Source organism: Nomascus leucogenys, chromosome 15, assembly GCF_006542625.1.
Source record: "Nomascus leucogenys isolate Asia chromosome 15, Asia_NLE_v1, whole genome shotgun sequence".
Taxonomy (NCBI): domain Eukaryota; kingdom Metazoa; phylum Chordata; class Mammalia; order Primates; family Hylobatidae; genus Nomascus; species Nomascus leucogenys.
The window spans coordinates 58,695,864-59,243,801 of NC_044395.1; the positions used below are offsets into that span (position 1 = coordinate 58,695,864).

The following is a 547,938-nucleotide window of genomic DNA, read 5'->3' on the forward strand; positions in this document are numbered from 1 at the left end:
AATCGCTTGAGCCTAGGAGGTGGAGGTTGCAGTGAGCAGAGACTGTACCACTGCACTCCAGCCTGGGCAACAGAGTGAGACCTTGTCTCAAAACAAAAAACAAACAAACAAAAACAAAAAACAAAAAGAAGCTTAGGAACAGGGCTGAGGTCTTGTTTGATAAAGAAATGGAGCTGAAGATGTCAGTGCAGGAAACTTTTTTTTTTTTTTTTTTGAGACAGGGTCTCCCTCTGTCACCTAGGCTGGAGTGCAGTGGTGCAATCTTGGCTCACTGCAACCTCTGCCTTCTGGGTTCGAGCAATTCTCCTGCCTCAGCCTCCCAAGTAGCTGGGATTACAGGCATGCGCCACCAAGGCCCAGCTAATTTTTTGTATTTTTAGTAGAGATGGGGTTTTGCCATGTTGCCCAGGCTAGTCTTGAACTCCTGGCCTCAAGTGATCCTCCCACCTTGGCCTCCCAAAGTGCTGGGATTATAGGCGTAAGCCACTGCACCCAGCCTATTTTTTTGCAGCATCTGGAAATTAGCTTCAGAAAGGATGTTTGATGTGATTGGATCTGTTAGACTTTCAGAGCTGGGGAAGCTTAGAGTTCTTTTGGTCCATTTTGCCTCCCTGTTTCACAGATGACTAAGCTTAGTTCCAGAGAAGGAAAGCAAAGGGCCCTGGGCACATATCTAAGTATTGGCAGTAGGGGGGCAGGATGTTGGGAAGGATGGGGGTGAGGCACCCATACTGTGTTGGAGTCATGCTAATACAGGTATCATCTCAGCTCCAACTTCAACACATCCTAGCTGTGTGACTTCTCTCTGAGCTTTCCTTGCCTGTAATATGGGGACATTAGGAGGACCTGGGAGCTTTCGGTGGTGTAGGAGTAATGAGAACATATTGGTCCATTCAAGGGTTAAAGTCTGCAGCTTTGCATTTAACTGCGTGCTTTACAGAGGTGACTTCAGGGGTAACCAAACAGCCCTGCCAAGGGGCCTTGAGGTTTATGGGAGAAAGAGTCAGAGGTTCTGGGCTTATTTTTCTCAGCTCTGTTGTTTGGCTGCTGTCAAGATGCGTCCTCTCCTCTGCCTTCTCCCTTCCAGTCAGCAGAACTGTCCTGGTAGGAGACGTTGTCATGGCAATCAGATTTCTCCAGCAGTTCAGTTGCCTTTGGCTCTCTTAACTCCAGTACTTTAATCTTAGAAGGAGAGCCCACAGACCAGTTGAGAATGAGGACACACCTAAATCAGACTGAGGGACATTCCTGAGCCCTATCCCCATCCCCACTCTTGTGGTTAAATCTTCCCTCTAACACTACGCATCTATTCCGCAGCAGCAGCCGTCACATCCCTTAGGAAACCTTCTCTGACAGCCTCCAACCCACATCCACAAAAAGACCTGACCCCTCCTACCTTTGAGTCTTCCCTCTCAGCACCTACATGCTTAAGCCATCTATTTCCCTCTCTCTCCTGTGAGTTCCTTGAAAGCAGGGACTGTGTCCTGTTCTTCTGTTTGGCACAAGGTTTGCATGTAATAGGCCCAACATACATTTTGTTGAATGAATGAGTCACTAAGGGAATGAAGAGTGAAGGTACTGGAAGACTGAAGGTAATTTATGTAATGACTAAGAGCTCAAGCTTGGAATAAAGCGGACCTGAGTTCAAATTCTGACATTATCACTTAATAACCAGTCTTAGTGCTCAGCCCAGGGTCTGGCACTGAGAGGTGGCCTCTAAAAGTTTTGCTGAACAACCAAACTTAACTTGCATTTGCACTGCACTTCACAGTTTGTGAAGCAGTTTTACACCCACAATATGTAGAGTCACCGGCCTTTTCATTACGAAGAATAGTCCTGTTACTATTTAAGTCTCATGGGCCTATATTTTGAAAAACATTCATCAAACAAGTTCCATTTTTGCTGGGCGTGGTGGCTTGCACCTGTAATCCCACCTGCTTGGGAGGCTCAGGCAGGAGGAAGCCTTGAAGCCAGGAGTTCAAGACCAGTCTGGGCAACATAGTAAGACCCGTCTCTAAAAAATTTTTTTTAAGTAGCCAGATGCAGTGTTGAATGTCCTGTAGTCCCATCTACTTGGGAGTCTGAGGCAGGAGGATGACTTGAGCCCACGTTCAAGGCTGCAGTGAGTTATGATCATGCCACTGCACACCCAGTCTGGGCAACAACAGAGCAAGACCGCATCTCTTAAAAAAAATTCAATTTTTTGGCCAGGGGCTATGGCTCACGCCTGTAATCCCAACAATTTGGGAGGCTGAGGTGGGCAGATCACTTAAGGTCAGGAGCTCGAGACCAGCCTGGCCAACATGGTGAAACCCACTCTGTACTAAAAATACAAAAAGTAGCCAGGCATAGTGGTGCACATCTGTACTTGGGAGGCTGAGGCACGATAATTGCTTGAGCCTGGGAGGCTGAAGTTGTAGTGAGCCAAGATCACATCACTGCACTCTAGCCTGGGCAACAGAGCAAGACTCTGTCTCAAAAAAAAAAAAAAAAGAAAAGAAAAGAAAAGAAAAAATTCCATTTTTAAATCATTCAAAGGCATGTCAACTGTTAACCAGAACTTCTAATCTATATGAAATTAGAATGTTTGTCCTCAACTCCCAGCACAGGATGTGGATACATAGTAAATACCCAAGAAATTCTTCCCAAATGAACACATGTATGGTTTCTTTAGTCTTTCTGAAATGCTGGAATTGTCCCTCTTCCCTCACCCCCGGCTTTTATTATATCTTAGATCAGAGCTGAGCATCCCAGTTTGGAAACTCTTGACTTCATAACAACTCCATGTCCCCATTTTACTTTCTTATTATTTTTTATTTTTTGAGTTGGACTCTCATTCTGTCGCCCAGGCTGGAGTGCAGTGGCATGATCTCAGCTCATTGTAACCTCTGCCTCCTGGGTTCAGGCAATTCTCCTGCCTCAGCCTCCCAAGCAGCTGGGACTACAGGCATGCGCCACCATCCCCGGCTAATTACTGTATTTTTAGTAGAGATAGGGTTTCACCATGTTGGCCAGGCTGGTTTTGAACTCCTGGTCTCAAGTGATCCACTCACCTCAGTCTCCCAAAGTGATGGGATTATAGGCATGAGGCACCATACCCGGCCTTTACTTTTGAAAAAAAATTTTTTTCCTTAAACCTATTTAAAAAACAACAGAGATGGGGTCTCTCTATGTTGCCTATGCTGGTCTCCAACTCTTGGCCACAAGTGATCCTCCTGCCTTGGCCTCCCAAAGTGTTAGGATTACAGGCATGAGCCACTATGCCTGGCCAATATCCCCATTTTATAGATGAGGAAACTGAGGCCGTAAGAGGGAAAAAGGCTTGCCAAAGGCCACAGACTTTGGAAGTATCATTGCTGAGACTTCCTTCCATGGCAGCCTCTTCCCATAACATTCTTCTGTTATTGTTGTTGTTGTTATTATTGGTTTTTTGAGACAGAGTCTTACTCTGTCACCCAGGCTGGAGTGCAGTGGGGTGATCTTGGCTCACTGCAGCCTCCACCTCCCAGGTTCAGGTGATTCTCGTGCCTCAGCCTCCTGAGTAGCTGGGATTACAGGCACGTGCCACCACACCTGGCTAATTTTTGTGTTTTTAATAGAAACAGGGTTTTGCCAAGTTGGCCAGGCTTGTCTTGAACTCCTGACCTCAGGTGATCTGCCTGCCTCATCCTCCCAAAGTGCTGGGATTACAGGCGTGAGCCACCGTGCCTGGCCTCCTCCCATAACATTCTATGACCTAAAATTAAGATGCTTGAATGGGTATTCTTTTTTCAAACAGAAACCTTTCTTCCTCTTTAAAATGCCCACCCTCGGCCGGGCACTGTGGGAGGCTGAGGCAGGCGGATCACGTGAGGTCAAGAGTTTGAGACCAGCCTAGCAAACATGGCGAAACCTCGTCTTTACTAAAAATACAAAAATTAGTTGGGCATGATGGCGGCCGCCTGTAGTCCCAGCTATTAGGGAGGCTGAGGCAGGAGAGTTGCTTTAATCGAGGTGGAAGTTGCAGTGAGCCGAGATTGCGCCACTGCACTCTAGCCTGGGTGACAGAGCGAGACTCCGCCTAAAAAAAAAAAAAAAACAAAGCCCACCCCCTGGAGCAACACAGCATAAATATAACCCACTTTAGTAAGATGGGCCTTTCACTAGCCGAAGCCAATCATTATGGCTCCCCTAAGTTTTTTATCCAGTTATTCTTTGGATAAAAATAAGTAATGAGCTCAGGGGAGATGGCGTGTTGGTTTACTCTGCCTCTTGTGCCCCCAGATGTCTACTGTTGTGGAGCTGAATGTGGGGGGTGAGTTCCACACCACCACCCTGGGTACCCTGAGGAAATTTCCGGGCTCAAAGCTGGCAGAGATGTTCTCTAGCTTAGCCAAGGCCTCCACAGACTCGGAGGGCCGCTTCTTCATCGACCGCCCCAGCACCTATTTCAGACCCATCCTGGACTACCTGCGCACTGGGCAAGTGCCCACACAGCACATCCCTGAAGTGTACCGTGAGGCTCAGTTCTACGAAATCAAGCCTTTGGTCAAGCTGCTGGAGGACATGCCGCAGATCTTTGGTGAGCAGGTGTCTCGGAAGCAGTTTTTGCTGCAAGTGCCGGGCTACAGCGAGAACCTGGAGCTCATGGTGCGCCTGGCGCGTGCAGAGGCCATAACAGCACGGAAGTCCAGCGTGCTTGTGTGCCTGGTGGAAACTGAGGAGCAGGATGCATATTATTCAGAGGTCCTGTGTTTTCTGCAGGATAAGAAGATGTTTAAGTCCGTTGTCAAGTTTGGGCCCTGGAAGGCGGTCCTAGACAGCAGCGACCTCATGCACTGCCTGGAGATGGACATTAAGGCCCAGGGGTACAAGGTATTCTCCGAGTTCTACCTGATGTACCCCACCAAAAGAAACGAATTCCATTTTAACATTTATTCGTTCACCTTCACCTGGTGGTGATCCTCAGGAGCAGAGACTGTTATGAATTCTGGCATGGCTTATGAAATTAAAAGTTGCCATCAAAGCCATTTTCTTTTAATTTCACAAACATCAGGCAATTTCCAGGGTTGGTCTAGAGCCTTGCCACTAAATACTGATCTCTCATTTAAGGACTTTCCACTCCATTGCAACTGACGCCACTATGTTTGCCTAGCAACTTGCAGCTACTTCCTCTTCAAAGCCTCATATATCTCCCAGACCCTTCTCTTGAAGTCCAATAACAAGGCCAAGTAAGAATGTTTCAACAATGCGTTGGCAAGAGATGTGAGATGACAACAGGAACATACGAGATACTGTGAATCTAGATGTTCTGACCTAAAGACGTAGTCTACATAGCCCCAGCTTGGGGTCCAATCCATCTATCTCTGGCATGTGCCTTCATGTAGTGGGTGCTTTCCTGATCCCCTTTGCGAGATGCTGTGGGTGCTAAAACCTCAGAGCTGTCCTCTTCTCTAGAGTGGAGGTTTTTTTTTTTTTTTTTTTTTTTTTTTTTTGAGACGAGTCTTGCTCTTTCGCCAGGCTAGAGTGCAGTGGCGCAATCTCGGCTCACTGCAAGCTCCGCCTCCCGGTTCACGCCATTCCTGCCTCAGCCTCTCCGAGTAGCTGGACTACAGGCGCCCGCCACCACGCCCGGCTAGTTTTTGTATTTTGTAGAGAGGGTTACGTGGTCGATCTGACTGTGATCCCCCCTCCTCCAAAGGTGGGCAGCGTGAGCCATCCAGCATTACCTGTGAACTTACTGGAAATACAAATCCTCAGGCCCCACCTCAGACCTACCGAATCAGAATCTCTGGGGGTTGGCACAGCCTTCTGATTGACCAAACCCTCCAGGTGATTTTGATGTATTCTAATTTTGAGACCATCTCTAGAAAAGAATTGCTACCTCTTGCATGGAGGTACAAAAGACTGACCTCTTACATCAAGGAACTTCCTTTCCCAAAGCTCCTCTTGGAATCAAGCTGAAGTCAGTCTTCTTCTGAGAGCACATTCTTACTCAGTTTTTTTCCTCTGTCCTACGCTGCTCCCCTCACTCCCCTTCTCCTTTTTTTTTTTTTTTTTTTTGAGATGGAGTCTCCCTCTGCCGCCCAGGCTGGAGTGCAGTGGCGCAATCTCGGCTCACTGCAAGCTCCGCCTCCCGGGTTCACGCCATTCTCCTGCCTCAGCCTCTCCAAGTAGCTGGGACTACAGGTGCCCGCTACCACGCCTGGCTAATTTTTTGTATTTTTAGTAGAGACGGGGTTTCACCGTGGTCTCGATCTCCTGACCTCGTGATCCGCCCTCCTCGGCCTCCCAAAGTGCTGAGATTACAAGCGTGAGCCACCGCGCCTGGCCTCCCCTTCTCCTAAGAGCACTCCATCAATAAACCACTTGCACGAGAGTCTCAGTTTTGGTTTTGCTTCTCACCCTAATACAGGACTTGTCCTCTAAAGGAGGATACATGTAGACATTCATTCTTCTCCAAGTCCAGGTCTGAATTAGATGACCCCCTTCCCTGCATAGTAGCTTGATCAGCTATGTGGGTTTTCTGGGACCTTCTTGGGACATAGGGTTTCTGTCTTGGGATCAAAGAGTTTCTTGGGATACAGGATTTCCAGTATGAACACTTGGAAGTCTCATCAGGTGCAGCGGCTCACGCCTGTAATCACAGCACTTTCGGAGGCTGAGGCGGGAGGAGAACTTGAGGTCAGGGGTTCGAGACCAGCCTGGCCAACATGGTGAAACCCCATCTGTATTAGTCTGTTTTCACACTGCTGATAAAGACATACCTGAGACTGGGCAATTTACAAAAGAGAGAGTTTTAATGGACTTACAGTTCCACGTGGCTGGGGAAGCCTCACAATCATGGTGGAAGGTGAAAGGCATATCTCACATGACAACAGACAAGAGAGAGCAAGTGCAGGGAAACTCCCCTTTTTAAAACCATCAGATCACATGAGACTTATTCACTATCACGAGAACAACACGGGAAAGACCTGCCCCCATGATTCAGTTACCTCCCACAAGGTCCCTCCCACAACACGTGAGAATTCAAGATGAGATCTGGGTGGGGAGACAGCCAAACCATATCACTGTCTCCACTAAAAATAAAAAAAAGTTAGCCAGGTGTGGTGGCACATGCCTGTAGTCCCAGCTACTCGGAGGCTGAGGCATGAGAATCGCTTGAACCTGGGAGGCAAAGGTTGCAGTGAGCCAAGATCTTGCCACTGCACTCCAGCCTAGGTGACACAGGGAGACCCTCTCTCAAAAAATAAATAAATAAAACCAACTTGGAAGTCCCAGGCAAGGTAGAATGAGTACTGCCTACCCAATCCTCTCTCACTTTGTTTCTTTTCCCTTTGGGACACCTCTTCTGTGGTGACAGATCTGGAAGTGACCTCCTACTCAAGAGAGACCATGTGTACCTATAAGAACCTGGCTTTGTCTCCTAATGGGATAACCACTGTGTCTATCCAGACCTTTCACAAACCACTGAATTTTTCACTTTATGATACCTTCCCCTCCTGCAGTGTCATGTATATTTCAATCAATGTCCAGAAACTTTTCTTTTGGGTTAGAATCTGACTCCTTGAGGATACTTTCAGTTTTCTGTTCCTTGCCATTTCTTCAAAAGGCTGAGCAGCTGTCTCTAATACTTACAACTGACAACAGTAATGCATCCCATCCCTTTGAGAGCTCCGGGTTTGGGCCTGTTGGGTTGCTCCTATGCCCAAGTATTTTAAACATATTCTTCCTTGCCCATGAGAAAAAAGGTCTAGTCTCCATGGTATGAGAACATTCTAGGCCAGGCATGGTGGCTCACACCTGTAATCCTAGCACTTTGGGAGGCCGAGGCAGGAGGATTGCTTGAGCCCAGGAGTTCAAGACCAGCTTGAGCAACATAGTGAGATTCTGTCTCTATTTTTAAATTTTAAAATTAAAAAAATAAAAGAACTTTCTGGCTCCTCCTATTGCTAGAATCTCTCTGAGTCTCAAATGATAATAAAAAAGTCTCTTCCAACTCTGGTAAAACCACATAGCTGTTCTCCCTGAGAACCTTACCAATCCCTTTATAGTTGTCCAGGTTGTATAAGGCAATATGAAGAGCAATGGTTCTCAACTTTGGCTGCACATTAATTAGAATCACCTGGGGTGAGTTAAAACACTCCAATGTAGGGCATACCCAGACAATACCTGAAACAAATCAGAATCTCCAGCAGTGGGGCCCAGGAAAAAATATTTCTTAAAGCTCCTTCAGATGATTTCATTGTGCAGTTAAGGCTGACAACTGCTGTAGAGTCTCATTAACTTCAGGCCAATAACAGTTCACTGGTCGACCCAAACGAGGGGTGACCACTCCTCTTCATTGGTATGGACCCCATTCTAATTACCAACTTGTTCTAATCTACGGTGCGTATCAGGGCCAGGACTAGGCTTCTCACTGGCCTCACTTTAGTCTTGCCCTCGTGCAGATATACATGATTACATGAGTTTTAATAATCTCAGATGGGGCAGGGTGCAGTGGCTAATGCCTGTAATCCCAGCACTTTGGGAGGCTGAGGCAGGTAGATCACTTGAGGTCAGGAGTTCAAGACCCACCTGGCCAACATGGTGAAACTAAATTTTCTACTAAAATACTCCACTAAAAATACAAAAAAATTAGCCAGGTGTGGTGGTACATGCCTGTAATCCCAGCTACTTGGGAGGCTGAGGCAGGATAATCACTTGAACCCAGGAGACAGAGGTTACAGTGAGCTGAGATCATCCCACTGCACTCCAGCCTGGGCGACAGAGTGAGACTTTGTTTCAAAAAAAAAAAAATTTCAGATGGGACTTCAGGAGGGATTTCATCTGCTTATGAGTACAGGTGTTCCTATGTTAATTACCCAAATAACTTTTCCCAAACTTTTTATGTGGAAAGTTTTCATATATACAGAAAAGGTAAAAGAGCAGTATATTGAATTTGTTTCTTTTTTGAGACAGGTTCTCACTGTGTTGCCCAGGCTGTAGTGCAGTGGCACCATCTCGGCTCACTGCAACCTCCGCCTCTTGGGTTGAAGTGATTCTCCTGCCTTGGCCTCCCAGATAGGTGGAACTACAAGCGTGCGCCACCATGCCGAGCTAATTTTTTAATTTTTAGTAAAGATGGGGTTTCACCATGTAGGCCAGTCTGGTCTTGAACTCCTGACCTTAGGTGAGCTGCCCACTTTGGCCTCTCAAAGTCCTGGGATTACAGGCATGAGCCACTGCACCTGGCCCATATTGAACTTTGTACCTAGCTCCACCAGTTATTACTATTTTGACACATTTACATGATCTCTTTCTCTATACACATGCATATATACATTTATAATCGTTCGCTGAACAATTTGAAGGTAAGTTGCAAACATTAACATTCCTCCACCTAAATACTTCAGTTTACATCTCCTCTCCTAAGAATAACACGATTACCATTATTTCTTTTTTTCTCTCTCCTTCCTTCCTTTCCTTTTTTTTTTTTTTTTTTTTTTTGAGTCAGGGTCTTACTCTGTCACCCAGGCTGGAGTGCAGTAGGACAATCACAGCTCTCTCCAGCTTTGACCTCCTGAGCTCAAGCAATCCTCCCACCTCAGCCTCCCCGGTAGCTGGGACTACAGGTGTGTACCACCATGCCTGGCTGATTTTTAAAATTTTTTGTAGAGATGGGGTCTCCTTATGTTGCCCAGGATGGTCTCCAACTCCTGGGCTCAAGTGATCCTCCCACCTCGGCCTTCCAGTGTTGGGATCACAAGTGTGAGCCACCACACTCAGCCCACATTATCACTTCTTTAAAAATTAACAAATCTAGGCTGAACATGGTGGCTCACGCCTGTAATCCCAGCACTTCGGGAGGCCGAGGCGGGTGGATCACTTGAGGTCAGGAATTTGAGACCAGCCTGGCCAATATAGTGAAACCCCATCGCTATAAAAATACAAAAATTAGCCGGGCATGGTGGTGTGTGCCTGTACTCCCCTCTACTTGGGAGGCTGAGGCAGGAGAATTGCTTGAACCTGAGAGGTGGAGGTTGCAGTGAGCCAAGATCGTGCCATTGCACTCCAGCCTGGGCAACAGAGAGAGACGCTGTCTCAAAAAAAAAAAAAAGTTAACAAATCTAAAATATTACATGTAATGTATTATCTATTTTGACAATTGTTCCACAAATGTATTTTATGGTCTTTTTAAAAAATCCAAACAAAGTTCATGCATTACACTTGGTTGTTAGGTTTTCTTCAGTTCAGAGATTCTCACCTTGGCCACATTTTGGAATCAATCAGTCAAGTAGCCTTAAGAAATATGGGCTCCATCCCTAGAGACCTTAATTTAACTGTTTTGGGTGTGGTCTGACCATTGGGTTTTAAAAATCTTCCTCAGGCATTTCTAAAATTCATCAAAATTTGAGAAAAACAGCTTTATTCTCTTTTAGTCTACAACAGTCTCCCTTTTTTACTTTGATATTGATCCAAACTTACTTGATGCACTAAGTCCATATCTACTTGGCCTAAGAACTTTGACTTCCCTCTCCATCAAAGTCTTTTTCAGCTGCTTCTGGGAGTCCTTGGGATTGGTGGTGGTGTACTTGTAGTGTGAATCATTCTTTGTTCCAGCCTTTTTTTTTTTTTTTTTAATCATTTTCTTGCTCCAGGCTAATCAGTACCACTTGGCCCATTGTTCAAATTGCTGCATTTCCTGGATCATGATTTTCCTAGGGTCTATGTGGAACTACCATCAATGGACCTTACTGGTGGGATTTTTTTCCTCTTTATTACTTTGGTCTGAGCATGGACACACCATGCTAATGCCAGGGATAATATGCATCAACATTTAACTAAAGGCTTGGGGATTATATATAGAAAAGTTCCCAACTTGCTATTCTATGTGATTGCTCTGAGCACAAGACCTTTGGTATGTCCTAAGAGGGTCCCATATCGAGCAAGTAGTGTTACAACTACTTCCAGGCTTACCAAAAAGCTACCTCCTTCACCAGCTCCAGGGTTGCTTCCACACCTGGCGACATGAATGCTTCCCAGAGTGGTTGTAGGCTGCTTCACTGCTCAATGATAGAAGTGCATAGCCCTCTCCCACTTTGACTTTGGGCTTGGAAATGTGATTTGTTTGCCAATGGGACATCAGCAAATATGACACAAGCCAAGGCTTCATAAGCATTTGTGCACGGGGCTTGCTCTCTTGGAATGCTTCCACTGCCATAAAAGAAAACCAGGCAATTCCACTGGAGAGGTTATGAGAGGGGGAATAGAGGAGGCTATCAAGCCCCAAATGAACTACCAGATGACCCAGCTGAGTGAGTGACCCCAGGATTGCTCAGTGGAGACCTGCCCGAATTGCAGAATCATGAGTAAATAATGATGTTTTAAACCTCTCTGTTCTATTGATGATTGTAGTTTGAAATAGAAAAATGAAAAATAAAGAAAACCCCTCTATGTTTTGGAGTGGTTTGTCATTCACTAATAGAAAATAGATACACTTCATTTTAAGGGACTTCCCCAGAAGTCCCACCCAATGACATCTGTTTACATTTTGTTGGCTAGAATTGTGACATATGGCCACACCTCTACACAGTATGCAAGAGAGACTGGAAAATGTAATTGCTTTTGTGTGTATGTGTGTGTGTGCTGGGCACAATACCATCTCCAGACAATTGTGTTCTTTAAGAGAGAGGGAGAAAGTGAATACTGGAGATGTAAACAGCAAGCTCTGCCATACCTATACAGAGGTTCAAATCAGCTCTTTTGCTGTTTTTAGTAGCTTACTTTTTTTTTTTTTTTGAGACAGGATCTTACTCTGTCACCCAGGCATGATCTTGGCTCACTGCAACCTCTGCCTCCTGGAGTCAGGTGATCCTCCCACCTCAGCCTCCCAAGTGTCTGGGACTACAGGTGTGTGCCACTATGCCCAGCTAATTTTTCTATTTTTAGTAGAAATGGGGTTTCGCCATGTTGCCTAGGCTGGTCTTGAACTCCTGGGCTCAAGTGATCTGCCACATCAGCCTCCCAAAGTGCTGGGATTATAGGCATGAGCCACTGTGCTCAGCCAAGAGACAGACATTTGAAGAAAGCTTATAATGTTAAAATTTGGAACAAACGAATGGCCAGGCGTGGTGGCATGTGCCTGTGGTCCCAGCTACTGGGGAGCCTGAGCCACGAGGATTGCTTGAGCCCAGGAGGTGGAGGTTGCAGTGAGCTGAGATCACGCCACTGCACTCCAGCTTGGGTGACAGAGTGAGATCCTGTCTCAAAAATAAATAAATAAATAAATAAATAAATAAATAAATAAATAAATAAAATTAAGAAGAAACAAACAAAAATAACAGAATGTTTCTTGGAGGAAAGAGAATATGGAGAGCAGAACTTCAAAGCAACTGTGATAAATATCCCTAGAGATGCCTTTTTTTGGGCAAAATGGAGTAACAGGCACCGGATTTACCTTTCTACCTGAAACAACAAAAAACTGGACAAAATATGTGAAACAATGGATCTCAACACATTGTACATTAGGCAACTAAGGACAAGGAACTCAGAGACAGGGAGCAAATGAGATAGGTCCTATGATTACCCCAGCTTGCTGACTGGAGAAGATATTCAGGGCCTGGTGCAGAGAGGGGAACCCAGGCAGAGACTGGGAGTTACCTTGAATTGAAGAGAAAGATCTGGGAATCCCAGGAAGCCAAACAACAACAGTTTCAAGGCAGAGTATCAGAGAGGAGAGGACTCCACAGAGAGAAGACTCTGGAGACCTGCATGAGGTCCCTCTTGAGTATTCAGCGCTGTACTCATCAGTGCACATATGCGAGGAAACCACCCAAAGCTGGGTAGAGAAAAGATTAGTGGGAACAGTGTCCAGAGATCAGGACCAGGAAAAGTGCATATTCCCAACAGCCAGAGAGAAAGACCTTATAATTCACAGGGCCTCAGTTAGAGTAAAAAGGTCTTGCATTAGTAGTGGAGAAAATTTACCCTAAATTAAATACTGTTCTGGTTTTGCTTAAAGCTTAAAAGCAAGCAGGGCTGGGCGTGGTGGCTCACACCTGTAATCCCAGAACGTTGGGAGGCTGAGATAGGCGGATCATTTGAGGTCAGGAGTTTGAGACCAGCCTGGCCAACATAGTGAAACCTCATCTCTAATAAAAATACAAAAAATTAGCCAGGAGTGGTGGCCCATGCCTGTAACCTCAGTTACCTGGCAGGCTGAGGCAGGAGAGTCATTTGAACCCAGGGGGCGGAGGTTGCAGTGAGCTGAAATCACACCACTGCACTCCAGCCTGGGCGACAGAGTGAGACTCTGTCTCAAAAAAAAAGAAAAAAAAAAGAAGCAAGCAGTGAAAGAATCAAACTTTTCAAGTTACTTAACCATGCCTATAAAAAAAGCTGAGGAGTTTGTCTAGGACTATAATGCTTGCAAAAAAAGTGGAAAAATACAACCCACAGGAGGAAAAGAATTAATTGGTAGAAACTGATCCAGAAATTATGATGATAGATGATAAACAAAACCAGAGATGGTAGAAATAGTAGGCAAAGACTTAAAACAGTGGTTGTAACCATATTGTATGTGTTAAAGAAGCTAGCGGAAAGATTGAACGTATGGAACAGGGAGATGGAGATATTTTAAAAAGACCTGGCTGGGCACGGTGGCTCATGCCTGTAATCCCAGGGCTTTGGGAGGCCTAGGTGGGCAGATCACTTGAGCTCACTTGAGCTCAAATTCACTATTATTATGTTGCCTGGGCAACATAATAAGATCCTGTCTCTACAAAAGATTTTAAATTAGCCAGTCATGGTGGTACTGGCCTGTAGTCCCAGCTACTGGGGGGACTGAGGTGGAAGGATGGCTTGAGCCCAGAAGGTTGAGGCTGCAGTGAGCTGTGATGATCACATCACTGTACTCCAGCCTATGCAACAAAGTGAGACACTGTCTCAAAAAAAAAAAAAAGAAAAAAGGCCAGGTGTGGTGGCTCATGCCTGTAACCCCAGCACTTTGGTAGGCCAAGGCGGGTGGATCACTTGAAGCCAGGAGTTTGAGACCAGCCCAGGCAACATGGGGAAGAAACCTGTCTCTACCAAAAAATACAAAAAAAAAAATTAGCTGGGTGTGGTGTCGTGTACCTGTAATCCCAGCTACTCAGAAGCTAAGGCAGGAGAATCACTTGGGAGGCAGAGGATGGTGGAGACGAGATCGCGCCACTGCACTCCAGCCTGGGCAACAAAGCGAGACTCAGTCTCAAAAATAAATAAATAAATAAAATGGAATAAAAAGTACTTGTGGCAGCACCTGGGACATAGAAAAAGCTCAATCAACATTGGATATTAGTACAGGCATACCTCACAGATACTGTGAGTTCAGTTTTAGACCATCACGATAAAGAGAATATCACAATAAAGTAAGGCACACGAATTTTTTGGTTTCCTATTGCGTACAAAAGTTATGTTTGCACTATACTATAGTCACTGAGGCTGAAGTGTGGTGGCTTGGGGTTCATGGCTCACTGCAGCCTCGACCTCCTGGGCTCAGGTGATTCTCCCACCTCAGCGCCCCCAGTAGCTGGCACTACAGACCATGCCCAGCTAGTTTTCTGATCTTTGGAGAGACGAGGTCTCATTATGATGCCCAGGCTGGTCTTGAGCTCCTGGGTTCAAGCAACCTTCCTGCCTTGGCCTCCCAAAGTGTTGGGATTACAGGTCACTGGACCCAGCCTATACTATAATCTATTAAGTACACACTGGCATTATGTCTAAAAAACAATGCACATACCTTAATTTAAGAATACTTTATTGCTAAAATGCTAACCATCATCTGAACCTTCACTGAGTCATAATCTTCTTGCTGGTGGAGGGTCTTGCCTCCATGTTGATGGCTGCTGACTGATCAGGATGGTGGTTGCTGGAGGTTGGAGTGACTGTGGCAATTTCATAATATAAAACAACAGAGAAGTTTGCCACATCAATTGATTCTTCCTTTCTTTCTTTCATTTTTATGTATTTTTTGAGACAGGGTCTTGCCCTGTTGCTCAGGCTGGAGTGCAGTGGCGCAATCATGGCTCACTGCAGCCTCGACCTCCTGGGCTCAAGCAATCCTCCCATTTCAACCTCCTGAGTAGCTGGGACCACAGGTGTGTGCCACCACACCCAACTAATTTTTAAAATTTTGTAGAGACAGGGTCTTGCCTTGTTTCCCAGGCTGGTCTGCAACTCCTGGACTCAAGCAGGCCTCCCACCTTGGCCTCCCAAAATGTTGGGATTATAGGCATGAGCCACCGCGTCCAGCCAGTCATTTCCAACTTCTGATTTAAAGTAGGAGACGTGGGACTCTTCCTTTGTTTATTTTTATTTTTTTGGAGATGGGGATCTGTTGTGTTGCCCAGGCTGTAGTGCAGTGGTGCAATCTCAGCTCACTGTAGCCTCAACTTCTTGGGCTCACGTGATCCTCCCACCTCAACCTCCCAAGTAGCTGGGTCCACAGGCATGTGCCACCACGCCCAGCTAATTTTATTTTTTGTCTCACTATATTGCCCAGGCTGGTCCAAACTCCTGAGCTCAAGCAATCCTCCAGTCTTAGCCTCCCAAACTGCTGATATTACAGGCGCAAGCCACCATGCTTGGCCTGGGACTCTTCCTTTCACTTGAGCACTTAGAGGCCATTACATAGGGCTATTAACTGTTCAATATTATTTTGTGTCAGGGAATTTCAATATTGTTGTATCTCAAGGAATAGGGAGGCCTGAAGAGAGGGAGGGAGACAGGGCATTGCCAGTCAGTGGGACAGTCAGAACACACACATTTATTTACAGTGTTTTCCGTCTTATATGGATGTTGTTTGTGGTGGCCCCAAATAATTAGAATAGTGACATCAAAAATCACTGATCACAGATCACCATAACAGATATAAAATAATGAAAAAGGTTGAAATGTTGTGAAAATTACCAAAATGTGACACAGAGACTTCAAGCGAGCATATGCTACTGGAACAATGGCACCTATAGACTTGCTCAAAACACAGTTGCCACAAATTTTCCATTTACAAAATAGGCAGTATCTGTGAAGCACAATAAAACAAATGCAATAAAATGAGGTATGTCCATATTGTTACTGTTCTATGGCAATGTCAACAAAGTGTGGAGGCCGGGCGCGGTGGCTCACGCTTGTAATCTCAGCACTTTGGGAGGCCGAGGCGGGCGAATCACGAGGTCAGGAGATCGAGACCATGGTGAAACCCCGTCTCTACTAAAAATACAAAAAATTAGCCGGGCGTGGTGGCAGGCACCTGTAGTCCTAGCTACTCGGAGAGGCTGAGGCAGGGGAATGGCGTGAACCCGGGAGGTGGAGCTTACAGTGAGCCGAGATTGCACCACTGCACTCCAGCCTGAGTGACAGAGCGAGACTGTTTCAAAAAAAAAAAAACAACAACAAAGTGTGGCATAATTGAAGGAGCACTGGAATTCGACCAGAGACCTTACTCTGTTTTTTTTTAAGATGGAGTCTCGCTCTGTCACTCAGGCTGGAGTGCAGTGGCAGGATCTCGGCTCACTGCAACCTCTACCTCTCAGATTCAAGTGATTCTCATGCCTCAGCCTCCCGAGTAGCTGGGATTACAGGCGCCTGTCACCATGCCCAGCTGATTTTTTTTTTTTTTTTTTTTTTTTTTTGTATTTTTAGTAGAGACGGGTTTCACCATGTTCGCCAGGCTGGTCTTGAACCCCTGACCTCAAGTGATCTGCCTGCCTCAGCCTCCCAAAGTGCTGGGATTACAGGTGTGAGCCACTGTGACCGTCTGAGACCTTACTTTGAATGGCAGCTCATCAATTACAGTGTTCTTAAGCAAGAAACTCTGGGGGAGTTCTTGAAAGGGGATCTGCTCCACAAGGTTGTGAGAGTGCAGTGGGTTGAATGGTGGTCCCCCAAATGCTACGTCCACTTCATAATCCCCAGAATCTATAGATGTTACCTTATTTGGAAAAATAGTTTTTGCAGATGTAATTAAGTTAAAGATTTGAAGATGAGGAGATTCTCCTGTATTATCTGGGTGAATCCTAAATCCAGTGACAATCTTTCCTTATAAATCCTTATAAGAGGCACACAGAAGAGAAGACAATGTAAAGGAGGGGTAATACAACCATAAGAGGCCAGGTGCAATGGCCCACACCTGTATCCCAACACTGTGGGAGGCTGAGGGGGAGGATCACTTGCATCCAGGAATTCGAGACCAGCCTAAGCAACATAGCAAGATCCCATCTCTACTAATAAATAAATAGCCAGGCATGGTGGCCCACAGTTGTAGTCCCAGCTACTTAGGAGGCTGAGCTGGGAGGATTGCATTAGCCTGGAAGTTCAAGGCTGAAGTGAGCCATGATCACACTGCACTCAGGCTGGGAGATAGAGTGAGACCCTGCCTCAAAAAATTAAAAAATTAAATAAATAAAAATGACCACAAGCTCAGGAATGCTGTGGTAGCAGCCAGAAGCTGGAAGAGGCAAGGTACAGATTCTCTCCTAGAGCCTCCAGAGAGAGGACAGTTCTGCCAATAAGTGAATTTTGGAATTCTAGCCTCCAGAACTGTGAGAGAATAAATGTTTGCTGTTTTAAGCTATCAAGTTTGTGGTTGGCGGCCTCAGGAAACTAATACAGAGAGTAAAATCAAGTAATATATTTGAAAATATGCAGCACATTTTAGGGCTCTGATATTGCCGAGTCAAAATTTCAAGGCTAAAAGAAATGTAGGGCAAGGGCAAGGCCAAAGTCACAGTGTCTCTTACAGACTCTTCTGGGAAGTATCAGGGCTGTACATCCTTCACATCTTTAAACAGAGACAGCAGCCACTACATCCATCATTTTGTAGAGCAAATGTTTAAACTGAAGCCACGTGAGATGGATGATAACATACATAAAGTTCCCTTGTGCCAGGCATGGTGGCTCACGCTTATAATCCCAGCACTTTGGGAGGCCGAGGCAGGCGGATCACGAGGTCAGGAGTTCGAGACCAGCCTGGGAAACACAGTGAAACCCCATCTCTACTAAAAATACAAAAATTAGCTGGGTGTGGTGGTGCGTGCCTGTAATCCCAGCTACTCAGGAGGCTGAGGCAGGAGAATTGCTTGAACCCGGGAGGCAGAGGTTGCAGTGAGCCGAGATCGTGCCATTGCACTCCAGCCTGGGCGACAGAGCTAGACTCTGTCTCAGGAAAAAAAAAAAGTTCCCTTGTGACTGTTTTGGAATTTCTTTTTCAATTTTTCATTTTACTATGAGGTCCAAAGGTTTAGTTTTCTGTTTTTTGGTTTTTTAGTTTGTTTTCTTTTGAGACAGAGTCTCGCTCTGTCACCTAGGATGAAGTACAGTGGCGCGATCATGGCTCACTGAAGCCTTGACTTCCCTGGGCTCAGGTGATCTTCCTGCCTCAGCAGCCCAAGTAGCTGGGACCACAGGTGTACACCACCACACCTGGCTAATTTTTGTATATTTTGTAGAGAAGGGGTTTCACCGTGTTGCTCAAGCTGGTCTCGAACTCCCAGGCTCAAGCACTCCTCCCGCCTTGGCCTCCCCAAGTGCTGGGATTACAGGTTTGAGCCACCGTGCCTGGCCACGACTTGTGATTTTATAAGTACTGTATATATAATAAAGCCTGTCATGATCCATAGCTGCTTGAGATATTTACTTTGGCAGTTACCTTTCTTTCTTGTCAGACTTAAAATATTGTTTGACTTGACATCAGAGACAACTGTTTACCTATTTACAGTATTGTTAACTTTTGAGGTTTAAGGAATTAATACGTATGGAATTTTAAATTCAATCACAAAATTGTTCAGAACAGCCATTTTCAAAGAGCATTATAATTCAGGAATCACATCTGTTTGTATATTTTTTTCTTATTTTCAAGGTTGGTCTATGGTTTCCTTTCTTGGTTTTAATATGGCTGACAATTTAGGGTGGACATTCTTGAATGTCTACTTAATCTTTTCATCATGAAGAAATTCAACATTATCAAGAGCCTGGGGAAAAGAGTCCATACTTTGATCAGTAATTACTCCTATGAGATTAGATTCCAAGGCAGTACTTAAGAGATTCAGATACTTTTGTCACCCGCATTTTCACTGGAGACATCCTGCTCCTTAAGATCTAAACAGGATTGCTTAACATCTCAATTTCATGAGTTAAGGAAAGGTAATGTCCTCCCTGAGGTTTCTGCACATTCCTGGAGTGCTTGTGTTCTCAAGGTCTGCTCTGGTCTTCCACTTCTGCTCCTCATCTGGGTGTCTTAAACCCATTGTTGCTGTTCTACACAATGTTCACCAGATTTAACATACAGGTCTTTAATGGCTTTTTTTTCATAAGTGTCACTCCCATGACCTATTTGTGCACACAGCTGATGGTGGAAAATATAGACAATTAAGGGGAGAGGATTTATAATACAGAACCACAACTCCCAATTGACTATTGGACATATTTATTCTTAATAGTGTGCCAGTCATCCCATCACTGGGGACTTTTTACTAGTAGATTGTATTTGTTAACTATTCTCTCTTCTTTCCATTTTCTTCCTATGCTCCACCGTGGGTGGGGCTATTCTTCCCTGCCCCACTAACTTACGCCAGCCAATGGAATATGTGTGGAAATGACAGTGTGCCAGTTCCAAACCAAGGCTTTAGACAATTCTCCATGAGTCCTCTCGTGTTCCTTCTATTTGCAAAGAGAAGACCATGCTCCAGTTTAGCTACCTCCTTTGTTGCTTGGTTCTAGATTGCATACATGTTCTTAAGATAATGACTCTCCTCCTAAGCAACTTCCAAACTATTTTATTAAACAAAGGCAATTCCAATACCTCCCCAACTCTCAATCCATAATACAGTTAAGATAACGTACTGTTGACCAGGCGCTGTGGCTCACACCTATGTAATCCCAGCACTTTATGAGGCCAAGACAGGTGGATCACCTGAGGTTAGAAGTTCATTTGACCAGCCTGGCCAACATGGTGAAACCCTGTCTCTACTAAAAACACAAAAATTAGTCGGGCATGGTGGTGCACACCTGTAATCTCAGTTATTTGTTGGGCTGAGGCAGGAGAATTCCATGAACCTAGGAGGCAGAGGTTGCAGTGAGCCAAGATTGTACCATTCCACTCTATCCTGAGCGACAGAGCAAGACTCCATCTCAAAAAACAAAACATATTTTTATCTCACGATAGCAAAACTTTTGGAAATAAGCAGTATTTTTTCTTTTAATACCCTATTCTGAGAAGCAATAGTTTTAAGTCGTTATATTATGTCTGTATAATGTAATGTTATGCTGCTATTAAAATTACATGCATGGATGGCTTAAAATTAAGGTGAGGAGAATGCTCATTTAATTCAATGTAATTTAATTAAGTATTTGCTCCCAAAAGGATTTAAGGTAGTGGGACTTACAAGACTGTACAAAAAAGAAATATCCAAAAAGATATAAATTACAAATATAAGGCCAGGCGCGGTGGCTAACGCTTATAATCCCAGCACTTTTGGAGGCCATGGCGGGTGGATCGCCTGAGGTCAGGAGTTTGTGACCAGCCTGGCCAACATGGTGAAATCCCATCTCTACTAAAAATACAAAATTAGCCAGGCCTGGTGGCAGGCGCCTGTAATCCCAGCTACTTGGGAGCCTGAGGCAGAATAGCTTGAACCCGGGAGGTAGAGGTTATAGGGAGCAGAGATGGCGCCATTGCACGCCAGCCTGAATGACAAGAGCGAAGCTCCATCTCGGGGGAAAAAAAAAAAAGATATAAATTAGGCACAGTGGCTCACACCTGTAATCTTAGCACTTTGGGAGGCCGAGGCAGGAGGATCACTTGAGGACAGGAGTTCAAAACCAACCTGGGCAACATGGTGAGACCCTGCCTCTACAAAAAACAAACAAACAAATAAATAAAACAATTAGCCAGGTGTGGTGGCACAAGCCTGCTGTCCTAGCTCTTCAGGATGCTGAGGTGGGAGGATCACTTGAGCCTGGAAGGTCAAGACTGCAGCAAGCCATGATCCTGTCACTGCACTCCAGCCTGGGTGACAGAGGGAGACCCTATCTCATATACACAACAATTACAAGTACATGAATTACAAGAACATTGTTGGTTGCCTACTCATTAATACCATCTCCTCCCTTCCTCTTTCCTAACAGAAAGGACAAAATAGCAGGCCAGGCGCAATGGCTCACGCCTGTAATCCCAGCACTTTCGGAGCCCGAGGCAGGTGGATCACTTGAAGTTACGAGTTCGAGACCAGCCTGGCCAACATAGTGAAATCTTGTCTCTGCTAAAAATACAACATTAGCCAGGTGTGGTGGCAGGCACCTGTAATCCCAGCTACTCTGGAAGCTGAGGCAGGAGAATCTCTTGAACCTGGGAGGCAGAGGTTGCAGTGGCCGAGATTGCACCATTGCACTCCAGCCAGGGCAACAAGAGCAAGACTCTGTCTCCAACAACAACAACAACAACCCAAAATAGCAATGATAGTAATCATGTTCAAAAGGCAATCTCTACTTCATTTGTACGAATATATCAAACTTCTTAGATCTGTTGGGACTAACCAAAGAAAATTATAGAGTCAGAAGAGAAAATCTTAAAACTGTATGCTAAACATAACTGTCATCATAATCCAAAGGAAAAACACAAAGAAAGATGTAAACCTTTGCAGATTACCCTCATGAAGATATTCTAGTTCATAGCACTGCATCAGGTTTTCAGTTCTACATTTTTTCTCTTAGGGTACCTGTTTTTGTTGTTGTTGTTTGTTTGTTTTTAATTCTCTACTTATTTCCCTCATCTTCTGCTGCCTTCCCCCAACCCCCACTCATTATCTGCTCTTTTCTGCTGTGCTCTGTGTCCTGGGAGGCTGATTGTTAGGTCCTTCTGCATACCCAGGGCCCATTCCTTGTTGGCCAGAGACTTGGCAAGTTCAAGAGTGGAAGATGGGTGATAAGAAAGCCTGGGAAACAGGTATAGGTGAAAATGTCTGTGCTCCTTGTGAATGTCCACCAGAGGGCACCCATTCTAGAAGAGAGTCTCAAAAATCAAGGGCACAATGATCCAACCTGTGGATGTCAGCCAGCCTCTTTTCCCAGCTCCTCAGTGCTTGCTCGATGGAGACATGAACAAAAATCCCTGCCATAATGGCAGGGATAGAGGCTATTCATGGGCTGTACAGTACAGACTTCCTCTCACCAAGCTAATCTAGCCACTGATGTATGTCCAACCTGCCAATAGTAGAGAGAGACCAACACTGAGCCCCTGATATGGTATTATTCTTAGAGGGTACCAGGCACTTCTTGGTGGGAGGTTTATTGCACTGCAAATCAGTTAGCAAACTGTTGGGCAAAATTCTGGTGTTTCTGAGCAAATGGCATCAACAGCTTTGTTTGAGGATGTTTGCAAAGCTGCTTAGGAGCAGGGAGCAGATTTACTTATACTCCAGGGTAATAAAGCTAATATGGTCCTCAAATCCTGGAAACATTTCAGAGTGATAAAAAAAAATGTCCCTCATGGGGTGGAAGGCAGATTTGTTTCCTGACCAGTATAATAAAGTCTCTTTCCAGAGGACAAGGTTTCTCAGCAGTCCTCTTTCAAGAATGGGAAGTTCCTAAGCTCAGTGTTCTCAGCTGTTACAGATCTATTGTGTGCATGGCATTCACCTGTATAACTGCCATGGTGCTTGGTTGGCAAGGAGAACTGAAACAAATTTGGAGTTCATGCCACCTGCTATGCTGTGAATAATCAACTGCCTAAATCATTTGGGCTTGTTGTCCCCTTACCAGATGAAGCTATGAAGTGTAGCAAGTTAACTTAGTGCTTAGGGAGTGCCTGACTGTGTGACAATTTCCTACCCCCAAATGTAATGACTTAAGACTACAGCTATTAATTATTTCTCACAGGCCTACAGGTTGGGCAGTTCTGGTCTCAGCTGAGATCATGCACACATCTGTAGTAGGCTGGTGGATTAGCTGGGGTGGAGCTGGTCTCAGATGGCTTCAGGTGGGTCAATTTGCCTGTGTTCCATGTGGTCACTCACTCTTCAGCAGGCCAGGTTGGATTTGCTGTCATGGCAATGGTGGGGGTCCACAATCAAACAAAAGGTCTGGGAAATTGTATGTGGGTGGACCTTGAGGCTTAGACTCAAAATCAGCACGCTGTCACTTCTACCACATTGTATTGGCCTGTCACAAGGCCAGCACAAATTCAAAGGGTGATAATATAGATTTCATCTCTTAATAAAAGCACCTTCAAAGTCACATTTCAAGGGGTATGCATACCAAAAGGGGGAGATTTGGGGCGTTTTTGCAATCATTCAACTACACACTGGATCCTTTACATCATGGAAGGAGCAGTGATTTGTCCTCACAGGAATAGACTCATATTCCAAATTCAGATTTGACTTCCCTACCTGCAATATTTCTGCCAGCTCCATCATCTATGGATGCCTCATTCATTATCATAGTATTCCACACATTGCTTCTGATTAAGGAGCTTATTTTATGCTGAGAAAATTGTAGTGAAGAAACTTCTTGGTCTTGCCAGGAACCCTATCATTCAGATGTAGGTGCTATAATAAAGCAGAATAATAACCTTTTGGAGATTCAGTTATAGCGCTAGTCAAGAGCCAACACATTGTGAGTTTGGGCTGCTGTTTGTGGTATATGCCTTATACCAACAGCTAAAATATAGTACTGCTTCTCCCAGAGTTAGAACATGGGTCTGGGTATCAAAGGGTGGAGACAGGAGCAGTTCCTCTCTCTTTTACACCTAATAATTCATTTATGAATTCTTGGGCTCAGTAGGTTTGGAATACTTACTCCCCAAGGGAGGAGCAGTTGCCCTAGAGAAGATAGTAATTGTTCATTACGTTGGACAGGTAATGAGACTGTCCCCAGACCACTGGGGCTCTTGTTGCTGAACCAGCAGGTAGAGAAGAAGTTACTAAGTTGGGCTGCTGTTATGCAAGAGAGAGAGAAGACTGAAGCCTCACGGATTCATTCACAGGGGAACCTTAATGTATTCTCATAAGTAATAATAAAAGTCAAAGGAAAATGGCATCAATACAATAAAGACAGTTTTTCAATTCAACATTAAAGAATGTGTGTTCTTGTTTCTATACCAATCTGGCTCATTGAGAAGTTGGCTATACCAACTTCTCAAATTTATTTATTTATAATTAAAAAAATTTATATAGCCAGGCGTGGTGGCTCACGGCTGTAATCCCAGCACTTTGGGAGGCCAAGGTGGGCAGATCACTTGAGGTCAGGAGTTTGAGACCAGCCTCGGCAACATGGTGAGACCCTGTCTCTACTAAAAATGCAAAAAGGGGCCGGGCGCAGTGGCTCACGCCTGTAAGCCTAGCACTTTGGGAGGCCGAGGTGGGTGGATCACCTGAGGTCGGGAGTTTGAGACCAGCCTGACAACATGGAGAAACACCGTCTCTACTAAAAATACAAAATTAGCCAGGCGTGGTGGCACATGCCTATAATCCCAGCTACTAGGGAGGCTGAGGCAGGAGAATCGCTTGAACCCGGGAGGCGGAGGTTGCGGTGAGCCGAGATCGTGCCATTGCACTCCAGCCTGGGCAACAAGAGTGAAACTCCGTCTCAAAAAAAAAAAAAAAATGCAAAAAGATTAGCTGGGTGTGGTGGCACATGCTGGTAATCTCAGCTACTCATGAGGCTGAGGTAGGAGAATCGCTTGAACCTCGGAGATTGAGGCTGCAGGGAGCCACGATCGTGCCACTGCACTGCAGCCTGGGTGACAGAGAGAAACTCCATATAAATTTTTTTTTTTTTTATTTTTTAAATAGAGAGACAGGGTCTCTTTCTGTTGCACTGGCTGGTCTAGAACTCCTGAGCTCAAGTGATCCTCCCACCTACCACCTCCCAAAGTACTGGGATTACAGGCATGAGGCACTGTGCCTGGCCTCAACTTTATTTTTATTGCTTCTTCTGTTCCCTGCGTGCACTTTACTTTCAACATGAACTGAAGTTCCTTTGGTTTTCGGAATGCACCAAACTCCTTCCTACAGCCATGCATTTATTTATTTATTTATTAATTATTTTGAGACAGGGTCTCATTCTGTCACCCAGGCTGGAGTGCAGTGGTGCGATCTCAGCTACTGCAATCTCTGCCAAGCAGGCTCAAGCAATCTTCCTACCTCAGCCTTCCGAGTAGCTGGCACTACAGGCATATGCCACCACGCCCAGTTAATTTTTTGTATTTTTGGTAGAGATAGGTTTTCACCATGTTGCCCAGGCTGGTCTCCAACTCCTGAGCTCAAGCTATCCCCTCACCTTGGTGAGGGATACAGGTGTGAGCTACTGCACCTGGCCACCATGTATTTAATAACGATGATAATACTCTGTATCATTGATGCTATGATTCACATTTAATGTCTCTGAAATCAGGAGATGTTGGCCAATCACTCATATGTAGACTGAGTCGTAGCAGTTCATGGTGTCATAGCTTCGACTGAGCTCTGTGTAATTTTGGAACTACATGTGTTATTTTAAATTACTATTAAATATATCTCCAAATAGATTACCCTATAATTTGGCATTAAAAAGTTTTTATGTGCACAGAAAGACATGGAAACAGCAGTGCGATGTAAGATACAAATCTATGTCTAAATAAGTTTAAAAGAGTTGTTTCTGTAAGTATACATAACAAATCTAAGCAATTAGAAACCATTGTCTTTAATTTCAGCATTTCTTTTCTTAACATAATAAATAAAATACTAATTTTACCATTGTTGGCAGCTTAGATTTGATAGAATATGATAATGGTAATAACAGCAGCTAAGCTTTATTAAAAGTACTGTTTGCTAAATGTTTTTCATTTCCCTTGACATATTTGTATATCTTATCTCGGCGGTCTGGGATACCCTTGTTTCTGGAAAAACTCATTCTTTTAAAGCCGCATTAGAAATAGTTTCCTTTTTTTTTTTTTTTGAGACAGAGTCTCGCTCTGTTGCCCAGGCTGGAGTACAGTGGCCCGATCTCTGAGCACTGCAGCCGCTGCCTCCTGGGTTCAAGCGATTCTCCTGCTTCAGTCTCCCGAGTAGCTAGGATTACAGGCACCCACCCCGACGCCCAGCTAGTTTTTGTATTTTTAAGAGACGGGGTTTCACCATGTTGGCCAGGCTGGTCTCGAATTCCCGACCTCAGATGATCCGCCTGCCTCGGCCTCCCAAAGTGTTGGGATTATAGGGGTGAGCTGCTGCACCCAGCCTTTTTTTTTCTTTTTTTTGTAGACAAGGTCTCACTCTGTTGCCCAGGCTGGAGTGCAGTGGCTCGATCTCGGCTCACTGCAACCTCCACATTCCAGGCCCAAGCGATTTCCCCACCTCAGCCTCCAGAGTAGCTGGGACTTCAGGCGCAGGCCACCATCATGCCCAGCTAAATTTTGTATTTTTTAAGTAGATTTCGCCATGTTGCCCAGGCTGGTCTCAAAACTTCTGAGCTAGGTGATCCGCCCGCCTCGGCCTCTCAAAGTGCTGGGATTATAGGCGTGAGCCACCACTCCCAGTTTCCTCTAATTTTTGGAAAGCCTTCCCTGAGGCACTCTGAAGAAATTAGGTCTGTTTGAACCATATTCATTCCCGTTACCCAGCACATTTCAGTTGCACTGTCACCATCAGTTTGGGGGTCTGTCTTCTCAGACTGTAGGACCTTGAGGATAAATATTATCTTTTGTTTATTTTTGGGTCCTCTGTATCCACCTCAGCCTCCTGCTTTTTTTTTTTTTTTAAACTATCCCACATTCTTTTTTTTTTTTTTTTTTTTTTTGTGATACGGAGTCTCGGTCTGTTGCCCAGGCTGGAGTGCAGTGGCGCGATCTCTGCTCACTACAACCTCTGCTTCCCATGTTCAAGTGATTCTTCTGCCTCAACCTCCCAAGAAGCTGGGATTACAGGCGTGTGCCACCACGCCCTGATTAATTTTTGTATTTTTAGTAGAGACGGGGTTTCCCCATGTTGGCCAGGCTGGTCTTGAACTCCTGACCTCAAGTGATCCACCCGCCTCGGCCCCCAAAGTATTGGGATTACAGGCATGAGCCACCGCGCCTGGCCCACATTAATTCTTTTGCAAGACCAAAACAATGAACAGCTAGTTTCATGTAGGTTGTAAACTTGACCTTGGATTTACTGACACTAACATGTGCACTACACCTTACAGTCCGTAAAATGTTCCTGCATTATTTCCCTCCATTGTCACATCTTTGTCAGGTTAGTTATTATAACTGCATTTGTAGTTGAGCGATTTGCTCAAGAACCAGAGTTGTAGTCTGTAGCTTTATTGCTTTATCCTTGGTCTCAGAAGTCTTCTACTGTACTATAGCTATCAGAGCAGGGATTGATGCCTTAAAGGATGGCAGCTTTTGCAAAACTGGAATAAGGAAGTATGGAAAGACACCCCAAAACAAGAGAGGTGGCGCACAGCTTGAACAAAGGCAGTGCTCAGGAAACCTACAAACAGCATCGTGTACAGCAAAGGATGATGGGAAAGTCGGCCGAGACTGAGTTTTTTCACGAGTCGTAACCCCCTTACGGGGTTCCGGGTTTTGCCTCTAGCTCTGGAGCGCCGCGCCTCTGCCCTTTAACCTGTACTTCCTCCCTCCCTCCCTTCGCGCTGCACCGCGCTAGTCTCTTAGCCACTCCGAGGCCACCAGCCAGCCTCCCAAAGCTCCCATTGGGTTGCCCACCCTTTCAGTCTCGGCTCCTCCCGCCAGAGGCCCCGCCTCCCACAAGCGAAGCTCTTGTTTCCGTTCTTCCGGCGCAGGGGGCGTAGGCCGCCAAATCAGTCCGTACAGTTCCGAGGCAGTGGAGCTACAGGAAGCGGTTGCTCTTTCCCCAAACCCCACTGCCTTGTGGGATTTCGGCAAGTCATCCACCCACCCCCGCGCCTAGACAAGTTTTCCGGATCCGTCCACCCCCCACCTCCCTCCTAGTGTACGGAAGCTGAGAGGGCCCGCGGGCAGGCATGGCGGCGCACCTTAAGAAGCGGGTTTATGAGGAATTCACGAAAGTGGTTCAGGTAAGCTCTGGCGGGAAAGATCCAGAACCGATCCGGACCAGGGTAGATTATCCAAATCCCAGGCACTTTGCCAGAACAGAAGAGGCTCCATACGCCCGTGTTAAGTGCTGACTTGTTGATAATCTCTGATATTGCAAGTTAGTGGGCGTGTTAGTTTGCAGCCGCTGTTGTCATTAATATGTGAAGTCTGACAGGATTTTAAAAAAATTATTAGGAGAAACAGTGTTTTTTAATTTGCGAAACTGTCTTATCCGTTATCTCATTTTATTCTCTCACACAACTTTGCTCTATCGCGTTACATTAGCATCCTCGTTTTCCAGATGTGGACATTGAGCCTTCTGCAGTCAGTTAGCAGCAGAGCCCCTTCTAGCCTCCCCGCCCCCCCGTTCCAAAAAACACCTCCCAGGGACCAGTTGGAATATACACAAGGTTCTAAGGGGCTGAAAGAAGGGTCTATAGAATTCTTTCAGGCGCAGTCTAAGCAGGCGGGGGTCACAGACTTCACAGGGGAAGAGCTCTCTATTGGTAGAACAGCTCACCTAGGAAGGAGGGCAGTACCTTCCTCACCATGAAGTTGTGACAAGTGGGCAGAGCCCCTGTCAGTCAGTGATGCTCCGGGTGTCTCCACGTAGATGTTGCTAGGGTTGATCCTAAATCATCCTAATGTCCTATTTCTCAGATTTTAATGTGTATACAAATCACCTGGGGACGTTGTTCAAATGTCGATTCTATTTGATAAGTCAAGCAGAGGAGGTGAGGCAAGATTCTGCATTCCTGACATGCCCCCAAATTCACGCCAATGCATCGGTTGCATTCTTAGATCCTTAAGACTTGTAGAGTGGCAAGGCTTAGAGCATCCAGCAGGATACTGATCCTTAAACATTACATTGATTCATTCATCCATCAGTAAAATATGTTAATACATAATACAAAATATGTCAGTACATAATATAAAATTTACAATTTTAACAATTTTAAGTGTAAAGTTCAGTGGCATTAAGAACATTAGCACTGTTGCACAATGTAATTTCCTTTCTTCCCAACATTCTGTTGTTCCCATTTCCCAAGACTGCTCAGCCCTCTTCCACCCATCCTCACATGACCAGATATGCCGTGTGTGCTTGTGTTTGCATATCTCCAAACTCTTGCACTGGTTGTCTCTTTTACACAGAATACATGCCATTCTTCCCTTTCTTTTTGTTCTCCACGCAGTGGACTTAACATTTGTGCTTCAAGACCCAACTGAAACCTCAGCAAGAGCTTAGTCTCTTCTTCACCTGTTTCTGTAGCATTCTGTGGTACTAATCTATTTGTACTTTTCGTTCAATGCTACTGTAATTACCAGTGTACCTATCTTCCTACCAGTCTGAGGTCCTTGATGGCAGAGCTAATGCCTGGCTCATCTCCGTGTCCTGGAGATGGACAATAGGGCCTGGCTCACTAAAGTGTTATTGGTTGTTGAATGATAGTTGATATTGGTTGTCCTCTCCCTTACGTAATACTTAGGGAAAAAATTCCTAGCTTTTGACCTAACTACAGCTTCGATAAGACTGAAAACTGAGTTTGAGAGGAATAGGATAGAAATGGCTAAGAATTTTAAGGGAAGAGCTAATTTCTTCACTTAATTTTTCATCAGTTGTTAACATAAAGTGATTAAATGAGATATTAGTGCTTCTGTTCTTTTTTCTCCGCTGAAAAGATGAGGAGGGAGAACTGATATGTGCCTAGCACTTATGTATACGTATAATAAATTTATGTTTAATAACAGATTTATCGAATAGCTCTGTGATAATAAAGTATTGATATGCCCTCCTATAGAAGAAGGCCTTCCCCAGCTAGTAAGTTGTTATTGAATACAAATTCCTCTGACTCCAAAGTCCTTATTCTTTTTATCATGTCATACTGTGTTCTTGTCTAGAATATAGTCTCTTTTCTATAGAAATGTGAATTTGTAAGGAGGTGATTGCTCAGTACATAAAAATGCACTATTAGGTGGTAAGGAAATTTATTTTATTTTATTATTATTTTTTAATAGAGACAGGGTTTCACCATGTTGCCCAGGCTGGTCTCGAACTCCTGGGGTCAAGGGATCCTCCTACCTCAGCCTCCCAAAGTGCTAGGATTTCAGGTGTAAGCCACTACGCCCATCGGATATTTGTTTCCTTTTGTTTTGAAATGGAGTTTCGCTCTTTTCGCCCAAACTGGTGTGCAGTTGCGCAACCCTAGCTCGCTGCAACTTCTGCCTCCTGGGTTCATGCAATCCTCAGCCTCCTGCATAGCTGGGACTGCAGGCATACACAACCACCCCCAGTTAATTTTTGCGTTTTTAGTAGAGACGGGGTTTTGCCATGTTGGCCAGGCTGGTCTTGAACTCCTGGCCTCAAGTGATCCACCTGCCTCAGCCTCTCAAAGTGCTGGGATTGCCACCACGCCCTGTCTGATATTTGTTTTCTAATAAAGAATGGATTTTGGGAGACTGAAGCAGAGGGTTCACTTGAGGCCAGGAGTTCGAAACCAGCCTGGGTAACATGGCAAAACCTGTCTCTACTAAAAATACAAAAATTAGCTGTGTGTGGTGGCACACACCTGTACTCCCAGCTACTTGGGAGTCAGGGAGGTGAATCTCTTGAACGTAGTAGGTGGAGGTGGCACACACCTATAATCCCAGCATGTTGGGTGTCAGAGAATCGTTTGAACCTAGGAGGTGGAGATTGCAGCAAGCCAAGATTGCACCATTGCACTCCTGCCTGGGCGACAGTGTCTTGCTCTGTCTCAAAAAAATGGAATAGATCCTTTGTGTGACCTCTAAACCCAAAGGCTACCACAATCCTCAGAGATAGGTAGAGCAAAATGTTAGTGTAAGGCTGGGCACCATGGCTCATGCTTGTAATCCCAGCACTTTGGGAGGCTGAGGTGCGAGGATTGCTTGAGCCCAGGAGTTAGAGACCAGCCTGGGCAACATAGAGAGACCCCATCTCTAGAAAAAGAAAAGTATACCTATTTTACAGAGACATAAACTGAGACTTGGAGAAATTAAATGACTTGCCTAAAGTCATAGGAGCTGGTAAAGGCAAAATTGAGACTCAATGGCCTTGTCACCAACCCAGTACTCTTTCTAGTTTATAATACTGTGTTTTCCTAAGTCTATCAGCTAAATATATTATTTGGTATAAGGAAAAATTATTTCCACCAAATGAGGCAAAGTTAAATTTGCAGATTCTGTTTTCAGTTTTCTCTACCCCTTGCAGCCACAGGAGGAAATTGCTACTAAGAAACTCCGACTAACAAAACCAAGTAAATCTGCAGCACTCCACATAGATCTGTGTAAAGCTACCTCTCCAGCAGATGCTTTGCAATACCTGCTCCAGTTTGCCAGGAAGCCTGTCGAGGCAGAAAGCGTAGAGGGAGTAGTCAGGATTCTCTTGGAACATTATTACAAGGTAAGCAAATCTTGAGGATCTGATGGGAGTATATCATGGGAGTTATATCATGTCTGCAGAATGGTTAATATTACAAATAAATAAGGTATTCATTAGCAAGCTTTTATTGAGTGTCTTCCATGTGCTAGGTACTATGGATACAGAGATAAAAAAGATGCAGATCTTGACCTCAGAAAGTTACAGTATAGTAGATGGAAACAAAACATGTCAATGATAAAGTGCATCATACTGCTGAAGTTACTGTGAGTGCAGTATGTGCAGAGTACAGTGGAAGCACAAAAGAGGAGTTAGTATCAATCATGACCCATTCATCTCTGGAATGTGGTCCTGCTGTTCCTTTCCTAATTCGTGGTCCTCATATCTAATTGCAGTAGCCCTCTTTTTTAATTAAAAATACATTAAAAATACCCCCCCCCCTTTTTTTTTTTGGAGACAGAGTCTCGCTCTGTTGCCCATGCTGGAGTGCAGTGGTGCAATCTTGGCTCACTGCAACCTCTGCCTCCTGGGTTCAAGCAATTCTCCTGCATCAGCTTCCTAAGTAGCTGGAATTACAGGCACGTGCCACCACACCCTGCTAATTTTTGTATTTTTAGTAGAGACGGGGTTTTGCCATGTTGGCCAGGCTGGTCTCGAACTCCTGACCTCAAGTGATCTGGCCACCTTGGCCTCCCAAAGTGTTAGGATTACAGGCGTGAGCCACTGCGCCTGGCCAAAAAAATTGTTTTTGAGACAGAGGCTCACTGTCACCCAGACTAGAGTTTAGTGGCACCGTCATAGGTCACTGTAGCCTGGAACTCCTGGGCTTAAGTGATTCTCCTGGCTCAGCCTTCCGAGTAGGTGGGACTACAGACGTGCCACTACTCCAGGCTAAGTTTTGCATTTTTTTTTTTTTATTTTTTTTTTGAGACTTGGTCTGTCACCCAGGCTGGAGTGTAGTGGCACAATCTTGGCTCACTGCAACCTCCGTCTCTTTGGTTTAAGTGATTCTCCTGCCTCAGCCTCCAGAGTAGCTAGGACCACAGGTGTGCAACACCACACCCAGCTAATTTTTTTTGTATTTTTAGTAGAGATGGGGTTTTGCTATGTTGGCCAGACTGGTCTTGTACTCCTGACCTCAAGTGATCCATGCACCCTGGCCTCCCAAAGTGCTGGGATTACAAGTGTGAGCTACCATGCCCAGCCCAAAAATCATTATTATTATTACTATTATTATTTTCGAGACGGGGTCTTGCTTTCTTGCCCAGGCGGGAGTGCAGTGGTGCTATCACGGCTCACTGTACCCTCGACCTCCGAGGCTCAATTGATCCTCCTGCCTCAGCCTTCTGAGTAGCTGGGACTACAGGCATGTGCAGCATGCCTGGCTAATTTTTGTATTTTTTTTTATAGCGACAGGGCTTTGCTATGTTGCAGAGGCTGATCTCGAATTCCTGGGCTCAAACAATCCACCCGCCTTGGGCTCCCAAATTGCTGAGATTACAGGTGTGAACTACCACACCCAGCCCCCAAATTATTAAGCTTATGGAAAAGTAGATAAAATACTATAGTGAGCTACCAAATATCCATTCCTAGAATTTAACAGTTATTAGTATTTTGCCAAATTTGCTCTATTTTTTCGCTGAATTTTATTTTATTTTGTTATTATTATTTTTTGAGATGAGTCTCACTCTGTTCTCCCGGCTGGAGTGCAATAGCACTCCTGGGTTCAAGCAATTCTCCTGCCTCAGACTCCCAAGTAGCTGGGACTACAGGCGTGCACCATCACGCCCAGCTAATTTTGTATTTTTAGTAGAGATGGGGTTTCACCATGTTGGCCAGGCTAGTCTCGAATTCCAGACCTCAGGTGATCCACCTGCCTCGGCCTCCCAAAGTGCTGGGATTACAAGCGTGAGCCGCCACGCCCATCCTTGTTTTGTTGAATTTTTAAAAAGATATGTCATTTTTTTCTAATTATTTCATTACATATCTATTAAAAAGGGATATCTTTTTGTTGTTTTCTTTTTTGTTCTCACTGCTATGAGAAAGTAAAGGGACTTTTTATTTTTTAACATAGCCACCTAACCATAATGAATAAAGTTAAGTAATTATTTAATGTCATCTAAGAATTAGTTGATATTTAGATTTCTCTAGCTGTTCTCCCAATATCTTTTTATAGTTGATGTATTCAAATCAAAATGCAAACCAGGTCCCCACATGGCATTTAGTCTTTTTAAAAAATCTACAACAGTTACTGTTTTGGTTACTTTGATTTGATGAAGAAACTGAGACAGTTCTTTTGTAAAATGTCTTGTTTTCCAAATTCATTTACTTCTTTGAGGATTAACTTGTTCCTCTGTTCTCTGTATTTACTATGAACTGAAAGTTAAATCTGTAGGCTTTGTTAGATTTAAGTTAAGCATATCTTTGACAATTTTAAGACTATGTTATAAATGGTGACTTGTACTTCATATTGCAACTATCAGCATGCAAATGTCACTGTTACATTGAGGTCTTCCTTTACCCTTCTGTTTCATATCGAAACTGCCTATCCCCACCCAGCACTTCCTAGTCCCCTTTGTTGATTTTGTTTTCTCCATAGTAATTACCATCTTCTAATATTCTGTGTAATTTCTTGTTAATTATGTTCCTTGTCCATTTCCCCATGCAGGAACATAAGCTTCCCTTGAGCAGGGATTTTTATGTTTTTTAATTGTTGTTTCTACAGAAGCAAGAACAGTGCCTGGTAAAATAAATATTTGTTGAATGAATAAATGAATTAATTGATGCTTTTGTGATACATTTTACTCAACAAATATATATCAGACTTTGTTCTGGGCACTGGACGTGTCCTATTAGCACAACTGTTAAGTCTTACGTGTTGCAATTGTTTGCCATATGTGTCTATCTCCTTCAGACTTTGAGCTCCTTAAATTCAGAGGCTGCAGATCCATTAATCTCTATCCCAGTGCCTGGCAGGTTCCTAGGAACATTGAAGGGACATTATAAATGTTTCACTTATGTTTTACATGAATAAAATCAGGCTTTCTTTTTTTGTTGTTCTTTCTTTTCTTTAAAAAATTTTTTTTTAAAATCGTATCTATCTATCTAGAGACTGGGTTATGAGACTGGCTAATTTTTGTATTTTTGATAGAGATGGGGTTTCACCATGTTGCCAAGACTGGTCTCAAACTCCTGGGCTCAAGTAATTCGCCTGCCTCAGCCTCCCAAAGTGCTGGGATTACAGGCATGAACCACTGTGCCTGGCATCTTTTTGAGTGTTGCTCTGTTGCCCAGTCTAGAGTGCAATGGCACGATCACTGCCCACTGCAGTCTGGACTCCCAGGCTCAAGCCATCCTCCTACCTCAGCCTCCTGAGGAGCTGGGACCACAGGCACATGCCACCACTCCCAGCTAATTTTTTCTTTTTAATTTTTTTTTGTAGAGATGGAGTCTCTCTGTGTTGCCCAGGCTGGTCTTGAATTCCTGAGCTCAAGCAACCCTCCTGCTTGGCCCTCCCAAAGGATTGGGATAACAGGCATGAGCCACCACATCTGACCAAAATTAGGATTTCCGTTCTCAAGAAGTTTTCAATCTCTCAGTGATCTATTTTCCGTTAGTCTTTTTCTTTTCTTTTCTTTTTTTTTTTGAGACGGAGTGTCGCTCTGTCACCCAGGCTGGAGTGCAGTGGCACTATCTCGGCTCACTGCAAGCTCCGCCTCCCGGGTTCACGCCATTCTCCTGCCTCAGCCTCTCCGAGTAGCTGGGACTACAGGCGCCCGCCACCACGCCCGGCTAATTTTTTTTTTTGTATTTTTAGTAGAGACAGGGTTTCACCGTGGTCTCAATCTCCTGACCTCGTGATCCACCCGCCTCGGCCTCCCAAAGTGCTGGGATTACAAGTGTGAGCCACCGCGCCCGGCCTCTGTTAGTCTTTTTCTTAGCAATATCTACCATTATTATTATATTAAAGCTCTATTACCAATAATCATCTATAATAATAATACTTCTTTTTTTTATTTTTATTTATTTATTATTTTTTATTTATTTATTTTTTTATTATTATACTTTAGGTTTTAGGGTACATGTGCACAGTGTGCAGGTTTGTTACATATGTATACATGTGCCATGTTGTTTTGCTGCACCCATTAACTCGTCATTTAGCATTAGGTATATCTCCTAATGCTGTCCCTCCCCCCTCCTCCCACCCCACAACAGTCCCTGGAGTGTGATGTTCCCCTTCCTGTGTCCATGAGTTCTCATTGTTCAATTCCCACCTATGAGTGAGAACATGCGGTGTTTGGTTTTTTGTCCTTGCGATAGTTTACTGAGAATGATGTTTTCCAGTTTCATCCATGTCCCTACAAAGGACATGAACTTAATCCTTTTTTATGGCTGCATAGTATTTCATGGTGTATATGTGCCACATTTTCTTAATCCAGTCTGTCGTTCTTGGACATTTGGGTTGGTTCCAACTCTTTGCTATTGTGAATAGTGCCGCAATAAACATACATGTGCATGTGTCTTTATAGCAGCATGATTTATAGTCCTTTGGGTATATACCCAGTAATGGGATGGGTGGGTCAAATGGTATTTCTGGTTCTAGATCCCTGAGGAATCGCCACACTGACTTCCACAATGGTTGAACTAGTTTACAGTCCCACCAAGAGTGTAAAAGTGTTCCTATTTCTCCACATCCTCTCCAGCACCTGTTGTTTCCTGACTTTTTAATGATGGCCATTCTAACTGGTGTGAGATGGTATCTCACTGTGGTTTTGATTTGCGTTTCTCTGATGGCCAGTGATGATGAGCATTTTTTCATGTGTTTTTTGGCTGCATACATGTCTTCTTTTGAGAAGTGTCTGTTCATGTCCTTCACCCACTTTTTGATAGGGTTGTTTGTTTTTTTCTTGTAAATTTGTTTGAGTTCATTGTAGATTCTGGATATTAGCCCTTTGTCAGATGAGTAGGTTGCAAAAATTTTCTCCCATTCTGTAGGTTGCCTGTTCACTCTGATGGTAGTTTCTTTTGCTGTGCAGAAGCTCTTTAGTTTAATTAGATCCCATTTGTCAATTTTGGCTTTTGTTGCCATTGCTTTTGGTGTTTTAGACAAATGGATAACTAGAATAACCAATGGAGAGAAGGGCTTAAAGGAGCTGATGGAGCTGAAAGCCAAGTATCGAGAACTACGTGAAGATTGCAGAAGCTTTGGTAGCAGATGCGATCAACTGGAAGAAAGAGTATCGCTGATGGAAGATGAAATGAATGAAATGAAGCGAGAAGGGAAGTTTAGAGAAAAAAGAATAAAAAGAAATGAACAAAGCCTCCAAGAAATTTGGGACTATGTGAAAAGACCAAACCTATGTCTGATTGGTGTACCTGAAAATGACGAGGAGAATGGAACCAAGTTGGAACACATTCTGCAAGATATTATCCAGGAGAACTTCCCCAATCTAGCAAGGCAGGCCAACATTCACATTCAGGAAATACAGAGAACACCACAAAGATACTCCTCGAGAAGAGCAACTCCAAGACACATAATTGTCAGATTCACCAAAGTTGAAATGAAGGAAAAACTGTTTAGGGCAGCCAGAGGGAAAGGTCGGGTTACCCACAAAGGGAAGCCCATCAGACTAACAGCTGATCTCTCGGCAGAAACTCTGCAAGCCAGAAGAGAGTGGGGGCCGATATTCAACATCTTAAAGAAAAGAATTTTCAACCCAGAATTTCATATCCAGCCAAACTAAGCTTCGTAAGTGAAGGAGAAATAAAATACTTTACAGATAAGCAAACGCTGAGTGATTTTGTCACCACCAGGCCTGCCCTAAAAGAGCTCCTGAAGGAAGCACTAAACATGGAAAGGAACAACCGGTACCAGCCCCTGCAAAAACATGCCAAATTGTAAAGACCATCGAGGCTAGGAAGAAATTGCATCAACTAACGAGCAAAATAACCAACTAACATCATAATGACAGGATCAGATTCACACGTAACGATATTAACTTTAAATGTAAATGGGCTAAATGCTCCAATTAAAAGACACAGACTGGCAAACTGGATAAGGAGTCAGGACCCATCAGTGTGCTGTATTCAGGAAACCCATCTCACGTGCAGAGACACACATAGACTCAAAATAAAGGGATGGAGGAAGATCTGTCAAGCAAATGGAAAACAAAAAAAGGCAGGGGTTGCAATCCTAGTCTCTGATAAAATAGACTTTAAACCAACAAAGATCAAAAGAGACAAGGCCATTACATAATGGTAAAGGGATCAATTCAACAAGAAGAGCTAACTATCCTAAATATATATGCACCCAACACAGGAGCACCCAGATTCATAAAGCAAGTCCTGAGTGACCTACAAAGGGACTTGAACTCCCACACAATAATAATGGGAGATTTTAACACCCCACTGTCAACATAAGACAGATCAACGAGATAGAAAGTTAACAAGGATATCCAGGAATTGAACTCAGCTCTGCACAAAGTGGACCTAATAGACATCTACTGAACTCTCCACCCCAAATCAACAGAATATACATTTTTTTCAGCACCACACCACACCTATTCCAAAATTGACCACATAGTTGGAAGTAAAGCTCTCCTCAGCAAGTGTAAAATAACAGAAATTATAACAAACTGTCTCTCAGACCACAGTGCAATCAAACTAGAACTCAGGATTAAGAAACTCACTCAAAACCGCTCAACTACATGGAAACTGAACAACCTGCTCCTGAATGACTATTGGGTACATAATGAAATGAAGGCAGAAATAAAGATGTTCTTTGAAACCAACGAGAACAAAGACACAACATACCAGAATCTCTGGGACACGTTCAAAGCAGTGTGTAGAGGGAAATGTATAGCACTAAATGCCCACAAGAGAAAGCAGGAAAGATCCAAAATTGACACCCTAACATCACAATTAAAAGAACTAGAAAAGCAAGAGCAAACACATTCAAAAGCTAGCAGAAGGCTAGAAATAACTAAAATCAGAGCAGAACTGAAGGAAATAGAGACACAAAAAACCCTTCAAAAAATTAATGAATCCAGAGCTGGTTTTTTTGAAAAGATCAACAAAATTGATAGACCGCTAGCAAGAATAATACTTCTTAGAGGAGTTAACATTATATTGCTTGTTAGAGTTTGTAAAGCACTTTCCATATGTAATATTTTATTTAATCCTGATGATAGCACCATTGTTATCTCTAAATTCCAGATATGGAACTAAGCTTAGAGCTCTTTAGTATCCAAGGTCACCCAGCTAGTAAATGGAAGGTATGGATTTGAACTGGGTTTTTTTTTTTTTTTTTAAACCTTTTGTTATGGAACATTTCAGATATATACTATGTAAGTAAAGAGAATATTTTAATTAATTCCCATGTACCCATTACCTGGCTTCAAAAATTATCATTTTGTGGCCAAACTTGTTTCATTTTCCCTCTTCCTCAATCTACTTCTACTTCTTTACCCTCACTTTCTTTCAGATTCTTATGAAAATAAATTCCTGGCATCATATTATTTTAATCATAAATTTTGATTTATATCTTTAAGTGGCAAAGACTTTTTTTATTATATATTATTATACTAATATTATATATTATTATACTTTAAGTTCTGGGGTACATGTGCACAACGTGCAGGTTTGTTACATAGGTAAACATTTGCTTGTGCCATGTTGGCTTGCTGTCCCCATTAACTCATCATTTACATTAGGTGTTTCTCCTAATGCTATCCCTTCCCCAGCCCCCAACTCCCTAACAGGCCTGGTGTGTGATGTTTTCCGCCCTGTGTCCAAGTGTTCTCACTGTTCAGTTCCCACCTATGAATGAGAACATGCGGTGTTTGGTTTTCTGTCCTTGTGATAGTTTGCTGAGAATGATGGTTTTCAGCTTCATCCATTTCCCTGCGAAGGACATAAACTCATCCTTTTTTATGGCTGCATAGTATTCCATGGCATATATGTGCCACATTTTCTTAATCCAGTCTATCGTTGGTGGACATTGGGTTAGTTCCAAGTCTTTGCTCTTGTGAATAGTGCCGCAATAAACATATGTGCACATGTATCTTTATAGTAGCATGATCTATAATCCTTTGGGTATATACCCAGTAATGGGATTGCTGGGTCAAATGGTATTTCTAGTTCTAGATCCTTGAGGAATTGCCACACTGTCTTCCACAATGGTTGAACTAATTTACACTCCCAACAGTGTAAAAGTGTTCCTATTTCTCCACATCCTCTCCAGCATCTGTTGTTTCCTGACTTTTTAGTGATTTTCATTCCAACTGGCGTGAGATGGTATCTCATTGTGGTTTTGATTTGCATTTCTCTGATGGCCAGTGATGATGATCATTTTTTCATGTGTCTGTTGGCTGCATAAATGTGGTGAAGACTCTTAAAAAACACAATCTTTTGTCGTGTCTGAAAGCAAAATTTAACTCAGGTGTTCTGATGTCAGCTCTCAAGCCCTTTAATCAGTCCATGCTGCATGCATTAATCAAGTGGACCCTAGCTCCAAAGGAAATGAGGAGGGATGCCAGATGGACCCAGTTCTAGATTGGTGACCATAGTGTTTTTTACCCTTTCTTCTGTTCTATCCAGAAATGTGGTATTTTATATTAATATTTTAGTGGATAAAACTACTGTGGCTTCTGCTTTTTCCTACTTTTTTTTGTGATCAGGCATTAGTATCTGAACTTATTTCACATGATTGATTCTTCACTTATGCCACTGTGCTAGTAGCTATGGAGGATGCAGAGCTGTGAGACATGTTCCTTGTCCTTTAGGGGCTAGCAGTATAGTCGGCAGACCATATATGTAGTATGTAGATAGTAAGTGCTAAAGTTTTCCATTTGCTTGTTTTTTCATTTGCTCAGCATGTCTGAATACTTACTCTGTGCCAGGCTTTGTGCTTCATGTTGGTAATAGAGATGTATATGATGTAATCCCTGATCTGAGTCTTGAGTAAATAAGAAATGAATTAATAACAATACAGTATTTCAGGTCTTCTGAAATCTGGGGTAGGTTATGATATGGCCTCAAAGAAGGGGGTGATTAATTATTGGAAGCAGGGATCCAGAAATGCATTATAGAGTGGTAGCGATGCTTGAGAAAAGTCCTAGAAATAGATTTTGGCCAGTTGGAAGACAGGGGGAAAGACATTTTAGTTGTGAGCAACCATGAACATGGGCATGGAGATGTGAGACAGGCTATCACATTAGAAGAAATGCAGTTAGTTTGGCTGGTGCAGATTTTAGGTTGGGAGCTCATCAAGAGATAAGACCAGAAGATTTGGAAGGGATCTGATTCTAAAGGGCCTTGTATTCTACCTTGTCAGTTTTTGTTTTAGAAATGTCATTCTGAGGGGAAGTATGGAGGATAAAGGAATTGGATGACTGGAGTTAGAGTGACCAATTAGAAGACTATAAGTTTGGGGAAAGGTGATGAAAGCCTGAACCAGGACAGTTTTAATGGTCAGAAGAAACAATTATTAGAGAAGGCTTCCCTGGAGGTAATTCTGTTTTTAGCTCAGGTGTGAAGGAGTTCATTTATGTGTCATAGTAGACGGAGTGCTAAGGGATTATTTCAGAAAGTAAAAGAACTTGAGTAAAGTATCCAAATGGATAAGGAATGTCACTAGGTCAGATGCTCTCTTATCTCCTTTTTTTTTTTTCATTTACATTTATTTTCTTCCCCCCCTTTTTTCCTTTTTTTTTTTCCTGACAAGGTCTCACTCCAGGCTGGAGTGCAGTGGTGCTATCATGGCTCACTGAAACCTCCACCTCCCAGGCTTATGCAATCCTCTCACCTCAGCTTCCTAAGTAGCTGGAACTATAGGCATGTGCCACCATGCCTGGCTAATCATTTCTTAATTGTGGTAACAATTAAAATTTATTATCTTAACCATTTTAAGTGTGCAGTTCATGTGTATTAAGTACATTCATAATGTTATGCAGCCATCACCACCATCCGTCTCCAGAGCTCTTTTCATCTTGTAAAACTGAAACTCTTTCCCCATTAAACAGTAATCCTCCATCACCCCCACCTCCAGCCCCTGGCAACCACCATTCTACCTTTTTTTCTTTTTTTTAATTTTTTTATTTTTTGAGACAGAGTCTCACTCTGTCACCCAGGCTGGAGTGCGGTGGTGTGATCTCAGCTCACTGCAACTTCTGCTTCCTGGGTTCAAGTGATTCTCCTGCCTCGGCCTCCCGAGTAGCTGGGACTATAGGCATGCACCACCATGCCCGCCTAATTTTTGTATTTTTGGTAGAGACAGGGTTTTGCCATGTTGGTCAGTCTGGTCTCAAACTTCCTGACGTAGGGTGATCCGCCCGCCTTGGCCTCCCAAGGTGTTAGGATTACAGATGTGAGCCACTGTGCCCAGTCTCATTCTACATTTTGTCTCCGTGATTTTAACTGCTCTAAGTACCTCATATAAGTGGAATTATACAGTATTTGTCTTTTTGTGCCTGGCTTTTTTCACTTAGCATAATATCCTCTAGGTTTATCCATGTCTTAGGCTATGTCAGAATTTCCTTCTTTTTTAAGGCTAAATAATATTCCATTATGTGTATATGCCATATTTTGCTTATCTATTAATTTGCCAATGGATACTTGCATTGCTTCCACATTTTAGCTGTTGTGAATAATGCTGCTATGAACATATTTGTACAAATATTTCTTCAAGACCCTGCTTTAAATTTTTTTGAGTATATACCCAAAAGTGGAATTGCTGGATCATATCTAATTCTATTATTAATTTTTTGAGGAATGACCATACTGTTTTCCTACACTTGATCTTAGCCAAAAGGCCCAGAAGCGATTTCCACCATACTGTTTTCCACAGTGGCTTTGCTGTTTTACATCCCCACCAGCAGGTCACAAAGATTCTAATTTCTCTACATCCTCGCCAACACTTGTTTTCTGTTTTTTGGTAGTAGCCATCTTAACGAGTATGAGATGGTGTCTCATTGTAGTTTTGATTTGCATTTCTGTAATGATTAGTGATGTTGAGCCTCTTTTCATGTGTTTATTTGGCCATTTGTATATCTTCTTTGGAGAAATGTCTATTCAAGTTCTTTGCCCAGTTTTGATTTGGGTTGTTTGTCTTGTTGTTCAGTTTTGGAATTCTTAATATATTCTGATACTAATTTCAAATCAAGAATCTAACTTTACAACTTAAAGAACTAGAAGAAGACTGGGGCATGGTGACTCACACGTGTAATCTCAGCACTTTGGGAGGCCTAGGCAGGAGCCCAGGAGTTCAAAACCAAACCGGCAACATAGTGAGACCCTGTCTCTATTATTTAACAAAACAAAATGAAACAAAACTAGAAAAAGAGCAAACTAAACCCAAACTTAGTAGAAGGAAGAAAATAATAAAGATAGAAGAACTGATATTTGACTGCCTACTATGTGCCCATTTTTGTGCTAGTAATTTTCCTCTCAGTAGCCCTCTGAGGTTATTACCCCCATTTCACAGATAAGGCTCAGAGAGGTTAATTGTTTTAAGACATACAGCTATTGTGTAGTGAATCCAGGCTTCATACCTACATCTGGCTAATTTCAAAGCCCTTTCTCTTTCTGCTTCACCTCACACCTTAAGGTAAGTTCCCAAGAAAGTGACTTTTCTAAAGTTATGTGCATAATAAGTGGCATAGCATGCCAGGATTTTAGATCTCCCAGCGCTGTATCTATTGCCCCTTCTCCTGCTTTAGGCCTCTTTATTGTGCCTGGTGACCTCCTTAGAAACTGAATATAGGAGGCGGGGAGTTGGTCTTATTTGAAAAGCACCTCATCCTTTGAGCATACACTTAAGTAATTTTGTCTTTAGTATAGAAAGATGATCTATTCTCAGCACTGGCTAGGTACTTTTTTTCCTCTCATTTCACATATATTTATTGATCTTTTCAGTGTCAGGTATTGTGCTATATTCTTGAGATATGGCAGTGAACAAGAGAGCATTCCTTTTTGTCTTTGGAGGAAATTTCTCATCACAAGAATTTTGGTGCCTGTTAGAGACCACCTCCCTCTCTCTAAGCTAAAACAGCCAGACTATTTCTTTGTCAGTCTCCCCTGCTGCTGTGGCCCAGGCACAAGACTTACACTCAGACAGTCACACTTGCCTCCTCCAGGCTTCTCATCAGGATCTGGTGATTCAAAAGAGCAGGTAAGGCTGAGCACGGTGGCTCACACCTGTAATTCCAGCACTTTGGGAAGCCGAGGCAGGAGAATTGCTTGAGCTCAGGAGTTTGAGACCAACCTGGGCAACAAAGCAAAAGTTCATCTCTACTAAAAATTAAAAAAAAGTAGCCAGGTGTGGTAGCATGTACCTGTAGTCCCAGCTACTTGGGAGGCTGAGGTTGGAGGTTCACTTGAGCCCAGGAGGTCAAGGCTCTAGTTAGCCATGATTGCACCACTGCACTCTGACCTGGGAGACAGTGAGACCCTGTTTAAAAAAAAAAAAAAAGACAGGTAGAATGAAAAATTCTTTCTGGTGATAGCAGTGGTAGCTGCAACACTCACTTTCCAGGGACTCCAAAAGCAGTGGTACTGGCAGAAATGTATACCCAGTGTTGTTGGTGTAAGTTGCTGTGACTTGTGTCTAACATGACTACTCAGTGGAGGTCAGGAACTTTTAATGCCAATGGCACATTTTTTATTAGAAGTTAATGACATCAGAATGGCATAGAAAAGTTCTCATTCACTTTGCAGTATTTGGATGTAATGTATCGACTGAGAAAGCTGTCTCCCCAGCAGAGGTTGCAGTGAGCCAAGATCATGCACTGCACTCCAGCCTGGGCAACAGAGTAGTAAAACTCCATCTCAAAATAAATAAATAAATAAATAAATAAATAAAAAGAAAGCTGTCTCTCCAGAAGTATATAAAATTAATTTTTCAGAAATAATGCTGTAGAATACTTGGATCATTGAATCTCTTTTGGGATGTTAGTTTTCCATGTTCCTGTTTGTTGGTTAGCTAAATGTAAAGCATCAAAGTGACAATTGCTTCTTTTTTTCCAGGAGAATGATCCTTCTGTGAGACTGAAAATTGCATCATTGTTGGGTTTATTATCAAAGACAGCAGGATTTTCACCAGACTGCATTATGGATGATGCCATTAACATCCTGCAGAATGAAAGTAAGTTGGAATTTAAAAGCTCTATAGTCAGAGCAGAAATATTTAGTTCTTTTTGTATAGAATTTAGGACAAAATTTTGTTGTGTTGATTGTTATTGAAGAGGAATTTGAGGATAATTTAATGAAACCATATATATATATTTACATTAGAGTAGAAATACAGTTTTATCTCTTAATAGCTGTCATTTATTGGCCAGGTACCTACCATATATTTGAGGTAGTTTACATATGATATAGACATTATTGTCCCTACTTTTTTTTTTTTTATCTTGTTTGTTTTTTGTTTTGAGGCAGGGCCTTGATATATTGAGCAACCTGACCCCAGGCTGGAGTCTGGAAGTCCAAACATGTTAATGACCCTTGCTATATATTACCCTATTGCTTTCTAAAAGGATTATTTCAGCTTACACTGAAACCTGTAACTGAACATACAGTACTTGTTCTATCAAGAAACATTTTTTTTTTTTTAAATGGAGTCTCACTCTGTCTCCCAGGCTGGAGTGCAGTGGCACAATCTCAGCTCACTGCAAGCTCCGCCTCCTGGGTTCACGCCATTCTCCTGCCTCAGTCTCACGAGTAGCTGGGACTACAGGTGCCCGCCACCACGCCCTGGCTGATTTCTTTGTATTTTTAGTAGAGACGGGGTTTCACCATGTTAGCTAGGATGGTCTCGATCTCCTGACCTTGTGATCTGCCCGCTTCAGCCTCCCAAAGTGCTTGGGATTACAGGCGTGAGCCACCGCGCCCGGCCAAGACACATTTTTAAAAGCAATGAAACAGGCTAGGCATAGGTTAGGCTAGGCCTGTAATACCAAAACATTGGGAGGTCGAGGTGGGAGGATCCCTTGAGCCCAGGAATTTGAGACCAGTCTAGGCAACATAATTAGATCTTGTCTCTACAAAATATTAAAAAATTAGCCAAACATGGTTGCTCACACCTTTATCCCAGCTGCTTGGGAGGCTAAAATGGGAGGACCTCTTGGGCCTAGGAGATTGAGGCTGCAGTGAGCCATGATCTTCCCATTGCATTTCAGCCTGGGTGACAGTGAGATGCTGTCTCAAAAAATAAATTAAAATAAAATAAAATAAATACAAGCACCAAAACAATAACATTGCTTCAGTACAGTAGTATCATTTTTTCCCATGGAAAATTCTTATGGTAGCTATGTGAGAGGTGACATTTTAAGGATAACTAGGTGTTCAGTGGGGAGTGGGGTCAAGAATGGAGTCAGGTATGGGGGAAGGCATTCTACGTAGAGAAGTTAGCCTGAGCAAAGATAGGGGGACATGGAATTATAAGTAGTTGGAAAAAAGAGTGGTAAAGGAGACCTGAAAGAGATGAAGCTAGAAAGATAGGCAAGGGTATACAACATGGAAGTCCTGGTGTGTATGTATTATATGCCTTCTAGGATATTTGGACTTTATCTTGAAGGCAATGGAAAACTTTTTTTTTTTCTGTTTCTTCTTTTTTTTTTTTTTTTTTTTTTTGAGATGGAGTGTTGCTCTGTCGCCTAGGCTGGAGTGCAGTGGAGTGATGTCGGCTCACTGCAACCACCACCTCCCAGGTTCAAGCCATTCTCCTGCCTCAGCCTCCTGAGTAGCTGGGATTACAGGCGCGTGCTACCATGCCTGGCTATTTTTTGTATTTTTAGTAGTGATGGTGTTTCACCATGTTGGTCAGGCTGGTCTCGAATTCCTGACCTCATGATCTGCCCACCTCGGCCTCCCAAAGTGCTGGGATTACAGGCATGAGCCATCACTGTGCCTGGCCTTTTTTTTTTTTCTGTTTCTTAGTGTGAAAAAACTCTTGAATCAGTCAAGCACTAAACATTTTTGGAGCACACTATGTATATAGAACTGTACTCTATCCTGTGGAGGACTCAGACATTTAAACATGATCCCTTTAGGAACTTAGCTTTTAGTTGAGGGCATGAAGGATCACACAGTGGAACACAGTTGACAAAAGTGTATTTTTTTTTTCTGTTTTTTTTAAGACTGGGTCTCGCTCTTTTGCCCAGGCTGGAGTGCTGTGGCGCAATTACGGCTCACTGCTGCCTTGATCTCTGAGGCTCAAGCAGTCCTCCTACCTCGGCCTCCTGAGTAGCTGGGACTCTGGGCGCACACCACCTGGCTGACTCATTTTTTCAGATTTATTTTTGTAGAAACAGAGTCTCCCTATGTTACCCATGCTAGTCTTGAACTCCTGGGCTCAAGGGATTTTCCTGCCTCAGCTTCTCAAAGTGCTGGGATTACAGTTTTGAGTCACTGCGCCTAGCCAATCTACATTCTTTACCCAAGTAAATTAGTTTATATAGTTACCCCTTTCAAAATTCTGCAAGCCAACTTTCCATCTCCCTCTCTAGAGTCTCATCAAGTCCTAGCTCAACTGCTGGATACTTTGCTTGCAATTGGCACTAAGCTACCAGAAAATCAAGCTATCCAGATGCGATTAGTTGATGTGGCCTGCAAGGTAAGAGTATAATGCTCTTCTTTCTTGAACTGCTTTGCATTACTGGAAAGGTGGTAAGAGCTGTAAAATCTACTCAGATCCATCCTAAACTGGTAACTGAGGACTGCTCAGGACCATTCATGGTTTTAAGAGCTACCTCATTTTTTCATCTCTTGGTGTTGGATTAGGAATAAAGTTAAGTACACTTGTTATAAAATGAATTTCCTCATCCTTTCAAAACAAATAAAAATAATTACAGTACATAGTTACTGTGTATATTGTGCCTAATAACGCACTCTGCTTGTTATGGTGCTTTGTATTCAGTTTTTCATTTGGTCCTCACAATCCTTCAAGTAAGTACTGTTATTTCTGTTTTACAAAGGTGAAAATTAAGATTTATGGAGTCTGATTTATCTAAGTTTGCACAGCTAGGAGGTTGCAGTACCAGGGTATAAACTCTGTTTTTTCTGACCCCAAATTTGTTTTGTTTTTATTATGCCTTGTTGCTTCAATAAACAGACCAACTATACACAAGTAAATGTATGGGAAAAGTTTTGTACATTTTTTTTCTGATTTTTAAATACATGTATTAATACATTAATTGTGCCTTTTGATTTAATTTGGTGGTTAATTAGCCTCTTTGTGTATACACAGCAACACCTAGAACCTTGTAGAATTGATTTTACTTTGGATCTTTTTGGTAACTTTGAGAATATAAAAAAGTCAAATGCAATTGAATTGTGTTAAAGTATTATATTCTTGAAATTAGAAAGCTATCTCAGAGATGCAGGAAAGATTACTTGATTTATCTTAAAAAAACAGACATACATAAAACCAAAAACACATTGACAAGTACAATACTAAAAGCTTAAATAGGTCCAGGTGTGGTGGCTCACACCTGAAATGCCAGAACTTTGGGAGGCAGAGGTGGGCGGATCATTTGAGATCAGGAGTTTGAAACCAGCCTGACCAACATGGTGAAACCCCATTTCTACTAAAATTACAAAAAAAATTAGCTGGGCACGGTGATGCATACCTGTAATCCCAGCTACTAGGGAGGCTGAGGCAGGAGAATCGCTTGAACCTGTGAGACGGAGGTTATGTGAGTGGAGATTGCACCACTGCACTCCAGTCTGGGTGATAGAGTGAGACTCTGTCTTTAAAAAAAAAAAAAAAACAGCTTAAATGGAAAAAACTAGGGATTATGTGTGTGGGACAGTAAGTACGTCTCTTCTGTGAGAGAAAATATATATCTGTGAAGTTTGCTTCTGAGAGTTGTCATAATGAATGGGTTGTGATATCTGCAGTAACTGTTTCTTAAATCTGCTTTAAATATGTGTTTAACTATAAAATTTTATATTACATATGTAAATATATTTTTTATTATTATAATTTGTACTCATAGAAAATTTGGAAAGATATTGAAAACAGTAAAGAAAAATGCATTCATAATTCACTACCCAAAGGTAATCATTGTCTTTTGATATATGGCTTTCTGATTTTTTTTTCTGTATGCAAATCATTTGCCACTGTTTTTTCTGTAAATACATTGCTGTAATCATATAATTTTGCTCCTTTTTTGCTAACATAAGTATTTTTCTTGTATGTGTTTTATAATTTGTAATGGCTGTGTGATACTGTGATATAATTTTGCTCCTTGTTTGCTAACATAAATATTTTTCTTGTATGTGTTTTATAAATATAATTTGTAATGGTTGTGTGATATTGTGTCCAATAATTAAACCATACTTTTTAACCTAACTGTGCACCTATGACTGAATTTCCATTGTAGCCATTTATTTAATTGGAAATAATACTGCACGGAATATTGTTAGTCTAAAATATCTTCTGTATTTAAAATTATTTCTGAAACACAGACTATCAAAATAGAATTACTAAATTACTAATTGAAAACATTTAGAATTTATTTTATTTTTTAATTTTTATTTATTTTTTATTATACTTTAAGTTTTAGGGTACATGTGCACAATGTGCAGGTTAGTTACATTATGTATACATGTGCCATGTTGGTGTGCTGCACCCTGTAACTTGTCATTTAGCATTAGGTATATCTCCAAATGCTATCCCTCCCCCCTCCCCCTACCCCACAACAGGCCCCGGTGTGTGATGTTCCCCTTCCTGTGTCCATGTTCTCATTGTTCAATTCCCACCTATGAGTAAGAACATGCGGTGTTTGGTTTTTTGTCCTTGCGATAGTTTGCTGAGAATGATGTTTTCCAGCTTCATCCATGTCCCTACAAAGGACATGAACTCATCATTTTGTATGGCTGCATAGTATTCCATGGTGTATATGTGCCACATTTTCTTAATCTAGTCCATCGTTGTTGGACATTTGGCTTGGTTCCAGGTCTTTGCTATTGTGAATAGTGCTGCAGTAAACATACATGTGCATGTGTCTTTATAGCAGCATGATTTATAATCCTTTGGGTATATATCCAGTAATGGGATGGCTGGGTCAAATGGTATTTCTAGTTCTAGATCCCTGAGAAGAATAGAGTCAGGGTCTCATTGTGTTGCCTAGGCTGGTCTCCAACTCCTGGGCTCAAGGATCCTCCAACTTTGACCTCCTGAAGTGCTGGGATCACAGGCATGAGCCACAGTGCCTGGCCTAGACTTTTTTTAAGGCTGTGTTCTTTAGTTTTTTGAAAAAAAGACGAGAGTCTTGCTATGTTGCCCGAGATTACATGTGTGAACTACTGTACCCAGCTAAGGCTCTTAATACTTTTTGTCAAATTGCTTTCCAAAGTGTTCCAGTTTATATGCCCACAAGCAGTATATGAGAGTGCTTAGTTTCACTACCTTATTCTAGCATTAGACATTAATGTTTAAAAATCAAAGACAAACCTGTTAATTTGGCATGTGGAAAATGATACTTCATTATTTAAAAATCTCTTTTTTGAAAAGACTGCTAATGAGGTTTCTTTTTCATATGTTTTTCCTTTATTTGTATTTCCTCCCATGTGAATGAACTTTTTATGTCCTTTGCCAGTTAAGCATATGGAGTTTGTGTGTGTGTGTGTGTTTTTGAATCGTTTGTAGAGGTTCCTTTTTTTTTTTTTTTTTTGAGACAGAGTCTCGCTCTGTCGCCCAGGCTGGAGTGCAGTGACGTGATCACGGCTCACTGAAACCTCCACCTCCCGAGTTCAGGCAATTCTCCTGCCTCAGCCTCCTGAGTAGCTGGGACTACAGGCGCGTGCCACCACGCCCGGCTAATTTTTGTATTTTTAGTAGAGACAGGGTTTCACCATGTTAGCCAGGATGGTCTCGATCTCCTGACCTTATGATCCGCCCGCCTTGGCCTCCCAAAGTGCTGGGATTACAGGTGTGAGCCACTGCACCCGGCCTGTAGAGGTTCTTTTTTTGATTATTCCTTACTAAACTTTATTTGTTTTATAAATACAATGAGTACACAACAGGCTTTATACATAATTAGTTTTTTATATCATACCAATTTTATATTTTGTGTGACACATTACACCATTGCCATAATTCAACTAAAATATGAAAATATTACAGAAATATTTTTTGTGATTTGTAAAAGCCTGACATTTCTAATTCATTCATTTATATAGGAAGAATATATGTGTATTTTTACATACACACACATATACATGCACTTATGTGCATATATATATACACTATGAGTATAATTACAGATATTTTTCTCTGGAATTGAAACTTATTTTACTCAATAAAGCAAAGAACTATCTAAATCTGTCTTATCTTGATATATTTGTCTTTTTTTTTTAAAGTACACTAAATCACAGTAATATAACCCTTCAATTAAACACTTAAGTATTTTAACTGTTTCTTTGAAGGTCCTTAATTTTGTTAGAATTTAAAGGTAGCCCCCCAAATTTCATCTCTCAGTGAAATTCTTTTTTTTTTTAATCTACATTCAATTATAGTACCTACATTTCCAGGTTTTATGGCTGCCCTGTATTTTTACACGTTTATTATTTTTATTATTATTATACTTTAAGTTTTAGGGTACATGTGCATAACGTGCAGGTTTGTTACATATGTATACATGTGCCATGTTGGTGTGCTGCACCCATTAACTCATCATTTAGCATTAGGTATATCTCCTAATGCTATCCCTCCCCCCTCCCCCCACCCCACAACAGTCCCCAGTGTGTGATGTTCCCCTTCCTGTGTCCATGTGTTCTCATTGTTCAATTCCCACCTATGAGTGAGAACATGCGGTGTTTGGTTTTTTGTCCTTGCGATAGTTTGCTGAGAATGATGGTTTCCAGCTTCATCCATGTCCCTACAAAGGACATGAACTCATCATTTTTTATGGCTGCATAGTATTCCATGGTGTATATGTGCCACATTTTCTTAATCCAGTCTATTGTTGTTGGACATTTAGGTTGGTTCCAAGTCTTTTTTATTGTGAATAGTGCCGCTATAAACATACATGCACATGTGTCTTTATAGCAGCATGATTTATAATCCTTTGGGTATATACCCAGTAATGGCATGGCTGGGTCAAATGGTATTTCTAGTTCTAGATCCCTGAGAAATTGCCACACTGATTTCCACAGTGGTTGAACTAGTTTACAGTCCCATCAACAGTGTAAAAGTGTTCCTATTTCTCCACATCCTCTCCAACACCTGTTGTTTCCTGACTTTTTAATGATCACCATTCTAACTGGTGTGAGATGGTATCTCACTGTGGTTTTGATTTGCGTTTCTCTGATGGCCAGTGATGATGAGCATTTTTTCATGTGTTTTTTGGCTGCATACATGTCTTCTTTTGAGAAGTGTCTGTTCATATCCTTTGCCCACTTTTTGATGGGGTTGTTTGTTTTTTTCTTGTAAATTTGTTTGAATTCATTGTAGATTCTGGATATTAGCCCTTTGTCAGATGAGTAGGTTGCAAACATTTTCTCCCATTCTGTAGGTTGCCTGTTCACTCTGATGGTAGTTTCTTTTGCTGTGCAGAAGCTCTTTAGTTTAATTAGATGCCATTTGTCAATTTTGGCTTTTGTTGCCATTGCTTTTGGTGTTTTAGATATGACGTCCTTGCCCATGCCTATGTCCTGAATGGTATTGCCTAGGTTTTCTTCTAGGGTTTTTATGGTTTTAGGTCTAACATGTAAGTCTTTAATCCATCTTGAATTAATTTTTGTATAAGGCATAAGGAAGGGATCCAGTTTCAGCTTTCTACATATGGCTAGCCAGTTTTCCCAGCACCATTTATTAAATAGGGAATCCTTTCCCCATTGCTTGTTTTTGTCAGGTTTGTCAAAGATCAGACAGTTGTAGATATGCAGCATTATTTCTGAGGGCTCTGTTCTGTTCCATTGGTCTATATCTCTGTTTTGGTACCAGTACCATGCTGTTTTGGTTACTGTAGCCTTGTAGTATAGTTTGAAGTCAGGTAGCGTGATGCCTCCAGCTTTGTTCTTTTGGCTTAGGATTGACTTGGCGATGCGGGCTCTTTTTTGGTTCCATATGAACTTTAAAGTAGTTTTTTCCAATTCTGTGAAGAAAGTCATTGGTAGCTTGATGGGGATGGCATTGAATCTATAAATTACCTTGGGCAGTATGGCCATTTTCACGATATTGATTCTTCCTACCCATGAGCATGGAATGTTCTTCCATTTGTTTGTATCCTCTTTTATTTCATTGAGCAGTGGTTTGTAGTTCTCCTTGAAGAGGTTCTTCACATCCCTTGTAAGTTGGATTCCTAGGTATTTTATTCTCTTTGAAGCAATTGTGAATGGGAGTTGACCCATGATTTGGCTCTCTGTCTGTTATTGGTGTATAAGAATGCTTGTGATTTTTGTACATTGATTTTGTATCCTGAGACTTTGCTGAAGTTGCTTATCAGCTTGAGATTTTGGGCTGAGACGATGGGGTTTTCTAGATATACAATCATGTCATCTGCAAACAGGGACAATTTGACTTCCTCTTTTCCTAACTGAATACCCTTTATTTCCTTCTCCTGCCTGATTGCCCTGGCCAGCACTTCCAACACTATGTTGAATAGGAGTGGTGAGAGAGGGCATCCCTGTCTTGTGCCCATTTTCAAAGGGAATGCTTCCAGTTTTTGCCCATTCAGTGTGATATTGGCTGTGGGTTTGTCATAGATAGCTCTTATTATTTTGAGATACGTCCCATCAATACCTAATTTATTGAGAGTTTTTAGCATGAAGGGTTGTTGAATTTTGTCAAAGGCCTTTTCTGCATCTATTGAGATAATCATGTGGTTTTTGTCTTTGGTTCTGTTTATATGCTGGATTACATTTATTGATTTGCATATGTTGAACCAGCCTTGCATCCCAGGGATGAAGCCCACTTGATCATGGTGTATAAGCTTTTTGATGTGCTGCTGGATTCGGTTTGCCAGTATTTTATTGAGGATTTTTGCATCAATATTCATCAAGGATATTGGTCTGAAATTCTCTTTTTTTGTGGTGTCTCTGCCAGCCTTTGGTATCAGGATGATGCTGGCCTCATAAAATGAATTAGGGAGGATTCCCTCTTTTTCTATTGATTGGAATAGTTTCAGAAGGAATGGTACCAGCTCCTCTTTGTACCTCTGGTAGAATTCGGCTGTGAATCCATCTGGTCCTGGACTTTTTGTGGTTGGTAAGCTATTGATTATTGCCTCAATTTCAGAGCCTGTTATTGGTCTATTCAGAGATTCAATTTCTTCCTGGTTTAGTCTTGGGAGGATGTGTGTGTCTAGGAATTTATCCATTTCTTCTAGATTTTCTAGTTTATTTGTGTAGAGGTGTTTGTAGTATTCTCTGATGGTAGTTTGTATTTCTGTGGGATTGGTGGTGATATCCCCTTTGTCACTTTTTATTGCATCTATTTGATTCTTCTCTCTTTTCTTCTTTATTAGTCTTGCTAGCAGTCTATCAATTTTGTTGATCTTTTCAAAAAAACCAGCTCCTGGATTCATTAATTTTTTTGAAGGGTTTTTTGTGTCTCTATTTCCTTCAGTTCTGCTCTGATCTTAGTTATTTCTTGCCTTCTGCTAGCTTTTGAATGTGTTTGCTCTTGCTTTTCTAGTTCTTTTAATTGTGATGTTAGGGTGTCAATTTTAGATCTTTCCTGCTTTCTCTTGTGGGCATTTAGTGCTATAAATTTCCCTCTACATAGTGCTTTGAATGTGTCCCAGAAATTCTGGTATGTTGTGTCTTTGTTCTCATTGGTTTTAAAGAACATCTTTATTTCTGCCTTCATTTCATTATTTACCCAGTAGTCATTCAGGAGCAGGTTGTTCAGTTTCCGTGTAGTTGAGCGGTTTTGAGTGAGTTTCTTAATCCTGAGTTTTAATTTGATTGCACTGTGGTCTGAGAGACAGTTTATTATAATTTCTGTTCTTTTACATTTGCTGAGGAGTCCTTTACTTCCAACTATGTGGTCAATTTTGGAGTAGGTGTGGTGTGGTGCTGAAAAGAATGTATATTCTGTTGATTTGGAATGGAGAGTTCTGTAGATGTCTATTAGGTCCGCTTGGTGCAGAGCTGAGTTCAATTCCTGGGTATCCTTGTTAACTTACTGTCTCGTTGATCTGTCTAATGTTGACAGTGGGGTGTTAAAGTCTCCCATTATTATTGTGTGGGAGTCTGAGTCTCTTTGTAGGTCACTCAGGACTTGCTTTATGAATCTGGGTGCTCCTGTATTGGGTGCATATATATTGAGGATAGTTAGCTCTTCTTGCTGAATTGATCCCTTTACCATTATGTAATGGCCTTCTTTGTCTCTTTTTATCTTTGTTGGTTTAAAATCTGTTATATCAGAGACTAGGATTGCAACTTCTGCTTTTTTTTTTTGTTTTCCATTTGCTTGGTAGATCTTACTCCATCCCTTTATTTTGAGCCTATGTGTGTCTCTGCACGTGAGATGGGTTTCCTGAATACAGCACACTGATGGGTCTTGACTCTTCATCCAATTTGCAAGTCTGTGTCTTTTAATTGGAGTGTTTAGCCCATTTACATTTAAAGTTAATATTGTTATGTGTGAATTTGATCCTGTCATTCTGATGTTAGCTGGTTATTTTGCTCGTTAGTTGATGCAGTTTCTTCCTAGCCTTGGTGGTCTTTATAATTTGGCATGTTTTTGCAGGGGTTGGTACCGGTTGTTCCTTTCCATGTTTAGTGCTTCCTTCAGGAGCTCTTGTAAGGCAGGCCTGGTGGTGACAGAATCTCTCGGCATTTGCTTGTCTGTAAAGTATTTTATTTCTCCTTCACTTAGGAAGCATAGTTTGGCTGGATATGAAATTCTGGGTTGAAAATTCTTAAAGAATGTTGAATATTGGTCCCCACTCTCTTCTGGCTTGTAGAGTTTCTGCCAAGAGATCAGCTGTTAGTCTGATGGGCTTCCGTTTGTGGGTAACCCGACCTTTCTCTCCGGCTGCCCTTTACATTTTTTCCTTCATTTCAACTTTGGTGAATCTGACAATTATGTGTCTTGGAGTTGCTCTTCTCGGGGAGTATCTCTGTGGCGTTCTCTGTATTTCCTGAATGTGAATGTTGGCCTGCCTTGCTAGATTGGGGAAGTTCTCCTGGATAATATCCTGCAGAGTGTTTTCCAACTTGGTTCCATTCTGCCCGTCAGTTTCAGGTACACCAATCAGACGTAGATTTGGTCTTTTCACGTAGTCCCATATTTCTTGGAGGCTTTGTTCATTTCTTTTTATTCTTTTTTCTCTAAACTTCTCTTCTCACTTCATTTCATTCATTTCATCTTCCATCACTGATATCCTTTCTTCCAGTTGATCGCATCGGCTACTGAGGCTTCTGCATTCGTCACGTAGCTCTTGTGCCTTGGTTTTCAGCTCCATCAGGTCCTTTAAGGACTTCTCTGCATTGGTGATTCTAGTTATCCATTCATCTACTTTTTTTTCAAAGCTTTTAACTTCTTTGCCATTGGTTCGAATTTCCTCCTGTAGCTGGGAATAGTTCGATTGTCTGAAGCCTTCTTCTCTCAACGTGTCAAAGTCATTCTCCATCCAACTTTGTTCTGTTGCTGGTGAGGAGCTGCATTCATTTGGAGGAGGAGAGGTGCTCTGATTTTTAGAGTTTCCAGTTTTTCCGCTGTGTTTTTTTCCCATCTTTGTGGTTTTATCTACATTTGGTCTTTGATGATGGTGACGTGCTGATGGGTTTTTGGTGTGGATGTCCTTTCTGTTTGTTAGTTTTCCTTCTAACAGACAGGACCCTCAGCTGCTGGTCTGTTGGAGTTTGCTGGAGGTGCACTCCAGACGCTGTTTGCCTGGGTATCAGCAGTGGTGACTGCGGAACAGCATATATTGGTGAACCGCAAATGGTGCTGCCTGATCGTTCCTCTGAAGTTTTGTCTCAGAGGAGTACCCGGCTGTGTGAGGTGTCAGTCCGCCCCTACTGGGGGGTGCCTCCCAGTTAGGCTACTCGGGGGTCAGGGACCCACTTGAGGAGGCAGTCTGCCTGTTCTCAGATCTCAGGCTGTGTGCTGGGAGAACCACTACTCTTTTCAAAGCTCAGTTGGAAATGCAGAAATCACCCATCTTCTGCGTCGCTCACGCTGGGAGCTGTAGACCAGAGCTGTTCCTATTCGGCCATCTTGGCTCCTCCAGTGAGGTTCTTAATAGGGTAAAAATTGGAACTGTTTGTCAATGGCAGATCTGTCACCAGCTTTTTCAGACTACAGCAGTGAAGGCTGTCTGTGATTCATAACTACAACCACTGTTTCTATTGCCAAATGCCATTTTGGTTTATGACTTTATCATACAATGTGCCTATAAGTTTTTTTTTGTAATTGAGGTACAATTTATATAAAAATATTTACTCTTGATAGAAAAGATACAAAGTATGTTTTCTGACCACAGTGGGATGAAATTATAAATTAGTTAACAGGAAGAAATTTAGTAAACCCACAAACATGTGGAAATTAAACCACATACTTCTATGTAACTAATGAGTCAACGAAGAAATCAAAAGGGAAATTAGAAAATACTTTGAGATGAATAAAATAGAAAATGATGCAGCTAAAGCATTGCTTATAGAAGTTTATATTTGCAAGTGCCCATCATAAAAAAAAAAAAAAAAAAAAAAAAACAAGAATAAGGATCTAAAATCAGTAACCTAACCTTCCAACTTAAGATGCTGGAAAAAGAAGCACCCATTAAACTTAAAGCATGTGAAGGAAGGGATACTAAATACTAAAGATTAGAGTAGAAATTAATTAAACAGAATAGAAAAACAACAGATAATCAACAAAACCAAATTTACTTCTCTGAAAAAATCAACAAAATTGACAAACCTTTAGTTATATTGACCAAGAAGGAGAGAGAAGACTCAAATTACTGGACTCAGAAATGAGAGGACCAGAAGATGGACATATTAGAAAAAAAAAGGAAAAGCGAGGATACAGTCGAGGGTGGTGGCTTATGTCTGTAATCCCGCAGTTTGAGAGATCAAGGCCGGAGGATCACTTGAGCCCAGGAGTTCAAGACCGGCATAGGTCACATAGGGAGACCCCATATCTACATAAAACAAAAAAAATTAGCTGCGTGTGGTGGCTTGTACCTATAGTCCCAGCTACCTGGGAGGCTGAGATGGGAGGATTGGTGTGCCTGGGAGGTTGAGGCTGCAATGAGCTGTGATTGTGCCACTGCACTCTAACCTTGGTAGTAGAGCAAGACCTTGGCTCAAAAAAAGAAAAAAGACATTATTACAGACCTGACAGAACTAAAAAGTATTATAAGTTAATATTATGAAAAGTCATAGGCTGGGTGCAGTGGCTCACACCTGTAATCTCAGCACTTTGGGAGGCTGAGGTGGGCAGATCACGAGGTCAGGAGTTCGAGACCAGCCTGACCAACATGGTGAAACCCCATCTCTACTAAAAATACAAAAATTAGCCTGGTATGGTGGTGCATGCCTGTAATCCCAGCTACTCAGGAGGCTGAGGCAGGAGAATCACTTGAACCTGGGAGGCAGAGGTTGCAGTGAGCTGAGATCGCGCCCTTGCACTCCAGCCTGGGCGACAGAGCAAGACTCCATCTCGAAAAAAAAAAAAAAAAGAAAAGAAAAATTGTATACCAATAAATTAGATAACTTAGTTGAAGTGGACAAATTATTAGAAAGATAAAAACTACTGAAAATGACTAAAGAAATAGACAATCTGAATAGATCTATGACAAGTAAAGTAATTGAATTAGTGATTAAGAAAACCAACTAAACAAATCCATGCAAAGAAAAGCTCAGGCCTCAATGGCTTCACTGGCGAATTCTACCAAATATTGAAATAAGAATTAATGCAAATTCTTTACAAACTCTCCCAAGAAACAGAACAGGAGAGAACACTTCAAAACTCATTCTATGAGATACCAGAAACAGTCAAAAGACATCATAAGAAACAAAAACTACAGACCAGTGACTCTTATGAATGTGGATCCAAATATCTTTAACAAAATACTAGCAAATCAACTCCAGCAACATACAAATAGGAGTATATACCATAATCAAGTGGGATTTATTCCAGGAATGCAAGGTTGGTTTAGTATCTGAAAATAAATGAATGTAATACACTATTGAGGATAAAAAACATGATCTTAACAATAAATGAAGAAAAAGCATTTAACAAACTCTTAACACCCTTGTAGTATAAGAACACATAAACTATCTTGTAATATTTTTGGGCTTTAGGATCGAATAGGTCGGGAATAGACGGAACTTCTTGACGCTTGTAAATGGAATCTAAAAAAAAAAAAAAATGACAGGAAACATCATACTTAATTTTGACAGATTGAATGCTTTCCCCCTAAAATGAGAAACAAAACAAATAGGTCATTATATTTTTCTTCACTTCTGTTTAACATTGTACTAGAGGTTCTTGCCAGGGCTATTAGGCATAGAAAAGAAATAAAAGTCCTCTATGTTGGAAAGGAAAAAGTAAAATTATCTCCCCGTATTCACAGGTGACATAACCTTGTATGTAGAAAATCCTAGGGAATCCACTAAAAAACTGTTTGAAGTAATAAATGAGTTTAGCAAGACTGCAGGATACAAAACCAGCATACAAAATATAAATTGTATTTATATACACTTGCAGTGAACAATATGAAAATGAAATTAGGAAAATAATTCAATTACAGTAGCATCAAAAATAATACTTATAGCTGGGTGTGGTGGTGCCTCTTGCCTGTAATCCCAGCACTTTGGGAGGTTGAAGCAATAGAATCTTTTGAGCTCAGGAACTGGAGACCAGCCTGGGCAACTCAGTGAGATCTCATCTCTACTAAAAATTGAAAAAATTAGTCAGGTATGGTGGCACATGCCTGTAGTCTCTGTTGTTTGGAAGCTGAGGAGAGAATTGTTTGAACGTAGGAGGACAAGGCTGCAGTGAGCCTTATGAGCCTTGATTATGCCACTCCACTAAGCCTGGGCAGCAGAATGAGATCCTTTCTCTATTAAAAAAAAAAAACACACAAAAGAAAACTTACGAATAAATCTAACAAAAGAAGCACCAGTAATATCCAGATACTATGGTACTATATGAAGATAGATATAAAGATAAATGGAATAGAATTGAGAGTCAAGTCCAGGCATGGTGGCTATTGCCTGTAATCTTAACACTTTGGGAGGCTGTGGTAGGCAGATCACTTGAGGTCAGGAGTTTGAGACCAGCCTGGCCAACATGGTGAAACCTTGTCTCTACTAAAAATACAAAAATTAGCCAGGTGTGATGGCACACGCCTGTAATCCCAGCTACTGGGGAGTCTGAGGCAGGAAAATCGCTTGAACCTGGGAGGCAGAGGTTGCAGTGAGCTGTGATCACACCACTACACTCCAACCTGGGCGACAGAGTGAGACTGTCTCAAAAGTAAAAAAAAAGTATTGAGAGTCAAGAAATTGGCCGAGTGTGGTGGCTCACGCCTGTAATCCTACTACTTTGGGAGGCTGAGGTGAGCAGATCACTTGAGCCCAGGAGTTTGAGACCAGCCTGGGCAACATGGCAAAACCCCATCTCCACAAAAAATACAAAAACTAGCCACAAATGATGGTGTGTGCCTGTAGTCTCAGCTACTGGGGAGGCTGAGATGGGAGGATTGCTTAAGCCTGGGAGGTTGAGGCTGCCAGTGAGCCGAGACTGCACTACTGCAGTCCAGCCTCAGTGACACAGCAAGACCCTGTCTCTGACAAAAGAAGAAGAAGAAGGAGAAGAAATAAACTCGTGTCTTTGGTCAACTGATTTTCTGTATGGATGCCAGTACCATTCAATGGAGAAAAAAATTGTCTTTTCAATGCATGGTGTTGGGACAACTGTCTATCCACATGTAAAAGAAGAAAGTTGGAAACTTACCTTATACCATGCAAAAATTAACTCAAAATGAATCAAAGACCTGAATATATGTGAGCTAAAATTATAAACCCCTTAGAAGAAAATACAGTAGTAAATTTTCATGTCCTTGGATTTGGCAGTGGATTATTAGATATAACAAAAGCACATGTGGTAAAAGAAAAAAGTAAATCAATTGGGTTTCACCAAAACTGAAAACTTGTTTTTCAGGGGACCCAAGAAGGTGAAAAAAACAACCCACAGTGTGGGAAAAAATATTTGTAAATCATATATATAATGAGGTAATTGTATTTTTTTTTTTTTTTTTTTTTTTTTGAGTCGGAGTCTCACTTTGTCATCCAGGCTGGAGTGCAGTGGTGGCTTGACCTCAGCTCACTGCAACCTCTGCCTCCCAGGTTCAAGTGGTTCTCCTGCTTCAGCCTCCTTAGTAGCTGGGATTACAGGCATGTGTCCAGCTGATTTTTTGTATTTTTGGTAGAGACGGGGTTTCACTATGTTGGTCAGGCTGACCTCAAACTCCTGACCTCAAGTGATCCACCCACCTTGGCTTCCCAAAGTGCTGGGATTACAGCGTGAGCCACTTCACCCAGCTGGTAATTGTATTTAGACTATCTAAGGAACTCTTACAACCCAATAATAAAAATACAAACAACTCAATTAAAAACATGACAGAGGAGGGAAAGTGGCAAATTAAAAAAAAAAGTATTAAACTAACATGGGCAAAAGATCTGAATAGGTATTACAAAAAATCTAATAATCCACTGCCAAATAGATATACAAAAAAGATAAACATACAACACAAAAGCTTAACATCACCTGTCACTAGGGAAATGCATATCAAAACCACAATGAGCTGAGTGCCGTGGCTCACGCCTGTAATCCCAGCACTGTGGGAGGCCAAGGAGGGTGGATCACTTGAGATCAGGAGTTTGAGACCAGCCTGGCCAACATGATGAAACCCTGTTTCTACTAAAAATACAAAAATTAGCCAGGCATGGTGGTGGGCTCCTGTAATCCCAGCTACTTGGGAGGCTGAGGCATGAGGCTCGAACCTGGGAGGCGGAGGTTGCAGTGAGCCAAGATCTTCCCATTGCATTCCAGCCTGGGTGACAGAGCAAGACTCTGTCTGAAAACAAAAAAAACCAAAAAACCCACAACGAGATGCCATCTCAATTTCTAGGATGGCTGTAATAAAACTGCCTCCCAGGCTGAAGTGATCCTTCTGCCTCAGCCTCCCAAGTAGCTGGGACTACAGTTGCATGCCACCACGCCTGACTAACTTTTGTATTTTTTGTAGAGATGGGGTTTTGGCATGTTACCCAGGCTGGTCTTGAACTCCTGAGCTCAAGAGATCTGCCTGCGTCAGCCTCCCAAAGTGCTAGGATTACAGGAGTGAGCCACTGTGCCTGGTGTTCGCTCAGCTGCTTTCAAAAAGTCTGGCAGTTCCTCAAAAAATTAAAAATAGCCTTACCATAGGACCCAGCTGTTCTACTTGTAGATATCTACCAACAAACTGAAACGTATTAACTAAGAAGTTTGTATGTGATTTTTTTTTTCCCCCAGATGGAGTCACTCTGTCAACCAAGCTGGAGTGCAGTGGTGCGATCTTGGCTCACTGCAACCTCTGCTTCCCAGGTTCAAGCAATTCTCCTGCCTCAGCCTCCTGAGTAGCTGGGACTGCAGGTGCCCACCACTGTGCCTGGCTAATTTTTTTGTAGTTTTAATAGAGACGGGGTTTCACCATGTTGGCCAGCCTGGTCTCGAACTCTTGACCTCAGGTGATCTGCCCGCCTCAGCCTCCCGAAGTGCTGGGATTACAGGCATGAGCCACTGCACTTGGCCCTATGGATGTTTATAGCAGCAGCATTCATAATAGTCAAAGGTGGGAGCAAGTCAAATGACCATCAGCTGATGAATTGATAAATAATGCACGTTGGAATATTATTTGGCCATTAAAAAGAATAAAATACCAATACATTCTACAACTTCGTTGGACTTTGAAAACATTATGCTAAGTGAAAGAAGCCAAACACAAAAGACCACCTATTGCATGATTCAGTTTATATTAAATTTGCATAATAGGTTAAGTCTATAGAGACAGAAAGTACATTAGTGGTTGGTTAGGGCTTAGGCGAACAGAGAGATAGGTTGATAGCTAAAGGATACAGAATGGCTTTTTTTTTTTTTTGCAGGAGGGGGATCTTTCTGTAATGATAATGTTTGAAAACTGACTGTGGTGATGGTTGTGCATATATGTGCAAAACTAAAGAGCACTGAATTGGCCAGGTGCAGTAGCTCATGCCTGTAATCCTAACGCTTTGGGAGGCCAAGGTGGGAAGCTCCCTTGAGTGCAGGTGTTCAAGATCAGCTTGAGCAACACAACGAGACCTCATCTGTGCAAAAGAACTATCAGGTGTGATGGTGCACATCCGTAGCCCCAGCTACTTTGGGAGGCTGAGGTAAGAGGGTTACTTGAGCCCAGGAGGTCAAGGCTGCAGTGAGCTATGATGACATCACTGCGTTCCACCCTGGGCGACAGAGCGAGGCCCTGTCATTTATTCATTCATTCGTAAATACATACTTACATATACATACATACACCTATACATACATACCATTGAACTGTACATGTTATCTGGGAGAATTGCTTACGTTTTCTGGGAGAATTGCATGGTATGTGTATTATATCTTATCATAGCTATTAAAAATTTATACTTCAGGCGTGGTGGCTCACGCTTGTAATCCCAGCACTCTAGGAGGCCAAAGCAGGCAGATCACCTGAGGCCAGGAGTTTAAGACCAGCCTGGCCAATATGATGATAACACTGTCCCTACTAAAAATACAAAAATTAGCCGGGTGTGGTGGTAATCCCAGCTACCCTGATGGCTGAGGCATGAGAATCACTTGAACCAGGGAGGCAGAGGCTGCAGTGAGCTGAGATCACGCCATTGCACCCCAGCCTGGGCGACAGATTGAGACTCTGTCTCAAAATAAATAAATATAAGAAAAAAAATTATACTTCACTGAATTTTGGTGAATTTATCAACATTTACATTTTTTCCACGTTTTGGCTAATTTGAATAATGCTGCTATGAATATTCACTTATAAGTTTTTTGCTTAATATATATATGTTTTCAGTTGGATGTATACCAAGGATATTCACTTAAAAATTTTTGCTTAATACATGTTTTCAGTTCTCTTGGATGTATACTAAGGAGAGGAATTTTGGGGTCATATGATAATTAAGTGTTTAAGTTTTTAATAAAATTGTCATAAAATACAGATTAACATAAAATTTACCATGTCAACCATTTTAAAACATACTGTTTAGTGGCATTAAGTATGTTCACAAAGTTGTGTGATCATCACCACACTTCGTTGACAGAGCTCTTTTTGTTTTGCAGAAGTGAAACTCTATACCCATTAAACAATAACTCCCCATGTCCCCATCCCCTAGTCCCTAACAACCACCATTCTATATTCTGTTTTTATAAATTTAACTACTGTAGGGACTTCAGGTAAGTGGAATCATGCAATATTTGTCCTTTTGTGCCTAGCTTATTTTTCTTAGCATAATGTCCTCAAAGTTCATCCACATTGTAACGTGTGTCAGAATTTTCTTCCTTTTTACAGCTGAATAATGTACCATTTAAGTAAATTGGAGAAATCATGCCATTTTCCCACCGAAGTAAATCCTTCATATGTATTTTTTAAGGATATCAATTATAGCATGCATCACATAGTAATGACATTTCAGTCAAGGATGGACTGCATATACAACAGGGGTCCCATAAGGTTATAATATTATATTTTTACTGTACTTTTTCTATATGTCGATATGTTTAGATACACAAATACCATTATGTTACAGTTGCCTACAATATTCAGTACAGTAACATGTTGTACAGGTTTATAGCTTAGGAGCATTAGGCTATATCATGTAGTCTAGGTGTAGTAGGCTTTACAATCTAGGTTTGGGTAAGTACACTCTGATGTTTGCACAATGATGAAATCACCTAATGATGCATTTCTCAGAATGTATCCTTGTTGGTAATTGATGCATGACTATATTTACTTTTCATGTTTCTCTTGTTTTCCTTAATCTGAAAAGATCACTCAACCTTTGTCTTTCATTACCTTGACATTTTTGAAGAGTGTAGGGCATTTATTTTGTAAAATGTCTTGCAGTCTGGTTTTATCTGATATTTTCAGCTTAGATTCAACCAATGCCTTTTGACAAGAATATAACATAATTTTTTGTCCCTCATAATGTATAACATCATGAGGCACAGATGACGTTTGACTTGTTGATGATGTTGCCTTTGATACTTGGCTTAGGTGGTGTCTGCCAGGTTTTGATTATAGAGTTATTTGATCCCCAAAATTAAAAATAGAATTGCCATATGATCCAACAATTCACTTCTGGGATATACCTCTATAAGGGCTGCCATAACAAAATGCCACAGGCTGGATGGCTTAAACAACAGAAATTGCTCACGTTTCTGAAGTCTAGAATCTAAGACTGAGGTGCTGGCAAATTCAGTTCATAGTGAAGGCTCTCTACCTGGCTTAAAGACAACTGCCCACTCGCTATGTGGGCATATGGCCTCTCCCCTGTGCATGAGGAGAGAGAGCTCTCATAAGGCCACTAGAGTCCCATCGTTATGACCTCATTTAACCTTAATTACCTTCTGAAAGGCCCCATCTCCAAATGCAGTTATAATGTATTGCATTTCTTTTGTAACTATGACTGTTGGGTCATGAGTTCCTTAAGGAAACTCATTTTTCCAAAGAAGACATATAGATGGTCAATAAGCTAATATGAAAAGATGCTTAATATCACTAATCACTAATCATTAGGGAAAGAAAATCAAAACCACGGTGAGATACCACTTCATACCCATTAGGATAGCTATTGCCAAAAAGAAAAAAAAAGTATTGGCAAGGATTGGAACCCTTGTGCATTGATAGTAGTAGTGCAAAATAGTGCGGCCATTGTGGAAAACAGTATGACAGTTCCCTAAAATTCATGGGTTGGAAGAATTAATATGTTTAAATGTCCATATTACCCAAAATGATCTACAGATTCAGTGTAATTCCTATCAAAATTCCAGTATCATTTTTCACAGAAATAGAAAAAAAGTCTTTAAAATTTGTATGAAACCACAAAAGACTGAATAGCAAAACAATTTTGAACAAAAAGAACAAAGCCAGAGGCATTACATTCCCTATTTTCAAAATATATTATAAAGCAGTTGTAGTCAAAACAACATGGTACTGGCATAAAAACAGTACCAAAGGAACAGGATAGAAAGCCCAGAAACAAACCCATGCATTTATGGTCAGCTGATTTTTGACAGTGATGCCAAGAACACACACTGGGTAAAGGACAATCTATTCAATAGATGATGCTGGGAGAAGTGGTCATTCACATGCAGGAGAATGAAATTAGACCCTTACATCATACACATACTTGAACTGAGTGGATTAAAGATTTAAAACATAAGAACTGAAACTGTAGAACTACTAGAAGAAAACACAGAGAAAGCTCTGTGACATTGATCTGGGCAATGATTTTTTGTTGTGATTTTAAAAGAGCAGGCAACCAACCAACAACAAAAAATAGACAAATGGGACTGTATCAAACTAAATAGTTTCTGTACAAGAAAAGAAACTAAGTGAAGAGACAACCCATAGAGGTAAAAAAAAAAAAAAAAGTGTAAACCATATATCTGACAAGGGCTAATATCCAAAATACATAAGGAATTCAACTAAGTAGCAACAACAACAACAAAACCTGGCTAAAAAATGGGCAAAGGACCAGAACAGACACTTCATACAGATGAACAACAGGTTCATGAAAAAGCGTACAACATCACTAAGCGTCGGGAGAATGCACATTAAGTGAGATGTCACCTCACATCTATTAGAATGGTTTTTATAAAAAAGATGAACAATAACAAGTGTTGGCATGGGGAGACAAGGAAACCCTCGTACACTGTTGGCGAAGATGTAAATTAGTACAACTTTATGGAAAACAAGATGAAGGTCTCAAAAACCTAAAAATAGAACTAGCATGTGATCTAGCCATCCCACTTCTGGGTATATGTCTAAAGGAATTGAAATCAGTATGTTGAAGGGATGCTTGCACTCCAATGTTGATTGCAGCAGTATTCACAATAGCCAGTGTATGGAATCAACCTGTTTATCAGCAGATGAATGGATAAAGAAGATGTGGTGTATAACATGCAGTGGAATACTATTCAGCCTTGTAAATGAAGGAGATCCTGTCATTCATGACAACGTGTATGAACCTTGAAGACATTATACTAAGTGACATAAGCCAAACACAGAAAAACACATGCCACATGATCTCATTTGTATGTGTAATTTTAAAAAGTTGAACTCAGAAAGTAGAGTGATGATCACCAGAGGCTAGGAGTGGTAGTAAAGTGAGGGAGCAGGGAGTTGCTGGTCAAAGGTTATAAAGTTTCAGCTCAACAGGAGGAATAGGTGGAATAGGTTTTGAGATCTATTACATAGCAGGTGACTATAGTCCACAATAATGTATATTTTAAAATAACTAAGAGTGGGGAGGTACAGTGGCTCACACCTGTAATCCCAACACTTTGTGAGGTAGAGGTGGGAGGATTGCTTGAGTCCAGGAATTCAAGACCAGCCTAGTCAATGTGATGAGACTCTGTCTCTGCAAAAGTAAAAAAAAGTAGCTGGGCATGGTGGCGTGCACCTGTAGTCTCAGGCTGAGTCAGGAGGATTGCTTGAACCCAGGAGTTCCAGGCTATGTGAGCTATGATTGTGCCACTACACTCCAGCCTAGGTGACAGAGGAAGACGTTGTCTCTTAAAAAACAAAAACCTAAGTGAACATTTCAAATGTCTCACCACAAAAAATGATAGGTGATGGATATATGTTAATTAGTTTGATTTAATAATTCCACATTGCATACATGTATTAAAGTATCACGTTGTATCCCATAAATATATATAGCTATGACTATAATAAAACATTAAAATCAAAAATAGATAATTTGTGGAGAGATACTTTGAGATTATGTAAATACGCTCTTCCTCATCAAACTACCCACCATTTTAGCAACTGTTATTAAATCTTGCCTGACTTCGTTATTACCATAAAGAGAGCTTGCCTCCCCTCCCTCCCTCTCTTCTTTCCTTCGTGCTTTCCCTCCCTGCCTCCCTCCCTCCACTCTCCCTCATTCCTTCCTCCTTCCTTCCATTCGTCTCCCGTTTTATTATATAATAGTATAATCATCATTTTTTGAAGTTTAAATTGTGTCTTTATAATAATTTTTATTTTTTATTATTTATTTACTTATTTATTTATTTATTTATTTTGAGAAAGAGTCTCGCTCTGTTGTCCAGGCTGGAGTGCAGTGGCGCAGTCTCAGCTCACTGCAAGCTCCGCCTCCCAGGTTCATGCCATTCTCCTGCCTCACAGCCTCCCGAGTAGCTGGGACTACAGGCGCCCACGACCACACCTGGCTAATTTTTTTTTGTATTTTTTTTTTAGTAGAGATGGGGTTTCACCGTGTTAGCCAGGATGATCTCGATCTCCTGACCTTGTGATCCACCTGCCTTGGCCTCCCAAAGTGCTGGGATTACAGGCATGAGCCACCGCGCCCGGCCAATAATTTTTAAATACAGGATGTTACTCGTTGTGTTCTGTGTATCACAGTAGGAAGAAAGTCATGCTTTTAGATACTTTTCAAAGTTCTTCTCATTTATCCTCTCCTTGATCATTTCACTTATTGGATAGCTAATCCTCATTTGAGAGATTAATAGATGTAGTTCAAAGACTTGAAAGGAAATTAATGCAGTTTTCTTGTGTAGCATCTGCACAACTGAAATTGAGGGTCTTCTGCTTTCTTTCCTATTTGTAAAGATTTTTCTGGGAGAACAAAGTTCTTGTTAAAAGAGGGTATCCATTAGAATCTGCGTACAGAATACACCAAATTGTTATCTGTCCTTAAAAACTATTCATATCAAGGATCACCTGAGCCCAAGAGTTTGAGACCAGTCTGGGCAATATGGCAACATCCCATCTCTACAAAAATTTTAAAAATTAGCCAGGTGTGATGGCACACATTTGTGGTCCCAGCTACTCAGGAGACTGAGGTGGGAATATCTCTTGAGCTTGCTAGGCCGAGGTTGCAGTGAATGCTGATCACAACACTGCACTCCAGCCTGGGTGACAGAGCAAGACCCTTATCTCAAAAGAAAAAGAAATCCATATCTATGCTGAATGGATCAGTATGTTATTTTTGTCTTATTCAGCTTCATTCTCAGATTTTGTTGATACACAGAACCATTTATTTTTTTAATATATAGCAAAATTGTAAATTAATTTTTATTTTTGACACAAATTGGTCTTATTATTAAGATGTGGGATGTGGTTTGCTTACTTGCTCCCTTAATATAAAAATGATGGCACTTCAATGGCCTGACAAAGTGTGTAACACCAAAATAGCATCTGCAGACACTTAGCAGTTTTTTTTAATTAATAAGTTTTTATCCAACAGTATAAAGAAAAGCAGTTCTTAATGATGATGACCTTGATGCAAGAAGTGACCTGTAGGGGAAGGACATCATAAAATTGTAATTGTTTCCGTGAGAGCCTGAGACTCTCTTTTGAGCTAAGATTCAGTGTGCAGTAATACATTGATTGTGCATTATTGTTGCCTGGTTAACAGAAGCTAGAAGGATTTAGTTTGTTGCTTGAAAATCAAAGTGTTTGTAACAGAGGTGCAATCAACAGTTTAGTCATGAGAAATGATGTTTTTATACTAAATATAAATAGTTCATTTGTTTATGTCTTTTAGGGGGCGCGGTTTGAGACAGAGTCTTGCTCTGTTGCTCAGGCTGGAGTGCAGTGGCGTGATCTTGGCTCACTGAAACCTCTGCCTCCTGCGTTCAAGCAATTCTCTGGCCTCAGCCTCCCAAGTAGCTGGGATTGCAGGTGTGTGCCACCACACCCGTCTATAAATTTTTTTTTAAAGAAATGGGGCCTCGCTGTGTTGTCCAAGCTGGCCAAATCCCATTCACTTTTCTCCACACTAGTGACTCACTTTGAGAATCATTATCCATTAGTGGGTAATGTGACCAATTTCATGAGATGTGATTTTTTTTTTGAAAAAGAAAATAAAATACAAATATCAGAGTAAATCACAAGCTATAAGGTAAATATTGTTTTGTTAAACTTGCTGTATGTGTGTTTTTATGTACTGTGTTGCAGTATTATGTGTTTCTTACTTTGGGTGCTAGTCAAAAGAAGTTTGAAATCCAGAGTTTTGTACCATTTTTATTACCTCATGTACAACCTCATTTCTTCAAAGTATTTTAAATTTATGTTACTATGTTATGCAAATAGCTTATTTTAGTAGCATTGGACTAGGGTAATGCAGGAGGAAAACTGATAATTTATTAAAATTCCTGGTGAGAAGTGCTAGCATACAAAATACTGATAGTACTAAATGTTGACAAGGATGTGGCACATCTAGAATACTTATGCAGCACGGGTGGAAGTGTAAATTAGTACAGCCATTATGGAAAACTATTTGGCAGTATCTTCTTTTTTGGAGGCAGTATCTCACTCTGTCACCCAGGTTGGAGTGCAGTGGCATGATCACGGCTCACTGCAACCTCCACCTCCGAGGCTCAAAGGATCCTCCTACCTCAGCCTCCTGGGTAGCTGGAACTATAGGTGTGTGCCACCACACGCATATAGTCCCATTTGCCCAGGGTGGTCTTGAACTCCTGGGCTCAAGTGATCCTCCTGCCTTGGCCTCCCAAAGTGCTGGGATTATAGGCATGAGCTACTGTGCCCAACTGGCAGTATCTTCTTAAGCTGAAGCATGTCTTGTTACCTATCAATTCTACTTCTACATGTATATCCAAGAAAAATGTGAACATGTACACCAAAAGCCACGTACAAGAGTAATCACAGTAGCATCATTCAGAATAGCCAAAGACTGGAAATAACTTAAATATTCATCAACAGAAAGGCTAAATAGATTTTCATATATTTACAAATGAATACTGTATAAGTAACAAGAATAAATGAACCATTGCTATCTGCCATACCTTGCATAAATCTCACAAACATAATATTAAGCCACAGAAGCCAGATACTATTTGATTTCATAAAGTACAAAAATAAACAAATGAACCTGTGTGTTAGAAGTCAGGATAGTAGCTATTTTTGGTGGTGGTGTGGTGAGGTAGTTGCTGGGAGGAGGAATGCGGGATATTTCTGGAGTGTTGGTTATATACTATTTAATCTGGGTGCTTGTTATATATGTGTATTTGTGAAAATTTATTGAGCTGTACACTTAAGATTTTGCATATTTCGATATTAAAAGTTTTAAAAATTTATACATTTTTGTCTGGTTTTAAAATTTGAAAGCAAGTAAAACGCAATCAGCGATGAATTTTAAAGTACCTACTCTGTACAAGGCAAAGTGCTAGCTATTGGGAACACAGAGATGAAAAACTAGGACTTTTATTTTCTAAGGACTCATGTTTTTTTGAGAAGACACGTACTCAAGTAACATGATGCTAGACAGACTGTCCTGAGAATATAGGGCTTGAAATCACCCCTAAGGTTGATGCATTGCTTTTGTTTCTGGTCTTGTCTGTGTTTGTTAAGATATCTTAATCTTGCCCTTTTTTCCTTTTTCTTTTCTTCTTTCTTTTTTTTTTAAATAGCATCTGACAGATACGTCTCATGGTGTAAGAAATAAGTGCCTGCAGTTACTTGGCAATCTTGGCTCTTTGGAGAAAAGTGTCACAAAAGATGCAGAAGGCCTAGCTGCCAGAGATGTCCAGAAGATTATAGGGGATTACTTCAGTGACCAAGACCCACGTGTCAGAACAGCAGCTATAAAAGCCATGGTAAACGTGATTATGGAAACTAGTTGGGGCTAGTGTTCATTTTTGTTTTTTAAGTTTATAGCTGGTGCTGCCTTGGATACACTGTGAATTCTTCAGCATATACTTTCGGGAAGGTATTGGTAGTGGCCTCATGGAACTCAGTGACACACATTCCTGTATACAAGTGTGCTTTTTTGGCTTTCTCTGGTAGCTTTCATGTGTATTTATGAAACATGGAAAGCACAATAGGAACCTGTTATAATTCCTTTGACTTGGAGGCATATGACTTGGTATGATATTATAATAGGGGGAGGTGGTGTTAATCATTTTTTCTTTAGCCTTCATATCATTATTTCATATTTTTCTAATATCTTCTTGGGACAGTCCATGGGTTAGATTTATGAAATGCTCGAATGCTTCTATTGAAAGACGACAAGTTTCTTATTTATATAGCACTGATTTTGGCTAAACGGAACCATGTTAGCCTGATACAATAGGGGAAAATATGTGAGATTGTGGGGAGACATTGGAAATATTGCCCTTTTCCTCCTAGGCCCTTAAACTATATATTTATTATCTAGTTGCAGCTCCATGAAAGAGGACTGAAATTACACCAAACAATTTATAATCAGGTACCTTATATAATTGCTGTCTGGAAGGGGTGGAGGTATCATGAAGCTGGGAGGGTGGTACACAGGTTCTCAGAATTTGAAAACATAAGGACCTCGCTGGTTAATAGTGGCAGTGTTGATTGGGATGGATGTGAAGTCATATTCAAAACATGCTTTTCAGGAAGAGAATGGAGGTTATGTAATTAAATAGCACTAGTACATGTGAAAAGGACTTTAAGGAGGATTTACAAAGTTCAGTATGAGTGTGAGAGTACCTGAAGAAAAGTGTAGCATTTAGAATAAAGAACGTGTTAGTCTTTCTGATCACTGTTTTGTTGGGCCATACGTGAAGTCATTTCTGGGCACCACACTTCACAGACTAGAGTCTGTCTGGAGAAGGGTGACCAAGACCATAGGATCATATTTTAAAAAGTCACATGAATGTAGTAGTAGTGGTAAAGAAAGGCATAATGAAGTTGTGGAAAAGCTGATTGACGGCCTAACGAAAAGGCCTTACAAGGCTGTCTTTCTCTTGGAGGATAATTGACTCAATCTGGTAAAAGGCAATCTAAATCCATGTTCAGAGATTAGATTTTGTTAGCCTGCCAAGAGTGGTTTTATCTCTCATGGGAAGAAGATAATTAGCCAAGTCCCTATCACAGATGTGTAAACCAAGTTTATTCCTCTATTGAATGAAGTAGAATGGGTCCAGAATGCTTGTGGTGGTGGGACCATCGCCTTCTTTTTCTATAAGAAAACTATGTGGGAAGCCAAATAATTTAAAGGAAACTTTGATAGTAAGGACTCAGAGGAAGGAAAGTTAGTTGGCTGATTCAGATGTTTGGTGGCATAAGACTCTGTTAGTAATCTAGGCAAGCAGTAATGAGAGCCTCAAGGGAGTGAGGATGGACTGATAGTATAGAATTTAAGATATAAGGTAGAATTTGCTTCCTTAATGAGTTCAGGTTTGGGTGTGTTGAGTATAAAAGTTTGATGGGACATCCATGAAGAGAATTCCAGCCATAAGTAGTTACAAAGGTCTGGAGATCAGGAGAAATCAGAGCTAAGGGTAGGTATTCTGAGCCATCAGTATTTAGGGAGTATGGGGCTACCCAGAAAGAGTGAGTGGATTGAAACAGAGGCCAGTGATTTCAGACCAAAGTAAACAGAAGTGTGTGCTTTGATTTTTACAGGTGGAGGAAAAACCCATAATTGGTGTTTTAGCCTGTGAGAATAGTACTGTGGGCTCCCAGCATGCTTTGCTGGGTTTGATCTGTTCCAGATGTTTTTATGCCGTCAGTCTGTGATTCTCCTTTCAGACATGGGGTAGGAGGGTGCATAGTCAGAATACAGGCAGAGCAGCTGGCAGAGGTCAAGATTCGTTTTTAAGCAAAGATTCAAGAAGTTAAAACCACACACAAGTATTTTACTGGGCATCCTTATCCAACCACCCTATCTTCACTTTGAAAATAGTTTAAACATTGCCTGAGAGGACACAGAACTAATAGACTTTTGGAATTCTTCTTTGCAGGCCTGTAAATTACTCTCTGATGACTATGAACAAGTGCGCAGTGCTGCAGTCCAGCTTATCTGGGTTGTCAGTCAGCTCTATCCTGAAAGGTCAGTGTGGGTGTAAGCTGGCTTTTGTTGATTGTGAAGCCGTTTTCCTCTCCTCTCACCATGCAGAAAGCCCACTTCTAGAAAAGAAATGTTGGTTAGATTTTTGGAAGGCAATGGGGAGTAAGGGAAAAGCACAGGCCCTGAAAATCAGATTGCCTGGTACTCATTTCCCATCTCTGATAGGAACTTTCTGTACACCTTCGGAAAGATACTTCACTTCTTTGGTCCTAACCTTCTCATCCATAAGTGAAGAAATTGGAATATCTTTCTTAAATGGTTTTCAGTACTTTACAAAAAAATCTTTAAAATTGTTTGAGACCCGTTTTAGTTTGGTTTGTGCCAAATGCCAGATAAAGATAACGGAGGAGTTTGAGAATAATGATCTCTTACATAGTTTTCCTGGTTAAAAATATTTTCACAGCAATTAAATTAACTTCACAGTGATTCTTTGAGGACGTAGGCAATATTATTTATTATACTTTATAAGATAGAATATTTTGTTTATAAATATTTATTTATCTTTTATTTATAAATATTTATAGAATATTTTATTTTTCCTTGTATAGGAAAAAGAGGTGTTTTTTCCTCTTCATTAAACTGCCAAAATTTGAAAACCAGAATGAATTAATAAACCTGTAGGAGTAAGCTCCATTTGTAGTGTTTTAGGACTTAGACACATACAAAGAAAAGGGCTAACTGGAAATTGTCTCTTCTTTTAGGACTGGATTGATGAGTAAGTCTTATATTGATTTATTCTGAGATTTAGTGTATTTATAGAAGTTCAGTCTGGACACGGTGGTGCCTGTAATCCCAGCACTTTGGGAGGCTGAGGTGGGTGGATCATCTGAGGTCAGGAGTTCAAGACCAGCCTGGCCAACATGGTGAAACCTCATCTCTACTAAAAATTAAAAAATTAGCCGAGCATGGTGGCACACGCCTGTAATCCCAGCTACTAGGGAGGCTGAGGCAGGAGAATCACTTGAACCCGGGAAGTGGAGATCGCAGTGAGCCAAGATCGTACCACTGCACTCCAGCCTGGGTCACAGAGCAAGACACTCTCTCTCAAAAAAAAAAAAAAAAAAAAAAAAAGAAGTTCAGTTGCAGAAGATAATAAACTTAAGGATATGAAATATGTGGTGGAAGCTAGTTTTTGATAATTTCATAAATCTTTGAACCTTTGGTGGGTTACATACTTTTTTTTTTTTAAGGCGGGGTCTTGCTCTATGGCCCAGGCTGCAGAGCAGTGATGTGATCTCGGCTTACTGCAACCTCCAACTCCTGGGTTGAAGCAACTGTCATGCCTGAGCCTCCCAAGTAGCTGGAATTACAGGTGCACACCACCACACCCAGCTCATTTTTTGTATTTTTAGTAGAGATGAGGTTTTGCCATGTTGGGTAGGCTGGTCTGAAACTCCTGGGTTCAGGTAATCTGCCCGCCTCAGTATCTCAGTGTGCTGGGATTACACGCCTGGCTGAACCTTGGTGGGTTACACGCTTTTATTCAATACACTGAAAATTTGCACCTGGTTGCAGTGGCTCAACCCTGTAATCCCAGCACTTTGGGAGGCTGAGGCGGGCGGATTGCTTGATCTCAGGAGTTTGAGATCAGCCTGGGCAACATGGTAAACCGTCTCTACCAAAAATATAAAAAATTAGTTGGGTGTGGTGGCATGCTCTTATAGTCCCAGCTACTCAAGAGAGTGAACTGGGAGGATCACCTGAGCCCAGGAAGTTGACACTGCGATGAGCAGTGATCACGCCACTGCACTCCAGCCTGGGTGACGGAAGTGAGACCCTGTCTAAAAAAAAAAAAAAAAGCAGAATTTGCAATGCAACTGACAGAGTTGGTTTGTACTGCAAGAGTCCAAGAGTGATTTGTTTATTCCGAACTGTATTTAATCATTCTAGGATTTGAACTATTCACTTATCATTTTTTGTGTGTGTCAGTCTTCATTGACTGTTCTCAGTTTATTGAGCCTGCAGCATTACTTACTTATGTATTTATTTTTTTATTATTTTTTTATTTTTATTTTTTTGAGATGGAGTCTCGCTCTGTTGCCCAGGCTGGACTGTAGTGGCACTATCTTGGATCACTGCAACCTCCACCTTCCAGGTTCAAGCGATTCTCCTGCCTCAGCCTCCTGAGTAGCTGGGATTGCAGGCATGTGTCACCATGCCCGGCTAATTTTTATATTTTTAGTAGAAAGGAGGTTTTGCCATGTTGGCCAGGCTGGTCTCGAACTCCTGACCTCAAGTTATCCACCTGCCTCAGCCTCCCAAAGTGCTGGGATTACAGGCGTGAGCCATTGTGCCCAGACTGTATTTATTTTTTGAGACAGGGTCTTGCTCTGTCATCCAGGCTGGAGGGCTGTGGTGTGATCTCAGCTCACTGCAACCTTCACCTCCAGAGCTAAAGTTATCTTCCCACTTCAGCCTCCCAAGTAGCTGGGACTGTTGGCGCATGTCACCATGCCTAGCTAATTTTTGTATTTTTTTTGTAGAGACGAGGTTTTGCCATGTTGCTCAGGCTGGTCTTGAACTCTTGGGCTCAAGCAATCTACCTGCCTGGGCCTCCCAAAGTGCTGGGATTATAGATGTGAGCCACTGTGCCTGGCCTGAGCCTGCAGACTTAGGTTCATGTTTTGTTCTAAGTGATTTCATTTCTTTTAATTTAGCATTGTCCCAATTCCTTCTTCTAATGAAGAAATACGCTTAGTTGATGATGCGTTTGGAAAAATTTGTCACATGGTCAGTGATGGCTCTTGGGTGGTTCGTGTTCAGGCAGCAAAACTGTTGGTAAGTTATACTTTTTATGTATGTATGTATGCATGTATATATTTATTTATTTTCTTTTCTGTGGAAATGAGGCTTTTGTGGCCCAGGTTGGTCTCAAACTCTTGGCCTCAAGCAGTCCTCCTGCCTCAGCCTCCCAAAAGACTGGGATTGTAGGCTGGGTGCAGTGACTCACATCTGTAATTCCAGCACTTTGGGAGGCTAAGGCGGGCAGATCACGATTGAGACCATCCTGGCTAACATGGTGAAACCCCATCTCTACTAAAAATACAAAAATTAGCTGGGCATGGTGGCGCACGCCTGTAATCCCAGCTACTAGGGAGGCTGAGGCAGGAGAATCACTTGAACCCGGGAGGCGGAGGTTGCAGTGAGCCGAGGTCACGCCACTGCACTCCAGCCTGGCAACAAGGGGGAGACTCTTGTCTCAAAAAAAAAACAAACAAACAAAAAAAAGGCTAGGATTATAGATGTGAGCCACTACACCCAGCCAATAATCCTTTTTTTAAATGAACACATTGCTTGTTAAGTTTTTACAAACATTTTGAGAAACTACAGATGGGGCAGTGTGACCTGAATTTGAAACCCCAGAATTTCGTTTTCTTTTTCTTTTCTTGAGACAGGGTCTTACTCTGTTGCTCAGGCAGGAGTGCAATGGTGCAGTCACGGCTCACTGCAGCCTTGACCTGCCAGGCTCAAGTGATCCTTCCACCTCAGCCTCCTGAGTAGCTGGGACTACAGGCATGTGCCACCCTGCCTAGCTAATTTGTATTTTTTGTAGAGATGGGTCTTGCTTTGTGCCCAGGCTGGTCTTGAATTCCTAGGCTCAAGTGATCCTTCTGCCTTGGCCTCCCAAATTGTTGGGATTATAGATTTAAGCCACTATTCCCAGCCCCAGAATTTCTTAATATAGGAAGAAATAGTTCACTCTCCTGTAGAGAAATAGCCTTTTAGAACTAGAAAGAATCTTAAAACATAATTCTATTAACCCTACTAGGAACTAAGATAGCCAGAGCCTAGAGAAAAAGGAAAACAATAAAAAAAAAATTTTCCCATTTGTTAAGCACTTGTTATGTCCTAGTTCAGGAGGCTCAAATCCCCCGGGCTGTGGACCAGTCCTGGTCCATGGCTTGTTAGGAACGAGGCCACTCAGCAGGAGGTGAGTTGTAGATGAGCAAGCATTACTGCCTGAGCTCTGCCTGCTGTCAGATCAGCAGCTGCATTAGATTATCACAGGAGTGTGAACCCTATTGTGAACTGAGCATGTGCAGAATCTAGGTTTCATGCTCCTTGTGAGAATCTAATTCCTGATGATCTGAGGTGGAACGGTTTCATCCCAAAACCTCCCTGCTCCACTACCCTCCCTGGTTTCTTCCATGAAACTGAACCCTGGTGCCAAAAAGGTGGGGGACCGCTATCTTTTTTTTTTTTTTTTTTTGAGACGGGGACCACTATCTTAGATAATTTGAAGGAGGCCCCTTACATATATTTTCTCATTTTCTCTTTACAGTAATCCTGCAAGATAGATGCCATTATCCAGCTGGGGCATGGTGGCTCATGCCCATAATCCTAGCACATTAGGAGGCTGAGGTGGGTGGGTCACTTGAGCCCAGGAGTTCAAGACCAGCCTGGGCAACACAGCAAGACCCCATCTCTATTTTTCAAAAAAAAAAAAAAATTTTTTTTTTAAATGCTGTTATTTTCTAGATGAGAAAACTGAGGCTCTGAGGAGTTAAGTAAATTATCCAGCTTATACAGACAGAAAATTGTAGAGTGAGATCAGATCCTGATCTTTGAGATCAGATCCTGATCTTGCGACTTTTAGCCTGGTACTTTTCTGTTTTCTTTTTGAGGACTCAGCACATTTATTAAAAATTTTTAACTTTTGTGGCTCACGCCTGTAATCCCAGCACTTCGGGAGGCCAAGGTGGGCGGATCACGAGGTCAAGAGATTGAGACCATCCTGGCCAACATGGTAAAACCTTGTCTCTACTAAAAATACAAAAATTAGCTGGGCGTGGTGGCGCGTGCCTCTAGTCCTAGCTACTTGGGAAGCTGAGACAGGAGAATCGCTTGAACCCGGGAGGCAGAGGTTACAGTGAGCCGAGATCATGCCACTGCATTCCAGCCTGGTGACAGAGTGAGACTCCATCTAAAAAAAAAAAAAATTAACTTTTGGGCTGGGGCACAGAGGCTCACACCTATAATCCCAGCACTTTGGGAGGCCGAAGCGGGCAAATCACTTGAGGTCAGGAGTTCGAGACCAGCCTGGCCAACATCGTGAAACCCCATCTCTACTAAAAATACAAAAACTAGCCTGGTGTGATGACACATACCGTAGTCCCAGCTATTCTGGAGGCTGAGGTCGGAGGATTGCTTGAACCTGGGAGGCAGGGGTTGCAGTGAGCCGAGATTGTGCCATTGCACTCTAGCCTGTGCAACAGAGTGAGACCCTGTCTCAAAAAAAAAAAAAAAATTGTTTAACTTTTAAGGGATAAAATTGTCTTGTAATAGAGTGTTGGCCTAATAGCCTTATTTTATATCTGTGTTACCTTGTATATGTCACTTGATATTAGTCTCAGTTTCCTCATCTGTTAAGTGGGGTTCTAATATCTCTCATATTTACCTGACAGTGTTGTCATGATGCTTAAATGAGATACAGTCTATGAAAATGTTTATAAACGAAAAAGTACTATACTATGTATTGGGGGTGGGGGCATAGTATATAAACATATGTGTGTGTAAGTATCTATAAAAATTTGTATACATGTCACAGCAGGAAAATCTGTGATTCTTTTTGGACACTTCCCCTTTGAGTGCCCCCAGCCCTGCCACTCTTGGTGAGATTGTTGGCTGAATTCTTTGTATCTGACTGTACTGGACACTGATCCAGTAATAGCTTTAGTCCTGTGACCAGTATTTATGGGAGTATTTGCTGAAACCTGTGTAAAGCATTTTCATGAGATATAGTAATGGATGATTGGAGTATTTCCAATCTTGTGCATAGTAGAGTTAAACAAGCCAGCTGTTACTGATTTTATTTCTGAATTCATATTTTAAAACTTTCTTTTGGTTTATGAATGTTTTAAAATTCAGAACAATCTAATCATTCATCAAATCCTTTCATTCAGCATTTACAGAGGATCTACAATGAAATCTAGGTGGGAGTGGGGAGGATAAAGATGTTTTAGAGGAATAAATTAATGATATATCTTTATCTGAATAGGCGGTTTTTTTATTTTTTATTTTTTATTTTATTATTATACTTTAGGTTTTAGGGTACATGAGCACAATGTGCAGGTTTATTACATATGTATCCATGTGCCATGTTGTTTTGCTGCACCCATTAACCCGTCATTTAGCATTAGGTATATCTCCTAATGCTGTCCCTCCCCCCTCCCCCCACCCCACAACAGTCCCTGGAGTGTGATGTTCCCCTTCCTGTGTCCATGAGTTCTCATTGTTCAATTCCTACCTATGAGTGAGAACATGCGGTGTTTGGTTTTTTGTCCTTGCGATAGTTTACTGAGAATGTTTTCCAGTTTCATCCATGTCCCTACAAAGGACATGAACTCATCATTTTTTATGGCTGCATAGTATTCCATGGTGTATATGTGCCACATTTTCTTAATCCAGTCTATCGTTCTTGGACATCTGGGTTGGTTCCAACTCTTTGCTATTGTGAATAGTGCCGCAATAAACATACGTGTGCATGTGTCTTTATAGCAGCATGATTTATAGTCCTTTGGGTATATACCCAGTAATGGGATGGGTGGGTCAAATGGTATTTCTGGTTCTAGATCCCTGAGGAATCGCCACACTGACTTCCACAGTGGTTGAACTAGTTTACAGTCCCACCAACAGTGAAAAAGTGTTCCTATTTCTCCACATCCTCTCCAGCACCTGTTGTTTCCTGACTTTTTAATGATGGCCATTCTAACTGGTGTGAGATGGTATCTCACTGTGGTTTTGATTTGCATTTCTCTGATGGCCAGTGATGATGAGCATTTTTTCATGTGTTTTTTGGCTGCATAAATGTCATCTTTTGAGAAGTGTCTGTTCATGTCCTTTGCCCATTTTTTGATGGGGTTGTTTGTTTGTAATAGGCAGTTTAAAAAAGTAATCCTTAAAGTAAGAATCATTCAAAATTTTCAGTTTTGTACTCTATAGGATCTGAAATTTATTTGCATAAAGTTGTATGTATAACATGGTGCATTGAAAGGATTTCTACTTGAATGACTCTAACTTGAGTCACATGCCTTGTGTTATAATTTCATGTTAAATCCTAACAGCTTCAAATTATATAAGTAATTATGTTTGTATTCAGAAATAATAATCATTCTTATCTTGCTGATAATAATAATAATTACTATTATGTATCGAGTTCCTGGCCTACTAAATGAGGCATTTTTAGTGATACATACACACATAAATACACACATATTGACATATAAATATTAACCCACTTCTTTATATACAAGCACACATGCCTAACTCATTTGCATACTTTTGCAAGTAACTTTTAGTCTTTTTAAACTCTCTGAGGTAAATGTATTAGTTATAAATAACAAAATGAAAATTTAGGAATGTAGTATAATTTGTCTAAGACCACACAGATAGTAAATTGCAGATGAGGACTTCAAACTTCATAATCTAAAGCCTATGTATAATCCTTTCCTGGTGAGTATCCAGTTACACATTGGGATTGGCCAGTTAAGGTCCTGCTGGTTTATTAGTATCTCTGTGCAAGCTAAGAGGTAAAGCTGCCCTATTCCAGCTCACCAGTAGATAAACCTGTGATCAAGTGATTTGTGTATAATCTTTCATTAAAAATTAATTAATTTTAAAAAATTGACACATTGGTTGAACTGGTTTACAGTCCCATCAACAGTGTAAAAGTGTTCCTATTTCTCCACATCCTCTCCAGCACCTGTTGTTTCCTGACTGTTTAATGATCGCCATTCCAACTGGTGTGAGATGGCATCTCATTGTGGTTTTGATTTGCGTTTCTCTGATGGCCGGTGATGATGAGCATTTTTTCATGTGTCTTTTGGCTGCATAAATGTCTTCTTTTGAGAAGTGTCTGTTCATATCCTTTGCCCACTTTTTGATGGGGCTGTTTGTTTTTTCTTGTAGATTTGTTTGAGTTCATTGTAGATTCTGGATATTAGCCCTTTATCAGATGAGTAGATTGCAAAAATTTTCTCCCATTCTGTAGGTTGCCTGTTCACTCTGATGGTAGTTTCTTTTGCTGTGCAGAAGCTCTTTAGTTTAATTAGATCCCATTTGTCAATTTTGGCTGTTGTTGCCATTGTTTTTGGTGTTTTAGATATGACGTCCTTGCCCATGCCTATGTCCTGAATGGTATTGCCTAGGTTTTCTTCTAGGTTTTTTATGGTTTTAGGTCTAACATTTAAGTCTTTAATCCATCTTGAATTAATTTTTGTATAAGATGTAAGGAAGGGATCCAGTTTCAGCTTTCTACATATGGCTAGCCAGTTTTCCCAGCACCGTTTATTAAATAGGGAATCCTTTCCCCATTGCTTGTTTTTGTCAGATTTGTCAAAGATCAAATAGTTGTAGATATGCAGCATTATTTCTGAGGGCTCTGTTCTGTTCCATTGGTCTGTATCTCTGTTTTGGTACCTGTGGCGATTCCTCAGGGATCTTGAACTAGAAATACATTTGACCCAGCAATCCCATTACTGGGTATATACCCAAAGGATTATAAATCACGCTGCTATAAAGACACAAGCACACGTATGTTTATTGCGGCACTATTCACAATAGCAAAGACTTGGAACCAAGCCAAATGTCCAACAATGATAGGCTGGATTAAGAAAATGTGGCACATATACACCATGGAATACTGTGCAGCCATACAAAATGATGAGTTCATGTCCTTTGTAGGGACATGGATGAAGCTGGAAACCATCATTCTCAGCAAACTATCGCAAGGACAAAAATCCAAACACCGCATGTTCTCACTCATAGGTGGGAATTGAACAATGAGAACACATGGACACAGGAAGGGGAACATCACACACCAGGGCCTGTTGTGGGGTGGGGGGTTAGGGGAGGGACAGCATTAGGAGATATACCTAATGCTAAATGACGAGTTGATGGGTGCAGCACACCAACATGGCATATGTATACATATGTAGCTAACCTGCACATTGTGCACATGTACCCTAAAACTGAAAGTATAATAAAACAAACAAACAAAAAAAATTGACACATTGTAATTGTATATATGGGGCACAAGTTGATGTTTTGATACACATCTGTGTTGAATATTAATCCAATCAGTATAGTTATCACCTCATACATTTATCATTTCTTTGTCATGAACTTTCAACAGCCTCTCTTACAGCTATAATATTGTATATTTTGTAATATACAATATTTTACTGTTAATCACAGTCACCTTTATGTGCAGTTGAACACCAGAATTTATTTCTCCTAATTGCGACTTTGTATCCGTTGTCCAGTCTCTTCCCATTCTCTCCTACTCCCTCCCCTCCCCAGTGTCTGGTAACCACTGTTATACTCTCTGCCTCTATGATATCAATTTTTTTTTTGATACTTTAAGTGCTGGGATACATGTGCAGAATGTGCAGATTTGTTACATAGGTATACATGTGCCATGGTAGTTTGCTGAACCCATCAACCCGTCATCTACATTAGGTATTTCTCCTAATGCTATCCCTCCCCCAGCCCCCCACCCTCCGACAGTCCCTGGTGTGTGATGTTTCCCTCCTTGTGTCCATGTGTTCACATTGTTCAACTCTCACTTATGAGTGAGAACATGCGGTATTTGGTTTTCTGTTCTTGTGTTAGTTTGCTGAGAATGATGGTTTCCAGCTTCATCCATGTCCCTGCAAAGAACATGAACTCATCCTTTTTTATGGCTGCATGGTATTCCATGGTATATATGTGCCACATTTTCTTTATCCAGTCTATCATTGATGGGCCTTTCGGTTGGTTCCAAGTCTTTGCTATTGTGAACAGTTCTGCAATAAACATACGTGTGCATGTGTTTTTATAGTAGAATGATTTATAATCCTTTGGGTGTATACCCAGTAGTGGAATTGCTGGGTCAAATGGTATTTCTGGTTCTAGATCCTTGAGGAATCGCCACACTGTCTTCCACAATGGCTGAACTAATTTACACTCCCACCAACAGTGTAAAAGTGTTCCTGTTTCTCCACATCCTCTCCAGCATCTGTTGCTTTCTGACTTTTTAGTGATCGCCATTCTAACTGGTGTGAGATGGTATCTCATTGTGGTTTTGATTTGCATTTCTCTAATGACCAGTGATGATGAGCTTTTTTTCATATGTTTGTTGGTCACATAAATGTCTTCTTTTGAGAAGTGTCTGTTCATATCCTTCACCCACTTTTTGATGGGTTTTTTTTTTTTTTTTTTGTAAATTTGTTTAAGTTCCTTGTAGATTCTGGATATTAGCTCTTTGTCAGATGGATAGATTGCAAAAATTTTCTTCCATTCTGTAGGTTGCCTGTTCACTCTGGTTAAAATAGTTTCTTTTGCTGTGCAGAAGCTCTTTAGTTTAATTAGATCTCATTTGTCAATTTTGGCTTCGTTGCCATTGCTTTTGGTGTTTTAGTCATGAAGTCTTTGCCCATGCCTGTGTCCTGAATGGTATTGCCTAGGTTTTCTTCTAGAGTTTTTATGGTTTTAGGTCTTATGTGTAAGTCTTAGATCATGCAGTATTTGTCTTTCCATGTCTGGCTTATTTCACTTTACATGATGTCCTCCAGGTTTATCGATGTTGCAAATTACAAGATTTTATTCTTTTTTTATTTTCTTCTTCAAGTCAGGATCTTGCTCTGTTGCCTAGACTGTGCGGTTCTACGATGGCACATTCATAGCTCACAGCAACCTCAAACTCTGGGGACTCCAGCCTGGACAACAGCGAAACTGTCGCTAAAAAAAATTAAAAACCAGATTGTTCTTCTTTTTTGATGTAGCCATTTATTGCTGTACACTTATCTCTTAGAACTGCTTTTGTTGCATATCATAGGTTTTGGTATATGTTTTAATTCTTGCTTGTGAAGTATGTTTCTTCCAGGCAATGTATACTTCAATTTTGTGTTTTAATCTATTCAACCAACGTATACCTTTTTTTTTTTCTTCCTTTGAGACAGGGTGTCTCTCTGTTGCCCAGGCTGTAGTGTACCTTTTAATTGAAGAACTTAATCCATTTATATTCAAGATTTTTTCCTTCTTCTTCTTCTTCCTTTTTTTTTTTTTTTTTTTTTTTTTTTGGTTCTTTGAGACAGGGTCTCACTCCATCACCTAGGCTGGAGTGCACTGGTGTGATCTCAACTCACTGCAAACTTCACCTCCTGGGTTCAAGTGATTCTCGTGCCCCAACCTCCCCAGTACTGGGATTACAGACATGTGCCACCACGCCCAACTAATTTTTTTGCATTTTAATTAGAAGCAGGTTTTGCCATGTTGGCCATGCTGGTCTCAAACTCCTGGCCTCAAGTGATTTGCCTGCCTTGGCCTCCCAAAGTGCTGGGATTACAGGCTTGAGCCACTGTGCCCAGCTATATTCAAGATTGTTATTGATAGATAAGGTCTTATTTCTGCCATTTTGTTAATTACTTTTGGTTGTTTTTGAGATTCTTTGTTCTTGTCTTCCTTTCTTGTTGTTTACCTCCGATTTAGTGGTTTTCTGTGGGGCTAAGCTTTATTTTCATTCTCTTGTTTGTTTATCTGCTGTAACTTTTTTCTACATAGTTACTACAGAGTCTTCAGTTAGGCTGGTGTGGTGGCTCTTACCTATTATCCCAGCGCTTTGGGAGGCTGAGGCAGGCAGATCGCTCGAGCTCATGAGTTTGAGACCAGCCTGGGCAACATAGTGAGACCTCGTTTCTACTAAATAAAGAGAAAAGAAATCAGCCAGGCATGGTGGCACACACCTCTAGTCTCAGCTACCCAGGAGGCTGAGGTGGGAGGATCACTTGAGCCTGGAAGATTGAGGCTGCAGTGAGCCGTGATCAGGCCACTACGCTCTAGCATGAGCATCAGAGTAAGACTGTCTCAAGGGGGAAAAAAAAAGTCTTGCAGTTGTAATAGAATGTTTTAAGCTGATAGCAACTCAATTTTGGTTACAAAAAAGGACCTTAGACTTTTTCCCTCCCCCCTTCAATTTATATTTTTGTTGCCTTAATTTTCTTCTTCATATGTTATGTGTTCCTTAGTTACTATTTGTAGCTGTTGTAGTTTTTGACCATTTTGAATTTAACCTTCATACTAGCAGACTGAAAATTTTATATGACATATTGTATCACTGGGGTTTGATCTGTTTGATTTATGAGTTTACCTTTACTGGCGAGTTTTTTTTTTTTTTTTTTTGGAGACGGATTCTTGCTCTGTCACCCAGGCTGGAGTGCAGTGGTGCGATCTCAGCTCACGGCAAGCTCCGCCTCCCGGGTTCATGCCATTCTCCTGCCTCAGCCTCTCCGAGTAGCTGGGACTACAGGCGCCCGCCACCATGCCCAGCTAATTTTTTGTAGTTTTAGTAGAGACGGGGTTTCACTATGGTCTCAATCTCCTGACCTTGTGATCCGCCCGCCTCGGCCTCCCAGAGTGCTGGGATTACAAGCGTGAGCCACCGTGCCCGGCCTACTGGTGAGTTTTATACTTTTGTGTGTTGTTATGATAGTGATTGTTGTCCTTTTGTTTCTAGTTTTAGCATTCAATACCTTGAATATATTAATTCTATCCCATTCTCTCCTGGTCTACAAGGTTTCTGCTGAGAAATCTGTTGATAGTAATGGAGATTCTCTTGACAATTTTCTCTTGCAGCTTTTAAAATCTTAGTCTTTGACTTTCGATAGTTTGATTATAATGTACCTTGGAGAGGATCTTTTTGGGTTGAATCTAATTGTGAACCTTTGAACTTCCTGAATCTGGATGTCTGTATTTCTCCCACTACTTGGCGAGTTTTCAGCTATCATTTTGTCAAATAGGTTTTCTGTGCCTTTCTCTATCTCTTCTCCATCAGACAATCTTAAAATGCAAATATTTGTTGCCTATTAATGTCCCATATGTTCCAAGGCTTTCTTTTTTATTCTTATTTGTTTTTTTTTTCCTCTTAATGGGTTATTTCAAAAGACCTGTCTTCAAGGGCAGAAATTCTTTCTTCTGCTTGATCCTAGTCTATTGTTGAAGCTCTCAATTGTATACTATTTTAATTTTTTTCATTGAATTCTTCACCTCCAAGATTTCTGTTTGGTTCTTTTTTATGATATTGATTTCTGTTGAATTTCTCATTCGTATCATCAATTGTTTTCCTGATTTCATTTAATTGTTTGTCTGTATTCTATTGTATCTTACTGAGTTTCCTTTAGATCACTATTTTGAATTCCTTTTCAGGCATTTTGTAAGTGTCCTTTTCTTTGGGGTCTGTCATTGGAGACTTTTTCCTTTTTTTTTTTTTTTTAGGCAGGATCTTGCTCTGTCACCCAGGCTGAAGTGCAGTGGCCTGATCGCAGCTCACTGCAGCCTTCTCCTCCTGGGTTTAAGTGATCCTCCCACCTCAGCCTGCTGAGTAGCTAGGACTACAGGCACATGCCACCTCACCGGACTATTTTTTTATATTTTGTAGAGACGGGTTTTGCCATTTTGCCCAGAATGGTCTTGAATTCCTGAGCTCATGCTGTCTGGCTGTCTTGGCCTCCCAAAGTGCTGGGACTACAGATGTGAGCCACTGCCCCCAGCCAGGAGACTTACTGTATTCCTTTGAGGGTGTCATGTTTCCTTGATTTTCATTTATTGTGTCCAAGATACTGGATGTTGATATCTGTGCATTTAGTAGAATAGTTGCTCTTTTCAATTTTATTGAGTAGCTGTATATAGTAACAGTCTTTTTCCTGTAGATGGTTTTAGGGTATTAGCTGGGTATGGTGTGTTGCCTTTAGTTCTGGGTGGACTCAGTGGGTGGTATGATAATCCTTGTCAGCTTCAGCTGTAATCTTCAGCTATAATCCTAGTCGTTGATGTTTGCAATTGCCTCAGTTGCCTAGGCTGTGGGAGTTTGCGATGGCAATGCTATAGATGCGGGTACTGAGCTGATTTTTGGCCAAGACATGTACAGGCTAAAATGGCTGCCAGGCTGTCTATCTGGTTTTCCAGGGAGGCAGTAGTTACTGCCGTGGTGGCTGTTTTGCTGGGCTCAGGCCTTTGCTGCGGTGGCCTGCTGGGCTGCTCTGTGGCTATGTAGGGAGATGGGGCTACTGCCTGGTTGGCTGTTGCTTTGGGCTAGGCTCAAATGCTTTTGCGCAGTGGGGCTGGGCAGTTTGGCAGCAGTCTATGGTGGGGGGCCAGGGCTGCCACAGGACCAGCTGGACTGTGTGCTTTGGGACTCTGGGACTCTATTGTGGCCTGTTTTAGGGGACAGGACCATTGAATTGCCAGCTATCAGGCAGGGCGTGGGCAAGTGGTTCTGTGACGGGTTGTGAGGGAGTAGGGCTGCAGCAGGATTAGCTTTTTGGTTGAGTACTGCTGTGTGCATACTTGGCAGCCCAGATGGTTGTATGGAAGAGGGGTGTTGGGTAAAGCGCTGCCAGCTGTCTATTTGATGGCTTCCTTGCTGTGCAGGTCTGTCTGTTTTCTGGGTGGTTGGTAGCACTGTGTGGGGTCTGATGCTGTGATCATCATCACTCTGTTTGACCTAGACTCTATGTGGATGGGGTTATGGTGCTGCAGGCCATCGTGTGATCACGGTAGAATGATGGCGGGTTCTCAGGGATGAAGAGAGTCAGTTGCTACTGGTCCCCAGGGCAGGATGCACGCTAGTAGTGAGTCTAGCTTCAACTTGGTGCCGTGCTACAGCAGCTTAGGACAAGGTAGGCTCCCACTCTGAGGCAATACAGCTGAATGATCTCTTGGCTACTCTCCAGACTGGATTTGTGGCCACTGAGGACTTAAGGACTCTCCTTTGTCAAGAATTGCTGGTGCCTGTGGCAGCAGTGGGGACCACTGATAGGTATCTCCAGCTTACTTTTTCTCTGTAAGAAGTTCCTCTGATTTTAAGCTGATTTTGGCAAGGGAGACAGTGTGGCAGGTAGGAAGCCTCACTCCCTTCCCTGTGGTGCCATCCTGAGGCTTCCGTGCTCCACAGGGATTTTGTTTTGTTTTGTTTTGTTTTTGGATTTTGAAATATTTTATTTGCATTATATTTACTTGTTGGGCATCCCAAATCTGAAATATGCTCCAAAATCCAAAATCTGAAGTGCTCCAGTGAACATTTCCTTTGAGCATCATGTTGGTACTCAAAAAGTTTTGGATTTTGGAGCATTTTGGATTTCAGATTTTTGGTTGGGATGTTCAACCTGTATAATCTTTAGATCACCTGTTCAGCAAATCGACAAACACCGAGGACAGTTTCTGTCTTCAACGAAGTTGATAGACAGGTAGCCAGGGAGAGCTAATCAGTGAATAATAATAACCTGGTACTGGTAGGAAAGAGCACCAACCACAACCACAGAAGGCTTCTTGGAGGAGCTGATCTCTGAACTGAGTTTTGAAGGATGAGTAACTAGGTAGCGATGCAGAGAAAGAGAAAATATGAGCAGGGATATAAAAGCAGTACATTATCATGCATAGCAATATACTAAGCTGCAATATCATACTAAACTACAAGCAGTTTAGTGCTTTCTAGTTGGGGGGTAATGTTTAATATAGGGGATCTGTAACGAGGTAAGTTGGAGAGGAAAACAAAAGCCAGGTTCTGCAAAAACTTAGCTTTGTAGCCTCGAGTCCATCTTGCTTAAAAAGTGAATAGTTTCCAATCCCTTTGGCTTATAGCAGTATGAAAAATTTTCTGATACGGGTTATATCAGAAAATTCAAAACCATGTAAAAGAGGTTAGCTTTTACTTGTTTATAAGTGCCCTATTTGTGGGGCAAAGAAACTTGAGGTCCCAGTAAGCAGATTCATGGGACTATTTGGAATACAGTCACTACTTTTATAAGCCTTAAGAAGTCATTGACCTTAAAAATTACAACATTTTCAGACTGTTAGGTTATAGACTTTTATGCCTGTAAGTCTGCCCATGACTGGTCTTTCCCAGGGTAAATGCAGATATTCCTAGTTAGTGGCAGTTTTATGTCTGATGTACTTATCACCTAGTTGCATAGACTTACGTTATTTACACCAGTTGAGCAGTTTTTGCTCTTAAAGCAGGTGTAATAATTGGTAAATATCTTGTATCTAAATTTCACATACATTTAATAAGGCTCTCTAGTGAAATGGTTTTCTCAGTGTTAAGTAAGGTTTTCATAGCATTAACTACCTAAATTTAGGTTGTTAAGTAGTGCTAGTAGTACAGTTGGAGAGATTCCGTCTTAATCTAAACGTACTTGTCTTGGTTAAAGTATACCAGAATGTAGCTTTTTTTTCTCATTGGTGAGGTGCACTTTATAATGAACTCATTATCTTTTTGGTCCAAATCTGTTTCTCTATGTTTTTGTAAATGATACTATCATCTGCTAAGTCATGAACCAGAGGAATTTGGGAATAGTTTTTCTATGTCTCACATCCATTGAGTCACAACTCTTATCAGTTCTTCCTTCTTGACATCCCCTAAATCCATCCTTTCTCCATTTCTACTGGTCCTGCAGTAATAGACTTCTCACCATTTTTCAAGTAGATTACTATGCTATAGGACTCTTTGTGGACTTAAAATGGAAAGCTTCACCTATTCTTAGGTGACATTGAAAATGTATTTCAAGTAATGATATTTAATTTTGGGGGGCACAAATTTGCATAATACTCCCTCTGTGCTTCTGTGTTGGGTGAGCACGCAGCTGAGGGCATTGGAGGAGGGCACTGGGAATTATGGATGAAGCAACTTACTGTGAAGTCATGAAAACTTTTATTCTAGTAGAAAAAAGCCAACAGCTAATGCTGGTGGTAAAACTAGAGAGAGATTTAGGAGGTCTTAAGCGTTTATAGTTCTTATTTATAAAATTGTTGTTTGGATTTAAAAAAGGATGTTAGATATGACATTGGCTCAGATCTATGTAACAAAAGAAAAAGTGGTTTTGAAACTACTTTAGTCAAAATAGTACAGCAGTTGTTTTTGTGGAATCATAGGAAAGGTGTTAACTTGAGTAAGGATATTCCCCAGGAACACATAATTTTCTATGGAAAATTTGATTAGAGAAAAGATCTGAGCCTGTATAAGCATTTCTGCATTTATTAACTTAGGAATTAGAGAAGATCTCAGATAAATTTCTTAATGTCTAAGACCTGCTCCAACAGCCTCTGAAACTGGTCTTTTTGCTTTCATTTTGATTCCTTATGGTCCATTAGTCATACTGTTGCAAGATGGGCTTTATGAAATATAAATCTATGTTCTCCCTTACTTGAAATGAGTAAGTTGCCTGATCTCAGCCTCAGTTCTCATCTAGAAAATGGGGGTGAGAGGTATATGGGATTATTGGGAAGAATAAATTGGAAAAATATAAGTAAAATATTTTATACATTGTTGAGCTCATTAGATGTTTAACAGAGATTGTGTAATAATTATTTATAAGGCAAACCCCTTACTATGGCAAATGAGGCTCTTTATTATCCTATCTGTACTGCCTCATTTTCAGGAGCCCTATCTTACGTTCCATTCGTAAAACCACTTAATATTTCCCACTTGGCATTTGCATTGTGATTTTCATTTCTCCAAGTATACCTCTCCCTGCCTGTACCTTAATACTGCTTGTTCTCTCCGTTCCCATGGCGTCATTCATAGATGTGTATTACAGCATTTCATACCATATTGCAGTAATCTCTTTTCTTGTCAGTTTCCCTTACTAGTCTGTGAGATTGTTGAGTGTACAGCTGTTGTCTTTTTATTTTTGTATTCTTGTTCCTGGTAACGGTAGACATATAATTGAATGGTTGCTAAATATTTGTTTAATTGAATGCATGAATGAATGAACAGATGAATGGAAAGAAGAATGAAAAGGAGTGGAGAGTAGTCATTAAGGGAAAGGATTTTGGAGCCTGGATTTATCTCCTAGCTCTGGAATTTATTCTTTGTGACCGTCAATGTGTTACTTAAATCTTTTTGTGCCTTTTCTCCATATATAAAATGGGACTAACATAGTATTTACTTCTCAGGGTTATAGTGAGGATTTAAATGAGTTAATATATGTCTAAAGCCCTTAGAATAGTACATGACACATAGTGGCCGGGCGCGGTGGCTCACGCCTGTAATAACAGCACTTTAGGAGGCCGAGGCAGGCAGATCACCTGAGGTCAGGAGTTTGAGACTAGCCTGCCCAACATGGCGAAACCCCATCTCTACTAAAAATACAAAAAATTAACCAGGCATGGTGGTGGGCACCTGTAATCACAGCTACTCAGGAGGCTGAGGCAGGAGAATTACTTGAACCTGGGAGGTGGAGGTTGCAGTGAGCTGAGATCATGCCACTGCACTCCAGCCTGGGTGACAAGAGCAAAACTCCATCTCAGGAAAAAAAAAAAGCGTAGTACGTGACACATAGTAAGCTCTATTTAGGTGTTAGCTGCTGCTAATATTTTTATTTTCCTGATGATTCGGAACCCATAGCATCTTTACTGTCATGAATAATATTATCTTTATGCACTTAAATTGGCTATAGACTCTGAATTTTAAGATAATGTTCAAATCATAAAAGTTGTTTTATATGCTCTGGTTTTTTCTTTTTATAGGGCTCTATGGAGCAAGTCAGTTCTCATTTCTTGGAGCAGACCCTTGACAAGAAGCTGATGTCAGATCTGAGGGTACCTTTTATTCTTTGTTGTTTAAACTGGGTTTCTGTAACCAATGTAGGGGGGCAGTATGCTGAGTTGTGTTGATTTAACTTAGCAGCATTTGTTAAATTAACGTATGATAACTATATTACATTTTAATTTAAAATCTTAGTAAATTGAAGGAAATAACAAGTGACTTCATTAAATTTTGTATTATTGTAATGAAATACTTTGCACAGGTTATGCTTCACAAAAAAGTGGCAAGATTAATTTTCTAAGCCAGGTGCAGTGGCTCACACCTGTAATCCTAGCACTTTGGGAGGCTGAGGCAGGTGGATCACTTGCGGCCGGGAGTTTGAGACCAGCCCGGCCAACATGAGGGACCCCGTCTCAACTAAAAAACAAAAATTAGCTGGGTGTGGTGGCATGTGCCTGTAGTCCCAGCTACTTGGGTGACTGAGGCAGAGAATCACTTGAACCCTGGAGACCAGAGGTTGCAGTGAGCTGAGATCGCACCACTGCACTCCAGCCTGGGCAACAGAGTGGGACTCTGTCTCAAAAAAAACCCCAAAAAACAACAACAAAAAAACCCCAGAAAACCCCAAAAGATTAATTTTCTGTTTGTTAGGAACTACAAAGGCCCATTCTCATTTTGTGAGATGGTATGACATTTTAGGACTCCTTTTCAGCAGCAGTTACCATGGAAGAGTGAGTAAAGCCTTTCTCCAAACAGTAACAAAATACCCCCCCACCCCACGCCATTTTTTCTTCTTTTTTTTTGAAACAGGGTCTCACTCTGTTGCCCAGGCTGGAATGCAGTGGCACAATCATTGCTCAATGCAGCTTTGATCTCCTGGGCTCAAGCATTCCTCCCACCTCACCCTCCTGAAGTAGCCAGGACTACAGGCATACCTCACCATGCCCAGCTAATTTTTTTTTTATCTTTAGTAGAGATGAGGTCTTGCTGTGTTCCCCATGTTGGTCTTGAACCCCTGAGCCCAAGCAATCTTCTTGCCTCTGCCTCCCAAAGTGCTAGGATTACAGATGTGAGCCATTGTGCCTGGCCCCAAATGCCTCTTATGAAATGCCCTTAAGCTTTGATTGTGACGGTTCACTAACGTGGTTTACAGAACCAAATTTGAGTCTGAGAAAATAATATGTACATTCATTGTTAGTACCTCAATTTTGAAATTATAAAAGTGATATTATAGAGTTGTAGAATTTTTGATAAGGGAAAGGAAAACAATTTACCCATATGCCTGCTACCCTAATATAATGACTTTGGTCATTTTGGTATATGTCTCTCAGCTCTTTTTCTTGTGCATGTTTTTTTGTTTGTTTGTTTTGTTTTGTTTTGTTTTGTTTTGTTTGAGACAGGGTCTCGCTCTGTCGCCCAGGCTGGAGTGCAGTGGTGCGATCTTGGTTCACTGCAACCTCTGCCTCCCGGGCTTAAGTGATCCTCTCACCTCGGCCTCCTGAGTAGCTGGGACTACAGGTGTGTACCACCACACCTGGCTAATTTTTTGTAGTTTTTTAGAGGTGGGGTTTCATGAGAGGCTGATGTATAAAGCGGAGTGCCAGGTTGTTAATTTGTGATGAGAACCATAACTGTCAAGTGGACTGGATACACCAACCAGTATATTCCACCTTAGATAATCTCTGTGTAAAGTGAGTTTACTAGATTATTTAGTGACTGTACTGTAGCTGAAACAGAATGCAATGTTGCCAAATAGAGAAATACTTTTACTGGGACTGAAGATAATTTTTTTTTTTTTTTTGAGGCGGAGTCTCGCTCTGTCGCCAGGCTGGAGTGCAATGGTATGATCTCGGCTCACTGCAACCTCCGCCTCTCGAGTAGCTGGGACTACAGGCACGTGCCACAATGCCCAGCTAATTTTTGTACTTTTAGTAGAGCTGGAGTTTCACCATGTTGGCCAGGATGGTCTAAATCGCCTGACTTCATGATCAGCCTGCATTGGCCTCCCAAAGTGCTGGGATTACAGGCGCGAGCCACCTGCGCCCTGCCTGAAAATTGTTTTCTTAGAGTCAATGTATTGTCTACCCAAGATGGTTTTTGGAGGGGCACTGCCATTATTTGCCTCTCTGGCTCTCTCTTTCCTATGTTGCTGCCACAGCAAACATAACCAACTTTCTTAACACATTCTTCAGCTATCTTTATCCTCTTTAATTAGATACTTTCCGCTATTGTGGACCAGCAAGGCTTTGGTTTCATTTTAAGTTGAATTTGCGTTTCTCTTGTATGAACTACTGATAATTTTTACAAATGTAACTCTCAAAGAGCAGTTTTACTTTCTGCCTTCCCATGTTCTCAGGGTTCATCTTAGTGTTCCTTCATGAACCTCCTACAATTGGTAATTGTTGTTGTCCTTTGCAGAGGAAACGTACTGCACATGAACGTGCCAAGGAACTTTACAGTTCAGGGGAGTTTTCCAGTGGCAGAAAGTGGGGAGATGATGCTCCCAAGGAAGAAGTAGATACCGGGGCTGTGAACTTAATTGAGTCAGGAGCTTGTGGAGCATTTGTTCATGGGTTGGAAGATGAGATGTATGGTAAGTATGACTGTATAATAGCAATAGCACTCTTTAAGTGACTGCTGTGTGTCGGGCATTGTACTCGGTGATACACATGTATCGTTTCATTTAATCCTCACAGTAACTCTGGGAAGTACTTACTATGCTTTTTATTTTACACACAGGAGAGACTGAGGCCCCAGTAGTATGAGACAATGGTAAAGAGCAAGAGATTTGGGTTCAGTCAATCTATGTTTAAATTCCAGCATTTTTATAAAACAGGGATAATAATAACTATCTGTCTGAGTTGTGAGAATTAAATGAGGTTCTGTATACATAAAGCACTTGGCATAATACATGTGCCTATTTATAATAAGCACTTAATAATTGGTAATTAAAATTGGTATTAATAAAAATAATAACTTGATATTACTTACCCAGCTAGTAAGAGACAGAGCAAGATTTAAACCTAGGTATGTCTGACTGCCAAACCTTTATATGACTGATGAATATTTTATTTCACCTTCATTATTGAAAGATATTTTTGGGCCAGGCATGGTGGCTCACACCTGTAATCCCAGCACTTTGGGAGGCTGAGCCTGGAGGATCACTTGAGGCCAGGAGTTCAAGACCAGCCTGGTTAACATGGTGAAATCCTGGATCTACTAAAAATACAAAAAATAGCTGGTATGGTGGCATGCACCTGTAATCTCAGCTACTAGAGAGGCTCAGACACAAGAATCACTTGAACTCAGGAGGCAGAAGTTGCAGTGAGCTGAGATCATGCCACTGCACTCCAGCCTGGACAAGCAACAGAGCAAAACTCTGTCTCAAAAAATAAATAAATAAATACATAAATAAATATAGAAAGATATTTTTGTGGGAATACAATTCTAGATTAATAAGTTTTTTTTTCCAAGAGTCTTTTATTTTTTGAGACAGGGTCTCACTGTCACCCAGGCTAGAGTGTAGTGGTGTGATCACAGCTCACTGAAGCCTTGACTTCCTGGACCCAAGCAATCCTCCCACCTCAGCCTCTCGAGTAGCTCGGACCAGAAGCACGTGTCACCATGCCTGGCTAATTTTTTAATTTTTTGTAGAGACAGGGCTTCCCTATATTGTCCAAGCCAGTCTTGAACTCCTGGGCTCAAGGGATCCTTTTGCCTTAGCCTCCTAAAGTGAGATTGCGGGCGTGAGCCACTGTGCGTGGCCTCTACCAGTCTTTTAATGATATTGCTCTATAGTTTTCTGTTGAGAAATCTGCTATCATTTTTATCTTCCTCTGTATATAATGTGTCTTTTTATCTCAAGCTGCTTTTAAGATTTCGCTTTATCACTGGTTTTAAGCAATTTGATTATGATATGCCTGGGTATAGTATAGTTCATGTCATGTTTCTTTTGTTTGGAGTGTGTTGAGCTTCTTGAATCAAATAGTTTTCATCACAGTTGGACCTTTTTTTTTTACTATTATTTCTTTCTTTCTTTTTTTTGGGGGGTGGGCGGGGCGGGGACAGAGTTTTGCCCAGGCTGAAGTACAGTGGTGTGATCGCGGCTCACTGCAACCTCTGCCTCCTGGGTTCAGGCATTTCTCATGCTTCAGCCTCCCGAGTAGCTGGGACTGCAGTTGCCCATCACCACTCTTGGCTAATTTTTGTATTTTTAGTAGAGACGGGGTTTTGCCATGTTGCCGAGGCTGGTCTCAAACTCCTGAGCTCAACTTATCTGCCCGCTTCAGCCTCCCAAATTGCTGGGATTACAGGTGTGAGCCACCATACCTAGCCACTATTATTTTTTTAAATTTCTCTGACACTACAGGCCCTTTGGCAACTTTAATTACACATGCATTAGGATACTGACATTGTTTTACAGCTCACTGATGCTCTATCCTTCCTTCCTTCCTTCCTTCCTTCCTTCCTTCCTTCCTTCCTTCTTCCTTCCTTCCTTCCTTCCTTCCTTCCTTCCTTCCTTCCTTCCTCCAGTTTTTATTTTCTCTTTGTGTTCAATTTTAGATAGTATCTATTGCTTTGTCTTTGAGTGTTGCAAGATATAATCTGATGTTAATCCCACCCAGTATATTTTTCATCTCAGACATGTAGTTTTTGTCTCTAGAAGTTTGATTAGAATTTGGGTTTTTTCCATCCTGGACCACATAAGGAGACCCTATCTCTACAAAAAAATTTAAAATTAGCCAGACATGGTTGTGCATGCCTTTAATCCCAGCTACTTGGGAGGCTGTGGGAGGAGGATTGTTTGAGCCCAGGAGTTAGAGGTTGCAGGGAGCCATGATCACACAAGTGCCCTCCAGTCTGGGTGACAGAGCAAGACCCTGTCTCAAAAAAAAGAAGAAAGAATTTGGGTCTTTTTAGTATCTACCATGTCTTTCTTAACATACTTAATCTTTCCTCTAGCTTTGTCAACAGATAATATGTTTATAACTGTCTTACTATCCTTGTTTACTAGGTCTATTATTTCTGTGATTCCTAGGTTGGTTTTGATTGATTTTTTTCCCTCCTGTATTATATATTATTCCATCTTGTATATATTCCATCCTGTGTCTTTTCATGTCTGATAATTTTTAATTGGATGCCAGACATTATAGATTTCACTTTATTGGATACTGAACATTATTTTATTCCTATAAATATTTTTGAGCTTTGTTCTGGGATCTACTTTTTCAGGTCTTATACTTTGTTAGGCAGGATTAGAGTAGCATTTAACCTACAACTTACTTTTCTCCACTGGTGAAGCAAAAAACTCTTCTTTTTCACTACTTGAAGCAAAAAACCTCTTCTTTTCTTTTTTCTTTCTTTATTTTTATTTTATTTTATTATTATTATTTTTTTTTGAGACAGGATCTTGCTCTGTTGCTCAGGCTGGAGTGCCAAGGTACAGTCATGGCTCGCTGCAGCCTTGACCTCCTGGGCTCAAACGACCTTCCCACCTCAGCCTCCTGAGTAACTAGGACCACAGGTGGGCACCACCACACCTGGCTAATTTTTGTATCTTTTGTAGAGATGGGGTTTTGCCATGTTGCCCAGGCCAGGCTTGAAGTCCTGGCCTCAAGCAATCTGGCCACCTTGGCCTCCCAGAGTTTTAGGATGACAGACGTAAGCCACCACACCTGGCTGCAAAATTCTTCTAAGTTAACTGTGGTTTTATAGGCCCTGCGTGACCTCTGGAGATTGTTTCCTCTCATTGTTTTGAGTGGTTCTTTTCCAGGCCTCAGATGGTCTCTGTCTCATAGATCAGAATTCAGCTGAGGACTTGAGGTGACCATCTGCAGATCTCCCAAGCTCTCTGTCTCTCTGTGTAGTTCTCTACTTTCCAGTAATTTGCTCTATGAACTCTAGCCACATTGGACTTCCCAAACTCCTAGCTCAATCTTCTCAACTCAGGGAGAGAAGACCTAGTGCCTGGAGTCTCTCTAAACTGAATTGCTGTAATCATTGAGATCACCTCATTTATTTCCCATCTCTCAGGGATTGCAGTCCTTTATTGCCAGATGCCCAGTGTCTGGAATGCTGTTGTTTCATATATTTTGTCTCTGTCTCATCCTTGGAGGATAAAGCTGGTCCTCATTACTCCATCTTGTAATAGACGTCCTATAAAGCCCCTGTGATTTCCATATGCTATCTGTCTCACGTAGATCTCAGAATTTCAGTGCTTTGAGATGATTGACTCCAGCCTCTTCATTATCAGCAAGGGTAACAGACCTGGTGAGGTAATTTTGATTGTCCACATTTTACAGTAAACTTGTGCCAGAGACCTGTGCCAGGTCTTAAAAATGCCTATAAAATCATACCTCAGGATAGAACTACTTCTTAGAAGGGCAAGAATATTATTTTTGAAAGGAAGTTTTTCATCAGTAGATATAAGAATTGGGTTATCCTATCATTTGTTCTAAAATGTTCCATATGGATAGAAAGTAAATCTACCTCTGCTTTTTGATTCTCTATGAACTTAAAATATGAATTACAATTTAAATAATATTGGATAATAAGGAAGTCCAGTTATTAAAACCTATTTTACTCTAAAATGAGTAACTGAAACCTATTTTGTTTCTATTAGCATTTTTGCTTTTAGTTTCTGCAACTGAATTTCATCACTTTTAACATTTATATGATTTAGTTATACAGTTTTCAGTTTGCCATTAACATTTTTTAAATACATTTTTTTTTATACTTTTAAGTTCTGGGGTACATGTGCAGAATGTGCAGGTTTGTTACATAGGTATACACGTGCCATGGTGGTTTGCTGTACCTGTCAACCCATCATCTACATTAGGTATTTCTCCTAATGCTATCCCTACCCCCTCCCCCTTCCCCCGACAGGCCCCAGTGTGTGACGCCCCCGCACCTTCAGTGTCCATGTGTTCTCATTGTTTAACTCCCACTTATGAGTGAGAACATGCAGTGTTTGGTTTTCTGTTCTTGTGTTAGTTTGCTGAGAATGATGGTTTCCAGCTTCATCCATGTCCCTGCAAAAAACATGAACTCATCCTTTTTTATGGCTGCATAGTATTCCATGGTGTATATGTGCCACACTTTCTTTATCCAGTCTATCATTGATGGGCCTTTGGGTTGGTTCCAAGTCTTTACTATTGTGACAGTTCTGCAATAAACATACGTGTGCATGTGTTTTTTTGTTGTTGTTGTTGTTTTTTTGAGACGGAGTCTCGCTCTGTCGCCCAGGCTGGAGTGCAGTGGCACAATCTCGGCTCACTGCAAGCTCCGCCTCCCGGGTTCACGCCATTCTCCTGCCTTAGCCTCTCCAAGTAGCTGGGACTACAGGCGCCCACCACCACGCCCGGCTAATTTTTTGTATTTTTAGTAGAGACGGGGTTTCACCGTGGTCTCAATCTTCTGACCTTGTGATCCGCCCGCCTCGGCCTCCCAAAGTGCTGGGATTACAAGCGTGAGCCACCGCGCCCGGCCGCATGTGTTTTTATAGTAGAATGATTTATAATCCTTTGGGTGTATGCCCAGTAATGGAATTGCTGGGTCAAATGGTATTTCTGGTTCTAGATCCTTGAGGAATCGCCACACTGTCTTCCGCAATGGCTGAACTAATTTATACTCCCACCAACAGTGTAAAAGTGTTCCTGTTTCTCCACATCTTCGCCAGCATCTGTTGTTTCCTGACTTTTTAATGATCGCCATTCTAACTGGTGTGAGATGGTATCTCATTGTGGTTTTGATTTGCATTTCTCTAATGACCAGTGATGATGAGCTTTTTTTCATATGTTTGTTGGTCACATAAATGTCTTCTTTTGAGAAGTGTCTGTTCATATCCTTCACCCACTTTTTGATGGGGTCATAGTTTGTGGGTTTTTTTTTGTAAATTTGTTTAAGTTCCTTGTAGATTCTGGATATTAGCTCTTTGTCAGATGGATAGATTACAAACATTTTCTTCCATTCTTAGGTTGCCTGTTCACTCTGATGGTAGTTTCTTTTGCTGTGCAGAAGCTCTTTAGTTTAATTAGATCCCATTTGTCAATTTTGGCTTCATTGCCATTGCTTTTGGTGTTTTAGTCATGAAGTCTTTGCCCATGCCTGTGTCCTGAATGGTATTGCGTAGGTTTTCTTCTAGGGTTTTTATGGTTTTAGGTCTTACGTTTAAATCTTTAATCCATCTTGAGTTAATTTTTGTATAAAGTGTAAGGAAGGGATCCAGTTTCAGTTTTCTGCATATGGCTAGCCAGTTTTCCCAACACCATTTATTAAATAGGGAATCCTTTCCCCGTTGGTTGTTTTTGTCAAGTTTGTTAAAGATCAGATGGTTGTAGATGTGTGGTGTTATTTCTGAGGCCTCTATTCTGTTCCATTGGTCTATATATCTGTTTTGGTACCAGTACTATGCTGTTTTGGTTACTGTAGCCTTGTAGTATAGTTTGAAGTCAGGTAGCGTGAGGCCTCCAGCTTTGTTCTTTTTGCTTAGAATTGTCTTGGCTATGCGGGCCCTTTTTTGGTTCCATACTAGTATATATATATATTTAAGGGGTACATGAGATGTTTTGATACAGGCATGAAAAATGAAATAATCACATCATATAGAATAGGTATCCATCTCCTCAAGGATTTATCCTTCATGTTACAAATGTTATTAAGATGTAATCAAATTAACTTAAGTTTAAAAAGTGAGTATACCATAACCAGGTATCAGGTATGACAGCTTTCTAATTTTATCACATTTATACAATTCTGGGTAAATTTGGGTTTTAGGGGTGCATTGCTGGAAATGAAATGGAGCCTTATTTCACTGGCTGTTCACTCTAGTATAGTGGCTCAACATACTTCTAGTCCTCTAATTTATCCATCTTCTCCCTCCTTTTTGAGATTTTGTGCATGCAGCTTTTCTTCTAGAAAGGCCTTTTTCTTTCTTTTGGCTTAGCAGCTCTTTTAGTTATTGTTTTTAGGGATCACGTATTATAGAAAGCCACCTCTGATCCCATTGATTGGGCTATATTTCTTCATATGCATTTTCTTACATTCCCTGTGCTTTTCCATGGCAACAGTCATCACTTTGTAATGCAATTAACTGTTCTTGTTTGTAAGCCTGGGGGATAGTCTTGCTTTTGTTCATCTTTGTATCTTTAGTACTAAGTACAAACCTAATAGGTAGCTAAGTCTGGACCCAATTATACACGGGCAGATGCTAAGGATCAGTCTTTTTAAAAATATAGTATAGTAGGTTCCTTTTCTCTGCTCTGTAACCATAGGGAGTCTGTGACATATTATTTATTTATTTTTAATTAACTTTTTTTATAGAGATGGGGTCTCACTGTGTTGCCCAGGCTGGTGTTGAACTCCTGGGCTCAAGTGATCCTCCGCCTTGGCCTCTCAAAGTGCTGGGATTACAAGCGTGACATGCCTGGCCGACATATTTTCAACATTCCAAAAAGTTCAGTGGAAAATTTCAATTTTCTTGCTTATAGTCTGGCTGTTCAGGCAAAGTAAAATACCACATTTCTTTGCTTCTACTTGGAAGTGTATCAGCTGAGGTCACACTGATTATCTCTTTCTGATCAGAAGTTCCTTCCTGATTGCCTTGGTGGACTTGCAAAGGTTACATATGAGTCAGTGTGGTGTAATGGATAAAATTCTAGGAGGAAGAGCCAGCACTTAACATGTTTGGGTTTATCTCTAGCTTGCCTTATAATTGGTAATTTCATGTTTAAATTATATTATTGTGATGTGAAGAAAATTGTTCTCTTCTGATGAAAAGGAGGAATTCATAACTACCAAGAAAAACCTGAATCATCTGTCTTTAATGTAGTAACTCCACTTTTAACATATCTATAAAACCTTTCGTTATACAAAGAGGAAATTGTGTTTGTGAGTTTTAACCACAACTTTAGGTGCTTTTTGTTTTGTTTTGTTTTGAAATAGTCCATTTTGTTACAGAAGCATATGGGAATCACTAGAAAAAAACAACCATGTGTGGAAGTCTTTTGAGCATTTTCTGTGTCTTACTCATTTCTCATCTTTGTATCCTAGCCCTTAGTACTGCACCTAGCATATAGTACATGTTCAGGACCCACTTATTAGTGAATGAAGAAAGGGCTTCCTCAGATCAGTGGCTTTATTGCTTTCATGTTCTGAGCATGCCAAGGGGTCGAAAACATGCCTCTGTTTTCAGGGTGCTTACAGAACCCAAACCTATACCCTAGGTGATACTTATTGAGCCCTTAAAATATGCCAGGCAGGGTCCCTCTGGGCTTTACCTGTATTATCTCATTTAGTCCTAACAACTCTGTAAGGAAATGAGTATTATCTCCATTTACCAGGTAAGAAATTTGAGGTGCCAGGAAGTTGAGTTACTTATTCAAGATCACCCTCCAACTTAGTGGAGGGATCATTCACTACAGTTTGCTCTGAGACCTCTACCATTCCAAGCATGTATCCTTAACCACTATATGATTTTAGCCTACAATCAACAGACCTGAGTATTGGTCCTATTCCTGCCCTCATTCACTTTGAGGCAAGTTAATCCACGTTGCTGAATCTTACCTCTAAAATTGGAACAATGATGTTTAGTCTACTTTAATCTTAATAATAATGATAACATTATTTACTAACTGACTTTTTAAAAAGTACTGTGGTCGGAATACTGAGATAAGTAAGACAATTTAATTTTCAAGAAGTTAATGTAGACAGACATGTGACTTCATCACACATATGTGGAGTCAGATTTAAGCCATAGTCCTTGTGATACTAAAGTCCATGTTCTTAGATCGACGTTAAGGTGGGTGGTACGTGAAACTGTGGGCATAGAGATCTCCCAGGGAGAGTTTATAGAATGAGAGGAGTAGAGAATAGAAGACAGCCTGAAGGAGAAGGAATCCATCTTGGACTTTTCCCATGGCTCTTAATTTGATATGAGTTACTTTATATATATATATAAAATATGGGGCTTCAGTGTGTTGCTCAGGCCGGCCTTGAACTCCTGAGCTCAAATGATCCTCCCACCTTAGCTTCCTGAGTAGCTGGGACTTTGGTGTATGGCACTGCACCTGGCTGATGGGCAGTTTTTGTTTTTTGTTTTTGGAGGTTTTTTTTTTTTTTTTTGACACAGGGGCCCACTCTGTCACTAGGATGGAGTGTAGTGGCACGATCATGGCTCACTGCAGCCTCAAACTCCTGGGCACAAGTGATCTTCCTTCCTCAGCCTCCCAAGTAGATGGAACTATAGGCGTGTGCCACCACACTTGGCTAATTTGTTTTTTTGTGTTTTGTTTTGAGATAGGGTCTCGTTCTGTCACCAGGCTGGAGTGCAGTGGCACAACCTTGGCTCACTGTAGTTTCTGCCTCCCAGGCTCAAGTGATCCTCCCATCTCAGCCTCCCAAGTAGCTGAGACAACAGGCACACACTACCACACCCAGCTAATTTTTTAATATTTTTGGTAGAAACAGAGTTTTACCACGTCGCATAGGCGGGCTCAAGTGATCTGCCTACCTTGGCCTCCCAAAGTGTTGGGATTACAGGCGTGAGCCACTGTGCCCAGCCTGATGTGCAATTTTATTTGTTCTTTTTTCTAGAGGTTCGTATTGCTGCTGTGGAGGCCCTCTGCATGTTGGCCCAGTCGTCACCCTCTTTTGCTGAGAAGTGCCTTGATTTCCTAGTTGACATGTTCAACGATGAAATTGAGGAAGTACGTCTGCAGTCCATACATACCATGAGAAAAATCTCTAACAACATCACCCTCCGAGAAGATCAGCTTGACACTGTCCTGGCTGTGCTAGAGGTAAGTGTTTCTATTTTGTTACTCATTTCTTCATCCCTCACCCCCCCTATTAAAATCAGATATTGTGCTAGGCATTGGTGACAGAACAGTATATCAGGCAGTACAGTTCTGTTTTCTCACCATACCCCTCCCCTAAGATGGAAGAAATTGACTGTGAAACAGGAAATTTGAATAAGCTTGGTGTTTCTGTGATCAAGAAAGGATAGGATGCCTAGGGAATACATAATGTCTAACCTGTATTGGCTGAGGTGAGGTTGGGAAGAAGGAGGAAGTGCTGTAGTGGACACTTGAAGGAGGATTAGGACTTAACTAGGCTTTTTTTTCCCTTCTTCTTTTGAGACAGGGTCTCACTCTGTCACTCAAGCTGAAGTGCATCTTTTTTAAAGGATAAGTGACACTGGTGGTAGGATGAAAGGGTACCAGACAGAGGGAGCAATGTCTAAAGATGCAGAGATAAGACAGAATATGATATATTCAAGGAACTAAAAAGAGTTTATTATAATGATAGCGTAGAGTTGAAGAGATGGAAGAGTGGAGGAAGTGGCTATAGATAAGGTAGGGGCTAAATAATGAAGAGTTCTTTTCAACCTTTAATTTGATTTTATTCTTGTAGTGAATCATAGGCTGCTATAGCAGCAAGTGCTCTTAGGGATTGATTCATTCTGCCCTGGGAATTTTATAGAGAAAAAAATAAGTTGTCTAAGTTAGTGGCTGAACCAGAATGTAAACACAGAGTTGCTTCCCAGGCTGTACAGCTCTAGGTGGTTCTTGTATTATTTTTCTAAAATGTCTGGATTTTAATTGCAACTACTGAAGTTCTTCAGAGTATTCATAAATGGGGTTTGGCCTCTGGTTTCCTTTTTTGGGGAAGATGGGGTTCAGATATGAAAGGGATAGTAATTAGGTACTTAGTTTTTAGAACACTTGTAACAGATTTCTACTGTGTACTTTAAAGAATAGCTGGTGCTTTGGTTTTGAAGGTCCCTACCATTCTCTCAGCTGCTTAGCACTTCTACTAAGATTTTTCCTGAATTATAAATCTTTATAATTTTTTCATGTATTTTTTCCTAAAAATAAGTTTACATTCTATGTGTGGTTCTTCATGGGTGGCCTCATACATAGCCTAGCCACTCCTTTCCTTTTTAGCTTTCTTTTCCACCATTCCTCATCTTGAACTTTATGCTGAAGTCACTTTCTTACACATATTGCTTTTCCTCACAATTTTACCTTCAATGTAATTTTCCCCCTCAGTTTGCAAAATTGCCACTTTAACCCAGGAGACGTCCACTTATTCCCACAGCCTATATTAGGTAACATATCCAGAAAGTCTTCCCTAACTGTTACTCCCAGCCCTGGGTGGGCTAAATGCCATCTCTCTATTCCCGTAGCACCCTGTGTATACTGCTCTAGCATTTTTCAGTAATTCTCTATTTCATGAGACTGTGAGCTCCTCAAGGTGTCTTGACTTTTCTCTTTTGTTTTCCTTTCCTTTCCTTTCCCTTTTTTTTTTTTTAGTCTGAGTCTCGCTCTGTCCCCCAGGCTGGAGTGCAGTGGTGCGATCTTGGCTTACTGCAACCTTCACCTCCTGGGTTCAAGCAATTCTCCTGCCTCAGTCTGCCGAGTAGCTGGGATTACAGGCATGCACCACAACCCTAATTTTTGTATTTTTTTTTTTTTAGTAGAGATGGTGTTTCACCATATTGGCCAGGCTGGTCTCGAACTCCTGACCTCAAGTGATCCGCCCACCTTGGCCTCCCAAAGTGCTGGGATTATGGTCTGAGCCACCGTGCCTGGCCGACTCTTCATTTTTTTATTACCAGTGTCTTGCAGCAGTGTCTGGCACAATTAGGTGCTCGGTAAGTGTTTGCTGAGTAGCTGAGCTATGTTCCAAGCTATGTTTTGATGTACAGAATTGTTCACAGGTATGCTTATTTGTGAGTACTTATGTATATAACTCACAAAGAATCCTTGCCTTTTAATTCTTTTCAGGAGTTCAGACCCATATAAACTTACAGTAGACTATTCTTCCACCCTGCTGTGCACTGACTGCTCCCTTATATTTTCTGTGTCACTGTGCTTCATTGCTTTGAGCCTTACCTTGCTGACCCTTCCAGCTGGAATTTGCTTTTTTTTTTTCCTGCTATGTCAAGATCCTACCCTGCCTAGAAAAATTCACTTCTTTATTCAACAAGCACTGTCTATGTATTAGAAATGTAGGGGTATCAAAACAGACAGGATCCCTGCTGTCATAAAACTTACATTCTAAAGAGAGGTGGAGTAAACAAACAAAATTATTTCAGGTGGTGATAAATGTTATGCAGAAGATACACAGTATGATGGAGGAATGGGGAATTTCACTGTAATTTGAGTGGTTAGTAAAGACTTTCTGAGGAGATGATGTTCAAGTTGAGTCTTGAATGATAAACAGAAGCTAGCTATGTGAAGACTGGGAGAATAACTTCAGGTAGAGGCAACAGCTAGTGGGAAGGCTCTAAAACACAGGTGAGCTTTGTTGTGTTTGCAGAATAGAGGGAAAGCCAGTAGGAGTGAACCATAGTGAGAAAGTAGAAATGTGGCATGAGATGAAGTCTGAGAGGGGATTAGGGACAGGTGGAGAGCCTTGTAGGCCATTTTAAGATGTTTGGATTTTATTCTAACATTATGGAAAACTGTTGCAGAATTTTATGGATAGGAGTGACATTTCGATTTGCCTCTCTTTTAGTATTTCTCATTCTTGAAATCTTGAAATTCACATCAGATAGATTGACTCTTTCCTTCACTCCTCCATTTAACACATACAGGTATACTTCTCTTTATTGGGCTTTGCAGATATTGTGTTTTTTTAATAAATTGAGAGATTGCAGCAACCATGCATTGAGCAAGTCTATCGGTGCCATTTTTCCAATAGCATGTGCTCACTTTATGTCTGTGTCACATTTTGGTAATTCTTGCAATATTTTGAACTTTTGCATTATTACATCTGTTACAGTGATCTGTGATCAATGATCTTTGATGTTACTGTTGTAATTGTTTTGGGATGCCACAAACTATGCCTGTATAAGATGGCAAACTTAATAAGTGTGTGTGTTCTGAGTGTTCTGCTAACTGGCCATTCCCAGCCTCTCTCTTAGCCTTTCTTCTTAGCCTGTCTTTTTTCCTAGTTGCAAAAAGGCTCTTGTACCTTCAGCATCATGATTGAGTTCCAGATAGGATGGAAAAGGAAGGTTAAAGAACAAAGGGGTCAAAGCTACTGCCTCTGATCCTTTATCAATAAAATGAAAGATATTTCAGGAATTTCAGCCAAAAGACTTCCACATACTTTGTTGCATGGCCACCCTAGATGGGAAGGGGGCTGGGGAGAAGGAGTTGGTAGATAGAGGCTGAGTCTGCTAACCAACAGTAACTACTATTATTATTACTTTCTTTTAAAGGATTCATCCAGAGATATTCGAGAGGCTCTTCATGAACTCTTATGCTGTACTAATGTTTCAACCAAAGAAGGGATTCATCTTGCATTGGTGGAGCTGCTGAAAAATTTAACCAAGTACCCTACTGATAGGGACTCCATATGGAAGTAATGACTTTTTTACCCATTTACTCACTGAGTCCCATAAGGTGGTAAATGTACAATGCTGACATTTGTTCCATCCTTATAGATTGAGGATAGTGTGGCCCTGAATTTTGCCTTTACTTTAGAAACCTGATTCAACTTAACTGAACTCTCAGGAATCTGATTCCTAAGCTGAGTATCACATTTTAGATTACTTGCTAATTTGTGCATCTATCCACCTAGCAAATATTATGTGCCTGCTGTGTGCTGACTGTGCACCAACCCTTGTGGTAGCTGTTAGAAGTATAGAAATAAATTAATTAGATTTCCTCTTTCTCCTATATAGTGTTTTGTTTTGATATGTTTTTTTTTTGAGACGGAGTCTCGCTCTGTCACCCTGACTAGAATGCAGTGGCATGATCTCAGCTCACTGCAACTTCTGCCCCCTGGGTTCAAGTGATTCTCCTGCCTCAGCCTCTCGAGTAACTGGGATTATAGGTGCACGCCACCATACCCAGCTAATTTTTGTATTTTTTTAGTAGAGATGGGGTTTTACCATGTTGGTTAGGCTGGTCTTGAACTCCTGACCTCAGGTGATCCACCTGCCCTGACCTACCAAAGTGCTGGGATTACAGGCATGAGCCACTGCGCCCGGCCTTATTATTTTTTATTCATTAAGTTCTGGTTTAGAAGGTGCACTAAATTGGTCGGGTGCAGTGGCTCACGCCTATAATCCCAGCACTTTGGGAGGCCGGGGCGGGTGGATCACCTGAGGTCAGGAGTTCAAGACCAGCCTGGCCAACATGGTGAAACCTCATCTCTACTAAAAATGCAAAAATCTGCCGGGCGTAGTGGCACATGCCTGTAATCCCAGCTACTCGGGAGGCGAAGGTAGGAGAATCGCTTGAACACTGGAAGCAGAGGTTGCAGTGAGCCGAGATTGTGCCACTGCATGCCAGCCTGGACAACAGAGCAAGACTCTGTCTCAAAAAAATAAAACCCATAAACAATAATAAAAATATATAATTACCTTGCTTGTATAGTTCCTTATAGTTTATAAAGGGCCTTCATGTAGTTATAATAGCTAACATTGAGTTCTTATTATGTGAGACACTTTGCTAAGTACTTTATGTTAGTTAATGCTTATAGCAATTCTATGAAGTAATGACTTTTAATCTCATTTTATAGATGAAAAAATTTACTTGCATAAGGCTACTTAGTTTCAGACAGATCTGTGATTTCAGGACTTCACCCAGGATATCAATTAGAATGTTTTTGCCCACAGATAAAAAAGACAATCTGATTAAAAATGTCTTAGCCAATAAGTCTGTTTTTTCATAACAGGAAGTCAGAAGGTTGGTTTCAGGATTGGTCATTCAACAGGTTACCAGGGCTCTCTTTGGTTTCTCTGCAGTTCTCTTGGCTTTTTTTTTTTTTTTTTTTTTGAGACAGATTCTCTGTTTATCGCCAAGGTGGAGTGCACTGGCATAATATCGGCTCACTGCAATCTCCGCCTCCCAGGTTCAAGCGATTCTCCTGCCTCAGCCTCCCGAGTAGCTGGGACTACAGGCCCGTGCCACCATGCCCAGATAATTTTTGTATTTTTAGTAGAGATGGGGTTTCACCATGTTGGCCAGGATGGTCTTGATCTCTTGACCTCCTGATCCACCCACCTTGGCCTCGCAAAGTGTTGGGATTATAGGTGTGAGCCACCACGCCCGGCCGGCTTTCTTCTGGTAGTTGTAAGATGGCTGCCTCATAAGATAATATCTCAAGACAGAAAGGAAGGGTCATTCCCTTTCATGCATTGCTCTTTTGATTTGCAAAAACATCCCTGAGAAGCTCCCCAGCCAACATACTCTCATGCTCCATTGTCTAGAACTGGCTTACTTGCCTACCAGCAAACCAGTCACTGGAAAATGGGAATGGGATTGCCACGATGGGTTTAGACCAATAGTGGTTCAGCTCTTGGGCTGGACCTGCCTTTTCCGAGCACTTTGCTGCCTGCCTGATACCTGAGTAAAATCAGGGCTCTCCCAGGAAGAAAGATGGGGGAAATGGCTGTTGGTTAAATAACCAGTTCTTTTATCTTTATAATAACCAGTTTTTTTAGATGAATTAACCGAGTTCCAGAATAACTGGGTGACTTATCTGAAGTCACAGAGTTAGCAAAAGTATATGGTTGAGAATTTCCAATTCCAGTTCAGGTTTTCTGATTCCAGTTCCTAATACTTTTCAAAGGACTAACTTTACTAATTTGTTGATGTGCATTCTTGTTTGTTTGCTTCAGGTGCTTGAAGTTTCTGGGAAGTCGGCATCCAACTCTGGTTCTTCCCTTGGTGCCAGAGCTTCTGAGCACCCACCCATTTTTTGACACAGCTGAACCAGACATGGATGATCCAGCTTGTATCCTCTGTGCTTAGGATGGGCCCTGATGTATTGGCAGGCAGCTTTGGCTTCTTCTGCAGTGTAGCTAGGGTGGTCTGAGTTTTCTTTTCTTTTCTTTCCTTTTTTTTTTTTTTTTGAAGACAGAATCTTATTCTGTTACCCAGGCTGGAGTGCAGTGTACTGATCTCGACTCACTGAAACCTCTGCCTCCCGGGTTCAAGCAATTTTCCTGCCTCAGTCTCCTGAGTAGCTGGGATTATAGGCGCCCGCTACCACACCCAGCTAAGTTTTGTATTTTTAGTAGAGACAGGATATCACCATGTTGGCCAGGCTGGTCTCAAATTCCTAACCTGTTGCTTGGGCTGGAGTGCAGTGGCACCACCCCAGCTCACTGCAACTTCCACCTCCTGGGTTCAAATGATTCTCCTGCCTCAGCCTCCCAAGTAGCTGGGATTATAGGTGCCTGCCACCACTCCCAGCTAATTTTTGTATTTTTAGTAGAGACGGGGTTTTACCATGTTGCCCAGGCTAGTCTCAAACTCCTGACCTCAAGTGATCCACCTGCCTCAGCCTCCCAAAGTGTTGGGATTACAGGCGTGAGCCACCACACCTGGCCAGTATGTACTTTGATAGGCAATATAGTTGCTTACTTTATAGGCAAAATCATTTCCATTTTTGTGTATTCTTGGCAGTCTCTGGCATTTTTAAAAACCTTTGGTCATTGGGGGTGTGGGTGGAGTAGGGGAATGTATTTTGTTGTTTGTATTTGCATTTCTTTGATTATTAGAAAATCATAGTCTCTTGATGGAGATTCTGGAGGTGGAAAGTGAGAGTGCCAGATTCTGGCCAACCTTTTATACTTCCAAATTTACTTAACCCAGTGATCTATCAGATATTGCAGTTTTGGTACTTATTTTCAATGCTGCTAAAACCTGTCCAACAATGCCAGCATTGTTCTCAGATCACACCTTCAGGCACTATGCCTACCTCCGAGACAGTCTTTCTCATCTTGTTCCTGCCTTGAGGGTATGTTGAAAACATCTGTTATCCTTGTTTTTATTTTGCATGGGGCAGGGGTATTTTTGTTCATGTTTTCCTTTGAGATGGGGGTCTTGTTATGTTGCCCAGGCTGGTCTCAAATTCCTGGGCTTAAGCCATCCTCCTGGCTCAGCCTCCCAAGTCGCTGGGATTATAGGTGCTCACCACTGTGTGCAGCTTGTTTTTGGCTTTTTATTTTTTGTGCTTTGTGGTTATTAAATAGTAGAAAGCAGTCCATATATTCTCTGAAAACTTGTTTATTCATTCTCTTTCTCTCTTGGGCTCTTTGCCATTGTTTTATACTTTTGCTTTTGTATCCTTTACCTTTTAAGATGATTCATTTTTTTTGGTATCCCTGTGTTATAGATATTAGGCAAGAAGAAAGAAATCTGGAACAATAGATTATATTTTAGATCAAGAATTTAAATCGTTTTATATATATATATGTATTTATATTTATGTATTTATTTTTATTATTATTATTTTTTGAGACTCCGTCAGGCTGGTCTCGAACTCTTGATCACAGGTGATCCGCCTGCCTCAGCCACCCAGAGTGCTGGGATTACAGGCGTGAGCCACTGCACCCGGCCACATTTATCTTTAAAACACTATCTTATCTTTCACTTGACGGAAGAGTAATGATTTATTCCCAAATAAATTTATATAGCATATAATTTTTTCATGAGAATAATTTTTTTTTATTTTTGGCCTTGCCCTTCAGATACACTTATTCTTACTGTTAAAAGTGGTTACCTTTTAAGATGGATGGGGAGGAGAGAGCAAAGAGTATTTCACTTTTCATTTTGTATCTACTTGTTTTTTGTTTTTTGGTTTTTTTGAGATGGAGTCTCGCTCTGTCGCCCAGGCTGAAGTGCAGTGGCACGATCTTGGCTCACTGCAAGCTCCACCTCTCGGGTTCACTCCATTCTCCTGCCTCAGCCTCCTGAGTAGTTGGGACTACAGGCGCCCGCCACCATGCCTGGCTAATTTTTTGTATTTTTAGTAGAGACGGGGTTTCACCGTGTTAGCCAGAATGGTCTTGATCTCCTGACCTCGTGATCCGCCTGCCTTGGCCTCCCAAAGTGCTGGGATTACAGGCGTGAGCCACCACACCCGGCCTAAATTGTTATATTTTAACAGTTACATAAAGCCACGATTCTCCACAAGTGCTTATTTTTTAAAAATAAAACCTTTACTATTTTTAAAACCTAGAGATATATAGAAGAAAATTTAAAAATGGATCATAATAATAATAGCAAACACTTAGTGAATGCTGTGGCCCAGGTACTCTTCTAATCTCTATTTGCATTAACTCATCCCTGCTTGGGTGACTCCAAATCACTTTATTTGGAGTAATATGTGTTTATTTAGAGGAACATATATATGGTTAGAAAATTTAAACTTTATAGAAGATACAAAATGAGGCCAGGTGCGGTGGCTCATGCCTGTAATCTAAGCATTTTGGGAGGCTGAGGCAGGTGGATCATCTGAGGTCAGGAGTTCATGACCAGCCTGGCCAACATGGTGAAACCTCATCTCTACTAAAAATACAAAAATTAACTGGGCATGGTGGTGGGCACCTGTAGTCTCAGCTACTCAGGAAGCTGTGGCAGGAGAATTGCTTGAACCCAGGAGGCAGAGGTTGCAATGAGCCAAGATTGCGCCACTGCACTCCAGCCTGGCGACAGATCGAGACTCCATCTCAAAAAAACCAAAAAACAAAAAACAAGTAGATACAAAATGAAAAGTGAAATACTCTTTGCTGTCTCCTCCCCATCCGTCTTAAAAGGTAACCACTTTTAACAGTAAGAATGAGTATATCTGAAGGGCTAGGCCAAAAATAAAAAAAAATTACTCTCATGAAAAAATTATATGCTATATAAATTTATTTGGGAATAAATCATTACTCTTCCGTCAAGTGAAAGATAAGATAGTGTTTTAAAGATAAATGTGGCCGGGTGCAGTGGCTCACGCCTGTAATCCCAGCACTCTGGGTGGCTGAGGCAGGCGGATCACCTGTGGTCGGGAGTTCGAGACCAGCCTGACCAACATGGAGAAACCCTGTCTCTACTAAAAATACAAAATTAGCTGGGTGTGGGGGCAGGCACCTCTAATCCCAGCTACTCAGGAGGCGGAGGCAAGAGAATCGCTTGAACCTGGGAGGCGGAGGTTGCGGTGAGCCGAGATGGTACCGTTGCACTCTGGGCAACAATAGCGAAACTCTGTCTAAAAAAAAAAAAAAAGTAACAGTTTAATTTTTAGTCTCCTTCCTATGGTTCGCCCATTTATTTCAGTTAGCAATAGAAAATATTATACCTTTCTGTTTTTCTCCTGGCAGCTGTGGCTGTACTGGGTAGACCATGTGTGCATTTTGTCTCTTTAACTCCCAATGTTGCTGAGGAAGGGGAGAAATGTTATTTATAGAATTTCCTAGCCTTTTTTCCCCTTTGTTTTGTTTAGCTCACATTTTTAATGTGCTTTTATGTGTTCGTGTGTGTGTTACCAAAAGCTGAGCCACCAAGCTTAATGACTCTATAATCCCACTGTGTTTGCTTAGTTACCAGGTAGAAAACTAGTGTCATCAGCTGTTTCTCCCAGCATCATATCTCAAGAGGATCCTTCCCAGCAGTTCCTGCAGCAGAGCCTTGAAAGAGTATATAGTCTTCAGCACCTGGACCCTCAGGGAGTCCAGGAGCTGCTGGAATTCACCATCAGGTAGGGTAATCATCCCTTCATCTGACAGAGTTAGTGCTGTTACACTCAGCTTGACTGTTCTGAATTCTAGTGTTGGTTACTAGGCTTGATATTCTGATTCTATTGGTCTACATTCACACACGGTTTTATGGTCTGTTTATATTTGGATTAGATTGTGGTTTGAACATATTTTTTAAAAGAGCTCTTTATATTCATGACTCGATTGATGATTAGTACACAACAGAAATAGTTACAAAGAACCTGTTTTTAGTTTTTTAATTTTATATATCAGGATGAGTGACTGAAATGCAAAGTAACAGTGGCCAAAACAGGAGCAAAGTTTAATTCTTTCTCATAGGCAGGACAGGGCTGAGATGACCATCAGGGATCTAGGCTTGCTCATTCTTTTTTTTTCTTTTCTTTCTTTTTTTTTTTTGAGACAGGGTCTCACCCTGTCACCCAGGCTGGAGTTCAGTGGCATAATATCAGCTCACTGCAACTGCAGCCTCCTGGGCTCAGGTGATTCTCCCACTTCAGCCTCCCAAGTAGCTGGGACCACAGGCATATGCCACCACGCCCGGCTAATTCTTTTGGCATTTTATTTTTTTGTAGAGTCGAGGTTTCACCATGGTGGCCAGGCCGGTCTCAAACTCCTGAGCTCAAGTGGTCCTCCCGTCTTGGCCTCCAAAGTGCTGGAATTACAGGCGTGAGCCACTGTGCCTGGCCTAGGCTCATTCTTTCTTGTGTCTCCATCTTCTGCATCAAGCAGCCTCTGCTTAACAATTCAGAATCTAACTGTCCCCCCTGTATTCCATCCTGTGGGGAAAAGGAAATGGGAAGAGAAAGGTATCATCTCCACCCTGTGGTTTGTTTAAAGACACTTCCCAAAAGTTGTACACTCTAATTTTACTTGCATTCCATTGACTAGAACTTAAGTCACATGGCCATCTCTCACTTCAAGGAGCGAGGACACACAGTCTTTATTCTGGGTGAATAATGCCCGGTTTACATGCGATGACTCTAATACTCAGGAAGAATGGGAGAGAGATATTGGGGAACAACCAAAAGGCTCTGCCAGACCTTCTCAAAGTGGCCTGAATGATATGAGAAGAATTTAAACTCATTTGCTTTTAGCAAAAGCAATATTGTTTGCTCTTAAAAGATTAAAAAAATTATATCTTTTAAGAGCAAACAGTACTGCTTTTGCTAAAAGCAAATGAGTTTAAATTTTTTATTGTTTGCCCTTAAAAGAGAAAAATATTATATCGGCCAGGTGCGGTGGCTCATGCCTGTAATCCCAGCACTTTGGGAGACCGAGGCGGGAGGATCACTTGAGGCTAGGAGTTCAAGACCAGCCCCGTTGAGTGAAACCCTGTCTCTACTAAAAATACAAAAATTAGCCGGGTGTGGTGGCACGCGCCTGTAATCCCAGCTACTTGGGAGATTGAGGCACAAGAATCGCTTGAACTCGGGAGGTGGAGCTTGCAGTGAGCCAAGATCGCACCACTGCACTCCAGCCTAGGCAACAGAGTGAGACTCCATCTCAAAAAAAAAAAAAAAGAAAGAAAAATATTATATCATATCATTTGTATCTTGGTTGAGATCTCTTGATCTGCCCTGAAGAGTATTTGGTACCAGCCACATTCAATTAATAATTTTTAGTGGATGATTTCATTCCATACACTAAGAAACAAGCTCTGTGCTAGATACAGATCAGCTAGCTAGGATTCTGCCCTTAGAGAGCCCATGTAGACAAGATGGATATAGACAAAGACTTATGATGGTGGATAACAGTGCTTTGTACTTTGTTCATGCTTTCCTGTCCATTATTGCATCTTAACATGTTATAAAGCCGGCCAACTGAACCATCCTCCAAGTTATGTTCCCTTTATATTAGGTCATTCATTCACTTAGCAGCATTAACTGTTTGTTTACTCTAATAAGCCAGTTGCTGAGGGTAGAGAGAAATAAGAAATGACATTTGTTCTTAAGGTACTCACTGTTTATTACAGGACCCAGAAATCATCAATTTGATAAATGATACAGTGAAGAGAAGCATAGTGCTGTGGAAAAACAGATGAAAGTCCCCGACCCATCATAGTAGTGGTGGTGAGGGATGCTTCACAAAGGAGAAGATGCTTTAGCTAGTATGAAATGATAACTGAGCATGTCAGTTTTGTAGTCCATGTGCGGAAGAGAATTCCAACTTCAGCAGACAATAGAAGAGCTGGGAGACCTGAGGGACAACAGCCCCCCAGAGCTGCAGTGGTGTAGTATAGTGATTGAGTGAGTGGAGCTTTGAAGGCAGACTCATTTTGGTTAACGTCTGAGCTAATACAGTCCTGCACTGAATAACAACGTTGTGGTGGTCCCATGATTATATTTTTACCGTGCCCTTTTTATGTTTAGATATACAGATATTTACCATTGTTTACCATATTTACCAGTATTTACCATTGTAACCAGTGTCGCACTTGCCTATAGTATTTAGCACTTTAACATGCTGTACAGATTTGTAGCCTAGGAGCAACAGACTATACCATATAGCCTAGGTGTGTAGTAGGCTATACCATTTAGATTTGTGTAAATATACGCTATGATGTTTGTGTGACAAAAATCACATAACAGTGTATGTCTCGGAATGTATCTCCATCGTTAAACAACACATGACTTGTAGTTGTTTGATCTTAGTCAAGTTTATTGCTCAGGGTTCATCTGCAGAAAACAAAAGAGGCTTTTAACTAATTTAAGCAGAAAGAAATGTATTACAGAATGTTACATGGCTCACAGAGTTGTTGGGAAGGCTAAAGAAACAGACTAGGTGGAATATCCAGGAATGATTTCCAGAGCCACACAGTGAGTGAGCCACCAAGGAGGCTGATGTTCCTGCTATCATCAGGAAGCTGCCTATTGAGTCAGGATGCTACCAGTAAAGCTACTGGCTCCAGAACCATGTCTTGCATTCTGCCTTTCTCCCCACTTAACATTGTTCCCTGTGCAAAACTCATGCGAATGTGTTTGATCGACTGATAATAAATCATGTCTGGAACCTAGCTCAAGGGAATCTGAGAAATGCAGTTTTTAACTTTGCAACTTATGTAGTCTAGGAAGATACAGTAGATGAAGATAGGAATACCACGTGTGAGTGAGCCAAATCCAGTGTATGCTGTAAGTACCAACTGCTGTTAGCTCCAGTTTACTCACCTGGGAGACTTGGTGACTTGCTGGGTGCAGGGGTGGGAGCGAGGAACTGAGAGATAAATGGGTGGTCTGATACTCCAGTAATCCAATAAAAAGTTGAGGGTGTCCTGGGCTCCCCTGGGAGTGCCATGGGCTTGGGCTGGACAGTTCGTGGGGAGAATGCTGGGTAGGTGGGTGCAGCTGCAGCCACAGGAGAGCCAGAGTGTGCAGCATGTGTCCAGCGTGAGCCTCCTGAGCTTCCACCTGGGTCACATAGTCTTTGTGCCTCTGGGAAGCCTCTGGAAGCCACACGGAGGCCCATAGCAACTCTCATGCCCTGGAGGGTCTCACCAGCTACTCCAGTGATGGGCCCCCCAGTAGCTCTGGGACCCAAGCAGGGATGATTCACAAAGTCCCTACCAAGCACAGGCCTTCACAGTTCAACAAGAAAATCCTACTGTTGAGTGGATTTTTAAAAATCAGTGGAGGAGATCACACTAGAAATGATAGATACTGCAAGAAACAAAGCTTGAGTGAAAGCTTGTTACCATAATGAATGGACTCACACATATCACTGCTTTGCAGTGATAGCATCAGCCAAAAGGGCTGCAGAACATGAATCATTAACAAGTTGAAATATGTCAGAGATGGCTGTGTGGTGTGAAGAAGCTGCATTAGCTGCACAGGCTAAGCCTAAATGATATTCTGAATGGCAGAGTGTTCACCTGAATACCATCACTGTAATCAGTAACAATAAAAGATAGGGAAAACTGAATTATTTTTAAGGTTGAAATGATTTTAGTGACAGTTTGTTCTCTTGCCACTGTACATTGAATCATATACTTGATATTTATTGTGTGCCTGTGATGTGCCAGTAACAGTACTCTAAACTAGGGGTCACCAAACTACAGCCTGTGGACCAAAGCTGGCCTGTTGCCTGCTTTTGTATGTAAGATCTGATTGAAGCACAGCCACGCTCATTTGTTTAGGTATTGTCTATAGTTGCTTCCATGCTACAATCACAGAGTTGAGTAGTTGCCACAGAGACTATACGGCCTGTAAAACCTAACATATTTACTATTTGACCTTTTACAGAAAAAATTTGCTGACCCTGCTGTAAGCTCTGGGCAGTCCACAGCTCTATAAGCGGAGATTCCAGTCCTTTCTATACCTCTTGTGAAGCAATTTCTCTTCTCCCTCCACAAAGTGTTTAGTTTTGGAGGCCACTGAATGAGGTTCTTGGCCCTGAGCCCAGTAAAATAAAGTCTACTTCCTGACTCATCCCCACCTAAATAAACATTTAGATTTTGTCCTTGACAATTTTATCCTGTTGGCCCTAAAGCAAGTGCAAAAGGCACAAAAGCTAGCCAATTTGGTGATCAGCTGCAGTGCTGGCTTTTAGAAGGTACTCACCTTCCTGGTCTAGGTTTCCTGAGGTGATAGTCTTGCTAGGCAGTGGCCGGCCAGATCACTGTTCTAAGTTCGGGGCTCTGTGTTTCTAGCTTGAGTGTGTATTCAGGAGCATAGGAAAGATGGTGACAAATCTGGAAAGGGAAGCAGATGGACCATAGCACTGAGGGCACCTGTGATGCTTTACAACCATCATTACAGACGTGAAGTAATTTGCTAAGAAGAGGCAGAACCAGGATTTGAGTTCAGCTTTGTCAACTCTAAAATCTATATTCTGTGATGTGTAGTGATTTACAGGGGAGTCCTGTATCACATGAGATTAGATCAGTTGACCCTTGGGGTTCTCCATAACTTACAGAGTTGTCATGGAGTGAAATTTAGCCTTTCATACAGAAGGTTCTCTGATGAGGACTGGAGCCATGTATTTGTTAGTATGAGTGTAAAACAAATTTCACTGTCATATACAGTGTCCTGTTTTGTAATCCAAACAGCCATTTAACCCAATGAAGATCTCACCTATGAGCCAGATGCTGTGGCTTGTGCCTGTAGCACTGTTGTGAAGATTATTGTAATGATATGTGGTAAAAGCATTTTGAGAATATCAGTTACATAGATAATAGTTGGACATTTATAGATGTTTGCTTTAAAATTTAAACTAACTGGCCGGGCGCAGTGGCTCACGCCTGTAATCCCAGCACTTTGGGAGGCCCAGGTGGGCGGATCACGAGGTCAGGAGATGGAGACCATCCTGGCTAACACGATGAAACCCCGTCTCTACTAAAAATACAAAAAATTAGCTGGGTGTGGTGGCGGGTGCCTGTAGTCCCAGCTACTCGGGAGGCTGAGGCAGGAGAATGGCATGAACCCGGGAGGCAGAGCTTGTGGTGAGCAGAGATCACGCCACTGCACTTCAGCCTGGGCGACAGAGCGAGACTCCGTCTAAAAAAAAAAAAAAAAAAAAAAAAATTTAACTAATTATGGCTTATTTAACATACTGGACATGCTCTTGACATTTTGTAAGTAAATCAAATTTTATAAATGTAATCATGTTTAAATTCACTAGCAGGGTTGAAGGGGATTGTCTTTTAAGGAATGCTGCAGTCATTTGTCTGCTATTTCTCAATACGAATAGTGACCTCCTGTTTTTCAAAGTTTACATTTTTGTGTTAAGTCCATGAAAGTGCTGTTGCTATACACACTGTTGTTTCAGGAACCATATCACCTTAGAAGTGTTCCATAATAGAGAATTGTTCTTTTGGAGTAAAATAGCTCATTGTAATCTGAAACAGAAAGGACTTCATTTATCAGAGATAGAAAGAAATGTACTACTTTTCTTATGGGAATTCTTTTACACACTAACCATTAAAGAACATGGGATTTTTTAGTTGAATTCTTTAAAGTCCTCTTTTTGCTTTGAAACTTTTATTGTCTTTAAGGGAGAGCACCTATTGTGTAGTATTGGAACTGGTCTAGTAATTAAGGAGTAGAAATACACTTTTGTAATCTGTCATCATCTAGGTGCAGGAATAAAGATGGTGTTTTAGAAGTCACCAAGACTTCGTATTTATTTTGTATTTCCTAACATTCCTTTTTGCTCTACTAAGCTACTAAGAGAGATTAATTATAAATTTGATTTTTAGAGATTCTAAGAGATTGAAAAAAATAAACTACATTTGATTTGCACATCCAGAATCTTTTTGACGATCTTTAATAGTGATTTAAATAATTAATTCAGCCTATTGTGTAAGCTTAAAAAGAATCACTATATGTAAATGTGTTTACACATAGTGGCATAGTGGCATCATATAGATTGCTAATGTGTGTGTTCCTGGGAGGAACTGTTTTGCTCTGCCTGATAGCATCTAAAGAAAAGTGGCCCAGTGTATCCAGTTTTTTTTTTTTTTTTTTTTTTTGGAGATGGAGTCTCCCTCTGTCGTTCAGGCTAGAGTGCAGTGGTGCGATCTTGGTTCACGGCAACCTCTGCCTCCCAGGTTCAAGCAGTTCTCCTGCCCCAGCATCCCGAATAGCTGGGACTACAGGCGCACTCCACCACGCCTGGTTAATTTTTTGTATTTTAGTAGAGATGGGGTTTCACCGTGTTGCCCAGGCTGGTCTCGAACTCCTGAGCTCAGGCAATCCACCTGCCTGGGCCTCCTGAAGTGCTAGGATTACAGTTGTGAGCCACCGCACCTAGCTGTATCTAGTTTTAAATTAGTTTGGTCTCATCTGTGTTTGATGTAATTAATAAATGAAAAGAGTTTAATAGCAAATAAATAAATGAGATGCAATATGATATGGTTAAAAAAATACTTCTGGAGTCAGAGCTGACTCTGTCTAGTTCATGTCCTGTTTTGTTGTTTATTCTGTGACCTTAGGCAAGCCACTTAAATTCTGATCTTTAGTTTCCTGTTCAGTGAAATAGGATTAATTGCAATTCATATTGTGAGGATTAAGTGAGCTCAAGTAAGGAAACAGCTAGCACAGTACAGTGCACATAGAATGTGCTCGGTGTATCTTTCTCATTAGAGCCCATAGTCTCCTGATGGATGTCTAGACTGAGGCTTCCTGAGAATTGTGAGCATACAGAGATAAAGAGAGGAAACACTGGGACACAGGATTTTTCCCAGAGCTAACAAGTTTCCATTTTTGTTTGTACAGAAGTTCAGATTTCTTATGGCTTATTGTGTTGGATTGGGTTACATCTTGTTCTGTGCACTTCAGAACAACTGCTACAATTCCAGGGCAGGGGAATAAAATAACATTTGGAATCAGTTAGTTAGTTGGTCTGTATTCTATATAATTGTCATAGAAGGCAGAATCTTCCTGGAGAGGAAACACAAATGCTTCTGAAATAGAATACTTCAGGGCTGCCTCTTGCAAGAGAAAAATCAGAGAAGTGAAAGGAAGAGACCATCTGGCCACCAAACTCACACTTCACAGTTGGGCTTAGCTAGTCTATGGTCTTGGCTTTCATTGTGCTGGGTTCCCATGCTTTGGGTAGGCCCTCCAGGACCAGTTCACGCAACCCAAATGAATAAGAAGTGATATGTATCATACATTAATTCTTCAATCAGTTTGAGAGTAATTTACTCTTTGCCCCTTTGTAGGCATCTCCTTCTTGATGTCAAAGTCCCTAGGAGGCATCGTTAACTATCATAATGTTACCTGCCCAGCATGAGATGAGAGGAAGTGGCATAGTCCAGTGGATGGTTTTTTCCAGGCTACTGTGAAACCTGATGTGTTATGCCAGCTCTGAAACAGACAGCTTCCCAAATGACTCAAACCTTAAGGTTTCCCACAGTTTCCATTTCTATTCAGAATTTAATGTTGCTGTTAAAAAGTAATGAGGCAGCTTTCTATGAATGCTGAGATGGTTAGGTAATACACAAACACACACTCACATTCCTCCCTTAAAAAAGAAGTAAAGAAAACCAGTACTTTTTGAAAATGCATGGCATATCTCAAAATTCAAAAGAAACTGGTAATAGTAGTTGCCTCTGGGAAAGTGTACAGAGTGGCAGGGCTACAGGGCACAGGCGTAGGAAGGGGGATTAATTTAATTTAATTTAATTTAATTGTATATCCTTTGAATTCTATACCTTAAGTGTGTATTAACTACTCAGAAAACTAAATTTTTTTTTTAAAGAAACATTTTCTTTTTTTTATTATACTTTAAGTTTTAGGGTGCATGTGCACAATGTGCAGGTTAGTTACATATGTATCCATGTGCCATGTTGGTTTGCTGCACCCATTAACTCATCATTTAACGTTAGGCATATCTTCTAATGCTGTCCTTCCCCCAGGCCCCCACCCCACAACAGGCCCCGGTGTGTGATGTTCCCCTTCCTGTGTCCATGTGTTCTCATTGTTCAATTCCCACCTATGAGTGAGAACATGCGGTGTTTGGCTTTTTGTCCTTGCAATAGTTTGCTGAGAATGATGGTTTCCAGCTTCATCCATGTCCCTACAAAGGACATGAACTCATCATTTTGTATGGCTGCATAGTATTCCATGGTGTATATGTGCCACATTTTCTTAATCCAGTCTATCATTGTTGGACATTTGGCTTGGTTCCAAGTTTTTGCTATTGTGAATAGTGCCACAATAAACATACGTGTGCATGTGTCTTTACAGCAGCAAGATTTATAATCCTTTGGGTATATACCCAATAATGGGATGGCTGGGTCAAATGGTATTTCTAGTTCTAGTTCTAGATCCCTGAGGAATTGCCACACTGACTTCCACAATGGTTGAACTAGTTTACAGTCCCACCAACAGTGTCAAAGTGTTCCTGTTTCTCCACATCCTCTCCAGCACCTGTTGTTTCCTGACTGTTTAATGATCGCCATTCTAACTGGTGTGAGATGGTATCTCACTGTGGTTTTGATTTGCATTTCTTTGATGGCCAGTGATGATGAGCATTTTTTCATGTGTCTTTTGGCTGCATAAATATGAAAACTAAATGTTTTAAATCACCAATAATTCTAGAACAACTATTTTATTTGTGTATGACACTTTCTAATTTCTTACTATAGGCAGATATGTTTTCATATGGTTACAGTCATTGTGTCTATACTTACATCCAGTTAGGATGCTTTTCACAAGCTAGCTTATAATGGCTATTTATTTCCTGCTATGATCTGAAAGTTTATGTCTCCCCCAAATTCATATGCTGAAATCCTAACCCCAAGGTGATGTTATGAGGAAGTGAGGTCTTTGGGAGGTGATTAGGTCATGAATGAGATTAATAACTTTTAAAAGAGGCCTAAGGGAGCTCGTTTGTGACTTCTGCCATAAGAAGATACATGTAGAAGGTGCAACCTATGAGGAAATGAGCCCTCGCTAGAAACCAAATCTGTAGGTGCCTTGATATTGGACTTCTCAGCCTACACAACTGTGAGAAATAAATTTCGGTTGTTTATAACCCACCCAGTCTATGATATTTTGTTATATAGCAGTTGCATGACTAAGATATTTTTCTAGATGTCCAGAAATTGGAGATATGATATGATTAAGTGGCTTATTTATGTCATTGAGGACCTAGTTTCTTTATTTCTCTTTGGACTTTTCTTGTCTTCAGTATTGGCTTTATCTTAAGGTTTTTTCCCTTAGAGTTACAGTATGCTGCCAATGGCAATCAGGGCTATAAGCATCCTTGCCCAGTCCAGCGGGAGACAGACAGACACACCAATTTGTTGTAAGCATGGAATAAAGTACTTAACATCTGAACTGATAAGGTCAACTCAGGTCGCATATCCAGACAGACGGTGTGCACTCATTGGCTTAGTTCAATCAGATACTACTTGGAATTGGGCTTGGGGACATGTTCCCTTGAACAAAATCAGAGTTCAATTAGTAATAAAGAAGTGGAGAATGGCTAACTGGACAGGCAACCAACAGTGTCTACCATAATACCTTTTTAAAAAATAATGTTTTTTTCTGATACAAAAAAATACTTGTTCATTGTCTTAAAAACTCAGAAAATAAAGCATAGTTGGGAGAAGGTACTAAAGAGCACCCTATTACCATTATCCAGAAAACTCCCTCAATGTATTTTTCTCCTCTGTATAGTTTTTACATAGTTGAGATCATACACCTTATTAACCATTTCTTATTTTAATGGCTATAAAATATTTACTTGGGCCGGGGGTGATGGCTCATGCCTGTAATCCTAGCCCTATGAGAGGCCGAGGCGGGCAGATCACGAGGTCAGGAGCTTGAGACCAGCGTGGCCAACATGGTGAAACCCTGTCTCTACTAAAAATACAAAAATTAGCTGGGTGTGCTGGTGTGTGTCTGTAATCCCAGCTAGTCAGGAGGCTAAGGCAGGAGAATCGCTTGAACCCAGGAGGCAGAGGTTGCAGTGAGCTGAGATCACACCACTCTACTCCAGCCTGGGCAACAGAGCGAGACTCCACCTCAAAAAAAAAAAAAAAAAAAAGATGGATGCAGCAAACCATCATGGCGCGTGTATACCTATGTAACAAACCTGCACATTCTGCACATGTGCCCCAGAACTGAAAGTATAATAAAAACAAATTTACGTGATTGGATGCATCATAATTTACTCAATATTTCTTTCACCGTTGAATAAGTAGCTACTGAGTTTTTACTATAATAGTCCACATAACAATGAATATTATGACCCATAAAGCATTTCATTTCTGTTGAATATTTCTCTTAGTGTTACTTTTCAGCGTAAAGCTATGAATCAAAACATTTTACCATATATGTGCCTTTATAACAGTACGGTTTTGCTTTCCAAAAGGGTTACATCAGCTTAAACTACTATCGCAGTGTGAGTGAACCAATTTTATTATAACCACTCCAACATTCAGTGTTGTCATTTAAAAACGTAGGACCAGTTTACTAGGTATAAAATGATAAAATGCTTTTGACATGATCTTTATGTTGGTGGCATTATCCTTATCCTGTGTTTGCCTTGGGGTTTTATTTACTATAGGGATCTGCAAAGACTTGGAGAACTTCAATCTGAACTGGCAGGAGTAGCTGATTTCTCTGCCACCTATCTTCGCTGTCAACTACTTCTCATCAAGGTTGGTTTGCATCCATTCCGTTTATGATTGTGTTGCTAAAAATGCATCTTTGTGGATCCAGCAGTGTGTGAGGCCATAAGTTGTAAAACTTATGGTCTTAATGCAACCACTTGACGATGGAGAAATATGTACTCTGCAGTGTGATTACATTTGTCTCTAATTAATGAAATATTAACTCACAGGAATTTGTAAATTTGGGGAGAATTCTTTTATCATAATATAATTAGAGCAGATTGGATAATCATTTTAGTTAGAATCCCAAGGTTGTAAATGTTTTGTATAATTTGATTAGCAAAGGAATTGTATGAAGTTTTAGACTGTTTTCTTAAAATGTTCATTTGAAGGCCAGGTGCGGTGGCTCACACCTGTAATCTTAGCACTTTGGCAGGCCAAGGCCAACTGTTTAAATTCCAAAAGACTAAAATCCCTAAAAAGTCTAAAATCCCAAAAACCACAGCCCAGAAAATATCAAAATCCCCAAAATATAATTATGGAAGAAATAATTTAAAAAATTTAAAGATATTTATTTTTTAAAGGGGAATTTATTTGAGAAACATAAAAACACAACAGAATACTTTATACACCACTTAATATAATAAAATAGACAATAACAACATACATTTTTGCAAGCATAAACACTCAGGTTACTAATGACAGTTGGGTGGGTATAACAGTTATGAGCAGATGAGCCCTATTTATAAAGAAATTGGTCATAAAGGGAAAGGTATAAATGCATATCACTTTGGTTGTTAATTGTGTATACCCAGCTTTTTAACTGTGGTCATCTGAAATACTGTGCCCAACAACCTCAAGTCTTTTGACGAGATTGATGGAAACTGTGCTGGGTCACCACTGCATATGCAGTCACCCAAAGGGCTGAGATCTCAAGAAATTTTATCTTTCACAAATGCAGATGTACAAAAAGGATATCTCATTTATCGAGGAAGTTTCAACATTTTATGTACACACTTAATGCTTATACACAAAGTCAGCATTGTGATAATGCACTTTCATGGAGTCAGATTTCTGATATCCAAGCAGCAGAACCCAGAGAGTCCGTTTTGCTATTTTGCCTTTTTCTTTTTTTTTTTTTTTTGAGACAGAGTCTCACCTTGTCACCCAGGCTGAATACAGTGGCGTGATCTCGGCTCACTGCTGCAACCTCTGCCTCTTGGGTTCAAGCAATTCTCCTGTCTCAGCCTCCCAAGTAGCTGGGATTACAGGTGTGCACCACCATGCCTGGCTAATTTTTGTATTTTTAGTAGAGGCAGGGTTTTGCCATGTTGGTCAGGCTGGTCTCGAACTCCTGACCTCAGGTCATTCACCCACCTCGGCCTTCCAAAGTGCTAGGATTACAGGCATGAGCCACTGCTCCCAGCCCATTTTGTCTTTAGTATTTGTTCTCTCCTGGCCACTGGCTGATTGGATGGTGCCTGCCAACATTGAGGGCAGATAGTCTCCACCTAGTACACTCAGATTTATACACTGATCTCTTCTGGAAACACTCTCATAGACACACCCTCAATGTGTAAAACAAAATAATGTTTTACCAGGTTTCTGATATTCCTTAATCTAGTCAAGCTGATACCTAAAATTAGGTCCACAAGTCCACCCCTTGTCAGCTTGGCACTCATACGCATCTCCTTAAGCCATACTTAGTTTCCAAATAAAGACAATAACATGGTAATAGTTGTGCCTAACATAATACAACTAACATGATGCAACTATCCTGCATACAACCCAAAACACACTAATCACTTCCCTAGAATTTGGATGTCAGGATTTCACCATTTGGGATTGTATGTTTTGGGATTATGATCTAATCCCCAAACTTAATTCTGCTTTCTGACTACGACTGTCAAAAAACATGCATACAAGAAATGATTAGAAGTAAATATTCCAGAAATTCCTATAGTTTATATATAGTTTAGACCTACCACTGTTTCATTTGATAGCCACCAGATACATGGGACTCTTGAGCACTTGAAAAGTTGTTAGTCCAAATTGAGATGTGTTACTAAGTGCAAAATACACACTGGATTTCTTAGACTTAGTATGAAAAGAAAATGTAAACTATCTAATTAATAATTTAAAAAACACTGCATGGTGAAATGTTAATATCTTGGATATACTGGGTTAAATAAACTTTTTAAAAAAATTAACTTAGTCTTTGTATCTTCAAAATTAACTTACGTCTTTGTAATTTAAAAACTGTGGCTATAAGAATATTTAAAATTACATATATGTAGCTCATGTTATATTTCTATTGGACAGTGTTAGTCTAGGTTTTCTGTAATGTCATTTGATTACATCTGTAATTCAGAAGGACTGAGAAAATAAGAGGCTGTCACAGAAGTTTGTGCAAGAGATGAGGTCATGTGGATGGATAGGTGAGGAGAGAGATGGAAGGTAAAATCGTGGCTCTTAGTGATGGTTTTGAATGTAGAAAGATTGAAAGAGGGAGAAATCTAGGAAAGCTGCTTGATTTCTAGTTGAATATGTTGGTAAAGTGGTTGGGGCTTATAACATAATGAGCATGGGGGAAAAGAAAAAAGAACCACAGTCAAGGAAGACGTATCTAGATGGCTTGGGTTAGTCCAGTGGCTCTGGGAACAAGGAGTGCCTAGAGCCCGGAAGCTGGCTTGCCTGCGCATTCTGGTGAAGCTTTCATAGTTCCTGTCCTCTGCTTCCAGAAGCACTGATCTGGGACACAGAGCCTTTGGGCCAAGAATTGGATCAAATGGGTGGGAATTCATTTAGCCCAAACCATTGGTCTCATCTTTCTCCATAATAGATACAGCTTATTAGGTTAAAAGAATAAGATTAATTGAAAAGTCCTGTTCATGGTAGACTTTCAAAGGAAAACAAAAATGTAAATCCCAAATGATACGCCAGTCTTTGTGACCTCTGTATTCTGTTCCCTCCTGATTTGACTGTGTAGGCCTTGCAGGAAAAGTTGTGGAATGTAGCTGCCCCTTTGTATTTGAAGCAGAGTGATTTGGCCTCGGCAGCAGCAAAACAGGTAAGCTTATTCAGACCTTCCCTTCAAATAGGTCTCTGTCCAGGAATTGTCTGGTCCGAGGTGGAGCCAGAGGCCTTCCTGTAGCTCTATACCTCTGCTGTGGCCTCCCTAATTTTAGGCTATGACAGAAGTTAGTGATATGAGAAGGAGCATAACTAGGGGACACAGCACTTACTTTGGACTCAGGGGACCTGGGTCCTAGTCCCAGGTCTTCCTCTGATTTGCTGAGTGATATTGAGCAGGTTACTTAAATTCTCTGGATTTTTTCTCTTCTATAAAATGTGGCAGTTGGGCCGGGTGCTGTGGCTCACGCCTGTAATCCCAGCACTTTGGGAGGCTGAGATGGGCACATCACTTAAGGTTAGGAGTTTGAGACAGCCTGGCCAACATGGTGAAACGCTGTCTCTACTATCATGAATCTTTCTTCTGAAAATGTAGCCCAACTCAGTTAAGGTTGTTTATATCTTTAGCCTGTACCATCTCTTCAACGTTAAAAGGTCCTGGGCAGTTCATTAAGTAGGCTTTGATTTTATTTGTCTCTAGTTTATTTCTTTTTAGCTTTGAGCAGTTCCCCTTTGCACCTAAGTATTGAGACTTGGTGATCTCTTGCAGGTCAAGTCTTCCAGACAGGGAGTCTGTAAATGACCCAGGAGGAAGCTAATGATGGTGACTGTTACTGTTACGTTACAGTTCACTAAATGATTTCAAGTCTATTAGCTTAATTAACCCTCATAATAATCCCATTAGATAGGAATAAGTATTAAGTCTATTTTAGAGATGAGGCAGTTAAGGCTCAGCAAGGTTAAATTCATAGAGCTATAGGTAATATAGTCAGGACTTGAGACCAGATCCTCTGATACCCAGAATCTGTTTTCTACTACAGTGCTGAACTCTTGTCTGATCCAGACTCTTTCTCAGACCTGGTATGTGGCTTATTGTAGAAGAGTAGAATTTAATGACTAGAACCCAATAATTGAGCCACATTGGAAGGATGGGACCAGGGAGCAATAATTTGGAAGGAAAAGAGGAAAGGAATTACCATTGCTGTATACCAAATACTGTGATAAACACATTGCATGCTCCATTTGATACTTGAAACTTCATGATATTGGTACTGTTCTTCCCTGTTTATAGAAAGGGATTGAGACACTCATGTAATTTAACTTGTCTTATTGCCAATTGTAAGAGAGTCTGGAGTCATTTCCGTGACCCTAGAGTGTTCACTGGGAGGCAAGCACAGAAGGAAAAGAGAAGCATCATTTTGATGAAAATCACTTATTTGGATAGAACCGAGCAAGATCGGGGACTTGATCCGGGGTCATAGACAATGTTTTCTTGCACTTATTTCCGTCCCAGACTCCCTCAAACCAGGCCCATGGAACAGTCTGTCAGGATAACTAACATATGGTTAATAGTTCCTGAGGCTTATTTCTTGAGGACTTCGTGGGGATTGGGTTTCCATACATAATATATATTAATTTGTTCCCACAGCAGAGTGGGCTTCATTTAGGGTAAGAAGCAGTGCTTTCACTGCTTTGCAGTTTGCTTAGTGATTATTTTCACATCATCAACTAAGATGATTTTATTACCAGGTCAGTCTTCTTTTTAAATAGGCAAAATAATTTATTCTCTTTTGAGAAGGCATACTACACTAATTTCTTTCAACACTTAAAAGCATAGGGATGTAAAATCTCAGTTCAGAGTTTCACCTAAGGTCATTTAACAGTAGAATTCTATGCTGCTCTCAAGTAAGACTATGATATTTTTATTGATTGTTAATTATCTTTCCTTTATAGATTATGGAAGAGACCTACAAAATGGAATTCATGTACAGTGGTGTGGATAATAAGCAGGTGGTGATTATACATCACATGAGGCTGCAGGCCAAAGCTTTGCAACTTATAGTAACAGCACGAACTACACGAGGGTAAGATGTGGGGTTGGCCAAAATATGTGGCATGTTCCTTTCAAAGATACTTCAAATGCATTCAGACATCACACAAAAGTTAAAGATAAGTAAAATGAGATTTAGGAAAGACTAGCTAAGGAATGTGTGATCTATTCATTTTTTTTCAGATATTACAAATTCTGTTGTTGGATCAGATTAGACCCTTGGAAATCCAATTGTGTCTCTCCCTTGCTAAAAACCCTCTGGTGACCCTCCATTACATATACCACAACACTGGACTTTATCTGGCAATAAGGACATTCTGTATCCTCCTACTTGATAGATTTTCTTAAGAATTTAGTGCCAGGGACCACTTTTTCTGTTCTGAAGGGACTAATAAGCTTTTTCTCAGGCAATAAGGATAAATTAAGAGGAAGTACTGGGAAGTCAGACTACTTTGTTCAAATTTTGTCTTTTCTACTTACTAGTTGTTTGGTTATGAACCTTTCTGTACCTTGTTTCCCTGTACAAAATGAAAATGAAGACAGCATCTATCTGATGGCATTTCTATGAAGAATAAATGAGATAATACATTAAAAACACTTAGTATGGTACTTGATACGTAATAAGAGCTCAGTGTAATTATAGCTGTAAGACTTCCAGATAACTGGAATTGCCACATTTCATTGTTTCCAAGATACATGTTTTTTATTATTGTAACTTCTCTTAAATCAGATATTTTGATGGTGTCCCATAGTGTTTTTTGTTTCTTACTATTTCATAAAATAAAGGTGCATCTTAAGAATGATGGCATCATAGATTTGATACAATAAAGTACTTAGGCTCACAGACATGTTTGATGCTCAGTCCAGCCGCTGTGTCAACAAAAAAAGTGGCATAGAGATATAAATATGAATGTTTAAACACAGAAACATACTAGGTCAGAAATAACATCCTGAAAAATAAAATATTTTATTTCTTCACTTATCTTGATAGTGACCTCATTAAGTCAAAGAATCATTTAATCTTAAAGATAGTCATATGTAGCCGGGTGCAGTGGCTCACACCTGTAATCCCAGCACTTTGGGAGGCCAAGGTGGGCAGATCACGAGGTCAGGAGATTGAGAGCATCCTGGCTAACATGGTGAAACCCTGTCTCTACTAAAAATACATAAAATTAGCTGGGCGTGGTGGCATGCACCAGTAGTCCCATCCACTCCAGAGGCTGAGGCAGGAGAATCTCTAGAACCTGGGAGGCAGAGGTTGCAGTGAGCCAAAATCACGCCACTGCACTCCAGCCTGGGCAACAGAGCAAGACTCCATCTTTAAAAAAAAAAAAAAAGGTATTCATATATTCATTTAACAAATGTTTAATCCCTACTATGTGCCAGTTATAGCTGAAAAAACAAAGGTGCTTGTGATGGCATCTATACTGTTTTTTAAAAAAAGATTTTTTTTAGCTTATATATAATTGTTACAAAAATTAAAATATTACAGGGTAAGTGAAGGTTCTCTGGTAATCTACCACTTCGAAAACAACTGCCAACATTTCATGTGTATAATTCCAGATTTTCCCAAACCATATAAACAGATTATAAAGATGTATACAATAACATAAAGGGGATCATACCACACTTTGCTGTTCTGCCTCCTATTCCTTTCACCCAACATCATAATATGCTTATCTTGTCATGTCATTATATAAAGATACTAATGTTTTTAGGTCTTTACTCATGCTATAATATTTTATATATATATTTTTTTCTTTTAGACAAAGTCTCGCTCTGTCACCCAGGCTGGAGTGCAGTGGTCCGATCTCAGCTCACTGCAACCTCCACCTCCTGGGTTCAAGTGATTCTCCTGCCTCAGCCTCCTAAGTAGCTGGGATTACAGGCATGCAACACCATGCTTGGCTAATTTTGTATTTTTGGTAGAGACGGGTTTCACCATGTTAGCCAGGCTGGTCTCGAACTCCTGAACTCAGGTGATCCACCCGCCTCGGCCTCCCAAAGTGCTGGGATTACAGGCATGAGCCACCATGCCCAGCCTATATTTTTCATTTGTAGGCATTCCTGCTTTTTTCTTTTTTTTCTTTCTTTCTTGAGTTTTGCTGGATTGTTTTCTTTTTTCCTCTGGGGGTTTGAAAGTTATGCACCCTAATTCTAAACTCTTCAAGTGAGAGGCAGTAGAACATACTGGTTAAGAGGGCTGTGGTGCCACACTGCTTGGGTTCAGATCTTGACTTTACCATTTGCAAACTGAGTAACCCTTGGACAAGTTACTTAACACTTCTTGGCCTCAGTTTGTTCCCATAAGTTAAACTGAGATAATAGTAGTACCTATCTCTTCCTCACAGGGTTATTGTAAGGGTTATTGAATTATTATATGCAAAACCATTTATTTATTTTATTTATTTATGAGACAGAGTCTTGCTCTGTCACCCAGGTTGGAGTGCAGTGGTGCGATCTCAACTCAGTGCAACCTCTGGTTCCCGGGTCCAAGCAACTCTTATGCCTCAGCCTCCCAAGTAGCTGGGACTACAGGCACACGTCACCACACCCAGATAATTTTTTATTTTTAGGAGAGATGGGGTTTCACCATGTTGGCCATGCTGGTCTCAAACTCCTGGCCTCAAGTGATCCACCTGCCTTGGCCTCCCAAAGTGCTGGGATTACAGGCGTGAGCCACTGTGCCTGGCTGGATTATTATATGCAAAGCCTTTAAAATAGTGTCTGTCACATCCATTATAAATACTTGATACATGTTAACTAATATTAGTTTTAGTAATACTGTTATTACTTATATTTTTAATGAACATAGTGAACTTATATTTATCAGCATAAAAAGTTAAACAGAATTTATGGTCACTTCTCTAAGATCAAGATGATCTAAGATCAAGATGAAGATTTTAGTATGCTTTTGTTTGTCTCTTACTGCTTAAGTAATTTGGGCCAGTTGGCTGGGGGCGGTGGCTCACGCCTGTAATCCCATCACTTTGGGAGGCCAAGACAGGTGGATCACGAGGTCAGGAGTTCAAGACAAGCCTGGCCAAGATGGTGAAACCCCATCTCTACTAAAAATACAAAAAATTAGCCAGGCGTGGTGGTGGGCGTCTGTAATCCCAGCTACTCGGGAGGCTGAGGCAGAAAATTGCTTGAACCCAGGAGGCGGAGGTTGCAATGAGCCGAGATTGCGCCACTGCACTCCAGCCTGGGTGACAGAGTGAGACTCCGTCTCAAATAACAATAATAATAATAATTTAGGCCAGTTAAGGTCTCTTACTGAGCAAAAAATAATAATAACAATTTGGGCTAGATGCAGTGTCTGACACCTGTAATCCCAGACTGTGGGAGGCCAAAGCAGGAGGATCGCTTGAGCCCAGCCAGGAGTTTGACCCCAGTCTAAGCAACATAGTGAGACCCTGTCTCTAAAAAATAAAAGTCAAAAATTAGCTGGACATGGGTGGTGTGCACCTGTGGTCCTAGTTACTTGGGAGGCTGAGGTGGGAGGATCCCTGAGCCCGGGAGTTCGAGGCTGCAATGAGCTATGATCATGCCATTGCACTCCATCTTGGGCAACAGAGCAAGACCCTATGTCTTAAAAATAATAACAATAATATGGCTGGGTGCAGTGGCTCATGCCTGTAACCCCAGCACTTTGGGAGGCCGAATTGGGCAGATCACGAGGTCAGGAGATCGAGACCATCCTGGCTAACATGGTGAAACTCCGTCTCTACTAAAAATTTAAAAAAAAAAAATTAGCCAGGAGTGGTGGCAGGTGCCTGTAATCCCAGCTACTCGGGAGGCTGAGGCAGGAGAATGGCATGAACCCAGGAGGTGGAGCTCGCAGTGAGCCAAGATCGCACCACTGCACTCCAGCCTGGGCGACAGTGAGACTCCATCTAAAAAAAAAAGAAAATAATAATAATAATAATAACCTGGAGGTTTGTTTCAGCTGATTATGTTTTTATAATGTAGCTTGTATTAATTTTTGTTTATAAATATAATCTTTTAAAGTTATAAGTACATAATCCTTGTATATCCTTGTTTATTTTTATTTTTAATTTTTTTATAAAATATTTTTTATTTTTAAAAATAATAGAAACATGGTTTCACTGTGTTGCCCAGGCCAGTCTTTTTTTTTTTTTTTTTTTTTTTATTTATTTATTTTTTATTATACTTTAGGTTTTAGGGTACATGTGCACAATGTGCAGGTTTGTTACATATCTATCCATGTGCCATGTTGATTTCCTGCACCCATTAACTCGTCATTTAGCATTAGGTATATCTCCTAATGCTGTCCCTCCCCCCTCCCCCAACCCCACAACAGTCCCCGGAGTGTGATGTTCCCCTTCCTGTGTCCATGAGTTCTCATTGTTCAATTCCCACCTATGAGTGAGAACATGCGGTGTTTGGTTTTTTGTCCTTGCGATAGTTTACTGAGTTTATTGAGAATGATGTTTTCCAGTTTCATCCATGTCCCTACAAAGGACATGAACTCATCATTTTTTATGGCTGCATAGTATTCCATGGTGTATATGTGCCACATTTTCTTAATCCAGTCTATCGTTGTTGGACATTTGGGTTGGTTCCAACTCTTTGCTATTGTGAATAGTGCCGCAATAAACATATGTGTGCATGTGTCTTTATAGCACCATGATTTATAGTCCTTTGGGTATATACCCAGTAATGGGATGGCTGGGTCAAATGGTATTTCTAGTTCTAGATCCCTGAGGAATCGCCACACTGACTTCCACAGTGGTTGAACTAGTTTACAGTCCCACCAAGAGTGTAAAAGTGTTCCTATTTCTCCACATCCTCTCCAGCACCTGTTGTTTCCTGATTTTTTAATGATGGCCATTCTAACTGGTGTGAGATGGTATCTCACTGTGGTTTTGATTTGCATTTCTCTGATGGCCAGTGATGATGAGCATTTCTTCATGTGTTTTTTGGCTGCATAAATGTCTTCTTTTGAGAAGTGTCTGTTCATGTCCTTTGCCCACTTTTTGATGGGGTTGTTTGTTTTTTTCTTGTAAATTTGTTTGAGTTCATTGTAGGTTCTGGATATTAGCCCTTTGTCAGATGAGTAGGTTGCAAAAATTTTCTCCCATTCTGTAGGTTGCCTGTTCACTCTGATGGTAGTTTCTTTTGCTGTGCAGAAGCTCTTTAGTTTAATGAGATCCCATTTGTCAATTTTGGCTTTTGTTGCCATTGCTTTTGGTGTTTTAGACATGAAGTCCTTGCCCACGCCTGTGTCCTGAATGGTATTGCCTAGGTTTTCTTGTAGAATTTTAATGGTTTTAGGTCTAACATTTAAGTCTTTAATCCATCTTGAATTAATTTTTGTACAGGTGTAAGGAAGGGATCCAGTTTCAGCTTTCTACATATGGCTAGCCAGTTTTCCCAGCACCATTTATTAAATAGGGAATCCTTTCCCCATTGCTTGTTTTTGTCAGGTTTGTCAAAGATCAGATATTTGTAGCTATGCGGCACCATTTCTGAGGGCTCTGTTCTGTTCCATTGATCTATGTCTCTGTTGTGGTACCAGTACCATGCTGTTTTGGTTACTGTAGCCTTGTAGTATAGTTTGAAGTCAGGTAGCGTGATGCCTCCAGCTTTGTTCTTTTGGCTTAGGATTGACTTGGCGATGCGGGCTCTTTTTTGGTTCCATATGAACTTTAAAGTAGTTTTTTCCAATTCTGTGAAGAAAGTCATTGGTAGCTTGATGGGGATGGCATTGAATCTATAAATTACCTTGGGCAGTATGGCCATTTTCACAATATTGATTCTTCCAACCCATGAGCATGGAATGTTCTTCCATTTGTTTGTATCCTCTTTTATTTCATTGAGCAGTGGTTTGTAGTTCTCCTTGAAGAGGTTCTTCACATCCCTTTTAAGTTGGATTCCTAGGTATTTTATTCTCTTGGAAGCAATTGTGAATGGGAGTTCACTCATGATTTGGCTCTCTGTTTGTCTGTGATTGGTGTACAAGAATGCTTGTGATTTTTGTACATTGATTTTGTATCCTGAGACTTTGCTGAAGTTGCTAATCAGCTTAAGGAGATTTTGGGCTGAGACAATGGGGTTTTCTAGATATACATTCATGTCATCTGCAAACAGGGACAATTTGACTTCCTCTTTTCCTAATTGAATACCCTTTATTTCCTTCTCCTGCCTGATTGCTCTGGCCAGAACTTCCAGCACTATGTTGAATAGGAGCGGTGAGAGAGGGCATCCCTGTCTTGTGCCAGTTTTCAGAGGGAATGCTTCCAGTTTTTGCCCATTCAGTATGATATTGGCTGTGGGTTTGTCGTAGATAGCTCTTATTATTTTGAGATACGTCCCATCAATACCTAATTTATTGAGAGTTTTTAGCATGAAGGGTTGTTGAATTTTGTCAAAGGCCTTTTCTGCATCTATTGAGATAATCATGTGGTTTTTGTCTTTGGTTCTGTTTATATGCTGGATTACATTTATTGATTTGCGTATGTTGAACCAGCCTTGCATCCCAGGGATGAAGCCCACTTGATTATGGTGGATAAGCTTTTTGATGTGCTGCTGGATTCGGTTTGCCAGTATTTTATTGAGGATTTTTGCATCAATGTTCATCAAGGATATTGGTCTGAAATTCTCTTTTTTGGTTATGTCTCTGCCAGGCTTTGGTATCAGGACGATGCTGGCTTCATAAAATGTGTTAGGGAGGATTCCCTCTTTTTCTATCGATTGGAATAGTTTCAGAAGGAATGGTACCAGTTCCTCCTTGTACCTCTGGTAGAATTCAGCTGTGAATCCATCAGGTCCTGGACTCTTTTTGGTTGGTAAGCTATTGATTATTGCCACAATTTCATAACCTGTTATTGGTCTATTCAGAGATTCAACTTCTTCCTGATTTAGTCTTGGGAGGGTGTATTTGTCGAGGAATTTATCCATTTCTTCTAGATTTTCTAGTTTATTTGCATAGAGGTGTTTGTAGTATTCTCTGATGGTAGATTGTATTTCTGTGGGATCGGTGGTGATATCCCCTTTTTCATTTTTTATTGCATCTATTTGATTCTTCTCTCTTTTCTTCTTTATTAGTCTTGCTAGCAGTCTATCAATTTTGTTGATCTTTTCAAAAAACCAGCTCCTGGATTCATTAATTTTTTGAAGGGTTTTTTGTGTCTCTATTTCCTTCAGTTCTGCTCTGATTTTAGTTATTTCTAGCCTTCTGCTAGCTTTTGAATGTGTTTGCTCTTGCTTTTCTAGTTCTTTTAATTGTGATGTTAGGGTGTCAATTTTGGATCTTTCCTGCTTTCTCTTGTGGGCATTTAGTGCTATAAATTTCCCTCTACACACTGCTTTGAACGTGTCCCAGAGATTCTGGTATGTTGTGTCTTTGTTCTCGTTGGTTTCAAAGAACATCTTTATTTCTGCCTTCATTTCATTATGTACCCAATAGTCATTCAGGAGCAGGTTGTTCAGTTTCCATGTAGTTGAGCGGTTTTGAGTGAGTTTCTTAATCCTGAGTTCTAGTTTGATTGCACTGTGGTCTGAGAGACAGTTTGTTATAATTTCTGTTCTTTTACATTTGCTGAGGAGAGCTTTACTTCCAACTATGTGGTCAATTTTGGAATAGGTGTGGTGTGGTGCTGAAAAAAATGTATATTCTGTTGATTTGGAGTGGAGAGTTCTGTAGATGTCTATTAGGTCCACTTTGTGCAGAGCTGAGTTCAATTCCTGGATATCCTTGTTAACTTTCTGTCTCGTTGATCTGTCTAGTGTTGACAGCGGGGTGTTAAAATCTCCCATTACTATTGTGTGGGAGTTTGGTCCCTTTGTAGGTCACTCAGGACTTGCTTTATGAATCTGGGTGCTCCTGTGTTGGGTGCATATATATTTAGGATAGTTAGCTCTTCTTGTTGAATTGATCCCTTTACCATTGTGTAATGGCCTTCGTCTCTTTTGATCTTTGTTGGTTTAAAGTCTGTTTTATCAGAGAATAGGATTGCAACCTCTGCCTTTTTTTGTTTTCCATTTGCTTGATAGGTCTTCCTCCATCCCTTTATTTTGAGTCTATGTGTGTCTCTGCACGTGACATGGGTTTCCTGAATACAGCACACCGATGGGTCCTGACTCCTTATCCAGTTTGCCAGTCTGTGTCTTTTAATTGGAGCATTTAGTCCATTTACATTTAACGTTAATATTGTTATGTGTGAATCTGATCCTGTCATTATGATGTTAGTTGGTTATTTTGCTCGTTAGTTGATGCAGTTTCTTCCTAGCCTCGACGGTCTTTACAATTTGGCCTGTTTTTGCAGTGGCTGGTACCGGTTGTTCCTTTCCATGTTTAGTGCTTCCTTCAGGAGCTCTTTTAGGGCAGGCCTGGTGGTGACAAAATCACTCAGCGTTTGCTTGTCTGTAAAGTATTTTATTTCTCCTTCACTTACGAAGCTTAGTTTGGCTGGATATGAAATTCTGGGTTGAAAATTCTTTTCTTTAAGAATGTTGAATATCAGCCCCCACTCTTCTGGCTTGTAGAGTTTCTGCCGAGAGATCAGCTGTTAGTCTGATGGGCTTCCCTTTGTGGGTAACCCGACCTTTCTCTCTGGCTGCCCTTAACATTTTTTCCTTCATTTCAACTTTGGTGAATCTGACAATTATGTGTCTTGGAGTTGCTCTTCTCGAGGAGTATCTTTGTGGCGTTCTCTGTATTTCCTGAATGTGAATGTTGGCCTGCCTTGCTAGATTGGGGAAGTTCTCCTGGATAATATCTTGCAGAGTGTTTTCCAACTTGGTTCCATTCTCCCCGTCATTTTCAGGTACACCAATCAGACGTAGGTTTGGTCTTTTCACATAGTCCCAAATTTCTTGGAGGCTTTGTTCATTTCTTTTTATTCTTTTTTCTCTAAACTTCCCTTCTCGCTTCATTTCATTCATTTCATCTGCCATCAGTGATACCCTTTCTTCCAGTTGATCGCATCTGTTACCGAGGCTTCTGCAATCTTCGCGTAGTTCTTGAAACTTGGCTTTCAGCTCCATCAGCTCCTTTAAGCCCTTCTTTCCACTGGTTATTCTAGTTATCCATTCTTCTAATTTTTTTTCAAAGTTTTTAACTTCTTTGCTATTGTTTTGAATTTCCTCCCGTAGCTCAGAGTAGTTTGATCGTCTGAAGCCTTCTTCTCTCAACTCGTCAAAGTCATCCTCCATCCAGCTTTGTTCCATTGCTGGTGAGGAACTGCGTTCCTTTGGAGGAGGAGAGGTGCTCTGCTTTTTAGAGTTTCCAGCTTTTCTGCTCTGTTTTTTCCCCATCTTTGTGGTTTTATCTACTTTTGGTCTTTGATGATAGTGATGTACAGATGGGTTTTTGGTGTGGATGTCCTTTCTGTTTGTTAGTTTTCCTTCTACCAGACAGGACCCTCAGCTGCAGGTCTGTTGGAGTTTACTAGAGGTCCACTCCAGACCCTGATTGGCTGGGTGTCAGCAGCGGTGGCTGCAGAACAGCAGATTTTCGTGAGACCACAAATTCAGCTGTCTGATAGTTCCTCTGGAAGTTTTGTCTCAGAGGAGTACCCGGCCGAGTGAGGTGTCAGTCTGTCCCTACTGGGGGGGTGCCTCCCAGTTAGGCTGCTCAGGGGTGAGGGACCCACTTTAGGAGGCAGTCTGTCGGTTCTCAGATCTCCAGCTGCGTGCTGTGAGAACCACTACTCTCTTCAAAGCTGTCAGTCAGACGGGGACATTTAATTCTGAGGAGGTTCCTGCTGACTTTTTGTTTGTCTGTGCCCTGCCCCCAGAGGTGGAGCCTAGAGAGGCAGGCAGGCCTCCTTAAGCTGTGGTGGGCTCCACCCAGTTCGAGCTTTCTGGCTGCTTTGTTTACCTAAGCAAGCCTGGGCAATGGCGGGCACCCCTCCCCCAGCCTCGCTGCCGCCTTGCAGCTTGATCTCAGACTGCTGTGCTAGCAATCAGCGAGACTCCGTGGGCATAGGACCCTCCGAGCCAGGTGCGGGACACAGTCTCCTAGTGTGCCATTTTCCAGGCCCGTTGGAAAAGCGCAGTATTAGGATGGGACTGACCCGATATTCCAGGTGCCGTCTGTTACCCCTTTGACTAGGAAAGGGAACTCCCTGACCCCTTGCGCTTCCCGAGTGAGGCAATGTCTCGCCCTGCTTCGGCTCGCGCACAGTGCGCTTCACCGATTGTCCTGCACCCACTGTTTGGCACTCCCTAGTGAGATGAAACCAGTACCTCAAGCAGAAATGCAGAAATCACCCGTCTTCTGTGTCACTCAGGCTGGGAGCTGGAGACCGGAGCTGTTCCTATTCGGCCATCTTGGCTCCACCCCCTGCCCAGGCCAGTCTTGAACTCCTGAACTCAAAGGATCCTCCCACCTTGGTCTCCCAAAGTGCTAGGATTACAGACGTGAGCCACCACTTATAATCTTTGTAAGTTTAGCTCCAACTTTGCCACCACTGTTCTCCGTCACCTTTTAAATTCCTCTGCTCTTATACATAAATGGAATTCTTTTCCAATATTTCCATATTGCTATGGTGCCTTTATTTATTTTATTGGGCAACCCCCGCCAAATCAGAATAGGTTCATAGAGACTCTCTGCCTCTGCTTTGTTCCCTTTTAGTATTTAATGTTACAGTTGAATGTCTTATGTCAGTCTGGTTCTCTTCTCTACAGCTTGTTTTTCATGCTCAAACCTTTAAAATTTTCTTTCTTTCTTTAATTTCACCAGGATATGTCCAGGTATGTGTTTTCTTTCGATATTCTTGCTGATCTTCGGTGGGAGTTTGAAGTATCAGCTGTTTTTAGCTCAGGGATTTTTTTTCCTCCATTATTTCTTTACTTCTTCTATACACTCTAGTCTGTCATACTGAATGTTGGATTTTCTGGATCTATTTTTCCTATACCTTTTCTTTTGTAATTTCAATTTCTTTGTTTTTCTATTCTATATTCTGAGTAAATTCTTTTTTTTTTTTTTTTTTTTTGAGACGGAGTTTTGCTCTTGATGCCCAGGCTGGAGTGTAATGGCACGATCTCGGCTCCCCACAACCTCCACCTCCCGGGTTCAAGCGATTCTCCTGCCTCAGCCTCCCAAGTAGCTGGGATTACAGGCATGCGCCACTGCACCTGGCTAATTTTGTATTTTTAGTAGAGACAGGGTTTCTCCATGTTTGGCCAGGCTGGTCTTGAACTTCTGACCTCGGGTGATCCACCCGCCTCAGCCTCCCAAAGTGTTGGAATTACAGGTGTGAGCCACTGTGCCTGGCCAGTAAATTCTTTAATATGCACTTTTTAGTTTATCATTTCAATTTACATTGTTGTTGATTCCACTTTTCTGAACTGTTGAGTTTGATTTCATTATTATGTGTTTTATTTCCAAGTGTGCTTCTCTACTATTTTTTTCCTTTTTTATTCTTCTGTATAGCTTCTCATCTTGTCATCTGCTGTTTCTGTAGCAGTTTCTCTTGCTTTGTCAATGTAATATCCTTTTAAATCCCTGTTAACTGTCACCGGGGTTGTTGATTAGAATTTTTTAAAAAGTTTTCTGTGCTTTCTTGCCTTGACTTAACTCTTTTTGAGGACTGCTTGGTCTCCTTTACAGCTCCTGATTGTCGTTTATAACACCTAGTCATTTTCTATTGTCTTTGCATACTTACAATGAAAGTCTAGACTAGTTTAAGTTGGTAATTTGTATTCTTTAATGATTGTTAGCCCCTGAGTGAGCCTCACTTTCATAGCTTTCCTTCCGTCACGCCAAAGGAAAAGTAGGAGTTCTTAGTATTAGAGGCCTACTTCATGTATATGGCCTGTTGATGAGGATGCCTGCTGTTTTTTGACGTTTGGGGAGAGTTCCCAAATCTTTTTGTATTTTACTTCCTGGAGTCTCTCCAAGATGATTCTCTATATAATCAGGCAAACAAATGAGGAAATGTCACTGCTTGGCCAAATTGCTTTCCTTTGTGCCCCTGCTTGACTGGAATTCTCCCTTCTAGCCCTCTCATTCCTTGTGGTGTTTGGTGGGTAACCTCACTATGAAATTTCACTTCCATTTCTGGTAGTGAAATTCTGGTAGCACTTTCAAGTGCTACTTTTTTTTTTTTTTTTTTTTTTTTTTTCAGGAAAAGAATTAGAATGAATGTTGTTTCCAGAGTAGGTTTCCATTTGCCATCTACCCCTGGCCCCATTTTTTGTTCATTCAGCAAATACTTATTGAATGCTGCCTGTGCTAGGAAATATATGATGAAGAATACAAAGTCTACTCATGGAGACTATATTTTAATAAAAAGACTAAACCTTGACATTATTCTCTTACATATTTTTACATAAGGAAAGAGTATTTGTTTTATCTTGGTGGGAACTTTATTCCTCCAATGAATAATATAGTAAAGAAAACAAGTGGGAAGTTTCATGCAGAAATTACATACAAGAAATAGGAAGAAAATATACAAAGGTCAAAACTTAGTAAGTCATATTGACCTAGCATGTTGCCTGGATTATTTAGGTATGCAATAGCTTTTTACTGAAATGAAATGTTCTCAAGTACTGTAAGGCCAAGTAATTCAAGATAGAGAAGAAGGAACACCATCTATGTCTGTCAGCAAAATAGTAACAAAACCTTTTCCCCTCTTGCATAGGAATTTAGTTAACTTTTTAGGTATGTTTCTTGGAACCCTTACAGTATCAACTACATTAGTAGGCTATACCGCTATGGAAAAAATGATCTCTGAGTAAAAATTGCATGTAGACCAGAAGGAAATATAAATGAACTAGTTTCCAGATGCCGATACAATGGCTGTAGGCTTCACTGAGTGCAGTGATTCTTGAAACTGGATAGATCTTGCAGCAGTCCACACAGCTATCAGGGAGCTTTCATCCCAATGCTGACAGCTCATGTGCAAGGAGATGAGATCTAAATCAGGTAGGTATAGAGACCATACTAGCTGAGATGCTAATGAAGCAAGGACTCCCGCAGAAGGGGAACTTGACACTGTACTGCCCACATGCTATGCTTCTCTCCTGTATTCGTAGTGAGTCTAGTGCCAAGTATAGCCTGTGATAGTCTTTGATTTTTAATATTCTTTGAGCTTAACGGGCACTGCAGTGGTTTAATCAGGTCTTGGGATCCCGACAGGTGTTTCCCCCAGGTCCATTAGGCGTCTTCTATTACTTTTAGAGATCATTTTTATAGTGTAATATGCTAATTTTCCCTTAATTTAGGCTCAGGTCTCTGGGACTTTTGGTCCTCCTCAGTTTGCAGATTTCACAAGCAAATTATTTTACGTTTCTTTTCTACAGACTTGACCCCTTATTTGGGATGTGTGAAAAATTTTTACAGGAAGTAGACTTTTTTCAGAGGTAAGTATTTTATAACTCTTCTGGTTTATTAAATCTTGGTTACACGGAGAATAGCACTTGCAGGCAATAGGAACAATCACAAATCACATTCCTTCGTTTAGCTCGTGCAGCCAAGCTATCATCTGTGGACACGTCGTTAACCTTAAATTAGGGAAAAAAACCTAATTTGGTTTTTTTCCTTAATGTTATAGAAACTTCTTTGAAGTTAGAGCTTCAAAACTAAACCTACCAGGAATCAATTGCATTTAGCACTCAGCTAGTCCATAAAAAGACAAGTAATATGAAGAAAACGTGTAAATACGTTTGTTGAAAAAAACCATTAGTCATCTGTTCGTTTATTTATTTATTTATTTATTTGAGACAGAGTCTTGCTCTGTCACCCAGGCTGGAGTGCAGTGGCGCAGTCTTGGCTCACTGCAGCCTCCGCCTCCTGGGTTCAAGTGATTCTTCTGCCTCAGCCTCCCAAGTAGTTGGGACTACAGGTGCCTGCCACCAAACCCGACTAATTTTTGTATTTTTAGTAGAGACAGGGTTTCATCATGTTGGCCAGGCTGGTCTCTAACTCCTGGCCTCAAGTGATCTGCCTGCCTTGGCCTCCCAAAGTGCTGGGATTACAGGCGTGAGCCACCACCGCATCTGACCTCATTATTATTTTTTGAGACAGGGTCTCACTCTGTCACCCAGACTGGCACAGCTCACTGCACCCTTGAACTCCTGGGCTAAAGCTATCATCCCACTTCAGACTCCTGAGTAGCAAGGACTACAGGCATGTACCACCATGCCTGGATAATTTTTAATATATTTTTTTTAGAGATGGGGTCTCGCCATGTTGCTCAGGCTGGTCTCAAACTCCTGGCTTCAAGAGATCCTCCTGCGTCTGCCTCCCGAAGTATTGGGATTACAGGTGTGAACCACTGCACCAGGCCCACAGTGTTCTTACACTTGCATATTTCTCTATAATCTACAAACAATTGTTTTCTAATTCTGTAGGTAAATTTTATTTTGTAGAATACATATATTTTTTCAGAGTTTTATATGGAATGAATCCGTTAAAGCACATGCAGTAGTTGAATGGAAAGCTTGATGAAGAAATAGGAGTCGAGGGAGTGACCAGACTTCTGGTATGCTGGCAGAATAATACTGGGAGAAGACACAGGATCTTAAAGCACTGATGAAGTCTGTTTCATTTCTTCCACTCATTGTCTCTGCCCTCATGAAGTTCACCAAACCTGAGGTTTTTATGACTCTGTACTTGTCATTTGGGTGATGACAGCTTCTTATAGGGCTGAATTGCAACACTACCTCCACCAGCAGGTAATGCTCTCTAGCAAACTGTACTATCTAGCTTGGCTTTTTAGGATCCTAGTTTTGAGGCTGGGCGCGGTGGCTCACGCCTGTAATCCCAGCGCTTTGGAAGGCCGAGGCGCGTGGATCATGAGGTCAGGAGTTTGAGACCAGCCTGGCCAATATAGTGAAACCCTGTCTCTACTAAAAAATACAGAAAATTAGTAGGGCGTGGTGGTGGGCAGCTGTAATCCCAGCTACTCAGGAGGCTGAGGCAGGAGAATTGCTTGAACCCGGGAGGCGGAGGTTCCAGTGAGCCAAGATCACGCCATTGCACACCAGCCCGGGCAATAGTGCGAGACTCCGTCTCAAAAAGAAAAAAAAACATTCTAGTTTTGAATCTGAAATAAGTTCATGCCTTTAGATTCTTTAGAGAGTCTGTTTTTGCACAGTTGGGTTGAAAAGTTTTTTGGGAAGATGATAGCTCTGAATCCCCAAAGTTCTTCATCTGATGTTCTTAATCCATCCTTTGAGTTCCTGCACAGATATCACCTCCTCAGTGAGATATTTTTTGACTATCCACTGGCACAAGGCACAAAACTGGATCAGTCTGAGCCAGGAGTAACGTACTTAACTTTTCTGAGCCTCAGTGAGGCATCATCCCCTCTGAGTCTCAGTGTTTCTGCCACTTGAATGTAAGCTCCATTGAAGCAATCGTTTTGTTCTCTTTTGTTCACTGGGTTTCCAGAACCTAAAATAGTGCTTGGTGCTTCGTAGGACTTAAAAATGTATTTGTTAAAATAATTAATGAATCTATAATATGAAAATAAAAATTCTAATGATGCATAGGATTGCTGGGAGTTAAATAAGATCATGTAAAACACTTAAGAATATGCCTGGCACATAATGGTTATCAATAAACAGAGGCCTTTCTGATGATCTGGTGACTGAGGCATGATTGTATAGGTACCAGTCTATCTTGGTCGTAAACTGCAAGCTCCTCTCACTTCATCATTCTTCCTACTTCAGGGTTTGGTAGGTGTCTGGGGCCCAGCCTGTGGTAAAATGAGTGCACAGTTGAATGAGTCAGTTGCTTCTGTTTGTTTCTCCAGGTATTTCATCGCTGATTTGCCCCACTTGCAGGACAGCTTTGTGGACAAACTCCTTGACCTTATGCCCCGACTCATGACATCCAAACCTGCAGAAGTGGTCAAAATTCTACAGACCATGCTGCGACAGAGTGCCTTCCTGCATCTCCCACTTCCAGAGCAGGTCAGGGTCTATTTGGCCCCTGTAGGCCAAATCTGTCCAGACGGTCAAAAATCTTTACCTCGGTGATCTTCTTTGACCAATGGAGCAGCTGGGCTAGGCTTTTCCTCTGAGTGGCTCCCACATGCCCACTCATTAGATAAGGAGACAGAAAAAAGATGTGTTTTCTTGTCCAGGAATGACCTGGCTTTAGAATCATAGTATTTTCCTCTTGCTTACAGATCCACAAAGCCTCAGCTACCATCATTGAGCCAGCGGGCGAGTCAGACAACCCTTTGCGATTTACCTCTGGGTTGGTGGTTGCCCTGGATGTTGATGCAACCCTGGAGCATGTGCAGGATCCTCAGAACACTGTTAAGGTCCAGGTCTGTCGGGTTTGGGTCCTCATGGAGCTTCTAGACTGACCTTGTGTTGAAGTATTTAATGTTAGTACCACTGTAGTCTCTACCTGAGGGACAGAAACTGGGACAGGAGAAGAAAGAGCCTCTGTGGGAAAGAACCTAGGCTTGAATCTCAGCTACTGCTGAGTGTTGTTTGGAGCAAGTTACTTTAAACTCTGAGTCTCAGATTCTACAACTGACAAATAGGAGGAGTTGACATAAAGAGATAATGTATTTAAAGCTCCCAGGACCCAGTAAGGGTTCACTAAATGATAAGACCTTTTCTAATCTTGTAATGTGACGTTAAGATTTGGTCTTTTGTTACAGAAAACTGTAATAAACAAGTTCCTTTCAGGCTGTGAGTCAGTCAGCTGGCAGATAAAATTTATGGATGGGAAAAAGCGATTACTAGGAAATATTCTTTCCCAAGTTACATAGATGTAATAGAGACATATGAGAAATGTACTAGAGACACTAATCAATTCAGACAGTGCAGTTAAGCCCCACAAAGAGTACTACTCCTTCATTCATCCATCTGTCCACTCATTCATCCTTCCTTCCATCCATCTGTGCAATCGTGTTTACTCTATTGCATGCACTAAGTGCTGTGGTTGCCAAGGTAAATATGTCACAGTTCTTCTTCTCGGGGTGTGCATAGTTTCATTAAGAGACATACAAATGGGCAGGCAATTATAAAACGGGGTTTGGTGAGTAGACATGCACAGGATGGGTCATCTCCTAGACTGTCTCCTAAAAAACCCCTTTCAAAGCACCTCTACCACATGCAGGGCTAAACCTTTTAGAGTATTCAATTTGGAGTGTGGTGAAGGCTCAGGAAAGGAAAGGAGAAGGGCACAAGGGATATGAGAGAAGGGCCGAAGGGATATGAGTCAAAGCAGGGATGCAAGCACTGGCAGGAAGCACAATAAGGGGACAGAAAAATAGGCTGGAACAGGCAGAGAAGGCTTCCTGGAGGAGGTAAGGATGAATCAGGCCTTGAAGATTATGCTTTTTGGCTGTGGTGACATTAGAGGAACGGGCCTTCTGGCTTCCAAGCAGGAATTATTATAAATTATGAGACCTGCAGAGAACTAGTTCTGAGCTAGCTGTGAAGTTGTACTGCATATTGGAGTGTTTTTTTTTTGTTTTGTTTTCCACATTAGTGGTTGTCCACTTTCACTGCACTTTAGGATTACTCAGAAAGCATTAAGAAGAACAGATGAACAGGTGTCAGCCTACATTAATTAAATCAAAATCCTGAGAATAGGGCCCATGGATACTATTGTTTAAGAGTTCATAGGTGATTCTAATATGTAGTCAGTGATACCAGCAGAACTACTGTTTTACATTGTCCCTGAAAAAAACTTCACTGATCAACTGAGCATAAAGGAGATTGTAGGCAGGTTACTTAAGGGTCATCTCCTAGACTGTCTCCTAAAAAACCCCCTTCAAAGCACATCTACCACATGCAAGGCTAAACCTTTTAGATACCTTATAGGTAGAGGGACGGGAAACTCACTGCCCCATCGTGGGACAGGTCCAGTGGTTTGAAAGTGCCATCCAGTCCAGTCACCACACCCTGAGTCATTCCTCTGTTGCAGGCACTACTTCAGGTGTTCAATAGAGATACAGCAGTAAACATGCCTCAGAGATGACACTGAGATTACATTCCCCATTAAAATACTGTAGATCTGTTCTTTAAAGCAGACCCTGCAGAACTCCATTCATTAACTCTTTTGTAAGCCTAATCTAGGTTACTGTATTCTACGTGATGATCATTCATACTGGCCATTTCCATCCTCTGACCTACTTGGGCCACAGGTTTCTAAGCTCCAGTTTTGGAGTAGACAAATGAAAGAAGGCTTCCAGCAACCATTTCACGGAGGAGTCAAGGCCTTTCACCAAGGACAGTTTTGCTGAAAATGCTGGGAATTTTTTTTTTCTTTTTTTTGAGACAAGGTCTCTGTCTGTTGCCTGGGCTGGAGTGCAGTGGCATGGTCAGCTCACTGTGACCTCAAACTTCTGTGTCCAAGGGATCCTCCTGCCTCAGCCTCCTGAGTAGCTGGAACTAGAGATACCCACCACCACACCTGGCTAATTTTAATTTTTTTTGTGTGGAGATTGGGGGGTCTTACTTTTTTCCCAGTCTGGTCTTAAACTCCTTAAACTCCTGTCTTCAAGCAGTCCTCCTGCCTGAGCCCCACAAAGTGCTGGGATTACAGGCCTGATCCACCATGCCTGGTGAACACAGAAGTTATGGCCCCTGTTCATTTGTTTTTCCTATGATCATTGCTATTTCAGCCCCCCTCTGCCCTTCTTTTTCTCTTTCTTTCTTTCTTTCTTTCTTTCTTTCTTTCTTTCTTTCTTTCTTTCTTTCTTTTCCTTTCTGTCTTTCTTTCTTTCTTTCTTCTTTCTTTCTTTCTTTCTCCTTCTCTTTCTCTTTCTCTTTCTCTTTTTTGAGACGGAATCTCACTCTGTCACCCAGGCTGGAGTACAGTGGCAGTGATCTCAGCTCACTGCAACCTCTGCCTCCCAGGTTCAAGTGATTCTCCTGCTTCAGCCTCCCAAGTAGCTGGGACTACGGGCACATGCCACCATACCCAGCTAATTTTTGTATTTTTAGTAGAGAAGGGGTTTCATCATGTTGACCAGACTGGTTGTGAACTCCTGACCTCAAGTAATCCACCTGGCTCAGCCTCCCAAAGTGCTGGGATTGCAGGCATGAGCCACTGTGCCTGGCCCTCCCCTTCATTTTCTAAAAAAAAAAAAAAAATGAAGCCCAAGCACTTGTCTTTAAAGATAATAAGGATCAGGAAACTGAGACACCTGCATCTTTCTTCTATAGTAGGTTTGGGAGCTTGGAGCCTAGAACTAGAGTGGGGAGTAGCAGCATTAAGAGATAAGGGTAGGCCAGGTGTGGTAGCTCACGCCTGTAATCCCAACACTTTGGGAGGCTAAAGTAGGAGGATCACCTGAGGTCAGGAGTTTGAGACCAACCTGGCCAACATGGTGAAACCCCATCTCTACTAAAGATACAAAATTAGCCGGGCATGATGGTGGGCACCTGTAATCCCAGCTACTTGAGAGGCTGAGGCAGGAGAATCACTTGAACCCCGGAGGCAGAGGTTGCAGTGAGCCGAGATCGCGCCACTGCACTTCAGCTTGGGTGACAGAGTGCGACTATCTCAAGAAAAGAAAAAAAAAGAAATAAGGGTAGACTGGGCACAGTTGCTCACTCCAGTAATTCCAACACTATGGTAGTCTGAGGCAGGAGGATCACTTGAGGTCAAGAGTTGGAGACCATCAGCCTGGGCAACATAGCAAGATCTTGTCTCTACAAAAAAGTTTAAAATTACCTGGCGTGGTGGCACGTGCCTGTAATCCCCACTCCTCAGTAGGCTGAAGCAGGAAGATCACTTGTGCCCAGGAGTTTGAGGCTTCAGTGAGTTATGATCGTGCCATTGCACTCCAGCCTGGGTGGCAGAGTAAGACCCTGTCTAAAAAAAAAAAAAAAGAAAGAAGTGTAGAATCAGGGGGAGGCCCTATGACCTGAGGAGAGATGAAGGATTATAGGGCAAGTGGGTGAGACATGCCTTCCACAGTTTCAGCATTGACCACAGTTTCAACATTGGAAGACCTGTGTGGTTCCCTACTCTGCCTTCATAAGTATATTTACATAGAGCAGGTCCTGGTCCCAGGATAAGTTTCATTTGTTCCTCTAGTTCCTTTGTACTCTGCAGTATAGTAGGCTGTCTACACAGGGAGCTGGGAGGTCCCCCAGGATGCTGAGGAAGAACTCTGTTGCAGTTCGTGAGACTTAAAGAACTAGCCAGTGATTTGAGTGGACTCTTCATTGAGCAGTCTCTCCGTAGGAAGAGAGATAAATGACTTCCTAGCTGCTTGAAATGTAGTGGAAAGAATGCAATTACAAAGTAACTCCAAATACTGGTGGTTGGTGATGGATGCTGGGCCATGGTATGATTCAGAGCCAGGGAGGGAGTGCTCTTCTGGTGAAGGTGCCTGAGAACACTTTTCATAATCAGAATTAATATTCTTACCTGTCTTTGCACTTAATAGAGACACTCTGTTCATATTACTCATTCACCATGAATTCAGGAAATGTTTACTGAACACTGCTTCGTGCTGGATTAGGGGAATAGAGATGTCTACAGTGTTGACCTCCCTCCAAGGCGCAGTCTTAGTAAAGTTGGTGTCATCTTTCTTCTTGTGTTTTGAGGTTCACAACAGATGTCATCATCCATTTTGTTAAACTCTCCTCTCGCTTCTGCCTCTTTTTCTCATTTCTGTCACCCTTTAGGTCTTATATCCAGATGGCCAGGCTCAGATGATTCACCCCAAGCCTGCAGACTTCCGGAATCCTGGCCCAGGGCGGCACCGGCTTATCACTCAGGTGTACCTCTCCCACACCGCTTGGACAGGTAAGGAGTCAGGACCAGGGTAGGCAGGAAAATATGCTGTGGGAGATCACACCTACCCTTAAGCGTTTGGTTTTTAAAGTTTGAAAAAAATACATGGATGAATCAGGCCTTCTAAGAATTGAACTTAATGAGTTTATAAGCACAAACTGGGTATATTTGGGCTAATTTGCTACAGTGCTTTGATTGCATGAGAGATAAGATTCTGTTAGAAGATATACAGGCAATTATGATAGAATGGAGTCTCATGGAAAGGGCCCTGGTCTGGACACCAGGAGACTATTCTTATCCTAACTGCCACCGACTTGCTTGGTCACCTTGGACAAGTCTCTCCCTTTCTGAGTCTTTTTCCGCATCTTCCAAATGACAATAATAATTCTCAATCTACAAATTAGTTGTGAGGATTTAAAAAAATTTTTTTTTCATTTTCCAACTTATATGTCTGAATTATGAGGATAAAATGGGAGAATACAAGTATAAAGGAGATTACACTTCAAGCCTGTAAGGCTGCTTTAAAAAACTTAAGAAGACCTCAGTCTGCAGAACCTAGAATAGGGGGCAGAATTGGCCTCAGTGGTGTTTCCCAAATAATTGGAGATGGTTCAGGAGCACTGTTACTGGAGGTGTTTAATGCCACCAAATTTGGTTTATTTTAGAGATACGGAATGCCTTTTGGAATTTTCTTTCACTCTGTGTTTTTAAACACAGAATTATAAGGCTATTATTATTATTATTATTTTGAGACGGAGTCTTGCTCTTGCCCAGGCTGGAGTGCAGTGGTGTGATCTCGGCTCACTGCAACCTCTGCCTCCTGGGTTCAGGCGATTCTTCTGTCTTAGCCTCCCGAGTAGCTGGGATTACAGGTGCACGTCACTACACCTGGCTAATTTTTTTGTATTTTAGTAGAGACAGGGTTTCGTCATGTTGGCCAAGCTAGTCTAGAACTCCTGACCTCAGGTGATCCACCCGCCTTGGCCTCCCAAAGTAGTGGGATTACAGGCGTGAGCCACTGCGCCAGGCCTTTATTAATGGTTTCCCTCTGTCAGGGTGTTAGATGGGTAATGATGACTTTATAAAGCTGTTGGATGTTAGGGCAGCCCCTTTGGGGTTCTAGTGGCGGTAGGCCTGGTGTAGTTGAGGGAGCATCCAGCAGTTCTGCTACCCAGGACGTGCTTCCCTGAGTATTCCTCATTCCATAATCTGACTGCCTGGAATGTTTTTGCACTATTTGCCAAACCACTGGCCCCACAGAAAAATAGATTCCTTACTCTAGTATCTTCTGCTGAAGGGATCCCAGACATGGGGAAGGAAATGCCGTGGGACCGTATTGTTTTGGGAGGGACAAGGCTCAGGAAAGCAAATTACAGTATGCTGTAGCTCAAAAGATCATGGAAGGTCTTGAGAGGGTACTGACTTGTCCCTGGTCACACAGCAAGTCATTGCCACGGCCAGAGTTAGAACTCAGCTGATCTGCCCCCAAGCTCAAGGTTCTTTTTCCTAGGCCCCATTTGCTCTTAAGGTATCCTAGTTCTTGCAGACTTCCTTGTTTGGTATTGCCAGGTGATCCTGAGCCTGAATAATTTTAACTTATACAAGATCACAGCCAGGCATGGTGGCTTGTACCTATAATCTTTGGGAGGCTGAGGTGGGAGGATCGATTGAGCCCAAGAGTCTGAGACCAGCATGGGCAATATAGGGCAACCCTATCTCTACAATATATGTAAAAAAGTTAACTGGGCATGGTGACATGTGCCTGTAGTCCCAGCTACTCAGGAGGCGGAGGCAGGAAGATTGCTTGAGTCTGGGGGGTCAAGGCTGCAGGGAGCCCTGATCATGCCACTACACTCCAGCCTGGGTAACAGAGCAAGACCCTGACTCAAAAAAAAAAAAAAAAGAAAACATCAGAAACAAGAAAACAAGATCACCTCCTCTGAGTGGTTGCTACCCAGTCACTATTACAAATCCCTGTTTTAATTGTTAATATATAGTGTGTACTGGTGTCAGATGTGTTTTCACAATTAATTACTTACTGACTTTCCCATTAGGATGTAGGCTTCTATAGAGCAGGGAACTTGCTTGTCTTTGCCTCTGTATCTCCAGTGTTTTAGTAGCCTATGTCTCTAGTGCCTGACATGTAGTAGGCACTCAGCAAATAATGAAAATTGAATACAAGGTTTTAAATGTGCAATAAAAATTCACTTAATCTTTAGACCAACCTTGCAGTGGAAATTAGTATTCTCTTCTTCATTTTACAGATACATAAATGGAGGCCCACATACCTGATCAGTGATAGTGCTAAAGCTGGCAGTTACCCTTCCCAGCCCTCACTGTGCTATGTCCCTTCCGGTTTGGGGCACTGAAGTGAAATATGTCTCATTGTAAATGAGACATATTTCTTTCTCCTAATCTAGGTGATGGGGCCTGGAGTTTTTAGGGAGCTCCTTCAATCCCTCAGTAGCTCCCTACCAGGGAGGGGCCTCTCCTCTGGGAGGCAGGATGCTGCCACGTAGGAACCTGAGTCACAGACCATGTTTCAAATTCTGCTTCCTTTGCCGTGTGATCCTGAGAAAGTTATTTTACTTCCCTGTCTCATTAAGATGAGAATAAGAATATAAACCTAGGAGATATATTCTTCTAGGCATGACGCATAAGTTGCATGAGTTGTCCTAGATGATCTTGTCTCTTTCTCCCAAGTTCCCCTCCCTCTTGTTTTCTCTCTTCTCCGCTTTACTCCTATGGCATTGCCTTGAATTGCCATTCTTATCGAATGTTGGTAAGGGAATGCAAGATGACCCTGTAGGGCTGAGTCCTACATCAACTCCCTCTGCCCTTAGCAGGATTTATTTGTTTTTGTTTGTTTATTTGTTTGTTTGTTTGGTTTTTTGAGACAGGGTCTCCTTCTGTTGCCCAGGCTGGAGTGCAATGGTGTGATCCTCTCGGGCTCAAGTGGTTCCTCCCACCTCAGTCCCCCTAGTAACTGAGACTATACGCCTGGTTAATTATTTTTATTTTTTGTAGAGACAGGGTCTCACTATGTTGCCCAGGCTAGTCTCAAACACCTGGGATCATGTGATTCTCCTGCCTTGGTCTCCCAAAGTGCTGGGATTATAGGCTTGAGCCTTATCCAGCTTTTACCAGGATTTGGCTTCTTGAAAGTGCTATGCCAACTGGGGCTGTGGTTGTGGTCTGCCACCTGGGATGGAATGGGAGAGTGTGGCAGGAAAGCAGATACAGGTAACTATCTTGATTCCACCCTGAGTGGGAGATTCATCTGGAGCCTGGTATCAGAGAGCAGTGTTAGTTTCATGACAGTTACACTCATGGCTGCTGCATGACCCTCATGTTGTTATGTGAGTGTGTGCTTATCACATGGCTGGTACTTGCTGATGCTGAGGCTGCACTTAGATCTCATGCTGAAATCTGAGGTGCACTGGATTGCTCTGGCCTTGGGCTGACTGCAAACCTTTCCCTTCCTGGAGGACAGCAATCCAGTCTCTACTCTGACCCATAGAGAGAAGCTTGGATGTAACCAGGAAGAGGTCTGGGGAGGCATTGAGAAGTCCTGGAGTCTCTGCCCTTGTTAATTTAGATCCATCTAGCCTTCATTCCTACCCTCTAAACTTCTTAGCCTTGGGATCATCTTCAACTTACACTTTTTTGCTCTGGTTGCACCAAATTAAGGAGACATCCCAAGCTCACTCCGTTCCTGGCCTTTGCACTTGCCCTTACATTTTTCTGAAATTCTCTCCCTCTTCTTTATAGAAGCTTGTGGTTAATAGAATGAGCAACTGCTTCAGTTTATGAACTGGGCTCAAATTCTTACCCAGGTGTGCATTTGGGGAGTCTCTGAGAACCTATCTGATTCTTGGGACTTTTGCCAAGATTGTGACAGTCTTTCTTTCATAATGTAGCAGGATAAGAACTCTTGGGGTTACCTGCTTGGCATAGAATGGATATTCTATTCCAAAGCCTTCCTGCACTCCCTCCTTAGTACTTCTTTGCAGGCTTGGGTTAGAGCGTGTGTTGTACTCCATTGCAACTATCTGTTTCCTCAACCAAACAGCAGGCAACTTGAGGGGAGTTCTTATTTATTCTTGCTAGGACCTGCCCATAGAGACACTAGATGATTATATTGTAAGATAATGTAATGAAAGAATGAAATGTTTTCAGACATTTTAGGTCCCTGAAACATGTTCCTGTTCATTGGCCAGAAATTTTTTGGCAAACCATTTCCTATTCAAAGGCTTCCTCTCCACTAATAAAGTAGTCTGTGGTACATGCAGCCCTGAGGCTTGAGATGGGACTGCGCAGGAAGAGCCCAACTGGGTATCAGAATAAGCCACATGCACCTTCTGAAACTGCCCAAATCCACACTTGCATAAGAATTTGAGCCCAGTTCATAAAGCAGATCATGAAGCAATTAATCTTCCTGGAAGGATTTTTACCTTGCTCTCCAGTTGTCTCAGCAGCTTTGGCTCTGTGCCACAGTGAGCCCGAGGGGAAGGTGATGGAACAGCATCACATCTGCAGGCTCAGTGTTTTGTTTGGTGAGGGTAAGGGGAGGGATGTGGACGGATGAAGAAATTTCCCCCTACTGCTTCCATTTTGATATTTCTTTAACTTCACATTTCATCCTCATTCCTAGCAGTTGCCTAGTTATAGAGGATTTCTTTTATCTTTTTTTCAGAGGCATGCCAGGTGGAAGTGAGGTTGCTGCTGGCCTACAACTCCAGTGCTCGCATTCCAAAATGCCCCTGGATGGAGGGTGGTGAGATGTCACCACAGGTGGAAACCAGCATCGAGGGCACCATTCCCTTCAGCAAGCCTGTAAAAGTTTATATAATGCCCAAACCTGCACGGCGCTGAGGCAAAAACAGTCTTTCCAACCATGGCCTAGAGGGCCCTTCTTAGGTGTCAGAATGAGCCAAGCCTGAAGCACTTCACCTGGAATTGATGTGTAGGCTTAAGGAGTATGTGACCCTTACAGTCTCATCTGGTATCAAAAACCAGGATAAATTGTTTCTTCAACTAAAAAATAAAAAACCTTCAAGTCTACTTACCCTTCCCCTCTCCACAATAAAGTTGAGAAAACACCAAGCTGTTCTAGTTCCTGGTCTGTAAAGAAATGCATGTGGCTATAGCTTCAGGTTTTATACTACATGCTTACATGCTATTCCTCTGGTGTGAAACACAGAGATCCACCTACCTCCTGATAATTGGTTATTTGAGCTATAGTTTTATTTCTTAAAGTGATGGTGTGTTTGTCAGGGCAACTCCAAGGCCGCTTTAACAGCTGTACTTTTTTTACCATTGACAGTTGCTGAAGGACCTTAAACATGGCGTTATCTTGCTAAGAAGCCTCTTCCCTAACACAGGCAGTAGCTGGGCCAAGGACTGAATAGCTGGAGAATGAATCATTTTCATCTTTGAGGAAATTTTTTTTTTTTTTTTTGAGATGGAGTCTTGCTGTGTCGCTTAGGCTGGAGTGCAGTGGCGTGATCTTGGCTTACTGCAACCTCTGCCTCCCGGGTTCAAGCGATTCTCCTGCCTCAGCCTCCCGAGTAGGTGGGACCACAGGCGCCTGCCACCACGCCTTGCTAATTTTTTGTATTTTTAGTAGAGATGGGGTTTCACCATGTTAGCCAAGATGGTCTTGATCTCCTGACGTCGTGATCTGCCCACCTCGGCCTCCCAAAGTGCTGGGATTACAGGCATGAGCCACTGCGCCTTGCTTTGAGGGAAATTCTTGATCTTGCCTGCCATTATTCTTAGGACCTCTATGGCTTTAAATAAATAATATAGAAGAGCTATATTTTACAAAAGAAATCAGGATTATGGGAAACAGGGATCCAGTGCAAGAAATAAAGTAATTTACTGCAGCATCTCTGATGACATGATGCTGCATGTGAGTTAAAGTTTTAGGCATGGGGCTGGGGGCTGTGGCTCATGTCTATAATCCCAGGACTTTGGGATTATAGGAGGCAGGAGGATTGCTTGAGCCCAGGAGTTCAAGACCAGCCTGGGCAACATAGCGAGACCATATCTCTGTTTAAAAAAAAAAAAAATTGCAAGTGTGATATAGTAACAGTCAGTGCTCCAGAGAGGTTAACCTTTGGTACCGCCTGTGCTATGTACTTTACGTCATTTAATCTTCACAATAGCCAAATGAGGCTATTACTGTACAGTAAGTAATAAAGCCTGTATTCATTAAAATCCAAGAAGATCCCAAAGGTCTAAGCTATACCACCTCAGGGGAAGTATATGGGAAAAAGCCTTCAAATCTTCAGCTCTCTGTGCCTCAGTTTCCTCATCTGTGAAACGAAGATAATTGGACCTCAACGGTGGTTGAATAGGATGGATTAAATAACGATTGCTAGAATCTGAACCTGCAGCTAGTCTTGATCATATTTGGCACTTGGCAAGCTTATAAAAATAATAGCAAGATAATACAATTACTCAGAGGTGGAGCTGGAATTTAAATTCAAGCATGTTTTAACTTTTGGTTTAAGGTACTTGGGTGTACCTGGCAGTGTTATAAGCTCTTTTCTCTAGGTACTGTTATCTTCATTTTATAAACAAGGCAGCTGAAGTCAAGAGAAATAAGTAACCTGTCCTAGGTCACACAATTAGGAAATGACAGATCTGGCAGTCTATTTCCACGAGGTCATGAGTGCTAAAGAGGGACTAGGGGAAGAATGATTAACTCCAGGGAGCTGACTTTTCTAGTGTGCTTACCTGTTTTGCATCTCTTAAGGATGTGCCATGAAGCTGTAGCCAGGTGGAATTGTACCACAGCCCTGACATGAACACCTGACGGCAGCTGCTGGGTTGGAGCCTAGACAAAAACATGAAGAACCATGGCTGCTGCCTGAGCCCATCATGCTGTAATTATAGAAAACCTTCTAAGGGAAGAATATGCTGGATATTTTTCAGATAAGTACCCCTTTTACAAAAATCCTCCAAGTTAGCCCTCATTTTCCATGTAAGGAAACAGAGGCTTTGAGATAGTGTCTGTCTCCTAAGGGACAAAGCCAGGATTTGATCCTGTCTTAAAAATGCAAAATGTAGTACTTTTTCCATCAAAGGTAGACATGCACTAAGAGACAGGTTTTGGCTTGGTATCAGAATACATTTTAAAAAGCTGTATAAGAATTGAACAGGCTGTACTAGGGGGTATAGCATTCTCCAGGCTAGATGAGTTTGAGCAGAGGTTGAACAAGCTCCTGACAAATTTGTTGCTAAGGAATTCAAGTATCGTATCGGGGTTGGGCTCAACTTTTTAAATTGCTTTTACCCTGAATTTTCACATTCTGGGGAATGTGAGAATTTTAGTTTTTCTCTATCTGATTCTGTACTTTTTCACTGAAGTGAAAAAAAAAAATAAAGACCTTTTTATAAAGGTCTGGAAAGGGGCATAAAGAGCACTCCAGTGTGGCACCTTCATTTACAAATGAATACACAGGCCCAGAGAGACTGAGTTAGTGGTGAAGCTAAGGCTGGAACCCAGGCCTCCAGTTTCTTCCCCAGGTGACTTTCATCACAGGGGTCTGTTCTTAGTGAGTGGTCTAGCATGCACCCAGCAGTCAGAGCGAGAAACCTGTTTGGCACATTGGATTCCTTCCTCATCCCTCATACAAAAGTAGCCATCAAGTCCTTTAGATCCCTCTTCCTTCATGTTTCTTAGTCCTCTTCTTACACTGTTTCTATACTGATGGAGCCCCCATCAGCCCTCCTTAAGTGATGAGCTGATCTGACCACACCATTCCCCTGCTCAGGCCCTTTCAGTGGATCACTACTCATCCCAGGAAAAAGTCAGAACTCCTGTCTTGAAGGCTCTTCATGGCTCTGCTTCGTCTCCAGCCTCATACTCCCTGTCCCAAACTGTCTCTGTACTACTCCAGTTGAACAGAATTACCTGTGGTCTTTTTCTCTCACCTCTAGGCCTTTGGACCTGCTGAGCCTGGGAATGTGCTCCTCAGACTGTCTCCTGTGGTTCCTTTCCTTCCATTCTTCAGGACTGGGTCTTGTTCTAGGACATATCTGTGTCTCTTATGGGCTTGGAACATTTCCTCTATGTTCCCACAGCCTCCTATACTATATTCTTCACACATATAGTATTTATTAATATTGCATTGCAGGTTCACAAATGCAAACCCCTTAAGAAAGGTAGGCAGGAAAAGTAAAGGAATAAAGTGGCCTAGAAGATAACAGCAATTGGAAGAATCAGAGAGCACATTCTCTGTTGGAGAAGCCAGTGCTATTCCATTCCATGCAGTTATTTTCATTTATAAGTGTGGACCTAGTGGTGTCAGTTCTTCCCATTCTTCCAAAACAGCCAGAAATCTTCATTTTCATGAAAGTTAAAAAACCTTGGTAACTACAGTAAATATTAAAATTACTGAGACAAACAAAACATGTCTCCAGGTAGATTTGTGCCAATTTGCAACTTCTACATCCTCACTGTAATGTTTACACATCTTATTTCTTCCAACTGATCTGTACCTGGACCGTAAGAATGTCTGTGCTGTATCCCCAGCACAACTCCTGGCCCATACCGGGCAAGGAAAGAATGATTCTGTGTCTCCAGAGCAAAGGTAGCAGTACCATGGCATGCTGCAAAAAAAGATTCAAGTTTCTGAAAGGACTTTATATTTTCTTTGAGATGATTGAACTCAGCAAACACAATTATGGAGAAGAAAGGTACACACCTAGCCATCGCCAACTTCTTGTCTTTTTTTTTTGAGATGGAGTCTTGCTCTGTCACCCAGGCTGGAGTGCAGTGGCACGATCTCAGCTCACAGCAGGCTCTGCCTCCCTGGTTCCAGCGAGTCTCCTGCCTCAGCCTCCCGAGTAGACTAGCTGGGATTACAGGCACGTGCCACCACGCCTGGCTAATTTTTGTATTTTTAGTAGAGACGGGGTTTCACCATGTTGGCCAGGCTGGTCTCAAACTGCTGACCTCAGGTGATCTGCCCACCTTGGCCTCCCAAAGTGCTGGGATTACAGGCGTGAGCCACCGTACCCGGCCAACTTCTTGTCTTAACCACTCAGGCTAGAAGAAATGACCTGTGGGCAGCTTGAGGGCTATTCTACCTACAAACTAACTCAGAGGCTTTAATGATTTAAGACAGAGGACTAAGTATAGTTATGTGGAGAAACAGCTTCCCTTCAAGCTCTACATATTTCCATCACTGACCATGTGCACCAGGTTCCAAAGTAGGGGCTATGTATTAGCAGGTTTCCTTAAAAGTTTAATAATGTCACTGACAGATACTTCTGTCTCTAAGAAGTTTACAGTAAGTTCTCTTTAATTGGAGACAACTCACTTAGAACAATGATTACACCCACACCGAATTCAACACCCACCAGAGCTGTCTCACCTTACATTTGACCAAAAAAAAAAAAAAAAGACTGCATCACTAAAGAAACAGTCTGAATTTTATCAAACATCCCTCTCAGCTATACAGAGGGCTGGCTTTATGAGCTAAGGGAACAGATCTAGAAAGATCTGTCATCTGACAAATGAAAGGGCTGCGGAAAGGGCACCAAGCAGATCCTTCCGAGACTTCAATGCTGGGTGTTGGGTCTGTGAAGTACTCACTCCCGTCTGCTTCTAGGGAGCAAGGAGGTGTATGCCATAAAATGATAAAGACACAGTGCTGGGTTCTAATCCTAGGTCTGCCACTTACTTGGAGAACTTGGAAAAAAATAAATCCCTTCACTTTCCATACTGTTTCAGCTTTTCTTGCCAAGCCACATCTTAAGTTGCTGTCCAGTCTATAGATTGGTCCCTGTAGGTCAGAAGCCTAACTAACTATGTAGTCAGGTGGCAGGATCATATGAAGCAAAAATCATCTTTCCACTGCTGCTGCTCCAATGATGGCTGGGGTGGAGCGATTTTATTTAGTTATGGCTGTGATAAATACCATACCTAGTAAATGTCTAGTTAAAAGAGCTGCCAAGTAACTGTTTTTTCAGTGAATTAATGAACCTTCCATTTTTTAAGACTTAACTTAAATGTCATCTCCTTAGTGATGTCTTCCCTAATTTTCCTTCCATCCTAGTAGGATAAATTAGTCTTTTCTTTGTGCCACCACTGGACCTAGTAAGTATTATAATATTAACATTGTGTTATTATTGTTTGCTTATTTGTCTTTCTCTCATACAACATAATTCCCAAGGGCAGGAATTGTAACATTCATCCTTATTCCCCCAGGGCCCAACAATAACTGGTCATAAAAAAATTAGTAACGGGCTGTCTGTAAATGGATATGAAAGAGAATTACTGAATAAATGAGTGAGATAGTTCCTTTGGGCTCCAACATTCTATGGCTCTTTGAAATAATAAGCTGCTATATTAAGAACCATAAAATGAAACTAGTTGGCTTTACACAGTATCCCCATTAATAGAAAGATAAGGACAACAGTGGTTTAATGTATCGAGTCCTTACTAAATGCCATGCAGTGAGTTAATACTTTCTATGAATTGCCTCATTTAATATCTACAATGACTCCAGGTACTGATAATGTTATCCTGATTTAACAGATAAGAACAGTGAAACTAAGAAATTAGATAAATACCCAACCAGTGAGTGGCAGTGAGCTGCAGTTCAAAGTCAACGCTATTTGACACCAAAGCCCATAGTTCTTTAAAAAGAAAGAAAAATTAAAAATAAGGTGATGCTGATAACTTGTAGTTCTCTCAGTCTATTCTAAGGCTTCACAAAGGCCACCTTGGTATTTAATAGAACAAAGACTATCTGAGCCAGTAGGAACCTTTAAAGGGCATCTAGCCAGCCCCAACATTTTATACTTGAATTTTTTCTTTTTTGAAACGGAGTCTCTCACTGTCACCCCAGGCTGGAGTGCAGTGGTGCCATCTTGGCTCACCGCAACCTCTGCCTCCCGGGTTCAAGTGATCCTCCTGCTGCCTTAGCCTCCCAAGTAGCTGGGATTACAGGCTCGTGCCACCACGCCCAGCTAATTTTTGTAGTTTTAATAGAGATGGGGTTTCACCATGTTGGCTAGGCTGTGGTTGAACTCCTGACCTCAAGTGATCCACCCACCTCGGCCTCCCAAAGTGTTGGGATTACAGGTGTGAGCCATGGCGCCTGGCCTATAGTTGAAATTTGAAGCCCAGAGAGAACGATCTGGCTACAGTCTCAGGGTTGGTTAGTAGAACAGCCTGTCTAGAACCCAACTCCCAGGGCATACTCCTACTGTTCCTGTTACTCAAATGTTCCCTCAGTTCATTCACTATATTATTAAACTTCTGTCTCATCTTTTTTTCTTTTAGCACCCTCAAGGACAGGGACCTTGTCTTGGTCATCCCTGCATCCCAAGAGCCTAGCACAGGACCTGGTATGAGCAGGTGTCCAAAAATGCTTAGGGGAGGCTGGTTTGGAGAATGGTGAGTGACAGTCAGAGGCATAGGCACTTACTGATTTATTCTCCTCTTAAGGCTCCATCAGCAGGTGGAATGGAAGACACCTCCCACCCTGACCCCTTGGGCAACCAAGGCATTATACTCCTTCACTGCCTGCTCTGTCTGGAGGACCCGCACATCAATGCCATGTTTCTTGAGGTACTCCACAGTTGATGAAGGCACCTGGGAAGGTGGAAAAGAGATGAGTAAGTAGGGGAAAGGCCCCCCAGGGGTTCCTTTACTGCCATGAGGCAGGTGTACTCTACAGAATTAGACAGTGACAATCATTACTTCACGATCACTCAGTGTATCACCAGTCCAAAATTTGGCAGTGAGCCCCAATGAGTCAAAAAGCCCTCTTTGTCAGAGATACCATAATACCCATGCATAAAGCTCAAGTGAAATGGAAATGAAAGAACATGGAATTTGCAGTTAGTCTTGGATTTACATCCTTACTAGCACTGTAACCTTGGGTAAGTAAATTAAATTCTCTGAGTCTTTGTTTTCATGCCTGTAAATTAGGGATATTAACACCTAGGGTTGGTATGACAACTAGCTGAGCTAAGAGTATGTGAAACATCTACCTTGGTGTGCAAACTCCATAAATGTTAAATGTTTGAGTTAGTCTAAACTGAGTCTAAATTTCTTCTTTGCCTCATACTAGCTAAGAAATGTTAGGCTAGCTCTTTAAAGTCTCCCAGCCCCAATTTCTTCCCTTGTAAAATAGGTATAATAGTACTTATATCACAGGGTTGGTGTGAGGATGAAATTGAGTCATGTATGTACACTGCAGCTCAAATGTCTTCTCACAAAGGCCTTACCTGCCCAACCCATAGTAGCCCCGCATAAGTCACCATTTTCTTCACTGCGTTTATTATTATCTGAAGTTGTCTAGTTTTTTATTATCCATGAGGGGCATGAATTTCTAGAATAGTGCCTTACCCACAGAAAATGCTTAATAAATATTTGTAAATGAATTTATATGAAAGATGTTCTTAATAGTGACAGCTATTATTAGATATTTTCTCAACTCTGGCTTGTCCTGAATATTTTTTAAAAATAGATTTTAATTAGACTCTGCCTCAGAAAGAACTCAAGTGAAATATTTTTTAATATGCCCTATATTTTCTGTATATTTGAGATTTATAACAGTAGCCTATCAGGAATTATTGTAATGGGGAAAAAAAACGAGTTTAAAAATTTAAAATATAAATAGGCTGGGCATGGTGGCTCAAGCCTTTAATCCCAGCACTTCAGGAGGCCAAGATGGGAGGATTGCTTGAGCCCTACTGATGAAGGTGCCCTATATATATAAAGCCCTAGATATAACGGGCACCTTTATCAGTAAGGAACAGGACTGTAGGACATCTATAAAGCAAAGAATGAGGTAGGCCTCTATGTGGAAGACTATCCATAATACAGTAATGTAAGTGGGGGAAAAAGTTACAGAATACATATAGCACTGACCTATTTATGTAAAATGGTTATAAGTATATAAATGTATATCTATATGTGTAAGTGTGTATATATTTGCAGATGCATTCAGAGAAGACTGGAGAAATATACATCAAATGTGAAAATCAGGAAGGGAATCTCCCACCTTTTTACTTCTACATTTCTGCATTGAATTTTTAAATCTTTTACAATCAGCATATATTATTTCTGTAAGACAATTAAAAAATAAGCCAGGCGTGGTGGCTCACACCTGTAATCCCAACACTGTGGGAGGCTGAGGCAGGTGGATCACGAGGTCAGGAGATCAAGACCATCCTGGCTAACACGGTGAAACCCTGTCTCTACTAAAAATACAAAAAAATTAGCTGGGCGTGGTGGCGTGTGCCTGTAGTCCCAGCTACTCAGGAGGCTGAGGCAGGAGAATGGCGTGAACCCGGGAGGCGGAGGTTACAGTGAGCCAAGATGGTGCCACTGCACTCAGCCTGGGCAACAGAACAAGACTCTGTCTCAAAAAAAAAAAAAAAAAAAAAGAAAGAAAATTAAAAAATAGGCCAGATGTGGTAGCTCTCATTTGTAATCCTAGCATTTTGGGAGGCCGAAGCAGGAGATCATTTGAGCTCAGGAGCTCAAGACCAGCCTGGGCGACAATAGTGAGACCCCATCTATATTTTTTAAAAAAGAAAAATAAAATTAAATTTTTTTCTTAAGAGGGGAAAACTATAAATGTGTCCAAGAAAAGAAAAATTAGAAGTACTATAAAGTATACTATGAGGATATAAAGTATTATTAAACTATAAAGGACCAAATAGTGACCCTTGTAGAACTTGAGGGATTCTGAGAAATAGTTGAAATGACACCGTCTCAGGGTTACGTAGACTGGACAGCCCAACGCTCATGAGGCAGAGGAATGTATGCAGCCATTGCTATCCTGGGTCAGCAAAATGAGGGTACATGATATATAAAGATGACCTCCCAAGAAGGACAAATCTGTAAGACAAAGGCCCAAGAGATCCCCACCTGTCCTCAGGAATGCTGTGCATACCAACACCTACCTTCAAGGCCTCACTCATCCCTCGGCCAATCACAAGAGTCTGTACACCCTTCTCAACAACTTCCTTCACATCTGCAGGCTGCACACCAGGAGAATGCTGGATGTGGAAAGAGAAAGTAGACAAGTACCTGCTCTCAATCTTTCATTGCAATAGGCATTCTTGTGGGATTCATTCATTCAAGAAATGTCTACTGAGGTTCACTTTGTTCCAAGCATCACTCATAGGCTCTTTAAGGCACTTAGGGAGGGTGACGAGGCAGGATCCCTTGAACCTGGGAGTTCAAGACCAGCCTGGGCAACATAGGGAGACCGTGTCTCTACAAAAAATAAAAACGTAGCTTATGCCTGTAGTCCCGGCTACTCAGGAGAGCTGAGTTAGGAGGATTGCTTGAGCCTGGGAGGTCGAGGCTGCAGTGAGCCATGACTGCACCACTGCACTCCATCCTGGGCAACAGAGTGAGACCCTATCTCAAAAAAAAAAAGAAAAGAAAAAAGAAAAAGATAAATAAACGAAATCCGGGAAACAAGGCATTCCAAGCACATGAAAAAGCATTTAAAAAGGCTCAGGACCTATTGGCTGGGACAACCATCTTCCAGTAATTTGCCAAAATGACAAATACAAAGGGAAAGAGGAGATGCACCCAATATATGTCCTCTAGGCCTTTTAGAAAATATGGAGTTGTTCCTTTGGTCACATGGTACATGTGAATCTATAAGACAGGTGATATTGTAGACATCAAGGGAATGGGTACTGTTCAAAAAGGAATGTCCCACAAATGTTACCATGGCAAAACTGGAAGAGTCTACAGTATTACCCAATATGCTGTTGGCACTGTTGTAAACAAATAAGTTACAGGCCAGATTCTCGCCAAGAGAATTGTGCCTATTGAGCACATTAAGCACACTAAGAGCCAATAGCGCTTCCTGAAATGCGTGAAGGAAAATGTTTAGTAAAAGAAGGAAGCCAGAGAGAAAGGTACCCGGGTTCAAATTAAACGCCAGCCTACTCCACCCAGAGAAGCACACTGTGTAAGAACCAATGGGAAGGAGCCTGAGTTGCTGGAGCCTATTCCCTGTGAATGCATGCCATAATTTGTGTTAAAAAAAAAAAAAAAAAGCCTCTGGACTGTACATTAAAAAAAAAAAAAAAAAGGTGGCCAGGTATGGTGGCTCACGCCTGTAATCCCAGCACTTTGGGAGGCTGAGGTCAGGAGTTTGAGATCAGCCTGGTCAACATGGCGAAACCCCGTCTCAACTAAAAATACAAAAATTAGCTGGGCGTGGTGGCGCGTGCCTGTAGTCCCAACTGTTCGGGAGGCTGAGGCAGAAGAATCACTTGAACCTGGGAGGCAGAGGTTACAGTGAGCTGAGATCACGCCATTGCACTCCAGCCTGGGCAACAAGACCAAGACTTCATCTCAAAAAAAAAAAAGGCAGCCGGGCGTGGTGGCTCACGCCTGTAATCCCAGCACTTTGGGAGGCTGAGGCGGGTGGATCACGAGGTCAGGAGATCAAGAACATCCTGGCTAACATGGTGAAACCCCGTCTCCACTAAACATACAAAAAATTAGCCGGGCGTGGTAGCGGGTGCCTGTAGTCCTAGCTACTCGGGAGGCTGAGGCAGGAGAATGGCGTGAACCCGGGAGGCGGAGCTTGCAGTGAGCCAAGATTGTGCCACTGCACTCCAGCCTGGGCGACAGAATGAGACTCTGTCTCGAAAAAAAAAAAAAAAAAGGCTCAGAGGAAAGAAAAAGACTAGAAGAACAGTTAAGTCAGTACAACTTGTGTGTAGAGTGACCGATGAGGTGGGAAAAGAAAGCACTTGCATAGCATGCTAAAATTTTGACTTTAGAAAAATTTCATAAGAATCTCTATATTGTTACTTTTTTTCTGAACTTCCTAACTTCCCAGCTAACTCCAGGAAACTTCTTTTTATGCTTTAAAACCTACCAATCACTCTGAAAAGTCTTCCCAGTCTTCCAGACTCATTTAAGGTGAAGTGTTTAACAAAGATGAATTGAGCATTAAAGGATGGTGGCTTCTTGAACTACCTCTACGTCAGCAAAGGGGATATGGGAATTAGAGTTTGGGAACTACCAGCCCAACCTACCGGGCTCCGCCTGTTATGTAGCTGCACAAGGATAATGCTTTTAGCACTGAAGCTCACAGAGACAAAGCATTCCTTTCCTGACCCATATACCTCTATCCTTTCATTCATTCATCCAGCATTTACTGAGAACTTAACTCTGTGGCAAGTCTCAGTATTTCTAAGCAGTAGAAATACTGAGATGAACCAAATGTTCCATGGAGTTTCATTCAGGTAAGGTTAGTGAAAATGTGCAAATATTTATAGTAGGATGAGAAGAAATGGAGTTGAGGATCTCAGAAGACAGAGTGAATAAACCCAAGTGGGAAACTGTCATGGAAGACATGCTGTTTTAACTGGGTCTCAAAGTATGAACATGAATAGGCCTTGATGCAGTGGTTGTAGAAGGGGTACATTCTAATGGTAGAGATGGTATAGGAAAAGAGCTGTTGAAATTATCAAAGAGATAACAAATGGGCCAGAGAAAGAAGGGTTTTCCAGTTCAGGAAGATGAGGCGTTATGGAGATAGAACTGAAATTTATATATTTATGAAAGGTATGGGGGCCAGGTACAGTGGCTCATGCCTGTAATCCCAGCACTTCGGGAGGCCAAGGAGGGAGGATTACCTGAGGTCAGGAGTTCAAGACCAGCCTGGCTAACATGGTGAAACCCTGTCTGTACTAAAAATACAAAAATTAGCCAGGTGTGGTGACATGTGCCTGTAATTCCACCTACTCAGGAGGCTGAGGCAGGAGAATCGCTTGAACCCAGAAAGTGGAGGTTGCAGTGAGCTGAGATCGTGCCACTACACTCCAGCCTGGGCGACAAGAGTGAAACTCTGTCTCAAAAAAAAGAAAAAGAAAAAGAAAAAAAAGAAACGTATGGGGAGGATGAATATGAGTTTTCATTAAATCCTGTAATGTCTTACATATTTACATGTGCAGTTTTATTTATTTTAATATTTTATTTTTGAGATGGAGTCTCACTCTCTCACCCAGAGCTCACATTCTAGTAAAATGAAACAAGGCCACTGACTGCTGGAAATCTAAGTGTAAGGTCATAGGAGACTGCAAACCCATAATCCTCTGGAGATTAGACTGGAGACAGCCACAGCCCATTGGAGTGGCTGGATCAATGGAACTCAAGTGATGAATTGGGCTGCTACTGCTTTACTGCAGGCTCACAGTGTCATGTACAAAGCAATGAAAGATAACTCTGCAAGGGCCTGTGGATCCAGGCGTTGGCAGTGATTACTCACAATTTTGTGCAGAGGCCTGGGATTGGAGCATGATACTATTATTGAGGCATCCTCAACCTGCCACTAGCAATTCCTGTGCTGCTTCCAATCCTCAGGGCAAATCACTAAGGCTCTTGTTCCTATTGAGTGTCTGATTCTGTTCCTCTACTTTAAGAGGCTTTCCGTCACACGATCTAAGGCGGTAAAAGCTTATTGTTTTTTCTGCGGGGGAAGCTATTAATTGTAGAAAAATGTCCAGCTAATATCCATTATGCCGGCTAAACAACAAGATGGCATCCTATCTGTCTTGAACATTTCTCCCTATTTCAAGCTAACTTTAAAAAGAAAACATTCCTAAACTACTCTTCCAAAGAAGTATTTCCTTCTGCCAAAATTAAGTGAGCATAAATGGGTAGTAGCAATGCTATCATCTGGCTGTATTGCTGATAAAAGCAGATTCTGTGAGTGAAGGTTAAAGGATCTCTGGAATCTATCCCCTGTGGACACTGCCTGAGTCACATTCTCATTATTGCTTGTCTGAATTAACAGGCTGTTAAATAATCTTGCTGCCTCTGCCAGTGCAGAGGCCTGTTTTTGTGCTACAGGCCCTTCTGGCAGTCTATTGAGGCCGATGGTCTCCATCTCAGAATAATGTTTTAGAATATACAAAAGAAGATATGTAAGATTATAGAGGAAACATTTCATACAAGTGGAATTATCAAAATATTAACAAACTTTTGGTCTAGTATTATATGTGCTTCTTTATTAGTTTAGGAAAATGGAAATATTTTCCAAAAGTCTGCTAGCCAACTTACCCTCCCATCTCATAATGGCAGATGACTAGTTGTTCTTTCAAAATCCATTCTGCCCATTTTCTGGGGCACATAGCTGATAAGCTAGACACTCCGTTTTCTGTACTTCTTTTTTTTTTTTTTTTTTTTTGAGATGGAGTTTCGCTCTGTCACCCAGGCTGGAGTGCAGTGGCGCGATCTCGGCTCACTGCAAGCTCCGCCTCCCGGGTTCACGCCATTCTCCTGCCTCAGCCTCTCCGAGTAGCTGGGACTACAGGCGCCCGCCACCACGCCCGGCTAATTTTTTGTATTTTTTTAGTAGAGACAGGGTTTCACCGTGGTCTCGATCTCCTGATCTCGTGATCCGCCCGCCTCGGCCTCCCAAAGTGCTGGGATTACAAGCGTGAGCCACCGCACCCGGCCCGTTTTCTGTACTTCTTGCAGTTAAGTGTGGTCATGTGACTGTGCTGTCACTAATATAAAATTCAATGGAACGTGAGCAGAAGAAATGATTTCATATCTAGGTTTGGCATGAGCTTTTCTTCTCTTTCCTATTCCTTGCAAGTTAGAGCCCTGCCATGCCTACAACCGGTTCCTACAATTCAAATGTTCTAGGAGATGGTAGAGCAACAGAAAGAAAAAACCTAGGCCCCTAAATGAACCTGTGCTATCCACATCTCTCCCACCCTACCACCAGTTTGGACTGGCCACAATAATTTATGAGAGAAAGACACTTCTATCTTCTTTATGCTACTGAATTTTGAGACTTCTATTACAACACCTTGGCCTTCACGCTAAGTAATCCATTATTAAACTAAACCATGACTAGTTATGCAAATCATGTGCAGTAGAATGAATGTTGGGGACTCAACCACACTAGACACTATGTCTAATTTGCAAAATATATACAAGGGAGACATATTATAGGGGCCTTTACCTTATGGGAATTCAACTATATGGGTCCAGAGAAGGAGAGAGTAAGAACTATGGAAATAGAGTAATTGAGTCATTCTTTTTTGTTTTTGAGACAGGGTCTTGCTTTGTCACTGAGGCTGGAGGGCAGTGGTGCGATCAGGGCTTATTGCAGCCTCAACCTCCCAGGCTCAAGTGATCCTCCCACCTCAGCCTCCCAAGTAGCTGGGAATACAGATGTGCCACCATGCCTGGCTAATTTGTTAACTTTCTGTAGCAACGAGGTCTCTCTATATTGCCCAGGCTTGTCTTGAACTCCTAGGCTCAAACAATCCTATCTTGGCCTCCCAACGTATTGAGATTACAGGTGTGAGCCACTGTGCCTGGCAATTCAGTCATTCTATTCAAGGAACATATGCCCTGGATTGTACATGAGATAGCAGACAAGTATCTACTATTCCTTCTATGTCAATTTCATAGCTGCTGCTTCCAGTATGAACCTTTGACTCACTGAGTGTATTTCTAGTGTTTAGAACTACAGTATGCATTTTTTCATATAATATACACCTAAATGCAAGGCAACTAATTAATCTGGTTCTCAATCAAGAATAACCACTATGTTCTTTTATTTTTTATTTTTTGAGACGGTGTCTCGCTCTGTTGCCCAGGCTGGAGTGCAGTGGCTTGATCTCGGCTCACTGTGTCCTCCGACTCCCGGGTTCAAGTGATTCTCCCGGCCTCAGCCTATAGCTGGGATTACAGGCATGTGCCACCAGGCCTGGCTAATTTTTGTATTTTCAGTATAGATGGGCCCAAGAATAATCATTATGTTCTAACATTAAAGGGATCATCTTGGCCAGGAGCGGTGGCTCATGCGTGTAATCCCAATACTTTGGGAGGCCAAGGCGGGCGTATCAGCTGAAGTCAGGAGTTCGAGACCAGCCTGGCAAACATGGTGAAACTCCATCTCTACTAAAAATACCAAAATTAGCTGGGCATGGTAGCAGGCACCTGTAATCCCAGCTACTCGGGAGGCTGAGGCAGGAGAAACGCTTAAATATGGGAGGCAGAGGTTGCAGTGAGCCAGGATCGTGCCACTGAACTACAGCCTGGGCGACAAGAGTGAAACTCTGTCTCAAAAAAAAAAAAAAAAAAGGGATCATCTTAAAGGATTTAAACTATTTGCAAATTTTATCATAATTGCTGACTTTAAAATTTTAATCCCTTAATAAGATTCAAGTCCACCATATTAGCTGCAATAATAAGAGTTATAGGGATAGGCAGAGAGGCTCACACCTGTAATCTCAGTGCTTTGAGAGGCTGAGGCAGGAGGGTCGCTTGAGGCCAGGAGTTTGAGACCAGCACGGGCAACACAGTGAGACTTCGTGTCTATAAAAAATCAGCCAGGTGTGGTGGTTCATGCCTACAATCCCAGCACTTTGGGAGGCCAAGGTGGGTGGATCTCTTGAGGCCAGGAGTTCAAGACCATCCTGGCCAACATAGTGAAACCCTGTCTCTACTAAAATTACAAAAATTAGCCAGGCGTAGTGGCACATGCCTGTAATCCCAGCTACTCAGGAGGCTGAGGCACAAGAATTGCTTAAACGCCGGCTACCCTCTTTGAGTCCCCTCCCTTTGTATGGGAGCTCTGTTTTCACTCTATTAAATCTTGCAACTGCACTCTTCTGGTCCATGTTTGTTACGGCTCGAGCTGAGCTTTCGCTCACCGTCCACCACTGCTGTTTGCCGCCGTCACAGACCCGCCGCTGACTTCCATCCCTCTGGATCTGGCAGGGTGTCCGCTGTGCTCCTGATCCAGCGAGGTGCCCATTGCCGCTCCCGATTGGGCTAAAGGCTTGCCATTGTTTCTGCACAGCTAAGTGCCCGGGTTCGTCCTAATCGAGCTGAACACTAGTCGCTGGGTTCCACGGTTCTCTTCTGTGACCCACGGCTTCTAATAGGGCTATAACACTCACAGCATGGCCCAAGATTCCATTCCTTGGAATCCGTGAGGCCAAGCACCCCAGTTCAGAGAACACGAGGCTTGCCACCATCTTGGAAGCGGCCCGCCACCACATTAGGAGCTCTGGGAGCAAGGACCCCCCGGTAACATTTGGCGACCATGAAGGGACCTCCAAAGCGATGGGAAACGTTCCCCCCAAGGCGAAAATGCCCCTAAGATATATTCTGGAGAATTGGGACCAATTTGACTCTCAGACACTAAGAAAGAAACGACTTATATTTTTCTGCAGTACCGCCTGGCCACAATATCCTCTTCAAGGGGGAGAAACCTGGCCTCCTGAGGGAAGTATAGATTATAACACCAACTTACACCTAGACCTCTGTTGTAGAAAAGAAGGAAGAGTGAAGTGCCATACGTACAAACTTTCTTTTCATTAAGAGACAACTCGCAATTACGTAAAAAGTGTGATTTATGCCCTGCAGGAAGCCGTCGAGTCTACCTCCCTACTAGGGTGGCTCCCCAGCTCCTTCCCCAACTAATAAGGACACCCCTTCAACCCAAACGATCCAAAAGGAGATAGACAAAGGGGTAAACAATGAACCAAAGAGTGCCAATGTTCCCCAATTATGCCCCCTCCAAGCGGTGGGAGGAGAATTCGGCCCAGCCAGAGTGCACGTATCTTTCTCTCTCTCAGACTTGAAGCAAATTAAAATAGATAATTTTAAATAGATAATTTTAATTATAGATTATCTATACATAATTTTAATTATAGATTATCTATAGATAATTTTAATTATAGATTATCTATAGATAATTTTAATTTAAATTATCAGATAATCCTGATGGCCACAAGGGTTAGGACAATCCTCTGATCTGACATGGAGAGATATAATGTTACTGCTAAATCAGACACTAACCCCAATTGAGAGAAGTGCTGCCATAACTGCAGCCCGAGATTTGGCGATCTCTGGTATCTCAGGTCAATGATAGGATGACAACAGAGGAAAGAGAACTATTCCCCACAGGCCAGCAGGCAGTTCCCATTGTAGACCCTCACTGGGACACAGAATCAGAACATGCAGGTTGGTGCCGCAGACATTTGCTAACTTGCGTGCTAGAAGGACTTAGGAAGAAGCCTATGAATTATTCAATTATGTCCACTATAACACAGGGAAAGGAAGAAAATCCTACTGCCTTTCTGGAGAGACTAAGGGAGGCATTGAGAAAGCATACCTCTCTGTCACCTGACTGTATTGAAGGCCGACTAATCTTAAAGGATAGGTTTATCACTCAGTCAGCTGCAGACATTAGAAAAAAACTTCAAAAAACTTAGAAACCCTATTGAACTTGGCAACCTCGGTTTTTTATAATAGAGATCAGGAGGAGCAGGCAGAACGGGACAAACGGGATAAAAAAAAAAAGGCCACTGCTTTAGTCATGGCCCTCAGGCAAGCGGACTTTGGAGGCTCTGGAACACGGAAAGCCTAGGGAAATCAAATGCCTAATAGGGCTTGCTTCCAGTGCAGTCTATAAGGACACTTTAAAAAAGATTGTCCACGTAGAAATAGGCCGCCCCCTCGTCCATGCCCCTTATGTCAAGGGAATTGCTGGAAGGCCCACTGTCCCAGGGGACGAAGGTCCTCTGAATCAGAAGCCATTAACCAGATGATCCAGCAGCAGGACTGAGGGTGCCCAGGGCAAGTGCCAGCCCATGCCATCACCCTCACAGAGCCCCGGGTATACTTGACCATTGAGGGCCAGGAGGTTAACCGTCTCCTGGACACTGGCACGGCCTTCTCAGTCTTACTCTCCTGTCCTGGACAACTGTCCTCCAGATCTGTCACTATCCAAGGGGTCCTAGGACAGCCAGTCACTAGATACTTCTCTCTCAGCCACTAAGTTGTGACTGGGGAACTTTACTCTTTTCACATGCTTTTCTAATTATGCCTGAAAGCCCCACTCCCTTCTTAGAGAGAGACATTCTAGCAAAAGCAGGGGCCATTATACACCTGAACATAGGAGAAGGAACACCCATTTGTTGTCCCCTGCTTGAGGAAGGAATTAATCCTGAAGTCTGGGCAACAAAAGGACAATATGGACGAGCAAAAAATGCCCATACTGTTCAAATTAAACTAAAGGATTCCACCTCCTTTCCCTACCAAAAGCAGTACCCGCTTAGACCCGAGGCCCAACAAGGATTCAAGAAAATTGTTAAGAACCTAAAAGCCCACGGCCTAGTAAAAATATGCAATAGCCCCTGCAATACACCAATTTTAGGGGTACAGAAACCCAACAGACAGTGGATGTTAGTGCAAGATCTCAGGATTATCAATGAGGCCATTGTCCCTTTATACCCAGCTGTACCTAACCGTTATACTCTGCTTTCCCAAATACCAGAGGAAGCAGAGTGGTTTACAGTCCTGGACCTTAAAGATGCCTTTTGCTGCATCCCTGTACATCCTGACTCTCAATTCTTGTTTGCCTTTGAAGATCCTTCAAACCCAACGTCTCAACTCACCTGGACTGTTTTACCCCAAGCGTTCAGGGACAGCCCCCATCTATTTGGCCAGGCATTAGCCCAATACTTGAGCCAGTTCTCACACCTGGACACTCTTGTCCTTCGGTACATGGATGATTTACTTTTAGCCGCCTGTTCAGAAACTTTGTGCCATCAAGCCACCCAAGCGCTCTTAAATTTCCTTGTCACCTGTGGCTACAAGGTTTCCAAACCAAAGGCTCAGCTCTGCTTACAGCAGGCTAAATACTTAGGGCTAAAATTATCCTAAGGCACCAGGGCCCTCAGTGAGGAATGTACTCAGCCCATACTGGCTTATCCTCATCCCAAACCCTAAAGCAACTAAGAAGGTTCCTTGGCATAATAGGCTTCTGCCAAATATGGATTCCCAGGTATGGTGAAATAGCCAGGCCATTATATACACTAATTAAGGAAACTCAGAAAGCCAATACCCATTTAGTAAGATGGACACCTGAAGCAGAAGTGGCTTTCCAGGCCCTAAAGAAGGCCCTAACCCAAGCCCCAGTGTTAAGCTTGCCAACGGGGCAAGACTTCATATGTCACAGAAAAAAACAGGGATAGCTGTAGGAGTCCTTACACATGTCCGAGAGACGAACTTGCAACCGGTGGCATACCTGAGTAAGAAAACTGATGTAGTGGCAAAGGGTTGGCCTCATTGTTTATGGGTAGTGGCAGCAATAGCATTCTTAGTATCTAAAGCAGTTAAAATAATACAGGAAAGAGATCTTACCGTGTGGACATCTCATGATGTGAACGGCATACTCACTGCTAAAGGAGATTTGTGGCGGTCAGACAACCATTTACTTAAATATCAGGCTCTATTACTTGAAGGGCCAGTGCGGCGACTGCGCACTTGTGCAACTCTTAACCCAGCCACATTTCTTCCAGACAATGAAGAAAAGATAGAATATACTGTCAACAAGTAATTGCTCAAACCTATGCCACTCGAGGGGACCTTTTAGAGGTTCCCTTGACTGATCCCGACCTCAACTTGTATGCTGATGGAAGTTCCTTTGTAGAAAAAGGACTTCAAAACATGGGGTATGCAGTGGTCAGTGATAATGGAATACTTGAAAGTAATCCCCTCACTCCAGGAACTAGTGCTCAGCTGGCAGAACTAATAGCCCTCACTCAGGCACTAGAATTAGAAGGAAAAAGGGTAAATATATATACAGACTATAAGTGTGCTTACCTAGTCCTCCATGCCCATGCAGCAATATGGAGAGAAAAGGAATTCCTAACTTCCGAGGGAACACCTATCAAACATCAGGAAGCCATTAGGAAATTATTACTGGCTGTACAGAAACCTAAAGAGGTGGCAGTCTTACACTGCTGGGGTCATCAGAAAGGAAAGGAAAGGGAAATAGAAGGGAACTGCCAAGCAGATATTGAAGCAAAAAGAGCTGCAAGACAGGACCCTCCATCAGAAATGCTTATAGAAGGACCCCTAGTATGGGGTAATCCCCTCTGGGAAACCAAGCCCCTGTACTCAAAAGAAGAAATAGAATGGGGAACCTCACGAGGACATAGTTTCTTCCCCTCAGGATGGCTAGCCACTGAAGAAGGAAAAATACTTTTGCCTGCAGCTAACCAATGGAAATTACTTAAAACCCTTCACCAAACCTTCCACTTAGGCATTGATAGCACCCATCAGATAGCCAAATCATTACTTACTGGACCAGGCCTTTTCAAAACTATCAAGCAGATAGTCAGGGCCTGTAAAGTGTGCCAAAGAAATAATCCCCTGCACTGCAGGCCATACATTTCAATCCCTGTATCTCTAACCTCCTTGTTAAGTTTGTCTCTTCCAGAATTGAAGCTGTAAAACTACAAATAGTTCTTCAAATGGAGCCCCCGATGCAGTCCATGACTAAGACCTACCGCGGACCCCTGGACTGGCCTGCTAGCCAATGCTCTGATGTTAATGACATCAAAGGCACCCCTCCCAAGGAAATCTCAACTGCACAACCCCTACTACGCCCCAATTCAGCAGGAAGCAGTTAAAGCGGTCATCGGCCAACCTCCCCAACAGCACTTGGGTTTTCCTGTTGAGAGGGGGTACTGAGAGACAGGACTAGCTGGATTTCCTAGGCCGACTAAGAATCCCTAAGCCTAGCTGGGAAGGTGACTGCATCCACCTTTAAACACAGGGCTTGCAACTTAGCTCACACCCCACCAATCAGGTAGCAAAGAGAGCTCACTAAAATGCTAATTAGGCAAAAACAGGAGGTAAAGAAATAGCCAATCATCTATCGCCTGAGAGCACAGCGGGCATTTGAGCCAGCATTCGAGCTGGCAATGGCAACCCTCTTTGGGTCTCCTCCCTTTGTATGGGAGCTCTGTTTTCACTCTATTAAATCTTGCAACTACAAAAAAAAAAAAAAGAATTGCTTAAACGCAGGAGGCGGAGGTTGCAGTGAGCCGAGATTGCGCAACTGCACTCCAGCCTGGGTGACAGAGCAAGAGTCTGTCTCAAAAAAAAAAAAAATTAGATATATTAGCCATGCATGGTGGCACACAACTGTAGTCTCAGCTACTCAGGAGGCTGACACAACAGGATTGCTTGAGTCCAGAAGTTTGAGGTTATAGTGAAATATGATCATACCACTGTACTCCAGCCTGGGTCACCTGTGAGGGACAGCATTAGGACAAATACCTAATGCATGTGGGGCTTAAAACCTAGATGACGGCCGAGCACGGTGGCTCACGCCTGTAATCCCAGCACTTTGGGGGGCCAATGTGGGCGGATCACAAGGTCAGGAGTTCAAGACCAGCCTGGCCAATATGGTGAAACCGTGTCTCTACTAAAAATACAAAAATTAGCAGGGCATGGTGGCGCACGCCTGTAGTCCCAGCTACTTGGGAGGCTGAGGCAGGAGAATCACTTGAACCCGGGAGGTGGAAGCTGCAGTGAGCCAAGATTGCACCAATACCCTCCAGCCGGGGTGACAGAGCAAGACTCCATCTCAAAAAAAAAAAACAAAAAAACCCTAGTTGATGGGTTGATAGGTGCAGCAAACCATCATGGCACATGTATACCTATGTAACAAACCTGCATGTTCTGCACATGTATCTGAGAACTTAAAGTAAAATAAAAAAATAAAATAATAAAATAATCAGAGTCACAGGATCCAAGGCTTAGATGGATCTTAAATATCAATCTAGCCTCAACCAATTATATGACTTTAGAGCTCCCTATAAAAATAAATATTTATAGATAGTGACAAATTGAAGAGCTCTTCCCATGATTCTACTCCAGCATTTTTTCCTACACTTCTACATCTAGACATATGTTTTTCCTGCCAGTAGGCTAGTTACCATTGTTTACCTGGGAAACTTCTCCTTCAAGAGTCAGGTCAAAGATCCCACTTTCTATGAAGAATACCTCTAAGTGATCTAGGCAGTCTTAGGTATTCCTTTCTCTCATTACCATTATACCTCTCTTGGTTCATCTACCGTGGCACTTATTACAATTATCTTTTTGCTTAATTCCTCTATAGAGCTTCTTGAAGGCAGAAACAGGTGATTTATCTTAAAGACAACGCCAGTAAGCAGACCCTACATATCCTTTAGTGTTGGGTGATGATATATGCACTATTACTTCATAGTGAATTAATGATGCTACGTATCCAAATTCATTTTTGGATGCTAGAATATTTGAGCTTAAATGAAGGATTCTAACATGCTCTGAGAAATCACCAGTCTGTCCTTTCATTCTTGGGAGCTTCTACCTTGTATTCCGTTTTCAACTTTGACTTCAGTAAAGAATGAAATATGGAATACTGACATGGTTTGGATTTGTGTCCCCGCCCAAATCTCATGTCGAATTGTAATCCCCAATGTTGGAGAAGGGGACTGGTGGGAGGTGCATGGATCATGGGGCCAGTATCCACCTTGCTGTTCTCATGATAGTGAGTGAGATCTGGTTGTTTAAAGTATATAGCATGTCTCTGCTTGCTCTCTTCCTCTTGCTCCAGCCATGTAAGATATGCCAGCTTCCTCTTCCCCTTCTGCCATGATAGTAAGTTTCCTGAGGCCTCCCCAGCTATGCTTCCTTTACAGCCTGTGGAACTGTGAGCCAATTGAAACTCTTTTCTCTAGAAACTAACCAGTCTCAGGTAGCTCTTTATAGCAATGCAAGAAGAGACTAATAAAGAAAATTGGTACCAGGAAGGGGGTAATGCTATAAAGATACCTGAAAATGTGGAAGCAGCTATGGAACTAGGTAATGGGCAGAGGGTGGAATAGTTTGAAGGGCTCAGAAGAAGAAAGGAAGATGAGGGCAAATTTGGAAATTCCTGGAGACCTGTTGAATGGTTGTGACCAAAATGCTCACTGTGATATGGACAGTGAAGTCCAGGCTGAGAAGGTCTTGGAGATGAGGAACTTATTGGGAACTAGTGTAAAGGTTACTTGTGCTATGCTTTAGCAAACAGACTGGGGGCATTGTGCCCCTGCCCTAGAGATCTGTAGAACTTTGAACTTGAGAGTGATGATTTAGGGTATCTGGTGGAAGACCTTTCTTTTTTTTTTTTTTTTTTTTTTGAGACGGTGTCACTCTGTCACCCAGGCTGGAGTGCAATGGGGCAATCTCAGCTCACTGCAACTCTGCCTCCTGGGCTTAAGGAATCCCCCTACCTCAGCCTCACAAGTAGCTGGGATTACAGGTGCATACCACCATGCACAGCTAATTTTTTGTGTTTTTGCTAGAGCCAGGGTTTTGCCATGTTGCCCAGGCTAGTCTTGAACTCCTGAGCTTAAGCAATCTGCTCACCTTGGCCCATCTCATAACCTTGGCCTCCCAACGTGCTGGGATTACAGGGATGAGCCACTGCACTTGGCTGGTGGAAGAAATTTCTAAGCAGCAAAACACTCAAGGCATGGTCTGGCTGCTTCTAGCAGCCTATGCTCATGTTCTTGAGCAAAAAAAAAGACATAAAACTGGAACTTATATTTAAAAGGGAAGCAGATTATAAAGGTTTGAAAAATTTGCAGCCTGGTCATGTGGCATAAAAGAAAAAAAAGGCCGGGCGTGGTGGCTCACACCTGTAATCCCAGCACTTTGGGAGTCCGAGACGGGTCATGAGGTCAGATCGAGACCATCCTGGCTAACACAGTGACACCCCGTCTCTACTAAAAATACAAAAAAAAAAATTAGCTGGGTGTGGTGGCAAGCACCTGTAGTCCCAGCTACTTGGGAGGCTGAGGCAGGAGAATGGCGTAAACCCGAGAGGTAGAGGTTGCAGTAAGCTGAGATCGCGCCACTGCACTCCAGCCTGGACAACAGAGTGAGACTCTGTCTCAAAACAAAAAAAGAAAAAAAAATTTTCAGGAGAGGAATTCAAGCCAGCTGTAGAAATTTGCATATGTAAAGAGGAGCCAAATATTCATAACCAAGATAATGGGGAAAATTCCTGGAAGGAATTTTAGAGACCTTCACAGTAGCTCCTCCCATCACAGGCCTGGAGGCCTAGGAGGAAATAATGGTTTTGTGGGACAGGTACAAGGCCTTACTGCTCTGTGCAGCCTCAGGTCATGGCACCCTGCATCACGGCCACTCCAGCTCTAGCTACGGTTAAAAGGGGCCAAGGTACAGCTCAGGCTGATGCTTCAGAGGGTGCAAGCCATAGGCCTTGGTGGCTCCCATGAGGTGTTCAGCTGGTGGGTGCACAGAGTGTGACACTTGAGGCTTGGGAGCCTCTACCTAGTTTTTAGAGGATGTATGGAAATGCCTGATGTCCAGGCAGAAGTCTGCTGGGGGTGGAAAACCTCTACAATAACAGTATGGAGGGCAAACGTGGGGTTGGAGCCCCTACACAGAGTCCCCACTGGGACACTGGTTAATGGAGGTGTGAGAAGAGGGCCACCATCCTCCAGACATGAGAATGGTAGATCCACCAATGGCTTGCACCATGCACCTGGAAAACCCACAGGCGCTCAATGCTCATGAAAGCAGCTACAGGGGTTGCACCCTGCAGAGCCACAGAGGCAGAGCTGCCCAAAGCCTTGGGACTCCACCCCTTGCATCAGTGTTACATGGATGTGAGACATGGAGCCAAAGGATATTATTTTGGAGTTTTAAGTTTTAATTACTGCCCTGCTGGGTTTCAGACTTGCATGGGACTGTAGCTTCTTTGTTTTGGCTAATTTCTCCCTTTTGGAATGGAAGTATTTAGCCAATGCCTATAACCCCATTTTATCTTGGAAGTAACTAACTGTTTTTGATCTTATAGGCTTATAGGCAGAAGAGACTTGCCTTGTATTAGATGAGACTTTGGACTGTGGACTTTTCAGTTAATGCTGGAATGTGTTAAGAATTTGGAGGATAGCTGGGCGCGGTGGCTCACGCCTGTAATCCCAGCACTTTGGAAGGCTGAGACGGATGGATCACGAGGTCAGGAGATCAAGACCATCCTGGCTAACACAATGAAACCCCGTCTCTACTAAAAATACAAAAAAAATTAGCAAGGTGTGGTGGCGGGCCCCTGTAGTCCCAGCTACTCGGGAGGCTGAGGCAGGAGAATGGCATAAACCTGGGAGGTGGAGCTTGCAGTGAGCCAAGATGGCACCACTGCACTCCAGCCTGGGCAACGGAGCGAGACTCTGTCTCAAAAAAAAGAATTTGGAGGACTGTTGGGAAGGCATGGTTGTATTTATTTATTTTTTTTTTGAGACAGAGTCTCACTCTGTCACTCAGGCTGGAGTGCAGTGGTGCAATCTCAGCTCACTGCCACCTCCAGCTCCTAGGTTCAAGCGATTCTCCTGCCTCAGCCTACCAAGTAGCTGGGATTACAGGGGTGCGCCACCATGCCCAGCTAATGTTTATATTTTTAGTAGAGACAGGGTTTCATCATGTTGGCCAGGTTGGTCTTGAACTCCTGACCTGAAGCAATCCACCCAATTTGGCCTCCCAAAGTGCTGGGATTACAGGGGTAAACCACTGCACCCAGCCCGGCATGGTTGTAATTTGAAATGTGAGAAGGACATGAGATTTGGGAGGGGCCAGATGCAGAATGATATGGTTTGGATTTGTGTCCCTGACCAAATCTCAAATCGAATTATAATACCCAATGTTGGAGAAGGGGCCTGGTGTGAGGCCACTAGATCATGGGGCCAATATCCCCCTTGCTGTTCTCGTGATAGTGAGTGAATTCTCATGAGTTCTGGTTGTTTAAAAGTATATAGTACCTCCCCACTCTACTTCTGCCTCCTGCTCTGGCCATGTAAGACATGCCAGCTTCCTCTTTGCCTTCTGCCATGATTGCAAGTTTCCTGAGGCCTCCCTAGCAATGCTTCCTGTACAGCCTATGGAAACCTGAGCCAATTAAACCTCTTTTCTTTAGAAACTAACGAATCTCAGGTAGTTCTTTATAGCAATGAAAGAACGGACTAATACAAATACTGTTCACTTTTACTAACAAATTTAAACATTTCTACATTTTAAAATTGGCCTTTTCATAAATTGTTGGTAATACTAAAATATGGTACAACCCCTATAAAGGGGAATTTGGCAATATCTAACAAATCTACATTTACATTTACTCTTTAATCACAATCTCAGTTCTAAAAATTTACCCTGGATATACACTTTCAACAATACAAAAAAAAATGTACATGGTTATTCAATGTAGTATTGTTTATAGTACTAAAATATTGAAAGCAATCGAGTACCCATCCCTTAGGACTAAAGTGAATAAACAATATTACATTCACAAAGTTGGTTACTATACAGTGGTAAAAAAGAAAAAGACATATCTCTATGAACTGATATCCTGATTTTCTGTATATATTAAGTGAACAGAATATAAAGAAGTAAGGCATGCTACCTTTTGTGTATGGAAAATGGGGAAAAAAGAAAAAAATTATTTATATATGTATATTTATGTTTGCTTATTTTTTCCAGAAAAATACAAAAAAGGATAAACCAGAAACTAATACAAAATAATTACCTACATGGAGTGAGGTGGCAATGTGATGGAAGAGATAGGGAGGTGAATAAGACTTTCTGAGTGTATCTATGATATCGTTTGGATTTGTGTCCCTGCGCAAATCTCATGTTGAATTGTAATCCCCAGTGTTGGAGGAGGGACCTGATGGGAGGTGACCGGATCATGGATGTGGATATCTCCCTTGCTGTTCTGGTGATAGTGAACAGCAAGTGACTGTCATAGTTTGAAGTTTGAATTCTGAATTATGTAAATATTTTACATATTCAAAAAGTTAAAATCAAGACCGACAGGAAATGGGAGGCACCTAAAATTGTATGCCAACAGAAACAAATAAACCAAATCCTGTATGTCAAATTGACAACATTAAAAATGATCATTAATTTCAGTGACTTTTTCTTTCTTCTTCTTCTTTTTTTTTTTTTTTTTTTGAGACAGGGTCTCATTCTGTTGGCCAGGCTGGAGTGAAGCTCACTGATGCAATCATGGCTCACTGCAGCCTTGACCTCCTGGGCCCAAGTGATCCTCCCATCTCATCCCTCATCCTCCCAAAGTGCTGGGATTACAGATGTGAGCCACTATGGCTGCCCACAACTTACTTCCAAATTATTTAGCAAAAATAATTATGAGGAGAGAAGAGGGCCATGGAGGGCTAGATAAAGCAAATGTGGCAGAATGTTAACAACTAGTGAGTCTGAATTGATGGTATACAACTGTTTATTCTATTTCTTGTATAATTTGCAACAGAGGCCTTTCTTACTTTGCTATAAAGAAATACCTGAAATGGTAATTTATAAACAAAAGAGGTTTAATTGGTTCACAGTTCTGCAGGCTGTACAAGCATGATGCCAGCATCTGCTTGACTTCTGAGGAGGCCTCAGGGAGCTTTTACCCATGGCAGAAGGTGAAGTGGGAGTAGGCATGTCATATGATGAAAGCAGGAGCAAGGTTGGGGGAGGTACCACACACTTTTAAATAACCAGATCTCCTGACAACTCACTCACTATCACCGAGACAGCACTAAGTTATTCATGAGGGAACTGCCCACATGACCCAATTACCTCCCACCAAGCCCCACCTCCAACATTGGGGATTACACTTCAACAAAAGATTTGGGTGGAGACAAATATCCAACTATATCAACTTTCCACAACAACCAGCTTTAGAAGGTGAGTAGGAAAACAAAAGCAAAAGCAAACAAAAACACAAGGAACAGCTAGGAACAGCTCATCAATCTTTCCTTAAGAAGAACTGTCCTGAGCAGAAGAAACTCTAGCCTGGTCAATTGTACAATTCTCTGAGAATCAACAAAAGTTATAGAGAACATTCTTGGGACACTGGGGAAATCCGAATACAGACTGTATATTAGATATTATTGTATCAGCCGGGCGCAGTGGCTCACGCCTGTAATCCCAGCACTTTGGGAGGCCGAGGTGGGTGGATCACGAGGCCAGGAGTTCAAGACCAGTCTGGCCAAGATGGTGAAACCCTGTCTCTACTAAAAATACAAAAATTAGCCAGGCGTGGTGGCACGTGCCTGTAATCCCTGCTACTCAGGAGGATGAGGCAGAGAATTGCTTGACCCCAGGAGGCAGAGGTTACAATGAGCCGAGATCGTGCCACTGCACTCCAGCCTGGGCCACAGAGCGAGACTCCATCTCAAAAAAAAAACAAAAAGATATTGTATCAATGATAATATCCTTGTTTTTGATAATAGAATTGTAGTTATAGAGGAGAATATTCATGTCCTTAGGAGAGAAATACTGAAATATCGTATCTGTGATTTACTGTCAAATGACAGGGGGACAAAGTATCTGTGTGTATATGTGTGTATGTGTGTGTGTTTAGAGCGCGAAAAGAAACAAACGGTAAAATGTTGACAACTTGAGGATTTAGGTAAAGGATATATGGAAATGTATTATATTATTCACATAACTATTCTGTAGGTTTAACATTTTTCAAAATAAGAAGTTGGGGTAAACATTTCCATAGTTCCTTTAGTTTTCTTTGTGTGGCTGCTAATTGGTTTTTCTTTAATTTTATACTTACATTTTTATACCTTCATTCTTGACCCCTTTCAGTCTAACGAAAAGGACACATGAATGATGATCTATGCATGTTTCCATATAGAAAACTCTTCTATAATAAGATAGTTATTGCCTTAGGATAGGAATGAGCAAGGACAGTATAAAACAGAAGGAAAGTATGGGCTTTAGAGAAAGAACAACTTATGCTCAAATTTTGGTTCCAAAAATTATTAATTATGTGACCCTGGAAAAGTTATATTTGACTAGGTACATACTAGTTGTTTTAATGACTGGTAGAGATTTTGGAGTTTATACTAATTATTATTTCAGGATACTGCTTGAAGACCTTAAATTTTCTTATGTTTCCATTCTGTAATCACTACAAAATCTGCTCTGTCCTTTTTTAAACTAATAAAAAAGGAATTATAACATTAACCTATCTCAGAGGGAATGTTAAAAAGGATAAAAAGTTTGTTTAATGACATTTATAATGAAAATTTCAATTCAGCAAACATTGAGTTCTTGCTTTACTGGCACTGTGTTAAATGCATAGTTCTTGCTAACCTTAGGGAGTTTACCACTGAGCGGGGGAAACAGATCCTCATTATAATAAAAGTGAACTGTGCTAAGTGCTATAATAGAGGCACAGAGTATTAAATAATGGAAGGGAGTAAGCAGCTCATTCTCAGAAGGATTAAGAAAATGCTTCATAGAGGAGATAATGCAAAAGCCAAGAATAGAGGAATGTATAAGATTTCATCAGATACAGAAGGAAATAGTTTTAGCAAAGGTGCAGAGGAAAGAAAGATCATGACAGGTTTGGAAGAGAAAAAGAATTTGATATGGAATAGCTAGGTCTTCAAATATGTGTTATGAAATATAGGAGAGTGAAAGGATAACTTGGAACTGCATCATTTAAAAAAAAAAAAAAAAAAAAAACAGATCCAGCACTTTGGGAGGCCAAGGCAAAAGGATCACTTGAGCCCAGGAGTTTGAACCAACCTAAGCAACCAGAGTGAGACCCTGTCTCTACAAAATATTTAAAAATTAGGCCAGGTGCAGTGGCTCACGCCAGTAATCCCAGTACTTTGAGAGGCCGAGATGGGCAGATCACCTGAGCTCAGGAGTTTGAGACAGGCCTGGCCAACATGGTGAAATCCATCTTTACTAAAAATGCAAAAGAAATTAGCTGGGTGTGGTTATGCACACCAGTAATCCCAGCTACTCAGGAGGCTGAGGCAAGAGAATCGCTTGAACCTGGGAGTCAGAGGTTGCAGTGAGCCAAGGTCACACCACTGCATTGCATTCCAGCCTGGGTGACAGAGCAAGACTCCGTCTCAAAAAAATAATAAAAATAAAAATAAAAAATAAAAAATTAGCCCGGTATGGAGGCAATTGCCTGGGGTCCCAGCTACTCAGGAGGCCGAGGTGGGAGGAGCGCTTGAGCCTGGGAGATCAAGGCTACAGTGAACAATAATGGCACCATTGCACTCCAGCCTGGGGGACCGAGTGAGACCCCATCTTTAAAAAAAAAAAAAGGAGTACCACTTCAGGCCAGGAGTTTGAGACCAGCCTGAGCAACATAGACAGACTCTGTCTCTACAAAAAATAAAAATAAATTAGCCAGGCATTGTGGCACATGCTTCTACTTCTAGCTAGTTGGGATGATAAGAGCAGGCTGGAGGATCGCTTGAATCTAAGAGGTTGAGGTTGCAGTGAGCTATGATTACAACCCTGCACTCCAGCTTGGGAGACAGTGTTGTGGATATAAGAGGAAACACTATGTAGTAGAAAGAAACAGGAAAGAAAGTTACAATCTGACCTGAGCTTACTGTTTGCTTTCACATGTTTCTAGCTCTGTGCCTACACAAGTTATATAACTTCTCTCTGCTTAAGTTTCTATAAAGAATGAGGTTGGCCAGGCGCAGTGGCTCACACCTGTAATCCCACCACTTTGGGAGGTCGAGGCAGGAGGATCACCTGAGGTCAGGCGTTCGAGACCAGCCTGGCCAACATGGTGAAACACCATCTCTACTGAAAATACAAAAAAATTAGACAAGCGAGGTGGTGGGTGCCTGTAATCCCAGCTACTCTGGAGGCTGAGATAGGAGAATCACTTGAACCTGGGAGGCGGAGGTTGCAGTGTGCTGAGATCACACCCTGCACTCCAGCCTGGGTGACAGAGCGAGACTCTGTCTCAAAAAAAAAGAATGAGGTTAATGGTAATATTAACTCATACGGTCTTATGTGGGAAAAATAGAAATATACAGCACTAAAGCCATTTCTAAAGGGAAATGAATCTCTCAAGTGTGGAACCCGTGTAAGTTTGTGCTCCAGTATAACTTAAACCACAGTCTGGATAACCTTTGTCAGACACATCACTCTCCCACATAAGTATCTTTGATGGTTAATTTTATGTGCCAGCTCAACTGCACCACAGACTGCCCAAATTAAATATGATTTCTGGGTGTGTCTGTGAGAATGTCTATGGATGAGATTAGTATTTAAATTGGTGGACTCGGTAGACTACCCTCCCCTATGTGGTAGGCATCATCCAATCCATTGAGGGCCTGAAAAGAACATAAGGCAAACGAAGGAGAATTTACCTCTTTTTTTCTGCCTCACCATTTTAACTGGGACATCTCATCTCAATTTCTTCTGCTCTTGGACTGGGATTTAAACCTTCAGCTCCCAGGGTTTTTAGGACTTCAGACTTGCAGACAGCAGATCATGGACAAGTCAATTTCTTATAGTAAACCTGATTTTATATATATGTATCTCCTACTAGTTCTGTTTTTCTAGAGAGCCCTGACTAATACACTAGCTAAAGTGGTTATGACTTATTAACTGAATACAGTATAAACTCAGTTCTGCATATATAGATGCTCTATTAACTACACCACCACCTATTCTTCCCATTCTCCAACTTCACTCCGATGGAGCCATTTGGTTCAAGTAGGCTACATGATTTAAGGCTTCTTATTCCTCAGTTTTCTTTCATTCTGTCCCTTCTATATCTCCATGCCCTCCTATTCTTTTTACCAATCTAGGTATATTCCATCCATTATGATGTAGGTTGGTAACTAACAAACCAAACTGGGTGTCATGATCATCAATGAGTGCATGCAGTTCAAAACCAAGGCATGAACAAAGAATATGTGTTAGGGCTCTCTTGCTATGTGGGGCCTAATTTTGTAGGCATAACTGTTTACAATGCAGAACAATGTGATAGACTATACAACCTACAAAGTTTCCTTAAACCAAATGCCAGATAAAAATAAACATCCTCTGAAATACATAGCTGAGCTTGCAGAAAGGAAAGGGAAATTCCCAAAGGCCAAAGTGAAGGGGGAGTTGGAAATCAAAATGGTGAACTGATATTGAAGTTACCCTGAGGCAATATTGAAGTTACCCTGAGGCACTGCCATTCTGCCTGGCATTTTATCACACATTCTGAGACCCAAAAATTCCACCCCTTGGCAAATGAAAAAGATGAGGAAAGCTTTCTGCTCAGTCATGGCTCTAGAGGGGAAAAAGGTCTCCCCTGATAATTTATAACCACAAACCTGCTCATACATCAGTTTGGGGCTCAAATTTACACTATCAGCCCAGTTTTGGAAGCCATCAGTCAAAAAATTAAAAGTGATCCCAGATTGAGAGTAACACAGGATACAGAAAAGATGCAAATATGAATCTTCCTTTATGGGACAGATCCCAAATGGCATAGTCTGATTATTCAGGGTTCCTACAAATAAAGTTCTAAAAAAAATTGTCAACTTAGAATACAAGACAAATTAAAATTTAAAAACAAGGACCTTTTCAGACAAATAAAAACTAGGAGAGATCACCAAGAAATCCTTACTGAAAGAACTTCTAAAGGATACTAATTATACTAATTTCTTTTTATGAGATGGAGTTTCACTCTTGTTACCCAGGATGGAGTGCAATGGCGCGATCTTGGCTCACCGCAACCTCCACCTCCCAGGTTCAAGCGATTCTCCTGCCTCAGCCTCCCAAGTAGCTGGGATTACAGGCATGCGCCACCACCACACCTGGCTAATTTTGTATTGTTAGTAGAGACGGAGTTTCTCCACATTGGTCAGGCTGCTCTCGAACTCCCAACCTCAGGTGATCCGCCCGCCTCCACTTCCCAAAGTTGAGGAGACGACGGGGTTTCACCATTTTGGCCAGGATGGTATCAATCTCCTGGCCTAAAATGAGCTGCCTGCCTTGGCCTCCCAAAGTGCTATGATCAGAGGTCTGAGCCACCATGCCCAGCTGGATACTGATTTTTCTAAAAGAAGAAATTGACCTCAAAAGATCTAAATTACAAAAATGAATAATAAGAAAGGCAACTGGTAGACACATGGACACATGGGTAAATCTAAACACCTGATTCCAGCAATGTAAAGAAATCTCAGTCGGCTGGGCGCGGTGGCTCACGCTTGTAATCCCAGCACTTTGGGAGGCCGAGGCGGGCGGATCATGAAGTCAGGAGATCGAGACCATGGTGAAACCCCATTTCTACTAAAAATACAAAAAAATTAGCCGGGCGTGGTGGCAGGCGCCTGTAGTCCCAGCTACTCGGAGAGGCTGAGGCAGGAGAATGGCGTGAACCCGGGAGGCGGAGCTTGCAGTGAGCCGAGATCGTGCCACTGCACTCCAGCCTGGGTGACAGAGCGAGACTCCGTCTCAAAAAGAAAAAAAAAATCTCAGTCAAATCATTAGCTCATCACCAAGGTAAATTAGCAGACCTCAGAGGCCACAAACAAAGAATACAGACTTTATAGTACCACATAGGAACAAATAACTGCAAAAAATAGCAACAACAAACCCTCAGAATGGGAGGGGGAGTTGATTTCCGGTGTTGCCACATTATATTATGTAAAATGTCTAGTTCTCAAAAAAAAAAGTTGAGAAATATAAACAAAACAACAAAGACATTAAGAAAGAAAGAAAAAGAAAGGCAGGTCCCTATGGAGATTGGGGGAAGCAGACAGTAGAAACTATCCCAGAGGAAGCCCAGACATTGGACTTACAGAGAAAGACTGTAAATCAGCGATTTTAAATATGTAATAGGAGCCAAAGGAAACCATGTTCAAAAGAACTAAAGAAAAGTATAACAATATCTTACCAAATAAAAAATATCAATAAAGAAATATAAATTGTTAAAAATAACCAAACAGAAATTCTGGGCCAGGTGTGGTGGCTCACGCCTATAAACCCAGCACTTTGGGAGGCCGAGGTGGGCGGATCACTTGAGGTAAGGAATTTGAGACCAGCCTGGCCAACATGGTAAAACCCTGTCCCTACTAAAAATACAAAAAGAGCTGGACATGGTGGAGTGCACCTGTAATCCCAGCTACACAGGAGGCTGAGGTAGGAGAATTGCTTGAACCTGGGAGGCGGAGGTTGTAGTGAGCTGAAATTGTGCCACGGCACTCCAGCTGTGGCAACAGAGCAATAGTCTATCCCCCCACCAAAAAAAAAGAAAAGAAAAAGAAATTGTGGAGCTGGAAAGTACAATGATAGAAATAAAAATGTCACTGCAGGGGCTCAATAGCAGATAAGAATCAACAAAATTGAAAATAGGTCAATGGAGATTATCTAGTCTGAGACAAAGGAAAGAAAAAAAATGAAGACAAAGAATATAGACTCAGAGACCTGTAGGATACCCTAATGCCTACCAATATATTCATAATGGGAGTCACAAGAAAAGGGAGGTAGGAGTAGAAAGAATACTTGAAGAAATAATGGCTTTAAACTTCCTCAAATTTGATTAAAAAAACAATAATCTACATCTTCATGAAGCTCAATAAATTCCAGGTAGGACAAACTCAAAGATATCCATACCTAGACATATCATAGTTAAATTACTATGATGTGTTTTGAAAGCAGTTAGAGAGAAGCAACTCAACAAGTCCAAGGGAGCTCTAATAATGCTAATGGTTGATTTATCATTAGAAACCAATGAAGCCAAAGGGTGGTGGGATGGCATTTTGAAAGTGCTGAAAGAAAAAGACTATTGATCAAGAAATCTATATCCAACAAACTATTCTTCAAAAATGAAGGATCTACTTCCATCATTACATCATGAGGAGCTCCACTGACCCACTCCTATGTGAAAAATTATTAATAATAACAACAAAGAAAAACCCAAACCAAGAACTCAACAAAACAACAACAACAAAACCCCTAAAGCCTCTGGAAATGGTCCTAAGAGCAAATACCCAATGAATAAACGTGTATTCAAGAAAATCTGGCTGGGTATGATGGCTCATGCCTGTAATCTCAGCATTTTGGGAGGCCAAGGTGGGAGGATTTCTTGGGGTCAGGAGTTCAAGACCAGCCTGGGCAATGTAGTGAGACCTCATCTCTATAAAAACTAAAGAAATAAGCCATGTGTGATTGCTTGCCTGTGGTCCTTGCTACTCAGGAGGCTGAGGGAGGAAGATCCGTTTCGCCCAGGTGGTGTAGACTGCAGTGAGCCATGATCTCACCACTGCACTCTAGCCTGGACGACAGAGGGAGACTGTCTCCAAAACAAACAAACAAAGAAAGAAAGAAAAAGAAAGAAAGAAAGAAAGAAAGAAAGAAAGACTGTAAAAAAAAAAAAATTTGCTGCAATGGACTTAATATGTGTGTCCCTTAAAAATGTATATATTGAAACTCTAATCCCAATGTGATATTATTTAGAGGTGGGGCCTATAGGAGGTAACTGGGTCCTAAGGGTAGAGCCCTCATGAATGAGATTAGTGCCCTTATAAGAAGCCCAAAAGCTAGTTACCTCTCCTTCCACCATGTAAGGATACGAAGAGAAGTTGGCTGTCTGCAAACTGGAAGAGGGCTGATACGGTTTGGCTGTGTCCCCACCCAAATCTCATCTTGGATTGTAACTCCCACAATTCCTGCATATTGTGAGAGGAACTCAGTGGGAGGTGATTGAATTATGGGGATGGGTCTTTCCTGTGCTGCTCTCGTGATAGTGAATGAGTCTCATGAGATCTGATGGTTTTAAAAATGAGAGTTTCTCTGCACAAGCTCTCTTTGCCTGCCACCATCTATGTAAGACGTGACTTGCTCCTCCTTGCCTTCTGCCATGATTGTGAGGCCTCCCCAGCCATGTGGAACTGTAAGTCCATTAAACCTCTTTTTCTCCCCAGTCTCAGTTATGTCTTTATCGGCAGCGTGAAAATGAACTAATACAAGGACCAGAACCTGACCATGCTGGCATCCTAATCTCACACTTTCAGTCTCCAGAACTGTGAGAAATAAATGTTTATTATTTAAGGCACTCAGTCTATGACAATTTTTTTTATAGAAGCCAGAACTCATTGAGATATTTGGTAAGACAGGTAAGAATTGGTGCACATGTACAGTGGAGGCGTCAAGATAAATACCTCCCTGCCCCATCCCCATTGTGAGGCACAGACTACTCTCCAGACTGCCGTAGCCAAGAACACAAGACTCTTTCTCCCCTCAGCATCTAGCTGGAAGGCTTCCTTCCCAGGAGGAGCAGGACTTTAGTGCCTCTCATTCTGCCCCCATCTTTCTGTTGTTGAGACTACATCCCAGGTGAGTGGGGTCAAAAGGTAGAGGCTCCCTTGTTTTGCCCAACTTACACTCATGGAAAGGAGGCTCTACCTTGGGCACCGCACACTGAGAATACTTGAGGAAATGCAGGGAAATGCAAATCAAAACCGCAATGAGAAGAACACTTCACACCTAATAAGATGGTTCTGATAAAAACAAAACAATGAAAAGAACAGTGTGTTGAGGAGGAATGTGGAAAAACTAGAACCTTCCTATATTCCTAGTGGAGATGTAAAATGGTGCAGGTGCCTTGGAAGATAGTCTGGCAGTACCTCAAAAGGTTAAACACTATATAACCCAGAAATCCACTCCTAGGAACACACCTAAGATATCTGAATGATGTAATTTATAGAAAACATCCAGAATAGGCATATCTATAACAACAGAAAGTAGATTAATCATTTCTAGGGACTAGAAGTGGTAGTGAATTGGCACTGACTGGTAGTGGTTATGTGGTTCCTTTCTGAGGTGATAAATATATTCTGGAACTAACGGTGGTAACTGTTGTACAAGTTTATGAATATAAATCACTATAATATCACTACAGGGGCATTGAATGTAAGAAGTCCATTGAATTGCATACTTTAAAAGGGTGAATTTAATGGTATATGAATTATATCTCAAAAAGACACAAGAGAAATAGTTTTTCACTTAGTCATTGCAGCTTAGGAGGTTGGAAATCACTTGGTCAGCCTCATGTAGTGTCAACCAAAGACTAATATCTTACCTCAGTTCCTGTTTCTCTCCAATCCCAAGTCCGACTGCCCCCTGGCCATACTTTGCAGTCCTTATAGGTTGTATTAGAGCCTTTTACTTTCATTTGCCCCCATGATAAGGAAGCAATTTCAGGGGAAGTCATAAGGAACTTCACTGAAAGCTGAAATTAAAAGAAAAATATACTAAATCAGTTATAAAGTAAGGCTGAAACAGTTTCAAAATACAGTGATAGTAAGCCCTGATTCTCCATGATTTAAGAAGCATCTTTTCATTTACGTGGTTGTCACTTCTTCTTTAGAGGTCTAAAAAGTAACTATTATTCCTGGAATGCTGAATCATCCAACCATAGAAACAGATACTGCAATTACTTATCAGACTCCAGAGGGAATCCTCAGGATATTTTTGAGAGATAAAATTAAGAGATGAAGATTTACTTCAGCATGATGGAGTGAGGTTGACACATTCTCTCCCCAAGAAGAAACTATAAACCTAGAAAAAAACTGTCAAAACCAAAAATTTGTCACTCTAGAAGTAAAATTAAAAAGGCACATACCACAATCAGATAAATGCTTATTCATGAAGATCACTGAATTTCAGATAAGGACAACAATTTTTTTTGTTGTTCTTGCCTGGAACAACCCCCATTCCACCACTCCAGTTCTGTTGTAAGTGAAGTTCAAGTAGGTTGGGGCAGGACATGAAAATGAACAGCCTTGCCGCCACGGCCAAAGGAGGCTTGAGTTGGAGCCATTATCAGTTTAAACAGGTGATCTCAGTGGCAAGCAAACATGGATAGAAGGTGGCTCTGCTTGCCTTATGTTGCCTTTTGTTTGGGGCAAGCAATGGATTGGCAAACTAGGTGGGATTTAACAGGAATTTCCCAGGGATGACACAGCCATAGGAGACTTCATAACCTCTCTACATATCCCAAGTGGACCAGAAGCTGCAAGGATATGCATCAAAGACTTGGAAGATAGACCCAAGACACCCAAACATTCCGGGCTGATGGATCCTCAAGCACATACACAGTGGATAAGCAAGAAGGTTCAAGAGGGCCTTGCAGAATGTAAAAGCCAGTGAAGACATACAACAGCTGGACTTTGAACACACTCCCCTGTACACACAGTGATCCATCAGTAGAGAGAGAAAGTCTTACTGGCTCAAGGTGTTTGAGCCAAATGTTTAATTAATGTTTGGCTGAACACTAAGCTGTATACACACCAAGGAGAACCTTGGGAAACCGGGTTTAAGAATGAAACAAGGAAAAAACCCTAACAGAACAGAGACTTCAGTAGACACATATTGCATGGGAGAATTCATAGATTTAGTTTAGTGCTATGGTTTGAATGTCTGCACCCTTCCAAACTCATGTTTAAATTTAACTGCCATTATAACAACTTAAGAGGTGGGACCTTTAAGAGCTGATTAGGCCATGAGGGTTCCGCCCTCACGAATAGATTATGCTGTTATTGCAGGAGTAGTAGGTTCATTATAAAAGGACAAGTATGGCCCTCTCTTTGCGCTTCCACCATGTGATGACTTCCACCATAGGATGATACAGCAAGAAGGCTCTCACCAGATGCGAGCCAACTGGTCTTGGACTTCCCAGCCTCCAGAACTGTGAGAAAAAAAATTATTTTCATTATAAATTTTAAATTAACCAGTTTCAGGTATTCAGTTATAGGAGCACAAAATGGATTAAGCACAAAATGGATTAAGACATTTAGTATCGGCAAACAGCTAAACCCACACACACAAATAAACAAAAGAACAACTTTCAAGGGGAAAAGTTGTTTCCCCAGGCTAGATGCCATCCACACTGTCCTACAATATATTATCTAAAATGTCACTCTTCAACAAAAAATTACAAGGCATGCAAATAAACAAAAACTATGACCCACACTCAGTAAACTGAAACTGTTATCTGGGGCTGGGTGTGGTGGCTCATGCCTGTAATCCCAGCATATTGGGAGGCCAAGGTGGGAGTTTCACTTGAGGCCAGAATTTCAAGACCAGCCTGGGCAACATAGGGATATCCTATGTTTCTTTTATGTTTTTATTTGAGTTTTACTTTTCTAATAGAAATACATTAAACACTTTTTTTTCTTTTGAGATGGAGTCTGGCTCTGTTGCCCAGGCTGGAGTGCAGTGGCGCAATCTTGGCTCACTGCAACCTCCACCTCCAGGGTTCAAGTGATTATCCTGGGATTACACGTGTGCACTACCATGCCCGGCTAATTTTTGTATTTTTGGTGGAGACAGGGTTTCACTATGTTGGCCAGGCTGGTCCTGGTCTCCTGACCTCAGGTGATCCACTTGCCTTGGCCTCCCAAAGTGCTGGGATTACAGGCGTGAGCCACTTAAAGATACTTTTAATTCAAAAGGTACTAAACAGTAGAAAGTGAAAGTTTCCTTGCTCCCATGAACCCCAGGTACCTAGTTTTTGTGTTTCTTTTCAAAGGTATATTGTTCATTAATCATTCCTGGGTGTTGTGTGTGTGTGTGTTTACTGTCCCCCTCTCCATGCTCTAATATTACACAAATGATAACATGCTATCAACCCTGGTCTTTATTTTGCTTTTTTGCTTTCCAATACCTTGGAAATTGTTATATGTATGTAACATCTTTTTTACGTTCCAGGATACATGTGTAAGACATGCAGGTTCGTTACATAGGTATACATGTGCCATGGTGGTTTGCTGCACCTATCAACCTGTCACCTAGGTATTAAGCCCCACATGGATTAGCTATTTATCCTGATGCTCTCCCTCCCCCTGACCCCCACCAGCAAGCCCCAGTGTGTGTTGTTCCCCTTCCTGTGTCCATGTGTTCTCATTGTTCAGCTCCCACTTATAAGTGAGAACATGTGGTGTTCAGTTTTCTGTTCCTGTGTTAGTCTGCTGAGGATAATGGCTTCCAGCTCCATCCGTGTCCCTGCAAAGAACATGATCTTGTTCCCCTTTATGGTTGTATAGTATACCATGGTGTAGAGGTACCACATTTTCTTTATCCAGTCTATCACTGATGGGCATATGGGTTGATTCCATGTCTTTGCTATTGTAAACAGTGCTGCAATGAATATATGTGTGCATTTCTCTTTATAACAGAATGATTTATATTCCTCTGGGTATATACCCAGTAATGGGATTGCTGGGTCAAATGGCATTTCTAGTTCTAGGTCTTTGACGAATTGCCCCACTGTCTTCCACAAAAGTTGAACTAATTTACATTCCCACCAATAGTGTAAAAGCATTCCTATTGGGAGACCTGGTTTCTACAAAAAAAAAAAAAAACCAGGTGTGTTGGCTTTGCACCTATAGTGCTAGCTACTGAGGAGGCTGAGGCAGGAGGATCACTTGAGCCCATGAGTTTGAGGCTGCAGTGAGCAATGATCTTGCCACTATACTCCAGCCCGGGTGACTGAGCAAGACCCTGTCTCCAAAAATTAATTAATTAATTATTTAATTAAAAAAGAAACTGTATCTGAGTAATTGAGTATTCTCAGAAGTCTGACATTTAGCAAAGACTTCAAAGGCAGTAGTATAAGGGAAATAACGCACAGAGAAATAAACAAAAATATGGTAACAATGACTCAGCAAATACAGAGTCTCAATAAGGAAACATTTCAAAAAGGAATAAAATGGAAATTCTAGCACTGGTAAGCACAGTAAGTAAAAGGTACTTGTATCACTGGGCACGGTGGCTCATGCCTGTAATTCCAGCACTTTGGGAGGCTGAGGCGGGTGGATCACGAGGTCAGGAGATTGAGACCATCCTGGCTAGCACGGTGAAACTCCGTCTCTACTAAAAATACAAAAAATTAGCCAGGCACGGCGGCAGGCGCCTGTATTCTCAGCTACTCGAGAGGCTGAGGCAGGAGAATGGCGTGAGCCCGGGAGGCAGAGCTTGCAGTGAGTCCAGATAGCGCCACTGCAGTCCGGCCTGGGCGAAAGAGCGAGACTCTGTCTCAAAAAAAAAAGGTACTTGTATCAGTCAGGGTTATCCAGAGAAACAGAAGCAGATGACTATAAATATTGGCAGACTTGTTTCAAAAAAGTGGCTCACAAAATTTTGGAGGATGGCAAGTCTAAAATGTGTAGATAATACTGGTAAGCTGCTCACTCTTGAGCAAGAGTTGTTATGGTACTGAGGCAGTATTTCTTCTTCAAGGAAACATTGGTTTTGCTTGGACTTTAAACTGATTGGAAGAGGCCAACTCAGTGTATCAAGGATAATCTCATATATACACTAGTCTACTGACTGCAGATGTTAACCATATCTACAAGGTATGTTCACAGCAACACTTAGATTAGTATTTGATTAAATAACTGCATACTATAACCTTACCACGTTGACACATAAAACTAACAGTCACAGTCTACCTCTCGTCAATTTGGCACCTATATGTGTCTCCTTAACCATATTTAATCTCCAAATAAAGACGATTAGAAAGTCTTACTTCTGATTAACATTAATAACTAATAACCCATTTTTGCAAGTTCACCTTATTATTAATATCAAAGAGACAGGGTCTCATTCTTTCATCCAGTCTGGAGTGCAGTAGCATGATCTTAGCTCACTGCAACCTCAAGCCCCTGGGCTCCAGTGATCTTCCCACCTCAGGCTAGTTCCTAGCTGGAACTAGAGGTGTGCGCCACCACATCCAGCTAATTTTGTAATTTTTTTTTTTTTTTTTTTTTTTTTAGAGCCAGGGTCTCACTATGTTGCCCATGTTGGTCTCCAAATCCTGGGCTCAAGCAATCTATCTTCTCTCCTCAGCCTCCCAAGTGCTTGCATTATAGGCATGAGCCACTGTGCCCAGGCTCAATTTCTGAATGTCCATCTAAAAAATAAGTACCAGAGGGCTGGGAGTGGTGGCTCACGCCTGTAATCCCAGCACTTTGCATGGCCAAAGCAGGTGGATCACTTGAGGTCAGAAGTTCAAGACCAGCCTGGTCAACATGGTGAAACCCTGTCTCTACTAAAAATACAAAAATTAGCCGGGCATAGTGATTCACACCTGTAGTCTCATCTACCCGGGATGCTGAGGCAGGAGGCAGAGGTAGCAATGAGCCAAGATCACACCACTGCACTCTAGCCTGGGTGACAGAGCAAGACTCCATCTCAAAAACAAACAAACAAAAACCAAAGGGACGGGCGCAGTGGCTCACATCTGTGATGCCAGCATTTTGGGAGGCCGAGGCGGGAGGATCATGAGGTCAGGAGTTAGAGACCAGCCTGGCCAACATGGTGAAACCCTGTCTCTACTAAAAATAACAAAAATTAGCTGGGTGTGGTGGCGGGTGCCTGTAATCCCAGCTACTCGGTAGACTGAGGCAGGAGAATCGTTTGAACCTGGGAGGCGGAGGTTGCAGTGAGCTGAGATAGTGCCACTGCACTCCAGCCTGGGCGACAGAGCAAGACTACGTCTCAAAAAACAAGCAAACAAACAAAAAACTCAAAAAACAACACAGAAGTTCAATATATTGTTATGGGTGCTATGGAAGGAAGATACAAATACATAAAGCATGATTCCTGTTTTTGAGGATCTAATACTACAGTAGAGAAGACAAACACATATAATTACAAGGTAACATTTTTTTTTTTGAGATGGAGTTTCGCTCTTGTTGCCCAGGCTGGAGTGCAATGGCGCGATCTTGGCTCACCGCAACCTCCGCCTCCCGGGTTCAAGTGATTCTCCTGCCTCAGCCTCCTGAGTAGTTAGGATTAAAGGTGCCCACCACCATGCCCAGCTAATTTTGTATTTTTAGTAGAGACGGGGTTTCTCCATGTTGTTCAGGCTAGTCTTGAACTCCCACCCTCAGGTGATCCACCTGCCTAGGCCTCCCAAAGTACTGGGATTACAAGCGTAAGCTACTGCACCTGGCCCCAAGGTAACTTTTTAAGAAAAACCAAAGTAACTTTTAAAAAGTGATATAAGGAGAGACAACGAGTATGTTTTGAGGATTTCTTTATTAGTCTGATAGGGCTTCCATTACAAAATACCACAGACTGGGTGTCTTAAACAATAGAAATTTATTTTCTCACAGTTCTGGAGACCAGAAGTCCAAGATCAAGGTGCCAATAGGATTGGTTGGTTTATGGCCAGGCGTTTTTGGCTTGGAAATGGATGCCTTTTACTGTTTTCTCACATGGCTTTTTCTGCTTGCATGGGCACACCTGCTATCTCTGTCTCTTCTTATAAATTCACCCATCCTATTAGATTAGGGCCTGACTCTTATGACCTCATTTAATTTTAACTACCTCCTTGAAGACCCTATCTCTAACTACAGTCATTTTTGGGGTTAGGGCTTCAATGTATGAAGTTGGTGGGGAGGGCACATTCAGTCCACAGCAATTTCTATGTAGGAAATTAAATAAATATGTTTGAGGAAATAGTATTTGAACTGGGTCTTAAAATTCAATTGAGAAGAAAAGGAGTATTTATTGGGAACCTACTATGTACCAGATATTTTAGATCTGTTATCTCAGCAACATCAAGATTGGAGAGTGGTTAAGAACTTTGTTCCAAGTTATATAGCTAGTAAGTGAGAAAATGAGAATTTGAATCCAAGTCTGTCTGACTCTACAGCATGTATTCTTCAATTCACTTTGCCATTCTACTCTAACTTTATTTTTATTATTATTATTTTCTTTTTTGACACAGGGTCTCACTCTGTCACCCAGGCTAGAGTGCAGTGGCATGATCTCGGCTCACTGCAACCTCCAAGTGATTCTTGTGCCTCAGCCGCCCTGGTAGCTGGGATTACAGGTAAATGCCACCACGCCTGGTTAATTTTTTGTATATTTTGGTAGAGACAGGGTTTCGCCATGTTTGCCAGGCTGGTCTCAAATTCCTGATCTCAAGCGATCCGCCCACCTCAGTCTCCCAAAGTGTTGGGATTACAGGCGTGAGCCACCACACCTGGCCCCAACTTTAGACTCAACAACTATTAAATAAGGAAATGCATAGGAAAATTATAGAATTTAGTATTAGGAAAACACCTTCCTGGGAGATAAAATGTCACTGCTGCTTTTTGGGAGTATCAACAAGGAAGATGAGTCTGATTTAGAAAATAAACCGTAATCATTACATGAGTTAAACATACCCCAAAGCATAGTGGCTTAAATAAGACAAGGTTTAAAGTCCAGAAAGAATATTGAATTTTGTCAAATGAGTTTTCTGCATCTATTGAGATGACTATGTTGTTTCTTTTATTCTGTAAATATATTACAATATATTGATTTTTAGATTTTAAGCCAATATTGCATACTTGGGATGAATCCCACTTGTTTATGGTGTATAATCCTTTTTATATGTGGCTGGAACTGGTTTGCTAGTATTTCATTGAGGATTGCTGTGTTTGCTAGATTCACATGAGGTATTGGGCTTTCCTTGTGATATTTTTCTCTATCTTGCTACTAAGGAAAATCTGTCCTCACAGAATGAGTCGGGAAGTGTTCCCTCTCTTCTAGGTTTTGGTATGAATTTGTGAAGCATTGGTATTAATTCTTATTTCAACTTTTGGTAGAACTGACCATGAAGCCATCTGAATCTGAGCTTTTTTTCTTTTTTGAGGGAGGTGGCGCCAGGGGCAAATTTCAAATTCCCCATTCGATTTTTTTTTTTTTTTTTTTGAGATGAGTTTCACTCTGTCACCCAGGCTGAAGTGCAGTGGCCCCATCTCAGCTCACTGCAACCTCTGCCCCCTGGGTTCAAGCGATTCTCCTGCCTCAGCCTCCTGCGTAGCAGGGATGATGGGTGTGTGCCACCACACCTGGCTAATTTTTGTATTTTTAGTAGAGACGGTGTTTCACTATGTTGGCCAGGCTGGTCTCGAACTTCTGACCTCAGGTGATCTGCCCACCTCGGCCTCTCAAAGTGCTGGGATTACAGACATGAGCCACTGTGCCCAGCTCCAATTCAGTATTTTTACTTATTATGGGTTCATTCAGATTTTCTAGTTGTTCTTGAGTTTCCATAGTTTGTGTTATTCTAGAAATGTGTTCATTTCATTGAGATTATCTGATTTGCAGGCATACAGTTATAGGGTCTGGTGTGTCTCTTTTTTTTTTTTTTTTTTTTTTTTGAGACGGAGTCTCGCTCTGTCGCCCAGCCTGGAGTGCAGTGGCGCATTCTCGGCTCACTGCAAGCTCCGCCTCCCGGGTTCACGCTATTCTCCTGCCTCAGCCTCTCCAAGTAGCTGGGACTACAGGCGCCCGCCACCACGCCCAGCTAATTTTTTGTATTTTTTAGTAGAGACGGGGTTTCACCGTGGTCTCGATCTCCTGACCTCGTGATCCGCCCGCCTCGGCCTCCCAAAGTGCTGGGATTACAAGCGTGAGCCACCGCGCCCGGCCCATGTGTCTGTTTCAAAGGTTCAGTTGCTGGGTGTTGTTGGAGACAGACTGGCTAGCCAGTGTAGCAGGAGTGTACTTAGGAGGCCCAGGGTAGCGACTATGCTGCAACTGGCATGTAAATACAGTATCTTAACAGTTTAACAGTCAGTACAGCCCTTCTGGTTCATACAAGTGAATATCAGGCCTTGCTGTACAGGATGTCAAACTGCCGATGATTATCCCTGTTCTGAATTATTTAATAATAAAAATTTAAAATGTAGACACATAGCTAAAAGACATAAAACATAATAATACAAGCTGTCCCCCATCCTTTTTTTTTTTGAGATGATGTCTCACTCTGTCACCCAGGCCAGAGTACAATGGCATGATCTTGACTCACTGCAACCTCTGCCTCCTGGGTTCAAGTGATTCTCCTGCCTCAGCCTCCCGAGTAGCTGGGACTACAGGCATGCACCACCATGCCCACCTAATTTTTGCATTTTTAGTAGAGACGAAGTTTCACCATGTTGACCAGGCTCATTTTTCTTTTCAGTAAAAATCTTTACTCCATCAGAGAAACCAATCTTAGCCAGGCTTGTCAGAGAATAGACTCATGCATAAGTCTCAAAAAAAGATGGGCAGTATGACGGTGGCTCACGCTTGTAATCCCAGCACTTTCGGAGGCCGAGATGAGCAGATCACCTGAGGTCAAGAGTTTGAGACCAGTGTGGCCAACATAGTGAAACCCCATCTCTACAAAAAATATAAAAATTAGCCAGATGTAGTGGTGCTTGCCTGTAATCCCAGCTATTTGGGAGGCTGAGGCAGGAGAATCACTTGAACTCAGGAGGCAGAGATTGCAGTGAGCCTAGATCGTGCCACTGCACTCCAGTCAGGGCGACAGAGTCAGACTGACTCAAAAAAAAAAAAAAAGATGGGTAGTAAGACACTTCTAAAGGTGCCTTCTTCAATGAATAGAATTCTGTTGTAACACAGAATTCAGTTATTAAGACAAATATCCAGAAAATGGTTGGTTACATCTTGTTTATATTAGGGCTTCCTTTTATTTTCATACATTTTCTTATTAAACTGTCTCAAAGAGAAGAGATTCCTATTTCTGTTGACACTTAATAGCTTTTTCACTACATGTAATATTATGTCCATATATCTTCAGCTTTTTTGAACCACCACGCCCAGCCTGTTTTAGCTTTTTTGAAGTGAGTTTTAGATAAACCTAATTTGCTCATCCTTGATTAGGAATTCCCCAAATTGGCTCTAAAATGGAGTTCAGTTTGCCTCAATAGACATTTACTGAGCTTATAATATCCATTAAAAAAAAAAAAAGCAGCCAGGCGTGGTGGCTCATGCCTGTAATCCCAGCACTTTGGGAGGCTGAGGTGAGCAGATCACGAGGTCAGGAGATCAAGACCATCCTGGCTAACACGGTGAAACCCCGTCTCTACTAAAAATACAAAAAAATTTAGCCGGGCATGGTGGCAGACGCCTGTAGTCCCAGCTACTCAGGAGGCTGAGGCAGTAGAATGGCATGAAACCGGGAGTTGGAGCGTGCAGTGAGCCGAGATCGTGCCACTGCACTCCAGCCTGGGCGATAGAGTGAGACTCTGTCTCAAAAAAAAAAAAAAAAAAAGCAAAACAAAAAATTGTGTAACAAATGCAAAGGTAACATATGAAGGAGACAGAAATGTGTATAAATTTTGATAAAAGGCAGACTGGTACCAATGCTAATTGGGATTATATAGGAATAAACCATTAACTTTTAAAATTGAAGCATAATTGCATTGCATTTAGTTGAATGCAGTGTTTATAGAGTTCAATGAATTTTGAGAAATAAACTTGCCAATCAAGATATAGAAACTATCTACAAAGTCCCCTTGTGCCCCTTTCTAGTCAATACCCTTCCAAGCTCAAAGGAAACAACTACTTTGATTTCTATTGCCACAGATTAGTTTTGACCTTCATATTGATGGAATTGTACAGTACCTAACTCTTTTGTGTCTGCCTTCTTTTACTCAACATGTTTTTAAGATTCACCCAGGCTATAGTGTATATCAACAGTGTGTATTACTCTGAGTAGTGTATCACAATTTATATTTTTCTGCTGATGAATATTTGGGTTGTTTTTGACTTTTTGGTATTTTTAAAAAATTAGCCATTAATTCTAATTGAGCAAAATATTTCCCCCAATAGGACATGAAATTTGAAATATCTTAAGAAATTTCTTATTCATAAACAAAGTTGAACCAAGTTAACTTAATGCTTATTTAAAAGCCTCTTCCTGGCAGTAGCAATAAATCAAATACAGGTTTTAAAAATAGCTACTCTTTTTTGCACCTTTACATTCCAGTCTGATAAATATAACTCACTTATATAACTACATAAATTGTCGTTAAGCTCTGTATTCCACAATTTCTCTTAGCCCAGGAAAGCAAGAAGAGATGATAGCATTATGGGGTGTGTGTCATTTATTTTCAAGAACAGACTTTAGTGAAGGAAGGCATGACTTAAACCTTGCTTTGTAGCAAAACACCACTTATCTTTGGGTGGATATAACTTAATGATGCCAAAGGACTCTTTTCCGTGCCGATCTAGATTAGAAAAGGCAGAAACTCTAACCTTATTTATCAGTCACTCTTTGACTAACAGTGTGAGCAGTGAGAAAACTATAGTAATAAAGCTTTATTTCTTTTTTAGAATGTTATTTCACAACCTCACTGGAATGTGGGAAGTGAAGTGCTGCAAAAGCTAGAAGCAAAGATAGAAAGTACAGGCAAGGTTCACATAATAAATCTTCCTTTTAGGTTTGAAAGTTCTTTCCATAGAAATTCCTTCACAAAGATACAATTTTATTTTAAAATATCCTGTACCTGGCTTTTATGTAAGGTCAGTTAAGTAACCAGTATATGAAAGTCTTTGTATGTTTCCACAAAACTGTCGTTAAAACTATATTCTGGGTTGAATTATTCCTTTTTTTTTTTTTTTGAGACAAGGTCTAGTTCTGTTGCCCAGGCTGGAGTGCAGTGGCAACTGCTGCTCACTGCAGCCCCTGCCCCTGCATGGGATTACAGATGAGGTCTCACTACCTTGCCCAGGCTGGTCTCGAACTCCTTGGCTCAAGGGATCCTCTTGCTCGGCCTCCCAGAGTGCTTGGATTACAGGCGTGAGCCACCCCACCTCGCCCAGATTATTCTTAAACTGGAGTCTTCAGGTCCCCAGGGTCAAGAGATACATACTTGCCAGTCTGGGAATTCTATAAAAATGTTTTAGTTTTGTGTTTCATTTCAGTAATTGCTTAAAAACAATATTTTCCCACTCATTAAATTAAAACTTCTTTGGCAGTGATAATTCATAACCATAAAGATATTTTCCTGAAGTAGGATTTTCTTTCTTTTCTTTTTTTTTTTTTTTGAGACGGAGTCTTGCCCTGTCGCCCAGACTGGAGTGCAGTGGCACAACCTTGGCTCACTGCAAGCTCCGCCTCCTGGGTCCACGCCATTCTCCTGCCTCAGCCTCCCGAGTAGCTGGGACTACAGGGGCCCGCCGCCACCACGCCCGGCTAATTTTTTGTATTTTTAGTAGAGACGGGGTTTCACCGCGTTAGCCAGGATGGTCTCGATCTCCTGAACTCGTGATCCGCCCGTCTCGGCCTCCCAAAGTGCTGGGATTACAGGGGTGAGCCACAGAGACCGGCGGATTTTAATTTCTTAAAAACTTTTTTATTGTCGTAAAATACATGTAACAAAAAATATGCCATTTTAACCACTTTTAAGTGTATACTTCAGTGGCATTAAGTACATTTACAGTGTTCTTTAGACTGTCATTTCTTACATCAGTATTTCTTAGCGAAATTTTCAAAAGTATTTGCCAAGTTTCAAAAGAACTTTTTTCCTTTAAAAACGGTTTGTATACTACTCAAGACTATGAATCACTATTCAAGGCAATAAATTCTTCTTACAATATAGAATTTTTCTCTTGATAAATTGAGTATTCTTTCTTTAGATAATGGGAATAATATACACCCTTATGGTTTTTCCCCTTTTTAAAAGCTGTAAATGAAGAAAAAAATTCGGTGTTTGTGTGACCATTTTCCCTGTTACTCATATAATTATTTGCCCACCTATTTCTTATCTTTCTATAATTATAGATTTCTCTTTTTTACATGGTTTGTGTTGTACTTTGCTTCAAAATTTTTTTTTTTTTTTTTTTTTTTTTTTTTTGAGGTGGAGTCTTGCTCTGTCGTCCAGGCTGGAGTGCAGTGGCGCGATCTCGGCTCACTGCAACCTTCGCCTCCCGGGTTCAAGGGATTCACCTGCATCAGCCTCCCAAGGATTCCCGGGTAATTTTCATATTTTTACTAGAGACGGGGTTTCACCATGTTGCCCAGGCTGGTCTGGAACTGCTGAGCTCAGGTGATGCACCCACCTCGGTTTCCCAAAGTGTTGGGATTACAGGCATGAGCCACTGCGCCCGGCCAAATTCTTTTTAGGAATTAGGTACTACGTAAGTTTTAAATGCACTCAGAAAATTCTCGAAGTAATAAATTGTAGACTAAATATAGCAGAATTCAGTCTAAATTACAGGAACTCCTTTTTTGATAACTAATATTTTTTAAGTACTCACTATGTGCTAAGGCACTGTGCTAATCACTTTACTGTGATTTATCTAGTAATACCATATGATGTAGGTACTATTATCACCCCACTTTAAGGAGTTCAAAGAAATAAAGAAACTTCCACAGTGTCATGAAGTAGTCCCGCTAGGACTCAAGCCTGGCTGAATCCAAAGCTCAGGCTTCTAAGCATAACGTGTACTGCTTCTCAGGCTGCACATTCTATTTTATATTATTGGTAGTTTCTCTCTGGGGTTCTTTGTGGGAATGTTCACTGCCCCCCGCCCCGCCCTGCCCTGCCCCGAAGTGGAACCCTGTCTTCTAACAAACTTTTCGCTGTTCCACCGTCTCCTGTCATGTTCGGCCTCTCAATGGAGTCCCAGCCCACACTCCGATTCTGGTCCCTGAACAGAGCCCCTTCCCCTCACACCATGGTCCCCTAGCAGAGCCTGGTCTCCTCAGACCCTCTTCTCCCAGCAGGGCCCCAACTCCTCACTCCGACGATTCCCCCAGAGTTCCGTTCCCTCGGATCCTGCTTTTCCAGCAAAGCTGCAATTCCTGTACCCAAGCAGAGAGCAATACCCCCTCGGCAAACTTCCACAGAGACGTCTTACAGAGGTCCCCGCCCAGCCCCTAATTAAGGGCACCTCTCTACCTTTCCCCTTCCCAACCTTCTCCCACAACTGTGCTTTCCTCCGCCCTATTCCCTTTTTCTGTTTATTAATTCTCCTCAACCTCTCCACCATCTCGTGGCCCAGTTTCAGGATTCCCCCGAAAACTCACCCACCGCACTGTCTCCTCAAAGTTGCGTTCCCAAACGGCGCAGTGCTCTCCCCGAACTTACCCTCCCGGCGCTGCTCCGGGATCTGGGCTCCCCAACTGCCCTTCGGGAATACGCCTTGCAGCTGAACAGCGCCCGAGGCCCCGCCCCCTCTGCGTCCATTGGCCATTGTTCTCGAGAAGTCCCGCCCCTCCCGCTTCCAGCCCGCCTCCCCGCCTCGCTTCCCTTGTTTTCATTCCCCCTGTCACACGAGGCAGTGGCAAGCCCGAAGGGGAGGAGAGAAGGGGGCGGAAAGAGGGCGGAAAGTGAAAGGCGCAGAGGGCCTCTCTGTCTCCCGTCTGACTCGGTTCTCGACTGCTCCGGGCCGCCAATGTATTGTGGGATCGCGGAGCCGTCCCTGAGACGCTGGGATCCGCAGAGGAGCCCACTTGAGAGCGCCTCCTGTCGTCCGTAAGGCTGCCCTGCCATCCCTCGGCACCCCAACTTCCCCCGCCCCCCCATCGCCTCCTCCTCCATCCTCCAGTTCAAAATGGCGACGGCGGCGGCAGCGGCGGCGGTGATGGCTCCTCCGGGCTGTCCAGGTTCGTGCCCCAACTTCGCTGTAGTCTGCTCCTTCTTGGAGCGCTACGGGACGCTGCTAGACTTGCCTGAGTTGCCGTTCCCTGAGCTGGAGCGGGTGCTGCAGGCGCCGCCGCCGGACGTCGGCAACGGAGAAGGTAAGCTAGGGGCCCGAACGCCCGGCGGGAAGCGGCCCTGGCGCGCTCCTGCTCTCCGCTCTTCACAGACGCCCCGGTTCTTCGTGGCTCGGGCCTCCGCGGCTCTGTCCTCCCTCTGGGACGCAACTCCGCCGGGCTGGTCTTCTCCGCCCAGCCCCCGGGGTCTTGGACAGTGGGGAGGCGGGGCGGAGGCCCCCTAGGGCCACTCGGCCGGGCGGGGAGCTGAGGTGGAGGCGTTGCGGACTAGGTGTGGGCTGGAGGCGGGGAGGGGTCATTGTGCCGGTCGGCAGCCCCGGGGACTGCTTCTCCGCGGCGGAGGGCGGCCCCCCACCCCGTCTCCCCCTTGGCGGCGGGGGAAGGGGAGCGCAGGTTCCGGCCAGCTTTGCGCTTTTCTCCTCCTCCCCACCCTTACTCCCTCCCCTCCTCCCACCAGTCTTCCCGACCATCTCGGGGAAGGCTGGGCTCGGCTGCTCGGGACACCTCCTTATCTCCCTTCACCTGGGTGGGCGGGGGCCAGCGGACACTCAACTATCCCTCCCTCTGTTGGGAACTCCCCCGAGAGATTTATCCCTTTTCCCTTCCCCTCGAGGGCTGCTTTAACCCCTAAAACTCCTTCCTTGGAGTGGGGAGGTCTGCTCCTCCCCCACGGGAGGGGGTTCTTCTCCATTCTCGGTAGGGGGGCGAAGTCGGTTCAGCTCCACTTTGGAGAGGAGAGGGTTAATTCCTCCTCCATAGTTCTCCTTCCTCTCCCCACCTCCCCCAAAATAATAGACGAGCATCTCCCCACTTTTCCAATCCCTTCCCCCTTCATCTTGGCAGCCGGGCTTAGGCGAAGAAGTCGTCTCCCTCCCATTTGCACAGTAGGGTGGGGTGGTTAGTATGTAGGCTGGAGGAGGGGCTCTGACGGAGGGGGAAACAGTTGAAGAAGGTGCTTGTTGCTCATGTTTCTCTCTCTGGTGCCGCTGGTCTATTATTGGTGTTCGCAAGTGGTGCTCCTTCCACATAAGGCCACCGCGCGGGTGCAGGGCGCATGCTCTGCCCGGCCCCATTGAAACTTCCTGCTGCTGCTGCTGGTTCTTTTGCTGGAGCATCTCAGCGCTGCGCCTACTGCCTCCAGCCTTCACACTGAGTGCTTATACTCACCCCTATTTATTCCCGATCCCTGCCTCTCCTTTTCTGGCACTTTTCTTTCCTCAGAGAAGGCTTTTTTGTTATACTCTGAGCATTGCCTTTATCTGGAAACAGCCCTTGGCTGGAGAAGAAACGTTTTCCAAATAGGTCTCTTTTTTTGTCCATATTAGCTGGCCAAAGTGGACTGGGTATTGTACAAGACAGATAGCTGTTTCCTTTCCAAGAAAGCAGGGTCGCTCTTCTATTCTCTATGTAAATGAAGAAGTTTCTGTTAACTGAATTTAATTGCATTGTTAGGAAGTGCCAAGTATGAAGTTCTTCAGAATATTACCTATAAAGAATCTGTATGATGTTATGGCTACCGAAGACTCAAATTAATACAGCAGTTATAATACAAGCCTAGTAATCTCTTCTTACCTGTCTACATCCCCTCTACCTGTAACAAACTGGCTTACAAAAGGCTAATTTAAAAATTAGTACAAAATAGGAGGGTGACTAATTACATTATATAAAGGCTTCTCACAGAATTTATTTAAAAATTAAGCTCCCATTGTAGTAATTTCATTATCAGATTGTATTTACATTCTTTTTTATATTTTTTATTTTTATTTGTTTTTTTGAGACGGAGTCTGACTCTGTTGCCCAGGCAGGAATGCAGTGGCAGGATATGGGCTCACTGCTACCTCCGCCTCCCAGGTTCAAGCGATTCTCCTGCCCCAGCCTCCCGAGTAGCTGGGATTACAGGTGTGCACCACCATGCCCGGCTAATTTTTGTATTTTTAGTAGAGACGGGGTTTCACCATGTTTTGTCAGGCTGATCTCGAACTCCTGACCTCGTGATCCACACACCTTGGCCTCCCAAAGTGTTTTACAGGCGTGAGCTACCAAGCCTGGCCCCTTTTTTAATTTTTAAGAAAGTAGTCATTGTGAAGTAGGATGCCTTAGTAAGTTGCTTTTAGGATGCCTTGGGAAGTGATAGTAATGTATCTCTCAGAGAACGAACTGTGGGCATTTGGGGAAAGGATGGCTAGCAAATTGTTTTGGTAATTTATTTGGACCAAGTTGAAATGCATAGGTTTTCTGGGATGGCGTGGTATTTTGGGTAGTATATGAGATTGCTTGAATCTACATTTCTTTTAGGTATTTTGACCACTGCATTTAGTTTATATTAATATCACAGGAATACAATATTAGAGTCAGTTGAATTGAATAGTGGTTCACTAAGTAAAAATGTCAGGTAACCTGGGCTAAGAAGGATCATTTATTTCAGCCACTGCATTACCGTTGGTATAGAGTTGCCAAGGGGACTGATAATAATAGATCCTGTCATAAGGTGATCTTAGAATAATTATTAATTAATGTTACACAGTTCAGAACACTTGGCAAATGAGAAGTCTCTGCAGGTGAAATGCTGTTACTGTGCAGGGAAAAGATTTTCAGAACTTTGACGATGAACCACGGTATCATCATCAAAGTTGGCTTGTTGGGTGAACCTCTATCGTTTTATCAGCTATTACAAACTTTCAGCCTGTTTCAAATAGCTGATAAAATGATAGTGGCTCAGCCAACAAGATTTGAACTGAGTCTTTTTGGGAAAGAGTTGTGGTGTACAAGAGTTAAAAGACATGGATTTAGTTCCTTGCAACTGTTCTCTGAAGTTGATAGTATTATTCCTATTTGGCAGGCATAGAAACTAAGGCTCAATAGATTAAGGTGCTTAAGATTCTATAGTTAATGGTAGAATATGATTTCCAACCCAAGTCTGAGTCCAAAGCCACAAAATTTTATACCTTGCCATAGGATCATGTTTTCCAAACTGCACCAAGGCACCCTAGAGCATTGTTGCCAACTCCATCTGATACAAAATTCTTACCTGTCCACATCCCCTCTACCTGTAACAAACATGCAAAATACAAAAATACAAAAATTCCTACCTGTCCACATCCCCTCTACCTGTAACAAACTGGCTTACAAAAGGCTAATTTAAAAAATAGTACAAAATAGGAGGGTGACTAATTACATTATATGAAGGCTTCTCACAGAATTTATTTAAAAATTAAGCTCCCATTGTAGTAATTTCATTATCAAATTGTATTTACATTCTTTTTTATATTTTTTATTTTTATTTGTTTTTTGAGACGGAGTCTAACTCTGTTTCCTAGGCAGGAATGCAGTGGCAGGATATGGGCTCACTGCTACCTCCGCCTCCCAGGTTCAAGCGATTCTCCTGCCCCAGCCTCCCGAGTAGCTGGGAGTTTAAATTTTTCTCTATGACATCTGATAGTTTAAATTTTCAAGTAGGATACAGTGGTAGTCGAAATTTGCTGGTTGCCGGGTGAACTATTGCCTTGACATAGTTCGTGGTTTCAAGATTGTGCTACATTTCTATAGATGATATGTCTTTGTGAAGCTGGTTTTTTAGCTGTTGCTGTGGTAAAATGCACAAAAAAATCAGTATGCAGCAGGAAAGAGGATAGCAGGGTCCACTCTGATTCCAAGGTTTGAAAAGTTGTGCAGTGCCCAACAGTAACACACATTTCACAAGTAATTATGGTTAAGAATGAAGTAGAAACATTATTTGTTGAAATTAGCTAGGTTATTTTTTCACATGGCTACTGACTACTTAATAAGTGAGAGTGTTATTATTTCTGGCCTAGGGCTGCTGTGAGAAAATTACTGAGATACTGATGGTGCCGTGAACCTAGAACGTTTGAGAACCTTTGCTCTAGAAACTATCATTGAATTTTGGGGCCAGAAAGAAGGGACTCTCTTACTGGTACTGTAACTGATCTGTGTGTGACAGTATATTTTTAGGTGCATTTGATAAAGTGGAAAGGTGATTACTGTAACTGGGGCCACATGTGTTGATTTAAACAAAAGATTTTACCAGGTGCATGTACTAGAGGTTGCACGAGTCTACAGTACTAGACACTGATAGGGCATACATACATTAATAGTAGTATTGCTGGGGCCAGGGCCTGGTTAGGTTGAAACTTTTTAGTTGTGTCTCTTCTGCCTTTAAAAAAGTAAATATTCTTTAGGGCACTTATTAGAGGAAAAGAGAGAAATAGATTTCATCTCCACCATTTTTGATATGTCATAGAGTAAAGTTATGGAGGTTTGGAGGGAGGTTGTTGGCATTGTCCTAGGAACTAGGAGGTAATGGACACAGAGGGACTTGTCTGGCTAACATGAGCCTGTTAATGCAAACTGGCTTACTTTTTAGTCTTTTAATGATTAAAAAGTTTGCCTTAAATTTAGATGTTTTGTTAAGTTCTCAAACAGACCTCACTGGTAAGAAGGTAAGTAAGCATTTATTAGTGAGTTCATTCACTTAATATGTATATTGAGCATCTGCTATGTACAGATGTAGCTACAGTAAATAGTGTGGGGAATTTTTTTTTTTTTTTTTTTTTTTTTTTTTTTGAGACGGAGTCTCGCTCTGTCGCCCAGGCTGGAGTACAGTGGCGCAATCAGTGGCGCAATCTCGGCTCACTGCAAGCTCCGCCTCCTGGGTTCACGCCATTCTCGTGCCTCAGCCTCTCCGAGTAGCTGGGACTACAGGCGCCCGCCACCACACCCGGCTAATTTTTTTTCGTATTTTTAGTAGAGACGGGGTTTCACCGTGGTCTCGATCTCCTGACCTCGTGATTCGCTCGCCTTGGCCTCCCAAAGTGCTGGGATTACAAGCATGAGCCACCGCGCCCAGCCTGTGGGGATTTTTTTTTAAAAAAACATTAAACGTGGGCCTTTCAAAAGAAATTTCTAATCCAGTAAGAAATAGCTAAACTGAGCTTGAAACTAATGACATAATTCAAAGACTTATTTTTTTTCTCTGAGATTTTATCAAGTGGAGCAATAGTCTGTGCATTCTAGCCTACAGTTGTAAACTAAAATTATAAACAATTTCATGGTGAGATGTATGACCACATGCAATATGAAAAAGAATAATTCAGGCCTAAAGTACATGTTAAACTGAATCATGTATTCAAGGAAGGAAGACAGTTATGTGTGTTGTTAGATTTAATAAAATTTTGCTCTACCTGATGGGTATAGTCTTAATATATCATGCTTGGTTTTTTTTTGTTTTCTGTTTTTATTGTAGAGTAGATCCCATAAAAGGTATTAGGATATTTTCTATTTTCTTTTAAAAACATTTAATTATATGGGCAAGTATAATGTATACTTTGTAATTACATATATTCTAGCAGGCTTTGATTTATAATTTGTTTAGCTTTATATGGTCATATCTGTAAGTTAGATTTACATTAACTAACTTTTAAACATTTTTGCTCACTCTTGTACAGTTGGGCACAAGCAGTGCCTCCAGGCAAATTGATGCCTAAACTAGAGAGAACAGCAGGCATTCTCTCCTTACTCTTCCACTTCCCCTTTACTTCCATTTCCTAATCCTCATGTCTAAAGTTGCACCACCTTTAGCCATTTGAAGGGGCTGCGTCTTCCATTTTATGCTTTCTTTCACTTCTGTGCCATAAACTGCAGTGCCTGCTAGCTCCAGTGTGCTCCATATGAGGTTTGCACCAGTGTGTTAGGAAGAAGGGAGGCACCGAAATTCAAAAAAACCCATATTTGGGGGGTTTCCAAGTCACTAAACAATTGAACCACAATAATAGAGGAAACTAACTTAAACAGTATTAAACTGGTATTGCTTCAAACATTATCAAAGGATTTCTGAGGTGAATGCCTACTTTATAAAAATACATTTTTTTGGCCGGGCACGGTGGCTCATGCCTGTAATCCCAGCACTTTGGGAGGCCCAGGCGGCGAATCACCTGAGGTCAGGAGTTTGAGACCAGCCTGGCGAACATGGTGAAACCCCATCTGCACTAAAAATACAAAAATTAGCCAGACCTGGTGGCAGACGCCTGTAATCCCAGCTACTCGGGAGACTGAGGCAGGAGAATCGCTTGAACCTGGGAGGCAGAGGTTGCAATGAGCCAAGATGGTGCCACTGCACTCCAGCCTGGGTGACAGAGCGAGACTCTTTTTTTTTCCCCCCCAGAGTTAGGGCTTTGAATTCCTGGGCTCAAGAAATCCTCCTGCCCCAACCTCCTGAGTAGTTGGAACTACAGGCACATGCCACCATGCCCAGCTAATTTAAAAAATTTTTTTTGGTAGAGAATGAGGTCTTACTATATTGTCCAGGCTGCTCTTGAACTCCTGGCCTCAGGTGATACTCCCACCTCGGCCTCCCAAAGTGCTGGGGTTACAGGCATGAGTCACCACTTGTGGCCAAAACTTCTTTTTTTTTTTTTTTGAGACAGTCTCGCTCTGTCGCCCAGGCTGGAGTGCAGTGGCGTGATCCTGGTTTACTGCAACCTCTGCCTCCTGGGTGCAAGTGATTCTCCTGCCTCACGCTCCCAAGTAACTGGGATTACAGGCATGCACCACCATGCCTGGCTCATTTTTACATGTTTAGTAGGGACAGGTTTTGCCGTGTTGGCCAGGCTGGTCTTGAACTCCTGGGCTCAGGTGATCCAGCCACCTCGACCTCTCAAAGTGCTGGGATTGCAGGCATGAGCCACTGTGCCCAGCCACTTCTTATTTTTATCCTGAGTTTAGGGATGTGTTAAATTGTATTAATTCTCCATTATCTCTGTGTGTGTGTGTGTGTGTGTGTGTGTGTTTCCTTTTACAAATTATAAATGGCCGCTCTTTGAGGAAGACGCGGTGGTAGGTCCTGCGGATCGGTGATCCGCAGGCTCCTGCTCCTTACTCACCGCTGTTCACTCTCGCCGAGGAACAAGTCGGTCAGGAAGCCGTGCAGCAGCTATGGCTTTGAAGGTTACCAGAAAAACACCCGTGGAGCCGGAGGTGGCAATTCACCAAAATTGAATCACTCTAATGAGCTGCAACATAAAATCCCTGGAAAAGGTGTGTGCTGACTTCATCAGAGGAGCAAAGGCAAAGAATCTCCAAGTGAAAGGACCAGTTCGAATACCTACCAAGACTTTGAGAATCACTACAAGAAAAACTCCTTGTGGTGAAGGTTCTAAGACATGGGATCCTTTCCAGATGAGAATCCACAAGTGACTCATTGACTTGCACAGTCCTTCTGAGATTGTTAAGCAGATTGCTTCCATCAGTTTGAGCCAGGAGTTGAGGTGAAAGTCACCATTGCAGATGCTTAAGTCAACTATTTTAATAAATTGATTACCAGTTGTTAAAAAAAAATTATAAATGGCAGACTTGATCCCATTCATCATTAGACTACTTTCATGTTTTGCTCAGAATTAAGTAAGTTTTAATACTCATTTAAAAATACTTATCAAATAAGTTTGGTTTCTCTCAAAGTAAGTTGTGTAAGATATTCTGATAGCAAATTATTTCATAATTTGTGCCTTTCTGTTAATAAACAGAAGAAGCAGGGATGAGGTGGTGGGGAATTTGCAGTGTTTATTTAATCTTACCAGTTTAGAGGCTGGACAAAGAGCAAGAATTAAAAGTTATGCTTAGAATGTTTGTCCAAAATTAAGGTGATCTTTTCAGTGTAAGAACATGAGTTGTGAGGGCACACCAAGCGGAAACTACACCAGGCTGATTTTTTTTTTTTTGAGATGGAGTCTCACTTTGTCGCCCAGGCTAGAATGTAGTAGTGCGATCCCAGCTCACTGCAACCTCTGCCTCCTGGGTTCAAGTGATTCTCCTGCTTCAGCCTCCTGAGTAGCTGGGATTACAGGTGCCCGCCACCACGCCCAGCTAATTTTTTTGCATTTTTAGTAGAGATGGGGTTTCGCCATGTTGGCCAGGCTGGTCTCAAACTCCTGACCTCAAGTGATCTGCCCGCCCCGGCCTCCCAAAGTGCTGGGATTACAGGCGTGAGCCACCACATGCAGCCCAAACTGATTTTAAGAAAGAAGAGCACGAGGGCAAAACTTGACAGCAGACAGACCAGACTTCAGCCTCCTATAGTTGAACAAGGATTGCCTGAAGAGCAACATGAAGTATATAATGTATATATGGCTCATGTAAGCAAGAGTTCCTCCAGAAAGCTTTCATAGTGAAGGTTGAGTCTGTATTTATTTTTAGACTCTAAGCTTTTTTCTCCAGTATTTGTACATGTTTATTTTAATCATTTTCTGGATAGTAGGATTATATAGTTTTTTTCCCTTTGGTTTTTCTTACATTTTTTACATTTCATTTTCTATGTTAATTGTGCATTTCTTTGATAATCACCAAAAAAATTATTTAAAACTAGATTTCTAAAGAGCCTTTATAAAAGGAAAATTGAATTTCTGCTTGTATTTATTTACTCTTTTTTTTTTAAAGACAGGGTCTCACTCTGTCACCAAGGCTGGAGTGCAGTGGCTTGTTCTCTGCTGACTGCAACATCTACTTCCCAGACTCAGGCGATCCTCCCATTTCAGCCTCTCATGTTGTTGGAGACCACAGGCATGTGCCACCACACCCAGCTATTTTTTTTTTATTTTTATTTTTAGTAGAGACAGGGTTTCATTATGTTGCCCAGGCTGGTCTCAAACTCCTGGGCTCAAGCAGTCCACCTGACTCAGCCTCCCAAAGTGCTGGGATTACAGGCGTGAGCCACCAAGCTCAGCCTATTTATTTATTCTTAATCTTGAATTACCTCTTACAATGAATGTTACTGTCATCTACCCAAGTCACTCAGATCAGAAACCAAGGAGGCATCTTAGACCTTAGCCTCTGACCCTTTCTTTGATACCACGTTATATTGAGTCTATTTATCCCCTTTTATATTCAACCTTGCTTTTCTGTTCTCATTGCTAGTTTTAATCACGCTGAACTGCTTTCACATCTCTGAAGATGTGAAAGGTTGTTTCACATTTATGCTTTTTCCTCATCCTCCTGCCACTGAGTCGAATATCCCATCCCCATCTTCCTTCCCTTGCCTGCTCACTGTACCCGTCATTAGTCTGCTCTTTAAGCATCAAATGCTCTGTGGAAAATTTCCTTCCTTCTGTCTCTCAAGTTAAATTAACCACTTCAATCTCCTTACCCTGCATGTACACTTTGTAGATTTTATGCCACAGTATTCATAACACTTTTTGCAGTTACTGCCTAGCCTACGAGATGGTAAACTCTTTGAGGACAGGGTTTCTTACTTTATCACCAGCAATTGGTGAGTAATAGCAAATATGTAGTAAATGTTTGTGAAATTAATAGTTTTCTTCAACTTACTGTAGGACCATGTTCTGCTCTAAAACTTTGAAGTTAAAGCCTAGTCTGTGATAGCTTAGTACAGTGGTGGGCAATCTACAGCCTGTCCTCTATTTTTGTAAATAAGGTTTTATTGGTATACAGCCATGTTCATTTGTTTACATACTGTTGTCTCTAGCTGCTTTCACACAACTGTGGCAGAGTTGAGTGATTGTCACAGAGAACATATAACTTCAAAACCTAAAGTATTGGGCTGGGTATGGTGGCTCATACCTGCAATCCAAGCACTTTCGGAGGATTGGAGGTTGAGGCTGATCATGCCACTGCACTCCAGCCTGAGTGAAACAGCAAGACCCTGTCTCAGAAAAAAACAAAACCCAAAACCTGAAGAACTTATTATCTGTCCAGCCCTTTACAGAAAAAAATTTGTTGATCTTTATTCCAGTGTATGAAGATGGAAGTCTTATCAGATGATGATCTCTGTGTTTGAAAATACATTTAGAACCAGTATAATACAAATTTCCAGCCTCGCCAATGTGGTGAAACCTGGTCTCTATTAAAAATACAAATTAGTTGGATGTGGTGGGATACACCTGTAATCCCAGCTACCTAGGAGGCTGCCACACGACAGTTGCTTGAACCTGGGAGGCAGAGATTACAGTGAACCATGATTATGCCATTGCACTCCAGTCTGCGCAACAGAGGGAGACTCCACCCCTCTCCCCCGCAAAAAATAAAAATAAAAAAGAACCAATATAATACAAATTAAATGCCTAGAATGTCCTGCGAATGAAACTTAGTGGAACAGTAGTCTCCCCAATATCGATCTAATTTTACATCCAACTGTTTTAGTATTAATTACTCCTCTTGGGTTAGGTGAGTCTAAAAGCTTTTTTGTTAAGGTGATGACATTACATTGAACTAAAGTTCTTTCATTCAAGAGTAGCCACGGCTACCTCTGCCTAATTGTCATAAGGCAATGCCAGGATGGGAGCCGTGTGACATGGTAATCAGTAGGAAGGGTAAGAGTTGTTGTAACATTGCTGCTATACTGGCCTCAAAGTCTTATCCAAGTGGACTGATTAGGTGAGGGTAAGGTTGGATGAATGGTGATGCTGTGTACTCAGATGGGAAAGGATGTAGTTATTAAAGGTAAAAGATTTACTTAGGTTACTTAGAGGACACAGGACTGGGAAAGAATGTACTAGATAATAGCTTACTAGTAAGTGGGATTAAATGCCTTGGTCATCAGTGTATTTTGCAGCAAAAGTGCAGTACTGGTTATGAAGCTTAGGCATGTGTTATGCTAGATATCTCAAGGGAATTTGATACTTACTCTTTTCCTTTTGTCCTTAGCATCCTCACAATTGGCTCTGCAAATAAATATAATTGCCACTTCTTCAATGTTTAGATGTTAAAAGTGTTTTAGGAAAAGAAAATTAGGTAGAATGAGTTATTCCAAATAATCCATTCTAACTTGCTTTTGGTATTTGGAGTTTGGGGATATAGCAAGATGGTAATGTTGGAAAACTTTGATTAATCAGAAGTATAATGGAGCTTACTTTATATTCCCATTAAAGTCTTGCCAACCTCCAGTTTATCAGAACCATAAATAAACCATCTACAGCAGCACTAACTTGGTCTGGCATCTGAATTCAGACATTCCATAATATTCCTCATTTTAGAGGTTTTTTTGTCCTATGAATTTTGACTGTGGTCAACTGGTTTCTCCTTGTTATCTTTTTGCCTCATGGCCTTTTCATTTTATACCCTATCTTCTATTATTACCTAGTTTTATTCACCATGATAACTGTATCTCACTCGTTTAGTGTCCTATTTTCCCGTATTTTGGACTTCCCCTTTAAACCTTTATTATCTTCTCCATTTTTATCTTTCATAGAAAAATAGATTACAAAAATGCAAAAATAAGGGGCTTTGTAGTATGCATGCTTTACCATAATTTTATAAGTTAAATGCCTGTAGTAGTACTGTTGTAATTATCAGAGCTTACCGTTGAGCCAGACTCCATGATAAAGTTATCTACCAAGATTATCTTATTTAATCCTTAGAGCCACTCTATTTATAGCGTCATTATTTTCATTTTATAGATAAGGAAACTATTTAGAGAGGTAAAGTAACTTGCCTGAAGTCACACAGTGTTAAAGGGTTGGAGAAAATTTTGATAAAAAGATACTTGTAATGCTGTGGGAATTTAAAACTGGGTAAGTCTGGCCTCAGAGCCCAACTCTTTTTTTTTTTTTTTTTTTAATGCTGGAATCACCTGGAGTACTGGTTGCTATTTATTTATTTATTTATTTTTGAGAAGGAGTCTCACTCTGTTGTCCAGCGGCTCACTGCAACCTCTGCCTCCTAGTTCAAGTGATTCTCCTGTCAGCCTCCCAAGTAGCTGGGATTACAGGCATGCACCACCATGTCTGGCTAATTTTTGTATTTTTAGTAGAGACGGGGTTCCAGTATTTTGGCCAGGCTGGTCTCAAACTCCTGACCTCAGGTGATCCTCCCGCCTCGGCCTCCCAAAGTGCTGGGATTACAGGCGTGAGCCACTACACCCGGTCCTGGTTGCTATTAATAATACAGATTCCTTGACTCAGGAGACTCTGATGCTGCAAGTCTGGGACAGTCCAGTCATCTGTATTCGGAACAATATCCCCAGGTAATTTTGAAGCACACCCATGTTTTGGGACTACTGAACTTTGTGACCTCTGAAGCCATTCGCAATCAGGTTTTGTGTGTGAAGGCCCTTCTTAAACTGTGAAGTGCTGTCCACAAGTCTTGGCTCCGGATGTTACCAGGCCCCCAAGACTGGGGAACTGAAGATTCAGGCTAGGGCTACAGCTCCTCGGACTCTGGGAGGTTACGGACCCAGCCCTGGGCCACTCTGTTGAAGCTGCGTCTGAGACGGAGTTCCAAACCACTGAGGGGCTCCGGGATGAAGGGGGTGCCTGGCCTGGGAAAAGTGCCCCCCACGAGGGGTCCTCCAAATGGCACCGGGGTCTTGTTGAAATTTCGGTAGTCGTTGGGGCTGGGGGTGTGACTTTGGCCATCGATCTGGTAGTCCCGGTAGCTGACGAATTCCTGCCAGGGGCAGCGGTAGCCCTTGGGGATGGTGGTGTGGTTGAACTTCTCTGGCGGGACGCCCTTCAGCGGCTCCGCATAGCCTGGCGCCAGGGCGCTGGGGCCGGGGACGCACCCAGCAGGGGCGGCCGCAGGGTGGGCGCCCTCGGGACCCCTGAGTGAGGCCCCGGGTGAGGCCGGGAAGATGTGGAGCTGTGAGCGGTAGTTCTGCCCCTCAGGGCCATGGGCATTGCAGAGCCCAACTCTTAACCAGTGTTTTGTCCCCACAGGTATGCTCTTCCAATGATTGTAGTGTGATCCACAGTACTGTGGTTGTGGTCTGAACACTAAGCAATGATCTGAACACTTAGGCTTCTGAGTCAGATAACGTAGCATATTTCCCCACTCACCTCTTTTTACTTTAAAAGTTTTAATTTTATTAGCATGAACATTATTTTTAAAAGGTATAATATTTGAATGGGATACTAAAATATATTGAAACCGAAGAACTACAAGTCATAGGTACAGTTGAATGCCTTGATATTTGAACATGAATCTTAACCAGCTTTTCATCATTGCTTGGGAAAATCCTAGTCTTCCTCACACTTTGAAATAATTTTCTTGTTGTCGTTGTTGTGTTTTTATTTTCTTTTTTTTTCTTTTTTTAAGACAGAGTCTTTCTCTGTTGCCCAGGCTGCAGTGCAATGGCATGATCTTGGCTCATTGCAACCTCCACCTTGGGTTCAAGCGATTCTCCTGCCTCAGCCTTCCGAGTAGCTGGGAGTACAGGCATGCACCATCTTGCCCAGCTAACTTTTGTATTTTTAATAGAGAAAAGGTTTCACCATGTTGTCCAGGCTGGTCTTGAACTCCTGACCTCAAGTGATTCGCCTGCCTTGGCCTCCCAAAGTGCTGGGATTACAGGTGTAAGCCACCGCACCCAGCCTAATTTTTTTATTTAAAAAAATTTTTTAATGGGATTGGCTCAACGAAATAATTTTCTTGAATATTTTGGAAATTAGACTCCATCTCCTGTACCTATAAAAGTTTTGTGCATCGTGTTATTAGATGCCTCCAGGGTGTGTACCTGTGCTGCCATGACTTTCTACCCTAATTAAAGCAATTGTCTTTTCCTTGTAGTTCAGTGTTTTTCAGCCCTTATGATAATCATGTGTCATTAACTATGGGCTGTGCATTAGAATCCCTTGAATCCCTCTGAAAAATACTGATGCCTAGGCCTTAATGCTCCATTGAAATCAGAATCTCTGGGGATTGAGGCCCTGGCATCAGTGATTTTAATGTGTAATCAGGAATGTCTATTCTTACCTATTTGTCCTAATACTTCAAATTTTGTCTTAAGCTCTGTATGCTCAGATTAAAGTCTGTTTTGTCTGGTATTAGCATAGCCACTTCAGCTGTCTTTTGTTTACTTTGCATGGTCATTTGTTTACTTTGCATGGTGTGTTCCTTTCCATCCTTTTAACTTGCTTGTGTCTGATTCTAAATTTTGTTTCTTGCAGACAGCATATATTTGTATCATGTTTGCTTGATCTTGTTTGCATGAATATAGTTATGCAGGCAGTTATAATACAAAGTATAACTGCTGTTTAGAGTATTTCTAGGGTGCTTTGGGAATATAAATGAGCAAGTACCTAATTTTGGCCAGGGGAAATCATAACATCACTGTAGGCATTATGGAAATTTGAATGGTTGAGTAAAAGTTGGAAAAGCATTCAAGGCAGGGAACAGCATGGGAAAAGGCATAGAAGTTTCTGATAATGTGGCATGTATGGGAAATTGTAACCTAACTGTATACATTAGGTTTCTGTTAAGGTTTGTGGTTGAGGAACTTAAGACCATATGAGAAAATTAGATTGGGAGCTATAAATGATTTGCATATATTTTTCTCTTCTTTAAAGTAAAAATGTAGCACATTAAATAAAGGCAACATGCCAGTGACTGACAATAAGTTCTATGATGAATTCATTTTCTCTTATTCACTCTATTTCTAGCCTAGTTTTTAGCATATAGTAGATACTCAAATGTTAGTTGAATGAATGTGTCACATATTTCAAAATATTTTTAGATTTTCTCTTCATCCCTTGTTTGCTAGACATTTTTAAGGGTATAACTCTTTTTTCTTTTGGATATAACTTGTAAAGATATACATTACTGAATTCCCACCCCCTCCTCCCTTGTTTTTTCACTGATTTAATTTTTTTTTTTTTTTTTTAATGACTCAAGTGTTTCCTTCTGGGTCCTCCCCATCTTTGGTCTTTTTTTCTTCCTTTCTTTCTTTCTCTTTATTTAGTGAGAGGGTCTTGCTCTATTGCCCAGACTGCAGTGCAGTGGTGCAGTCATAGCTCACTGCAACATAAAACTCCTGGACCCAAGTGATCCTCTTGCCTCAGCCTCCCAAGTAGCACTACTTGTGCCCCTACACCTGGCTAGTTAAAAAAAAAAATCTTTTTTTATAGAGGTGGGTGTTGCTACATAGCCCAGGCTGAGTTTTATAATAATGCCTGAGATGCCTGAGATGGAAAATCTTTGGGTAATCACTCAACTCATTTCTTGGGTTATTTGGTTATACCATGTCTTAACTGCATGAAAAGAATATGTTATTAACCTCTTCTAAGCTTATTACTTTTTATCTGAATCCTCTGAGTATAGTTAAAAATTCACTTTTTCATTTATCTTTCCCAAGACACCATGAGGGAAAAGTCATTATTCCGTTTCTGTTATTTACCTTTTTTTTTCTAAGAGCCCCACCCCAGTTTCTCTGAATGGATTTATATGATCTTCACCAGGGGTGACCTGAAATTCTCATTTCTGAAACAATTCTTTTGGGGTGTTGGAAAGGCAGTGGGCAGTTTGGGGTGGTGATAGGGAAACCAGCTTGGAGGTTGTTATAATATTACATTGCTATTGTGAGAGAGTTGGGGAAGTGGCCATAGGGAGTGAGAGAAAAGGCTAGATCTGAGAAAGAGAAGTTGCAGGTAGAATAGATAAGGACTTAGTTAATGGATTGATGCAACGTGTTTTGAGTAGTAATAGTATTAATTTCCAGACTTTTGGCTTGGAGAGTGGGTAGTTAGTAGTTCCATTTACTGAGGAGGGAAACCGCTGAAAAGACCCACAGTTCATTTATAGGGAAAATATGTGACTTTCTAGTTTTAAACAATCAGAATTCTGGTAACTTACATATAAGTACTATTTGAAGCACTACCATGTTAATTTCATAGCTTTCTAAAAGCTTACTTGAATAAACAGATTATAGCAATATATAATATTTCACAATTCTTCTTGTTTTTGTGAATTAAGTTGTTACATACATGTATATATATGCTATATAAATGTTAAGTATGCATTTAACATTTATGCTTTTAAGAAGAATTTTTTTAAAGTGCCTTATTTATGTACTTAAGGTAATTAAAATTAACTTTAATTAACTATCTTGGCATTTGTGCCCAATTGTTTTCTCTTATAGGTAAAGTTTTCTTTAATGAGATAATCTGTCTTTTCTTTTCTTTTTTTTTTTTTCTTTTTTTGAGATGGAGTCTCGCTCTGTCTCCCAGGCTGGAGTATAGTGGTGTGATCTCGGCTCATTGCAACCTCTGCCTCCTGGGTTCAAGCAATTCTCCTGCCTCAGCATGCCACCACCCCTGGCTAAGTTTTGTATTTTTAGTAGAGGCAGCGTTTCACCATGTAGGCCGGGCTGGTCTCGAACTCCTGACCTCAGGTGATCCACCCAGCTTAGCCTCCCAAAGCATGGGGACTACAGGCACAAGCCTGTGCCCTGCCAAGACATTCTGTCATTTTTATTTGCAAAAAAAAAGGTTGTTGTAATTTTAGAGATTGCTTTTTTCTGCTAGGTACAGAGATTTGATACTCATTGGACATCCTTTTTGTTCCTTTCTCCCCACAAAGAAACAAACGGGAACTTCCAATAACTTGAAATACCACTCTAGATAAATAAACAACACGTTTAATATATAGTGTGGATTTAGTTCATTGTAGATGAGAAGTACACATAAGTGATACGTGTGTTTGTGGGGGCTGAAAGTTGGTAAAGAGATTCTTGATTGATATTGAGAAATTGTCTAGCAGAAATATAATTTGACTTGAATTCCATCTGAGGAACAACTCTTTATCCAGCCTTTTTTGAGACAAGGTCTTGCTCTGTTACCCAGGCTGGAGTATAGTGGTGGAATCACAGCTCACTGCAGCCTTGACCTGAGCTCAAGCTATCCTTCCACCTCAGCCTCCTGAGTAGCTGGGACCACAGGAACGTGTCACCATACTCAGCTAATTTTTTTTTTTCTAGAGGTGGGGTCTCACTGTGTTGCCCAGGCTGGTCTTAAACTTCTGGGCTCAAGTGATCCACCCACTGTGGCCTCCCAAAGTTCTGGGATTACAGGCATGAGCCACCGTGCCTGGCTCTCCAACTATTAGACACCATGTGCTTATATAGACCTGTAATACTATTTGAACTATAAGTAAAGTCTGGTCTCATGCCATTTAATTAGTGAAGGATGGTTCCATCATTTTACAAGGTAGAATGTCACCAACAAGACTGTCCCCATTTCACATGCCAGCTACAGGTGGGGTCCTCATGCTACCTGCCTTTCTACCCGACTGGCTACAAATCTGAGGATTTCCCATAACCCACCTCAGGTTCTGTAATTCACCGGAATGACTCACAGAACTCAAGAAAATGCTTTATTTACAGTTATGGCTTTATTATAAAGGATACAACATAAGACCAGCCAGATGAAGAGACACATAGGGCAAGGTCTGGAAGGGTCCTGGATGCAGAGCTTCTGTGCCCTCTCCCTGTAGAATCAGGGCATGTCACCTTCCCAGCACATCATTGTGTTCACCAGTCAGGAAACTGCTCAGTATGATAGTTTTTTGTTTCTCTTTTCAGGCAGGGTGTTGCTCTGTTGCCCAGGATGCAGTACAGTGGTGCAACATGGCCCACTGCAGCCCTGAGCTCCTGGGCTCAAATGATCCTCCTTCCAAGTAGGGGGGACTACAGGTACATGTTACCATGCCCAGTTAATTTAGTTATATTTTTCTAGAGATGGGGTCTCACTATATTGCTCAGGCTGATCTTGAATTTCTGGCCTCAAATGATCCTCCTGCCTTGGCCTCCCAACGCGCTAGGATTATAGGTGTGAGCCACCACACTTGGCCATGCATAACAGCTTTTTTTTTTTTTTTTTGAGATGAAGTCTCACTCTGTTGCCCATACTGGAGTGCAGTAGCGTGATCTTGGCTCACTGCAACCTCCGCCTTCAGGTTTAAGCAATTCTCCTGCCTCAGTCTCCTGTGTACCTGGGATTACAGGTGTGCACCACCGTGCCCGGCTAATTTTTGTATTTTTAGTAGAGACAGGGTTTCACCATGTTGGCCAGGCTGGTCTGGAACTCCTGACCTCAAGTGAGCCACTACGCCCAGCCAACATAACAGTTTTTATTAGGGTATTTGTTTTGCGATAGAACGCACTCTTGACTGGGCACAGTGGCTCATGCCTGTAATCCCAGCACTTTGGGAAGATGAGGTGGGTGGATCGCTTGAGCCCAGGAGTTCAAGACTAGCCTGGGCAACATGTTGAACCCTGTCTCTACAAAAAATACAAAAATTAGCTGGGTTTGGTGACATGCGACTGTAGTCCTGGTTACTTGGGGGACTTAGGCGGGAGGATCGCTTGAGCCCAGGAGGTAGGGGCTCCAGTGAGCCATGGTTGTGCCACTGCACTCCAGCCTGGGGAACAAAGTAAGACCCTATTTCAAAACAAACAAAAGAACTCACTCTCTAGCTCCTATCCTGTCCCTGGAGGTTGGGCTGATACTACGTGGCTTAAAGCCCCTACCGTCTAATCTCACAATAGGTCCTTCTGGCATGGCTAGCCCCTATCCCGTCCCATTTGTTCATAGTATATAATGTCTTTCATATGTTGCTGAATTCAGTTTGCTAGATTTTTGTTTGTTTTTTAGATATGAGGCCTCACTCTGTCACCCATGCTGGAGTGAGAGGCGCTGGAGAGGCACTATATATCATAGTTTGCTAGTATATTGTTGAAAGTTTTTTTCTTGTGATATCTTTTAAATGGTTTTGGTGGCTCACTCCTGTAATCCTAGCACTTTGGGAAGCCAAGGCGGGTGGATCACCTGAGGTCAGGAGTTCGAGACCAGCCTGGCCAACATGCCAACATGGTGAAACCCTGTCTCTACTAAAAATACAAAATTAGCCAGGCGTGCTGGTGCGTGCCTGTAATCCCAGCTACTTGGGAGGCTGAGGCAGGAGAACCGCTTGAACCCAGGAGGCGGAGATTGCAGTGAGCTGAGATCGTGCTATTGCATTCCAGCCTGAGCAATAAGAGTAAAACTCTGTCTCAAAAAAAAAATTAATTAATTAAATGGTTTCAGTATTAAAGTAAATGAAAATTTGTTTCTTCTATCCACAGAGTACTCTGACACCAAATTTGTGGTTTTTCCACACCAAGCAATTTTCCATTTCTCTGCACACACCAACTGGGTGTATTACAATTTAATTTGATTCTGACACTTACTACCTATAGTTACCACAGTCCCACAAATTAAAGACTCAGACCCACAAGACTGCCTTCCCACTTTAGACATCAGTTGCAAGTATTGGGTGCCAAGGGTCCCCACACTTCTGTCTGACTTGACTACAAATTGGGGGTTCTCACAACTTCCTTCTTAGGTTCAATAACCTGCTGTATTGGCTCACAAAACTCAGGGAAACACTTTACTTCTGTTTCAGGTTTATTATGGAGGATACAAACGAACAGCCAGATGAAGAGGTACACTGGGTAAACAAAGTCTGGAAGAGTCCCAAGTGCAGGCGCTTTTGTCCCCCAGCACATGAATGCATTCACCAACTCAGGAGCTGTCTAAATCCTAGTTTAGGGATTATTATTATTATTATTATTATTTTATAGAAATGGGGTCTCTCTATGTTGCCCAGGCTGTTCTTGCATTCCTAGGCTCAAGTGGTCCTCCTGCCTCAGCCTCCCAAAGTGCTGGGATTACAGGCATGAGCTACCATGCCCAGCCAGTTTAGGGATTTTTTTTTAGTGGAGGTTTCATCATGTAGGCATGATTGACTGTTAACCCAATCTCCAGACTCTCTTCGCTCTCTGGAGGAAGTGGATGGGGCTGAAAGTTCCAGGCTCTAGGCATGTAATCATGGCTTGGTCTTCCTGGTGACCAATTCTCATTCTGAAGATTCCAGGAGCCCACCAAGAGTTGCCTCATTAGAACAAAAGATGCTTCTATCACCCAGGAAATTCCACGGGATTTAAGAGCTCTGTGTAGACACGCCTGTTACCCCATTGCTCAGGAAATTGCAAGGAATTTAGGAGCTCTGTGTCAGGAACCAGGTCCGAAGAGCACATATTAGAACAAAAGATGCTGCTAGTGCCCTATCACTCAGGAATTTACAAGGATTTTAGGAGCTCTGTGTCAGGAACTGTGGAGTAAAGATCAAATATGTATTTCTTCTTTTTTTAAGACGGAGTCTTGCTCTGTTTTGCCCAGGCTGGAGTGCAGTGGCAAGATCTCAGCTTATTGCAGCCTCCGCCTCCTGGGTTCAAGTGATTCTCCTGTCTCAGACTCCCAATTAGCTGGGACTACAGGCATGTGCCACCACACCCAGCTAATTTTGTATCTTTAGTAGAGATGGGGTTTCACCATGTTGGCCAGGCTGGTCTCAAAACGCCTGACCTCAGATGATCCAGCCACCTTGGTGTCCCAAAGTGCTGAGATTACAGGTGTAAGCCACTGAGCCCAGCCCCAACCATGTATTCTTATATATACAAGGTAATCCTGGCCTTATAAAATTAATTGAGAAGTGTGGGAAGTGTTCTGTCGTCTTCTGTGTTTTGGAGGAGTTTGAGAAGGATTGGAATTCTTTTTTTGAGAGAGAGGGAGAAGGCTTTGCTCTGTTACCCAGGTTGGAGTTGCGATAGTGCGATTATGGCTCACTGCCACCTTGACCTAGTGGGCTCAAGCGGTCCTCTTGCCTTAGCTTCCTGAGAACTTAGGGTGGCGCCATCGCACTCAGCTAATTGAAGAGACAGAGTCTCACTGTAGCCCAAGCTGGAGTGCAGTGGTGCAATCATACCTCACTTTAGCCTTGAAGTCTTGGGCTCAAGCTGTCTTCCCATCTCAGCCTGTTGTGTAGCTAGGAGTACAGGTGTTTGCCACCAAACCTAGCTAATTTTGAGTGTTTTGTAGAGATAGTGTCTTGCTGTGTTGCCCAGGCTGTTCTCATACTCCTGACCTCAAGTGATCCTCCCTCTCCCTTCCAAAGTGCTAAGATGACAGGCATGCGCTACCACACCCAGCTGGTGTTAATTCTTTTATAAATGTTTGGTAGAATTTACCAGTGAAGCCATCTGGTACTGGGCTTTCTTTGTCAGAAATACTTTTTTCTTTTCTTTTTTTTTTTTTGGAGACAGGTTCTTGTTTTTTTGCCCAGTCTGGAGTGCAGTGGTGTGATCTCAGCTCACTGCAACCTCTGCCTCCTAGGTTCAAGTGATTCTCCTGCCTCAGCCTCCCGCAAAGCTGGGATTACAGGTGTGTGCCAACACACCTGGCTAAGTTTTGTATTTTTAGTAGAGGCGGGGTTTCACCATGTTGGTCAGGCTGGTCTCCAACTCCTGACCTCAAGTGATCTGCCCACCTCGGCCTCCCAAAGTGCTGGGATTACAGGTATGAGCCACTACTCCCTGCCACAGCCAAATTTTTCCTAAACTTTATTTTTGTAGGGACCAGCCCCACAGGGTTGGTGGGTCTCTCCTTGTGTGCGGCGACGAGAGAGTGTAGAAATAAAGACACAAGACAGAGATAAAAGAAAAGGCAGCTGGGCCCGGGGGACCACTACCACCGATGCGTGGAGACCGGTAGTGGCCCCGAATGTCTGGCTGCGCTGTTATTTATTGTATACAAAGCAAAAGGGGCAGGGTGAAAGAATGTGAGTCTTCTCCAATGATAGGTAAGGTCACATGGGTCACATGTCCACTGGACAGGGGGCCCTTCCCTGCCTGGCAGCCGAGGCAGAGAGAGAAGACAAAGAGAAAGACAGCTTACGCCATTATTTCTACATATCAGAGACTATTAGTACTTTCACTAATTTACTACTGCTATCTAGAAGGCAGAGCCAGGTGTACAGGATGGAACATGAAGGTGGACTAGGAGCGTGACCACTGAAGCACAGCATCACAGGGAGACGGTTAGGCCTCCGGATAACTGCGAGAAAGCCTGACTGGTGTCAGGCCCTCCACAAGAGGTGGAGGAGCAGAGTCTTCTCTAAACTCCCTTGGGGAAAAGGAGACTCCCTTTCCCTGTCTGCTAAGTAGAGGGTGTTGTTCCTTCACACCTTTTGCTACTGCTAGACCACGATCCGCCTGGCAACGGGCATCTTCCCAGATGCTGGCATCACCGCTAGACCAAGGAGCTCTCTGGTGGCCTTGTCCAGGCATAACAGAAGGCTCGCACTCCTGTCTTCTGGTCACACCTCACTATGTCCCCTCAGCTCCTATCTCTGTATGGCCTGGTTTTTCCCAGGTTATGATTGTAGAGCGGGGATTATTATAATATTGGGATAAAGAGTAATTACTACGAACTAATGATTAATGATATTCATATATAATCATATCTAAGATCTATATCTGGTATGACTATTCTCGTTTTATATTTTATTATACTGGAACAGCTCGTGTCCTCGGTCTCTTGCCTCGGTGCGTGGGTGGCTTGCCGCCCACGTATTTTTATTTATTTATTTATTTAGTTTTAGAGAATGGGGTCTTGCCACGTCACCCAGGCTGGATGGAGTGCAGTGGCTATTCACGGGAGCAATCGTAGGGCACTTTGGCCTTACATTCTTGATCTAAAGTGATCCTCCCACATTAGCCTCCCACGTAGCTGCCATGCTTTGTGGGAAAGCTGATTCGTGACTCAATCTCTTTACTCTGTACAGGGATATTCACATTTTCTGTTTCCTCTTGAGTACATTTTGGTAGTTTGTTTCAGTGAAGTTGATAATTTCATCTAGGTTATCTAATTTGTTGGCATGCAATTTTCATATATTCTTTTATAATCTTTTTATTTCTGTAAGGTTGTTAGTACTATCCCTGCTTGCATTTCTGACTTGGGAAACTTGAGTCTTCTATTTTTCTTCATCAGTCTAGTTAAAGGTTTATCAATTTTATTAATCTTTTCAAACAACCAGCTTTTCTTTTCTTTGAGTATGATTCCATTTACATGACAAATTCAGAACAGGCAAATTCATAGAGACAGGAAATAAATTAATGGCTGCCGGAGATATCGGGGTGGTGAAATTTGAAAGGACAAGATTTCCTTCTGGGTTATTGGAAATATTTTGTAATTATGTAGTGGTGATGGTTACACAATATTGTCTATTCATATCCTTTGCTTTTTTTTTTTTTTTTTTTTTTTTTGGAGACAGGGTCTCACTCTGTCACCCAGGCTGAAGGGCATAGACAAGATTATGGCTCACTGCAGCCTCTACCTCTCCTGATCTCAAGCGATCCTTTCACTTCCTGAGTAGCTGGGGATATAGGCACATGCCACCACACCTGGCTAATTTTTGTGTTTTTTATAGAAATGGAGTTTTGCCATGTTGCAAGCTGGTCTCAGATTCCTGGGCTCCAGTGATCCTCCCGCCTCATATTCCCAAAGTGCTGGGATTACAAGCGTGAGCCACTGCACCCTGCCTACCCGTTTTCTAATGGAATTTATTTTTAGTCTTTATTATTATTTTTTTTACTATTTAGTTTGAGTTTCTTGTATATTCCAGATATTATTCCTCTGTCATATGAGCAGTTTGTAAATATTTCCCCCATTCAAGAGGTTGTATCTTCACACTGTTGACTGCTTATTTTTCTGCATGTAGCTTTTTAATTTAATATAGTCCCATTTGTTTATTTTTGTTTTTGTTCTAGGCTTTTGAGTTCTTTTTTTTTTCTTTTTTTTAATTATACTTTAAGTTTTGGGGTACCTGTGCAGAATGTGCAGTTTCATTACACAGGTATACACGTGCCATCAACCTGTCACCTACATTAGGTATGTCTCCTAATGTTATCCCTCCCCTAACCCCCCACCTCCCAACAAGCCCTGGTGTGTGATGTTTGCCTCCCTGTGTCCATGTGTTCTCATTGTTCAACTCCCACTTCTGAGTGAGAACATGCGGTGTTTGGTTTTCTGTTCTTGTGATAGTTTGCTGGGAATGATAGTTTCCAGCTTCATCCATGTCCCTGCAAAAGACATGAACTCATCCTTTTTATGGCTGTATAGTATTCCATGGTGTATATGTGCCTTTGTGTTTTTTTTGTTTTTGTTTTTTTTAGATGGAGTCTCGTTCCTGTCATGCAGACTAGAGTGCAGTGGCACAATCTCGGCTCACTGCAACTTCCACCTCCCAGGTTCAAGCAATTCTCCTTCCTCAGCCTTCCGAGTAGCTGGGATTATAGGCGTGTGTGTGCCAGCACGCCTGGCTAATTTTTGTATTTTTAGTAGAGATGGGGTTTCACCATGTTGGCCAGGCTGATCTCGAACTCCTGACCTCAGGTGATCCACCCACCTTGGCCTCCCAAAGTGCTAGGATTACAGGCATGAGCCACTGCACCTGGCCTATGTGCCACATTTTCTTTATCCAGTCTATCGTTGATGGACATTTGGGTTGGTTCCAAGTCTTTGTATTGTGATTTATGCCGCAATAAACATATGTGTTCATGTGTCTTTATAGTAGAATGATTTATAATCCTTTGGGTATGTACCCAGTAATGGGATTGCTGGGTCAAATGGTATTTCTAGTTCTAGACCCTTGAGGAATCGCCACACTGTCTTCCACAATGTTTAAACTAGTTTACACTCCCACCAACAGCATAAAAGTGTTACTATTTCTCCACATCCTCTCCAGCATCTGTTGTTTCCTGGCTTTTTAATGATTGCCATTCTAACTGGCGTGAGATGATATCTCATTGTGGTTTTGATTTGCATTTGCCTAATGACCAGTGATGATGAGAATTTTTTCATGTCTGTGGCTGCATAAATGTCTTCTTTTGAGAAGTGTCTGTTCATATCGCTGGCCCACTTTTTGATGGGGGGGTTTGTTTTTTTCTTGTAAATTTGTTTAAGTTTGTTGTAGATTCTAGTTATTAGCCATTTGTCAGATGGATGGATTGCAAACATTTTTTCTCATTCTGTAGGTTGCCTGTTCACTCTGATGATAGTTTCTTTTGCTGTGCAGAAGCTCTTTATTTTAATTAGCTTCCGTTTGTCAATTTTGGCTTTTGTTGCCATTGCTTTTGGTGTTTTAGACATGAAGTCTTTGCCCATGCCTATGTCCTGGATGGTATTGGCCAGATTTTCTTCTAGGATTTTTATGGTCCTAGGTCTTACATTTAAGTCTTTGATCCATCTTGAGTTGATTTTTGTGTAAGATTTAAGGAAGGGGTCCAGTTTCAGTTTTCTGCATATGGCCAGCCAGTTTTCCCAACACCATTTATTAAATAGGGGATCTTTTCCCCATTGTTTGTTTGTGTCAGGTTTGTCAAAGATCATATGGTTGTAGATGTGTGGTGTTATTTCTGAGGCCTCTGTTTTGCTCCATTGGTCTATATATCTGTTTTGGTACCAGTACCAATGCTGTTTTGGTTACTGTAGCCTCGTAGTATAGTTAGAAGTCACGTAGCTTGATGCCTCCAGCTTCGTTCTTCTTGCCCAGGATTGTCTTGGCTATTCACGCTCTTTTTTGGTTCCATATGAAGTTTAAATTAGTTTTTTTCCAATTCTGTGAAGAAAGTCAGTGGTAGCTTGATGGGGATAGCATTGAATCTATAAATTACTTTTGGCAGTATGGCCATTTTCACGATATTGATTCTTCCTATCCATGAGCACAGAATGTTTTTCCGTTTGTTTGTGTCCTCTCTTATTTCCTTGAGCAGTAGTTTGTAGTTCTCCTTGAAGAGGTCCTTCACATCCCTTATAAGTTGGATTCTTAGGTATTTTATTCTCTTTGTAGCAATTTTGATTGGGAGTTCACTCATGATTTGGCTCTCTGTTTGTCTGTTATTGGTGTATAGGAATGCTTGTGATTTTTGCACATTGATTTTATAGCTTGAGATTTTGTTGAAGTTGCTTATTAGCTTAAGGAGATTTTGGACTGAGACGATGGGATTTTCTAAATATATAATCATGTTATTTGCAAACAGAGACAATTTGACTTCCTCTCTTCCTATTTGAATACCCTTTCTTTCTTTCTGTTGCCAGATTGCCCTAGCCGGAACTTCCAATACTATGTTTAATAGGAGTGGTGAGAGAGGGCATCCTTGCCTTCTGCCAGTTTTCAAAGAGAATGCTTCCAGTTTTTGACCATTCAGTACGATACTGGCTGTGGGTTTGTCAAAAATAGCTCTTATTATTTTGAGATACATTCCATCGATATCTGGTTTATTGAGCTTTTTTAGCATGAAAGGCTGTTGAATTTTGCCAAAGGCCTTTTCTGCATCTATTGAGATAATCATGTAATTTTTGTCGTTGGTTCTGTTTATGTGATGAATTACGTTTATTGACTTGCGTATGTTGAACCAGCCTTGCATCCCAGGGATGAAGTTGACTTGATCGTGGTAGATAAGCTTTTCGATGTGCTGCTGGATTTGGTTTGCCAGTATTTTATTGAGGATTTTCACATTGATGTTCATCAAGGATATTGGCCTGAAATTTTCTTTTTTTGTTGTGTCTCTGCCAGGTTTTGGTATCAGGATGATGCTGGCCTCATAAAATGAGTTAGGGAGGATTCCCTCTTTTCCTGTTTTTTGGAATACTAATAAATAAGAAAAGAGAGAAGAATCAAATAGACACAATAAAAAATGATATAGGGGATATCACTGCTGATCCCACAGAAATACAGACTACCATCAGAGAATATTATAAACACCTCTATGCAAATAAACTAGAAATTCTAGAAGAAATGGATAAATTCCTGGACACATACACCCTCCCAAGTCTAAACCAGGAAGAAGTCGAATCCCTGAGTAAACCAATAACAAGTTCTGAAATTGAGGCAGTGATTAATAGCCTGCTAACCAAAAAAAGTCCAGGACCAGATGGATTCACAGCCGAATTCTACCAGAGCTCTTCTTAGCTTTAATATCTTTGTCTAGGTCAGTGTCCTGAAGAGTTTTCCTTATGTTTTCTACAAATAATGTTTAAGTTGTTAATTCATCTTGATTTGATTTTTGTGTTTGATGAGAAATAGAGGTCCAGTTTTATTCTTCTGCATACGCTTTTCCAGTTTTTTCAGCAGCACTTATTTGAAAGGGTGTCCTTTCCCCAGTGTAGGTTCTTGACGGCTTTGTCTAAGATCAGTTGGCTGTAAATATATTTATTTCTGAGTTCTCTATTCCGTTTCATTGGTCTGTGTGTCTGATTTTATACCAATACTGAAATGTTTTGGTTACTGTAGCTTGTAATATATTTTTAAGTTGGGTAGTGTGATGCCCCCAGCTTTGTTGACAACTGTCTCTCTGTTTGGATCCTTTTGCTCAGGGTTGCTTTGGCTCTTCTGGCAGGGTTTTTTTGTTTGTTTCATGTGATTTCAGCATTGTTTTTTCTAGTTCTATGAAAATTGATCTTAGTATTTTCATATGAATTGCATTGAATCTGTAGATTGCTTTGAGCGATATGGTCATTTTATTGATATTCTTTTAATCCATGAACATGTGATGTCTTTCCATTTGTTTTTGTCCTCTTCAGTTTCTTTCAGTCAGTGTTTTATAGTTTTGCTTGTAGAGACCTTTTACCTTCTTGTTTAAATTTATTTGTAGGTATTTCATTTTTTTTTGTAGTTACTACAAACGGGATTGCCTTCTTGATTCCTTTTTCGCTCTTGCGTTATTGGTGTATAAAAATGCTACTGATTTTTATATGTTGATTTTTGTATCTTGCAACATTACTGAATGTTTTAAGAGGTACAGGGTCATATCTGCAGAGAGGGACAGTTTGACCTCCTCCTTTCCAATTTGGATACCTTTCCTTTCTTTCTGTTGCCTTACTGCTTTAGCTAGGACTTCCAGTACTATGTTGATTTAGGTGTGCTGAAAGTATTCATCCTTGTCTTTCTTGTTTCAGTTGTTAGAGGAAAGTTTTTCAACTTGTATGTATTCAGTATGATGTTAGCTGTGGGTTTGTTATCTATGGGCTTTATTGTTTTGAGGTATATTCCTTCTATGCCTAGTTTATTGAGAGTTTTTATCATGAAGAGATTGATAATTTATTTCAAGGAAGTTTTTGACCTCCATCTTACGTCATTGACCCGGTGGTTGTTCAGGAACATGTTATTTGATTTCCATGTCTTTGTATGTTTTTTTTTTTAAATCTTTTATTTATTTATTTTTTATTTATAGACAGGGTTTCACTATTTTGCCCGGGCCTGTCTTGAACTCCTGGGCTCAAGTGATCCTCCCACCTCGTCCTTGCAAAGTGCAGGGATTATAGGCATGAGCCACCAGAGCCTGGCCCCATGTATTTGTATGGTTTCTAAAGTTCCTCTTGGTATTTGTTTCTCGTTTTATTCCATTGTGGACTGAGAAGATACTTAGATGATTTCGATTTCTTAAAATTAATTGAGACTTTTGTGGACTAACACTTGGTCTATCCTGGAAGATGTTCCACGTGCTGATGAGAAGAAGGTATTGTGCAGTTAGTTAGAATGTTCAGTACGTATCTATCTGTAAGGTCCATTTGGTGCAGAGTCCCTTTTAAATCCATGTTTGTTGATTTTCTGTCTAGAGTATCTGTCTTATCCCCTTCAACAGTGGAATGTTGAAGTCCCTCACTGTTATTATATTGGAGTCTGTCTCTCTGTTTAGATCTAATATTTTCTTTATGAACTTGTATGCTCCAGTGTTGAGTGCATATATGTTTAGAATTGTTATATCCTTTTGCTGGATTCATCCCTTTATCATTATATAATGACCTTCATCATCTTTTTTTTATTATCTTTTTTGACTTAAAGTTGTTTTTGTGTATAGCTACCCATGAGAGCTTGTTTGGAGGTTCTAGCAGGAGAGCGCAGCTACTCTTAAATCCTTGATGGAAGACCGGTCCTCCTCTATTAGGGATGGTCGTCCTCTTCGACCAAGTGCCCAGCTTCTGGAGGGACGCACACGGAGCCAGTGACGGAGGTAGGGGATACCTGCCTAGCCAGCCAGATCAACTGAATCAATCCTGGCAATCAGTGGAGTGACAGATGTCACAGCCAGATCACCCTCACATCCATATCTGATATATGTTTAGCTACTCCTGCTCACTTTTGGTTTTCATCTTTTAGTCTTTCCACCTCTTTTAGTCTATATGTGTCTTTACTGGTAAAGTGTGTTTTTTCTAGGCATCATATAGTTGGATCATATTTCTTGTTTTTTCTTTTTTTTTTTTTTGAGAGAAGATCTCTCCTGTCACCCAGGCTGGAAGTGCAGTGGCATGATTATGGCTTACTGCAGCCCTAAATTCCTGGACTTAAGCAATCTTCTGCCTTAGCTTCCTGAGTAGCTGAGACTACAGGTGCAGGCCACCATGCCTGGCTAATTTTAAATTTTTTTCTTTTGTAGAGATGAGGGCTTGCTATGCAGACAAGGCTGGTTTCGAACTCCTAACCTAAAGTGATCCTCTCACCTTGGCCTCTTAAAGTGCTGGGATTACAGGCGTGAGCCACTGCACCTGGCCAGATCATGTTTCTTTATCCATTCAGCCAGTTTGTGTCTTTCAAGTGGAGACAGATTCATTTACATTCAAGGTTATTATTGATATGTGATGTTTTGTTCCTGTCATTTTGTTGTTTTCTGCTTGTTGTATATATTCTTTGTTCTTTTCTTTTTCTTGTTTATCTTTGTGATTTACAGGTTTTATGTCGTGGTACCTTTTGAGTCCTTTCTCTTCCTCATTTGTATGTTTACCCATGAATTTTATACTTTTGTGTGTTTTCATAATGGTAAATATCCTTTCACTTCCAGATTTAGTACTCCTTTAACCATTTCTTGTAGGTCTGGTCTAATGGTAATGAATTCCCTTTAATGGTGATGAATTCTCTTAACTTTTGCTTGTCAGGGAAAGATTTTTCTCACTTATAAAGGGTAATTTTGGTAGGTATAGTATCTTGATTGGCAGGTTTTTTTTTTTTTTTTTTTTTTTCAGCCCTTTGAATATGTCATTACATTCTCTCCTGGCCGGTAAATTTTCTGCTGAGATTCTGGGCATATATGATAATGTAATCTCTGTATGATTTCTTTGGCTCTAAACAACATCAGGGGTACCTGTTTTGTCCTTGACAGCTTAGGGTCTGGTTATTAGTAGAGGCTGTGGTGAAGTTTTCCTGGGGACTGGGTTGCTAGCTGGGCTGGTCTTCTGTCCCCAGTGGTGGGATTTATGGGCTGAGCATACCTGTCTTTGGTCCCAGGGTGACGTACACCAGCACCAGTGTTAGCCAGGTACAGACAGGCCGATTCTTGGGCCTCCAGCTGGCCTACTCAGATGCCAGTAGTGGCAGCATGGGCTGGGAGAGTGGGGGTGGGTTCTTGGGCTTGGATATGGTTTGGCTGTGTCCCCACCCAAATCTCATCTTGAATTCCCATGTGATGTGGGAGGGACTTGGTGGGAGGTAATTGAATCATGGGGGCACGTCTTTCTGGTGCTGTCCTCATGATAATAAGTCTCATGAGATCCGATGGTTACTATAAGGGGGAGTTTCCCTGCACAAGCTCTCTCTGCCTGGCGCCATCCACACAGTGTGTGAGTTGCTCCTCCTTGCCTTCTGCCATGATTGTGAAGCCTCCCCAGCCATGTGGAACTACAAGTGCAATAAACCTCTTTCTTTTGTAAATTGCCCAGTCTTGGGTGTGTCTTTATCAGCAGCATGACAACAGAGTAATACAGTAACTTGGTACCAGTAGAGTGGGGTGTTGCTGAAAAGATACCTGAAAATGTGGAAATGACTTTGGAACTGGGTAACAGGCAGAGGTTGGAACCGTTTGGAGGGCCCAGAAGAAAATAGGAAAATATAGGAAAGTTTAGAACTCCCTAGAGACTTGTTGAATGGCTTTGACCAAAAGCCTGATAGCGATATGGACAATAAAGTCCAGGCTGAGGTGGTCTCAGATGGAGATGAGGAACTTGCTGGGAACTGGAACAAAGACGATTCTTGTTATGTTTTAGCAAAGAGACTGGCGACATTTTCCCCTGCCCTAGAGATTTGTGGAACTTTGAACTTGAGAGAAACGATTTAGGGTATCTGACGGAAGAAATTTCTAAGCAGCAAAACATTCAAGAGGTAACTTGGGTGCTGTTAAAGGCATTCAGTTTTATAAGGGAAGCACAGCATAAAAGTTTGGAAAATTTGCAGCCTGACAATAGAAAATAAAAACCCATTTTCTGAGGAGAAATTGAAGTCTGCTGCAGAAATTTGCATAAGTAACGAGGGGCCAAATGTTAATCCCCAAGACAATGGGGAAAATGTCTCCAGGGCATGTCGGAGGTCTTCACGGCAGCCCCTCCCAACACTGGCCCAGAGTCCCCATGCTGTGTGCAGTCCAGGGACTTGGTGCTCTGCATCCCAGCCACTCCAGCCATGATTAAAAGGGGCCAAGTTACAGCTCGGGCTGTTGCTTCAGAGGGTGGAAGCCTCAAGCCTTGGCAACTTCCATGTGGTGTTGAGCCTGTGGGTGCACAGAAGTCAAGAATTGAGGTTTGGGAACCTCCACCTAGATTTCAGAAGATGTATGGAAATGCCTAGATACCTAGGGAGAAGTTTGCTGCAGGGGCAGGGTCCTCACGGAGTGGGTGGAGAACCTCTGCTAGGGCAGTGCAGAAGGGAAATGTGGAGCTGAAACCTCTACACAGAGCCCCTACCTGGGGCACTGCCTAGTGGAGCTGTGAGAAGAGGGCCACCATCCTCCAGATCCCAGCATGGTAGATCCACTGAAAGCTTGCACCGTGTGCCTGGAAAAGCCGCAGACAGTCAACACTAGCCCCTGAAAGAAGCCAGGTGGGAGGAGGCTATATCCTGCAAAGCCACAGGGGCAGAGCTGCCCAAGACCATGGGAACTCACCTTTTGCATCAGCATGACCTGGATATGAGACCTGGAGTCACTGGAGATCATTTTGGAGCTTTAAGGTTTGACTGTCCCACTGGATTTCGGACTTTCATGAGGCCTGTAGCCCCTTTGTTTTGGTCAGTGTCTCCCATTTGGAATGGCTATATTTATCAACTTCCTGTACCCCCATTGTATCTAGGAAGTAACTGACTTGCTTTTGATTTTACAGACTCATAGGCAGAAGGGACTTGCCTTGTCTCAGATGAGACTTTGGACTGTGGACTCCTGAGTTAATACTGAAATGAGTTAAGACTTTGGGGGGCTGTTGGGAAGGCATGTTTGGTTTTGAAATGTGAGGACATGAGATTTGGGAGGGGCCGGGGCGGAATGATATGGCTTGGCTATGTCCCCACCCAAATCTCATCTTGAATTACCATGTGTTGTGGGAGGGACCCTGTGGGGGTAATTGAAACATGAGGGCAGGTCTTTCTCATGCTGTCCTCATGGTAATAACTAAGTCTCATGAGAGCTGATAGTTATTTTAAGGGGGAGTTTTCCTGCACAAGCTCTCTTTGCCTGCCACCATCCATGTAAGATGTGACTTGCTCCTCCTTGCCTTCTACCATGATTGTGAAGCCTCCCTAGCCATGTGGAACTATAAGTCCAATAAACCTCTTTCTTTTGTAAATTGTCCAGTCTCAGGTATATCTTTATCAGCAGTGTGAAAATGGATTAATACAGTAAATCAACATGAAAATGGACTAATACAGGCTCTTAGGCAGTCAGCATGGCATGGTTGATGGCAGTGGCAGGACTACCTTCTCAGTCCTGAGCAATGTGTACTGGTGTTGGCGGTGGCTGTGATAGACTGGGCCAGCCACTCCCAAGGCCTGCAGGTGGCGTCTGCAGGTAGGTTACAGCTGTGGTGATAGCTGCAGGTAGACAGCCCAACCTCAGGCCCCTGGGAGGTGTGCTCACATACCAACAGTGGTAGGCTGAGCAGTCCCCTGTTTCCAGAATGTGTGTCTGGGATGGTATGAATGGGGGTGAAGCTGGGCCAGAAGGGCTTATCCTCAGGCTCATTGTTGGTGTGTGCAGGTACAATCAGTGGTGGGCAGGTGCGGGGCATTCCCCAGGCCCTGGGCAGAATAATTGACTTGGGGACCATCAGGGATGTGTTGGGACCCTGCCACTGTGGAGGGTAGAGCTGCCTTCTATGGTAGTAGCTTAGACTGGTGAGTGGGGAACACACACTCTGCTCACGTCTCAGCTCCTGATCAGCCTGGGGGTGCTCGTGCCTCAGCTGTGGCCACGGTGGCCTGCAACTTGCCCATGCTTCAACCCTGACAGCGGTAGCCTGTGCCTTGCTTGTGCCTCAGCCCTGGTGGCATTGGGCCCCAGGACAATGGGCAGTCTGTTGGGGATAGGACTCTAAAATGGCACCTTGCCATAGTTGCCTAGGTCTCAGGGAATCCGTGGAACCCAGGACAAGCTCCCTCCCTGGAGCTGCATCTTCATACAATCTCCCAACAGCTTCCTTTGTTAGTTTCAGGACCTGTGAGGGTTGAGGCCCTCTCCCGTGGCTAGCTAGAATTGCAGAAATCCATGGTGGGAACATGGACCGCTGAGCTCTCACTTTCCCTTTTAATATATTGGAGAGTTTCTCCTGGCTCCCATTTGATGGGGGTTGAGCAGGCTGCCTTATTTCTTTCTCCTTCCTTGCCGTAGATGTTTCCTGTCATTTTTCTGTTGAATTCCGATGTGTTCTGTTTTTTTAATGTTTTTAAAAATTAGTTTTTTGAGATAAGGTCTTGCTTTTTGACCCAGGCTGGTCTCAATTCTTGGCCTCAAGTGATCCTCCCATCTCACCCTCACAAGTAGCTGGAACTATAGCCACATGCCTCTCTTTTCCTGGCATCTATCTCTTGGGTGATCTATTCAAAGTGTCATTATCTACTCACTATTTTGGTTGTTCTTAGTAGAGGAGGCCTCTAGTTAGCAATCTTAAAGTCTCTCCCATGTTGTCTTTTAAGGTGAAAGCTTTGGTCATAGATTTGAGACTTTTCTTTGTTTCTAATGGATTTTTAGCTTTGTAATTTTTTTTCCTTTTTCTTTAACTGTATCCACTGGGATTTGTAGCATATAAATTTTTCTACAAATACTGCTTTAGATGCATGCCACGACTGTTACTTTCATTATATTAGATACCTTTTTGACTAGACTAAGGCAGTTTTTTTTTCTCTGTATCATTTTGTTTAGTTTTCATTGTTACATTTTTAAGTTCGCTTATCTTTTTTTTTTTTTTAACCTGTCTGATCTACCTTTTATCCCATTCAGTATCAGACCTTAGAGTTTCCCTTTCTAGAATTTTCCTTTGGGTCTTTTTTTATATTAACCTTATCTCACTCAACATGTTTTCAGTTTTTCCTCTAGGTTCTTGAACATATGGATTATAGTCATAGTCATATAAGAACTTTTCATGTCTTTTTCTACTGATTCTATTACCAGTAATTTCTGGGTCAGGTTTGATTTTTTTTTTTTTTTCTCACTTTGGGTTGAATTTTTCTGCTTCCTTTGCATGCCTGGTAATATTTTACTTTTTTTCCCCCTACCTTTTTTTTTTTTTTTTTTTTTGAGATAGTGTCTCACTCTGGTCGCCCAGGCTAGAGTACAGTGGTGTGATCTTGGCTCACTGCAGCCTTGACCTTCCTGACTCAAGTGATTCTCCTACCTCAGCCTCCCAAGTAGTTAGTATTACAGGCATACAACTCTATACCTGAAAAATATTTTTTGTATTTTTAGTAGAGACGGGGTTTCACTGTGTTGCCCAGACTGGTGTCAAACTCCTGGACTCAAGCAGTTGCCTGTCTAGGCCTCCCATAGTGCTGGGATTACAGGTGTGAATCACAGCACTCGAACTTTTTTTTTTTTTTTTTTAACTGTTCTGAAGGTACATTAGCAATGCCTGGTAAGTTTTTAGTAGATACTAAACTCCGAACTTTACTATGCTAGATTCTGGATATTTTTATATTCCTATGATATTCTTGATGTTTGTTCTGCATTATGATTAAGTTGATTGGAAAGAGATTATTTAGCATCTTGACTTTTAAGCTTTGTTAAGTGGGACTGGATATGCATTTAGTCTAGTTTTTATTTTTTTCATATTGAGGCAAGACCTATTTTTCTGGAAAGACCCAGATAGTACGTATTTTAGGCTTTGTGGGCTCTACAGTTTGTGTGTCAGCTATCTCTCTCTTCTACTGTAGTATGAAAGCAACCATAGATGGTATTTAAATGAATAAACATGGTTGTGAACTTTATTTTTAGATACTATAATTTAAATTTTATATAGTTTTAAATTGTCATGAAATTTTCTTTTTTTTTTGACCTTTTTTAGCTATTTAATAATGTAAAAGTCATTCTTAGTTCTTGGGCTATACAAAAATAGGTGCTGAACCACATTTGATCTGTAGGATATAATTTGCTGACCCCCTGCTGCTCTAACCAGTGTTAGCCAAAAGATGAGCTTTTCCATTCTTGCTGTTGGGGGGCAGGCCTTGTTCATAGACCTGTGTAGGTGTTGGATGCTATTCCCTTTATTCCTTTGGAGCAGTTCTATCCCTGACCTTGGGTCATTTCCCCGTATACATGCACTGCTCAGTCCTTTGCTAAAGACTCAGAGGGACTCTGCAAATTTCCAGAGTACTCTCTGCAGCTCTCTTCTCTGACACTTTTCTCTGTTAATTCTACCTTTGCCTTCTTGACTCTTAACCTCATCTCTCCAAGGGAGATTGCCAGGTTTTTGGTTGATCCTCCCTCTTTGCCTCTTTACCCAGTTTGCAAATTGGGGTAGTTATAGGGTTTATCTCTGATTCGCATCTCTCATGTATCACTATTCATAGTCTTTTGTTACTTGTTGTGTAATGTCTTGAGTGTCTAGTTGGATATATTTTTGTTGTCGTTTAGTTGTTTCAGTCAGGTAAACTTTGTCCTTATTACTCCATGTTTATTGGAAACACAAGAACAGTACTTTTTTTTCTTTTTTACTGTATTTTAAGAGATTTGGGCAGGAAGGTGAGCCCACCATCTTGATGTAATATGCCTCCACCATTATAGTTTTAGGAGAATTAAAATTATGGGGATCTTTTATTCCCCAGTGTATATTGAGTGTCTACTGTATGCTAACCCCTTCTCTAGACCTTGTGACTAAAACTTTAATGGAACATACATTCTAGTGGTCTCAACAACAGATCATAATATAATGTTGAACTATATGAAATAGGAAATATATGTGTTCCTTGGTACTTCTGGCTTGAGTGAAAAGGTATCCAAGGCTCCAGCTATTTTAAATATTTTTAAATGCCAATTTTAAATTTAAATAAATAATACATGTATTTACCAAAATGGGGTAATTTTTTATTCCTGTGCTGATCAGATATTCTGAATGATAGTTAACAATAATCTTGCTAAGCACAACATAGGATACTTTAATAAATTCAGTTTGGTAGACTAAGTCTCTTAATATACATAGTATTTGTGGGGATAAATTAATGGGAAGCATGATGGTACGTAGTAAATGTCATGATTTTTAGTATTAGCTGGGTTACCAAGCCTTGCCACTTGGTATTTGTGTGACCTGACAATTTATTAACTTCAGAGTTTCTTCATAATGGAGACAGTAATATCCTCCTATAAAGTTTTAAGGATCTTTTGCCTTATGGAAATGTTAAAAACCACTATACAATATACGGATTGTTTCTTTTTAGAGTTCATAGTTCATGTTTAACAAATAGATCTATGTATCATTCTTTTTTTGTTTGTTTGTTTGTTTTGTTTTGTTTTGAGACAGAGTCTCACTCTGTTGCCCAGGTTGGATTGCAGTGGCTCGATCTCGGCTCACTGCAAGCTCTGCCTCCTGGGTTCATGCCATTCTCCTGCCTCATCCTCCCGAGTAGCTGGGACTACAGGTGCCCGCCGCCATGCCAGGCTAATTTTTTTGTATTTTTTTTTTTTTTTAGTAGAGATGGGGTTTCACCGTGATCCACCCGCCTCGGCCTCCCAGAGTGCTGGGATTACAGGCGTAAGCCACTGCACCTGGCCAATTCGCTCTTTTAAAAATTCGTATCATTTGCTCAAGTACACATCTTTAATTCTTTAATGTTGCTTTTTTTTTTTTTTTGAGACGGAGTTTCGCTCTTGTTGCCTGGGCTAGAGTGCAATGGCATGACCTTGGCTTACTGCAACCTCCGCCTCCCAGGTTCAAGCAATTCTCCTGCCTCAGCCTCCTGAGTAGCTGGGATTACAGGTGCATGCCACCACGCCTGGCTAATTTTTGTATTCTTAGTAGAGACACAGTTTCACCATGTTGGCGAGGCTGGTCTCAAACTCCTGATCTCAGGTGATCCACCCACCTCAGCCTCCCAAAGTGTTGGGATTACAGGCATGAGCCACTGTGCCCAGCCAATGTTGCTTTAAAAATTGAGAATTCTCTCTGGACATGATGGAGTAATAAGGGGCTTTTACCCACTTGTCCAGTGGGTAAAACTGGATCCAGTAAACTGGATCAAGATACGTGAACCATCTCTTTTTAGATACTGTACTAAGGCAAATCAGGACTGTTTTCCCTGGGTGATGGGTGAAATAAAAGAAGTGAGCCCTATACCACTACCAGGGTTTCCTGCCTGGAAGCAGCTTTAGGACCGCAGAAACAGAGAGAGAGAATCTAACGAGAGTCTGGCAGCTTCACTCAGTTGAGGAGGCAAAGATTGGATTTCAAGAGGCTTAGGCAGCTAGAAGTTGCAGGGCCAGGTTCTGAAAAGAAGAGGGCTATGCAGAAGACAGAATTTCAGAAATCTGTATATGGGCTACCTTGAGTCTTTGCTGAAGACTAGGTCGTATATGCAAACAGTGAAAATCCACAACGCTAGGCACTGAACATACAGGTTATTATTAGCCAAACATTTCCCAGAACTTACACTGGAGATGTTTGAACTCTGACCAGAGTGAAATATTCTTTATAGCACTCAGGACATTCAATGGAGAACCCAATTGATTCATTGTAGTAAACCTGACAGAAAAGGCCTTAAAAAGATCAGGTGAATCTGCAAATAAATACCTGCCAAAACAAAGCCCAACTCATTTTTACAGCACATTGTAAAATCTTAACAGCACATCTTAGCAGCACTTAGCAGCATTGTAACATTGATAATTTCCAACATCCAAGCTTAATTTACTCAATATGGCTCAAATTACTAGCTATGCTGAGAAACTGGTCTAACTCGTAACCAGGAGAAAAATGAACCCAAAGAAACAGATTCAGAAATGATGGAGATACTAGATCTAGCAGACAAGGACAGTAAAATAAGTATTATAATTAGTAAAAGTATTTAAAGAAAAATATGAACATAATGAAAGAAATGAAAGATAAGAAAAATAAACATATAGAACTTCTAGAGATTAAAAAAAATAGTATCTTAAATAAATTACTGAAAGGCATTTCACAGAAGATTGGATGCTGCAGAACAAACCAGTGAACTTGAAGACATGTCGGTAGACTTTATCCTAAAATGAAGCAGTGAGAAAGAGAACTGAAAATAATCAAGTGCTTCACTGGTCTGTGGAATAGTATCAAGCAGGCTCCATAAAGTGTATTTGAGATCCTAGAAGGAGGATGGAGCCAAGAATATTGGAAGAATAATGAATGCAAAATTTCAAATTTGATGAAAATTATAAACCCACAAACCCAATAATCTCAACAAACCTAAAGTAGGACAAACACAAACAAACATTCACAGACATTTGTATGTTTGTCCTTTGCCAGAAAGCAATGACAGAATCTTGAAGGCAACCTAAGAAAAAGACATATTATATACAGAGGAACAAAGAAGATGTTTTGTTGGGAACTATACAAACTAGGCGATAATTAACTTTTTTTTTTTTTTTTTGAGATTGGGTCTTGCTATGTCGCCCAGGCTGGAGTGCAGTGGAATAAACATGTCTCACTGCAGTCTCAACTTCCTGGGCTCAAGCAATCCTCCTAATTCAGCCTCCTGAGTAGCTGGGACTCCTGACAGACACCACTATGTCTGGCTAGTTTTTTAATTTTTTGTAGAGACTGGGTCTCGCTGTATTGCCCAGGCTGGTCTCAAACTCCTGGGCTCAAGCAATCCGCCCACCTCAGCCTCCCAAAGCGCTGGGATTACAGGTGCAAGCCACTGCACCTGGCTTATAATGGATGTTGCAAAAGCACTAAATGGAAAGTATTAGATGAAAACTTTTATATCTAGCAAAATATCCTTCAAAAATGAGGGTGAAATAAAAACTTTTTCAGACAGGTAAAACCAGAGAATATGCTATGAGCTAGCCACTTGCACTACAAGAAACATCTTCGGATGAAAACTTGGACCTAGACTAAGTGATGACGAGTGTAAGAAAGGATAAATATGTTAAAATTAAACTTTTCCCAATTTTAAAAATGTCTTTTAAAAGGTAATTAGCCGTTTGAAGCAAAAATCACCATGTATTGCAAATTTCACAATATATGAGGAAGTGAAACATGAAAGCTCTAGTACTAAGGATGAGAACAAGGAATTGCAAATATAATGTCGTAAGGATAAAAAGTGTTCATGTTGTATGTGAAGTGGTAGAATATTATTTAATAGTAGACTGTATTGAGTTAAAGATGCTTTGTTTTGTAAAACCTGAAGCAACCACAAAAACTTAAAGAAGTGTAATTAATTAGGTAAGAGTAGATTTTAAATGAAGTTCATTTTAATCAAGCTAATTCAAAAGAAGACATTAAAAGGAGTAAGAAAGGAACAAATAAATGTATATGAACAAAATAAATGGAAAGATTATAGATTTTAACTCAATTATATCAGTTATTGCATTAAACAGAAATAATTTTAGTTTGGGGTTAGCCAAGTTTTTCTGTAAAGAGCCAGACATTAAAGAATATTTTAGGCTTTGTGGTCATCAATACAGTATCTGTTAAAAGTGTTTAATTCTGCTCTTGAGGCACAAAATTAGCCATAGAAATTACATTTTTTGTGTTCCAGTAAAATGTTACAGACACTAATTGAATTTCATGTTGTTGTGTGTCAAAATATTATGTTTTCTTTGATTTTTTTTCCCCTCCATCCCATTTGAAAATGTAGAAACATTGTTAGTTGCAGGCACCACTGAAGCAGGTAATATGCTGCATACGGCCCTTGTGGGCAGTAGTTTGCTAATCCTTGTTCCTTTTTTTTTTTTTTTTTTTTTTTTTTTTTTTTGAGACGGATTCTTGCCCTGTGGCCCAGGCTGGAGTTCAGTGGCACGATCTCTGCTCACTGCAACCTCTACCTCCTGGATTTATGCGATTCTCCTGCCTTAGCCTCCTGAGTAGCTGGGACTACAGGTGCGTGCCACCACACCCAGCTAAGTTTTGTATATTTAGTAGAGATGGGGTTTTGCCATGTTGGCCTGGCTGGTCTCCAGCTCCTGACCAAAAGTGATCTGCCTGCCTCAGCCTCCCAAAGTGCTGGGATTACAGGCGTGAGCCACCGCTTCTGGCCTAATCCTTGTTCTAAGCCTGCTGTCTCCAATATGTCACCACTAAGCCACAGTGGTATTTTAATTAAAATTAAATGAGATTGGCAGAGTGGATAGAAAAGAAAGACCCAGGTATATGCTGTCTATAGAAATTCACTTCAAAAAAAAAAAAAAGAAATTCACTTCAAACATAAAGATATAGGTTAAAAGTAAAAGGATGGAAAATGATACACAAAACTCATCATAAGAAAGCTGGAATTACTATATTAATATCAGAAAAGGAGATGGCTATATTACTATAGCCAACTAAAATGAGAAGACTAATGACTATGTTAGTATCAGAAAATGAAAAGGAATATTAGAAATAAATAGGGGTGTTTCATAATGCTATTCATTAGGAAGATACAATTCTGACAGTATTTTTACTAATAGCAGAGCTTTAAAACACATGAAGCAAAAACTGACAACTTAAAAAATATATACAATGCACAGTTATAACTGGAAATTTCAACACTTCCCTCTCAGTAATCAATAGTGCAACTAGACAAAATTATTCAGAATATAGAAGACATGAACAATATTGTCAACAAATGATATTATTGACATTTCTAGAACACTATCCAACAAAGAAAAAAACATCTTTTAAAATGACTGACACCTCAAGTGTTTTTTAGGATGTGAAACAGTTGGAACTCTTAGACAATAATAAATGGTACAACTTACAGTGGCAAAATGTTTGGGAGTTTCTTATTAAGTTAAACCTGTTTCTACCACACAACTCATGAGCTCCACTGCTATCTACTCAAGAGAAATAAAAATGTATGTCTATACAAAGACTTGCACAGAAATATTCATAGCAGCTTTATTTATAATAGTCAAGACACGAAGGCCAGGCACAGTGGCTCACATCTGTAATTCTAACATTTTTCAAGGCTGAGGTGGGCAGATCACTTGAGGTCAGAAGTTCGAGACCAGCCTGGCCAACATGGTGACACCCCATCTCTATTAAAAATACAAAAATTAGCTGGGCATGGTGGCACATGCCTGTAATCCCAGGTACTCGGGGCTGAGGCAGGAGAATTGCATGAACCCAGGAGGTGGAGGTTGCAATGAGCCAAAATCGAGCCACTGCACTCCAGCCTGGGTGACAGAGTGAGATTCCCTCTCTCAAAAAAAAAAAAAAAAAAAACAAAAAACAATTCAAACATTTATCAGCCAATGATTGGATGACCAAATTTTTATAAATTCATGCAAGGGGACACTGACATTAAAAATGTGAATCTCAAAAACATCATGTGAAGCAAAAAAGCCAGACGAAAAGAGTTCATATTATATGAAACTCTAGAAAAGACAAATCTGTAGTATGGAAAACAGATCTATGGTTTCCTGAGGCCAGAAGTGGGGTGACTGACTGCAAATTGGAACATGGGAGAACCATTTATTTAGTCACAGTCTCTTTTTTTTTTTTTTTCGAGACGGAGTCTCGCTCTGTCACCCAGGCTGTAGTGCAGTGGCATGATCTCGGCTCACTGCAACTTCTGCTTCCTGGGTTCAAGCCATTCTCCTGCCTTAGCCTCCCGAGTAGCAGGGACTACCGGCATGTGCCACCATGTCCGGCTAATTTTTATATTTTTAGTAGAGACAGGTTTCACCATGTTGGCCAGGCTTGTCTTGAACTCCTAACCTCCAGTGATCTGCCCACCTTGGCTTCCCAAAGTGCTGGGATTACAGGTGTGAGTCACGGCACCCGGCCCACAGTCTCTCTTCTGTTTTGTTTTTTATTAAGTAGCCTGCCTTTAGTCATGTATTAATTAGCAAGCTCACTAAACTTCCTAAAACTTCAGTTTTCATAAAAGCCAGTTTATGGTTGTCCACCTGTAAGTTGATGGCATGGAATGGTTGATTGCACATGCACATCCTGAAGACAGATATTTTATTTTACATGTTTCCTTAGTGGTTTTAGAAATTTGTTCCTTTTTTCTATTTGGTTAAGTGTGAGCAAGAAACATGTATTATTGTTTGCTAATCAGTTAGTTACTTGGGTTAGAAGTTGATGTTTATCAAAAACAGTTATTTGGTTTTTTTAAAGACCAAACCCATTGAATTGAGCAAGTCTTTATGGCATGCATGGTATGTGCTAGCCACTGTCCTAGGTGCTGAAGATATAGGCCTGTTTAATGTAGGATAGAGCTAATTAAACAGGCATTTACGATACAATGTGATGCATAAGTACAAGTTAGGATCATTTGGGAACACCCAGCATTGGCACTTAGTCTGGATTTAGTGGGATAAAAGGATGATTTCCAAAGGAAGCAACATCTAAATTGAACCCCATGATGGGAGGAGATGGAGTGAGAATAGAGGGAACTGTACATGCTAAGACCTAGAGGCTAGAAACAGCATAATATGTTTGGCAACTCCAAGAAGTTCAGTATGATAGATTTGTTGAGCCAGTAAACAAAAACTGGCAACTCATTACTCTGGACTTCTTGTTACATGAGAAAAACTAACCTTTTATTTGTAAAGCCACTCTAGTAAGGTTTTCTGTTACCTGAACAAATCTTTAACCAGCACAGCAAGACAATAGTATATTTAAGCAGCCCATGTCTAGAAAGAATTTTCAGAGGCCAGGTGTGGTGGTTCACACCTGTAATCCCAGCAGTTTGGGAGGCCGAGGTGGGCAGATCACCTGAGGTCAAGAGTTCGAGACCAGCCTGACCAACATGGAGAAACCCCATCTCTATTAAAACTACAAAATTAGCAGGGCGTGGTGGCACATGCCTGTAATCCCAGCTACTTGGGAGGCTGAGGCAGGAGAATGGCTTGAACCCAGGAGGCAGAGGTTGCAGCGAGCCAAGATCGTGCCATTGCACTCCAGCCTGGGCAACAAGAGCGAAACTCCATCTCAAAAAAAAAGAAAAAAAAAATTTTAGAAATAGCAAGGCATAGTGGTGTGCCTGTAGTCCTAGCTACTAGGGAGCCTGAGGCAGTAGGATCGCTGAGGCTCAGGAGTTGAAGGCTGCAGTGAGCTATGATCATGCCACTTCACTCCAGCCTGAGTAACAGAGTGAGACTCTGTCTCTAAAAATAAATAAATGGCCCAGCACGGTGGCTCACGCCTATAATCCCAGCACTTTGGGAGGCCTAAGTGGGTGGATCACCTGAGGTCAGGAGTTTGAGACCAGCCTGGCCAACATGGTGAAACCCTGTCTCTATGAAAAATACAAAAATTAGCTGGGCATGGTGGTGCACGTCTGTAATCCCAGCTACTTGGGAGGCTGAGACATGAAAATCGCTTGAACCTGGGAGGTGGAGGCTGCAGTGAGCTGAGATAGCACCACTGCACTCCAGCCTGGGCGACAGAGTGAGACTCTGTCTCCAAAAAATGAATGAATGAAAAGATAAATTGAAACAAAAGGGTGGATCACATAACTTGGAGACTAAAGAAATAAAATTCTAAAATGGAAATAACTAGCTTTCAGGGATTAGACCAGAAACAGAGGGCTTGCAAAGGAATCCAAAAAAGGACAGAGAAGATAAATCAGAAAAGTGATGTCACAGAATGCCCAGGTTTCAAGAAGGAAGATATGATCAACAGTGTCACATGTTCCCAAATTAAGACAAAGACTGAAGAGGCTATTTAGTCCTGGGCAACATAGTGAGACTCATCTCTGCTAAAAATTGTTAAAAGTTAGCTGAGCGTGGTGGTGTGCCTATAGTCCAAGCTAATTGGTAGGCTGAGGTAGGAGGATCACTTGAGTGCAAGAGTTTGCAAAGAACTTTTTTCAGAAAGAGAGAAGAGGGAGCATATGTTAGAGGAGACTTTATCATACTCTTAACATGGTAATAGTTGATTTAAAAAAAACAGTTTCCACGTTTCATAACCTTATATTATTATTGTTTGAGACCAACAGCAGTGTAAAAGATTTGTTCAATGTCACATATAAATGAAAATACTTGTTAATTTCATGTTTTATAAGTTTTCAAGGGACCCAGTCTTAGTAAAACACTGCTAGGAACATTGTTTTTCTCTAAAGCCTGAAGGTATTTTTTCCTCTCCCCTCCCCTTCCCCTCCCCTCCTGCATCCTCTCCCCTCCCTTCCTCCTCCCCTCCCCTTCCCTCCCCCATCCTCTCCCCCCTTCCCCCATCCTCTCTCCCCCTCCCCCTCTACTCCTCTCCCCCTCCACTCCCCCTCCATTCCCTCTTCCCTCCCCCTTCCACTCTCCTCCCCATCCTCTCCTCCTCCTCTCCCCTCCCCTCCCCCTTCCACTCCCCCTCCATTCCGTCTTCCCTCCCCCATCCACTCCCCTCCCCATCCTCTCCCCACCTCCCCCACCCCCTTCACTCCCCCTCCATTCCCCCTCCATTCTCCTCCCCTCCTCCTCCCCTCCCCTTCCCAAGACAGGATCTCCCTGTGTTGCCTAGGCTGCTCTCAAACTCCTGGTCTCAGGCCATCCTTATACCTCAGCCTGCTGGGATTGCAGGCATGAGCCACCATGCCTGAAGTTTAAGATACTATTTGTCTTATTTTCTGTTAAGTTAGATTTTATCCACATAAGAACTAGGTATTGAGATAATGATGCTTCTTTGCCAACAATGAAGAGTAGTAAGGATGTTAATTTTTCAATACAATTGAATAATTTTGTTTGCTGCTTTGTTCATTTGTTTGTTTGTTTTTGAGACAGGGTCTTGCTATGTTGCCCAGATTGGTCTTGAACTCCTGGGTTTATGCAGTCCTCCTGTCTCAGTCTCTCGAGTAGCTAGGATTACAGGTGTGTGCCACCTCACCCAGCACAACTCAGTACTTTTGGTGGAACTCTTTTAAAAATGTCATTAAGATCTCAGCTTTCCTGAACCTTTAAAAGGAAGTATTACTTTATTTATTTATTTTTTTTTATTTTGAGACGGAGTTTTGGTCTTGTTGCCCAGGCTGGAGTGCAGTGGTGCGATCTTGGCTCACCACAACCTCCACCTCCCGGGTTCAAGCAATTCTCCTTCCTCAGCCTCCCAAGTAGCTGAGACTACAGGCGCCCGCCACCATGCCTGGCTAATTTCTTATATTTTTAGTAGCGACAGGGTTTCACCATGTTGACCAGGCTGGTCTCGAACTCCTAACCTCAGGGGATCCACCCTCTGCAGCCTCCCAAAGTGCTGGGATTACAGGCGTGAGCCACCTCGCCTGGCGGGGATTACTAATTTTGAAAATGTCATAATAATGATATGGTTATTTAAAAATAATTATAGTTAATATCATAATGGTATCATGGTTATTTTCAAAGAGGTAATAATGGTATTATGGCAATTTTATCTTTTAGAGATACACACTGAAATATTTATGGATGAAATAATGATATCTAGAATTTACTTTAAAATGATTCATTGGAGAAGAAAAAAAGTCTCTTGTTCTTTTATTTATAATTGTTTAAGTGAGGTGATGAGGTCATGAGGTTTTATTGTACTAGTCTGTCCTTTTGTTTTTTCTTAAATGGTTTAGTGTCACCGTTTTGCTGGGTAGAAGTTTTTCCATTTGTAGTTCAAGAAGTTCAGTGTGGAATGAGTGGTTTAATAATCTATATAGGATTGCCAGAAACACATTCATTGTTATCTTTTTCTTTAATTACCAGTTTGCAAATGTTCACATAGAGAAAACAGTTCCTTTAGAAGTCTTCAGACTTCTAAACTTGTTTTTTATTGCTTGTGTTTGCGGATGTTCCATTTGATTGTACTTAAAAATCACCAACATTTTATTCAGATACTCTAGTTTGCTTATTGATCATTTTTAGCAGTTGGCTGGCTAGCCCCCAAATAAGGTGTCAGAATTTTTCTTTAAGTAAGACATGATCACCATCTGCTGATAAATAGTGATAACTTTGGCTTGGGTATTGCTTTATGATATATAAAGTACATTCATATACATTTTCCAACTTATTGAAATAACTAGAAACTATAATGAGCTCATTTCGTTCTGCTTTATGACAAAATCTCAGGAAACTATAAGATGACATAGTATGCTACTCATCTAGGTACCTCTGCTTGTCACATGAATGTTAACTGAAAAAAGGTATGAGCTGATCACTTATTAGCAAGGAGTAAAGACAAAATATAAATTTCACAGAGAAATGGAGTTCTTACAGTATAAGTTTATAGTTCTGCAGAATTGTCTATAAAAGAAACATCTAACTGATTTTGTAACACCTAAAATTATGGTTTTGAATCATAAAGGGATCTTCTAATATGCTGGTGAGGCTTTTTTCCCCGTTTTTGTTTGTTTGTTTTTAGTGATATAGGGTCTTACTTTGGCACCCAGGCTGAAGTGCAGTTGGTGCAATCATAGCTCACTACAGCCTTGAAGTCCTGGGCTCAAGCAGTCCTCCTCCCTTGGCATCCCAAGTAGCTAAGGACTACAAGCACATGCTGCCATGCCCAGCGTCTTTTTTGTGTTAATCCCAGCACTTTGGGAGGCTGAGCCCGGAGGATCACTTGAGTCCAGGAGATCAAGACTAGCCTGGGCAATAGTAAGGAAACCTGGACTCTACAGAAAAATTTAAAAATTAGTCAAGCATGGTGGGACATGCCTGTGGTCCCAGTTACATGAGAAAGCTGAGTAGGAGGATTGCTTGAGCCTAGGAGTTTGAGGCTGCAGTCAGTGAGCCCCGATCGTGCCACTGCACTTCAGCCTAGGCAACAGAGCAAGACTCTGTGTTTAAACAAACAAACAAACAGGGTCTCACTATTTCCCAGGCTGATCTGAAACTTCTGGCCTCCAGCTATCCTTCCTCAGCCTCCCAAAGCATTGGGATTACAGGTGTGAACCACCAGACCTGGCCCTGCTCAAGTTTTAAATACCTGTGGAATATACGTGATGAGCATAGAAGCCTGGCGTTTTATAGAGGTCTGATGCTAGAATATGCCTGTATAAGTATTTCTTTAAACATAAGGACTTGGTTATTTACTCCTATATACAGGTGTCCATGGGAGCATTCTCCTCTCCCTTTCCTCCCCTTAAAAGGGAGAGAAAAGCGGGGAAAAGACAACAATGAGCCCTCTTCAGTTAGTGATATCACCTGTTTGCTCCCACAGTGATCTGAATAGCCCGGAGTCATCTTCGCCATCTTTTTCATCTCTTCTTTATCCCTTCCTGCATATTAATATACTCGTTCAGATAATTTATCTTTCACACCTACAGGGAACGCTCTTCAGTGTTTTTGTTTTTTGTTTTTTTCGAGATGGAGTCTCGCTGTTGTCACCCAGGCTGGAGTGCAAAGGTGCAATCTTGGCTCACTGCAACCTCCGCCTCCTGGGTTCAAGAGATTCTCCTGTCTCAGCCTCCCGAGTAGCTGGGATTACAGGTGCCCACCACCATGCCCAGCTAGTTTTTTTGTATTTTTACTAGAAACGGTTTCACAACCGGGCACAGTGGCTCACGCCTATAATCCCAGCACTTTGGGAGGCTGAGTTGGGCAGATCATGAGGTCAGGATTCAAGACCAGCCTGGCCAACATAATGAAACCTCATCTCTACTAAAAATACAAAAAATTATCCTGGCATGGTGGCGGGCGCCTGTAATCCTAGCTACTCGGGAGGCTGAGGCAGGAGAATCACTGGAACCCGGGAAGCGGAGGTTGCAGCAAGCTGAGATCATGCCGTTGCACACCAGCCTGGGGTGACAGTGCAAGAGTCTGTCTCAAAAAAAAGAAAAAGAAACAAAGAAACAGCGTTTCACCATGTTGGCCAGGCTGGTCTCGAACTCCTGACCTCAGGTAATCTGCTTGCCTCTGCCTTCCAAAGTACTGGGATTACAGGCGTGAGCCACTGCAGCACCTGGCCTAGGATCTCTCTTTTCTTTTATTTATTTATTTATTTATTTATTTTATTTTTTTTTGAGACAGAGTCTCACTCTGTGGCCAGGCGGGAGTGCAGTGATGTAATCTCGGCTCACTGCAACCTCCACCTCCTGGGTTCAAGTGATTCTCCTGCCTCAGCCTCCCGAGTAGCTGGGACTACAGGTGCACACCACCATGCCCAGCTAATTTGTGTATTTTTTAGTAGAGATGGGTTTTCACCATATTGGCCAGGCTGGTCTTGAACTCCTGACCTCGTGATCTGCCTGCCCCGTCCTCCTAAAGTGCTGGCATTACAGGCATGAGCTACCGCGCCCAACCTGGAACTCTCTTTTCTAGCTGTCTGCAGAAATATTTTACATTGCTTACTCCCCCTCTCCCTGTTGCTTTCATTCTCTTTTTATTTTCTTGTCCCTGTTCCGGTTCATCAAATAGTTGATTGTCTACCATTAAGTAGGAACTGTGCTTGGTGCTGGGAATACAGTGATGAAAAAGGCAGGTGGATGTGCTCATGGAGCTTACATCTAAGGATGAGAGAGAAGGAAGAAGAGATAGAAGATAGATAATTAGGAATTGAGACTTAAAGATAATTAGGACTATATGAAGTTAAAGAGCTTACCTTTATTTTCTTTCTCTTTTCCTTTCCTGGTTTTACTTAGTTCATGTGTTCTGTATTCTTTTTTGTTGTTGTTGTTGGTGTTGGTATTACACTGATAAGAACCAATACTACACTTGATCTTAGCCAGAAATCTAAGCAGTTGTTTTCTCTTAATTATCAGCATTTGGGATAAATTTGAAACACTTTTTTAGCTAGTGTACTTGCCTTTTCTGCTTTAAATATTAAAATTACAAGATAATTTTTCCTATTCTAGTGAACATTATTGATAAAATTAGTTTTTGAGGGGTAACTGGGCAGTTTACAGCTTTGTGTGGGTTTCAGTGGGATAGAGCCCCTTTGTAGGTTGGGCATTGTCTATGATAGCATATTACATTTTGAATAACAACACTTGCTTTTGAATTTTTAAAAATTATCACACCACTAAAGAGAAAAGTATAATTTAATTTTAAATTAATTTTTCTCTAGCAAGAGACAGTAACTATAAAGGAATAAGATTTTAACAGGTAAGGTTAAGTTAGATTTAGAGGACCAGATTTAGATTTTTTTCCTCCAAGAACAAGTGTTTGCCCCCATTGAGCGTATATACTATAGCAGACTTTGCTTTTTGTATTTAAAAGTTTCCGAAATCAGTTTGGAAGTGGAATGGCTGCTTCAAAAATTTAGACTAAGAATACATTGGGAAATAGTCTGATGGTTGTGCAGTGCTGGGCATGTAATTGGTGCCACTGATTGTACACTAAAAAAATGATTAAAATGGCAAATTTCACAGTAAATATATTTTACCACTGTTAAACTAAAAGCCACTGGATGGTACACTTTAAGTGGATGAGTTGTATGGTATGTGCATTACATCTCAATAATGCCGTTTTTTAAGAAAGGAAGAATGAATTGGAAGGAGTATTAATAATTTTTCTGTTTCCACAGTAACTATCCGACAGGGTTATGTTTTAGAAATGGATAATGCCTCAAGGTGCATAGACAGAAACAACCCAATATCAAAAACCAGATACGAAGCTGTGCAGAAAGAGTGGTTTGATTCATAAGTTAGGTCTTGTGAACTATTCCTTCATCCATTTGATACTTTGAGAAACATTGGAAAGAGCCCTGGAATGGAAGGCTAGATGTCTACGTTCTTCTTGGCTTTTTTTTTTTTTTTCCAACTTGGGCAACTCTTGTCACATCTCAGGTCTAAGTTTTCCAGTCTGTCAAAGAGTGTGAATTAGATCATTGCTTCCAGTTCCAAAATTCTAAGATGGTATTATCAACTGTTGCCTTGTTATAAGGCAAATAAATAAATACCTCAATACCTAGACATAGACATTGAATATGAGAGCTGGAGGACTTTGGATCATCTCGTGTAATTCCTTCAGTTATGAATGACAAATTCAGTGTTTGCACCCCTCTTTCCTGACTTTCTAGTGCTTTTTGTAATATACATATAACATAGTTTTTAGTAATATCATAGTTGTTATATTAAGTGCAGGTTTTTAAGTGATATGTGACCTTTGAAATGGTGAAAAGTATGAGAAACAGGCCAGGCATGGTACCTTACATGTGTAATCCCAGCACTTTGGGAGGCCAAGACGGGCAGATCGCTTGAGCCCAGGAGTTTGAGACCAGCCTGGCCAACATAGTGGGACCCTGTCTGTACAAAAAAAAAAAACAGAAAAATTAGCCACGTATGGCGGTGCCTACTTACAATCTCAACTACTCAGGAGGCTGAGGTAGAAGGATCAGTTGAGTCCAGGAGATCGAGGCTGCGGTGAACCATGATGTGCCACTGCACTCCAGCCTGAGTGACATGAGACGCTGTCTCAAAAAAAAAGTGTCAGAAACAAAATGTGGTACAAATACATTTATTTGACTTGATTATTAAATGTCTGTGTGTACATATTGCTTTTCTGAAATATGAATGTGGTAAAACTAAAAGTCATGATTTCTGCTTTTCAGAATGAATAAACTCATAGGGATCATCATACAGGACACATAAAGCAGTCACTTCTTTGGATTAAGATTGGCAAAGGTGCTTCTTAGAAAATGTTTTAACGTTTTAGAAAAGTTCTAAATTTTTGCAATTTTCCTTCAGGGTACTTTCCTACATCTCTGCACCACAGCCTTAGTCCAAGCCATCATTATCTGATCTGAAGTATTGCAATGTCTTCCTAAATAGTCATATTTATACCCTCTCCAATTTGTTCCTCACAGTGCAGCCAAAGTAATCTCTATCCTATGGACATTTTTAAATTATGGAAAATGTGAAATATATGAAAGTAGTAAGTTATATAATGGACTTTCATGTGCCCGTCACTCAGCATTAGTACAATTTTGTTTCTTCAGTAACTCCATCTACCCCTGCTTCCTGCCCCCTAGATTATTTCAAACAGATACTGAATTTAAAGGAGTGAACTTTTAAAAACTTAAATCATGAAACTTTCCTGCATTCTTCCTGTAGGGTCTCATTACCCTTAGAATAAAATCTAAACTCTTCACATAGCTCAAAGACTCGGCCTTTGCTCCCTTCTCTAGCAGCATCTTGTATCATTTTCTTTTTCTAGCCACATTGGAAGAAGCTGTTGGCCTCCTCAGGACTTTTATACATGCATTTCCTTTTGCCTGGCATGCTCCCTTCTTCCTTGGCTTAGTTGGCTGTTTCTTATCTTTATGGTGTCATCTTTATTAAAGAGGCATTTCCTGATGGTTTTAACCATGTGTCACATGTTTCCCTTTCAATGGCAAAAATGTTAACAAGTGGTGCATCTAGGTGAAGAGTGTACTAGTCTTTGAACTTTTCACTAGATTTGAAATTACTGGGGAAAGAAATTAGTTTGGGGGAAAAAATCCCTCCTTCCCCCTTAAGTACTGTCACATCACTCTTTCTTTTTAAATTTGTTTTGACTCTTTCTGCCCCTTTCCTTCTTCCCCCCTTATTCCTCTCTATGATCATTAAATTGAGTTAGAAAGAGAGGAAATGGGGTCATCTGATTGGAGCCGGAGACATCTGGTACTAGAAGTCATTGCCTCAAGTACTACAAATTCCCTCTACCAGGATGGTGGTTATAAGTATAAGCAGAGTATCTCTTTAAAGACTGACTGCAGCCGGGCGCAGTGGCTCACTCCTGTAATCCCAGTACTTTGAGAGGCTAAGGCGGGTGGATCACAAGGTCAGGAGATCGAGACCATCCTGGCTAACACAGTGAAACCTCGTCCCTACTAAAATACAAAAAAAATTAGCCAGGCATAGGTGGTGCACGCCTGTAGTCCCAGCTACTCGGGAGGCTGAGGCAGGAGAATGGCGTGAACCTGGGAGGCGGAGCTTGCAGTGAGCTGAGATTGCGCCACTGCACTCCAGCCTGGGCGACAGAGGGAGACTCTGTTCCAAAAAAAAAAAAAAAAAAAAAAGGACTGACTGCTGTGTGGGTTACTCACTTCATCTTATAGAGGCCTTGTCTCTCCATAAGGAATCCTTCTTCAGGAAAGGTGGTTTCACAGGGTGCTGCAGTTGTACAGGGTTTCATTTCTGTTAATACTGTTCTTCTTTCTGGATTGCTGGTCTTATCACCACCTCAAGCCATGCTGATATTTGTAGTATGCTGATTACTTTCTTTGTAGCAGATAAAATTTTCTAGTTTTTGGTTCTGAAATAATCTGAGCCATGTTTGGTGTGTTTCTTTATGTATATGGGAACAACAGTATGATTCTCAATGGAACTCAGAAAACTAAATTGGAACAGCAGATATCCCTTGGTTTATCTGCCTGTATAACAGTTATTTTTGGATTTATTTTTTTCCACAATGGTAATGAGGTGAGCATATACTTAGCTGGAATATCTGTGCTATACTTTTGTTTTGTTTTGTTTTGTTTTTTGAGACGGAGTCTCACTCTGTCACCTAGGCTGGAGTGCAGTGGCACGATCTGGGCTCACCGCATCCTCCGCCTCCCAGGTTCAAGCAATTCTCAGCCTCCCGAGTAGCTGGGACTACAGGTGCATGCCACCACACTCAGCTAATTTTTTGTATTTTTAGTAGAGATGGGGTTTTACCGTGTTAGCCAGGGTGGTCTCGATCTTCTGACCCTCGTGATCCACCCGCTTTGGCCTCCCAAAGTGCTGGGATTACAGGCATGAGCCACCGCACCCAGCCTCTCTGTACTATACCTTTTTAGATGATCGTCTAAGTTACAGTTCATAGTCTTGAGCTGTTTCTTTGCTTTTCAGAAAACTAGGATGATTGATTAAATGAACTCTTTGAAGATAAGGTGTATGAATACATGACAGTGATTTCAAGGATCAGGTGACCTGTGGGATCAGTCTCATTATTCTAAAACTGCTCCCCCAACAGTTTCTAAACACTGGGTAGTAAGTAAAAGCTTATTGTAAGCTTGTCTTTGAATCGCTGTGTCTGAAATAAATGTTCTTTTATCGATGGCCTAGATAAAGTCAGCTGTTTCCATAACTGTATCTCTGCCTATAAGCTTAAACTAAATTTGAGTAGAAGACTTTATTGAAGAATAAGAATTATGTGTTTAGCCATTATGAGGTGCTGTACATTTCTACCATTCAAAAAGGTAAAATTATAAGTAACACAATAGAATTGCAGGAGCAGTGACATTTTAAAGACATGGTGCTAGAAAGATGCTTAGAAAAATGTCAAAATATAAAACATCTTTGAGTAATTGTATCAGTAATATAGTCTGGGATTCTACCACTTTTCTGCTACTTCATACCTACATCATGTTGGCAGCCCTTCATGAATTCACATAGCCCCTGACTGTTTCTTTCTCCTTCAGAGTCTTTCACCTCCTGAGGCCCTGTGAAAGAAGGGGGTTTGTTAAAGGTTATTTTATGAAATTTATCATGTGAAAAGGTAGAGGATATTTCAGTTCAATTGGGACAAAAATTATTTTTTGGATTGACTTGAAGTGGTTAATAAATCTTTAGAAGGAAGTTAATAATTATCTTCTGGAAATGAAACTATTTTAGAAATCTTACAGGTGATAAATGAATTTAGAGCTTGTCAGTGTTTCAGAAAATGATCATGTATTTAAAAAATATGATTGATGGCTGGGTGCAGTGGCTCACACCTGTAATCCCAGCATTTTGGGAGGCCAAGGTGTGGTGGTACGTGCCTGTAGTCCCAGCTTCTTGGGAGGCTGAGGCAGGAGAATCATTTGAACCCAGGAGGTGGAGGTTCTAGTGAGCTGAGATCATGCCACTGCACTCCAGCCTGGGCGACAGAGCAAGACTCCGTCTCAAAAAAATATATGTATGATTGATACTTTACAGCTGTCCAAAGCCATAGCAACTTACTACGTGTTTATTAAAATTTAAGATAATTTAAAAATAAATAAAATTAAGAATTGAGTTCCTTAGTTTCATTAGCCAAATTTCAGCTTCTCAGTAGACACATGTGGTTGATGGCTACTGCACTGAAAAGTGTAGATATAGAACATTTCGATCATCCTGGAGCAATCTATTTAATAGACAGTGCCGTTTTAAAGAATAAAAAGTATGGTGATTTTAATGTTTAATAAACTATAATGTTGATTAATTTTCCTGTAGCCTGTTTCTTATCAGTTGACAGATTATACTAGTGCGCTTAAAGATTATCAGCTTGTCAGTTCTATTTGTAACAAAATATTAATTCAGTTGGTATGTTTAGTGGGTTATAAATTTTAATTTCAAGCATACTAGGTCTACACTATGCAGTGCTGTCTAGTACAGTAGCCACTAGCCACATGTGGCTCTTGAGCACTTGAAATATAGCTAGTTTGAATTGAGATGTGCTGTCAGTGTGAAATGCACAATGTATTTTAAATAGTCTGAAAAGTAAAATCTTTTACTTAGTACAAAAGAAAGGAATACTTTAAAAATAGTGATTGGCCGGGCGCGGTGGCTCAACGCCTGTAATCCCAGCACTTTGGGAGACCGAGGCGGGAGATCATGAGGTCAGGAGTTCGTGACCAGCCTGACGAACATGGTGAAACCCTGTCTTTACTAAAAATATAAAAATTAGCCAGGTGTGGTGGCACATGCCTGTAATCCCAGTTACTCAGGAGGCTGAGGCAGGAGAATCGCTTGAACCCGGGAGGCAGAGGTTGCAGTGAGCCAAGATCACGCCACTGCACTCCAGCCTGGGTGACAGAGCGAGACTCTGTCTCAAAAAAAAGAAAAAAATGCTGATTATATGTTGATATAATTTTGGATAAAGGGCATTAAATAAAATATATTATTAAAATTAATTTTAACCTCTTTTTACTTTATATAATATTTTACTAGAAAATTTGAAATTACGTGACTCACTTTACATTTCTGTTGCACAGTGCTGACTGTAGAAGAGCCAGTACTCTTATAAATCAAGTAATACATAATCTATTTGTACATGCGTAAATCAACAATGAGTAGATTTGTAAAATGGGATGAAAACATATTTATTCACTTTTATTTTTGTCTTGTATTGGCTTTTAAAAAATAGTACCAGTTGTATTAAAATCTTTCATGATTCTGTGTAGCATAGAACACTGGTGGGGGACATGTGTAAAACACTGGTGCAGAGGTTTTAGCCAACTGCCTAATGAGTGATACAGACAGTATGAATACAGTGGGTATTCCAGGGACAAGAAGGTTGCTGGTACTAGAAATCTATCACAGAGACTTTTGGGACTTGTATTGCCTAGACATTGAAAGATAAATATGATTCAAGTGGGCAGAAAACAATAAATAACTCTTTAATAAAGCCCACATAGGTAATGGGCTGAGTAAGCTTAGTGGACCATTAACTGGCAAAATTATTCGAATCAAGGATTTCAGTGCAGGAAGTAAGAGAGAAGAATTGCAGAGTTAGGATGAGACTGAATATTGGGACTCTGAGGCTAGGGTAAGAAATTGGCTGGGTTTATGTAGGTATTTAGGAGCCATAAAAAATACTTACCAACTGGGAAGTGATATGAAAGCAGTGTTTTTGGAAGATTGGTTTGATTGCAGGAGACTATCCATCGCTGTTTTTCTGATGCGAGAAGGTATAGTAATGTCCTAGGGAAAGGAGGAAATAGGAGGCAGGCTTAAGATGTGGGAAGGGAGAACATCAAGACTTCTGTGTTTGGGGAAGAGGAGAAATTGAAGAAAGTGACTTTGGTTTTAAAAAACAAGAGAAATAAAAGTGTTTTATATTTATACAACGCTATACAGTTTCAAAATTCCATGAGATAGCCAACACAACCTTTTTTAATGGAGAAATTGAGCTTCATTGTTTAAAGGACTCGACCAGAACCGTTGTCTCCTTATATAGGTGGGGCAGCTGAGAATCCAGCCCAGATCTTTTATCACTGCACAACAAGTCAATCACTAAGTTTTAATAATTTTGTTTCCTAAACATTTCTCAGATCTGTCCACTTCTCTCTGTACCACCTCTACCTTAGTTTAGGCTACTCCTATCTTCTGGATTGAGGTTTTCCTGAATTTATATCTAGCTTCGGCCCTGCACCCCACCTCCTAAAACAAAAAAGCAAATAAAAACTTCTTTTGTTAATATTTAAAAATCTGTCATAGGCCGGGCGCGGTGGCTCACGCTTGTAATCCCAGCACTTTGGGAGGCCGAGGTGGGTGGATCACGAGGTCAGGAGATCGAGACCACGGTGAAACCCCGTCTCTACTAAAAATACAAAAAAAATTAGCCGGGCGTGGTGGCGGGCGCCTGTAGTCCCAGCTGCTCTGAGAGGCTGAGGCAGGAGAATGGCGTGAACCCGGGAGGCGGAGCTTGCAGTGAGCCGAGATTGCGCCACTGCACTCCAGCCTCGGCGACAGAGCCAGACTCCATCTCAAAAAAAAAAAAAAAAATCTGTCTTCCTCCAATTCAGTCATTAAGGTCTTCTAAAATGCAGCAGACTCTCCTGCTTAAACTTTTACATAAAATCTAAACTTCTGAGCCTGGCCTCATTAGGGTATAATTATCTATGTCCATTCCTCCAGTTCCATGTTCTTTTTGGTTTTTTGGCTATTTGCATCTGTTGTTTTTGTGCAAGCAATGCCCTTTCCCTCCTTTTCTCCATTCCACCCTTAACCCTCCATACTTCGCATCTTAGTAGATTTTGTCTATTTACTTGTCTTTGAACACTCTTCCCCACTCCCACCCCCAACCCACCACTCTACCTGCTATGAAGATTCACTCAAGTAGGCTCATTAAGGACTGAGGGACTGTTTCTTACTAGTAGTTGACCCACTGAAAGTAGTTGAATGGGTGAATGTTTTTATATTTCAAAGTGTTGTTTCAAATTCGGAAGGAGCTTTAGTAGAGAATGAAAGAATGACTGGAAAATATTAGGTCATCGTTTCCCAACCTGTCCCTCAGAGTGTTTGTATCCTACAAGATAGTGGATCAAATATGTTAGAGAATGCTGCAGATTATATACCTATTTTGGATATTCACAATGCACATAAGGGCGAATGATAAAGACAATGGTCCTGTGGTTTAAAGAAAAAAAAAAAACAAAACTTTTTTTTTTTTTGATCCAGCATTTTGCCAATATATTTGAGTATGGGATCTTTTTAGGTAGTATACTATAATTTCTCTTAGGTTACTAGTGGTGTTTGGGATTTGAGAAATGCTCATTTTAGGCCTGGTGCAGTGGGTCATGCCTGTAATCCCAGCATTTTAGGAGGCCAAGGCAGGCAGATCGCCTGAGATCAGGAGTTCCAGACAAGCCTGGCCAACATGGTGAAACCCTGTTTCTACTAAAAATACAAAAACTAGCCGGGAGTAGTGGTGGGCACCTGTAATTCCAGCTACTTGGGAGGCTGAGGCAGGAGAATTGCTTGAACCCAGGAGGCGGAGATGCAGTGAGCCAAGATTGTGCCATGGCACTCCAGCCTGGGCAAAAACAGTGAGATACTGTTTCAAAAGAAAAAAGAAAAATGCTTACTTTGACAGCCGTATGTGTCCCTCTGGTCTAATTAATGTAATTAAATACAATCAGACCATGCCTAAATAATATTTAGAGGAACTCCGATTGTTTACAGTCAAAGCAGAGAATCTGAGGGAAGATATGGCAGTCCTCAAATATTTGAAGGTTCCAACAGAAGAGGGATTAAAAGTACTGTCTTTAAAACTAGAGAATAAGAGCCAGAATCAGGAGAGGAAGTTGTCAGAGGGCAGATTTTGACTGAGAGTAAGGGTAACTTTCTGGAAATTACAACTATCCAGAAAACAGAACTAAGTGCTGTGGAAGGTAAGTAATTTTTTTGTCCATGAAGCTCGTCAAGCAAAGATTCATAGAAATGCTACAGAGAAGTTTAACACATCAGACAAGGGATAGATTGGAAGAGTTTTCCAAAACAGTTTGGAAACCATTAGTTTAATTTCTGTCATGTCTGTCAACTTGGAATTCATACTTCTTGGTTCCTTTCTAATTCTATGAATGTATGTCTTTGAAATCTCAGTAAAGGAACCAAGTATTTGTTATTGGAGATAAACAGAATACAAACTTTAGTTGTATAGTTAAGTGCTTTTACTTGTTTTTTTTTTTTTTTAACAAACTATTTTTTAAGAGCAATTTTAGGTTCACAGAAAAATTAAGCAGCAAGTACGGAGAGTTCCCATATATCCCTGTCCCCATACTCATACAACTTCTGTACTATTGGCTCCCACAATAGTGGTACATTTCTTATAATTGATGAACCTACATTGACATATAATTATCATCAAAGTTCATACTTTATATTAGGTTTTACTCTTATTTGATGGTGTTTTGAAAGAAAATGTAAATATTCTTGCTTATCTTTAAGAAAGTGGTTTTTGGTCATTTCTTACTGTAGTTTAGGCTTTTTTGATTCAGAGGTCTAAAAGTTAGCTAGTATCAACACTGTCTGTTTTGAGAAAGTATCCAGGGTTGGAGAAGATTATTTTTTTTATTATCTTAAATGTTTACAATTGTTTTATTTTGTTGGCTAAGAATATTTTTTTTTCTTTCTTTTAAGTACCAAAAGAATTGGTGGAGCTCCATTTGAAGCTGATGAGGAAGATTGGCAAATCTGTTACTGCAGACAGATGGGAAAAATATTTGATCAAGGTAACTAGTATTTGTAAATTTCCTGCTCTATTACTGAAATATTACTCTATCATAAATTGATATGATGTTTTATAATACACATAAATTTTAATTAGTTTACTAAAAGTAAGACTATGGCTCCAAAATCCACATGACTACAGGTCTCTTCTTTTGCTACTAGTTAGTAACAATCTTGAATCCTGAAGTTAGATTTCACAAGTGTTATATCTCTTTTGTGCCTAACACTCTGCTCAGGACTTTTCATGTCTTTTCTCATTTAATTCTTAAAATCACCCTGATCACATCAAGTAAGAAACTGATAAGGCTCAGGGATGTTGTCATTTTTGCTTTAGTTCACATAGTATGCATAGACTTATTTAGTGGTTCCCCTAGACTCTATTATATAGAACAGGAGTCCCCAACCCCTGGGCCACAGACCGATAGTGGTCCTCCCCATTCCTCTCCTTACCATCTGAGCTCCGCTTCCTGTGAGATCAGCTGCGGCATAGATTCTCATAGGAGTGCGAACCCTATTGTGAACTGCGCATGCGAAGGATCTAGGTTGTGCACTCCTTTTGAGAATCTACTGTCTGATGATCCGTCACTATCTCCCATCACTTCCAGATGGGGACCATCTAGTTGATTCAAATGTAATGCATTTGGATCATCCCAAAACCATCTCCCTCCCAACCCACCACCCCCAGTCTGTGGACAAATTATCTTCCGCAAAACTGGTCCCTGATGCCAGAAAGGTTGAGGACCACTGATGCAGAAACATGCCATCTTTTTCGTTCCTCAGAATTTTTGCATATATGGTATCTTCTGCCTGGAATACCTTCCCATCAGTTTGTTTCCCTAGCCAACTTATTTGTCCTTTAGGTCTCAGCTCAGGTAGTACTGTCTTGTTGAGTCCTTCTCTCAGGAAGATGTTCCTTCATGGATTTATGTTTAACCCTGTTTTAGAAACTGTCATATGGTTTTATACTGAATGTTCATTATGTACCAGGCGCTGTTTAGTGCTTCCTTTGCATTATCTCAACTTTAAAATACTGATTATCCTCATTTTACTCACAAGGAAATTGATTTTGAGAAACTAAATAGAGTAACTTGTCTGGTCTCACATTGCTAAAAACGACAGAGCCAGCATTCAAATCCAGGACTTGGTGAATCCAGTACTTTAAAATACCACTGATGAAATGTTCCTCACATTTGTCTATTGTGTATACTGTAAGTTTCTTGAAGGCTTCTTTTAATCTTTTTTTTTTTTTTTTTTTTTTTTTAAAGACAGAGTCTCACTCTGTCACCCAGGCTAGAGTGCAGTGGTGCTGTCTCGGCTCACTGCAACCTCCACCTCCTGGGTTCAAGCAATTCTCTTGTTTCAGCCTCCTGAGTAGCTGGGACTACAGGTGCGTGCCACCACGCCCGGCTAATTTTTTTTGTATTATTAGTAGAGACAGGGTTTCACCATATTGGCCAGGCTAGTCTCGAACTCCTGACCTCATGATCCACCCACCTTGGCCTCCCAAAGAACTGGGATTACTGGCGTGATCCACCATGCCCGGTGGCTTCTTTTAATCTTTTATGCATCAGTATTAGATGGATCAGTTAATCACTGAGACAATTTTAGTTTTCTTTCCCTTGACTGCCGGTAAGCTTAACTTTGGTATATTTATTTCTTAGTTATAATCGTTAGCTAGTTTTCTGATGGAATTTTTACCTTCCCTGTTACATGGCTCTTATGGCGCTCTCATCTGGCATCATTGTACATATGTATTACTGAAAGCTGTTTCTTTTCCTTTTGAAGTAAATGGAATATAATTAATATAAAATTCTTTTTAAATCCAGAGCAAGTGTCTGGCATCTGCTAGGCCTTGTTGCTTCGCTCATAGCAGACATTACCAACCTAAGCCTTTCCTGCTAAGCCTAGACTTAGCAGACTACATTATTACACAAATCAGTCAGCATTGGCATCTATCTGTCATCTCTTGTTAGTAATTCCCTAAGACAGCTGAACTAAGACCTATAGAATGAGCAGAAATTTTGTTAGGAAATAACCAGTAGCTTAGCCCTACTGTAATAGAAAGTACCTTGAGAAAATGACAGTGAGTGGAGGCCTAACAGTCATGTGTTCAGGGTTACTGTGATAATCCAACTGAGCAATAAGGAGACCTGAATTAAGGTTTTGGCACTAGGGATGGAAAGGAGGGGGTGGATGTAAGAGCTATTTGGAAGGTAAAATCAACAACTATTGATAATTGATAGAGAGAAAGAGAGAGATGTCTAGGAACTGAGCTTAACCAAGGGCATTCATTTGTTATTGTGCTGTATCTTGCGTTTGCTAACATACATTCATCCATAGTAGACAGGACCTCAAAAATCTAGGCGGATGACTTTTTACTTTTACAGCGGAATTACCCTTCTAAAAATAAAGAAACCCAGCCGGGCACAGTGGCTCACATGTGTAATACTAGCACTTTGGGAGGCTGAGGCAGGTAGATTGCTTGAGCTCAGGAGTTCGAGACCAACCTTGGCAACATGGCAAAATCCCATCTCCACAAAAAAAAAAAGAAAAGAAAATAATACAAAAAATAGCTGGGTGTGGTGGTGCGTGCCTGTAGTCCCAGCTGTGCAAGAGGCTGAGGTAAAAGTCTTGCTTCAGCTAGCCCAGGAGGTTGAGGCTGCAATGAGCCAAGATCGTGCCACTGCACTCCAGCCTGGGCGACAGAGTGAGACCCTGTCTCAAAAAAAAAAAAATCACCGAATGGAAATTTAAACTAGCAGTTCTGCTAGGACCTGTTAACTCTTGCTTTGTTGGATGGGCCTTGGCCTTATTCTTCACATTCCTTTTACTTGGCAAGTCATAAAGAAATTCTCTGCCAGTGAACCCTTACGCTTCCATGAAATTCCCCTATTTTCTGTGGTTGTTAATGATTGATTAATGACCAATGTCAGACACCTTGACCATGGATAATGAATACCACTATGCTAAATAACAATTTGCCTTCACATGCCTTCACAAATTTAGTACCTGCACCTCTACTTCCTACTGCCCTGCCTCTTTCCTGAAGATAGCCATGTGAAGACCTTTAAAACTAGTGAGATAACCAATTATTAATAAATTATGCCTTAAAAGAAATTGCACTTGCTTTCTTTTAGCCTCAGAATAATTTCTAAGTAAATAGGAGTTTAAAAAAAAAATACTGTAACATCGATGTGTGTTTCAAATAAATGTTAAAAAATGAAAGCAAATATGAATCTTAGAATAAGCAGAAAGTATTTCAGGGGGCTGAGTACTTGAAAGATGATGTCATTAAGTAGAAAATAACCTAATGTGGCCAGGCGCGGTGGCTCACGCCTGTAATCCCAGCACTTTGGGAGGCCAGGGCTCCCACAAGGTCAGGAGATTGAGACCATCCTGACCAACGTGGTGAAACTGCATACCTACTAAAAATACAAAAAAAATTAGCTGGGCGTGGTGGCACGCACCTGTAATCCCAGCTACTCGGGAGGCTGAGGCAGGAGAATCACTTGAATCTGGGAGGTGGAAGTTGCAGGGAGGCGGAGGTTGCAGTGAGCCAAGATCACAGTGAGCCGAGATCGCTGTGAGCCAAGATCGCAGTGAGCCAAGGTCACGCCACTGCACTCCACCCTGGTGACAGAGTGAGACTCCGTTTCAAAAAAAAAAAAATAAATAACCTAATGTGTCTTTTCTGGGGTGTTTTTCTACCCCTCAACAGGAAATGACCGTATTCATATGATGTACCCTGAAAGTAAAGTACCTAGTATTAGGTTTAGAAATCCCTTGAAAATGAATAAATTTGGCATTAGATGGCCTTGATCTAAACAGCAATTTCAGGAAGGCCCATTGTCATCTGTTAGCAAATCATAAAGGTTGCCTTTTGTCATTTGATAATTAGGTTGTATTTTGACAAGAACTAGATGTTCCTTTACTGTTGTATTTCTCAAAAGTAAATTAAGATTAATATTCTTAATTTTTATTTGCATTGTTAGTATTTTGTGTTTTTATTTTTTATTGAGATACAATTCACATAAGATAAAATTCACCATTTTGAAGTGTACAGTTCATTGGTTTTTAGTATATTCACTATGTTGTGCAAACATAACCACTAATTCCAGAACTTTTCTAACATCTCAGTAAGAAGCCTTGTATCTGTTATCGATCAGTATCAGTCACACCCCCACCTTTTCCCCTGTATCCATCTGTATGGATTTGCCTACTCTGGACATTTCTTATAAATGGAATCATAAAATATGTGGTCTTTTGTATTTTCTTTCACTTAGTATAATGATTTCCAGGTTTATGTACATTGTATCACGTATCATCTCATTCCTTTTTATTGCCAAATACTAATCCATTATATGGATAATAGCATCTTTTATGTATCCATCATCAGTTGATGGACATTTACTTGTTTCCTACTTTGTTGTTTATTAGGAATAATGCTGCTATGGACATTTGTGTACAAGTTTTTCTGTGAACACGTATTTTCATTTCTCTCCTGTATATAACTAGGAGTAGAATTGTTGGGTCATATGGTAATTCTGTGTTTAACTTTTTAAGGAACTGCCAAACTGTTTTCCATAGCGGCTGTACCATAGCAATTTATGTTGTACTCACAGCAATTTATGAGGTTTCCAGTTGCTTTGTAGCTTTTTAATAATAATGATAATAGATAATATTTGACAGCTTATTATAAACTCAGTGCTATGCTTTTTTTTTTTTTTTTAACATGCATCACCATTTAATTCTCACCACAACCTGGATCATAGAATGGTAAATTACTCCCAGAGTCACATAGACACCAGATGGTGAAGCAAGGATTGAACAAGGTTTGTCTGATAGCAGAGCATGAATGCTTAATGCTTTATATATTGCAAAGGATTTTCTTTTTCTTTTTTTTCTTTTTGAGATGGAGTCTTGCTTTTTCGCCAGGCTGGAGTGAGTGCAGTGGCACAATCTGGGCTCACTGCAACCTCTACCTCCTGGATTTAAGCGATTCTCCTGCCTCAGCCTCCTGAGTAGTTGGGATTACAGGCGCATGCCACCACGCCCGGCTAATTTTTGTATTTTTAGTAGTGACAGGGTTTCACCATGTTGGGCAGGATGGTCTCGAGAGATCTCTTGACCTTGTGATCGCCTGCCTTGGCCTCCCAAAATGCTGGGATTACAGGTGTGAGCCAGTGTGCCCGGCCTTAGCATTTTCATATAACTTTTACAATGCCAAGCTAATATTTTTTATTTTTTGTAGAGATGGCATCTCGCCACATTGCCCAGGCTGGTCTCAAACTCCTGGGCTCAAGTGATCCTCCTGCCGTGGCCTCCCAAAGTGTTGGGATTACAGGTGTGAGCCACTGCACCTGGTTTGTGGTATTTTTAAAATATCTTTTGACTGTTGCCTATAGTATAAAATACTTATTTGTTGAACTGTGACAACTTGCAAAATGGATACACTATTTCGTTTTTTTGTTTTTTTTTTTTGAGACAGAGTCTCACTCTGTTGCCCAGGCTGGAGTGCAGTGGCGCAGTCTCGGCTCACTGTAAGCTCCGCCTCCCGGGTTCACGCCATTCTCCTGCCTCAGCCTCTCCGAGTAGCTGGGACTACAGGCGCCCGCCACCACGCCCGGCTGATTTTTTGTATTTTTAGTAGAGACGGGGTTTCACTGTGGTCTCGATCTCCTGACCTCGTGATTCACCCGCCTCGGCCTCCCAAAGTGCTGGGATTACAAGCGTGAGCCACCCTGCCCGGCCAGGATACACTATTTCATATCATATAGAAAAGTTCACTGAAAATGGATCAACAACCTAAATATAAGGGCTAAATCTGTGAAACTCTTAGAAAAAAATAAAGGGAAATCTTCATGACCTTGGATCTGGCAGTGGATTCTTAGAAAACCAGAAGACTGAGCAACAACATAAAAAATAGATTAGTTAGACTTTGTCAAATTTTAAAACATTTGTACATCAAAGGACATTATGAAGAAAGTGAAAAGACAGCCTACAGAATGGAAGAAGTTATATTGCAAATTGCACATACTGCAAATCATATAACTGATAAGCATTTAATATTTGGAATAAATATAAGGAGCTCCTAAAACTCAACAACATAAAGACTACCTAATTGGCAAAATTTTTAATAGACATTTCTTCAAAGAAGATACACAAAGATCAAAAAGCACATGAGAAGAAGTTCATCATCATTTGTCCTTGGGGAAATGTGATTCAAAACCATAAAATACCACTTTACACCTAACAGGATGGCTATTTTTTTAAAAAAGGAAAGTAAGTGTGGTGAATTTGTGGAGAAATTGGAACTCTCCTAAATTCTTTGTGAGAGTGTAATATGGTACAGCTGCTATGGAAAGGAGTTTGGCATTTCCTCATAAAGCTCATCAGAATTGCCATACGACCTAGCAATTCCACTTCTACATATATAATTACTCCAGAGCAGGGACTCAAACAGATCTTTGTATGCCAGTGTTTATTGCAGCATTATTCACTGTAGCCAAAAGGTAGAAACAACCCGTGTTCATCAACAGATGGATGGATGTTGCCTTGAAAAGAAATCTTATGTATAATATAAAAGAAAGATGAATTGGACTTTTTTCAGAAATCTTGTGGTTTTACTGGACATCCACTTAAAAATGGAGTATGTGAAAGTTCTTTTGTGAGTGGTAAAACCATGTAGACTTGTTATTGCTTTCCTAAGATACATGTACAATCTGAATCTACTTTCTTTTTTTTTTTTTTTTTTTTGAGACTGGATCTCCCTCTGTTGCCCAGTCTAGAGTGCAGTGGCGCAATCACAGTTCACTGCAGCCTTGATCCCCTGGGCTCAGTGATCCTTCCACTTACTTCAGCCTCCCCAGTAGCCGGAACTACAGACTCATGCTACCACACCTGGCTAATTTTTTTAATTTTTTATTTTAGAGACAGTGTCTCACTATGTTGTCCAGGCTGATCTTGAACTCCTGAGCTCAAGTGATCTCCCAGCCTCCCAGAGTGCTGGGATTACAAGCATGAGCCACCACGCTTAACCTGAATCTGACTTCTCTTGAATATCCTTTGCCACAGCATAGCTCAAGCTTCATTACCTTTCCTTTGAATTATTACAACAGGCTTTAGTTGTTCTCCTTGACATCAGAATCTGTGCTCCTATCTGTCCTGCAGTGCCAACAGGACTGTTTTCTTTTTTCTTTTTTTTCTTCTTTTTTTGAGACGGAGTTTCACTCTGTCGCCAGGTTGGAGTGCAGTGGCACAGTCTCGGCTCACTGCAACCTCCGCTTCCCGGGTTCAAGCGATTCTCCTGCCTCGGCCTCCCAAGTAGCTGGGATTACAGGCATGCGCCACCTCGCCCAGCCAATTTTTGTATTTTTAGTAGAGACGGGGTTTCACCATGTTGGCCAGGATGGTCTCGATCTCCTGACCTTGTGATCTACCCGTCTTGGCCTCCCAAAGTGCTGGGATTACAGGTGTGAGCCACCATGCTTGGCCTCAGGACTGTTTGCTATTAATGCCTCCAGAGCCTCATTGGGTCACCATATTTACTAGCCATGACCCACTTTCATAGACCTGCTCACTATCTTCCTTCATGGTCTTGTCTCTGTCCATTGCCAATCCCAAAAATCTTTATGCCAGGGCTTTATGCTAGCCTTTATGCTAGGGCTCTAGCATAAAGAACTGTATTCAACTCCACCTTGACAGAACATGCCATAGTTTTTTTTCTTTCTGAAATGAGCTTTACCTCCTTATCCATTAAAACCTCATTCATCCTTCTGGTCCTAGCACAGATGTCACCACCTGAAGAAAAGTTTCCTTGGCCTCCCTTCATCCCTTGGCTTGAGTTAGTGTTTCTTGCCTGTTTTCATAGTACTTCATAGCTATGTCAGTTACTCACTTTGTAAATAACTCACTGACTACTTTTCCACTGATGATTATTTGTTTACGATTGTTTCTTCCTCTCTGGATTCTGAAATTCTTGCAGCAGAGACTGTCTTTTAATCCATCCTTGCCCTTCCAATATTTAAAGCGGGGTATGTCTCGTAGCTCTATTCTGTAAATGTTTCAGTCCTCCAGAATAATTATTGCAATTGCTATTTCTCTCATTCTTTAAGTAAAGCACATACCCACTTTGCCTTACTTTCCTCCTGAGGTTAACATTACTTTCAATCTAAGGGTTGTTAGAGAATTTTCTTTATCATGTTATTATTTTATTTTCAGTGTAGCATTTTCACTGCTTGGTATTTTCTTACTAGTTTACCCATTTTACTACCTCCATGATGACAGGTTGTCTTCTTCACCATGGTATCCAAGCATTTGACTAGTTCCGGCCACATAGTCTGCACATAGTAAATGTTTGTGGAATTACTGAAAAGGTTGTTATGAGAATTTACTGAGTTAATATTTTAAAGTACTTAGAATAGTATTTGGCACATAGTAAATATGCAAAAAATGTTATTATTCTAGTAAGAATTGAAAGTTTTCTTTTTTTTTTGAGACAGAGTTTTGCTCTTGTTGCCCAACCTGGAGTGCAATGGCGTGATCTCGGCTCACTGCAACCTCTGCCTCCTGGGTTCAAGGGACTCTCCTGCCTCAGCCTCCCTAGTAGCTGGGGATTACAGGCATGTGCCACCACACCCAGCTAATTTTGTATTTTTAGCCGAGTTGGGATTTCTCCGTGTTGGTCAGGCTGGTCTCGAACTCCCAACCTCAGGTGATCTGTCCGCCTTGCACTCCCAAAGTGCTGGGATTACAGGCGTGAGCCACCACGCCTGGCCTGAAAAGTTTCTTTAGGATGTGTTGTGTTACCTAAAGAAATTATTGCTAGTTAAGATAATTTTTTTTTATTTAAGATAAAAACAATACCTTTGTATGTCTTTCATATACTCATCATGTTTGTTTTGTACTTGCTCTTTGTCTCAAAGTTTGTCAAGGGATATGAATATGAGTAAGATGCATCTCTTCACTTCCAAGAGCTCAGCTATTAAGTTCTTCTTCACACCTGTAATCCCAGCACTTTGGGAGGCCAAGGCAGGCGGATCACGAGGTCAGGAGTTCGAGACCAGCCTGGCCAATATGGTGAAACCCCGTCTCTACTAAAAATACAAAAATTAGCTGGGCATGGTGGCGCATACCTGTAGTCCCAGCTACTCAGGAGGCTGAGGCAGAAGAATTGCTTGAACCTGGGGGGCAGAGGTTGCAGTGAGCCGAGATCACTCCATGGCACTCCAGTCTGGGCAACAGAGCAAGACTCCATCTCAAAAAAAAAAAATCTTGATTCAGATTTGAAAGATTTGAGTAAAGACAATGTGACCCAGTCAGAAGATCTCTGAATGACTTTCAGCAACACACTTCTTAGATGCCTAATACATACCATCATCTTTATATACAAACAAATCTCTCATTAACTTCCTTCTCCCAGTTTTAATACCTTACTTAAAAGCATTTTTCCTGTTTGTTCAAGCCAGGGAACCTTGATAAATCCAGGGGTCACCCTTGATTTTTCTTTCCACTCACCCTCCACATCTGTTCCATCAGCTGTCCTGATAATTCTACCTCCAAACCACAGCTTACTTCTCTCTGATCCCCACTACCCTCATAATGCATGCCACCATTGGCCTTCAGGTTGGTTTCCTAGTTTTCCCTTCTTGCCCCTCTGCAATCCATTTTCTACACAGCAGCCATGATTTCAAATGAAGCATAAATCAGATCATACTATTTTCCCCTTATTTAAAATCCTTTAGTGGTATCCCATCATATTTGAAATAGAATCTTAATTCCTTACCCTAACCTACATAATTTGGCCTTTGGTTACCTATTTTACCATATCTTTTGCCGCTTTCCTCCTTAGTCTAGTTAATTTACACTGGTCTTTTTTCTTTTTTGAGACAGGGTCTCACTGTGTCACCCAGGCTGGAGTGCAGTGGCAAGATCTCGGATCACTGCAACCTTGACTTCCTGGGCTCAAGCAATCCTCCTGCCTCAGCCTCCCTAGTAGCTAGGATGATAGATGTATACCGCCATACCAGGCTGGGACTACACACATGAGCCATCATGCCTGGCTAATTTTGTTAGTTTTAGTTTTATTGGTTTTTTTTTTTTTTTTTGGACACAGGGTCTCACTGTCACCTAGACTGGAGTGCAGTGGTGTGATCTCAGCTCACTGCAACCACCATCTCCCTGGCTTCTGCCTCAGCGCCACCCCCTCACCCCCACCCCACAACCTTAGCTGGGACTACAGGCTTGCACCACCATACCTGGCTAATTTTTTGTAGAGACAGGGTTTTGCCATGTTGCCCAGGCTGGTCTCAAACTCCTAGGCTCAAGCGATCCTCCTGCCTTGGTCTCCAGTGTGCTGGGATTACAGAAGTGAATCACCACACACCAAACCCTAATTTTTAAAATTTTTAGTAGACACAGAGTCTCCCTACATTACCCAGGCTGGTCTCAAACTCCTGGGTTCAAGTGATCCTCCTACCTCAGCCTCCCAAAGTGCTGGGATTACAGGCATGAGTCACCTACCCCAGTCTCAAATGTCAACTTTTTAATGAGGCCGTCAGTAAGCACCCAATCCAGAGTAGTACTCAAACTTTCTGTATCACATTACTCTTTTTTATTTTCAGCATATCATTTTTAGTGCTTGATATTTTCTTACTAGTTTTCCTGTTTGACTGCCTCATAGGATATAACCTCCATCATGATGGTAGAACTACCCAATCAATGCCCCCTGCCCATGTAAAGCAGCTGAATTGCAATAGTGGAAGAGTTTTAGCAAGATAGAACCATCTAAAGGGAAGACCAAAGTCATAATTATTATTCAAATTAGTCTCCTCTAGCATTTGGGGGCTAGGGTTTTTCAAACACAGTTTAGGGGAAGGGGTTCGGTGGCTAGGCAATGGGTGCTTACTGCTTATTGGTTGGCGGTGCAAGAGAAATGGTCTTCCTGCATATTTGGTCATTGCTAGGTGGGGCCACAGGTTGCCAGGTTCAGGTGGAGCCACTGGTCATCAGACATGCAACAAACCTGGAAAGACCTCTCAAAAGGCCAATCTTAGGTTGTACAATAGTGATGTTATCTGCAGGAATAATTGGAGAAGTTGCTTGTCTTGTCACCTTCTGAATAATGGCTGGCAATCCTTTACCTCTACCAGGGGAGTCCAATCTTTTGGGTTCTCTGGGCCACATTGGAAGAAGAGGAGTTACCTTGGGGCACACATAAAATACACTAACATGAATGATAGCTGATACGCTTTTAAAAATCACAAAAATTTTCATGTTTTAAGAAAGTTTACAAATTTGTATTGGGCCGCATTTAAAACCGTCCTGGTGTGTGGGCCACGCATTGGACAAGTTTGCACACCTAAGCCAGTTCACTCTCCTCTATCCTCCTAGCCTAGTGGTGTCTCATTAGCTTTACAAAGGCAGTTGAGTTTTGGGGAAGGGCCATTGTCATTTAAATTGTAAACTAAATGTCTCCCAAAGTTTAAGCCCAGGAATAATTAAGGGCAGATTAAAGGCAAGATGGGAGTTGGCTAGATTAGATCTCCCCCATTGTCATAATTTTTTCACTAGTATAATTTTTGCAAAGGCGATTTTGTTATCAGAAAGAGGTCCCAATCCAGACCCCAAGAGAGAGTGTTCTTGGAGCTTGCACAAGAAAGAATTCGAGGCAAATCCATAAGGTAAAATGAAAGCAAATTTATTAAGAAATAAATAAAAGAATGGCTACTCCATAGGCAGAGCAGGGCTGCTGCTTGCCCGTTTTTATGGTTATTTCTTGATTATATGCTAAACAAGGGGTGGATTATTCATGCCTCTCCTGTTTAGACCATATAGGGTAAAATGGTCTAAAATTTTAGACCATATAGGGTAAAAATGGTTCCTGGTGTTGCCATCGCATTTGTAAACTGTTTTGGTGCTGGTGGGAGTGTAGCAGTGAGGACAACCATAGGTCATTCTTGTGGCCATCTTGGTTTTGGGGGGTTTGGGGCGGCTTCTTTACTTGCATCAGCAAGGTCAATATGACCTTTGTCTTGTGCCGACTTCCTATCTCATCCTGTGACTTAGAATGCTTTAACCTCCTGGGAATGCAGCCCAGTAGGTCTCAGTCTTATGTTACTCAGCCCCTATTCAAGATGAAGCTGCTCTGGTTCAGATGCCTCTGACAGTTTGCGACCTCGTCTGGGGCGACTTCCAAGGTTTATTGTCTCACAGCCAGGGACATCAAGGACTCAGATACCCAGAGAGTGAGGTTAAGAGTGGAAGTTTAATAGGCAAAAGAGAGAATAGCTCTCAGCTACAGAGAGGGGTCCCAGAAAAATGGGTTGCCATTCCACGGTGAAATGCAAGGGGTTTTATAGATGAATTGGTGGGGAGGTGGTGTCTGATCTACATCGGGCGTGAAAAAACAGCTAAGAATAGGTGTGCCATTAGCATAGGAGCGAATCTCTGGCATCCCCCACCTTAGTCTTTTATTATGCAGGCGAGTTTTCAGCCTGAACTGTGCCATGTTCCCCATTTCTTTTCCCTTCCGTACACGTGCTAACAAAAAAGGGAAGGAGTTTCCATGGTGGACATGCCTGGCCCCCAGGTAGCCCTTTTCTATTGGCACAGCTGCCAGCATTCCCCCTTGCAAGCTTTCAGCTTCCATATTTATGTTTGCAGCTCGATTTTTCAGGCTGCTCTTTGTTAGAAAAATAAATAACTTCTTGGGCTGCTCTTTATTAGAAAATAAATAACTTCTTGGGCTGCTTTTTGTTAGAAGGGAAGTTCTGCTGAGGACTCTTGCCCTCACTATCTGCCTAAATAATTTCTATCTCCTGTATCAGTTTCAATGGGTTGTCTTTTTCACCACGGTATCTGAGCTCCTAGACTACTTACTGCCATATAGTCTGCACATAGTAGTATTTGTGGAGTCACTGGTTAAGTGAATCTCTTTCAACTTTACGTTTCTCAATTGTAAAATAAGGATTTGGATCTAAATGATCTCCAAGGATTCCTCTTGTCAAAGATAAAGCCTGACAGTAGTTAAAGCTGATAAAGACAGATTTTATTCAGTAACTATCACAGTACAGGAAGGAGCTGTGCTGTGTTCGAATTTGTGCAGAGGTGACTGGGTGTTTATAAAGGAGAAAGAGGGAATAGGGAGAGGAGTGGGAGGAATGGGGGAGCTTTAGTCAAGTTATGGAAGTGAAAAATTTAAAAAGAAGCTAAGAGCATTGTTGACTTTCTGTGATTATGTCATTTCTGTCTTCTAACTAGCATTAATGGAAATTAGGTGTCTGCCCGCTCACAGAGACTGGTAGACTGAGGCCCTGTCTGTTGGTTACATTTCAAAGGAATGACCTTCAGGTCCTTCAGAAAGATATTCTGGGTCTTAGGAGATACATATGCATCTCAAGGGGACAGAAGAAGGATTTACAATTTTAAATTTGTTTAATAAATGGGAAGAGGAGGTCTGGGACCTGTCTTCAGATGTTGGCTGGAATCAGAAGTAAATTCCTTTGAGAGCCTTGGGTTTTTCCAGACTGGAACTTAAGGGGGGCTAGCTCCCCCCAGGGGTGAGATCTTAGGCTCTTAGAAGCCATTTCACACCCTCTTTTTAAATTTCTTATGAGTTATCTGAAAGAATTATTGGTACTTTGATTGTTTATATAAATCCAAGATAAATAAGTTAAATGATCCCACTGAGATAAAGTCTATGTATTTGCTCTGTAGGCATGTGAAGTCACCCTTCCTATATATATTGAGCTGATACGGAACCTTTAAAAAAGCTCCCTTCCTTTCCTGTGCCCAACATTTTCCATCCTCATCCTCCACTTTGTTTACCTGTATGTAGAGGTTAGGAGGAAAAGATGCAAGGGCTATTGGAATGGCAGTAGACTGGTGGCCAGGATGCCTCCCTGGCCACATATTTGACTTTCACCTTTGCAGGCACCAAACATTGATTCTGGCGTTGTCAGAAGAATGGTTGTCCCTCAGGCACCATGCAGGAGAACGCAATGGGACCTGACCTATCAGCTAGATTTATAGATAATCAAACACAGAACAAGTATTATAGAATAATGATTTATGGTGATAATAGGTATGAATGTTATGTCAAATTGTTCATGTTTTAGATATTAGAACATTCTCTCCCTCAAGAGAAATTGCATGTAAAACCAGGTTATAATTATAATGCTTCTTGGTCAGAAACAAGTTGGAGCATGGGGAATTAATAGGAATTACCAATGTAATTAGGATCTGGTTGGTTCTAGGACCCAAGAATTCACTGTTATTGACAATCTCTGATAGACACAGCTGATTTCTGGCTCCCTAGGCAGATTATAGCTTATGAGCCACATCTTGCCTGGTACCTGTCTCAAAAAGCTAAGAATGGTTTTTACATATTTAGATGATTGGGAGAAAAACCCAAAAGAAGAATAATATTTGGTGACATGTAAAAATTATATTAAATTCAAATTTCATTATCTATAAACAAAGTGTTACAGGAATACAGCAATGCCTGTTCATTTATGTATATTCTATGGCTGATTTTGCACCATGATAGTAGATCTGAATAGATACAAGAGAGACCCTATTGCCCACAGTGCCTAAATTATTTCTTGTTGGGGCCTTGAGAAAAATTTTGCTTACTCTGGGTGTAGATTAAATAGTTTTGCATAAGAATTATTTAGATGTCTTTTTGAATAATCTTTTTATTTGCAAGTTTTATTTGCAGTGTTCATTTTGTGGTAACAGTGGGTTATGGCTGTTTTGTGCATAGCTAATTAGTGGATTTTTTTTTTTTTAACATCAAATGGCACAGCAGTATGTCTAAATTGCCCTTAAAGAAATACAAAATGAGCCAGGCGTGTGGCTCACACCTGTAATCTCAGCACTTTGGGATGCCAAGCCAGGCGAATCGCAAGTGGCAGGAGTTCGAGACCAGCCTGGCCAATATGGTGAAACCTCGTCTCTACCAAAAATACAAAAATTAGCCGGGCATGGTGGCGGGCGCCTGTAGTCTCAGCTACTCGGAAGGCTGAGGCAGGAGAATCGCTTGAACCCGGGAGGCGGAGGTTGCAGTGAGCCGAGATCGCACCACTGCACTCCAGCCTGGGCGACAGAGTGAGACTCTGTCTCAGAAATACAAAATGAGTAGTAAATTTATCTTTGAAATCTGCAAAACAAATGTACCCTAAATGCTATAAATAAAGGTCAGTAAATTTAAGTTAAGCAGCGTGGGGCAAAGGATTTTTATCATCTTTATATCCATTTCTCTTTTTTTATCCTCCCCTTTTACACATAGATGCTAATCAGTGGTTGTTGTTTTTGGAATCTGTGACACCATGAGCCATTGGCTGTGCTTCCATGTCTGGTTTGTTGGCCAAACTTTGGAGCTATGTCGTTTTTCACCTCTCAGATACTAAGGATGAGCTTCCCCATACTCGGCATTAGCCTCTGGGATAGTCAGCCAACGTTATCTTCTTCTAGAGACTTGGTACTCAACTGAGCACTCAATAAATGCTTCATTCAGGTCATAGCTGGACTCTGCATTGTTGATTGTCTCTCTTTCTTTTTTTAAAATTTGAGATATTCACATACCAGAAAATGTACCGTTTAAACAATTTAGTGTTTATTAACATATTTACAGGGAATATACAACCATCATCATTATCTTAATTTGAGAACACTTCTATTACTCTGAAAAGAAATTGCCTACCCATCAGCAGTCACTTCCCATTCCTTCCTTCCCCTACCCACTGGGAACTGCTAATCTACTTTTATCTGTATGGATTTGACTATTCTGGACATTTCATATACATGGAATCATGCAATATGTGGCCTTTTGTGTCTGATTTCTTTCACTTAACATGTTTTCAAGCCTCATCCATGCTATAGTATATTATTACCTCATTTCTTTTTATGGCTACATTAAATTCCATTGTGTGGTGTACCACAGTTTATCCATTCACCTGTTAGTGGACATTTGGGTTGCTTCCACATTTTGGCCATTGTGAATAATACTGCTAGGAACATTTGTGTACAAGTTTTTGTGTGGACGTATGTTTTCCTCTTTCTTGTGTAAATACTTAGGAGTGTAATGGCTAAGTCATATGGTAGCTAAATATTAACATTTTAGGAACTGCCAAGCTGTTTTCCAAGGCAACTGCACCATTTTACATTCCCACTAACAACCTGTTAGCATTCAAATTTTTCCATATCCTCCACCAACATTTATTATTATCTTTCTCATTGTGGTAAAATATCTATTCAGATTCTGACATTTTAGCTTTTGATATAATCACTTTAGGGTCTTCCTCATGTAATATTTCTATTTTTCCCTTTTTCTGTATATCCTTTTTTTCTCTCTAGAAAACGCAACACTGTCAGCCAGAGGAAGTAATATATTCTAGGGAATGGGAAACTCATGCTTCCAGTGAGTCTTTTAAGACTGTCCATTGTCCATCTTGGCAACATGAAGAAACCCTGTCTCTACAAAAAGTACAAAAATCAGCCAGGTGTGGTGGCACACGGCTATAGCCCCAGCCCCTCGGGAGGCTGAGGTGGGAGGATCACCTGAGCCCAGGGGGTCAAGGTTGCAGTGAGCTGTGATTGTGTCCCTGTACTCTACCCTGGGTGACAGAGTGAGACCTATCTCCAAAAAAAAAAGATCCTCTATTATATTGTTCCTGGCTGTACTGCTCGTTTTGTATTCTTTTTCTATATTAATACTAATCTTCTATTATTTTATTACACAAATCGATGAAAAGAGATGACACTATGACACTAGTGCAGGCTAGGAAAAGGGTAACCCACCTGAGAGAGCTGGCTTGTTTTTCTTCCGTCTACCCCATTCCCTGTACTCCAGGTTAATCTCTTGCCTTGTGTTGGTTCTTCTCCTTTGGCCCTCATTATGCTCTTTGCTCCTTGAATTGCAAAAAATACGTGAAATTGCTGGCATTTTGTGTCATTTTATGCCTACTCTTTGGCCTTTAAGATAATATTATTACTGTTCCAGTTTTATTGCTGAAAAAACTAGCTCACAGAGGTCATAGAACCCATTTGCATTTCACTGTGTTAACCTCCCTTACTGGCTTCCTCTGACCTCTAGATTAGGGTGATGCTGATGAAATGAGAGAAAGTTTCTTGCACTGGCTTTGAAGTGCAGTGGTTATTCAGATCTTCTTTCTTTGGTCTGTTACAGTGGCTCTGGTTTGCCTGAAATGCTTGTGTAGCAAGAGAAGCCTAGACATTTATCTTAAAGCCAAGTGACATAAGTTTTCATATGCCAAGAATGGAATTTTAACTTTACTCCTAAATAGTAGAACAATGAGTTCAAGAGAGGCGTGGTTAAAAGTATGTGTACAATTTGGCATGTTTTTTGAACTAATTCTGTCCCAGGCAAAAAGATGAATAAATTTTTGTCATTGCCCTAAAGGAACTTCCAGCCACTTGGAGAGATGGAATCAAACAATTACTCTCATGTGGGAAAATGTGTCTATAAAGTATGTATAAAGTTCTTGATAGCAGAGGGGAGAGCTACGGAGATCCGTTCTTACCTTAAATTCGATTATCAAACAATAAGTAGTATGCATTTTAGGGTGCAGTTGGATTGGACTATTTAGTGTAACCTCTTTCCTTTATAAACATGTATTAACAATAACAGCATAGTTGTACAAGCCTACCAACATAAATAAAAATTGCTTTCATGTATTAAGATATTAACTTTATCTGACAGATATGCCAAGAGTTTAACAGTACCTGGGCATGGGAGATGGAGAAGAAGGGCTATCTTGAAATGAGTGTTGAATGCAAACTAGCACTCTTAAAGGTAATAAATCTATTATTTGTTACAGTTATTTTAATTTAAAATTTAACTTTTGACTCCTGGTTAAATTAGAAAATAAACAAAAAGTAGACATTATTATTAGCAGAAGAGGACAATGGAGTCTATTTTTTGGTGACAATCTGTTCTTTAAAGTGCTGTTTTTTTGATGCATAAATATATCTAGGTTTAATTATCTCTTCTTGTAGGGACAGTAATAACATGGGCAAGCAGTTGCTCCAAATTAGTTTTATTCATTGTTTTCAACCTTCACAATCATTACTATATACTGTAAACTGTGGATAATTTTCTACTGATTTACTAAATTAGCAATTTGATACTGTTTTCTGGATGACTAGGAGCATGTCATTTCGTACTTAATAAAACCCTCACATAACCAAACTAACTTGATTTAAATGGGTCATCTCAAAGTAGGCTTTTTTACAAGTTTGAGTTTTCCTTTCTTTTCCTGCCCACTTCCTACTGTTGGCCCTAATTAGTAGCAAAGTGGCAGCATCGTAGAGGAGAAAAAATATTCTTTGTGAAAACATTAATGAAGTTTTTGCTACTTCTAAAATTTATAGTGTTTTATAAGTAGGCTTCTTATTCAAAAGACCTCAAGATTTTATGATGAACCTTAAAATATAATGTCAGTATACATATTACTATTTTGGAGCTAGATAAGACTATAGAGTAGGCGTTATTTTGCTGCTAGATGTTGATTGCTGTTGGAGCCTACACAGAAGTCTTCAAGATCCAAAAGATACCTGTCTCAGAAAAACAAACGTTGTAGTAAGCTCAGATTTCAGGGTGTACAATCATGCAGGTTCATCTGTCTCTAGACCAGCTTGTGGTCCCAAGGGGGTAATTAGGGTGATTCCTTGCGAGTCAAAGTTACAGAAGTTATACTCATAACTTTTATTAATCCCAATTTTTGAAATACCTTTTTGTGCATTCCTATAATGTATGTAATACTTTAGTATACCTACTGACCTCTAGGTTAGGGGGATGCTACTGAAATGTATGTAATACTTTAGTATTACGTATATTATATATTAGTGTGTATATTATGTATTTATTATGTAAATACATAAGAAAATGGATATAATACAAATATAACTTTTCAGGGTGTGTTACAAATTTTTTTAGTAGTAAGGATGCTTGATCAAAAATGTTTAGAGACCATTGGGATAGCTGACATAGGCAAAGGCATAAGGGCTATAATAGGAAGTAACTTAATGTGTTGTCTGCCCGGGCAGAGATACTCAGGAAGAAATCTGACTTATACCCTAATCATATACAAAATACATAACAAAAAGTCAGTTAGTTCTTCCAATCTAGTATGTGAATATCTTTTTATTAAGAGAATTCTCCAGAGCCAGCCATCAGTGAAAATCTACCTTCCTTGAAAACTGCGTTATGTCTCAGGCTTTCAAAAACAGATAGTCCTTTAAGAATAATGTTCACCTAAAACCTGGAAGAGAGAATTATTGAAAGTTTTATACCATGACTCCTGAATAACCAACATGTTAAAAAAAAAATCCAAAAGGAAATTTTAAAACTCTTGAGAGAAATGAAAATGGAAACTCAACATGCCAGAACTTACAAAATGCAGCAAAAGCAAATCTAAGAGGGAAGTTTATAGCAATCGATGGCCATATTAAAAAAAGAAGAAAGATCTCAAATAACAACCTAATGTTACACTGCAAGAAACTAAAAGAACAAACTAAACCCAAACTCAGTAGAAGGAAGAAAATAACCAAGATATGAGTAAAATTAAATGAAATAGAGACTAGAAAAAAATAGTAGAAAAGATAAACAAAACTAGGAGTTGGTTTTTGAGAAGATAAAACTGACAGCCTTTAGCTAGGCTAAGAAAGAGAGAAGAGTTAAATCAGAAATTAAAGTGGAGACATTATAACCAATACCACAGAAATACAAAGGATCATAGAAACAACTATGAACAATTGTTTGGATTATATAGAAAAAAATGGATATATACTAGAAGCATGTATCTTACTAAGACTGAATTACGAAGAAATAGAAAATCTGAACAGACCAATAACAAGTAAGAAAATTGAACCAGTAGTGAAAAATGTCCCATCAGAGAAAAGCCCAGGGTATGATGGCTTCACAGCTGAATTCTACCAAACATTTAAAGAATAACTAATACTAGTCCTTCTCAATGTCTTCTAAAAAACTGCAGAGGAGAAAATACTTCCAGACTAATTTTAGAAGGCCAGCATTATACTGATCCTAAAGCTGGACACAAGCACTATAGGAAAAGTAATATTCCCAACGAACACAGATGCAAAAATCCTTAACAAAATGCTAGCAACCAAATTTAATAGCACATAAACGGGATCATTCACCATGATCAAGTGGGATTTATCCTGGAATGCAAGGATTGTTCATCATATGCAAATCAATAAATGTGATACATGGCCAGGTACAGTGGCTCACACCTGTAATCCCAGCACTTTGGGCAGCTGAGGCAGGAGAATCACTTGAGTCCAGGAGTTCAACACCAGCCTGGGCAACACAGCGAAAATATTTTAAAAAGCTAGCTAGCTGGGTGTGGTGGCATGTACCTGTAGACCTAGCTACTGGGGAGGTTGAGGCAGAGGATTGCTTGAGCTGTGATCGTGCCACTGCACTTCAGCCTGGATAACAGAGTGAGACTCTTGTCTTTAAAAAATAAATAAGCCAGGTGGGGTGGCTCACACCTGTAATCCCAGCACTTTGGGAGGCTGAGGCAGATGGATCAGTAGAGGTCAGGAGTTCAGGACCAGCCTGGCCAACATGGTGAAACCCCATCTCTACTAAAAGTACAAAAATCAGCTGGGCGTGGTGGCGCATACCTGTAATTCCAACTACTAGGGAGGCTGAGGCAGGAGAATCGCTTGAGCTGGGGAGGCAGAGGTTGCACTGAGCTGTGATCACACCACTGCACTCTAGCCTGGGTGACAGAGCAAGACTCTGTCTCAAAAAATTAATTGATTAACTAAATAAAGTTGTGATGCTCCACATTAAGAGAATGAAGGACAAATATTATATGATCATATGAATATATGCAGAAAAAACATTTGAGAAAATTCAACTTTGCTTTCATGATAAAAACTCTGAACAAATTAGGTATGAAAAGAATATGTGTCCGTGCAGTAAAGGCCATATAAAGCAACCCCTCAGTTTACATGGTACCCAACAGTGAAAAACTGAAAGCTTTTCCTTTAACATCAGGAGCAAGACAAGGACACCCACTTGCCACTTATATTCAACATAGTACTGGAAGTCCTAGCCAGAACAGTTAGGTACAAAAAGAAATAAGTCATCTGAATTGGAAAGGAAGAAGTTAAATTGTGACTGTTTGCAGATGGCATGATTTTACGTATAAAAAATCCTAAAGACTCTACTGACAGACTATTAGAACTAATAAATGAATTCAGTAAAATTGTGAGATATAAAATCAATATACAAAAATCAGAAGTGTTTCTACTCATAAATCACAGACTATCCAAAAAAGAAATTATAAAAACCAATTCATTACAATAGCATCAAAAAATAAAATACTTAGGAGTAAATTTGACCAAAGAAGTAAAAGATCTCTATACTGAAAACTACAAAACATTAATGAAAGAAAAGACAAATGAAAAGATACCCTATGTTCATGGATTAAAAGAATTAGTCTTGTTAAGATGTCCATACTGCCCAAAGTGATCTACAGATTCAATGCAATCCCTATCAAATTCCAATGGCATTGTTCACAGAAATAAAACACAACCCTAAAATTCATATGGAACCACAGGAGTGTGAGTAACCAAAGTAGTCTTGAGCCAGAAGAACAAAACTGGAGGCATCATACTACCTGATCTCAAAAATCTACTAAGTTATAGTAATCAAAACAACATGGTACCGGTAAAAAGCAGATACATCGACCACTGGAACAGGGCAGAAAGCCCAGAAACAAACTCATGTATTGATGGTCAGTTGCTTTTTGACAGTGGTATCAAGATTACACACTGTGCAAAGGGCAGTCTATTCAATAAATGGTGCTGGGAAAACTGGTCATCTACATGCAGGAGAATGAAATTAGACCCTTATCTTACACCATACACAGAAATTATCTTAGTGGATTAAAGACTTAAATATAGACCCAAAAGTATAAAACTACTAGAAGAGTTCAATATTCAAACCATATAAAGAACTCAAGCAACAGCAAGAAAACAAGTAATCTGATTTAAAAATGGGCAAAGGACTTCAACAGATATTTCTCAGAAAAAGACGTAGGAAATGGCCAACAGTTATATGAATAAATGCTCAGTATCACTAATTATCAGGGAAATGCACTTTAAAAACCACAATGGAATATCACTTCATGCTTGTTAGGATGGCTTATCAAAAAAAGACAAGAGATAACAAGTTTGGTAAAGATGTACAGAAAAGGGAACCCTTGAGGCCAGGCGCAGTGGCTCATGCCTATAATCCCAGCACTTTGAGAGGCCAAGGCAGGCAGATCAAGAGGTTAAGAGATCAAGACCATCCTAACCAACATGATGAAACCCCGTCTCTACTAAAAATACACAAATTAGCTGGGCGTGGTGGCACGCCTCTGTAGTCCTAGCTACTCAGGAGGCTGAGGCAGGAGAATCTCTTGAACTCAGGAGACGGAGGTTACAGTGAGCCGAGATCGCGCCACTGCACTCCAGCCTGGTGACAGAATGAAACTCTGTCTCAAAAAAGAAAAAAGAAAAGGGAAGCCTTGCACGCTGATTGTAAGAATGTAAATTAGTTTGGCTATTATGGAAAATAGCATGGAGGCTCCTCAAAAAATTCGAAATAGAACTACCATATGATTCAGCATCCTACTACTGGATATATATCCAAAGGAAGAAGAATTTGTTTCTTGAAGTGGTATCTGCACTCCCGTGTGTTCACTGCAGCATTAATCACAATAACCAAGATACAGGATCATTCTAAATGTCCATCAACAGAAGAATGTAAAATGAAAAGAAGGAAATTCCTGCTTTGGTGACAACACGGTTGAACCTGGAGGTCATTATGTTAAGTAAAATAAGCAAGGCACTGAAAGAAATACCCCATGATACTACTTAATGTGGAATCTAAAAGAGTCAGACTCATAGAATCAGAGTAGAGTGGTGATTAGCAGGGATTAGGGAGGTGAGGGGTAGACTGGGGAGATACTGGCCCAAGCTACAAAAAGTGAGACAGGAGGAATTAGTTCAGGAGATCAGTTGTACAACATGGTGACTATAGATAATAACAATATATAATATATTTGAAAATTGCTAAGAGGCTAGATTTTAAATGTTCTCACCACCAAAAATTCTAAGTACATTAGGTAATAGATGTGTTTATTAGCTTGGTTTAGCCATTCCACACTATACACATATATCAGAATACCATGGTGTATACCATAAATATATGCAATTTTTATTTGTCATTTTAAACAAAGAAAATGTAAAAAAAATATGAAAATTTTTTAATAGAAAAATTTTTTTGAGACAGGTTCTTGCTCTGTTGCCCAAGCCAGAGTGCAGTGGCGAGATCACAGCTCACCACATCCTCAACCTCTCAGCCCCTGAAATAGCTGGGGCTGTAGGCGTGCACCACCATACCTGGCCAATTTTTGTATTTTTTGTAGAGACAGGGTTTCACCATGTTGCCCAGGCTAGTCTTTAACTCCTGGACTCAAGCGATCCTCCTGCCTCAGCCTCCCAAAGTGCTGGGATTACAGGTGTCAGCCACTGTGCCTGGCCTAAAACAGAAAATCTTATACCATGAGATGATTTGGGAGTTTTTAGTGCAAACGGGCTCATTCCTTTTGAAATAAAACTTGATTTGTGTGTCAGTGGTTGTGTTAAACCTATAAATTGGTATGGTGTTAATATAAAATGTTATCTTAAAATATTGGCTATTCTAAACAGTTTGTATGAAAGTGGGGAGAGGATAGTGAAAGAAGGAATACAGTATATGTGTTCTGTCCACTGCTTTCCCTGAATCAACTCTACAGTTGTATCATATTTACTGTGATGGAGAAATATTTGTGAGGTATTTTAAGCCATGTTATGACTATTTTTCAGTACCTCTGTGAGTGTCAGTTTGATGACAATCTCAAATTCAAGAATATTATTAATGAGGAGGATGCCGATACTATGCGTCTCCAGCCAATTGGGCGAGACAAAGATGGCCTCATGTACTGGTACCAATTGGATCAAGATCACAATGTCAGAATGTACATAGAAGAACAAGATGATCAAGATGGCTCTTCATGGAAATGCATTGTCAGGTATCTTTTATTAGAACCTTTTTACACTTATTTGTGTGTTTTGTACATTGATCTTGTTTCAAAACTAGGATGTTATGTGTGAGACAGAAGTGGATTTTGTGTGTGGGTTTTGGGAGTTGTCAAGGCCTCACCTAGTATCCAGCGTAATACCCATAGTATGCACTTAGTTTTTTATTTGTCAAGTAAATGAATATATTCAGCAGTTCAGTCCATATTATATACACATACCTTATACATCAGGAAGCCAGAATCTGAATAATTATAAATAATATGGACAGAAAAATACATTGTTAGACAAAAGCACAAGAAAAGCATTGTTTGGTTCTTATTTAGCTATAGTTTTCTTTTCTTTTTTAAACGGAGTTTCACTCTTGTTGCCCAGGCTGGAGTGCAATGGCGCGATCTCAGCTCACTGCAACCTCTGCCTCCCAGGTTCAAGCAATTCTCCTGCCTCAGCCTCCTGAGTAGCTGGGATTACAGGCATGTGCCACCACGCCCAGCTAATTTTGTATTTTTAATAGAGATGAGGTTTCTCCATGTTGGTCAGGCTGGTCTCGAACTCCCGACCTCAGGTGATCCACCTGCCTCGGCCTCCTAAAGTGCTGGGATTACAGGCGTGAGCCACCACGCCCAGCCTTTAGCTATAGTTTTCTATTCAGCATTAACTAGTTCTAATTATTTTAATTTATCCAGTTCATCTTGACACAGTATATATTCTATTTGCTGTGCATACATTTCATTATTGGAGTTCTGAGGAAATCTTGGGAACATTGCACTTTTTTGTCATAGTTCTCTTTTTAAAAATCTTGATTTTTTATTTGTGTTGACAAATATATTTGAACAGAAACATTTAATATATAACCATGAAATATAACTTAAACCCTATGAGTAATACTAGAACCATTATTACAGAATCTTTGTGTCTTTAGTTTTCTGTCACTATAACTTTATTATTTAGAAATATTCCACAAATTATATTAATTTGGAAGACATCGGGGTCCTATAAAGTAGGGAAAACTCATACCTATCTAACCGCTAGCTTATGAAAAACTTTCCTGACATTAACTCATATCTGTTTTTTGCCCCATTTTGAATTTCAGCAGATTTCTCTTAGTGATTATTTATTAATGCTTTGAAAAAATAACCCGTAGAAAAGCTCAATTTTCATTCCCTAAGAATAAATGTGTACTGATTAATCTCATGGGAGATTGTTTTATAAGCATGTATCATTACATTATTTTCCTTGTAATGAATTTGCTAAACGGAGGTAAACAAAGTAGTCCTAAACCAAAATTTATTTACCATTTCTCCTTTAAATACAAAGACCAAATATGATCTATTCATGACATTATACCACTGTTTCTATTATTTCCCATATTAACTTTGCGTAGTTGTTTAAAACATTCTTTTCTTCTTTGTAGATGAAGAAAATATGACAGCGAAATAATGATTACTATTGATCAGTCATAGTTGTTCAAAATAATGTCTAATGGGCTGGGTGCGGTGGTTCACACCTGTAATCTCATCACTTTCGGTGGCCGAGGCGGGAGGATCACGAGGTCAGGAGTTCGAGACCAGCCTGGCTAGCATGGTGAAACCCCATCTCTACTAAAAATACAAAAAATTAGCCGAGCATGGTGGCGCACGCCTGTACTCCCAGCTACTCGGGAGGCCGAGGCAGGAGAATTGCTTGAACCCAGGAGGCAGAGGTGTAATTTATGAGAGGAGTTCAAGATAAAAAGAACTGGAAGGCTGGGCACGGTGGCTCACGCCTGTAATCCCAGCACTTTGGGAGGCTGAGGTGGGCATATTACGCGGTCAGGAGATCGAGACCATCCTGGCCAACATGGTGAAATCCTGTCTCTACTAAAATAAAAAAAAAAATTAGCTGGGTTTGGTGGCACACGCCTGTAATCCCAGCTACATGGGAGGCTGTGGCAGGAGAATCGCTTGAACCCAGCAGGGGGAGGTTGCAGTGAGCCAAGATCACGCCACTGTACTCCAGCCTGGGCAACACAGCGAGGCTCCATCTCCAAAAAAAAAATGTCTAATGTATACTGTTTTAAGTAGGTTATACATTAATGCATGATGTGAAATTTTAGAGTTAACAGTTACGTTTGAATCTGGGTTCATCCACTTACCATCTGTAGACACATTACATTTGTCCCTTGGTATCCAGGGGGCACTGGTTCCAGACCCTCATGGATAACAAAATCTGCAAATGCTTAAGCCCTTTACATAATATTTGTGTATAACCTATGCACATCCTCCCATATACTTACAATACTTAATGCATTGTAAATGCTAGGTATAAAATTGTTATACTATAGTTTTAATTTGTATTTTTATTGTATTGGCTGTAGTTTATTTTTTTCTAAATATTTTGATCTGTGGATATGGAGGGCTAACTGTACTTAATTTTTCTGAGAGTTACATTCCTGTACTTTGAAAGTGATAATACTTCCTCAAAAAGTTGTTGTGAGGAATATATGAGAAATGGTACTGGCACTGTAATACATGCTCAATAAACCTTTTCTCTTTTTATTTCCACCTTTTTAACTTTTTAACTATTTGCTTTTCTTTTGTTTTTTGTTTTTAGAGACGGAGTCTCACTCTGTCGCCCAGGCGGGAGTGCAGTGGCACGATCTTGGCTCACTGAAAGCTCCGCCTTCTGGGTTCACGGCATTCTCCTGCCTCAGCCTCCCAAGTAGCTGGGACTGCAGGCACCCGCCACCATGCCTCGCTAATTTTTTGTAGTTTTAGTAGAGATGGGGTTTCACTGTGATAGCCAGGATGGTCTGGATCTCCTGACCTCATGATCTGCCTGCCTCGGCCTCCCAAAGTGCTGGGATTACAGGCGTGAGCCACCATGCCCGGCCAGCTATTTGCTTTTCTTACAACCTTTCTAACCCCGAAGACTGAAATTTAGTTTATTCACTAAAGAAATATTTATCAGCAGAAAGGTCAGAAAATTCTCCTGGTGTTGCTTTCACGTCTTCTCATGCTTGACCATTTCTCCATGTTTTATTCCTTGGGCTTCTGCCCTTTTTAAACACACACACACACACACACACCCCAAAACTCATAAAACTTCTTTCCATTTGTTAAAATTTGTTTTTGATAAACAAAATGGTGTATGTGGCAGTTGTTCAGAAGGAAATGCTTGTGTAGATTAATGCCTGCACACGGTTTTCCTTTTTTTTTTTTTTTTTTTTTTTTTTTTTTTTTTTTTTTTTTTTGAGACAGGATCTTGCTTTATTGCCCAGGCTGGAGTGTGGAGTGCAGTGGTGCGATCTCAGCTCCCTGCAACTTCTGCCTCCCAGGTTCAAGCGATTCTTCTGCGTCAGCCTCCTGAGTAGCTGGGATTACAGGTGTGAACCACCACACCTGGCTAATTTTTGTACTTTTAGTAGAGACGGGGTTTCGCCATGTTGACCATGCTGGTCTCGAACTCCCGAGCACAAGCTATTCACTTGCCGTGGCCTCCCAAAGTGCTGGGATTACAGGTGTGAGCCACCATACCCATCCCATAGTTTTCTCATTTTCACAACCACAAATTTCTTTAGAAAATGGTGCCAGGTTATTTTTAGCCATTTTGATGACATCTATTAATACATATATTTCTATTTACAATGAGCCAGGGAACATTGCCCAAATAATGTGGAAATATTTGGGACCATTCAGAAATCATTTGGTTTATTGACTCTCTGATTTTGTGTAATGAAATTCAGTTTTTAAACAGCTGATTGTCATACTAACATTCCTTTATTTTATTAAATTTATAAATTCTATTACATATATGCTTGTGTAATAGGTACTGTGCTAAACAATTGGTGATGTAATAGTGAATAGTATAGCTCTAAGATCTCTAAGAGGGGCTGCAGGCACCTGTGAAAGGCCTCAACTTGTAAGGAATAGATTTTAGGTGAATATTATATGCATATTTTCTGGGGAAGGACGGTAATTTATCTCAAATTTTCAGTTGGGTGTGTTTATGCATATTATAAATGAGATGTTCTGTGACATGACATTCCAATTAGCTTTAACCCAACACAGTGGAAATCTTACTGACAAACATAGTAAACTGTCTTGTCCACATAGGTCTCTCATTGTTGCAAAGGTTGAATGTAGAAAACATTGTAATAATTTTTGCCTCATAAAGATAAGATCTTAGTTGTCACTAATATATATTTAGTGCCTAAAATAATGTGGGGCATCATCTCATTTGACTTGGATGAGATCATACCTGGAGCATGGTATTTCTGTTTGAATGGCAGACTCTGAAATAAACATTAATATAGTAAAGTCCATTATGGGAAAAACCACAAAGAAGATGATTGAATGAACTGAAAATGCTTTATCTAGCAGAAATTTACACAGACATAAATGTCTTCAAACATTTAAAGGATTGATTTGTAGAAGAATATCTCAAAGGCTGAGCCAGGATCACTGGATTCAAATTATGGGGAAGCAGAACTGAGTTTTGACAGGAGCAAGAACGTTTGTTTTTCCTTTTACATTGCAGGGGAGTGATTGTCTTAAGACTGATAGATGTTGTCAAACATTTTTCAATTAAACATGCAAGTTTATGCGAAGTGGAGTTTTGTAAGAGGCAGTAATCTTTTTAGCAAGGGATTTCTTTAGAAAACCAAGTGATGGCCGGGCACGGTGGCTCACACCTGTAATCCCAGCACTTTGGGAGGCCAAGGCGGGCGGATCATGAGGTCAAGATATGGAGACCATCCTGGCCAACATGGTGAACCTCCGTCTCTACTAAAAATGCAAAAATTAGCTGGCATTGTGGTGTGTGCCTGTAGTCCCAGCTACTCAGAAGGCTGAGGCAGGGGAATCACTTGAACCCAGTAGGCAGAGGTTGCAGTGAGCCGAGATTGCGCCACTGCACTCCAGCCTGGCGACAGCAGAGCGGACTCCATCTCAAAAAAAAAGAAAAAGGAAAATCAAGTGATAAGGAAAGAACAAGTAAAGCAAATAAGATTTTGACTTTGACTTTTTCATTTAATAGGTTGCACTTAGGTGCTTTTCTTAGCTAGTAAATATTATTTTTTACTAGTAAATTAAAAGCCTCTTGTTTTTTCTTAAAACAATTTCTTTAACGTAACAGTATTATTTTCTTGGTGATCGGCTGGTGTTGGAAACGTGTTTCTACCTAATTCTTAAAAGAGGATTATATAACAAAAGTTATCTAGTCTTTAGGGTTCCGTTTTCTAAAGCTAATAAGTCAGCCTTCTTAATGATTGATAAATTTAGAAATATAACTGAACTTTGCAAATTAAAAATCAAATGGAATTTTTTTAAAAATGAGAATCCACCAAAAAGGGATAATTTTACATAGTTGATCTTCTACTGAAAATTTCATACCATAACATCACCACAGTCTTAAAACTTGTACTGTTACGTAGCAACTTCCATTTCTGCTAGTTGCAAAATTAATAATATAAATATAGAGGCGTTCTTCGCCGAGAGTCGTCGGGGTTTCCTGCTTCAACAGTGCTTGGACGGAACCCGGCGCTCATCCCCCACCCGGGCCGGCTGCCCATAGCCAGCCGTCCCTCACCTGTTCACCGCACCCTCTGACCGCCCCAAGGCCCCTGCCGCCTCCGCAGCGCTGCGCAGCCACCGCTGCCACCTCTCCTTAGTCGCTGCCATGACGACCACGTCCACCTCGCAGGTGCGCCAGGACTACCACCAGGACTCAGAGGCCGCCATCAACCGCCAGATCAACCTGGAGCTCTATGCCTCCTACGTTTACCTGTCCATGTCTTACTACTTTGACCACGATGATGTGGCTTTGAAGAACTTTGCCAAATACTTTCTTCACCAATCTCATGAGGAGAGGGAACATGCTGAGAAACTGATGAAGCTGCAGAACCAATGAGGTGGCCGAATCTTCCTTCAGGATATCAAAAAACCAGACTGTGATGACTGGGAGAGCGGGCTGAATGCGATGGAGTGTGCATTACATTTGGGAAAAAATGTGAATCAGTCACTACTGGAACTGCACAAACTGGCCACTGACAAAAATGACCCCCATTTGTGTGACTTCATTGAAACACATTACCTGAATGAGCAAGTGAAAGCCATCAAAGAATTGAGTGACCATGTGACCAACTTGCACAAGATGGGAGCACTCGAATCTGGCTTGGCAGAATTATCTCTTTGACAAGCACACCCCGGGAGACAGTGGTAATGAAAGCTAAGCCTCAGGCCAATTTCCCCATAGCCGTGGGGTGACTTCCCTGGTCACCAAGGCAGTGCATGCATGTTGGGGTTTCCTTTACCTTTTCTATAAGTTTTACCAAAACATCCACTTAAGTTCTTTGATTTGTATCATTCCTTCAAATAAAGAAATTTGGTACCCCCCAAAAAAAATAATAATATAAATATACATATTAGATGAATAGATAGGAAGCAATTAACTTATATATAAAGAATTATACTTTAAGTTGAAACAAGATTTAGTATGTGATTTACAAAACAATAGAAGTAGTTAAGTTTCATCAAACCATATGAAATTGTTAACATTTGAACATTTTGACCTATAAAAATGGTGATTTCATATGGCTCAACGAAGTATTATAACAGGTTTCAATAGCAAAAATGTTTAAGCTCCAGCCAGTGTCTTACTTATTCCAGTTAATGTTTAAAACAGAATTGCCACAAAAGTATTATTTCATCTCTAGGCCTCAATGAAAGAAGATAAAAGTACGGCAAAAAAATTTTTACATCTAATCAAATATGATGTAATAAGTGATTTTATTCACCCCATGGGATATGTTAATAGAATTTGTTTAGGAATGAAAAAGATGGGCTCAGCGTGATGGCTCACACCTCTAACCTCAGCACTTTGGGAGGCCCAGGTGAGCAGTTTGCTTAAACCCAGCAGTTGGAGACCTGCCTAGGCAACATGACGAAACCCTGTCTCTACAAAAAATACAAAAATCAGCCAGGTGTGGTGGCACTTGCCTGTAGTCTCAGTGACTTGAGAGGCTGAGGTGGGAGGATTGCTTGAGCACAGGAGCTTGAGTCTGCAGTGAACTGTGATTGTACCACTGCACTCTAGCCTGGGCAACAGAGTTGAGACCCTGTGTCTCAAAAAAAAAAAGATAAGCAAAGATGTAAACATAACAAGGTGGTAGTGTTTGGTTATTAATGATTAGAGAATTTTAGCAAATAAAGACCATAGACCACATTCCATCACAAGCTTCTTCAGGATCTTAGTGGGACTACAGAAAGTACTTTTATACGAAGTATACTAAGGAAAATAAAGTTATATGCAGACTGTTGAGCAGTTACTTCATAAAGAATATATACATATGGCCAGTATTCATATGCAAAAGTGCTTAGCATCATTATTCATTGTAGAATTTCCAGTTAAAACCACCATGAGGTATTACCTTACTTCCATTAGAATTAGTAAAACGAAAATGGCTTACGGCACCAAATGTTAGCAAGGATATGAACCAACTGAAACACCTTGCTGTATATGTAAAATGATACAACCACTTTGGGAAACAGTTTTGCAGTTTCTTCAAATGTTAACAAACTATTATCTCATAACCTATAAATTTCATTTCTGGGTATGTATATTAGAGAAATGAAAACATGTTTACAAAAAGCCTTGTATAAGAATGTTCATAGCATCTTTATTCTTAACATTACTCATACAATGAATTATTACTAAGCAATAAAAAGGGATGACCTATGAAACTATATGGATTTGTCTCAAAATTCCTTGTATGTGAAAGAAGCACATACTGTTTGATTCCATTTGTGATAAGTTCTAGAATTAATAAAATTAAAAATCTGTTGTATTAGTCCATTTTCATGCTGCTGATAAAGATATACCCAAGACTGGGCAATTTGCAAAAGAAAGAGGTTTAATTGGACTTACAGTTCCATGTGGCTGGGCAGGCCTCAGAATTATGGCAGAAGGCAAGAAGGAGCAAGTCATGCCTTTCATTGATGGCGGCAGGCAAAGAAAGAGAGAGCTTGTGCAGGGAACTCCTGTTTTTAAAACCATCAGATCTCGTGAGACTCATTCACTCACAGGAAATGAACCCTCGCCCTTAATTCAATCACCTTCCACCGGATTCCTCCCACAGCGGGTGGGAATTGTGGTAGTTACAATTTAAGGTGAGATTTGGGTGGGGACACAGTCAAACCATATTTTTCTGCCCCGGCCCCTCCTAAATCTCATGTCCTCATAGTTCAAAACCAATCATGCCTTCCCAACAGTCCCCCAAAGTATTGACTCATTTCAGCATTAACTCAAAAGTCCACAGTCCAACATCTCATTTGAGACAAGGCAAGTCCTTTCTTCCTGTGAGACTGTAAAATCAAAAGCAAGTTAATTGCTTCCTAGATACAGTGGGGGTACAGGCATTGGGTAAACACAGCCATTCCAAATGAGATAAATTGGCCACAACAAAGGGGCTGCAGGCCCTACGCAAGTCTGAAATCCAGCAGGGCAGTCAAATCTTAAAGCCCCAAAATCATCTCTTTTGCCTATCTCATATCTGGGTCATGCTGATGCAAGTGGTGGGTTCCCATGGTCTTGGGCAGCTGCGCCCCTGTACAGCCTCCCTCCTGGCTGTTTTCACGGGCTGGCCTTGAGTATCTGCGTCTTTTCCAGGCACACAGTGTAAGCTGTCAGTGGATCTACCATTCTGGGGTCTAGAGGACAGTAGTCCTCTTCTCACAGCTCCACTAGGTGGTGCCCCAGTAGGGACTCTGTGTGGGGGCTCTGACCCCACATTTCCTTTCCACACTGCCCTAGCAGAGGTTCTCCATGAAGGCCCCCCACCCCTGCAGGAAACTTCTGCCTGGGCATCCAGGTGTTTCCATACATCTTCTGAAATCTAGGCAGAGGTTCCCAAACTCCAATTCTTCTGTGCATTCACAGGTTCAACACCACATGGAAGCTGCCAAGGCTTGGGACTTGCACCCTCTGAAGCCACAGCCTGAGCTCTGCATTGACATCTTTCAGCCATGACTGGAGTGGCTGAGATGCAGGGCACCAAGTCCCTAGGCTGCACATAGCACGTGGACCCTGGGCCTGATCCATGAAACCATGTTTTCCTCCTAGGCCTCCAGGCCTGTGATAGGAGGGGCTGCCGTGAAGACCTCTGACATGCCTGGAGACATTTTCCCCGTTGTCTCAGGGATAACATTTGGCTCCTTGTTTCTTACGTAAATTTCTGCAGCCAGCTTGAATTTCTCCTCAGAAAATGGGATTTTCTTTTCTATCACATTGCCAGGCTACAAATTTTCCAAACTTTTATGCTCTGCTTCCCTTATAAAACTGAATGCCTTTAACAGCACTCAGGTCACCTCTTGAATGCTTTGCTGCTTAGAAATTTCTTCCTCCAGATACCCTAAATCATCTCCTTCATGTTCAAAGTTCCACAAATCTCTAGGGCAGGGGAAAAGGCCACCAGTCTCTGCTAAAACATAACAAAACTCACCCTTACTCCAGTTGGGGAACAAGTTCGTCATCTCCTTCTGAGACTACCTCAGCCTGGACCTTATTGTTCATATTGCTGTCAGCATTTTTGTCATAGTCATTCAACAAGTCTCTGAGAAGTTCCAAACTTTCCCACATTTTCATATCCTCTTCTGAGCCCTCCAAACTGTTCCAACCTCTGTCTTTTACCCATTTTTAAGCTGTTTCCACATTTTCAGGTACCTTTTCAGCAACGCCCCACTCCTGGTACCAATTTACTATATTAGTCCGTTATCATGCTGCTGATAAAGACAAGACTGGGCAATTTACAAAATAAAGAGGTTAATTGGACTCACAGTTCCACATGGCTGGGGAGGCATCAAAATTGTGGCAGAAGGCAAGGAGGAGCAAGTCATGTCTTACATCAATGGCGGCAGGCAAAGAAAGAGCTTGTGCAGGAAACTCCCGTTTTTAAAACCGTCATATCTCATGAGACTCATTCACTATCATGAGAACAGAACAGGAAAGACACACCCCATAATTCTATCACCTCCCACTGGGTTCCTCCCACAACACGTGGGAATTGTGGGAGTTACAATTCAAGATGAGATTTGGGTGGGGATACAGCCAAACTGTATCATCTATGGTTATCATAATCAAAACTTGATTTCTTCTTGCTTTGATGGGGAAAAGGAATTGAGTAGGAAAGGACAGGAGGGAATTTTTGTGGGAATAGTGATATTCCTTATGTTGATTGTGGTGTCGATTATACAATGTATGCATTTCTCAGAACTGATGAATTGAGTGCTTAAAATATGCTTATTTTACGGTATGTGAATTATACCTCATTAAAAATATTTTCAAAATTGATAATGGTTTGACAGTCATTTTCAAAAAGCTGAATTTGAAATAGTATATACAGTTTTCATGTACCCATAATTACAAACTGTATGAATGCATTTTTAAACCATATATATATATGTAAAACTTGCTAATATAGCACAGTGATTAAGAAGGGCTCTAAAGTCAGACTATTCGAAATTCAGTCTTGCTAAATTGTACTAACTTACCTTAGGCAAATTACCATACCTCTCTCCGTGTCCTCAGTTTCCTCAGTCATAAAATGGGAATAATTTAATACCTATTTAATTGGGTTATATTGGAATTATATGAACTAATTAATATAAAACTCTTGGAATAAATAATGCTTGGAACACAGTGCTCATTCACTAATGTTAACATCTTAGATTAATAGTACTGCTATTGATATTACTAATTAAGGCCTCTCTTCAGTTTTCTTGGCCTCCATAATTTTTTTTTTTTTTTGCCTACTGAATAATTTGGAATTTATACCAAAAAGTTGGAATATTGTTTCTCAACTCTGGAGTCATATATTTAAAATATTTACACAAGACTTGTTATATTTATACTGTGCTATGCTCTGTAGATGTGAAGACCTGGTCTCATTTCTTAAGGAGTTTTTGTTACGGGAGAAAGGTACAGGGAGATATTACATAATACAGAGTCACAAAGTCTGTGATGGAGATTATCAAGGGTGCTGTGGAAGAACCAGGTACTTGGCTCATACTTGGCAGAAGATAATGCCTATGCTTGACTTTTTTTTTTTTTTTTTTTTTTTTTTTTGTGGGCGTGGTGTTCAGGGGCCTCTGTTTATTTTTTGTTTTTTTTTTTTGTTTTTTTTTTCTTCATTGCTTCTGAAATGCTTAGCACCTACCACTAATTCAAACTCTGAACAACTTCTAGGCTGGGAGAAATCATATTTCACAATAATAATGGTTAGGATGACGTGTTCCATTTCATTGAAGTCTATATTAACTTAAGGTACATATAGGAAAATATAACAGTTTAGAATCCGGTTAAGTCAAAGTCAGTAACCAGTCTGCCCAAAACGAAACTTTGAACCTTTCTACCCTAATATGAACGTCTCATCTCAGTTAATAGCAGCTACATCCTTTCATTGGCTCAACCCTATGGAATATGTCAATAGAATTTCTTTAGGAATGAAAAAGATAAGCAGAGACGTAAATATAACCAAGTGTTAGTGTTTGGTTATTAATGATGAGAGAAATTTAGCAAATAGAGACCTTATACCAGAGTCCATCAGGTGCTTCTTCAGGAACAGAGTGGGACTACAGAGAGTGCTTTTATACCAAGTGTAAACCCCAAGGCCCAAAACCTTGGAGCACATCCATAACTTTGCTTTTTCTCTCACTCCACATCTACCCTAACAGCAAATCCAATCAGCAATTCATGCATGATTTTATCTAGAATTTGATCAGTTCTCCTTCATAGCTACATTCCTGTCCAAGCCACCATCTCTTTTTTGTAAAATATATATAATTGAGTAGTTTTTAGTATTTTTTACAAGTTATGCAACTGGTACCACTATCTAACACCGGGATCTTTTTCTCACCCTAAAAAGAAAACGCTGTACCCATTAGCAGTTATTCTTCATTCTCCCTTTTCCTAGCCCTTAGCAACCACCAGTCTTTCTGTGTCTATAATTTGCCTATTCTCAACATTTTATATACATAGAATTATATAACATGTGACTTTCTGTGTGTGGCCTCTTTCTTTCTTTCCCTTTCCTTTCCTTCCCTTCCCTTCTCCCGTATCCCTTCTCCCTTCCCTTTCCCTTCCCTTCCCTTTTCCCTTCCTTTCCCTTCCCTTTTCCCTTCCCTTCCCTTTTCCCTTCCCTTTCCTCATCCCTTTTCCCTTCCCTTTCCTCTTCGCTTTCCCCTTTCCTTTCCTGTTTCTCCATGTTGGTCAGGCTGGTCTCGAACTCCCGACCTCAGGTGATCCTCCTGCCTCGCCCTCCAGAGTGCTGGGATTACAGATGTGAGCCACCACGCCCAGCCATGTGTGGCCACTTTCAAGTAGAATAATCTTTACAAGGTTTATCCATGTAATATAAATCAGAACTTTATTCCTTTTTATGGCTGAATAGTATTTCCATATGTAGATGTACTACGTTTTGTTTATTCATTCTATACTTGTCTTTGAGAGAGTAACTGGAATTAGCCATGGGGAACACATTCCAGGCTAAGAGAGCAGAAGTGCAATCAGTCACCTGATATCCTAAGAAAGCCTGGTATTTTGGAGGGATATATCTGATTTAACATGCCTGAGAGAGGAAATGGTATGGAGAACAGAGAACAAGTGAGGGAGGGGTAGCAAAACAACTGGATTGTTGTTAGGGTCCATAGTCTAAAAGATTCTGTAGATAGTGTTAAGAAATTTGGATGTGATTTGAGGGAATTCATAAAAATTTCCTCTGACTAACTCAGATTTAGGATTTTTTAAATTGTTCAAAATAGGAAAAACCCAAAGATGGGTAGTTTTGTTTTCATATAATAACGACTACTTTAGGCTTGTGTTTAAACACATCGAACAGATTAAAAAGCCTTTTAGGGAGTTGTTCTTTAATAAATTTTACTGCTAAATTCCCTTTTTGCTTAAAGTAGTGGAAGTAGGCTGGGTGCAGTGGTTCACGCTTGTAATCCCAACAGTTTGGGAGGCCAAGGCGGGCAGATCACTTGAGGTTAGGAGTTTGAGACTAGCCTGACCAACATGGTGAAACCCCATCTCTACTAAAATTACGAAAGAAATTAGCCAGGAGTGGTGATGGGTGCCTGTAATCCCAGCTACTCGGGAGGCTGAGGCAGGAAAATCGCTTGAACCCAGGAGGAGGAGGTTGCAGTGAGCCAAGATCCTGCCGTTGCACTCCAGCCTGGGTGACAAGAGTGAAACTCCATCTCAAAAAAAAAAAAAAAAGTAGTGGAAGTAATTGAAATAGATTTTCCTAGCAATATTAGCTCTCTTACGTTTTGAAGCTTTTTAAAATTGGTATGGTGCATAACTTCAATATACTCTTCAGTTCCCACCATGACTTTGAGAAATAACAAATAGATTGAGCCATTTGTTGCATATGGAATTCTCTTTTTCTTTTTTTTAACATATGGAATTCTCAATGGAATATGAGTAGTAATAAAGCATAGATCCTTAAGTTAGAAGTAGGTTGTAATGAAATTAGGGGACTGGATCTTTGCCAAAAATAAATAAAGTCTCTGAGTCTTAATTTTCCTTTCTGTAAAATGGAGGCAGGACCAGACAAGACTTTGAGAAAACATCTGGTCTTACCTTTTGATATTAGATAATTAAAATTCTAGACTGTTTATTATATATGCTCATATGATATGTATGAGCATGTATGTTTCATTCTCATGTATAATAAATGGTTGTCATTTCAATTTCTGATTTTTATCAGTGGCAATTTTACTGCTTTATTTAGAAGACCAATTTAGTAATACTCAAGAGAATCCGTTCTTTTATTTTATAAATAAGAAAGCTGAGGCCTAATGAGGATATATGACTTGTTCAGGGGCTCTTTGGAATGCAGAGTTCCTACTCTAAAGCAGTAGAATCTAGCTGGCATGGAATTGGAAAGGGAAAGGAGGGTAGGAGCCATATGTGACAGATAAGAAAACGAGTCATTTCATCTTAGCAGTTTTCACTTTGAATTAGGGGTATTTACATCGCACATTGAGAACACAGATGGGAGGATCTTGGTGCTAATTAATAACCTAGTGGCACATCTAGAACTAAGTTTCCCAACTCTTAGTCCAGGGTCTGCTTTTTATCTTTAGCATTACGCACTGTCTGACAGCATTTCTTGCTTGTCTGAGCAAGAAAAATATCCAAGTGAGTTTTCTCAGTTGTAAGTGGCATTTAAATTAACCATACCACACCTTCGTTTTTGCTAGTAAAAATACAGGATTTTATTTGCCAGATATAGGGATATACAACTGTAGTCCTAGCTACTTGGGAGGCTGAGTTAGGAGGGTCTTGAGCCTGGGAATTTGAGGTTACCGTGAGCCATGATCAGGTCACTGCACTCCAGCCTGGATGAGGAAGTGAGACCATGTCTCCTTTTTTTTTTTTTTTTTTTTTTAAGTAGAATTTACAGATTAGACTCTTATTTATTTGGAATTTTCTGGTATTGTTGAATCAGTTATAAACCATTATTAGCAAAATAAAATCAGCTACCACAATTTTTTATGTTTTTAAATTGTGTTATTGGAACTGATGTTTTGCTGTAATCAGAAAGTTCTGGATCTTAATTTTGTAGCAATATCAAATACTGTTATCTCTGAAGGTAGAAAAGAATTATTTCCAGATGAATCAAGAACAAAACAAAAAATACTTTTGCAATCAAGTTTTACATTGATTTCATCTCCTTAGAGATTACATAGTACTTTTAAAGTTATCAAACGTTGATTTTTGTTTAATTTTGTTCCTACTTTTCTTTTCAACCAAAGAGATATTCATTGTCATTCCAATCAGTAGAGAGGAAAATCTAATATTCCTCTCTGAAGAACAGTATATTTTAATGTGTTTTTCTTAGTGCTTTTAAAATTCAGGGTTAATTAGGGCTAGCTATACCAGTGTTTTTGATGTTCTTAATGTCTTTTTCTTTTTTTATTTTAATTTCTGTCGGTATTATTCAGAAAGTTCTCTAGAACAGGAAAAAGATTTTTATGCTGTCTTATTTTTTTCCTTGTTTAGAAATCGAAACGAGTTGGCTGAGACTCTTGCACTCCTGAAAGCACAAATTGATCCTGTACTATTGAAAAACTCTAGCCAACAAGACAACTCTTCTCGGGAAAGTCCCAGCTTAGAGGATGAGGAGACTAAAAAAGAGGAAGAAACACCTAAACAAGGTTTTTTTTGTGTGTTTTGTTTTGCTTTGTTTTGTAATCTCTTCCATATTCTTCCACTCCTCTTCCCAACTATATAATTCTGAATTTCTATCTCAATTTGAATTGGGAGCCTTCTTATAAAAGGAGGTTGGTTTTTCCTTAATTTAAAGAAAATGGGGCCAAAAACATCGAATATGTTGCTCTTTTATGTAGAACATTTAAAAAATCTTAGTAAAAAATGTTCAAATCATCAAAACATAATATTTTTTACTAAGGAATGTGAAGACATTTAATGAACTTTTTTATTGTGGCAAAATATAACATAAAATTTACCATTTTAACCATTTTTAACCATACAGTTCTGTGGCATTAAGTACATTCATATTGTTGTGATGCACCCATCACCACCATCCATCTCCAGAACTTCTTTGATATTTCTCAGTTAAAGCTCTGTATGTTTTAAACACTAAACTCTGCATTTTTCCTTCCCCTCAGCCCCTGGCATCTCTCATTCTGCTGTCTCTTATGAATTTGATCATTCATATCCGAGGAATCATAATGCTTGCACTTTTGTGACAGGCTTATTTCACATAACATAGTGTCTTCAAAGTTCATCCATGTTACAGGGGTCCCCAACCCCCGGGCCAAGGACTAGTACCGGTCTGTAACCTGTTAGGAACCAGGTTGCACAGCAGGAGGTGAGCAGGGACGAGTGAGCATTACCACCCTAGTGAGCATTACCGCCCAAGCTCCACCTCCTGTCAGATCAGTGGCGGCATTAAATTCTCATGGGAGCACAAACCCTATTGTGAACCACTTATGCAAGGGATCTTGGTTGCCCACTCCTCATGAGAATCTAATGCCTGATGATCTGAGGTGGAACAGTTTCATCCCAAAACCATCCCCCCAACCCACCTCCTATAGAAAAATTGTCTTCCATGAAACTGGTTCCTGGTGCCAAAAGGTTGGGAACCACTGTTGTAGTGTATGTCAGAATTTTCTTCCTTTTAATAATAATAAATTATTGAATAATTGTCCATTGTATGTATATACCACATTTTGTTTATCAATTCATCCATCAGTGGGCACTTGAACTGCTTCCACCTTTTGGACATTGTGAATAATGCTGCCATGAATTGGGTGTACAGATATCTCTTGAGTCCCTGCTTTCCCTTCTTTTAATCCAGAAGTGGAATTGCTGGATCATATATGGTAATTCTGTGTTTAATTTTTTGAGGAAGCACTGTTTTCCACGGCGATTGCATCATTTTACATTCCTTCCAGTAATGCCCAAGGACTCTAGTTGCTTCCCATCCTCACCAACACTTGTTTCTGTTTGTTTTTTTTATAATAGCATCTCATTGTAATTATTAGTTCCTAATGATAAGTGATGTTAAGCATCTATCTTTTCAAGTGTTTATTGGCCATTTGTATATCTTCTTTGGAAAAATGTTTATTTAAGTTCTTTGTCCATTTTTTCTTTGGGTTGTTTATTTTTTTGTTATGCTTGAAAACTCTTAAGTCTATGATAATTGTAATTGTTAAACCTGATTTCTGATTGAGTTTTCTAGTTTACTTAACTAGGCAGATCAAATTCTAACCATTCTAGGAAGACAGAGCCAAGTCCTGAGCTCTCCAAAAGGAAAGAAACCAACTGAAATTTTGACCAACATCTTTTTAGTTAATATTTGTTATTGATAACCTTTTAATGACAAGGGAAGGAATTTGCTTTCCTTATCATGTTTTCTTTGCTTTTAGTTTGCCTCTGCTAGTTTTGATTAGAACCTAAAAATAATGTTATTCCTTTATTTGCTGCTCTCAGGAAACCATTTATAGAAAGCATTCCATATCTGCAAGCATTGCTTGTAAACAAGGAATTATGCCTTTCTGTGTAGTATATAATAATGTTCCTATATATTAAGCATTGCTTTTAGCCGAAATGTTGATTATCATCCTTCATTGCTTATGTGGTTTTATTTCAAATGTCTGTGGTGGTATTATTTCTAAGCCCAATTTCTGCTTTGAAAAATTATTTTTCATATGTTAAAATTAAACTTATAGACTACTTTAGAAAGCTTTTTTTTTTTTTTTCCTTTGAGACAGGATCTCTCTCTGTCGCCCAGGCTGAAGTACAGTGGTGCAGTCATGCTCACTGCAGCTTAGAACTCTTGGGCTCAAGTGATCCCGGCCCTTCAGCCTCTCCTGAGTAGCTAAGACTATAGGCATGTGCCTTCAGGCCTGGCTAGTTTTCATTTTTTATTTTTTGTAGAGATGGGATCTTGCTCTGTTGCCCAGGCTGGTCTTGACTTGGCCTCAGGCGACCCTCCTGCCTTGGCTTCCCAAAGTGCTGGGACTATAGGAATGAGTCACCGTGCCCAGCCATGCATAATAATTTAAAAGTAGTCTGAACCTCCTATTGAATTTCTATTCTTTTTTAATAGTATTTTCCAAGGATTAGTTCTAGGTTTAAACTTAATATTATTTGTTCATTTTGGTCATTCATTCACATATTTTCTTATTCCCATACACAATTAAAATCAAAGCCAGAGAAAATGTGAATTGGAAACCAAGGTCAGAATAATAGAAATTTAAGAGGCAATTATTTCTAATACAAGACCTCAAAATTGACACTGATCTTGAAGGGAGACTCATTGTGTAGTTTAAAGTAGAAAGAAAAACAGAACAAACTGTTTTTCTAGGTAAGCTCTTCCTAATAGTTAATGCTGAAATTTCTTTGTGGGGCCTTATAGTAGATAATGGGGGATTTCAACAATAACAACAGCTAACATTTATTGGGCACATCCTGTTTTCTTTGCAGTCTACCAAATGCTGCATATGGATTTTCATTTAATCCTCATAGCAACTCTTTGAGGTAACTACTATTATTATTTTAATTTTACAGATGAGGAAATTGGAACATTTATAATGTTGCCTCAGGTCATATACATAATTAAGTGTCAGAGGCTAGATTTGAAGCCTGATCCTTCTATAGCCTGTGCTCTTAAAGTGATCTAGAGTAGTACTTCTCAAACTTTAATATGCGGGGTGTTCACTTCGGGAGTTTTTTAAAATACAGAATCTGGTGGAGTGGGTCTTGGCTGTCTGCTGATTGGCTGTTTTAACAAGGACCTATGTAATGCTGATACTGCTGGTTAGAGGACCATATTTTGAGTAATAAGGTCATCTCCTAACTTCTGAAACAAATACACCAAAGGCTGTTATACGCTTGTTTTTGAAAACATTTCTCAATGAATGCTGATGTTATACCTCTCAACATAACTAAGAGAAAATGGTCTGTAAGGGATGGCATCTCTTGAAAAAGTAGAAGAGGAGGAGCAGCACATTTCATTCTCTTTGTTTTTCTGTCTTCTATTTTTGTTTTAGAGACAGTCGGGCTGGAGTGCAGTAGTGCAATCATAGTACGCTGCAATCTGGAACTCTGGGCTCAAGTGATCCTCCTGCCTCAGCCTCCTGAGTGGCTGGGACTACAGGTGTGCGCCACCATGCCTGGCTAATGTTTTTTAATTTTTAATTTTGTAAAGACATGGCCTCACTTTGTTGCCCAGGCTGGTCTTGAACTCCTGACTTCAACCAATCCTCTTGCCTCAGCCCTCCAAAGTTCTGGGATTACAGATGTGAGCAACCGCGCACAGCCTACCTTCTCTTTTGCTTTTCTGCTTCTCTTTCTCTAACAACAAAATGTTTCTTACTAATTCATTCATTCATTCAATGAATACTTACTGTGCACCTTCTCTGTGCTAAGCATGATTTTTAGGCATATAGTTTAATAAAGAAAGACTAAAATCCTTGCTTTTGTAAAGCTTACACTATAGTAGATAAAATAGTAACACATAAACCATTTACTATGTGCCAATACTGTTCTAAATGCTTTGCCTATATTGTCAGATCATTTTCACAACAAACCCTGTTTAGTAGTGTAATATTATTACTTCCCTTTTTTCAGATGAGGGAAATTAGATAAAGAGTGATTTCAGTAATTTTCCCAAGGTCACATAGCTTGTTAATGGCAGACCTAATATTCAAAACTAGGCAATCTGTCTCCAGTGTCCCTGTGCCCTTTTAATGCTGCACTTACATATAATTTCAGCCCCTAAAAACCCTCTCACCCTTGTCCTCTCAGATGTAGTTCTTGTAGTCTATTCCATGGCAAGACCAAATAAATATGATTCTGTTCTGTCATTTTTATTCCTTTCAGATATAAACAAACATTACCCTTGGGCTGTGTTGGGGGATCAGGGCCAGGTGGGAAGGAGTAGGTCAAAAGCTGGAAACAGTCCTGGGGAATGTCTAACATAGAGCGTAGAAGCAAAATGTGACAAAAGTTAAAAATTAAGCATGGTTGGATATTTGCAAATTGGGCAGCAAGAAATAAAAATAAATAGGCACTGGATAGAGAATAACAACCACTCCTATTCTTGTAGCTAAAATAGATTTTTCTTTAGTCATTAGTTAAATTGCCATGCCTTGTATCTTAGTAAGATAAGTTTTTGTTTATTTTTGTATAGGTGCTAAGGAGAAACGTATTAACTGTAAAAGTGGGCAAAAAAATGGAAAATGGCAGGAAGTGGCCTAGAAAATGGTGGCACCAACTAAATAATTAAGTTGACTTTGTTTCAAAGACAATTAGAATTGCCTTCTGAAAGTCTAAATTTGCTAGACTAACATTCAGAATCTCAGTCTGGTCTCTCTTTCTAGCAGTAGCTCCTGCTTTTTCTTACATGAGTACTGGTTCCAGATCATCTAGATGCTTTTGTTTTCTCCATATGTCTTGGGCATTCCCTTCTGTGTCTGCATGCTGTTTCTCTCCCTCAGATGTTGTCTCCCCAACTCCCATGAAAGTCTGGTTATACTTCAAGGACCATCTGAAACTTTATTTATACTATTTGTATCCCACTTATATTAGGGCCAGTCATGGCATCAGGCTTGAAGCGCTCAAATACTTTTTGAGTTGTTATTCTCAGACTATGGTAGATTTCCAAGTAAGTGTTTGGTGTCATTTATACCCTTTTATGGGAGTTTAAGATCCATTGTCTTAATTTAGATGATAATACTACCTGGAAGGTATTGTGCATATAAAACACCATGGAATTTAATATATATTTTCTCTCTACATTGGATACTGTATTCTAATTTAGAAGGGACCAAAAAGTTAAAAGTAAACTTTTCTGGGGAAAAAGTTGAGGGAAGCTCAACTAACATTTAGTTTTTAATTCTACTAATTGAAAGAAGATTGTCCTTTTGTTAATTTTTACAGTAATGCACTTCTGCCTACAGGTGATCAGATAAGATATCGTTTGAGAATTTCTTATAAAGAACAAAATTTACAGACTGGCAGCTCACAGACTTAATTTGGCCCAAAAACGTGTTTATTTTGGTTTCTACAGTGCTGCTTTGTTTTTAAAAAGCTAAGATAAAATTCACCATTTTAGTGATCTTAGTATATTCACAGCATTGTGCAGCCATAACGACTAATTCTAGAACATTTCTAGCACCCCACAAAGAAACTCTGTACCCACTTAAAAGTTACTTGCCATTTCTCCCTACCCTCATCCCCTGTAAACCATTAATCTACTTTATCTTTATGGATTTGCCTCTTTGTAGCATTTCATAAAAATAGAAGCATAGAGCATGTGGCCATCTGTGTCTGACATTTTCATTTAGCGTAATTTTTTTTAACATTACACTAACATAATGTTAAAAACATATGCTAAATATTACAACATCCATGTTGTAGCATGTATCAGTACTTCATTCCTTTTTATGGATGAATAATATTTATTTGTATGGATATACCACATTTTATTTATCTGTTCACTTGATGGACATTTGGATTTTTCCACCTTTTGGTATAGATAATGCAGCGGTGAATGTTAATATACAAATTTTTGAGGGAACATATGTTTTCATATGACTGATTTTTTAAATGAAGTTGCTGTCAACATCTAAAATTGAAAATTAGAAAAGTTGTCAACTTTGGATGATCATTTTTATATGTCAAAAATACTCTGTAGCTAAATAATGGTTGTTTCTATTTATGTGAGATTAACATTCCATTTTGCCATACTCCTTTCTTTTGCCCTCTAAAATTGGGCTTAGTCTCAGGTGCTTATACCTATATTTTTTTCTTACAGTGTAGTTAACATGAAAATAAGATATTTATTGTATTCATGTCTTTATCAATTTTGGAAAAACAAAGACCAAGAATTATTTCAGAAAAAGGAGAGAGTTGCTAATTGTTGAAGTGAAATATGTCAGTATAGTTGGTTTTTGTATTTATTTATTTTTAGAGTCAAGGTCTTGCTCTTACTGCCCAGGCTGGAATCTAGTGCCACAATCACAACTCACTGTAACCTCCATTTTCTGAGCTCAAGGGATCCTCCTGCCTCGCTGGGACTACAGGCACATGCTACCATGCCTGGCTACTTTTTGAGAGAGACAGTGGTCCTCCACCTATGTTGGCCCCCGATCTAGTGGATGTTGTGGCAGAACAGGGCAGGACGTGGTGGCTCAGTCTGGAGTAGCATGATCTGAGGGGGGAGCTCTGTGTGGAGAAAAAGCTATCTATTTTCTGTTCCTCTGATCTTATAAGAGCACCATTCCTGTAATGTTAAAGTCCCCCGCTCTTCTGAGAATTCTTTAACCATAATTACCTCACCAAAGGCTCTGTCTCTAAATACAGTCACATTGGGGGTTAGGGCTTCAATATATGAATTTGTGGGGGACACAATTCAGTCTGTAACATGTATTACTATGAAACTATCCATTGTAAAAGCTATGATGGTTAACATAAAAGGTACCTGAGGAAGTAATTGGGAGGGGGAGGACTGATATTTTAAGGAGATTTATTTTTGAATGCTGAGATGTGCAGCTATATATTCTTTTTTTTTTTTTTTTTTTTGAGACGGAGTTTTACTCTTGTTGCCCAGGCTAGAGCACAATGGCGTGATCTAGGCTCACTGCAACCTCTACCTCTTGGGTTCAACCGATTCTCCTGCCTCAGCCTCCCGAGTAGCTGAGATTACAGGCATGCGCCACCAGGCCCAGCTAATTTTGTATTTTTAGTAGAGACGGGGTTTCTCCATGTTGCTCAGACTGGTCTTGCACTCCCGACCTCAGGTGATCTGCCCACCTTGGCCTCCCAAAGTGCTGGGATTACAGGTGTGAGCCACCACACCCGGCCAAAACTTTTAATTTTGAGTTTGAGTGCAGCAAAAAGGTGTATCAAACTAGAATGAGCATTTGCATATGTAAGTACAATTGGAAATACTCTTGCTCATAGTGAGTAGATTACTGGTAATAAATGAGACAAGATGTTAAATTATTTTTTGTATTTTCTATTGTACCTGATGAAAGCACAGATATTTATGATGTGTTACTCATAATGATTTCTTTGTAACTTTGATGAGAATTTTAATATGACTGGAGATAAAAGAACTTACTTCCCTGTCAGGGACTTTTTTGTATTAAAAAAATTAAAAGTGGAACATGGCATTGTCATGGTAAACTTGTGAATTGGATAAGCTCCCATACAAGAGTCAAAGTGTTGATTAATAAATGAGCTACACAACACAGTATTTTTCCATACATTGCAGTTTTATATCTTTAGTCCCTGTCGGGATCCTTCTTAGGTTTCAGTATTCAGATTCCCAAAACTGCTACAGACAACACTTGGCATCAGTATACTGAGATCGATCTAGAACAGGGATCATAACTTGCCAACAGGAGCAACATCTAGCCTTAGGAATAGTCTTTGCAACAGTTCTTAATGGCCATCCAGAAGCTGTTTTCTCCCAGGTGACAACTGGAGAAACAAGTAGATGGGATTTACATTGAGCGGGTCCAGGAACCACTCAAAAGCCTCATGTTCCATGGAAGCCAATATCTCTTCTATCAACTCTGTGGACCAAAGTTCCAGGATTCTCACTGCATTCAGGAGGCCCCAAGGGTGACACCCTTATCCTGTATTTATATTATTTTTTTATTCTAGATTGCAAGGTGTTTTTTGTTTGTTTTTTGGTTTTTGGTTTTTTTGCCCATGCTGGGGTACAGTGGTGCGATCTTGGCTCACTGCAACCCCCACCTCCTGGGCTTAAGTGATCCTTCCACCTCCGACCCCCAAGTAGCTGGGCCTGCAGGCACAAGCCACCATGCCTAGCTCATTTTTGCCTTTTCTGTAGAGAGGGTTTCACTGTGTTGCCCAGGCTGGTCTTGAACTCCTGAGCTCAAGTGATCCACCTGTCTCAGCCTCCCAAAGTGCTAGGATTACAGGCATGAGCCACCGTGCCTGGCTGGGTTTAAATTTTTTAATTGACAAAGAAAAGTTGTATATATTTATGGTGGAATATCTAAAACTAATTCCATATTGTGGAATGTCTAAAACTAATTACCATATGCATTGACTCACAGACTTATCTTTTTTTGTGATGAGAGCACTGAAAGTCTCTTGTCCTAGCAATTTTCAAGTATACAGTACATTGTTGTAACTGTAGTCACCATGTTGTACAGTAGTAGATCTCTTGAACTTATTCTTCGTAACTGAAAGTTTTTATCTTTTGACCAGCATCTCCCCACACCTTCAGTCCCTCATAACCACTATTCTACTCTGCTTCTGTGAGTTCAACTCTAAGATTCCACATGTAAGTGAGATCATGGGGTATTTGTTTCTGTACCTGACTTATTTCACTTAGCATAGTATCTTCCAGGTTTATCCATGTTGTCACAAATGACAGGATTTCTTTCGTTGTTAATGTTGAATAATATTCCATCATGTATATAGATCATATTTTCTTTATCCTTTTATCTGTTGATGGACACTTAGGTTGATTCCATATCTTGCCTATTGTGATTAATGCTGGAGGGAACATGGGAGTGCAGATACCTCATTAACAAACTGGTTTCATTTTCTTCGGATATACCCCATAGTGGGATTACTGAATCCTATAGTACTTATATTTTTAATTTTTTGAGGAACCTCCATACTGTTTTCTATATGGCTATACTACTTCACATTCTCACCAACAGTGTACAGGGATTCTCTCTTTTTTTTTTTCCTCATTTTTGCCTACACCTGTTGTCTTTGATAATAACCACCCTAACAGGCATTAGGTGATACCTCATTGTGGTTTTAGTTTACATTTTCCTGATGAGTAGTAAGATTGAACATTTTTTGATACTTGTGGACAATTTCTAGAAACTTATGGATGGGGATCAAAAAGTTTATGTACTGAATGTATAATAATGCACTAGCCAAGCATGGTGTGAGCCGTGCCCACATCACCATACTCCAGCCTGTGTGACAGAGTGAAACCCTGTCTCAAAAAAGGAAAAAAAACTATTTTTATTATATAAAACATGTTTTGGCAGGGTGTGGTGGCTCACGCCTGTAATCCCAGCACTTTGGGAGGCCGAGGCAGGAGGATCACTTGAAGTCAGGAGTTCAAGACCAGCTTGGCCAACATTGTGAAACCCCGTCTCTACTAAAATTACAAAAATTAGCTGAGTGTGATGGCATAAGCCTGTAATCCCAGCTACTCAGGAAGCCAAAGCAGGAGAATCGCTCGAACCTGGGAGGTGGAGGTTGCAGTGAGCTGAGATTGCGCCGCTGCACTCCAGCCTGGGCGACAGAGTGCGACTCCCTCTCAAAAAAATAAATAAATAAAATAAAACATTGTTTTACTTTAAACAAGTATAGGGAGACTAATAAATACAGATGTTATTGTTACAACATTATGATATCTAAAATAGTTTCCTTTTATAGGAATAAAAGAAAAGATACTCTTTATTATCACCATCTGTCTTTTACATCATGTTTGAGTTAAATAGAAAAAATTGACAGGAAATACATTGACGTTTGCATTTCTTTCTTGTATTTTTTTGCCATAAACAATAGGATACAGACCATAGTGCTGCTGCTTTTTTTTAAGAACTTATATAATTTTTTAACTCCTCTATCATTCCCAATAATTTAAGAACTTTTTTTAAGAGATAAGGTCTTGCTCAGTTGCCCAGGATAGAATACAGTGTCATGATCATAAGTCACTGTAACCTTGAACTCCTGGGCTCAAGCAATCCTCCTACCTGAGTTTCCCGAGTAACTCAGACTACAGGCGTGTGCCACCATGTCCAGCTAATTTTAAAAAAAATTGTTTTTGTAGAGATGAGGTCTTGCTATGTTGCCCAGTCTTAGACTCCTGACCTCAAGGAATCTTCCCACCTCAACCTTCTACAAGCAGTGGAATTACAGGAGTAAGGCTTTTTTTTTTTTTTCTAAGACAAGGTTTATGCTCTGTCTCCAGGCTAGAGTTGAGTGGCTCAAACATGGCTCACTGCAGCTTTCGCCCCTTGGGCTCAATCAGTCCTTCCTCCTACCCCAGCTTCTTGAGTAGCTGGAACTACAGGCATGCGGCACTATGCTCAGCTAATTTTTGTATTTTCTGTAGAGACAAGGTTTCACCATGTTGCCCAGGCTGGTCTCAAACTCCTGCGCTCAAGCGATCTGCCTGTCTCGGCCTCCCAAAGTGTTGGGTTTACAGGTGTGAATCACCATGCCTGGCCTATAGTGCTTCTTTGTGAAAGATTTTTCCTTATTGGAGAAGGAAGGAAGGAAGGAAGCAAGGAAGAAAAGGAGAAAGAAATGGAAGAAATCTTTCATGATTGGAGGAACTGTTGAAATTGGTTTACTCTGACTGAGTTTGTTGTGGTTTGAATTAGCAGGGGAAAATTTATCATTCATGAATTTTGGAAAGTCACAGTGGTGTGGATTTTGAGTCTCTACCAATTGCCCCATAAAAGGAACATATTGATGGTAATAACAAAAACGTATAGACAAAATCTACAACAAAGGTCTTAAAGATTCTCAGGTACTATGGGCCTCATGAATTCTCAATCCTCACCACCCAAAGCCTTTCCAGGATTAAGCTCCACGCTGACGTGAAACTGCTGGGCATAGGCTCCAAATTAAGTAGGACAGGGACAACAGGACAAACAAAAAGAAGGTTCAAATAAAATTATGGGAGAAGAATAGAGTTAGGCGATCTATAAAGTACATTGCTTTAATTTTGAGTATTTCACAAAAATAACAGGGGAGCTCTAAAGTTATGAAATTGGAAAAACTCATAAAAATGACTTCTTTCTAAAAGTTTAGGGAATCTACTTGTACATAAAACCAGACAACTAAAAGGGAGCAAGTTCAAATCTGGGATTATAAGAACAAAAGAGAACAAGAAGCAGAATAACATCCCTACAGACAGTGAAAGCTTCTCAGAAAGACATGCCCATCAAACATGAACACTATAATAAGTGGTAGGACTTAGAAGAGTTAAAATTTTAAAAAGATGAAGATAAACATCTGAGTCAACAAACGTAAGAATTAATGCCTTTACAAAATAGAAAAGTAGAAAACAGGGTATTTGTAAAAAACAAAAGAAACATAGGATATAAGGATTTGAGAGAAAATGCTATACTGAAAATAGCCAAAGAAGATCCAAGAGATAGGTGTCCACCAAAAAGAAAAAGCAAGGGGACAGATAAATAACTAAAGACTATGTTGGAAAACACTTTCCTGAAGTAGTTGGAAACTCAGTGCAGACCAATCAACATCAAGACATTTTCTAGTAAAATTACAGGGCTTTGAAGAAAGAAATACCTTGGGTATCCAGACAAAAAGACCAAATGACTTACAAGGGAAGGAAAATCAGACTGCCTTCACTCTTTTTGACATCAGTGCTTTATGCCAGAAGAAAATGCCGTAACGTATTTGAGAGACTCTCGGGGGGAGAAAATGTCAGCCAGGGACTTTATGTCCAGCCAATGTGACTTTCAGATAGACTGCAGATAAGCTGTTACCAATATCTATAATCTCTTTTCCCGTGAGTGTTTTGTATAGGAATCTTCTCGTGAATGAGCTTCAGATAGCCAAAATGACTGACAAAACATCAGTAGTAGGTGATAAAGAAATAAAAGTTTAATCACGTGTATGAGTTAGTATACCTGTATATATGTGTTTATGAGAGGAATCTAAGAGCAGTGACACCCCAGTAACAGTGAACACAGCCTCCAGATTTTGATTTCAAAATGTCATTCTCCTGTAAGAGGAACCAGAGCTCCTTAGAGAAGAGATTGATCTCAAGAACAGGCAGGGAAAACACCTGGAACATCTGGTAATGCTGGAAAATAAGGATGTGCTCAAAAAGGGATTTGGGCATATCATTAGGACATAGGTGCCAGTGGAAGGAGTTTCCCAATATTGAAAGCAGTAAGAGTTTTAGTAACAAAATATGTAAAGATAGATTTTAATCCATAGAATAATATCTATGAGTTCAGACTTATGTAAGTACAATTTGAATAAATAAATAAAGGTGAAGGGGCAGCTTTTCCCTGCAAGTGAACATAAATTAAAACATGCAATGAGGAAAGTAGAAAATCACCATTAAGAAAATGCTACAGTAATAATTGTTGCAAGCAAGATACCTGATAGATACTAAAATTAGTGGGTGAAAATTTGTTTAGAAGCAGGATATTAGCATAATTTCAAAGTATCTCCCCCAGGATATTTATCTGTTACAAAGGTGAAAATGGTAATTTTACAGTGAAATAACCAGTTGATATCACCTTAACCAAATAGTTAACCTCACCAGTAAGATGTTGTATTAGTCTGTTCTCATGCTGCTAATAAAGATATACCTGAGACACCTGAGACTGGGTAATTTATAAAGGAAAGAAGTTTAATGGACTCACAGTTCTGCATGGCTGGGGAGACCTCATAATCATGGTGGAAGGCAAAGGAGAAGCAAAGGCATATCTTGGTGGGAGGCAAGAGAGCTTGTGCAGGGGAACTCCCATTTATGAAACCATCACATCTCATGAGACTTATTCACTACACGAGAACAGTATGGGGGAACCACCCCCGTGATTCAGTTATCTCCACCTGGCCCTGCCCTAGACACATGGGGATTATTACAATTCAAGGTGAGATTTGGGTGGGGACACAGCCAAACCATATCAGGGTTTATTGACATCATGTAACTCTTTATACAAAGCACAACGTAACTTTTGTGGAAGTATTGTCAAAAAATTCAACATTAGATTATATAACCTCAATCTAATCTAGAGAAAACACCAAACAAGCCCAAATTAAGAGGTATTCTACAGAATAACTGTGTCAGGGTCAGAAGAGACAAAGAAAGAATGAGGAATGGAGGAGACTAAGGGTTGGAGGAGACCAAGGAAAAAAGAATACACTGAGACATGGATCCTGGAATAAAAAAGGACATTGAAGGAAAACTGGTGAAATTTGAATAAAATCTGTTTAATAGTATTTTTACCAATGTTAATTTTCTGTTTTGGTAATTGTACTCTAGTTACGTAAGTTCTTAACATTAGGGAAAGTAGGGTGAGAGTGCACTTGAAGTTTGTTTGTTTGTTTGTTTTTGAGATGGACTTTCACTCTTCTTGCCAGGCTGGAGTGCAATGGCTCGATCTGGGCTCACTGCAACCTCTACCTCCCAGGTACAAGTGATTCTCCTGCCTCAGCCTCCTAAGTAGCTGGGATTACAGGCACCTGCAACCATGCCTGGCTAATTTTTTTGTATTTTTAGTACAGACGGTGTTTCACCATGTTGGCCAGGCTGGTCTCAAACTCCTGACCTTGTGATCCGCTCGCCTCGGCCTCCAAAGTGCTGGGATTACAGACTTGAGCCACTGCACCTGGCCACATACACAAACTTTTTAACTTTTCTTTAATGACCTTGGTAATGGTATCAGTATTGTTACTCTGAAAATGTTTTGTATATAATTTGAGACAAAATAGTATGATATCTTAATTGTATCATCTGTGTCCTTGAAAACCAAGATTTTCAGTGTGGGAAAAGCAAATAATATGTAAGTTAGAAAAGATTAAGAAAACATGAACTATCAGAATGAACTCATGAGTTTCGTTTTGTCTTTTTTTTGTTTTTTTTTTTTTTGTAAAAAATGTGTTTGTTGGGGGTGGCGGAGGGGGCGGGGGTGTGTGTATGTGTGTATTTCCTAACCCTGTTTACTGAAAAGGCTTAGAAACATTGGTAAACCCAGTACCTGTGAGCATCCTCAGTGCCCAGATTGTGGTCTTGAAATACAACTTCCCACAAAACTAAACCAATTAAAAAATCGGAAAAATGGTTGATTTCAGTTATGCAGCATGATAAGCTAGGAATCATCTTGTCACTCCAGGTAGTAAGGAAGTTATCAAAGTCATGTTAAAATGACTCAAGATAGTCAAATACTTATCCTTCCTTTTGTATATGAACTTTACCACTATGTAACAAGATAGTAAATGAGTAAAGTACTTTTGTTTTTATAAAAGTATTCCAACTAGTCACAGATGAATGAATGATAGAATGGGAATGTCATCATTCTGAAGTTGCTAATAAATTAAGTTTTTATATTGAGCATCAACATCTGCTAATAAAAAGAGAAATAACCAGATATCATATGCCTCTTAATAAAGAACTCAACACCAGAGAAGTAGTTTTGCCACAGAAATTGAACCTGAATATGTTGAAGGGATGATTCACAGGATAAACAAAGAAATATGGGAATGTAGTCTACAGTATCTAGAAACTGTAGAACGGTGGATTTGGTGTCTTGAAAAAATAAATTGCAAGAAAAATAAGGGATAGAGGGGTAACATTAACGTGTCCTTAAAAAGAAAATAAACTTGTAAAACTAAACTAACAACAAAATAAGGAATAAGTTCAAGAGGTATGTACTATATGGTGACTGGTTAATAACACTGTATGCCTAAAATTGCCAAATAGATTTTAAGTGTTTTCACTACAAAAAAAAAAATTGTGAGGTAATACATATGTTAACTAGCTTGATCTAGCCATTCTACACTGTATTTATATTTCAAAACATCATTTTGTGTGCCATATATACAGTTTTTACTTGTCAACAAATTTTTTTTTAATTTAAAAAAGTCAGATTAATAGTTATTTTTGGTAAAGAAGAGAATTATTATTAGAAAAGGCATGTATAGCTCTCTTGGGGTAGCTGCTAAATTTCTTTTTCATTTTTGCCTTCTACTGTATTAAGCTATGCATTTGTTTTGTGTGGTTTTCTTTTCTATACTTAATCATTAAAAAATTCTTGATACCTTTGTCAAGTAAGTACCATGAAATTTTAAAGTAAGTTATAAGAATTGTCACTGGTCAGGTGCAGTGGCTCATGCCTGTAATCCCAGCACTTTGGATTAGCCTGGCGTGATGAGTTTTGCTTATAGTTCCAGTTACTCAGGAGGCTTAGGCAGGAGGGTTGCTTGAGCTCAGAAGTTTGAGGTTATAGTGAGGTATGATCATACCAGTGCTCTCCAGCCTAGGTGACAGAGCAAGACATTGTCTCTAAAAATAAAAAATAAAATAAAAAAGAATTGGCACAAATTCAGATCCCTTTATCATACAGCAAAATGGTGCAGGCAGCTTGCATAAAATTTTCTATTATGTGCATCTTGATAGTATCAAATGATAATTTCAGTATTTGAACCCATTTTGGAAACTGTTAAGTCTGTTGACATTTTCAGAATGGTGAAAGTTTCTTTGGCAAACAAAACTTCAGTTGCAGACATATACTCTTAGACACAGGTGATATTTCACCTGTCATATTTCACTCATTTCAGTCAACAAATATTTATTGAGTATATGCAATTTGTCATGCACTATCTTCAGTATTGTGAATGTAGCCGTGAACAAAATCAGTCAAATTTTTCTCATCATGGAGGTTACATGTCATAATTATCAAACAATAAACAAGATTAGTAAATAAAATATACATTATAGATGGTGATAAGGAGGTATGGAAGGAAAATAATTTGGGGAAGAGAGTGGGGCATAATTTTAGATTGAGTTGCTAGAAAATGACTCATGGAAGAGTTGGTACTTGAATAGAGTCCTAAAGGATCTGAGAGAGCAAGCCATGCAAATACCAGAGAAAAAGGATTTTTATGCTGACAAAAACAGGCAGGACCCTGAGGTGGCACAACCCTGCTTACTTACTATGTTAGAGCAAAGATTGACTGACCAGGGTTTATCTTCCAAATCTGGCGTGTGCCACCTGTTTTATTAATTAAATTTTATTTATTCATTTAATATTTGATTGTCAATGACTCCTTTTTCACTACAATGGTAGACTTGAGTAGCTGTGACAGACTCCATGGCTTGGGAAGCTAATAATATTTACTCTGACCCTTTATGGAAAGTTTGCTGGTCTGTTTCATAGAAAAAGCAAGGTTAGCAATATAGCTGAAGCAGAATGAGTGGGGACTATTTGTAATAGGGGAAGAAAGAGGTCAGGCAGGTAAGGCTCTGAAAGGGGGGAGAGGGACATGCCAATTGTGCATGGCCTTGTGCTTTATTGACAACTTTGGTTTTCAATCCGAATAAAATGGGATGGCCTTGAAGAGCTTTTATAATTAGTTCTCTTGCAATAATTCTTTAACTATTCTTGTTTCTGTCTTCATTCACTTGAATCTGTTGTCAATACTACAGCTAGTGAGAGCTCATTAAAACAAGAGATGATGAAACTTTGATTAAAACTCTTTCTGAGTAGGCTAGAGGATATGAAATGCAAAGCATTAATGGAAGGATTGGCCTTAGCTTAAAATAGACATCACTGGCTTTTTTTGATTTTGGGGATTTTTTGAGGACAGAGTTTCACTTTGTTTTCCAGACTGGAGTGCACTGGCGTGGCCATGGCTCACTGCAGGCTCAGCTTCCCTGGGCTCAGGTGATCCTCCCACCTCAGCCTCTAGTATAGCTGGAACTACATGGAACTACAGGTGTGCACCACCATGCCTGGCAAATTTTTCTGTATTTGGTTGAGACAGGTTTTATTATGTTGCCCAGGCTGGTCTCAAACTCCTGGGCTCAAATGATCTGTCCATCTTGGCCTACCAAAGTGCTGGGATTACAGGCGTGAGCCAACATGCCTGGCCAAGAGTACCTTTGCTGAAGTGCAGATCTGATTCTGTCACTCCACTCCCTGTATTAAACACACTGGGTTTCTTATTTATCTAGTTAAAAAGATATTACATGTTTACTATAGAAAACTTGGGAAAGTGTAAAGCAAAAAATAAAAGTTAGTTGTTATCCTATTATCAAGATGCAACAATACTGTTAACATTGTGTTCTGTTTCTTTCTAGTCATTATTCTAGGTGTGGTTACAGATTTATTGGTTTATTTATGTGAATTAGGATTACATGAAAAATGAGTTTTATTTTCTACTTTTTGTACTTAACATGCTACATGATAGTTTCCCTGTCTTTGAAAAATTCTTTAATGAGGTTTCCAAGTGTAAAGCAAGCACTCAGTAAATATTTATTGAATAGTTATTGAATGGTTTTACCTACTTTATGCTAATACTACCAGTGTATGAGCATAATTCCTTTTGCCACATCTAGGAGCTTTGAACATTATCACTAAATATAAACTTTGCTGGTTGGTTAAATGAAAAATCTCACTGCTTTTTGAATTTTAATTTCTTTGATTACTAGTGGAGTTTGAACATTTCAGCCTCTGCATTGTTGGTTGACATCCATGGCTAATTTTGTTTTGGGATCTTTAGTTTTAGCTTAGATTTTAAGTGGTCTTTTAAGTAAATGCATTTATTAATCCTTCTTCAATGCAGTATACCATAGCATCTGTTAAATGTATCATGTCCTTGCCCAAATCTCACTTTGTAAGTTGGTGAAATATGCTTCATAGAATTTTTAATTAAATATTGCTTTACAGTCTACATAAGACTTCCTGTTAGTAAAAGCTACCTCATGAAAAGTACTGATGTTATTTGCCAACATTTAGACTAGCGTTTGTTGCCGTTTCAGTTTATTCAATTTAGTCAGCACATGTTTGAGTATCTTACTGCAGTTGAATAATCCATGATTCTGCCCCAGAGTAGTTCATAAGACTGGTAGGATACATAGATTTGTAAATAAATAATTATAATTCTGGGCAGTAAGTGCTACTATAGAAGTCTCTATAAAGCAATGTGCAAACACGAGAAAAGGAGCCATTAATTCCTTATAGGGAAAGGATCAGATAAAATTATAAAATGGAGTGATATTGTAACTGGGCTTGAGGAAGGTAAGATCTTGCCTATAATATAATAATGTTGGCAAACATTGAGTGCTTGCCTGGTATTACTCTTCTGAAGGCCTTCTATGTAGTATTGTATGCAATCATTGGCAACCCAGGAGATTGTGCTTGTTATTTTAGTTGTTTTGCAAATTAGGAAAGTGGGTGGAGGGTGGGAGGAGGGTCAGCATCAAAAAACTACCTCTCAGATACTGTGTTTATTATTGCCTGGATGACAAAATAATCTGTACGTCAAACCCTCATGACACGCAATTTACCTGTATAACAAACCTGCACACATACCCTTGAACCTAAAGTAAAAGTTAAAAAAAAAATTAGGAAAGTGAGGAATCTTAAAAGGTACAAAATAGCAGTTGCTTACTAGGCAGAGTTAACAGAGTAAAACAAAAAAGTGATGGCAGCTTTGGGAAACTGAATTTTCCGATGTGGCTGAAGTTTCTGGTAAAAAGATGGGGCCAAATAATTAATAATAGCTCCCAAGTACTGTGTAAAAGTACTTTGCATGCTCCATTTTCAAAAAGTCCCCTAAGATAAAAAGAAAAAAAAAATCCTCACAGCTCCTCCTTGAGGTATAGATATTTATGTTTCAGTTTTAAAGAGCTTAGAATCTAAAGAGACTTAGAAAGTTTCAAGTAATTTTCTAAAGGTCCCACAGCTGGCCAAGGTGGAGGTGACACAAGAGCGTTAAGGTTTGTCTGACTCTTTGAGAGTCTTAATTTTTTCTTTTTTTTTTTTTTGAGACAGAGTCTCCCTCTGTCGCCAGGCTGGAGTGCAGTGGGGCAATCTCAGCTCACTGCAGCCTCTGCCTCCGGGTTCAAGCCATTGTCCTGCCTCAGCCTCCCAAGTAGCTGGGACTACAGGCCCACACCACCCCACCCTGCTAATTTTGTATTTTTAGTAGAGATGGGGTTTCACCGTGTTGACCTTTGTGATCCACCCACCTTGGCCTCCCAAAGTGCTGGGATTACAGGCATGAGCCACCGCACCTGGCTGAGAGTCTTAATTTTTAATGAAATAGTTCAAATAAAGAATTGTATAAAACACTTGTATATCCAACATTTTATTTGTGTGGTGGGTGTTTTTGTTAGTTTGTTGGGTTTTTTTTTTTTTTTTTTTTTTGAGACAGGGTCTTGCTTTGTCGCCCCAGCAAGAGTGCAGTAGTGCAATCATAGCTCACTACAGCCTTGACTTCCCGGGCTCAAGCAATCCTCCCACGTAGCTGAGACCACAGCTCCTTCTCCAGGTATCGTGTATAGAATCTGGACCCAAAGAAGGGAAAAGGGCAAAAGGCACCAGTCAGCTGACTCCCTTCTCACCCACGACTTCGTCATGCATGTCATTGGTCATAACTGGATCACATGACTCACAGCTTTAAGGTGTTTGAGGAGGCAAGTGCCTTCCTGAACAAAATAAGTTCTGTTTGTAAGAAAGAAGAAGAGAATAGATAATCGGCAACTCAGTGTCTCCTACTGTTAACTTATATAGAATATTAAATGTATCATTACAGAATGATTCTGCTAGGGGTGGTGGAGAAAGCACATAAGTGATCAATAAATATTTGTTGAGTAAATGAATGAATCACCTTTAAAAACCCACAGTAGCTACCACTTCTCTGGAGTCACCTCATTTGTGAAGAAATGTGATGCTGTGTTTCAATTTTTGGAGTGAATTTTTCCTTTGGTCACTTCAAATTTTATGCCTTTTAAACTCATTTATATGCTCTTTTACAACTTTCTTTTGACAAACTTTGGGAAAATGCTTGTGTAACTGACCTTTTTACTAATTATTATAGTGCTTAAAGGTTCATATTCTGTCCTAGTTCTTCCTTTCTCTACACTATTTTGGAAACGTATTTATTTAATTTAGAGGAGCTAGAATATTAATTGTTGTCATTTTTTTCTCTTAAAAGAACCAAGCCGGCTGGGCGCGGTGGCTCACACCTGTAATCCCAGCATTTTGGGAGGCCAAGGTGGGCGGATCACCTGCAGTCAGGAGTTCGAGACCAGCCTGACCAACATGGAGAAACCCTGTCTCTACTAAATATACAAAATTAGCCGGGCGTAGTGGCACATGCCTGTAATCCCAGCTACTCGGGAGGCTGAGGCAAGAGAATCGCTTGAACCCAGGAGGTGGAGGTTGTGGTGAGCCAAGATCGTGCCATTGCACTCCAGCCTGGGCAACAAGAGCGAAACTTCGTCTCAAAAAAAAAAAAAAAAACCCAAGCCAAACACACAAAAAACCAAGAATTTAACATTTTTAGAATAAAAGAAATATAACACCAGCGAAGAATAATAGTTGAGGTTATTTAGTCCAGCTGCTTTATTTATAGATGAAGAAAGATCAGTGAGTTTGTGACACACCCAAAGTTGCATCACTAGCTATAGGGTTAGTGAACCTGGGAATCTTGAACCTAATGTCATTTCTTGTTTTATTTTGCTGTGTTGTTACTCAAACCAAGATCAGTTACCTTCGAATGAAAACGTGGAGAAATCTGAAGAAACTGAGCAACTTATTTTACGTTGGATCAGGGTCATGATGAAATCTTTAGATACTTTCTGAACCATAGAATAGAGATAAAAAATATTAACTTGTGTTTAGCACACACTTAGTATTGGGTTGAAGTTTTTTTTGTTTTGTTTTGTTTTATTTGTTTCTTTTTTTGAGACAGGATCTCACTCTGTCACCCAGGCTGAAATGTACCCAGGCTGGAATGCAGTGGCATGATCAGGGGTCAAGGTTAACCTTGAACTCCTGGGGTCAAGGTTAACCTTGAACTCCTGGGCTCCAGTGATCGATCCTTCCACCTCAGCCTACCTAGTAGCTGGAACTACAAGCACACACCACCATGCCCCGACTACTTTTTATATTTTTTGTAGAGACAGAGTTTCACCATGCTGTCCAGGCTGGTCTCAAACTCCTGAGCTCAAGCGATCCGCCCAACTTGGCCTCCCAAAGTGCTGGGATTAAAGGCGTGAGCCATCGCACATGGCGGTTGAAGTTATTTTTAAAGATAGTAATCAGTATTTTAACTGTTAAGGTATTCATTTAGTTAAATTTCCTGATATACTAGCTAATCTCAATAAATGAGAATTTATTAAACCTGTTTTATCAGTGGGAAAGAGAAAACATACAACTTAGGTAGTTACTGTCATCTCTGTTTTTTTCTTACCTTATTTATGCTGTAGGACTATTTTATATATTGAATTAAAAAAATTTTTTTTACTGTCATCTCTTGAAATATTTTAGCAGCATTCCCTATGGCACTGACTTTGTAAAGAAGGAAGAAATACTGATTACATTTGCTTAACTCTCAGACACTGAATGGTTCTAAATGGTTCTTGGCTTTTTTATTTGCAACATCATTCGAAGTAAAAGAAATGGTGGTTCAATTTTCATTTCAAAAAACGTATCCTGCTTTATCTTCTCACTTCTTTCCATCCCATTATTCCCATGAAATATATCCTAACTGGTTTATCAACTTGATGAGAATGATTTCAAAATTTTAGGAAAAAAATTTACGTCTTAGTAGAACTTTGTTTAGAATTAGGTTTTTCAGTAGCAAGGATAAGGTGAAGGGATTAAAAATGTATGTAAAATTAGTAGTCAATGAATTCTGGAATGCAATCTCTATAATCCTATTCGGAGATTATGCTGTTTACTGAATATAGCTTTGGTTATGTTTAAATCTGCACTAGTATTAGGTACTCCATAAAAGTTGAAAATATATAGCCAATAGGGTATAAAGAAGAATTGACAGATAAATCTAAACAGTTTCTTTGTATAGTACTAACTTCTGAAATGTTCAGTGGTGGCATTTGATAAAGTAAATTGTAATATGATCACATTGAGGAATGTTATATAATTATTAAACTCAATTTTTATAAAAGGCATCATTTTATAAAAGTATCATAAGAAAGTGCCAGTGTTTCAATGAATAAATTGAGGCAACATGATACCAACTTAGTGAAAAATATGCAAGACCAGAAGAAAGTAACCTAAAATATTACTAGTGATTGCCTCTGGGTAATAGGATATGGGCTTTTTGTCTTTCTATATTTTTCATTTTCCCACTGCCGTGTTCCTGGTACCTCAGTGAAATGAAGTGCTCAGTTCTTTTAACAGTTGTCAGTTTTTAAAACAAATATGGTCTTCTGGAAATGTTTTAGGTAGCATTTTCAATTTTATGTTTTTAAGCCATCTCTTGAATTTGAATAAATTATTTGAACTGCATAAATATTTGCAATCCATTGAGAACACCAAAACAAAAAGTAAAAAGCAGAAACCTAAATTTTTCTAAATGTTTTTTTAATATCTAGAAGTTGTATTTCAAAGCTTTTGTAATTTTCTTCATTGTCAGATTTTATTTTTTATTGTCAAATATCCAATGACAGAGGCCACCTCTTTTAAAACAGAAGGTTTAAATGGAAATATACATTATACTAAGTCTTATATTTTATAGCCTTGAAAGTTTCTATTCATGTAATTAAACTTTTTCTGATTTTTAGAGGAACAGAAAGAAAGTGAAAAGATGAAAAGTGAGGAGCAGCCTATGGATTTAGAAAACCGTTCTACAGCCAATGTTCTAGAAGAGACTACTGTGAAAAAAGAAAAAGAAGATGAAAAGGAACTTGTGAAACTGCCAGTCATAGTGAAGCTAGAAAAACCTTTGCCAGAAAATGAAGAAAAAAAGATTATCAAAGAAGAAAGTGATTCCTTCAAGGAAAATGTCAAACCCATTAAAGTTGAGGTGAAGGAATGTAGAGTAGATCCTAAAGATACCAAAAGTAGCATGGAGAAGCCAGTGGCACAGGAGCCTGAAAGGATCGAATTTGGTGGCAATATTAAATCTTCTCACGAAATTACTGAGAAATCTACTGAAGAAACTGAGAAACTTAAAAATGACCAGCAGGCCAAGATACCACTAAAAAAACGAGAAATTAAACTGAGTGATGATTTTGACAGTCCAGTCAAGGGACCTTTGTGTAAATCGGTTACTCCAACGAAAGAGTTTTTGAAAGATGAAATAAAACAAGAGGAAGAGACTTGTAAAAGGATCTCTACAATCACCGCTTTGGGTCATGAAGGGAAACAGCTGGTAAATGGAGAAGTTAGTGATGAAAGGGTAGCTCCAAATTTTAAGACAGAACCAGTAGAGACAAAGTTTTATGAGACAAAGGAAGAGAGCTATAGCCCCTCTAAAGACAGAAATATCGTCATGGAGGGAAATGGAACAGAGTCCTTAAATTCTGTCATAACAAATATGAAAACAGGTGAGCTTGAGAAAGAAACAGCCCCTTTGAGGAAAGATGCAGATAGTTCAATATCAGTCTTAGAGATCCATAGTCAAAAAGCACAAATAGAGGAACCCGGTCCTCCAGAAATGGAAACTTCTCTTGAGTCTTCTGAGATGGCAAAAGATCTCTCTTTAAAAACTGCCTTATCTTCCACTGAGTCATGTACCATGAAGGGTGAAGAGAAGTCTCCCAAAACTAAGAAGGATAAGCGCCCACCAATCCTAGAATGTCTTGAAAAGTTAGAGAAGTCAAAAAAGACTTTTCTTGATAAGGACGCACAAAGGTTGAGTCCAATACCAGAAGAAGTTCCAAAGAGTGCTCTAGAGTCAGAAAAGCCTGGCTCTCCTGAGGCAGCTGAAACTTCTCCACCATCTAATATCATTGACCACTGTGAGAAACTAGCCTCAGAAAAAGAAGTGGTAGAATGCCAGAGTAAAGGTACTGTTGGTGGTCAGTCTGTGAAAAAAGTAGACCTAGAAACCCTAAAAGAGGATTCTGAGTTCACAAAGGTAGAAATGGATAATCTAGACAATGCCCAGACCTCTGGCATAGAGGAGCCTTCTGAGACAAAGGGTTCTATGCAAAAAAGCAAATTCAAATATAAGTTGGTTCCTGAAGAAGAAACCACTGCCTCAGAAAATACAGAGATAACCTCTGAAAGGCAGAAAGAGGGCATCAAATTAACAATCAGGATATCAAGTCGGAAAAAGAAGCCTGATTCTCCCCCCAAAGTTCTAGAACCAGAAAACAAGCAAGAGAAGACAGAAAAGGAAGAGGAGAAAACAAATGTGGGTCGTACTTTAAGAAGATCTCCAAGAATATCTAGACCCACTGCAAAAGTGGCTGAGATCAGAGATCAGAAAGCTGATAAAAAAAGAGGGGAAGGAGAAGATGAGGTGGAAGAAGAGTCAACAGCTTTGCAAAAAACTGACAAAAAGGAAATTTTGAAAAAATCAGAGAAAGATACAAATTCTAAAGTAAGCAAGGTAAAACTTGTCTTAATTAAAAATATTTGTCTCTATATATTAATAGGTTTTTTGGTTTTGTCTAAAACTTAGTCATCAAAGACAACTGAAAAAGTATCTTTCTTCCTCTGTCTGAGATACCTTTTCAGACTTTATACTCTTACTTATACTCTATATTCTTGTCATCTTTTAACTTTTTTAAGAAATTAAAATAGTATAGGAATATATTCTTCTTGTAAACTATTCAAATAATATCCAACCTGTAGAATTATAGAATGAGAATTCCCATTGCCACTATTAACAGTTTGGGGATAATTGCCACTATTAACAGTTTGGGGTATAGTATCTTTCCAGTCTTTTTTTTTTTTTTTTTTTTTTTTTTTTTTGTGAGACAGAATCTCGCTCTGTTGCCAGGCTGGAGTGCAATGGCACTATCTCGGCTCACTGCAACCTCTGCCTCCCTGGTTCAAGCGATTCTCTTGCCTCAGTCTCCCAAGTAGCTGGGACTACAGGAGCGCGCCACCACACCCAGCTAATTTTTGTATTTTTAGTAGAGGTGGGTTTTCGCCATGTTGGCCAGGATGATCTCGATCTCTTGACCTGGTGATCCGTCCACCTCGGCCTCCCAAAGTGCTGGGATTACAGGCGTGAGCCACCGTGCCTGGCCCTCCAGTCCTTTTTCATGCATTTATGTGGATGTTCATAAATATTTACTTATTTAAAAAAGAAATTGGATCAAATATGTTCATTTTTCTGTGAGTTTTTCACTTAAAGTGTCTCTGAACTTTTCGTGTCCGTAGATATAGTATCTCTTTTGCTTGTTAATGGCCACACAGTACTCCATAGTGTGGATATACCTCAGTTTATTTAACCACTCACTTACTGATTGACATTTAGGTTGTTTCCAATTTTTCACTATTACAGGCAATGCTGCATTGAAGATCCTTTTGGACATGAGTGAGTATTTCTTTAGAATAGACTCCTAGAATTGGAATTGCTGGGTCAAGGGACATGTATATTTTAAGTTTTGATAGCTACTTCCACGTTGCCCTCCAAAAGGCTCCATTAATATAGCATCTTATTACAGTGTATGACAGTGCCTGTTTTCCCCATTTTACTCATTATTATTGGTATTATTCATCATAACTATGACCCTGTTATTTTAAGCAAAATATTTTACAAGTCTTTTGCTAGTCTGTGGGAATTTATCGTAATCAAAAGTGCTACTTTTCTTTTTAATGTATTTAAACGATCAGATCATTCTTCATTGTAAGTGATCCTGTGTTCCCTGAGATACTGAATTTTTAATGTTTTTTTTAAGTTTCCTCTTTTGTTGTTAGACTTATTTTGTTCTTTGCTGGAGACCTATAGTGTAGGAATAAACTAAAATACAAGTTAAAAGAGTATAAAACTATGCAATAAAAAGCTGTTAATCACATTATAAATTTGCTCTCTGAATGTATATATTTTTACGTTTGTCAGGATTTTTATATGCACTCTGGCTTATTTAAAATTTAAAATTTAGCTCTAATACAGGATTTTAGATTTTTACATGAAAATATGTGAGAATATAGTCATCATTCTCTTATGAAGTATTTAAAATGTACATGACCTTTGACCCAGAATCCTCTTCAAGGAATTTATCCTAACCACAGAGATGTGTGTAAAAGTATTTATAAAGATACAGTACATTGTTGACGAAAGTGAAAAACATGGGAAACAACTACCTAAATGTCCAGTAGAGGATTAGATAAAAACAGTTATGTAATGGCATTTATAGTAATGTTAGGAGAATGTGACTAGGAAAAATATAAGACCAAGTGTTCATTATAATTCGGTTTTAAGAAAAAAGTAAACAAAAATGTAGAAAAAATAGTGGAAATATATACCAAAATTTAACCATAGCTATATCTGATGACGAGACTATAATAATTTTCTCCCCTTTTTTTGGTATATTGGCTGAATATTATGCAATGGACATGTAATCAGGAGATTTTTAAAAGACATTCTTATGTCAAATTATCCCAATTTTTTTTATTTTATACAAGGTGAAACCCAAAGGCAAAGTTCGATGGACTGGTTCTCGGACACGTGGCAGATGGAAATATTCCAGCAATGATGAAAGTGAAGGGTCTGACAGTGAAAAATCATCTGCAGCTTCAGAAGAGGAAGAGGAAAAGGAAAGTGAAGAAGCCATCCTAGCAGATGATGATGAACCATGCAAAAAATGTGGCCTTCCAAACCATCCTGAGCTAGTATGTACCTGATGTAAATGAACAATACTCATATTACAGACATGGTGAGGTTGCCTGGAGCAGCCTAACTCTTCTGGGTTTTATCATTATTTGAATTTCTTAATGATAACTTGTATGCTACAGAGTAACCTTTATTTCTGTTTCTCATATAACCTAATTGTAGGAAGGCCAATGATAAAGATCCTACTTTCGTTCTACTTGGCTTGTATATTAATATTTCCTCTACATAATAATACACCCCAGTCTCTTCTCACAGATTGATGAATGTATTCAAGTATTTTTAGTTTGTTCTTTTTTTCTTCTTTCCCTTTAAATTACTTAATAATGGTATTTCTGCCTGGCATGGTGGCCACATGCCAGTAGTTCCAGCTACTCAGGTGGCTGAGGTAGGAGGATTTGAGCCCAGGAATTCAAATGCAGCCTGGGCAGCATAGCAAGACCCTGTCGCATGGATAGCTGGATAGATAAATAGGTAAGATAAATAGGTAACTTTATAATGATATTTTTGAAGTGCCAGCTTTAAGTAAATTAGGCCTGAAGGCCTTACTGCCTTCCTGTAAAAACATGTAAGTCAAGTAATAATGTAGTAGGGCTTTAAATTTTTTTTAATGGCAAAAGAGTGGCGTTGGAATGTTTCTAAAACAAAGAAATGATAAATGCTTGAGGTGATGGATACCCATGTGATTATTACACATTAGATGCCTTTATTAAAACATCACATGTACCCTATATACTCTATGTACTGACTAAAATTTTTTTAACATAAAATTTTTTTTTTAATTTATAAGAGAATAAATTGTAGACCAGATATATTCCAATAAGAATAGTACTACATTTATAGGGAGCTTTCTTCCCCAGGAAGTAAGTTCTTCAAAGGTTGCCTGAATCAGGAGAATCAGTATCTAATCTATTATATATAACATATATAAATATTATATATAAATACATTTTATATAATATATACTATATATATATATATAATTTGCAGTTCATAAGTGAGTCTGTTGGGGAAATAGCCTTCTTATAACTAATTCTATGCACCTGTGCTGTTCTTTTGAACAGATTTTACTTTAAAGGCAAACTCCAGCTATTAAGTAGAAGAAAATGTAAAGAAAGATGTTTCTACCTGAGTAGAATCGTGTGGACCAGAAACATTTGAGATCCTCTAAAATTTGGAAAATTCCTAAGAGGTGGTTCTCCAGGCTCTTTTTTCGTGCAAAGCATTATGATGTGATGGGAAAAGCATAGGGCCAGACAGCATGAATTCAGATCCTACTTATCAGGATAATACTTATCAGGAGCTATCTTATCTATATTTTGATTTCTTTATTGTAAGATGGGACTCACACCACATACTTCTGAGGGGCGTTTTTAACAGCTCATGTAAAGTCACCTAGCACAGTTTCTGATCTATATTATGTGCTGGGTTAAAGTTAATTCTGGTTTACTTACTCTTTTCTTTCTTACTGTTAATATCATATCTGGAAACTAAATGTATTATCAATGAAGTTTATCATAACCCAGTAGTTTTTAAAGGCTCAAGTAAAAGAGCCAGAGAATGACTTGAGCTCTGAGAAGAATAGATGTTGAAATTATGCTGAGAAGATCCCTCTAAGCATTTTATGATCATCAAGGCTATGCAAGTTAAGTCAATATTTTTATACAGAGAAAGGCCAAGAGGACATTTGAGATAGTAGTCTTTTCTGCCTTCTAAATCAAGAAAAAAAGCAACACTTGTGTTCTCTCCTTACCATTTTCTAATGTCCCTTTAAACTAAAAGAGGGCATTTTACCTAAAGCAGCAAAGGCTGCTGTAATGAACTGATGTGAAGAAATGAGAAATAAAATGGGGTGAGCAGAAATTATATTGTGAATGACATTGGAAACTGAAGATCCCAAATATGGTAGATTTCTTATGCCAAGTGCTTAAGGATAATCCTCAAGTCAAAATATCAAGCAGCTATTATATGTTAAATCGTAAGAATATGCTGCTGAGCTAGAAAGGCATGGTCCTTGTCTTAATTCAGCTTTAACAGCAGAAAAGCAATAAATGTATAAATGAATATAGAACTCTAAGGGATTTTCCAGATGTTTTAGTCAAAATAAATGAATTATTACCTGAGGCTTGGAAATCTTACATGGTAGTATTTATTTAGTGAGACTTTACCTTTACTGCAGAGTAGAAGCAATCTTCACTTTAGAAATAAATTCTAAAAGTTTGCCTGTAATTTTGATATTTGAAATTTAGGTTACGTTTTGTAGAAACTATGTGATAAATTGATTAGGTGGCCAGGTTAGTCCACATGTGCCTATGTAATCAACTGTATACCGGAAGTATAATACCAATGTAATTAAGTACCAAACCCTGGGTATTGGGAGCAAGTGGTGATGCACTGTAATGGTGTGCCTCCTCCCACCCCCATGGTACAGGTTAGGATTGCAGAAACTTCATCTATACTAGAGTTGAGCAAATAAATAAAGTGTAAATAATAGGAGCCATGATGAACCCTATGATGGTAGATTAGAACTGGAGATACTAGCATGAACTCCATGTTTATTTTAATATAGGCACAGAAAGATATATGTGTATACATATACCTACATATATACCTTAGTGCTGTCCTCTGAGAGAGATTAAAAGTAGTTGCCAGTAGCAGTGAGCTTTCAGAGCATCCAGATCTTGGTTTCTAAGTACCATTATCCAGTAAAGGAGCTAGGACTTCTTGAAGAAATGGTTGGTTCTAAGGCTTGGGCAGGGAAAATACAAGATGTTCCTGAAACATCCTGTTGTGCCAGAAAGTAAGGAAGTACTTAAAAAAAAAATGCAGGCAAGTCCTAAGGACACGAGACAACCTGAAAGAGTTTCCACTGTGTCCATGGCTAGAACAGTTCCAACAACAAATTACATAATGGTAGCTTTGGATTGTAACCCAAAGAATAAAATAAATAATCATTAATTCATATTGATATAAATAATTGAACAAACAAATATGGGGAAGAAGAGACTTATTTTCCTTACAGAATAATTCCTAATAACATATGTAGAAGGCCTAAGGGAGATAGGAAATCACCATCAGAACACCACAGTAATAATCATTGCAAGCAAAATCCCCAGCGAATGCTAAAACTAGTGAGCAGAACTTTAAGGAGAGAGAAGATATTGGCATAGCTTCAGTGCATCTCCCCCAAGGTATTTATTGATTTATTACTATTGAGATTTTAATATATATCCACAAATTATGTGATACTCATACTTCTAGAAAGCTTAATTCCCTTACCCTTGAGTGTGGGCTGCACTTATCTTGAGAATAGAGTACGGAAGGTAACCTTAGAGGGGATAAAACTAACGGATACTACTTTAACCAAGTGACCAAAGTTAATACCAGCAGTAGTAAGTCATATTGATAACATGTATCCCCTGATACAATGCAGTGAGCAGGGCACTTCCCCTCTGTGGGTTCTTCTCCAAAACCCAGAACCCCAGTCTAATCATGAGTAAACATCAAACAAACTCAAATTTCAGGACAGTCTACCAAAAATAACTGACTAATATAGTACTCTTCAAACTGTCGGTCAGGGAAGACAAAGAAGGACCAAGAAACGGTTACGTACTGGGGGATACTAACAAAACATAACTGAATGCAATGGGATATGCAAGATTCAAAATCAACAAAAGGACATCAGTGGAAAAACTTGTGAAATCTGAATAACCTGTTTAGTTTATAGTATTGATGTTAATTTCTTAGTTATGATAAATGTACCATAGTTATATGAGGTAACAGTGTTGAAAATTGGGTGAAGGATATAAGAGAACTTTGTACCATCTTGGAACTCTTCTGTAAATCTAAAATTATTTAAAAGTAAAAAGTTTTCTTTTAAGTTAAACATTTTTGAGTATACTATGTTAAGTTTTAGACCTTGGTCCTCTTAAACTCAAATACCGATAAAACTATAAGACTAAGTGATGTTACGAACCTTTGTATTACATGATGACGGTTCTGAATGTAGTTGTATTCCTTTTCTATACCTCAGTCTCTTCCTTATTTGAATTTACATGATAAAAAGAACCATGAGTGTTTCTTACAGGTAAGTAATTGAAATGCTATTTAAAATGGAAATTTTTTGTGTTTTAAAAATTCTGTGTGGTAGAGTAGTCTTTGATACTTGAGCTTTAAAACTTTGTTGTAAGGAATGTGTTGTTATAGCCTTTATGACTATATACTGAATGAAAAAGGATTCTAACTCTAGGTCAGAAAGGACTTGTTATTTTTAACTAAATTTTATAACTTAACTTTTTTTTAGGGCCGGGCGCGGTGGCTCACGCTTGTAATCCCAGCACTTTGGGAGGCCGAGGCGGGTGGGTCACAAGGTCAGGAGATCAAGACCATCCTGACCAACATGGTGAAACCCCGTCTCTACTAAAAATATAAAAATTAGCTGGGTGTGGTGGCAGGCACCTGTAGTACCAGCTACTCAGGAGGCTGAGGCAGGAGAATGGCTTGAACCCGGGAGACGGAGGTTGCAGTGAACCAAGATTGCGCCATTGCACTCCTGCCTGGGTGACAGAGCGAGACTCCATCAAATAAATAAATGAATTAATTAATTAATGTCAGATCCCTAATCATCAGAGCTTTTTTATTTACTAGCTTTATGCAAATAAAGAATGCTTTGCAGTATAGTACTCAGAAATATTGAAATGTCTTTAACCTAAGAGTCATTGAATTTTATTCATAGTTAGGTTGACATCAGTGTGGTTATTTCAGATTCTTCTGTGTGACTCTTGCGATAGTGGATACCATACTGCCTGCCTTCGCCCTCCTCTGATGATCATCCCAGATGGAGAATGGTTCTGCCCACCTTGCCAACATGTAAGACCCCACCCACTTCTGTTTTTCTAGTCTTTGAGTTTGTATTCAAATTAATAACTGTTTAATAGCTACTGAATGAATATTTTTAAACTTCAAAGCAATGTGTAAATAGTATTTACCTCTGTTTAGATTTCTACCGTGTATTAATAGCTTTTAGGTTTTCCTTTTTGTTTTTTTTTTTCCAAAGCAGGTATCAGAAGCCCTCTAAGTTTTGTAAAATTATGAATGATTTTTTTCTTGTATTTGTTAAAAGCACAAAAAGCACCAAGTGTAGATATGTAGAAGGAAGGATATATGTTTCTTCCTGTGTATCACTTTGTTTCATCCTCTTTTTTGGTTTCTACCTACTTTGTATTTGTCAGTAGTTTTATAGATGGTGTTATCAGGGTTAGGAGAAACATAGATTCTCTTCTATCTTAGGCAAATTTCTTTTAGAAACTGAAGAATCAGGTTATTTCTGTGCTACTGTGCTCATTGGTTACTTTTCTCTCACAAACCTACTTTCATTTGCCTTAAAAATGATAGATTAGGCCAGACGCAGTGGCTCACACCTGTAATCCCAGCACTTTGGGAGGCCGAGGTGGGCAGATTACAAGGTCAAGAGATCGAGACCATCCTGGCCAACATGGTGAAACCCTATCTCTACTAAAAATACAAAAATTATCTGGGCGTGGTGGCACATGCCTTTAGTCCAAGCTACTTGGGAGGCTGAGGCAGGAGAATTGCTTGAACCCGGGAGACGGAGGTTGCAGTGAGCCGAGATCACGCCATTGTACTCCAGCCTGGCAACAGAGCAAGACTCTGTATCAAAAGAAAAAAAATATTTTGATGGATTAAGCCAGGCATGGTGGCAATAGCTATAGTCCCAGCTCCTTGGGAGGCTGAGGCAGGAGGATCACTCAAGGCCATGAGTTTGAGACCAGCCTGGTCAGCATAGCAAGACCCTATCTCTAAAAAATTTAAAAGTAGTAATAATTATTTTTTTTAAATGATGAAAGTTTGGCCAGGCATGGTGGCTCATGCCTATAATCCCAGAACTTTGGGAGGCCAAGGCAGGCAGATCACTTGAGGCCAGGAATTCAAGACCAGCCTGACCAACATGATGATACCCCATCTCTACTAAAAATACAAAAATTAGACAGGCGTGGTGGCACACGCCTGTAATCCCTGCTACTTAGAAGACTGAGGCACCAGAATCACTTGAACCCGGGAGACAGAGGTTGCAGTAAGCCAAGATTGTGCCACTGCACTCCAGCCTGGGTGACAGAGTGAGATCTGTCTCAAAAAATAAAATAAAATAAAATAAAATAAAATAATGAGCTTTATGCATTTTTCAGTGAAATGGGCTTCTGTAGCTTAGCACAGCTTTATTATCAATTACATTTTTCAGCTCTGTTTTGACTCAGTAACTGTGTAGCATTGTTTGTGTATTTTTTTCCAGTCTCTCTCTTTTTTTTTTTTTTTTTTTTTTTGAGGATAGTCAAGTGAAGCCGTGGGAGTGGAGAAAGAACAAAAAAATCTGTAACTGGTTGTGATCAGTTAGTTGTAAATACCACGGCACTCACACCAGCCCAGTCTCTTTTTTAAAAAGTAGTTTTTCGCATCATTATGTTTTATCGTACATATAACCTTCTCCCTTTAAAACATCTTGGGATCTTTTTTAAAAAGTATAATCACTGTTACATACACATGTTGAACCAAACGTTATTTTAAACATTGACTATTGCCAGTAGGATAGGCACAGAATGCATTTCTTTTGGCAAAGCTATATGTTTCTTTAACGTGTGCTTTATTTCAAAGGTACTGTGCTCATCTTCTGTTCAAAAGATGTGTTTAATTAAACACAGGAAAACTTCATTGTTCACTTACTATGTGGTCCCTTACCAGCTCTCAGAGCACACTACCCATGAAGTTAACATGTATGTAATAAATGATAGCTAAAAGTTGTTTAAAATGACTCTTATCTATTTTGCTTCTTCAGAAACTGCTCTGTGAAAAATTAGAGGAACAGTTGCAGGATTTGGATGTTGCCTTAAAGAAGAAAGAGCGTGCCGAACGAAGGTATTTTTATGTGTATGTTAATGTTTTGTTTGGGAATATGAGAGCAGAATTGTTTCATTGTATGGATAAATGGATCCATCTAAAACAAGGATTGGCATACTGTGGCCTGTGGGCCAAATCCAGCCTCCTTTTTGTTTTTGTACTGCCTGCTGACTAAAAATGTTTTTTATGTTTTTAAATGATTGGGGGGAACAAACTAGAATCATATTTCATGACACATGAAAATTACATGATACTCAAATTTTATTGTCTGTGAATAAAGTTTTATTGAACATGACCTTTCTCATTTGTTTATATATTGTCTCTGGCTACTTTTGCCCTGTGACAGCAGCATTGAGTAGTTGCAACAGAGACCTTATGACCTGCCAAGCTTGCATGCTTATTATCTTTCCTTTTACAGGAAATGTTTGCCAACTTTCTATCTGAAGTATTTATCAGAACTAGCTGGGCATGGTGGCTCCCGCCTGTAATCCCAGCACTTTGAGAGGCCAAGGCAGGCAGATCACCTGAGGTCAGCCTGGCCAACATGGGGAAACCCTGTCCCTACTAAAAATACAAAAATCAGCTGGGTGTGGTGGCGCACACCTGTAGTCCCAACTACTCGGAGGCTGAGGCAGGAGAATCTTAGCGGTGAGCCAAGATCACGCCACTGCACTGCAGCCTGGGCAAGAGTGAGACTCTGCCTCAAAATAATAAATGAATAAATAAAGTATTTGTCAGAACCTTCTCTGAATAAATATTGGCCCAAGTATTGTGGAAGGTATGTCCATAACTAAGTATTGTAGAGAATACAAGAGAACTATAAGAACTGGTCTGTAATTTAGTTATCCCTGTCATCTCCTTGGGTGGGCAGCTAACATTGGTGAAATAAAGAGTATTAAATGCTGAATTGTGTCCTACTAAGTGTAAGAGATGCCCCTGTTTTCAATATAGCATTGCAGTGGTGGCCTAAAGCAGTTGGAGAAGGCTTTTTTTTGAGATGGGAGTCTTGCTCTGTCACCCAGACTGGAGTGCAATGGCACAATCTCGGCTCACGGCAACCTCCGTCTCCCAGGTTCAAGTGATTTTTTTGCCTCAGCCTCCTGAGCAGCTGGGGCTACAGGCGCCTGCCACCACACCTGGCTAATTTTTGTATTTTTAGTAGAGATGGGGTTTCACCATACTGGCCAGGCTAGTCTCGAACTGCTGACCTTGTGATTCACCCGCCTCGGCCTCCCAAAGAGCTGGGATTACAGGCGTGAGCCACCGTGCCCAGCCCAGAGAAGGGTTCTTAGATGAAGTTCTTAAAACTGAACTTGAGCCTAATCTTTAAAAGGGGATTCATAATCAGGACAATAGTTCATATTTGTTTGTACCTTCTTTAATTAATCTATTTCTGAACATTGATTTTCACCTACTATGTACCAAACTGAAGAGGAAAGATCAAAAACAAAGCTCTTGTTTACATGGAACTCACCTTCTATTAGAGAATACAGACATATGAACCAATAATGTAGTACAGACATATGAACCAATGATACAATAAAATGGAAAAGTGGAGGTATATTAAAAGCCATACAGGAACATGGTGGAGGAGGATTTTAGTTCTCATAGGATTTGGGGTTCTCAAGAGAGGCCTTGTAAGATAAATTGAGGTTATACCAATGAACATATTTCAGACAAAGAGCACAAACATGAGCAAAGGCAAAGTGTAAAAGTGACAGGAGGAATGGTAGGAGATAGATTTTTGTAAAAGCTGAGTAAGGCCAAATTGCGAATAGCTTTCCAGGCTGGGGAATTTGACTTATTCTCTATAGAAAGTGGGGCAGCCATCAAAGGAGACATATGTAAGTATATCTTTATTTCAGAAAAAAATGCTCTGGTAACAAGAATGAATTAGAGTTGGGACTTTTGGAATAGCAAACCTGAGAGTCTGTAAGGCCTGAATTAGGGCAGGCACTGTGATAATAAGGTGGAGGTGTTGGGGAGAATTTTCAGAGGATTAATCTGTCGTAGGACTTGATGCCCGTTTATACACTAGTATGATTGAGGAAATCTAAGCATTATCTCCAGATTTTACCTTCATTTGCTACTTCTTTACCTTATATCCCCTGACTCATAGTCTCGCCCTCCAAATTTAGCTTGCCTTAAGGCAATCAGCTTGTCCCATGATCCTCTCACTTTACCTTGTGCAAAGGTGAACCTTAAAAATGGATTCAGCCTCCAGAACCTAAAGGTTTTGTGTTTTTTACTACCCAGTTTGAGCATTCTGGCTCGTAATGGATGCTACTTAGTTTAAAGGCAAGTTAATCTCTCAAATTGACTAGGACATAAAAGTACTTTGAACTGAGAAATGCTAGGTTATTTCTTTCTTTCTTTTTTTTGAACACAGGGTCTCACTATGTTGCCCAGGCTGGTCTTGGAACTCCTGGGCTCAAGGGATCCTCCTGCCCCAACCTCCCAAGTAGGAGGGACTACAGGTGCCCATCACCACACCCAGCTAAACCCTGGATTATTTCCATAAACTATTTGTGTTTCAGAGATTTGGAATATCTTCCAAGAACATTTTAAAAAATAAAGAATGATCCTGTATGAAATTACTAGGACTATTTTGATGTACTCTTTCTCTTGTTTTTATTTTTGACACTGCAAAAAATGTAACTAAAGGTATTTAAATTAAATCACAAATAAAAACTAGATTTTTCCTTTGCCTCCATCTTGCTCGAATCTGCTTATCCTTTTCAGAAATTAGCAGTTTTCCCATGTCCTGAAGCTGATTTGTCTCAGAAATGTAGATAGCTAATAGGCTCACCCACTAAGGAAGAGAATTTTGTTTTGTTTTGAGATGGAGTCTCGCTCTGTCACCCAGGCTGGAGTTCAAGTGCAGTGGCGGGGTCTCAGCTCACTGCAACCTCCACCTCCCAGGTTCAAGCGATTCTCCTGCCTCAGCCTCTCGAGTAGCTGGGATTACAGGCACACACCACAATGCCCAGCTAATTTTTGTATTTTTAGTAGAGATGGGGATTTCACCATGTTGGCCAGGCTGGTCTTGAACTCCTGACCTTAAGTGATCCACCTGCCTTGGGCCTACGAAAGTGCTGGGATTAATAGTCATGAGCCACTACTCCCAGCCGAGAATGTATTCTTTCTAAAAGCCAAGAATGCAAACCACTAAGAATTTCTTACCTGCTTCTTCTTTGGAGCCCTTTGATGCATACACCATTTATATGTGTAAAAGCCTGGTGAAAAAATTTTGACAACAGCCTCATATACTATAGGATATGCCACTGCAATTATGAAATATTTTGATTTTTAGAAATTTATGTTTTGAAGTATACCACAATATTTGTTTATATTACTGTCTCCAATTTACTCATTCCTTTACTTTCTCTCCTACTCTTTATTTAAATGTCATCTTTTTTATTTTTTTGGAGACAGAGTCTCACTTTGTCACCCAGGCTAGAGTGCAGTGGCACGATCACTGCAACCTCTGCCTCCCATCTTTAAGCGATCCTCCCACCTCAGCCTCCTGAGTAGCTTGGACCACAGGCACACGCCACCACCCCCGGCTGATTTTTGTATTTTTTAGTACAGATGGGGTTTTGCCATGATGGCCAGGTTGGTCTCGGGCGCCTAGCCTCAAGTGATCTACCCACCTTGGCCTCCCAAAATTATGGGTTTACAGGCGTGAGCTACCACACCTGGCTTTAAATGTCATCCTTTAAGAGGACGTCTGTAATTATGACTTTATATCACATACTAAGTTCTCAGATTGTGTATAGAAAGGAGCGGAAAGTTACTGTTACAGGAAGACCAGTCTGGCACAGAGCCAGTTAACTGATTGTTGTTGGTGTTTGCTGATTCTCCCTAATAATCTGGTTAACAAAGCTTTGGTTGTATATAGTTCCTAGAATACGTGTGTGTGTGTGTGTGTGTGTGTGTGTGTGTGTGTGTGCATGTATACACACACATATATATGAATCTTAGGAGCTCTAAACAGCAAAATGTGTGTTTCTAAAATAAATACTAGCTGTAAATTCTAGCCATCGTCATTTAGTTTTCTAAAGTAAGCACTTATATTCACTTTTTAAAAATCTGTGAAATAACTTATTTAGCATTCATCCTAGCTGCTGAGAGACGTACTTACTCCCTATGTCATAATACAAGAGCATTTTACTCCCTGTTTACTCCCTAAGCAACCCTTGTTTATGCATTCATTCAACATTTAAGCAACATGTATTGGGTACCTACTTTATGCCAATGAGTGTAATCAAATGAGGAAGTATATAATGTGGTCTTTACCATAGAGGTCTCTACAGTCTTGTGGAAAAGAGGGATGGATGTACATTTCAGTGAGTATTTAGTGGCTAGCCAGCAACTGTCTACAGACCTGATGGTGTGATGCTCTGTGAAATCTGATGTTTTAGAAATCCACTGAATGATTTTTAAACATACCGATTTTAATAGCATCACAACCTATCTCTAAAAAGACCATGAATATTCTTGTTAGCAGGGCACTAAAGGCTGCACTCTAAAAGACCTAGCCAGCTGGTTACATTAATATCCTTACATAAGGAACATTACAAGCAGAGAGAGACAGAATGGTTACTAGTTCAGTTCAGTTCAATTTAACATACAGAGGCATGTCAGAGCTCAGCTGTTCTTGAATTGGATTAACTTTGAGAGAACCAGGGAAAACACCTGCTTTTTTTTTTTTTTTTTTTTTGGAGACAGGGTCTCACTCTTGATGCCCAGGCTGGAGTGCAGTGGCATGATCAAAGCTCACTGCAACCTCCAACTCCTGAGTTCAAGTAATCTTCCTATCTCAGCCTTCTGAGTAGCTGGGACAATAGGCGTGTGCCACCATACCTGGCCAATTTTTATTTTTTCAATTTTTATAGAAACAGGCGTCTCACTGTGTTGCCCAGCTGGTCTTGAATTCCTAGCGTCGAGGGACCTCCCGCTTTGGATTACAGGCATGAGCCACCACACCCAGCCATCCTGCTGTTTTTTTAATATATAATTTAATTAAAATCAACAAAGGTTTGTTTCTTGGAAATGAAACTATGGGGATGTCATTGGCTCAAGTCTTTATTTCCTGCCTCTAGTTATCTTGAGTTGTGGCCTTCTAGAGCACAGAGCTATATGTCTGCATTGCTTTTTTTTCTTTCAACAGCAAGGAATGAATGGTCTCAGTGTCATTCACTGGGACCTTGATAAGGTTTTGTTTACATAATTTTTATAGCAGTATTTATTACCATGAGATTATAATTGTTTATACATGCACCCAAAATATTACTAAAAACTTTCTTCAGCATAACAAAGATCTAATTTGTCTAATCAAAGGTGGCTTTCCATCTAATCTTATAAACTTGTCACAGCATGACTCTTGATGAAGTCGCTTGTCTTATTTCAGTTATATTTCACCAATGTAAGTCATTTCTGAAAGATATTGTTATCTTAACCCTAGGAAATGCTGAGCTCCCTATCCATACTAATACTATATTAAAGTTTTATACTTAATAGCTCACATGGGCCAGGAGCAGTGGTCACACCTATAATCCCAGCACTTTGAGAGGCCAAGGTGGGTGGATCGCTTGAGGCCAGGAATTTGAGACCAGCCTGGCCAAGATGGCAAAACCCCATCTCTACTAAAATACAAAAATTAGCTGGTTGTGGTGGCTGTCACCTGTAATCCCAGCTACTTTCAAGGCTGAGGCAGCAGAATCACTTGAACCCGGGAAGTAGAGGTTGCAGTGTGCTGAGATTGCGCCACTGCACTCCACCCTGGGCAAGAGAGTGAGACCTTGTCTATAAATAATAAATAGCTAACATTTCTGTGACTTACCCTCTGCTATTAACCTGAAATTGTAATTTTAACATTATGTGTATTCGTGATGTTTACATAACAATTTTATTTTCAGCAAATCTCATTATTTTGTTTGTTTTTCACCTAAAGAAAAGAACGCTTGGTGTATGTTGGTATCAGTATTGAAAACATCATTCCTCCACAAGTAAGTTTCTGATTTGTAGTGTTTTTAAATGGGAGATTGTCATAATTGCTCTAAAATTTTACCCACCTTATGTAATGTTAGTGGTTTTATTTATTTATTTATTTATTTTGAGATGGAGTTTCGTTCTTGTCGCCCAGACTGGAGTGCAATGGCGCAATCTCGGCTCACTGCAGTGTCTGCCTCCTGGGTTCAAGCAATTCTCCTGCCTTAGCCTCCTGAATAGCTGGGATTACAGGTGCCTGCCACTACACCCGGCTAATTTTTGTATTTTTAGTAGAGACAGGGTTTCACCATGTTGGCCAGGATGGTCTCGAACTCCTGACCTCAGGTGATCCGCCTGTCTCGGTCTCCCAAAGTGCTGGGATTATAGATGTGAGCCACCACGCCTGGACAGTGGTTTTAAATCTATGATATACCACTATTAAAAATGGAAATTTAAGGCCGGGCGCAGTGGCTCACGCTTGTAATCCCAGCACTTTGGGAGGCCGAGGCAGGCGGATCAGGAGGTCAGGAGATCGAGACCACGGTGAAACCCCGTCTCTACCAAAAAATACAAAAAATTAGCCGGGCGTGGTGGCGGGCACCTGTAGTCCCAGCTACTCAGAGAGGCTGAGGCAGGAGAATGGCGTGAACTCGGGAGGCGGAGCTTGCAGTGAGCCAAGATTGTGTCACTGCACTCCAGCCTGGGCGACAGAGCGAGACTCCGTCTCAAAAAAAAAAAAAAAAAAAAAAAAAAATGGAAATTTAAGACCTTCGAGAAATCACCCATAATCCCTCATGATTGAAATTTTATGTATGCAGGTAACTCCAAAATGTGATATCACATCTAAACTAAAGTTACCGCTTTTACCTTTGGAGTATGTTTTCTGTTTTTACCCTGAACTTTATAATGTGTTGTTAGCTTGTTTTGCATGCTGTTTATGTAAAATGACTAAAGAAGAGTTTGGGGAGATTTGATTTTTAATTTTTATTTGGGGGATTGTTGAAAACTTCAGTTTGTATTTTTCGACACAGTTTGGGTTTTTTGAAGGATTACATTTGTTTTGCATTTATTAGTCTAATTTATAACTAAGGTGGATATATCATGAGTGAAAGTGCATAAAATGTGGTTTGTAATTTACATAATTTGTAGATTTTTGTAATTTGTAAAAATGTGTGTAAGTAATTTCATTCCGGCTTAATTAAATCACAAGCTTAAATGGCCTGTCAAGTTATTTCTTTGAGTAGCAAACCCTTTCTTCTAAATCTTTCATTCACGCAGCATACTTGTTGAACATCTTCTGTTGCAAATTAAATTATTTATCAATGGAAAAACTTCGTCATGACTGTTTTAAAACAAGTACTGGTTATAAACTCAAAAAAGCATAAGAATTTTAATACAGAAGGATTTCATCCTTTAATCACCAGCATGCTTTTTAATCTGTATACTCAGTGTTGCCATGTTTATTCACTTTTGGAGGGGATCATCTCAAACTTTTTCAAACCTTTCACATGTGCTACCTAGGTGGAGATTACAAAACTATTTATCCCAAGGAACTTTGTTTTGTCATAAGGAATAACCTCGATGCTTATTATCATATTTTTTAAGGAGCCAGACTTTTCTGAAGATCAAGAAGAAAAGAAAAAAGATTCAAAAAAATCCAAAGCAAACTTGCTTGAAAGGAGGTCAACAAGAACAAGGAAATGTATAAGCTACAGGTAAGAAGTGTATGGAAATGTCTACAGTGAAAGAGAATTTATTTTGCAAGTACACAGCATGATCCAGAAGTATGTGCTTTTCCTATCATGCTGATTATTAGCAGTTGTATGTATATTTCTTGCCTTCCATCTTTAGTCATAGAATTTTTTTTTTTTTTTTTTTTTTTGAGGCTGAGTCTCACTCTTGTTGGCCAGGCTGGTCTCGAATGCCTGACCTCAGGTGATTTGCCCTCCTCAGCCTCCCAAAGTGCTGAGATTATAGCCATGAGCCACCGTGCCTGGCCTAGTCATAGAATTTTAGAGCAGAGTGATCTTTTCCAAATGTAAATCTGTTCATGTCATCCTCTTTTGCTTTAACATACTTTATCAGATTTCCATAGCTCTTGGGATAAGGATTATTTTTGTTTGTTTGTTTGTTTGTTTTCGAGATGAGAGTCTTGCTGTGTTGCCAGGCTGGAGTGCAGTGGCACCATCTCGGCTCACTGCAACCTCCACCTCTCGGGTTCAAGGGATTCTTGTGCCTCAGCCTCCCAAGTAGCTGGGACTACAGGCACCCGCCACCACGCCCAGCTAATTTTTGTATTTTTAGTAGAGACGGGGTTTCACCATGTTGGCCAGGATAGTCTCAACCTCTTGACCTCGTGATCCGCCTACTTCAGCCTCCCAAAGTGCTGGGATTACAGACATGAGCCACCACACCCGGCCAAGCATTGATACTTTTAACAAGGCCAGTAAGGCACTGCATAGTCTCATCTCTACTTCCTTCTCCAACTCTATCTTATCACATTCTCTCTTACAAACTCTCTGCATTTGCTGCATCGCCTTTTAGTCCCTTTGCACATGCTGTTTACCTGCAATTTCCTTTTCAGTTTTAGCTTGTTAACCTCCTCTAGATCAAATCCCCCCATTATGTGCCTTCATAGCAACCAGTTCTTTTCCCTGAAAGCACTTATAATTGTAATGAGTGTGGTTGTGATGATTTATTAACATTTTTCTTCATCACTAGATTGTTAGCATGAAGGTCCTAATGAATGGACCTATTTTACATGAATGGTCTATTTTACATGAATGGTCCATGTAAAATAGACCATGCTTATTTTACATGGACTTGTGTTCCCTATACCTAGCATAGTGCTGACAGATAGTTAATGCTCCATAAGTACCTAAGTGAAAGAATCAGTAAATATTACCTGGTTTACCTTTTAACACCAAAGATACCAGAGAGAGTTTTCCATGATCACTGTTAGTAGCTATTCCTAGAAACCTTATCTTCTAAAACCCTATCTTCCAGTCTAGTGTTCTTTCCACTAAATCATGCTGTCTCATTCAAATAATAAATAAATTATATTTTAGTTATTTTAGATCATTTTTTGGCCTACAGCTTCTAAAATCTGCTGGGATAACACCAGAGCAGTTTTTTAACTTGAATAACTGGAAAAGGAGAACAGTGGATTTTATGAAACTCTTAACTTTGAACTTGCTTCTTACTTATAAACTTGCATCAGTAATCATGGAGGAATTTGCTTCTATTGTTAGTGTTAAAACTTTATAAAAATATGGTAGAATCAGTAAGGGTAAAATCCCATATATATAGGAATAGTGCCCATCCTAGTCTTTAAAAAAATACTTCAAAAAATAAAAAGTATTCTTCTATGTGTATGAAGTCAAAGCTGACAGATGGAAAGTGCAAATGTGAAGTCAGTTCTGCTGCAACATAACATGTATTTTTAAAAATCACCATGCTGTGCAAAATTATACAGGAAAAACCATAGGGATTATGGAAAATATGGGGTTAGAGACATACATTAAAAACTTCAATAGCGATGAATTAAAAAAGATAGGAATCTACTAAAAATGAGAGCGCCATTTGACATATGTTAAATAAGTAAGAAATACATAAATACTACATTAACTGTGGCGTTTTATACTGAAAAAAGACCTGAAGCTTGTCTGTGGAAGCAGAGAATTGCAGTTTGTAAATTATGGTGTGGTGGCAGAAGGAGGTTTATCTGAAATCAGAAAAGTATAACATCAGATGCAAAAGGCTATAGTTTTATTATAACACATAGTGAAGTGATGTTACTGGTAGATGTCTTAGGTGTGTGTGTTTTGTAGATTCCTGTGCAACTCAGTTCAGCTAGGTGTAGTTTTCTGCATTCACCTAGTGTTTCTCACAAATGAAATTGCACATAAATTGGCTGGGCATGGTGGCTTACACTTGAAATCCCAGTACTTTGGGAGACTGAGGCAGGAGGATCGTTTCAGCCCAGAAGTTCAAGACCATCCTGGGCATCATAGAGAGACTGTAAGAGAGAGGGTGGCAGGGAGGAGGGAAGGAAGGAAATTGCACATAAGCATGTATGAATTAAATACATATCATGTTTGAGTTGTTTTGTAATATGTCAGTCATTTTGGAACTAGGTAGAGTATAAATAAATGCGTAACACAATACATTTTATATGAAAAAACGTAGTTTACCCTAAATTCCTATTTTATTCGTATATGATTTTAGAGCTTAAAGGGATAATCTATGTTAATCCACTATCACAGATGAGACAACCAAGACCAAGGGAATATAGATACATGGAGAGTTGTATTCAGAAATCTTTTATCCGAAGCTCTGCATCTGGGATATAAATCAAGGCTGTTTAGTTGCATTAAAAATCACTTAGATTATCATTAAGGCAAGAATAGGATGTTTCATTCTTTGTAAAATAGTTTCAGATGCCTGAAGTTTCTGATGGTCTTTGATTTTAGCAAACAAATTTCTCAGTAAGAAAGTGGTCACTCAGAGAAATAGGTTATTATGCCACCTTACAGCTGCACCCTGTCCTCAGGACAAATGCTGTTTTCAGTTAACTTTGCATCTGGCATCTGGCTTTATCTGTATCTGCTATTCTACCCTAGTGAATGGATGTGCTGAGTTTTACTTTCTCAGAACTTAAGAAAAATCCACACTACAGCTACAAGAATGTTTCTCATAATATTGCAATTGTGAAAAATTGGAAATAAACTGTTTTAGCTAAATGTGGTACATCTGTAAGGTGAGATACCATGCAGCCAGTAAAAATTACATTGTAAAAGAAGAGTTCTAGATCTGAAATTTGTGAGTCCTTTGAAATTATATATTCTAACTCAGAAGGCAGGATATTTAGTTTTTAGAGACGGGGTCTTGTTATGTTGCCTAGACTGGACTCCCAACTCCTGGGCTCAAGCCATCCTGCTGCCTCAGGCTCCCAAGTAGTTGGGACTATGGGTGTATACAGCCACTTCCAGCCTCCAGCTTTTAGTCTTTTTCTGAGACAGGATTTCACTCTGTCGCACAGGCTGGAGTGCAGTGGCACGATCACAGCTCACTGCAGCCTCGAACTCCTATGCACAAGCAGTCCTATTTCCTCAGCTTCCCAGAGTGCTAGGACAACAGGCACACATCATCACACCTGGCTAATTTTTTTAATTTTTTGTTTTTGTAGATACAGGGTCTCACCATATAGCCCAGACTGGTCTCAACCTCCTGAGCTCAAGTTATACTCCTGCCTCAGCCTCCCAAGAGTGCTGAGCCACTGCACCCAGCCCCAGCTTTTAGTTTTGATGCTGTTGTTAATCCATTGTGTGCCCGTAATCCCACCCTCTTCAATATACCCTGGTGATGGAAATATTCTATTTCTTTGATGTCTGATATGGTGGCCATAGCCATATGTGACTATTGAATACTCGAATTATGTCTAGTGAGGAACAGAATTTTAAATTTTAACGAATTTAAATATATAAGTAGCCACACATGGCTAGTAATTACCATTTTTAGCATAGTTTTAAACAAGTTACTTCATCCTTTTGGCTGAGCCCTGAAGTAAAAGGCATTTTATATGTGAAGAAATCTTAGGAATCCTTTAGTCTTGATCCTTTTCTTTAAGTCAAGGTAAACAGCTTCAAGAAGTACTTTTACCTAGTTCTAAAATTTTAACCATTTGTGTATGAATTTCAGTAATAATTTCAATAGCAGTAATAATATAGCCCTATTATTGGGACTTTTTTCTTTTCTTTTCTTTTCTTTTCTTTTTTTTTTTGAGACAGGGTCTCACCCTGTCCCCCAGGCTGGAGTGCAATGGTGCATTCTCAGCTTACTGCATCCTCTGCCTCTTGGGCTCAAGCAGTCCTCTTGTCTCGGCCCTCCAAGTAGCTGGAACTATAGGCACACACCACACACCCAGCTAATTTTTTGTATTCTTTATAGAGACAGGGGTTCACCATGTTGCCCAAGCTGGTCTTGAACTCCTGGGCTCAAGTGATCTGCCTGCCTTGGCCTCCCAAAGTGCTGAGATTACAGATGTAAGCCACTGTGCCCAGACATATTATTAGGACTTAATAGTATTTATGGAACTGTAATTTTGTTTTACTTACTTTGCCATGTGATTTGTATAATTAGGAGTTGGCAAATTATGGCCTGTGGGCTAAATTCAGCTCACTTCTAGTTTTTGTACAACGTGACCTCAAAGTGGTTTTTATAAATGCTTGAAGAAAAGGATCAAAAAAAAAATGATATCCTGTGAAAATTGTATGGAAATTACCTATAATTCAAATTTTCATGCTCATAAAGTTTTATTGAAACACGTCTGTATCATTTACTTACATGTTGTCTGTAGCTGCTTTGCACTACAATAGCAGAGTTGAGTAGTTACAACAGAGACTGCATTGTCTGAAAAGCCTAAAATATTTACCATCTGGCCCTTTATAAAAATTTTTGCTGACATTGCCTCAGTCCAGTTTGTCTGCTATCACAAAGTAACCGTAAACTGGATAGCCTATAATCAACAGAAATTTATTTCTCGCGGTTCTAGAAGCTAGGAAGTCTGAGATCAAGGTACTGGCAGGTATGGTGTCTGGTGAGGGCCTGCTTTCTGGTTCATAGATGGCACCTTCTAGGGTGTTCTTAATCACAGAAGGGATGAGGGGACTTTTTAGGGTAGACCCAATGCCTAGTGAAGGCCTGCTCCTTCATAGATGGCCATCTTCTCACTGTAACCACGTATGGTGGAAGAAACAAAGGGTCTCTCTCTGCCTTCTTTTATATGGGCACTAATCTTATACATGAGGGCTCTGCCAAAGACCCCACCTCCTAATACCGTCACCTTGAGATTTAATATTTCTACATGGGGATTTTGAGGGGACATAAACAATCAGACAGTAACAGACATCTGCTAAAGGTAATCTTTAAAAATAAAAGGCCAGCTGGGTGCAGTGGCTCATGCCTGTAATTCCAGCACTTTGGGAGACCCAGGCGGGCAGATCACGAGTTCAAGAGATCGAGACCATTCTGGCCAACATGGTGAAACCCCATTGAAACCCCATCTCTACTAAAAGTACAAAAATTAGCTGGGTGTGGTGGCCCGAGTCTGTAGTCCCAGCTACTCGGGAGGCTGAGGCTGAAGAATCCCTTGAACCCGGGAGGCAGAGGTTGCAGTGAGCCGAGATGGCACCACTGCACTCCAGCCTGGTGACAGCGAGACTCCGTCTCAAAAATAAATAAATAAAAATAATTTAAAAAAAAGAAAAAGCCAGGACAGGCTGTAATGTGATCATTGTGTATATTTTAGATTTGATGAGTTTGATGAAGCAATTGATGAAGCTATTGAAGATGATATCAAAGAAGCTGATGGAGGAGGTATGTTTGTCATTCTCTCTTCTTCATAGAACTCTGCCAAGAAGTTCATTCAGGTGCCCAAATTAGGGCAGTGAGCATATGTTTTTATTCTCTTTCCCATTGTGTATCATGATTAGTACTTGATGTTAGTTGTCTCAGATTTAGAGTAATTTGTGGACACAATGTCAGTGTATAGACTCATATCTTACTAATTACTTTTAAAGCAGTTTTGTTTTACAAGCTGAGATAAAACATTGATGTTCCTGCATAGGTTAAAAAATTTACTTCTGATTCCATATAGAAAACTGAGGAAACTTTTCAGTTGTCTTTGAGACTACAAAGTCTCAAAAATTATGGATAATCAGAACCAAAATAATTTAAACCAAAATTTTTTAAGTTAACCTATTAAAAGTTGGTTTCTTAATTTCATAGTCTTTAGTAAGTGGCATTAAAATAGAAGAACTTGAAGGTAATTTAATTAAAGCACTGTTAGCCAATGCTCCAATATGGAACATTCTGGTTTCTACTTAGTTATTATGAAAACTCTGGAAAAGATTAATAAGTAGATTGTTTAAGGCTTTTCCAGAGATATATGTTTTATTTACATCTTTGCTGCTGAATTCTCACTTTTTCTGTCCTGCAAACACTGTTTTTAAAAACTCTATTGGCCTCTTTCTAAAGCCTTGTCCAAAAGACAGCTTTCAAGAAGAGATTCTTGAGTGACTGCTCATAGGTATGAGGTTTCTTTTTTGGGTGATGAAAATGTTCTGGAGTTAGGTAGTGGTGATGGTTGCACAACTTTGTGACTGTACTAAAAACATCTGGATTGTACACTTTAAGAGGGTGAATATTATGGTGTGTGAATTATATAAAAATTTTAAAAACAAGAGGTTCCCTACATAGTAAACTTCTCTTTAGTAGGATAAACGAATGCTAAAACTCTGAGACCTCTGTCAGCTGAAGTCATGAGAAAACTGCATATTTGTAGGAAGAAAATAAAGAAATGAAGAGCTGCTAAGCATGAATAAGGACTGTCTCTAGAAATTAAAGGGAAGCTTTTAATAAACACATATTTTTCTCTCCCCGAACTTCCCTCCCCCAAATTCAGGAGTTGGCCGAGGAAAAGATATTTCCACCATCACAGGTCATCGTGGGAAAGACATCTCTACTATTTTGGATGAAGAAAGAAAAGAAAATAAACGACCCCAGAGGGCAGCTGCTGCTCGAAGGAAGAAACGCCGGCGATTAAATGATCTGGACAGTGATAGCAACCTGGATGAAGAAGAGAGCGAGGATGAATTCAAGATCAGTGATGGGTGTGTGGTCTCCTACTAGACTCCAATCCCTAGATACCAGCAGGAATAGGACTGGGCTAGCAGAGAGGCTTGCCCATGCTGTGATGAGGGTTTTCTTCTTCATGTACATAGACAACCTCTGTTTATTTTCAGGATATTTGAAGCAGATTCAAGAATACTAATTTTGGCCCATTTTTAAAATTTAGAACAGAAAATAGATTTATGGTTGTTTAACATTCAAAATTGTATTTAAATTTTACTAACTACAATTAAACTTTCATTTATTGAGAGCTTTCTCTGTACCTCTGTGCCACCTTCTACCGGGTCCATGAGGGGTTTCCAGTCCTATGTGAAAAATAAATAAGATATTATCCTCTCATGACTCATAGAAGTTGGACTTGGGACTGGTAATCCAGTATAGGAGATCAAGAAAGGCTTCTTTGCAGAGTTGGAATTGGAACAATACTGCAGAGTTTCTCCTTTCAGATTATTAGAAGAGGAAACAAGCATATAAACCACAAAAAAAAAAAAGTCATTCTGCATAACTGCTACTAAAATACAGGGAAAGATAAATTAGGGTACAGAGGAAAGTTGGCTTAATCCAAAGAGTAAACCTTAAAGTAGAAGTAAAGCTTGATCTGAAATTTGAAGAATGAGTATTTGGAATCAACTAGTATGAGACTAAAAGCAGGATAAGAAAAAGGTATTCTAAGCATAGAAGTCATATGTCCAAGACAGCAAGCCGTAAAATGTCATAGAATGTTTGGGAAACTCCTGTTGGCTCTGGATAGCAGGAATAAGGGGATGTAGTAGAGAGTGCCCTACTGGAGATGTGGCCAAGTGATAAAAAGCCAGATTAGGGAGTGTTTTATTTGTCATGCATAAGTGTTTTGACTTTATCCCGAAAATTATACAAAACCAGTGAAGGATTTTAAACACTAAATTAATATGAGATTTATGCTTCAGAAAGATTCATCCTGGCATTCATTTGGAGGATAGATTGAGGGGAAATGAGACCAGATATTAGAGAAACTATTTGTGGCGTTGCTTTTGTAGTTTAGGTGAGTATGAAAAGCTGAAAACAGAAGAGATCAGGTTTGAGAAATTATCTTTTAAGAGGTAGACTCTAGAGAAATTATTAATTTATTAGATATGAGAAATGAAAAGGGGAAAGTTAGGATGAATACCACGTTTCTGGTTGGAGTTACTGGATGAGTGATGGTGCCAAATACCAGACCAGGGAACAGAAGAGAGAAGTAGATTGGGAAATAATGAATTCACTTTTGAATATGTCGAATTTAACATGGGGGACATCCCAAGAGGTCAAAGCAGTACAGAAATCAACATTAATTCATCTTTACAACCCCTCTTAAGAGGATAGGTGGTAAAACATTTTCCCCATTTTATAAATAGGGCATTTGATAACAATTATCCAGATACATTGCACTATACTTAATGATTCACTGGGCTCACCAGAATTTGAACTCAGAACTCTTAAAAATGGGTTCACTCTTCTAAATACCATTGTATTTTATCTGGTTTCTCTTGGACAGATCTCAAGATGAGTTTGTTGTGTCTGATGAAAACCCAGATGAAAGTGAAGAAGATCCTCCATCTAATGATGACAGTGACACTGACTTTTGTAGCCGTAGACTGAGGCGACACCCCTCTCGGCCAATGAGGCAGAGCAGGCGTTTGCGAAGAAAGACCCCAAAGAAAAAATATTCCGATGATGATGAAGAGGAGGAATCTGAGGAGAATAGTAGAGACTCTGGTAAAAATAATCTGTAGCCATATGGTAGCTCAACAAATTCTTTTTTTTTTTTTTCTTGTTGCTCATGCTGGAGTGCAATGGCGCCATCTCGGCTCACTGCAACCTCTGTGTCCCGGGTTCAAGCGATTCTCCTACCTCAGCCTCCCAAGTAGCTGGGATTACAGGCATGCACCACCATGCCCAGCTAATTTTGTATTTTTAGTAGAGAGGAAGTTTCTCCATGTTGGCCAGGCTGGTCTCAAACTCCCAACCTGAGGTGATCTGCCCACCTCGGCCTCCCAAAGTGCTGGGATTACAGGCGTGAGCCAGCACGCTGGCCAGCTCAACAAATTCTTACGACTTTTGGAGTTAAGAATTCTTAAAATTCTGTTCTTAAGACTTATTTCTGACTAAATTTTTCTCATAGAAAGCACATCTGAGAAAATACATACAGATTGATATGTTAACTTCATATCAGATGCCTAGTAGGATTGTGATGACTCTTTGGTTGTCAAATGTTTCCACGCCTAAACCTTCATCTTCATAGGGTTTCTTGGAAATCATTCTCAATAAACTGTGAACATTTCCCTCAGATGCCCAGCTGTTGGAGAGAGAATAATATAAGTTAACTCTCATTTAGACCACAGTCAGTGTTGAGTAGTTTTTACAGATTAACAGTAGTTGATGTTGTTATAGATTATGCTTATCCCTATTAAGTGAGTAAATAGAGGCTCAACTGCTAAAAGAAATGCGTGGCTTTATGCAATTGGCAAATTGATAGGTGTCATCTTATTGGAGAAGAACCATAGATATGAGTATCAGACTCTGGCCATCCTTGTGGGGTTTTTTTGGTTTTATTTATCTTTTTTCCTAAACCGTCTAAATAAGTGATGATAATATCATGCCCCTTTATCAGTGATTATTTCCTAAGGACAAGGACATTTTCTTACATAACCACAGTGCAATTACCAAATTCAGATATTTTAACATTGATATAATGCTATTACCTAATTAACAGTACACATTCAAATTTTTATCAAGTATTTCTGTATTATTGTTTATATCTTTTTTTTCTTTTCCTAACCCAGGGTCCATTCCAGGGCTACGCGTTTATTCACATCTCTTTAGTCTCCATTAATCTGGAATGTTCCTCAAATTTTGTCTCATTGATCTTGATATTTTTAAAGAATACATACTAGTTATAAGATGTTTCTCAGTTTGGATTTCTTTTGTTTCCTTGTGATAAGATTCAGATTATGCATTTATAGCAGGAATAGCACAGAGAATGTTGCATCTTCTGAGTCTCTTTATTATTTTTCCTTATAATTAATAAGTAATTTGTGGGAATTTGAGACTATTTAAATATCCTGTTCCTTATATTTCACCTACTAGTTTTAGTTCCTGTGGATAATTCTAACTCTGTCATTTCTGTTATATTTATTTATTGTTGTTCTGTAAGGAAGAACATTTCCCTTCTCCTCCATATGTTTATTTATTTATGTCAGTGTAAACTCGTGGATTCTTATTCTGATCAGTGGATATACTACATTCCCATCACTATTTAGGCTCCATTTGTCCCAAATTTGGCCAATGAGAACCACTTCAACCTGTTGGCTAGCTATTTTGAAATGTTTGAAATCCACAAAAGAATAACAAGCTTGAACGTCATACTTTGGTGAAATTTAACATTCTGAAAAACAGCTGTGACATAATGCCACAGCCTCACTCTGGCTTGTTGATCAGAGATGACAAGAACAATGCTATTTAGCAGTGCTTTGCAAGTTTAACTAGGTCTGTGTGCTTTATTTAGCAGATTTTGTATTCTTTATGGAGAAAAGTCAAAAATGTATCTTGAGTTCTATATTTATGTGGAACAGATTCATGAGTTTTCTTTGATTAGAGGACTTAACCTCTGCAATACATTGTGACTATAGCCACAGGTAGAACAGCAGATTATCAGGAGGCAGATTTGTGGTAGCCGTCCACCAAGAAGAGCAGTCATGGCAGCTCTGTACCTGACCAGGTAGTTGTAGGTCGACTGCAGTAAGGACTATTTCTAAAAAAGTATAAAACATTTAGGCCGGGTGTGGTGGCTCACACCTGTATCCCAGCACTTTGGGAGGCCGAGGCAGGCGGATCACTTGAGGTCAGGAGTTCAAGACCAGCCTGGCCAACATGGCAAAACTCCACCTCTACTAAAAATACAAAAATTAGCCAGGTGTGGTGGCCAGTACCTGTAGTCCCAGCTACTTGGAAGGCTGAGGCAGGAGGATTGCTTGAACCCAGGAGGTGGAGTTTGCAGTGAGCCAAGATCACGCCACTGCACTCCAGCCTGTGTGACATAGTGAGACTCTGTCTCAAAAACAAACAAAAAAGGATAAAACATTTTCTAATCTTGAGGATTCACTGCTAAGAGTATAGATTGTGAGGTTTGGCATTAAAAACCCTCACAGATTGACTCATTCTTTTTTTTTTTTTTTTTTTTTTTTAAGTGAGACTTAAAGGCCAGGCATGTTGTAATCTCAACACTTTGGTAGGTAGCCAGGAGTGGTAGTGCATATGCCTGTGATCCTAGCTTTAGCCACTGGGGCAGCTGAGGCCAGAGGATCTCTTGAGCCCGGGAGGTTGAGGCTGTGGTGAGCCGCGTTCATGCCACCGCACTCCAGGCTGTGTGATAGTGAGATACTCTCTCAAATAAAATGAGACTCCTAAAAGTTACTGTTCACTTAAAAATATTTATGACTGAACTCTGCTTAGTAGCTTTTCATTTTTATAACCTAAGCTACATTTCTACTTAATAGACTTAAATTTTATACTTTTTTCTTCCTTTTTTTAAAATAGAAAGTGACTTCAGTGATGATTTTAGTGATGATTTTGTAGAAACTCGGCGGAGGCGGTCAAGGAGAAATCAGAAAAGACAAATTAACTACAAAGAAGACTCAGAAAGTGACGGTTCCCAGAAGAGTTTGCGACGTGGTAAAGAAATAAGGCGAGTTCACAAACGAAGACTTTCCAGCTCAGAGAGTGAAGGTAAGGCATAGGTCTCCTATGTATAGAAGTCTGGACAGGGCAAAATAGACATTATAAAGTGAACTCAGGATTGTGACTCTGTACCATTCTTTGAAACTCATATAACCAGGCCAGGCATGGTGGCTCACGCCTGTAATCCCAGCAGTTTGGGAGGCCAAGGCAAGCAGATCACTTGAGGCCAGGAGTTCAAGACCAGCCTGTCCTACATGGTGAGACCTTGTCTCTACTAAAAATAAAAAAATTAGCCTGTGTGGTGATATGCGCCTGTAATCGTAGCTACTCAGGAGGTTGAGGCAGGAGAATTGCTTGAACCTGGGAGGCAGAGGTTGCAGTGAGCCAAGATCGCGCCACTGCACTCCACCCTGGGTGACAGAGCAAGACTGTGTCTCAAAAAAAAAAAAAAAATCCATATAACCAGTAGTATCTTTGAGATAAAACCTATAATTTTGTGCCTACTATAGTTTAAATAAAAGATACTCGATAAGAAGCTAATTTTTAAGATCTCCATTGTAATTTAAATTTTCATTGAACTGGAAAAGTCTCAAAATTGTGATCTGATCAAGATTATTCTACTTCTTTTTTTTACTCCCTTATTCATGGCCCTCATTTTGAAATAACCTCTTATGTCCTTAATAGCTAAAAAGGTTCCAAATAAAAGTGCCTACTGTCTCTTTCCACCTTGACTATGATTTCAGTTGGAAACTGTTTTATTTCCTAATAGCTGTTAACTGTGCCCCCTACCAGTAGTACAAGACAAGCTCTAAAATATGAATTTCTGACATCCATTTATCCATTCAGTCTTTTTTGTTTTATTTAATATATATATATGTATATATATATGTGTGCGTGTGTGTGTATTTTTTTTTCTTTTTTTTTTTTTTTTTTTTTTTTTTTGAGACAGAGTCTCACTCTGTCACCCAGGCTGGAGTGCAGTGTTGCGATCTCAGCTCACTGCAACCTCCGCCTCCCAGGTTCAAATTATTTTCCTGGCCCAGCCTCCCAATAGCTAGGATTTTAGGCATGCGCCACCAGGCCTGGCTAATTTTTGTATTTTTAGTAGAGACGGGGTTTCACCATGTTAGCCAAGCTAGTCTCGAACTCCTGACCTCAGGTGATCCGCCCGCCTTGGCCTCCCAAAGTGCTGGGATTACAGGCGTGAGCCACCACGCCCGGCTTTATGGCCTGTTTTGAAGATTGTTTTGCTTTCATAGATTAAACATGAATTTAAGTTTGAGCCCAAGACAAAAGAGAAAGGGAAAAAAATGTTTGGATGTGGGATGCTAAAGAAGGGAGGTGAACATCTCTTTTGAATGTGTACTTACCTTCATGTGTCACAGAAACAAACATAAATGCATTAGTTAAGCCATTAAATATGAATATTTATTAAACTAGGCCCTATTCCAAGCACTGGAATATAACAGCAAACAAAATAGCTCTTACGAAACTCTTAGTTGGGAAGAGGCGACAATAAACAAGATAGATAAGTAGAATATATGATGTATTAGAGATGAGTGCTGTGGAAAAAAATAAAGGAGAAAAGGGGGTTGGGAAAGTAGTTGAATTTCATATAGTATACTAAGGAAATCCTCACTAAGAAAACATTTGAGTGAAAACCTGAAAGAAATGTTGTGTGTGAGTCATGCAGTTATCTAAAAGAAGAATGATACAGGCAGATGGAACAATAAATATGAAGGCCTTGAGGCATGTTTGTGCTCGTCATGTTCAGCAAACAGAAGGGAGTGCAGGGTTGTTGGAGCAGAATGAGTGAAGCAAACATAATGATATGAAGCAAAGAAGTCAGTGGGGACCAGTCAGCAAACGACAGCCCACCTGCTTACATAAATAAAAAAGCAAGGTTTTTGTTTTTGTTTTTGAGACAGGGTCTCACCCTGGCTGGCGTGCAGTGGGACCATCACAGCTCACCATAGCCTCAGTCTGCTGTGCTCAAGCAGTCCACCTGCCTCAGTCTCCTAAGTGGCTAGAAGTGGCATAAGCCACCACACTGTGCTAATTTTTAAATTTATTTTATAGAGATGAGATCTTGCAGTGTTGCCCTGGCTGGCCTTAAACTCCTGGCCTCAAGTGATCCCCCCTACCTTGGCCTCCCACAGTGTTAGGATTACAGGTGTAAGCCACTGCACCCTGCCCTGTAATACAATTTTTACTGGAAGACTACCATACCCATTTGTTTACATATTGTCTGTTGCCTGCTTTCTCAAAAAGCTGAGTTGTTGTGACTGAGACTATAGGGCCTGCCTCTTACATAAAAAATGTGCTAACCTCTGATGATAAATAGTGCTGTGCAGTTAAACTTTCTGCACTGATTATATGTGTGCTGATCGTTACAATAGCCACTAGCCTCATATGACTATTGAGCACTTGAAATGTGGCTAGTGTGACCGTGGAACTGAATTTTTATTTTTATTTAATTTTAACTAATTTAAATTTAAAATAACCACATGTGACTAGTGTTTACCATATTAGATAACACAGAGTAGGGCATTGTATAGACTTTGGATTTTTATTTTGTGTAAGGTGAGAAACATTTGGGCCAAAGCACAGATGAGTATTCAGAGGCAGATGAGGAGGAAGAGGAAAGCAAACCATCCCACATTTTGAGCAAAAGAGTGATATGATCTGACTTAGATTTTAATTTGCTGTGGTAGTTGTGTTATGAATAGATTGAAGGGGGGCCAGGGCAGAAGCTAGAAGACCCATTGGGACGTTATTGTAATAGTCCAGGTGAGAGATGATGGAGGGTGGAACTGGGTCAGTGGCAGTAAAGGGATGAAAGCAGTCACATTATGGATATGTTTTAAAGTGAGACCCAAAGGATTTACTGTTGGGTGGGATGAGAGAAAGAAAAGAATCAAGGATGACTGAGCAATTGGAGGAGCAATTGCCAAAAACTAAGTTGGTAGAGACCACAGTGCTGCAGGTTTAAGGAGAAAGTTTAGGAGCCCAGTTTTAGACACATCATTTGAGATGCCTGTTTAGAGATATCCAAGCTTAGATGTCGAGTAGGCAGTTTGATACACTAGTCTGGTATTCAGCGGTTGCCTAAAATAAATATGAGAGCCGTTAGCACATAGATGGCATGCCAAGTTGTGAGACTAGGTGAGTTCTTCTAAAATGGAAGTAGAGTCATCTTCAGTATCCATGGAGGATTGGTTTCAGGATCCCCACAGATACCAAAATCCTTGGATTTACAAGTCCCTCATATAAAATCGTGTCATATTTGCATATAACCTACCCATATCCTCTATATACTTTAAATAATCTCTAGAATATTTAAAATACCTGATACAGTGTAAATGTTATATAATTGTTATACTGTATTGTTTAGTGAATGACAAGAAAAAAGTCTATGTATGTTCAGTTCAGACACTACCATCTATCTTTTTCCTGAATATTTTCCATCTGCAGTTGGTTAAATTAATGGATAGGGAGGCCCAACTATATAGACTAAGAAGAGAAGACAATTAAGACTACCAAGGGCATCTGATAACTAAGATGAGAGTTGGCACAGTGTTTAAGATGTACAGAGTTGGGTGTCCAGTTTGAATCTTTCTTTATCAGCATGTTGACATGATAACCTAATTTGTGTACTAGTGGGAAGGAGTTTGTTAGTTTGTAACTAACCTGTCTTCATTTAATTCAAGCATTATCAGACATCTTCCCCAAGAAGTCTGCTGTTGGCTGGGCACAGTGGCTCACGCCTATAATCCCAGCACTTTGGGAGGCCAAGATGGGCAGATCACTTGAGGCCAGGAGTTCGAGACCAGTCTGGCCAACATGGTGAACCCCCATCTCTACTAAAAATGCAAAGAAATTAGCTGGGTGTGGCGACACACACACCTGTAATCCCAGCTACTTGGGAGGCTGAGACAGGAGAATTGCTTGAACCTGGAAGGCAGAGGTTGCAGGGAGCCGAGTTTGCGCCACGATACTCCAGCCTGGGAGACAGAGTGAGACTCCATCTCAAAAAATAAAGAAGGCCAGGCACGGTGGCTCATGCCTGTAATCCCAGCACTTTGGGAGGCCGAGGCAGATGGATCACAAGGTCAGGAGTTCGAGACCAGCCTGGCCAACATAGTGAAACCCCGTCTCTACTAAAAACACAAAAAGTTAGCTGGGCGTGGTGGCGGGCGCCTGTAATCCCAGCTACTTGGGAGGCTGAGGCAGGAGAATCGCTTGAACCCGGGAGGCGGAGGTTGCAGTGAGCCAAGATCACACCATTGTACTCTAGCCAGGGCAACAGTGTGAGACTCCGTCTCAAAAAAATATATCTATATATATATTGTCTAAAATCATAAAGTACACCATGAGTCATATTGGGCATTGTTATGGGACCGAGAAGAGAGAAATCAGGCCAATTATTGAAAGGAAACTATGTACAAGCAATTCTGAAAGCAGGACGTGGGGTGAATATGGGGAGGAAAAGGAGAATTAAATTCATTTATGGTTAACCGTGCCAATGGCTTAAATGTGCTGTTTATTCTAGAGAGCTATTTGTCCAAGAACTCTGAAGATGACGAGCTAGCTAAAGAATCAAAGCGGTCAGTTCGAAAGCGGGGCCGAAGCACAGATGAGTATTCAGAAGCAGATGAGGAGGAGGCGGAAGAGGAAGGCAAACCATCCCGCAAACGGCTACACCGGATTGAGACGGATGAGGAGAGTTGTGACAATGCTCATGGAGATGCAAATCAGCCTGCCCGTGACAGCCAGCCTAGGGTCCTGCCCTCAGAACAAGAGAGCACCAAGAAGCCCTACCGGATAGAAAGTGATGAGGAAGAGGACTTTGAAAATGTAGGCAAAGTGGGGAGCCCATTGGACTATAGCTTAGTGGACTTACCTTCAACCAATGGACAGAGCCCTGGCAAAGCCATTGAGAACTTGATTGGCAAGCCTACTGAGAAGTCTCAGACCCCCAAGGACAACAGCACAGCCAGTGCAAGCCTAGCCTCCAATGGGACAAGTGGTGGGCAGGAGGCAGGAGCACCAGAAGAGGAGGAAGATGAGCTTTTGAGAGTGACTGACCTTGTTGATTATGTCTGTAACAGTGAACAGTTATAAGACTTTTTTTCCATTTTTGTGCTAATTTATTCCACGGTAGCTCTCACACCAGCGGGCCAGTTATTAAAAGCTGTTTAATTTTTCCTAGAAAACTCCACTACAGAATGACTTTTAGAAGAAAAATTTCAACAAATCCTGAAGTCTTTCTGTGAAGTGACAAGTTTTGAACTTTGAAGATAAATAATTGCTGTAAATTCCTTTTGATTTTCTTTTTCCAGGTTCATGGTCCTTGGTAATTTCATTCATGGAAAAAAATCTTATTATAATAACAACAAAGATTTGTATATTTTTGACTTTATATTTCCTGAGCTCTCCTGACTTTGTGAAAAAGGGTGGATGAGAATGCATTCCAAATCTGTGAGGGCCCAAAGCAGAATTTAGGGGTGGGAGAAAGCACTTGTGCTTTAGCTTTTTCATATTAAATATATATTATATTTAAACATTCATGGCATAGATGATGATTTACAGACAATTTAAAAGTTCAAGTCTGTACTGTTACAGTTTGAGAATTGTAGATAACATCATACATAAGTCGTTTAGTAACAGCCTTTGTGAAATCAACTTGTTTACTATTGGAGATAACCACACTTAATAAAGAAGAGACAGTGAAAGTACCGTCATAATTAACCTAAATTTTTGTTATAGCAGAGTTTCTTGTTTTAAAAAAAATAAAATCATCTGAAAAGCGTTTGTACAGTAAAATGTATAATGAAGCTTTGCCAACCAGACTGTGCTAGCAACAAATTTTTTTAAATAGCTTTATGCAGTGGTAATAAGGTGGCCTCAAATACATTGTGTCTGATGGAGAGTTATTAGTGAAATGAATGTGGTCTTTCTTAAGGCCTGGGTGGACTGTAAACTTTGCCAATAGTATAACTCTTGTCTTCTGGCCACTTGATGTTTAAATATCTGAAATATCATTTTGAAAAAAATACATCTATATATAACATACATGAAGAGATGCTAAGCTGACAGTGATATTTTAGCACATTTGAAGACTGGGAAGAGATTTTCAGGTGAATTTTAACTGGTCTATTCTTGCCCTTAGTATCTACTTCAAATTGAAGTCTACAAGCAAAGCAGTTCCTTTGGGAGGTTTTTAGTTTGAGTTTTAGCGTGTGTGCGTGTGCGTGTGTGTTTGTGTGTGTGCATGTGCGTGTGTGTGTGTGTTGGAATTTCCTATCTGCCTGGATATATTAGCAGAGTTTGAATGTAGTTTTGGCCTTTGGCCATTAGACTTCTATTAAAATTCATTAATAGTCATACAACCAACATAGAGTTGAATGAGAACTGCCGATGTAATTAATAGGCATGACATCCATTTCAAACATCTCAACACTTAAAAGCCCTTTGTTTCAAGAAAAAAGGGTTTGTAACTAACTAAATACCTAACATGTAATTGACACTAAAATATGAACTTTGTCTTATTTAGTTTCTGTTATAGCTGTAAAATTTCAGGCAGAGCCATAACATTGTACAGAGTGTAGCACTTGTGATTAAACCTAGCCTGTTAAATCCAGAAACCTTCAACCATTACTTCTGTGGATACTTTTGCCCTAGGATTTGGGTTTTTCTGTTCCGGTGTTGTGTCTGTTGCCGGCAATGGACACACCATATCTGCTGCTGGCCCAAGGAACGTCATTAATTTTTCTTTCCAAATTAAGTATTATGTGCTAGTCAGTGTATAGTAAAGCACTTCTCTTTTTTACTACTAAAAAGCTGGCATTAGATTTGCATTATAAATACCTCTCTAGGAACTTTATACTCCTTTTCCTTCTTCAACAGGTATTGCCCTTAAATCTTATCTTTTGGCCTTGAAAGTTTATAGCTATTGTTTTTCAGTCGGTCGTTGTTTTGTTTTGTTTCACTTTATTTCTGTAGTACCTGCCCATTAATATTTTTGCTTTGATTCTAGCAATGTGTATCTGTATAAAAAATAAAATAATGAAAGCAACCTAAAAATAGGATGCACCAATAGCATGTGGTTCCAAGTAAGTTGTGATTTTTATTTTGAGACAGTGTTCCACTGGAAGGGAGGGAAGGGCTTACATTCACAGACAGTAAAGCAGGGCTGTGGAAGAAGCTGCATTCACTTACAGTCTCCTTTCCAGCTAGGTTTGTTTTATTTATTTGCAAGTCAGCTAAGAATTAACCTTTTAAACTATCTAAAACAGGCAAGCAATATAAAGATTTCTACTAGTGCAAGGTAAGTGGTTTGAATGTACAAGTGCCCTTTCCTGCCACCCAGTCTCACTCTACCATTTTAGTCCTGCAGCTGGGTAAAGCCACTATTGTGTGGAAACTCTCCCATGTGCCCTGTCTCTACCTCTGGACACACCAGCTCCTTCTTCCACCTATTAGTTCTATTCCTCAGTTAAGCCAAGTGATCAGAAGTAGTATTAAATGGGTAGATAATTTTAACAGGATGCATAATGTGAAATAAGGAGTTATTTTTACTCTTCTACTATAGAAAGCCTAAGGTAATTTTTACCATCGCAAAGACTGAGATTCCATTTAGCAAATGTCCCACTGACATGGGTTTGGAGACCACTTGTGCTGCCTGATATTTACCAAACTTGAATAAGTGTTTGTCAACTTGATAGTGAATGTACCCCTTCTCACCTTATATTTTGATTAAATCAATTAACTATAGGTTATCTACCAAGAATGTAATCCAAGCAGTTGATAAAACATGCAGATTGATTATTGATTATTAAATTTTGAGCAGTGCAAAAACGGTTGTGCTGCTTTGAGTTCGGATTCAGTCCCTCAAAGAGTTTATGATCACTGAAGTACACTCTGAAGGTATTCTGAAGAAGTTAAAAAAAATTTAGAAAATGAAATGTTCTGTATACAAAGAGAATACAGTCACTACGAACTGCAGAAAGTATAGGAAAGCAGTAATTGATCTAGAGTTTAGACAGTCTTGGATCTTTTTTAGAGCACTAACCATGGATTTAGACTCAAAATAGCTGCTACATAATAGAGCCCTTTAATAATTTAAACCCCCCTTTTTGAAATACAAGTTGGACTCCCAATGTCAAACTCTAGACTGTAACAAATATATTAAAGGGAGATGTAGATTAATATTCAGTATATTTAGTTTGCAATTTCTGTAAAGGTTTGAAAACTAGTCAGCTTTTCACAAAGCAGAAGCTTTGAACTGAAATATGTGTGAAAAGGACTCAGACTGAAAACATTTTGGTTTTGTACATCAGTGCTGATGAAATAGTGTTTAGTGTAAAACATTTTCCATCATTGGCACATTACTGCAAAATGATGGCAGAGATATTTTCAAGAATGTACATCAAGTTATATTTCCTTGACATCCTTTTTCAATTGGTCAAGGTTACAGATTCAGAGAATAAAGGGTAGTTTCATTTAGAATAAATTCATGTCTACTGGCAATCTATATAAAAGTGACCTGCCCAAGAACCAAAAACTTCAAATGCGAATGAAGCTTTTGAAAAATAATTTTTAAACAATTTTAAAAGGGTGTTATACATATCCAGTTTTTACTTTTTGGTTGATGAAACCCATCCCATAATATACATTTGAGCAAAGTACATATATTAAGAAAAACATGGACGCTTACTTGTTTAAGTTAATAGTCAAAATGTTGAGGAAATGTTAGCTGTTTTTAAGTGGGATTGGTGGGGTGTCCTTTGTCACAAGGAATGCTTTTTTAGCTTGTTTGTGGGCATAAGAGATGTTAACCCTTTGCTAGTTCTACCACACAGCTGTAAAGAACCTAATGAATCTACAAGTTTAATATTCAGAAAAAGCTAGGAACTCCGCTCTTTACCAATACAGTGGAACAGGTCCATTATTCAAGGTGATGCCTCACAGCTGTAGAACAACTATTCAAAGACCCAGTTAAATGGTACATGTGTATATGTGTGTGTGTGCACGCACACACTTCAGATAAGTATCAGAAGGAATAAAAATGAATCCATCATTAACTATTGAAAGAAATAAGATGGCTGCATTGCAACAGATACAAATATTGTGAACATCATTTAATTACAGAAAATCTAGACAACAGTTTCTCCTGATGTTTGACATTCTCAAAATATATTCCTCGTTCTCGAAGAAGCAGAGAATGCCAAGGCTGCATATCTGCTGTAATCTACCTAGCCCTATTCTGCTTAATAAGATCCATTATTGAATCTTCTCAGATTAAAATCCATTCCTATATTATCTACCTTTCCCAAAGTGTATACCTGTAAACTTACCTTGGAAGTGGCAAGTTAACTGATTTTTTTGTGTCGTTTTTATACCAATCCTTAAGGTCAAAGCCTTTTGCTATCAGTGTATTTAAACTGAGTTGCTGTATGTTCACTCAATTTGTTTTCAAAATATTTTGCTCCAACTTAAATTATGTTTTAACATCTTGAGTGCCAAGAATTGCTAAGTAACTGTAATATGTTGAAGAGAGTAATCGCCGAGTAAGCAAGCAGTCATAAGCCAAAATGTAATGAGCTTAGTATATAACCACTTTAGATTATACACTCACCACTTTTTGTATTCATTCACGCAAACCCTCCTGGAAGTCGATTAGAATAGGATCCCATTCGTGGGCTTTTTTTCCTCCTTTTGGACACCTGAGCACAATTTTTTTTTTCATTTCATATTTATACCACTTTGGAAAATTCAGTAAACCCAATTCTGGCACATCGTAATGGTTTCAGTTAGTGAAGATGTTATTTTTATTTTAATAACTTTAAAATATGACTATCCTAGGCCGGGCGCGGCGGCTCACGCCTGTAATCCCAGCACTTTGGGAGGCCGAGGCTGGTGGATCGCGAGGTCAGGAGATCCAGACCATCCTGGCTAACACAGTGAAACCCCGTCTCTACTAAAAATACAAAAAATTAGCCGGGCGTGTTGGCGGGCGCCTGTAGTCCCAGCTACTCGGGAGGCTGAGGCAGGAGAATGGCGTGAACCCCGGAGGGCGGAGCCTGCAGTGAGCCGAGATCGCGCCACTGCACTCCAGCCTGGGCAACAGCGAGACTCTGTCTCAAAAAAAAAAAATATGACTATCCTATACATAAGTTATATAAGAGGGCATAACAATAGATGAGTAGAAATTTATTAAATTTCTTGGATATTTTGAATGAGAAAAAACATTTTTTAAAGGAATTTTTTTTTTTCCTTTTTTGGCCAAACCGGTACAAGCTAGAAAGTGTGCTAAGGACTGAATACTTGCCTCGTGCTTTTTGCCACTGGATGATGTAACTTAAGAATGGAATTGTTAATCCTGAGTATATATTTTCTTGACTTTCATCAGTTTCTAAAGAAATCTAATTTAAGTGTTTAGCGGTTTTGTTTGATCTGTATTTATTGAGTTCTGGTCATAGACCAGCAGCTTGCACGTCATGCTCATGAACAGCCAGAACACAGTTATTGGGGAACTTCATGGCTCAAAACCTTCTGAATCATTTAACTTATTTTGTATGTTGCAAAAAAAAAGTTTATTTTGCTTGAGAGTCACCTTTTTTTTTTAAATAACTGTACAGCTTTTAAGGGATGGGAGGTGGGAAAAATACCCTAAAATAGGATGTAGATTTTTTACAATTTTGTTTATGCTAGATCATCTACAGGTGCATTATGTAATTAAACCTAAAATTGTTTAAAAATTTGTGCCATGTCTTTTTCATTCTCCTGCCCTTTAGCAGAATTGGTGCATGTCAACTGCTATGTGGACAAGCCTTGAAATTAGAGTAACAAGCCCTGTCTCCAAACCTTTAAGGTCACTGCATGAAAATTGCACACACACACACATACACACATACACACAGATCTAGCTTATATTAGTAAATGGATTTTCAGGATCAGAACAGCTACAATAGCCCAGATTTGGCTGTTAACAGCATATTCTTATAGCGCATGATTTTTGTGATGCCTAACTGGGGTATTCTCAATGTTAGTCTGGTGTTCTATTCTCTTTCAAAGTAGCTTCTTGATGATGGTATCTGTTGTAGCTTGCCCAAACCTGCCATGAGGTTTTGTGTACACTTTGAAAGGGTATGGCCTATGCTAAGATGGGGGTAGAGCAGGGCTTGATTTTAATCTATTCATATAAAAGAAGGAAAAAACTAGAATTGCTCTATTTGGTTATTCAGTGGACTTAATTCCACAGGAATAGTTGTCTGCTGAAGCTGGCAGCAAGAGAAGTCAAATTCAAATTTCAGTTCCCTCCTTATTCACTAAGTATTTTGAAATCTTGTAGAACTTCTGATTCTAGCAGTCTTTTACATGGCACATTTTACCATGGTATATTCACAGCTTCGTTTAAATGTCAGTACTTTTTCCCATCTGATAGTTTTGCCATTCTAATTTCTCACCTTTGTAGTACAAGTGTATTCTTGAAAGTAATTAAATTCATCTAAGTGTGTCATAATTTCTATCAAAGCTATATTCATGTGTTGCTAGCGTCAGTTTTTTGCTATCATTCAGAAGGGAAGCCTGCAGATCCTGAGTTTCCATGTGAAGAATACAAATTCCAGATAAAAATTTATAAATGGTATATTTTAGAATTTTGATTTAAAGTAATAGCTGGAATTCAGGGACTATTTGATCAGAATGCCTCTTGAATTTTCCAACATGCTTATATGAAATGCTTTATTTTCCTATGCGTTAAAAAAAAAATTCCTGGAATAGGTTCTCAGAATGTTTTATTTGGTTTCCAGGAGATGAGATTTAAAGCAGAAGCTCCAAGATTAGCATAAAACTAACTCTTGAGGTAATTAGGACCGTGCTGTTAGTCAAATAGAAGCTGGAGTGCTCTCTGTCACATAATGTACTGCATGTGTGTGGGGGCGGGGGGGGCAGGGAAGATCAGAAAACTGGAAATGTAATTCTGATAACACACAAAGTAAATTGTGCATTAAAAGTATGGGAATTCTTCGTACCTTAAAGCTTCAGGGGTTAACTTCAGTGTATGAACACCTAGTGTGTTAGAATTGGAGTGCATAGTTGTTTAAATACAATATTCCTTGTAAGTGACAACCAAAATATGTTGTGGCTGGTGCCAATATTTTTGTTAATGAAATGTTCAGTGTCTCACTACAGTCTGATCAGAACTCTTGGTGTTATAAGCCAGGCCTAAAGCCATTTTATAGCTATTGGCCTAATTGTGTAACTTTTTCTTTCAAAATGTTTTATTATAATACTTCTGTCATTTCTTTCACTTAATATGTCAATTGTCATAATAAAAATTTAAATTTGAATTATTTAGCATGATGTGTTTGCAAACTTAGCTTATTTTAAATTTTGTGGCACATGGAACAAATTGTCTGTAATAGTTCATGACGGTTAAAATTTATCACCCAGGCCTAGATGAATTGTTCTCCCACTATCTAGAAAGTAAATTTGCAAGTGCATCAATTTCCCTAAAATAATTTTTAAGGCTATTTGCCAACTAGACAAATATAGATAGTAGAAAACTATTATTGATTTCTATATTTAGCCTCTGGAGAACTATCACATTATAGAGGCTGTGGACTTGTTCTGTGTGGTCCCGTAGGAGCACAGAACTAGACCAGAGGACAGAAGCCATAGGGCAAAAGTTTTCCATTCATTCTGTGGAGGAAGCTTAGTTCTCTAATAATGAACAAGCTTGGAAGTGAATTATTAGGAACAGGGGATGTTTGGGAGTCCAAACATCCGCACATTGATCCACACATTAAAAAATGGATTAGACCAAATGACTAACCGGTCCTTCCAACCCCGAGTAGGCTTCTCAACTACAAATGATTTGACAGTTTTTATTTACTCTTGAAATACAGTAAAATTCACACTGAACTTGCTTTTTTACCAACAAACTAGCAGAGTATTTGTGATTCTGATTGAAAATATTAACTAGGTAAAGAACTTTTGAAGAATTTCACTTAACGGAGTAAAAGCTGGTCTGTGCTAGCAAGAAAATGGCTAGTTACATTGCAAATTTATTTGAAATTTTCACTTTAAGAGAATCAATCAAATAACGTGAGCCACTGTGCCCAGCCAGCCCATTTCTTTTTCAGATTATGAGACCAGAAGATGTAGAACAGTTCTTTTCTTTTACAAATAGAATTGGTGTACTATTCTGTGATTCTTTAGTAGAGGTGGAATTATAAAAAATAACGAAAATATTCTATTGAAGTTAGATGTTGGGACCCTTCTGGGTGAGATTAATGCTTGTGTCATTTTGATTCTTAAAGAGTTTGCATGAGCTCTTTAGGGTTCTAAAAGTCTAAATGAATATCAAAGAGAAAGGACACTCTAAGAGGATGTAACTTGACATTGCAATATAGCATATATAGTCAAATCCCAAATGAAGACAGCTGGGAACCTACTAGTATTGATATCGGCCTCCTATGGCTTCCTTATCACTCCTCCTTGCCCATTTCAGAGCCACTTTACCCACATTTGAGCACCTATCTTTCTTCCTAGTCCTGTCTCTGAGGAGGTATCTTCTTTTTGCAGTACTTTGTCTGCCTGTGTCCTTGATCGGTTGTCTTTTTATTACCGCCTCTGGGTCTTGCACATCTTATTCTCTATCTCTGATCTCCATTACTTGACACACACTCCTCTCTAAATAAAGTTCTCCCTATTGTGGAAAACAAAAGTTCAATCCTGTCTCTGGTTCAATACCCTTCCCAGTTACTTCTTATTTAACTTCCAGTCTTTAAAATAAATAGACTATGGAAAACCCTAAACTGTATTTGGAAATTATTACTGAAATGTCAGAAATTCCTAAGAGAAACTCCAGGAAACAAGCCACCATCTCAGCAACATACTTTATTATCAGGAACAACTGTTACAGAAAGCTGAAACTTAGAACAGGAATGCGATTCCTCCCTTTTCCCTGCACTTGCTTCATGTTTGTCTGTTGAATGTAATGTGCATTTTGTTTTCTCTTTGACATTATTGCTTGCTAGTGGGACACCAGTAATTGCACTGTGAACTCACATAACCAAATAGCTCTTACTCTACCATTTAGAACAAAAAAGTTAGAGGAAGTACTTCATTAATGATGATAGAACCTTATCTGAACCTGTACTGTCCTAGCTTCAACCATAAAAGATTTTCTGTAGCAACAACAGAGAGAGGTAGCTGGCTGAATGCTATTAGGCTGGTGCAAAAGTAATTGCAGTTTCTGCTATATATAATATATATTTTTTTAAAGGCCAAAAGCACAATTTTTTTTTTTTTTTTTTTTGAGACAGAATCTCACTCTGTCGCCCAGGCTGGAGTGCAGTGGTGCGATCTCGGCTCCCTGCAACTTCCGCCTCCCAGTTCAAGGGGTTCTCCTGCCGCAGCCTGCCGAATAGCTGGGATTACAGGCATGTGTGCCACCATGCCCAGCTAATTTCTTTGTATTTTTAGTAGAGACTGGGTTTCACCATGTTGGCCAGGCTGGTCTGGAACTCCTGATCTCAGGTGATCCACCTGCCTCAGCCTCCCAAAGTGCTGGGATTACAGGCGTGAGCCACCGCATCCGGCCCAACAATTAGTTTTGCACCAACCTAATAGAAAATCAGAAAGTTGGCTTCAGATTCAGAATAATGCAGAAGTAGGGCTGGAATTTTACTGGCCAATGCTGTGAGCAGAACCAGGAGAGGGCCAGAGAGCCCAGGATGAAAGGCAAGGATCTCTTGGGTGCAGTGGCTCATGCCTGTAGTCCCAGCGCTTTGGGAGGCTGAGATAGGAGGATCACTTGAGGTCATAAGTGATGATGATGAGTGGTCACTACAGCCTGAGCGACAGAGCGAGGCTCCATCTCAAAAAAAAAAAAAAGAAAAGGATCCACAAGCAGGAAAAATATATCGGAGAGGGGAGATGGAATGCTAAGAAGCCATCTTTAAGATGACTGTCCCCTTTTTGACATAGCCACTTTTTTTTGTTTGTTTTTTGAGACGGAGTCTCACTGTGTTACCCAGGCTGGAGTGCGGTGACGTGATCTCGGCTCACTGCAACCTCCACCTCCTGGGTTCAAGTGATTCTGCTGCCTCAGTCTCCTGAGTAGCTGGGACTGCAGGCGTGCACCACCACACTCAGCTAATTTTTTGTATTTTTAGTAGAGACGGAGTTTCATTGTGTTAGCCAGGATGGTCTCGATCTCCTGACCTTGTGATCCTCCTACCTCGGCCTCCCAAAGTGCTGGGATTACAGGCGTGAGCCACTGCACCTGGCCGACATAGCCACTTTTAATAATCTGGATGTGCTTACATAACGATGTCCAAAAGAACTTGTAAGTTTTATTTATAAAAGTTTCTTGTTTTTTATTGAGATAATTCACATACCATAAAGTTCACCATTATAAAGTGTATAATTCAGAGGTCTTTAGTGTTACCGGTAGAGAGTCTTGACTGCAAGTTGTCCAGGTTCTTGGTGTTTTGAACAAAGAATTGGACAAAACACCCAGCAAAGCAAAGAAAGAATGAAGCAACAGAAGAAGGAAAGCAGGGATTTATTGAAAATGAAAGTACACTCCACAGTGTGGAAGCTGGAGAAGCAGTGACTCAAGGGCCCGGATGCAGAATCTTCTCGGGTTCAAGTACCCCCTAGAGGTTTTCCATTGGCCACTTCATGCTCACCTCATGTAAATGAAGTGGTAGCTCTCAATCGGTCTGATTGGTTGTGGAAAGCAACCGATCAAAGACTGAAGTGGAGGGTACAACGCTCACACTCCTCTTTTTGCAACCAATCAGAGGCTAAGGTAAAGTTAGAAAGTTGCAAACGAAGACTGGCCAGCAAACAGTCTGATTGGTTTCAGGCAGCCAGTTTCCCAACTGCCCAGCAGAAAAGGTGGGGGGTTTGCAAAGGGAGTAGTAGCCTCTGGTCCTTTTGTTACTTAGGCTGTGGAAAGTTAAGAGTTTTCTTTTCAACTTGATTCTAAGAAGTGATGTGAAATGGGCTTAGGTTCCCTGCCTCCAGACCCTATTCTCCTGTCTCATCTAGCATATTCACAAGGTTGTCAACACCCTAAAAACGCCCTACTCATTAGTAGTGACTACCCATTTCCTCCGTAGTCCCTGCCAAGTACTATTACTTTCTATGTCTACAAATGTGCCTCTTCTTGACATTTCATATAAATGGAATCACACTGTGTTGCCCTTGTGGATCTAATGTCTTTTATTTAACAAGTTTTCAAGGTTCATCATGTTATAGCATAAGTTAGTACTTCTTTTTTTTTGAGACAGAATCTTGCTCTGTCACCCAGGCTGGAGTGCAGTGACATGATCTCAGCTCACTGCAACCCCTGCCTCCGGGGTTCAAGCAATTCTTCGCTTCAGCCTCCCGAGTAGCTGGGATTACAGGCGTGTGCCACCATGCCCGGCTAATTTTTGTATTTTTAGTAGAGATAGGGTTTCACCGTGTTAGCCAGGCTGGTCTTGAACTCCTGACCTCAGGTGATCCACCCGCCTCGGCCTCCCAAAGTGCTGGGATTACAGGCGTGAGCCACCACGCCCGGCCACTTCACTCTTTTATATGCATGAATAATATTCTACTGTATGTATATGCCACATCTTGTTTATCCATTTGAAGATTTGAGTAATTTCCACTTTGAGGCTATGAATGGTCAGGGCTATTAGAAATAATAAACATTCATGTACAAGCTTTGAGTGGGCGTGCATGTTTTTCATTCTTGAGTACATACCTAGGAGTGGAATTGCTGGATCATATGATAACTCTAACTTTTGAAGAAATTTGAACCTGTTTTACACAGTGCCTGCACCTTTTTACATTCCCACTAGCAATGCACAAGGGTTCCAATTTCTCCACATCAACAATATTTATTACTGACAGTCTTTTCATTATGGCCATTCTAGGGGATATGAAGTGGTATCTCATTGTGGTTTTGATTTGCATTTCCTAGTGATTAATGATGTTGAGCATCTTCTCATGTGCTTACTGGCTGCTCATATATTTTCTCTGTAGAAATGTCCATTTAAATCCTTTGCCTATTTTTATGATCAGGAATGGTGGCTTATGCCTGTAATCCCAGACCTATGGGAGGCCAAGGCAGGAAGATTGCTTGAGGCCAGGAGTCTGAGACCAGCCTGGGCAACATAGTGAGATCCCATTGATACAAAAAAAATTTTAAAAATTAGTCAAACATGGTGGTATGTACCTGTAGTCCCAGCAGTTTAGGAGGCCAAGGCAGAAGGATCACTTGAGCCCAGGAGTTGCAGGCTGCAGTGAGCCATGATCATGCCACTGCACTCTGGCCTGGGTGACAGAGCAAGAAGCCATCTCTTTAAAAAAAAAAAAAAAAGAAAAAAGAGGGCAGGAACAGTGGCTCACGCCTCTAATCTCAGTACAGCACTTTGGGAGGCCAAGGTGGGAGGATCGCTTGAGGCCAGGAGTTTCAGATTACAGTAAGCTATGACAGCAGCACTGCACTACAGCCTGGGTGACAGAGCAACACCCTATCTTTACAAAACACAAAAATAAATCCTCTGCCCCCGCCTTTTTTTTTTTCTGCTTTTTTTCACGGAAATGTCCCAAAAACCTCTACCCATTTTTAATTGAGCTATCTGTCTTTTTATTGTTGAGCTATAAGTAAATACCAGCTGAATTCTGAATATCAGACCTTTACCAAATATATGATTTGCAATATTTTCTATGATTCTGATAAATCACTTTCTTGATGGTGTCCTTTGATACACGAAGGTTTTTTAACTTTGCCGGTGTCCAATTTCTGGTTTTTTTTTTCTTTGGTTGCCTATGCTTGATGTTAGAGATCTAAGAAAACACTGCCTAACTCAATATCTTGAAGATTTACATTTTATGTTTTCTTCTAAGAGTTTTATAGGTTTAGCTCTTTTTTTTTTTTTGAGACAGGGTTTCATTCTTTCACTCAGGCTGGAGTGCAGTGGTGCAATCTGGCTCACTACAACCTCCGCCTCTCGAGTTCAAGTAGTTCTCGTGCCAACAGCCTGCAAGTAGCTGGGATTAACAGGCATGAGTCACCATACCTGACCCAATTGGTTTAACTCTTTTTTTTTCCCCTGATACGGAGTTTCACTCTTGTTGCCCAGGCTGGAGTGCAATGGCGCAATCTCGGCTCACCACAACCTCTACATCCCGGGTTCAAGCAATTCTCCTGTCTCAGCCTCCCAAGTAGCTGGGACTACAGGTATGCGCCACCATGCCCAGCTAATTTTTAATAGAGACGGGGTTTCTCCATGTTGGTCAGGCTGGTCTCGAACTCCCAACCTCAGATGATCCACCCACCTCGGCCTCCCAAAGTGCTGGGAGGTTTAACTCTTAAATTTAGGCCTTAGATCCCTTCTGAGTTATTTTTGTATATGATGAGAAGTAAGGATCCAAATTCATTCTTTTGCATGTGGTTAAACAGTTGTTTCAGCACAATTTGTTGAAAATACTATTCTTGGCCAGTTACAGTGGCTTACACTTGTAATCCCAACACTTTAGGAGGCCAGGGTAGGCAGATTGCTTGAGCTCAGGAGTTCAAGACCAGACTGGGCAACATGGCTAAATGCTGTCTCTAGAAAAAAAAAAACAACAACAATTAGCCAGGTGTGGTGGTACACGCCTAAGGTCCCAGCTACTCAGGAGGCTGAGATGGGAGAATTGCTTGAACCCGGGAGGTGGAGGTTGCAGTGAGCCAAGATTGTACCACTGCACTCCAGCCTGGGCAAAAGAGTGAGACCCTGTCTCAAAAAATTAAAAAGAAAAGATACTATTTTTTCCTTCATTTAATTATCTTGGCATCCCTGTCAAAAATCTATTGTCTTTTGTATGGGTTTACTTCTGGATTCTCAATTTGGTTCCACTGAGCTATGTATCTGTCCTTATTCTACTGCTACACAGTCTTGATCACTGTAGCTTCTTACTAAGATACAAAATCAGGAATTGTAAGTCCTTTAGTTTGGCTCCTTTTTTTATTCAAGACTGTTTTAACTATTCTGGGCTCCTTAAATTTCCATGTGAATTTTAGGTTCCATTTATCAATTTCTGTGAAAAAAGGCAGTTCGAATTTTGATATAGATTGTGTTTGTTTTGAGACGGAGTTTCACTCTTGTTGCCCAGGCTGGAATGCAATGGCGCGATCTCAGCTCACCTCAACCTCTGTCTCCTGGGTTCAAGCGATTCTCCTGCCTCAGCCTCCCTAGTAGCTGGGATTACAGGTGTGTGCCACCATGCCTGGCTAATTTTTGTATTTTTAGTAGAGAAGGGGTTTCACTATGTTGGCCAGGCTGGTCGTCAATGCCTGACCTCAAATGATCCACCCACTTCAGTCTCCCAAAGTGCTGGGATTACAAATGGGAGCCACTGTACCCAGCCAAATTTCATTTTTGTATTGTTCATTGCTAGTGTACAGAAATACAACTGTAGTCCCAGCTACTCGGAGGGCTGAGGCAGGAGTACTGCTTCAACCAAGGAGTTCAAGGCCAGCCTGGGCAACATAGCAAGACCCCATCTCTAGAAAAAAAAAAGCTAAGCAGAAAATAAATACAATTGTTTTTTAGTTTTTTGTTTTTGAGATGGGGTTTTCCTCTTATTGCCTAGGCTGGAGTGCAATGGTGCGATCTTCGCTCACTGCAACCTCTGCCTCCCAGGTTCAAGTGATTGTCCTGCTTCAGCCTCCCAAGTAGTTGAGATTACAGGCATGCCCCACCATGTCCAGCTAATTTGTATTTTTAGTAGAGATGGGGTTTCACTATGTTGGTCAGGCTGGTCTCGATCTCCTGACCTCAGGTGATCCACCCACCTCGGCCTCCCAAAGCGCTGGGATTACAGGTGTGAGCCACCGCGCCCGGCCTAAATACAATTGATTTTTACTTAGGAATAAACTTAACTAAGCAGATGAAAGACTTGTGTACTGACTGCTGTCAAAAAACAAACAAAAAATAATAATAAGGGTTGATGAGGACATGCCCAAACTGGAATCCCTGAGCATTGTTGGCAGGAATGTAAAATGGTGCAGCTGCTGTGGAAAACAATACAGAAGTATAGCAGTTTCTCAAAAATGTTTAAACACAGTTACCAAATGGTCCAGCAATTTTGCTTCTTGGCAAACATCGAAAAGAACTGAAAGCAGACTTTCAAAGGGATATCTGTTTTTTTGGTTGTGTGTGTTTTCTGTTTGTTTTTTGAGACAGAGTCTCACTCTGTCGTTCAGGCTGGAGTGCAATGGTATGATCTCGGCTCGCTGCGTCCTCCGCCTCCTGGGTTCAAGCGATTCTCCTGCCTCAGCCTCCTGAGTAGCTAGGATTACAGGAGTGTGCCACCACGCCCTGCTAATTTTTGTATTTTTAGTAGAGATAGGGTTGCACCATGTTGGCCAGGCTGGTCTCAAACTCTTGACCTCAAGTGATCCACTTGCCTCAGCCTCCCAAAGTTCTGGGATTACAGGCATGAGACACTGTGCCCAGCCTCAAAGGGATATCTGTACACCCATGTTCACAGAAGCACTATCCAAAGTTGGAAGCAACCCAGGTGTCCATCAACAGATTAATACAATCAAAATGTGGTATAAACATACAGTGGAATATTATTCTCCTTTAAAAAGGAAGAAAATTCTGATGAGTTATAATTTAGATAAACCTTGAGGACATTATGCTAAATGAAGTAAGCCAGTCACAAAAAGACAAATACTAGTTATATGAGGTACGTAGAATCATTAAATTCATACAGACAATAGAATGGTGGTAGCCTGGGGCTTGGGCAGGAGGGTAATGAAGTGTTTTTGTTTAATGGGTATAGATTTTCAGTTTAGTAAGATGAGAAGAGTTTTCCAGATAGATGGTGGTAATGGTTGCAAAACAATGTGAATGTATTTAACACCACTGAACTGTATACCTGAAAATGGTTCAGATTGTAAATTTTATGTTATGTGTATTTTACTACAAGTGTAATAAGAAAAAAAAATACACCTGAGGTTTTTTGTTTTGTTTTGTTTTGTTTTTGTTTTAGATGGAGTCGCCCAGGCTGGAGTGCAGTGGCATGATCTTGGCTCATTGCAACCTCCACCTCCCAGGTTCAAGCGATTCTCCTGCCTCAGCCTCCCAAGTAGCTGGGATTACAGGCACCTGCCACCACGCCTGGCTAATTTTTTTGTATTTGTAGTAGAGATGGGGTTTCACCATATTGGCCAGGCTGGTCTCGAACTCCTGACCTTGTGATCCACCCACCTCGGCCTCCCAAAGTGCTGGGATTACAGGCGTGAGCCACCGCACCCGGCCCTGAGTTTTGTATATTGATTTTGTAACCTGTAACCTTGCTGAACTTTATTTAGCTCTAATAAATTTTCTGATGTGGATTCCCTTAAGATTTTCTAGATACAAGATAATGTCATCTGTGACTAGAAATAGATGGATTCCTTTTATTTATTCTTCTTGCCTAATTGCCTGGCTAGAACCTCCAGTACAATGAAGAAACATAGCGAAAATGGACACCCTTCTGTTGTTCGTGATTCTAGGTGAAAACATTCAGTATTTCACAATTAAGTATGAAGTTAGCTGAGGGTTTTCATAGATGTCTTTTATCTGGTTGAGGAAGTTACCTTCCTTTCCTAATTTTTCAGTTTGCCAGTCTTTTTATCATGAAAGGGAGTTGGATTTTGTCAAATGCTTTTTCTGTATCCATTGAGTTGGTTATATGGCTTCTCCCTTTAGTAATATGGTGTATTACATTAATTTTTTTTTTTTTTTTTTTTTTTTTTTTTTTTTTTTTTAGTAATATGGTGTATTACATTAATTTTCATATGTTCAATCAACCTTCCATTCCTGGGATAAATCCCACTTGGCTATTGTGTTGGGAATCTCCAAGATCACTCCAGGATCAATGATTCACCAGGAGAACTGACAGCTGTCATTTATTACAGTGAAAAGATAAAAAACAAAATCAGCAAAGGGACATGGCCCATGGGCAGAAAGGAGGTAAATAAGTACATGCTTCCAAAGGTCCTCTCTCAGAGGAGTCACACAAGACTTACTTAATTATGATAATACATGTGAAAAGTTACCTACCTGTGCAGCTCACTAGAGACTTGGGCAAGTTTTTACTGGGAGCTAGTCACACAAACACCATTTTGCCTAGCACATACCGAAATGTCAGACCCCAGAAGGAAAGCGCGTGTTCAGCATAAGCCATGTTGTTTGCACAAACACAAGGCACAGTGAGCGCCTCTTACAGCCAGGGTAGTAGGAATCGTCTCAAAATCAAAGTTCCCAGGCACTAGTGAAGGGCTAAGCTTGTAAGCAGGTCTTTCTAACGATAAGTATTCTCAGGCTTGCTATGATATTCTTTTTTTTGCACAATCCAACCTCTTGGCTCTTATCTAAGAGCAAAATACACCTTATTGTAAAAGAGTTTATAATAATTAGGGCACTGCAAAACAGAATATGCATTAGTCAGGCAGTACAGGTTAACAGAGTGCCCAGTGTGGCCTCCCACCATGGGGCCTCTAACCCTACGGTTCCCACTCTAGTCTGAAATAATTCAGCTCAGGTCAGGCACGGTGGCTCACGCCTATAATTCCAGGACTTTGGGAGGCTGAGGCAGATGGATTGCTTGGACTCAGAAGTTTGAGACCAGCCTGGACAACATGGCAAAACCTGGTCTCTACAAAAAATACAAAAGTTAGCTGGGCATGGTGGCATGTGCCTGTGGTCCCAGCTACTTGGGAGGTTGAGGTGGGAGGATTGCTTGAGCCCAGGAGGTCAAGGCTACAGTGAGCCATGATAGAGCCACTGCACTCCAGTCTGGATGGAATGAGATCCCGTCTTTAAAATTAAAATAAAATAAAATTAAAATAAAATAAAATAATTCAGCTCAGTTCTTGAGATCAGAGGCACTGCAGTCAGTTCCAAACAGCTTTGTTTGTTTGTTTGTTTGTTTGTTTTTTGAGACAGTCTCACTGTCTCCCAGGCTGGAGTGCAGTGGCGCCATCTCAGCTCACTGCAAGCTCCACTTCCCAGGTTCACGCCATTCTCCTGCCTCAGCCTCCCGAGTAGCTGGGACTACAGGCACCCGCCACCACACCCAGATAATTTTTTGTATTTTTAGTAGAGATGGGTTTTCACCGTGTTAGCCAGGATGGTCTCGATCTCCTGAGCTTGTGATCCGCCCACCTCGGCCTCCCAAAGTGCTGGGATTACAGGCGTGAGCCACCACACCTGGCCAGTTCCAAACAGTTTTGCTTGTCCTTGACGTCAATTCATTAGTCTCATGGGTGTGGATGACATCTGTCGGTGTTCTGCCTGGAAAGCTGAGGAGCAGGGACCACTCTTGCTGTCTCAAAATCAGCTCTATCAGCTGTGATCATAGGCTTAGAAGTCAGTTTGAATAAAAGGTGCACAAAGCAGCTCGGAAAGGCAGCATGGGAAGTTTTTGTTCAGTAAGAGGGGAAAGCTTCCAGAAACAACTCTGAAGAACAAGAACATCAATTCCCTTCTTGCCCTTGCCCTCAACCAGGGCTCCCCAGGTGCTGGGGCTCTGTTTTCCTACACATTTACAAAATCAGTGTGTTCCATTCAGTCAGTGATCAATATCTTAAATTTTTTTCATCCCATACTCTAACCCGGACCTTGTATCTGGAGGAGTTGTATGTAAGAAAGACAAAAGAATTTTCACCGATATTATAGAACAGTTTCTTAACACCTAAAGAAAAAAAAGAAAATGAAGAATAAGAATAAAAATAAAGACAAAAATAATAAATGAAAAAAATAGAAAAAGAATTTTCACAGAAAAATATTTTTATACTACTTAATCAAAAAGACACATCATGTTCAGAAGTTGGTCAGGACAACATCCTGAATTTTCACGCATTTTCAAAATGGGTTTATATAACTTCTCAGCCCTTTAATCCTGATTATTTATCCAGTGAGCATCCTAGAAAAGCCTTGCTTTTCTGAAGACAGCAGCATTTTACAATCAATCTGCACTTAGATTTGTGTACCAGGAGAAAGATGAGAGAAGTAGAGTTAGGGTATCATCAATCCATTGTTGAAACTGCAAATAATTGGGAAATTCAAGCACGAGTCAACAGTAGTGAGGCATTCCCAAGAAAGGGTTGAGTCCAATCTGTCAGAGGGCTCATACTGTTTGTGATGTGCCCTCCCCTAAGTTGCAGCTTTTGGTAGGAATCACACATTAGGAATGCAATCAGTCTCTGCGTCCAAAATATAGAGATGATGAGTAATTTAATTTCACACAATCTCATCGGAGAATAAACACTTTCTTGTAGGTATCTGCAAGTGACCCAGATGGACCAGCCAGTTCCCCTGATGTTTTCACAATTTCTGGCCCCACAAAGGACTGTCCTAAATCTGCAATGGTCCATGAGTGGAAGAGCTGTTTTTGAGCATATGTCTGCTTTCAGTTCTGCACAGCTCATGTTGAGACTGAAACAGGCCCATAACAGACAGTATCTAGTTTTATGTAGTGTGAGTTCCAGGCAATTAGGGTCTGTGAATTTAGGATAACATAAAAGCCAATAGCTTCTTCAGCACCAGCAAAGTCAATATGCTTCAGGACCAGAAAACTGTGTTCCAAATCTAAGTGACAAGCAGGACTCCACTGACCCTTTTTGTCTTATGAGTCTTATAGTCCAAAATGACCCACTTAAAAATCACACATCGGCCGGGCGCGGTGGCTCATGCCGGTAATCCCAGCACTTTGGGAGGCCAAGGTGGGCGGATCATCTGAGGTCGGGAGTTTGAGACCAGCCTGGCCAACATGGTGAAACCCCGTCTCTACTAAAAATATAAAATTAGCTGGGCGTGGTGGCGCTTGCCTGTAATCCCAGCTACTCGGGAGGCTGAGGCTGGAGAATCGCTTGAACTCGGGAGGCAGAGGTTGCAGTGAGCTGAGATTGCACCATTGCACTCCAGCCTGGGCAACAAGACTAAAACTCTGTCTCAAAAAAAAAAAAAAAAAAAAAAAATCGCGTATCAGGCCAGAAAATCATCTGTCTCTTAAGGGTCAGGTCTCTGATTTCACAAAAGCTTATTACCAAAATAAAAACTGCTTTTGAAACTCCAAAAGTGTATCTCTCTGGAGATTGTCTGTCTTTTCATGTTGTCTCCTGTTTTCCTGAAGCTCTAATACGCAAAAATTATAGTATAAATAATCAGTTATGGGCCAGGCGTGGTGGCTCATGCCTGTAATCCCAGCACTTTGGGAGGCGGAGGCAGGCGGATCACCTGAGGTCAGGAGTTCGAGACTAGCTTGACTAACATGGTGAAACCCTGTCTCTACTAAAAATACAAAAAAAATTAGCCAGGTATAGTGGTGGGCACCTGTAATCCCAGCTACTTGGGAGGCTGAGATAGGAGAATCGCTTGAACCCGGGACACAGAGGTTGCAGTGAGCCGAGATGGCACCATTGCACTCCAACCTGGGCAACAGAGCGAGACTCTGTCTCAAACAATAATAATAATAATAATAATAATAATAATAACAATAATAATATTATGGAGAATTGTTCTGTTTCCAGTACTCAATGAGCTTATATTCTAATGTGTCCACAAGAAGTAAGGTTTTGACCACAAAATGAGTTAGTCATTTCACTAATGCGTTTTCCTTTTTTTCTTCTTTAATTTTTATTTTCATTCCCTTCTTTTCACAGGTATTGATCATTAACATGTCATCTTTGCAGCTTTCCATGATTGGAATGGTTCCTCTAGCATTTATGAAATTACAAGCATATAGGCCGGGCGCAGTGGCTCTGCGTCCCACCATTTTGGGAGGCCAAGGCGGGTGGATCATGTGAGGTCAGGAGTTCGAGACCAGCCTGATCAACATGGAGAAACCCTGTCTCTACTAAAAATACAAAATTAGCTGGGCATGGTGGCACATGTCTGTAATCCCAGCTACTGGGGAGGCTGAGTCAGCAGAATTGCTTGAACCCGGGAAGCAGAGGTTGCGGTGAGCCGAGATTGCGCCATTGCACTCCAGCCTGGGCAACAAGAGGGAAACTCTGTCTCAAACAAACAAACAAAAAAAGAAATTACAAGCATATAACATTTTACATCAATGTTTATACATCCAGATATAACAGCCACAAAATATGAAACCTTTTTTTTAAATTCCCCATTTTTTTGCTCTCACTGCAAATTTACTCAAACCTCAGTAGTAAATTCAGCATTTACAGGGTTAACATTTGAGTTGCCAGAGAAGATCTTGGCTGGAATCTAAGGAGTGGGCATGGAGGGTCTGCTGCATCAGTGGCAGCAGCTAGGCTGAAGAACGAGCCGGGGTATTCTTCTCCCTCTGTTTTGTCTAAAATTTTACTGTAGCCCTGGATACTAATCTTTTTTCCCCCCACCTGGAAGAGAGGTTATTTTTTCCACCTGGAAGACAGAACAAATATGAAAGGCATCATCTGGACTGCATCCCTCCCCCACCCTGTGTTAGCCTGAAGAGCCAAAAGCAGCCAGGGGTTCCACTAAGCCAAATCTCCTGGAGTTGGAGCTATCATTTTAAAATTCCATAGGTAACTTTTGCCCCTCACAACAGAGCTTCAGCTGCTTTATTATACCATGGATGATTCCATAGCCACCCAGGCACCAAAGGTTCATCATACCCCATTCCCCTTCATCTTTACTCTACCCAAACAATGCGTGGACCACATATCATTGAGTCAGGGTCATTCTAGTGAATTTCACTTTTGACACATACTGTGTCAGGGTCATCGAGACAACTCTTAGGATGGACAGGAGGATGCATAGGACTCAGCATATAATCATACTCATGCTATTTGTCTTAGACGATGGGTGAGAAGGCGTTCTTTTACAAAGTAGCCAGGCATGGTGGCTCACATCTGTAATCCCAGAATTTTGGGAGGCAAGGCAGAAGGATCACCTGAGCCCAGGAGTTTGAAACCAGCCTGGGCAACACAGTGAGACTTCATCTCTAGAAAAAAAAATTTTTTTTAATCTGTTAGGCCTAGTGGTACACACCTGTAGTCCCAGCTACTCAAGAGGCTGAGGTTACGATTGCCACTCCAAAATCATAACTGAGACAGTGAAAGACATCGGACTTAACCAACTCCATCTTGCCTCTAACTCCAAGCTGGCATTATTCATTCCTGGGCATTAGCTGAACTGACTTTGGGAGGCACTTAGTTTATAGTCCGCAGTTTAGAACAAAGACAATAACAGCCCTTTTCCCAAAACAAACCCACTTCTTGCCTGGGGACTAGACTGCCTTTGTAGGACTAACAAATTAGCCAAAAGATCATTTCTGACCCTTTCCAAATTGCTCCTGGGGATAACATGACTATTGTAAGGCCTAAGATCTGTGCTTGAGATGTTTTGCAGACCCTGCACTTGATGGATCAGCTGGCACCACCCAGCTCAATAAACTGGCTCATTTGATCTTGTGGCCCCCACCCAGGAACTGACTCAGCACAAGAAAACAGCTTAGAATCCCTATGATTTCATCTCTGACCAATCAGCACTCCCGACTCACCGGCACCCCATACCCACCAAATTATCCTTAAAAACTGATCCCTGGCCAGTGTGGTGGCTCATACCTATAATCCCAGCACTTTAGGAGGCCAAGGCAGGCAGATCACTTGAGGTCAGGAATTCGAGACCAATCTGGCAGTATGGTGAAACCTCATCTCTACTAAAAACACAAAAATTAGCCGGGTGTTGTGGCACACCTCTGTAGTCCCAGCTACTCAGGAGGTTGAGGCAGGAGAATCTTGAACCTAGAGGCGGAGGCTGCAGTGAGCCAAGACTGCCCCACTGCACTCCAACCTGGGGGACGGAGTGAGACTCTGTCTCAAAAAAAAAAAGAAAGAAAAGGAAAGGAAGGAAGGAAGGAAGGAAGGAAGGAAGGAAGAAAGGAAGGAAGGGAGGGAGGGAGGGAGGAAGGGAGGAAGGGAGGAAGGGAGGGAAGAAATGAAGGGAGGAAGGGAGGGAAGAAAGGAAGGAAGGAGGGAGGGAGGGAAGGAAGGAAGGAAGGAGAGAAAAAAACAAAAACAGAGCCTTAGACTTTGAGAAGGATCTATCTACTTTCAATTCCTGGGGTTCCATGAAGAAAACAGAGGTTTTTCCCAAAACAGATTGTGTGGCACCTCCTCTGTTTTTCCCAAGGAGTCTCAGGCTATTAGAAGCTATCTTAGAGCCTCTCATGCATGCAGAGTGGCAAGAAAAAATGGAGAAAAATAATTCAGTTGACTGAAAAGAAAAAACTTTTTTTCTAGAACAACAAGATTCTAGACAAAAAAAAACAAAACATAAAGGCCTTTTAAATATACCTATTGGATATCCACTTCTTTTTTGAGATGGAGTCTCACTCTTTCTCCCAGGCTGGAGTGCAGTGGTGCAGTCTCAGCTCACTGTAGCCTCCGCCTCTTAGATTCAACTGATTTTCTTGCCTCAATCTCCCGAGTAGCGGGGACCACAGGCCCACAACACCACGCCTGTCTGATTTTTGTATTTTTTTGTAGAGACGGGGTTTCACCATGTTGTCCAGGCTGGTCTCGAATTCCTGGGCTCATGCGATCTTCCTGCTTCAGCCTCCCAAAGTGCTGGGATTACAGCTGCGGGCCACTGCTCCTGGCAGATATCCACTTTTAATTAAGCTGGCTTTTAACCATAGCGCTCTTTTTAAAATCCTCTTAAATCTCTTATTACCTGACTTTAGCCATGCCAAGTGGCCAATATTTCTGGACTTTGAACTTTACCAAAGGTAACCTCCCAGGTGTTTAGAGAAAGGAAAATTCAAGAGGGGAACCCCGAAGTTGTTCATGGAGGGGAAGAGAATTAACAAATGATTAAGGTCACACAGGCCAGGTGCGGTGGCTCATGCCTGTAATCCCAGCACTTTGGGAGGCTGAGGCAGGCGGATCACGAGGTCAGGAGATCGAGACCAGCCTGGCCAACATGGTGAAACCCTCTCTACTAAAAATACAAAAAACTTAGCCAGGCATGGTGGCGGGCGCCTGTAATCCCAGCTACTCAGGTGTCTGTGTCAGGAGAATCTCTTGAACCTAGGAGGCGGAGTTTGCAGTGAGCCGAGATCACGCCACTGTACTCCAGCCTGGGCAACAGAGCAAGACTCCGTCTCAAAAAAAAAAAAAAAATTAGAAACAAAAAAAAGTCACACAAATATCACCCAGAAAGTACTTATACCCTAAGCCAGGAATTGAACTCAGGCCACCATTGTGAAATGGCAAAGCCTTAGCTGCTGAGCTACAGCACTGAGCACTTTCTGTTGCCCTTCCCAGAAGGAGTCTAAGGTAGTTAATTTTGAGCTTGCAAACGCTTTTAACCCCTGAAAATGATTTTTGGAGCTAACTATGACATGAACCCCCAAATTCCTGTTTCCTGGAAGGTGGAGACCAAGAGAAAGTACTCTCACATGGTTACAAGATCAGGCTCCTAAGGACATAAAACAAGATGGAGACCTCATCCAGTTTTTCTGTTTTTTTGTTTGTTTGTTTGTTTTTTGTTTTTTTGTTGTTTCTTAAGAGACTTGTAGCAAAGTTTGGAACTGACTAGTTTGCTGGGATGGTTTGAACAGCGGGCTTATGGGGTCCTTTTGTTCTATCCTAAGGTACTTCTCTTTATGACAGACCCATACAGAAAGACACACAAAGCCCACCAGATTTGCTACTATTTAAGAATAGCCTTAAAATCCTTTGTTGCATTAAGAAAAACTTTACAGAGGATATAAACAGTGATTGCTATCATTCATTCAACCAGTTTGCACAGAGAGAGGACAGAAGTCTGATTGGTAAGAAATCCTTTCACTTTTGCTGGTTCCCTTTTCCCTGAGTTTTTCTAGTAACCTGGCTCACTGCACTATAGCCCTGGGGGCCAAGTTGCAACACAAAGAGAATTTATCTTTTTCCACATTGGCCAGAGCAAAATACATGCGACAAAACATAGACATTAGCCACTCCACTTAGCACCCAATATCAAACAGGCAAGACTCAAAACTTGCCCCTGGATGGGCCCTGTCATCTTTAAATCTGTTTAGAAGCTTCTGCATTTTAATAGGCATCCCTAGTTGAGACTAATTTGGGAGCTCTCATTTTTAAATGCATTTCAATGCATTGTTGTTCAGTTGAAACTTTCCACTGTAAGTTATGTTTAGTAAAATTTTGCCACTTCTGTAAGGCTCCGCCGCTTCCCAGGCCTAACACTTATGCAGGTATAAGCTGGAAGAAACTCAGTCCTCCAGAAATTAAGGATCTATTTTCACCTAAGATATGGCTTTGCTTTCAGTTTCCCTTGATCAACTTAGCCAATGATTTTTTCCTACCTAAGCAAGCAAGAAAAATGAAATAAAGGGGAGGAACACAAAAATCCCTGTGAATTTTCAAAAGCCAAATTTTACAACCCCAACAATATTACCATGTACTACCAGTTTCTTTCTGGCCTAGTCAGATATAAAGGCCTCTAACTGGATTCAAGCCAGTTAATTACCAGATCAAATTTGATCCTGGACTCAGTCTAGTTTCTGTTGCAACTTCTAAACCCAGTTTGGAAAAGAAATTTTCTCAAAGAAACTCAGAGAGCTGGCCGGGTGTGGTGGCATGCCTGTAATCCCAGCACTTTGGGAGGCTGAGGTGGGTGGATCACCTGAAGGTTAGGGGCTCCAGACCAGCCTGGCCAACATGGAGAAACCCCATCTCTACTAAAAATATAAAAAATTAGCTGGGTGTGGTGGTGCATGCCTGTAATCCCAGCTACTCAGGAGGCTGAGGCAGGAGAATTGCTTGAACCCAGGAGGCGGAGGTTGCAGTGAGCCAAGATCTCGCCATTGCACTCAGCCTGGGCAACAAGAGCAAAACTCCGTCTCAGAAAAAAAAAAAAAGGAACTCAGAGAGCTCAAAACACTAATCAGTGGAGCTCTGAAATCTGAGAGAGAACTTACCAGGATCCCCAACTGCTGTGACAGATCAAAGGACACAGTGGATTCTGCAGGTAACTTACTTGTTCACTCAGCCCTCCTGGGGATTGTTACAAGCTCTACTTCAGATCCCACTTCTGACACCACCTGTTAAAAGAAAAACTTCAGCAGAATTAAATTTCAAGGAGTTTAATTGAGCAATGAATAATTTGCAAATCAAGCAGCCCCCAGAATCACAGCAGATTCAGAGAGATTCCAGGGATGCCTCATGGTCACAACAAATTTATAGACAAAAAAAAAGAGAAGTGACATACAAGAATTGGAAGTGAGGTACAGAAACAGCTGGGTTGGTTACAGGTTGGCATCTGCCTTATTTGAACACAGTTTGAACACTCAACAGTGTATGAGTTGTTGAAGTATGGCTGCTGAGATTGGCCAAGGCTCAGCTATTACAGGTGAATACTCCTAAGTTAGGTTTTCAAAGTTATCTCCCTATTAACTTAGGTTACAGTGCATCCACAGGGACTCAAATATAGAAGTACAGAGCCCTCCTCAGCCCATATTTAATTCACTTTAACACTACCAACAAACCAGTCTACATTAAAGGCAAAAAAAAATTTTTTTGAGATGGAGTCTTGCTCTGCCACCCAGGCTAGAGTGCAGTGGCACAACCATGGCTCACTGTAGCCTCCACTTCTGAGGCTCAAATGATCCTCTCACCTCAGCCTCCCAAGTAGCTGGGATCACAGGCACATGCCACCATGCTGGGCTAATTTATTTATTTATTTTTTGGTAGAGATGGGGGTCTCATTATGTTGCCCAGGCTGATCTCAAACACGTTAAAAATTTAATGCTACCCTAACTGTTGAGAAGATAGAAACAAAACTACCCCACACATCCTGTCCTCCAGCCTCAGCAGTCCTATTGCAAAGGTATTACCATACTGAGTTTACAAGAGGATTTACTTGAATTTCACTAGTTCTCTCATGGCCAAATTATTGCTCTTGAGTTTAATGCCTCAGGTCTCTCATCTGTAAAGTGGGTCAATAATAGTAACTTCACAAACTTGCAAAGAGTAAATGAAGAGATGATGCAAGCAAAGTGCAGGTAAAGTGCCTGGAAGAGAGCCTGGCACAGAACACTCGTTAACTTTAGCTACCATTATGACGATTTTGGAAGTCTTTCTTCCTCTTACTGCTATACTCTTTAGTGCCTAACGAAGAAACAAAACATCAATTGCAACTTTGGTGGATTAATTCCTTTCCAGTCAGTGCCCCAGCTCCTTACTGATGTAGCCAGCTCTTCACCCTGCCCTTATTAACCTTTTATACTTACCTGCCCACCTGACACGTGGGGATGTGGCTTGTGCACTAGGGCAGTATAAGGACCTAGATTGATGTATGCTACATGGTTGTGTGGACCTGAGATGTGAACAGTCCCAGGAGATGGGGATGGGGTGGCCAGATCAGAACATCATAACTGAGTTGGGAGACTTCTGAGCTCCAGATGAGTGGTCTCTATGTCCTATGCATCCTTTGGCAAGGGACTCCATGTATTAGTTTTTCTCTCTTTGTTTTTTTTTTTTTTTTTTTTGACAGTGTTTCGCTCTTGTTGCCCAGGCTGGAGTGCAATGGTGTGAACTCAGTCACTGCAACCTCTGCCTCCCGGGTTCAAGCAATTCTCCTGCCTCAGCCTCCCGAGTAGCTGGGATTACAGGCATGCTCCACCACCCCAGGCTAATTGTGCATTTTTAGTAGAGACGGGGTTTCTTTTTTTTTTTTTTTTTTTTTTTGAGACGGAGTCTTGCTCTCTCGCCCAGGCTGGAGTGCAGTGGCGCAATCTCGGCTCACTGCAAGCTCCGCCTCCCAGGTTCAGGCCATTCTCCTGCCTCAGCCTCCCGAGTAGCTGGGACTACAGGCGCCCACCACCACGCCCGGCTAATTTTTTGTATTTTTAGTAGAGACGGGGTTTCACCGTTTTAGCCAGGATGGTCTCGATCTCCTGACCTCGTGATCCGCCCGCCTCGGCCTCCCAAAGTGCTGGTATTACAGGCGTGAGCCACCGCGCCCAGTGAGACGGGGTTTCTCCATGTTGGTCAGGCTGGTCTCCAATTTCCGACGTCAGGTGATCCACCCGCCTCGGCCTCCAAAATGCTGGGATTACAGGCGTGAGCCACTGCGACCGGTGTATTACTCTTTCTCTGTTGCAATTCCCCTGTCTTGATAAATCGGCTCTGTCTAAGCAGCAGGCACGGTGAACCCACTGGGCAGTTACAACAGGGTTGTATGTAACTGGGTTACAGGGTTGTAACAGGGTTGCTGCTGTAATGGCCCAGTGGGTTCACCTTGCCTGTTGCCTAGACAGAGCTGATTTATCAAGACGGAAATTGAAATAGAAAAGTAGTAATTAACGCAGAGCCGCTGTGCAGGAGACTAGAGTTTTTGTTGTTGTTGTTTTGAGACGGAGTCTCGCTCTGTCGCCCAGGCTGGAGTGCCATGGCACGATCTCGGCTTACTGCAAGCTCTGCCTCGGCCTCCCAAAGTGCTGGGATTACAAGCCTGAGCCACTGCACGCGGCCTAGAGTTTTATTTTTACTCAAATCAGTTTCCCAGAGCATTCAGGGATCAAAGTTGTTTTTTTTTTTTTTTTTTTGAGACGGAGTCTCGGTCTGTCGCCCAGGCTGGAGTGCAGTGGCGCCATCTCTGCTCACTGCAAGCTCTCCCTCCCGGGTTCACACCATTCTCCTGCCTCAGCCTCCCGAGTAGCTGGGACCACAGGCGCCCGCCACCACACCTGGCTAATTTTTTGTATTTTTAGTAGAGACGGGGTTTCACCGTGTTAGCCAGAATGGTCTTGATCTCCTGACCTCGTGATCCGCCCGCCTTGGCCTCCCAAAGTGCTGGGATTACAGGCGTGAGCCACGGCGCCCTAACAGGGATCAAAGTTTTTAAGGATAATTTGGCAGGTTGGGGAAGGCCAGTGAGTGAAGAGTGCTGACTGGTTGGGTGGGAGATGAAATCACAGGGAGCTGAAGCTGTCCTCTTGCGCCGAGTCAGTTCCTGGGTTGGGGGGGAGGGGGCACAAGATCGCATAGCCAGTTTATCCATCTGGTGGTGCCAGCTGATCCATCAAGTGCAGGGTCTGCAACATATCTCAAGCACCGATCTTAGGTGCAGTTTAGGGAGCGTCAGAATCTTGTAGCCTGCAGCTGTAATTTCTAATCTAAACCATAATTTCTAACCTTGTGGCTGATTTGTTAGTCCTACAAAGGCAGTCCAGTCCCCAGGCAAGAAGGAAGTTTGTTTTGGGAAAAGGCTGTCATGATTTTTGTTTTAAACTTCAAATTGTAAACTAAGTTCCTCCCAAAGTTAGTTCAGCCTATATCCAGGAATGAACAAGGACAGCTTGGAGGTTAGAAACAACATGGATTTGGGTAGGTCAGATCGCTTTCAGTGTCTCAGTTATAATTTTGCAATGGTGGGTTCACTGTGACAATCTTGAGGGACTTCCCACAGAACCCTCAGTTATTGAAGCCCAAAGCCTCAGAAATGGCGAGGAAGAAGGGGAGGGGTGTTGCGCGGTCAAACTCCACACGGTCTTAGCCGACCTCCGCCGCTTTTCCTAGAACGTCTCATCTCTATGGTCGACGGCGTTCAGATTCCGGGGCAGACTAAGTTGTTCTTCCGGGGTGCCTGCCTCTTCCAGGGCGGGCGGTGTGGTGCACGCATTGCTGTGCTGCAACTCCCTCAGGGCCTGTGTTGCCGCACTCTCTGCTGCCATGAGCTTCCTCAAAAGTTTCCCGCCGCCTGGGCCGGCGGAGGGGCTCCTGCGGCAGCAGCCAGACACTGAGGCTGTGCTGAACGGGAAGGGCCTCGGCACTGGTACCCTTTACATCGCTGAGAGGTAGGGTTCCTGGTCCCCAGCGCCGGCCTCCTGCGCGCCGCCCTCCTCCTTGCTGGAGCAGGCGGTGCGAAGGAGCCGGGCAAGGGGCGGCCTGGAGGCCTGCTGGGAGCGGGGGCTCGTGCCCGAGACGCCTCAGGCATACCTGTACCGGGTGGAAGGTTCGATTTTTCTAGTACTCCTTCGGAGTCTTCCATTCTCTGTTTTCTCCGGCCGGAATTTCCCCTCATGGATTGTGCTTTTTTTTTTTTTTTTCCTCTTTCTTTTTCTCTCTCTGTCTTTCTCTCTTTCTTTTTTCTTCTTTTCTTTCTTTCTTTTCTTTTTTTTTTTTTTTTAGCTCGCCTGTTTACTGGAGGTCTGGCGCGTGCGTTGCCCTTAACGCACGGTCTGGTTTTAAGCGTCTGAAGTGTGCCTGTCTTCCGGATGAACAGATGCAGGAGATGTTCCCCTCTCTGGGATACGTAGTTTCAGAGCCGACTGTGGAGGACTTTTAAAGTTTGGTTACACGATATAGATTTTCTTCTGTAGGTATAGTTAGGAGAGGAACACCCTTAACTCGACACAGACAGGGGTCATATGCAGAGGGACCAGACTCCCGTTTTGGGGTCCTGGAAGGAATTGCCCTTTTATTTGGCCACCTGGAGCACTTTTGTATTTTGACAGTCAGATAGATCTACCATAAATATTGTGGTTGTAGAACTGAGGTCCCTGTTTCCTTGACATGCAGTTCTCTTTATTTTGAAGCCTGTAATGACACATTGAATCTTTCCTGCTCTTCAGATATGTGTTGCTTTCCCTTTTGCTCCATCACTTGTCTACAGCCAGAGAAAATTCTTTACTTTTAAGAGCTCATGTGATTACTTTGGAACCACCTGTAAAATCCAGGATAATCTCCTTATGTTACTGTTGACTGGTAACCTTAATTACGTTTGTGAAGTCCCTTGTGCTGTGTAATATAACATATTCACACGCATGACACCAGAAAGTGAAGGTCGTGGGGGCCAAAATTCTGCCTACCACAGAATCCAGAGCACAAAAACTGTAAAGAACCGCTGCTTTAAAGGGAAATTTAGACATTGAGCAAGGTTTAGGCTTTAGGCCAGAAACTGAGATAGGACATATGGATGGGAGGAAAAGCAAGATTGAGGTGAGAGTCAGATAATGAGTTTGGTCAGGACACGTGTGGAGTAGTTGCACATATGATTGTGTGTTGGGCCGGACGCGGTGGCTCACACCTGTAATCCCAGCACTTTGGGAGGCTGAGGCAGGCAGGTTGCTTGAGCCCAGGAGTTTGAGATCAGCCTGGGCAACATGGCGAAACCCAGTCTCTACAAAAAATACAAAAATTAGCCAGGCATGGTAGCGGCCTGTAGTCCTAGCTACTCAGGAAACTGAGGTGGGAGGATCACCTGAGCCCAGGAGATCGGGGCTGCGGTGAGCCGTGATTGTGCCCCTGCACTCCAGCCTGCGTGACGGAGTCCCTGTCTCAAAAAAAAAAAAAAAAAAAAAAAAAAAAAGAATGTGTGTCTTGGGAAAGTGGTATTAAAGAGAGATGTTTGGAGGTGGTTAAAGTGTTAGTGTATACTCATGGAAATGGATTAGATATTTCAGAAGAGAAGAGGACCAAGTGTAGAACCCTAGGGATACGCCTACGGGTGGGTCATGGAAGAAGAGACTTGAGAAAGGAGGAAGGAGCAGTCAAAACAAAATGTGAAGAGCATATATTGAGTATTGACAAGGAAATCTTTGATAATTGGGGAAAGCAGTTTCTTTGAAGTGGTGGAAGATGGAGCACAGATACATTCCTAGTTCCCAGGCATTCCTTTTTTATTCATGACATTTCTGTATGTTGACACTTCTTTCAATATTATAACTCGTTTTGAGGGACAGTCCTGTATTGGTTTTTGCACTTAAAACAATTTCAAACCTAAGATCCAGTGCAGTGGCTCACGCCTGTAATACCGGCACTTTGGGAGGCTGAGGCGGGTGGATCACCTGATGGCAGGAGTTCAAGACCAGCCTGGCCAACAATGTGAAACCCTGTCTCTACTAAAATACAAAAATTAGCTGGGTGTGGTGGCGTGCACCTGTAATCCCAGCTACTTGGAAGGCTGAGGCAGGAGAATCTCTTGAACCTGAGAGGCGGAGGTTGTAGTAAGTCGAGATCATGCCATTGCACTCCAGCCTGGGCGACAGAGTGAGACTGTCTCAAAAAAAAAAAAAAAGAAAAATTTCAAACCTAAAGAAAAGTTTTAAGTGTTATTACTACCCATACACCCTTCACAAAGATTTATTAATTAACATTTTGCCATGTTTATGTCTCTGTTTTTCTTTTTTTTCTGAGCCATTTGAGAATTGCAGACATGTTTTCCATTTCCTGTTCAGAACAGGGACATTATCTTGTATAACCACAATACAATTCTCATACTAAGGAAGTATAACTCTTTAAGTTCTTATCAGCTTTTAAAAAATTCTTAGCCTGGGCAAGGTGGCTTACGCCTGTAATCGCAGCACTTTGGAAGGCCAAGGTGAGCAGATCGCTTGAGTCCAGGAGTTCTTTACCAGCCTGGACAGCATGACAAAACCCCATCTCTGCAGAGAATACAGAAAATGCAGAAATTAGCCGGTCGTGGTTGCACGTGCCTGTAGTCGCAGCTACTATTGGGGGTCTGAGGTGGGAGGATTACTTGAGCCTGGGAAGTTGAGGCTGCAGTGAGCTGTGATCATACCACTGCATTCCAGCCTGGGTGAGAGAGTGAAACCTTGTCTCTTAAAAAAATTAAACATTATTTGTTTCAGCTTTTCACAAACAAATCTCTTATGTTTCTTCTTTAAGGTTTTTTTTTTTTTTTTTGAGATGGAGTCTTGTTCTCTCGCCCAGGCTGGAGTGCAGTGGTGCCACCTTGGCTCACTGCAAGCTCCACCTCCCAGGTTCAAGCAATTCTCCTGCCTCAGCCTCCTGAGTAGCTGGGACTACAGACGTGCTCCATCACGCCCAGCTAATTTTTGTATTTTTAGTAGAGACGGAGTTTCACCATGTTGGCCAGGCTGGTCTTGAACTCCTGACCTCATGATCCACCCGCCTCGGCCTCCCAAAGTGCTGGGATTACAGGTGTGAGCCACCACGCCCGGCCAAAATAATTTTTTTGTGTGTGAAACATAAATACACACACATACTGTATACGTATATATACAGTCCAGCAGTTCTTCATCTGAGGGAGTGAGGGAGAATGCCCAGAGATAACAAAGCTGGAGAAGGAGAGAGTCATGTTCATGAGTTTGGCTTACAGCCTTTAGGGCTTTGGTGAAACTATTTAGTTTGAGGCAGAGAGGGACAGCAACAGATTAGGTTTGGCTGGACTTGATTTAGTCTCTCAGATTTGTGTTGAAAGATTTAGAATCTCTGGCTTATTTCAGAGCTTAGTTTTTTATAGGAAGTTGAATTTTTTTTTTTTTGAGATGAAGTTTCACTCTTGTTGCCCAGGCTGGAATGCAATGGTGCAATCTTGGCTCACCACAACCTCTGCCTCCCGAGTTCAAGCGATTCTTTTGCCTCACCCTCTCGAGTAGCTGGGATTACAGGCATGCGCCACCATGCCCGGCTAATTTTGTATTTTTAGCAGAGACGGGATTTCTCCATGTTGGTCAGACTTGTCTCAAACTCCCAACCTCAGATGATCCATCCGCCTCGGCCTCCCAAGATGCTGGGATTATAGGCATTAGCCACTGCACCCGGCCAGGAAGTTGAATTTTTATCCAAATAAGGAAGATACAGAGGCATGAATAATATAAAATAGACAGTTTAAAACAGGTAAAATAAAATAGGTAATCAAATTAAAATTAGGTAATTTAAACTTAATTTTTTTTTTTGTATCTCATTCTAAAATTAATCTTAAACCAAATAATTAAGTTAACCCAAATTCAACACCTCTCTTAGCTTCCTGTCCTGTTTTTCATCCCATGCTGGGAATAAAGGACACTGACCATACTTGTGCAAAAGCATTTGAATTCAGCAAAACATTTTCTCTACATGTTTACTTGGTTTCTAATTATTCTTGTCTTTCCCTTTTGACTCACGGTTTCTTTGGAACTGGGTATGATTAATTAAATATTTTAGAAGAATTTCTTCTAGAATATATACAAAGAGTAAATGCAAATCAGAATTTAATGATCAGACAAAACAGTTATATTTTTAAATGATACAGTGAAATCTTTTTTTTTTTTGAGACGGAGTCTTGCTCTGTCCCCCAGGCTGGAGTGCAGTGGCACCATCTCGGCTCACTGCAAGCTCCGCCTCCCGGGTTCATGCCATTCTCCTGCCTCAGCCTCCCGAGTAGCTGGGACTACAGGTGCCTGCCAACACGCCTGGCTAATTTTTTGTATTTTTAGTAGAGACGGGGTTTCACTGTGTTAGCCAGGATGGTCTCGATCTCCTGACCTCGTGATCCGCCCCCCTCGGCCTCCGAAAGTGCTGGGATTACAGGCGTGAGCCACCGCACCTGGCCCAGTGAAATCTTTTACGTTTCTCTACAGCACCTTGAAAGTTAGAACTTGAATCCTTTGAGTAGATTTATTACAATCATCCCAGCAAACTTTAATGGCAGAATGTCTGGTCTATTTCATCGTGGCCTCTGCTAGAATTAGAAAATCTGGTGGTGGTACAACAAATAATTCATGTGCAATAGGATTTAGTTTGTTGTTAATAGGTATTTGTTCAAATTAAAATTGCCAGATTAAATGAATGTACTGTCAAATCTCTTTTTTTTTTTTTTTTTGAGACGGAGTCTCCCCCTGTTGCCCAGGCTAGAGTGTGGTAGCGTGATCTTGGTTCACTGCAACCTCCGCCTCCTGGATTCAACCAATTCTCCTGCCTCAGCCTCCCAAGTAGCTGGGATTACAGGTGCCTGCCACCACACCCAGCTAATTTTCGTATTTTTAATAGAGACAGGGTTTCGCCATGTTGGTAGGCTGGTCTGGAACTCCTGACCTCAGGTGATCCATCCACCTCAGCCTCCCAAAATGCTCCCAAAATTATAGGCATGATCCACCACTCTCGGCCTATAATGTCAAATCTTTTTTAACATAGTAACGTGCTGTTGGAAAAAATAAGTTGTCGAAAGTAAGTTGTTTTCCCATTTAAAAATATCTGTGAATATTAATATATGATTTGCATTTGTAAATCTGAAAAAGTAAAATACAGAAACCTAGGGTTTATTTTCTTTTTTTATTTTAAAAAAAGAATTTAATGATTAGAATAAGTGTTTTTAAGTGTGGAACTTGGCTTCTGTCCTATTGAATGCATAATCCCAGTTCATGTAAAAGATTATGAGAGTTCCATAGCAAATGCTGTGCAGAGGAGCATTTGTATTCTCTCTGCACTAGTAAGGAATTACAGAGTTATGACTTTTAAAAGTAAAGGCCATAATTTGATAGGCACTCATTCTATGTTTAGGTTTCAGTTTTTCCATGTCCTCATTGAGTCATTCAAGTTTTATGGCTCTGGATATTTGAAATTATTTTGGACACCCAAATTTGGAATGTTTCTTTCTGAATTGTGATAACGCCAGAAAATTTTTGAGATCAGAAAAGGGCAGTTTATTTGCTTTAAAATAATATAGCTTTTGTAGGGGACTCATGATACTTGGGCATTATTTCATCTCCACATTAAGAGGAAAGCAGTGGACAGGAAAGATGCATACAGCACATAACCTCATTACATAATACAATGTTTCTTTGGAACCAGTAGGAATGAGTTGTTCTGGAAAACAATTTGTAGAGGTTTTATCACTTTTAGCTCTTTAAGATTTATCACTTTTAGGCCTGGCGCGGTGGCTCACGCCTGTAATCCTGGCACTTTGGGAGGCCAAGATGGCAGATCACCTGAGGTCGGGAGTTTGAGACCAGCCTGGCCGTCATGGGAAAACCCCATCTCTACTAAAAATACAAAAATTAGCAAGGCGTGGTGCCACACGCCTGTAATCCTAGCTACTTGGGAGGCTGAGGCAGGAGAATCGCCTGAACCCTGGAGGTGGAGATTGCAGTGAGCCAAGATCATGCTACTGCACTCCAGCCGGGGTGACAGAGCAATACTTCATCTCAAAAACACAAAGATTTATCACTTATAAGCCTCCTAGTTTTCCTTTACTTTTTTTTTTTTTTTTTTAATAAGAATGTTGGATGGAAATCTTTCCATATGACAGTGCATATATTCTTACTTTTGCCTTTTGAAAGTATACAATTACGGGCAGGGCACGGTGGCTCACGCCTGTAATCCCAGCACTTTGGGAGGCTGAGGCTGGTGGATCACGAGGTCAGGAGATCCAGACCATCCTGGCTAACACGGTGAAACCCCATCTCTACTAAAAATACAAAAAATTAGCTGGGCGTGGTGGCAGGCGCCTGTAGTCCCAGCTACTCGGGAGGCTGAGGCAAGAGAATGGTGTGAACCCAGGAGGCGGAGCTTGCAGTGAGCCGAGATGGAGATTGGGCCACTGCACTCCAGCCTGGGCAACAGACCGAGACTCCGTCTCAAAAAAAAAAAAAAAAGTATACAATTACAGAAGTTTTAGTATATTTACAGAGTTGTACAGTTATCACCACAATCTAATAATCTGCCTTTGTTTTTGGTAATGCTTTTGGTAACTAAGGGTCATGTGGTTAGACATTGATTTCATTTAGGGGAACTGAGGTGTAAAGTTCATCCTCCCCTTCCACTGAACATGAGTGATCTCAGACTGTCACACTGTCATTGTTCCTGCTCAAGGCAGTCCTAGATTCTCCTGTTTTACTTTTGTTTTTGCTTGGTTAGAAATTAGACAGCCAGGCTTGTTAAAATTGTATAGAATATAAAATGATACGGGGGTCTTACTTCATTAACTTTTTTTTTTTTGAGACGGAGTCTTGCTCTGTCGCCCAGGCTGGAGTGCAGTGGCGCAATCTCGGCTCACTGCAAACTCCACCTCCCGGGTTCACGCCATTCTCCTGCCTCAGCCTCTCCGAGTAGCTGGGACTACAGGCGCCTTTGTATTTTTTAGTAGAGACGGGGTTTCACCGTGGTCTCGATCTCCTGACCTCGTGATCCGCCCGCCTCGGCCTCCCAAAGTGCTGGGATTACAAGCGTGAGCCACCGCACCCGGCCTCATTAACTTTTAAAAATAATTCATATAGCATACAGTTTAACCATTTAAACATACAATTCAGTAGTTTTTAGTCTGTTTACAGAATTGTGCAATTATCACCACAATTTTAGAATATTTTCTTTACCCCAAAAAGAACCTGGTACCCATTAGCAGACATTCCCTATTTCCTTCTAGCCTTAGGCAACCACTATATTGCATTAACATTTTTTTTTTTTTTGACTTCTTCAGGATTTTTTACTTTTTTTCTGCTGAGTGGTACAGCTCCAGATGGATGAAGTATTATCAGAAAATTAGCTAGCCTCTACTGAAAGCTCAACATACTGATTTTGGTGGTGTGTTTCCTTTGTTACACCAATAAAATATTTGCATTTGACCACATTTGAGGGAAAACTAGACCTAGCTTTTCTGTGGCTTTCTCTTAAAGACATTGAATAAATGAAAGGCTTCAGGGAATCTGTCTCTCAAGGTAATAATTATTTCCTGACTTGCGGTGAGTGTGATTACAGCCATTTCATATATATGTCTTTTAGTGTAGGATTCATGGAGAAATGCATGATTACCAAGGATTTATTGCATACTTAACTCCTGAGCTCTTTGTTAATGGTTTTGAAGAATGTTAAATAAAGGAATGTGACGAGTTCTGCTGTCCAATAGTTCACATTCCATAAGGGCACATATAAGACTCATTACCACAGAGTTAAGTGCTAAAATTTGCAAGTCAGAAAAAGAAGAGATCTTTATGGACTGGTGTAGTTGAAGGGAGGCCTCATGGAAGAGAGGAGGATTTGCAAAAGCAAAGAGGGTATTTGAAGACGTACCAAAAAAGAGTAAGCATGAAAGTCATAGAAACATACATGTGACTGAAGAAAATGGAATTTCAAGTCTGTTTGAATTTATAGCTAGAGGGAAAGAGACTGTAACAGAACTGATCTTAAAGAAAACTCAGTTTCCACTACTGAATTTTCTTATTTTATGAACGTTTCTAAAAAAGTAAACTTGAGTTTGTTTATATGCGTATAGGTGTCCAAGCTGAACTTTTATATACTTTGTGGTCTTACATGAGGATTTACTTTCTAAAAATAGTCTACTTAAAACATGTTTTTCAGCCGCCTGTCTTGGTTAGATGGCTCTGGATTAGGATTCTCACTGGAATACCCCACCATTAGTTTACATGCATTATCCAGGGACCGAAGTGACTGTCTAGGAGAGCATTTGTATGTTATGGTGAATGCCAAATTTGAAGGTATGTATGGTGTAATTTAATCTAATGCCTCCTTTGATAGCAAATTATATTTTAAAAAAGAGTCTTTGAGGCCGGGCGCGGTGGCTCACGCCTGTAATCCCAGCACTCTGGGAGGCTGAGACGGGCGGATCACGAGGTCAGGAGATCGAGACCATCCTGGCTAATACAGTGAAACCCCGTCTCTACTAAAAAATACAAAAAATTAGCCACGCGTGGTGGCGGGTGCCTGTAGTCCCAGCTACTCGGGAGGCTGAGGCAGGAGAATGGCGTGAACCTGGGAGGCGGAGCTTGTAGTGAGCTGAGATCGTGCCACTGCACTCCAGCCTGGGCGACAAAGCGAGACTCCGTCTAAAAAAAAAAAAGGAAGAAAAAAAAGAGTCTTTGACAATAATCAATGTAACATTGAGGGCATTGACTCATTTTGGATATTAGTTTATTAAGCAAAATTTCAGCACAGCAACTTGGACACTTGAAGTTTTCATAATGGATGTTCATGTGTGTCTGTATATATTTCTCTATATTTGCACTTAGAATTCTTCATTTATTATGGATATGTATTTCTAGCTTTTCCTCTAAAGTTTCACTGTTTATTTTGCCTTTCTCTTTTTAAAAGGCACCCTTAGGGGCTTGGATCAGTATACCCTGTGCTTCTCAGAATTTAAGTTAGAACTGTTTTGTTTTGTTACAATAGTGGTTCTCAGTGGTTGTAGGGGGGATATATTTTCCATGGGCCTCCACCAACCTCACCGTTCCCCCACATTTGGCAGTGACATTTTGGTTGAAAGAGGAAGGGTATTATTGGCGTCTAGCAGTTAGATGTCAAGGATGCTATTATTATACTAAATATTCTATGCACAGATGGTCCCCCACAACAAAGAATTATTCCATCCAAATGTCAGTAGTGCCAAGGTTGAGAAACTGTAGGATATAAAGATTCTCAAGTTTTGCTTTGGGATAATTGCAAAGACTTGTAAAAATCTAGTGAAGATGCTCACGTTTAAAATAATGGGTTGCTTTTCTTTGAAGTAGTGTGTAAGAGACAATCCCATGAGGTTACCTATAAGGCTATTGCTCTTTCAAATTGGGATTTTAATATGGTTTCAGATATAATATGATCATTTATATTCAGTTGTGACACTATTTAGTAATTCTTAGGACTTTTGGCAAGCCCTGCCTCATTAAGTGGTAATGACTGATCCAGCTATCTGAAAATATTTTTGTTATAAGATTTCAAATTCTTGCCATTGGAAAAGTTTCAGACATTTAAAAATCTGGTGAAGTTTGAAAAAGAGGATGAGGAAAAGTAAAAGGCTGTTAACCTTGGGGTATAGAAGTGTAGTAAGACTTCCTAATAAGGCATTTGGCACAAAATTTACTCTCCATCTAAGTAAATGCAACTGTGATTTTATAACCAAGAATATTATGTGTCATGTTTAGTTTAAAGCATTCATTCATTTGCAGAAATGCGAAACCTTACTCTTGTCAGTCAACTCCAAATGCTAGTGTGAAATGGCCCTAAATAGTGACGGCCATTGGAGGTGGGAAAGGTACATGCTAAGAGAAAGGCTTAGGAAATAGCGTTTAATAAATACTAGCCTAAGGGCAAAAGCACATTGAATAAGAAAAGTTTGTCATTAGGCCGGGCACAGTGGCTCATGCCTGTAATCCCAGCACTTTGGGAGGCCAAGGCGGGCAGATCACAAGGTCAAGAGATTGAGACCATCCTGGCCAACATGGTGAAACCCTGTCTCTACTAAAAATACAAAAATGAGCTGGGCGTGGTGATGGGCGCCTATAATCCCAGCTACTCAGGAGGCTGAGACATGAGAATCGCTTGAACCCGGGAGGTGGAGGTTGCAGTGAGCTGAGATCATGCCACTGCACTCCAGCCTGGGCAACAGAGCAAAACTGTGTCGGGGAAAAAAAAAAAAAAAAAAGTAAAAACTCTGTCATTAACTTGCTAGGCAAGTCATTTGCATTTGTTTAAAATGCAAATGCTGTGAGTCCTAAACTAGGAAAAAGCAGTTCAGGAGGTTTTAGGGTGTGTGTTTTAAATATGTGCTCTATAATCATACAGAGTCTATATGATTGATTGTAATTGATATGATTGTGATTAATCCTTTCTTAGTAAGATATGCAGGATTTCCTATCTTACTAGAAATTAGTACTTTTCTGGGTCACATTTATTTCACTAATTCTCCAGTTCCTTTTATTTTTTTTTTGAGACAGAGTCTTGCTCTGTCTTCAGGTTGGAGTGCGGTGACGCCATCTCAACTTACTGCAACCTCCGCCTCCTGGGTTCAAGCGATTCCCCTGCCTCAGCCTCCCGAGTAGCTGGGACTACAGGCGCCTGCCACCACACCCAGCTAATTTTTTTTTTTTTTTGTATTTTAGTAGAGACGGGGTTTCACTATGTTAGCCAGGATGCTGTCCATCTCCTGACCTCATGATCCACCCACCTCAGCCTCCCAAAGTACTGGGATTACAGGCATAAGCCACCTCACCTGGCCCTCCAGTTCTTTTTATCTTAAACTCTTCTCATAAATTACATGTGCTTGAATCATATTTTCCCAGCCTTTGTTCCTTGCATTCTGATTGTCCAAGCTCCAAGTTTTTTTTTTCTCTTTGGTGTACCTCTGTAAATTTTAAAAATGACCATCAGGGCTGGGCGCGGTGGCTCACACCTGTAATCCCAGCACTTTGGGGAGGCCGAGGCGGGCAGATCACGAGGTCAGGAGATCAAGACCATTCTGGCTAACACGGTGAAACCCCATGTCTACTAAAAAAATACAAAAAAATTAGCCGGGTGTGGTGGCGGGCGCCTGTAATCCCAGATACTCAGGAGGCTGAGGCAGGAGAATGGGGTGAACCTGGGAGGCAGAGCTTGCACTGAGCCTAGATGGCGCCACTGCAGTCCAGCCTGGGCAACAGAGCGAGACTCCGTCTCAAAAAAAAAAAAAAATGACCATCAGGTCCGGACACAGTGGCTCACATCTGTAATCCCAGCATTTTTTTTTTGAGATGGAGTCTCACCCTGTCACCCAGGCTGGAGTGCGATACTGTGATCTTGGCTCACTGCAACCTCCACCTCCCGGGTTCAAATTATTCTCCTGCCTCAACCTCCCGAGTAGCTGGGATTATAGGCGCCTGCCACCACGCCTGGCTAATTTTTGTATTTTTAGTAGAGACGGTTTAACCATGTTGGCCAGGCTGGTCTCAAACTCCTGACCTCGTGATCTGCCCACCTCGGCCTCCCAAAGTGCTGGGATTACAGGCATGAGCCACCGTGCCCAGCCACAATCCCAGCATTTTGAATGGCCAAGACAGGAGCATCACTTGAGCCCAGGAGTTTGAGACCAGCCTGGGCAACATCGTAAGACCCCATCTCGAAAAAACAAAAGTTAGCAGGGTGTGGTGGCAAGTGCCTGTAATCCTAGCTGCTTAGTAGGCTGAGGTGGGAGGATCGCTTGAGCCTGAGAGGGCAAAGGTGTCCAGTCTGGGTAACAAAACCAGTCCCAGTCTCAGAAAAAAAAAGATGACCCTTAGCTCTTTGTTGATGAGATTAGATTATCTTAAAAACAACCTTAAAAATTCATTCCCAGCGAGGCAAGGAGGGAGCACTTTGGGAGGCGGAGGTGGGTGGATCTCGAGGTCAGGAGATCGAGGCAAGGCTTTTCTAGGATGCTCACTGGATAAATAATCAGGATTTTTCAACCATAATTGGAAATAAATTTGTCAACCATAATTGGAAATTAAAATTGAATTGCAATATTCAGATTTTCAATACACTTCATTTTTTTAGTCAAATAATGACATTAAAAGGATATTTTTATTTTCTAGAAGAATCAAAAGAACCTGTTGCTGATGAAGAAGAGGAAGACAGTGATGATGATGTTGAACCTATTACTGAATTTAGATTTGTGCCTAGTGATAAATCAGCACGTGAGTGTTCTACAGTATTGATTCTTCCCCTTTTACATACCAAGCAATCCCAATTGATACACACACATACACACACACACACCTCTCACCTTTACCACCATTACCTCCATTCTATTGCTTTTTCTTCATTTTAGCATTGGTAATATCATTAAGGACCAAATACCTATTAATATCAAAGGTTGTGAATGTGGTGAGGATATTGTAGACACTTTGTCATCTGGGTATATTTTGTGAATGGACTCTGGTTAGTTTTACTGATTGGTGCTGTTGACTTAATCTCACCTGCTGGATGGCAGAGGAGTTCCAGCAGTTTTAAAGTGGAAGATCTCAGGATGGCTGGAAAGAGCCCTATCAGCTGGAGAGCAGTCTTCACCCTTCACCCTGATGCCAGCAGTCTTACCAGGACTCTGACCCTTTTTTCTTGGAAAATCCCACGAGCCATAAAGAGATCACAATAATCTCTCATAATGAATTATTATTTTATGACTTGTCCTTTGCTTCAGCTGCTTTCAAGACTGATCTTACAATTTGGCAGGTTTCGTAAATACTGTGGCCTTTTGTGTACCCATTAAATTTATTTGCACTGATGGTTACTTTTATTATAAAAAAAGATTGGTTACAGTTTAATTTCTTTGTTCAGTGGAGGCAATGTTCACTGCAATGTGCGAATGCCAGGCCTTGCATCCAGATCCTGAGGATGAGGATTCAGATGACTACGATGGAGAAGAATATGATGTGGAAGCACATGGTTAGTGAAGTGGATTTTAAAGTGGTTTTTTTGTTTGTTTAGTGTTTCATTTTAAGCTTTTATTTGTGTTAAGGGTAGAGGATTATAGTTCTTTATATGTCTGTAAAGTATGCAGTATGGTAAGATTGTTATTATGATTATGATTATTATTATTATTATTATTTTTGAGTTGGAGTTTTTGCTCTTGTTGCCCAGGCTGGAGTGCGATGGTGTGGTCTCGGCTCACCACAACCTCCGCCTCCTAGGTTCAAGCGATTCTCCTGCCTCAGCCTTCCAAGTAGCTGGGATTACAGGCATGCGCCACCACGCCAGGCTAATTTTGTATTTTTAGTAGGGACGGGGTTTCTCCTTGTTGGTCAGGCTGGTCTTGAACTCCTGACCTCAGGTGATCCGCCTGCCTCGGCCTCCCAAAGTGCTGGGATTACAGGTGTGAGCCACTGTGCCTGGCCGGTAAGATTATTATTAAAATAGAATGACACGGTAGAACACTTTATGCCAAAGCCCTTTGCAACAGACAAATTTTTGAGGGTAAGAAATAGAGATCGTTAGGGGGAAGTATGGTTAAGTTGAGCATATGGAAGGAAAGAAAATGGTAGATAGGCAAGTGGATGGTCAGGAAAGTCTTCTAAGCTGAGGCAGCTGCCCCCAGAGCACAAGCTTCTCTCTCTACACCTTGAGAACCTGGATCATTTATATTGTTTTATTATTACTATTATTATTTTGCAGCAGGGTCTCACTCTGATGCCCAGGCTGGTGTGCAGTGGCGTGATTTCTGCTCGCTGCAGCCTTTGCCTGCTGGGCTTAAATGATTCTCCCAGCTCAGCCTCTTGAGTAGCTGGGACTACAGGCTTGCGCCACCATGCCTGGCTAATTTTTGTATATTTTTTATAGAGACTGGGCTTTGCCATATTGCCCAAGCTGGTCTCCAACTGCTGGGCCCAAGCAATCCTCTGGCCTTGGCCTCCCAGAATGCTGGGATTACAGGCATGAGCCACCGGGCCTGGCCTGCATCTTTATTTAACATGTTCCTTCAAACAGCTCACTGTCAAGGTCATTTCTTTTTCTCAGAACCATACTTCATTTATTTAAGAACTCTTTCCGATTGCCTCCTCCAGACCAGAATGCAGTCACTAGTGTGATAAGAGTCTTTACAGCTTGAAGTGCCTGCTGTTCTCTTTTCTTTTCCCTACTGGTCTTATGTACACCAATCTGGGTGTCCAAAGCCCTTTCCTTCATAGGTACCCACTTCCTGGCCTGAGGTAAACACATTTATGGGATTCTCCATCGCATACCTAAATATATCCAAATATATCCTTATCTTTCTGAGATTTTTTGAGTGATTTAAAATTTTTTATCCTTTTTGTATGTTCGAGAATTTCTAATTTTTTTTTTTTTTTTTAAACAGGGTTTAGCTCTGTTGCCCAGGCTGGAATACAGTGGTACCATCACCACCCACTGCAGCCTTGAGCTACTGGACCAAAGCTGTCCCACCCCAGTCTCCCGATTAGCTGAGATTGCAGGTGCACACCACTGCACCCGGCTAATTAAAAAAACATTTTTTTGGAGAGATGAAGTCTTACCATGTTGCCCAGGCTGATCTTGAACTCCTGGACTCAAGCAGTCCTCCCACCTCGGCCTCCCAAAGTGCTGGAATTACAAACGTCAGCCACTGCACCTGGCCCTGATTTTTTTAAAGAAAGGAGCATGTTTTTTAATCAGAAAACATCTTCATTATACAAATTAATATCAAATTAATTTGTGCTCACTTGTAAAATTCCCACTCAGGATAATGTAGGACTCTCTGACCTTAGGAACACACTTTTTTTTTCTAGTTCCTGGACATGGGATTCTTTGGGAATTGTTTACTGGCTTGTTATCTCTTAATAACCCTAGAGAGTAGGGACATCTTTGTATTTCTGTCTTCAGCAGTAGCCTATATATGTGTACAAATAAATGTTGAAAAGTGTCTTCCTGGAAGCCTGTTTGGACTGTATGTTATCTTCAGCAGATTCTTTTTTTTTTTTTTTTCCAAGACAAGGTCTTGCTCTGTTGCCCAGGCTGGAGTACAGTGGCATGATCTCGGCTCACTGCGACCTCCACCTCTGGGGTTCAAGCAATTCTCCTGCCTCAGCCTCCTGAGTAGCTGGGACCACAGGCGCGTGCCACCACACCTGGCTAATTTTTGTATTTTTAGTAGAGATAGGGTTTCACCATGTTACAGGCCAGGCGGGCGGCAGATACATTATTGATTCCATTTTGTTTTTTCTAATTGTTGTATTTAAAGTTTTCTGTTTGTTTAGAACAAGGACAGGGGGACATCCCTACGTTTTACACCTATGAAGAAGGATTATCCCATCTAACAGCAGAAGGCCAAGCCACACTGGAGAGATTAGAAGGAATGCTTTCTCAGTCTGTGAGCAGCCAGTATAATATGGCTGGGGTCAGGACAGAAGATTCAGTAAGAGATTATGAAGGTGAGTGTCCTTTTGCAGTGTGAACAGTCAGATGAGCACTTGGGCAATAAGTTATGGATAGTCAATAGAAGTTAATTAAATAACTAAGAGAAAGAATTGACTCTCTATAGTATAGGAAGCAGATACAGAATTACATAGTATGGGAAAGCTTATGTCATTTGTTTTTAGTGATTTTTCTTTCCTCATTACCAAAATAGTCTTTGTTCATAGTCAAAAAAATTTGTTTAATGTGCGCAGGCAAAGTAGAAGTGAAAAAGAAACAAGTGTAATTCTAACTGAGAGATACCCACTATTAATTTACTGTTGCATCTCTGTATTAGTTTGCTAGGGCTATTATAACAAAGTGTCATATAGGCTGGGTGGCTCAAACAATAGAATTTTATTGTCTCATAGTTTTGGAGGCCAGAAGTCCATGATAGGTTATCTCTGAGGGCTGTCAATTCAGGCATCTCTTCAGGTATACACACACCTACCAAAGCAAGAGAGAGATTTTAAGAAATTGGCCCACGTGACTGAAGGCTGGCAAGTCCAAAATCTGCAGGGTAAACTGGCAGACTGGAGACCCAGAGAAGAGTTGATGTTGCATTCTGCTGCCTCAGAAGTTCTGCTGGCAGAATTTCTTCTTGCGCAGGGGAGGTGAGCCTTTTTCCTGTTGAGGCCTCCAGCTGATTAAATGAGACCCACGACACTATGCAGGATAATCTGCTTCACCCAGTTTTCACCAGTTTATAAGGCTAATCTCATCTAAAAAATAACCTCCACAGAAACATCTAGAATAATGTTTGACCAACTATCTGGACACTGTTGCCTAGCCAAGTTGATACATAAATTTATCTATCACACCCTTCTTTTTTTTTTTCAAGACGGAGTTTCGCTCTTGTTGCTGAGGCTGGAGTGCAACGGCATGATCTTGGCTCACTACAACCTCTGCCTCCTGGGTTCAAGCGATTCTCCTGCCTCAGCCTCCCGAATAGCTGGGGTTACTGGCGCCTGCCACCACTCTCAGCTAATTTTTGTATTTTTAGTAGAGACAAGGTTCCACCATGTTGGCTTAAAGTATGCACAGGCAAAGAAGAGGTAGAAAAAAATAAATATAATTCTGAGAGGCATTTACTATTAATTTTCTGTTGTATATCCTTTCAGTCTTGTGTCCTTTTGTGTGTGTATATACACTGATTCTGTGTGTGTGTGTGTGTGTGTGTGTGTGTGTTTGTTTGTGTGTTTCAGACAGAGTCTTGCTCTGTCGTCGAGGCCAGAGTACAATAATGTGACCTCGGCTTACTGCAACCTCTGCCTCCCAGGTTCAAGTGATTCTCCCACCTCAACCTCCCGACTAGCTGGGATTACCCACTACTATCATGCCTGGCTAATTTTTGTATTTTTGTAGAGACGGGGTTTCACCATGTTGGCCAGGCTGGTCTCGAACTCCTGACCTCAGGTGATCCACCTGCCTCGGCCTCCCAAAGTGTTGGGATTACAGGCGTGAGCCACTGCACCCAGCCATGATTCTGTCTTATTTATTTATTTATTTAAGACGGAGTCTTACTCTGTTGCCCAGGCTGGAGTGCAGTGGCATGATCTTGGCTTACTTCAACCTCCACCTCCTGGGTTTAAGAGATTCTTCTGCCTCAGCCTCCCAAGTAGTTGGGATTACAGGCATGTGCCATCATGCCTGGCTAATTTTTGTATTTTAGTAGAGGCGGGGTTTCACCATGTTGGCCAGGCTGGTCTCGAACTCCTGACCTCAGGTGATCTGCCCACCTTGGCCTCCGCCTTCCTGGTTCAAGCCATTCTCCTGCCTCAGCCTCCCAAGTAGCTGGGATTATAAGTGCCTGCCACCACACCCGGGTAATTTTTTTGTATTTTTAGTAGAGATTTTGCCATGGGGTTTCGCCATGTTGGCCAGGCTGGTCTGAAACTCCTGACCTCAGGTGATCCACCCACCTTGGCCTCCCAAAGTGCTGGGATTACAGGTGTGAGCCACTGTGCCTGGCCAAGACAACTCTTTCCATAGGGCTTGTATTAGTCTGTTTTCACACTGCTGATAAAGACATACCCAAGACTGGGCAATTAGCAAAAGAAAGAGATTTCATTGGACTTACAGTTCCATATGGCTGGGGAAACCTCACAATCGTGGTGGAAGACGAGGAGCAAGTCACATCTTACATGGAAGGCAGCAAGCAAAAAGAGCTTTTGCAGGAAAACTCCCCCTTATATAACCATCAGATCTAATGAAACTTACTCATTATTATGAGAACAGCACAGGAAAGACCTGCTCCCATAATTCAGTTACCTCCCACCAGGTCCCTCCCACAACACGTGGGAATTCAAGATGAAATTGGGTAGGGGCATAGCCAAGCCATATCAGGGCTCTTGTTTTTTTTCTCTTGTTCCCTCGCCACCTTTTATTTAATGAGATGACAAAAACAGAGAAATAAGCAAAAAGCTTGCTGTACTGATTTTTGTCTTTTCTCCTGAATTATGTTGTAAGCTTTGTGAGGATAGGGCTGTATACCTTAAAAAGCCTAACAGTAAATACTTAGATCTGTAAAGGGTGAATAATTGATACTGCATTTGAAAGTTCCTACATACAGTTATTTTAGTATTGAGGTTGAGAATTTACACAGTTAGTGTCGCAGACTGATTTTGATGTGGCCTAAATCCCCAGGTAGCATTTTCTTAGTTTGTCCCTTCAGACTTTTCCAAAAAGAGGAAAAAACAATTCTTACCAGCAGAGGGCACTAGCTTCCTTCTCGTAGAAGTTATAAGTTGAATCTACCTGTCTGAAGTGTTCATAGGGATTGCTCAGTAGTTAATTTTTTTGTTTAGATGGGATGGAGGTGGATACCACACCAACAGTTGCTGGACAGTTTGAGGATGCAGATGTTGATCACTGAAAATGATTTATGCAGTTTAAGGTGAGTAGTTCATTTTCTCCCTTGTAGCCGAACATGAAAATCATATGAAATGATTACTTTCTATTTTTTTTTAATTCTTTTTTGAGACAGGGTCTTACTCTGTCACCCAGGCTAGAGTGCAAGTGGCATGATCCTAGCTCATTACAGCCTTGAACTCAAGCAATCCACCTGCCTCACCCTCCCAAATAGCTGGGACTGTAGGCACATACTACCACACCCAGCTTATTTTAAAATTTTTCGTAGAGACAAGGTCTCACATGTTGTCCAGGCTGGTCTCAAACTCCTGGCCTCAAATGATTCTCCCTCCTCGGCATCCGAAAGTACTGGGATTACAGCTGTGAGCCACTGCATCTGGCCTATTTCTTTTTCCTTCTTTAAAAAAATTTTTCTTTTAAACCTCAGATTGTTCCTGACAATTTATTTGCTACTCCATTATTCTGAGAAATATATTGTCCTTTGCCAGCCTAAGTATTTCAACTATATGTTAGAGAATAACTGAAGGTCATGTTCATATCGTACAGAGCTAGAACTGGTAATTTTTTTTTTTTTGAGACGGAGTTTTGCTCTTGTTGCCCAGGCTGGAGTGCAATGGCACGATCTCGGCTCACCGCAACCTCCGCCTCCCGGGTTCAAGCGATTCTCCTGCCTCAGCCCCCCGAGAAGCTGGGATTACAGGCACGTACCACCACGCCCGGCTAATTTTGTATTTTTAGTAGAGATGAGGTTTCTCCATGTTGGTCAGGCTGGTCTCGAACTCCCAACCACAGGTGATCCACGCACCTCGGCCTCCCAAAGTGCTGGGATTACAGGCGTGAGCCACTGCGTCCGGCCTTAGAACTAGTAATTGTAGTAGTCCTTTATAAGCTGTTGTTAAATTGTTGTCCCTGTTTCCCCACTACAACTTCCTCTTACCTTATAGCATTGTTTTCTTGAATACTGGCTATCCTCCAGTCTTCGAGATGCTCTTGCTATCCTCCTTTTATTTTACTAAAGCATATAGTAATAGCATGGTAAGATTTATATGTTTTGACTTGACTCTGCTACCACTATCAGTCATCCAGTTAAGTTATAAGATCCTTTGTTATTCCCTGCAATGATAATATTTCAGAATTCCTTCTCTTTTCTTCTGATACAGATTTTAGTTCTGAACCTAGTTCTGTAATCATTGGCTTTTCTCCAGTTACAAGTTTTAATTCCTTTACCCCTGTTCTATTTCATTTCAGAAACCAGCCTTTTAAAGTTCCAGTTAGCTTCTAAGTTACTGCCATTGTGAAAACTGTATAACATTGCTTCTTACACTGACCATGAATTGTGATACTGGACCTCTGCTTTCTTCTCACATCCTCCCAGTGGAACTATCAGAAAATAACCTCTTAGAGTTTTATGATTTATATTTTCCCTTAAATACTTAATTTTAATTTCCACATTTACTTTTGTCAGTGGTAGCCATACAGTCTAAAATCAGCAATGTCTCCTCTGTTAAAATCATGTGTTCACGTCACTGGAGCTCTGTTAACTTTGATTTTTAGCTCTCACAGTTCCAGTTGTCAGTAACTTCACTGTTCTACTTCATGGGAAATCCTTTGGTATCAACTTAAGTCTCCTTTCCTTATTTCTCATCACATTATAGCATATTAATTTTTTCAGTTCAGTGATACTTGTTTAGTAGCTGTTTTATTGCAATTAGAAAACAGATTTTTGGGTCTTTGGGCTTTCACATATTTCTTTTGAAGAATAGACTGTACAGAGAACATCGGCCACTCTATTATTAATCAGAATCATGAGAAACTCATTTGGTATGTCACTAACAGTTAAACAAATGGGATGTTACTGCAGTCCTTGGCAAGAATTCTTAGGATTCTTTTTAATGGTGAAATAGCCACAAACTTTTTAATGAGCTTTGTTTTCTGTTAATTTTATCCTAGAGCTCAGAGGCAGAGGATTATTTTATTCATAATGGTTTTTCTTTTCTTTTTTTTTTTTTTTTTTTTTTTGAGATGGAATCTCGCTGTGTCGCCCACGCTGGAGTTCAGTGCCGTGATCTTGGCTCACTGCAACCTCTGCCTCCTGGGTTCAAGTGATTCTCCTGCCTCAGTCTCCTGAGTAGCTGGAACTACAGACCCATGCCACCACGCCTGGCTAATTTTTGTATTTTTAGTAGAGAGAGGGTTTCACCATGTTGGCCAGGATGGTCTTGATCTTTTGACCTCGTGATCCACCTGCCTTGGCCTCTCAAAGTGCTGGGATTACAGGCATGAGCCACCGCACCCTGTTTATAATGTATAAACATTATATATAATGTTTATACATATTCTTCATCTGGATAATTGATCTGAATTCCAAACAATGTCTGTACGTTTTTTTTTTTTTATTTTGACACAGGAGTCTCACTCTGTTGCCTAGGCTGGTGTGCAGTGGCGCAATCTTGGTTCATTGCAACCTCTGCCTCCCGGGTTCAAGCGATTCTCCTGCCTCAGCCTCCTGAATAGCTGGGATTACAGGTGCCCACCATCACACCCGGCTAATTTATTTATTTATTTATTTTTTGAGATGGAGTTTCGCTCTTGTTGCCCAGGCTGGAGTGCAATGGTGCAATCTTGGCTCACCGAATCCTCTGCCCCACCCCGGGTTCAAGTGATTCTCCTGCCTCAGCCTCCCGAGTAGCTGGGATTACAGGCATGTGCCACCACGCCTGGCTAATTTTGTAATTTTAGTAGAGACGGGGTTTCTCTGTGTTTGGTCAGGCTGGTCTTGAACTCCTGACCTCAGGTTATCCGCCTGCCTCGGCCTCCCAAAGTGCTGGGATTACAGGTGTGAGCCACCGCACCCGGCCCTAATTTTGTATTTTTAATAGGGACGAGGTTTCACCATGTTGGCCAGGCTGGTCTCAAATTCCTGACCTCAGGTGACCCAACCACCTTGGCCTCCCAAAATGCTGGGATTACAGGCGTGAGCCACCACACCTGGCTGTGTAAATTTTTAATCATTTAAAATTGTACATGCTTTAAAAGAATGAATAAGGAATAAATAATTAAGAGTAGTTTATGCAACCGTTAATAATTTCAGGATAACGGAACTAGGACTTCTCAATGCACGAGGTGGGGTGGAGACGGCACATTAATGGTGGAATCACAACTCTGCCACATACTTGTGTACACCTTTGGACAAGGCATATAACTTATTTAATCCTCACTTCCCCCATCTGTAAAATGGGGAGGATAATACCTACCTTGCAGGGTTGTTGCAGAGGCTGAGATAAAATGTACCTAAGTCCTCTGGCACTCGTGACTAGGCATTCAATAAGTAGTAGCTATTATTATTATTACTATTGTAAACACTGTAAACCTTTTGTTTTTCAGATTCTGCTCCTAACCGTAGGAGAGAACTTGGTGCCTCTTCCACTCTGGAGTGAAGTTAATGAAAGTCTTTTTCCTTTTTCCAAAACCCAACCTGAACCAGTTCTTTCTTGAGACAGACTATACTGAGACAACAAGTTGTCACCAGCAGAAGATAGATAATATGACCTTTATTAACTTGACGAATTAACTTAACCGAGAGGGTATTTGTAGTTTATTATTTACCCCAAAACTTTCTGTGTCTGGGTACCCTCTGAGTAGGCCTATAATTCCTACCTTGACTGTGTGCATCATTTGTAAGCTAGCAGATCCATGTGGTGAAAATGCACAGGAGCTTGGTGTAGGTAGACTGTGGGGGAAAGAGAGAGCTCCTTTTGCCGTGTTTTACCAGTCTGCTGTTATAACCTCTTAGGTTGTATCCTTTAATTTCCAGCCTTTTAGGTTAGTTTCTATAACAGAACAAGTGAGTCTGGGATGAAGTCCTCAATGTACTTCAAATGGTAATTGTTTTGTTTTTGTAATAGCTTAACAAATAAACCTAGGTTTTCTATATTACTTGCTCTCATTCTTGACTAAAATCATTAATGAGAAATGTTTTTTAAAAAATAATGCTGGCAAATATGAGAATTTTGTTGGCTTTATTTACTTGTTGAGAAGATGAACATGAAATTAATAAGAAAATAGAGTTACAGCTTCTGGCAAGTATTTAGTAAGGCAAAGATTTAACACATTTCAGGGGATTTCTGCCACTTCCTTTTGGATCAGCAGTAATTTCTTATATTTATCAACTCTCAATTTTTAGTTTTCATAGATACCTGGGTATTATAAGGCTGATTTGTAATTACTGATTTATACTTGGACTTTTGATATCATTATGTGTCCTTAAAAATAAGGTTATACAAGCCAACCTTCTTACCAGAATCACATGGCTAATTAGTGACTAAACTGATGTTTGGTACCACTCAGCCCAGTGTTCATTTCAGCACTGTCACTTGGTTTCCCTCATTTTGCAAGGTAGACTGAAAAAAAACTAATTTTCCTTTTTCTAACCAGACTCTCAGAATTTCTGAGTCTGTTAACAATAGGCAAGTAAAACAGCCAGTTGAAATGGAAACTAAAATTTACTGAGACCTCTGTACCAGCCACTGTCCTGAGTTCTTTATTATGTATTATAATATTCTTAATTATCTTATGAGATACACTTTTATCCCACTTTGTAACTGAGGAAACTGAGTTATAGAGAGAGGCAAAATAACTTGCTTAAGGTCATGTAGATAGTGAATTGTGATTTTTGAGCCTGTGCTTTAAAACATCATACAGCCTTACCACCTACCAGCAGCAGAAAGCATGCACACTCTCCCCACTGCTGCAGGGTTTCAGTGTTAACATTTCAATGGCCAGTACAAGAGCTTCCCAAGTTTCTCTGCTACCCATCTGAGCAACACCCATAATTCTATCCGAGAAGTTTGTCCATTCTTCAGTAAGCAGTCAGGACATTCTCACAGGCTAATATTAGAAATTCCATTTGAGTTCCTTTTAAAAGGAACAAATTTGTAATTGTTACTTTCCATGAAGCATAAATTGTTCTGATAGCAAAATGTCGAGAAGATTCAGAGTGTACTCGGTTTGTTGTTGATGTTGCTGTGGTCAATGCAATATGCAAAAAGGCAGGAGACCAAAGCATGTGGGCACCTCTCTGGGCTTATTTCCTCATTAGACTAAGTGACTTTCAAAGATTGAGCTGTAACATTCACTAAATAGTTAGAACCGTAGCATTGAGAAAATAGAAGCTGAGAAAAAAGAGCAGGTCAGGCTTTTAAAAGATAAAATTTATAATGATCAGCCAGACAATATTTATTGATTTCATTTGAGCCTAATTTTAGGGTTGCTGGAATTGTTTTCTTTGTGTGTTCCTGATGTAGAGACACTTTAAAGGTACATAGACATTTCCCTTCCAAAATGTAAGTCATCTAAATGTTCCTAAAAGTTAGGGTTAGTGGTTCTCTGTTTTAGGTTCTATCATTTAAAAAATGTATTCATTAAGATATGGTCCCAACCGGACGTGGTGGCTCACACCTGTAATCCCAGTACTTTGGGAGGCTGAGGTGGGCAGATCACTTGAGGTCAGGAGTTTGAGACCGGCCTGGCCAATATGGTGAAACCCCGTCTCTACTGAAAATACAAAAATTAGCCAGGCATGGTGGTGGGCACCTGTAATCCCAGCTACTCAGGAGGCTGAGGCACAAGAATCGCTTGAACCCAGGAGGCAAAGGTTGCAGTGAGCTGAGGCCATAAGCTTGTTTAAATCTTTATAGGGGCTGGGCACGGTGGCTCATGCCTATAATCTCAGCACTTTGGGAGGCTGAGGTGGGTGGATCACCTGAGGTCAGGAGTTCCAGACCAGCCTGGCCAACATGGTGAAACCCTGTCTCTACAAAAATACAAAAAATTAGCTGGGTGTGGTGATGGGGCACCTCTAATCCCAGCTACTTGGGAGGCTGAGGCAGGAGACTCCCTTGAACCCGGGAGGCGGATGTTGCAGTGAGCTGAGGTCACACCGTTGCACTCCAGCCTGGGCATCAAGAGCAAAACTCCATCTCAAAAAACAAACCAAAAAAGGTTATGTGGTTATGTATTTTTGAGGTTCTGTTAGGAGCTTTCTCCATATTGGTAAAGGTGAGAGATTATGTGCAGATGATCATAATATACAGGTTGAGTGTTCCTAATCTGAAATCTGAAATTCCCCAAAATCTGAAACTTCTTTGAGTGCTAACGTGATGCTCAAAGGAACTGCTCATTGGGGCATTTTGGATTTCAGATTTTTGGATTAGGGATGCTTAACCAGCATGATGTGAATTATTCCAAAATTTTAAAAACATTCCAAAATCTGAAATACTTTTGATCCCAATAATTTCGCTTAAGGGATATTCAATTTGTATAGTCCTTTACTTTTAGAAGAAGACAGGTATGATTACTTACTGCTCAGAGATAATAGATATTTAGATGCAATTTATCTGCAGGATTTCAGATGGGTTCACTATTATATACCTGATTATCATGCAAATCCTGTTTTAAAAGTATAGAATGGATGAATCCATATCTGGGACTCATCTTTTGTGACCAATAACTGAATTCTAAGCATTGTCTCTCATGGGGATCCTCATAGAATTGTTGCCATCCCTTTATGAAGGAGCTGGAACATATTTTCACTAACATCTCACTCTGTTCATGTTTACATAAGTAAAATCAGTATCTAGGGAAACTTCATAATTTCAAATGACAAAAAAGTGGATTATTTTGGAGATTACATGAATCACTAGTACATGTAAAGCACTTAGAACAACAGTGCCTAGAATATAGCTGAATAGATGGTAGTTGTTACTAACAGTAGTAATCCTTTTCATAACAGAAAGCAGCTACAAACATCAACTCACTATTTAGAATACATCTGATTAGCTTGAAGTTTAAAAATCCACTGAGCAATTAGACATCATGAAATCTATACTTATTTCTCATAGGACCTCAGGCCTTCACTGCAAATCTCTACTCTTGCTCTATAAACAGGTCTGATGTACTTGAATATCTGGTTTCTAGGCACACAATGGGTTTGACAAGGAGAAAGAGGTGCTTGCATCAGTTTTATCAGTAGCAGCAGTAAATAGCTGACAGAATTATGAAAAAAGGTAAACATATATTCCCACAAAATATAGCAGTCTAAGCCTCTATAGTAAACAGTACAAATATAAGGACAGTGTAGCAATTTATGTTCATAAAATAATGACCCTGCATCAGCCCAAGTTATGATTGTAAATCCAAATCTGACTAAGCAGAATTTTTTTTTTTTTTTTTTTTGAGACGGAGTTTTCCTCTTGTTGCCCAGGCTGGAGCGCAGTGGCATGATCTTGGCTCACCGCAACCTCCACCTCCCGGGTTCAAGCAATTCTGCTGAGTAGCTGGAGTCAGCCTCCCGAGTAGCTGGAATTATAGGCATGCGCCACCACACCCAGCTAATTTTGTATTTTTAATAGAGACAGGGTTTCTCCATGTTGGTCAGACTGGTCTCAAACTCCCGACCTCAGCTGATCCACCCGCCTTGGCCTCCCAAAGTGCTGGGATTATAGGCGTGAGCCACCGCGCCTGGCCTAAGCAGAAAATTTTTATTAGAAGACTATCTGGTAGCTCACTAAATGGACAGGAAAGTTGAAATAAGCCAGGTTCATAAAAAGATGAAATCTACATGTTACGATTCCTCCGCTGCTGTTAGACTGATTTCTTGATTGTTCCTGTGTCTGTGAGTCACCACACTTAAGATGTAAACTTCTGGTTGGCACTGTGTGTCTTCCATTGCCGAGGGCAGAAGGAGTATCTGAGCCTTTCAGCTTCTACACTGGAAGGACGCTGCCCCTGTGCAGATGCTCACAGGAGTGGATTACCCCAGATAAGAAGGATGCTTAGATGCTGGATTGCAAAAAATGTACAGCTGTCTACTATAACCCCAAATCTTTTTTTTTAAAAGCTGCTATTGTATTGCACAAGTGCAGGCATGGAATAAGCAAACAGTTGGATTTAATCAAGTTGAGGCTAAGCTCTGTGAGATAGAGGAGCAAGGGAGTTAAGGGTGTATGCATGTGATGATGACTGGCCAAGTAAGCTGCTTAAGGAGAAGAGGGTACTTGAGAGGGGTGAGAGATGTGAAAAAGTGGTGTTATTGTGTCCAGAATTGGTGGGTTCTTGGTCTCACTGACTTCAAGAATGAAGCCGCGGACCCTTGCAGTGAGTGTTACAGTTCTTAAAGGTGGCGTGTCTGGAGTTTGTTCCTTCTGATGTTCGGATGTGTTCGGCCTTCTGGTGGGTTCGTGGTCTTGCTGGCTCAGGAGTGAAGCTGCAGACCTTTGCGGTGAGTGTTACAGCTCTTAAGGTGGCACGTCTGGAGTTGTTCGTTCCTCCCGGTGGGTTCGTGGTCTCACTGGCTTCAAGAGTGAAGCTGCAGACCTTCGCGGTGAGTGTTACAGCTCATAAAGGCAGTGTGGACCCAAAGAGTGAGCAGCAGCAAGATTTATTGCAAAGAGCGAAAGAACAAAGCTTCCACAGTGTGGAAGGGGACCCGAGCGGGTTGCCACTGCTGGCTCGGGCAGCCTGCTTTTATTCTCTTATCTGGCCCCACCCACATCCTGCTGATTGGTAGAGCCAAGTGGTCTGTTTTGACAGGGCGCTGATTGGTGCGTTTACAATCGCTGAGCTAGACACAAAGGTTCTCCCTGTCCCCACCAGATTAGCTAGATACAGAGTGTTGACACAAAGGTTCTCCAGGTCCCCACCAGAGCAGCTACAGAGTGTCGATTGGTGCATTCACAAACCCTGAGCTAGACATAGGGTGCTGATTGGTGTGTTTACAAACCTTGAGCTAGATACAGAGTGCTGATTGGTGTATTTACAATCCCTGAGCTAGACATAAAGGTTCTCCAAGGCCCCACCAGAGTAGCTAGATACAGAGTGTCCACTGGTGCATTCACAAACCCTGAGCTAGACACAGGGTGCTGACTGGTGTGTTTACAAACCTTGAGCTAGATACAGAGTGTCGATTGGTGTATTTACAATCCCTTAGCTAGACATAAAGATTCTCCACGTCCCCACCAGACTCAGGAGCCCAGCTGGCTTCACCCAGTGGATCCCGCACCAGGGCTGTAGGTGGAGCTACCTGCCAGTCCTGTGCCATGTGCCCTCACTCCTCAGCCCTTGGGTGGTCGATGGGACTGGGCGCCCTGGAGCAGGGGGAGGCGCTCGTTGGGGAGGCTCGGGCCACACAGGAGCCCACAGAGCTGGGGGAGGCTCAGGCATGGTGGGCTGCAGGTCCCAAGCCCTGCCCCGCGGGGAGGCAGCTAAGGCGCGGCAAGAAATCGAGCGCAGCGCCGGTGGGCCGGCACTGCTGGGGGACCCAGTACACCCTCCGCAGCCGCTGGCCCAGGTTCTAAGCCCCTCATTGCCTGGGGCCACTCCGAGTGCGGGGCCCGCCAAGCCCACGCCCACCCGGAACTCCAGCTGGCCCACAAGCGCCACAAGCAGCCCCAGTTCCCGCTAGTGCCTCTCCCTCCACACCTCCCTGCAAGCTGAGGGAGCCAGCTCCGGCCTTGGCCAGCCCAGAAAGGGGCTCCCACAGTGCAGCAGCGGGCTGAAGGGCTCCTCAAGTGCCGCCAAAGTGGGAACCCAGGCAGAGGAGGCGCCGAGAGCGAGCGAGGGCTGTGAGGGCTGCCAGCACGCTGTCACCTCTCATTATCAGTGGACAGAAGTTCCACGTGGGGGTCAAAGGATCACTGGAAATGGGGTCCTAGAGAGACTGAGCTGAAAAGGGGTCAGTGGTTAGAGAGTAGGGTGTCCGAGTTCATAGAAGATTTCAGTTATTGGTAGTAAGTTCAAGGTTACCACCAAAATTGCACCTGAAGCAAAGTAGAAGACAAAATTATCAAAGGAGAGATCCAATGAACTCCACGACCATGAAGCTGGAAGGATCATCTTTGTATCTGTCACCAAGAAGTATAACTGTGGTGGTGGTAGAGAGTGAGACAGGAACTAAGATCTGAAAGGAACAAAGGGGAATTGAGGGGACTATATACTAGAAGACTGCAACAAGTACCCAGGTAACTGATGACATGTTTTTAAGGGAAGAGGCAGAGGAGAATGGATGAGCAGCATCCAATGAGGACAATGAGGACAAGGAAATCTACTCTGCCTCCCGGCACAGTGGTATACTAGGTGTGGGAGAGAAAAGAGCCACTACTTGAGAGGGCTGTAGAGGTAGCAGTGTCATCAGAAGTCACAAACTCCAAAGTCTGACAGGGGAAGTTCAGAGGGCTAGGCATTTTCACAAATTAATACTCATTTTTCTTAACCCACAGAAGTCCTCATGCTAGAGATGTAAAAAGGCATATTCCTATAAGAAAAACAGCCATGAAACAGTAAGTGAAATTTAGCTTCATGTTTGCAGAATGGGACCATTTTAAAGGGAACAACCATTATTTTGTGTTGTATGGCAGAATTCAGGCCTAGTATTGCAAGGTCTTTGGAGTTTTTCTAAGAGCAGCTAGAATTATGGATTTAATTTCGACTTTTTAAAAAAAATACTGTGAGGCCAAATAAAATATGTCAGAGACTGCATTTAGCCATTTAGTCACATTTGTGAACTTTTTTTTTCTTTTTTAAAATGGTATTTCACTCTTGTTGCCCAGGCTGGAGTGCAGTGGTGCGATCTCAGCTCACTGCAACCTCCGTCTCCCGGGTTCAAGCGATTCTCCTGCCTCAGCCTCCTGAGTAGCTGGGACTACAGGCGCCCACCACCACGCCCGACTAATTTTTGTATTTTTAGTGGAGACAGGGTTTCACTATCTTGGCCAGGCTGGTCTCGAATCCCTGACCTTGTGATCCACCCACCTCAGCCTCCCAAAGTGCTGGGATTACAGGCGTGAGCCACCGTGCCTGGCCGAACTCTGCTTTTTAAAATACAAAGCTGGCTGCCTTGTTGGGTAGACTTGGCAAAAGGCTGCACCTGTTCAGTCTGCAGGTGTAAATAGAGTGATTGTCTACAAGCTGATCACCAAGCAGCACTTGAATTACCTGGCAACTGCGACTACATGTGCACGCCACCACGCCTGGCTAATTTTTATATTTTTAGTAGGGATGAGGTTTCACCATCTTGGCCAGGACGGTCTCAATCTCTTGACCTCGTGATCTGCCTGTCTCAGCCTCTCAAAGTGTTGGGATTACAGGCGTGAGCTACCGTGCCTGGCCTTTACTTTCAATTCTAATTCTGATAATGGAATTTCCTTTGAAGGGAAACACACTTAACCTTTCATGGCCTGAACTTTTAATAAAAATTAGGCTGCATACAATAAAAGAAGCCTTCTAATATAGTAAAACTGGAAGGTTCTTTAAACCTCAAAAAATACTAGTTAATTTCTAAATAAGTTTTAACGTTATTATAAAGTATTTAATGTTTCTATGAACCCTTGATTTCCCTTTAGTCATAATCCTGACCAAGAAGAATTTTTGGATTGAAGTTGAAGACTAGAGATGGTATTTGGCTCTATGTGATCTAAGCCAGGGCAGCAAACCCATCTAGGCTTAGTTTCCTTATCTGTAAAATGGAGATTAAAAATACATGCCCTCCCTACTTCATAAGGTAGCTAGCTGTTGGTTCAAAGGAGAATGTGAAAAGCTTAAATCCTGACTTTGTATGGGTGTTTTGTTTTATTATATTCTATTAAAGAATAACCACTTGGCTGGAGCTAGTGAGATTGTCTATTTAGAGAAAATATTTTAGATATTAGATTTTAATGTACTTAAAATGTAGGAAATTGCTTGCATGTGAGTGAATATATATTCTACTTCTAAAAGCAACTTTACTGTTGAAAGATGACACTGCTTGATGGTATCATTGTGTGAGGTGGTGGCTGAAAGTATCCTCTCCCCAGTTCTGTAAGTTGACGGGTTGTACTTAAAGTTAAAAATTCTGTTCATTTGGGTGACACTTGATACACAAATTCTTTGGTCTTACTATCACCTTTACTTCCCTTCGCATTGTGTACTCGTTTTTCATCAAAGTTAACAATTATCATTTAAGATTGATTTATGTTTAATGTAATGAGGCTTTTCTAGCAGCATTTAATACATCACTCAAAGAACAAGTCTTAACTGAGAAGTACAGAATACCTCATTTTCACAGTAATTTGTTTTTAAGTCCCAGTGATGAAAACTATAAGGCAGCTTCCGCAAAGGAAGTTAACACTGATGAATCCAGTGCAGCCGGTGTTTTCCATATGAGGTGATAAAATCTTTATCACATCCAGCTGGACTGTCCTGTATGTTAGTCTGAGTCTTTGGAACAGTTATTCCTTTTTATTAATTGTATGGTTGTTATGCAGCCATGGAAGGAAAAGGCTGAACATCAAAATCATCAACAATATACCTGAAAGACAAAATACAGTAAAATAAAAAAAAACTTTAAGGAAGTTCATAATCACTAGGTGGGTATATTTTAAAATTACATACAATTATATACCTAGATGTTTGGAAAGCTATGCTTAAAGAACTGGCTACATCAATTCTACGTGAAACATGTTAGATATTTAAATCTAATATTCTCAGATTTAAATCTAATATCATCAGATTTAAATCTATTATTCTCAGATTATTTTTTCTTCAACTGTGAATCCTTAAACACAGTATGCATTTGGTAAAACCAATAGGATCTAAACAATGAATTCAAAGGATAAACCAAATCCAAAGATGTATAGTTTTAGTTCTGGCTCTGTTACTGACTTGCTGAGTGAGAAACCCTAGACTTGGGTCTTCATTTTCTCCTCTTTAAAATGGTAACACTCTCCCTTCCCTCCGTGCCCCAGGGACATACCTAGAGAATAAAGCAACTGAAAGCACTCGGAGTTTTCACTTAGAATGCTCAAATAAAAACAATGTTAGGTTACTTTCTCCAGTCTCTCTTTTTTTCATTAATCTCAACCATTAACGGTTTTTTCATTTTTATCTCAACCTTTTTTAACTGACCATTAACTGCTTTTAGAGATGTGTCAAGCAAATTAAATATCTAAAACAAAATTTCAGTCGATGGTGGAAGTTTAAATCTGAAATATAATACAAAATTGTTGTTTGTTTTTGAGACAGAGTTTTGCTCTTTTGCCCAGGCTGGAGTGGTGTGATCTTGGCTCACTGCAACCTCTGCCCCCCAGGTTCAAGCGATTCTCCTGCCTCAGCCTCCTGAGTAGATGGGATTACAGGCGCCCGCCACCATGCTCGGCTAATTTTTTTATTTTTAGTAGAGATGGGGTTTCACCATGTTGGCCAGTCTGGTCTCAAACTCGTGATCCACCCACCTTGGCCTCCCAAAGTGCTAGGATTACAGGCGTAAGTTGCTGCACCCGGCCCAACATGTTTTGAAAATTCACATATTAGTAATCTTCATTTCTGAGAATTACAACAGAGAAATCTGGCATGTAGCTGTTGGTTAATTTTTCAATGTGAAATAGGGACTAAGGAGAGTGAGCCAAGGGCTCAAGTCACTGTCCTGAACAGTAAATCTGCAGTGGCTAATTCTTCATCTTGATCTGAATGTGCTCAGGCTTAAAGCCCTAGATCAGTTTAAATTCAGATTGAAAACAAGTTTTGTCACATGCACATTTGAAATTATGTTCTCTTGTTTACAACAATAAAAAACCTTAAGGTTTGGCAAGCACGTAGATACCTTAACATATTTGTGAGAGATTAGTCTGTTTGCAACCAAAGGCTTTAAATGAAAAAAAAAATCAGAAACAACCTCTATGTTAACTGACCCACAAATTTTTTTGTCATTTTTTATAAAGTCAGAACTGGAAAATAAGACATTACATTTAAAACTTTTTCCAAAAATAGAATTGCAGTTTCATAGAAGCAAACAGAATTTTCTACTTTTCACTGTATGAAATGTATAAATTAGAGAATTCTGTATACTTTTTTCTTTTTTTGAGACAGGGTCACACTCCCATCACTCAAGCTGGAGTGCAGTGGTACGATCTCGGCTCACTGTAGCCTCGACTTCCTGGGCTCAGGTGATTCTCCTACCTCAGCCTGCCGAGTAGCTGAGACTACATGCATGTACTACTATACCAGGCCACATATACATCCTTGTAGTCAGATTTCTAAATTTTTAATGTAGGAAGATGGCAGGGGCCATTAGAGGAATTATAATTACCTCTGCTGTGATGAGAAACAAGAAAGAATATGGACTATGACTCCCAAGAACAGTTTGCTTCCTGCTTGGTCAAGAAGGAAAGAAGGTGGATATCTTGGGATTACTCTTTCCTCTGTCTCACTCCCCTGGCACCCTGGCACTGCCTAATTAATGTAGCTTTGGTAGTTGAGTGGTGTTTGTTTTGGGGTTTTTGTTTTTATTTTTATTTTGGACTCCTCATCTCTTAACTCTTTGAATGATTCTTTTAATTTATAATTTATTTTTTCCCCATTTTCAGAGTTATATAATGTGTCGCTTTATTTCTTTATTTCATTTGGAGCCAATTTTTTTTCCAGTGGGAAGGTAACTTCAATATGTGACAAAATTCAATGGCAGGCTAGAATGCAGTATTCTAAAAATCATCATTTATTCACATACATGTCTTTTATTTACATATATTGAAGGATGCCTTTATTCTCATTCATAAACCTCAGAAAGAAATATAGAAACATGCCTCTTTAAACCAAAAATACAATAAAAATTTTATGTTGGGTCTATTTTAAAAGGTAGGGGTCCTCAGACCAACTAAGAATCTTGGAATACATATTTTCAACAAGATAAATATAAAAAGTATCATATGAATTCGAAAATGTTTGATCTCAGCCAAGCATGGTGGCTCACACCTATAATCTCAGCACTTTGTCAGGCCAAGGCAGGCGGATCACCTGAGCCCAGGAGTTCGAGACCAGCCTGAGCAACATAGAAACCCCGTTTCTATAAAAAATACAAAACTTAGCTGGGTGTGGTTTTATAGAAACCCCATTTCTATAAAAAATACAAAACTTAGCTGGGTGTGGGGGCACACACCAGTAGTCCCAGCTACCTGGGAGGCTGGGGCAGGAGGATCACTTGCGCCTGGGAGGCAGAGGTTGCAGTGAGCCAAGATTGCACCATTGCACTCCAGCCTGGGTGACACAACCAGACCAAAAAAAGTTTGATTCCACTTCTATTTCTAAGAGATTTGGGCTTTTTTTTGGCGGGGTCGGGGGTGGGGGATGTTCGGATTATTGGGGGATAAGTGGTTCTTTAAAATGTTTTGGCTACATATAATGTGTTATCTTCCTGTTTGTACTACACTAACATGAAGAGAATATCGTCACTTTCCCCACCCTGTGACACTTTCAGCTCTGTAAAGGGAGAAGATTTAGCATTCCTTTTTTATCTATCATGAGGCTTTTTTTCTAGTATGTTCTTCCAGGAAGTCATTAAGTGCTGCTTTGGCTGGAAAATGTGTTCTAAGAAAAAATCAAGATCCTTTTACAGAGATTGTCATTACTTCAGATTCCTTTTTAAAATTCTTCCATAAAGACCCTTTTTTAAAAAATTTATTTTTTAGACGTGGTTTTGCTATGTTGCCCAAGGTGGCCTTGAACTCCTGGCCTCAAGCAGTTCTATCTCAGCCTCCCAAGTAGCTGGGACTATAGGCACGTGCCACTGTGCTTTTTTTTTTTTTTTGAGACTTGCTGTGTCACCCAGGCTAGAGTGCAGTAGTGCGATTTCAGCTCACTGCAACCTCCACCTCCTGAGGTTCAGGCAATTCTCCTGCCTCAGCCTCCGGAGTAGCTGGGATTACAGGCACGCATTATCACACCCAGCTAATTTTTGTATTTTTAGTAGAGTTGGCCAGGCTGGTCTCGAACTCCGGACTTGAGGTGATCCACCCACCTCGGCCTCCCAAAGTGCTGGGATTACAGGCATGAGCCACCACACCCAGCCTACCTGGCTACTTTTTAATGTTCTTTCAAGTAATGAATGAAATAATTCCTTAACACCGAGATCCTCAACCTTTTTAGCACCAGGGACGGGTTTCCTGGAAGACAGTTTTTCCATGGACTGGGGGCATGGTTTTGGGATGAAACTGTTCCACCTTGGATCATCAGGCATTAGTTAGATTCTCATAAGAAGCGTGTAACCTAGATCTCTCACATGCTGAGTTCACAATAAGGTTCATGCTCCTGTGAGAATCTAATGCCACCGCTGATCTGACAGGAGATGGAGCTTTGTAAGCTTGACTGCCACTCACCTGCTGTGCGGCCTTGTTACTAACAGGCCATGGACTGTACTGGTCTGCAGCCTGGGGTTTGGGGACCTCTGCCTTAGCCTACTGTTACAATTGTAGTTGGAGCACGCTAATAAATAAATCATGTTAATATATGTTAGTCTCCAGACATACTGGGGGAATTTTTTCATATAAAAACTACCAGTAGGCCTGCCCAATTAGTGACCTTGTTTGTTAACTTCTTTACATTAGTGACCTTTTTAACTTTAAAATTTAAAAACGGATTTTTTGAGACAGAGTCTCGCTCTGTCACCCAGGCTGGAGTGCAGTGGCACGATCTCAGCTCACTGCAAGCTCTGCCTCCTGGGTTCGCGCCATTCTCTTGCCTCAGCCTCCCAAGTAGCTGGGACTACAGGCGCCCGCCACCACGACCAGCTAATTTTTTGTATTTTTAGTAGAGACGGGGTTTCACCATGTTAGCCAGGATGGTCTCGATCTCCTGACTTCATGATCCGCCCACCTCAGCCTCCCAAAGTGCTGGGATTACAGGCGTGAGCCACTGCGCCTGGCCTAAAAACGGAGAAAATTTTTCTTTAAAGAAGTTATCGGAAAATACTAGCACTCTGTAGAACTGACCAAAAGTTATACTACTAGCATTTAAAACCAGTTTTTCTCTGATATTCTTCATGTTTAGGCCTATAGATATTGAGCAGAACAATTTGATAGCATAACAATATTGAGCATAACAATATGATATTGAGCATAACAACATTAATGTGAGATAGAGGAATGGAAGGTAAACAGGAAGAGTAAAGTGTGATTGACTATTCAAACCTGTTGTGGCACTTCCCTTCTGTGTTCCCATCTGTGTGTGTGTGTGTGTTTTAAAGAAAATGACTAACAAGAAACAATATGCTAACTGGATAAAAAGAAGAGTGAATTAATGGAGGGCCAAGCATCTTCATATTCACTTACAGTTATGAGTTATAATCAGGCTTAAAACAGATGACTAAACAAAATCAAGAAATGTTGATAACTTTATACAAGTAATGCATAAGAAATGCATAATAACTTTTTGTATATTGTATAATTTTGTGTATTTGACCCAACTTTATAAAGAGTTTATATATCTGATCTAAATAGAAATAACTGGGCCGGGCGCAGTGGCTCACGCTTGTAATCCCAGCACTTTGGGAGGCCGAGGCAGGCGGATCGTGAGGTCAGGAGATCAAGACCACGGTGAAACCCCGTCTCTACTAAAAATACAAAAAAAAAAATTAGCCGGGCGTGGTGGCGGGCGCCTGTAGTCCCAGCTACTCGGAGAGGCTGAGGCAGGAGGATGGCGTGAACCCGGGAGGCGGAGCTTGCAGTGAGGCGAGATTGCGCCACTGCACTCCAGCCTGGGTGACACAGCGAGACTCTGTCTCGAAAAAAAAAAAAAAAAAAAGAAATAACTGGAATGTAGCCTGAGCAACACAGTGAGACCTCATCTCTACAAAATACACAAAAATTAGCCGGGTGTGGTGGCACATGCCTGTCATCCCAGCTACTCAGGAGGCTAAGGCAGGAGCATTGCTTGTGCCCAGGAGTTCAAGCACAGTGAGCTATGGCTATGATCATGCCACTGCCCTCAAGCCTGGGTGACAAAGAGAGACCCTGTCTTGAAAACAAAACAAAAACAATAAAAATAACAGGAATGTAACTTGTGGATAATTTTTAAACTATACTTAATACTGGTATTCATTGTTTCATGAGATGCTGTTCTGCAAAATGAGTCAAATGAACTAAATGATACTTTATCTGGAGCTCACAAATGTGAAAAAACAAATTTCTTTAGCAAAAAAAAAAGATTATTTTTGAAGGGAAGTAAGCACTCTTTGCTTTTTTGGTGCTCAGATCTCAAGGTTTCTTAAAGTGATAGCATATCTGAAACTGACTAACAGTTTTAAAGGATACTACACAAAGTATTATTTCAGGCATGTTAGCTACCTTTTTCATTTTCTGTTTTGTGCCTGCTGTGGCTTTGGAAATTGATATGTTACAATGATATATACATATCATATTTTAAAATACCCTAATCTTTCAGACATATTAAATAAAAATATGCTTACCTAAAGAAGGAGCCAGCCAGTATACTATAAAAAACTGAGGGAATTCTTCGTCAAAACACATGAAATGTAGTGAAAGTGCCAAAGCTGGATTAAATACAGCTCCTGTTAGACTTCCTCCTGTAATAGATGTTAAGCAGAGTGATTCCAAATGATTTATCTTCCATTTTCTTGTAACTGGAAATAAATGGTTACTAAATGTGACTTTTATTTTAGGTATTCTTAGTCTGTGATCTTCCTTTGCAGAATCACCTGGCATATTTTAGACTATAATCATAGATTATAATATGCCCAGTTATTATAAAAAAAGACAAAGGACATTAAAGTTTGAATCCAGTGCTTTTCCTATAGACTATAAAATGGACACTGAAAGTTAATATGCTCTATTATTATTCCTACAGTTTTATAAAATAGATTTGGCTGCCCTGAACATTCATCAATTTAAATGAATTAATAATAATAAAAGTAAAATGAAAATACAGTTAAATAGATACAATGACCCAAGATCCTCTTGGGTACAAGCGTAACTTTGCATTGAAAAGAAAAGGTAAAATGGACCAATAGACGAAAGCTTTATCATTGGTTCCATTTTTACTTGTCAACAGAGCCCTTGAGAAGTGACTGTGAGTAGTCATGAGAGATAAGCACAAATTATAACTGTTGGCTACTTTTTAGGATTTGTGTTCCAGCTCTGCACCCAGGGTATTTCTCTGACATGGGGCTAGGAGTCTATAGTCTGGCCACACAAGTATGGAACGGAAGAGGAGGCTGGATGCCTGTCCAGCAGTACTCCACAGAGCTGTGTCTTTGCTTTTCGAAGTCCAGCCTAAAAGCATCCCTCAGACAGTGACATTTTCAGCAGTTTTTCCAAGTGGAAGCTTAGGCACACAACTCTGCCTCTTTTACTTAGCCACAGAGATAGATCCTGAGATCTTCAGAAGTTTTACTATTGACATGCACCACTGTAGCCTGTTTTCATGGAAATTAAGTGGCCCTTTCATAAGATTTCACTACTGAGATTTCACACTTGAATAGGCCAAGAACAATGAAGCTGTGTTGAGATGAAGATATTGAGCAATGAACTAAGCTCACTCAATAGCTAAGAGTTTTTTCTAGTGTACCAGCCTCACAGCATGATTCATATTCATTACTCAGCAATTATAAATGATATCATAGACCTTCAGAATCATTCCTGAATAGTCAAATCCTAGAATGTTAAACCTGCAACTGCTAAGGGTGAACAGAATTGTCTGGTCGGCAGCTAGTCATTTCAGTTTGATTACACAAAAACTTATTGAGTTCCTGTGTACTAGACACCATGGGCAGAAAGATAAAGACTCACACAGACATTTACAATATAATGTAATATGACCTATGATAATATAAATGACCTGTGACTTTTAGGCATGTATTGATAAAAATGGACTGAATCATTACCCTCACTTAGTTTACTTCAGTATTCAAGGCCATGGTATACTGAAGATTTTCCACTAGATCTAAGATGAACACCACCGATCAGTCTTATACCATCCTAAAACTCAAACGACTTCACTTCCTAATCTTCTCATCCTCACACAGCAGTTCTGATCAGTGTGACTTAGTGGTAGCTGCTTCTCCCAGAAAGATGTCTACTTTCCCTCTCTTAAAAATGAGCTGGTTTTGCAACTTGTGTTGATAGATAGAGTGCAGCAGAGTAGGGCTATGGGAATTCTGCATGTAATAGGAGTGCTGCTGTGTGAATTCTAGGTTCACGGCTCAATAAACCCATCAGCTTCCACTTTTTACTCTCTTGGAAGAATGCCCTGACCATGTAAGTTTGCTGGTCTAGGCTGCTGGAGGATCAAAGGCCACATGGAAGAGAACTGAGGCATCTTAGATGACAGCTGACAACTGCCAGACATATGAGTGAGGTACCTTGGGCTTTCCAGCCTCACCACTGGTCAGTTGAATGCAGCTATATGAGAGATCTCAGAGGATCTGCCCATCTGTAACCCACAGAATCATGAAAAATAAGTTATTCTCAGTTTTGGGGCCAGGTACGGTGGCTCATGCCTGTAATCCTAACAGCTTGGAAGGCTGAAGCGGGTGGATCACTTGAGCCCAGGAGTTTGTAATGAGCTCAGGCAACATAGCAAAACCGCATTTCTATAAGAAATACAAAAATTAGCTGGTTGTGGTGCCACATGCCTGTGGTCCCAGCTACTTGGGAGGCTAAGGCAGGAGAATAACCTGAGCCTGCAGAGGTTGAGGCTGCAGTGAGTCAAGATTGTGCCACCGCTCTACAGGCTGGGTGACAGAGTGAGATCCTGTCTCAAAAAAAAAAAAAAAAAAAAAGTTTTGAATGGTGTGTTACACAGCAATAGTTAACTGATACAGAAATCCATGTCAGGTGTGGGTTCTGTGTTAACAAAAGCTAAAAACATGGCATTGGCTTTAATGTCTTACTGGATAATTCTTTGTTGTGGGCTATCCTGTGCACCGTAGTATGTTTAGCAGCATCCCTGGCCTCTACTCAGATGGCAGTGGCTTATTCCCTCTCCCCACGTTGTAACAACCAAAAATGTCCCCTGGGGGGAAAACTGTCCCTAAGTTGAGAATTACTGTCCTAGAGAAACACTGGTATTTGTGTATGAGAAGACATATACAAGATTTTTTTTTTGAGATGGAGTCTCGCTCTGTCACCCAGGCTGGAGTGCAGTGGTGCGATCTCGGCTCACTGCAAGCTCCACCTTCTGGGTTCACGCCATTCTCCTGCCTCAGCCTCCCGAGTAGCTGGGACTACAGGTGCCCGCCACCACACCCGGCTAATTTTTTGTATTTTTAGTACAGACAGGGTTTCAACATGTTAATCAGGATGGTCTTGATCTCCTGGCCTCGTGATCCACCTGCCTCAGCCTCCCAAAGTGCTGGGATTACAGGCATGAGCCACCGCACCCGGCCCTACAAGATTGTTTATTGTAGCAAAGAACTAGGAAAAACCTATATGTCCATTCATAGGGAAACAGCCCTAAACAAATTTACTATTACTTTGGAATATCATGCAGTGTTTTGAAATAATGAGAGAAATCTCTTTACTAACATAGGTAGATATCCAAGATGTATCGTTGAACAACTACCACCAAAAAAAGCAAATTGTTTCCTCATCCTGTATCTTCATGTCATAAATGACCTGTGACTGTGTCTTGCCCTTTCTTCTCCAATATATATCTCCAAACACTTCTCTGCATTCCACAACTACCCCAACTATTTGTTTAACTACTTGCCCCTTGAAGGACATCCAGATAGTTGTTTCCGGCTCTTGGCTATCAGGAATAAAGCCTGCTGAATAAGGTATGATACTTTTCAATGTTAACACAAGTATACACATATACAATAATATATATAATAATATATCATTCCTGGCTGGGCGCAGTGGCTCACACCTGTAATCCCAGCACTTTAGGAGGGCGGGGTGGGTGTATTGCCTGAGCTCAGGAGTTTGCGACCAGCCTGGGCAACACGGTAAAACCGCATCTCTACTAAAATACAAAAAAAAATAGCTGGGCATGGTGGCGTGCGCCTGTAGTCCCAGCTACTCGGGAGGCTCAGGCAGGAGAACTGCTTGTAACCAGGAGGCAGAGGTTGCAGTGAGCCAAGATCGCGCCAGTGTACTCCAGCCTGGGCAACAGAGCAAGTCTCAGTCTCAAAATAAATAAATAAATAAATAACAGTAATAATATATCATTCCTGTAGGGTTTTATTTATATGTATAATAAATGCACATGAAGAGTTTGGGCCTGGGTTTGATGGCTCGTGCCTGTAATCCCAGCACTTTGGGAGGCTGAGATGGGTAGATTGCTTGAGTCCAGGAGTTCAAGACTAGCCTGGGCAACATAGCAAAACCCCCATCTCTACAAAAAATACAAAAATTGGCTGGGTATGGTGTCATGTACCTGTGGTCCCAGCTACTCAGGAGGCTGAGGTGGGAGGATCCTGTGAGCTGGGGAGGTGGAGGTTGCTGTGAGCTATGATTGCACCACTGCGCTCCAGCCTGGGTAACAGAGTGAAGCCCTGTCTCAAAAAAATAAAAATAAAAACACAGTTTGGGGCTGGGCATGGTGGCTCACGCCTATAATCCCAGCACTTTGGGAGGCCGAGGCTGGTGGATCATTTGAGGTCAGGAGTTCAAGACCAGCCTGGGCAACATGGTGAAGCCCCTACTAAAAGTACAAAAAGTAGCCAGGTGTGGGGCCTGTCATGGGGTGGGGGGCAGGGGGAGGGATAGCACTGGGAGAAATACCTAATGTAAATCATGAGTTAATGAGTACAGCAAACCAACATGGCACATGTATACCTATGTAACAAACCTGTATGTTGTGCACATGTACCCTAGATCTTAAAGTATAATTTTAAAAAATAATAAATTAATTAAAAAAAAATTAGCCGGCTGTGGTGGCAGGTGCCTGTAATCCCAGCTACTCCAGGGGCACAAAAAAAAAAAGAAAAAAAAATTAGCCAGGTGTGGCCAGGCATGGTGGCTCACGCCTGTAATCCCAGCACTTTGGGAGGCTGAGGCAGGCACATCACCTGAGGCCGGGAGTTCAAGACCAGCCTGACCAACATGGAGAAACCCTGTCTCTACTAAAAATACAAAATTAACCAAGTGTGGTGGCGCATGCCTGTAATCCCAGCTACTCGGGAGGCTGAGGCAGGAGAATCGCTTGAACCCGGGAGGCAGAGGTTGCAGTGAGCCTAGATGGTGCCATTGCACTCCAGGCTGGGCAACAAGAGTGAAACTCCATTTCAAAAAAAAAAAAAAATTAGCCAGGTGTGGTGGCAGACGCCTTTAATCCCAGCTACTCAGGAGGCTGAGGCAGGATAATCATTTGAACCTGCGAGACAGAGGTTGCAGTGAGCCCAGATTGCACCACTGCGCTCCAGCCTGGGCGACAGAGCAAGACTCCATCTCAAAAAAAAACCCCCCAAAAAACAACAAAAAACCAGTTTGGAAGGTTGTAACACAAACATCAGAGACAAGGATTACCATGGAAGGAAGACTAGACAGGGAAGGAGAGGAAACAGGTACGGAGGCATGGAGGATGGCAGTCAAAAGGCACTTTAGTCTTTGAATTTTTTACAGAGAACATATCACGTATTGTGTAATTAAAAAGGAATTATTTTTTAAAGAATCATCAGGCATGGAACTATCAGAAGATGGCTTCAAAAAACAAGTTACTATTTATTGACATTTGAAGGGGAGATGACAATCATGCATGTCGAAGAAGAGGTATAACCGGGAGATCCAGCTAGTCCACTGCCAAGAGTCAGAGGACAGCACGGATTTGGTGAAATTACCACGGCCAGAGGCTAAGTCTCAAATCTGGCAATTTTAGGCACTAAAGTTTCTCAATATTCCTAAAGGGAATAAAATTATCTGTGACAGAAGAATACTAGTTAAAAACCACATAACACCAATGTAGAAGCTGGAAGGTCTATTTATTAATTTAGAGTGGAAGCTAGCTTTCTAGTAACCGGAATATTTGTCTTCCCTCTCCAGAGAACCCATTTTAATGAGCACGTAAGCAAAGAAAAAGGAGTGTTATCATACCATGATGAGCTCTGATAAAATATCATTGTCAGGAGTTGAAAATACCTCTCTAGGCCGGACGTGGTGGCTCACGCCTGTAATCCCAGCACTTTGGGAGGCTGAGGTGGGTGGATCACAAGGTCAGGAGTTCAAGACCAGCTTGGCCAAGATGGTGAAACCCCATCTCTACTAAAAGTATAAAAATTACAGCGTGCCTGTAATCCCAGCTACTTGGGGGGCTGAGGCAGGGGAATCGCTTGAACCTGGGGGGCGGAGGTTGCAGCGAGCCGAGATCGTGCCACTGCACTCCAGCCTGGGTGACAGAGCGAGACTCCGTCTCAAAAAAATAAACAAATAAACAAAAAAGAAAAAAAGAAAATACCTCTCTAATGACACGCCTGCTTGTTTTCCCCAAATTCAATCTCTACTCCTGGACATTACGGGGCAAATAATTTCAAAGTTTGCATCTCCAAACTCCACTTTTCATTTCTGGTTTGTATTCTGTTGATATGCTAATGTTACTAACTAAGCTAGCTAGCTAGCTGTTTTCTTTTCTTTTCTTTTTTTGAGAGATTCTCACTCTGTCACCCAGGCTGGAGTGCAGTGGTATAATGTCAGCTCATTGCAACCTCCACCTCCCGGGTTCAAGCGATTCTCATGCCTCAGCTTCCTGAGTAGCTGAGACTACAGGCGTGAGCCACCATGCCCAGCTAATTTTTGTATTTTAAGTAGAGACTGGGTTTTGCCATTTTGGCCAGACTGGTCTCGAACTCCTGGCCTCAAGCAATCCGCCCACCTCGGCCTCCCAAAGTGCTGGGATTACAGACATGAGCCACTGTGCCTGGCCTGTTTTCAAATTAGTTGTTATTCTTACAGACCTGGAAGAATGACATTAGACTGTTCTCAGATGTTGTGGGGAACACCTAGGGATTTGTACCAAAATCTTTACTTATTTGCAATGGACAAATTTCATTATAAAAGTTACAACTTACATTTTCCTGAATTTATCCCAAAAGAAGTTGTGAGCAATAAAACTGATCAAATTATATGCAAAAATGATCAAATTATACTGGAAGCCTGTTGGAAATATAGAGGGAAATAATAATAATAAATAAAAATTATTTCCCAAGCACTTCGTGTATGGCAGGTACTATGCTACAAACTTGAATTATTATTCTTCATACTAGTCTTATGAAATAGTATTCTTCATTTTAGAGATGAGGAAAGTGAGGCCCAAAATAAGTATTCAGCCTAAGGGCACAGTCTTTTTTTTTTTTTTTTTTTAATCGAAACAAGATCTCACTCTTTCACCCAGGCTGGAATGCGGTGATGAAATCATGGCTCAATACAACCTCAAACTTCAGGGCTCAAGCAATCTTACTGTCTCAGCCTCTTAAGTAGCTAAGACTACAGGCATGCACCACCATACCTGGCTAATTTTAAAATTTTTTTGTAGAGACAGGGTCTTGCTATGTTGCCCAGACTGGTCTCAAACTGCTGGTCTCATGCAGTCCTCCTGTCTTGACCTCCCGGTCCTGGGATTACAGACATGAGCCACCGTACCTGGCCTTAACCATTATATATATATATATATAATTTTTTTTTTAATTGAGACATAGTCTCGCTCTGTTGCCCAGGCTGGAGTGCACTGGTGTGATATCAGCTCGCTGCAACCTCTGCCTCCCAGGTTCAAGCAATTCTACTGCCTCAGCCTCCCAAGTAGCTGGGATTACAGTCACCCGCCACCATGCCAGGCTCATTTTTGTATTTTTAGGAGAGATGGGGCTTTACCATGTTGGCATTGAATTGGTTAAAGAATAGTAGAGTAATGAGGATAATGAATAGGCTGTGGGTGGTCATGTTGATTCAGATTATGAATCAACGGGCTGGTCTTGAACTCCTGAACTCAGGTGATCCGCCCGCCTCCGTCTCCCAAAGTGCTGGGATTATAGGCATAAACCACTACACCCGGCCTTAACCACTATATTATACTGGCATAACAAAATAAATTTTGGACCTTTGAAGGTGTTTTTCATTTGTAAATTAATAGCAGATCCTATTTAAAAAGAACATATGTTCCCTTCTTTTTTTTTTTTTGACACTGAGTCTTGCTCTGTTGCTCAGGCTGAAGTGCAGTGGCATGATCTTGGCTCACAGCAACCTCCACCTCCAGGGCTCAGGGGATCCTCCCACCTCCACCTCCCGGGTTCAAGGGATTCTCCTGCCTCAGCCTCCCAAGTAGCTGGGATTACAGGTGCACACCATCACGCCCAGCTAATTTTGTATTTTTAGTAGAGACAGGGTTTCTCCATGTTGGTCAGGCTGGTCTCGAACTCCCGACCTCAGGTGATCCGCCTGCCTCTGCCTCCCAAACTGCTGGGATTACAGACGTGAGCCATCCCACCCGGCCATATTATTTCTTCCTGTACAGTTTTTTAGAGTAAACAGAATATTTGCTAGTTTGTTCATTTATTCTAAAAATACTGTTTACTTTGTACCAGGTCCTATGCTAAGATCTTGATATATGTTATGACAAATAAAACAAATGTGGTCTACAGACTCAAAGCTTATCATCTGGTAGAGGAAAACAGGCATGTGTCAGAAAACAATATAATTTAAAATTCTATGAAAGAAATGAGCAGTATGCGGTAATAAAGACAACTGACATGTGTAAAATAACAGATGTTTTTCTTTTTTTTTTTCTTTTTTTGAGATGGAGTTTTGCTCTTGTTGCCCAGGCTGGAGTGCAATGGCGCGACCTCAGCTCACTGCAGCCTCCACCTCCCAGGTTCAAGCGATTCTCCTGTCTCTGCCTCCTGAGTAGCTGGGATTACAGGCATGTGCAAGCATGCCCAGCTAATTTTGTATTTTTAGTAGAGGTGGGGTTTCTCCATGTTGGTCAGGCTGGTCTCAAACTCCTGACCTCAAGTGATCCACCCACTTCGGCCTCCCAAAGTGCTGGGATTACAGGCGTGAGCCACCACACCCGGCCCAGGTGTTTTTCAATATTTATGCATAAAAATGAATGCAGCTCTCTCTCAAACTGTTCATTGAACTAAATTCTTCCAGAACCCAAAGTAAGGAAGATTTGCTTGAAATCTGATTAACAGTTTATAGCTCTAATATGTTAATAAATCACACAGCTTTTTTTTTTTTTTTTACACTATTAGGGGAGCCAGTTAATACACGATACATGGTAATGACATAACTGGGGCTCCATGTGCCCATCAAAATTTGGGGTGCTAAATCAATAAATACACAGACACTTGGTCACTGGCTATCCTAGGAGCCTGTGGCTATGTTGCTGGACGCTTATGTTCTGTAATCCTAAAATACATAAGTTATTTTGATGTACCTTGTATTGGTGACTTCTCAGTGCCCTCGAAATGCAAGTGATTAAAGAAATCTCTCAATATGCACCTTTGTCAAATCTGTACTTGTAGTATCTTAGAAGCTTAAAAAAGACATAATAACTTGTAATGATGCCTGACTTAGCCAACTGTCCCAAGACAGTCCTATTTGTAACAACTCTGTTCCAAAGTTATGGCTTAGAGCCATAGAAAATAAAAGGGAGAGATGGGACTTAGTGCAGCATTTCCCAAAGTATGTTCTCTTCTGCTATGCACTCCTAGACAAGAGGATCTCGTAAGTTTGAAAAACTGTGCTCCAAATCCTCCTCTTGGAGTTTCACAATACTTAGAAGCACAGTAAAGGCTCTATGAAGTCTTAAAATTAGAAAACCTGTTTAATCCAGTGTCTGCCAAATTTATTTGGCAACAACATCATTTTGTAACTTAAAAATTGTATAAATTGTGGGGAAATATATATATACCACAAAGTATGCCATTTTAGCCATTTTTAAGTGTATAAGTCATTGGTGTTACATTCACCATGCTGTTTCACCAGCAGCACCATTTCCAAAGGTTTTCATAACATAAACTTTGTACCCATTAAACAGTAAGTCCTCCTTCCTTCCTACAGTCCCCGGTAACTCTATTCTACTTTCTGTCTCTATGAAGTTGCTTATTCTAGATATTCTGTATATGTAGAGCCATACAGTATTTGTCTTTTTGTGTCTGGCTTATTTTGCTTAGCATATTGTTTTTGAGGTTCATTCATGTTGTAGTATACATCATAACTTCATTCCTTTTTATGGCTGAATATATTCAATTGTGTATAGTTTTGTAACTTTTGAGGAGCACACTGTGGAAATGCTGATAGTGAATCCATATGAGCTTTAGTGCCAGTTGGAACCATGGTTCTAACACAGTCTAGTTATGTAAGCTTAAATAGATCATTTCACTTTTCTGGGCCTCACTTACTTTACTAAAATGGGAAGAATGTATTCATCGATGGGTTGTTTTTTTTTTTTTTTGAGATGGGGTCTCACTCTCTCGCTCTGTCTCCCAGGCTGGAGTGCAATGACTCGATCTCGGCTCACTGCAAGCTCTGCCTCCCAGGTTCATGCCATTCTCCTGCCTCAGCCTCCGAGTAGCTGGGACTACAGGCACCTGCCACCACGCCCGGCTAATTTTTTTGTATTTTTTAGTAGAGACGGGGTTTCACCGTGTTAGCCAGGATGGTCTCAATCACCTGACCTCGTGATCCGCCCACCTCGGCCTCCCAAAGTGCTGGGATTACAGGCGTGAGCCACCGCGCCCAGCCGATGGGTTGTTGTAAGAATTAATTAAGATAACTCTCATAAATTTCCTTGCAAAATGCTTGGCTTGTAACAGCTGACAACTGAATAGTCTTATCTCCCTTATATTGGCAGAAAACAAAGGGAAGATCATACTGCATCATAAATTTCTGTAACTAGTAGTAATCAACAATTGTCTATTTTGTTCTACCCATGCAAACAGACTCTAGCACTGTCCAATACTGTACCCACTAGCTACTGCACAATTTGACAACTGACCACTTGAAATGTGGCTACTTTGAATCTAATTTCAGTTAATTTAAGCGTAAACAGCCACATGCAGCTAGTGGCTACTGAATTGCACAGTGCAGGTCTAGACTCCTAAAGCAGTGCTTCTTTACCTTGGTTTCAAAATGGGATCACCTGTGAAGCTTTAAAATACACCTCTGCCTAGGCCCCTTGCCAGAGCAATTGGATTTTAATCTGTGGGCCCAGAACAAGGATGTTTAAAGAGCTCCCCAGGTGATTTTAATACAGACAGAACCACTGCTCTAGTGATCCCTTTATACTCTCCCTTTCCCCCATCAATTAGTACCCTCATTTCAAGAAAAAAAGGGCAGTGTTTTTGATCTGTTGATATTTTATAGATTACTTCTAATAACTTTCCTTATATCTATGACTGGATCTATAACTCCAAGTATTATCTGTGTCTCTTCTCTCAAATTTTTTGTCACTGATAAAATAGGGAATGGCTAATATATACAGTATTATCTATGGAATCGTAAATATGTATTAAAAGTAGACAGAAAGAATATCAACTTCAGGCTAATCAAGAGAGGGAAGAGGAACACAGGTATTGAAAAATCCAACTGTAGTTAATGTTCTATTGATGTAAAAATTCTTTTTTAAGTTTTTACTGCTTTTAATTGTAGAAATAAAGAGCTAAACCATGGCATAACTCTTTTTGCAGCGACAATTCTGTTCATATACAGGGGATGTTTCTGCTTTAGCTAAAATCTAAAACTTCAATAAATAAGCAACTACTCACCAATCCCTCAAATATGCCTGTACCTGTCATTGTTTTTTTCTTTTTCTTTTTTTTTTCTTTTGAGACAGACAGGGTCTCTATAACCCAGGCTGGAGTGCAGTGGCACTATCACAGCTCACCACAGCCTCAACCTCCTGGACTCCGGTGATCCTCCCACCTTAGCCTCCCAAGTAGTTGGGACTACAAGTACACACCAGCACGCCCGGCTAATTTTTGTATTTTTTGTAGAGATGGGATTTCTCTATGTTGCCCAGACTAGTCTCGAACTCCTGGGCTCAAGCGATCCACCCGCCTTGGCCTCCCAAAGTGTTGGGATGACAGGTGTGAGCCACTGCGCCCGGCCCCCTTCACTCTCCTATACCATTTATTTCCATTTATGTCTGCTTAAAAAGTGGTACCAGACCTAAAGAAGGGGAAATTGATTGGGAAGGCTTGCTTTCTTTCTTTTTTTGAAACAGTCTCACTGTTGTCGCCCGGGCTGGAGTACAATGGCATGATCTCGGCTCACTGCAACCTCCGCCTCCCGGGTTCCAGCAATTCTCCCGCCTCAGATTCCCGAGTAGCTCAGATTACAGGCGCCCACCACCACGCCCGGCTAAATTTTTTTTGTATTTTTAGTAGAGACGGGGTTTCACCATGTTGGCGAGGCTGGTCTCAAAACTCCTGACCTCAGGTGATCCACCCACCTCGGTCTCCCAAAGTGCTGGGATTACAGGCGTGAGCCACCGCGCCCAGTTGAAGGCTTTCATTTTTACCCTAGAAGGTCAAGTACATGTTTAGCAGTCCTTATCTTGAAGTTTGCTTCTAGTCATGGTTTCACTTTTAATGGGCAGAAGATAACTATTACCACAAATTTCCTTTGTTATTTCTGCCTCCACAGTCTTTTATAATTTAGATGTAGTCCCAATAAAGATATTCTGTTGTAATCATTTAAAATGACACATTTCATCATTAAATACTTGTGTTTTGGATTTCCTCCTCCCACTTAGGACTAGATTGCCCACTGCATCTGAGATCTGTTAAAGTAAACAAATGGTTTAAAAGAAATCCACAGATTTCTCAAGAGTTATATTTTAAAAAGCATCTTTAATTTGAAGCAAGTTATAATTTAAACACATTTTCTTAATAGGTCACTTAAAAGTTCATGTATAACTCAAAATGAATTATTAAGGAAATAAGAAATTTCATAACTCAAAATGAATTATTAAGGAAATAAGAAATGACTTTACGTCATTTATAGGACTAAAATGGAACTACAAAATTTCTACCCTCCGCTCTTATACTAACCAATCATGTGCCTTGTGCTTTAAATCGAAAAGAACTTTGTAAAGCCAGGATCATTTTTCAGTAAGAGTATCCGAAACGATCTATACCACCTTGGCATGAAGAAAGAGGCAGTTAATAAGTTATCTTTCCTTTCTACCATTAAAACAATCCCTTTGTAGGATATCTGAACCCTTGGCAATATCTCACTATCTCAGTTTCAGCACAGAGGTGGCTCCTTTCTGTGGGTGTTCAAAGAAGCACTGCATGAAGGTCTGTATGTGTCGGCCCTACCGGTTAAGAACGGGCTGCAAAATGGTTAGAATAACGGGGATACCAGCATTTACATCATAGCGGGATAGAGGGTTTCAAATGTATTTTAGTAAAGAACTTACAGCCTCATGTCATAGAGGCTCTGGAAGTGCCAAGTATTTGGTGAGAATGACAAACCTGCATAGACCAAAAAGGTGATGAGTGCAGCCAGCAGGTGGATACGAAGCTTGGTTCGGACCTCCTGGAAGTGCAGCAGAGCGCTGTGGAAGAGAAAGGAGCAGACGGCCTCTGTGATGACCGCTTTGAGCAAGTCGACTTGGATGGGATTCTTGCAAGCGAAGCTCCTCTCGCTGATGTGATACTGGGTCAGACCCAAGCTCCACAAGGCGCTTGTGCAGTACCTGCTGCACAGGGCACTAACCAGCTGAGCCAATAGCCTCACCACACCCGTCTCGGGGGACATGCCCCCCAGCATCATCTGCATCATCACGCCGCACGGGTTGCTGGACGTGCCCACCAGAGTCAGGCCATGCACAAGCGAGAAGAAGTAGACAAGCGTCAGCGTCCAGGTGGGGTGCGTAGGGTGCTGTTCGCTCAGCAGTTGCAGCTCGTGGGTGCAGCAGCAGAGCTGGAAGGTGGCTAGAAATTCCAGGACGAAGGCGTGGGCCACCGGCCTGTGCAGCTGCTGCCGGGCGACCACGCGGGCCAGCCCCATGAGCAGCACCACCGACAGCATCAGTCCCAGCGAGGTGCAGGTGTCCTGCAGCTCGGGCCGGAGCCCCAGCAGCGGCGACATGGCTCCGTCGCCGCCAGAGCGGGTTGCGGGCTCCGGCTCTGGATAGGATGCGGTCTCCAGGCCCGAGTCCGAAGTCCGCAGCCCCTCCCCTCCTCACGCCCCTCGGGGCGGGACGAGCGGGAGGCTTCCGAGCGGCACACTTAGGGAGTCCTCCCCGCCTCCCCGGCTCGGCGCTGGGGTGTTGGAACCAGATCCGGGGAGGCGGGGAGGAGCGGGGAGGCGCGGGGCGGCGAGGGGCGGCGAGGGGAGGTCTGCTAGGGCGCCGACCGAGGGGCCAATGGTCAGCCAAACCCGCCGCGCACTCGCCCTCCGCCGCCTCCCTCAAGGCCTTGTAGGCGGGCGCGGCGGCGGAGGGCAGGACGGGGCGTGGTCGACGCAGCGCTCTTGGTGCCCACTGCGCACGCGTGCTGCGGCCTTTGCGCCCCTGCGGGTGGCGACGTGCGGACCCCGGGGCGGAGAGGAGCGGCGCGGCGGAGCTCGGACGGTTGCTTTGAAGCGAGGACCTTGGAGTTTTTCTTTCCCCGCTCCACACTGTAAAACCGTGGAGCTGGAAAGACCGCTAAAGGCCATCTCACATAGCCACCTCGTTTTTATCAATGGGGCGACTGAAAAATTGAGAGGAGACGCGGCGCAGGGGGCGGGTGAGTTAGTGGGCGTAGACCGGTGCGCAGGGCCTTCTGGAGCCTTGCTTTTCTAAACCTGCCAAAAAACATTTATAAAAATGGTGGTAATATATGCCAGATAAAATTCGCCACTTTAATCAGTTTAGGTGTATATTTCAATGGCATCGATTACCTTAACAGTGTTGTTCAACGGTCGCCTCTTTTTTCCAGAACTTGAGCGGTGATTCTTCAAAGTGTAGCCTAGTTTTAGCATGTGACTGTCTATAACCTTTGGCATGAACTCTTTACGTATAATATGAAATAGTTGTGTCTTACTGTTACATGCACTCTTCCTACCTGAAGAGGAAACAACAGGTAACTGGAGAGGTCTGTTTCCAAGAACTGGGGGTCCTGGCGCACCTCCTCCATCTGCTTTGAAAGCAGGAATACGGCTGCGTGAGGTGGCGCGCGCCTGTGGTCCCAGCACAGAGAGGCTGACCCCAGGAGTTCCAGGCTGCAGTGAGCTGAGATCGCGCCACTGCACCCCTGCCTGGGCCACAGAGTGAGACGCTGTTTTTAGAAACAAAAACAACAAAAACCGGGCGCGGCTGGGCGCGGTGGCTCACGCCTGTAATGCCAGCACTTTGGGAGACCAAGGCGGGCGGATCACCTGAGGTCGGAAGTTCGAGACTAGCCTGACCAACATGAGAAACCCCGTCTCTACTAAAAATACAAAATTAGCCGGGCATGGTGGCGCATGCCTGTCATCCCAGCTACTCGGGAGGATGAGGCAGGAGAATCGCTTGAACCCGGGAGGCAGAGGTTGCGGTGAACCTAGATCGCGCCATTGCACTCCAGCCTGGGCAACAAGAGCGAAACTCTGTCTCAAAAACAACAACAACAAAAACAAAAAACCAATCAAACAAAAACAAAACATGAAAGCCACTTAGTACAGTTCCCAATACGTAGAAAATATTCACTAAGTGGTAGCTTACAGTGGAAACAGCAGGTTTCAGCAGCCAGAGTGCACGGCTCTTGCCACCACATCCCAGTCCCAACAGCTCGTCCCCTGGGGTGGCCCACTGTGGGTGCAGCACTTTGGGAGGCCGAGGAGGGTGGATAACGAGGTCAGGAGTTCAAGACCAGCCTGGCCAACACAGTGAAACCCCGTCTCTACTAGAAATACAAAAATTAGCTGGGCATGGTGGTGCGCACCTGTAGTCCCAGCTGCTCGGGAGGCTGAGGCAAGAGAATCCCTTGAACCCGAGAGATGGAGGTTGCAGTGAGCCAAGACAGCGCCACTGCACTCTAGTTTGAGCAACAGAGTGAGACTTCGTCTCAAAAAAAAAAGATTCTTTCACAAGACACAAACTAGTAGAAAATCAAGACCTTTTCTCTTTCTGTTGATTGCCTGGCCAGAAAGAATTTACAGTAAATTAGAATTATTTATTATTATTATTTAAGACAGAGTCTCGCTGTCTCCCAGGCTGGAGTGTAGTGGCGCGATCTCAGCTCACTCTCCTCCCAGATTCACGCCATTCTCCTGCCTCAGCCTCCCGAGTAGCTGGGACTACAGGCACCTGCCACCGCGCCCGGCTGTTTTTTTATTTTTTATTTTTAGTAGAGATGGCGTTTCACTGTGCTAGCCAGGATGGTCTTGATCTCCTGACCTCGTGATCTGCCCGCCTTGGCCTCCCAAAGTGCTGGGATTACAGGCTGTGAGCCACCGCGCCCGGCAATTAGAATTATTTTTAAGTCACTGCTGTTTAAAGAAGTTGCCTTTAAATCAATCCTATGAATGTAACCCTTTCAGTCCTCCCCTAGACTAGAAGTCACTTGAGGATTAATGTGAGTGTATTTTATTTACTGCTCTGCTGATAATTCACTTTTACCTGGAGGAGTCATGGAGAAAACCAGTGTTTTGGACTTTGGTAAGAAATTTTAGTATCGTCATAATACACATTGTCATTAAAAGGACTTTGGACATTGTTTTAATTAAAGAACAAGGGCAAAATTAACATAATTAATTGCTACTGATTGGATATTTTACATCAAATCAACCTTCCTATTTTCAGAAGCAAGAAATCACTAATTAAAATCTCTTGAGAGTGACATCATGGACGAAGACCTCTGTTAGCTTTGGTAAAACAGCAGTAAAAACAGTCCTCGCTCTTGAATTAGCATAGAAGAGGGAACAGAAAACAAAATTAAAATATAGTGTAAAAGTACAATGGTAAAAGAAGAGAGGCCTGGGCATAGGGAGGGGCCCCCACTCAGACTTAAGGAAAGGCTCCTTGGAGGAAGTATCATCCTAGCTGAAACCTGAAGAATAAATAGGAGTTAAGGGGTGAAGAGAAGAGGGAGAAAGAAGAGAGGCAGAGGCACTGCATTTTGCAAACAGAGAAAGCCTAGAGGAGTCCCCATGGTCTAGGCTGGAGTATGAAGGGGGAAGTAGCAAGAGATCAAGGTTAAAAGAAATAATGCCTGAAAAAGATTTAGTACATGGCCCAGCACATAGTAGTGCTTAATAAGGTTTAATATATAAAAATGGAGGTAAAATAGATGATAGTTCAATAATCATGGATTTTGCACTGAAGCTTCAGACAAGACAAAGAGAAATGAAGAAAAAAAAAAAAAACCCCCGCCAAAATTCAGAATTGCATTTCATTAACATCTGTGAGGAGATAAAACATTTAAGAGCTTCTGTGCCAGGCGCGGTGGCTCACGCCTGTAATCCCAGCACTTTGGGAGACCGAGGTGGGTGGATTACCTGAGGTCAGGAGTTCGAGACCAGCCTGGCCAACATGGTGAAACCCCGTCTCTACTAAAAATACAAAAATTAGCCAGGCGTGTTGGCACATGCCTGTTGTCCCAGCTGCTCGGGAGGCTGAGGCAAGAGAATTGCTTGAACCCAGGAGGTGGAGGTTGCAGTGAGCCAAGATTGTGCCACTAAACTCCAGTCTGGGCAACATGGTGAGACTCCATCTCAAAAAAAAAAAAAAAAAAAAAAAAAGCTTCTGAAGCCATGTCCTTTGGCTTGACGTTTACGTGGGAAGAAACATGGGAAGAATTTAAGTAATTGCATTTTAAAAATATTTTATTTTGAAATAATCTGAGGTTTTCAGAAAAGTTGCAAGTATAGTACAAAAATTTTTTTTCCTGAACCATTTGAAAATTAATTGTTGATATTATGACCAATTACTCAGAACATTTTAGGGTGTATTTTCTTAAACAACTGTGTCCTACATAGCCATAATAAGACTATCAAAATCAGGAAATTAACATTGTTACTACCATCTACTCCTCAGATCCCATTCAAGTTTTGCCAGTTGTCCCAACATTGTACTTCTTGGCAAAAGGATCCAATTCAGAATTGCACATTGCATTTAGTGTCATGTCTCATGAGTTTCCTTCAATCTAGAAAAGTTCCCCAGCTCTTCCTTGACTTTCATCACCTGGACAATTTTGAGGTTACAGATCAATTATTTTGTAAAATCTCCTTGAATTTGAGTTTGCCTAATGTTTCCTAGATACTAGTTTCAGGTTGTGTCTTTTTTTTTTTTTTTTTTTTTTTGAGACAGAGTCTCACTGTGTTGCCCAGGCTGGAGTGCAGGGGCGTGATCGTGGCTCAATGCAGCCTCACAGGGTATGCATCTTTAGCAGGAATATCACAGAAGTGATGCCATATTTTTCTCATTGTGTTTTATCAGATGTGTACTCCAAAAATCTGAGACATGTCTCAGTTAATTTAGAAAGTTTATTTCACCAAGGTTGAGGATGCATGCCTATGACACAGCCTCAGAAAGTCCTGATGACATTTACCCGAGGTGGTCACAGCACAATTTGGTTTTATACATTTTAGGAAGTCATGAGACATCAATCAATATATGTAAGAAGAACATTGGTTCAGTCTGGAAAGGCATGACATCTTGAAGCAGGAAGGGGGCTTCCAGTTCATAGGTACGTAAGAGAAAAATGGTTGCATTGTTTTAAGTTTCTGATTAGCCTCCTCAAAAGAGGCAGTCAGATATGTTTTTATCTCAGTGAGCAGAGGGGTGACTTTGAATAGAATGGGAGGCAGATTTGCCCTAAGCAGTTTCCAGCTTGACTTTTCCCTTTAGCTTAGTGATTTTGGGGGGCATAAGGTATTTTCCTTTCACATATCCCACTTTTCTTTTTAAAAATCTTTTGGAAAAAGCATTTTAGAAGAAAATGAGTTTGTAGTCTCAGGTTTTGTCTGATCTGTCATGGCTAGGATGGTTTATTCCTAGACAAGTAGGTCCTGAGTTATTAGGAAAGTTCATTTTTAGAAGGTTGTGAAGTCTCATGTCCTATGAAAAGAAAACGGGGAGCAAGGGAGAAAAACAACAAACAAAAGAACAATCCTGTAAAATCGTTATAGGCTGGATTACTCTGAAGTCCATACATCAGTAGGCAAGTATGAAAGTGGCTTATGTATGTAAATAGGTTGCTGTTATTTTCTTCTGAAGTTTAAGTTGTCTGGCTTCAGTTTGCAGGGCTTTAAGAAAGCACAGCTAGCCGGGCATGGTGGTGCACACCTGTAATCCCAGCTACTCGGGAGGCTGAGGCAGAAGAATTGTTTCAATCTAGGAGGTGGAGGTTGCAGTGAGCTGAGATTGCCCCACTGCACTCCAGTCTGGGTGACAGAGCAGGACTCTATCTGAAAAAAATAAAAATAAATAAGAAAGCACAACTTAGTCCAGACATGGTGGCTCACCCCTATAATCCCAGAATTTTGGGAGGCCGAGGTGGGTGGATCACTTGAGGTCAGGAGTTTGAGACCAGCCTGGCCAACATGGTGAAACTCGGTCTCCACTAAAATACAAAAATTAGCTGGGCGTGGTGGCAGGTGCCTATAATTCCAGCTACTCAGGAGGCTGAGACAGGAAAATTGCTTTAACCCAGGAGGCAAAGGTTGCAGTGAGCTGGGATCATGCTACTGCACTCCAGCCTGGGTGACAGAGCAAGACTCTGTCTCAAAAATAACAAAAAGAAAGCACAGCTTAGTTTTCCATGACTTCAAACTAGAAAAAATGGGGGAAAAAAGAAGAAAAATTGAAAACCTTATTTTGAAGACGTGTAGCTAAAAAAAAATTAGAATTCTGTCCAAATGGTACAAAAATAATGAAAACTGAAAAACATTAGGCAAGTCTAGAATCTAACAACAGGTATACTACAGTTTTCAAAACATAATTTTTCTTTCTCCAGTTTCCCATTTTTACTAAAGTCATGGTAGGACTGATATCCTTTATTATACTTGGCCTAATTATTTGTATAGAATGCAGCAAGAATAATTATGTTTAAAATACACTTTTAAATTGGCTTTGATGGAACTTTGTTCTATAGAAGGAATCTTAGATAAGATCTTTTTAAATTTTTTATAATTTCTTTTTTGAGATAGAGTCTCACTCTGACACCCAAGCTAGAGTGCGGTGGCACGATCTTGGGTCACTGCAACTTCTGCCTTCCAGGTTCAAGCTATTCTTCTGCCTCAGCCTCCCAAGTAGCTGGGATTATAGGTGCATGCCACAATGCCCGGCTAATTTTTGTGTTTTCAGTAGAGTCAGGATTTCACCATCTTGGCCAGGCTGGTCTTGAACTCCTGACCTCAAATAATCCACCCGCCTCAGCCTCCCAAAGTGCTGGGATTACAGGTGTGAGTTACTGCACCCGGCTAAGACCTTTATTTAAAGCCCAGCCCAGCCATGGATTTGTGCTATTAAATATCTATAAGTTGGATGATCCTCTGCTCTTGAGGTTCCAAAGTAAACCTGGGGCTCCTGGGCCTGTCAGAAAGTGACATTCTTTACTTACCACAGGTCAGGAACCCTGTACAGGGAAGGTATGAGGCCAGCTTCCCCAAGGGGCTTTATTGGCTCCGTAAGTCGAGTTTGATTCCTTAAAGGAAAGCACACCATTCCAGTCAGAGCCTTGGTAAAATAACTAGTTTCTCCATTTGAGTCCTATTGCAAAATGAAAACAGATTCTTACTATGCTTATGCAAATTACAGTATTGCCATCGGTTAAGCATGCTCAAAAATAATTCCCAAGTTCTGGAGAAATCAGGTAGAGAGAAACAAATGTGCTCCAAATTATAGGAGTATACCAAATTGTTAAAAGCTGTCAATAGCTCAAAAGAAAAGTTTCCTTGCCGGGCGCGGTGGCTCACGCTTTTAATCCCAGCACTTTGGGAGGCCGAGGCGGGTGGATCATGAGGTCAGGAGATCGAGACCACGGTGAAACCCCGTCTCTACTAAAAAATACAAAAAATTAGCCGGGCGTGGTGGCGGGCGCCTGTAGTCCCAGCTACTTGGAGAGGCTGAGGCAGGAGAATGGCGTGAACCCGGGAGGTGGAGCTTGCAGTGAGCCGAGATTGCGCCATTGCACTCCAGCCTGGGCGACAGAGCGAGACTCCATCTCAAAAAAAAAAAAAAAAAAAGAAAAGTTTCCTTGACTCTGAAAAAAAACAAAGAATCAGCAACATTTAAAGCAAAAGTCAAAAAGATTACTTTAGTCTTCTATCAGTTCAGTTTATGCAATTAACTCCTGTTCTGCTTGATATTCTTGAACATTTCAGCTCTCCATGAGAGTCCTGAAAGTTTCTTTTTTCCTCTCTTCTAATGTCACAATTTCCAAAGTTATCAGAAACCTGCATTTAAGAACACCTGTTAGAGTTCTATAGCAGACTATAAAACCACCTCTAAAGAGGGCCAAAACAAGACAACAATTGTCTGTGGATGACAAACAGTTTTAGAGCAGCCGTAGTCAAAGACACAATTGACAAGGACATTTGTTACCTCTGTGGCACACAATAATTTAACATAGGAATTATAATTATTACTGATAAGGTACACTAAGTTATATCACTAGATGTCTCTCACTATGTACACTTAGTCATAATTATAGGAGTTTCCCATAATTTTGGAACACATACCAATAACATATTTATATAAATGTAGCCCAAAGAAAACCAAACACTATTTTATATGTGACAATGATTCCTGTATAATTTTTATACCAGATAAGCCAAATGTGTCATTTTTGGACTTCGGGGAACCTATAAATAATACCTTAAAGGATTAATTAAATCAGAAAAAGACATAATTTATAATTTGATTTTGGAAAGTTTGTCAAATGTCAAAGGTTTAAAACACTTGATATCACAAAATAGGATCACAGGTCATTGTTAAATAAGTTATTCATTTAACCAAAGTGATAATTCAGGGATTTCAAAGAAAGGGTGAAAACCTTCATTCTTTGAGAGAGGATATTTAGTTTTCCAAACAATAAGCCTGACAAAAACAGCACAGGCTGGGTGCAGTGGCTCACACCTGTAATCCCAGCACTGTGGGAGGCCAAGGTGGAGGGGGGGAGTGGATTACTGGAGGTCAGGAGTTCAAGACCAGCCTGACCAATATACTGAAACCCCATCTCTACTAAAAATACAAAAAATTTAATCCCAGCACTTTGGGAGGCTGAGGCGGGTGGATCACAAGGTCAGATCGAGACCATCCTGGCTAACATGGTGAAACCCCGTCTCTACTAAAAAATTAAAAAATTAGCTGGGCCTGTTGGCATGTGCCTGTAGTCCCAGCTACTTGGGAGGCTGAGGCAGGAGAATCACTTGAACCTGGGAGGCGGAGGTTGCAGTGAGCCGAGATCGTGCCATTGCACTCCAGCCTGGTGACAGAGCCAGACTCTGTCTCAAAATAACAAAACAAAGAAAGAAACAAAATTAGCCATGCATGGTGGTGGGTTCCTGTAATCCCAGCTACTCAGGAGGCTGTGGCAGGAGAATCACTTAAACCCAGGAGGCAAAGGTTGCAGTGAGCTAAGATCACACCATTGTGCTCCAGCCTGGGTGACAGACTTCGTCTCAAAAAATAAAAAAAGAACGGCATGAAGCCAGTCAAATTTGTTTTTCAAAATTGTATAAACACTCTATAACATTTTAATCTTGATTGTAAGATATAACTTCAACAAGCGTTTTATAACCTTTACTAAGGAGTTAATGCTTCAAGAAAACCTTGTTAATCTGACACAGTGGCACATATTCTGGTCTTGCATCAATGTGCCTTTGACATTAATGGTTAATTTATGGATGTAATAATCTTAATTAAAAATTTTTAATCTCATTTTTTTCCTAAGCAAACCAAAACAATAGTAATAGCATAGGAATTATTTTGATAAAATGTAAAATTTATTAGGCTAGTTACCACAAGGCAAAAGAAAAGATCTTCTGCAGTGTACAGAAAATTACGTTGGAAGAAAAGATTTCCTTTAGATCTTTAAGAAAATATTGTTAGCATCAGGCCACAACAAACAGAACTTGAGGGAAAAAAAAACGTATATGAGCTGAAAATGAGTTGAAGGCGAGTGTTATAATTTTGCACCTTTTAAAAGGGGAAAGAAAACTGAAAACAGCGTGATGCAATAAAAGTCGAACCTTGGGTTAAAAAAATTAAAATCTCACTCATAGGTGGGAATTGAACAATGAGAACTCATGGACACAAGAAGGGGAACATCACACTCCGGGGACTGTTGTGGGGTGGGGGGAGGGGGGAGGGACAGCATTAGGAGATATACCTAATGCTAAATGACGAGTTAATGGGTGCAGCAAACCAACATGGCACATGGATACATATGTAACAAACCTGCACATTGTGCACATGTACCCTAAAACCTAAAGTATAATAAAAAAAAATTAAAATCTTTATAATTTATTAAGAGGTAATCAATCCCTTAAGGAAATTTTATTGTTGTAATGAATTCTTTAGTGTGTGTGTTTCATTACATCACACCCAATGTCTAGAAGAACCCATTATAATTTTCCTTTAATTATAGACGACTTGATCATATAAAAGTTTTTGATTTTTTTAGGTAAATCCTTTTATTATGACTTATACAGACCATTCATGACATGCTTGTACTTTTTGGTTTGTTCTGAACATCTTTCTTTCTTATACAACCAGTCATTTTATTCTTGGTCTAAATTTACCGTACAAGATTATTTTTCATATAAAATTATTTCCCATTTGGGCATAGTGACTCATGCCTGTAATCTCAGCACTTTGGGAGGTCAAGGCTAGTAGATCACCTCAGGTCAGGAGTTCGAGACCAGCCTGGCCAACATGGCAAAACCCCATCTCTACTTTAAATACAAAAATTAGCCGGGCGTGGTGGCAGGCGCCTATAATCCCAGTTACTCAGGAGGCTGAGGCAGAAGAATCACTTGAACCCTGTGGGAAGAAGGTTGCAGCAAGCCAAGATTGCGCCACTTCACTCTAGCCTGGGAGACAGAGTGAGACTTCATCTCAAAAAAAAAAAAAAAAACAATTTTTTCTCTTTAAGCTTTCTTACCAAAAAATACATCTTTCTTTCTATAATTTTGTTTACACGTCTCTTATTTCCTGGTTCCTTTTACCTTGTTTTATACATGACCTTTAAATAAGCTTTGAATTAGACAAAAATCGTTCACCTTTTTAAAAGCGACACTTTTTTTTAGAAATAACGTTTTCCTACAATATATTATTACTGGAAAATACCAAAATAATGGAATACCTATAATTTAATTTAACTGTAGATTCTAAATTATGACTAGTTTATCTATAAGTATCCTATTACATTTATCTAATTATTTTATTTTAATCACCTAGATTATTTATGAAAACTGTGATAGTCATCATTTAAAGTTATGAAACCGCCATTGCAAAATTATAACTGAGACAGTGAAAAAGATTTGCCCTAAGTGACTCCATCTTGCTTCTAAACTCCAAGCTGTCCTTGTTCATTCCTGGGTATGGGCCAAACTAACTTTGCTAGGAACTTAGTTTATAGTTTAGCTTTGAAATAAAAATGGTAACTGTCTTCCCAAAGGAAACCTCTTACTGCCTGTGGACTAGACTGCCTAACACCACAGGATTAGAAGTTATGGTAATCTGGCCGGGCATGGGCGGCCTGTAATCCCAGCACTTTCGGAGGCCGAGGCGGGCAGATCACCTGAGGTCGGGAGTTTGAGACCAGCCTGACCAACATGGAGAAACCCTGTCTCTACTAAAAATACAAAATTAGCCAGGTGTGGTGGTGCATGTGTGTAAACCCAGCTACTTGGGAGGCTGAGGCAGGAGAATCTCTTGAACATGGGAGGTAGAGGTTGCGGTGAGCCAAGATCATGCCATTGCACTCCAGCCTGGGCAACAAGAGTGAAACTCTGTCTCAAAAAAAAAAAAAGTATGGTAATCTTACTAAATTCAAGATGTAGCTTTTTTATTAAACCAATATCAATGTATTATTTATTAAAGATTACACCGGCAAAGATAATTCTATCTTGGGCTGGTTTTATAGTTTTGTAACCTCTATACCAAATTTTGACACCTTATAGTATCTGGCTGGGATAAGTATAAAATTGCTTGATAAGTAGATGCAAATGAAAATGTATTGCTGGCAAATTCTTAAGACATTTCTAATATTATTTTACCAATAATTTTAAATCCAGCTTATTTATTAAAGATTTTACTTAAGTCCTGTGAACCTGAAAGTTCATTTGACTGGTCTGTTTTCTTTAGTGTCTGATGTAAGCGCTTTTGTTTTTTAAAGCCAATTAATTAGCTCTTTTATATATTTTCAGTAGTGAAATATTGTGTGCACAACATGTAAATACGTAGATGTATTAGGCATGCTGATAGAAGTACATCTTATAGATTCATAAAGACCTTTTTTTTTTTATCTTAGACTTTCAGGTTCTTGATAACCTGTTTCACAACCCTAGGCAGTTGTCAGCTAAATAGCCTTAAATTTGCCTGGTTAAGGAAACAACTCAGGTGAAAATCAAATAACAGAATTGACATCATAAGGTACAGAGAGGAAAAGTCTGGTGTGCTAGAGGGAGATTAAAGATAAATGTCAAGTCAAACATAAAATTATAAAAATCTATCATAGGATTGTATAAGGAGACCAATTTTATTTGGATAGGGACTACCTATCTTTTAACTGGATCTCTGAGCTCTAGGAAGAGCCTGTACCAAATCCTGGGTTTCCAGAAAGGGAGAATTATTATGAGGCTAGACCAAGTGATGTTTTCACACTGCACTGAAAGAGAATTTTTTTTAAACAAAGACGTTTCTCAGTATTGAATACACACTTCCTTAAAAACCTAAGGCTAGCCTCTGTTGCAAATAACTATTTTAGTCAATAAACCATGTAACACAATACAAAAGAAAGCAGTTTAAAAGCTGAGATGAGCTTGTCTGTTTATACTTTTGGCACCTTCTCCACTTTCTTAAAGGAACTCCAGGCTATCATAAACTATTTCAGGTCCCTCCTGCAGCAGAGGGTGCAAGAGAAAGGAGAGACAGCAGAAGGAAATGAAGAAAACAGAATTCAGTCAACTGAGAAGAAAAACCTTGCTCAAAAGAACGACAAGGTCCTAGGAGAGAAAAAAACCATGAAGACCTTTTAAATACAAACACACACACCCATATACACACATATCTTGGATGTTAGGTTTTAATTAAGTTGACTTTAACAAATGAGCTCCTTTAAAAAAAGAAGTTTTTAAATCTCATTACCATATTTCAACTGGGACAAATTGGTGCTATTTCATCTTCTTTTCTTTTTTCGAGATGGAGTCTTGCTCTGTTGCCCAGGCTGGAGTGCAATGGCACGATCTCGGCTCACTGCAACCTCTGCCCCCGGGTTCAAGTGATTCTCCTGCTTCAGCTTCTGGAGTAGGTAGGATTACAGGCATGTGCCACCATGCCCAGCTAATTTTTGTATTTCATTTTCTTTTTCTTTTTTTTTTTTTTTGAGACGGAGTCTTGCTCTGTTGCCCAGGCTGGAGTGCAGTGGTGCAATCTCAGCTCACTACAACCTCTGCCTCCTGGGTTCAAGCAATTCTCCTCCCTCAGCCTCCTGAGTAGCTGGGACTACAGGTGCACACTGCCATGTCCGGCTAATTTTTTGTATTTTAGTAGAGACAGGGTTTCACCATGTTGCCCAGGCTGGTTGCGAACTCCTGAGCTCAGGCAATCCGTCTGCCTCGGCCTCCCAAAGTGCTAGGATTACAGGCGTGAGCCACTGCTGCCACCTTTATTTTTTTGTTTTTTATTTTTTGTTTGTTTCTTTGCTTTTGTTTTTAAAATTGCTGCTATTTCAGAAGTACAACCATTGCTCTTTCAGATTGGCCTGGCTAGCTAAAAGGTGGCCTTGTAAATAAAGCCCGTGTAGTACTCAAAATCAAAAATCTTTCCTCTTTTTTCTTTTTGCTGGCAGTTTTTGTCCCCCACCATACCACCTTTTTGTGTGTGTATGGGAATTTAAGTATTTGAGAGGCCTTCTTCCCCATAATTTGGAACTTTCCTTCAGATTTGATGAAGTCTGATAGAGTTGGTCAAACCTAATGGGACAAAGACCCAAACAACAACAAAAACAGAAACAACAACAATGAAAAACACTTAAACAAAACAAATGATCACAGAACTTACATGATTACTGAACACTTTAATGGTAAGGAGAAATTATGACCATCTGGTTGTTAACTTTAGCCAAGACAAAACCTCAATTCAGCTACTTACCTAGGGATGGGTCTCAGGCTGAAGACTACTCTCTACCGTCCTAGAAGCAGGAAAAAAAAATAGCCTTTTCTGTTGGAAGCAAGCTCAAACTCCGTAAAGGAATTACCTGCCTTCCATTGTCATGGAAGCAGGAAAACTTGCTTTCTTGTTGGAAGAAAGTAAAACTCCAAAAAAAAAAAAAAAAGAGGGAGTTGTACAGCAAAATAAACTTTAGATCTCAACCAAACTTTGGGAGAGCAGGGATTCTCTGGAAGGAGTGCTCCCAGCCCTCAGCAAACGATTCATAAAGTTAGCTTACGCTGATACCAAACACCAGTAAAAGATTTGTCAAAGTTCAAGTGTTCCTTCATGCAGAGTCCCTCTGTGGTTACCAAAATGTTAACCCCCGTAATCTGAGACAAGTCTTAGTTAATTTAGAAAATTTATTTTGCTAATTAACCGGGTGTGGTGGCACAAGCCTGTAATTCCAGCTACTCAGGAGGCTGAGGCACGAGAATTGTTTGAACCTGGAAGGTGGAGGTTGCAGTGAGTCGAGACTGCATCACTGTACTCCAGCCTGGGCGACAGAGCGAGACTCTGTCTCTAAAAAATAAATAAAAATAAAAAATAAAGTTTATTTTGCCACAGTCGAGGATGTGCACCCATGACGCAGTCTCAGGACGACATGTGCCCAGGGTAGTCAGACCATAGCTTGGTTTTATACATTTTAGGGAGAAATGAGACATCAGTTAATATATGTAAGATGAACACTGGTTTGGTCCAGAAAGGCGGGACAACGCAAAGCAGGGAGGGGCTTCCAGGTCATAGGTAGAAAAGAGACAAATGGTTGCATTCTTTTGAGTTTCTGATTAGCCTCTCCGAAGGAGGCAATGAGATATGCATTTATCTCAGTGAGCAGAGGGGTAACTTTGAATAGAATGGGAGGCAGGTTTGCCCTAAGAAGTTCTCAGCTTGACATTTCCTTTTAGATCAGTGATTTGGGCGGGCCAGGGGGAGCTCATACCTATGAACAGAGACATAAAGTAGAAGGATGGCTGTCAAGTGATGAGGGAAGGGAGGAGTGAGGAGTTAGTGTTTAATGGGTACAGAGTTTTAGTTTCACAAGATAAAAAGAGTTCTGTAGATGGATGGTGGTGATGGTTGCATAACAATATAAATGTACCTAATACCACTGAATTCTCCATTTGAAAATGGTTAAAATGGGCCGGGTATGGTGGCTCATGCCTGTAATCTTGTGGGAAACTGAGGAATGGAGAGACCAATATGAGAATACAGGAGGATGTTTATTTTAAGGTATGCACCAGCTGAGTGGATTCATATCCAAAAAGCTGAGCATTAAACAAAGACAGAGCAGGGTTTTTATAAGTGGACTTATAAAAGTAAAACAAAAGCAGTTAATCATATAGTGCGTAACTTGTGGCCTTGCATAGCTGGTGGCCTTGTAGCTGTGTCAAAAGAAAAACAAGAACTGGCTAAATACAGACATTTGTAAAACATAATCATGCTTAAGAAGCCAGAGAAAGGAGTAACCGTAAAGGAATTTGTCTTTCCCTTTTTTTTTCCTTCAACCTTGTTCTGGAGGGGAGGGATGTCTGGAGCCCATTCCTTTGGCCTTGGCTTCTCAAACAGCATTGTCTTATAACTGTCCTTGAAGTGAGCTTGCTAGGCCGAGGAAAACTTGTTCTTTTCTTTTTAACCCTTGCCTTGCCTGTTACTTTTCTTGGAGTGAATAAATGCATATTTATTTTTAAATTTCTGCCTCAGTTTCCCCCCTTTGATGCCTTTTATAAAAGAAGTTTAATAGGAGGCATCACTATTATTTAATTTTACATGAAGAGACAAGTTTTCTTCTGTAGACAAAGGTTGACATTTACATAGAGCCATTAGCTGACTGGTAGTTTGCCTAGCTACTATTGCCTCTATAGTTGATTGAATGTTTCTAACAAGGAGAGGTAAGAGACAAGGGAGTATTAGGCAACTTCCTAGTATGGCCAGAATCAATCTTATTAAAGTCTAGAACCCTCCGAAAAATGAAAAACAGCCTCCAAAGAGAGAATCTGGAGACCACCCTTTCTACGTTTGAACTGGAACATGGGTTAATTTTCTTATTCTTGCAGTTATTTCCATAATTGCCTTTCCATTGTCATTGATTTCCAGGCAGCAATTAGTCAGACTGAATTTTCCACATACTCCTCCTTCCTGGGCTAGGAGGTAGTCTAAAGCTAATCTGTTCTGATAGATAGCATTCCTCATTTTTGTAGCTTGCTGGGTCAGTAAATCTAATGCATTTGATGTTTTACTAGTGATGATCTCAAGCCCTGCCTGTAACCTTATGATACACTTAAGCACGTAAGTAGGAGTACGGTAACTCCATGACCTATCTTCCACCTAGGTAGCTGGCCATTTCCTGCGTCATAAATTGAATAGGTAATCTGACTATAAGTACAAGTTCCTAGGTGAGTCCCTGTATACTCATAATAAGTATGGTATAATAGAGTCCTGGTTATACTGTTTTCTGACCATGTAGTATGTGTACAATGGGGACGCCCTTCTATGGGTGTTTCTTCTAGCATGGTTAAGGGGGGTAACAACAGTAAAACAATGTACAGTATATTCATATCTAGTAAGGACAGAAGAGGTCCTTACTTGGGGGAGGAGGTTGAGCACAGTGACAGAACAATATTAAAACAGTTAATATTACAAGGAAAACTACTAGTTCTAAGATTTCTAACTACATTTACTTGCTTGACGAGTCCTCAAGCTTTGGCCGTGCATAGACTAGTCAGCTTTCAGTGTTTGACTAGAGCAGGGCTTGTTGTTTCCTCAAACTTCAGCCGTGCGTATCAGCCTCTGGAGTGACCAGAACAGGGCGGCCGTCTTCAGCAGCAGTTTGGTCCCGTCTCAGGATCAGCGGGGTTGGATGATCTGGTTCTTGCTGGCTGGTCCACTTGTCTTCAGTTGTCGGTTTCAGTCGACTGTGGTGGATCCAATGCACAACAGCTGCAACTTTAACACTAGTGGGAGTGGGTAAGATTTCAGTATAGGGCCCATCTCATATGGGTCCTAGAGAAGTTGGAGTCCACTTTTTAACCCAAACAGAATCTCCAGGTTTAAAGGGGTATTCTGGGTCTGTTAGACTTATAGGCATTCTTTTCTGTACCCAGCCATGGATCTCTTGCATGGCTATTCCTAAAGCCTGCATTTGTTTTGTTTTGTTTTCTTTTCTTTTTTTTTTGAGACAGAGTCTCGCTCTGTCACCCAGACTGGAGTGCAGTGGTGTGATCTTGGCTTACTGCAAGCTCCGCCTCCCCGGTTCATGCCATTCTCCTGCCTCAGCCTCCCGGGTTCATGCCATTCTCCTGCCTCAGCTGGGACTACAGGTGCCTGCCACCACGCCCGGCTAATTTTTTGTCTTTTTAGTAGAGATGGGGTTTCACTGTGTTAGCCAGGATGGTCTCGATCTCCTGACCTCGTGATCCACCCGCCTCAGCTTCCCAAAATGCTGGGATTACAGGCGTGAGCCACCACACCCAGCCACATTTGTTTTCTTAAAGTTAATTCCCCTAGTTCTCAGAGGTTTCCTTTAATTTGACTTATGATTGGGGGAGGCCGACAGAATAAAATCTCATAGGGTGAGTACCGAGTTTGTTTGGTGGGGGTGCACCTGACGTGGAAGAGGACTATAGGCAAAACCTGATTTCATTTCAAATGAGTCTTTTGGCAATATTTCTTCAGTAGCTGCTTGAGTGTCCAGTTCATGCATTTTACTTTTCCTGAACTTTGTGGCGGATAGGCTATATGTAACTTCCATTTTATTTTTAACAGTTTTGTTAAATCTTGCATTATTTCAGCTACAAATGCCAACTTACTGTCTGACTCTAAAGTTAAAGGCAGTCCAAACCTGTGGATAATATCTCTTAACAGTACTTTAGTCACTTCTCATGCTTTCTCTGTTTTGATGGAGAAAGCTTCAACCCACCCTGAACAGGTGCAAACAAACACTGGCATGTACCGATAGCCTCCAGCACGGGGCAGTTCGGTAAAGTCTATAAGTAAGTTTTCACCAGTAGTAGCTGAACTGAAACTGGGAGCAACTCTGGTCTGGGTTCATCAGTACCCAGTTCCCCAAAAGGCTGTACAGGGTGTCTGCAAACATTTAGAACGGCTCTATAAACATGGGATCTTAATCCGATGCCAGTGCCCCTGAAATACTCCACTTTTGCCAGTATGAAAGCCGCTGCTGGGACCAAGGTCTGATGAGTAGACACCGGTGCAAGATTTGCATGCTGTAAACCTTGCCATGGTGACCATCCATCCAGTGGCACCAAACCCATATACTTTAATGGTACTTATTCCAACAAGTGCCACTAGGTTTACAGTCTTAAAGGATGCTTTCTTTTATATTCGCTTAGCACCAGTTAGCCCATTTTTGCATTTCAATGGGACAAGGAATCTATGCAGCTCACCTGGACTAGGCTCCCACAAGGGTTCAAAAACTCTCCTACAATCTTTGGGGAAACACTGGCTTCAGACCTCAAGGCCTATACCCTGCCAAATGATAACTGTGCTTGTTACAGTACACGGGCGACCTTCTTTTGGCGGCCCCAACCCAAGAGGACTATTATCAGAGAACTCAGGACCTCCTCCATCTCCTGTGGAAAGCAGGTTACAAAGTATCTAAAAAGAAAGCCTAAATTTGCCATAAAGAGGTTAAATATCTAGGTTTCATAGTGAGTCATGGGGAATGCTGGCTTGGCTATGAGTGAAAGCAAGACGTTTGTGCACTACCAATCCCAACCACCCAATGTCAAATAAGAGAATTTTTAGGGGCAGCAGGATTTTGCCGCATCTGGATTCCATATTTTTCCTTGATGGCTAAGCCGTTATATGAAGCCACAAAAAGGGGAGAAAAAAAAAAACCCTCCTTTGGGAGACTAATTAGAAAATGCACTCAAACAAATCAAGGAAGATTTAACTCAGGCCCTAGCCTTAGGACTACCAGATATAACTAAGCCTTTCTTTCTATATGTTTATGAACAAAAAGGAATGGCTATAGGAGTTCTGACTCAAGTTCTAAGGTCATAACATCACCCAGTAGCATACTTATCCAAACAATTGGACTCTGTGATGCTAGGATGGCCTCCCTGTGTTAAGGCATTAGCCGCCACCACCTTGCTAAACATAAGAGGCTAGCAAATTGACTCTAAGAGCCACACTCAGTCATAACTCTGATGGACCGACTCCCAGTTCCTGTGTACCTAATTGGGGTGACGAGCCACTCTCACTATCTCCAGTTTCCTTAGTTGGGGTGGCGAACCACTCTTGCCATCTCCAGTTTCCTTTTCCTAACCAACTTAGTGAGCCACTCTTGCTTCCTGTGTTGATTGGGGTGAGAGTTTCATCTGAATTGACAGCCACTCTCATCGCCCCCAGCCTCTCTGGGTGGGACTATTAGGCACACCCTGGGAGGTGATCAGGCTCCCTTTCTGTCCTTACAGGATGGGTCCTGCCTTGGACCCCAAAACCTTAGCACGATTCCTGAAGCATGCTGTTTCTAGAATCATCCTGTAGCTCCTCTCAGGTTCTGTTGTGCTGCTGGGTAGGGGTGCCAGGTCACGGAGAGCTGATTTCCCCTCTGGGCTGAAGTTCTCCTGGTGGTGCCTGGGGTCATAGGTCTCCCCTGGCCCAGGGCTCCAGCCCCCCATAGGCAAAGGAGATAGTAAGCCTGTCATCTCCACTCCTGGCTGGCTCGCCAAGAAATGTTGTGGGAAACTGAGGAATGGAGAGACCAATATGAGAGTACAGAAGGATGTTTATTTTTAGGTATGCACTGGCTGAGTGGATTTATATCCAAAAAGCTGAGCACTAAACAAAGACAGAGCAGGGTTTTTATAAGTGGACTTATAAAAGTAAAACAAAAGCAGTTAATCATATAGTGCATAACTTGTGGCCTTGCATAGCTGGTGGCCTTGTAGCTGTGTCAAAAGAAAAACAAGAACTGGCTAAATACAGACATTCGTAAAACCTAATCATGCTTAAGAAGCCAGAGAAAGGAGTAACTGTAAAGGAATTTGTCTTTCTCTTTTTTTTTTTTCCTTCAACCTTGTTCTGGAGGGGAGGGATGTCTGGAGCCAGTTCCTTTGGCCTTGGCTTCTCAAACAGCATTGTCTTATAACTGTCCTTGAAGTGAGCTTGCTAGGCCGAGGAAAACTTTTTTTTTCTTTTTAACCCTTGCCTTGCCTGTTACTTTTCTTGGAGTGAATGAATGCATATTTATTTTTAAATTTCTGCCTCAATCTCAGCACTTTGGGAGGCTAAGGTAGGTGGATCACGAAGTCAGGAGATTGAGACCAGCCTGGCCAACATGGTGAAACTCTGTCTCTATTAAAAATACAAAAATTAGCCAGGTGCGGTGGCATGCTCCTGTAGTCCCAGCTACTTGGGGGGCTGAGGCAGGAGAATTGCTTGAACCTGGGAGGTGGAGGTTGCAGTGAATCGAGATTGCGCCACTACACTCCAGCCTGGCAACAGAGCAAGACTCCGCCTCAAAAAAAGAAAAGAAAAGAAAAGAAAATGGTTAAAATGGAAATTGTTATGTTTATTTTACCATAATTTTTTTTTTTTTTTAAAGAAATGAGCTATCAAGCAAAGCAAAGACATGGATAAATGTTGAATGTATATCAGTAAGTCAAAGAAGCAAGTCTGATGGCTTTTTACTGTATAATTCTTTTTTTTTTTTTTTTTTTTTGAGACAGAGTCTGGCTCTGTTGCCAGGCTGGAGTGCGGTAACATGATCTCGGCTCACTGCAACCCCCACCTCCCGGGTTCAAGCGATTCTCCTGCCTCAGCCTCCCGAGTAGCTGGGACTACAGAGGCCTGCCACCATGCCTGGCTAACTTTTGTATTTTTAGCAGAGATAGCATTTCACCATGTTGGCCAGTATTGTCTTGATCTCTTGACCTCGTGATCCACCCGCCTTGGCCTCCCAAAGTGCTGGGATTACAGGTGTGAGCCACCGTGCCTGGCCATGATTCTACTTGTATACATTATAAAGGTAAAACTACAGAGATGAAAAACAAGTTGGTAGGAATTCAGTAAGGGAGGAGGATTGAATAGGTAAATCACAGGATATTTTAGGATGGTGACATTATTTTGTGTAATACCATAATGGTAGTGACATGATACATGACACCTTGCATTTGTCAAAACCCTTAGAACCTAATGTATGCAAATTAAAAAAAATCATTTAAGAGCTCAGATAGATGATCCCAAGATGAAATAAAGAACGTGACAAAATAATCTAACCGTATTATGAAAAAACCTCAATGAAGGAAATGGGAGAAAATTGCTGACCTAAGTAACTTTGGAAATGAGTGGATTCTGTAAAACTAAATGCAAAAGGAATACAGACTGGGGAGCAATATGGCCAAGCAGAGGCCTCCAGAAATTGTCCTCCCTGCAGGAACACCAAATCGAATAACTATTCACACAAAAAACACCTTCATTACAACCAAAAATCAGGTGAGTAATCATAGTAACTGTTTTTAACATCACATTAAGGAAAGAGGCACTGAAGAGGGTAGGAAAAATAGTCTCAAATTGTCTACAGCACCCCTCTCTGATCGCCTAGCTGTGGCTGCATAGCACAAAGCGAGAATCTGTGCACTTGTGGGAGGGAGAGTGCAGTGATTATGGGACTTTGCATTGGAGCTCAGTGCTGCCCTGTCACAGCGGAAAGCAACATAAGGCAGAACTCAGCTGGAGGCCAAGGAGGGAGCATTTGCATCAGCCCTAGCCAGAGGCATATTACCCATCCCAGTGGTCAGAACTTGACCTCTGGCAAGCCACCACCATTTGGTAAAGGGCTCTGGGGTCCTAAATAAACTTGAACGGCAGTCTAGGCCCTGAGGATTGCAATTGCTGGGCAAGTCCTGGTGCTGTGCTGGGCTTGGAGCCAGGGTACTCATACTCAGGTACATGTGACATGTACATGGAGCCATGGAGGCCAAGGCAGTGCTTGCATCATCCCTCTCCCAACCTCAGGCAGTGCAGTTCACAGCTCTGGGAGGGACTCCTCCCCTCTACCTGAGGAGAGAAGGGAGAGTAAAGAGGACTTTGTCTTGCAACTTGGATACCTGCTCAGCCACAGTAGGACAGGGCACAAGACAGAATCCTGAGGACCCCATTCCAGGGTCTAGCCATCACATGACATTTCAAGACACACCCTGGGCCAGAAGGGAACCCACTGCCTTAAAGGGAAGGAATAATCAGTGGTGGTAACCAGGCATTATTCCCCCTGGGCCTTGGGTAAAACTCAGAGCTGTGTTGCCTTTAGATGTGACCCAGCACATTCCTAGATGTGGTGGCTACTTGAAGAAAGAAGACGGAGGAGTAAAGGGCATTTTGTCTTATAGCTTGGGTACCAGCTCAGCCACAGTGGGATAGAGCACCAAGCAGGCTCTTGGTGTCCCCAATTCCAGGTCTTGGCTCATGGATGGCATTTCTGGACCTGCCCTGGGCCAGAGGGGAGTCCTCTACCCTGAAGGGTGAGTCCCAGGCCTCACAGCATTCACCACAAGCTGATTGAAGAGCCGTTGGACCTTGAGTGAACATTGTTGGTAGCCTGGCAGTACTTGCCGCGGGCTCTGGGCAGTGGTAACCATGAAGAGAGACTCCTGTTTGTGGAAAGGGGAGGAAAGAGGGGGAAGGACTTTGTTTTGTGGCTTGGATGCCAGCTCAGCAGCAGTAGATAAGATTTCTAAGGTTCTTGGCTCCAGACTCTGGCTCCCAGTGGCATCTTTGGACACACCTAGGGCCAGGGGGAACTTACCACCCTAAAAGGAAGGACACAAGCCTGCTGTATTTGCCACCTGCTGATTGTAGATCCCTTGGGTCTTGAGTGAACATAAGTGGTAGTCAAGCAATGGTCACTGTGGACCTTGGGTGAAACCCAGTGCTATGTTTGTTTCAGGTCTGACCCAGGACAGTCCCAGTGGTGGTGATCACAGGGGAACTTATGTCACCCCTCTCCCAGCTCCAGGAAGTTCAGTACAGAGAGAGAGAGACTTCATTTGTGGGGGAAAGTAAAGGATGAGAACAAGAGTCTCTGCCTGGTAATCCAGGGAATTCTCCTAAATCTTACCCAAGACCACTAAGGCACTACCTCTATGAGTCTGCAAGAGCCACAACATTACTGGGCTTGGGGTTTCCCCTAGTGGAGATACGGCTGCAGTGATAAAAAACTTAAATCACAGCATCCGAGTCCCTTCGAATGGCTGGAAATCCTTCCCAAGAGGGACAGGTACAAACAAGCCCAGACTGTGAAGACTACAATAAATACCTAATTCTTCAATGCCCAGACACTGATGAACATCCACAAGCATCAAGACAATCCTGGAAAACATGACCTCACCGAATGAACTAAATAAAGCACCAGCCACCAGTCCCAGCTGTCTCTTAGCAGAACTGATCAAGCAGAAGAAAGAATTAGTGAGTTTCAAGACAGGCTATTTGAAAATACACAGCCAGAAGAGACAAAAAAGAATTAAGAAGAAGGAAGCATGACTGCAAGATCTAGAAAATAGCCTCAAAGGTGGAAATCTAAGAGTTATTGGCCTTATAGGTCTGGGTAGAAAGTTTATATAGAGAGATAACAGATAGTTTTCCAAACCTAGAAAAGGATATCAATATTTAAGTACAAGAAGGTTGTAGAACACCAAGCAGATTTAGCCCAAATAAAAGTACCTGGAGACACTTAATAACCAAACTCCCAAAGGTCAAGGGTAAAGAAAGGACCCTAAAAGCAGCAAGGGGAAAAGAAACAAATAACCTACAATGGAGCTCTAATATGCCCGGGAGCAGACTTCTCAGTAGAAATCTTAAAGGCCAGGAGAGAGTGGCATGACAAATTTACAGTGCTGAAGGAAAAAAACTTTAATCCTAGAATAGTATATCCAGTGAAAATATCCTTCAAATATAAAGGAGAAACAAAGAATTCCCCAGACAAACAAAAGCTGAGGGAATTCGTCAACACCAGACCTGTCCTACCAGAAATGCAAACGAGAGTTCTTCAGTCTGAAAGAGAAGAATGTTAATGAGCAATAAGAAGTCATCTGAAGATATAAAACTCACTGGTAATAGTAAGTACACAGAAAAGCACAGAATATTATAACACTGTAATTTTGGTATGTAAACTACTCATATCTTCAGTAGAAAGACTAAAAGATGAACCTGTCAGTGTTACAGCTTTTTTAGAATTTGTCCAGCAGGCTTTCTTGTTTTTGCTGGAAGCCTCCCTCGCAAAAAATGAACCTGTCAAAAATAAGAAGTACAACAACTTTTCAAGATACAGACAATATAATAAGATATAAATAGAAAAAGCAAAAAGGTAAAAAGCAAGCAGATGAAGTTAAAATGTAGAGTTTTTATAAGTTCTCATTGCATGTTTGTTAGTTCATTTGTTTATGCAATCAATGTTAAGTTGTCATCAGCTTAAAATAATGGGTTTTAAGATATTATCTGCAAGCCTTATGGTAACCTCAAATTGAAAAACATACAACAGATACATGAAAAATAAAAAGCAAAAATTTAAAATATACCACCAGAGAAAATCACCTTCACTACAAGGAAGACAGGAAGAAAGGAAAGAAGGAGGTTAAGACTACAAAACAACCAGAAAACAAATAAAAGGCAGTAATAAGTTCTTATCAATAATAACATTGAATATAAATGGACTAAACTTCAATCAAAAGACACAGAGTGGCTGAATGGTTTAAAAAAACAAGACCCAATGATCTACTGCCTGCAAGAAATATACTTCTCCTGTGAAGACACACAAACACTGAAAATAAATGGATGGAAAAAGAAAGGGCAAGAGTAGCTATATTTTTGTAAGACAAAATAGATTTCAGGACAAAAGCTATTTAAAAAAGACAAAGAATATTATTGTAAAATGATAAAGGGGTCAATTTAGCAAGAAGGTAATAACAGTTATAAAAATATATGCACTTAACACAGGAGCACCCAGACATATAAAGCACATATTATTAGAGCTAAAGAGAGAGACAGACCCCAATGCAATAATAGCTGGAGCCTTCTACACCACATTTGCAACATTGGACAGATCATCCAGACAGAAAATCAAAAAAGAAACATCAGACTTCGTTTGCACTATAGACCAAATGGACCTAATAGATATTTACAGAACATTTCATCCAACAGCTGCAGAATACACATTCTTCTCCTCAGCACTTACCTCACTCTTAAGGATAGACTATATGTTAGACCACAAAATAAGACTTTAAAAATTGAAAAAAAAAGCCAGACGTGGTGGCTCACACCTGTATTCCCAGCACTTTGGGAGGCCAAAGTGGGCAGATCACCTGAAGTTGGGAGTTCGAGAGCAGCCTGACCAACATGGAGAAACCCCGACTCTACTAAAAATACAAACAAAATTAGCTGGGCGTGTAGGCGCCTGCCTGTAATCCCAGCTACTTGGAAGGCTGAGTCAGGAGAAGCGCTTGAACCCAGGAGGCGGAGGTTGTGGTGAGCCGAGATCGCGCCATTGCACTCCAGCCTGGGCAACAAGAGCGAAACTCCGTCTCAAAAAAAGAAAAAAAAAAAAGAAAAAATTGACAAATAATTGAAAAAAAAAAAGAAATTATATCAGGTATCTTCTCTCACTACAATGGAATACAACCAAAAATCAATAATAAAAGGAGTTTTGAAAACTATACAAACATATGGAAATTAAACAATATGCTCCTGAGTAATCATGGGTCAATGAAGAAATTAAAAAAGAATTTTTAAAATTTCTTGCAACAAATGAAAATGGAAACACAACATGCCAAAACCTATGGGATACAACAAAAGCAGTATGAAGAGGAAAGTTTATAACAATAAGCACCTACATTAAAAAAAAAGTAAAACATCAAACAAACAACCTAATGATGCATCTTAAAGACCTAGAAGGCCAGCTTGGTGGCTCACACCTGTGGCCAGCACTTTGGGAGGTTGAAGTGGGCAGATTGCTTGAGCCCAGGAGTTCAAGACCAGCCTGGGCAACATGGCAAAACCCCATCTATATAGAAAATACAAAAGAGAGAGAGAGGGAAAGAGAGAGAGAAAGAGAGAGAGAGAGAGCTAGAAAAGCAAGAGTAAATCAAACCCAAAATTAGAAGAAGAAAAGAAATAATAAAGATCAGAGCAGAAATAAATGCATTTGAAATAAGAAAACAATACAAAAGATCAACAAAATGAAAAGCTGCTTTTTTTTTTTTTTTTTTTTGAGACTGAGTCTTGCACTGTTGCCCAGGCTGGAGTGCAGTGGTGCGATCTCAGCTCATTGCATCCTCTGCCTCCTGGGTTCAAGCAATTCTCCTACCTCAGCCTCCCAAATAGCTGAGATTACAGGCACCTGCCACCACGCCTGGCTAATTTTTCTTTTTTTTTTTTGTATTTTTAGTAGACACAGGGTTTCACCATGTTGGTCAGGCTGGTCTTGAACTCCTGACCTCGTAATCCACCCACCTTGGCCTCCCAAAGTGCTGGGATTACAGGCGTGAGCCACTGCATCTGGCCAAAAAGTTGCATTTTTGAAATGATAAACAAAAGTGACAAACCTTTAGCCAGACTAAGAAAAAAAGAAGTTCCAAATGAATAAAATCAGAGATGAAAAGGAAGACATTACAACTGATACCACAGAAATTCAAACTTCATTAGAGACTACTGTGAACAACTGTATGCCAATAAATTGGAAAAACCTAGAAGAAATGGATAAATTCCTAGGCACATACAACTTACCAAGATTGAACCATGAAGAAATACATATCCTGAATAGACCAATAACAAGTAATGGGATTAAAGCTGTAATAAAAGTCTCCCAGCAAAGTAATGCTCAGAGCCCAATGGCTTCACTGCTGAATTCTACCAAACATTTAAAGAAAAACTAATACCAATCCAACTTAAGTTATTCCAAAAAATAGAGGAGGCGGGAATACTTCCAAACTTACTCTATAAGACAAGTACTACCCTGATACCAAAACCACACAAAGACACATCAAAAAAAGAAAACTACAGGTCAGTATCTATGGTGAACATTGATGCAAAAATCTTAACAAAATATTAGCAAACTGAATTCAACAACACATTAATAAGATCATTTATCATGACCAAGTGGAATTCATCCCAGGGATACAAAGATGGTTCAACTTAATCAATGTGATACATCATATCAACAGAATGAGGGACAAAAATCATGTGATCATTTCAATTGCTGCCAAAAAAGCATTTGATAAAATTCAACATCCTTTCATGATAAAAATCCTCAGCAAACTGGGTATAGAAGGAACATGCCTCAACACAATAAAAGCTGTATATGACAGACCCACAGCTGGTATCACACCAAATGGGGAAAAACTGAAAGCATTTTCTCTAAGTTCTGGAACAAGACAAGGAAGCCCCCTTTCACCACTGCTATTCAACGTAGGACTGAGCAATCAGACAAGAGAAAGAAATAAAAAGCATCCAAATTGAAAAGAAAGAAGTCAAATTGTCCTTGTTTGCAAATGATAAGAGCTTGTATTTGGAAAAACCTAAAGACTCCATAAAACTACTAGGACTGACAAATTCAGTAAAGTTGCAGAACACAAAATCAACATACAAAAATCAGTAGCATTTCTATATTCCAACAGTGAGCAATCTGAAAAAGAAAGTAATCTTATTTATAATAGCTACAAATAAAATAAAATATCAAGGAATAAACTTAACCAAATAAGTGAAATATCTCTACAATGAAAACTATGAAACAGTGATACAAGAAATTAAAGAGGACACCCAAAAAGTGAAAAGATATTCCCTATTCATGAATTAGAAGAATCAATATTATTAAAATGTCTATATTACTCTAAGCACTCTACAGATTCAGTGCAATCCCTATCAAAATATAAGTGACATTCTTCACAGAAATGTAATCCTAAAATATATATGGAACCGCAAAAGACCCAGAATAGCTAAAGCCATCCTGAGCAAAAAGAACAAAACTGGAGGCATCACATTACCTGACTTCAAATTATACTACAGAGTGATAGTAACCAAAACAGTATGGTGCTGGCATAAAACCAGACACATAGACCAGTGAAACAGAATAGAGAACCCATAAACAAATCCATATAACTACAGTGAACATTTTTGACAAAGATGCCAACAACATACCTCGGGGAAAGGACAGTCTCTTCAATTAATGATGGTGGGAAAACTGGATATCCATATGCAAAAGAATGAAACTGGACTCCTATCTCTCACTGTATATAAAAATAAAATCGAAGTGGATTAAAGACTTAAATCTAAGACCTGAAACTATGAAACTACTAAAATAGAACATTGGGGAAACTTTCCAGGGGTATTTTATGGGTTTGTCATATATGGCTTTTATTTGTAGCTATTGGGTAAGGATTTCTTGAGTAATAGCTCATAAGCACAGGCTACCAAACAAAAATGGACAAATGGGATCACATCAAGTTAAAAAGCTTCTACACAGCAAAGGAAACAATCAACAGAGTAAAGAGAAAACTCACAGAATGAAAGAAAATATTTGCAAACTATCCATCTGACAAGATATGAATAACCAGAATATATAAGGAGCTCAAACAACTCAAAGGGAAAGATATAATAATCTGATTAAAAAATGGATAAGAGATCTGAATAGACATCTCTCAAAAGAAAACATACAAATGGGAAACAGGTATTTAAAAGAGTGAAATGCAAATGAAAACTACAATGAGCTATCATCTCACCCTAGTATTTTAACTTTTGGATTTTATCCAAAAGATAGTCAATAACAAACACTGGCACAGATGTGGAGAAAGGGGAACCCTCATACACTGTTGATGGGAGTACATATTAGTATAACCCCTACGGAGAACAGTATAGAATTTCCTCAAAATACTAAAAATGGAGCTACCATATGATCCAAGAATCCCATTGCTAGGTATATACTCAAAGGAAATCAGTATGTTGAAGACATATCTGCACTCCCTTGTTACTGCAGCACTATTCACAATAGCCAAGATTTGGAAGCAACCTCAATGTCCATCAACAGATGAATGGATAAAGAAAATGTGGTACATATACACAATGGAGTACTATTCACCCATAAAAGAGAATGAGATCCTGTCATTTGCAACAACATGGATGGAACTGGAGGACATTATGTTAAGTGAAATAAGCCAGGCACAGAAAGACAAACTTCTCATGTTCTTACTCATTTGTGGGAGCTAAAAGTTAAAACCATTGAACTCACAGAAAGTGTAGAGTGATGGTTACCAGAGACTGAGAAGGCCAGTGGGTGAGAAATGGGGATGGGTAACATATATAAAAATATAGTTAGATACAATGAATAATATCTAGTGTTTGACAGCACAACAGGGTGACTACAGTCAGCAATAATTTGTTGTATATTTTAGAATAACTGAGGGAGTACAGTTGGAATGTTTGTAACACAAAGAAAGGATGAATGCTTGAGGTGATGGATACCCCATTTACCCTGATGTGATTACTATACATTGTATGCCTGTATCAAAATATCCCGTACACTCCATAAATATATACACTTACTATGTACCCATAAAAATTAAAAATTAAAAAAACATAAATTTCTCTAGCTTTATCTTACATGTTTTACCACCAGCTAACATATATAACATTAATAATTAACATCCCAGGAATAATCCAGTACTGAAGACCCAATGCTCTACCAAGTGAACCTTGCCTTCCCATGAAAGAACACTTTAAGAAGCTACTGACTTACTCAGCATTGCTCTAGTGCAGTACTACCACCCTTGGCCCTGGGCAGACAGGGCCCTGTCACCCTCCATCCCGCTGTGGAGTACCCACCTTGAAATTTTAAGTTTCTCTCTTTTGACTGGGACAGGTTGGGACTAGTAGTGTTCTCCAGGTGGGATGCTGTAAACTCAGTTTCTCCCCTTCAAGTGCTCTCTAACCTTCTTCCTAGTGCATGGGGTCAAACAGATGCCCTGAGGAGCTGCAGAACGTGTGCCTATGGGGTGGTCTCAGAGCCCAGTGGCCAGGCCACATTTCCAAAAGGGCAGCCTGTGGGGGCAGATCACTCCTGCTGGCCAGCACAATATTATTTTACTGGCTCATGTGAAGTTGGACCATTAGGATGGTGCCGATGCAGATTTCGATTGACTGGCACAAGCAGACACTGAGCTGCTATACCTTAGCACTTTGTTGATCTTCCCCCTCATATATCTTGGAATTTCTGCTGCTTCTCTACTACTGACCTTTTGGCTTGGGCTGCATGTGTGGGCCTGTCCACTGACTCTTGCCTGTGTACACTGTGACATCTCCTATCCAGAGCACTCTTGTGCAGATGGGCCACTCATCTATTCTGCCTGCTGATGAAAGGGAAGGGTTCCACTGACACTGAGGAAGATTACATTCAAGGAAATGCAATGATAACACCCTAATGAGTTCAAGAGAAGACACAGTTGGAAGGTGAGTCATGTGTTTATGCCATAAAATCTGAAATGATAGGCTGGGCATGGTGGCTCACGCCTGTAATCCCAGAACTTTGGGAGGCCCAGGAGGGGGGATCACCTGAGGTCAGGAGTTCGAGACAAGCCTGACCAACATGGAGAAACCTTGTCTCTACTAAAAATACAAAATTAGCCAGGCTTGGTGGCGCATGCCTGTAATCCCAGCTACTTGGGAGGTTGAGGGAGGAGAATTGCTTAAATCCAGGAGGCAGAGGTTGCAGTGAGCCAAGATCGCACCATTACACTCCAGCCTGGGCAACAAGAGTGAAACTCTGTCTCAAAAAAAAAAAAAAAAAAATCTGAAATGATAATTTAACATTACCAGAAAAGTAGTTGTCATTTCCATTCAGACTCTGGATAAGACGTGCATTTGTGTTAGTCATCAATGAAGCATGATAACAGAGTCACTGGAGCCACGTGCTTATGGTGGATGATTCAGTGTCATGAGTTAAAGGTTTTAAGGATCAGCAGAAGCTGAAAGGTCTATATTGCTTCAATACAAACAGGTTCCAAACAGTCATGGCACTGTGAGTAATAACAGCATTGCTACCTTCTTCAGGAGTGGGAGCCATGAAACCAGCGAGGAATGGTGCATTTGAAAATAAAGAACATAAAAAGATGGTTCTCAAACCAGAACAGAAAGACACGGCACCTGGACACTACAAAGAATCTTCATGCGCACTGACTTGACAACAAATACCTGAATACCTCTTCTATACTCATTCTAAATCTTCATCAGTAAATCACCATAGCTCACGTGAGCTCATGAGTTTTGCAATACATTTTAAAACATATTGTTAATATTAACATTCCCCCCACCCGTACACACGCCCACACACACTGGCCCAGGGCCTTGCACACTCCAGGGAAACAGTTTTCTGTGGAAGGTGGTGGCAGCAAGTTTGCACCCCCCTCCACCCCACCGCCCCTTGGGGCATTTGGCATTGTCTGGAGACAGTTTAGATTGTCACAGCAGGTGGGAGCAGGCATTGCTTCTGGCATCTAGCAAGCAGAGGCCAGGGATCCTATGAAACATCCTGCAGTGCACAGGACAGCACCCAGGGCAAAGAATTGATTTGGTCCCAAATGCTATTAGTGCCAAGATTGAGAAACTGTTAGGGCATCCCTGTTCTAGTAAGCTTATTTTTAGGCTTATCTGTTCCCCTACAGCAGTGTTTTTCAAAAGGAGCCACAGACCACTGCCTCAGACTCACATGGATGTCATTTAAAATGCCTATTTGCTGGGCGCAGTGGCTCACACCTGTAATCCACTTTGGGAGGCCGAGGCGGGCGGATCATGAGGTCAGGAGATCGAGACCACAGTGAAACCCCATCTCTACTAAAAATACAAAAAAAAAAAAAAAATTAGCTGGGTGCGGTTGCAGGCGCCTACATGTAGTCCCAGCTACTCCGGAGGCTGGGGCGGGAGAATGGCATGAACCTGGGAGGCGGAGCTTGCGGTGAGCCAAGATGGCGCCACTGCACTCCAGCCTGGGCGACAGAGCGAGACTGTGTCTAAAAAAAAATAAATAAATAAAAATAAAATAAAATAAAATAAAATGCCTACTTACAGATCCTTACTCAGATCTCTGTGGATGGGGTCCTGGAATAAGCTTCCAGTGATTCTTGAAACTGTGAGAGCTGGTGCTCCAGAAATGGCCACCCATCTAGATTCCTTTACCTGGGGGTTTGTTCATTCTCTCAACGAATATGAATTGGGTGCCTAGTCTGTGCTAGGCACTGTGCAAGGCGCTAGGGACAGATGAAGTCTCTGTCTTCAGGTGCTTAAGTTGGGGCCGGGAGCCAGAAAATAATAAACATATAATATGAGATGAGTGGTAGAGGTGCTGCAAATTAAAACTACACAGGTCAAAGGGGATAGAAAGGGACTGGGGATGGATTTGTGTGTTTGTGCTGCTTTGTGAGAGTATCTAGAGGAGCCTTTCAGGCAGAGGAACAGCAAAAGGGAGGAGGCCAGTGGGCAGAGCAGGGTGAAGGAGAGGCATGGTGTTGGGAACTGAGGCCAGAGAGGGAGCTGTGTATCAGGTCACCCAGGGTCGGGTGGGTGAAAAGGCCAGGGGTAAGAGATAAGCAGAATCGGAGGATACAGACTCTGATAGGATCTTGGAATGCTGTGAGTAATGGGGAAACTGCTTGGGGTGGTGGGGGGAACTCAGTGATAGGGGTTTTGCATTGCAATACCCACAACAGCACAAATGTTTAAGTGGAGGAACGTTTGGCCACATTTGTCAAATGCCTACAATTTGCCAGGAATTTACACACGTGTTCTAATTTGAACTTACAACAATACTATGAGATGAGTGTTACTGTCCCCATTTTATAGATAAGAAAATTTCAGACCCAGAAAAATTAACCTGACAAAGGTTATACACGACAAGTTATTAGGGCCCGGTGGCTCATGAGTGTAATCCCAGTACTTTGGGAGGCCGAGGTGGGTGGATCACAAGGTCAGGAGTTCGAGACCAGCCTGACCGACAGTGAAACCCCGTCTCTACTAAAAATACAAAAATTAGCTGAGCATGGTGACATGTGCTTGTAATCCCAGCTACTTGGGAGGCTGAGGCAGGAGAATCGCTTGAACCCGGGAGGTGCAGGTTGCGGTGAGCTGAGAGCGCACCATTGCACTCCAGCCTGGGTGACAGAGCGAGACTCCATCTCAAAAAAAAAAAAAAAAAAAAGGAGAGGGTCTTATTATTTGATCCTTAGAGGACTTTATTATTTGACCCTCAGTTCTTATTTATTTTCTCATGTTGCTGTCATTGATTCCTTCTTAGTATTACATTTGAAGAAAGAAAATGATGTTACTGGTAGGAAGGCACTGGAAAGATGACAAAACAGCAGGTGTGGCTAGAGTTTCTTGTGCTGGGCTGTCCTCGCTGTTGGTTACTTACACACTTGGCCTGGCCCAAAATGCCACAAGATGGCAGCATCTTAAACTCATTTGTTTGGTGGCCATTCATGCTCCACAGTCGACTTTTTCAGTATGAAGATACTGAATAAAAAATAGCACTTTGGGAGGCCAATGCAGGAGGATTGCTTAAGCTCAGGAGTTCAAGACTAGCCTGGGCCACATGACAAAACCCCATCTCTACAAAAAATATAAAAACTGGCCAGGTGTGGTGGTGCGTGCCGGTAGTTCCAGCTACTTTGGAGGCTGTGGTTGTAGTGAGCCGAGATCATGCCATTGCACTCTAGCCTGGGTGACAGAGCCAGGCTCTGTCTAAAAAAAAGAGAGTTACAGCCTATATTTGGAAATGGAGCCATTATAACAAGAAATATGTATCTGGAAATAGAGTGAAAGCCCCTAAGTTCACAGAAATATTTTACCCATTCACAAGCATTAGGCATTTGCCTCCATCCAAGTAAGCAAGATTTAAAAAAATCATTTTCAATGCCATGTGAGAGTTATGCAAAATAGTAGAATGCAATAATTTCAAGTTTCCATTTGGGGCAGCAGAGAGACCTGTGTAAAAATTCTAGCTCTGACATTTAGCTACATGATGTTAGGCAGATGAAAATCATTTCAAACTTATTTCTTCATTTGTATAATTCCTACCCCTTAAGTTAACTGTGAATATTAAATAGCACACATAGAGCTGTAGGTGAAGTGCTTGACACCACTCAATGTGTAGTAGCCATTATATAATAATTATTTATTGTTGTTTTTCTCTAGCTTCCTAATGCCAGAATGGTAGGAAACCTTAGAGATTATCTAGTCCAATGCCTCTCCATCTTGGATGCACTTTGGAATCACTTGGGGAGCTGAAAAAGTCTGCTGCCCAGGGTCCCAGCCCAAGGCTGTGGTCTGGGGTGCAGCACAGGCATTAGGAGATAGTCTCCTCTGTCACCCCAGGCTGGAGTGCAGTGGCAAGATCATGGCTCATTGCAGCCTCGACTTCCTGGGCTCAAGCCATCCTCCCACCTCAGCCTCCCCAATAGCTGGGACTACAGCTATGCACCGCCATACCCCGTTGAGTTTTGTATTTTTTGTAGAAATGGGGTTTTGCCATGTTGCCCAGGCTGTGAACTCCTGAGCTCAAGCAATCCACATGCCTTGGCCTCCCAGAGTGCTAGGATTACAGGCGTGAGCCACCGCGCCCGGCCCATTTGGATTTCTTAAAGCTCTCTGGATGATTCTACTGCCAGGCAAGATTTCAGAGCCCCGACACCGGGCAGTGGTTGACTTGTGGTTTGGTAAGAGAATTTACCGACAATAGTATAGGTTTGAAAAAAGGAAAGTTTATTAGAAAGGAAGAATGTTGCAAAAGGGTGCAGCAGGGTGCCTCAGTGAGAGGACTGAGAGCGCTGCCCTCCATGGGTTTTTCCTTAGGGGTATTTATGGTTGTCAAATGAGTTTTGGCATTCCAGAGATGTATAGAAATTTTAGTTACTTATAAGTTTTTTGGGGGGAAGGAAATCTGAAAGCAGAAGCCTGCTTTAGATAATAGGAAAGTCCTTTTGGTGCTATCTTGGCTCACGGCAACCTCTGCTTCTTGAGTTCAAGCAATTCTTGTGCCTCAGCCTCCTTCATAGCTGGGTCTGGAGGCACCCGCCACCAAGCCTGGCTAATTTTTTTTTTTTTTGGTATTTTTTTAGTACAGACGGGGTTTCACCATGTTTTCCAGGCTGGTCTCAAAATTCTGACCTCAGGTGATCTGCCTGCCTCAGCCTCCCAAAGTGCTGGGATTACAGGTGTGAGCCACCATGCCCCGCAGGGAAGTCTAATTACTTCTAATTTTCTCCCAGATAAGGAGTTTTGCCTCAGTATGGCCTGTTTGATGGTCACCAGGTGGTCTTTCTTCCCTTCTAAATTCCTCAGATTAGGAGTTTTAGTCTCTGGGGCCTGTTTAGTGGTCACTAGGTGATTTTTACTCTCCTCATTTTCCCCCAACCAATATTTTGGTCAAATCTTTGACCCTTTAGTTCCCCCATGCTCATGTCTACCTACTGCCTATTGGTGTTACGTGCATCCTTGTGAAGAGACCACCAAACAGGCTTTGTGTGAGCAATAAAGCTTTTTAATCACCTGAGTGCAGGTGAGCTGAATCCAAAAAAGGAGTCAGCAAAAGGAGAGAGATAGGGGTGGGGCAGTTTCATAGGATTTAGGTAGGTGGTGGAAAATTACAGTTAAAAGGGGTTGTTCTCTTGTGGGCAGGGGCAGGGGTCACAAGATGCTTGGTGGGGAGTTCCTGAGATTCATTGCCCAGGAGAAGGAATGTCACAAGATCAGTTAGGATGGGGCAGGAATAAATCACAGTGGTAGAATGTCATCAGTTAAGGCAGGAACTGGCTATTTTCACTTCTTTTGTGGTTCTTCAGTTGCTTCGGGCCATCTGGGTGTATATGTGAGGTCACAGGGGATATGATGGCTTAGCTTGGGCTCAGAGGCCTGACATTCCTGTCTTCTTATATTAATAAGAAAAACAAAACAAAATAGTGGTGAAGTGTTGGGGCAGTGAAAATTTTGGGGGGTGATATGGAGAGATAATGGCGATGTTTCTTAGGGCTGCTTCGAGTGAGATTAGGGGAGCGTGGGAACCTAGAGTGGGAAAGATTAAACTGAAGAAAGATTTTGGGGTAAGGGGTGATATAGTGGGGTTGTTAGAAGGAGCATTTGTCATATAGAATGATTGGTGATGGCCTGGATGTGGTTTTGTATGAATTGAGAAACTAAACAGAAGACACAAGTCCTAATAAGAGAAGGAGAAAAACAGGTATTAAAGGACTAAGAATTGGGAGGACCCAGGACATCCAATTAGAGAGTGCCCAAGGGGATTTAGCATAATTATTTGCTTGGTTGGCGAGTTTTTGGGCTCTATCCTTGAGTTTTTTTTTTTTTTTTTTATGTTGTCATATACCAGGCCAGATTGATTTAGGTAAAAGCAACACTCTTCATTTAAAAATATACAGAGTCCTCCTTTTTTTTAGCAGTAAGTCAAGGCCTATTCCTCGATCTTCTTATATTAATAATAAGAAAAACAAAACAAAATAGTAGTGAAGTGTTGGTGTCATGAGGGCAACAGGAAGCTGTTTGCTAGCTGCTGCTTTAGGTACCTTATCAGCATAAGTGTTGCCCTGAGCGATGGGATCTGATGCCCTTTGATGCCCCTTGCAGTGAATGACCTCAGCTTCCTTGGAAGTAGAGCAGTTTTAAGAAGAGTTTATTAAGGAGGCATTAATAATGGAGGACCCTTGTGGAGTGAGGAAACCTCTTTCTGCCCATATAACAGCATGGTGGTGAAGGATGTGGAAGGCATACTTGGAATCTATATAGATATTGACACGTAGTCCCTTTGCAGGAATGACGGCTCAAGTTAAGGCAATGAGCTTGTTGAGAGGTAGTGGAAGGGGACAGGGCCATAGACTCAATGATAGGTGTGGAAGACGCTATAGCATAGCCTGCCTTTACCGGTGATTGGTGATTGGGCCTGGAAGAACTACCATCAATAAACCAAGTGTGGTCTAGGTGGGGAACAGGAAAGAGGGAAATATGGGGAAATGGGGAGAATGCCATGTGGATTAGAGAGATACAGTCATGGGGTTCAGATGTAGTATCAGGAATGAGATGAGAGGCCGGATTGAAGTCTGGCCCAGGAACAATGGTAATTGTGGGAGATTTAACAAATAGTGAGTACAGCTGAAGGAGCCGGGCGGGGGGGCAGTATATGCATCAAACATGAGGAGGAAAATAGATTTTGAAAGTTATGGGAACTGTAGAGAGTAAGTGGAACATAGCTTGTGATTTTGAGGGCCTCTAAAAGTATTAGAGCAGCGGCAGCCACCGTATGCAGACATGAGGGCCAGCCTAAAACAGTAAGGTCAAGTTGTTTGGACAAAAAGACTACAGGGTGCAGTCCTGGTCCTTGTGTAAGAATTCTGACTGCACAGCCCTGCACTTCAGCTGTGTGTAATGAAAAAAGTTGGGATGAGTCAGGGAGAGCTAGTGTGGGAGCAGTCTCTACAGCTGTTTTCAAGGAATGGAAAGAGGAGTGGGGAAAGGATTTAGGATCTATGGGGTCAGCTAGGTTTCCCTTTGTGAGTTTATATAATGGTTTTGTTAGGATGGCAAAACCAGGTATCCAAAGGTGAAAGTATCCAACCATGCCCAGGAAGGAAAGGAGTTGTTGCTTTGTAGAAGGGGTTGGGGTTTGAGAGATCAGCCGGACATGATTGGCAGGGAGAGCATGCGTGTTTTCATGAAGAATTATGCTGAAGTAGGTAACAGGTGGAGAAGAAATTTGAGCTCTGGAGGGGGATACCCGATATCTCTTGGGGAATAAATGTTGAAGGAGCAGGAGGGTGTCTTGTTGAGAAGATTCAAAGGAGGGGCTACAAAGTAGAAGGTCATCAATATATTGAATAAGGTGAGAAGCACAGGGGTGGAAGGAGAGTAAATCATGAGAAAGAGCTTGGCTGAAGTAATGAGGGCTGTCCCTGAAGCCTTGCAGCAGTACAGCCCAGGCAAGTTGCTGAGACTGATGGGTGTCAGGGTTAGTCCAAGTGAAAGCGAAGAGAGGCTGGGATGAAGGGTGTAAAGGAATAGTAAAGAAGGCATCTTGGAGATCCAGAACAGAATAATGGGTTGTGGAGGGAGGCATTGAGGATAGGGCAGTATATGGGTTTGGCACTATAGGATGGATGGGATGGATGATTTGATTAATAAGGCAAAGATCCTGAACCAACCTGTAAGACTTGTCCAGTTTTTGGACAAGTAGGATAGGGGAGTTGTAACCCTTTTAAAGCCTGCCGTGGGATGGGATACTGGCATTGAGTGGGGTAAGGGTGATTAGGTTTTAATGGGATGATAAGGGGTGCATGATCGGTCACCAAGGAGGAAGTAGAGGTATCCCATAATTATGGATTAAGGTAGGGAGATACAAGAGGAGGATGTAAAAGAGGCCTTGAGTTGGGTAAAAGTGCAGCAATGAGATGTGGCTGTAGCCCAGGAATAGTCAGGGAAGTAGATAATTTGGTTAAAATGACTCGGCCTAATAAGGGAACTGGGCAGGTGGGGATAACTAAAAAAGTGCATAAAAGAATGTTTTCCAAGTTGGCACCAGAGTGGGGGAGTTTTAAGAGGATTAGAAGCCTGGCCATCAATACTCACAACAGTTATGGAGGCAAGCGAAACAGGCCCTTGAAAAGAAGGTAATGTGGAGTGGGTAGCCTCCGTATCGATTAAGAAAGGGATGGACTTACCCTGCACTGTAAGAGTTACCTGAAGTGTCTGTGATGGTCCAGGAGGCTTGTGAGGTGATTGGGCTGCGTCAGTCTTCAGCCACTAAGCTGAGAAGATCTGGGAAGGAGTCAGTCAGAGAGCCTTGGGCCAGAGTTCCAGTTGGACAGTCCAATTTCCAGTGGGGTCCTGCACAGATGGGACATGGCTTAGGAGGAATCCCAGGCTGTGGGCATTCCTTGGCCCACTGGCCAGATTTCCGGCACTTGAAGCAAGATCCTGCGGGAGAAGTTCCTGGAGGAACGCTTGGCTGCTGCGGTTTAGGCGTTTTGAAGTTCTTGTGTGCTGGAGATGTGGCTGGGGTTTCTCTCACAGTGGAGGCAAGTAATTGCAACTCAGAAATACATTGCCATTTGGCTGCCTCTTCTCTATTATTGTACACCCTGAAGGCAAGGTTAATTAAGTCCTGTTGTGGGGTTTGAGGGCTGGAATCTAATTTTTGGAGCTTTCTCTAATGTCAGGAGTGGATTGGATAATAAAATGCATATTGAGAATAAGACGGCCTTCTGGCCCCTCTGGATCCAGGGTGGTAAAGTGTCTAAGGGTTGTTGCCAAACAGGCCATGGACTGGGCTGGGTTTTTATACTTGATCAAAAAGAGCCTAAATGCTAACTGATTTGGGAGAGGTCAGCTAAAGAAAAAGGAGCATCAACCTTGACTATGCCTTCAGCTCCAGCCACCTCTGTAAGAGGAAATTGTTAGGCAGGTGGGGGAGGGCTAGTCGCAGAACGAAACTGTAAGCCGGACTGGGTGTGAGGAGGGGAGGTGATAGAAGGATTATAGGGTGGAGGAGCAGAGGCTGAGGAAGAATTGGGATCTGGCTCGGCCTGGCGAGGAGCAGCATGGGGAGTGGGGAAAGGTCAGATGGGTCTGTAGAAAAGGAGGATTCAAAGGACTCAGAGCTTGGGGTGGAGCCTGAAGGAACAGACTGGAGAGAAAGAAGAAAGATTTGGGATGAGTCACATTGGGAGCAGAGACTAGGGAGGGACCGATGTGTAAAGAATGCCTAGACATCAGGCACCTCAGACCATTTGCCCGATTTTCGACAAAAATTATCTAGGTCTTCTAGGATAGACAAATCGAAAGTGCCATTCTCTGGCCACTTGGAACTATTTTTGAGTTTGTATTGGGGCCAAGTGGTATTACAGAAGAAAATAAGATGTTTAGGTTTTAGGTCAGGTGTTAGTTGAAGGGGTTTTAGGTTTTTAAGAACACAGGCTAAGGCAGAAGAAGGGGGAATGGAGGGCAGAAGGTTGCCCATAGTGAAGGAGGTAAGTTTAAAGAGAAAGGTAGAGACACAGGGTGGGGGGTGAGGGTGAGCAGCCCTGGGCTGTAATGTGGGTGAGCAGCCAAAGCAGGCGTCCCCACAATTGACTTGCCACCAAGGAAATGTGGGTAAATGGCCAAGGCAGACATCCCTGCGGTGATCAGACACCAATGGAATGTGGGTGAATGATCAAGGCAGGCATCCCCGCAGTGATCAGACACCAGTGGAATGTGGGTGAATGATCAAGGCAGGCGTCCCTGCAGTGATCAGACACCAAGGGAAGACTGTCTTCCCAAATCTGTGACCAACGTCGGAGTTTTTGAGTTCATGGATAAAATGTGTCTCCTTTGTCTCTACTAGAGAGGAAAAAGAATTGGAATTAGAAGGACAGGGAGACTGAAGGGTAGCGAGAGAGGCTGGAGAAGAGAGTGAAGAGACCACTTACCTGATCTGAAATTGGTGAGATGTGCTTTGGGCTGATTTGAGGACCCAAGGTCGTAGGTGGATCTCCTCAAGGAGTGAGGGCGAGGACATGGGACCAGTCTCCTGAAGGAGTCCCCCTGTCCCGGGTCTTCAGCACTAAATGTTAAATGCGTCCATGTGAAGAGACCACCAAACAGGCTTTGTGTGAGCAATAAAGCTTTTTAATCACCTGGGTGCAGGTGGGCGAATCCAAAAAAGGAGTCAGCAAAGGGAGAGAGATGGGGTGGGGCAGTTTTATAGGATTTGGGTAGGTAGCGGAAAATTACAGTTAAAGGGGGTTGTTCTCTTGTGGGCAAGGATGGGGGTCACAAGGTGCTTGGTGGGGAGCTCCTGAGATTCATTGCCCAGGAGAAGGAATGTCACAAGGTCTATTGATCAGTTAGGGTGTGGCAGGAACAAATCACAGTGGTGGAATGTCATCAGTTAAGGCAGGAACTGGCTATTTTCACTTCTTTTGTGGTTCTTCAGTTGCTTCAGACCATCTGGATATATATGTGCAGGTCACAGGGGATATGATGGCTTAGCTTGGGCTCAGAGGCCTGACAATTGGGGTCTCAAGAAAGGGAAAACACCACAATGAAGAGGGGTGTTGAGTCTGGCTACTTCCTGCTGAAAGGCGGCATTGAAGGGATAGTTGCGTTTTTTCCTTTCTTGCTCTGTCATAAAGGGAATGAAGGGTCATGAAAAACTCGTTCAGGTCGGGAAAAACCAGATTCCATCAAGAGGCCCCATGCAAATGGAAGTTGCTATTACAGGCTGGTATTGGGATTGCATAGCCATCTGTAGGCAGAATCTTTGCAATCAGGAAGATATAAATTTAATGAGCATGTTAAAAAAAAAGCAGGGATCAAATATTAAAAGAAGAATGACAAGGAACAAAGGTCCAAGGAATGGGAGAAGCCAAGTGATTTTTGGAAACCAATTAGTAAAAGTTTTGGTCCAGTCTTGGTTACTTTGGGAAAGTGTGTGTAGTCATTTGGCTTGTTTGAAAATTTCTTGGACATCAGTTTCCACGTCTCCAGACAAGCTAATGTAGGTGCAACAGGTTTTGTTGATGACAGCAAAGACTCCTCCCTCTTCAGCTAGGAGGTAATCCAGAGCACATCTGTTACCAAAAACCAGAGGAACCAGATACCTGCTTTGGAAAGTGGGGAAGTCTAATTACTTCTAATTTTCCCCAGATAAGGAGTTTTGCCTCTGGATGGCCTGTTTGATGGTCACCAGGTGGTATTTGCTCCCTTCTAAATTCTAAATTCTCAGGTAAGGAGTTTTTGTCTCTGGGGCCTGTTCAATGGTCACCAGGTGATTTTCAGTCTCCTCATGTACTAAGTAACCAGGGTAGAGAATTATTTCTCCAGACCAATACCCTCACTGTACAGATAGGAAAGACAAGCCTGGAGAAAATGAAAGTGATTTGCCTGGTGACATGAAATCAAGAACTTAAACTGAGGTCTGCTGACTCCTAGTCATGGGTTCTCTCAGCACTCAACACTGCCTTGGCCTCACTTCATGTGCTTCCACAAATGCTCCGCCCACACCAGGTCCACCCAGGTGTCTAATCCACAGCAATGCCAACAGCCATGTGAGTGTTTATTATTGTGCTACTTTATATATAGTATCTCTAATCCAGACAACATGCTTTCAAGAAAGGTGAGCATATCCCGGTTGTAAGAGGAGGAAGCTGCTGCTCAGAGACTTTAAGAGACTAGCTAAAGTCACAGCTAGTGAAGACAGTTCAGAATTTGATGCAGTCTTTTGGACTCCAAAGCCTGGGCTCTTTAGCTACACTCACCTCCATCTGTTCCTGCTCCATCTTACCTTCCCCAGGTTATTTCTTCATCAAGAGCTAGCTCTAATTCTACTCCCTCCCCAAAAGCCCTTCCACCCCAGACCACAGGGATCTCTTCATTGACTCAACTTTCATGGCAATAATCACCTGCATTAGCTGTTTGGCACAGTCTAACTCACATGGTAATTTATTTTGTCGTGTATATGACTTGCTTCCTTATCTCTGAAGCTGAGAAAGAGAAGAAGCTTCCTCTAACTGTGTGTCTGTCCTTGTCCTGTAGTTGTGTTGAGTTGTGTTGATACTTCAAGAGCATAACATTTAGTCTGTTATAAGATTCTGCCCTTGGAAATACCTAGGGAAGGGATGCCTGTAGGCCCAAGTGGAGTTGAAAATTCAAAATGAAAAAGAACAGCATTCTCTTCGGGTTCAGATTTGTAGTAATATTTATTCTCTTTTCCATAAGTAAGCCTCTAGGTGGCAGTCGAAAGCCTAGTTGTGAGAGCGTGAGTGTCTCATAAATGAAATCACAAAATCTCAGGCTGGAAGGAGTTTTTCTCATCTAACCACCGATTCAAAGCTAGAATTCCCTCCCTGACATAACAACAACTATGGCAATATCTCTTCCATCTCAGGGGCTGGTGATGAGAAACCCACTTTTTTCGAAGCACCTTTTCCATGTGTGGTCAGTTTATTAGAATATTGTTCTTGATTTTATGTGAAAACTGCTTTCTTGTAGCTTCTACCTACTCCAGAAAGAAACGAAGTGCATCTGGGCCTAGGGATGTGAGAACAGCAGAGTCTGAAGATCTAGAGAGCATTTGACTGGCTCAGAGAAGCCTCCTTTTCACTTCTATTCTTCCCAAGGGCTTCTCCCCAAGAGCCTGGACTTCATTTAGCCAAACCCACTTTTTCTGATCAAAATAACAAAGAGGCCAGGGCAGGCAGTTCATGCCTGTAATTCCAGCACTTTGGGAGGTTGAGGTGGGCTGATCATTGGAGCCCAGGGGTTCAAGACCAGCCTGGGCAAAATGGTGAGACCCTGTCTTTAAAAAAAAATAAAAAAATTAGTTGGACATGGTGGCACATGCCTGTAGTCCCAGCTACTCAGGAGGCTGAGGTGGGACGATGGCTTGAGCCCAGGAGGCAGAGGTTGCAGTGAGCCATGATTGTGCCACTGCACTTCAGCCTGGGCAACAGAGCAAGACATCTCAAAAAAAATAAAAATAAAATAACAAAGAGAGATTAATACTGCACTTCCTGGTCTCAAATGTATTCCTTAGAAATATATAGGACAAGGCCAGGTGTGGTGGCTCACGCCTAGCACTTTAAGAGGCCAAAGCAGGTGGGTCCCTTGAGCCCAGGAGTTTGAGACCAGCCTGGACAATGTGGCAAAACCCCATCTCTACAAAAAATACAAGGACTAGCCGGGTGCAGTGGTGCGTGCCCAGTTACTCAGGAGGCTGAGGTGGGAGGATGGCTTGAACCTGGGAGGCAGAAGTTGGAGTGAACTGCGATTGCAGCCTGGGCAACAAAGTGAGAGAAAGAAAGAAAGAAAGAAAAAGAGAGAGAGAGAGAGGAGGAAGGAAGGAAGGAAGGAAGGAAGGGGAAGGGAAGGAGGGAGGGAAGGAGGAAGGGAAGGGAAGGAAGGGAGAGAGAAAGAGAGAGAGAGGAAGGAACGAATGAAGGAAGGAAGAGAGGGAAAGAAACAAATATATACACTGACTATGTACCCACAAAAATAAAAAATAAAAAAATTAAAAGAAATGAAAAAATGTATAAATAGAACAAACAAGTGTCTCTTCTTCTAGGGATCTAAAGACAGAGATTGAGTCATCCATCCATCCATCCATCAATCCATCCATTTGTCCATCCATCAAACATATCTTTACCTGGAGCCTACTATGTTACAGGCACTGAGTCTGCTAGTGGGCAGTCAAGAAGTGGTAAATACTTAATAACCTGATGATTAACTCAGTCAGAGGTAGGTCCAATTTTACATGGTACTTTTTTTTTTTTTTTTTTGAGACAGAGTCTCACTCTGTTGCCCAGGCTGGAGTGCAGTGGCACGATCTCGGCTCACTGTAACCTCCGCCTCCCGGGTTCAAGCGATTCTCCTGCCTCAGCCTCTTGAGTAGCTGGGATTACAGGTGTGCGCCACCACGCCCGGCTAATTTTTGTATTTTTAGTAGAGACAGAGTTTCACCATGTTGGTCAGGCTGGTCTCGAACTCCTGACCTCGTGATCCGCCCACCTCAGCCTCCCAAAATGCTGGGATTACAGGCATGAGCCACTGCACTTGGCTACATGGTACATTTTTGAGAAGAGACTGCAGAAACAAGGGAACTAGCATTTACTGAAGAGTTGCCTATTAGGCAAGGTGCTGGGTGCTTGCTTTACATGCCTTATACTGTTTAAGACTATCTAATGAGATAGGTTATCTACATCTCCACTTTACAAAGGAGGAAGCTGAGGATTAGAGAGCTTAATAACTGGACCAAGGACCCACAGCCAGGAAGTGATGGAGCTGGAGTCTGGATACAGAGGTCCCCAACTGCAAAACCACCACACTGTGAGCCTTGCACAGGGCTCCCTAGGACAGCAGAAGGGACAACATGGTCCCCTCCTGTCCTGTGTCTGATATAAATATTGCTTTTTTTTTTTTTTTTTTTTTTTGAGATGGAGTCTCGCTCTGTCGCTCAGGCTGGAGGAGTGCAGGGGTGCAATCTCGGCTCACTCAACCTCCACCTCCCAGGTTCAAGTGATTCTCCAGCCTCAGCCTCCTGAGTAGCTGGAATTACAGGCGCCTGCCACCATGCCTGGCTAATTTTTGTATTTTTAATAGAGACGGGGTTTCACCATGTTGGCCAGGCTGGTCTCAAACTACTGACCTCAAGTGATCCCCCAACCTCAGCCTCCCAAAGTGCTGGGATTACATGCATGAGCCACTGTGCCTGGTGACATATTGCTTTAAGTTAGGTTTTCTTTTCACACTTTCACACCCAAATCCCTCATTTTCAGCTTTTTAAAAAACTTATATTTTTAGAGTGATTTACTTGTGGTTTCTCATAAAAGTCAAATTTCCCATCCATACTTTCTGTTATAAACGTGGACATGGGACAGAGCACATGAAAATCAATATTTCATATGTAATCGTGTAATTTGGGTATTCATTAGTTTGTTTTTATTTTTTGTTTGTTTGTTTTTGTTTGAGACAGGGCCTTGCTCTGTCACCCAGACTGGAATGCAGTGGGACGATCTTGGCTCACTGCAACCTCCACCTCCCGGGTTCAAGCGATTCTCATACCTTAGCCTCCCGAGTAGCTAGGACTATAGGCACATGCCACCACACCCAGCTGATTTTTTTTTTTTTTTTTTTTTTTTTAGTAGAAACAGGGTTTCACCATGTTGGCCAGGCTGGTCTCGAACTCCTGACCTCAAGTGATCCTCCTGTCTCAGCCTCCCAAAGTGCTGGGATTACAGGCATGAGCCACCATGCCCGGCCATAGTTTGTCTTTACTTGATTATATTTAATTGATCAGTTGTGTTAAGAATATCAAAGAAAATTTTCAAGAAAATAAAAATGATTACCCCAAGTCTCATATTCTAATACAACTATTTTCATTCTAATTCATACTCATAGTACATATTTTTCTTTGTAAATTCTATCGTAAATAAACGCAGGCTATTATTTTGATTATTTTCGCTCAACGTTATTTAAGGATCATTTACTCATGTTTCTATGTAGCTTCTTCTTCTTTTTTTTTTTTTTTTTTAGAGAGGGTCTTACTGTCACTCAGGCTGGAATACAGTGGTGTGATCATAGCTCGCTGCAGCCTCGACCTCCTGGGCTCAAGCAATCCTCCTGTCTCAGCCTCCTGAGTAGTTGGGACCACAGGTGTGTGCCATCACATCTGGCTAATTTTAAAATTTTTTGTAGAGGCAAGATCTCACTATGTTGCTGAGGCTGGTCTTGAACTCCTGAGCTCAAGTGATCCTCCTGTCTCCCAAAGTGCTAGGATTACAGGCTTGAACCACCATGCCCAGCCCTATGTAGCCTTCTTTTTTTTTTTTTTTCAGACAGGGTCTTGGTTTGTGGCCCAGTCTGGAGTAATGTGGTGTGACCTCAGCTCACTGCAACCTCTGTGTCCTGGGCTCAGGTGATCCTTCCACCTCAGCCTCCCAAGTATCTGGGACAACAGAACCACGCCCAGCTAATTTTTCTATTTTCGTTTCTTTCTTTCTTTTCTTTTTTTTTTTTTGAGACGGAGTTTCACTGTTGTTGCCCAGGCTGGTGTGCAATGGCTCAATCTCAGCTCACCACAACCTCCGCCTCCCGGGTTCAAGTGATTCTCCTGCTTCAGCCTCCTAAGTAGCTGCCACGCCTGACTAATTTTGTATTTTTAGTAGAGACGGAGTTTCTCCATGTTGGTCAGGCTGGTCTTGCCTGATCTCAGGTGATCCGCCTGCCTTGGCCTCCCGAAGTGCTGGGATTACAGGCATGAGCCATTGTGCCCAGCCTAATTTTTCTATTTTTAGTAGATACAAGGTTTCTCCATGTTGCCGAGGCTGGTCTCAAACTCCTGGGCCCAAGCTATCTGCCCGCCTCTATGTAGCCTTCCTAAGGATCACATTTAACAGCAGACCAATAGTCTATCAATTTACATATTTTAAGGCCTTTAGAGATGAAGTTCAAGGATTACTGAAAAAAAAAAATGCTTTCTCCCTTTTTAATTCATGATTTAAGCAATCTGCTCAAGCACAGCTTTAATTCTTTTTGCAGTATCCATTCAGTGTATTACAACACCAAAAGGATAGAAAACTTTCTAATAAGTAGGACATTGTCTTTTCGGTTTTGGAGGTTTTTGTCAGAATTGGATTTGCAGTATTAGTATCTCAAGATAGTGGCCATGAGTCGAATCGGTGCTCATTTCTTCTCAAATCCTCAGTGCTCTGATCATGGCTCCTGCCTGCTGAAGCCCTCAGTTGCAGCTTCCGAAAACCTAGTTAGGCTTCAGTTAGTCAGTTATTCATCAGGGCTTTCAGGGCTTTGCTTGGTGGACAGAGGTTCTTCCTGGCCTTGTTCTTTCAGTGCCTGCTTTTTTTTTTTTTTTTTTTTTTTTTGAGATGGAGTCTCACTCTATTGCCCAGGCCGGAGTGCAGTACAACCTCCACCTCCTGGGTTCAAATGATTTTCCTGCCACAGCCTTCTGAGTAGCTGGGATTACAGGTGCATGTCATCACGCCTGGCTAATTTTTGTATTTTTAGTAGAGATGGGGTTTCACCATGTTGGCCAGGCTGGTCTTGAACTCCTGACCTCCAGTGATCTGCCCGCCTCAGCCTCCCAAAGTGTGGGGATTACAGGCGTGAGCCACTGTGCCTGGCCAGTGCCTACTATTTCTGGCAGTGAGTCAAGCGGTGGAGACCACGGTTTTATGGGTTTTTGCTGTTGTTTTTGTCATTGCTGTTTGTTTTATGCAATCTTAAACGTGTTTCTTTTTCTTTTTTTGAGATGGAGTTTTGCTGTTGTGGCCAAGACTGGAGTGCAATGGTGTGACCTCGGCTCACTGCAACCTCCACCTCCCAGGTTCAAGTGATTCTCCTGCCACAGCCTCCTGAGTAGCTGGGATTACAGGCATGCACCACCACGCCCGAGTAATTTTTTGTATTTTTAGTACAAAAATAGAGACCGTGCCCAGCTTAAATGTGTTTCTTTCTGCAATCTCCTCTTCTACAGCTTAAAGGCTGCCAGAGGCAGCAGGAGAGAGAAACTGGGATGTGACCAAGGTTAGAGGTTTTTTCCCCCAGTCAGTACTGTAAGGTCATGCTTATCTCTAAGGCTTGTACTTAAAAGAGTATTTCAGGCCAGGCACGGTGGCTCACGTCTGTAATCCCAGCACTTTGGGAGGCCAAGATGGGCAGATCACCTGAGGGCAGGAGCTCGAGACCAGCCTGGCCAAAATGGTGAAATCCCATCTCTACTAAAATACAAAAATTAGCCAGGTGTGGTGGCGGGCACCTGTAATCCCAGCTACTCAGGAGGCTGAGGCACGAGAATCGCTTGAACCTGGGAGGTAGAGGTTGCAGTGAGCCGAGATTGCGTCATTGTATTCCAGCATGGATGACAAGAGCGAGACTCCATCTCAAAAGAAAAAAAGAAGAAAGACAGCACTTCTTGACCTATGGTCGGGGAGCTACTATGGGCCACTCTGCCGATGGTCGGCAGAGGCCTACGAGGCCTCCTGAAGGGCTGGGCCTCTCCAGTTCTTGATCTGCAAATCCATTTTCCCTTTATTTTAGCTAAGAGGTGGGATAGGAGAGAAGACAAAACACGGGGTATGTTCATGCAGAAGTGATTCATCAAAGTAGAAGAAATATTAAGAAATTTCCAACAAATGATAGAATGTTCTCATTCATCTTAAAATAAGCAGGATTCATCTCTGGGATGATTCATGCTGAGCACCGCAGCCAAATGGAACTGCTGTGGGCAGTAGATATTTATGGATTTAAAAATTCAGGGTTTTTACCATTCCTGAGTAAACGGTGGTCATGTGTCATTTTTCTGAGACCTAAATCTGAATCCTGCACACTAGGACATGGACATTAAAAGGCAAGCTGGTGGGCTCTGCTCTCTAACATGTGAGGATGCAATGAGAGGTCAGCGGCCTGCAACCCAGAAGTCCCTCACCAGAACCTGACCCTGCCAACACCCTGATCTCAGACTTCCCAGCCTCCAGAACTGGGAGAAATCAATTTCTAGTGTTTGTTACTTAAAAAAAGCAAGTCACATAGTTAGTTGCTAAGTTAGCCTAGCTAATGGTCCATCCTTTACAGCATGTGTAGCTTGGTAGCTATATACTCAGCATTATGTGTGCACTTTTTGAGGAAAATTTCTTGATATAGTGGTACATAGGAACATTTAGGGTTCTAAAAGTTCTTGGATATATCCTTCAAAACTGTCAAAGTCTATCATTCTTCAATTCTACTCTGTTATTTCCTGCTTCCATGCCTTTGGATTTACTCTTATATCTGCCCAGCCTCCCCCCATGTCCAACTATTAAAATTATGTTTAAGAAGCATGTCACCTCTCTCAATTAAGTTTTTCTTAATTATTTTTCACTAGCATAATCTCTCCCTGCTTAGGACCTCCTTAGAATTTTGTTTGTATCTTCTTTATGGCTTTTATTTTATCCAATCTTGTATTAGGGTTAACTGGAGAAACAGAACCAACAGAATATATTTAGCTAGATAAGAGGTGATTTATTATGGGAATTGACTCACGCAATTATAGAGGCTGAGAAGGCCCATGATATGCTGTCTTCGAGCTGGAGAACCAGGAGAGCAGGTGGTTAATTCAGTCTGAGTTTGAAGGCCTGAGAACCAGGGAAGCTGATGGTGTTAGACTCTAAGTCCAAGGCCAAAGGCTGAGAAACTGGGAGGCCACTGGTGTAAGTCCCAGAGTCCAAAGGCAGAGAATCTGGAGCTCTGATGTCCTAGAGCAAGAGAGAGGGTTGGTGTCCCAGAAAGAGACAGCATATGCACCCTTCCTCTGATTTTTTGTTCTATCCAGGACCTCACCAGATGTGATGATGCTTGCTCACATTGGCGAGGGGATCTTCTTTACTCAGCCTACTGATTGGAATGCTGATCTCTGCTGGAAACACCCTCACAGACACACCCAGAAATCATGTTTTACCAGTGATCTGGGTATCTCTTAACCCAATCAAGCTGACACATAAAATTAACCATCACGGACCTTCAATAATAATCTGTGTGTTCTATTTTATTTCTAACTCTGAGATTATAGTCATCTTTAGGTTACCAGTGGATCTTATTCATCTGAGAAGGGTCCCTATGTCCCCAACCACCCTACTTCCACAGAGCCCCCACATGACAGGGGCAAATAAATATTTGTTAAGTTGAATTGGGTTAAAGGCTGCTTCTGTTGTAGCAAAGTAAATAGACATCTTTGGATGATAGTTTTTGCTGGATGTTACTAGTACTTTTGATAGTCATCTATAAATAAAATGATATTGCTATGTTCTTTGGATAATCTGACCTAGGGAATACAGCAAATATGTGAATCTGAGCCGGATCAATAGTTGCTCTAATACGGATGTTTAATATTCCTTTCATCTTCTAATTTGACAATTCTCTACCTTGTCCAACTCTGCCTTTCTCAAATCCCTATTCACTCTGTTATGGTACCCTCCTTTTTATTCCCTTTCTCATTACATCATATTGAAACGTCAGAAAAATAGAACACATGCTCTTGAGAGCCTATTGGCTCAAGTAGTCTAAATGGAGAGTGAATTTAAATGTTCTTTCTTATAGCAACATTTTAACCAAAGCGTGTATCAGCTTTATAGGCACCTTCTAAACAATTTGGGACCTGTTTCGTTTCCCTCCCTGAAATCCACTTTTTTTCCTTTCCTTCACAGGAAAGGGAATTTCTTGAAAATATTGTCTACACTGCCTTTCTCTATATCTTACATAGTATTCAACTTATAGCTTATCTCGCTAACTGTGTCTTAGCCCAGGGCTAAGATTGCTAGATTGCAGAGCCTGGGGTCAGGATTCAGGTGCTGATTCCCTTTCTGGGAGCTTAGAAAGAGAAAAATGAGCCGGGCGCGGTGGCTCACGCTTGTAATCCCAGAACTTTGGGAGGCCGAGGCGGGCGGATCACGGGGTCAGGAGATGGAGACCACGGTGAAACCCCGTCTCTACTAAAAATACAAAAAAATTAGCCGGGCGTGGTGGCGGGCGCCTGTAGTCCCAGCTACTCGGAGAGGCTGAGGCAGGAGAATGGCGTGAACCTGGGAGGCGGAGCTTGCAGTGAGCCGAGATTGCGTCACTGCACTCCAGCCTGGGAGACAGAGCGAGACTCCGTCTCAAAAAAAAAAAAAAAAAAAAGACAGAGAAAAATGAAGACAAGTCAGTGGAGGCAGGATGATGTGTTACAATGCAGGTCCCTGCTTCCAACAAGCCATGATGAGAAATGGCAGGTGACTTAGCAGGTAGTGTCCTTCAGCCATGGGAGTTCTCTGGCATGGCTGCAAGGAGCAATCACACCTTAAAATGGAAGGGAACAATGAGAAAAACTTCTCTGTTTGCCTCACTTCTGTCTCCTATTTCCCATTTGTCAAGGTTTGCCCCACAAGAAGATAATTCCCTCCTACTTCTGCTGTGTAACTTCCATGGTGCATCATCTGGTCCATTGGCACCAGCTCAGGAAGCAAGATTTCATGCCCTGTGGTAGGTATGGCAAATGTTTCATTCTATCTGAAAGTGGAGGAGCAATTTTATGCAGAAGGGAGCGTGTGTAGGCCATGCAGGTCTAGGACTTCAGCTCTGACTTCAGGCAACTCAGGGAAGTCAGCAGAGGTCCAGAGTAGTGGGAGGCGAGTGGTGCCTTTGGAGAGAAGGAAGCAGTTGAAGGAATGTGACAGGGAGTACGAGGTTATGCCCGGTACACAACACAGGCAGAATTCACCCTCACCTTTCTACTGAAATTGCTTTTGCTGAGGTCATCAAAGAGGTCTTGGCAAATCCAGAGAACCCTTTCTAGTCCTTGTCTTACTGGACAGCTTTGCTCCATCTGACACAGCTGGCCATGTTCTACCCAAAACTCTGTCCTCCTTTTGTTTTCCTGATTCACAGAATAGGTTCTGTTCCTACCTCTCTGGCAGTGCCTTCTTAAGGACATCTTCCTTTTTCCATCTCTTAAAACTGGCTATTCTTTGTGGTTCCATTTTCAGCCTTCTTTCTTGTATCCTCACTCTCCACATTTAGCTGTCTTCTATGCACTGATCATTGCCAAATCAGTATCTGAGGCCCAAATCTCTCTGCTCCAGATCTATGTGTATAACTGTTTACATGTCTCTACCTGGATGTTCAACTCAGGATGTCAAATATAACAATGCTAAAATTGATTCATCCTCTATACTGCCCCCCCAACCCCCACCAAACCTGCTTTTCTTCCTGTGACCCTGTCTTGGTAAATATCACAAAACCAAGAACTGGGCAGTTCTCTTGAACTCCTGTCTTTCCTTCACATCTCACATTCAATAAGTCACGATTTTTTTTTTTTTTGAGATGAAGTCTTGCTCTGTTGCCCAGGCTGGAGTGAAGTGGCACAATCTTGGCTCACTGCAACCTCCGTCTCCCAGGTTCAAGTGATTCTCCTGTCTCAGCTTCCCAAGTAGCTGGGATTACAGGCGCCCATCACCACCCCCGGCTAATTTTTTGTATTTTTAGTAGAGACAGGGTTTCACCATGTTAGCCAGGCTGGTCTCGAACTCCTGACCTCAGGTGATCCACTTGTCTTGGCCTCCCAAAGTGCTGGAATTACAGGCATGAGCCACTGTGCCCGGCCAACAAATTTTTAACTTTACATTATTGTGGACTACAGGTTCAATGCTGTACAACAGATCTCTACACTTACTTATCTTGCTTGACTGAAACTTTATGCCCCAGGGGTTATTAATTCTTAATTTCCCTCTCCTCCAGCCATTGGTAACCACCATTTCACTCTTTGATTCTATGAATTGGACTAGGTAGAATTGTGCCATATTTGTCTTTCTGTACCTGGCTTGTTTCCCTTAGCATAATGTCCTCATTGTTCATTCATGTTGTCACATATTGTAGAATGTCCTCCTTTTTAAAGGCTGAATAGTATTCCATTGTCTGTATGTACCATCATTTTCTTTATCTGTTCATCTGTTGATGGACATTTAGGTTGTTTGTACATCTTGGCTGTTGTGAATGGTGCTGCAGTAAACATGGGAATGCTAGTATTTCTTTAAGATCCTAATTTCAATTCTTTTTAAACATCCAGAAGTGGAATTGCTCAGTCAAATGGCAGTTCTGTTTTTAATTTTTTGAAGAAATTTCATTCTGTTTTCCATAGCAGCTGTACCATTTTGCATTCTCACCAATGGTGTGCAAGGGTTCCCTTTTCTCCACATCTTTACCAATAATTGTTATCTTTTGTCTTTTTGATAATGGCTATCCTGGCAGGTGGGAGGTGATAGCTCATTGTGGTTTTGATTTGCATTTCCCTGATAATTAGTGATGCTGTTGAGCATTTTTTCATATGCCTATTGGCCATTTATATGTCTGCTTTGAAGAAATGTCTGTTCAGGTCAGGTCCTTGCCTGTTTTTCAATGGTGTATTAGGGTATTAAGTTTTGGTTCTTTTTTTTAACGATTGAGTTGTAGAAGTTTCTTATATATTTTGAGATTAATCCTTTATCAGTTATATGGTTTGCAAATATTTTCTCCCATTCTTTAGGTTGCCTTTTCACTCTGTTGAGTTTTTTCCATTGCTGTGCAGAAGCTTTTTAGTTTAATATAGTCCCATTTGCTTATTTTGTTTTTGTTGCCTTTGCTTTTGGTACTACAGATGAGGTCTCACTTTGTTGCCCAGGCTGACAATTTCTTTCTTTTGCACATGGATACCCAGTTTTTCCAACACCATTTTTTGAAAATTTGTTGAAAAGGCTATCTTTTCGCCATTGTGTATCCTTGGAATCCATGTCAAAGATCAATTGACTGTGTATATGTGGATTTATTTCTGGGCTCTCTATTCTGTTCTGTCAGTCTATATGTCTGTCTTTGTGCCAGTGCCATGCTGTTTTGATTTGTAATATATTCTAATCTATTAGCTTTGTAATATATTTTGAAATCAGGAGGTGTGATAACTCCAGCTTTGTTCTTTTTTTTTTTTTTTTTTTCTTGAGATGGAGTTTTGCTCTTGTTGCCCAGACTGGAGTGCATTGGCATGATCTTGGCTCACCACAACCTCTGCCTCCCAGATTCAAGCAATTCTCCTGCCTCAGCCTCCCGAGTAGCTGGGATTACAGGCATGCACCACCACGCCCGGCTAATTTTGTATTTTTAGTAGAGACGGGGTTTCTCCACGTTGGTCAGGCTTGTCTCGAACTCCCAACCTCAGGTGAGCCGCCCGCCTTGGCCTCCCAAAGTGCTGAGATTACAGGCATGAGCCACCATGCCTGGCCTTTTAGCTTTGTTCTTTTTGCTCAAGATTGCTCTGGCTATTTCCCTATGGATTTTTTAGAATTTTTTTTTCTATTTCTGTAGGAAATGTCATTGGGATTTTGATAGGGATTGCATTGAATGTGTAGATCACTTTGGGTAGTGTAGACATTTTAACAATACCAAGTTTTCCAGTCTTTAAGCAATGGATGTCTTTCCATTTACTTATGTCTTATTTAATTTCTTTCATCAATGTTTTGAGTTTTCAGTATACAACTTTTCACCCTTTTAGTCAAGTTTAGTTCTAGGTATCTCATTCTTTTTTTTTTTTGAGATGGAGTCTTGCTCTGTCACCCAGACTGGAGTGCAGTGGTGCAATGTCGGCTCACTGCAACCTCTGCCTTCTGGGTTCAAGCGACTCTCCTGCCTCAGCCTCCTGAGTAGCTGGGATTACAGGCACTTGCCACCACGCCCAGCTAATTTTTGTATTTTTAGTAGACACAGGGTTTTGCCATGTTGGCCAGGCTGGTCTCGAACTCCTGACCTCAGGTGATCCACCTGTCTCGGCCTCCCAAAGTTCTGGGATTACAGGCGTGAGCCACCGTGCCTGGCTGGTATCTCATTCTTTTTGGTGCTGTTGTAAATTAAATTATTTTCCTGATTTCCTTTCCAGATAGTTCATTGTGAGCATACAAAAATGCAATTGATTTTTATATTTTGTACTCTGCAACTTCACTGAATTTATTTATTAGTTCTAACAGGTTTTTTTTTTTTTTTGGATAGTGTCTTTAGGGTTTTCTACGTATGAGATTGTGTCATCTGCAGACAGGGAAAATTTTACTTTTTCTTTCTGATTTGGATGCCTTTTATTTCTTTTTCTTCCCTAATTGCTTTGCCTAGGACTTGCAGTACTATGTTGAACAGAAGTGGTGAGAGTAGGCATCCTTGCCTTGTTCTTCCGTTTTCACCATTAGTGTGATATTAGCTGAGGACTTTTCATTTATAGCCTTTATTATGCTGAGGTAATTTCATTCTGGTCTTAGTTTGTTGAGAGCTTTTATGACGAAAGGGTGTTAAACTTTGTTAAATGCTTTTTCTGCACCTATTCAGAGGATTATGTGATTTTTATCTTTTATTCTGTTAATGTAGTATATTAAATTTATTGATTTGCATATTTTGAACCATCCCTGCATCCCAGGGATGAATCTCACTTGGTCATGATGTATGATCTTTTCAATGTGCTATTGGATTTGGTTCGCTAGTATTTTGTTGAGTATTTGTATCTGTATTCATCAGGGATATTGGCCCGTACTTTTCTTTTCTTGTGATGTCTTTGTCTAGCTTTAGTATTGGGGTAGTGCTATATTCATAAAATGAGTTTGGAAGTGTTCCTTCTTCAATTCTTTGGAAGAGTTTGAGAAGGATTGATGTTAATTCTTCTTTAAATGTTTGGTAGAATTCCCCAGTGAAGCCATCTGGCCTTAGGTATTTTTGTTGCTGTTGTTGGGAGACTTTTGGTTACTGACTCAATCTTCATACTAGTTATAAATCTGTTTAGAATTTCATTTAGTCTTGGTAGGTTGTATGTGTCTAGAAATTCATTCTTCTTTTCTACATTGTCCAGCTTGTTGTTGGCATATAATAGTTCATAATAGTCTCTTATGATCCTTTTTATTTCTGTGACATCAGTTTTTCTTTCATTTCTGATTGTATTTATTTCAGTCTTCTCTCTTTTCTTTCCTAGTGTAGCTAAAAGTTTGTCAATTTTATCTTTTAAAAAACCCTCAGTTTTATTAATTTGTTTCTATTGTTTTATTTTATTTATTTCTGCTGTAATCTTTGTTATTTTCTTCCTTCTGGTAACTTTGGGCTTAGTTTATTCTTTTTTTTTTTTTTTAGGCGGAGTTTTGCTCTGTCGCCCAGGCTGTAGTGCAGTGGCCGATCTCGGCTCACTGCAAGCTCCGCCTCCTGGGTTCACGCCATTCTCCTGCCTCAGCCTCCTGAGTAGCTGGGACTACAGGCACCCGCCACCACGCCCAGCTAATTTTTTGTATTTTTAGTAGAGACAGGTTTTCACCGTGTTAGTCAGGATGGTCTCAATCTCCTGACTTCGTGATCCGCCTGCCTCAGCCTCCCAAAGTGCTGGGATTACAGGCGTGAGCCACCGTGCCCGGCAATACATTCTTTTTTTAAAAAATTCCTTGGCTTGTTAAGTTAGGTTGTTTGAAATCTTTCTTTATTTTATTTTATTTTTGAGACAGGTTCTGGCTCTATCGGCCAGGCTGGAATGCAGGGACCTGATCTTGGCTCACTGCAGCCTCAGCCTCCCCGGGTTTAAGCCATCCTGCCACATCAGACTCCTAAGTAGCTGGGACTACAAGCATGTGTCAGCACATCTGGCTAATTTTTGTATCTGTTGTAGAGATGGGGTTTCACCAGATTGCCCAGGCTGGTCTCAGTCTCCTAAGTTCAAGTGATCTGCCCGCCTTCCAAAGTGCTGGGATTACAGGTGTGAGCCACTGTGCCCTGCCTTTCTTCTTTGTAAATGTAGGCATTTTTCACTATGAACTTCCCATTTAATACTGCTTTTGCTGCATCCCGTAAGTTTTGACATGTTGTGTTTTCATTTTTGTCTCAAGATATTTTTAAATTTCCTTTTTGATTTCTTCTTTGACAGAGTTCAAAAGTGTGTTGTTTAATTTTCACATATTTATGAATTTTCCAGTTTTCCTTACGCTATTGAAAGGGATGGAGGTTGCAGACACATAGTACTCTGCCACATAGCTAATGTCACTCCTCTCAACATATATTTTTGATTTAAGAAAAATCATAGTTAACATTTTATATGTTAAAGAATATTGATCTCAGACCAATAGCCAATATTATACTTAGCAATAAAACATTAGAAGCATTTCCACTGATGTTAGTAATTCAACTATAATTACCATTATTTAACATTATTCTGGAAGTGCTCATCAATGTAACAACGAGAAAAGGAAATGAGAGAGGTATAAATATTTGATAGGAAGAGATAAAATTATCATTTTTCCAAGATGATATGGTTGCTTGAGAAACTATTAGACTTAAGACACTTAGAAAGTTTAGCAATTATAACAGAAATATTAAAAAACTAATAGCTTTCTTATATATATCAGCAATACTCTGTTAAGATAGATAATGGAAGAAAGAACTCATATATGACAGCAATAAAAAAACCAAAGCACCTAGGAATAAACTTAATGATAAATGTACATATCTACAAAACTTTACCATGAAATCTAAAAAGAAATTTGAATACAGGGAGAGGCAGTCTACATTTCTGTATTAGAAAATTTACTATTGTAAAGGCATTAAATTTCCTCAAGCTAAACCTATAAATTTAACAAAATCCCAATAAAAATACCTGGGAACTATTTTTAGAATGTGAAAAAAAAAAACTATTTTAAGGTTTATTTAGAAAAATAAATGAAGAATGTCAAGCACACTTTTAGGAAGAACAGTAGTGAAAAGTTCTTTTCTTACCAGATATTAATGTGAACTAGCAAGATATAATAACTAAAACATTGCTGTTTTAGCTAAAAAAAAGTTCAGAAATATATCCAAATGTGTATAAGAGTTTAGTGTGTAATAAATCTGCTGCCTCATGTCAGTGGAGAGAGTGTTAAGATGAACTGTCTAATAATTAAAACAAAGTTAAATCCAAACTCACATAGTACACTAAGATAAATCCAGAAGGATTAAAAATTTTAATGTAAGTACAAGAAAATACAGGTGAATATTTATAAAACCTTGGGGGTAAGGGATGACTTTGTAAACATGAAACTAAAGGCTTAAAGTATAAAGGATGATACATCTGGTTATATGAAAATATAAAACTTTTATGTAGCAAAATTTATCATAAACTAAGTTGAAAGACAAATTACATTGGAGGAAAGTATCCCTAACCAAAGATTCTTTCTTTTTGTTTTTCTTTTCTTCTTTGACAGAGTTTCACTCTGTTGCTGAGGCTGGAGTGCAGTGAATCACCCAAACTCTTGGGCTCAAGTGATTCTCCTGCCTCATCCTCCCAAGTAGTTTGGACTACAGGCATGCACCACCATGCCCAGCTAACTTTTTCATTTTTTGTAGAGATGGGGTCTCACTGTGTTGTCCAAGCTCGTCTTAAACTCCTGGGCTCAAGTGATCCTCCCACTTCAGCCTCCCGAAGTGTTGAGATTACAGGCTCGAGCCGCCACATCCAGACCAAGGATTCTTTTCTTTAACATTCAAAGATTTTCTTCAAGTCAATAAATGAAAATACTTCTTCACTCACACTGCTTCACTTGATGAGCCTAAAAACAAAATTAAATTAAAAAGAAAAAAGGGGCTGGGTGCAGTGGCTCACGCCTATAATCCCAGCACTTTGGGAGGCCGAGGTGGGCGGATCACTAGGTCAGGAGATTGAGACCATCCTGGCTAATATGGTGAAACCCCATCTGTACTAAAAATACAAAAAATTAGCTGGGTGTGATGGTGGGCGCCTGTAGTCCCAGCTATCCAGGAGGCTGACGCAGGAGGATTGCTTGAACCCGGGATGCAGAGGTTGCAGTGAGCCAAGATGGTGCCACTGCACTCCAGTCTGGACTACAGAGCGAGACTCTGTCTCAAAACAAAAACAAAAACAAAAAAAAACAAAAAAAAGATTGACTGGAAAAGGCATTTTACATAAGAAAAAACCCAAAATGGCCAGTAAACATGAAAAATGTTCAACTTCTTTTATTTATTGTTGTTTAAAATTTTTGTGGGTATATAATTGTACATACTTATGAGGTAATGTGATATTTTGATACAAACATACAAGGCATAATGATCAAATCAGTGTAATTGGGATATCTGTCACCTCAAGCATTTATCACCTTCACGTTTAGTCAAAGAAATGCAAATTAAAACCACAAAGGAAAAAACAAGGATTAATAAATGCACTGTAAAGAAGAGTTTGGAGATTCAGGCACTGTTAAACATGGTTAGGTCTATAAATGTATACAGTCTTTATAGAGGGTGTTCTACTAGGAATGTATAGCTAAGAAATAATTAAGGATATATATATATATGTATATATACACACACACACACACATATACATATTCTACTAATCTTCTTAATATATATCATGATGTGCTGCCTATAATAATAAAGAAGTGGAAACCTCAGTGACCAAAAACAGGAGATATATGTAGCCATTTCAAAAGAAGTAGAAGAATGGGTAGGAACAACAACAACAAAATTTAAAGAAGGATATATGTATTTACTTAGGTTTTTTATTTTTTTTGAGATGGAGTCTTGCTTTGTCACCCAGGCTGGAGTGCAGTGACGCAATCTCGGCTCACTGCAACCTCCACCTCCTGGGTTCATGCAATTCTCCTGTCTCAGCCTCCTGAATAGCTGGGATTACAGGCATGTGCCACCATGCCTGGCTAAGTTTTGTATTTTTAGTAGAGACGGGGTTTCACCATGTTGGCCAGGCTGGTCTCAAACTCCTGACCTCAAGTGATCCATCCGCTTCAGCCTCCCAAAGTGCTGGGATTACAGGCGTGAGCCACTATGCCCGGCCTATTTACTTAGTTTTTTATTGGGGGTTTTCCAGTAAGAACCTGAAAACCCAACATGGATGGAGCTGGAAGCCATTATCCTAAGCAACTTAAAGCAGGAACAGAAAATCAAATACCACATGTTCTCATTTACAAGCGGGAGCTAAACATTGAGTCCGTATGGACACAAAGAAGGGAACAACAGACACTGGGAGGTGGAGTGAGGGAGGATGGACAGGATCGAAAAACTACCTATCGGATACTGTACCTATTACCTGGGTGACAAAATAATCTGTAAACCAAAGCCCTGTGACATGCAATTTACCTGTATAGCAAACCTGCACATGTTACCTCTAAGCTTAAAATAAAAGTTAAAAACAATAGCAACAACAAATCCTGAAAACCTCCTGGACAAATTAAGGAAGGACATTTAAAATAACAAGGCAATCTGGAAATACAGCCAGTAGGGGGAAAAATGTTAGTTTGACAAGCTGGCACTAGCGTTCTGATAGGGAGAGACTGTTTTGAGTTAGCAAAATAATTTAGAATCTCTGTCAGCTGGAGCAAACAAAAGGAGCAACAAATTGCCTTGCACAAAGGGAAATGAGAATTGGCAATAAGTGCTTTGGAGTTTACAGCTAGAGGAGATTAAATCTGGAAAATGAAAAGGGGAGGAAGGGAAGAGGGGGAGAGGGTGGGCAGCTGGTGGAGGCATGGCCAGTGAGAATTGTCCAGTGCCAGGAATGACTGGTGGACTCTTAAAAGAACTACGAATACTTGGTTTCAAGATGTTCTCTGAGCTTCAATATAAGATAGCCCCTCTAGCCCCCAAATCTTTCCTCAAAGTTTGCCAGACACACAACCGTATTTAGGCCATCTTTTGGGGAGAGAAGAGGTTGAGGAAGTGTCCAATAGGGTGATGTGTTGTAGAAGAAAGGGCAAGGCTTGCAGGAAGTATAATGAGGGGTGGAGATCAAGGCAGAAAATCAGAGGTAGAGGTGATCAAAAGAAACATACCTCTGGTCCAATATGAGACCCTTCAGAGATATCAGTAGGGACTTGGTTTCATGACATTCACAGGATAGGGGTTTGAGCAGGATTCTTTTATATCTCAAAGGTTGGGGAGACTCCAGAAGGTTGGAGGACCTTGTAAAATATATGGGGATTGGGTGACATGCTGAGGTGAGGAGAGGGAGAAGCCTTGGAAAATTGTTTAGAAGAATACACAGCATACAAAATTTACCCATGATGCTAAGATGATAGCAATATTTATTTTTCTTTCTGTTCATCTCTATCTTGATTCTTCTATAATAAATCCATTTTACTTGAATAAATTTTAAAAAGAAAATGTACTGAGTGGATAGATCAATCCACAGGGATAGAAAGCTGTCTGGTGGTTATCAGGGGCTGGGGGGAGAGAGGAATGGGGAGTAATTGCTTAATGGGTATAGAATTTCCTTTTAGGGTGATGCAAATGTTTCAGAACTGGATAGAGGTACAACATTATGAATGTACTCAATGCCACTGAATTTTCACCTTAAAAAAGTTAATTTTATGTTGTGAATTTCACCCCAATAGGAAAAAGGAGGAAGAAAATGTACTGGGGAACAAGACAAGATCAATCAGACTCTGCCATTCTTCTGCTGTAGGTCCTTCAGAGACATCCTAACTCTTTGGCCTGGCTCCTCATGGCCTATCCCTGTCACTGCTGCAGCACAGCTACCCCTCCCTGTAAACCTTGCTCTCCCAGTCATTCACAACCATGTGCAGTGCTCTGAAAAGGCCTATTCTTTTCCGTCTTCTTGCCTTTGTATGGGTTTTTTCTTTTCTTGGAATGCCCTCCCCTTACTTACTTTCTGCTCATCCTTCAAAACTCTGCTAAACATCTTCTCCTTTGAGATGCTGTCCCTGATTCTGTAGTCTGGGAGTGTCTCTTTCCTGTATTCCAAGAGCCTTCTGGGCATTTCTCTGTTACATGTAGGTGATTGTGAACCCCTGGAGAACAAAACCCAGGTCTTCCCCTCTGTTTACCTTTAGAACTTGGCTCAGGACAAAAGCTACAACGAATGTGGAATAAATAAGAATAGACATAGAATCACTGAGACTAAAATAACATCTTTTTCTAATGTAAAAGGTTACCCTGGACATGAAGTTTAAAAGGACTCAAAGATGTTGAAATGGCTTACTGAGGCATTTATCAGGACTGGTGATATAATATCTTTTCTGTGTCCCCTCCTTCCTTCTTCCTTTTTATGAATTATTTAGGGATTGCAGCATGGATAAAAATTCCAAATAGATTAATAAAAATGTGACTCTAAGTAGCACAATGATTCTAAATGGGCCTTATGAGGTGGCAGAATGCTGATAGTCTTAGGAAAATAAGGCTAAAGCTCAATTATTCTTGTGAAAATACACAATAGGTTATAAAATGTATGTTTTTGAGACCTAGATGCCATCTCAGGATGGTGTCTAAAAATACCTGTCTTGCAGGATTAAAAATGAACTTAATCCCTAACAAAGTAACAGATCTAGGCAAAAATCATCAGTGGTTGCTAAAATTATTAGGTGAATGGTTGATAAGAAACTTTGCAATAGACAGATGAGGCTGACAACCTTTGAACCTACTGTACCACCTTTGAATTATTAACAGTGGGACAGCCAGACATTAATTGCCTCCTGATATGATGTAGTAGGAAATATACAACACCACTTAAGAAATATTCTTGCCAAAATAATTGAACCTGAATTTAACAATTTTCTAACCACTGGTTTGTGAGAAATATGAAAAACCGAGAAACATGCACATTGACACCATAAGGATATAAAACATCAAATAAAAAAGATGGGAAATTCTCCAAAACAAACGACTCAATTTCTTCAAGAAATAAATGGTAGGAAGAAAAAGGGAGCAGGAAAAGTATAGATTCAAGAAGACTAGAAGACTTAAGACAGGTTGGGTGTGGTGGCTGATGCCCGTAATCCTAGCACTTTGGGAGGCCTAGGTGGGAGGATTGCTTGAGGCCAGAAATATGAGACCAGTCTGCTCAACATAGCAAGACCTCATCTCTACCAAAAGTTTAAAAATTAGCCAGGCATGATGGCATGTGCCTGAGGAGGCCGAGGTGGGAGAATCACTTGAGCCCAGAAGTTTGAGTCTGCAGTGAGCTATGATTGTGCCCCTGCATTCCAGCCTGCGCAACAGAGGAAGACCCCATCTCTTAAAAAAAAAAGAGGCATATGTAACACATACAAACAAAAAAAGAGATTTTTTTGGAGACAATGTAGGAAAATTACGTGGATTGAGTATTAGATAATATTAAGGAATTACTGTTAAATTTATTATGTGTGATAATGGTATTGTGGCTATGTTTTCTTAAGTTCTTATTTTTAGAGACTGAAATATTGATGATGAAATGATAAACCTTGAATTTACTTTAAAATGCTCTCCTAAAAATGTGTTTGTGGGGATAGGCTGGGTGGGGTGGCCCATGACTGTAGGATTGCTTGAGCCAGGAGTTTGAGACCAGCCTAAGCAGCATAGTGAGATTCCATCTCTACAAAAAATAGAAAAAATTAGCTGGGCATGGTGGCACTTGCCTGTATTCCCAGCTACTTGGGAGGCTGAGGTGGGGGGATCACTTGAGCCTGAGAGGTTGAGGCTCCAGTGAACTGTGATTGAGCTATTGCATGCATTCCAGCCTGGGTGACAGAGTGAGACCTTGTCTCAAAAAGAAAAAAGAGTATTTGTGGGGATAGATAAAGCAATGATGCAGAGTATTAATAATTATTGACTCTGGGTGATAATGAGCACATGGATTCATTATACTTTTCCTTTTTGTGTGTAAAATTTTCTGTAAGTTTCTAAAAATAAACCTAACATTCAGTGGCAATGTAGTAATGTTAATAAGCCCATCTACTGAGCCAGGACTATATCATATGAGAGCACTGTCAGACCAATGGAAAGATCTTGGCTTTGGAATCAGAAAGGTGTGAGTTTGAACCCTAGGTCTGCTACTTACTACCTCTGTTACCTTGGACAAGTTACTTCTCTGTATCTGTTTTCTCACTTGTAAATAGGGATAACATTACCTACATCAGAAGATTGGAGGGACATGTGAGGTGATCTGTATAAAGTATCTATCATGTGCCTGGCACAAAATAAATGCTCTATAAATTAATGACCCAGGTCCAGTACAGTGGCGCATGCCTGTAATCCCAACACTTTGAGAGGCTGAGGTGGGCAGATTACTTGAGCTCAGGAGTTCGAGACCAGCCTGGGCAACATGGTGAATCCCCATCTCTACAAAAAATACAAAAATTAGCCCAGCGTGGTGGTGCACACCTGTCATCCCAGCTACTCAGGAGGCTGAGATGGGAGGATTCCTTGAGCCTGGGAGGTAGAGGTTGCAGTGAGCCGAGATCATGCCACTGGATGCCAGCCTGGGCAACACAGTGAGAACCCGTCTCAAAAAAATAAAGAAAATAAAAAATAAATTAACTACCTTATACCAATCCACTTATTCTTAATTTCCTTTATTGGTTTTTAAAATAGATTTAAATAATCCAGAGTGTATGAAAAAAAGAGTGAAATTTCCCCTCACCACACTCCCCAATCTCACTCTTCAGAAAAAGGAGACTTTAGTGTGTATCTTTCCAGCCTTTTTTTTTTTTTTTTTTTTTTTTGAGATGGAGTCTCACTCTGTCACCCAGGCTGGAGTGCAGTGGTGCGATCTGGGCTCACTGCAACCTTCACCTCCCGGGTTCAAGCGATTCTCCTGCCTCAGCCTCCTGAGTAGCTGGGATTACAGGTGCATGCCACTACGCCCAGCTAATTTTTGTATTCTTAGTAGAGACCGGGTTTCACCGTGTTGGTCAGGCTGGTCTTGAACTCCTGACCTCGTGATCCACCCGCCTCGGCCTCCCAAAGTGCTGGGATTACAGGCATGAGCCACTGCACCTGGCCTCCAGCCTTTTTCTTTATGTCTATAAATATACACAGGTATATGCAACCACTTATGGTATTTTTTAACAAAAATGAAACCACACACATAATATTGTTCTGCATTTTACTTTTTCCACATTACAATACATATCTTTTTATGTCATTTCATATGCTTCTACAGTTATAATTCAATAAACAATATTACTCATATGCCTTTGCTCCCTGGTGTATTTCTGTAAGCTAGAATCCTAGAGCAGAGTTGTTGAGTGGAAAGCTATGTGTCATGTATATTTTATCAATACCACAAAATGGTCCTAATGTCTCTCCACAAATTATTTGGTTATTTTCACCTCAATTAAGATCTCAACATTATCAATTTTCCATACATTTCTAAGTTGCATTACTGTCTTTCTGGGTACCACTTCTCAATCGGCCATGAAAGGGTGTCAAAGAATAAATGTGTTAGATTAGCAAAAATCAGCCTCATGGAAAATAGTCAAGCTCCATCCTGCTATTTGTCCCTGTTAGAGAATAATAGGCTGCCTGCTGTTTTCAAGGCTGGATGTAGTGGTGGATTGGATAAAATAAATGAGAGTCCTAGTTTTCTTTGTGAAGAGCTTGTGAAGATTATGTGAGGCAGGATTCTGAAAGAAAGCGGGGGAATAAAACCTCCTCTCCAAAGAGGTCCCAGCGGATGGCAACCATGCAAAGGTAGACGAAGAAAGAAAGGGGAAGGAAGTGCCATTTTGATTCCCTGGGGAGTTCAAAATCTCACTTTTCCCTCCTGTTGTTCTAGTGACTTTTAGAAAGGACAATTCCAGAGAAAGATGGTTTCAAAAAGAAAAGAAACCCAAATTGAATCCAATTCTGCCTTACTTATGTAAGAGCACCTGTCATGTGGTGTACAATTGGTCCCAGGCAGACTCCTGAGAAAGATCACTTTGTAAACCACCCTTCTGTCGAGGGAAGGCCAACAATTGTCCTTTGTCTATGGAGCCCTCCCATCATCCCACTATGCTGGTCCAAGTTGCTGCAAGGTTTGGGCAAGAAGAAATTATTCCATTGTCTTGTAGAAATTAGGTCAGTAAGGTGATGTCATTCATGATGTAAGGCTTTCCTTGCATCCTGACTCTTCCTGATGTGGGAAATCAAGAGTTGCTCCCTGGCTGCATGTACTTCTTTCGGTCCATAATATGGGCACATAGAAAATGGCCTGCTCCATGTAAGAGCCATTCAAGTTCTAAAATAATTAAGTTAATAAATGTCCTGATCACTCTTGGACTTAGAGATAAATTTTAATTTCACACCTTTTTTCCTTTTTTTTTTTGAGACACGGTCTGGCTCTGTCATCCAGGCTGGAGTACAATGGCGTGATCCGCCTCCAGGGCTCAAGTGATCCTCCAGCCTCAGCCTCCTAGTACCTGGGACTACAGGTGCACACCACCACACCCAGCAATGCTTTTTTTTTTTTTTGGTAGAGGTGGGATTTTGCCATGTTGCCCAGGCTGGTCTCAAACTCCTGGGCTAAAGTAACCTGCCCACCTTGACCTCCCAATGTGTTGGGATTACAGGAGTGAGCTACATTGCCTGGCCTATTTTACACTTTTAAATCCAAGTTACTAACTCAGTAAAGCTTGAAAAACATTTCATTGTATTCAACCTTCAAAACACTTTTTGTCTTTAATTTGTTTTTAAGCCCAGGATCAAAGTCTTCTACTAATCCACAGATACAACCAGCAAATGGTTAGTTTGGACATGAGCCTTCTTGTAGACATGTTGCTTTTTCTTTGACAGGTGATTTTAATTATTTTGACAAATATTTGTGTGTCAGGTACTGTCCCATGTGCTAAAGATAAAGCAAAACAAAACAACGAAAATTCTTGTCCTTGTGGGTTTACATTCTAGTGAGGAAGCTTCATTCATTCATTCATTCAACAAGCACCCATTGGTCTTCCAGTATGACTCAGGCCTTAAGCCACATACTGTGAATAAACAGGATTTTAGCTCTAACTTCAGAATTTAGTGGGAGAAATAAGATGTGTGCCCTTCTCTCCTCCAACCCTCCCCTACACAGAGAACACAGAAGAGGACAGGCTTGCTCAGCTTGCTCAAAGAAAGTTTCTCAAAGAAGATGACAAGTAAGATGAAACTTAAAGAATGAAACTGTTGAGGGAGAAAGGCGGTCCAGGTAGGGAAGAGAGCGAGCATGGCATGCACGTGGCATGAGTCATGCTAGGAGATCGATGAATGCAGTTGAATGGATGAAACTACCCCAGTGGAGTGCACACTCCAGGGGGCATGTTCTGGAAACTGTAAGTCCCTTCCTGTGGCTGAAATTTAAAGCGTGTTGGGATGGGCAGGAGATGGAGCTGGGGAAGGAGGAAAAGTCCAGACATGAGGCAGGCATGGCTAAGGGCCTTTGTCCTGATGACAATTAGAACATTAGTGGATCATTTTAAACAGCAATATACCATGGTCCAATGATGTTTTATTCTTTTCTTGATAAAGGTGTATTTGAAAAATTACACAAATAATATGCTTTTATTTTGGAAGACTCATTGGGGCCTTTCTGTGGGAACAATGATTTCATTCTCCTATTTTTATTACCAGTACATTGCACATCTCTCTGTGTCTCTCTATTGCTGTAAAAGAACCTTTCTCTCTGATTGGACTTGACACACAAAAGGATCTCAGTAAAGATTTGCTGTTGTTGATGTCCACAGACACTGGCAAGGTGCAGCCAGATTACACAAGGCCGTGATCTGGTCCAAACGCGACACTCTGAGAAACTGGAGCTTCACCTGATTGAAAAATTTAACAATTCCATTGCCACTTCACTGTCATTATGTTTTTTAAATTCTCATTTTGAAAAACTTTTTATTATGGAAAAATTCATATATATTAATGCATATTTTAAAAGTATGAAGAGGCGGGGTGTGGTGGCTTATGCCTGTAATCCCAGCACTTTGGGAGGCCAAGGTGGGAGGATCACGAGGTCAGGAGTTTGAGACCAGCCTGGCCAACATAGTGAAACCCCGTCTCTATTAAAAAGACAAAAATTAGCCGGGCATGGTGGCATGTGCCTGTAGTCCCAGCTACTCGGGAGGCTGAGGCAGGAGAATGGCTTGAATCTGGGAGGTGGAGGTTGTGGTGAGCCAAGATCATGTCACTGCACTCCAGCCTAGGCAACAGAGCGAGGCTTTGTCTCAAAAAAATAAAAGTAGAAAGCATAGAATGATAAACCCACATGTGCCCATCATCCAGCTTCAATAATTAACAACTGTTAGCCAAAAATTGTTTTGTTTATATCCTTCCTGCTCCTTGACCACTGCATTATTTTGACATAAATCTGAGATATTCTGTATTTTAGCGTGTTGCTTAAGGATAAGAACCTTTTAAAAATTTTTTCAGCTATTATTTTAGATTCAGGGGTACATGTGCACATTTACTCCATGGATATGTTGCATGATGCTGAGGTTTGGGGTATAATTGACCCCATCACCCAGGTAGTGAGCATAGTACCCAACAGGTAGTTTTTCCACCCTTGCCCCTTTCCCTCTCTCAGCTCTCTAGTAGCCTGAAGAGTCTATTGTTCCCATCTTTATGTCCATGTGTACCCAGTGTTTCACTCCCACTTGTAAGTGGGAACATGTGGTGTTTGACTTTCCGTTCTGCATTAATTGGCTTAGGATAATGGCCTCCAGCTCCATGCATGTTGCTGCAGAGAACATGATTTTGTAAATCTTTATGGCTGTGTCATATTCCATAGTGTATATGTACAGCATTTTCTTTATCTAATCCACCATTAATGGGCACCTAGGTTGATTCCATGTCTTTGCTATTGTGGACAGTGCTATGATGAACATACGAGCGCATGTGTTTTTTTGGTAGAATAATCAATTTTCCTTTGGATATATGTCCAGCGATGGGATTTCTGGGTCAAATGAGAGTTCTATTTTTATTTCTTTGAGAAATCTCCAAACTGTTTTCCACAGTGGCTGAATAAATTTACATTCCCACTAACACAGTGTATAAGCATTTCCTTTTCTCTGCAGCCTCAACGTCTTTTATTTTTTGACTTTTTGGTAATAGCCATTCTGACTGGTGTGAGATGGTATCTCATTGCGGTTTTAATCGGCATTTCTCCGATGATTAGTGATGTTCACAACAGGATGCAATTGGAGAAACTGGTTGTCTTACTAAGGCTTTGACTGGAAGGGTATGTGCTTCCCTTTAAGGAGTCAAGCTCAACTTGCAGAACTGAGAAAAGCTCCTTGGGAAACCTGATCTCACACCCTTGTCTACACAGTCCCCATGCAGGATTCCTAACCTGTGGTGAGTAAAGAATGTCACTTTCCAACAGGCCCAGGAACCACATGTTCTTGGGACCTCAAGAAAAGAGGAGTTTATTCAACTTGCAGGTGTTTGAGGATACAAACCCGTCACTGGCCTGGCTTTAAAAGGTCTTATGTGAGATTCCTTGTGGAACAGAGTTCCACTAAAGCCAATCTAAAAGGTCTATGTAGAAATAATTATTCTTGCTGCACTTTATGTAAATAATCAGACCAAGTATAAGACTAAAGTCTATTTTGCAAACAACGTAATCCTATCATAATTTGTTTTTAATGAAAATGAGGACTAGAGAGTGAAATTATGTTTCAAATCTCATCGTCATTAGATTCTAGACTCATTAGGTGTTTTTAAGTTTTTGCCTACATTTTCAGCTAACCCTGCTTATTCCTGTGAACCAACCAGCAATCTCTGGCTGCAGCTCAGAAAGAACAAAAGGGATGGATAACGTAGAAATCCGGATCAATATTCTAGTTCTGACCAATTATCCTGCAAATCCTGCCAGGTGATGGGAATAAATAGGATGCCCTGGAGGTTTCCTTTTTGGGAAAGTAAGACCAAGGGAGCTAACCAAGCCAAGCCCCATGCACCCAAATCTTGGCAAGCATAACTATCGCCACTAGCTATCTGGGTGTGTCACAAGACATCCTTTTCTTTCCCTTGTTGGAGGAGGACTGAATTCCACAGCTACACCTTAGCATTCGGTTTATGATAAGGAGTACATGCACCACCCACCTCCAGACACTTTTTTTTTTTTTTTTTTTGAGGTGGAGTTTCGGTTTTGTTGCCCAGGCTGGAGTGCAATGGCACGATCTTGGCTCACAGCAACCTCCGTCTCCCGGGCTCAAGCAATTCTCCTGCCTCACTCTCCCGAGTAGCTGGTATTACAGGCATGTGCCACCATGCCCGGCTAATTTTGTAGTTTTAGTAGAGGCGGGGTTTCTCCATGTTGGTCAGGCTGGTCTCAAACTCCCGACCTCAGGTGATCTGCCTGCCTTGGCCTCCCAAAGTGCTGGGATTACAGGTGTGAGCCACTGCACCCGGCCTCACATTTTTGACCCAAACTCAATTCCAAGCTTTGGGTCAAAGCCCTAGGAAAGAAGACTGGATCTGAGGGATCCAGAGGCAGACAATAACAGAAATTAAAAGGCACAGCACAAGTGAGCATGACAACTTGCTGCCAATTAAGCCAAGCTTCCCATAAAGGTCCCATAAAGGTCATGCTAGTATCCATGGCATAAATGAAGTCTAGGGAATTCAAAGGCTACTGACAGCAGGGAAGATAGGGCATATATGGATAAAAGTGGATACTCCCACTCCCTGGGCCTCCCTGTTAACCTGGGTGAAAGCCACTTCGACACCCATGGGTGGCACCCTGTCACAGTTGCCAGGACTCGGGGATATAAGGATGGAAGAGAGAAAGAGCAACACCTCACTTTCTCTCCCTTACTTACCCCAGGTATTTGCTAGGAAGAGAAAGAAACCAGGGATGCCTGGTGCCCTCTTTCTAGATGAGTAGCCATTCATCTTTCGGTACCCCTTTCAAATGTATCCTGAACCCCTGGGACTGCCTTCCTTTTTCCTCCTCTGCCTTCCTTTTTCCTCCTCTGTCCTCTCTTCACTGACAGGTAATTGTTTCTCCATAGTACGGGACACTCCTCTCAGATGCATCCTCCAAACTGGGAAAAGTTAATTTCCCAAACCTTAAACTGGTTGGCTTAGGATTGGGCTTGGGGAAGGGAACCCAGAAGCCTGACATGCTGGCAAAAGGGTAAAAGTTTGTTTTACCAGTCAGGCTTTTGGTCTTCCTTTCCCTGTGCAAACTGGTAAAAGGCCTCAGGATTTTTGAGCTTTCCTTACCCCCACCTTGTTTCGTGTTTTCTAATAACCCGGTTTGTCTATTCTCCCCTTCAGGCCATCACACTCCAAATGGTCATGCAACTGGAGCCTTGGATGATGGCCCTTTTTGCCAGGGACCTTTAGATAGGCCTCTGAGGGAGATCTGACAGAGTGCCCCGTCACAGGAAGCAGTCAAGAGTGGTCTTCATCCTTATCCTTATCCTTATTCTAATGCAGTAAGATGGACTTCTTTAGAGGGGGGAATGAGACAGCCAAATGCATAGGCAGATAAAAAGGGGTTCCTGGAGAACCTCTGACCGGCCCCACAAGTGTTTATATCAGATGCTTTTGTTCAGATGAGGGAACCTGTGCAGGGCTTTGCCTGACCATGCCCACATGTGCACTGGGGGAATGGGGTGGAGCCACAGGCAGGGGGAGGGGCCACAGTCAGGGGGAGGAGCCTGGCCTCCAATTCCTGTGTGGTGGTCTGGGATTCAATCCCTGAGGTGAGAGGCCTGTTAGCAGGACTCCATCTCGCTTTGTTGAGTCTTTTTTCTTTTTCTCCCTTTTTGCCCAATGAAATCCTGCTTTATTTACCCTTCAGTGTGTCCATGTGTCTAAATTTTCCTGGCTTGTGACTAGAACCTGGTATTAGCTGAACTAAGGAGCAAAATTCTGCAACAGTACTATCCTGCCTTCCCAATACAATCTACGTTTCCAGGTGACCAAATAGACCTAACTGATGAGGAAAAGTTCTTTACAGACGAATCCCAGCTAAAAAATATGATAGGAATGATAGAATTAGGAAAAAAAAATCACCATTTTGCCAAGATCAATAAGGGATGAAAGCATTACATTAAAAGCTTCTGGAGAACTTTACAATAGAGAGATCTGGCTGACACCCCTGGAACCACTGATCAGTGTTGACTACACTCAGAGTAGGACAGCCAGACAGTATGTACCTCTTGAGATGCCCCCTTTATGGGGAGAAAAAAGCAAAGGAACCCAAATCTAATAAGGCCTTTGGGACTAATTTTCTAGTTTACATGAAATACAGAGGATATAGACTCAAGTTTAAGTGACACTACTTATAAATAAATGGATAAATCCAGAATGTGGGATATTTTATAGAACTATTGAACTAGTTTAATCAACAAAACAACAGCATGAAAAAAAGGGTGGGGTAGAGCTGGGAGATACCGCTGTAGATTTTAAAAAACTCAAAAGACATAACCTTCAAATGCAATGTAAGGACCTTGTTCAGATTCTGATTCTAATGAACTAACCATAAAAAATACATGTATTTAAACATCAGGAAAGTATAAAAATTATCTAAGAATTTGATGATACCAAAGAGTTGTTATTTTTGTTAGGTGTGTTGGTAGCAGTGTGATTATGTAAGAAAATATTTATGTATGCAGTATCAAGGGAGAGATAACACGAGGTCTGAGACGTGCTTTGAAATACTCAAATAGAAAAAGGAGAGGGATACATGAAGCAAATATGGCACAATTCTAATAATTGTTGAATCTAAGTTATGGGCATTTAAACAATACGATTCTAATTTTGTTTATTTTAAATTGCTTGTATTAAAAAAGTTAGTGTGGAGACAGGCAAAACAGAATCTTCTGGATGACAATTCAGCCTCGTCCATGTATATCAATGGAACAAAATAAATGGGAAAAGTTACTGCAAATCAGACTAACTTGTTCATCTTTAGCTGTCAGCTGCCACGATGCCACAAAAGCATATCTGGTGTCAGTGATGACGCTTCAGACGATGAGATCAGGGTGGAAGGAAGGGCTGCTGGTGGGTGTAATGATTTTCTCTCTCACATATCTCATTTTTGTTAACACCTGAGGTGGCACCTCAGCAAATCCAAGCAGAGTGCTGAGTGGTTTGCAATGTTCTTTTGCATAAAAAACATGCTAATTACACTCTCTTTGCTGATTCACTGGGGAATAATTTTTAGCCCTGTAAGTAGATAAAACTTTTGTTTTTAAGATGAAGAGTTACAAAAACCAGAGACGGCAAACACAGCCAACTGTGTGAGCACTCTCCTCTCTAGAACCTGGGGCAAGTAGACGTCACTAATTGATCACAGCTTTCTTTCCCATTAGATTTGATTTCTCACCATGCTTCTCCAGGTGACCCCATATTCATAATATCTATTTGTCCTTCCTTCATAAAAAGTATTCACATTAATTTATAGATTAAATAACTTGCTTAGCCATTTTTTTCATTTCACAGAAGAACAAACAAGAAGAAAAATAGCTTGAATACCAAGGAATTTAGACTAGATTGAATTTAAGAATAACTTTATGTGGGGATTATTGAAATCTGGAATAATTACTTAGAAAGATTAAGATGTTTTTCTTAAAAGCCCTGTTAAAAGTGGGCAGAGTTTTATTGTCTGGAATAATCTAGGACAGGCCACACAGCAGGAGGTGAGTGGCAGGCGAGCGAAGCTTCATCTATATTTATAGCCCCTCCCCATTGCTCTCATTACTGCCTGAACTCTGCCTCCTGTCAGATGGCATTAGGTTCTCTTAGGAGCGTGAACCCTATTGTGAAGTGGGCAAGCAAGGGATCTAGGTTGTGTGCTCCTTATGAGAATCTAATGCCTGATGATCTGTCACTGTCTCTCATCATCCTCAGATAGGACTGTCTAGTTGCAAGAAAACAAGCTCAGGGCTCCCACTGATTCTACATTATGGTGAGTTGTATAATTATTTCATTACATATTACAATGTAATAATAATAGAAATAAAGCACACAATAAATATAATGCACTTGTACATTATATTTCAGGTTTCATCCTGAAACCATCCCTCCCCACATACACACATTGGTCTGTGGAAACATTGTCTTCCATGAAAGCGGTCTCTGGTGCCAAAAAGGTTGGGGACCTTAGGACCAATGGGCTTGACAACCATTCTTTGGCATATGTCAAGCCATCTGGCATTTTTGCCTGCTCAGCATCCCTTTCCCTTCATCCCTATAATAGAATGTTATTTCCTTTGGGGAAATCTGTGTGTTTGCATAGGGCTGCCCCTTCCTTTTTACACAGTGGGGCAGACCTAGCTAATCAGATTACCTCATTTCTTTGACCACAGAAGTTAATAGTAGGATGGGTGCATGACTCAAACTGGGCACATTAAAATTCTCTCCTGGCCAGATATTTTGGAAGAGTCTCTTTTTCCACTGAGTGCTAAAGTGGCTGGCTCTGAGGCTTGGGTTGCTGGTGGCTATAATGCCCTACATGTGGAGAGAGCCAACAAAACAGAAATGCCAGATACAATTCCTTAAATTATTTGAACCCTGGGTTCTAATTATGCCTGAAGGAAGATTCACCCCTGGATTATTTAAATATGAGCAGCAATAAATTGCCTTATTTTTTCTTTAGTTAGTTTATTTATTTTTATTTTATTTTTTGAGACAGGGTCTCACTCTGTCACTAACACTAGACTGTGGTGACACGATTGTGACTCACTGCAGCCTTGAATTCCTGAGCTCCAGCAATCCTCCCATCTCAGCCTCCCGATTAGCTGGGACTACAGGAATGTGCTACCACATCCAGCTTTTTTTTTTTTTTTTGGAGAGACAGGGTCTCACTATGTTGCCCGGGCTGGTCTTGAATTCCTGAGCTCAGCTGATCCCCTCACCTCAGCCTCTCAAGGGCTGAGGTTACAGGCATGAACCACCATGCCTAGACTTTGTAGTTAGTTTAAATTGGTTAGTTTAAATTGGGGAAAGTCTTGACTAGCATGGCATGTGGGATGCTTCATTTATTCAATTAACATTTATTAATCTGCTCCAGTCACTTGACCACCCTGGAGATACAGAAAGAAAAGAGTCCTTGTCTCACAGTTCACAGTTAAAGAGACAGTTATAATACAGTAATTATATAATACCTGATATTTAATGTTACTGCTTATTATGTTCTAAGTACTATTCTAAACATTTTACATATACTAACTTATTTAACTCTGATAACAACCCTTTGAGATAGGTTGTGTTACTTTTTCCATTTTAGAGAAGGAAAATGAAGCACAGAGAGCTTAAAAAAGTTGTCCAAGTTTACTCAGTTCAGAAGTAGAAGATCTGGAATTCAAACCCAGGTAGCCTGGCTTTTAGTCACGATGTTCTGTAGCTTCATTACACCTAAGGCTCAATGTTGGAGTTATACTGAAAAATAATCAATAATAATGGCTACCATACATTGAATGCACACTATATGTCCAGTCCTAAACTAGGTGAATTTCTGCCTTAACACCTTAAGCCTTTTCAAGAATTTAATGCAGCAAAGATTATTCTTTGTGTAATTGAGGAAACTGAGGCTTAGAGAGGTTAAGTGACTTGACCAAATTGCACAGCTAAAAACAAATGGCACAGACTGAATTTGGATCCAGTCATGTCTGCCTCTAAAGCCCTTCCTCTTTCCATCATATGACCTTGGGGGGCTTTACATTCCAACTTTTCCACTAGAGGTGCAGCATTTCTAGGATGCTTATGATTGGCTGCCAGCAACCGAGAAATGAAGTCAACTTGGAGGATTTTCTAACATCAGAGAGTATGGCATATTTTGCTTGCAGCAGTGCTCTTGGAATTGGTGTATACCTTGCAACCTGATACTCCTGAACATATATTTGCTGTAGTTGGGGAGAGAGTAAGACACTTGTTGTAAGCATCCCCTTTGGGATTAAAAAAAGGATGTTATTTATTTATTTTTATGGCAGTCATTCAAATGTTGAAGGAGGAGACACTACTTTTGTGCTGCTTCCTGCCTTCAGGCCAGACCTGCAAATAAGGCTTTTGAATAAGGAATGAGTCAGGTATCCTGGGGACAAAGTGCACATTTCATTAGAAATCCAGAGAATGAGAAGGTAGTATTTGGGTGGGAAGGTTTTCTATGATCCATAGAAGGCATTCTTGTCTAATAAAACCATCCTGTAATACAGGAGAAGCTGGTAATGTTCCTCCATGTAACCAAATCATTCACGGGGTTTACTGATGCTCCACGTTCCTTCAGGGAAAACATATCAACAAGATATACCTGTATGCTTCCTCATCCAAACATTCATTAAGTGCTTACAAATCTCTTTATCTAGATTAACTCATTAAAGCCACATAACACCGCCATGACACAAATGAGAAAAATGAGGCATAAAGGACTTGACTCAGCAGCAATTGAATTATCTGCTTACCAGGAGTCAATGACGTTTGCTAACCAGTTTTTGCTGGGCACACATGGTGTAATTAAATTAAATTAAATGTACAATGGAAACCTATGAAATACGAGTGTAAAAAGAAGTTGAGCTATTATTCCTATGAAAGCTAAGTTGGATGTTTTGGGAAGACTTAACAGAGTTTCTCTAAAAAAATTATTGCTATTCAATTAGGTAACGTCATGCTCTTTTCCTCCTCTTTGCCTGTTGCCGCGAATTAGAAGGACTTTTCTCATATTTTCCTCCTTCAAATGTATCCTCCAGGATCCAGCTCAACTATGATCTTTTTTGAGAAACCTCTGATGGTCTGAGTTCTACCAGTTCTGCTACTCATTAGTGGTAAGGTGCTTAATGTCTCTGAGCCTTAGAGTCTGCACCTGTGAAATGGAGCCAATATCTACCTTGCAGGATTGTTATGAGGATTGAGATGATGCTTATTAAGTTATCTGGTCCACAGCAGGTACTCAATAAATGGCCCTAATTTTGATGTGCTGATCCCATGTTAGGAGCTATGGAAACTGATGAACGAGACAGTCCCTGCCCAGGAAGCCTCAGACTAACACATCACTGCCTGCTTTTGGCTCCACTTGTCCCTTAGTGAGCTGATGCAGATTTTCATAAATGTAGATGGAAACTTTTCTAGATGTTTTTAGACACCAACGCCATTATGTCATCCAGGTTTTCAGTTAACATTTGATTTATTAACTACTCCTGAAGAGTGCTAGCACAGGTGACTGTCTATTTATTTATTTATTTTGAGATGGAGTTTTGCTCTGTCGCCCAGGCTGGTGTGCAGTGGTGTGATTTCAGTTCACTGCAGCCTCTGCCTCCCAGTTCAAGTGATTCTCCTGCCTCAGCCTCCCAAGTAGCTGGGATTACAGGTGTCTGCCACTACACCTGACTAATTTTTTGTATTTTCAGTAGAGACGAAGTTTTGCCATGTTGGCCAGGCTGGTCTTGAACTCCTGACCTCAAGTGATCCACCCGCCTCAGCCTCCCAAAGTGTTAGGATTACAGGCGTTAGCCACCGTGCCCGACTGTGACCGTCTTATACTTAGTCACAAAATGATTTGTCCTGAAGCTTAAAGGGGCCATAGGAATAACTTCAAAAGGAATAGGTTCCCATTCATGGAAGCCACACAGAGCAGGCTCTGGAATCTCTCCAAATTGTGGGTTCAAATCATGGCTCTACCATTCACTGGCTGTTTGACCTTGGGAAAGTTATATGATGACTCTATCAATTTCCTTATCAGAAAAATGAGGATAATAATTCTCATTTCATGCAAATGGAATAAGGAGCAAATGAGCTGAAGTGACAGGTGTCCACCACAGCACTTGGCACATAGTAAATACCTAATAAATGTGTTAGTCTCCTAACAGGGGACTATAAGTAGGTGGGAATATAGAGAGGACATTCTTAACTGTGAGCTAAGGAATAGCAGGCAGGCCTTCCTTCAATACTTCCTTTCCACCATCATCACAAAGACTCTGATCTGGGTAGCCTATTGCTTTGTCCCTGCACACAGTCTCCTCTCGGTCTTTCAGTAGAAATGCTTTTTTTTTTTTTTTTTTTTGAGATAGAGTCTTGCTTTGTTGCCCAGGCTGGAGTGCAGTGGCCCGATGTTGACTCACTGCAACTTCCATCTCCCGGGCTCAAGTGATTCTCCCACCTCAGCCTCCCTAGAAGCTGGGACTACAGGGGTGTGCCACCATGCCCGGCTAATTTTTTGTATTTTTAGCAGAGATGGGATTTTGCCATGTTGGCCAGGCTAGTCTCGAACTCCTGGCCTCAAGTTGATCTGCCTGCCTCAGCCTCTTAAACTGCTGGGATTACAGACATGAGCCACCATGCCTGGCCAGAAAGACTATTAATCAAATTCATATTCCATTATTTACTTGCAGGATTATCTTGAGTGAGGTAATATCAACTAAGATATACCTGTATGCTTCCTCATCCAAACATTTATTAAGTGCTTACAAATCTCTTTATCTAGATTAACTCATTAAAGACACATAACATCATCATAATACAAATGAGAAAAATGAGGCATAAAGGATTTGACTCAGCAGCAATTGATTATCTGCTTATCTGGAGTCAATGATGTCAAAGAGTCAAAGAGCCTCTGGAAATCTCATTTTCTTTTCTTTTTCTCTGAGACAGGGTCTCATTCCATCACCCAGGCTGGAGTGCAGTGGTGCCATCATAGCTCACTGTATGACTTCCAGGGCTCAAGCCATCCTCCCACCTCAGCTTCCCAAGCAGCGGAGACTACAGGCGTGTGCCACCACGTCCAGCTAATTATTGTATTTTTTGTAGAGACGGGGTTTCGCCATGTTGCCCAGGCCAGTCTTGAACTCCTGGGCTCAAGCGATCTACCTGCCTCAGCCTCCCAAAGTGCTGAGATTACAGGTGTGAGCCACCATGCCTGGCCTGGGAACCTCATTTTCTTTATAATATGCAGATACAAGTGAATACACCTTGGAAGGATGATGAAAGGAATAAAAATAGTGAAGAGCATCTAAGCCACTGCTGACACATAATAGGTACTCATAGGTATTCAATGCACTGTAGCTAGTAATAGCATAGTAGGAAACCTCTTCTATGAACTAGAAGTTGGTCAATTAATTGAAAAAGTTGATTATAGGAGGAAATCTTCCTTAAAAAAGGATACAATCATTCTTCCCTTCACCATGCTCTACCGGTACCACTGAGAGCATCAAACCTGTACCATTACTATCCCCAATGCTAGCTCCCATCCCCACTCCTGGCCCATACCAGTAGACATGAGTCACCTACAAAGATTACAAATACTGCTCCAAACACAAAGTTTGGTCTGCAAACTTGCAGGTTTTCCTGCTCACAGAGACCAAACAAATGACCACATACTGGGGTAGAAGGAGAAGAGGGTGGGGGTGGCACTCACCATGGACCACAGAAAAGGAAGATGGGGAGAAATCTGAAATAGGGGGAGGGAAGGGAAAACTGGAGGGAGGAGGAACCACAAAGGGGGAACTGCTGCGGTGACCAGCTGTCCTTCATGCTGCTGTCTGGAGTGGACTATCAACTGCCTGCAAAATTCGGTTGCCCATGAGCATCCGATTTGAAATGAGCTCTTCTACCCTGGAGGCAGTGGCCTGCTTTCCTTCCCCATCGGACCCTTCCCATGTTAGCAGTATTGACTCTTGTAAGCCCTGGAACATAAAGTGAGGGGACCTGGCCTCCTCAAGGGGTTAAGGTGCCCTGAAGAGAAATCCTTATCCCCCTACCAAAGTGAGACTGGACATAATTAGCTTGACCTTGCCTTTGTGTTGGGATGGTGTGGAACGCCCCCCAACCCCTTCCTTGTTATGCATATTGCAAGCTGCAAACACTAAGGATTTGGGGCGCTGTGTTTTTAAGTCAAACTGGAGATTACCCCCACTCTGAGCTGGGACATAGAGTCAATGCAAAACCCACCTGTCAAAAACAATGTTCATGTTTTAATCAAATGCACACTTCTGATTTAGTTGCTCATGCAGCTTATAATTAGACCTTGTTTTAGGGGACAAAAATTTAAAGCAGCTGTGTTTCAGTGCTATTCAGATCTGTGACTGACCCAGTTTTTAAAAATTAAAAAATGTGGCATTGTTACTTGTCACGTCTTGGCACCTGGCTTACACTCTGGTAAGATGAGTGTTGGGAAGTATTTTCTGAGCTGTGAGCATGGAAGAGGAAGGGCCTTGGAGCTGAGGGCATTGTATAGCCTGCAGGCAAAACTCCAGAGACATAGATGGCTCTCTCTGAGATTTAATGCTGAAAGGAATACAAATAATAAAAAGCATCTAAGCCAGTGCTGACACTGAAAAGAAGATGGCAAGACAGACTCCTAGACTCACCTTAACAAGACTCCAGACTCACCATAACAAATGATAGAGACAAATCATTGTGGAGGTGTGTATGCTGGTGTTCTTGATGTTTTTGCCACCACCATCCTCATGGCAGAAGTGAGCTATAAAGCTGAAGCCTTAATAAAAAATCCTGTCCTGCTCCCTGTGTGCAGAGCCATCAGGCTCCTTCCTCAACCCTTGCAAGAAAGAAGATGGTTTATTCTAAAGAAACTGAGTGAATTAGGGCTAGACTGTATTTCAGGATTGCCAAATACTGTATAATGGTTGGTTCCCTGTCTGCTCGTTATGAAAAAAAGCTCTCAGTAACACAACTCCCACGTACCTTCCCACACAGAAGTCATAGTCAGCTCTTCTTTGCCCTCCTCAAACATGTGCAAGCAAAAACATTTCAGTAAAACAAAAAGGATGAGTTAAACTAACAGAAAGAAACAATACTGGAGGAAGGGGAGATCACTCAGAGGAATAAACCAAATAAATGAAATGAACAAATTTAAAAGAATCACCCTCCTTAGTATTCTCATAAAGATGGTACATCCACAAAATAAGAACAGGTTGCTATGAAAAGGGAAGACCTCACAGTGCAAGATAGAGGCTTTCCCAAAGTTGATGACAATCCTAACAGTTTAGACAACATTGCCAATAATATCATATGTGAAGCAGAAAGAAACTTCCAAATTATCAATTGCAAAGAACAAACTTTGGTCAACCGTAGAGACAAAACTGAATATCTTTCCATTTGCTGAATTGAAAATGATATTACAAAATCATTGTCCTAGGAAGAGCCTATCAAAGAGTAAACAGCTGGCCGGGTGTGGTGTACACACCTGTAATCTCAGCACTTTGGGAGGCCGAGGTGGGGGGATCATGAGGTCAAGAGATTGAGACCATCCTGGCCAACATGGTGAAACCCCGTCTCTACTGAAAATACAACAATTAGCTGGGTGTGATGGCACATGCCTGTAATCCCAGCTACTTAGATTCAAGAATTGCTTGAACCTGGGAGGTGGAGGTTGCAGTGAGCTGAGATGGCACCACTGCACTCCAGCCTGGCGACAGAGTGAGACTCCTTCTCAAAAAAAAAAAAAAAAAAAAAAGTAAACAGCTAAAAGTTGTAGAGAAAATAAGTATATAGAACTGTGTCATGCAGTTAATTAATAAAAATATTGTATATCTCTGGCTGTCAACTGTCACTTGCCACTTGTTATAATTTCCTTTCCCACTCTAAATACAAATTTACTATCAGATACAACTTTATAGTCATAATTTAATATTATTTTTCTTAAAGAAGTCCCCCAAATTGTATAAGTTTCAGGGCCCATTAAATCAGGGTGTGGCCCCGGCAGTCAGCCACATTGCTTATAAATAGAATAGAGAAGGGGGCAAGCGAACAGAAGGCTAGACACCGTAAGATTTTAATTCAGATACTTTTCAAACACATGAATCTCACTCTATATTGCTTATAGCCACACACACAGATTCTGAAAGTATGAAAACATAGACTAGAAATTACAAGCCAATTTGTGAGAATAGTTGCCTTGGAGTAGGGGGTACTCTGTTTTTTACTTTAAGAATTCTAAAGCAAAAATGAAAAACTGTTCATGTGGGTTTTTTTATGATGGACACATAGATGTTATATTATTCTCAGTGATATTCTTGCTTCTCAATTTAAATTGTACCACTGTAAAGTCATATTCACTCAGAATTTGGAAGGCATTGTTTGACAGTCTTCAGATAGCCATTTCTCAGGTTATATGCCAGTCAGATGCCATCCTTCACAGATGACCTGTGTTTTTTTCCCTCTTTATCCTGGTGATCCTTCTATTTCACAGCAACATGTCTGAGTGTGGACCTTGAGTCTCTCATCATGCTAGGTTTCTGTGAACTTTTAAGCCTGAGGACTCATGTCCTTCAGCTTCAGGTAATTCTTTTCTATTAATACTTGGTCAGTTTTGTCTCTGCCATTGTGTCTGTTCTCTTTTCGGATCTCCTGTTTGTCAGATGTTAAACTTGCTATTTTTGTCTTCCATTTTATGCAGTTTTTTTTTTTTGAGACGGAGTTTTGCTCTTGTTGCCCAGGCTAGAGTGCAATGGCGCGATCTCAGCTCACCACAACCTCTGCCTCCCAGGTTCAAGTGATTTTTTTTCCTTAGCCTCCTGAGTAGCTGGGATTACAGGCATGTGCCACCCATCCCCAGCTAATTTTGTATTTTTAGTAGAGACGGGGTTTCTCCATGTTGGTCAGGCTGGTCTTGAACTTCCGACCTCAGGTGATCCACCTGCCTTGGCCTCCCAAAGTACTGGGATTACAGGCATCAGCCACCATGCCCGGCTGCAGTTTTCTTTTTCTATTATATGGGAGGTTTATTTTACCATCTTAGAAACTTTATATTGATTTTTTTTGGCATTTATATTTTTAATTTTCTGGACTTTTTCCTGTTTCATAACATCTTGTTTGTAGATGCTCTGTCGACTATGAGGATACTCAAGAAGAAAATGAATTAGATGGCTTGAATTATAACATTTGCTTTTTGTATGTTGTGTGTATATTGTTTTATAGATGGAGTAGTTTGAACACACGGGCCAATTTACAGGCGTGAGACGCCACACCCGGCCTCAACTTTCTTTAAAGAATTAAAATGTAGCAAAATAGTCTATCCATTATAAAATTGTTTAAGTCTTGAAATATAGGTACAAAAAACATTAAGAATGCTAAAATATATTTTCAAAGACTTGGAAGAGTAACTTGAACACAAATAAAATGGTCAAAGTTTATTCAAAAAGTTGATAAAATTTTTATATACTACTTTCAACTGAAATTTGGAAAGATGTTTTTAAAGGTTCCAATAAAATAAATGAGAATTAGAACCGTGATTTGGATGTATATGCAACTTCACACATAGACTGTGGTATAAAAAAATTATACGTATATATTTGGTTTTTGTCCCTAGTTCCTAGCACAGAGCTCCTAAAACCCTAATTTCCTGAGTGTTAGGAGTGTCTTTTGTTGTTCATTAGGCATTCCTTTGCACCACAACCAGAGTTTATGCTAATGAAGTGACTCAGGGTGGAGCCCCTAAATAGCTTCAGGATGGAGGCTGGTCTCCAGAAAGACCAAACATGTGATTAGAAGTTGGGAACTTTTATTTTTTCAGAGACGAGGTCTTACTCTGTCACTTGGGCTGGAGTCATCATCATAGCTCACTGTAACCAGTGGCACAATCATAGCTCACTGTCACCTCAAATTCCTGGGCTTAAGCCATCCTCCCACCTCAGCCTCCCGAGTAGCTGGGACTACTGGCACGCACCACCACACCCAGCTGATTTTTGTATTTTTAGTAGAGATGGGGTTTCACTGTGTTGACCAGGCTTGTCTCAAACTCCTGGCCTCAAGTGATCCTCCCACCTCGGCCTCCCAGTGTGCTGGCATTACAGGAGTGAACCACTGTGCAGGTTGAAGGTAGGAACTTTTAGCTTCACCCTCTGACTTCCCGGAAAGTGAAGCGGGCAGGAGACTGAATTATAAAAGCTCTTGAATAACAAGAGTTAGAAAGCTTTGAAGTTAGTGAACACATCCACGTGCTGAAAGGGTGGAGCACCCTGACTTCACAGGGAACTCCTGTGTTTGGGACTCTTGTAGACCTTGTACTATGTACCTCTTCAACTGACTGTTCATCTGTATCCTTTATAATAAAACTGTAGTAGTAAGTGTAGCACTTTCCTGAATTCTGTGAGTCACTCTTGTGAATTATTGAGTCTAAGAAGGGTGTCATGAGAACCCCTGAATTTGTAGTTGGCTGGACAGAAGTGTAGGTATCCTGGGCACCTCATTCACAGATGGCATCTGAAGCAAGAGCAGTCTTGTGAGACTGAGATCAGTGCTACCTCTGGGACTTAGTGTCAGGATTGAATTGACTTGCTGGACACCCAGCTGGTGTCAGAGAACTGGAGAATTGTTCTGGAAAAATGACATATATTTGGTGTTAGAAGATACTGCACATAGACTTATTTGCTATTTTTGGCAATGTGCCCTACAAATAAAATTTTTGATAAATTCAATTTTATACAATTTCCATCAAAAAAGAAAATGATTGCTGCATTATTGAGTATACTCTTGACATAAGAGAACTTCTATTTCAACTAGCTGTCAATGAATTCTAAATCCTCCCCTTATAATTTTGCACATGTGATGACTGGAAGAGTTTTCTACAGACTAACTTCAGGCTCCATTATTGTCAACCCTTGCTTCTCTTCCATTCCCCACATACTTGTCATGCTGGACACCATAGTATGCATTCATATTAAATATTGATAAATACTGTTGGCTCTGCACCATCATGCATAATGCTGGTTCTGTTGGTTCAATAACCACATGTGAAGGTTATTGTGAACTACATAAGTATGTCTTAGTCTGTTTAGTGTTGCTATAACAGAATACTGCAAACTGGACAATTTATTTCAAAAAAGAAATTTATTTAGCCCACACTTCTGGAGGCTGGGAAGTCCAAGCGCATGGCACTGACATCTGCTTAGCATCTGGTGAGGTCCTTCTTGCTGTGTCATCATGGTGAAAGGCAGAAAGGCAAGAGAGTGCCAAAGTGAGCAGGCAAAAGGGGGCTAAACTCATTTTTAGAACAAGCCCACTCTCAAGATAACTAACACACTCCCATGATAATGACATTGTTTATGAGGGTGGAGCCTTCATGCCCCAATCACCTCTTAACAGTCTTAATACGGTCACAATGGCAATTAAATTTCAACACGAGTTTTAGAGAGGACTTTTTTTTTTTTTTGAGATGGAGTCTCACTCTGTCGCCCAGGCTAGAGTGCAGTGGCACGATCTCAGCTCACTGTAGCCTCCGCCTCCCAGGTTCAAGGAATTCTCCTGCCTCAGCCTCCCAAGTAGCTGGGACTACAGGCGCCTGCCACCATGCCCGGCTAATTTTTCTTTTTTTTATTTTTAGTAGAGATGGGGTTTCACCATCTTGGCCAGGCTGGTCTCGAACTCCTGACCTTGTGATCCACCTGCCTCAGCCTCCCAAAGTGCTGGGATTACAGGTGTGAGCCACCGCACCCGGCCTAGAGGGGACATTTAAGCCACAGCAGTGTCCAACTAAACCCAAACTAAAGGTATTCTCAACTCATCTTCCCCTTAGCTGTGTTCCAAAAATGTCTGTAGTCATTCCACTGCCACCCTACCTGAGGAGTAGTTGTAGGGGAAAGAAAAAGTGGTTTTAAATGATTGTGATGAGACAATTTTACCTTTGCAAAATTTTGAAAACATATGACCATGCAACTATACTACTACCAATCTAGGAAGGGGCCTGTTGAGTGAGAGGCTATGAAGCTTCATCTCCATGAGCTAGAGTCGTGGAGCTAGAGTCTAACTCCGTGAATTAGAGTCAGATTGCTTTAGTTCGAAGCCCAGCTCTAGCACTTACGTACTTAGCCGCAGGACCTTAGTTAAGTTACTGTGAGATGGAGATTAATAACTACTTCACTGGGTTATTGTAAGAGTTACATGAGACAGTACTTGTAAAGCACTTAGAATAGTGCTTCACATAGTAAGCACTTAACACTTTCTTCCTAGCAGAGCTTATCCAGTCTCATGGCTTTGAATACTGTCTATATGCTAATGACTCCAAAATTGGACATGTGTCTAGGCCTAGTCCATCTCTGAAAGATCTTTAAAGAACTAACAATAATGTCAGCCTACTTTTGATTTACTATTTTTAAAAATTAGTACTGTAATACCAAAACTAGCTGGGCGTGGTGGCATGTTCCTATATTCCCAGCTACTCAGGAGGCTGAGGTGGGAAGATCACCTGAGCCTGGGAGCTGAGGTTGCAGTGAGCCGTAATTGTGCCACTGCACTCCAGCTGGGGCAACAGAGAAGGACCCTGTCTCAAAATAAAGTAAAATAAAATAAAATTAGTACTGCATATTACAATTTGAAAAATACATAAAAAGTAAGTAGTCTTGGAACCCTTGTGCACTGCCGGTGGAAATGTAAAATGGTACAGCCGCTATAGAAAAAAGTATGGGGGTTCCTCAAAAAATTAAAAATAAAATTGCCATATGATCCAGCAATTTCACTTCTGGGTTTACACTGTACCTAAAATAACTGAAAGCCGGGCCTTGAACTTTTATGTTTTGGATGTGGGACAAAGAAATAACTTATGAGCCTACAAGGTTGTCGAGTTATTCAAATATAATTCTACTCAGATTTTCCAAAAGGATAGATCTTGGCTGCTTGACAGATTGTATTATCAAATAATATTTGTGTACCTGGTGAAATCTTGGAGAAGCCATAGGGAAGGCAAGTTCTATGATTTTACCTGATAAGAGAACACACAGGGAAAAACAGTAATAGATATAATTTGCTTTGTTCCAGGTATATAGTTATCTCATTGAACCTTTAAAATATGTGTTTGTGGTAGTGGGTATTTGCTTCATTTAAACACAAGGAAATTGAAACTGAAACAGAGAGAAGTGTCTTGCCCTCGGTCACACAGTTGGCATGTAGACAGTCATTTTTATTCCAAAGCCTGTGTCTTCGACTATATCATATTACCGCCTCCTGGTATACAGTGTGGAAATTTTTCCTAAACCTCAATAAACTTCCCCATTTTCCTTGTTCCCACTTGTTACCACATGAAAGAATACAGCTGTATGTATAACTGGAAGAACATGTGCTTTCATACAATTTTGAATTATAAACAGTTCCCGATAAAGTTAATAATAACTCAGTAATTTATTGCATTATATTGACAGTGTGTTGCAAGTTGTTTAAATAGCACCCTTTCACAGTCAGTCACATATATCACTGCAGAAGTATGACCATGAAAACAAAATCTAGAGAGGTAATATTTACGTTGGCTTTAGCAATGGGGGTATGGCCGAGTCATAATTGAATCACAAAGTACACATGTCTTAATGTCCAGTTATTAGCAAATTATAGGACAAAAATGCTACTGGTGAAAATATGTCTCCCTACATGTTCTATAATACTTAACAACCTAAACCAAAAAGGGAAAGGTAAGCTAACAGTTATTTAAAATTAAAGAGGAAGAATAGCAGCAATTGAAAATCATGACAAACTCAAGACAGCACCAAGGATTTGATGATCTGATAACAGAGAGTCCATTCCCCAAATTCAGGGCATTCCAGCTGTGTTAGGCCATTTGTGCATTGCTATAAAGAAATACCTGAGACTGGGTAACTTATACAGAAGAGAGGTTTAATTGGCTTATGGTTCTACAGGCTGTACAGGAAGCAGGGCACCAGCATCTGCTTGGCATCTGGGGAGGCCTCAGGGAGCTTTTACTCACGGTGTAAGGTGAAGCAGAAGCAGGCACTTCACACGGTGAGAGCAGGAGTAAGAGTGAGTGTGGTGGGAGGTACCACATACTTTTAAATGACCAGATCTCACAAGAACTCATTCACTATCACAAAGACAGCGCTAAACCATAAGGGATCCACCCGCCATGAACCAACACCTCCCACCAGGCCCTACCTCCAGCATTGGGGATTACAATTCAACGTGAGATCTAGGTGGGGACAAATATCCAAACTATATCACCAGTTATCTGTGTGAGGCCATGAACAGTAGGAGGCAAACTGGGGTTGCCACAATTGGCCTGGGAGACAGATTTCCTAGTGGAATACTGAAAATTTAGAGTCTTTAATAAACTCTTGTAACAGCCCAGTGTTTATGAACATCACATTTTATAATGGATAATTCATTTAGTAGTTTACTAGTGAAAACGTAGATTTATAAAATTATTAATTTTGGGGTCCATTTGAGGTCCATCAGTAAGACTCAGGTCCATCAGCAGATGCTGGCTCATTTTATTTTATTTTATTTATTTTTTCGAGATGGAGTCTCGCTCTGTCGCCGAGGCTGGAGTGCAGTGGCGGGATCTCGGCTCACTGCAAGCTTCGCCTCCTGGGTTAACCCCATTCTCCTGCCTCAGCCTCCCGAGTAGCTGGGACTACAGGTGCCCACCACCACGCCTGGCTAATTTTTTTTTTTTTTGTATTTTTAGTAGAGACGGGGTTTCACCGTGGTCTCGATCTCCTGACCTCGTGATCCGCCCGCCTCGGCCTCTCAAAGTGTTGGGATTACAGGCGTGAGCCACCGCTCCTGGCCAAATGCTGGCTCATTTTAAAGAATCCCTGGGCCGGCTGGGCTCTGTGGCTCACGCTTGTAATCCCAGCACTTTGGGAGGCCGAGGCGGGCGGATCACGAGGTCAGGAGATCGAGACCACGGTGAAACCCCGTCTCTACTAAAAATACAAAAAAAAAAAATTAGCCAGGCGTGGTGGTGGGCACCTGTAGTCCCAGCTACTCGGAGAGGCTGAGGCAGGAGAATAGCGTGAACCTGGGAGGCGGAGCTTGCAGTGAGCCGAGATTGCGCCACTGCACTCCAGCCTGGGCGACAGAGTGAGAATCCGTCTCAAAAAAAAAAAAAAAAAAGAATCCCTGAGTCGGGTGCGGTGGCTCACGCCTGTAATCCCAGCACTTTGGGAGGCCGAGGCGGGCGGATCACGAGGTCAGGAGATCGAGAGCATCCTGGCTAACATGGTGAAACCCCATCTCTACTAAAAATACAAAAAAATTAGCCGGGCATGGTGGTGGGCACCTGTAGTCCCAGCTACTCGGGAGGCTGAGGCAGGAGAATGGCGTGAACCCGGGAGGCGGAGCTTGCAGTAAGCCAAGATTTGCCGCCACTGCACTCCAGCCTGGGAGACAGAGCAAGACTCCGTCTCAAAAAAAAAAAAAAAAGAATCCCTATGTAGGAGAGGCATAGAGAATTAGAGTCAGAAAAGGCTGGTCTTCAGTACCCACTTATGAGACCACGAGCAAATTCTTAGCTGCTCTGAGCTTTAGAATCTGCGGCACTCAGTGGTTTGCTGGAACTGGCCAGTCGTTAAACCACTGATAGTTTAATATCAACTATGGTGGAGGAGTTACGAAAATTGACAAACACCTCAAATTAGGGATGTCTTTCCCTCACAGGACAGGTTTACCAACACACTGCTGTCACACTCCCCTCCAATGTGCACCAAATCATGTAAAAATGGGGATAATGACTCCCCTGTAAGGATTAAATTGTTTTGGTATTGAACCAAACCTAGGTAATCAATGAACATTTTATAGGGTGGCTGCCAGGCATGATCACATGTAATTCCCAAGGCAGCCTGTGGAGGTAGGCAGTAGTATCTCCAAGGATGACCATGTGTTTTGCAATGCATGAAATCGAGCTACTAAAATATGCACCATCACAAATGAATCTCACAGCTTTCAGTGAGAGAAGTCAGACACAAAGTAACACATACTGTGTGATTCCATTTATATGAAAAATTAAGAACTGATGAAAGTTCAGAAACTGAAAGAAGGTTATAGAAGCCAGAAGAATGGTTATCCCAGTGGGGAGAGGGGTGGGACTGAGAAGGGGCATGAAGGAAATGTTGGAGTGCTGGAAAGATCTGGATGGTGGTTACACAAATGCATATAGATGCAAAAATTCATCATTATATACTCTTGAGATTATTGCATCTTATAGTAGATACTTTTTACCTGAATAAAAAAAGTTTAGTAAAAGGTATATTGGGGAGCCAGGTGTGGTGGCTCATGTGTGTAATCCCAGCGCTTTGGGAGGCCAAGGTGAGAGGATTGCTTGAGGCCAGGAGTTCAAGACCAGCCAGGGCAATGTAGGGAGACCCCATTTCCATAAAATTATTTTTAAAAATTAAAAATAGTGTGGTGGTGTGCACCTGTGGTCCTAGTTACTCAGGAGGCTGAGTTGGGAGGATTGCTTGAGCCTGGAGGTCGAGTTAGCAGTGAGCTATGATTGCACTGCTATAACCCCAGCCTAGGAGACAGAGTGAGACCCTGTCTGAAAAAGAAAAAAAAAGTATATTGGATTTGAAATTAGAAAAAGAAGAATCTGAGAAGGCATGTTTTATAAACTGGAAAGCACTGTTCAAACCTTAGTTGCTCTTAATATGCATGTTGCCCTTAATGTGCTTAAAGAAGGCAGAGCTGCAAAGCCTCCTTTACCTTCAAAATCTGAGTGTCCCCTTGCTGGTTAGAGATGTAGACCAGAGGACCCAGTGAAGGAGAGGACCTTAAGGTGCTCTGGTTGTTGATGGCCTTTGACAGCCCCCCTGGCCCCTGGTTGCTCCCCATCTCTGGCCACTCATCAGTCTCTCTAAGGTTCACTTGCTTTTCCTCTGTTACTCTTTTAAAGGCCCAGAGCTCTGTCTTTACAACTCTCCTCTCTACATGCTGCTGACCAGCTGTGTAGCTCCAGTTCTCATTGTAATTTCCTAACCTCCAATTCAGAGCTTTTTCTCTGCTAGATCCATACTCGGTCATTCAACAACTATTTATGGGGTTATCTTCTTATGCCAGGTATCGTTCTTGGCACTGGGCCAGATCAGTGAATGAAATAGACGAAGATCTTTATCTTCATGGAGCTTATATGCTTAAATCGCGCTTCTTGGATGTACTCAAAACTCAGTCTTTCTCATATTATCTCATTGTTTTTATCCCTTGCTTCTCCCCAACCCTAAGTTTGCTCCTCCCATGTACCCCCCAATCTCTACGAAATGCACTGTTATTCTCTCAGAAACCTGCGAGTTATCCCTGACCCCACTTTAATAAATCATCATATGTCATAGGTCCATCAGGAAGAAAATAAATAAATAAACCACCATATGTTGACTATTCTGATTCCTTAATTTCTTTCAACCACCCCGACAACCCACCATTTTTTCTGTATTGTCACCAACCCCTCCTCCATTCCCCTTCTCACCTGGCTTACTGTTCTCTCTGTCTTGTCCCTGCCTGTCATTCTCCATACAGTAGTTATTAATAGGATGATTATAAAATACAAATCAGAACTGGCTGCTTTCTGCCTAAACCTGTCCAGTGGGCCTGCCAGCTGAAAATCTAAATTCCTTACCTTGTCCTTATGTCCTCAATTGTCAGGCACGGTAGTGACAAGCAAAGCTGCTGAAACCTGGGTTTAAATCCAGGTTTGATCTGGCATGACCTTGGGCAGTTTTTTGAATCCTCTCTATGCCTTACTATCCTACCTATAACATGGGAGTAAGAACAGCCCCAACCTCATGTCATTGTGGGATTAAATTTGTTACTTCATACAAAGCACTGAGAATAGTGTCTAGCCCTCAGTATATGCGCAAGAAGAGCTGTTTTTCTCTCTTATAGGGTTGCTGTAATGTTTAAATGAGTTAAAACATGCATGGGGCTTGGCACAGTGCCTGGCCCATCGTAAATATCTTTTAATGTCAGTCGTTGGTTATCATTGCCTCTGTAATCTCACTTCACGCCCCTTTCCATCTAAACCTGACTGGGAGCCCTGCTGGACTGGCTGCAGTTTTCTCTCTTACACCTCCAGGCCTTGGTGTTCCTCCCTTGCCACCTTTTTCCTCCCCAGCTCCCACAAATCCCTCAAGTCTCAGCTCAGGCACCAGTCCCTGGCGCCCGACCTGACTGGGCTGATTGCTCCTCCTTAGGACCTGCCCTTACTTCTAACACAGCACTGTTCACACTTCTTGTCACTGTTTATTTAAAATGTACCAAGAAGCCCCCATCAACAGATGATGATAAACAAAATGTGACATATACATACAATAGGATATTGTTCATCCTTAAAAAGGAAAGTATTTCTGCTACACCTACGACATGAATGAAATTTGAGGATGTTACTGGAAATAAGCCAGTCACAAAAGGACAAATACTGTATGATTCCACTTACATGAGGTACCTGGGACAGGCAAATTTATAGAGGCAAAAAGTAGAATGATGGTTATCAAGGGCAAGGGATGGGGAGAGGAATGGGGAGCTGTTGTTTAATGGATATGGAGTTTCAGTTTGGGAAGATGAGAAAAGCCAGGGAAATAAATAGTAGCAATGGCCAGGCATTGTAGCTTACGCCTGTAATCTCAGCACTTTGGGAGGCTGAGGTGGGTGGATCACTTGAGGCCAGAAGTTTGAGACCAGCCTGGCCAATATGATGAAACCCTGTCTCTACTATGAATATAAAAATTAGCTGGGCCTGATGGTGGGGACCTGTAATCCCAGCTACTTAGGAGGCTGAGGCAGGAGAATTGCTTGAACCCAGGAGGTGGAGGCTGCAGTGAGCTGAGATTGCACCACTGCACTCCAGCCTGGGGGACAGAGCAAGACTCCATCTCAAAAAAGAAAAAAGAAAAAATAGTAGCAGTGGTTGCACAACATTGTGAATGTACTTAATGCCACTTAATGGTACACTTAAAAATGGTTAAAATGGTAAATTTTACATGATGTATATTTTACTGCAATAAAAAATAAATTTAAAAAAATGTATTAAGCAGTTTTAGCCTTGTAGTTCTCATCCTGGCTCCAAATCGTGGCTCCACTAGGCTATCAGGCTGTGTGATCTGGTGGCAAGTATCTGACTTTTCTATACTTCAGTTTCTTCATCTGTAAAAATAGGCAAATTTCCCTCACACGATTGTTTGAAGATTAAATGAAGTAATGTCTGTAGAATACTTGATATGGTGTCTGGATAAGGTGAGCACTTATAAGTGTTTTCAGGTGCCCAACACCTTAGGTGCTCAATGCATGTATATGCAATGAATGAATGACCGAACAGTCTTCTACTTCAAGTCCCTACCTCAGCAATCCTTAAGTATGGTATAAGAACACAAGAGATCCCCAAAACCTCTTTCAGGTGTCCATAAAGTTAAACCCACTTTCATAATAATACTAAGATATTAGTTGCCTTTTTCAGTCTCATTCTCACACGAGTATATGCAGTATGAAAAGTTCATTGATATGATTTCAGATTCCACATTGCAACAACCTTTAAGAAACTCCCACTCATCAAGTTTTAATGTGGTGTCAAAGAAGAATATTCAAACTTATCAGAAAAAAGCAATTAGAATACTCCTGCCTTTTCTAGCCACACATAAGATTTTTTTCATTATACTTCAACCGAAAGAACACACTGAAACAGATTGAATGTAGAAGCAAATAAAAGAATCCAGCTGTGTTCCATTAATCTAGGTAGTAAAGAGATTATAAAAATATAAGGAATGCTACTCCTTTCACTATTTTTTTTTTTTTTTGCTTTAGAAAGTGTGGTTGTTTTTCATGGAAATGTGCTATTTATATTAACAAACTAATAATTTATTAAGGTTGTTTTAAAATAAATTAATAGGGGCCGGGTGCAGTGGCTCACGCCTATAATCCCAGCACTTTGAGAGGCTGAGGCGGGCGGATCACTTGAGGTCAGGAGTTTGAGACCAGCCTGGCCAACATGGTAAAACCCCTGTCTCTATTAAAAATACAAAAATTAACTGAGCGTGGTGGTGGGTGACTGTAATCCCAGCTACTTGGGAGGCTGAGGCAGGAGAATTTCTTGAACATGGGAGGCAGAGACTGCAATGAGTTGAGATCGCGCCACTGCACTCCAGCCTGGGCTGGAGAGAGAGGAGACTCCATCTCAAAACAAAAAACAGATTCACAGATACTTTATTTTATTATTAATTAATTTATTTTTGAGACAAGGTCTTGCTCTGTTGCCTAGACTGGAGTTGAGTAGTGCGATCGTGGCTCACTGCAACCTCGACTTTCTGGGTTCAAGTGTTCCTCCAGAGCAGCTGGGACCACAGGCATGTGCCACCACACCCAGCAAATTTTTAAACTTTTTTTGTAGAGGTGAAATCTCATTTTGTTGGCCAGGCTGGTCTTGAACTCCAGGGCTTAAGCAATCCTCCCATCTTGGCCTCCCAAAGTGTTGGAATTACAGGCATGAGCTACCATGCCTGACCTAATACTTTATAACTTCCAATTTCAATTTCTAATATGGTTAATATTGATAGATATAACCCACATAAACAACATTCTTTGGGGTTCTCAATAATTTTTAAAAGTGTAAAAAGGTCCTGAGACCAAACAGTTTGAGAACTGCTGTCTTGCCTTGCACTTGAACCGCCACCAACCCATCCAGGGCAATTGGCCTCAGCATGTGCTTCAGTGCTGCATAGGATGGGGAGGCCACCACCTCCTGGAGCAGCTGGTTTTATCTTTGCACTACTCTGTTTGCTAAGAAGTTCTGGCAATGAATCAAAGATCTGTCTCTCGCAGACTCCCACTGATTGGCCTTAGACCCACTCCTTGGTTTTACACGCTGCAGTTTGGAACCCTCTTCCAGGTCTGGAAGATAGTCATCGATTGCCCTTTGTGGTGGCCCCAGAGGGAATCAGCCCTTCCTTCTGGTGACTAAAGTGCAGATGCATTTTTCTGAGTCAGCCAGTGATTTGCAGGCGGCATTGCCAAGCCAGAAAACTCACAGCTGCTTTCCCAGGAACCAGAAGATCATCTCCAGCCTCACACCAAATTTGAGAAATTCATGTTGTTATTGTTTTCCCCGATAAGTTAATTTTTTTCCATTATAAATCACACAGGCTTATTAAGGAAAATAAAGAAAAGTAAAAAGAAAAGAGCCTTGAAAAGAACATTTGGTCACAATTAGCCCTGACTTTCTTGTCTTGGCATCTCTCCTTTTTGGGCTTGTCCTGAATGCCATTCTTTTCATACAGTCCTTACAAGCAGATAAGTGCACTATGCCAGCCTGGCGAGGTCTGTGGGGTGACAGGGCGCCCACTGCTTGGTGGAGTGGGACAGCTGCTGGCGAGTTCATAGCTCCTTGAGGGCAGCTGAGGCAGGGCACTCAGAGGGAACAGGAAGCTCCTGCGAAGAAGCCTGATGCTTCTGCCATCTGAAGACATTTCAGTGCAGATCTCTTCCAGCTATGTGGGGTTAGAGAAGACTGACACTACTACAGCAGTGACTGGTAAATTTCTTTCTGCATTTTTGCGGGGAGGGGTAAAATAAGAAGTTCCTCTGGGAATTCTACTTCTGAGAATCTATCCTAAGGAAATGATGAAAGATTTAGACACATTATATGTCTATCATTATTCATAAAACTTGGAAATAAAACTAAATGTTTTAAAAACAAAGGTTTAGTTTTAAAACTGTGTGATTGTATATTCTGTGCTGGTTGAAAATAATAGACATTTATGAAGTCTTTAATGACATGGGAAAATTCCCAACATAGAATGTCAGTTGGTCTTGTATATGGCTGACATATATGTAGTTCCTGGATAAATATTTGTTGATCAAAAACTGAAAAATTAAGAAAACTTTAAAAAGGAAAACAAAACACATACACATGCACATACACGCACACAAAAGCAGGGTACAAGACTGTATTTACAGTAGAGTCTCAATTATATAAATATTTTTGTGACAAGGTGGGAAAAAAAAGGTCATCTTAATCGTTGGCGCCAATGTATGTCATAAGGAGAAAACTATCTTGGTGAAAACATTTAAATGCCCAGCAGGCACAGGTGTCAGCGGACTCCCAGCTCAGAGAAGGGGAAGCTGCTTTACATGAACCAAAGAGGAATTTGGTTTATTGCTTCTGAAAAGAAAGGGGAAGGAGGAAGTTATTGGTCAGAGTGCTCACAATTGCAAATGACAAAAATTTAACTCTATCTGGCTAGACCAAAGGAAACCCAGGTATCTAGTTAGAAACGTTTGGATTCAGGGACTGGAGCTTTCCCATCCATATGTGAGCTCTCTCTTCATGTCTTGACTCTTGTTTTTCTTTATCTTGATTCATTCTCAAGCAGGCCTTCACATGGGGTGGCAAAGACACCAGGAGCAATACTGATCTTCCTATCAGAGACCCTGGGGGCAAGAGTCCTTCACTCACCAAACATCCCACAAGCCAGTCCCTGAGCATCAGTGTGACCAGAGAGGTGGGATGCACCGACTGGTCACTTGTATGGATCACTGGAACAGGGTGGGATCAGCCCCGCTCAAGCCATTTGAGAGAAGGGGTAAGGGTGGTTCCCCAAGGGAAAGCTGTTGCTTATTACCCGAGAAGCGGGGTCGAATTCAGTGAATGCTCAGCAGGCACAGAGAAAAGATGCCACCACAGGGAGTAGAGAGAAGAGAGAAGGATGAAGAAGAGAGGAGTCAGTGGAGAGTCTGAGTCCGGGTGGAGTGAAGGGCCGGGGAAGCTCCCCTGTGGCAGATAGTGGTCCTTCCATTTTGAATTGTTTGCTTTGCTATGGATGTGAAACTCTTCTGTATTTCCCCTTCATCCTCCACACTGCCAGCAAATTCTACTAACCTCAAAACTGCTCTATGGAGTGGGTTGTTTTGTTTTTGTTTGTTTTGGTTTTTTTTTGAGACAGAGTCTCGCTCTGTCACCCAGGCTGGAGTGCAGTGGTGGGATCTCAGCTCACTGCAACCTCCGCCTCCAGGGTTCAAGCGATTCTCCTGCCTCAGCCTTCTGAGTAGCTGGGACTACAGGCGCCTGCCACCATGCCCGGCTAATTACCCGGGATTGGGTTTTTGGTGGAAATTGGAGGGACTAAGTTTTGAATCTGGATCCGCACACTGCAGAACATAGAACAATGGGGGGAGCCAGGAGCCCAGAGGCTAGCTGGCTGTGGTTAAGAGGAGGCTGTTGGAAAAGAACTGGAAATTTTTTTTGAAAAAGGGTCTCACTCTTGTCTCCTAGATTGGAGTGCAGCAGTGGTGTGAACACGGCACACTGTTGCCTCAACCTCCTGAGCTCAAGCAATCCTCCTGCCTCAGCCTCCTGAATAGCTGGGACCACAGGCATACATCATCACACCCAGCTATTTTTTTTTTTTTTTTTTTTTTTTTGGAGACAAGTCTCACTGTGTTGCCCAGGCTGATCCTGAACTCTGGGGCTCAAATGATCCTCCTGCCTCGGCTTCCCAAAGTGCTGAGATTACAGGTGTGAGCCACTGAACCCAGCCAGAACGGAAATCTTGAGGAGGACTTTGGATTTCCACAAGATGTGGAATTGGAGGGAGGAATCCAGTCAATTATACTTTGACTTTTTTTTCTTTTTTTGAGGTGGAGTCTTGCTCTGTTGCCCAGGCTAGGGTGCAGTGGCACAATCTCGGCTCACTGCAACCTTCGCCTCCTGGGTCCCAGCAATTCTCCTGCCTCAGCCTCCTGAGTAGCTGGGACTACAGGCATGCACCACCATGCCTGGCTAATTTTTGTATTTTTAGTAGAGACGGGGTTTCACCGTGTTAACCAGGCTGGTCTCGAACTCCTGACCTTGTGATCCGCCCACCTCGGCCTCCCAAAGTGCTGGGATTACAGGTGTGAGCCACCGTGCCCAGTTTGTATTTTGATCTTTAAGGGCAGGAGGGCTCTCAGTTGAATCTGAGTTATGTATATTCATCTTTGCTATACAAATTCTGTGTTTGTGAATTTTCATTTTTATGAACTGATTATAACAAAATTTTCCAAGGGAGCAAACTTCTTCCACTCACTTATGGTCATAGCTTGCTTATCTCAGATGTTGTGTTCAGAGGCCTTCCAGCCACTTTCAGAGCCAGGTGTAGAAGCAGAGATGGAAGTGTTCGCTGATGCCAGATGGTGGATTTATTAGGTGAGTGCTAGAGAAAGTCAAAAGGGTGAGACATTCAGCCAGGCTGTATCTATTCTGTTTTGTAGAAGCCAAAATGCCAGAAAGTCTACTGCTCTCTCTCTCTCTCTCTCTCTCTGTGTGTGTCTGTCTGTGTGTGTGTGTGTGTGTGTGTGTGTGTGTGTGTGTGTAGTGTCAGCACAAACCAACTCAGTGCTTTGGGAGCAATATGGACCCAGGGCCCACATCAACTCACATAAATTAACATTCCCTGACTGTTGGGACAGACAGGCATGTAAACAACTAAGACAAAAACTGTAATAAAGGTATAACCAAAGTATCACTGGAATACTTAAGAGGCAGTGTCTACTTCCTCTAAAGTTGAGAAGGGCAGAGTGGGCATGAAAGACTTCCCAGAGGTGGAATCATGGGTTGGATCTAGAAGGATGAGTAGGAATTATACAGTGAAGGATAAAAAGGAGGAAATGCATTCCAGGATGAGGGAACAGCTTGAGTGAAGACATCTCTAAAACTGTATGAATAGTAGGAACATTTGTCTAAAAAATATATTTATTTACATGTATATATGTGGAAGAGACTATGCACCAAAATGTTAGCAATAAGCCAGGTGTGGTGGCATGCACCTGTAGACCCAGGTATTCAGGAGGCCAAAGTGGGAGGATTGCTGGAGCCTAGGAGTTCAAGACCAGACTGGGCAACATAATGAGACCCCATCTCAACACAAAGAAAAAAAATGTTAACAATAGATATTTCTGGTAGGATTATAAGTGAATTTTTAGAATTTTATTTTCCTCCCTTTAAAAATTATCCTTCTCTTCTTTTTTTATTTTTTAGTTGTAAGTGGGTATCATTCATTAATATGAAAAGTTAAAGACCTTCTGCCAAGTTTGGAAAATTTAATATAAGGCTTTATATTAGACTTCTATGTATAAAAAAAAATTTTCTTGCAGTTTGAAGAGGGAAGAAAATTTGGCAGGGTGTGGTGGCACACGCCTGTAATCCCAGCACTTTGGGAGGCCAAGGCAGGCAAATCACAAGGTCAGGAGATTGAGACCACCCTGGCCAACATGGTGAAACCCCGTCTTCACTAAAAATACAAAAATTAGCTTGGCGTGGTGGCACACACCTGTAGTCCCAGCTACTTAGGAGGCTGAGGCAGCAGAAACGCTTGAACACAGGAGGCGGAGGTTGCAGTGAGCTGAGATTTTGCCATTGCATTCCAGCCTGGTGACAGAGCAAGACTCTGTCTCAAAAAAAAAAAAAAAAAAAAAAAAAAAATTACAAGCAAGGGTGTTAAAAATACAACTATTTCTTTGGGCATTCATTTAACAAATATGTATCGCGTATTCTTTTGAGGTTGCTCAGATGATTCAGGCAGGGAGAGCCCTTCAAAGTCAGGCCATATAGATAAAAAATGAATGTAAGACAAAGCAGAGAGGCCAAGGACTGTGAGAGGTGGGCCGTGGCACCGTGTGTGTGTGTGTGTGTGTGTGTGTGTGTGTGTGTGTGTGTCGGAGAAAGAGCAATAATGAGCTTTTATAAATCACTGTAACGATTCCTGTCAGCATTATCCAAAAAAAGAGCAGACATCACACTGAAAGTGTGAATTCTGACCCATGGGTGGGTCATGAAATCATTTTTAATGGTCAAGACTGGAAATTTTTGTTTTGTTTTTAAATAAACTTTTCCTTTTGGAATAATTTTAGATTTACAGAAAGCATAAAATGATAGTTCAGAAAGTTTCCACATATTTTTCACCCACCTCCCCCTAATGTTAACATATTACATAACCATGGTACATTTGTCAAAGTAAGAAATTAACATTAATATAATATTATTAACTAAACTATAGATTTTATTTGGGTTTCACCTGTTTTTCTGCTAGTGTTCTTTTTCTGTTCTAGGTTTCCAGAATACCACATTACATTTAGAAGATTAGAATTTTTTAAAAAAATGAAATGTTATAAAATAGAATAGAAAATATCAGTACTTGCACAGACTAAAGTTAAGTATTATTTTATGAAAAGTTGTTTCTACTACATATGTAGGTTGTATTTCTTACTGAAGGCAGCAGTTTTTTAAAAAAGAAACAGTCTTAGAAGACACCTACAAATTAAGTATTTTTGCCATTATGAAGATTAATATTCTAGTGAAAAACAAAAAACACTTGTATACAGCATTGTGAGCACTATATCTCAAAGTCAGAAAATGCAAAGGAACCTAAGACAGTAGGACTAAGTAAGAATCAGAGGACACAGCAAGAGAGAGATCCTTTTGTTCCTTCCATAGTGATGTACTGAACAGCTTTGCCCTTTGGAATAGAACTGACTCCCTACATGCTGCTGAGTTGGATGGAATTCTTGGCTCAAGCAGCTGAACAGAATGCATCACTTGATAGAAATACACCACACACACGATCTCAGAGCCCAGCACTGCTCTGCCCATGTCCCTCTCCTAAGCCAGGCTGTGCCCCTTGTAAATGAATTAATGGCTGTGAAAGCAGTTGGTAAAAGGCAGTTGGTATGTGCACTTTGAGTGAGTCACTTTCCTTCTGGGTCTCAGTTTCCTCATCTGTAAAATGGGGCTTCCCCATATGGCTTTTGGGAGAATCAAGTGAGAAGAAGAAAGTGTTTTATAAATTGTTAGGGGCTATACAGACCTATGTAAAATTATTATTTCAGATGTGAATTGTCATTGGTCAACCTTTTGAGGGCAAGAATTATATTTTATTCATCTCCATACCTCTAGTGCCTACCACCATAGCCAGCCCACAGACTCATCTCCATGGGGTGATAAGGACCTGGGCACACCTTCCCTTCCCTGGACTTGCAGATGTTCGCCAGTTCCTGAAGGCTTCCCACACCCTGTCCTGCTTCTCTATATAGCAGGAGAGATTCAGGCTAGATAAGCTCCATTGACCTTGCAGATTCAGGAGTGAGTATGGACCTTCACCAGAGCCCTGCCTAGTGAAGAGCCTCCTCAGTTCAAAGGAGGCTACTGAGACTGGTTCTGGCTTCAAATGACCCATTTCAGTTTTTTTCATTTTATTTTTATTTTTTTTTGAGACATAGGCTGTTGCCCAGGCTGGAGTGCAATGGTGCAATCTCAGTTCACTGCAACCTCCGCCTCCCAGGTTCAAACAATTCTCCTATCTCAGCCTCCCAAGTAGCTGTGATTATGGGCACTCACCATCGTGCCAGGCTAATTTTTGTATTTTCAGTAGAGACAGGGTTTTGCCATTTTAGCCAGGCTGGTCTCAAACTCCTGACCTCAAGTGATCTGCCTGGCTTGACCTCCCAAAGTGCTGGAATTATAGGCGTGAGCCACTGAGCCCAGCCTGAGTTTTTATTTTTATTTCTTTTTCTTTTCTTTTCTTTCTTTTTTTTTTTCTTTTTTCAGGGTCTTGCTCTGTTATCCAGGCTAGAGAGCAGTGGCTCACTGCAACCTCTACCTCCCAGGCTCAAACGATCCTCCCACCTCAGCCTCTTGGGTAGCTGGGACTACAAGTGTGCACCACTATGCTGGCAAATTTTTTTGTATTTTTTGTAGAGCCAGGGTTTCACCATGTTGACCAGGCTGGTCTTGAACTCCTGGGCTCAAGTAATCTGCTTACCTCACCTCCCAAAGTGTTGGGATTACAGGATCGAGCCACCTTGCCCAGCCTATTTGTATTTCTAGTTAAAAAATACAGGCCGGGTGTGGTGGCTCACGCCTGTAATCCAGCACTTCGGGAGGCTGAGGCGGGTGGATCATGAAGTCAAGAGATCAAGACCATCCTGGCCAACTGGGTGAAACCCTGTCTCTACTAAAAATACAAAAATCATCCGGGCATGGTGGCAGGCGCCTGTAGTCCCAGCTACTTGGGAGGCTGAAGCAGAAGAATCACTTGAACCTGGGAAGCGGAGGTTGCAGTGAGCCGAGATGGTGCCACTGCACTCCAGCCTGGTGATAGAGTGAGACTCCATCTCAAAAAAAAAAAAAAAGTGTATAGTTCAGTGGTACTAAGTACATCCACATTGTTGTGCAACTACCACTACCATCCATCTTCAGAATACTTTCCACCTTGCAAAACGTAACTCTATGCTCGTTAAACAGTAACCTCCTTTCTCTCCCCTACAGCCCATCCCCTGGCAACCACCATTGCACTTTCTGTCTCTGTGAATTTGACTGCTCTAGATGTCTCATGTAAGTAGAATCATAGAGTGTTTGTATTTCTTGACTGTCTTATTTCACTTAGCATAATATTGCCAAGGTTCATTCATGTTGTGGCATGTGCAAGAACTTTTTTCCTTTTCAAGGCTGAATAATATTCCATTGTATGTATATACCACATTTTGTTTATTCATCCATCCTTTGATGGATACTTGGGTTGTTTCCACCTTTTGGCAATTGTGAATAACGCTGCTATAAACATATGTGTACAAATACCTCTTTGAGACCGTGGTTTCAATTCTTTGGGGTATATATCCGGAAGTGGAATGGCTGGATAATATGGTAATTCTATTTTTATTTTATTTTACTTTACTTTTTTGAGATGGAATCTTGTTCTGTTGCCCAGGCTGGAGTGCAGTGTTGTGATCTTGGCTCAGTACAACCTCCACCTTCCAGGTTCAAGTGATTCTCCTGCCTCAGCCTCTTGAGTAGTGGGGATCACAGGCATGCGCCACCACGCTTGGCTAATTTTTGTATTTTTAGTGGAGATGGGGTTTCACCATTTTGGCCAGGCTGGTCTTGAACTCCTGACTTCAAATGATTTGCCCGTTTTGGTCTCCCAAAGTGCTGGGATTACAGGAGTGAGCCACTGCGCCTGGCCTCTAATTTTAAATTTTTTTTTTTTTCTGAGACGGAGTCTCACTCTGTCACCCAGGCTGGAGTGCAATGGCGTGGTCTTGGCTCACTGCAACCTCTGCCTCCCGGGTTCAGGCGATTCTCCTGCCTCAGCCTCCCAAGTAGCTGGGATTACAGGCGCCTGCCACCATGCCCGGCTAGCTTTTGAGTTCTTTGAGAGGAGGGAATGTTCATGATCCATCTCTGTATCTGCAGAACCCAGTATAAGACTGACACAGGGTAGGGGATGAGTGAAACGTGTTGACTGACTGAATTCACCCTAGCACAGTCTCACTGGACTCTTCAGTTTCCCACTCCTTGTTGCAACACTCAACTTTTAATTTCCATGTGCTTTGTACAGCCCTTTATTGTCAGTGTATGTGTGTCTTTATAGCTGAAGTGTGTTTCTTGTAGACAACAGATGATTGGGTCTTGTTTTTGATCCATTCAGCCACTCTGTGTCTTTGATTGGAGCGTTTAGTCCATTTACCTTCAGTGTTATTATTGATAAGTAAAGACTTACTCCTGTCTTTTTAAAATTTGTTTTCTGGTCTTCTCTTTCCTCTTTCCTTCTTTCCTGTCTTTGTTTTAGTGAAGGTGATTTTCTCTGGTGGTATGTTTTAATATCTTGCTTTTTATTTTTCGGGTACCTGTTGTATTTGATTTGAGGTTATCATGAGGCTTGCATATATTTTATAACCCATTTTTTAAACTGATGACAGCTTAACACTGATTGCATAAACTAACTAACAAGCAAGGAGGAAACTAATAAAAACTCTACACTTTACTTTTTTTTCTTTTCTTTTTTTTTTTTTTTTTGAGGCAGAGTCTCTGTCACTTAGGCTGGTATGCAGTGACACGATCACGGCTCACTGCAGCCTTGACCTCCCAGGCTTAAGCAATCCTCCTACCTCAGCCTCCCAAATTGCTGGGATTACAGGTGCATGCCACCATTTCCAGCTAATTTCTACACTTTAGCTTCATCCCCCTGCTTTTAACTTTTTGTTGTTTCTATCTTATCGTACTGTCTATGTTGTAGTTATTATTTTTGACAGATTCATCTTTTAGTCTTTCTACATGACTACAGTGTTATAATAGTCTGTGTACTTACTGTTACCAGTGAGTTTTGTACCTTCTGATGATTTCTTACAGCCCATTAACATCCTTTTCTTTCAAATTGAAGAACTATCTTTAGCATTTCTTACGAGACAAGTCTGGTGTTGATGAAATCCCTCAGCTTTTGTGTGTCTGGCTATTGTGAATAATGCTGCTTCATTATTTGAAGGATATTTTCACTGCATATACTATTCTAGGATAAATAGAATAGTATAGTCCTTCAGCACTGTAAATTTGTCATGCCACTCTCTCCTGGCTTGTAAGATTTCCACTAAAAAGCCTGCTGTCAGGTGTATCAGAGCTCCATTGTATGTTATTTGTTTCTTTCCCCTTGCTGCTTTTAGGGTCCTTTCTTTATCCTTGACCTTTGGGAGTTTGGTTATTAAATGTCTCAAGGTAGTTTTATTTGGGCTAAATCTACCTGGTTTTCTATAACCTTCTTGTACTTGAATATTGATATCTTTTTCTAGGTTTGGAAAGTTCTCTATTATTTTCCCTTTGAATGAAATTTTTACCCAGATCTCTCTCTCAACCTCCTCTTTATGGCCAATAAGTCTTAGGTTTGACCTTTTGAGGCTCTTTTCTAGATTTTTTAGTCATACTTCCTTTTTTAAACAATTCTTTTTTCTTTTGACTCCTTTGACTGTTTATTTTCAAATAGCCTGTCTTCAAGCTCACGAAATCTTTCTTCTGCTTGATCAATTCTGTGTTAAGAGACTCCTGCATTCTTCAGTATATTAATTGTATTTTTCAACTCCAGAATTTCTGCTTGACACTTTTAAGTTATTTCAATCTCTTTGCTAAATTTATTGGATAGGATTCTGAATTCCTTCTCTGTATTATCTTGAATTTCGCTGAGTTTCCTCAAAACAGCTATTTTGAATTCTTCTTCTAAAAGGTCACATATCTCTATTACTCTGGGATTGGTCACTGGTGCCTGATTTAGTTCATTTGGTGATCTCATGTTTTCATAGATGGTCTTGATGCTTGTGGATGTCCATTGCTGTCTGGGCATTGAAGAATTAAGCATTTATTGTGGTCTTCACAGTTTGGGCTTGTTTGCACCTGTACTGGAAAGGCTTTCCAGGTATTTGAAGGGACTTGGGTGTTGTGATCCAAGGTTTTTTTTTTAAATCACTGCAGCCATGTTTGCCTTAGGGACAACCCCAAGCCCAGTAACACTATGGCTCTTACAGACTCATAGAGGTAGTGCCTTGGTGGTCTTCAATAAGATGCAGAAGGATTATCCAGATTACCAAGTAGAGACTCTTGCTCCCTTCCTTTACTTTCTCCCAAACAAATAAGGTCTCTCTCTGTGTGCTGAGCTGCCTGGAGCTGGAAGAGGGGTGATACAAGCACCTCTGTGAGTACTACCATTGGGACTGCACTGAGTCAGACCTAAAGCCAGTATATAACTGGGTCTTGCCCAACAGCCACAGTAACTACTGCCTGGTACTTCCTATGTTCACTCAAGGTCCTAGGGCTCTACAATAGAAGCCAGCCAGGCTTGTGTCCTTCTCTTCAGGGCAGTGAGTTCCCCTGACTCCAGGTGGGTTCGGAGATGCTGTCCAGGAGCCAGGCCTAGAGTCAGAAACCTTAGGGATCTACCTGGTGCTCTATTCTACTGTGACTGAGCTGGTACCCAAGACACAAGACAAAGTTCTTCATACTCTTCACTCCCTTTCCACAAGCAGAAGAATCTCTCCCTGTGGCCACCATGTGCCAGGCCCACAGCGAGTACTGCCTGGCTACCACCAATGTTCACTCAAGACCCAAGGCTCTTCAGTCAACTTGTGGTGAATGCTGCTGGGCCTGGGACTCTTCCTTTAGGGCCCTGGTCCCAGGAAAGGTCCAGATATGCCATCCACAAGCCAAGGCCTGGAATCAGGAACCCCAAGAGCCTGCTTGGTGCTCTACCCTACTGTGGCTGAGCTGGTACCCAACTGCAAGACAAAGTCCTTTCCACTCTTTTCTCAAGCAGAAGGAGTCTCTCCCTTTGGCTACCATAGCTGGGAATGTGCTGGGTTTATACCTGAAGCCAGCACATCTCTGAATCTCACCCAAGGCCCATGGTGAGTACCGCCTGGCTATCCCTGCTGTTTATTCAGGACCCAAGGACTCTATAGTCAGCAGATGATGATGAATTCTGCCATTAGTGGGTTCTTTTCCTCAAGGCAGCATGTTCCCTTCTGGCCCAGGGTGTGTATAGAAATGTCATCCAGGAGCTAAGGCCTGGAATGGGGTCCTCAGGATTCTACCTGTTGCCCTATCCTACTGTGGCTGGGCAAGTATCTAAGTTGCAAGACAGCGTCCTCTTTACTTTTCCCTCTCCTCTCCTCAAGTGGAAGGAAGAAGTCTCTCCTGGAGCCGTGAGCTGTGCTGCCTGGTGCTGCGGGAGAGGTGGTGCAAGCATTTCCTTGGTTATCCCGGCCAGTGTCTCACTAGGTCACATGCCCCCGAAGTCCACTGGCTCTGATCCTGGAACAGCACCCGGACTTGCCGAGGAATTGCAGTCTTTGTGGCTTAGATTGCCTCTCAAGTTTACTTAGAATCCCAGAGCATTTTAGCCCACAGTGATGAGGCTTGCTGGAACTCAGGTCTCAGCTACTGGGATAGACAATTCCCCACCCAGATAGGGCTGGTCTAAATGCTCTTCCATGCTTCCATGGGTGCTGGCTGAGTTTTGCACGGTGTTGCTTCCCACTGTGACAGGGTG

General features: G+C 41.3%; 6 protein-coding genes, 2 long non-coding RNA genes, 1 other non-coding gene and 3 pseudogenes across 22 annotated transcripts in view; 9 read left to right on the forward strand and 3 right to left on the reverse strand.

Annotated features, from left to right (window-relative positions):
- KCTD14 (potassium channel tetramerization domain containing 14) overlaps window positions 1-5,442 on the forward strand; it is a 7,273-nt gene extending 1,831 nt beyond the window's left edge. Inside the window, exon 2 of the mRNA XM_003254662.3 lies at window positions 4,264-5,442. Coding sequence (XP_003254710.1) covers window positions 4,264-4,941 — 678 coding nt within the window. The 3' untranslated portion in view covers window positions 4,942-5,442. The remainder of the gene's footprint in view (window positions 1-4,263) is intronic.
- Window positions 5,443-27,925: 22,483 nt separating this feature from the next.
- INTS4 (integrator complex subunit 4) lies at window positions 27,926-155,353 on the forward strand. 3 transcript variants are annotated; one of them, XM_003254669.1, is made up of 23 exons: window positions 27,926-28,014; window positions 31,263-31,454; window positions 44,454-44,571; window positions 46,934-47,040; window positions 71,089-71,274; window positions 71,835-71,885; window positions 73,396-73,484; window positions 76,160-76,280; window positions 92,004-92,075; window positions 94,441-94,615; window positions 103,615-103,820; window positions 107,252-107,394; window positions 109,661-109,776; window positions 110,651-110,784; window positions 113,354-113,511; window positions 124,544-124,637; window positions 127,579-127,659; window positions 129,456-129,586; window positions 142,828-142,887; window positions 145,284-145,443; window positions 145,662-145,805; window positions 150,139-150,259; window positions 154,944-155,353. In XM_003254669.1, the coding sequence occupies exons 1-23, from the start codon at window positions 27,961-27,963 to the stop codon at window positions 155,120-155,122; spliced, it is 2,892 nt and encodes a 963-aa protein (XP_003254717.1). In that variant the 5' UTR covers window positions 27,926-27,960; the 3' UTR covers window positions 155,123-155,353. The 3 variants fall into 3 exon arrangements, 2 of the variants coding, with proteins under 2 accessions (XP_003254717.1, XP_030684750.1); XM_030828890.1 differs by lacking the exon at window positions 142,828-142,887; XR_004033592.1 differs by lacking the exons at window positions 150,139-150,259; window positions 154,944-155,353 and having other exon boundaries at window positions 145,315-145,443; window positions 145,662-145,747.
- On the reverse strand, window positions 145,824-205,874 carry AAMDC (adipogenesis associated Mth938 domain containing). Of its 6 annotated transcripts, XM_030828892.1 has the most exons (6): window positions 205,747-205,827; window positions 193,409-193,614; window positions 192,007-192,156; window positions 164,189-164,284; window positions 161,698-161,864; window positions 145,824-145,902 (listed from the first exon to the last, which is right to left on the reverse strand). In XM_030828892.1, exons 3-5 carry the CDS (start codon window positions 192,136-192,138, stop codon window positions 161,724-161,726), a joined length of 369 nt encoding a protein of 122 aa, XP_030684752.1. In that variant the 5' UTR covers window positions 192,139-192,156; window positions 193,409-193,614; window positions 205,747-205,827; the 3' UTR covers window positions 145,824-145,902; window positions 161,698-161,723. The 6 variants fall into 6 exon arrangements, with proteins under 6 accessions (XP_030684752.1, XP_012360644.1, XP_030684751.1 ...); XM_012505190.2 differs by lacking the exon at window positions 145,824-145,902 and having other exon boundaries at window positions 161,687-161,864; window positions 193,573-193,614; window positions 205,747-205,874; XM_030828891.1 differs by lacking the exon at window positions 145,824-145,902 and having other exon boundaries at window positions 161,687-161,864.
- On the forward strand, window positions 161,314-196,276 carry LOC115838575. The gene is made up of 3 exons (XR_004033593.1): window positions 161,314-161,617; window positions 161,718-161,887; window positions 196,167-196,276. It is a non-coding gene; the product is annotated as an uncharacterized LOC115838575 (long non-coding RNA).
- A 159-nt stretch (window positions 205,875-206,033) lies between the features above and the next one.
- On the forward strand, window positions 206,034-364,362 carry RSF1 (remodeling and spacing factor 1). Of its 3 annotated transcripts, none has more exons than XM_030828730.1 (16): window positions 206,034-206,460; window positions 264,922-265,013; window positions 282,734-282,826; window positions 288,922-289,127; window positions 304,177-304,331; window positions 326,963-328,728; window positions 330,765-330,971; window positions 335,734-335,838; window positions 337,820-337,899; window positions 343,838-343,892; window positions 345,481-345,590; window positions 351,185-351,252; window positions 352,340-352,547; window positions 354,080-354,300; window positions 357,121-357,309; window positions 361,814-364,362. In XM_030828730.1, the coding sequence occupies exons 1-16, from the start codon at window positions 206,274-206,276 to the stop codon at window positions 362,383-362,385; spliced, it is 4,314 nt and encodes a 1,437-aa protein (XP_030684590.1). In that variant the 5' UTR covers window positions 206,034-206,273; the 3' UTR covers window positions 362,386-364,362. The 3 variants fall into 3 exon arrangements, with proteins under 3 accessions (XP_030684590.1, XP_003254719.2, XP_030684591.1); XM_003254671.4 differs by having other exon boundaries at window positions 206,035-206,460; window positions 326,963-328,737; XM_030828731.1 differs by lacking the exon at window positions 282,734-282,826 and having other exon boundaries at window positions 206,036-206,460; window positions 326,963-328,737.
- Window positions 213,286-213,786, forward strand: LOC105739401 (annotated as a pseudogene).
- LOC105738806 lies at window positions 218,523-219,417 on the reverse strand (annotated as a pseudogene).
- On the forward strand, window positions 293,706-295,905 carry LOC115838641 (annotated as a pseudogene). Its single transcript, XR_004033692.1, has 2 exons — window positions 293,706-293,732; window positions 294,593-295,905. The product of XR_004033692.1 is annotated as a ferritin heavy chain pseudogene (transcript).
- A 27,541-nt stretch (window positions 364,363-391,903) lies between the features above and the next one.
- CLNS1A (chloride nucleotide-sensitive channel 1A) lies at window positions 391,904-414,493 on the forward strand. Of its 2 annotated transcripts, none has more exons than XM_003254672.4 (7): window positions 391,904-392,121; window positions 400,364-400,500; window positions 404,341-404,442; window positions 405,083-405,190; window positions 407,491-407,664; window positions 410,494-410,582; window positions 413,942-414,493. In XM_003254672.4, the coding sequence occupies exons 1-6, from the start codon at window positions 391,997-391,999 to the stop codon at window positions 410,559-410,561; spliced, it is 714 nt and encodes a 237-aa protein (XP_003254720.1). In that variant the 5' UTR covers window positions 391,904-391,996; the 3' UTR covers window positions 410,562-410,582; window positions 413,942-414,493. The 2 variants fall into 2 exon arrangements, with proteins under 2 accessions (XP_003254720.1, XP_030684756.1); XM_030828896.1 differs by lacking the exon at window positions 413,942-414,493 and adding an exon at window positions 411,160-411,195.
- On the reverse strand, window positions 407,678-442,756 carry AQP11 (aquaporin 11). Of its 2 annotated transcripts, none has more exons than XM_030828895.1 (3): window positions 441,786-442,750; window positions 428,823-428,939; window positions 407,678-408,133 (listed from the first exon to the last, which is right to left on the reverse strand). In XM_030828895.1, exons 1-3 carry the CDS (start codon window positions 442,402-442,404, stop codon window positions 407,889-407,891), a joined length of 981 nt encoding a protein of 326 aa, XP_030684755.1. In that variant the 5' UTR covers window positions 442,405-442,750; the 3' UTR covers window positions 407,678-407,888. The 2 variants fall into 2 exon arrangements, with proteins under 2 accessions (XP_030684755.1, XP_003254722.1); XM_003254674.3 differs by lacking the exon at window positions 407,678-408,133 and adding an exon at window positions 422,541-422,897 and having other exon boundaries at window positions 441,786-442,756.
- An 89-nt stretch (window positions 442,757-442,845) lies between these two features.
- Window positions 442,846-503,250, forward strand: LOC115838576. 2 transcript variants are annotated; one of them, XR_004033594.1, is made up of 4 exons: window positions 442,846-443,045; window positions 446,869-446,966; window positions 493,097-493,208; window positions 503,092-503,250. It is a non-coding gene; the product is annotated as an uncharacterized LOC115838576 (long non-coding RNA). The 2 variants fall into 2 exon arrangements; XR_004033595.1 differs by having other exon boundaries at window positions 493,097-493,204.
- Window positions 465,834-465,894, forward strand: LOC115830525. The gene has a single exon (XR_004026076.1). It is a non-coding gene; the product is annotated as a U7 small nuclear RNA (small nuclear RNA).
- Window positions 503,251-547,938: the final 44,688 nt, after the last annotated feature.

Excerpts from the sequence above, each read along its gene's own strand:
- INTS4 (XM_003254669.1), top strand. The coding sequence starts at position 27,961 with ATGGCGGCGCACCTTAAGAAGCGGGTTTATGAGGAATTCACGAAAGTG. Across the intron at positions 73,485-76,159 it reads AGTCAGCTCTATCCTGAAAG|CATTGTCCCAATTCCTTCTT; the intron begins GTCAGTGTGGGT and ends CTTTTAATTTAG. Across the intron at positions 76,281-92,003 it reads TTCAGGCAGCAAAACTGTTG|GGCTCTATGGAGCAAGTCAG; the intron begins GTAAGTTATACT and ends TTCTTTTTATAG.
- AAMDC (XM_030828892.1), bottom strand. The coding sequence starts at position 192,138 with ATGACTTCCCCTGAAATTGCTTCCTTATCATGGGGGCAAATGAAAGTA. Across the intron at positions 164,285-192,006 it reads GGAGAGAAACAGGAACTGAG|CATTCTCCTGGTGTGCAGCC; the intron begins GTAAGATATTAG and ends TTCCACATCCAG. Across the intron at positions 161,865-164,188 it reads GGATGAGTGAGGCCTTGAAG|GTGCCTTCATCAACTGTGGA; the intron begins GTAGGTGTTGGT and ends CCACCTTCCCAG.
- RSF1 (XM_003254671.4), top strand. The coding sequence starts at position 206,274 with ATGGCGACGGCGGCGGCAGCGGCGGCGGTGATGGCTCCTCCGGGCTGT. Across the intron at positions 343,893-345,480 it reads AAAACATCATTCCTCCACAA|GAGCCAGACTTTTCTGAAGA; the intron begins GTAAGTTTCTGA and ends ATATTTTTTAAG. Across the intron at positions 352,548-354,079 it reads GAATTCAAGATCAGTGATGG|ATCTCAAGATGAGTTTGTTG; the intron begins GTGTGTGGTCTC and ends TCTCTTGGACAG.
- CLNS1A (XM_003254672.4), top strand. The coding sequence starts at position 391,997 with ATGAGCTTCCTCAAAAGTTTCCCGCCGCCTGGGCCGGCGGAGGGGCTC. Across the intron at positions 392,122-400,363 it reads ACCCTTTACATCGCTGAGAG|CCGCCTGTCTTGGTTAGATG; the intron begins GTAGGGTTCCTG and ends CATGTTTTTCAG. Across the intron at positions 404,443-405,082 it reads GCCTAGTGATAAATCAGCAC|TGGAGGCAATGTTCACTGCA; the intron begins GTGAGTGTTCTA and ends TTCTTTGTTCAG.
- AQP11 (XM_030828895.1), bottom strand. The coding sequence starts at position 442,404 with ATGTCGCCGCTGCTGGGGCTCCGGCCCGAGCTGCAGGACACCTGCACC. Across the intron at positions 428,940-441,785 it reads CACCTTTTTGGTCTATGCAG|GAGGAAGTCTAACAGGAGCT; the intron begins GTTTGTCATTCT and ends CATCTATTACAG. Across the intron at positions 408,134-428,822 it reads CTGGCTGGCTCCTTCTTTAG|GTGTGTGTATACCTGAAGAG; the intron begins GTAAGCATATTT and ends TTGCTTTGGTAG.